General features: G+C 40.7%; 6 protein-coding genes across 39 annotated transcripts; 4 read left to right on the top strand and 2 right to left on the bottom strand.

Annotated features, from left to right (window-relative positions):
- The first annotated feature begins 12,190 nt into the window (after positions 1-12,190).
- On the top strand, positions 12,191-72,410 carry SEC24C (SEC24 homolog C, COPII component). Of its 3 annotated transcripts, XM_089510799.1 has the most exons (25): positions 12,191-12,307; positions 21,975-22,181; positions 26,217-26,300; positions 28,642-28,783; positions 30,419-30,591; positions 34,091-34,558; positions 35,868-35,998; positions 37,589-37,657; positions 40,170-40,281; positions 45,420-45,547; positions 47,811-47,949; positions 49,424-49,539; positions 51,586-51,710; positions 52,035-52,226; positions 54,315-54,408; positions 55,904-56,020; positions 59,204-59,374; positions 60,127-60,223; positions 60,408-60,553; positions 60,765-60,903; positions 62,604-62,722; positions 65,746-65,925; positions 69,240-69,431; positions 69,824-69,913; positions 70,292-72,410. In XM_089510799.1, exons 2-25 carry the CDS (start codon positions 22,007-22,009, stop codon positions 70,430-70,432), a joined length of 3,540 nt encoding a protein of 1,179 aa, XP_089366925.1. In that variant the 5' UTR covers positions 12,191-12,307; positions 21,975-22,006; the 3' UTR covers positions 70,433-72,410. The 3 variants fall into 3 exon arrangements, with proteins under 3 accessions (XP_089366925.1, XP_089366927.1, XP_089366926.1); XM_089510801.1 differs by lacking the exon at positions 26,217-26,300; XM_089510800.1 differs by lacking the exon at positions 37,589-37,657.
- Positions 72,411-81,272: 8,862 nt separating this feature from the next.
- CHCHD1 (coiled-coil-helix-coiled-coil-helix domain containing 1) lies at positions 81,273-92,556 on the top strand. Its single transcript, XM_089507930.1, has 3 exons — positions 81,273-81,421; positions 85,322-85,440; positions 92,182-92,556. Exons 1-3 carry the CDS (start codon positions 81,310-81,312, stop codon positions 92,293-92,295), a joined length of 345 nt encoding a protein of 114 aa, XP_089364056.1. The 5' UTR covers positions 81,273-81,309; the 3' UTR covers positions 92,296-92,556.
- A 6,533-nt stretch (positions 92,557-99,089) lies between these two features.
- On the top strand, positions 99,090-129,629 carry LOC149318954 (neurotrypsin-like). Its single transcript, XM_089510798.1, has 16 exons — positions 99,090-99,205; positions 100,137-100,317; positions 106,710-106,755; positions 109,387-109,623; positions 112,374-112,497; positions 113,758-113,930; positions 115,902-116,049; positions 116,191-116,369; positions 117,691-117,832; positions 120,142-120,344; positions 122,006-122,147; positions 123,571-123,776; positions 124,747-124,822; positions 125,973-126,095; positions 126,442-126,722; positions 128,905-129,629. Exons 2-16 carry the CDS (start codon positions 100,246-100,248, stop codon positions 129,213-129,215), a joined length of 2,463 nt encoding a protein of 820 aa, XP_089366924.1. The 5' UTR covers positions 99,090-99,205; positions 100,137-100,245; the 3' UTR covers positions 129,216-129,629.
- A 10,770-nt stretch (positions 129,630-140,399) lies between these two features.
- Positions 140,400-216,736, top strand: ZSWIM8 (zinc finger SWIM-type containing 8). The gene is made up of 26 exons (XM_089510789.1): positions 140,400-141,515; positions 148,763-148,916; positions 154,368-154,462; positions 157,725-157,897; positions 168,258-168,365; positions 170,224-170,305; positions 170,725-170,845; positions 176,548-176,749; positions 177,058-177,233; positions 178,298-179,291; positions 180,329-180,460; positions 181,410-181,589; positions 187,928-188,111; positions 189,524-189,622; positions 190,310-190,434; positions 192,374-192,608; positions 193,113-193,265; positions 196,516-196,738; positions 197,228-197,517; positions 201,341-201,564; positions 204,158-204,640; positions 205,370-205,538; positions 208,257-208,430; positions 211,957-212,076; positions 214,377-214,555; positions 215,723-216,736. The coding sequence occupies exons 1-26, from the start codon at positions 141,338-141,340 to the stop codon at positions 215,924-215,926; spliced, it is 5,457 nt and encodes a 1,818-aa protein (XP_089366915.1). The 5' UTR covers positions 140,400-141,337; the 3' UTR covers positions 215,927-216,736.
- Positions 216,737-221,531: 4,795 nt separating this feature from the next.
- On the bottom strand, positions 221,532-340,454 carry NDST2 (N-deacetylase and N-sulfotransferase 2). 8 transcript variants are annotated; one of them, XM_089510791.1, is made up of 17 exons: positions 340,343-340,454; positions 326,394-326,495; positions 313,845-313,925; positions 273,516-273,627; positions 245,813-247,230; positions 235,136-235,223; positions 234,368-234,522; positions 233,843-234,028; positions 233,187-233,315; positions 231,614-231,796; positions 230,436-230,532; positions 228,993-229,116; positions 227,710-227,884; positions 227,205-227,375; positions 226,031-226,140; positions 224,185-224,287; positions 221,532-223,631 (listed from the first exon to the last, which is right to left on the bottom strand). In XM_089510791.1, the coding sequence occupies exons 5-17, from the start codon at positions 246,803-246,805 to the stop codon at positions 223,506-223,508; spliced, it is 2,640 nt and encodes an 879-aa protein (XP_089366917.1). In that variant the 5' UTR covers positions 246,806-247,230; positions 273,516-273,627; positions 313,845-313,925; positions 326,394-326,495; positions 340,343-340,454; the 3' UTR covers positions 221,532-223,505. The 8 variants fall into 8 exon arrangements, with proteins under 8 accessions (XP_089366917.1, XP_089366918.1, XP_089366916.1 ...); XM_089510792.1 differs by lacking the exon at positions 326,394-326,495 and adding an exon at positions 263,382-263,514; XM_089510790.1 differs by lacking the exon at positions 326,394-326,495.
- A 12,469-nt stretch (positions 340,455-352,923) lies between these two features.
- CAMK2G (calcium/calmodulin dependent protein kinase II gamma) lies at positions 352,924-534,285 on the bottom strand. 25 transcript variants are annotated; one of them, XM_089510762.1, is made up of 24 exons: positions 534,141-534,285; positions 530,758-530,852; positions 444,636-444,695; positions 426,642-426,696; positions 425,713-425,778; positions 422,029-422,101; positions 413,070-413,172; positions 411,836-411,919; positions 411,131-411,225; positions 409,391-409,513; positions 409,035-409,118; positions 408,531-408,573; positions 399,502-399,564; positions 392,561-392,601; positions 388,006-388,038; positions 377,918-377,986; positions 376,507-376,551; positions 374,928-374,976; positions 371,887-372,000; positions 367,854-367,985; positions 361,628-361,703; positions 358,494-358,588; positions 356,093-356,338; positions 352,924-355,086 (listed from the first exon to the last, which is right to left on the bottom strand). In XM_089510762.1, the coding sequence occupies exons 1-23, from the start codon at positions 534,203-534,205 to the stop codon at positions 356,106-356,108; spliced, it is 1,896 nt and encodes a 631-aa protein (XP_089366888.1). In that variant the 5' UTR covers positions 534,206-534,285; the 3' UTR covers positions 352,924-355,086; positions 356,093-356,105. The 25 variants fall into 25 exon arrangements, with proteins under 25 accessions (XP_089366888.1, XP_089366895.1, XP_089366894.1 ...); XM_089510769.1 differs by lacking the exon at positions 367,854-367,985; XM_089510768.1 differs by lacking the exon at positions 371,887-372,000.
- Between the last annotated feature and the right edge of the window lie 16,269 nt (positions 534,286-550,554).

The following is a 550,554-nucleotide window of genomic DNA, read 5'->3' as shown; positions in this document are numbered from 1 at the left end:
CTCTAGTCCTAAGGAACAGAGCGCCACTTTAGCGCCACTTCTAGCCTCTTAAGATGCATGTGTCATTTAAACAGCATACCTCCAAAGTGACCCAAAGGAGCTTTATTTTGGTCTGTCTGTACAGGCCCAAAATTAAAGGGAGCTGTCTGTCAGTAGTTCAATGGTGCTTGTGTAGGATAATCTCTCAGTGGACCATACACCAATGCTTTTTAAAACTGCTAGTGTAATTCAGATGTATTATTACCTGCAGGGTTGACATAATCCAGATTTATCATTATCTGTAATAAATGCCACCATTATCAGTAATGATGATAATGACAGAGCGGAGATAGTCTGATATGCCTAAATAAAAATAAAACAATATGTAATTCATAAAGAAGAAACAAAATATGGCATCAAATTGATTTTTGACACTTGCACAATGATTAGACCAGTTGTCAACAGTAAAATAATAAAAATACCTTATGCACCTTAGTAAACAGTAAAGAAAAACAAACTATGCATCAGAGAAAGTAGACCAAGTCTGTGAAAGCATATGCTACAAATTCTTTCACATAGTTACTCTCAAAGGTGCTACAAGATCCCTTTGCATATTGATATTCCAGACTAACATGGGTATGTCTCTAAATAATAAAAAATAGACAGTGGAATATTGTATTAACTCCCCGCCGTCCTGATCCGAGCAATTCTGTGTTTAATGCCTATTTCACCGTAAGCTTCTAGAATATTAACTCATACTGCAAGTGATATTACCATAGTTCTATAGTGACTTGGACCAGACAATTGTCAGGTGCATAATGGGACATTTGTCTCCTCTTGGTTTCAATTTCACCATCCCATCAAAGATGCCAAAAGCATAATAGCTGCAGGAGAAACCCTGGCCTTGTGAAGCTATGTACAGTTTATATAGCGGAAGTCCATGATTTAAATCTAGAATATAACCCCTACACTAGCAAAGGTGGTGATTATGCTTCAGTTTATTGGCCCTCATCCAGTCTATTGCAGCATCCAGGCACTTATCTAGCACATGCTCAGTATCAGCTGCTTCTGATGACAAGGAGAAGTAAAGTTGGGTGATCAGTATACTGATGGCATCCCACTCCAAAACCCAGTGGCTTCATATAGAGGTTGAATAGCATGGAGGACAAAATGGAACCCTATGGCAACCCACAGCTTAATGACTATAGGGATGAACAAGAGTTTTCCAATGTTATCTGTGAAACTGGCCTTGCAGATAGAAGAATTAGTGCTTCCTACTCCCATCTCATAGAACCATTCTAGTAAGGCATCATGATCACTGGTATCAAAAGCCTTTGTGAGATTCAAGATCAACAGGGCAGCACTCTTTCACCTTGAGTGGATCATCAGTCAGAGTAATGAAAGCTATTTCAGTGCTATGTCCTGGTCTGAAGCCGAGGTAAAATGGGCCCTGTCATATATTGACAGACTTTAACTCAGAAACCTAAAACTTCAGTGTAAAACCAGTACACTTTATTCAGAAGCCAAAGCAGTTCACAGTATAGTGATGTTGTTGGAACAGAGGCAATTCAGTTACGCAGTACAGTAAAAGCAAAAAGCATTTCAAACATTTCCACGTGCTCCAGATTACCCAGTTGTTTTCTCTTGTACCAGGCATTTTCACAGAACTGACCTTGGCAGTTGCAGATGCCTATCAGGCTCCCTTCACATCTGCTCCTTAGCCATCCCCAGACTAGATAACCATTCCCCTCCACCCAGCACCACCAGCATGACATACCCCACCATTCAGTAACATGAAATAAAAGAGGCAAAAGGCAAAGTTGATAGGAAGAAAGCCAATTTATTTGAGATGTGGTACTGGACAAGAGTGCTGAGGATACCCATGGGCAGCCAAAAGGACAAGCAAATTGGTCCTTGAACAGATCAAGACTGAAATACCCCTAGAAGCCAAGATGACTAAATTGAAGTTATCATATTTTGGCCACATCATGAGAAGGCACGACTCATTATAAAAGACAATAATGCTAGGAAAGGTTGAAGGCAGAAGAAAGAGAGGAAGACTGCACACCAGATGGCTGGACTCCATTAGGAAGGGCACAGGCATGAAACTGCAGGACTTGAGCAGAGCAGTGGAGGACAGGGAGTCTTGGAGATGTCTCATCCACAGGGTTGCCATGAGTTGATGCTGACTCAAGGGCAGTTAACAAAAACAACAACAATGAATGAAAGAGCTGGGCATGTTCAGCCTGGTGAAGAGAAGACTGCGGGCCTGACATGTTTCCACTCTTTAAATACCTCAAGGGCTGTCACAGTGAGGAGAGTGAGGGCTGTTTTCTGTTCCCCAGAGAGTAGGACCAGGTCGCATGGTTTTAGGTTACAGGAGAGTATGGTAGATTTTGATTGAACGTTAGACGGATCTTCTTGATAGTAAGAGCAGTTCAGCAATGGAACCAAATTGCCTAGAGGGGTGGTGAGGTCTCCTTCTGAATGTCTTCAAAAAGATGCTGGACAGCTACCTGCTGGGGATCCTTTAGCAAAAGATCCAGCTTTGAGCTGGAGGTTGGTGGCCCATGAGGTCCTTTCCAATTCTATAATTCTGTGACTCTATGGTCCGGGCCAGGGATGCTTGTATGCGATGCTTTGTCCTGATTCTTTACACATGCATTTTGTCAATCTCACCCTCTGTGCTTGCCCCCACCCCTGGCCTGCAATAGACCCTGAATGTCTAACTAAAGACATTTTTTTTTACTTCCATCAAGCTTGAAGCATGACATTTTGTTGTCTGAGGTAAAGAACAAGAGAGCATCCTCTACCACTCGATGTCCAAAAATTGAGTGTACTGGCAGATACTTGAAGGGATGTCATATTCAGGAGGGAGCAAGCTTGTTTTCTGCTGCTCCTGAGAACAGGATCTGGAACAATGGATGCAAACTGCAGAAAAAGAGATTCCACCTCAACATTAGGAGGACCTTCCTGACAGTAAGGGCTATTCGACAGTGGAACACATTCCCTCAGAGAATGGCGGAGTTTCCTTCTTTGGAGGTCTTTAAACAGAGACTAAATGGCCATCTGTCGGGGATGCTTTGACTGAGAGTTCCTGCATGACAGGGGTTTGGACTGGATGGCCCTTTTGGTTTCTTCCAGCTCTATGGTTCTATGATTTTATGATTCAGAGGAATCTTCCTTCAGTACTGTTGATGTTATAATCTTCTCCAATAAATATGAAAGCATCAGGCTGGTTTAAAGAGTTCAGTAGGCTGCATTGTATATCAGTTTTTCTATGATTCTATGATTCCTTAAATACAGTGGGCTCTTGATATTTGCTGGGGTTTGGTTCCAGGACACACACACACACACACATCATGGATACCAAAATCTGTGGATGCTCAAGTCCCAATAAATACAATGTCATGGTGAAATGGTGTCCCATATATAAAATGGCAAAAACAAAATTTATTTTTAGAACACACACACACACACTTTCAAGTCATGGATAAAAAAGTTTGTGGATACAGAGGGCTGAACTGTACCATACTGCTGCCGCCTGAAGTGACCATCTCATTCTGCCTGATAGTAGAAACAGCCCCGAATGCTGTTATTTGTATCTGACGTTTGAAGGCAAGAAGTGTTAGAGTACTAAGATGAGTATCTTTCTAAACTGAGCTGAGCTTTTTGTAAACAGTGTGCTCATGTTCCAGGTGTGTTGCAATATCTGGTGGGTTTGTACAGATCCCTGTGTACGTAAAATGTCCTCTTCTTCTCCTACTTTCCCATTATCAAAAATCTTTCTTTTGAGTGTGAATCTAAGGTGACAGAGTGGTCTTCTTGTGACCAGTTTATGTACTGGTGGCAATTGGGCATTGCATTACATTGTATCCTATACTCTTTTCCACTAACTAAAAGTAGGGAGCTGAGTTGAGGAAGACTGAGACACAGGTTTGCTTTGTTCATGCCATTCTAGCTCACCTTTGCCCTTCTGCCAGTGTTTTCTTTTTTGGTCAAGATAATAGCTATGCTGGTTTCTCTGGAATGTTCTAGTGTTGTCTTTTTCATGGCAGTCATGTAGCTTGTGTTCCACCAGCCCCCTGGTTTTCTTCAAATCCTAAACCACCTTTAGCAGGGTATCAATGTGTATCAATGCTTTATAATATGACAAAGATATTGAATAAATTCATCAGAAATTGTATAATATATTTTAAATGAATGGCTAAGAAGCTATGCTTGGTCCTAGAATAATAGAGTTGGAAGAGACAGCATCCAGTCCATCCTCCTGCCATGCAGGAAGATACAATCAAAGCACCCCTGACAGATGCCCATCCAACTTCTGTTTAAAAACCTTCAAAGGAGATTCCACCATACCCCTGGGCAGTGTGTACTACGGTCAAACAGCTGTTATCGTCAGGAAGTTCTTCCTAATGTTTAGGTGGAATCTCTTTTTCTGTAGTATGTCCTAGTCCCTGGAGCAGCAGAAAATAAGATTGCTCCCTCTTCAATATGAGCCCGTACTGATAGGCCAAAATAAAACTACTTCCGCTCACTTTGGAGGTATGCTGTTTAAATGACACACGCATCTTAAGAGGCCAGAAGCTGCACCAAAGCTGTGCTCCAGTCCTTAGGAAGCAGCTTTATTTTGGCCTGTCTGTATGGGCTCAAAGACATCTCTTTAAATATTTAAACATGGGTATCTTGTCACCTCTTAACCATCTCTTCCCCAGGCTCCCTAAGCCGCTCCTCACTGACCATGGTTTCCAGACCTTTCACCATTTTGGTTGCCCTCCTCTGGACATGCTCCAGCTTGTCCACATCCTTCTTGAGTTGTAGTGTTGAAAGCTGGACACAATATTCCACGTGAGGTCTAACCAAAGCAGAACAGTGTGACTATTGATGCAGCCTAGCTTTCTTAGCTCTCACATCATATGCTGACTCATGTTCAGCCTGTGATCCACTAAGATTCCTAGATCCCTTTTGCATGTACTGCCACCAAACCAGGTATCCCTCATCCTATATTCCATTTTTACTTCCCAAGTGTAGCATCGAGCATTTCTCCCTGTTGAAATTTTGTTTTGGCTCCGCTTTCTAATCTGTGAAGATCATTCTCCTGTCCTCTGGGGTATTAGTAACCCCTTCTAATTTAGTGTCATCTGCAAATTTGATAAGGATGCCCTCTATTCCATCATCCAAGTCATTAATAAAGATGTTGAATAGCACTGGGCACAGGAGAGAGCCCTCTGGCAACCCACTAATCACTTCTCTCCAGGATGAAGAGCCATTGTTGAGTACCCTTAGGGTCAACCAATTACAAATCCACCTAACAGTCAGAGTTGACAAAAAAGTTTACTAGCTTTTTTTTTGCAAGGATATCAAGGGGGACCTTGTCATAGCCCTTATTGAAATCAAGATACACTATATCGACCCCATTGCCTTCATCTACCAAGCTTGTGACTCTATTAAAATAAAGATTACTCTGGCATGGCTTGTTTCTGAGAAACCCATGCCATTAGTAATCACAAATTCCTTTCTAATTCTGGCATTCCTAGGTGCTTACAAGAATGTCCATTTAATGATATGCTGTAGAATCTTTCCTGGTATTGATGTCAGGTTGACTGAGTGGTAATTATTTAGGTCCTGTTTTTTTTCTTCTTCTTCCTTTTTTGAAGAAAGGGACAGCATTTGCTCTCCTCCAGTCTGCTGGGACCTCTCCTGTTCTCCAGGAATTCTCAAAGATTATTACGTGTACTTCTGAGATTACTTATCCATGTTCTTTCAGTAGTCATAGATATAGTTCATCTGGCCCTGAAGACCTGATTTCGTTTAGCGTAGCCAGGTATTCCTCTACTACCTCTTTACCTATTCTGTACTGCATTTCCCTACTGCATGAGCTGCTCCATTTTCCCCAGGTTGAGTGCTGTTCTTCTTTTCAGAGAAGACTGAAGCAAACAAGATGTTGAGCAGTTCTGCTTTTTCGCTGCTCCCTCTTAGAATTTCACGATCTTTTCCATGCGCTGACCCTGCCATTTCCTTGTTCTTGCTTTTGCTATGGACATAACCCCAAAAACCACTTATATTGTTTTAACTTCTTCATCAGGCCTGATTCCCCAACCATTCCTGACCATGGAATTGCCACCAGTAAGTTTCCCTAAATTTATTGAAATCAGCTTTCTTAAAGTATAGAATGCATGTCTGAGAGATACCAGAGATTGGCAATGCTGACGAGCAGAAAAGCTAACTACTAGTACAGTCTGGGGACAAACCAACCCAGATGCAGCCAAACAATATTGTAGTAGCAGAAAAATAAAAATAAACATAAAAGCAAAATACCAGCTGTCAGTATTGGCAATGCTCTGACACACTTTTCTCGCACAAAATAAGGCTCACAGACATAGTGGTTCATCCAAAGTTCTGGAGGCTTTATCTTCAGTCACGATGTGTACAGTACAGCATATATACATACTCCAAATTCTCTCCAACTTCCAACCACCTACTATACACTGTTACTCCAGCCACAACTATAACTCCACGCTAACCCACACATGACCAGTCTCTTGTCCCACTTATATAAGAAGATGGTTCTGGGTCATTATTCTGCATCACATAGCATGATGCAAGTTTGCTGCAACTTTATCTCATGCCATGTGCCCATGACTCAGCTATCTGTGGTTGTCACATAGAATACATGGCACTCCATGGCACCTGTCACTCAAAATATCTTTCTTTTGTTTAAGACACAATTACTGTACTCCATCAGGAAATGCACCATTGAGACATGGGCCAGAATCCTGGTAGCTCATTGTGCTAATGACCACAAGTCCAGAGTTGAACAACGGTGGAAAAAGCAAGCAGACAAAATCTGCACGCTCTGAGAAGCCAATGTCTCTAATGCTTTGCTTCTTTCACAATAGCTGTGGCCTTTTTCCACTGCCTCTTACACTGTAATAGTTATGCCAGCATATTGCACAAACAGGATTCTGGCCAATATGAGCAATAGCTCCTGAGCACAGTGGTTTATTAGCATTAATTTGGGATCTGGTCACATACATTTCTCTTTGTTTCAGTCAAACCAGATGTTACACTAATAGCATAATTAGCATCCAAGCATGTGGCACACAACTAGGCAGGGGCGAACACTAATCTCACAGTACTAAGGAAGGGTAGGTTCCCTTCCCACCTTGATCCTGATTAGAACTGTCTCCTAACAGCAGTTACTATATTTTAAAAATCCTTCCATTGGTTTGGAAATGTTCATAATCCTTCTTCATAAGAATGAAATATCTTAAAATATACAGCTGGTTTGGTCTTCCATTTAACTGGAGGCTCTCAAGGCAACAGCTGCAAAGTTGTAAAATGCATTCCTCAGGCTGCGGAATCCCTTAGCAGAGATTAGTACTGTATGAAATGCAACCACCCTGTAAATAAAGTTTGAGGTATATGGTAACAAGTCCAGAGCACAACCTTACCACAGAAAATAGTTTTAAAAGCAGTTTTAGAATGTATAGCATTAAGTATCTTCCTATATTTGCTCATCCCAGAAAATGTAGGTGGTTGGTATAATGGCTTCCTCTATTGGCTGAAAATGCACACAACAATTTTGACCTGCCGTTTTCTCATAGTCCCCCAAATATAGTAGGATGGTAGGAATGAGGCAAAGAGCCAGAGGCTCTTGGATATTTTCAGCAACATGTACAGTGAAAGAACTTGACTTTTCTAAACAGAGTAAAATGAGGAATGAATGCCTGTTACAGACTCCCATAATAAAGCTGCATGGGGTCTCTTTGGAAGTATGCTATTTAAATGATGCATGGGTCCTAAGAGTCCGGAAACTGCACCAAAGCTGCACTCCAGTGCTTAGGAATGGAGTGTGGCTTTGGTGCGACCTCCGTACTCTTAGGACCCATGCATCATTTAAACAGCATACCTCCAGAGACCCGAAGCAGCTTTATTTTGGCAGTCTGTAACAGGCCGAAGAGAGGCTTGTAGAAGTTGCTTAATATAATTGACTCTTTCTCAAGAATACAAAACTTGTTGATTTTTTTAATTTTTACAATTTAAGGTTTTAACATTCTTGCCCTCTGTATAGCATTTCCAGGAGCAGGATGGGCTGCTGTAAAGAGGTGAGGGTGAGGAAGTATTTTCCTATCATCCCAAGTGACTGATCTATCAACAGCTGCTAAGCTAGTTTTACAGTCAAAACATGGGGGAACCCTATATATCCAGCTTGGAAAGAATGGTTAAATAAAACTCTGACAATTAGCACAATTAAGTAAGTTAGACTGAGAGATGGAAGACAAAGGAAACCAAGATTTATAACTAAATGGCATCATTTATTGAGTTTTGGAAAGCGGGCAGTAGCATGTATAGCTTTTCCATATTGTCAATGTATTGTTTTTGTAGTACTGTAAATGGTATTGTGTGTGTTCAAAATGGTTTTTAAGGATGGTTCAGAAAATTAGTCAATTAATTTTTTTTATTGTACAAACTTTTCTCCATAAACCTATGCAAACTTCCGAAATATATGATTCTTGTCAGACACCAGAGAAATAATACCAACAAGTAATACACCAGTTAACCCAAAAGCAAATATTGTGGGTGGCAATTACAATCCAGGTTGCTAGGTGTATAAATTGATTTTGTTCTCTTATTCTTGCAGAGAAGCTGGCGGCTGCCTACAGAGAACACTGCCTTTTCTGTGGCTGAATTATGATTAGGTACATGCAGTAACAGAGTTTATTCCCCATCCCATCAGTCATACTGAGAACCCCACAGAACATAAATACTTTGCATTTCCAGAAACAGTTATTTGCCATGTTGTCTGGGGGATGCTGGACATTTTAATCTAGAAAAGTACACTGAGAACCTGAAAAAGAGAAAGGAAAACAGTATGTAAAAACAGAACAAGAGCAGTATGTTAAAAAAATGTAAAAGGGAAGATAATGAAGGGGTAGGGGGGAGAATACTACACAACTTAATTAAATAGCACCATACTCAGACAAAATAGGTCTGTCTGACTAACAAATACTGAGGGTCAACAAGGGAGGACTGCTGCTTTTGTGGCTTCCTAGATGTACAAGGACTGCAATTTTTGGAAGCAGGACAAGATCCTCCTTGATCTTGGTCTTATCAGGAAACTGTTGTCATGTGTATCATTCCATAACCTAAACTTTTAGCAACAAATTCTTCTGTTTATCTATCAGACCACACAACAGGAGCTTGCATTACCATGGAGAATTATAGAGAAGACTTAAAAGTACAGTGTCTACTTGTCTACTTCCAAGTTTTGATAGGAGTTTATCACATGGGGGAAAATCGATAGTTTAAACAGTGATTAACTGATCAACATCGTATAATTGAAATTAAAGCGTGATTAAAATGCAAGTAACACAAGAGCCATTATCCTGTGAATAACCAGGGAAGCACTAGGCAATAAACAGCAAAAAAATCATTCACGGGAAAATCCTGTGAATGATTTGCTGCTGTTTATTGCCTGGTTATTCACAGGAAAATGGCTCTTTAATCATGTTTAATCTTGACATCATGTGAAAACCATTAGCACAATTATCACTGGATATTTCCGTGATAATAGCGCTTTGAACATGATGTCGTGTGAAAACCATTAGCACAATGGCATGATTATGGCGGGTTAATCACCGTTTATACTTCCAATTTCCCTCTGTGTGATAAACTCCATAGAGTGAATAATGTTATTACCTTCTGTAGGACATACTTATTGCTGAGTTCAAATAGGAATAGAAATCCAATCTGGATCTAATGGGTCAGTGGAACTAAATGCTAGCATAGTGTCTTAAATAATTTGTGGCTCTCTCCTATATGAAGTTGCAAACCTGTCTCCAGCTCTTAGCTGTACTAATGCACTTCATAGTTTAGGTTTAAGATTACATGGCAGAACAGTGATTATGCACCACATGCCTGCATGTGAAACGTTAGGATATCAGGGAAGGGTTTTAGCTTGACCCTCCCAAATGCTATACGCAGGGCTTAAAGGTTTGAATCTGCACCTGCAGTTTCAGAGACGATCAGTCCAAAGTCAGAACTTAGAGAAGTTACTTTTTGGACTATGGCTGCCTTTAGGCTGAGTCTCCTAAGACATTAGGTTTTGATTCCATGTCAGAATGCCCCTGCTGTGTGTCTCAAGTGAGTCTATTGACTTATGGTGACCCCATGAATTTCACAGAGTGTTCTTTGGCAAGGAATAGTCAGAGGTGGTTTGCCAGTTCTTTCCTCTGAAAGAGCCTACAATGCCTGGTATTTGCCTGAGGTCAGTCTACTTGCTCTTAATATGGATAGGGCCAGTGCTGGTGTAGCGGTCTGAGCACTGGGCTAGGATATTGGGAGACCAGGGACTAGGATATTGGGAGACCTGCTCTGTCTTGTTAAGCCCACTGGGTGACGTTGGGCAAGTCATATTCTCTCAGCCTCAGAGGATGACAATGGCAAATCCTATCTGAAGAAACTTTATTTATTTAATTTTTATGCCACCTTTATCCCCAAAAGGGACCTAAGGCAAATGACAAGATATAAACACCTTAGGAACTATTTTTTTTTAAAAAAAAGCAATAATCCAGTTAAAACAATATAAAATTAAGATTTTAAACACACAAACGTTAAAACATAAACTTGCCAAGAAAAGCCTATGATAGGTTCTCCTGAGGGTCACTGTAAGTTGGAAATGACTTGGAAGGCACACGACAAAAAACACGTATATGTCCTTTATATTGACTTATGGTGACCCCATGAATTTTTTACAGGGTTTTCTTAGGCAAGGAATCCTCAGAGGTGCCTTTGCCAGTTCCTTCCTCTGAAATATAGCATACAGCATGTGGCATTTGTTGGCGCTCTCCCATCCAAGTACACTTGTCCCTCCACATTTGCAGCTTTGACTTTTGCAGATTTGATTATTCACAGATTTTATTAATATTCTCTCTCTAGGAGTATCTAGGTCCTCCAGTGCAACTCTAGGGTCAACTTTAACCAAAGGTCGCACTGGAGGACCTAGAGATTCCTAGAGAGGACACTCTGCTAGGCATTTGTAGCTCCTCCAGAGCAACTCTATGGCCAATGTCTGTCGGATGTTGACCACAGAGTTGCACTGGAGGACCTAGAGGTTTCTAGAGAGGTAAAAACATAGTGTTTTTGTTATTTGCGGTTTTTCCACATTCACGGGGCTCATGTGCCCTTAATCCCAGCAAATGTGGAGGGACGAGTGTAGTAACCAGGGCTGACTCTGCTTAGCTTCCAAGACCAGGCGTGACCTTGCTCTTAATATGGATAGGGCCAGTGTTGGTGTAGTGGTCTGAGCGTTGGACTAGCGACATTGGGAGACCAGGGAGACCCTGCTCTGCCATGTTAAACCCACCGGGTGATGTTGGGCAAGTCACACTCTCTCAGCCTCAGATGCCTTGGGGATATGTTTGTTGTTGCCCCTATTTGTGTGCCTACTGCTTGTTCCTGACTTATGGTGACCCTGAGGGGGACCTATCATGGGCTTTTCTTGGCCGGTGCCTTCAGAGATGGTTGGCCATTGCCCTCCTCTGAGGCTGAGAGAGTGTGACTTGCCCTGGGTCACTCAGTATGTATGCTTTGATAGAGAGTTCCTGCATGGCCCTTGTGGTCTCTTCCAACTCTATGATTCTATGGCTGAGTCAGGATTCGAACTCTGGTCTGCAGAGCCACAGCCAAAGGCTCAAAACACTACGGCATGGAGATATCAATGTTTATTTAAACATGGGTTTTTACATGGCTGAGCTAGGATTTGAACCAATGTAGTGTCTTGCAAAAGAGACTTGGAGGACAACTCCCAGAATCCCCTTGCTAGTCAGGCCAGCCATTAGCTGTGCCAGCTGAGGAATTCTGGGAGTGGTGGTCCAAAAGGCCTAACACAGGCCCTCTTGGGGTCAAAGGTCAGAGGCAGTTCTCCTCAGGCGACGCAAAAGGACTCCTGAGCAGGAACTAGGCCTAGTTCCAAGTTCAAATCAGTAGGCTTTTTGCGTCGGCGATACCCGGATGTAGCGCAAGGGTGGGAGGGGAGTCGCAGTCGTTGGAGACTCCGCCCCCTACGCCTCTACGTCAGAGCCGTAGGGGGCGGAGTCCCCAACGAGTCCGCCTCCTCCCCTTACCCTCGCGCTACATCCGGATATCGGCAAGTCTCGCGAGAACCTGAAGCGAGAACTGAGGACGTGGCAGCCGGAGGGAAAGCGAGCCCAGCCGGGAGGGGCCTGACTTCCGGTGCATGAGAGTTGCGGGTCCAGGAACCGGAAGTCGGCGCCAGAGGCCTCGGATCCAGAGGTAGAAGAGGCAGCGGCGGAGGAGGACTGAGGTGAGTCTGTGGCAGCCCTAGCCGGTAAAGTCCCCCCCAAAGGCCCTTCGGGAGTGGGGGAAGGAGGCCTTGGCCTGATCACGGCCTACTTCCGGTCCTCTGGCCAGGCCCAGACCCTCCTAGGCCACTGGTCCACAAACTGTGCCTTTTAAGGGATCTTGGACTCCATCTCCCAGAATCCCAGGCTATTGGTCGACATGGCTGAGGCTTCTGGGAGATGGAGTCCAAACTCTCTTAAGGGACGCCGTTTGGGGACCATTGGTATAAGATCAGTGGTTCCCCCAAGCTGCCCTTTAAGGGATCTTGGACTCCATCTCCCAGAACCCCAGGCTATTGGCCAATATGGCTGAGGCTTCTGGGAGCTGTAGTCCAAAAGCTCCTCAAAGGGCAGAGTTTGGGGACCACTGCAATAGGTTATGGAGAGACTACTTTGATGCCTCTGGATGGAAGGCTTTTGGGGGATTATTGGCATCACTTTTCACTTCTGAAACACACTGCAGAAATAACCCAGTATGAAACCGCTTTAACTGCCCGGGTTCAATGCTAGGGAATTCTGGGAAGTGTAGTCTTGTGAGACATTGAGCCTTCCTTGTCAGAGAGAGCTCTGGTGCCACAATAAACTACAGTCCACAGGATTCCCTAGCAATGAGCCAGGGCAGTTAAAGTGGTCTCAAACTGGATTAAGTCTGCAGTGTGTTCTGGACCTAGTAAGTGGCTGTAACCAAGCAGCTCTCTGTCAGCTTCAGGCCAGCTTGCAATAATAGGTCGTCATGTTGTCCATGAGTTTGAGAAGCGGTGCCTGACGCTGTACAAACAATCCGGTTTCGCACCACTTTGACTGCCGTGGATCGGTGTGTTGTTTCTTGTGGCGCCAGAGCTCTCTGACAGAAACAGTTCAGTGTTAAAGCTACAGTTCTCAGCGTTCCGTAGCACTGGGCCATGGCAGTTAAAGTGGTGTCAAACCAGATTATTCCTTCAGTGTGTATGCAGCCGTTAAACCACTTGGTGAATTTAATCCAGGTTCCTTGCGTCTGGTGTACTTTTTGATGGTTCACAGAAGCGCATCGACAGATAACTGAAGACAGTACCTGCGCCTGTGTCTTTATGGACCTGCATACATTGGAGACATGATATCTCTGGCATCCCCACAAGGAGATATTTCTTCGCCCAAAGCAGGGTTGTGGAATATGTGGTCCTCCGGATGCTGTGGCTTGAATCTTCTTCCATCCCTCATGGCTGACTTTGTGGGCTAGGCTGATGGGAGTGGCAATCCCACAATATTTGGGGCAACCCCACACAATATTTCTCATCGCTGATGCAAAGCAAACAGATGTGTGTTTGTGTCCTTCCCACCTACGTCTGCCTGTTGCTCTTGGGTTTAACCTTGTAAATAACAACCAGGAGTTAATCTTCAGACTTGTCCTGCTTCTTCAGATCTGTTTACAGTATGGCTGCTGTTTTTGGAGATATCCTGGCTTCATTTAACTCTCGTAGATCTGAATAGAAATCGAACTTAAGCAGATGTAAAATGAGTAGTTTGTTTATTCAGGAGCTTAATGGGAGGCTGGGATTTATTAAGGTTAGTTTTGCATGGATATTGTATTGTTTTCCCATTCTGTTCTGATTCACAATATATAAATTACAATGGCCTGTTACAGACTGCCAAAATAAAGCTGCTTGGGGTCTCTTTGGAGGTATGCTGTTTAAATGATGCATGGGTCCTATGAGTCCAGAAGTCGTGCCAAAGCCACACTCCATTCCTAAGCACTGGAGGGCAGCTTTGGTGCAGCTCCAGGATGCTTAGGATGCATGCATCACTTAAACAGCATACCTCCAAAGAGACCCCAAGCAGCTTTATTCTGGCAGTCTGTAACAGGCCAATATTTAATTGAGTTGTTCTAAGGGGGAGGGGATAATGGGACTTATTTTATTGCATTGTATGGTTTTTATCATTGTAAGCTGCCTCGATCTTATAGGAGAGGTGGGGTAGAAATAAATATTAATATTAACTATGTTGATGATGTAATTCGTATACTGTTGAGCATCCAAGTTTTCCAGATAAAGGTATGGTGCCTTTCTTGCCTTAGAAATGAGGAGGAACACTTTGGGATGGACTGGTTTCCTGAAATGGCAGTCCACTCCTGTGGCAGTCTGTGCAACATAAAAGGGTATTGTATCACGATGGGTGTATCAGCAGAGCATGATGCAACTGCATCCTTTTAAGCAAGAGTGGGACTGTCTGGAGCTGTATATTGAACTGTCTTCTGGGAGCAACCTGAAGCCAGCTCCCCACTTAAGCCACATTCCCCAAAGACATTTGGCCCCCTTTCTGTTTGTAGAGAGAGGCATAGTGTCATTGCTTCATCTGTGCGTTTCCACAGAAAGGCTGACTCTAGCCCTGGGCAGCCTTTGGGTAGAGCTCAGGGATAACACTGTAGCACTGGAAATCTCTGTTGTTGTTGTTGTTTTGTTGTTGTGTTCTTTCAAGTCATTTCCGACTTATGGCAACCCCCAAAGCAAAGCTATCATGGGTTTTTTGTGATTACCATCATCTGAAGCTAAGAGAGTGTGACTTGCTCACGGTCACCCAGTTGCTTTACATGGCTGAACCAAAATTTGAACTCTCATCTCTAGAGTCAGAGGCCTGTTACAGACTGCCAAAACAAAGGTGCTTGGGGTCTCTTTGGAGGTCTGCTATTTAAATGATGCATGCATCCGAAGAATCCGGAAGCTGCACCAAAGCTGCCCTCCAGTGCTTAGGAATGGAGTGAGGCTTTGGCGCGACCTCCGGACTCTTAGGACCCATGCGTCATTTAAATAGCATACCTCCAAAGAGACCTGAAGCAGCTTTATTTTGGAAGTCTGTAACAGGCCAGAGTCTAATGCTTAAACAACTATACCGTACTGGCTGTCTCTGCTTCAATCGATCATCAATCAGTGATAGGAGAACAAGGTTTCATCTCCCAGTATCCTTTTTCTAGTGCTAGGAGAGGATGTGGGGACGAGAAAACAATTTACATAGATCAGGTTGATGACATCTCTGGGCTGGAGATTCACTATCTTTGTTTAAAATCTTGGCATATTAGATAAAAGTGGGGAAGGACCATGGAGAGAATGAAGCAGGTGAGTAGCAGTGATCAGCAAAGTCCAATCTGCCTTATATCATAATAATAATTTGTTTTATTTATATACCGCTATTCAAAAGATCATAGCGGTGAACAGCAAGTAAACTAATTAGCAAGTAAGCTAATTTGTCCCCAACAGTCTGGGTACTCATTTTAGCGACCTCAGAAGGATGCAAGCCTGAGTCGAGCTTGGGCCCTTTTGCTGGTCTTGAACTCGCAACCTTGTGGTTTTGAGTGAATGGCTGCAGTACAGGCATTTAAACAGTTTTGAGTCCCATTTTGGAGGAAGGGCGGGATATAAATCAAATAAATAATAAAAGTGCAGATTCTTCCTCCCTGTAACTGCACTGTAGCACTTGTGAAACAAGAATGTTACTTGAAAAACAGAAGTGTCTGTAGACAAGGTTCCTCAAGTAGCATAAGTGCTGGTGCTGTGCACAGTGCACCAGCCATACAGCCCACTTGTATGCCTGGGCAGTGTTTCAGAACCCTCTCTTGTTGGCACCTAGACATTTCTGGAAAGTAAAACAAAAGGAATGGCAAAAAGGCAGTGAGCAAGAAATGAGCTGACCAAAGGATTATCAGGGTGCCAGGTATGCAGGAGCCATTCCACTGTTGTAGCTTCATTTATTAACCCTGATGTAAAAATTAGGGCATGTTTTTGGAAGCAAACAAAATGCATCTGAGGAAGCAGACAGAAGTCTACAAAAGCTCATAATGCCAATTTCTTTCTTTCAGTTAGTCTCAAAGGTGCTACAAGATCTCTCTACACTGCATTCTGTTATTATCAATAATAAAAACAATGCAGTTTTACGTTGGTAAAGCACTAGATAGTATATCAAATCATACTTCATATGCAGACTGTGATTTACAAAAAGGTAATAGTATAAAAATTCCAAATGCATAGTTTAGATCTGCTTTAATTTTTTGTTTTCTGTCCACTTCTACAGTCAACTCCCTAAGTCCATTCTTGGTAAATTCTATTAGTGGAATTATGGCTGTAATATTAGCACAAATCATGGCTTGCAAATCCATGTCTGGTTGGGATGGGAATCAGAAATATATCTTAGTTGTTAATTTGACCATCATAGCAATTGTCATTTAAGGAAGTGTTATATTACTGCGTTTCCTTTATCTGTGTACAATTTTTATCTAAATTGTCATGGTTGTTTGGCAACTGCAGTAAGCTTGTGCAATATCCTGTAGTGAAGGCTTAAAGCCTGAATTGACATATCCGTTGCTGTTACAGATGGAATGGTGTTTTGTGTTGAGTGGCAATTGTCCTGCTTAAGTGCTTCAAAAGCTTTTGTGTTTTGTTCATGGTTACCTGTATGCTGGTTTGGAAGATCACAACTGTAAAGCATCCCATGTTCTAACAGAATCTGTTCTCCAACTTCAGCCTCCCTCAAGCTGTTGATTTCCCATAAGTGCTGGATTACAGTTCTTTGATCACCAACTGTCGTGGTTGACATAAGAATGAATGAATGTCTGTTCTGCTAGTATTCAGAGTTCTGAGCAGGATCAGATTTGACACGGAGCCAATTTGCAAGTATAACTGAATTGGACATTTATTATTTCAGTTAAGAGCAGCCTTCCCCTGGTTAGAATTCTGATCATCCCTAGCACTAGGGACAGCAGCTTTGCTGTATAGTTACGAAGGTAAAGTTTAGTGGAACGAGAAAGCCACACTTGAGTATTCAGTGTATTTCAGCAAATATGTTGATTATTATTAGCAAATTTATTTATATCACATCTCTCTTACAAATTAAAGAAGATACTTGGGCCTGTTACAGACTTCCAAAATAAAGCTGCTTGGGGTCTCTTTGGAGGTATGCTATTTAAATGATGTGTGGGTCCTAAGAGTCCGGAGGTCGCGCCAAAGCCACACTCCATTCCTAAGCACTGGAGTGCAGCTTTGGTGCAGCTTCCGGATTCTTAGGATGCATGCATCATTTAAACAGCATACCTCCAAAGAGACCCCAAGCAGCTTTATTTTGGTAGTCTGTAACAGGCCATAGTTTTTTGTGGGGTTTTTGGGCTATTTGGCCATGTTCTAGTCCGAACCCCACATAGCCCGAAAAACCCACAAAAAAAATATGGATGTCGACCGTGAAAGTCTTCGACTCCGCATTAAAAAAGATACACTACAGTTAAAACATACACGAGGTTAGCATAAAAATACAGTTGGCTCTCTGTAGCCATGGATTCTTCATTCACGGATTCAAGCATCCACAGCCTGAAAATATTCCAAAAATATATAAATTCCAAAAAGCAAGCCTTGATTTTGCTATTTTATATGTGGACACAATTTTACTATGCCGCTGTGTTTAATTGGACATGAACACCCGCAGATTTAGGTATCTATGGGGGTTCCTGAAACCAAACCTCAGTGAATACCAAGGGCCCACTGTATAGTTAAACAGTAAGATTAATAATTATTTAAAAAGTGCAGTTGAAAATAATAAAAAGGTAGTTTTTAAAAAGTGCAGTTAAATGAAATGCAGCACCCTATTAAAATATTTCTTTAAGAACATTCAGTTCTTCAAAGCCTCTCAGGATAAAAGTATTTGCCTGCTGATAGAAGGGCAGCAAGGGCAGATACCATTCTAGCTTTCCTAAGAAGGAAGTTCCAGAGCCTAGGAAAGGCTACCAGGAAGACTCTGTTTCACATCCCTATTAGACATGCCTCTGAGGCTGGTGGCACTGACCAGGGTCTCTCATGAACATCTCAGGACATTACCATACTCGTATGGGAAGATACTGTCTATCAGATAGCCTAGACTAAGTTGTATATTACTTTATAGTTGTAACCAGCACTTTGGATTGTGCCTGTAACAAAGAAACTATGCACTGTGTAACCTGGCATAATTAGCTGTGGCTCTTTGAACCAATAGATTTAGAAGCATTTATAGGTTTTACAATCTACTTGTAAGATGAATGATTGAATCTGATTTTCTGGTTGCTTATTATTTTGATTTGTCGTTGTTGTTAACTGCCTTTGAGACTACTTTGACAAATGACAATCCCATGAGTGAGACATCTCCAAGCTCCCCTGTCCTCAGCTGTTCTGCTCAGTTCCTGTAGGCTCTGGACCATGGCCTCCTTGATTGAATCTGCCCATCTAGTATGTGACCTTCCTCTCTGTCTGCTACCTTCTAGCTGTTCTGTCTACAAGATCCTAAATCAGTATCATCTGCCACCACCACTGCTGCTGCCCAGTAGTTTGTTTTGGTACTTGATCAAAAAGAATGTATGTTATCCATAATTGTTTTGGATTTATACCTGTTGGGTTGAGTGTGCCTTATTTTTAAGTAAAGCTGCATAAGAACCTGAGTGGATCAACATGTATACGAAATACATTTCATATGTTTATATTACTTACCATTTGTTGGAGTTAAAGTGACACGTTGTCATCCTTTTCCTTTTGTTTTAAGTATGTCTTAATTGTTTGTAAGGCTGAGGGCAGGAAACTGTTTTGTTGTTCTTGTACTTCTAAAGTGACAAGTACAGTGATGGTGCTATATAAATAAATTATGGTGATGGTGATAATACTAACATTGTATTGCAAGGGCCTAAATACCGTTAAGATTCCAAGTACCATCAGATCTTGGAAATTACGAAGTGTGTGGAAGGGCATATTTTACCCTTTGCAGATAGTCTTGGATTCATTTTCTTATTCCTTGATTTTATTGAAGTGGTTCTATAGAAAGTCTATGGTAACTATTGATGATCGACTATTGCATTACATGTAAAAGAGAGAGATGAAGAGAGCATATTTGGACTAAGGATTTAAAAAAAAAAACAACTTTATTTTGAAGGCTTTCCTTTATGCTTTCAAAGCCTAAGGACCAAATATGAGGTAGAAATATATCTTTAGGTAACTCTCCAAGGAATTCATGTTGGCATCCATTCTAGCAGATTAGGTTTAGAGGATGACTTAACACACAGCTGTCCAATCACTTTCATGATATAGTCATCCAAATCTGAATTTCATCCTGATCCAGCATTCCTTTGTGCCATATTAATTCTGTTGACCTGAACAGCCAAAGTTGTCATTATGTACATTTGTTGGAGCCATTGCAGTATGACTAAAAAAAAAAAAGTCAACATTCACTCCAGATTTTTTGTTACTACCTTAATTAATTGGGAACACTTCTTCCTTTGGTTTAAATTGAGTTCCAGGTGCCATATCTAGGACACAGTTTTTACATGGTTAACTTGGTTCATCATCTGCGTCCACCGCTGGGAAACAATAACCTTGCTAATAAGAATATAAAAAGAGCTGTGCTAGATCAGACCAGTGACTCCAGCATGCTTTTTTTAGTGGTTAACCAAATGCCCATAGGAAGGCCACAGGAGTGCTGTGTTGCTGCCTCCTGTAGACTAGTATTCAGAGGCATAGTAAAACACGAAAGAAAGCCAGTGCAGCAAACACAGAAGCAGACACAACATTTATTAAAAACCTAAAGTACGCAATGAAAATATGTAGCAGTTGTCTATGTTCAGATCTCTCAATGAACTAGATGGTTTAATAACTAAATATGTGCATAATACATAAATACTGTCATGCCTATAGAGCCCATCCGATCCATACGTGGCTTTAACCTTACATGGAAGGTTAAGCCGCCGGAAACACAATGGTGTGCACACTGCCCTGAACGCAAGAACACTCCTCCATTGAAACAATACCTGGCAGGGGGTCCATAACAGATCCCCCGGGTATGGAGAGGGCCCACTTTATTAGTATATCCTCATGTGAGTAACACATGTATGATATGATTGATACCCACCATGGTGCTACCCTTCTGTGGTGCTGGGATTGTGTGCTTCCTTGCAGCAAGGTAGTGTCAGAATCCTGAATGGAACTGTTTGGCAACTCATGCATTGGGACAAATACAATTATACTAATAATCTGTTTAAAGAAGTGGACGATGGCAAAAGGGGTAGAACAAGAAATAGCTTCCACAAGATCAGAGAAAGAGAAACCAAGAGTAGAGATGCTATATCATCAAAAGGGTAATACATATATTTGTGACAAAAGCTGTGCAAACAAGCAGTGCAGAAGAGATGAAAGAATGACATATTCCTTCAAGGAAGAACCTTTTTACAGTGAACCCCCAATTTTAAAAAGAAAAGGAAAAGCTGTTCTCAAAACACTTGGAAAATATGCCCATATCTGTAGATTTACAGTTGTTTAAGGTAGCTGGCCATTGATGCGTTTTACAGAATAGAGTCCTTAGGTTAGGATTCCCTTGTAATACTATACTAGTGCAATTATCCACTGGGTATGTTTAGCCTGGAGAAGAGATGGAGAAGGGGTGATATAATAGCCTTGTTTAAGTATTTGAAAGGGTGTCACATTGAGGATGGAGAAAGATTTTTCTGCTGCTCCAGAAACTAGAACATGGAAAAATGGATGCAAGCGACAGGAAAAGAGATTCCACCTCAACATTATAAGGAACTTTTTGACAGTAAGAGCTGTCAGAGAGTGGTGGAGTTTCCTTTTTTGGAGGTCTTTAAACAGAGGTTGGATGGCCATCTGTCAGGGATGCTTTGATTGTGATTTCCTGCATAGCCAGGAGTTGGACTGGATGGCCATTGTGTCTCTTCCAACTCTATGATTCTATGTTAGTGTCTATTTAATTATTTCCATATTACTAGCACTTTTAAAGATTACTCTTAATTGTTCTTTAATTCTATCGTTTAACAATTTTATTTTAGCTAGTTTTGTTGCAAGCTTAATTCCAAGTTATTAGAAGTGGAAGTCCATATTACAAATGGACTGATTTATTAAAGGATGTCACAGCCCTAAGCTTACATGAGTGAGTCTTTTGACGGTCTCTCATTGATTCATAGAGTAGTCATAAGTCACAGTCTAGTTGAATGCAAATAACACAAAACTCATAATCGGAGCCTTTTCATTGTGGTTCATCTGTGAGTCTTCAGAACCTTCCTCCAAATTACATCTAAAACAGCATCATTTACATGGTGAAACCTAGGGATCAGTACTTCCCTCATTCCTACTCCCTTCCCAATTTTGTAACATATTGCTTGATGAAGAGATCTAAAGACTTTGAAAGCTCTTATTCAATTCTCTGTCTTTTTGGTTTTCTGGTTTATAAATCTTTTAATAAAACAATTATTGTTACATTGGGAAATGTAATAGTAAAAGGACTGAATACAGAGAAGTGAATGTTTTGTTTGGCAAATCTCTGACAAGTTATTGCGTTAAAGCAGTGTTCCTGTTGTTCTCCTGTAGGACCTTTAAATTTATGAAATATGTGTCCTCAAAAGTGATAGGATAATAGTATAATGTGTGTGCAATAATCGATTCAGATAACATGCATTGACTTGTGCTTCAAGATCTTTTGACTCTTTCTGTTGCAAGAAGTCAGTTTTGAATGATGGCCTCTTATTTTGGCACTCTTTCGGTTTTCCAAATAAGGGTATTATAGGAACATGGATCTTGGGATTTTTCTTATTGCTAGTATAGCTAATTTTGCTTTTGGTGGTTTCTAATGTGTTTCTTTTCTCCCTTGTAGGGTGTGAAGACTAGTCTGGGGATGTAAACACAATGAGTGTAAACCAGCAGACTCACACTGGGCCACCCTATGGTCAACCTCAGCCTGGTTATCCAGGATACCTGCAGCCTGGTTATGGAGGGCAACAAATCCCAAGTGTTCCTGCCTCTCAGTATGGTGCTTATAATGGTCCAATGACAGGATATCAGCAAACAGCCCCCCAACAAGGTATTCTTACTTGGAATTTAAGAAATCCATACCCAATGTGAGCTTGACCTTCAAAATTATATATGTTTATGTAAAAATATGTAAATTGATTTTTACTCTCTAGCGTTTCACTGTGATCACAGCAAAAATCCACAATACTTTAAAAATACTGTATATACTTGACTATAAGTCAACCTCATGTATAAGTCAAGGGCAGGTTTTGGGGCCAGAATTATGGGTTTTGATATAACCCGTGGATAAGTCGACAGTAAAACTTAGGGACATATAACAAAGAATCTAAAGGATGAAGCAAAGGAAAATGATGCCAAAGAACTTGAAAAAAAATCCAGCAGGCATAACTGTTTGTGCTCATACTAAAGTCTGGGTGGATGAGAGAGTAAAGAGGAATTAGTGCTTCCAGGAAAGATTATGGTCTTGCCTTTCACCATGGAATGGTTCCTTTTTTACAAGAGTTAAAGTATGGTACAATGGGCCCTCTCCATATGTGGGGGATCGGTTTCGGATCCCCCCCCCCCCCGCATAAGGAAAAATCCACCTATGCTCAAGCTCCATAGAAAATAATGGGGCTTGTGCATGTGGCGGAGCAGCACGTGCATGCCCATTTTTCCCCTCCTTAAGTGGCTTCCACGTAAGCTTAAAGCCATGTAAAATGTGTCCGTGGATAAGTCGACTCAGGTATTTTGGATTTTTTTAACTAAAATTTCTAGACTTACACATGAGTATATGTCTAGACTTATATATGAGTATATACAGCACCTGTTCTAAGTAGTTATGTATATAGAGGAAAGACTTTAATTGTTGACACCTCATTAAAATGCCATTATGTATTGTAAGTTGACAGGCAATGCTATTTCATGTTTGCAACTTGGGGGTTGGGTGCAACATGTTACAATAGTTTTTGGTAGACTTTAAAGGTTAAATTTGCAAGTGGAACCCCCTTGGACTATTTGGCTCTTTGAAAAAATGGTGGTAACTTCTTGTTGCTGGATGAGAGGGAAAGAAAACTACATCTGGACTAACAAAACTTACTAGAAGGCTATTAACTAGAATTAGAAATTAAGGTGTTGGCTTCAGAAAAAATAGCTACTGATCAGAACAATAAATCTTAGAATCAGAATGGTTATTGGAGGTGATGTGCTTGCCCTGAAACGGTCAACAAAGTTAGGGAGCTGTCAGAATTGGAGACAGCATGCCTCCCTCCCCAATCTGAGTGAAGACATGGTCACTGGGGCCACTAGGCAGACAACATCCTGAGGGAGGAGTTGGCACACATTGCCTGTGAGGAAGGGCTTATGGGAGGAGCAGTTCTTTAATACTCAGTCCTCTTCAAACGGCATTGACTGTAACACTCTGTTATGTTAAGGAGGTCTCTCACCTAGAGACTGAAGATTATACCAAAGACTTCAAATACTGGCACATTTAAACTGAAATTAATTAATACTTAGTAAAAAAAAAAACCCAAATAGCCCCTAGGATCACATCTGAATCTTTTCTGAAGTATGCATGTTATGTTTCAGGTGTGTAGGTCTCATGCTGGACTTATGGCTGAGACAGACAAAGAGCCAGGACTTCCTTTACTATTATACATTTTTCTCCATGCAACAAGAATGACACTGTTGTGCTTTTCCCTTTGGAGGCATGTGATTGTAAAGTGGATAGGAATTGGTAGGAGGTTTGGTTTCTCCAATTTGGCTTTAATGGGTTTATTTGTCAGAAGTGATGAGTTCACTCATTAAGAGGAAATTAAATGTAGCAGTCTTTGCTGTTGAGGTGTATTCTCATTTTCTTAAAATTTTAAAGTATTCATACTTGACATATCATGAGGTAGCAACAAACTATTTTTAAAATAGAGTCACCAATATAAAAAAGTTTACTTATTTTGAAGCTGTAAATGTTTACAGAGAGAAGTTTAATATAGCTTATATAAGGACATGAAGAAAAATACTTGATATTTATAGGTGAAGAATAGTGAGAATGGTGAGATGCCTCAACACAATTAAAAATACAAAGTCACAATAAAAATTACAATAAACCCCTCAATCCTCCCACCATTAGAAGTAATAAAAGTACAACAGTTAAACGTTAATCAATAACATAATATAAATAAGCAAACTGGAGTGGAGATTGAAGGACCATTAAAGGCGGATGGGGGTAACTTTCTTTGGGAGGGCAGTCTGGAAGAGATTTGTCTTGACAGCCTTCTTAAAGGCATCTAAGGTGGTGATAAGACAGATCTCATCCGGCACGTCGTTCCACAATTTCAGGCTATAACACAAGTTTCAATATATAGAATGTTATGCCTTAAAAGTTATATTAGGATTTCATACTTTATGATTCTATGATTCTTTGACTGTCCATGGTATCCTTTGACACTAAAAATTGTAAACAAAGACATGAAGTTCATTGCTGACAAAAAAGATATACCAGTCACTGGCACTTCCCAGTAGCTGGGATCATCAGGGTATCCAGGAACCATCCAAGATTGAATAACCCAGAAGCAGACTGTTACTAACAGGTGTCACTATGCCTATCTTACATTATTCTGCTTATCTACTTTCTGCATTAAGGAGTTCCGAAGTGTGACCAGAAGACAGACATTGGGCCTAGGGACTGAATAGAATAAAAATTGTTGACAGAGTGATGTCGCTTTAAATTGGCACAGTATACCACCCAGCAAACTCAAGCATATTTAGCTCTTATTGAACAGCTGGGAAGAAAAAGATGGTATCTCATTGTTTGGGAAGAACCATACAGAAAGTGAACAACCTTATACTACTATGTTTGTTCTCCCTAATAGAAAGAAAAGACACTAAACCATTGTCATGCTCCAGGTATTGGATTGTAATTCCATGGATTATTTATATATTAGGTATGGATTCTGGGAGGTGCTTCCATCTTCTAGAAAACCACATGCCTCTCACCCTATCACTAAACAGGAGTCCTTCAAGGCTCTAAAGTTTACTCAAGTTACAAATGCTGCATGTTAAGTCAATCCAGAAGTTAGTCCAATTTACTCTGTTGATTTCCAGTTAGATTGACAAAGTACCATATGCAATTTAGAATCTGGATTGGCTTTCACTCAGAATGGGTTAGAACTGTTGTTCAATGGAGGATTTGTCTGAGACAGTGTTCTTGATGAAGTTTAGACAGTTGTTTTCATCTTATTCATAGCTCTAATATTCTTAATTGCTAGAGGCCCACTTCTTTGTAGATTTGCCCTCAAGTGTATTCCTCTGCTGAGCTGAAATTGTCTTTCTTTATGTAAGATGCATCCAGACAGATCAAAAAGACCTGAACGTTGATGATTTTGTTCCTGTTTGGAGATCCATACACATTTTGTTCATTCTAGAATATTTTTGTAAGGTCCTGGTATGATCTGAGACTTTTTATGCCAGCTCCCCAGGGTGGTTTATATTAACCCAGTATAAAAAGGGAAAGTTCGGCCCGTTACAGACTGTCAAAATAAAGCTGCTTTGGGTCTCTTTGGAGGTATGCTGTTTAAATGATGCATGCCTCCTAAGAATCCGGAAGCTGCACCAAAGCTGAACTCCAGTGCTTAGGAATGGAGCATGGCTTTGGCGCGACCTCTGGACTCTTAGGACCCATGCATCATTTAAATAGCATACCTCCAAAGAGACCCGAAGCAGCTTTATTTTGGCAGTCTGTAACAGGCCTTCAGGAACAAAATCTGGGACTTTTCAGTCAGCATGAATGGGCTCTGAGTAGAGCAGTTTTGATGTTGTCAAAGTGCTTGTGCTGATATAGCTCTTCTGTCTTCTCTATATCTGAAGGAAATCTTAAGGAAGTGTTGCTAAACATTTCAATAACCTTTGAATGCTAAAACACTGTTTTAGTTTGGATTTGTTATTTTCTGCGCATACACTTTTAACATTATTGCTTATGCAGTGAGAAATTGCAACTTTTGTTTGATTTGTGCCATATGTTCAAAGTTTTTCTTGCTGGGGGTAGGGTTGAAGGGGGTGCATGCACGTATGTGTGTACACACAAACACACACATGTATGTTGTCTTTCTAGGTTACTTTCCTACACTGGGGTTTCCTTCTAAGGGCTCTCCTGTTTCTCTCGATTCTGATGCTTCTTTTGCTCCTAACTTCTTAGGTAAATGCTTTCCTTCTCATGTGTGGTATTTCCTGTGAAAGAATACAATTTCGAATGGTTTTTTTTTCCTGAAATATGTCACATTTTGTCTCAATGTTAATGCTAGTATTGATTTGAAATATCAGGTTCTCATGTGTTCTTACAGGGAGCACATTTAATATATGATTTTCCTGTAAGTCTGATGGTAGTTAGTTGATCAAAGCTTACAAATAACACATCGGCTTTGCTTCCCAGTGTGCATAAGCTGCAGCAAAATACATGTGTGTGCATTTGTCAAATATTATAATCTGCAAGTGGCTGTGTATACTGTATTTCCTTGCATGGATGAAACAGTTCCTCTGATCATCCTGACAGCAGCTCCAATGGAAGAAAGACACAGACCAGTATTTTCTTTCCCAGTGGGGCATGTACTATCTGCAGAAGGCAAAAACAAAAAAAAGTATAGATGGGAAGTATAGATGGGAAATTGAATTTTCATAATAATGACTAAGAATTTGCTCTATTTCCCACTGATGCTGAAATGAGTATTACTGCTGTAATTTTAAACTACAGGGGGCCCTCCACATTTGCTGGGGTTAAGGGCACAAGGCCCCTGTGAATGTGAAAAAACTGCAAATAACCCCTCCCACACACACTATTTTTTTTACCTGCGGGAACACTTATGTAGACATTTGTAGATTCTCCAGTGCAAACATAGGCCTGTTACAGACTGCCAAAATAAAGCTGCTTTGGGTCTCTTTGGAGGTATGCTATTTAAACGATGCATGGGTCCTAAGAGTCCGGAGGTCGCGCCAAAGCCACACTCCATTCCCAAGCACTGGAGTGCAGCTTTGGTGCAGCTTCCGGATTCTTAGGATGCATGCATCATTTAAATAGCATACCTCCAAAGAGACCCGAAGCAGCTTTATTTTGACAGTCTGTAACAGGCCATAGACACATCTTTCTACAAATAATGGGCTTAATTCTGACATTGTGGAACTCAAGTTTTTAATAGACTGCTTGTAAGATAGAGAGGTTTGAAAGCCACACATACAAACAAAAGCCTTAGGAGCATGGATATATCCTAGGATCAAAAGATACATTCAGTTTGAAAGAAGGGTTAAAGTACTTATACGTCTAGTGAATGTGTAACAGTTGGAAGATAAAACACTTGCAAGTTAAGATATAACTGCAGGTTAGTGGACACTTGGAATATATAGTCAGTGCGATTAATTCTAAACTCTTTATTTTGGCAGCCAATCAATGCCAATCTTACTTTAAGCTGCAGAATGCAATTTGTGCATGTTTGACCAAAAGTAAACCCAGTAAAATATTCAGCCTACTTGGGAATCTGACTTAGAGATCTGCTTCACTCTGCTTGTAACTTGAGTAAAACTGTTGCAGGTGCTAATCATATGCAAGCTTACTGATAAGCACATGACATGTTTGTTTGTTTGTTTTTGCTGCCTTCTTTGTTACCTTAAAATAATATAGACACTAGCCCCAAAGCCCATGTGTTCAAACTCTTAACCCTTTCTCCATCTTCTATCTACCAATTGCATCCCCACCCCATATAGACTGCCTCTACTAAAAATGCTAATTTTAAAACATTTAGCTGGGTTTACCTGTCATCAAGTACATTCTGTATGTCAAATTCAGGCTCATCGGGGGTGGGGGGTGGGGTGGGGGATAGAATGCTTAAAACTGGTTCTAATAGTTTCCAGTAATGACCAATAATACAAGTCGTCCCAGAATAATTTCATAGTTGATATTCTCAGGTAAATAGAAATTATGCAAAGACTCCTCAGGAACACAGTGCTCTAAATAATGTTCCTCCAATGGTTCTGTTCTTTTTGTCCATACATCATACCTTTTCCAGAGATCTAATGCACATGATGCATACGTAGAGAGAAATAGTTTTATGCTTTGTAAGCAGATTTCTGTGCTGTTATTTTCTGTTTCTGCCACTATAATTTTGATGGTCATAAAGTTGCAAGACATAAAGAAAATACAGACAGCCAAAATAAAGCTGCTTCAAGTCACTTTGGAGTTATGGTGTTTCAATGATGCATGCGTCCTAAGAGTCTGGAAGCTGCACCAAAGCTGCACTCCACTCCTTAGGACTGGAGCGTGGCTTTGGTGCGGCTTCTGGACTCTTAGGATGCATGTATCATTGACACACCATACCTCCAAAGTGACTCGAAGCTGTCTGTATCAGGCCATAGTCACTATTCTTTGTTGGGCTTGTGTCTATGCCGCTCTTCTAGAATTTCATACCTAGCTTATTAAAGGGTTCCCTCATAAAATGTTCCTCACTCTTGGTTAAGTGGTATATTTCTGACATGCAATTCAATATTTATAGGTTCAGTAAGAACTCCTGCTACTTCTGGAGCAGCTGCATCAACATCTGGAACATTAGTTCCTCCTGGACAGCCTCTCTATAGTCAGTTTGGACAAGGAGATGTACATAATGGGATTCCTCCTTCTACGGTTCCATTGCAAAGGTAATTATGAAAACAGTAATCAGGCTCTGAGCCCATCATTATCATTTTCTTCTGCAGCAAAGCATTCTTATTTCAGTATACTTTTATTTTAAACATTGTTTTTCACTTTAATTGCAGTTGAACCCAAGTAACCTTAAAATATATTAGGCAAACTGCCTACTTCTAAAAATATTTGTGATCTTGTGGTGGACTAATATGATTGATTAGGCATTTAAGGGAAACGTGAAGTTATGGAATTTGGCTTGAAGTGGAAGCTTGATAAATCTCAAGTAAATGGAATGGAGCTTTGAGGAAACAGGGAACAATTATTGTGTGCATATCTGTCAGATGTGTGTGTATGTTCCTTTACGTAGCTTGTCAACTTAGGGTGACCCTATGAATTTCATAGGGTTTTCTCAGGCAAGAAATATTCAGAGCAGTTTTTTGCCAATTCCTTCCTGTGTGGGGATTTCCCAGTTTGCCTGTTATAAGGGAATTAGCCAGGTGTTATTCCACACCCTTGTTCTTTGTGGTCTTCATTTGAGTGAATGAATCAATGTAGTGAGATGGATGGTAAGATGAAAGGCTTAGGCCCAAAACAGATAGGGCAAAAGTGCTGCCTTCAGGCCGATCTGGGGGGTATGGTGTTCAGATGACACACACACCTGGATCGGGCCGAGGTTGCACCATAGCCTCCTAAGACAGCCTAAACCTAGCTGCAAAAGGAGTGCAAAAACCCACTTCTTGCTGGCGGTCCATTGTGGATCATAGCAGTGGTAGCAGGCCTTGGGACTCTGGCACCTGGTTGTCATGGTTCCGCACTGCTCCAGCCATAGGCACGGCTGGAATGGTCAGAGGCTACTGCAAACCATCCTTCTGCTTGAGGCCTTAGTCTAGCTCTTTTGGTGAGATAAAAAGGAGCAGAAAAGGATGTAGAGCCAAGTGCAAGAAATGTCGATATGAGTTGGAATTAAATGCAAAAAATGAATGCCAAAAACCTGGTGCAGCCCAAAATACTGGGTTTTAGGGTTATTGTTGTTGTTGTTTTTAAAAAAACTTTCCATCTACACTGTCTTCTCTCTAATACACAGAAACAAATTATCTTAATATGTGTGCTAGGTTAAACAACAGTTTACACCAACAGTCCATGATTCCACAGCAGCCCCTATCAGTAAGTTAGCTTATCAGTTGGCTTCCAATTCCAACAGTGATCAGGAACCATTCCACAAGAGTAGTGGAAACATCTTTCCTTTCCTGGTAGATGTCCCATTGCATGATATCAACAGGGCTGCGACATGATTGCAACTATCAATTTACACATCTCATTATAGACCAGATCTGATGTCTGGGGACTAGACATCATTAGCTAGTGCCTTTCTTTTTTTTACTTTGGCATGACCAACACCCACCATCCAGGTCAGTAACTTTTTAGTCTCCCATTTGTGAGCCACAGAGACATTGAAGGACAGATTGCTTACCTGCAACTGTGGTTCTTTGAGTGGAAACCTACCCTTTAGATTCCACCTGTTTAGTAAATTGTATAGCCACTGGGTAGATCACCTTCATTTCTTCTATGCAAGGCTGAACATAAACAATAATGGACATGCTTGATATAACAAACAACTGTCTTTGTTCTTTCCAAATCTCTCCATGTAGACCTCCTCAGCAGTTCATGCCTGGCACAGCACCCGCTCCTGTTAGCCAGCCAGCAACTTTTCAGCAATTTGGGCTACCTCCAACAAGTACGCAGCAGCTGACCAATCATATGGCAGGAATGCAGATAGGCAGTGCTCCACCGTCTGTCCCTGCCCCAGCTGGACTGGGCTATGGTAAGTAATGAGAATACTTGAATGCTGCATAGTTACAGTATCTACACTTTTTTATGTTGGAGTTTCTTTGGGAATAATTTTGCTTCTAGGCTGCTACACAACATTTCTATTCTTCTCTATTTTGCTAATACAATCATCCCTCCCTATATGTGGGGGATCCGTTCCAGACTCCCCTGCATATGGGGAAAAGAGCATATGCTCAAGCCCCATAGAAAATAATTTGGCGTGTGCACACGGCGGGGCACATGGCGCAGGTACACACCTCATTACTTCTAATGGGACTTACCTTCTGTATAAGCTCAAAGCCGCAGAAGGCAAGCCTTCCTATGAGGAGGGCTGATTGTAGTATAAAATGTAGAAAAACATCTAGGTGTTGCAAATATTGTACATTATGTCAGCATTGAAATGAATCTCAGATTGATATAATACTTAAAATGATTTTAAGATAGTAAATAACTCTTCAATCATTAGTTTCGCAAATGAAAACACTAACAATGTAGACTTACTATTTCTATTAAAAACCCCAGTCAAAGGTGGGCAGTTCATTAAGATGCACAGTGTTTTTGAGAAATTTGACTAATATTTTGCTATGTTTGATCAGTGTTATTTGAATCTGCAGGGAAGGAACTTGGCTTTCTTATAGGAAAACTGTAACTACAATAAAATTATTAATACAGTGGAAAATAATTCACTGTGAACTAGTTCCTATAAAAATTTAATGTCTTGCCATTTGGTCCCATTGGGATCTATGGGGGAATATTATAGTTTTGAAATAAATCAAAGAACAATATAAATTATACAGTGTATCAGATTTCAGTATACTGTGACAGCTGATGCAAGAGCAAACCAACTGTTCAGTGTATCAAATGCCAATATAATGTGGCATAACTTTTTTAAAATTTGCAAAAGAACAGGAGGATCAGCCTCCAATACTAAGGGCAGAAAAGAACAGAGAGGATTTTGTTAATAATGAGGGCTTTCTCTGATACTGAAAAACAGTCTTTTATATATGTATGTATTATTTTACATACATTCTGCCTTTCTGGTGGGGTGGGATCAGTAGACTGTGTTCCAGGCACATCTCCATTGAGAATCATTCCACAGTAGTGTGCAACCAATACTGAGTGCTTCTTCCTCACCCATCTTCACTCAGATGGTGATAGCATCCAGAGATGGGTCTTTGAAAATTACCTTAATACATGTATATGTCACTGCATTTCAGACAAATGGAAAGTAGATGCCCTTCATTATTTGAATATTCCCATATAAAGTGAAACAAAAAAAAATATTTTTAGGAAACTTGGGAGATTTACTGGAAGGTATGATTCAGCACTTTGTGAAGAAAAATAACTTATTGTGTTCAGAGGACAATAAAAGTTAATACAGTTGGCCGTCATTATCTTCAGATTTCACCATCCATGGCTTGAAAATAGTCCCTCCAAAAAGCAAATCTTCATTTTGCCATTTTATATAAGGGCCACCTTACATAAATATATAATGGGACTTGAATATCCATGGATTTTGGTATCCATGGGAGGTCCTAGAACCAAGCCCTGGGGGATATCAATGGCCCACTGTACATCAAAAAGCAATACAATTTAATATGGAAAAATTAATACAGACTTGAAAGCATATTCACACACACTAGACAGGTGTATGCACAAGAATTGCTTCCTGGTGTAAATCTTAAGCATATATGTCAGTGTTCCCGCAATATTCTTTACTCATCCACATTGTCAGATTGTTAAGGAAATGGAGAGCAGTAGGTAATAACTAATGGGAATGGTGGATAATCGCAGGTGCAACCACCATTTCAGGATATTTATCAAAACTTCATATTTTAAGTTATCATATAGCACTCTCAGATATGTAGCAGGATTCATCACACCAGGTAATGGATTTAGAAATCTTTAACTTTGGGTGGATTGTGTACTTCGTATTTATACAACTCTTTTATGGTGAAGTATGTTTTACAAAATGTTACCTCAGTAATATTTATACATAACATCTAAGTTTGGTCATTGTTAGCTAATTTGAAAAGAAGCCTAAACCCTGAATGGTTAAACCTTAGTACAGTCACTCCTCCGTTCTCGCAGACTTGAGCTCCACAGTCTTGAATATTCACGGAGGGACGACCTCCATTAATTTCAATAAGGCGTGCCCCTGTGGCACGCGCCCCTTACATACTTGGAGTCATGTACCCCATTCAAGCCTATGGGACTTGAATATAAGCAGGTTTCCATTTCTGCGCAGGGTCTGGAACAGATTCCCTGCGAAAACGGAGGGCCGACTGTAGTATATACATAGGAAAAATACAGATTTAGTAACACTATTATGGTCAATGATACTTAACTTAGTAATGTTTCTCTAAGTATGAATGTAAATCATTGTAAATTAAGCAAATTCTAAGAAATACTGTAATAATAAATAAAATCTTTATTTATATTTCCCGCCTCTCCCCATGGATCGAGGCGGGAGCACAACAGCTAAGAATCAGCATTACAATGCATAAATTTCACAACTCACAATTTCATACATATATTGATTACCGGTCAATTATAAAATAATATAAAAATTATTATTACAAATAGAAACAAAGATTTGAAAATGTATCTCTAGAACACTTCATAATGTCAAATTTTATACAATGGATTTGGAGAATTGAATGTATTCAGTGTTATGTCGTGTTAATTCACAGTACCTACCTAAACCGACAGAAGTGTTACAGTTGTAAGGTTTCTTGCTGGAATACTATAAGGACAATTCATCTTGCATGCAGTCTGTGCAGTGGAAGTAACAGCAGTGCAATACTGCTCCTCACTGGACCTTATTCCCCTCCTTGGCACTGATAATTCTTAGTGGCCTGTTTACACTGGGCTTGACATTGCCCCCCACTCTAGCTGTGCAGACTGAGCAAGAAGAGGAGCTGAGACCAGGGCTTATATCATTGTCTCATTGCTTCACCATGCCTGTTTCCATCTCTCTACCAAGTAAAGGCAGCATAGTGCCTTCCAATTATTTTGTAATGCAACTCCCATTAATCATGCATAGCCAGTATCGCTAATGGTTAGGGAGCTTAGTCCAAACCATTTGTAGATCACCATGTTACCTTCCTTTGTGCTAAGGTTTATGTGGTAGAAGTGAAATAGTGTGACTTCAATATGTACAGTGCGCCTGCACCATGGGGAGGCAAACAATGGTGCTCTGTCACATGCACACCACTATTATTTCCTATGGGGCTCGATTTTCGAGCATAGGCAGATTTTCCCTTACACGGGAGGATTCGGAACGGATCCCTCGCGTAAGGAGAGGGCCGACTGTATATTCCTTACTACTTCCACATATAATTACAAGCTCTACTCACCAAGACAGGGGGGTGAGAGATAAATCTAGATGTTTGTGTGGAATATGTGTACATGCCAGGAGGGGAGAAAAAGCATTTTATCAATAATTAAATGTAGTAACAAAGTGTGACTATAATTTCACTTCTGTTCCCTAGGTTCCCTGACATCAGTTCCATCTGCCTCAGGAAGCTTTACTACAACTGGATCCGGGCAATATGTGTCATATGCAAGCCAAGGACCACCACCTCCTAACATACCCCATGGATTGCCTCCCACCAGCTTGTCTCAGGGTCTTCCTGTGGCACAACCCTCAGTTTCTGGTCCTCCGTCAGCCCCACACATTTCCTCTCAACCTCCTGGCTTTGCCCCACCACCCCTTTCTGCTGGGATTGGAGCTTCCAGTTACCCTCCTGCTGCAGGAATTTCAAGGCCTCCCATAATGCAAGCTGGATCATTACCAGGTCAGGCAGTTAGTGGGCTAATCACTTCCCAGCCAAATCATGTGACATCACCACCACCTCAACCATCCATGGCAGGGCCGCCTCCTGGACCACCAATGGCAGGCTTGCAAGGACCACCTCCCGCTCATCCTTCCCAGCCAGGATATGCACCACAACAGAATGGTATGTTTAAACATATTGATGAGGAGGATTGAGAGTAAAGGCCATTCTTGATTTGACCTACTAGCTGCGTTCACTTTTAGTGTCCTTTTCATCTAAAGCATTTTGAATAGCAATGGAAAAGAGTCATTTATGGTCGCTTATTATTGTAATTGTGTCTCCTCCATTTTTTAAATCAGGAAAACAATCCCTACTATGACCTAAAAGATGGTTCTGGTGTCTCCACAATTTTTCCTTTCATTTACTTGTTTTAAATTATGCTCTAGTGCCTCATTAGCTGTCTCTTCAGTCTTATTAATTCTTGTTGTCAGCACTGCAAGCTTCACATCTGAGGGTTTATGGCCACTTTTTAAAATCAGCCTGAACCTCTTTATTTTTTTAAGTCTGTGTGAACCTTCTTATTTTTTTTTTTTAAAAAGTTATGATAAGAGACTTTTAACATTTTCCTTTGGTTGAAGTCTTCTGCTGTCCTTCTTGTAACCCAGTGATTCTCAACCTTCCTAATGCCACGACCCTTTAATACAGCTCCTCTTGTTGTGGTGACCTCCAGCCATAAAATTGTGCTGTCTCAGTTCCTAAGACAATTGGAAATATGTGTTTTCTTAGGTGACCCCTGTGAAAGGGCCCACAGGTTGAGAACCGCTGCTTTAACCCTTTTAATTTTTCAGAAGCCACTTTACCTTCTCCTGTTCCTCAATTTGCTCTGACAGCTCATAGAACATGTTTGTAGACAGAAGCTGTAGTAAAGATATGGAATGCATAATAATTTTGTAGAAGTTAGGGGGACAAGTTAGACATGTCTAATTTGGCCTATTAATTTCATTGAGGCAAAATCTTCTAGATCTTACCAGTGATTTATAATTCTGGTTGGATATAGTGTTGGTTCATTGTGGACTGGTTTAGACTAGAGGACAATAGGGCAGGACAATGCAGAGCAGAGATAGTGAAGGAAGGAGTGTCTTTTTAAGCTGCCTTTCCTCCTTGACTTGAAATTACAGACTTGCAAAACATACTTGTAGCTCTCTGATCAGGTTAGAATATTAAAAAAAATATTCAGGAGATGTATTTCAGAAATATTTCTGATCATTTCAGTATGTTTGTTCTGTTTCAGAAATCAGCCCAAAATATATGGCTGAATTACATTACAATAACCTGAATGGTTTCCTTCAAAGTAATTTTGTTCAAACCATGATTCGCACTTTGTACTATTTATTGCAAAGTCATTTATAGTCACTTATAAATCGTGTATTTGCTACCAAAAATAGACTGATTTCTCTTATATATTTAATTGTAGTGCCTATATATTTTTCAGGATCTTTTGGACAAAATAGAGGTAATCAGCCAAATTATGGTGCCGCTTATTCTGGGCCAGCAAATTATGGGAGTCCACCTGCACCAGCACCTCCATCAAAACGTCTAGATCCAGACTCCATTCCTAGTCCAGTAAGTTAACTAGAATCAGCTTTAGGACTGAATATCCGTGTTGTAGAAATTAAGTGATGCTGATTATTAAAGTGTGCTTCTTTGTAGCTTCTCTCCATTTGCTTCGGTTGTGCTCATGCAGCAACCCTAGGGAATGTTCACACACTGCATATTTTTTTCCATGATGACAGTCCTGACCATCTGCAGGGTGTCAGTTGGATTATCATAGGTATTGTCTATAGTACTTCCTGTGACCTCACCAGCCAGAAAAGGATCACAGGAATTATGGTGGACAGTGTCTCTTGACTGTCTGGTTCATGTGTTTGATCAGAGTATGCTCACTGAGTGTGCAAAAAGAAAAGGTAATTTAAACTGATTTTTGGATATGGAAGGTATGTATACAAGATGGGATATCAATGATGGCTGGTTGGCTGGTTTCTGTGCCACTTATAAAAGTGAAGTATAATAGCACTTGATCTGGTTTCTGTGTGGCGATTCTGCCTAGCATAACTGTGTGTTCTTTGTGGTCTCTATGCGCAGCTTAGGCTGTGCAGTGTAGCCCATATCCAAAGAGCTGTATGACTAGTTGTAATTACCCAAGGGTGTTTTGGATTTACCATTCCTTAAGCAGTAGCCCTCCAGGTCAAAATATTTGAAACTAGGTGGAGTTTCAAAAGCAGTTTGTATGTCAGTTTGATATTAGAAGGGAAAAGGCAGAAATTCACCTAGACTTGCTCTTAGGTCTTTACCAACTAGTAAATGTAAAATTTGACCACATCCTAGTATGAGGATTTGTTTGTTTATATTTTGTATCCCATATATGTCAGATTCAGGAAATACCATCACACTATATCCAGTTGAACAGAATCCACTTAATTTAGAATTTGCTTTTGGATGCTTGTGTAGTTTGTTACAGAAGCAACAGATAAGTTGTGTTGATTTGTAAAAGATGATGGCACAATGATGCACGATGATGATTGGAATTAGCAGCATAACATGAATTCTGAAGAAGTTTTAAAAGGCCACTGTTTCCCACTGATTATTATAAGCCTTACCCTCACAAATCTGGTGAGTTTCATGAAGACATTGTTCCAGTGGTCATAAGATCATATGCTGGTTGTAGCAGCGCTTTCCCTAGGGTCGCTCTAGTATGGCTGGCTTTGTGCTATTACACTAACTTAGCTTCCAAAAGATGACATTAGAACCTTGTATTTGGTAAACTCTGGATCTACTGTCTGGAAAGCTTCAGGCATGCTACTTCCTTCTGTGTTTTCCCTTTAAATGAAATTTCAGAGGTGGTGCGTCCCATAAAGTATGATCTGAAGCCTATCGCCTCTCTAGATTCAAACTAAATACATGTGTGAGTGGCCAGCTAGGTTCTCCTGTAGCACACTTCCATTGGGAGAGTGCGGTTACAAAATGATGTATATAATTGAAGCTGTGTTATTTCCCCTTTTGTTGCATGATCTGTTGTCTAATATGCATATATCTAACAGTAATGGAAGCAGGGACAGATAGGAGTAACATTGCTTGGTACTTTGTTTTACTGTTCTTTCTCTTTTCCCTTTTTTGTGGCAATTTTACTTCTTTTTTTCTTTTTAAACAAAAAAGCAACTCAATGAGCTGCCACCTCAGCAGAAACCCAGACACAGGATAGATCCTGATGCAATTCCTAGCCCAGTAAGTGCGGTGTCTCTCTGTCTGCTATTGTGTGCATGTGGGTGGCTGCCTGTGTATGTCTGCAAAGTATCCTTCCCTTTGCTAACCACCCTGGTGTTAGTCCTTCATTCTTATTTCACCTCTTTTTCTGCTCACAACATTGCAATACATGGAGTAAAGCACTATAAACTTTGAAATCTTCTTCCCATCCAAAATCAAGGGGCAATAGAGGCTTGGCATTTTAAGAAACAGATGATCTAATATAGCTTCCTTTCCTGAAAACGAGTCGTTCATAAATCATGTGCCTCTAGTTATTCAGTATGTCAGTTTTGCACATTGAATTATAAATTCAGCATAGTCAACTTGGAATTTCTACAGTGATCAATGGCTCTGAAATGAATGGGGATCCTCCACACCCCAAAACAAAGAATGAATTAGAAATTCCCAGTGGTTGGTAATAATTTGCTATTATATTCACAACTTATTCCATAACACAAATGTTCTTGAACATGTTTTGGTTGAAAGTCATTTTTTTCCCATAAAAAACCTTAAAGTTTATTTGTAGATCTATGCTATATTCTGTTCATATTTCCTCCTAATATAAATTTATGAGTATTTGAGAGAAAATGCAAATCAAAAATATATCAAATTATAACATTTCACAATAGCAGGCTGTGCAATGCAGTTTGCTAAGAAAAGACGTTCCATGATAGTATTATTCCAATAACAGGCAAAATGGCTTGTTTTGTGATGAGTTTGTGAATGTCACTTGTCTATTGCCCCTGTGTTGTTATGTTTTGGGTATAGGCTGAAGTTGATCACAGTGCCAGAATCTCAGCATTGGTGTACCAACTTCAGTTAGTTTGTAGAGTGGGAACAGAAAAATTTCTTCTTAGCATGGTCACTCAACATTTGTTCACAGTCTTTCCATCAGTGTGTCTCAAATTCAGATGTGAGGATATTGGTACATGTCTACCTCTGTTAACAAAGTAGATGTGTTCCTGGGCATTACTACCTTAACACAAACTTCGTTCTCAGATTTGTACATCTATCCTTTTTTTAAATGTATTGTGAGTAACTGGTGAGGCAGGCTGATCCACTCTCCCTCTTTTCCCCCCTATTTTGCTATTGATACATGCTGAGGAAGGAGGCAGCTGGTATTCATCTTGCCTACTATATACTGACACGCATAATACAATAAGATCAGATAGAATATAATTCCATTCTTTCCCAGCTCGAGGTTAATTGCCTTGTTTACTGCAAATATAGTGCTGCCGAAAGTCTGTGTTTCTCCAGCCCTCTTTCACCATGTTCCCAGTGCCCACGCTGCTAAAAAAGCTTCCAGCTAGAGAGAGGATAAGGAAGAAGGAGAGGCTGGATAGGCTTCTTTTTCAGAGGCTTTGTTAACTGAGGTATGCCTGAACTTTCTTTAGCACACTTGTAAAGTAATCATGGGAAGGTGGGGCTGAATGGTCTACTAGAAAGGGCAGTATAATTCTAGTACTTGGAGTCAAAATATTACACACAGTAACAGATTGTCAGAGAGCGTTAGCTTTTCCTATGGTGGGTTCAAATAAATATTCCTAATCTATGGGTTCAAAAATGCTTTCATAAAATATTAATATACTATTAGAATTTGCCTTCATTTTTTATACTGAGGGTTTAGAAGGAGAATTATTTAGGTCCTGGATACTTGTATGGCCACTTTTCTGCTTACAGACAAGCAGTGACTGTTAATATAGTTAATTAACACTTATATACTGCAATCAGCATTTTTACATTTGAACAAAATTTCACAGTAGTATCAATCCTGACCTGAGAGGACTTTAGTGTAAGGATGACAAGACAAAAATGAGGGATAATGATAAAGAAGTATAATGAATGTTGTTAGAGAGAGGGCCTTGCCAAAGTGATGTTTTTGACAAGAAATTTGTAATATTGCTTTGGCCTAACAGAAAGGGGGGTCTTTTCCATGCTTTGGAATTAGTTAGGCCAGATTGCAAAGGAAGAAAATAGTAAGAAGAGGGATGGTGAAGAGCAGGCCTTCTTTCTGATTTCTTTGGGTTGTTTTTTTAAAAAATAATGTTACATATAAGACTCTAACTGCTATCTCAAATGATAAAATCTAGATGGAGGTTTGCTCATTTTGGAAGGTTTCCCTTCTTATTGTTTTACTTGAAACTTCCAGTATCTCATTTTTTAAAAAGAGTTTACAGGGAATTTTGAAACCTAGATGAATTTTGGCAAAATTTGTTGGTGAACAATGAGAAGGAATTTTCTTGGGCCGTGGGCTTTAAAATAGTTTACATCACATCTTGTAGTATAGGCTTTAATACGTCAGTTGTATCAATGTTGTTGAATCCACTGTTGTTTATATCAAAAATTGGCAAGAGCAAATCGATAGACGTGTAAACCATCTGTACTGTTCTATTTAGTGGTTGACTGCAAATCATCTTTGGGTACAAGCTACTTTGTAAGACACCAGTTTACACGCAACATCCATTGCTTACTAATGTGCTGCTTCCCATTTTAGATTCAGGTAATTGAAGATGACCGGAATAATCGTGGGTCAGAGCCATTTGTCACTGGAGTCCGTGGACAAGTACCACCTCTTGTCACTACCAATTTCTTGGTTAAAGATCAAGGTAAAAAGAATGTTCATAAAGTTAAAGATATCTTCCAATCTCTGCCCACCCGAAAGAAAGGGAAGTGACATGGCTCTTTGTCATATCTGGATTTAGATAATGCTTTGAGGGATATGTGACTTTTTTGTTCAGAGGTTTGAATATATATCATATCTGCAAGAGGATATGAGAATTCAGCTTCATCCAGATTAGTGAATTGTGATGATACCACAAAAGGTGGTATGGCACCCTAGAGCTTTTGTAAAAGCCACCTACTCTGTTGAGCAAACACTTATCATTGTTTGATATCAGATTTACTACTTTGCACACCTACTCTTGGTACTTTTTGAAGAAGTAGTCGTGTTACTCTTTTGCAACATAAAAAGGAGGAATAAAATAGGCGGGGGAAAATCAAGAAAGAAATGTGGAAATTAACTGGTTTTTATTTTCGCATGAGCTTTCATGGACATAAACCCACTTCTTTGGGTGCAGTACAGAGTGATGATAAACACTCAGGCATAAAACATATTTCCAAAGTTGTGTGAGTGGTATAGGATATAATAGGATCCAGAAAGATACAGATCGTGAGTCTTGCCCTAAATTTTGAAAGGGCTGCATAAGGTGATACAGGTATTTCAGCTCTTTATAGTGGCTAGTTAGTGTGAACGCATTAAATCTGCTTACCAAAAGTCAGTTTCTCAGGATTCAAAACTCTCTTAAAAGATTCCTTTTGCTATATGTGCATAGCGAGGACTCTTGTATTAATCTGTGTAGTGTTCCATGAAGTCATTATATTTGTGCTTACCTCTGCTAATGGACTGAACATTGTGAGTATAATTCAAATCAATTGTACCTCTTTCTATATTATCTTTATCATTTCCTTGTGCAAGGACAACAACCTGTAAATCAGTTACTGTGAGTCCAGAAGGCTTGGAATATTCTGCAACTGGTTTTGGGTATTGCTCTTTCTAATGTCAGATTTGTGTCCATTAATCCTCTTGTATAGAGACTATCCTGTTTGTCCAGTGCAGATATTAGAAGAGCATTGCTGGCATAGGATAGCATATATCACACTGGAGGAAGAACAAGTACATGTACTTCTGGTGCTGTTGGAATCTGGGTTTATGGCATTGTCTTGTCCCTGTATTGCCATCCATGATATGTCTCCTGTTCTGAGTGAAATAGTTGTTTAAGACTGAAGGCTGCCTGTAGGCCAATGAAGGCCTGCTTCCTCAAACTTGTGAGGAAGCTATGTTATTCTCCAGAACTGGTTGTACCTCATTGATTATGTGTTTGTGTTGTCTCAACTGAGGACTATAGGTGACCACTAAGGGTGTTCTGCCATTTTGTTTTTGGTCTGTCTTGTAGTTTTGGTCTGTCCTGATTCCTGGGTCTTAGAATAGACTCTTCATTACAGTCATAGACCAGCACAAGTAAAAAGGGGATACAGAGTAAAATAAGTTAAAAATAGTGGTTAAAACAGTGTTTAAAATATCCTTTCAGATTATACAGCTCTAATATAGTAAGACAAGATAGATACTAATCTATTGAGTATTAGTCTTGCCTTGTCAATTTATTTTTGCATCTCCTTAAGTGGGTATTGTAGTGTGAAAAATGCCTGTTTTAAATCCAACCTCTGTCTTGTGGGTATGAGCAGATCCTGTTGTATTGGGGGGCTTGACTATAAACAGTAGATTTCGTAGTATGTTCTGGGTAAAAAAAATACTAGAGGCATGTAAATATGTGTAATGATCAGTTGATTTTTCATAAAGTGTGGTGCTTACTTCACAGTGAAGTCAAGAAAGTGAATTTGTGTGTGGATTGTTCCAGGCTCAGGTTGATGTTAGGATGGAAGTTGTTGAAATCCTGGTGGAACTTCTCAAGTGATTTATTCCCATGTGACTAAATTACAAAGATGTCATCAAGAAATCGTAGGTAGAGGAGAGGTTTTGGATTCATGTGCTGAGAAAGCGTTGTATTAGGTCAGCCATAAAGATGTTTTCTTACTGTAGTGCCACGTGGGTGCCCATGGCAGTGCCACTGATGTATTATTCCCAAAAGATACATATTAGTCCCAAAAGTAAATTAGTTATGAGTATGTACAAAGTGGCAGAATTTGTTGGCTAGTTCTACTGTATCCTTATTCAGAATGGTATTCTTGATGGCTTGTAGTCCTGCCTGGTGTGGGATGTTGGTATATAGGGATTCCACAATCATAGTGGCCAGGATAGTATTCTCTGGTAGGTTGTGGATGGACTATTTTCTCATGAAATCAGTTGTATCCTTCATATAGCTTGGAGTGTTGATGGGATATGGATTGAGAACTAGTCCATATATTCCAACAATATCTTGAAACAATAGGTCTTCCTGAATTATCTTGCTTGTGTGTTTTGGGTAAGAAATAAAAGATGCCCAGTTTGGGATCCTAGGGTTTGTCCATTTGAATTCACTTCTGTACATCAGTGTAAAATTCTTTGAGTAATTTATGTAGTTCCTTCAGATATTCATCAGTGGGTCTTTGAAAAGGATTCTGTAAAATGTGGTATTGTCTCTCAGCTTCCTGTTTGTAATGTGACTTCTTCATAATGACCACAGCTCCCACTTTGTCACCCTGTTGTATACTAATTCAGGATTGTTTCTGAGACTCTGGATAGCATCTCATTTCATATGGCTGAGATTGTGTGGTAAATTGTGCTTCTTGTTGATTATAAGTTTGGGCACAATGACAAACGCATTCTGTGTAGAGGTCCAATTCCATGTAACAAGCCTTCTGGAGTGGTCCATGTAGAATTCTTTTTTCGTAGCACTTGGAAACATAGTCTTGTGTGTTGGTACAGTAACCATTGTCACCTAGTGTAGATGAAGGTGATGTTTGTGAGTTTTGTCCTGCATAAACTTGTTAGATATTTAAACCTGTACAATTGCTTATTTTGTGGAGAGTGGGGGAAGGAAGGGGAGATGTTGCCAAAGAATGTACTGGTGTAATGACTTTAAAGAGATGCTAAATCCTGTCTGGCCTCTTACTTGGGTGATGTTTTTTGGGATACATAAAGCTGCCCAACAAAACATAAAGGTAAATGTTGGTGATAAGCATCCCATGTGTTTAGGGTGATGAAGGATGTTCATAAACCTATTTCCTCACATGCAAATGGAAACTTGATAGATGACTATGTGAAGCATCATCTCACATGTGGCTCAGTAGCCTAGATACTGTAGATACCAAACTCTCCCTGTCTTTCTGCCTACCTGTGTATTTCTCCTTCTTTTTCTTACTGAACTGGTTTATGACATTTGCTTGCATGATGAAGAGTTGTATAGACTGCCTTAACCTGGATAAATTGATTGGAGATTTGTGTATATGGGGCAGAACATGATCACCAGGCTTTTCTTAACTGCTTCCTGGCTAAGTACCGACTCAGGTTAATATACACAAGATCATATTTCCTTTATATCACTCCAACATGGGAACAATTCCAGATTGCCGTGCTCATGTGTTTAAGTGAAACCCTTAAAAGTTTCTCCAATAAGGAGAATAATTGCTGGGCTTGGATGCACCTAACTCATATCAAGACACTGTAAATTGTGGGCATTTCAGATTTGCTTTGTGCAAGTAGTAGTGGTTATTACTTGCGCTTTAGATCTAATCTGTTTTTGATTTATACTAGGATTAAGTTTTTGCCAGCCTTTGTTTCCTGCATAGCTTCAGAGTATAAAATACGATTCAGACCAAGAGTCAGTTTTACCACCCCTACCCCATATTTTCTGGGGCTGCATCTCTACACCAGCAAAATGCCACAGGTGCAGCAAGAACCGCTCCACACTCATAGTTTAAAGTGTTGCATATTGGGGATATATACACTCATCCCTCCATATTTGTGGCTTTGATATTTGCGGATTTGATTAATATGTTCGCTCTAGGAATATCTAAGTCCTCCAGTGCAACTCTATGGTCAACTTTAACTAAAGGTTGCACTGAAAGACCTAGAGATTCCTAGAGAGAATACTTTACTAGGCATTTGTAGCTCCTCCAGTGCAGGTCTATGGTCAGTGTCTATTGGACGTTGTCCACAGAGTTGCACTGGAGGACCTAGAGATTCCTAGAGAGGTGTCCTCTCAGATAGAATCATGGTTTTTTTAATTATTTGTGGTTTTTTCCATTCTCACAGGGGTCTTGTGCCCCTAATCCTAGCAAATATGAAGGGGCAAGTGTACATTTTTTAAATGAGATTTGCAGTTATTCTTTAAATTAAGTCATGCACTTCCATCCTGCCTCATTTTAGAGTAAATACATTGATGGTATGACCTAAATACCCTAAGGCACCAGATCCTGTTTGATCTTAGAAGCTATACAGGGTCAGCCCAATTCGTTCTTGGTTGGGAGACTACCAGTGAATACTAGATGTCCTAGATAGAAGAAGGGACTGGCAAAGCTATCTTCAGGTATTCCTTGCGTATGAAAATTTTATGCAATTCATGGATTTGCCATAAAACAGCAGATGACTTGAAGGCGCGCGCACACACACACACACACATGCTGCCAAATGGAAAGGGTGACAGGGAGGCAAAAATGGTCTGAGAAGGCAGATGTAGAGGCGTGTGTTGTCATCCCTAATTTAAACACATGGAGTCAAAGTGAAACCTAAGGAAGCCTGTCCAAACACAGGAGTGCCATCTTTTGTATGATCCTATCTGTTGTGAAAATAATATTCAAAGATGTTTATCTGAGTCTTCCCCACTCTGCCAATCTTAGCAGTTAGTAGGGTGCAGACTAGGGGAAGGAGTTCCTCTTTGTGGTACCCTCCCTTTCTCTGTATGCTCTCCTGGAGGGTTTGACTGGTTGTTCTTCCTTATTTATCTGTTCAAATTCTCCTGTGCTATATCTAAAACAGTATCTTGACAAAAAATTTCTATTTTGGCATCAGGCAGAAACTTTTCATGTTTTCCCAGACTTTCCTTTGATAATTTACCTTGCTAGTATGGTTTCTTTTGTTTTATTTGATTATTCAAATGCTCAGCTTTTTATTATTTTTATGTGACTGTTAGTCATTCTGGGAATAAAGATATTAAAGAATGGATGTAAAATACTTTAAAATTAATTAAATCTATCAATTAGGTAGGTTTAAAATGTGTGTGTCCAATTTTGATCTTTTCATTTTCAGGTAACGCAAGTCCACGCTACATAAGGTGTACATCTTATAATATCCCTTGCACTTCGGACATGGCTAAACAGTCTCAAGTTCCTCTTGCTGCAGTCATAAAGCCTTTGGCAACACTTCCTACAGAAGAGGTAAGATTACTATCTCAGATTTTCAGATGAAATAGATATTTTATAATTTGAATGAGGTCATTTATTAGGTCAATTTTTCATGCATACCCTTAACAATGTATTCTTTATTTTAGGAATCTACCTAAATAAAAGTGCACAAATAGATGTGTTCATAATAAGCAATTGAGATTTTTATGCCTGATCAAAGGAAATTATTAATTCAACACAGTACCTATTTTGATTGCTTTTTCATTCACTTGGTTCCCAGAAGTCTTCTGGGAAACTAATAATTGTTCATGGTAAACAAACGTCATCTAAGTTCCTCACTGGTGCTTTTACTAATTGAAATTGTTGCTAACTATGAATATTAGATACCTTCAGGAATGCAAACAATATTATTGCAGTGGTGATGCTTATATGAATCTTATATAGGAAGTGATTGCTCACATTACAAAGAGCAAAATCTACATTTATTTCTTAAGTCCAGCCCTTAATCTCTCCTTTAGGAATGAATGGAAAATGAGACAGATGGTGTCTGAGTAGTCCTGCCTTGGAGGTCACTCTAGAGTACAATATCAAAATGGAATCCAAGAGCAAACTTTTACGACAAGAGAATAACATGCTGTTTTAGCCATTCAAGACATCATGTTTTGAGACAAAGGCGTCTCCATAGAGAAATGCAATATTATATAAATGCCTCCATTGCACAAACACTATTATTTGGGTCAACAAGTTGCATTCTTATTCTGGTAAACTGTTATTTATGGGATAATGGTTATCCAAAGCACTGGAATGAGATCATTGCAAGCCTTTCAAAAAAAAAAAATTGACAAGTGTAGCTTCCAGTGTAAAGGGACTTTCTTGGCAGCTGTGTCTTCCACCTGTTAGGGGAAATAAGACATTTGAAACCAGTGAATGTTTAAAAGTATATGGAGAAGGAGTATTGAAGCAAAACCCAACTTTCAGTATGGATGAAATGTAGCACCTGTCCTTTAGAGATATTTGTTCCTTAGTGCAAGCTGACATTTGGAGGCCTTGAAAAGGGACAGTTTGCTGACCTCAAGATTGCTTTTGTAGCCCCAACCATAGTAATAGTTGAATATTTTTTCAGAAATGCAGCTGTTGCTTCTGGTTTGCCACTAAGAATAAAATCAGTACTATATTTCTGTATCCTCATTAAGGTTCACGTAGTCATAAAGAAATTGATGCATAGTATGTAAGCTTTTAGTTACCCACAACTCTGACCTGATGAAAACCTGTAGGCTGCTAAATCCATAAGATCCTGATGTTAGCAGAATTTGAGTGAGTAAACATTATCATCATCCTGTGAGATAAACATGATGAAATGGTTCCCATTGAAAGTATACTTTTTCATCCCAGTAAAATAAACACTTCTGACATAGCAAGTATATTTTGGCTTTTTGTGACTACTGTATATACTGAATATAAGTCAGCCTCAAATATAAATTGAAAGATGATTTAAGGGCAAAAATTATGGATTTTGATATAACCTATGTATAACTTGAGGATGAAACTTAGGGGCATGTAACAAAGGATGTAAAGGATGAAAGAAAGGAAAATAATGCCAAAGCACGCAGCTATTTTTCCACCCAGAAATCAAAAAGGGCAGAAGTAGCATTGCAGGGGAAAGAGTAGAGAGGTTTGGTGCTTTTAGCTTCTTCCAGGAAGAACTAAGCTCTTACCTTTCACCACTCTATTCAGAGAAGGGAATGGTTCCTTTAAAATAAGAGTTACGGTACAGTGACCCATGGATAAGTTGATCTAGGTTTTTTGGATTAATTTTTTGACTAAAATTTCTAGATTTGTACATAAATATATACAGTATGTCAAGAGCTTCTCTTGGCTCTTAGCTTTAAAGAGCTAACTGAAAAAACGATGCCTACGCTTTGATGTCTTGCCTCTGAGCTCTACTTTGTCAGCTCTTCCATATGGCAAAAGAGCGAAAGGATAAAAGAGGCTTTCCTCCTCAGAATTCATTTAACAGTTTTTAGCTTTGTGGTGCTACTACAGTTTCCTGAAAGTGGGATTTCTTACTCTTAACTCCTAAGAAAATGTAGAATTTAGTGCTTAAAATAGTTTTACACAGCTGATCTTACATTACAGGATGGATGTAAGGGAAGGCTTGTCGCATTACTTACATATGAATACTAAGACAAAGTGTAAAAGACATGTTACCAAATTTAATTTATTGGGAAAGAAAAAAGGAAGTTGCTTTAAATAGCACATTTAATGTCCAGGGTTTTTTCCTTTCTTTCTTTTCCAGACTCCTCCTTATTTGGTAGACCATGGAGAATCGGGCCCTGTCCGGTGCAATAGGTGCAAAGCCTATATGTGTCCTTTTATGCAATTTATAGAGGGTGGAAGACGATTTCAGTGCTGCTTCTGTAGCTGTGTCACTGAGGGTAAGATTTTTCTACTAAAAACAGTTGTGGAAGATGAATAGAGACATAGTTCGATTTATGTGCAAGAAAGCAAAAAGAGAGAGACCTGAACAGTGGGATAATCATGTAAGAGGTCCCAAGAATAGTTTAATAATAATTTTTCAGTATTGATTATTACACTGCCATATCTCTGAAATTCTAGTTAAGAAGATTAGCTAAAGATCTCACATACTTCCAGTTTAGTGTTTCAGCAATTTTCCTTCCTTTTAATGTGACATGCACAGATACTTCTAACGTAGAGGGCCAGTTGACATTCTTGGTTCATTGTAACATCAAGCACTTGGAAGACTTTTGCTCCCCATTCTATCCTGTGCTTGTAGTAAGGTCACTGCTGTGGGCATATACATTAAAATGTAGTCCTGAGTGCAAACTTCCATTTTTCTAAGAAAGAGGTATTATTTTAAATAGTGCAGAGGGATGCCTGCAAAGATGGTTTACCACTCCAAGAGGCTTCCAAATGAGGCAATTATCACTCTGTTTTGGGGCAGAAAAAAAAGAGCATTTGGGGGCCTAAAAGCAGCCTGAGGGCTACATAGTCCCACATTTTGCCTACCCATCTTTTAAAGTGTGTTAGTGCCTATGTGCATGCACAGTAACTGCTGAAAAGTCAGAAAGGCAGATGAGTTGGGATTATGAATAAAGAAAATGTATCTCCTTAATTTCCATGACCTTGCTTCTACAAATTGTAAGAAATCCTATTTATTTCCCCCTATTAGCTTCTAAGATTTCAAACTTGCCACACATTTGCATCTATGGTGTCAAATGTAAGGCCTAGGAGCATAGTTTTTTTAATCTTAAATTCCCTAGGCACAGACTTCTGGTGCCACTATTACTTTCACACTTGTGTAACATTGCTGAGAAATAAAAAAAAATTGCTGGGTTATATATATAAAATTCAAAAGGATATTTGTGATTATTGGTTGGCTACAGTTTCCATTAATGTGGATGTACTGCAGCATTTAGGATAGCCCAGGACAACTGGAATAAATAAGGAATGTAATGCATGAAGGTAACCCATAATTGGCAGACTTTTAAGAAACTGGACTCAGGAAGCTTTTGTTAGGTGTAATTCTTTCCTTAGTAAGGATGTTTCCTAGTATATTGTTAAATTTTTCTTCTAGTGACACCTGTTGTGTGCTTCAAGTAGTTTAAGTGAACCTGTCATGGTTTTGGTTTTTGGCAAGATTTGGCAAAATCTTGCCGTCCTCTGAGGCTGAAAGAGCATAACTTGCTCAAGGCCACCCAATGGATTTATGTGTCTGAGTGGGATGCAAACCCTGGGTTCTGGAGTTGTAATCCATCACTCAAACCACTATGCCATGCTGACTCTCCATACTGATACCTGAGCGTTCCTTTATCTGTCACAGGAAACATCACTGACCTGTCTTATGAAGCTATGTGCATTTAATTCCTTTGCTTTCCCCCTGTCCTCCAGTGCCATCTCACTATTTCCAGCACTTGGATCATACAGGCAGGCGCGTGGATTACTATGACAGACCTGAGTTATCATTGGGGTCCTATGAGTTCTTGGCAACTGTGGATTATTGCAAGGTATGACTGTTTGTAAACACCATGAAACTCTAGTTCTGTATTTGAGACTAAGCCCTGTTGAACTCATTAGGACTTACTATTACCCCAGGAAACATCACAGAAGGCATGCATATATAATCTCTTACATGATATATAGAATTACAGTGTAAATACAGGGTGCCCTTGCCTTATGCAGGGAACCGTTCCGGATCCCCCCCCCCCCCCCGGCGTAAGGCAAATTGCGCCTATGTTCGAGCCCCATTAAAAATAATGGGGCTCGTGCACGGCACAAACACCTTGGTACCAAAGCCCCATAGATTGGAAGGGCCCACTGTATTATAAATGTTAGTACTGTACAAAGTTACTGGTGTCAGCTTAGAGAAGGACAAGCGGTAGATAGTTTTGTGCTTATCCAGGAATCAGGCAAGCAGCTCCTACACTCTTTGCATATGCTGAAAGTTCCGTCAGCAAGCCTAGGGAATTATTCCAGGGTGAGAGCTGAGGAATAGTCTCAGTGTTTCTATTTGTAGTGTATCTGATCATCTTCTCTTTTTCCCCCCAGATTCCCTCAATCCACCCCCAAAATGTACAGTATGCCATAGCAATAAAGCCAGTGTAAAATTTTACATTAACATTTAATTAGATAAAATTACAAAAATAGGAATTTCTAATGCACTCGACTCTCCACTTTTGCAGCTTTGACACTCATGGCTTTGATTATTTGCGAGGTCAAGGCCGGGTGTGTATGCTCTCCTCCTTCCTCCAGCGCTTTTTTCCTTGGGGCAAAAGCCTAGGAGGGAGAAGCCAGGAAGGATGTGTGTGCCAACACCTCACTTTTTCCAGTTGGATCACTGTCTTCCCTAGGCACCAATCCGCTCAGGAAAGGGGAGGGGATGGATCCATCTTCTCCAAGCCTCTATCCCAAGCAGATGGGTGCCTGCCTTCCCCAGGTACCAATGCGCCCAGGAAAGGAGATGGGATGGATTCATAATAATAGTAATATGGTTTATTTATATTTCCCACCTCTCCGTACAGATCAAGGTGGGATTACAACATAGAAAAAAATCACAAATACAATAAAAATACAATTAAACCCTAAATCCTCCCCCTGTAAAATCAATACAAAATTCAACAATTAAAATAAACACATCAAAAACTTACTCTACAATAGTCAGATGGAGTGGGGCCATTAAGGATAGATACGGCTGTCTTTCTCCAGGAGGTCAGTCAGGGAAGGCCCACCGGACCACCAGAAAAGATTCGTCTTGACAGCCTTCTTGAAGGCATCTAGAGTGGCAATAAGACAGATCTCCTCCAGCAGGTCATTCCACAATTTCGGACTCATGCCCTCCAAGCCTCCTTCCCAGGCAGAAGGGAGCCTGGAGAAGGCAGGCACGATTTTGGCTGGGAAAGGGGAGGGGAGCCAGTTAAAGGGACTGGTGAGCAGGGTGGGGGACGAGGAGTGTGCACACCTGCTCCTCTTCCCCTGGCCATCCTCCCTTTAACTGGCTTCCGTGGGGGGAGAGTTATTCGCGAGTTTTCCATATTCTTGCACCCTTAACCCCTGCAAATGTGGAGAGCCAAACGTACAACATAATAAATTTGTCAGAGCCACCTGCTTTTCCAAGTCAGCCCAATATTGGCTTTTGGAATATTTTTGAATTTTCAAGAGAAGGAAATTTGAATGTGTATGGAAAGCACTGAAAAAGTTCTTTGTTCTCTGCAGGTAATGCATCAGGCCATGCAGTTTGTTTTAGGACTTACATCTTACCAAGTTCTTTTAAAATTTATTGCCATTGTTCCAGTTTACTGAGGCCCCACATGAAGATGATGATTGTTGTGGCTTAATAAATGTATATCCAAAGTCAATAGTAAAAGACCAAAGGTTGCTGTGTGTTGAGTAGGACACTGCAAGTAGGACTGTATGTAGCTGAATGAGTACCTTGTATTTATTTTGCCTCTATCTATCTATCTATCTATCTATCTATCTATCTATCTATTCTATGTATGTTAGTAACATATATGTGTAGTAACTTTAGTAAGACTGTCCCTCTCCTTCTTCCACAGAATAACAAGTATCCTAACCCTCCTGCTTTCATTTTCATGATTGATGTGTCATACAATGCAGTAAGAAGTGGCTTGGTAAGGTTGATCTGTGAAGAGCTGAAGACTCTCTTGGACTACTTGCCTAGGTATTGCTAATGACTGTGTCATAAAATGCTGTTTTAAAGCAGGATTGATGAGGGGATGCAAGCTTTCCAAGAGGTTTTTGATTATGAGGAACTTGATTCTGCCCATTATTTTTTTAAAAATTATAATAAAAACCTTCCTTTTAGTTAAATATTCACAAGCTGGCAACATTTGTCAATTGTAATTATACATGAGGGCTGTCTGTTGAATTTATTATGTGGAGACAGAAGCATCATTTTCTGTTGATGCCACAGTGTTTAAATTCACTCTGCTTGACTTTGAGCCTGCATTTCATACTTAATTTCTCTGTTTTGTTTTTAAAACAGAGAAGGAAACATGGAAGAATCGGCCATCCGTGTGGGTTTTGTCACCTACAACAAAGTTCTGCACTTTTATAATGTGAAGAGCTCTTTGGCACAGCCACAAATGATGGTTGTGTCAGATGTGTCCGATATGTTTGTACCCCTGCTTGATGGTTTCCTGGTGAATGTTAATGAGTCCCGCACAGTTTTCACAAGGTAAATGGAAGTTAGGAATCTAGCAATAAGTGTCTTGGTATGTCCAGTGTGGTGTAGTGGTTTGAGCAATGGACTACAACTGTGGAGACTAGGATTTCATTCCCACTTGGCTATAGTAACCCACAGGGTGACCTGGTTGAATCACATTCTCAGTCCCAGAAAACCCCATGATAAGGTTGCCATAAGTCAGAAACGACTTGATGATACACAACAACAAGGTTCTGTTACAGTAGCAGAGATATTCTTATGTTTTCTTTCTACCCATTTTGAATATTTTAAAAGATGTTATATAATAATAATAATTATAGCCTGCTTCTCCCTGGAGAATCGGGGCAGGTTACAATCAAAATAAAACATAATAAAATAATAATATAGTCCCTAACCCACAATTTAAAATACAACAGCATAAAAAGTCAATTATTAAAATCACAATAGAATTAATGCGCATTACAATGAGGTGATTTTAGGGAGAGTCAAGGAGGCATAGTTGTGAGACAGTGAAGAGGGCCTGTATCAGTCTGGGAATGCCCGCCAGAAGAAATCCGTCTTAATGGCTTTTTTAAAGGCCCCAAGAGATGTTATGTCTTCTTTGGCTGTAGTAAATTTATCCTAGAGGACCTGAGAGTGCGGGGTGGATTGTATGGAAGGAGACATTCCCTTAATTAAACTGATCCTAAACCATGTAGGGCTGTAAAGGGTGCTTACCAACACCTTGAATTGTGCCCGGAAACTAATTGGCAGCCAGTGTACAGATTTTAGAACTGGAGTTATATGGTCGTCTCTTGATTTTCCAGCGACCAACCTAGCTGCCATGTTTTGAATTAACTGAAGTTTCCGAGTTAGGTACAAGGGCAGCCCCATGCAGAGTGTGTTGCGGTGTATTACATCCTGAAACATGCAAAAATGTGTCTTTGTGGGCGGGTGAGAAAGGAAGCCTATCTACTATTGAAATGTTTTAGCCCCTGTTGTGAGAGCCCATAATACCTGCCAGTGAGTGAGGACGGGCGGGGGGGGGGGGGGTATAGTCTTTCCCATCCATCCACTCAGCATTCTTCTTGATAGCTTTTAATAGAGTCAAGGATTTCTTAGAGTCTGAAACATTTTAAGCTTTGCAGTTTTATAGTTTTTTGTGGGTTTTTCAGGCTATGTGGCCATGTTTGCAGTTTTGTTTGGTTGTTACCATGTGTGTGTGCTTGTGTGTACTTGTTTTTACTGTTGCTCTGGTTTTGTATCTGGTATAGATGAAGTGACTATAGAATGGGTTAGTTACATGTATCTCCCAGTAAAGGCAAGGCTCACATGATTGTTATGATCACTAGATAAAGGAATCCCTTGGCTTCACGTTCCAATTCCATCCATCCATCCATCCATGGCAAGGCTAAAGAAAGAATACTGGAAGGTGATGGCTATACATGTTAGAAAGGAAAGAATAACAGAGCTTCCTCCTTTCTTGTAGAGCATAGATTTTGGAATGCAGCAGGACCTTGGCCACCAGTGGGGGAAAATGCAGCTACCTCTTTGGAGTGTATTTGGTGGCCTTCTTTATTTCAGATCAGAATAGACTTCATGGAATGGGATGTGTCCAAACTGGTTCCACAGCCAGATAGGAAAATGGCTGTTTGCTACTTAAAGGATATTACCTGCTGTTACCTTCCCCCCAGTGCAGTGTGACTCATTTGCAAATCTAGAAAGTGGAGAACTGGAGGAACACACAGTGGAGGGTGTTCTGTAAGGGCCAGCATGTTGGGGCAGGGGGGTATTATTGCTATAGTAATGCAAACTTTTAACTATAAATTTCTGGGAGGGGAAAGAAATGAAATGAACACTGTTTAAATGCTGAAGCAGTAATTTACTAACTTTTGAATATAGAAACAAGTTAGGCAAACAGAAAAGGTAAGTGCATGACTCAGGATTTCCTGTTCCATTAGTGGAGAAAGGAAGTAAACAGTCTCACCCACCTAAACTGTAAAAAAGTGGGGGTAAAACAAAATAGCAGTATCTTGAATCCACACAGTATTAGTTTTCACTGACTGAAGTTGTCTCCATGAATTTTAAACACATTGTGATTTTTATTATTTTGATTTTTAGTTTACTGGACCAGATTCCTGAAATGTTCGCTGATACAAGAGAAACAGAAACAGTGTTTGGTCCAGTGATCCAGGCTGGCAAGGAGGCTTTAAAGGTTTGTTTGTTGTTTCTCATTTGTTCAAACCAGAGAAAGATACAGGGGATCCGGGCGAGGAGGACCAATTATGGCAAAAAATGTTCTACCTCGTAGGAGTAATTTTACTACATATAAAGACCCAGAAGATGATTTTTTTAATAAACAAGAAGCCAGCCAGAAGACAACTTGCAGTTCACATTCTCTTTTTTAAAAAGTCTCTCCTGGACCTGAAATGGCCTGGGAGGGGGAGTAAAATGTGATAAAATTGCTCCCCTCATTTGGGGGATATGGGGAGGCATTTTGGGTAAAGAGGATTTTTTTTCCTCATCTTGAAAAGTTTTCTCAAGAAAAAAATTAGAGGGGTAGGATGAGATATCCCTCCTACCCTTCATATAGACCAGCTACTTTATTTATAATATTTTATTTTGTTGTATTGTTGTTTTTTACGGACAATTTATAAATATTTAATTAAAAGATTATTTTAAAAAAGAAAAAAGACAATGTTAAAAGGTCTCAGAGGGCTGCACATGGTCTTGGGGCACACTTTTCTAAAAGAATAAGAAGACCAAAGACAGTCTGAGGTGCTTTGATTGTGGATTCCTGTATGGTAGAGAGTTGGATTGGATAGCCCTTTACAACTCTATGATTTTATTCTATGATTGACGTCAGTAGTTGCCAGTGAGATTGTTATAACTAGTAAACATTCATCTATATTTCACTGTTCAAGTCACATTTAACAGTTTTATCAATGTGCTGGTGAGACTGCATTCCTAAAGAAAACTTTCTTAAAAGCTAAGTAATAAGACATCTGCTTTTGCAGCACACATGGGAATAAAGACGTGAAACAAAACACCCCAAAACAACGGGCTGGAGGTGGCCAGTTTTCCTCCAGAGGGACGCCGCTGCTGCCAAACTGCACGGTGTCCCTCTGCCCCAAAAAAACGGGAAAACTGGGTTCTTCAGATGCTGCGCGGACGTCAAGAGTGCACCATTGGCACACTCATGACGTAAGCGACAAGCAGCAACATCTATATGCTGTGCTTCACTTGCGTCACGATGGTGGCCCTCATATGTCCGGGTGGTTGCCATTACGACGACGCCATGATATGCTAGGTCTAGGAACTATGCGGTTGATGCGTGGTCCCTAACCCTAGAATTGCCGCCTGGACCGCCTCTTGGCGGTATGTAAAGTGCCAAAGGCATTTATAGAGATGGCTAATTGTTAAGGTGCATCAGGACTTTGCCTTGTTTTTGTTGCAACAGAGTAACATGGTGACATCTGAGAAATCCTTGCAATTATAGCTTGTAATTTGGGCCTTGCATCTACTGACCTTGGGTGGATGGGTTTGGGAAGCTACATTGCTTATCACGAAAGAAAGCCCCTTTAACAAGAATTTCTTTTATTTATACTATATATGCAGAATATAGTCACTGGAGATAGTAATTCTAGAGAAGCCAAGGTCTCTCAGTTGTCACTTTTGCTCCTTATCTAATATGTTCTGTTTGCTTTCAGGCAGCGGAGTGTGCTGGCAAACTCTTCATATTTCATACATCACTGCCTATTGCAGAAGCACCAGGGAAACTGAAGAATAGAGATGATAAGAAGTTGATAAATACTGATAAAGAAAAGGTAATTTGTCCTCTGTTATGTGAATTGCACCTGTTTGTTGTTGTTTTTCAGTAGTTGGAAAAGAGAGAAAATAAATTTGAGGGAAAAGTTGGTAAATTTGAATACTTGGCTATCACGAAAGTAGTTCTAAGAAAATGTTTGGCCAGTTTTCCTCCTTCAGGTTTTCTTCTTCCATCTGTGAGAAAATATTGATTGATTGATTTGATTGATTTGATTGATTTGATTTCTGTGCCGCCTTTCTCCCAGAAAGGGGCCCAAGGCGGCTCACAAATAAAAATTCTAAGAAACATATTACAATAAACACTAAAAAAATCAGCTGAAACCATATAAAATTACAAACATTAAAACCACAATAAAACCACAATACCCACCCCATATAACAAACATATTTCTAATGTAAAAGCCATCCCGTGGTTACACATTAAAAGCGTGCCTGAATAAAACTGTTTTTGCTTGCTGACGAAAGGCAAGCAGTGAGGGGGCCAGCTGAGAGAAGGCTCTCTCTCATGTCCTCACCAGGCAAACCTGTGATGGTGGCGGGACCAAGAGAAAGACTTCTGAAGATCTTAGGGCTCTAGCAGGTTCATATGGGAAAATACGGTCTCTCAAATAGTCTGGACCTAAGCCATGTAGGGCTTTATAGGTCATGATCAGCACTTTGAATTCTGCCTGGAAACGAACTGGTAGCCAGTGAAGCTGTTTCAGCAAGAGAGTTATATGCTCCCTATAATTGGCCCCAGTCAGCATTTTGGCTGCGGTGTTTTGCACCTGCTGAGGTTTCCAAACAGTTTCCAAAGGCAGCCCCATGTAGAGTAGAGCAGCAGCAACCGTGTGTATCTGAAACATGAATCAATGAACTCCTACAACCAGAGTTAATATGTAAACTCTGAATGTTCATTCGGCGTGCCTAGGGCTATCGTAGTACAGAAAATTTTATATATTCAATTCTTTTGTATAAATCTCAGGAAGAGAGAGACTGTAGAGACATTGACCTTTTTGTTTCACTGCTCCCCTTACCCAATCTGACAGTCCCCCTCAGGCTGTTTTCAACAGCCAGGAAGAGCATGGCTCTAGGATGTGGTGGCTCTCACCTGTCCAAAGGTCCTGTCCACATCCTCAGGTTGCACAAATAGAAATATATAGACAAGCAGGGGCCAAGGTTACATCCACTGGACCTGTATCAACTACAGCATCCAATTCAGAGCGGATCCAAGTAGTTTTATCCACAAAGTGCTGTGCAAACCCTTCACAATTAGCTGCTGAGTTGTTTAAATGCTGCTCTTGAATGGCAGAATGTAAAAGTCCCATAATCACTTGAGAAAGATCTACTAGATGACACTATACAGATGCAGTTGTGGCAAGTGAAGAATTTCTTTGCTGCTGTCACTGCCATAGCATAAGCTTTAGCAGACACCAGAGAAAAATGTGTTCTTTAAATTCAAGAAGCACCGCTGTCACTCAGAAAAAAAGTTTTTGAATTATCTGACTGTGATGTTTATTCAGACCCAGGTACAGGTTCACAGTTCTATTAATGACATTGTAGCAGAGTTCAGTAATTCAGTACAGCAACCCTATGATATCTCTGCAATAAAAACATAGTTAAAGAATTAATGAATGCGGAAATGGGTAAAAGGATTCAAAATACCTGCAATTATTCAAATATACCAACTGCAGTGAATTTTAATAACATGATTAATTTACTGAAATTGATTTTTTGATTTAATTTTGCAGCAATGAATTTTAGAAATGATGACAATGCATGCTTAATGAATTTAAATGACTAAAACACACAACAGCCTAATAGAATAGAATACAGTAGAACAGAATAGAATCTTTATTACAGTCATAGACCAGCAGAAACAATCTGATCAAAAGATTAAAAAAACCCACAAGAAAGTACACAGAGAAGTCAAAACTTTTGTCCCTTAGAAATTGTGAGGCCAAAAAATAATTTAGACTAAATTGCATTCTAGAACACTGTTTGTTCAACTTGCATGCAGAAAATATACAAAGAGCAGGTTTGGAATTCAGAAAAAGGAAGAGTGAAGATAGGAAGAACGAATGTCAATAATCTAAGACATGGAGATAAAACTATACTACTAACAGGAAGTATCACCAACTTGGGACAATTACTAAGGAAAGTCAGAGAAGAAAGTCCAAAGGCAGACTTAATGCTGAATATAAAGAAAACAAAAATAATGACAGAGGAACTGCATAAATTCAACCTAGACAATGAAGAAATCAGTGAGATCCCATTCCTTGGATCAAACTTTGATCAGATAGAGACTGCAGTCAAGAGATAAGAAGGCTAGGGATGGGAAGGGCAACTATGAAAGAAGTAGACAAGATCATAAGCAGTAAATATATACAGCCACAGGTACGGCTGGATTGTATCTTCACCCTTCCTAGAATGATTGTTCACAGGAGGTATCAACCACTCACTCTCCCATCTAAACATTCTGTATGTTTTTAATCTTAATTTTACACTGTTTAAACTAGGTTGTTTTAATTGTTATTTTTTAAAAAAATATTTTTAAAGTGTTTTTGTCTTGTGAGCTACCTTGGGTCCCTTTTTATGTGAAAAGCATCATAAAAAGTAAATAAGTAAAAATAGGACCAAATTCTACCCCTTAAAAACTCATATCCTGGCTTCTCATTTTTCTAGACAGTTTAACCTTCACCAAGTGATCATTTTCTTGGCAAGAGTTTTCCTAGATTGAGTTTACTATACCAAAGCAAAGTAGTTTACCACACAGTTAAACTATGTTACAAGATGCTTACCATAGAAATTTTGCTTTTCAATAGTTTCTGTAGCTTATTTCCAAAACAACACGCCAAGCAAGATTTAAACACAATTTTAAATAATGTTTTCAAGTGCTGCATCCCAACCCTTTTCTTTCCCTTTTGTCTGCCTGCTGAACATAAATGTTGCTAAACTGAAATGTTAGTTTGTCAAGGATTTGGAAGGTGAAAAGCTAATCTCAGTATTGATTACAGAGTATAGTGTTGAGTCATTTTAATGTCCCAGAAAGACTAAAAGTAATGCACATTCTGACATATTGTGAGAACAGAGGGGATGGTCTGAAACTATTGTATTTTTAAGAAGTTTTGAAACACACATGTGCTTAGTATTACCTTCTTTTCTGTCTTTTCTGTACCATTTCTTTCCCCCCCTTTGCCTAGACACTTTTCCAGCCTCAGACAAGCTTCTATAGTAATTTAGCCAAGGAATGTGTAGCACAAGGCTGCTGTGTGGATCTGTTCCTTTTTCCAAACCAGTATTTGGATGTGGCTACCTTAGGGGTTGTTCCATATCAGACAGGTGGCTCCCTTTATAAATACACCTTTTTCCAGGTATGCTTTGTTTTGGTTTTCATGCATGCTTAGCATAAGTTGTTTTGTAGACAGTAGTTGCCATGCTGCTCTCAAAGGAGAAATGATAGAAATAAATCAAAAAGTGTTGGTTGGTTCAGACTGTGTTGATATGCAAATATATGAGTTCTTTCTAGTTACAGAAAAAACGGTCCTCCTTTGACTTCAGCGATTGGCCAGTGCTTTGCCTGATTTTTCTGAAGCCTGAAGGTGTGTGCTCTCAAATACCAATCCAAATTGGTCAGTAAGAGATCAGTATACATGTTTATGAAAGTGCAGGAAAAGAAATATTTCTGGAAATGACTTTCTCTTGGAAGAAAATCTTGACTTGTTCAGATTAATTCCTTCGGGTTACCCAGCACACACTGAATAAATACATAGATTTGATATTTTCCTTAATTTGTAATTCCCTAAGAATTAAATGTTAAAAATATTCCTACATCAGCAAATGACTTTTCTGGTTTATGTTAACTTGAAAACTCATACTTTTGCTGACTAGTGATCAAATGAGAAAGTCCTTCTAGATTTGTGCATTGCAATATAGTGTACAGCTAATAGTTTTTTTTAAAAAATCTTGAAGAGAATGTATAGTTTGTGTATTTAACTGAATTAGATACTGGTTCCTTTATAAACTGGAGCTATAAAACAGTTCCCAGGACTGGTAAGACTTTGACATCCATAGGTCACCTCCATACCAACTACATGGAATCCTGAAAACTGGTTGTGTTTACTAGGTGGAAACAGATCAGGAGCGCTTCTTGAACGATTTGCGTCGAGATGTTCAGAAAGAAGTTGGTTTTGATGCTGTGATGAGGGTACGCACAAGCACTGGTGAGTACCTATGAATGCATAGTGTATATGCTCTACAGGGGTGAGTAGAGATTATTTTAAAATCTGCTAAAGTTAGCTTGCAGTTTGTCTTGCTCACCATCAGTGGTAGCACCTTTTGGTCAGTCATGGCCTTCTGGAGAGACATCTCAAGCATTTCCTTACTAGTTGTTTTTCTGCCTCCTAGGTATTCGAGCGACGGACTTCTTTGGAGCTTTCTACATGAGCAACACAACTGATGTAGAACTGGCAGGATTAGATTGTGACAAAACAGTCACAGTAGAGTTCAAACACGATGATAAGCTGAATGAAGAAACTGGAGCACTTCTTCAGGTAATATACATTAAAGGGCTAATATTTCTTTACAATTGTCCTCTTTTGCTTAAATACTGAATACTTCAGGTCCTGTAATACTTTATGCTATTCAAACATGTAGTAGGTGAGACATTGTAATTATGTAAAAGTGGTTGTGAACATCTGAACTTGAGTTGGTTTGTTTTACACAGAAACTCTAATACATCTGCTTGTGATTTCTCTCCTGTAGTGTGCTGTATTATATACAAGCTGTGCAGGACAGAGGCGACTGCGTATTCATAACCTCTCTTTGAACTGCTGTACACAGCTGGCTGATCTTTATCGAAACTGTGAGACAGACACACTTATCAACTACTTAGCCAAATTCGGTAATGGACTGCCCTCTTACAGCTTGATTTACAGAGAAACCTTTCTGGGGATGGGCTGCAGGAAAATATCTGTTTGAATACTTCCCATGTTATGCCTGTGGTTGCTCTTCATGTTGATACTGTTAAAATGTAAGATTGTACTATGACGAGTTGATTTCTACATGAGAGCATCCTAACCAGTAAAGAACCTGCTGCCTTGAGGGTCTATTCACACAATGAGTTCATGCAGTGGCTGTAAGAAAAAATAAGTTACACAAGGTTCACCAGCAACTTAAGCATTTTGTAAGTTGATTCTGTGACTACCAAGAACATTTAAAGTGCATCTGATTAAATGAGCTATTGTCCATAAAAAGTCATATCAAAATCAATGTGTTAATGTTTCGGATGCCACAGAATTCTGATGTTTATAGGGAAACTGGATATCCTTCACAAAATCCAAATTGTATGTGTTGAAAAAAACTTATGAACGCTAAGTCATATTGTGACTGAGCCATCCATCCCTTGTTCAAAACAAACTACCATATATACTCATTTCAAAGCCAAGGACAGGTTTGGGGCCAAAATTATGGATTTTGGTATGACCTGTGAATAAGTCAAAGATAAAACTTAGGGGCATATAAAAATATTTTCTTCTCCTTTTAAAAATATATAGAAAGAAAATACTTAGGAAGAGCTGAAGGGAAGGAGAGATCTGTTTATTTGAGGGGTTAATGGCTTTGCTAATCTTAAAACACCTACATAAATACAAATGCAGGCAGGGAAAGAAATATAAATGAGAAAAAAGAATGACAGTGCAGCCTGGGGGAAAGGGGGTACAGGAGAAAGCAAGGTGCCTCTGTTAGGGATCCAATGTGAAGGCAGTGACAAGAGACAAGGGTGGGAAGCCCCTCTTGGCATGGAAGCAGTGTTCCCACCCCATTACTCATTCCTTGTCCAAACCAGAGAAAGGCAGCCTTCTCTCCTTCCTCACCATTTATTTTGGCCTGAGCCGCATTCAGTAGCAACATGGGGGAGCCTGAAGAATACATCATGCCTTCCGTTTTGGGCACTTTAGGTTGAGTGGCGCAGTGGCTGCCATTTTTAATAGAAGTTACTGTATAAGCAGAGAGACTGTGATAGTAATTTTTAATAGGGGCTTACAGTATAAGCTTCTCTGTAGAAAGACTACCAAGCCTTATGAGACGTATACAGTAAGGCCCTATTAAAAATGGCTGCCTCTGCTTTGCTTCACCCCCAAGCACCCAAAATAGTGGGCATGCCACATTCTTCAGTCTCCCCCACATTTCTTCCACTTGGTCTGAAAAAGGTGGGAAGGAGGGAGGGCTGCCTTCCTTTCTCTGGTTTGGGCAAGAGAAGGGCAATGGGATAGGAGCTCTATTTCCATGCCCTTCCAGGTCACAAGGGGCTTCTTGCCTTTGTCTCTTGTCATTGTCTTTGCACTGAGTCCCTGTTCCAGCACTGACCAATGTATATGTTGACCCAGGTATTTGGAGTTGATTTTTGTCAAAAATATTTCAATTTATGAATGAGTATAAATAATTAAGATGGTATTTCCCCATTTCTTTAATGGGGGCAGGGTTATAGTGTTTGAGCTGCAGGCAAAGAAGCTTTTTGACAAGCAGAGAAGCTTTCCAAAAAAACTGTTTCCATCAATATGTGTATGACTTTCCAATAATTTAGATATTTTTTTTTCATTGAAGCATATCGGGGAGTTCTGAACAATCCAATCAAGACAGTAAGAGATACTCTGATAAATCAGTGTGCCCAGATCTTGGCATGCTATCGGAAAAACTGTGCTAGCCCCTCTTCTGCTGGACAGGTAATTATTTTGGCTTGAATGTTGTCCTCCTTTTTAAAATAAATAAATAGATAATTGGATTATAAAAAGTAATAATTACAAAGAAAAGGGAAAATAGAAAACCACAAGTGAGAGAAAAAGAAAGGAAACACAGGAGTATGTGAATATGCCCATGGGTAGACATATGCAATCATATATGCTGACCATATTTCCAGAAATACATTTTCTTGATGTTGATGTGTGTAAAATACATGTTCGTTTGTAGCTAAATCAAGTAAGATATTCTAACCATTGAACAATGGATGAGTTTTTATTGTTCCAATCTTGAATTATGAGTACATTTTAGCAACAGTGAGAGTACATAGAATCTATGTTGACCAATTAAATTCCTCATCACGTATATATAGTTAAAAAGTACAAATATCAGTGATTTTTCTAAAATAAAATTAGTGCATTGTAACATATCCAGCTAGAAGGGGCTAGAAAATGAAAACAGCAGTACCTGAAACAGACAGGGGTGACTTCTGGCCACTCTAGGTCATGGCATTTACATGACACTTGCCTCCAGAGTGCCTGGAAGTCATGCTGGAGTTATCTAAGGCAGTCGAAAACTAACTTTGAAGGAGGTGAAGATGTACTCTTTGCTATGGTCCATTTGGGACTAGCTGGAGGCACCCTTGGGACCACAACATATGTTTGCCGCAGTCCCCAGGCGACTGTGCTGGGGGTGGCTTCTGGCCACTCCTGGATGCACAGATATTTCGCCCCCAAGTTGTGATACGTGGAGAGAGCAACATTAGTGGTTTAGAAAAGATCAGCGTAATGAGGCTAAAATGGAAGGTTGTTTCTACAAAAATTAGCTGTTTTAGAAATAAAAGTAGCAAATGCTTGAAAATATTTGGGTTACATTCATTTATGCATGCTAGGCAGCTTTTTGCTTCTGTAAATGACAATAATAGTTTTTCACTGCTTTTGAAGATTGTAGTTCACACACTGTTCAGTCTGTGTTGTGTGTCATTGAACATTGTACATTTGAGTTTCTCTTTCACATGAGAGTTTTTAGAAAAGGACAAAGATAGTCTTAAATTACATAATTGCCTAAATGATGTCCATGGATAACATATATACAAGCTCATATTGGTTAATTTTAATTCAAAATCTCATCATCTTACAATTATTAACTCCTTATTTGATTTCCCACCTGTGGCCGTACCAACTTGTTAACACCCAGTATCACCTGAAGTGATGTTCTGTTGCACAGTTTGTACAGAACTAGACCAGCAATGTAGACATTCTATAGCATTCTCCCCTGCAGAGTTGTTGAAGTGAAACTACTGAGAAACAGAGTGGGTTTCCTGAGAAAGTTTATGTTTGAAACTGAGAAATCTCTTTTTGTTAAAAAACATTTGAGCATACTGAGTTTAGTTTATGATACTGCCCCACTTTTGACATGCACACACTCAGCTATACCACAGCCTCCTGTTAGTTCCAGCATGTCCTGTAAAAAATTCTGGTCTGGACCCTTAATATGGTTGCCTGAAGCACTCAAGGTTTTGGAGACCAGGATTTGAATTCCTGTTTAGCTATGGAAACCACTGAATGACCATGAGCAAGACACATACTCAGCCTCAAAGGGAAAGGGAAAGGCAAACTTCACAAATCTTGCCAAGAAAATCCCATGATAGGTTCTTCTTAGGGCTGACATAGGTTTCAAATGATTTGAAGGTGCACAGCAGCACCTTATGTGCTTTATAATTAATGGTATTCACTTAATAGTCTCAGTGGAGAAACTCAGATCTAAAATAATAATAATTTTGTTAAAGTTAAGAACTGTCTGCTTCTATTCCTTACCTACAATAATTGCTAATGCCTTATAAAATGGGCCCTTGGTATCTGCTGGGGTTTAGTTGTAGGATCCCCTGTGGACCCCAAAATCTGTGGATCCTAAGGTCCCATGAAATACAGTAGTGTAGTAAAATTATATCCCTTATATAAAATGGCAAAATCAAAGTTTGCTTTTTGGATTTTTAAAAAAATTAATTTCAAGCCATCAGTTGTTGAATCCATCGATAAAAAATCCATGAATAAGATGAACTAAGTGTACCCATTTTTATTCTCACAGGAATAGTATTTGGGGTCTTTTCTTTTGAAGACAAAGAGAAGTAGCTTCTGGTCTTTTATATCTGTGGGAGTTAGGGTCAATCAACACCCCCCCACACACACACACACACAAAAGAGGGAAAACTGTGAATATAAATAAATATAAATAAAAATCATGAATGTTATTAACACTTCTTGAGGAATATGTTGGTACCCCAGTGTGACTCAAGAATTGTCTTGGAGGACTAGGGAAATGTTTTCTCAAGGAAACTGTAGTTCCTCAAGCATGACTGCTGGAAGTTGGCCATAGAATTGCTGTTGAGGACCTAGAGATAATTAAATCCTTGAATCATCAAATCTATGAGAGGAAAGCCAGTGGGTTGCTTTTTATGTAGAAGAGTAACAACATTTTCTAACAATTCATATTAAATTCTGACCTTTATTAATATCCATCCCAAGGTATAGTTTGGGTGAGTAAGCCACTGTCAAAGATAATCCAGACACCAGAATGTGTGTCCATGTTTTTTTCTAGGTAACACTGGTAAAATTGCTTCTCTATGCTTATCCAGGATTGCCAAGATAGCAGAGTGACATCATTTGGTGTCTGTACTAAACAGCACACTGCTGACTGAATGGTGTAGAACAAGAAACAGATTGCTTATGTGCATTGGATGAGTTCATAGTTAAAAGATTTTGAAATGTCGCCACAAGAAAGAATTTCTGAGATCCAACCAGATATTTTAGATAGATAGCACAGTTGCCGTTGTAATTTGAAATACAGTGTATAAAAATATGTGTTTTTCCTGTAGTATTGTTACTTTGGTCTGTAGTAGATACTTGTGTTTTATATCTGTGCTAAAGTTACTGGTGGTTCTGCTGACCTTGTATAAAACTCATAGTGGTTTCTCTTAATTGATCTTTATCTCCTTCTTTGTTACTTTTAGTTGATTCTCCCTGAATGCATGAAACTACTCCCTGTGTATCTCAATTGTGTTTTGAAAAGCGATGTACTCCAGCCTGGCTCAGAAGTCACTACTGATGACCGCTCCTATATCCGTCAGCTAGTCACCTCAATGGATGTGGCAGAAACAAATGTTTTCTTCTACCCCCGACTATTACCATTGGTATGTTTATCTTCATATGAAATGCTTTTAATTGCTTAAACATATACGTAGTTCATGGAATAAGTTTAAAAATGTGGATACTTTGGGTAGGAAGTGAGATGGGAAGAACTCTTAATCAAAATCTTTCTCCAGGGGCTACAGCTCCAGACAACTGTTCTTGCTGTCTGGATTTATATCCTTTCCTTTTTAATAATAATAATAATTTGTTTTATTTATATACCGCTATTCCAAAGATCATAGCGGTGAACAGCAAGCTAACAATTTGCATAAAAAGCAAACATGAAATCACAAATTGCAAATGCTGAAAATCACAAATCAAATACATGATAAAATACAAGGAAACAATGCAAAGCAGAAGTCAGATCTGTAGCTGAAGAAAGTTCCAAAGCTAGGGTACCATCACAGAGAAGGTCCGGCCATACATGTTGGCTTTGTGGACCACACCACCTCATGGGTACACTACAGGCTGAATTTGCCCAGTCAATTTTAATGATCAAGTAACATTCATACTTGAAAGGTGTTATTCTGTGTACTTGGATCCTGAGCCATTTAGGACTTTATGCACAAATACCAGTATCTTAAGTGGGCTGATAGCTCACTGGCAGCTGATGCAGTGATTTCAGAATGGATTCCATAAGCTTGTCTCCTGCTGCCTCTATCATCCCTTGGACAATGGCAGTCTCAGCCATTGGAAAAGGATCCATGCATTAATGGGTCAATTCCTGTTGATCCCTAGGTTAGGCACGATACCTAGGTGCTTAACATGAACCTCAATTGGGCCTCATCTCTTCCTGCTGCTTCTTATTGCCCCACCCAGCAAATGCTGTATGCCCATTTCTTCCCTTTCTCTGGCCTTATTTCTTCAATTTAAATCTCTCTTCTTTCCTTCTTTCTTCTTTCTCAATCTTATAATTAAATGGGGAAAAGTTCTTACCTTTTGGTTACCCACGTTAGTTTTTCTCCTTCACTAGTTCCCCCTCCCTTTCTGATATTTTTCTCTTCTTTTCACACCTCCCTCTAAAACATGCCCTTGGGATGGGGAAAGTTAAAGCCAAATTCACTAAATTTGGCTCCAGTTCTTGGCCCCAAAGCATGTCTGTGTAGTTCAGGACATGTGTGCAGTTTTATCTGTTTCCTTCAGGTGCTGCAAAGATGCACACACAACAGAACCCCTCCCTTGTGCAATGGCTGCCTCCTCTGGAGCTGCTTATGCTAATGAATCTGTTGCTGTTTGTAATGAAATGGATCCTCTTTGTGCCTTCAGTCTTAAAATGGCTGAGACAGTGGAGTCTATTTTCATGTTTGTTTTCCCAAAATGATTACCAGAAGTGAAATGTCCTAATTTCCAGTCACCATGTTGGGAAGGACAAAAATTAAAATTGAAGTATTTGGGCCAATCTGTGATCCAAGTTATCATAATTGTTGTTTGGTTAACAAGACCAGCCAAAAATTGTGAACTGTTTATACCAGGTGTCAGCAACCTACGGCCTGCGGGCCGGATCCAGCCCGCGGAGACCATAGGAGCAGCCCCAGGCCGGCCCTGCCGCTGATTGCCGCCACCGGCGCGCTCCTTCCCCCTGCCCTCTGGGAAGGGATTTGGCCCTCCCAGGGGGCGGGGAGAGGCTGTGGGGCCGCCGGCAAACCCGCCAATCGGCGGCGTTTGCCACCGGCGCGCTCCTTCCCCCCGCCCTCTGGGAAGGCTTCGGCCCTCCCAGGGGACGGGGAGAGGCTGTGGGGCTGCCGGCAAACCTGCCAATCGGCAGCGTTTGCCGCCGGCACACTCCTTACCCCCACCCTCTGGGAAGGCGTTGGCCCTCCCAGGGGGCGGGGAGAGGCTGTGGGGCTGCCGGCAAACCCGCCAATCGGCAGCGTTTGCCACCGGCGCGCTCCTTCCCCCGCCCTCTGGGAAGGCTTCAGCCCTCCCAGGGGGCAGGGAGAGGCTGTGGGGCCGCGGGCCTGGCGAGAGGGAGGTGGGGATCTCCCTCGTCCCTCTCCCCAAGCCCGCAGTTGCTGCCCAGCCAAGGGCCTGGCAAGAGGGAGGCAGGGGTCCCCCTCGTCCCTCTCCCCAAGCCCGCGGTTGCTGCACAGCCGCGGGCCTGGCGAGAGGGAGGCAGGGGTCCGCAAGGGAAGAGGAGGAGGAGGGAGGAAGGAAGGAAGGAGGAGGAGCAGGAAGGAAGGAAGGAAGAGGAGTAGGAAGGAAGAAGAAGGAAGGAAGGAAGGATCAGGATCAGGAGGAGGAAGAAGAAGACTCTTTCTGAAGGTGAGACAGTGGCCTGTTACAGACTGCCAAAATAAAGCTGCTTCGGGTCTCTTTGGAGGTATGCTATTTAAATGATGCATGAGTCCTAAGAGTCCGGAGGTCGCGCCAAAGCCACACTCCAGTCCTAAGCATTGGAGTGCAGCTTTGGTGAAGCTTCCGGATTCTTAGGGTGCATGCATCATTTAAACAGCATACCTCCAAAGAGACCCGAAGCAGCTTTATTTTGGCAGTCTGTAACAGGCCAGTGTGACTTTCCAAAGTGCATTTCTGTGTATTTTCAGTGCTTTTAATGCTAAAAGGTCTGTTTTAACAATGAGAGTGGTTTTGGCCGCCCCCTTCAGCCGAAAGGGCCCCTTGGAGCCCGTTCGGCCGAAGGAAGAGGCCAAGGAGGAGAGGACAGGCACACGCCTCCTCCTCCCCGCGGGCCTTTGGCAGCCCTGAGGTGTCCTTCGGAGGTTACCTCAGGCCTGGCAAAGCTCCGAGGACAGGAGCAGGGGCTGTGCGCCTGTTGCTCCTGCCCCTCACGGGCCCTTACTGGTTCTCAGCTGTCTCTGAGAGGCAGCTGGGGGCCAAGGAAGGGCAGGAGGAGCAGGCGCGCACCTGTCACCCCCTCTCCCAATCCCCTTCCCCACTTCTAGCTGTCTCTCAGACAGCTGGAGGTCGGGAAAGGGAGCAGAGAAAGCGACGCCCCAGAGGGTGGAAGCTCTGCCCCCCAGCACACGGCTCCGCCCCTGGAGGGTGGAAGCTCCACCCCCACCCCCTTTCGGCCCTCCAGTTGTCTGAGGGACAGCAACCTGGCCCCCGGCTCAAAAAGGTTGCCTACCCCTGGTTTATACACATACTGTTGATATCAGAGAACAATTTATTTTGAGGTTACTCTGCAAATGTGAAGACTATTAATGTAGCTTAATGAGTTGAAGATTAGGATTTGGAATAGTGTCCAGTTCTACAACAATCTGTTGCAAAGCTCAGTTGACATATACGTAGTTTGGTTAAATGCCGTTGTGATGTGGAAGTGTCCAGCAGGACAATGTTTCTAATTCTCTCTCTGCAGACCAAAGTAGACTTCAATAGCGATTCCTTACCAACAGCAATCAGAAATTCTGAAGAGCGTCTCTCCAAGGGTGATATATACCTACTTGAAAATGGGCTGAATATATTTTTGTGGGTAGGAGTGAATGTTCAGCAGGGGCTGATCCAAAACCTCTTTGGCGTGTCATCATTCAGCCAGATTAACAGCTCTGTGGTGAGTAGATTAAATTGAATGAGATTATTTAGGTGTTGTCATATCTGATCTTTACAATTTGCAGAATTTTCCTGCAAGATTTGGCATACGTACATTTAAGGACCAGAAGAGTAATGCTGCAAGAAAAATTTAATCCTTCAGCAAGGGTGTGTTAGCCTCCTTTAAGTAGAGCAAAATTGTGTTTGTGATGCATTTGAGTGTTCCGATGCCTTAATGATTTTCCTCCTTGTTAGTTGTGAAAAGTTCCAGCCTGTCTGTTGAGTGTGTCCACAACTTGCGCATGTTTGTGACTAATAACTTAAATGAAAAAAAAATGTGCTTAGAATTTATTTAAATTATTGATATAGTTAGGAGATTCTTAATTTTCTCTGTAACCTTCTTTATATTTTTAGTGTATGCTACCAGTTTTGGACAATCCCTTTTCAAAGAGAGTACGATCCATCATTGAAATGTTCCAGTCTCAAAGGCCACGCTATATGAAGGTAACTGATTCTTGCTTAAGATGATGAAAAGTATTCTCACTAAATCTTATGGCCCTCTGCATCAAAGAACTTATACAGTTTTGCGTGTGAAAAATCTGAAACAATGCACAGTACTATTCTTGATGAATGGATCTGTAGTGGCTGTCCTTTCTTGTATGGTTTCTGGCATTGTATTTTCAGTGCATCTTTTAGGAGAGGGGCTGTGTTACATGCAGGAAGCCAAAGGATATCCATGTATTAGATTGGATATTTTCTGGTTCTACAGATACTTCTTCGTTGAACAACTAACCAAAACTCAAATTTCTTCAGGCTCCACTAATATTTTACACCAAAGTCACCATCACCTCATATCTAATAAATATTTTCTTTTACTTACAGCTCATGGTTGTGAAGCAAGAAGACAAATTAGATCTGCTGTTCAAACACTTTTTGTCTGAAGATAAGAGCATGAATGGGGGGGCTTCATATGTGGATTTCCTCTGTCACATGCACAAGGAGATTCGCCAGTTGCTGAGCTAGAGTTGGAGTTATGCTGGATTCCAGCACTGACACTTCTATGTTCACTAACTGCCTGAGGAATGGGCCCAACTCCTCCGAAAAGAACAATATAGAAACCTGTACAATTCCATAATTTTTAATATACTGTGCATAAACTGTTTCAGTATCTCCCAGACCCTTCGAGAGAGTGAGGCATGGACAGATGAAACACGTATTTAGGATGGAGGAAAACATTCTTTGATTCCAGGTCTTAAGCCTGGGTCTCTCTCTTACTGTGCTTGGCAGGCTTCTACACTCCCTGCCTCCCACCACCCCCGTTCTGTTCTAAGAAATGTCTTTTGAATTCTCTGTACATGATTCAGCATCAGGTGAAAAGGTGATTGCTTCTCAAAACGACACAATGGCTGCTGCATTTGCTCATGTGATAATCTGAATCAAAAGAAGCAAAATAGGGAAATGTGGTTGGCAGGCCCTGCTCTGTCAAAAGGAAGATGCTGGATAAAAAATTCAAGCAACTCTTTTACATCTGGAGGGAATAATTCAGTGTCCACAAATTGTAGAGTGGTGTTTTAGAAAATATTGCCTGAGCTCCAAGCCAGGAAAGCAGAGTAGACATGCCTTCACTGTTGTTGTGTTACTATGCATATCTGCCTTGGAGTAAGTGGGTGGTAATGAGCAGGTGCTGTTTCTGGAAAAGTGAAATCTATATTATTATGAACAGATATTCCCACCACCCTTTCTGGGAAACAGAGCATCTTTTTTCCTCTTTTGCCAGTGTCTTCTTGATTTAATGCCTGTTGCCTCTTTCCATTCAAGTGCAAGATTTTTCTTGGAATATTTTCTTAAGATGGTTGTACTTTCCCTTATTTTCATTTTAGAAAGTAATGTTTATAACACAGAGTGTCAAAAATGACAGAGGAGGATGTTTGGAGATGAATAGTTGGAATTGTACCCAAGGAGCACTGAGTCCTATAGCACCATATGAAATGAGTAATTCATGTAAAATAAGGTTCGAATCATGTCACAGTGTTTGCTGAAGTTGAAGCCCTTAGCAGTTTCGAATAATTTTGACCTCTGATAAACTAACAGCACTTAAAAGGTTATATCCTGAGTGATTCTTACTGGTCCAGCAGTCTCATATACCAGATGCTGTGTTGGTAGTATTGTACTTCAAATAAGAAGTCTACTTACGGCTGACCTCTCCAGTGGTGAGCAGAAGGCATTTTACTTGGAGTAGGCAGAAGTGATTTTTGTAGTGAAAAAGTGATGTGTTTCAGACTTCAGAAAGTCTAATGGCTCTTCAAGTTTCAAAGGGAAACTAATTATTTTTAAAGAATGCAGTACTTATATATTCTTGCAATGGCCTGAATGTATTGAGGGAACAGAAGCACTGAACTTGAAAAAAAGAAAAGCAGGGAAAGAGATTGCTTAATCAAATGGTGAATTAAGACTGAGTATAGGTAAAAACTTTATTCCATCTGCCATTGAAAATTGAAATTTCAAACTTATGTACATGACCGATTAAATAATCCAGGAGTGTGGTTTCTAATCCCATAATCTATAGTGTGTGTGTGTGGGTGTGTGTTTGTAAATATTTTCCTTCTGTTGCAGCTAGTTTGTCTTCCTCCTCATTTCCCTTTCATTACATAGCAAAGGGGTATACTCAAGAACTATTAAGAACTATAACTGACCAGATCCCAAGGAGTTTTTAGCAGTCTATTTGCAAGTGTGACTGAGCCACTCCCCCATGCCTCTGGCCAAAACATACAATGCTGACCCTAACCAAAAATGTAGAGATTACACCAGTAAAGATACTTGCTCTCCAAAACAAGGCTCAAGAACCAGATTTTCACAACTGATTTCTAGAATTAATATAAAAGAAAAATAAGATCATAAGACTTTCTTCACTTTTTTCAATTCATCTTTTAATTTGTAAAGAAATAATTATATGAAGATGTATTTTATGTCATTGTTAGTAAATAAATATTGATTATTTTTTTCCAAGCCCTCTATTTTGGGGAGGGGAATGAACTGGTGTGCAGGTGATTCAAATCAAGTTCAATAGTGGCAAATAAAACTCTTTATTTGCAATGATCTGAGAAAACAATTCTATAAGACTTGAGCTCTTATTAGGTATACATATTTCAGCCATCAATTCAGCTAACATCCTTCTCAGAGATTGGCATATTGTTAGCAAACACTTAAAATATTTCATTAATTCTTAAGTACTATTCTGATACGTTTTTATTAACATTGGTGTGGAATTTTCTGAACGGATGTAGGATTGAGAGCAAATTGCATATAATATTTCAGCTGATATCGTTGTCTGGAAGAAGAATATTTTGTTGCTGACTCCTTCAAAAGTGCCGCTTTGGGAGTTCATAAGTTACCTTTCCCAACCTAGTACTTTCCAGGAATTGATACATTGCCGGATGGGGTGATGGGATTTGTAGTCCAACGTGTAGAAAGTATCGGGCTGTCCTTAAAGATTTGTATGTAACAATCTGTTCAGTTACGTTTTGCAGAGAGCACCATGGCCTGGGATCTAGTGGACTCTCAGCAACTGTCTTGAGCTACAGCTGTTGGTGTCAGAATGGGGGAGTGATGGAAAATGGGTAATGGCAGCCAGTGGCACAAAGCCAGAGGAATGGATGATGCAGAGCAGAGAGGCTCATGACAACAATGGTGGAATGGGCAGCAGTGTCCTCCCAGGACAGATTGGTGGAATAGATATTAAATTGGATTACCTATTTTGTGAGGTTCGAAAGCAGAGAACAAGGGAGTGTGAACCTTAGAAACCCCATGACAGGAATCATCAACGAGAAGCAGCTAACTGAAGGGAAAGGGACAGGAGGTAAAAGGAGAGAGACAGGAGGGCTGTTTGAGAACACACATTTTGGTGTCGCATCTACCACCTTTTACTCTGAAATAGTTGAATGGTTGTAGGGCATCTTATTGTTACTCCTGTTTCCAAGTCCAGAAGCAGTCAAGGAAGCATACAAATATTTTCACATTAGAGCCAATAGTTTTATTTGTACAGATCACTTTTAACATACTTGTTTTAGCGGGATGTGTGTGTGTGTGGCAGCACCTTTAAGACTGGTTTTTATTTTAGAGTGAGCTAAGATGTAAACCCACTTCTTCAGACGTGGTACCAGTATAAAGCATATTTATGCTTTACAGTACAGATGTAAAGCACATTTCTACAGTTGTGGGAGTGGTACAAAATGTAATAGGATCCAGAAAGATGCAAACTTTGTCCCTTGTCCTAAATTTTCAAAGGGCTGGGTGATGCGATACAAGTCTTTCAGATCTTTACAGTGGTCAGTTGGTGTTTGTGTATGAAGCAATAAATCTGCTTACCAATCTCTGTACCAACGTCTCTTGCACTCATATATGTAGTGTGTCATGAAGCCATTGTTTTTCTCACACATTTTAAGTCTTCCTTTGTAATTTCCTTGTTCAGGGACCACAATCCGTAAATCCCTTACTGTATGTCAAGGAAGTCTCAAATGTTCTGTGACTGTTTTTAGAGTATTTCCATTTCTAATGTCAGGTTTGTGACCATTAATCCTCTTCCAGTAGAGATTGCCCTGTTTGTCCAATGTAGAGTGCAGAGGGGCATAGCTGGCATGGGATGGCATATATCATACTGGAGGAAAAGTATACATACCATTGATGTTCTTGGTGATAGTGGTACCTGTAATATTGCTCCCAGAGTAGATGTGGGGACAGAGTTGGCATCTGGGTTTGTGGCAGCGTCTTGTCCGTGCATTAGCATACATGTTATGTATCATGGTCTAAGTGAGTAGTTGTTTTGAGATTTAGAGGCTGTCTGTAAGCCAATAAAGGCAGGAGGAAGGCCTTATCTAGGTCTACAGACAGCCTCCAAATCTTAAAACTACTCACATGCTTGATATGACTGCTAATATAGGGACAAGAGATGGCACAATACAAATACAATTGGCCCTTCTTATACATGGATTCAAGCATACACGGTTTGAAAATGCTCAAAAAAAGTATAAATTTCAAATATCAAACCTTGATTTTCCATTTTTTTATAAGGGACACCATTTTGCTATGTCATATTTAATGGGACTCGAGCATACACGGATTCTGTTATCCATGGGGGATCTTGGAACCAAACCCCAGCGTATAACAAGGGTCCACTGTATTAGTACATGAGTCCTTGATACTGCACATATAACAAAAGGAATCTTCTCCGAGAGAGCTTTGAACCCCGAAAAACCGAGTTTTGCTCAGCAGATGTATTGCTTTCAAAGATCAGCACTAACTGACCACTGTAAAGATCTGAAAGACCTGAATGCTGAAAATACTATCACACTCCCACTTGTATAAATATGGTTTATACCAGTACTGCCTCTGAAGGAGGCACAAAAGCTCACACTAAAATAAAAACCAGTTAGTCTTAAAGGTGCTGCCACATTTCTTTTTCTCTCCTCCTTTTCTTTTTATGCTATAAGAGACAAATATGACTACTTGTTTGAAAATTACCACATTTGTTATAGTTACATCTATTTGTCCAGATAATAGCCTTCCACAATAACCTTCGTAGTTCAACTGCCTCTTGCTACTTATTTTTTCTGTTTAGTTCATCTTATGACTGCAATCATTTAATCTGAAACTGTCATCTTGCCACCCTTTTCTGAGCAGAAAACATTGAAAAAGTGATGCCATGAACAGAGAGACCCTTTAAAATAATTTTACATTCTTCCTAATGAACAGTTAGGAAACAGCAGTGTTTCGTTTCACATCTAGATGTTCTTCACATCAAACGTTCTTGACCATTTTGCATAGTTTAGAAGTAGTTACAGAAATACCTATGCGCACCCGTCCAAAGAGCCGGACTCCCCCTCCTTTAAAAGAGAATACCTTTGGCTTTGATTGGCTTAATGTTTCTCAATGTCCTTTAATATATAACACCAAAGTATTTTATGAAGAACTAAGTGAAGATGTGAAATTGGCCTGACTGAAAACAACTTGGTCCATATCACTTTTTTAGGCCATCCTTGGTAGGGGCTCACTGTTGGTCTTAGCTTTCCTGTGTAGCTTCCTCCCCTCATTTACTCCAGGGTAGATAAATCTGAGCTACTTTAAAATAGAAGAATAGCATGGTGTAACGGTTTGAATGTTGGACTAGGACACTGGAGACCAGGATTTGAATCCCAGCTTGGCCATGGAAACCACTGGGTGATCTTGGTCAGTCTCACTCTCAGCCTCAGAGGAAGGCAACAGCAAACTCCCCCCAAAGAAATTTGCCAAGAAAAAAAAATTAGGGTTGCCATAAGTCAGAAGTGACTTGAAGGCGCACAACAACAATTTAAAAAAACAATTTCAATTGAGGATAGGTGATACACATTGAGTCTAGTATTTATAGTGTGACATCCAGGAGTTTATCCTGGGCTGTCTTTACAGGTATGACTGCTCCTACCTCCATGGACATCTTAAGCTAAATTACTTTCTCTAGATCTCTCGTACAACAGAATATGGGTTCTGTAAACACAGCTTTTGAGTACAGTACTGATGCCGCTTTAGGAGGAATGTCCCAACAGTAAGGGCTGTTCGAAACCATGCCCTATGAGGAACGACTTAGGGAGCTAGGGATGTTTAGCCTGGAGAAGAGAAGGTTAAGCGGCGATATGATAGCCCTGTTTAAATATTTGAAGGGATGTCATATTAAGGAGGGAGCAAGCTTGTTTTCTGCTGCTCCCGAGACTAGGACCCAAAACAATGGATGCAAGCTCCAGGAAAAGAGATTCCGCCTCAACATTAGGAGGAAATTCCTGACAGTAAGGGCTGTTCGACAGTGGAACACACTTCCTCAGAGAGTGGTGGAGTCTCCTTCCTTGGAGGTCTTCAAATGGGCTGGATGGCCATCTGTCAAGGGTGCTTTGATTGTGAGTTACTGCATGGCAGAGGGTTGGAGTGGATAGCCCTTGTGGTCTCTTCCAACTATGATTCTATGAACTCACAATGACTCCGAAGAGCTTGCCTGTCCTATCATATCCTGAGTAAGGCAGCCCTGGTGTGATCATAGACAATTGTCCTGTCTCGTGCTGTAAGACCATTGGTGCTGCTGGTGCTGAACAGCCAAGACCAGTAGTCCAGTCATGGCCAGGTTTCAAATAGAACTTCTGGGCTCCACTCTCAGCGGAGTGAATTATAGTTCCAGTGTCCTTTAAAAAGTTGCATTCAGAGTTAGCTGTGTTGGCCATGCAGCAAAATCCACATGAGCGATACCTGTATTGGCCCATCAAAATGCAGAAAATGCATCATGCAAGCTTTCAAAGCTGGCTTCATCAGGCAAAGATGTTCATCATACAGGAGAATAAAGGTGACAGTGTTAAGAGTCAGATGCCTACATATTGTCTTGGTTTTTTGGCCTGATTATCCCTATGAAGGCAAGACTGGACCCCAGGCACTCTAACCGAATCCACTTGGCCTCCTGTGACAGAGATGGATCTAAGAGTACTCCCGAGTGATGTACATGTTCTTTAAGGTGAGTGCCATCCCATCCAGAGCAGGTCAAGTGACCTGGGAAGCACCAACCTGCAGAGCCTCCATCTTACTGGGATTCAGATTTATCTTATTGCCTCCCCATCCAGCCCATTACCGCATCCAGGTACTGGTCCAGCATTTGCACAGTTCCAAGGTGGCTCTGACAACAAGATAAAATAGAGCTGAGTTCCATCAGCACATTGATGGTACCTAACCCAAAATTCCTAATGACTTCACCACCAGCTTCTTATAGATACCAAATAGCATGGATGAAACCCTGTGATGCCCACCCCATATAAACAGCCATGGGAATAAACAGAATCCCCCAATGCCACTCTCGAAAAGGCTTACACTGAAAGCTGTGTGCCCGAAGAGGTCATGGTGCATGCGACTGTGGCATCTGCACTGCACCGTACTGTGCACCCGAGCCCCATTGTTTTTGATAAGGCTTGAGCATATGCAGTATTTCCCTTATGTGGGGTTTCGGTCTGTGTCTGGAACGGATCCCCTGTGTAAGGGAAGGGTGCACTGTAGTTCTTGCTGGAGAACATAGAGAGGCATGAATGGGAACTGAATGACATGACACTCCCTCATTATCTGAATGGATCTGAGTGCTTTGTCTGTGACAGGAAAAATGCCAGAATCAATGCAGAAATAAACCATAAGAGGCTTCATGGAAAACTGCCAGCTCCTCACTCGTTCAGTTCACACACACAGGGTGTCCTCCCACCTTCGGCTGGATTTGGAAACACTGAGGATGGTCCTCCTGGAGATAGGTATTATTCATTGTTATCAACTGTAGTAATTGTAAATACCCCCACACTGTCAGTTTAATGACTGTATTGTGGAATATTTACATGGGTCACTGAACTTTATGTATAATATTTACAACTCTTCTGAAATCTAACATTCTGATGCCACTGTTAATATAATTGCTGTATGCAGTACAAGCACATGAACCGGGAAAAAACTCACTTGATCATGTTGTTGAATTTAGTGCCTGTCACAATGTAATGACAGATGGTGCATCCATGACTACATATTGAATGGGCTGATAGTACAGCTTATTCCAATTAATCTTCAGAACAAAACTGTTCTAAGAAGCCTACTGACCTTCACATGTCCAGAGAGAGATAAAATGGATACTGCAGAGTCTAAGAAGATGACTCATGAGCTGGAAATCTCATTCCGTATCTCAGCTCTAAAGAAATTGAGGGAAACATCCAAGGGAGCTTAATTTATTGCTCCAAAAAGAAGTTGTCCATGTTTCGAGTTTGCTACTCTTCTCCAAGGGTCCTTTAAATATATATATATTCACAGAGAACACACTATTTTTCTTTATTTTCTATTATGATCACTTTGGTTGTGCTTTTCATGCTTCTGCTCTAGATTGTTATCACTAATTTGTGGATCAGATCTCAGATTTTCGTTGAACGCACTAGAAAGCCACGGTCTCTCATCTCTTTTTGTCTGGCATTCTCTAATAACACTGTGGGGATGATGTTGAAATTGCTACTCTCGTGAGATCGTTGTAAGGTTACTGAAGCCCCTTCGTATATCTGTATTATTTTTTATATGAGTGAAATGCTCACCATTAAGTCACAGGATATGGGGAGAATTAATATATCCTTTGACTCCCAGTTATCAGAAGATAGGCCACGGAGTGAGTGCAAGAGACAGGTTTTGCTGCCTCAGGAATGTCCCCATGTCCCTCCCATTTGCTAATAGCAGAGGAAAGGCTAAACTTGGGGTATTATTGGGAAGGAAGGAAAAAATGGGGGGCATCAACCGCTCTCAAGGTAGAGCTCCAAAGTGGTGAAATCCTAAGCAGTTGGTGGCAGCAGAGAGTTAAAAACAGACTAGATGCTCTCAGTATTAATGGGAAAGCAGAGGAATGGCCTAATTGTCTTAAAACGGCACCAGATCCTGTTTGATCCTGGAAACTAATCAGGGTCAGCCCTGGTTAGCACTTGGATGGGAGACCACCGACGAATACCAGGTGCTGTAGGCTATATTGCAGGTGAAGGAACTGCCAAAACCACCTCGATTATCCCTTCCCTAAGAAAATCCTATGAAATTCATGCTGTCGCTATAAATCAACAGGCACAAGAATGACTGGTTATTTTGTGTAATCTGGTCATGTTCGTACTTTGCCTGACTTTTGCAGCTTCTCTCCATCTTGTATCCCCCCTTGAGACTAACTGAAAGAAGAAAAATTGGCAGCATGAGGTTTCGTAGACTGAAGTCTACTTCCTCATTTGGACTTTAGTCTTTGAAAGCTCATGATGCCAATGTCTTTCTTTCTTAGTCTCAAAGGTGCTACAAGATCTCTCCACAACTGATTCTACAGACTAACACAGCTGTCTTCAAATATTAAAATATAGTTGTGTGCATAGAAAACTATAGTAATGCCCCTTTTTTCTGGCTGGATCATGCTTTCTACTAAGAATACCTTGATCTGTGTACAGAGTAATTTATTCGGGAAGATGGACAATCTCTCCGTACGTTCAGTAAGATGGTTATTCTGCACTTAAGAGCAGACAAATCATGATTTCTTCCTGGGCTCAAGTGGTTTAATCAAAGCTGAAAGGGAACATGTCCAGAAGCCATCAAACAGGGATTGGCAAAGTGCATCCTGTGAACTACAGGTGGGACCGCTATCTGAAGCTCCAGAATACTAAAAGCATTAATTTGTAAGTTCTGGTTTGGGGTGATTTTTTTGACCCAAAACCTAGCCAAAAGCAACCAAAACCATCCACAAGTAGTTTGCTTCCCCAGCTTCCAAAGCCCTTGACAACTTCTCACAAAGGAAAGAAGGAAGGTCCAAAATGGCAGCTGGAAATGATGTTATATCACTTACAAGTGCGCTGAAACGCACAGTGCAGGTGGTTGGGTCCAAGGAGGAAATATGCCCCCATGCCCCCTCTGTAGCTGCCCACCCCTGGCAAGGGGAGCAAGGCTGTTCCTGGGCTGCAAATCCCACCAGCCTTTGCCAGTATGGGAATTCCTGTCACCACACATGCCCTGTTATTATTATTATAGTTTATTTCTATACATACAAATAACCAAATCAATAAAAATTGTTAGACCTGCCAATGGTGTACAATCTACAAAATGCATATAAACAATAGGTAGTAATATAATATATAATTAGTTATATCTAATCAAATATCAGATTAATATTCACACAGTGCTTGGGAACGCTTCCCTGAACAGGGCGGTCTTCAACTCATAGAATGGTAGAGTTGGAAGAGACCGCAAGGGCCATCCAGTCCAACCCCATTCTGCCATGCAGGAACTCTCAATCAAAGCATCCCTGACAGATGGCCATCCATCCAAAACTCGGATGTAAAAGTGGTCAGTGATGATCCGTGTTTGTGGGGGAAGAAGGTTCTGGGAAGTATAGTAGCTGTTATGAAACATGGCTCCGCAGGATGTTTGTTCTGATGCTCTAGTCTGGGAAAACAATTTCTAGTCTGGGAAAACTACAGGCTGGAGGGATGGATCTGGGATGGGGCAGTGGAGGTTCTAGGCTGGGACAGCAGACCTTGACTACCGGAATGGAGGGTACAAGGGGGGATGTATGGGGAACGAAGCCCAGGTCTGGGCATCCATGTGGGTACCAGCTCTATTCCCAGAGCATTGGAACAAATGTCCTGCGGAGCCACGTTTCGTAACAGCCACTATACAAAAACTTATATATGTCCATTTCTACAGGATGCTTTCTTTTTTCCAGTGAGTTTGAAAGGGGGCACAAGGTCTGTCTCTACATTATTATTATTATTATCATTATGATGATGATATCCAACTGCATCTGAGGAAGCAGACTGGAGTCTAGGAAAGCTCCTGCTGCCACCTTCTTCCTCCCAGTGAGTCTCAAAGGGGCTCCAAGATCTCCCTATATCATCATCATCATCATCATCATTGTTATTGTTATTATTGTTATTATGATGATGATATCCAACTGCATCTGAGGAAGCAGACTGGAGTCTAGGAAAGCTCCTGCTGCCACCTTCTTCCTCCCAGTGAGTCTCAAAGGGGCTCAAGATCTCCCTATATCATCATCATCATCATCATCATCATCATCATCATCATCATCATCATCATCGTTATTGTTATTATTGTTATGATGATGATGATGATGATATCCAACTGCATCTGAGGAAGCAGACTGGAGTCTAGGGAAGCTCCATAACAAATGATGGGCTATGCCTGAGGAAGACAACTGCTGGGGGAAGCCTTGACTCCTGCTTATGGAGCCCAAGAGCCCAGCAGGGGCCCTGCTTCCAAAATGGCGGCGAAGGGGCGTTCCCTCCTCCCTCGAGGTGCCACAGCGCCGCGCTTTCCGGCCGCCCTTGCAGCGGTGTCGCAAAAGGGCCATGGCGTCGCCGTCCTCGTCGTCGGGGCGCCTGGTGCAGCTGAGGAGGGCTGCGGGGCTGAGGTCCCTGGCGCTGGCCAACCAGGTCTCCAACCGGCGCCTGAGGCTGGGAGGTAGGCCGGGCCCTGGGAAGGGAAGAAAGGGAAAGGAGCTCAGTGCTAGGGGATTCTGGGCACTGTAGTTTTGTGAGACATACGATAGACATATATCGTCGCACTACACTCCTAAAACGTCGCTGTTCCACTTTGGCTGTTGCATTCTGGGGTTTGTAGTTCAGTGAGGCCTGGCTGAGCATTCCAAAGGCCCCTTCCCAAACTACAAGTCCCAGAATGCAACAGGAGGAGGCAGCCAATGCGGAACAGCAACGTTTCAAGAGGGTTGTGTGCCATAATCTCCTTAGCTTTCTGTGGTCAGAGAGCTCTGGTGCCACAATAAAACTACAACTCCCAGGGTTCCCTAGCATTGAGCCATTGACACAGTGAACTCCAGTACTGCAGCCTCCCAACTAGCCAAGGTTTCTCAGAAGGTCATCCTAGGCTGGTGAGATCTGAACCCAGGACTCCCTGCACCCAGGAGGCTAAAGTTTGTCAATGAACACAACATGTGTGGGTCCAACAGAGAGATAAGTTGTGGACTGCGAGGCTACAACCCTAAGACACTGAAGAGCATTTCTGCCTCTCTTTGGCCTGTTACAGACTGCCAAAATAAAGCTGCTTGGGGTCTCTTTGGAGGTATGCTCTTTAAATGACGCATGGGTCCTAAGAGTCCAGAGGTTGCGCCAAAGCCACACTCCATTCCTAAGCACTGGAGTGCGGCTTTGGTGCAGCTTCTGGATTCTTAGGATACATGCATCATTTAAACAGCATACCTCCAAAGAGACCCCAAGCCGCTTTATTTTGGCAGTCTGTAACAAGCCAAAGAGTGGAGGATGTGCTGTGTCGAAATCACCACATTGATAGTGGGTTCCAGAGCAGCTTGAACACAACTGGTATCACAATAGTGGAACGATTCAAATCTTTATTCAGTTACTACAGATATAGGTTTTCTTGCTGGCACTAAGTTTATTGATTCAGAAATACAAAGTGTAGACTAGTGGATGTATCACATATAATAACCGTTCTGCAGAATGCCTGGCTTTGTTCACATTTACCCAGGTTATTATGCTTATACAGTTGTGAAAACATATTGATCAACAACTAACTAGAGCAGTGATTCCCGACCTTCCTAATGCCACGACCCTGTAATGCAGTTCTTCATGTTGTGGTGACCCAAACCCATGAAATCATTTTCATTGCTAGTTCATAACTGTAATTAAATACGTGTTTTCCAATTAGGCGACCGCCATGAAAGGGTCATTCAACCCCCAAAGGGGTCCTGACCCACAGGTTGGGAACCACTGCACTAGAGCTTTTTAACAGGTTAAGAAGAATATCACTTAAAGAGAAAGCTTTTGTTTCTCTGTGCCTCACACAACTATATCTTGTGCCGTCACAGAGCTACAAATGGGCCCTTTCTAGAGCTGCGTAGTAGATTTCGTAGGAATCTACTACGCAGCTAATGTACTACGCAGCCCTAAATGGGAAACTTCTTTATGTAGCCCATGTGCCATTTGTTCCCTTGCCTGAGTAACAGAGAGGAGAGCAGCTTAGTAGATAGTATCAGATATCATGATTGAAGTATGAAGGCTATTCTCAATACTCTGTATAGTTACTTTAACTTGTTACTACAAGACACCATCAGCTGCTGCAGTGAAGTTGTTCTTCATTGTACTAGTCCTAGCTAGTGTGAATCACAGCTGACCCTCCATATTTGTGGCTTGGATATTTGCAGATTTGATCGTTTGTGGTTTTTGATTGATATGATAATCATAATAATAGGAGTAATAAGAATCTCGTCTAGGTCCTCTAAGGCAACTCTGCTAGTAGTTGATGATAGAGTTGTGCCTACAAGTTCCTAGAGGAAACACTTCTCTGGGCCTTTGTAGGTCCTCCAGCATGATTCTGTGATCAACGTCTGGCAGATGTTGACCATAGAGTTGCACTGGAGGACTTCAAGATCCCTAGACATGTGTTCTCTTGGGTAAAAAGGATAGTGGTTTTTGACTTACGGGGGTCCTTCCCACCTAAAACCAGCGAATGTGGAGGGCCAACTGTACATTCAGCTGCAATATATGTTATTCATAAATCATTATCAGGAATAAGATTTTTGCAATGGTACTTCCATTGCTGCCTCACTCACCTGAAAAATGGCGCACGGACATGTGTGCGCAGTCGCACACACGCACACAGTTGAAACAGGAATGTTTGAATAATTTAGTTTGCACAGTACTCCTGAGGCCAAACTTTGCCTGCGGCCAATAGCCAGAGGGAATAAATCACACAACTGGAACACTGTAAAGAATGCCAATGGTTCCCTCAGTATTAGTAAAACTGGAATAAGAGGGAAAACCATATGTTGAATGTAGTAAATATTCTGTCTGGCTGGTAGGAAAAAAAGATGGCGTTTCCTTGTAATTGTGTCTATTTTCAGCATATCCATCATCAGAAAATCTCTTAAAGAGAATCCAAACATTTGGTACAGGCTTCTGAGAACCTTGTCTTTTTAATATGTTTTGTTTTTAAAGCTTATTGACTGAAATATATTTTGATGTGTCGTGTGCCCTTCACATTAGTTGGGGTTAGGGGCACAAGACCCCCGTGAAAGTTAAAAAAAAACCTGCAGTTAAAAGACTCACTGTTTTTTACCTTCTCTAGGAATCTCTATATCCTCCAAAGCGAGTCTATGGTCAACATCTGCTGGAATTTCGCCATAGAAGTGTGCTGGAGGACTCCAAATGCCTAGAGAAGTCTTCTCCCTAGGAATCTATGGCCTGTTACAGACTGCCAACATAAAGCTGCTTTGGGTCTCTTTGGAGGTATGCTGTTTAAATGATGCATGCATCCTAAGAATCCGGAAGCTGCACCAAAAGCTGCACTCCAGTGCTTAGGAATGGAGTGTGGCTTTGGTGCGGCCTCCAGACTCTTAGGACCCATTCATCATTTAAATAGCATACCTCCAAAGAGACCCCAAGCAGCTTTATTTTGGCAGTCTTTAACAGGCCTATAGGTCCTCCGGCATGACTTCTGGTGGACATGGACCATAATGTCACTCTGGACAACCTAGAAATGCCTAGAAGGAACATAGTAATCAAATCCGTGAAGAATCAAAGCCACAAAATCAGAGCCAATTGTATAGTGTTTGTCCAAAGCTTTTTTGATCAAGTATTCTAGACTCTGTCGTCTCTTTTTCCTCTTGTGGCTTCCCAGTACATTCTCTTCTTATACATATACTTTTTTGTGGGGAGTAAATACATTCTTTATAAATGAAAATGTGAACAGAACAGAATACATTAACTGAGCGACAATGTAAACTGAATTGACCTGAAATGCTATTCTCTTATTTGAGCTCAGAATTTGGCTTTCCTTGGTGCAAGAGTTCAGTCTTGGAAATATTCTGTGCCGAAAATGAACAGTACTGCTTAAAACAAGCTAGCTCAGTTTGGTTTTTGTGTCAAACCGATGATTGCTGTAGCTAGATAATTAAAATCAAAATCATTTCCAAAAATAGGCAAATGGTTTCATTCTTTGCTTGCCCACCATTCTTATCACATGGAAGCAGATCACCAAGTACACTTTGTCCATTTGGTATCAGGTAGCACAAATAATAGTTTTGTACATTATTTTGAATTTTGCTTTGTTGGCTAATTACAAAGCGTGTTTTGTTAAATCAAAACATCATATCAAACTATGGTTTAATATGCTTAGACATGGTTTAGGCACTGAAAGTTGGGGATCAGGCCTATGGGACAAAAATGTACACTTCTATTTGTATATATTATGTATGCAAAATTAGACTAAAGATGAAAGGCCAGATGTGCTAAGAATATCTGTCTTTATTGTCATTTCTGTTTCATGGGGCTATTGTGCAATGTTGCTGTTCTGAAATATTCCTGAATAATATGTTTTCTTTTACAGAGGCAACATGCATCACAGAGATGTCATTAATGATGGCCTGTTGGAAGCAGAATGAATTCAGTGACACACTTTGTGCCCAGGAGATCCAGACATTCTTTGATTGTGCAGCAAAGGCAGAAGTAATTATAACTCCATGTACCTCTTCTTAAACTCCAGAAATCTAGGTTCCATAGACCATTGGAATGTGCAATCCCACTATGCATCATTAATCATTGTTGTATTAGAGCACAGTAGTGCGTCTCCATATTTTAATTCTACAGTAACTGTTGTTATCTAACTTAGCAAATGATAAATAGAGACACAAGGTGTTTGTCCAGGCTAGTAAAACTGAAATGAATAGCCAAGATGATATATGATTTAAAAGATTATGTTCTCTGGTAACTGTTGCTAGCAATATGTGAACTCAACCTAGGGCCTCTGTAGGGAGCCAGTAAGTTTGCTAGATATTGGTGGTGGCTCAGGGATGCTCTGGGCTCCTCCAGAATATGGTTCATTGCCCTTTAAGTATGCATCTTGAGAATATGCCTTTGCCTCCTTTGTCGCTCTGCTTATGGTCCACTATCTTTGTTGGGCACTCTCTTTCTTCCCTCTTCAAAAAGACAGATTCTCCCTTTCCCCGGGAGTCTCTGACGTTCAAGCTAATATCTTTGCTAGATATTGGCTATGCTTCCTACCATGGGTTGGAATCACATAGGCCACCAGTGGCCCTCCAAGAGACCCCTGAAAAATCCTTTGCCATTTTCAAAAATAAACTTGAGAATTATTGCTCCTAGAAGCCTTTAAGGGCAATGATTCTCTTCTGCGGTTTTCGCAAAACTGAAAGTGAGCATCCACTCATTTCCTGTTTCTTAAAAATAGAAAACCATTCATGTATTTAGGAGGACTGCAACTCATAGTAGGTACCTGGGAGGCAAAATGGGCCCTCCAGATCCACTGAAGTGGCTCACTAAGATTTAAAGTAATGCAGTCATTACATGTCTGATGAGATAAGGCAGCAGTTGCATAAGATGACATGCAGTGTCTAGACAGCATACATAACTTGCAAAATACAAATGTGGACAGTGTAATTGCTTGTCTGCTCAAGTGGGTTATAGAGACCAAATAAAATAATTGAAGCAGAATAGAAACAAATCAACAGAACAACAAAAAAGCTAGAAAAAATAATAAAAAACCAACAAAGTTGTTAAATTATTAGTAATATTTGTACTGTTTTATATAATTATTTTATTTTATTTTATTTTATTTTGGTTAGTAAAAGCAGTTACTGTGTTAGGTTGCCTTTGGTCTCATTTCAATAAGCTGACTACTTTTTACACCCTTTTTACATTCAAACAAGGGGGGGAAATTGAATGGCAGGTTTCTCGCAAGATGGGATCTGTAGCAAGAAACACAATTTGACTGGGGGATTGTTGCAACATTTATTTATTTATTTATTTATTTATAATAATAATAATAATAATAATAATAATAATTTGTATACCGCCCTATGGGAAACCAATCCAGGCGGTTGACAACAGTAAAATATAAAATACAACAATTAAAAACACTTTATCCCTCCCCCCCCTTAAGACAGTATTAAACAGTATAACATATTAAAAACACAATATCAAAGCATAAAAACAACAATTAACAACTAAAACCCCTGATATCCCTCTGTTGATCCTCTGATCCTCAACCATCACTAAGATGGGGCCACGGGAGGAATGAGGGAATCAGGGAACCTGGGCCGGGATGGTTAATCTGGAAAGGCCTGCTGGAAGAGATCCGTCTTGACAGCTTTTTTAAAGCTGTCTAATGATGTCAACTGACGGATCTCATCTGGCAGGTCGTTCCAGAGTTTGGGGGCGACAGCAGAGAATGCCCTCTGGGAGGTCGCTGCAAGCCTAGATTTTAGAGGCTGCAGTAAGTTCTTCCCAGAGGACCGGAGAGCGCGGGGAGGATTGTACGGGAGGAGGCGGTCCCTGAGATAGCTTGGACCCAAGCCATTTAGGGCTTTAAAGGTGATAACCAACACCTTGTACTGGGCCCGGAAGCTGATAGGCAGCCAGTGGAGGGACCTCAAAACCGGAGTAATGTGGTCCCTCCTAGATGTTCCTGAGACAAGCCTGGCTGCCATGTTTTGAACCAGCTGTAATTTCCGGGTCAAGCACAGGGGTAGCCCCATGTAGAGCGCATTACAGAAGTCAAGGCGTGAGGTTACCAGCATGTGCACAACCGTCTCGAGATCCCTTACTTCCAGAAAAGGGCGCAGCTGGCGTATCAGCCGAAGCTGATAACAGGCACTCCTGACCATCGCATTTACCTGATTTGTCATCAGGAGCGACGAGTCAAGGAGCACCCCCAGACTGCGAACACAGTCACTGGAGGAGAGTGTGACCCCATCCAGGGCTGGAGGTTGCAACCCAATTCTTGGTTTCGGGGCCGCTACCATGAGCACCTCCGTCTTGTCTGGATTCAGTTTCAATCTGTTTTTCCTCATCCAGCCCATTACCGCCTGAAGACATTCATTGAGAGAAGAGATGCCATCAGAATTCAAGGCCGACGAACGAGACACGGAGAAATAGATTTGGGTGTCATCAGCGTACTGATAACACCCAGCACCATGACTCCATATTATCTCACCCAGCGGCTTCATATAGATGTTAAATAACATCGGGGACAAAATAGCCCCCTGAGGAACCCCACAAGTGAGGTACCTCTTACTGGAGCTACAGTCCCCGAGTAGCACCCTCTGAGACCTGCCCATTTTATGTCCCATTTCCTTCCCGGTACAGAGACTCAAGGCGACTAACAAAATTTAAAATAGTCCAAGTTAAACCAGTACAAAGCATTAAAAACACAAAGTTTAAAAAACAATTAAACAGTTTCAAAAAGTTTAAAAACATTACGTGTTCAAATTTAAAATTTAAAAAACTTTATGATAAAACTCTTACAGCACCCATGTCAGTGTAAGAAATCCTGGTGGCATAAAAATGTTTTTATCTGCTGCCGAAAGGAAAGCAGGGAAAGCGCCATCCTGGCTTCTCTATGGTGGGAGTTTCAGAGCTTGGGAGCAGCCACCGAGAAGACCCTCTCTCTTGTTCCCACCAAATAATAATAATAATAATAATAATAATAATAATAATATTTATTTATTTATGGCCCTCCCAATCACTAGGAATCCGGGCAGGTTACAACAGTAAAAATGCATTAAAAATACAATAAAATACTAATTAATCCCTTCCCAGCCCCCTCCCCTCCCTCTCTGTCCCACCAGAGGGTGGTGGGACAGAGAAGAGGACCTGTCTGGATGATCTCAATGTTCTAGTGGGTTCATAAAGGTAGATATGGTCCTTCAAATAGCTTGGACCCAAGATGTATAGCGTTCTATATATAGGTGTATAGTTTTTGTATGCCAGTAAAGTGTGAATGTGTGAGGTAACAGTTCATTAATAGGACTATCTTATCACAATCCTTTCTATGAACAAAATAATGATATCCTTCAGAGTGAAGGATACTAAGCAGTACTCTCTAATTTACAACGTAATGGCCAGTGAGGTGCTTATCTTCTTCAGTTCTATGCCTGAAAAAACTAGGATTGTGATAGAACCCTAGAGTTGAAAGAGACCACAAAGGGCATTCAGTCCAGACTCCTTATGTGAGAATACATAACTAAAGCACTACTGAAAGATGTCTATCCAACCTCTGTTTAAAGACGAGGCGTCTTTAAAGATGGAGAATCCACCATCCTCCAAGACAATCTATTCCACTGTTGACAATACTTATAGTAAAAATGTTTTTTCTAATGTTTAGGTGGAATCTCCTTTCTTGTAATTTGAATCCATTGTTTCACATTCTAGTCTCTGGAGCAGCCAATAGGAAGCTGGCTCCTCTTCCGACATAATATCCCTTCAGATATTTAAAGATAGCTATCATGTCCAGGGATCTCCTTGGAAGCAAAGATGATCAAGTTGAGACTATCATACTTTGGCCACATAATGAGAAGGCACGGATCACTAGAAAAAACAAAAATGCTAGGAATGGTAGAGGGTAGACGAAAGAGAGGAAGACCACAAACCAAATAGATAGACTCAGTCAGGGGGGTTATGGGGAAGGGCTTGCAGGATCTGGGCAGGGCAGTGGAAGATAGGGATTCTTGGAGATGTCTCATTCATGGGGTCACCAAGTCAGAACCAACTCGAGGGCAGCTAACAACAACAAATCATGTCACCTCTCTGTCTTCTCTGAGATAAACATATTCAGTTCCCTTGGTTGTTCCTTATAAGATTTGGTTTCCAATCCTTTGATCATCAATAGGGAACCACTCTGTTTTTCTATATTCTGTTCTAACAGTAGCGTCTTATCCTGAGTACAAATTTCTCATCAGGACTATCAGTTGTAGTGGCATTCCCATGTCTTTAAGAGCATTCCATAGCTTTTCATGATCTACCCAGTCAAAGGCTTTGCTATAGTCTATAAAACACATGTTGATTTTCTTGGAATTCCTTGGTGCACTCCACTAACCATCTTATACTATTTGCAATATGGTTCCTAGTGCCTCTTTCTTTTATGCATTTTGCTTACACATCTGGGATTTCTCTCTCCATATGTGATTGTATTGCAGAATTTTAAGCATGGTTTTGCTTGTGTGGGAAATTAACACTATGGCCCTGTAGTTGCTGCAGTTTTTGTGTCTCCTTGTTTGTGGATGGGGATATCTTTTGATCGTTTCCTGTCTGTTGGCTACCTTTTTGTTTTCCATATTTGTTGACATATATTAGTTAATACTAGAGCTAATTCTATTTGTGTGGATTGTAGCAGTTCAATTGGAATATCATCAGTTTGTAGGGATTTATTTCTACCAATTTCTCTGAATGTAGCTTCTTTTAGTATACTTCTTTGTCCATGTCTCATATGTTTTTTCGTATGGTTCTTCATTCCATGTGTTATTCATATTTTCATCTCTTGTATAAAACTCTTTTGTGTATTGCATCCAATTTTAAAAAAAATTCTTCTTGATCTTGTAAAACAGCGCACCCGCGCCATACGCAGGCGCACCATACGCGGCCTTGAGCATACGCATTCAAGCCACGGGGCGCGGAAGGGGCGGCGCGTCCCATTCAATTGAATGGGCGCGTGCGCCCGTTGCACCCCGTGCGCCACCGCGCACGAGCCCCATTGTTTCCAATGGGGCTTGAGCATAGGCGGAATTCGCCTTACGCGGTGGGATCCGGAACAGATCCCGCCGCGTAAGGCGAGGACGGACTGTATGTTCTTTTGCTTGTCATAGAGCATCCTGGTCCTGGGTTTGAACTTTCCTTTGAGTTCTCAGATCTTGTGGAAGAGATCTCTTGTTCTTCCTTTTTCGTTGTTGTCTTCTATTTCTCTGCATTGATCATTTTAGTAGTTCTCTTTATCTGTGTGCACTAGTCATTGTATAGTTACATTTATGACTGTTTTTTTCTGTCTCCCTTTCCTTTTGTTTTTCTTCTATTACTACTTGAAGCATTTCATCTGTTATCCATTGTTTCTTTTCTTTCTTTTGGGCCACTGTTAGTGTCTTCCTGCATTTTTCCTCAGTTATGTCCTTCGCTTCTGACTATGTTCATCTGGTTCTTGGTCTATTTTGCTTAATAGCTCAAATCTATTTCTTACATTGTTAGTAAATTCTTTAGAGATATTGTTCAGACCATATTTTGGTATGATGTCTGCTTTTGCTTTCATCTTCAACTTTACTTTAATTTTTGCTATAAGTAGTTCATCTGTATCACAGCCCATACTTGGTCTAGTTTTGGCCTCCAGAATGGATTTTCTCCATATTCTGCTTCCACTTACTATATACTTTTACTTCTCCTTCTCTGACTCTCAGGATCTCTTGGTATTTCTATATAGATCTAGTCTATATTATGATGTTAATTCTCGACAAAGATTCTCCTAAGTTTCTATTTTAAATCTAACCTCCCAGCCTTGCAGATATGATTTTTCTTTCTCTTGAATCTTCTGTAACAACTTTTTAAAAAAAATTGTCTTTAGTGCGTTTCCTTTCCCTTAAAATAAATTAAAATTTATTTCACATAAGACTAAAAAAATCCCTTAAAATTCTGCTTCCAATTATATAGTCTATCTGATTTTTGTATTGACCATTTGGTGACGTCCATGTGTATAGTGTCCTTCCTGGTAGTATGAAGAAGACATTTGCAATGAATAGGGTATTGAATATTAATAAGGTTGTTCCAACCTTATTCGAAAGATACATTGGGACAGATTAAGCTTGCCTTTTTTTAAATTTCCATAATCTTATCAATTTCCGTTGCGTACAGCTACCTGGTAATAGTGTCCCTTATGCTATTAAATTATAAAATTGTAAGTAATAATCAGAACATGAATGAAATATGTTTGGAGAAGCAAGCAGTTGTCAAAACAGTAGACGACAGAATAGTTATTGTGTCGTTGTTATTGTTTTGTATATAGTATGCATGCTTCATAGTCATATTGCCAAGTGTTCTGTTTTGTCAGTTAACACTTATTCTTAGAAAAATATAACCCTCCCTTGTTGCTGGTTAAGAAACACATCAACAGGAAACTGACTAGCCGCAAAGTGCAACCAAGTACATTTAAATGGTGTCTCAAGCATATTCAGTTCTTCTGTTCCTCAGAATAGATAGTAAAAGTCCAGCTCTCCTGACTTTTCCATAACACTGATCATGGTTATTTTTAACTGTTTCAAAGAAATGAGTAATCACTGGCTTCTGAATACACCGACTTAGTCCATTGCTGTTGTCTCTAATTGTCCAGGTGTTAATGTTTCTGTCTTTGGACATAATGCTGGGACTTGCATATAACGAAGTATATCAAAGTATTTTATGTCTATTTTTTTCCAGGCAGAACGCAAGGAGAAAATTCGCCAAGAATCTCTTGGGCTATCAGGAACTCTTACTCCAAAACAAGTCAATAAACTATTAAGACGTTTTCCTAACATTACACACGGTTATTAAAGAGCCTTGCTTTCCCATGTATCTAGACATCAGGAGCCAAAATTGGACTATTATTTGGAAACATTCCCTCCTGCTTTATATATGAATTTGAAGAAATGTGCTCCACAAAGACCGAAGACTAGAATTGTCTGTTCCAGATCAGGTGAAATTCTAAAGTACCTTCTGCAGTGGAAGTTCTTTGAGCAGACAGAATTTCACATGAAATGTTACTCAGTTCACAGTACTTTTTTTTTTTAGTCTTATGTGAAATAAAATATTCCCACTAAATGTGTGATAGTTATATCTGTTTTTAAGGGGTATATTTTACTGGAGTGCTTGTACATGTTAATACAGTTGGCCCTCTGAATACATGGCTTGAAAATAGACAAACACACACACCAAAAAGCAAACCTTGATTTCCTCATTTTATATAAGGGACGTCATTTTACTGTGCCATTGTGTTTAATGACACTTGGGCATCCATGCATGTTAGTATCAACAGCGTGTCCTAGAATCAAACCTGAGCAGATACCAAGGACCCATTGGACTTGCTCACAGAGTAAACCTTTTTGAACTACAAGTCTCTAAAACATAACATTGGCCCCCAAGGTACAGTACTAATGCATGCATCCTCTAATCTTGTTTCTCATGGTAGAAGTCAGCCAACACTGAATGAAAATCCAAATATTCCTGACCATCTGTTTTGAGCAGCAAAAGAAAGTAACATCTGTCAGATGATTTGTAAGATGATAATAATAATAATAATAATAATAATAATAATAATAATATAAGTTTTATTTATAAACTGCTTTTCCACGATGATCAAAGCGGTCCACAAAGATACCAGTGTGAAGACACAATCCAGTGGCAGGACATTCTGGGTTCACATCTTTCAGAGAAATGCTCTGCCAGAGGGAGACTTCACAAATGTCTTACTTCTACTTGGAAAGCTTTGAATCAATTCCAGCATTGGTAGAAAAACTGGGATATAGTAAGAGAGACTGTAGATATGAAGGTGTAACTGTCTTCCTATTGAGAGCAGTGAGGAAAGCCTGAAAGCAAAGCAAAGACTGTAGAAGGCCATTAAACAAAAAAAAGGATCCTGCTTTTTGCCTTGTGGCTGGCAAGATAGGACTGCTATTTCCCATCTTCAAGATTGTTCTGTAGGTCCTCTTATTAATATCGCCCATGTGCCAGACTGAAAGCACACGTAAATGTGCTTGGAAGCCCCTCTTCCCTAGTCCAATCCAAAGGGTGCACATAGTAAGCCCTCGACATTTGTGGCTTTGACTTTTGCAGAATTGATTATGTCCTCTAGAAATGTCTAGGTCCTCCAATGTGGTTGCTGGAAGTTGACCATAGTAACGTTGGAGGACCTAGAAATTCCTAGAGAGATATTCTCAGATGAAAACAAGTGTTGTTTTTTTTAATATGCAGGTTTTCTGGTTTCATGGAGGTCCTGTATTTATAATCCCAGCAAATGTAGTGGGCCCACTATTTATATGCCATTTCCAAGATTATATCTCTGTCATGCTACTGTAGAACACATGAGAATTAGCTCAGTTTTTGTAGTTCCTCAAGATCTGTGGCAAGGGTAGGGAATTGTATGTGGCTATGTGGCCATATTAGCCCCCCCAAGACATTTTCTTGAGCCACATCACCTATAAAACGGGTGTGGACATTTTAGCTATGTTTTGGAGGCCCCTGGGCCATTTTAGGCCCTGAGAAACCATTTTTTAGCAACGGTGACCCAGAATTATTTCCTGTTCACTTCTTGTTTTAGAGAAAGATCTTTGCTGGATTTAAAATGCCTCAGAGGAGGCCAAAATATGGCAAAAGGGCCCCTACGCACCTAGAGGGTATATGGGGGCAAAATGTTTTTGAAAGTGTTTTTTTCAATTCTGGGCCAAAAAAAACAACACCCCTGGGGGGCTGCACTTTGTCCAAACCTCCTCTTCTGTTGGATGAAATAAACACTGGGCCAAAATGGAAGGCACTGATCCAGTTCATCTGTGCTCCTACTCTTTGTGCAGTTGCTCCAACATTAAAACAATGCCTAATCTGGCAAAATGAGAATGAAATTAACATTTTATATATTTGTTAACATTGAAATGGCTCCGACACGCAGAACATGGACTTTTCACCGAAGAACCTTTTGCGTGGCATCTACCCATCATTTCTGTCACTTCTTTTCTGTAGGAATAGTCCCAAACGTTTTGTCCAGTGTTCTTTTTGTTTTGCTCTTGCATGGTGCCACCCATTGCTTGCACCTTTTGCACTATGCAAAATCCATTCTTTCTACAGGGAACTTCAATCTTCATGCTTACTCACCTTTAAAAAAAAAAGAGATAGTTGTGATGCCACAGCAGAAGTACTCGAGTTGCGGCCCAGTTATGGTTATTTCTTTCCAAATTCCTCCTCCTTTCATGCCCTGAATAACGTCTGACTGAATAGCATCACAAGAATTTCCTGATAATTAAATGATTTCGGTTCCTTAGCCCAGACACTGCAGTAGAAAAACACCCAAGAGAAGCCACTCCCTCCTCTTTCTGGAAATTAATTCATGATTTAATGTCGTTGCATCAGACTTGGCAGCAGTGCTTCCATGATAATGAAAGAATAAGATGAAAGTCTTGAGAATCAAGAAGGAAGATGGAAGGAAAGGGGGTAAGTGCACAGACAGAGTCAAGTTCTGTGTCGTGTCAGTCGAAAGGTCTCGTTTGGAACAGCTTGTATCTTTTCTTACTACAGACTAACACCCATTTTTCATCTCTCCCCCGCTCCTCAATGGAGTTTAATTGGGGTAGTGTTAGAGACATTATTTGGCTGGGTAGAAGTCGTGTTGCCAGAAATGAATAAAACTCAAGGCAGGTATTGGGATCCAGAAGAGGCCACCAGGGCATCCTTTTCTTGAAAACATGTTTCCAGAAGGGTGGGTGTGTTGTGAAGCAAAATGTATTGTGAAGTAAAGTGCAACTAAGGCTGCAGTAGTCAGTAGTCAAAAGGACTGAATGGCCCTTCTGGTCTCTTCCAACTCTACAACTCTACGGCCTGTTACAGACTGCCAAAATAAAGCTGCTTTGGGTCTCTTTGGAGGTATGCTGTTTAAATGATGCATGCATCCGAAGAATCCGGAAGCTGCACCAAAGCTGCACTCCAGTGCTTAGGAAGGGAGTGTGGCTTTGGCTTGGCGCGACCTCCGGACTCTTAGGACCCATGCATCGTTTAAACAACATACCTCCAAAGAGACCCCAAGCAGCTTTATTTTGGCAGTCTGTAACAGGCCTGAGATTCTAGTCCATCCTCTTTCCCAGAATGCCTTTGGCTCTAGAGTAGCAGGAAAATGAACCAATGCTTCATTTTGCAGTGTATCCACCCTCTATTATCCTAATTATCTTTAGGAAAACAAAGGAGTGAGCCCAGCCCAGTTCACTACTGCCTGGCAAGGCCTTTGCAGTGGAAGCACCAAGTGGCAGAGAGCCCAGCATGGTGCTGTAGCAGTCCCCAGAGACACTCACTTTAACAGCATCACTTAAGCAATCTCAGAAATGCCTCTTAACACCTCTCGAGAAAGCAGCGTAAGTTTTTGACAACAGCAACAGAATACAAACTGTCCCTGTTCATGCCACTGAAGCCTGTTGTTGATCAGGGCTACCGCCTAGTGTTGGCATTTCAGGACCAAAATCTGAAACCCAAAAGTGCAGTCTTGTGATGTCACAACAGAAGGACAGGCAATAAATGGACAATGAGCCAGAACGGCTTGTGGAAATAAGCATAAATGCGAAACTAATAAAGATGGGGTTTGAATTATTACCCAACTAGTTAGAGAAGTAAGGATTGGAATGATGTAAGAGATGTCAATGGTATAGATATAAAATTCCACTCCTAACAGAGATCAGGGTGAGAAATATTTATGAGAAGTAATGAAAGAAAGAAGGATTTGACGAAAGCATGGGGGAATCTCAGGAAGTTAAAAGAAGGAAGTTTAATGTTATAGTGTATGTAATATGTTACTGTTAAGTTTATATGTTGATTTTGTCTGATGTTCTATGTCAATATATTTTGTTTTATGTAAAAAAAAAGAAAAAGAAATAAGCCCAAATGCAATCAGGTGCAGAATTTCGGTAGACCTTGGCTAACTGGGTGATAAAACAACCCAGAGCCATGGAAAAAGCACCAAAGCATTTTTGAGCTGGCAGCAAATAGGCCCAAGTGCTACAGCAGCTGCTACCATTCCTACTAGGGCTTGCATCCTATATTATCAAACCTAAAGCGCACGTATGGAGAGTTTTTCTGGCCCTTATGTTTCATTGCCAGCCCAAGGCTCTGCAACACTAATACCTTTGGTTTACAACAAGAAGTCTCATGAGTCCAAATGCTGGTGCCCCACCTCTTACCTTCCTGCAAAGGGCATGACAGGTCCAAGTGCATTACACCCACCAGCTCTTTCCCCAGTCTTTCTTGGCCATTGCAACCCACACAAACACCTTCACACTGTGCCCTCAGCTGGGAGTGGGTGAAATAGGTGCCCAGTCTATAATGCAGGGGAAGAAAAAGTGCACTCTATAAACTACATATGGCCATTTTAGGGGTCCCAGCCATGTTAAAACATGGGAGGGAGTCAGGGGACAGTTTTGTTACACTCTGGGGTGACAGGTTTTCTTAAGAGAAGCCATTTTAAAACCAGAAAGCAAAGTGGAAGTTGAAAAGGCAGAATTCCTCGCTTCTCTCCAGAGGGCATGAGGGATTTTTAGTTTAATCCCCCCATAAGTAAATAAAAAAGAATAAAAATACAGGGTTGGGTGTAGTCCTTTGAGGTTCCAGCGAAAGCCAATACAGCCCCTGAACCCCTAGATGTTGCCTACTCCACTTTAAATCCAGTTCTTTTCCAACATCACCACTCAGAGGTTTGCCTCCCTACCCAGGCACCAAAGAGTTGCATCCATTCTCTGAGCCCTGCCGAACCTACTAGTTCCCCATCGCAAACAGGGTGGCATGAGTCTAGGTGGTTGATGCCATGCAGACCTACCTGGCACTGAAGGATAACCATGCCCCAACCTTCCCAAAAAAAAGGGGGGGTAAGAAATGGGTGAATTCCTGAGGTGTCTAAATCCAAATTAGTAGGATTTATTTTAAATAAGCATCAGACAGCTCATCTGAATCTCTCTTTCTTCAATGAGTTATTATAATCTCAGCCAACAGAACTCCAAGCTTTTGCTAGTTGGCTCACTCCAGCCCGTGTGGGCGTGGATCAAATTTAATGGCTGCCTTCATGTTCCCTAGCACATCTTTTACTACAGCGGGCACACATTCTGGTTTCTGTTATGGGACAAACAGTGATGAGCTTACAGTCTGTTTAGCTGCTGTCAGATCAAACCAAGGAAGAGTAACTTGTTTCGTGTTGGACTGACTTTTAACGTTTCCTGTAATGTTGTCTGACCAAATAGTTGTGAAACGAATTAGTTGTGAAATTCATTTCAGTAGTTTGGAGCCCAGTGATATCAGGGACCACTCTTGTCCATAGGAACCTATCCTAGTCTTTAAATTTGGTGCTGTAGGTCCTGCTCCTTGACTCATCTCTAAAACCAGTTAGAGTACCAAGAACTAGTGACAAAGTTTTTAAATTCAGGTCCCTACCCATACTCCTCTTAAGAGATGTGTGCTTGAATTAAGGTGTTTTACACAAAAGGCTTTGAAAATGCACCTTGCTTAGCCTGATATAATAATAATAATAATAATTTGTTTTATTTATATACCGCTATTCCAAAGATCATAGCGGTGAACAGCAACTAAGCTAATTAGCAAGTAAGCTAATTTGCTCCCAACAGTCTGGGTACTCATTTTAGTGACCTCGGAAGGATGCAAGCCTGAGTCGAGCTTGGGCCCTTTTCCTGGTCTTGAACTCGCAACCTTGTGGTTTCGAGTGAATGGCTGCAGTACAGGCATTTAACCACTGCGCCACCAGGACAGTGGTTAAATGATAAGTGGAAACGTGGGAGGTTCAGTTAACAAGATAGAAGAAAGTTGGAAGACTTTTATTGTGTTGACTATTAATATGTTTATTATATAATAATAATAATAATAATAATAATAATATGTTTTATTTTTATACCGCTTTTCCGAGGTGATCAAAGCGGTTCACAGAATCAATAAAAATTAACACATCATAAAAACAACATGCAATAAGACAAGCAAGATGGTGGTCGGGAGGAGGGCTTGTCTTCTTAGCAGGCAGAGGCCTGTTGTTGCTGGCCTGCCCTGCTTCTCTCCCCCTCAAGATGTATGCTAGTAGTATGCATTTATTAATGTTTGTAGGTATAAGTACTAATTGAATCTCCACACACACACACACACACACACACACACTTTTCTGTGCTGGTGTGTACCTAACTTTGGTTTTAACAATATTTTTTCAATGAATTCAAAAAAGAAAAGAAAATATACTGGTTTCAAATGGTTTTAATCTAGTGTCTTGTATTGGTTATGCTACTGTTGCTTTGATGACTATGGTTCTAGGAAGTTTTTTTAAAATACTGGCTAAATTATCATTATAACATTTTATATTGTAATTTATTTAATTTTGTTTTATAATTTGGGATGGGAGGTTGGGAGGGGGATAAATTTTAATTGGATTTGATATGTAACACATTGTTTTTACATGTTGTAACCCGCCTTGATTCCCTGTGAAAAGGCAGGCTATAATAAATCATATTATTGTTGTTGTTGTTATATGTTAATACATCATTAGTCAGCTGCAACTTCTAATTTTAAATTTCCTCTTAGGTTACTTGAAATTTTCTTTTTCAACGTATATTTTGTGAATTGATTTTCAAACTGGCGATTTCCAGACATCTGTTCTCACAGGACCTGACAAACCCCAGTTGGCAGTTTGTTCCAAACATGGTCCAAGAGGCTTTCTGCTGTCCACCAGGTGAGCAAGGGATCCTACACAGTCATGATAATTTCCCCTGGCAATGCTGCACAGAGTAGAATGAAGCACTTCTGGTTCTGGTAAGGCATTATACCAGGCAGAAAGCCAAAGGCCTGTTACAGACTGCCAAAATAAAACTGCTTCGGGTCTCTTTGGAGGTATGCTATTTAAATGATGCATGGGTCCTAAGAGTCCGGAGGCTGTGCCAAAGCCACACTCCATTCCTAAGCACTGGAATGCAGCTTTGGTGCAGCTTCTGGATTCTTAGGGTGCATGCATCATTTAAACAGCATACCTCCAAAGAGACCCGAAGCAGCTTTATTTTGGCAGTCTGTAACAGGCCAAAGAGAATATTATGCCCCTCAGCACTATCACTAAGTCCAGCAAAAACTGCAGGGATAAAGTCCAGATTCCTTCTAGTTAGATTAATCTTTTGCAAGCTCAAGCAAAGAATGTGCTCTGTGCGTATTTCACTGTTGTCCCTTAGGCAGAGAAGTCAAGGATAACACCTTTAGGCTAGACTGCAAAGGTAAGGAAAGTGAGTTAAGAAGTTTCAGTAGGGGAGAAAGAGATCTCTGCTGGATGGATGCAGGTTGGCAGGGAGGAGGCTGGAGTCAAAGGAAGATGTGAACACACTTGCCAAGGAAAGAGCTTTGACAGCAAGGAAAGGGGAGGGAACTGATGGGGTGAAAGCCAAGGATAGTGGGAGGTACAAAGCGGAAAAAGAGGTGTGGATCCAGCTGGGAAAACCTGAAGGCTGCTTTCTGCCTGTCTGCACTTGTCTATTGTTATTGGCAAAGCTGGCTCAGAAGTTCTGAATCACATTATATCCATTTGCTTTGGAGATCAGGGAGAAAAGAGTAAGGAAAGGGATAGAAAAGCAAAAATCCAGGGCTGTTGGGCATGCTATTTCTCTCTTCCTGGCATAAAGATGACAACAACCTCTGAGAAAGCAAAGGGAATGGAGTAGCAAAAGAGCTGCAAGCAAGTAGGCTTAGCTGCAGAGAGAAAATGTGAAGCCTGAAGAATCAACTCATTATATGAATGGAAGGATGGTGATCCTCCAAGTATTCCTGGTGCAGCACCTGCTCTCCTGTCTTGGACCTGTGAAGGTAAGAGATGTCATCTTCCCCGGTTTAAGTCATTTGACTGTTTAATGTCCTAAAGACACAGAGAAAGCATGTCCAGGGAATGCATGTGCAGCATTTCATTGCTGCATATGGATGACTGTGAGCTTGGAAAACATGATGAATATTCTCTAATAGGGGAAGAGGTACGTTGCGGGTGGGGGGATCATGAGAATAATGCAGAATTTGAGGTAATCCCAGCTACTCGCATCAGATTTTATAGTCTGTGTTTTCCATATGTCACGCCTTGCAATAGAGGACCTCTTTCCAATGGTGATTGATCATTTAGTCATAATGAGAGTGTGGTCTTGTAGCAGACACTTTAAAAAAAAACTTGGCGCTAGGGTAGGAAAAGATATATCTAATTTACCGACAAATAGCTTTTTTACAATGACAAGTTAGAGGGCAGGAGTGAAGGTACCAGAGAAGAGTGCTGCTGTCCAATCATTTGGATTGCAGCATCTTCATTCATGCCGAGTTAGGGGAGTGCCCCCTTAAACAAGCCCATCCCATGCTGTCTGATTCACGCAAGCAAGTGCACACACTGAATGCCAATATGCTGGCTGGCTGGACTGTTCCTTGCAGCACATTCCCTGAGCAAGTGGCTGTATGTTGGGCTTTGCCTGTTTATTAAGAAAACAGTTGTTTTCAGTTATGAAGAGCGTTGAGAAACAGGGAACCATGATGTGGTATTATCCATTAAATTAACTGAGCAGTTATACAACAACTGCAGCAAGAATCCTATATGCAACCCTTTGGAAAAATAAAGAACTCCCGGACATAGATGCATGGCTGTTAAAAAATGTATGGTTTTGTGGAAATGGATAAATTAACACAGTTGATCAAGAAAAACAATCGATAGATGAATTTAAGAAAGAACGGAGACCAGTGATTAATTTTATGAATGAAGAGAAGGGAAAATGCATGAGTATTGTGTTTGAATAGCCAAATGATAAAATATAAAGGTTTAGAAATAAAATTGAATATTGATACAATATTGATATTGATAATTGAATATTAACAGTAGTGGATAAAGAGGTAAAAAGTAACATGCTACTATAGAGACAAATGCTTTGGAATTATAGAAAGTATATTAAAAATAATATATTCAAAATTCCAGATCTAGAATAAATAAGGACGTTGTAGACAGAGTATTAATGTTGACACCAATTTATTAATGATATTATATCTAAATAACTATTAAAAGGAGTGTCGATTGTATTGCTGTCTTTTTTCTATTTTCATTTGCTGAAAACCAATAAAAATTAATTTTAAAAAATTAACATAGAAGTATTATTTTAAGCACTGACTCCTTCTCTAAGCAGTAGTCCAGGACAACAATTACTCAGTTTAAATTTCCTGGGCTCCCAGAGACAATTTTCGGATGAAAAAAGGATGTCTGAAAAATTTAACAAGAATTTGTTTTGACCCCTGGGGATCCAGTGGGCATCCAAACATGCTAAAAATGCCCTCCACATTGGGAGGTCATTTTGGGGTACTCTGGATCAAAATAATTTTGGGGGGGGAATTGAAAAAAAATTGATCGCCAGAGGCCAGAAATATTGCCCGGGGAGGGGGAGGTCACATGTGGCACGTGGGTTGCACTTTTGCTCCTGAAATATGAAAACAAAGCCAATCGAAAGCTAGTAGATTTTGTAAATAAAGTATAATTTATCATGCATCTATAGATGCCCATGCCCCCGAAAAGTAAGGTGCATTGCCATAAGCCTCCCCACAAATTTGTTTTTACCATCTCACTGTCTCCAAAGTCTGGCTGCAATACAATATTTCTCTGCATCCCTCCAATTCTGATAAGTGTCACATTCCAAAGGCTGGAGGTAAGATCTCAGACCATTACGTATTATTCTAAGCCTTTTTATGGAACCCCAGCACTCATTAGCTTGGTTCAGAAAAACCACAATGAGAGGTAAACCCAAGCTACCAGGATAGTTATTGCTATTGTTAGGTGCCTTCAAGTTGACTGTGGTGACCAGTCTGCCAAGGTTTTCTTGACAGGATTTATTTGGAGGGGATTTGTCATTGCCTTCCTCTGGAACTGAAAGAATTTGACCTCCAAAAGGTGATCCAGTGGGTTTGGGGGCTGAGTGGGGATTAGAATTGTTTGAGTTTTTGTAACTATTTGTTCATCCTCTCCCCATCCCACCGTTGCTTATTCTCCCTCTTAGCGGTAAAGTAAAACAAAGTGATACATAAAGAATTTTTAAAAAATTTCTTCCCTTCTTTTTTTAGACAAACTGGGTATTTCGGTCTCTTGGTTTATCTGCGAAATGTACACTAAATAAATCTTGACCAGGATCCTACAAGCAAGTTCTGAAACTAAGCATCACCCCCTTCCATTAGAATAGCTTCACCCCTTTTTTAGCTATTACAGCTACAGAGAGTTCCCTTCTCTTTTTTACACTTCCATCACTGATTTTCGTTATTTTTTTTTAATTTTTGCTAATTTGGCCGGTGTAAAGTGCCATCTGTGCAACATCTTATACACATTTTCTCTCATGTTGTACTTTAATGTACATATGTTTTATTTTCTTCTTCCAGATCCCTTCCCATTCTTCCATATATATTGTTTCTCCCAGATCCTGTACCCATCTGACCATATAATCTTTTACCTGCTCCTCTCCCTTTTCCCATCCTAGCAGGATTTTATAAATTTTTGCGACCAGATGGTCCGAATCTCTCAACAATACCTTCTCTAAGTCGGTTTCAATTGTATTAATACCAATATTTTTATAATCTAACATAAATCTTTCCCTAATTCACATGTACAAAAACCAATTGCATCTTATACCCTCACTATTTAGTTCTTCTATAGTTTTGAGTCTTAAATTTGTTCCGTTCAATTTCAATAGCTCCTGATAAGTTATCCATTTGTTTTGTAACATTTCTTCATTTCTGTATAGAGCCTCATTTGGTGATAAACTTAGTGGTAGCCTTCTGTTTAGTCTCATCTTATATTTCTCCCATACTTTCCATAAAGCATTCCTTATACAACGATTTTTAAAATCCCCATTATCTTTACCTTTATCATAGTATAAGTATGCATGCCAGCCGTACACATTATCTATACCCTCCAGAGCTAGTAATTTTCTATCAGTTAACTTCAACCACTCCTTTAACCAATCCAGTGCGCAAGTGTGAAAATAAAGTTTTAAATTAGGTAGGCCAAGTCCTCCCCTGCTTACATCACCCTGTAAGACTTTAGTCTTAATTCTCTGCTTTCTTCCTGAATTTCAAATGAGGCCTCACTAATGATTTACTCAATGAGATTAGGATACTGACCACTTTATTTTTATTCTCATTTCTAACATTTCCCAACATGGAATGGATATTATTCTCTGTTGCATTTTGAGTCAGTTTTTTAGCTGAGGTATCCATCTTTTATTTTTTCCTGGCTAGACTCCACTACAGACCTCATCAGCATACAAATGTGACGTTGGAAATTGAAGGGTCGTTTATGAGGGATAGAGAAATGGGATAGTCGAGGAGCATGAGGGTGCAAGTGTAGATTCTGAAATTATAATCAGTTCCTTTTCCAGTCATATAGCCTTTATAGGGCCTGTACAGACAGGCCAAAATAAAGCTGCTTCGGGTCACTTGGAAGTATACTGTTTAAATGATGCATGTGTCCTAAGAGGCCAGAAGCCGAGCGAAAGTCCCGCTCCAGTCCTAAGGACTGGAGTGCAGCTTTGATGCAGCTTCCAGCCTCTTAAGATGTGTGTGTCATATAAACAGCATACCTCCAAGGTGATCTGAAGTAGGTTTATTTTGGCCTGTCTGTTTGGGCCCATAGTTTTGCTGCATTAGCAGATAACAGAAGTAATGGTTAAACAGATGGTGGAAAATAGCAACAGGCAGATAGATGGAAGAAGGATTTGAGATAAGTGATGTTGTGGGCTTGCTCCAAGAGTATGCCTTCCTGGGGTAAACCAGCTTTTTGCACATACAACTACACTTGTCCCTCCACGTTTGCTGGGGCACAGGATCCCTGTGAATGTGGGGAAACCTCAAATAACAAAAACACTATGTTTTTTCTTGAGAGAACACCTCTCTAGGAATCTCTAGTCCTCCAGTGCAACTCTGTGGTCAACATCTGCCAGACATTGGCCACAGAATTGAGCTGGAGGAGTTAAAAATGCCTAATGGATTATTCTCTTTAGGAATCTCTATGTCCTTCACTGTGACTTTTGGTGACAGTTGACCACAGAGATGCGCGGCAGGACCTAGATACTTCTAGAGAGAACATATTAATAAAATCCACGAATAATCAAATCCACAAAAGTCAAAGCCGCAAATGTGGAAGGACGAGTGTATTTCATGATTAAACGGGGAGCGTAACAGCCAAATAGTGCTGTCGACAGAGTGTTGAAGTGGGATTTGGAAGATCAGCTACCTCACAGCATTGTTGTAACGATAAAGTGAGAAGAGGAGAGAGTCACTTATGGTGCCTCCAGCTCATCTGAGGAAAGGCAGAATGTAAAACTAATAAAATACGTACATATGTATGTATTACACATGGACGACCATTGTGAAGGCAAACTAGTTCATCTCTCATAAGCAGCAGACTGTATGTATCAATGGCAGGTTAAGGCCCATTACATGAAACACACACACCACTTTCAAGAAATAATCTAGCTGGGGCTTTGTGATTTAGTAGAAAGAAAAGCTCCTTAGCTGTATTTTATATTCTGCTTGATGGGTGCATGGATTGGAGGCCACTGTGAGGGGGAGGATTGCCCTCTCTGTCCTGACCTGTTTTCTCAAAAAGCAATGGGAATCTAGTATGTGGAAACTGTATGTGGAAACAAAGAATAAGAAGGCACAATTTATTATCTGCGACAGGTGCAAGAATTCTTCTTTCAGGCTATTTCTGCAATCTTCCTGCAGCAGCCTCCTCTCCCACTCGGAGAGTGTTGCCAATCTGGTGACTTTCACACCAAAATGGGTACTTTTCAGAGCCTTTGGTGTGATTTTGGTGATTGGTTTTAATGGTAATTTTGAGAGTTGAAATAAGTATTTGGTGAGATATGGGCGGGGGGATTTGGTGAGTTTTGGCCAAACGTTTGGGGAATTACCTTCGAGGCTTGTTGGCAACACTGCCCACTCCTTCCCCCGAGGTCCTTGGCCCTTTCCCCTTTCTCCCTGTGTGCATAAGCACCAAGAAAGGATGAGGAGTCTTATGGCAGGAGGCATTTTTTGCTGGTGAGCACCTGCAGTCCATCAACTATTCATTTGGTGGTACATTTCCAGAAGGGGCTCATGGGTGAAAGTGTGAAAGAATGATATGGGTGGGAAACAGTGGTCATTTGGATGTGTTTCCACCAGTCTGTTATGGATGTCACAACTTTAAAGGCAAAGTCAATTTTTATTTTACATTAGATATTTTTTAAAAAAAATCCTGGAAGGGCCATATTCCAGTTTGGGAAGAGTCTTGAGGCAGGAGCTTCATTCTACCAACTGGCTGGGCCAAAGCAACGTGGGCAAGGTTCATGTATTTTCCTTTAAAATGCAAATCAGTTCTGTCTGTCTCTTCCTAGAGGTAGGTATCAGTGCAGTAAGCATCAGGGAGTCAAAGCACAGTTTAATACCATACATCTCTACTCAGACATAAACTCTAGGGCAAAGAACTGCTCAGTGCTGTGCATGTCTACCCTAAAATTTGAGGCTTTTCAAGACAGGATATTTAAAATGTAAATACTGTATATACTTGACTGTAAGTCAATCTCATATATAAGTCGAGGGCAGGTTTTGGGGCCAAAATTATGGATTTTGATATGACCTGTGGATAAATCAAGGGTAAAACTTAGGGGCATGTAATGAAGGATGAAATAAAGGAAAACCATGCCAAAGAACTTACAAGATTCCAGCAGGCACAACTATTTGTGCACATCCTAAAGGTTGGATGGATGAGAGAGTAGAAGGGGGTCAGTGCTTCCAGGGCAGATTAAACTCTTGCCTTTCACCATATATTAAAGTTCAGTACTTACATTGAACCGTAGATAAGTTGATTCAGGTTTTTTGGGTCAAATTTTTAACCTACATTTCTAGACTTATACATGAGTTTATACAGTATGTTTAAAATCCCGCTTATCATTGGTGATAAAAATATGGGATTGTCTGTACTAAACTGAAAAGGCGCACATACACAAACTCACTCACACTCCCTATACAAAAAAAATTCCAGCTTTTCTCACTGATCAGTGATTGGAGTGGAGGGAGGTTTTCCATATTTATTGCTGGAAAATGGGACCTGACCCAGGGAAGCAACTCACAGACTGGATGGAGAACCCAGAGTTTCTTCATCTCTGATTAAGGGGTAATAGTCTCTCTGCAATCCTATTTCTTCCTTTTTCTCCCAGGCTTTCTTAGGATCTCAGTCCAGCCAGAATCATTTGCAGAATGCAGGTAAGAATACACCATCGTTATAAATTTTTAAATTCAGGCTTCATCATTTCTTGTAAAGTCAAAGTTAGGTCCCATGCTTATTACTTTGGAAGCAGTAGTGGCATTCAAAGGGGAGAGCACAATTTTTGCACGTTTGGTGGATTTTCTACGATTCACAATGAGATCACTTTGCAAATAAAAACAACACACATTGATGCTACCCAACATGATCCTGAGCTCAAAAACATCCAGGACCTACAACAAGGATGAGCAGCTGTGCAGCTTTTTCTGCCCCTGGGACATGTTGGGCACCACATGGCCTGCCAAAAATACAAACAGAACATAACAAAAACAAAACTGGAAGTTCACTTCTGGTTTTGAAATATTGGTATTTTTCTATGTCACACAGTGCAGGGGGCAACCATTTGAACAGGTGAATTGTCATTCCTGCATATTTAGAGGAGAGGCAGTTCACTTTATTATTATTTTGAAATGGCCAGAAAAAGTGTGGGCCAGAGTGTATGGATGGCTGGATCAAGGGTTGCAAACACAGTCTTAGAAGGGGGGAACACAGTTTGGCCACCCTTGACCTGCACAGCATCACTTTTTTAAAGGCATAGAAATGCCTTTAAATACCATAGTTTCTATCCCTTTCCCATTTGCTATCCAGCAATATGGTGCTTAGGTTTGGGGCTGGCGGCTGGCTTGCTTCATCACAATCTAAAGTCATTCCATAGGTTTTGTTAAAACCTATTATGCCTGTATTCCCTGGTCTATGGGAGCTACCATTTCCTCCCAGGTTGCACCTGCACTGTAGAAATAATACAGTCTGACGCCACTTTAACTGCCATGGTTCCATCCTACAGAATCCTGGGATTTGTAGTTTTGTGAGGCACCAGCACTCTGGCGGAGAAGGGGAATGCAAGAGTTGCTCAGAGAGGGTGGGAGACCTGGAGGACCTGACTCCTCTTCCACTCCCCCCCAAAAAAACTTTTTAATGTGTAAAATTTGATTTAAATATTGCATTTACTTTAATAAAACTGTTCTAATTTGAATGACATTTTCTTTTAAAATATGAATATACACAAATATGCAAATGAAAATACACACACTAAATAAATAAAGTATTTTTATTTATACATTATGTCAAGTTGGGGGGGGCACAACATTCACATGAAGGGGCCTCTGGGATAAAAAAATGTTTGAGTACCACTGGGTAAAAAACCTTGTAAACTACAATTTTTAGGATTCCATAGGAAGGAGATACAGCACTGAAAGGGGTGCCAAATTTCATTATTTCTACAGTGCAGATGCACCCCCAGTCACTAAATCTAGGCTTAGCTGCAGTCTAACGCACCCTCAACATAGCATAACTATGCTCATGTGGAAAGACACTATGCCAGCACTATGCAATCTCCATGCAGAATAGCAACATCTGCCAACACATGTCAATAATTTGGAGCCATTGTGCATTATGCAATGTGTAACCTGGGTGAAACAGTGCACAACCACAATATATAATGTGCAACTGTAGCGTACGTTGCTGTATGCACAACTCTGCTTTCATTACTGTCAGTAGAATACATCTGTTGTGCTGTGACAAATAATTACCCCACATGTGTAGCATGACTTACATATATGTATGTCATTAACAGCATGACAGTCAGGCTGTGTATGTGTGTCTTTTTCTGGCCTCACTCCATGTTTCTGAAATGATGATATTTGATGTTATAGTGTCATTCTTAATCGATGTGAAGCCCTTTCAGAGTACATTATAATAGTACTATGACTTTACTTTAATGGTCATGGCTGCATCCTATGGTATCTGTAATTTTCAATTTGGGGAGAGATCTTTATTCTGTTGGCAGTAGGAGCCCTAGTGGCACAATGGTTAAATGCTGGTACTGAAGCCACAAAGTTGTGAGTTCGATCCTGGAGGGCTCCAAGGTCCACTCAGCCTTCTTTATTTCGTAGGTTGGTAAAATGAGTACCCAGCTTGCTGGGGGCAATTGGCTTACAGATTGTAAACCACTTAGAGAGTGCTGAGTTCACTCTTAAGTGGTATAGAAATGTAAATGCTATTGATATTAGCATTCTCTACCATAAAGCTCCTATGGTGCCTCTGGCCAAACTGCACACCCTAGGATTCCACAGAATGCAACCAGGGGAGTTGAAGTGGAAAGATAGTGTAGTGTGAAAGGGGCTTACAGTGCCAAGTTGAGGGATGCTGCTTCCTTTTAGCAAAACGAGGTGGGATAGAACAGGAACGTGGCCAGTATTCTGGAAAGGGAAGGGGGTCCAGACTAAGTGCCACCATATATTTTGTGAGTAGATTAGGTTTGGTTGATATTATTTTTAATATTAATTAATGGAAGGAGAGGTCCAGACCCCATGGACCTCAAACCCCCCCCCCCTTGGCTATGTCACTGGGTGGAATGTTTTTGCTGGCATCATTGGTTTTCCCTCCAAGCTTCAGCTTCCACCAAATTCTAGATTGTTTCCAAAATGAAATCATCAAAATGACATTCCACTTTGCAGGCTACAAAAAAGGTAGACATTTTTAGCTCATCTGTAAATGAAGAACATGTCAAAGAGAATGACTTGCTGGGCGTGGAAGAAGGCAACGTCAATGGAAATCTTCTCTTCTTCCAGCATCTGGCTTATGTGAGATGGAGACCTCTGGATATTATAATGGGTCACTGGATGTGACAGTCTCTGGGTCACCATGCTTGAACTGGTCTGACTTCCCTGATTATATTCAGCAGTATCCCAACCGGGGGTTAGGGAATCACAATTACTGCAGGAATCCTGATGGTGAGGCAATACCTTGGTGCTTTTACCAACTTTCCTCTGGAGCAGTTGGTTGGGCTAACTGTGACTGTCGCCAAGGTAAGTACCAAATGCTACACTTGCTATTTCTTCTGTTTTCTGAAAGAAAAGAATGCTAAAGCCTTAAAGGCCAGAAGAAATTGTTTAAAATGATTTACTTAAACTGGAGCTGAGAATAATGCTTCTACACAGAAAGTTCAGATCACAGAGCGCATCTTGCTTCCCCTTTTCACCTGTCCCACAATGACATCTTTCTAAAGGCCAAATAATATGTTACACACAAGTATCTGATAAGAAGGTCCATTGTTTTTTTTTTTTTTAAAAGTCAACATGTTTTGAAATTTGCAGCTGTAACTTTTTTGCAATGATATTAATTTCTGATACTAATCAGTTACCATCTGGTACTTTCTGCTTGGGGGAAAAAAAGCGAACCAGTGCGGTGTAGTGGTTTGAACGTTGGACTATGGTTCTAGAGAGTAGCGTTCAAATGCCTGCTCAGCCATTGAAAACCCACTGGGTAACTTTGGACAAGTCACACTCCTCCAGCCTCAGAGGAAAGCAAAGGCAAACCCTCTCTAAACAACTTTTGCCAAGAACAGGGACGTAGCTAGGATTTTAGGAAGGGGGGGGGGTCCAGACTAAGTGCCACCATTATAATGGGGCTTGGGCGTGGTGGCGCAGCAGCACACACCATTCATTTTTCTAATGGAAGGGGGGGTCCAGACCCCAAGACACCCCCCCTTGGCTATGTCCCTGCCAAGAAAACCCTGGATAGGCTTGGGGTCACCATAAGTCAGAAATGATTTGAAGACACACAACAACAACAAATGTTTTACCTGAGAAGGAAACAGTGGAAAAGAAGAGTGGATGAGCTTCACCTTCTGCTAAGATCTTAAGATCTCAAATGCAGATTCTAGGAACCATCTCCTTTGTTTTCAAAAAGACTGCTGTGTTAGTCCACTGCAACATAAAAAAAGAAAAAGAAAGGGAGAGTAGAGAAATGGAATCCAGCAGCCTTTTAAAGACTTGACTGGTTTATTTTACCATGAGCGTTCATTGATTTCAAACTGGGATTGAAATCTACAAAAGCGTACACTAAATTAACCAAAGATCTACCAAACATTCCTTTATTGGCCAACTGAAAAGCACAATATACTTGTTGCAAGCTTTCGAAGCTCCACTGGCTTCTTCGTCAGACAAGATGTTGCAAGAGAAAAATTAGAAATGTTAGTAAGATGCCTGCATTTTGTTGTTTCTGTCCTTAGTTAAGATGGTATGGGGACGGTATCTTTAGCAGGCTTGTCCCTCCTCCTCTGGCCATGCGGCAATTGGGCAAAGTCCAGGAAATTTAAAGTCCATTGGCATATCAACAAGGACTCCTCTATTGCAATCCAGTATGTCTCCATTCTTGTGAGACCACAAGCCTCTTTGTATACGCAGAGAACATTGGATTCCTCAAGAAGTCTCCATGTTTAAATTAACCAGCTAATCTTAAATGGGCTGTTGATTCCTTTCCCCCCTCCACTCTCTTTTTTATCTCCTCTGATGTATTTGCAGTGTCTGTTACCTGCCTTCATGGTTGGGGGATGTTCAGGGGATGGAGCCCAAAACTTTCTTTAGCAAATCAAGGTCCCTTGGATTTGAAACACTGAGAGGTAACTGTGCCATCCTGAAAATGGAGGGAAAAGATGAGAAGCTGCATTTAGGTGGCTTTCCTTCCAAACTTTCAGTGCATGAGAGCCAGTGAGGTGAGGAAAAGAGGTTTACCATCCAATCCTCACTGATCCTTGCTCAATTTCTAACAGATTTCACACTGCTGCTCCTAAAACTATGATATGTTCTGCATTATTTTATTTTCATAGGGATTGCTCTTTCTGTATCACTGGGATAGGAGATGGAGAGAAGCTATACTTGCTGTACCAATACAGCTATACTTGCCAAGTCAGTAAAGAGAATCCGTGGGCTGCTCATGCATGTATTTCAATGTGCACACCTGCATACACATGCATGCAGCCACCGAGCCCTGCTCCAATATCCCTGGCGGCTCTTTCAGGGCCAAAATGTTGTGTATCCCACATTGGCATGTTGATCTAGGGCCTGGCTGAGAGATCTGGGTTCAAACCTGTAATTAGCTTGAAACCCAGTATATGATCTTTGGTTAATTCTCATCTCTCAGTATAACTTACCACACAGATATGTGAGGTTGGGAGAGAAACACTTACACTTCCCTGAACTAATTGCTGGTGGTAGAATTCAAAGACATAGCTGTTTTAGTCTAGAAAATCAATATGCATAGATAACCATGAGCTTTTGTAGACTTGAACCTACATCCTCAGATGTATTTCAGGAAGTAGGCTCGAGTCTATAAAAACTCACGCTGTCAACTTCTATCTTCCAGTTAGTCTTAAAGATGCTGCAAGATCCCTCTGCATACTAAATGCTACGGAGGAGCCAAAAAAGGCCAAGGGTTTCTTTTTATTCCTAACAATGAATGAAGCACGGCCTACCCATTAATACATGGACATAGGTATGAACACAGAAAATAAATCTGAGATAAATTTGTTATGGTCCCCTGCTTTCCTATCCTCTCATACACAACTTCTCATGACAGGCAGCAAATGCTGAATCAGAACCAGTGACATTGGTTTGTTTCCCATATCCCACAGGATTGACTCCCTCATTCTAGTAAGAAGTGGAGACAAGGCTTGATTCTTCTTGTTCTCCTTCAGGAAAGAACATTGTCCTCAGAATTTGCTCACCCTTTCAACAATTCTGTGGATATCATTTGTGTGGCTTCTCTGTTTTGACAGGTGCTGTGCGACTGAAGGAGGGTGGCCGGGTGGAGTTACACTTTAATGGGCTGTGGGGCAGTATCTGTGGGGACCACTGGACAGACCGGGACGCTAGCGTGGTTTGCAGACAGCTTGGGCTCAGGTAAAAGTGAATCACAGTGGAAGGCAACACCTGTTTCTCAACATAACTACTGAGGTCTAGCATATGACTAAATGTGATTGAAAGCATACATTTTCCTAGTTCCTAAACAGGCATAAAAAGGACAAAAACAGAAAGAGTCTTGAGAAATCTCAGATCAGATTTCCAACATTTTGTTTTAAATACAAGTTCTAGTCCTGTGATTACTATGCAAGCAGCAACATTTTAAAAAGTAGCAATAAGGCGTAGACTTTCTCTTGTTATTATCTGACAGCTGCAAACAGGTTAATATTACTAATATTGTACGGATTGCAGTTTGAGTGTTTTTATGTTCAGTTGACAGTAATACATTGTCATTTCTCTGTTAAGGACATGCAGCCATGGAAAGTGAAATTGGACAAGAGCTGCAGCACTGGGGAATCCACATCCAGGGTTTTCTCATTTTTAGACCTCTTGCATTGACTTTTAAAGCCCTGCTATGTATTGTTTCAGGCACACACATAAAGGCATTTGTATCATAGCAGCTTTAGTTTGGTGTTTGGGACTGCAGGTGAGAAAACTGAGAAAACAGTACCGGAGACACTAAAAGTGTCAGTGGACAATTTGATTACAGGAAAGGCTGCTGCCATCAGCATACTTTGCTTATTTCCACCTTAGAAGGAATGTTAGTGTCACAGAAGTAGATTCCTTCTTGCTCATGGAGGCTGTTTGGTCCTCTGGGCAGAAGCAAGACCTCCGTTTTCCTTTTTTCCCTTCCTTCTATTATTTCTGGCTCACTTGGCTGAAGTGGGGTGCAGGAAAGGGAAACTTTTTGGCTACAAGTTCACCTGTCAGATATACATCTATATTAAGAAATCTAAATTTGACATTTGACCTCTATGCAAGTGATCCACAATGCTACACAAGTGTGTAAACATTTGAGTTCTCAAGAACTCTTCATCTTCATCTGGTATGAAAAACAGGTAAGAAGGCATTCACTTTGATATGATTATCAAAATGTTCACATTAATTTGAACATTTCCAAGCTCTGGGCCCATTAACAACTAACAAAAGACAAGTAACTGTGCCCAACTGTAGTTTTAACACTATACATCAACAAAAGAGTTGGATGCTGGTTTTTTAAACCAACAGGTGGGATGATGGAAGTCATTTCTGATGTATATTTAAGGGGGTTGCAACAAATGGGATGACGGGAGGAAGCTAAATTTTACCCTTGCCAGTGATTTTCTGTGAAGTTACTCCATTTTCTTCTTTCTGCTTTAGCACAATTGGCACAGCCCAAAGGGAGAGCTATTCTACTCTGGGGCCCATACCTGTCCACCTGCAGTCTGCAAACTGTCGTGGGGATGAGAAGACGCTGTTGCAATGCAGTTACCAAAAGATGTTCAAAATCTGCATTCAGGGAGCTGCAGTGGCAAACTGTGTCCCACCTCAAGGTAACCTGAAAATCTGCAGGGCCAGATGAACTGCATCCCAGAGTATTGAAGGAATTTGCTGACATACTCACAGAACCACTTGCCATCATTTTTGAGAAATCTTGAGAGACCAGGTGAGGTGCCCGACAACTGGAGACAAGCAAAAATTGTCCTTCTCTTCAAAAAAGGCAAAAAGGATGATCAAGGAAACTACAGACCAGTCAGCCTGATTTCAAGACCAGGGAAAATATTAGAACAGATTGTGAAGGAGTCTGTTTACAAATATCTTGATGCAGTGCATTGATCACTAGGAGCCAGCATGGGTTTGCCAAGAACAAATCTTGATAAACTAACACTTGATCAGGTCACTAGACTAGTAGATAGTGGGAAATCTGTAGATGTCATTTATTTGGATTTCAGCAACGCATATTATAAGGTCCTCCATGATGTTTTGATTAGTGAACTGACTAAATATGGAATAGATAGAAACACCATTAGATAGATTCATAATTGCTTGGAAAATTGTGTTCAAACAGTTGTCATTAGGTCCTGCATTGATGGCCTATGAGCGCCCTTTTAACTCTGACTCTAAGATTCCATCCCTTTGAGCAAAATTGCAAGACAGAGACAGTCATTTTTAACAGAGCTGAAAGTTCATGTAACACAGAGATCCTTCATTTGCGCCACTGTTGCCTTTTACCAAAGAGGTTTTTGCACATTCTGTTTGAAAACAGCAGTGGTATGTGATTACATACCATTCCAGCAACTCTACACTTTCAGTTATCTGGACACCCCATGCCAGCCACAGATGCCAGCCACAGATGCCAGCCACAGATGCCAGCCAAGGTGCAGGCGAAACGTCAGGAATAAACTCTTCTAGAACATGGCCACATTACCCAAAAAACCCACAAAAGACTATGGATGCCAGCCATGATAGCCTTCAACTTCACATTTCTATTCTGATTTTTAGGGCCTGAACAGACAGGCCAAACTAAAGCTGCTTTGGGTCTCTTTGGAGGTATGCTGTTTAAATGACACACACATCTTAAAAGGCCAGAAGCTACGCCAGAGCTGTGTTCCAGTTCTTAGGACTGGAGCGTGGCTTTAGCTCAGCCTCCAGCCTCTTAGGACACATGCATCATTTAAACAGCATACCTCCAAAGAGACCCGAAGCAGCTTTAGTTTGGCCTGTCTGTTCAGGCCCTAAGATTCTGATTTCAGATGCTGATCTGCAAGATCTGATTTCATATCCTAGTCTTACCATGTTTAAATGGCCCTGAATATCACTATTTCCCGTCTCTAAAATGTTAAAAAGTGGCTTACTTCATAGGCATGTTATAAGGATAAATGAAAACTACACGTGCACAGTCCCTAAATCCCCTGGCATTCCTCTTCTTTTCAGAATAAGGCATGTGACATAGCTGAAATTAATCTCAAATAACACCCCAGAATCCAGAAGGAGTGACTCACTAAGTAGAACATTGTTTTTATAGGTCTCTTTCTCTTAAAAGCAAACTGCATGTTAAAAGAATGTGCAAACTGGCCACTTTTATTCTAAAGGAAATGCAGCATTGTTGAGCTCATCTGGACTGATTTCCCATTTCTCACCCATCACTGTGCTCCTCTTTGTCCAAAGGTACTGTGGTTTGTTTTTGTTTTAATGAGAAAGCTTAGGTGAAAAACATAATAGGCAATTTAATCCTCAATTCACAACCTAAATAGTTTAAAATCTTTTTAATGCCTATCGGTGGATAGTTGGCAGTTGGAAACAGTCCTTGTTGGAGGACCAATTCATGCTTTGTCCCGATTCATGTGTCATTCCCTGCCACATAATCCCCACCAGATCAGTTTGTCTAGAAAAGGAGCAACAAAGTATGTCTTGGCAGGAAATAAGAGGAGAACTCACAGTGATGACAGTCTTTCTTTCTTTCTTTCTTTCTTTCTTTCTTTCTTTCTTTCTTTCTTTCTTGTTTTACATTTCTTGAAGAGCAGGTGAAGGCTTTCCACTTCGTCTGGTAGGAGGGGAAAACAACTTTGAGGGTCGAGTAGAAGTTTACCATAATGGCCACTGGGGCACCATCTGTGATGACCACTGGGATGACAAGGATGCTGAGGTAGTCTGCAGACAGCTGGGCCTCAGGTAATCTGTCATATGCTTCTCCTTTTATGGAAATATTTATGAATTTACAGCTGCCAGTGTGGATCTTATTAGTGCTTTCTGATTTTCCCGTGTTACCGTAATGAGATTGTATGACAGTGCATATGTTTGTTTTCTCCCAAGTGGAATCCCAAAAGCTATCTCCTGGGCCTACTTTGGGCAGGGCTTGGGCCCAATCCTCTTGGATGAAGTGGAGTGTTCAGGCAATGAGTTGTCACTTGATCAGTGCAAGAAGAGTGGTTGGGGAGACCATAACTGTGACCACATTGAAGATGCAGGGGTAACCTGTAACCCGTTTTCAGGTATAGATGAATCTCTTTAGTATTTCACCAGTAAATATCCAGACTCTTTGCAAGAAAACTCTAACAATCTTGTCATTATATATTTATACCACCAAGTATTTGTAGTAAGGTGTTTAAATCAGTTAAATAAATGATAAAAATATGCAAAAAATTTTCAATAAACATATGAAGCATTTATGTCTCACTGATTTCTATCAAGTGAACCAAAACACAGGGTTCACTTTTTCTTCCTGAAATCAATAGGATTTAAAAGGGCATAACCTGGACTGGATTGTACCCCCGGTACTTTAATATGAATTTCAGCTTTGGAAATGTTTCCTGATATTTGAGACAGTCATGGTCTTCCGGGCTTTACTTTCCATGGAAAGGCTTATGACACATCTAAGCTCCAGATCAAAAGGTTGTTATTGCCAAGGAACTAAGAAACAGTGGATAGTGGTTTTATTTAGACAACGCCAGAAGTTAACATGCCTCTTAAAAATTCAAAACTGGTTCTGTCCAGTGCAAAACCCAATGGCCTCTTTGTGGATAGAGAATATTGAGTCCTCATGCTCCCTCTATATTGTTAAGGGAGGCTGGAGATAATTTTGAATGTTGGGTCAGGTAAAGAAGGCCAAGAGAAGCCAAAATGGGTAATGTTACCTCTCACTGGAGAAAGTAAACCCTCAGAAAATCAAGTTTATTTCAGATGGCTTAAAATCCTCTTCCTTCTGCACAAGGCCTCACTGCTAAATGGGTGAATTTACTATTCTTCAAGTCATGCAATACTCAGAAGTACCATCAGCCATAAGACAAAATGATAAAACTCATGTTGTGGTAGTCAGAGCGGAAAGGCTTTATGAAGTCAACCAAAAAGAGACACAAATGTGTGTAAGTTTTTCAGAACCTGTCATGTTTCCTTATCAAACAAAGGTATTACAACACGGAGACAACAACATTAGCATTTGTAATTTCAGAATTAAAAACCAAGATTGTTATTGTTTTACCTCATCCCAAATCAAATACCTGACTAGACCTGTTTGATAGTCTGCAGGCACTTCCTTGGATAACATTCCACTCTTACAAGAACCACATTTTTTTAAACTTTTCCCCTCTTCCTGACTGCTTTTTGCAACATCTTTGCCTGTCAAACAGTATTGAAAACTTGCCCACATTTCTCCCCCTTTGGAATACAGGTTATCCTAAAATAGAAATTCTGGAATTTATTATGGCCAACGTTGCAACCCATTAGTTCTGTGCAGATCATAGGGCGCTGTCCTCAAGAGGATGGGAAGAGAGGAGTCTTAACTGCTTCTCAGTATGTATATCTCTTATCCACCAGAAAGCAGCATCCGACTGGCAGGAGGCCACAGCCCAAATGAAGGAAGGGTGGAAGTATACCATAATGGAGGCTGGGGATGTGTATGTGATGATGGCTGGACAGGTATCAATGCTCAGGTGGCTTGCAGACAGCTGGGCTTCAGGTAGGTTTTTCATGTCATTTTTAAAAGATGTTAGAGTATTCTGTTGCAGATCAATGAGATCAGAATAGATTTAGTAAGAATCATCATTTGCAAAGTCATTCTATACTATGATTTTGGGCTTCTGAATGGTTACAGACTATGATTTGTCATGTCACTTGTTGTTAACTGCCATTGTCAGCTTCAACTTAGGGTGACCCTATGAATGAGAGACCTCCAAGTCACCCTGTTACCAACTGCCCTGCTCAGGTCTTGCAAACACAGGACTGTGGTTACCTTGATTGAGTCTATCCACCTGTAATGCAGTCTTCCTTTTTTCCTACTGCCTTCAATCCTATCAAGCATTATTGTCTTTTCTAGTGAGTCATGTCTCCCCATGGTATGTTCAAAGTACAGTACAGTGGTACCCGGGTTACGAAAGTAATTCGTTCCGCCGCCGCTTTCGTAACCCGGAAACTTTCGCTAGCCGAAAAAGCCCATAGGCTTTAATAGCGAAAGCCGCGATTCCGTGTGAAATCGCGCCGAAAAGCACCAAAATTTCTTTCGCAACCCGGAATAACCTTCGTAACCCGGAAACAATTAATTAAGTGAATTTCTTTCGTAACCCGGAAATTTCGTAAGGCGGCGCATTCGTATCCCGGGGTACCACTGTATTTTCAAGCTCAGTCATCTTGAGTTCTAGAATTCAGGCTTGAATTGTTCTAGGACCTATTTATTTATTTGGCAGTCCATGGTATCTGCAGAATTCCCCTCCATCACCACATCTCAAATGAGTTTATTCCCTTCTTATCAACTTTCTTCATTGCCCAGCCTTCACAACCAAAGAAATCATGGCATGGACAATCCTGATTTTGGTATTCAATGATATATCTTTACACTTGAGGATCTTGCCTAGTTCCTTCATTGCTGCCCTTCCATGTTCTAGTCTTCTTCTGATTTCTTGACTGCAGTCTTCCATTTGATTAATGGTTGACCCAAGGAATGGAAAATCTTTGACTATCTCAGTGTCTTCATTGTCTATTTTAAAGTTGTTCCAAGTGTTTGCTATTTTCTATTAATAGCATAGTATGATCTATATATCTTATATTGTTGGTGTTCCTTCCTTCAGTCTTCATGCCTTTGACTGCTTTTGCTACATATCTCCTCAGTACCAGTGCCATCCCATTTCTTCTTTTCAATTCCTGAGTAAAACACAAAATGACACAAAATGTTCCATTCCTGTCCATTTTAGTTTGTTCACTCCAAGCATTGAAACATACAATTTCTTGTTTTATTATGTCTAGCTTCCCCTGATTCACGCTTCTCACATTTCATGTTCCTATAATATGTGTTGTGTTGTGTAGTGTCAAACTTTCCTTTCACCTCTGAGCACATCGACAGCTGAACATCCTTTTGGCTTGCCTTGTGTCATTAGCCACAGAGCTACTCAGTGTCCTCTGTTCTACCCCTGTAGTTCCAGTGCCATCCAACCTGAGAATCTCATCTTTTGGCTCTATGTCTTGTTTCACTTTGGATTGTCTCATTGTAGGGTAAAAGACACTCAATAGCGGTTTACTGTGTCTCCTGTGCAGTACTAACAGGTACTACCTATGGTGCCACTGCTGTTGTCTCTGAGAGATCCTCCGCCAGTGTCATCCTACACTACTGCTGCTGCCCAGAAACTGTTTGGCTCATTTAGTTTGGCTTCTCAGCAAGAGCCTGTGTGACATGGGAGACCCTACTAGTGGCATTGCTGCTGTTAGCATAGCCTTTTGTCTCAAAAGAGCAATCCCACACTCACAGAAAGGTAGTGCCATAGTGGGTCACATAACAGAGCCAATCTTCCTCAATGATGATTAGGCGTGATATCTGAATCAAGATGAAAAGCTGCATCTAATTAAAAAGTACTCTTAGCATCTTTGCAATCAGAGCTATGGATTGTGATCAGAATGAAAAGAGCATCCAGAATATTGCAGAAGTGGTGCAAATTTATAGTGATAGTGAAATTCCATTAAGGATGCCATGTACACTTCAGAACAACATACATTTTAAAAAGGGAAGTGCCTATTCCCAATAAAATTAATGGGGCAACAGAGGAGTAAAGAGAGTGGTAAGGACAAAAAAAGGTTTTATATATATATATGTTCCAGATCTGTTAGCAGCCTTTGCATATGTATACTCACTATTAGCTGATTTGCATGTGAATCTATAGGACTTTAAGCACAGCATATATTTATGGTACTTATATTTTCCCCATTCTCTGTATCTTTCTGCATCACTCTAACTTGCAGTCATTTTCTCTTCCCCCTCTCTCCCGTTTGTACTTTCTCTAGTGGCCCTGCCAGGCTGGCATCAGAGGGGGAATTTGCATCTGGTCAAGGCTTCATCTTACTGGATGATGTGGCTTGCACAGGCACTGAGCGATCTCTCTTCGACTGCCCCCATAGCAACTGGGGCCAGCATGATTGCTCACATGAAGAAGATGTAGGAGTCCACTGTTCCCTGGATAGCAATAAGATCACTGAAGAGGCTGCAGGTAACCAACCATAAATTCTCCAAAGAAGTAAGGATCTGATGCTGAGCCATGTTTGCTTGCACAAGAGACTTCTCCACTGTAGAATGGTCTCTTGAGGTCCTGGATTTTGGGTGATCCAGCCATCAAGAAAGTGGCTACCTTGCTTTAATTAATTATTTCAGGCCAAAATATTTGTAACAAGGGCAACCATGTTTGTTTGTTCATGTATCTTTCCTGTTCCAAAAGGGTGTGAACAGGTGAACTGAAACATTCTGTCCCATCATTTCTGGCACGTTTGTCATGCAAAAGTTGAGAGGAAATTGTAACAGAACTTGGGGAGGTGGAGGGCATGAATTTATTGACTGGGGAGAATGTTGTTTCCTTTATTAGATAAATTATAGTAATGTATGTAATACTAGCAGATGTAATAATGGAATATTTGGAGTGACTGGCTGGATGTTTGAGGGGATTTTAAAAGATGGGTGAGTATGTACAGAGTACGTATTGCAGTCAGAGAGTAAAAGTTAGGATGAGAAGACTGTTAGAGTTAGGTTAAGAAGTTTAAGATCTTAGGAGAGTTAGGATCAAGGTCAGAGATAAAGGTGAGTTAGGGCCCTAACAGACAGGCTAAAATAAAGCTGCTTTGGGTCACTTTGGAGGCATGCTGTTTAAATGATGCATGTGTCCTAAGAGTCCTAAGGACAGGAGCACAGCTTTGGTGCAGCTGCTGACCTCTTAAGGTGTGTGTGTCATTTAAACAGCATACCTCCAAAGTGACCCGAAGCAGCTTTATTTTGGCCTGTCTGTCAAAGGAAAGTAAAAGTCAGGGACAGAGTTAGGATATAAGGGAGAGGGAGAGAGAGAGAACTGTGTGAGTTAGTGTGAGTCAGATGCATTAAATAAATTAAACCATTATGTTATGTTCAATTTCTATTCAGTAAATCATTATTTCTATATTGCACACTTGAGCCTCCAAGGCCTACATAAGCCTGAGCCTACATAAGAGATATTGGAAAGCTTAAGTTCAGATACACAATTTCTTGGTGGCAGCAGTTAATCAGTGGTGGGGATATAGATGAATAAAGTTTCTCAGGAACTACGAGGCCATCTAAGAGCTGGTTGTCACAGCAGTGGGCCAGGAGATACTCCAAACACTGGTGGCAGATGTGAGGATAAGTGGAAGCCATCACAGAGAGCAGGAAGGGTCATGTGCACTCTTTATTCACAAACAACTTTTGATGTAAAAATTAGGCAGTCTGCATATCCCACATTTTTTAGGGGCAGTGGGGCAGATGAGAGAACGATGGTTAGTTTTGCTCCTTAAGAAAATTAGGGAGAGATATACTGGTTAAGTGCCTATGGGACCTTGACCTTATTTTCTATTTGCAGTCTTCCATCAGACCTATAGTTTTTTGTGGGGTTTTTGGGCTTCCGTCAAATCATTCGGAATAATTAACTGAGGGAATTGAGAATGAATTCCAGAATTTTTTTTAGCTTATCTGGGTCCCATATGGGGATATAAACAAACAAACAAACAAACAAACAAACAAACAATTTCCCCCTAATCCCTCATTTTAATTAAGTCAATCCACTTACAAGTTACAAGACACATGAACTAGCTTTGCTACCTTGTACCACCTCACAATATGAAGTCATCTTCGATTATGTTTTCTAAACTGCAGAATTCCCTCTGAGGCTGGTGGATGGAGGAAGCACCAAAGAAGGGCGCATAGAGATTTTCCTGAATGGGCAATGGGGCAGCATCTGTGGTGATGGTTGGACAGATAAAGGTGCAGCTGTGGTGTGCAGGCAACTGGGATACAGGTAATTCCACTGCCGGTTTCTGTTGGGAAGGCAATATATCTAAAATCACTGGTCAACAATAGACTTTCTTCAAGGAAAGCTCAGGACGGATCTGCTCTGGTACTCATCTGTTTGACTTTCTGGCTGGCTATGGTATTTCAGCACTCTTCTCCAGCTTCACATGTCAAATGAGTTGATTTTCTTTCTATCTGCTTTTTTCACTGTCCAACTCTCACATTCATACATGGTGATGGGGAAAATAATGGCTGGGACTGTCCTTATTTTAGTGTTCAGTTTTATATCTTCACACTGTAGGATTTTGTCTCGTTCTTTCAGGGCTGCCTTTCCCAGTCCTAATCTTCTTCTGATTCTTAGGACTTTATCACACAGGAAAAATTGGGAGGGAATCGGAGATTTAAACAGTGATTATCCCAGGCAAATTATTTGTTGCTGTTTATTGCCTCTTTTATTGCCTCTTTATTACCTCTTTAAGAGCAATATCGTCTGAAAATCTTAATTGCGAATTCAAGTTTTACCTGGGTTAATAGTTGTTTAAACCCCTGATTTTGCCCAATTTTCCCTGTGTGATAAAGTCCATAGTTTCATGCTTGTATTTAATTTTCAAGTTTTGGTACTATAACGTACAGTTTGTGTGCTGTACAGTGTTAAACAAATCTATTGCTTGTTGAAATGGGAACCAATATGTGTCATGTGAATTCACTCTTTAAAACTTAAAGGTGCTATTCAAGGTGCTGAATCACTTCCCTGCCGACCATTTCTACTATTCAGTGCAGAAAGTTAGGTAGAGAGTTGCATTTCAATCAGTGATTTTAGGGATCAAAGGAAAAACAACATCATTCTCATACTGTTCATGTATACAAAATGATTTGGTCTCAGATATACCTAGGTTTGCTCAAGTATTTGTGTCTGGATTTTTCTGCTTATACTCACCCTGTTCTAAGAGAGTTTTTGCTGGAGTTTGATGCAGTGTTTTATGTCCTCCCCAAGTGGCTTACTCTGGCCTAGCATGGGGCCCAAACAGACAGGCTAAAATAAAGCTGCTTCGGGCCACTTTGGAGGTATGCTGTTTAAATGATGCATGCGTCCTAAGAGGCCAGAAGCCAAGCAAAAGCTGTGCTCCAGTACTTAGGACAGGAGCAACGCTTTGGTGCGACTTCCAGCATGCATCATTTAAACAGCATACCTCCAAAGTGACCTGAAGCAGCTTTATTTTGGCCTGTCTGTTCGGACCCATGAGTTAGTATGTGGAAGAAAGATGTATGTAGAGAAGTGTGCCTGAGTAGAAGGGTTTCACTTTAGTAACTTACTCTGGCCTAGCATGAGTTAGTCTATGGGAAAGAGATGTATCTAGATGAGTGTCCCTGAGTATATGGGTTTGGTTTTAGTAACTTTTTATTTCACTTAACTGGTTATCTCCATGCAGTGGTGTTGCAAAAGCCAAAACTGTGGCTTATTTGGGCAAAGGGCACATACCCATCCATGTAAACAGTGTGGAATGCAGTGGCACTGAACACACCTTGGGGCAGTGTATTATTCATGAAAATGGCATTAACAACTGCTTGCACAGCAAAGATGCTGGAGTGATCTGTGACTATGTGGCAAAGGAGAACCACCTGGTAAGAAATTCAGGTATGTGGCATATGTGGCTCCTACTTTTCTAGTGAGGACTGTGAGACAAAGCATAGTGTTTGGCTTCTACACAAAAAGTGAGCATGCACCGCAGTGCTGTAAATGAAAGCTTAAGAGGCAAATTGTGGTGGGATTTGTATGGAGAAATTTTGGTAAGAAAACAGCCTAGGAAAAAATGTTAACAGCAAAAAGAAACACTGAATCATCTCAATGCCACTCAGCTCTGATCCAGACCCTCTCCATGTCTCCTCTGTTCCTTCTAAACCAACAATAAGCATGGGAGAAACTACCAAATATTCAGTGTATCATTTACTCTCTTTTTCACAATCAATCCCTTGTACTACTCCAGCCATAGAGGAGACAGAGGCCCAGCAGGTATGAAGTAACTCATACTCATAATTGCAAGGAAGGACAGAAAGATAATATGGATAGGATGGGTACATGTGGGGAAGGCATTCTGCACTATGAAAACCCAAATTCTATGTATTAAAAAAAGGAAAGAAAGCTGGATTCTTTAACCCATGAAAATTAATCAATTGTATGTGATTTGTCATAGTCTGCATTTTGAAAAGGCATGGAAATAGTTCTGCCTAACTTCTTGAAGTATCATTGCCATTAAAAGTATAAACAACCTCGGACTGGATGGATCAATTGTCTGATGCTACAACTGTTTTATATGCTCACAAACTGACTTTTTAACCTATTACTTAAATAAGGAAGACAAACCAATTGGAACCAACAGTTATGATTTCAAAGTGATGAGAGTGTAATGTTCTTTTATGGATGTAAATGTTAATAATAATGTTTTCTCATTAGGATTACAAAATTGCTAGTTTCAGGGCAAAATATCCATAAGAGCACAAAAGGAATTTCAATATGTGTTTTGCCCTAGAAAGTAGTGTTGAAGGTTTCGAGTTGTGTAAGGATATGTATTAAATTGTTTTGGCTTTTTTTTTGGTGGGGGGGGCAGGTCCAATATTTGGGATGTGTGGACTGAGATCACTTCATCGCAAGAAAAGGATAATTGGTGGAATCAAATCTCTCAGGTATTAAGCTTTCCTCTTGTTACTCAAGATATATCAAAATGGCCTCAAGATCACAATGAATATGCACTATATTACGCAGATTAAAGGTTCTCAAATAATAAACATAACAGACATAGTGAATGGATCAACAAAGCTTCTTTTCATTAAAAAAAAAAACACCCTCTTAAAGCAGTTTGTAGTAAAAACAGATATGAACCTTTTTGCCAAGAATATTGAAACAGTGATAAAACAAGAACATTAAAACATTAATTAAAAACAATAGCCAGGATTCATATTAGGAGGTGCTATGAGCTGAGATAGCAACACTGTGTTAGATGGACCAGTGGTCGGATGGTGTAAGGCAATTTCTTATCATCTTGTCCCAATGGTTTTGCTGCATGATAGAAAGGGATTAACCTGGATGTCATCAGTTTCTCCTGTGGGTTGTATAATTATCCCAAACAAAGAATTAACACTGCTCCCAAAGTGTTACCTAGGATTGTTTCTAATCTCTTCTAACCATGTATAATCAGTCTGTGAAAAGGTCAGTGTTCTGATAATTGTGCAATGCGTGGGAAAATGAAAATGGTGTTTTACAAAATGCCAATGAAGATACTGTTAACTGGGCAAAAATCCTGTGCTTGCTCACCACTGCAGTTACAACTACAGTGTGACAAATGTAAATTAAAAGCGTTGTGCAGAAATCAGCACATAAGAAGCAGCCTCACAACAACAGTAACAGCAACAACAAGACCTGCAGGGTGCACTTTGCCCAGTCCCACAGTGTAGGACTTGGGCATTCCTTTAATTTCCTTTGTTGTTGTGTGCTTTCAAGTCATTTCTGAGTTACTGGTGACCTATCATGGGTTTTTCTTGGCAGAGTTTTTGCAGAGGGGGTTGCCCTACAATTATTTAATTCTAAAAATCTTTAGAAGTACTGTAAATTCCTTAGAGTCAGCTCTTGCCATGTATAATGGTACAGCACTAAGCGCTAAAGGGTTTATTGAGGAATTTGGAGACATACTCTGATGTCATTCATGTTATTCTAGAAGGCACCCCATTTTAAAAAGCATCAATTAGCAATAAATGAGGAGGGCAACAGTAGTGATCCTTCATAAGATAGGGTCCCTATTCTGTTTACCTCTTGCGTCATACTTTTTTTACCTTTCAGAGGAGGTTGGCCATGGCAGGTCTCATTACGTCTAAAGGGGTTTCACAGAGATGCTCGCTTGCTGTGTGGAGCAACACTTATCAGCAACTGCTGGGTAGTGACAGCAGCACATTGCTTCAAAAGGTAACAGTCTGCATGTGAGAATTACTTAAAAGTACCAATAAGTGCGGGATGACTGTCATTCTCTGTTCTTTGACTCACGAGGAGCTCTCAGTCAAGTGCACCTAACATACCTGCCTTAAATACATGCTTTGTCACCTCTTGTAAACACAAAGCAAACAGAGGTGGCGATTCTCTTTATTTATGAAGTCCCATTGGTTTATGGACTGCTTTGGATTAGCAAATAACAGTCCCAACTAAATCCTGCACTCTAAATCTCAGCATGGAAGAACAGAGGGACAAAAGTACTTGGACTGAGGTTCAGTATCTCTGGTATGAAATAACCAGCTCCTTACTCTCTCATGGCCAGGTTTGGAGTAGATGTGCGGCGCTATCTTCTTCGAGTGGGAGACTACCATACTGGTATGAGAGATGAATTCGAGAGAGAGTTGCCTGTGGAGAAGATTGTCCTTCACAGGAACTTCCAGCCCAGCAGCAATGACAACGATATTGCCCTTGTCAGAATCCAGGGCAAAGACGAGAAGTGTCTTTCCTTCAGCCACCATGTCCGTCCTGTCTGCCTGCCCAACAGGAAGGAGAAAGCTGCCATAGACAGACAGGCTTGCTTCATATCTGGATGGGGAGACACAGGTAAGTGTGGAGTGTGTCAGGATTTCTCATATGGGTAAAGACAATAAACACTGGAAGTTTTTCACATTTGCAAAAGAGTAGCCCCATTGCCTTTTAATTCAAAATTAAACCAATATCCACAAAAGAAAGCAAAAGAGGTGCACAGCAGGCTGTAGTGTCTGATGTTGCGACAGCTATTGGTTGAAAGGTCTGGCAGTTAATTGAAATAAACCCTCCTGATCATCTGATTCAGATAATTGTAAGCATTCTAACTGATTAAAAAACTGTCAGTACAAAAGTCCTAGGAATTGATGCGTCTGTGTACCTTTGATGGGAAGAATAGAAAAAAAATATTGGGATTTAAGATTAGACTGAGACTGTTGTTATAGCTACTAAACATGATAAAATTAGAAAATAATAAGGAACATAAATATAGAATTTTTTATAAATTATTTAATTATAGCAGCAAGATTGTTACTAGCAAGAAAGTGGAAGACCAATGAAATTTAACATGCATGGATTGGCTTGAAAAAAGTAATAGAGATGGCTCATATGGACCAATCGACTACCTTGATGAAAAGAAAGCAATTGGAAGTATTTACAGATAATTGGAAACCATTTATATAAAATCATAGAATCGTAGAGTTGAAGAGTCCACAAGGGCCATCCAGTCCAACCCTCTACCATGCAGGAACTCACAATCAAAGCATCCTTGACAGATGGCCATCCAGCCTCTGTTTAAAGACCTCCAAGGAGGGAGACTCCACTACACTCCAAGGAAGTGTGTTCCACTGACAAACAGCCCTTACTGTCAGGAAGTTCCTCCTAATGTTGAGGTGGAATCTCTTTTCCTGTAACTTGCATCCATTGTTCCAGATCCTGTTCTCTGGAGCAGCAGAATATTAAATTAAACAATCAAAAGGGGATAATAGTGATATGGAGTTCAATAGTTAGGCAACTGAAACTCTGTCTCTGGTGTTCTGCTTTTCAGCATGTCTTCTTGTCTGTGTGTATATGTGTGGGTGTGTAAGTGTATTTTTCCTTTTGTTGTTGTTACTAAAAAGTAAATGGAAGGAATGTAAATTAATATCAATATTATGGTAATTAGATAGATTAGAAAAGGAACTTAAAAGAATAAAGGGTGAGATTAAATATTACTAAGGGCCTGTACAGACAGGCCAAAATAAAGCTGCTTTGGGTCACTTTGGAGGGATGCTGTTTAAATGATGCATGCGTCCTAAGAGTCCGGAAGCCATGCCAAAGCCATGCTCCAGTCCTTTAGACTGGAGCATGGCTTTGGTGTGGCTTCTGGCCTCTTAGGACGCATGCGTCATTTAAACAGCATCCCTCCAAAGTGACCCAAAGCAGCTTTATTTTGGCCTGTCTGGATGGGGTCCATGAAACTAAATAGAGAGCAAGCAGGAAGTCCTTTTTTAAAAAGGGGGGGGGGGCAGGGGAAAGGGGTTGCTTGTTTATATTTATGTATTTAATTTTAATAAAAATATTTTATACAAAAACACGTTGATACATATGCAGGTCTCTGTATTTGCAATGTTTTAGAGGGATAGTCTTAGATGGACACTAAGGAAAGCATGATCTTCTAGTAGCTATGATAGAGAATGGTGATATATAGCCCTACAAATATTCACATAATACTCATATTGGATTATTTCCAAATCCCTGCTTGTATGTCCCTGAATTACTCTAATCACTCTATGATTACTACCTAGGAAGCAGAGACCAAAGAATACCTAGGTGTCACTGACAGAGTTAAATAAAGATTATTATTATTATTATTATTATTATTAACCTTTATTTGTGAAGCGTTGTAAATTTACACAGCACTGTACATGCAATCTTTTTAGTTAGACGGTTCCCATACAGCACCTGTAGGCCAGTTCTGTTCTATACTGTACTGTGAGTAGTCTGATAGTCTGTGTGTCTCCACCTGTGGTCAGACTACGTCTGTTGTGATAGAGCACTACAACCAGTATTATCCCTTGTCAAGCCATCAGCTGGCTTGGGATGATGGGAGTCTAAAACCAAGAGCCAAAAATGCTGCTGCTGGTGGTGTGCAGTAGAAGCTCTGATGCTTTAAAAATGAAAACTTAGTTTTATGTTTAGAGATTTACATGCCTGGTTACTTAAATTGTTGCTGTTCTGCTTACTGAGTAACACTAGTTGTCATTTGTTCCTGTTTCAGGGAGGTCATATTCAAGGACATTACTCCAAGGTTCAGTAGCCCTTCTCCCAAGAAAAGTGTGCAAGTCCCGTTATGGGAAGAAATTTAGTAATCGTATGCTTTGTGCTGGAAACCTCTCTGAAGAAAACCGGGTGGACAGCTGTCAGGGAGACAGTGGGGGACCACTTATGTGTCAGAGATCAAATGGACACTGGGTAATCCTAGGAATCACTTCCTGGGGTTATGGATGTGGGCGAAAGGATTCCCCTGGTGTTTACACAAAAGTCAGCAAATTTGTGCCCTGGATTAAGAAAGTGACCAAACTTATTTGAGAATGTCAACCCAAACATGGAATTTACCCAGCAGAATTTAAAACTGATCAGTGGCCTACAGGCATATCTTCATTCTTTCTCTGTTTATGAGTTTGCTATTCCCACGGGTATCAGAGCAGGTTTGTTTTAAGTGAGCATTGCCAACAAACTTTACGCTATTGAAGAGAGTGGGTGAATTAAATTCTGAAACCGCCCTTAATGACTCTGTATTCATCTCAAGCCCTGTTGGTTGAATGAGAAGTAGTGACAATTCCAGTCTCCTCCAGGGGCAGAGAAGTAAAAGGGCTTTATTGTAAACTCAACTACAGTTCAACTTCTGAATACAACGTTATGGTTCTTGAGAATTAAAAATTCTTATTATGTTTCTGCAGTAATATAATATACAGTATACCTAAAGGCATGTTTCATGATCGGATTTGGATGAGAAGAAACATCCTAAGCAATACCCGCTCTTGTCTGTATTTGGGTCTGTATTTGGTGACCCTTAATTTGGGTTGTTTTTTTTTAATGCTGTGTACTGAGATTACCAGTTTGATATATAGAATACCTCCTCTTCTTCAGGGTCTGAGGACAGACATCTCATATACTCTTCTATAGTCTGTTTCTCTTCTAAGTTGGCTTGTTCCTTGAGCAGTTAAAGCCAATTGGGACATCATCTCAGAATAGGACAGAATTACATCATAGTATTCCGGTTGAGATACAGTCAATACTTTCCCTGCGAGTAGAAATTATGCAAGACAGGGACCCTTTTTATTCACAAGGAAATTAGTCCTGTATGATACATGGTGATATGCCAAGACAATCCATCTAAGGATACTTTTTGCTTAAGGGTATTTCCAGACAATGCTCCAGTGCTACCAGTCAAAAGGCCATAGTACAGATACCTTGATTTTTCCTCCTTATCAGCTTTTTTTGGTAGTACAAAAAATATAGACGTGTGGGGAAAATATGGGAGCATTGTAAACAGAATATGGCAATGTCTGGAGCACCACGAAATTCCATGAATGAGGCAGGTGGGTTGCACACTACAAGACTTATCTAGAAACACTATAAATCCCACTGCAAGCAACTAGACTTATGTTGTTGTTGTCATCTGCCTTCATTTCCAATTTATGGTGACCCAAAGGTACTCTTGGCAAGATTTGTTCAGGTGAAGTTTGCCATTGCCTTCCTCTGAGGCTGAGAGCATGTGACTTGCCCAAGGTCACCCAGTGGGTTTCATGGCCAAGTGGAGAATTGAACCCTAGTCTCCAGTCGTAGTCCAACACTCAAACCACTACGCCACACTGACTCTTTATGTTAGCATGACATATATATTATGCTGGTTGCAATGAAAATTAATGCCATCTAATTTAACCTAGAGCGGGATCACTATCTGTAGCACTCAATACTGCAAGATTGTTCTCCATTACTATCTCATGTTCAGTCCTTCTCTAGCCTATGGCATTAAGAGAAAACTGCACAACAGCACTGTTGTTAGCCACTCCTCTTAGCTACAGTCGTTTAACCTGCAATAAGGCATTGAAATGCTGGACTGTATGTACCATTTCACTGTAAGGGAAATTTCCAGAGACGTAAAGACCAACAGTTACTTCCCACCATCAGAACAACCACCATCACCGCAATAAGAATATTTGCTTTGTTGTTATCATGCTTCTCCTCCTGACTGAAACACTGACTAGTGCAGTTTGCCCAGACTGCACTGTGACTGGGAACTTGCTTTGCTGCTCACTTGTCCTCTCTCTGCAAGGGGAAGGCTAAACTGCATTTAGCTAGTGCCTCAAATAACCCAAAGGCACCAGATCCTGTCTGATCTTGGAAACTAAGGGGGCTAGCTCTGTTTAGTACTTGGATGGGAGATTACCAACAACTACCAAGGACTGTAAGCTATATTTCAGAGGAAGGATCTAACAAAACCACCTCTGAGTATTTCGTGCCTAAGAAAACACTATGAAATTCATGGAGTTACCATAACAGGCAACTTCGAGCTCCATGCAGGCATATTGTTTCCCACTAAATACTTAGTAAACATACATTGAAACATTTAACAATTAAAGCAAATGAGAAAGAAATTCAAGACTCAGTCATTAGACCTTTGTAAGTGAAATAATTAAAACATGGCTTATTAATTTAATAAGTGGGAATTACCAATTTAATTTCCGATTTGTGATAAAACAAAAGCCCCATTGGCTAGTGACATAAAATGGAGAGAATCCTGGAATATTCACTGGAAATTCTAAACTTTGGCTTTCCTAAAATATTTTTAATAAACATCAGTTTATTAAACTGTCCTTATTAAAAGGACAGTTATAAAAAAAGCAGGTGCATCATGCAGCGCTGCATTGCTGGCTAACTACTGCTTTGTTAGTAAGTATTGATTCATAGCTTACAATGGTCAGTTGATGGGACCTAACAAACCTGCTTAGATTATGAAGTCTTCATTGGAGATTCTTCTGTACCCTTCTGTCAACAGGGCCATCCTCTGCCCAGGGATATGCCCACAGCAACTCCTCACCAAGCATGAATCAGTCTGACTCCCACATGGCTGCCAGACCATTTACTGAGTTTTGCCAAAAACACAGTGGTAATGGGATTCACTGAGTAAAATGTTTTGAGGTCTCAGAGTTAGGGCTCCCAGTAGAGAGCTTCATAGTGACCTGGGTTTCTGCCTGTGTGATAAGGTACTGGGGAATGGTAAGACTGCACAGGGTTTGGGCCCTGGCATAGGGATCTCTAAAGCTTGCTCTTCTTGCCAGTAGGCCATTCCCAGATCTGGCCTCCAGTTGTATTAATCTATTACAGCATCCTGGCCTCATTGTTGGGGATGCTACCCTGGGTCTCTCTCGCCTCTAGTCACGGTCCCTGGCTTGAGACCTTTAGACAGGTTAGTGGCTGCAGGACCTGGCACAAAGTCAACCCCTTTAGTTAAGTATGGGACCCAGGCAGGAGAAACCTGTAGAGTGGCCCTTGAGAAGCAGACCCATTAAACAGTTTTTTGTGGGTTTTTCAGGTTATGTGGCCATGTTCTAGAAGAGTTTATACCTGATGTTTCGCCAGCATCTGTGGCTGGCATCTTCAGAGAAATCTCATCGAAGCCAGGCACAGATTACAGCTAGTAGTGAGCAGCTGCTCTGATGAAACTACCTTGGTCTGCCATTTGCTTGCACCAGGCTCCTTGGGGACAAGGAAGCTTGTTTGCTCACCCTTGTTTCTAGGGTAACTGGCTTATCTCCTGCAGCATATCATCTCAGTAATAGAGAGAAGGGCAGGTGGACTCTTTCTGAGCTTATCCTGGCTACTGGCTTTCCGGTCTTCTCCCCGGAGAGACTTCCCTGCCTGCCATCAATGCTGCTTTTAGAAAAAAGCAGTCTTATTCTCTCGTAGAGGCCTCTGTGCTTCCTGCTGTCCCTGAGGATTTTCTCTTCCCCTGGTCTCTTTCCCTCAGCAGCTGCACCTGAGGTGTTGTCATGCAACCAACTACCTGACAGCCCTGCTGCAGACATCTCTGCCTTTAAAGAAACCGGAGCACCTCTGGTGATTTGTGCTGCTCTCGGCACTCACCCATATCAGTGGATCGGAGAGCTTTGAAACGTCCCATTAGTGTGGTGCCAACATTTCTTCCCCCCTACAGTTTGAAAGCTTTTGTAAACCATTTTAATCTTAACTGACTCTAGATTCAGTACCTTGTTTTACTGTTGTTATTTATTGTATTTGTACTTCTGTTGTGTCTTTTTTCACTTGTTACCTGCTCTGGGAACTTTAGGGTTCAAAGGTGGGAAATAAATTTGTAAAAAAACAAAAAAAGACAATGGTGAAGAGACAGTTTTGTAAAGAGATAGTCTTGGGTCCAGATCATTTGCATCTCTCTCTATGAGCTTGCCTATGTTCTAGGATCTGCAGGGGAAGGCTTTCTCTCAGTCCTACTGCCATCCCAGGCATGCTTGGTAAAGATATGAGAGAGAGCCTTCTCTGTGGCTGCTTCCAAGCTGTGGAACTCCCTGCTGCTTGGACCCCTCTCTGCTGTCTTTCTGCCAGCAGGTAAAGACCTTTTTATTTAAGGAAGCATTTGGTTTTTTAATGTGATGTGGCAGATAGAGCTATTTTAATAGGGGGTGTAGTGCTTTTATTATGTTTTAAGCGTCTTTTAATACTGCGTTTAACTTGTGTTTTTAATTTTAGTTTAATTGTATGTTAACTTTTTAAATTGTATTGCGCTTTTAAAACATTGAAGGCTGCCTTGGATCCCATGCTGGGAGAAAGGTGGGATATAAATTAACTAACTAAATGGGATTCTGTGTTGCAATGTGATATAATCCTGGGGAAGCTGATATTCCTCTCTAGTGGAAGGGAGGAATGAATGTAAGGGGTGGGGTGTGTGTGAAAGAGAGAAGAAAATACTAGAGAATAGGAGGAGAGAGACATAGGACACTTTCACATGGAGGGCGCGTCATTAAAATGTGTTTAAAACATGGTAATAGCACGATCAAGGGGAAGATTATCACACCCCCACGCGCTTCTCCCATTTGTGTCCTATGCGTAAACTGTAATGGATGCATCATTGGGTAATAACTTTTCCGTTATTAACGAATGATGCATCCATTACAGTTTACACACGTGACATGAATGGGAGAAGCGTGCAGGGGTTTGACAATCTTCCCCATGATTGTGCTATTATCAAATTTGAATCATGTTTTAATGATGCTTGCCTCCTGTGTGAAAGCGTCTATAAGCATTAGCTCTTTGGGGTACTTCTAGAGATCTAATGTTGGGTAGAAAATTGTCTGGCTTGTAGGAGTGCCTATTGCCTCCATTTATGTTCTACATGTATGTTCTACTTATGTTCTACTTTTGTAAATAAAACAATATTACACACAAAAAAGGTCTCCATTATTCTTCCATCCCAAACAAATCCAACTCAGGTAGCACAGCACTAAATTAACAGTGCTCAGGCACAAAAGCAACAACTATAAATTAAAACAGGAGTGAGATATTTGTATTTAACTATCCAGTGTTGTATGAAACTCGTAGGAGATACAGTTGGTTCTTCTCTTCTGCACACTCGGCATCCAGGGAGTGGAGCATCTGCGGATGGCGCCGTCCTGTTCTCCCCAATGGTGGTGCATGCACGCGGTCACACCAATATGGTCACACACATGTCGCGCCACCTTTGCAAGCAACAAGACTTGAAGTCTTGCAAATTTTGCTATTTAGGGGAGTGGGGGTTGGTGGGTCTGGAACAGAACCACTGCAGATATGAAGAGCCGACTGTACTTAGGATTTATAAGCAGCTACACAATAATGCCGAGAAGAGCGGTTCCTTTTCTGTATCAAAGTTCAGTCTTTAGGATTGCTAATGCTAACTCAGGTGTCATCTACCATCTGGTCTTCCACCAAATCAGCTTCTGCAATTACTTTATTAAATCGTTAGAGATTTAGTTTTTAAAAGTCCTGTTTCTGAGACAAGGTTGTCAACATGTCCAAAGGCTTATTCCAATACACTGTAGGATAATTTCCAATAAGTGTTGCAGCTCCATCTTAAAGAATCCTGAGATTTGTAGTTTTACAAGGTTTAAGCCTTCACTGCTAAAGAGTGCTTCACAAAACAAATCTCATGATTCTGTAGGATGGAGCCATGGCAGTTAAAATGATGTCAAGCTGCATTATTTTTACAGTGTAGATGCACCCCAAGACAGAATAAATGAGTCTGAGAGAATACCCCTTTAGGGCTGAAGGATGGGGTATAAATACTGTAGATAAATAAAAAAATAAATGGTTTTGGGAGGGATGTTATGGGGGAGGGCAGACTGATCTTCATCCTTAATGTCAGAAGGGGGAAGGTTTGCTCCTACCTTTAGAGTAGATACCATTAGAATCCCAAGTGCTTACCTTTAATGTTTCCCATGTATCTACCTTTTTCCTGTGTAGAGAAGAAGTAACACACAGTTAACACTGCAACTTGGAAATACTGTGCCAGTGAGGGCAAAAGTTCCCTTCCCCTCCCAATTGTTTTTCTATCTAAGCTTGACAGATGTGCATGTTAGCTATCTTGAAAGACTCCCAGATCAAAGGAGTTATAGGGTTTTAACAGCTTTTAATTGTCATGCTTAAATGTTTATGCTCTGCGTTGTCATTAAAATAAATGCTGAAGGCAGCTTGATAGAAATAATTAAAACAAGAAGTACGCATCTGAGAAATCTGCAAAATAGAGAAAGAACATATAAAAAACATCAAAACATGGGGAAGTTAAAAGTGTTTGCAGGTTGGCAGAGAGCCAACGGGAAAAGAGCAATGCAGGCTCTCCATGAAGCTTTTATTGTTTCAGTATGACTGGAGAGAAGACTGTGCCCCATGTGCCAGCCAAACACAACTCACACCTTGTCAAAATCAGAGTAACTTCCTTAGCCTCTCTGGTGGATCTTAATGAGTAAGCACGCTCACATGGAAGGAGACAAATATTCTGACATACTGGTACTACAGTCCATGAAGTTGCTGCAAAAGGCATGTTATATGCTCCCTGTTCATATGTTCTGGTCCAAACGCTTGCTGTTTTATGCTGGATGGATCAGTTGAAATTCCCTAATACATTCCAAAACAGTCTCACATAGAATGCAGTAATCCAACCTCAATGTAACCAAGGCAGATGTCACTGCAGCCAGATCTACCTGCTCTTGGAACAGATGCAGTTGGAGCACTAGCCTCTCCCACACAAAAACTGGCCACAGCCACTAGTCTAGGCATTTCAGGAGTAGTGTTAGATCCAAGAGTATTCCTAAATGCAAACCTGAGTCCTGAAACAGAGTGTTATCCCATTCCAGTCTCTGTATTAGGAATTGACAGAAACCTTTTACAGCGTTTTCTAAGGCCTTCATTCTAAAACTGTTGTTAGGTGTTAAATAAAATATTCCCTGCGTGGGAGTTGCAGTCCTACTAATGAGAATTTTGTCTGAAAAAGTCCCTTCCAGAGTTTACTCAAGAACAAGAATAGAGTTTATTTTACTAATTACATGATTTTAAAAACTAATAACATGATTTAAAAAATGTTTCCCAGCTTTCAGGGCCTAGCTCTAGACTCTGTTCTCCAGTTCTTAGGGCATGGAGAAAGAATCTCAGAGTAAAGCACTGCCTTGAAAAGTGTGTGTTTATATATTTTTTCCTAATTACTTAGACTTTTTTAAAAAATTGAATGTTGTATTTCTGCACTTATGGTTGATGTTTACTGTATAATGCTTAATGACATCACTAGGGGCTGCCACTGTAGCATCAACTTTGTGATATCACAAGGGATTATCTCCAGCCCTGAAACGTTAGGGCCTGGGATGTCTTTATCTGGCAACCCTAAGTGAACAAGAAATACCCACTATAAAGGCATAAATAGCTTCTATTATTTTTTATTAAAAAGCTACAGCATTTCAGATCACTGAGCCATTTTCCGTACACAGTGGGACCTTGGTATCTGTGGGGGGGGGGGGGGGTCCATTTTGCCCCCCCCCCCACGCGGATACCAAAATCTGTGGATGCTCAAGTTCCATTGTCCCCAATGGCTGCATGTGCATGCAACCGCACCACCATTAGGGATAACAGGAGTTCAGATGAAGTCTCATTATTCCTAATGGTAGCATGGCTGCATGCATGCATTGCCACTGAGAACAATGGGGGCTGTCCCTAATGGCAGCAGGGCCATGTGCATGCACCGCCATTGGGGACAATGTGGGCTTGCCATCTGCGGCTGCTCAAATCCGCAGATGGCAAGTCTGTGGATACCGAGGTCCCACTGTAATAAGCCATATGGACAAAGCTAATTGTTAGTCCCAACTAGAGTCATCGACTTCACATTAGAGTCATCTCATTTACTAATGTGAATTTACATCAATATTGACATATCAAGTTTCCATTCATGTAGTTGGCCTACTCTAGGTGGGACTAACAATTGGTTTTAGGCCATGGAGCATACTCCATCCCCCCCTTTCCAGTTATAACAGTGGGATGTGATTCACTTTGATTTAACGTAAGGTATGGCCATATAACTTCAATACATGCAAAAATTCTTAAAGTTTATAAGGCGAAATAACAACACAGTTGCTTTCAAGTCTGGTATATTACTGTAAGTACTTCTCAAGTGGAATAACACCACTCCTCTCATGCCCATCATTTTATATCACTTTTTGTGATAATATATTTTTTTGTCCAAGACTGTACTTGGATAAAGCAGCATAACACCATTTGCTTTGCCTTTTGATAGCTATTCCCTTGTCAGTTACATTCAACACACTGTTCTCCCCTCAGCACTAAAAAAAGAGACAAGGCCCAGCAATTATCAAATTGTCTGTTGTGTGTTATTAGCATGAGGTGTAATTACAGCTGCCTGTGTTAATTATTGTGTCTTCCTTTCAGTTTATATGTTTTCCAGACAATCTATCCACAAAAGAGAGGGGAGGAACAAAGATAGATAGTAATTGTAGAGCTAGAAGTCTAGTTGGTAACTCCCTCTCTATGTACTGGACTTGAGGATCCTGTTTTGGTCCAATAAATAGATGGCTGAACACTGAAAAGAAAACATTTAATATGATTTGAAGAAGAAACATGAAATAGGATGATCACAACTTTAGTACAAATAGAAAAACTACCAATCAAATAAATTCCCTTATAATTCCCCTCTAGTAGACAATGGCCTTGAGCAGACGGTGGTGCCATGGTGGTGCTATTTGCGCTGTGGCCATGACGATTGCATGTGCCATCCCAGAACCAGGCCACCGCTACAGTTTTGAACTGGGCTGGCTAAAGGAGTGGTTTTGATCCACTCCTTTTTGGTCCAGTTCTTTTGCCTTGGAGCAGTGTTGGGGCAGCTTCCAGCCTCGTTCAGGGCGTGCATCGTCTAAATGCCAAGCCCTCAACGCGGCTCACAGGCAGCCCTTTTGGCCTGTCTATTTCAGGCCAATGTGTAGGAAAAGTAAAGTAGAGGGGACACTTGATTGCCTGGTTTCCAAACCAACAAATGCAGGGTGTCTGGTAAGCACATGGCAAGGCTTGCCATATCAGCCAATCTGTGGGATAAGCCAAAATGGTCCTGAGGTGAGGCAACCTGCATCTGTCCAAACTGCAGCTCCCCCCCCCCAAACCATCTAGCAGCCCCAGGACTTCTTCTCTCTCAATTTAACTTATATTCAATATCCCCTTTTGCCTTTCATACTTACCACAGGAAGGGGCCAGTTTGGCACCCCTTCTCTTAATGCATACAAACAGATTTGACAGTCCTCTTGGGAGACATACCTGCAAGAGTTTTGTAAGTTTTACAAATGAACTGATGCCCCCTTCCATGATAGCACAGTGCTGTGAAAAAATACCACATGTTCATGGTATGGTGAAACAGATATAGGCCCCTTCCATCTTTTGATGTCTCGCTTTCTGACGACTCACTCTCAACACTTGCAAATTACAGATAAGTTCCATTAATTAGATGAAGGGCCACTCTTTCTTCAGTTCTTCTTGCCTATGATGCTTGCTTGGGACCGCTCATGTATGCACGGTCCTAAGGCTTGCCTATGGAAGGAGTGAGTGCCTCCTTGAATTAATAGAACTTGCAAATGCAAATGTTGAAAGAGTGGGCTTTTCGTCAGTTCTTCCCACGCAAGCTCGCGTTGGACTACTCGCACATGTGCTGCTTGCAAAGTGACACTGGGGGGGGGGGGAAGGTGCAAAATAAATAAATCAATAAATAAATCCTCTTTTGACCCTTGTTCTCTTCCTCTGGCTCCAGCTTTTCTACTTTGCAGGGAAGTGGGGGGAAGGTTTCAGGTAGAATTGGAATGAAGGGTGACTAGCAACCCCCCCATGTGCAGACACCAAAGGGGAAGGAAAAAGGCATGTGCCCAGCCCCAAAGCCCATCGCTTGTGGTAGTACCCCCTTTTTTCAGGCACATTCCTGCTGCCACTTATCCTACATGACTTGTTTGTCTACAACTACATTTCAACTAATCCAGACTAATGGTGTATTAGTTGTTTGTAGTTTGATAGTTGTGTTTTAATGGGATAAATTGCTAATTACAGTATATTATTTTATATCTTATGACTTTTAGATTGTACGCCATTGGCAGGTTTTATGTTATTTTAATGACTTCGTAAAGTGTCGTGTAAAACCTAGGGCACTATATAAATAAATATATATAAAATATTAATAATTCTCTTCAGGAGAAATGTCAAAGTGTCCTCCATTTTGATCATGACTAGGAAGTATTTGAGTTTTTAGGTTTCGTGTGGGCATGTGCTATGTTTTTCTTGAATTATATAGAAAATATAATGCATATATATATACATATACACATACATATAGTCATAGACTCATGTAGAATATATATATAGTCATAGAATCATACAAAATATAGAATATACATATATATATATACAGTCATAGAATCATAGAGTGTATATATATATATATATATAGAATCATATAGAAAATAGTGTGTATATATATATATATATACATATAGTCATAGAATCATAGAGTATATATGTATATATATAGAATCATATAGAAAATAGAGTGTATATATATATATATACATATAGTCATAGAATCATAGAGTATATATATATATAGAATCATAGAAAATATAGAATATACATATGTATATATATATATATAGTCATAGAATCATATATATATATATAAAATCATAGAAAATATAGAATATACATATATATATCTAGTCATAGAATCATAGAGTATATATATATATATATAGAATCATATAGAAAATAGAATGTGTGTGTGTATATATATATATACATATACATATACATATAGTCATAGACTCATATAATATATATATATATATAGAGAGAGAGAGAGAGTCATAGAATCATAGAGTATATATATATATATATATATATATATGTATATACATAGAGAGAGAGAGAGAGAGAGTATCATATAGAAAATATAGAGTATATGTATATATTTTCTATATCCGGGGCCGTTTCCTTAATGAGTGTGACTCTAGATTTTCTCTAGCTCTAGGGGTCACCACAATAGCCGGCCCTCCACCTGCCGCTCTGCCCTGCGCCTCTATGGTCCGCTTGGGCGGAAGCCGGAAGCTGCGCCACCGGAAGCGAGCTTCAGCTGGCCAAGGGGGGGAGGAGGGAGAAGGGGAGAGCGAAGGCTTCTTCTTAGGGAGGGAAGGAGGGGTGCGCGAGAGGGGGGCCATCTTAGTGTCCTCTCGGCGTCGTCGGTTTGTGAAGGCCAGCCCCCCCCCGCCGCCCCGGGGGCCTGTGATACAGGGATAGAGGTGGCGCCTGGGCCTGGAGAGGAGCCCCAGAGCTCAGCCTCCCTCCAGGTCTCTCTATTGGAGAGCAACAGCTTCTCCTCCTTCCCTCGCTTGGTGCAAAGTTGTCTTCCCCGGCTCTGAGGCAGCTGGAGGCTCCCTGCTTCAGGGAATGCCCTTGGGGCCAGCGCCTTCCTCCTGGGCTCCCCTTCTCAGCAGCAGCAGCAGCAGCAGCAGAGCTTAAGGGAGAGAGAGAGGGAGGATGGCAGCCCCCTTGTTTCCCTGGGCCCTGCCTTCACCTGGCCCTTGCTAATGGCGCCTGGGAGGAGGCCCACCGTCCTCTCCTTGCTGCTGCCCTGCCTTTGGAGGAGAAGAAGAGGAGGAGGAGGAGGAGCACTGCTTCCACTGTCAGCCACACCAGGAGCCATCCTTGATTTCTCCCTTGAAGGAAACTTTGGTCCCATTCAAGTCTGAAGAGCCGTGTGCACATTATCCTAAACCCTGGCTCCGGTTTCCAGACTGCTTCCTTGTTGTGGTTCCAGGCGGCTGGATCCGAATCAGCAGCATCCACACAGTTTGGTCCCCTGTCAGCCAAACCAGGAGCCGTCCAGGGGATGGGCTTTCTCCCTTGAGAAAGTCCTGACCTGGTTTAAAGAGCCCTGTGTCTTTTCTCTTAGATCCTTGTGACAATTTACAGATTGTTGCCTTCTGTTGTCGTTGTCGTATCAGGGATTAAAAGAGCGTCCGGATCTTCCGAAGCGCCGGCGCACTTCGGTCCTGGAGCCCTGCCTTTGCGTCTCTCTCGGAGAGAAGGAGGAGGAGCCCCCCTTTTCCCCCTCTCCCCCGGCGTTTCTGGATGTGATGGAACTCATGTTTGCGGAGTGGGAGGACGGGGAACGCTTCTCCTTCGAAGACTCTGACCGCTTCGAGGAAGACTCCCTTTGTTCCTTCATTTCCGAGGCGGAGAGCCTTTGCCAGAACTGGAGAGGATGGCGGAAGCAGTCGGCCGGGCCCAACTCCCCCACGGTCAAGATGAAAGGTGAGCCTCTGGCGAAGGTGGCCAGAAAAGCACGCTTGGTCAATGGCGAGTCGCTACTACCCTGTTTCCCTGAAAATAAGACATACCCATAAAATAAGCCGTAGAAGGATTTCTAAGCCTTTGCGCAATATAAGCCATACCACAAAAAATAAGACATAGTGGCCTGTTACAGACTGCCACAATAAAGCTGCTTGGGGTCTCTTTGGAGGTATGCTGTTGCACCCTAAGAATCCAGAAGCTGCACCAAAGCTGCACTCCAGTGCTTAGGAATGGAGTGTGGCTTTGGCGCGACCTCCGGACTCTTAGGACCCATGCATCATTTAAATAGCATGCCTCCAAAGAGACCCCAAGCAGCTTTATTTTGGCAGTCTGTAACAGGCCCAAGTCTCTAGTGCAATTCTAGTGTCAACTTTAACCAAGAGTCACACTGAAGGACCTGAAAGTTCCCAGAGAGAACACTCCACCGGTCATCTGTAGTTCCTCCAGTGCAATCCTATGGTCATTGTCTGGCAGATGTTGACCCTAACTGGACGACTGATAGGCCCTATACAGACAGGGCAAAATAAAGCTGCTTCAGGTCGCTTTGGAGGTATGGTGTTTCAATGATGCATGCGTCCCAAGAGTCCGGAAGCTGCACCAAAGCTGCACTCCAGTGCTTAGGAATGGAGTGTGGCTTTGGCGCGACCTCCGGACTCTTAGGACCCATGCGTCATTTAAACAGCATACCTCCAAAGAGACCCCAAGCAGCTTTATTTTGGCTGTCTGTAACAATCCTAGGAATCTCTAGGTTCTCTGGCGCAACCCTGCCAGATGCTGACCATAGAGTTGTGTTGGAGAACCTAGAACGTCTAGAGAAAACGCTTCTCTAGGCATTTGTAGGTCCTCCAGCATGATTCTTTGATCAACCTCTGACAGATGTTGACCCTTGAGTTGCACTGGAGGACCTAGAAATTCATAGAGAGGTGTTCTCTTTAGTAAAAAAGAACAGTGTTCTTTTATTTGCAGTTTTCCCACATTCACTGGGGTCCTTCAACCTATAAACAAAATAGACGGGGTGGAAAAGAACCTTTATGTAAAAGTCTTTCCCACTCCTTATCTATTTTGTTTATAGTCTGCAGATTTGATCTGAATTTTGGTCTGGCCTAGTTTCCTTTACTGTGTACTGGTATACTGTTGCTAAATCGAATGTATAGCGGGGATTATTGAATAGAAATGTAGGCTGTTGCATAGATCAAATGCATGGCAGTGACTACTGAATGGGAATGTTCAGTCATGTTACAGTGCAACAAAACTGACCTTGTCACAGTATATGCTTAATCTCTACCCAAAAGAGATTATTCCATTCTCTTGTGATGGTTATTCACTTAATGGTCGAAACCTACTTTGTGGTTCTGAACATGCTTGAATGTTGGGCTAGTAATGGAAATATGCTACAAGAGGTGAGAAAACTGCAGCTTTGAAGACCTTATATTACATTTCATCCCCCTCATCCCTAGACCTCCCCAAATTAAAAAAAACCCCTTTTTGGCCAAGAGATGCTTCAAACTGCCACAAAAGCTTGGCTATTTTGTCCCTTTGCCCCCCAAAACTGCCCAAACCTAAAATGCTTAGATTAAGGTATTTTGGGCTGAATCCTTGAACCAGGAGCGAAAGTGATTTTATTTCTGGTCATGCTGGGAGCAAAAGGTATGCCCTCGAAGGAGGAGATAACTTTCTTCCACCTTACAGTTGTCTACCCCTGTGCTTCACCTTACAGTGACAAAATGATTGTCCCTAAGTGAACTGTAAAGGAATACTGTAATAATGATGATGATTATATTTCTTTCCTGCTCGTTCCCCAGTATTGGGAACATTAAAAGAACAATACAGTTAAAAACATAGAAAAGTGTTCAAAGCGCATGGTGATATTCAATATGTGTTGCACCCTTCCTGTAGGGAAGTTCAGGGAAGGGTAAATTAGTTTCCCCCCCCCCAGTTTTTATCCTCACAACAAACCTTTGAGATGGGTTAAGTTATGAAAAAATTATATGCCCCAAGTGAGCATTATGGCCGAGAGAGAATTTGGACCTTGCTCTCCCTGATACAGCTTTGACACTGCTACAACACACTAACCCAATTCAGAATTTTTTTTAAATGCAGTACTTAATAGGCACATGATCTGAAATATCTAACTTCCTGTTAAATCTACTAGAAATTGACTGTAGACTGCAGCTTTGGAAAGGTAGGACTAGCATGGATCCAGCATGGATGAGCATAGAATCATAGAATCGTAGAGTTGGAAGAGACCACAAGGGCCATCCAGTCCAACCCCCTGCCATGCAGGAAATCACAGTCATAGCATCCCCGACAAATGGCCATCCAGCCTCTGCTTAAAGACCTCCAAAGGAGACTCCACTACATTCCGAGGGAGTGTGTTTCACTGTCGAACAGACCTTACTGTCAGGAAGTTCTTCCTAATGTTGAGGTGGAATCTCTTTTCCTGCAGTTTGCATCCATTGCTTCGGGTTCTAGTCTCTGGAGCAGCAGAAAACAAGCTTGCTCCCTCCTCAATATGACATCCCTTCAAATATTTAAACAGGGCTATCATATCACCTCTTAATCTTCTCTTCTCCAGGCTAAACATCCCCAGCTCCCTAAGTCGTTCCTCATAGGGCATGGTTTCCAGACCTTTCACCATTTTAGTCGCCCTCCTTTGGACACGCTCCAGTTTCTCAATGTCCTTTTTGAATTGTGGTGCCCAGAACTGGACACAATTTTCCAGGTGGGGCCTGACCAGAGCACAATATAGTGGCACTATGACTTCCCTTGATCTAGACACTATACATCAATTAAGTTTCACATATGGGACTCTGTTATGGCTCCCTGTCAAACACACACCGCCATCACTCACTGTTGTGCTGCTACAGTCCCCCACCAGCCATTCCATAGCTGGTGGATTGTAGACAAGTTTGGATAAACTTCTATCCATGCTCCCATAACCAGAGGGAGACCCAGAGACACTTTCTGCTGGTATCTACTGTAGCCTTCTGAAGGTCTTAGCAGATGATGCTGTCTGTATCTGGCAATGGGGACATAGCCAGATGCTTCTCTGATCCTTACCACTCCTCACCAGCAATGGAGTGTGGGGGTGCTATCAGAGCACTACAGTGAATGCAGGAGTGTTGTTGTTTTGTGGAGGGTGGAATATCATCTCCACAATGACCATGCTCAAGCATAAGGGGGACTTATGCCTGCTGATATCACAAACAGGATGCTAGCCTCTGTGTGGTAGTGATGTTCACATTTATTTGTTCACTCAAAACTGAGAAATGAACTTGTATCTGTGGATGTGGCTTTTCTACAAGAGCTAAATTCTTTTAAATTAATGCTAGCTCTTGTCCACAATTACACTGAACTTTCTTTGTTTCTTGACACTGTATTGTATGGGACTATAAACAAGGATGTGGAATGAAGTGGAAAGGAAACAAGCTGGAAAACCTGAATGGTAGCTGCATTGTTAGGAACGTTGATCACATGTGATGCAGGCCCCATTCCCACTAGATCATTTGCCCTGGGTAGATCCGGTCTGGATTTGCTGGGCCAGTACCAAATCTTCCCAGAAAGAAGTTCTCACTACCCTTTACCTTGATCGATGCAATTTGCCCCTCTGAAGTTCACATTTGCAGTACTGCTTTAAAATAGAGCCTCCTTTGTTGTCAATCAAATTCACTTCCGCTTTCGTCAAAAATGATGTGTCCTACAACAGTTGGGCAATGGAATGGGTGCTTTCCCCCCTCCTTGAAAAAACAACAACTGGTGGCAGCGTTCACATATTCTGTCAACTTGTGTGTATATGTGCATGTGTTGTGTGCCTTCAGGTGGTTTCAGATTCCCTCTGCTTTGCATCCTCGGCTTTCCCTCCGTTTCCCATCCCACAATGCAATCTCTCCTTCTCTCCTCCTTTGCATCCTCTTGCTTTCCCTCTGTTTCTCATCCCACAATGCAATCTCCTTCTCTCCTCCTTTGCATCCTCTTGCTTTCCATTTCCCATCCCAGAATGCAATCTCTCCTTCTCTCCTCCTTTGCATCCTCTTGCTTTCACTCCGTTTGCCATCCCAGAATGCAATCTCTCCTTCTCTCCTCCTTTGCATCCTCTTGCTTTCCCTCCGCTTGCCATCCCAGAATGCAATCTCTCCTTCTCTCCTCCTTTGCATCCTCTTACTTTCCCTCCGTTTCCCATCCCAGAATGCAATCTCTCCTTCTCTCCTCCTTTGCATCCTCTTACTTTCCCTCCGCTTGCCATCCCAGAATGCAATCTCTCCTTCTCTCCTCCTTTGCATCCTCTTACTTTCCCTCCGTTTCCCATCCCAGAATGCAATCTCTCCTTCTCTCCTCCTTTGCATCCTCTTACTTTCCCTCCGCTTGCCATCCCAGAATGCAATCTCTCCTTCTCTCCTCCTTTGCATCCTCTTACTTTCCCTCCGCTTGCCATCCCAGAATGCAATCTCTCCTTCTCTCCTCCTTTGCATCCTCTTGCTTTCCCTCCGCTTGCCATCCCAGAATGCAATCTTTCCTTCTCCTCCTTTGCATCCTCTTGCTTTCCCTCCTTTCCCCACACATATGTAGCACAAGCATTCACACATTGTATCAATTTGCCAAATTGACAGGGAAACATGTAGCACAAGCATTCACATATTCTGTCACACACAAAAAACAATTTTAAAAGAAATGCTACTTGCAAAGTGCCGTGCTGTGCCGGCAGCAAGCAAACGAAAGGGAAATGTAGCACAAGCATACACATTCTATCAATATGCATCAACCTGTAGCACAAGCATTCACATAATCTGTCAAAATAAAAATTACAAAAGAGAGAGAGAGAGAGAGCTGCTTGCGAGAGGGGAGGCATGTTCTGCCCACTGCCCATCCTCTGACCTAAATTCCTCCCCTGAACTTGACCCGATCATGATTAGGGCCAAGTTCACATTTGCCAGCAGCCGGGAAGAAACGGGTTTTCCAAAAAGAACAGGAAATAATCCACTTTTGGAAAATCCGCTCTAAGGAGAATTTGCCCTTGATCTGGTGTGCAAGACCCTGATCCTGATGTGTTAAAACAGGTGCCAATGGGAACTTCCCTCTTTTAATCCAGGTTACAATTTAGTACAAAAGGTAGTCTGAATGGCCCCGCAGAATAGCAAAATGTTGCAGTTCTAGGTAAAACGTAGGGTATAGGTTGAGTCTCCTATATCCAAAATGTTTGGGACCAGAGGGGCTTGGGATTTTTTTTCCCCTTTGGTAATACCTATATTTGCATATATATACACAATGAGGTATCTTGGAGATGGGACCCAAGTCTGAACACCAAATTCATTTGTTTTATATATACGTTAGTCACATATCCTGATGGTAATTTCATACAATATTTTAAATAATTTTGTGTATGAAACAAAGTTAGTGAACACTGAGCCATCAGAAAGCAAAGGTTTCACTGGCCTGATACAGACAGCCAAAATAAAGCTGCTTCGAGTCACATTGGAGGTATGATGTTTCAATGATACATGCATCCTAAGAGTCCAGAAGCCGCACTAAAGCCATGCTCCAGTCCTAAGGACTGGCATGCAGCTTTCGTGCAGCTTCCAGACTCTTAGGGCACACGCATCATTGAAACACCATACCTCCAATGTGACTCGAAGCAGCTTTATTTTGGCTGTCTGTATAGGGCCACTATTTCAGCCACCCATGAAAAAAGTTTTGGTTTTTGAAATGTTTTGGAATTCTGGGTAAAGGAGGCTCAACCTGTATTGAGATTTCTTAAAGCTATTCTGAATAGGCTGCAGCTTTTCCTCAGGTCTCAGCACTGATTTATGCAAATACTAAACAAATTCTGAAAAAAACAAAGCTTCGTAGACAAACTCAACAATTACATATATTTATATCATCCCTTTTCTCCAAGGATATTTGCAATCTCTTCCTCCCTTTATCTTCACAATACCCCCACTAAATCAAGCTGAGAGAGACTAGTGCAAAGTCATCCAATGAGTTTTAATATCTTATAGGGGACTGAAACTTGAAGCTTTTAAGTCCTAGCGCTCACACGCTTACCGGCACAAAGTTGTGCCAAAAAATGGAAAGCCTGAAGCAGACGTAAGACCCACTTTGGAGGAGCCAAGAATCATATATCCAGGAATGACATCCCTAAACTGATCTGTATGTATTTGGAAGTATGTTAGATACTGAATTTGTTACACAAGCATAGTGTCCTTTAAAAACGAAAACAGTTTATTTGAAGAATTTTGCATCACTATGGAATTCAACTGGGACAAAATTGCGTTTGCAAACAAAGATTGTTGGCATATGTGAACATTAATTTTACAGAGTACTAGAAGTTCTGTGTTTTCTAAATGAAAATGTCTTGAGGGGAAAACTTCGTAATAGTCCCCTTCATCAGATTATTAACATTTAATTGTTAGTTCACCAACAATTCAGTTATGGTCATTTTCATGTTTCTCATAGAACGTTAGTATTACATTTCAGTTTTTAAAAAAGTAGTAACATACATAAATATTATCTCTGACCTGGAAATTAGCAGCCATATTATTCATCTCCATTTTACTCATTACTTTTTTGTACTTGATATGTTATGCAGAGTAGATAAAACTGATGATATTCACATTAAAAACAGATTTTTCAAAATTAGATAGCCATTTTTAATTTTTTTAAAAAATGATTTTTAATCAAAATTAAGTTTTTTATCCAAAAACTTTCTAGCTAAAATCTGTGTAGCCTCATAAAAATGAATGTTTTCTCTCTCATAAAAATGAATGTTTTCTCTCTCACATTCATACATACTGAATTAGATACAGCTGCTTGACTTCTGACTAATAGGTTTTTATTTGTTTCCTCCTTTCATCACTTTGGCATGTCTTGCAAACTGGGCAAAAAGTGGGGCCTACTCTTTAGTGGGTAAGCAAAATCTGGCAAGTGTGACCCTGATATTGATGTTGGAAGAAACTATACTGGCTGAATCTTTTCTGAGCTAAGTAGTTATTAAATACAAAGGGGGGCAAATATGGTGCCATCTTTTGGGAGTTATGGGCTTGGTATATTACTGAATTGATTCTAGATATTAGCCATAAACTAGCTAGGCTCCAAAGAGCTTTGTGCATTTTGAGGAGAACTAGGAAAGTCCTTCTAAGAGCATAATTCATATTATGATTGAATGCTGTTTTAACAATTCAGATAACTTTATATAATATTCTATATTGTTTTAGATGGGCTGGTGATTCCATTGGTGGAGCTTTCTGCAAAACAGGTGGCATTTCACATTCCATTTGAAGTGGTGGAGAAAGTTTACCCACCAGTGCCTGAACAGCTGCAGCTTCGTATTGCTTTTTGGAGCTTTCCCGAGAATGAAGAAGACATCAGGTAGTGTCTTCTTAGTTTGGCATTTCTCCTCTCTTTAAAATCATTTTTGCTTATCTTACAAGCCTGGTAATCTGCTTGCAGTATCTTATATTTACTGTTAGTGAAATTGGCAGTCTGATATGATTTAAATGTGAACCCACATGGTACAGTGGTTTGAGCGTTGGATTAGGATTCTGAGACAAAGGTCTGACTCCTCACACAGCCGTGAAAATCCCTTGGGTGACTATGGGGAAAATCACACCTCACAGCCTTCCTTACAGGAAGGCAATGACAAATCTCTTATGAAGAAAGTTTGCCAAGAAAACACTCAGATAGGGTCGCCATAAATTGGAGCTGACTTGAAGGCCTATAACAATAACAAATAGTGTAAGTACGTTTAGATTTTAAAAACATCCAGAGCAGTTAGATTTTCCTGTTTAGGCTAGTATTTCATTGCTCAGAGCTAAGCAGGAACAGGCTGATTTTAAGTTAATGGGAATTTTTTAATTAATTTTTTAAAAAAAATTATGCTTTCAAACATAAGAATACATTATCAAATAGAACAGTAACTCAATTACACACAGGCTATAATGCGTAATACAAAAGCACCTTCTTAAACTATACTAAAAACATAAAACCAACTAATCTTCTTTATCTCCCAACCCTCCTAAAACCTCTCTTACTACAAACTAAACTAAAAAACTCCCAAGACATAAGCCTACTTAACAAAACTTACATAAACTATATTGACTTCCCACATTCCAAGCCTGAAAATAATACACTTAGTCTGTATCAATTCTCAACTAATATTAAATTTTATATATTGCTTTTGACCTAAAAAATAAAATAAAATCGCTTCATTTCCCAGTATCCATAGTCATAATCTTCCCATGTTTCTTCTTCATGTAGGACAAAAATAAATTCCAGTCTTTTTAAAACTTGTCCAAAGGTTTTTCCTTTGATTAAAGTTGCTATTTTATCCTTCTCAGCCAATTCAAACACTTTTAGTAATCCACTCTCCTTCTGTGGGAAGGCAGTTTGTTTTCCAGCTCTATACAAACAACATTTTTGGTACTATTATTATATAATACATCACTTTATAATTTACATCCTGTAATTTCTTCTTTCATATGCCCAACAAAAACATTTCTGATCTTAGTTCAATTTTACTTAGAAAGAGAGTGCATTGTCTTTTGTATTAATCTCCAGCACCTTTTCGCTTTATCACAAGACCTCCAGATATAATAAAAAGTTTATTCTTGAACCCCAGCTTTCCAACATTTATAAATGTGTGATTTTTAAAAACTGATTAGATAGTGATCTGATGGTGTATCATTTCACTCAGCATGCTTCTGTGTCTGGTTGGTCATAAATAGGAAAATACCTAGCCAAGGCAGGTTAAGTTGTTTTGTACCACTGGTACCTCGATCTCAGTACTATGCAGAATGCTGGAAATTATTACTATAAGTCTCATGACAAAATTGATGTAGCTGGACTGCAGCAAGGGAACTTGTATGTTAAATAGCAGTAATACTGGGTAGTTTTTTGTTTGATTTTTGGGACCCATCATGGTATATTAGTTTGAGTGTTGGACAACAACTCTGGAGACCAGAATTCAAATCTCCACTCAGCCATGGAAACTCACTGGGTGACAAGTCACATTCTCTTAGCCACAGAGGAAGGCAAAAGGCCAACCCCCTCTGAACAAATCTTGCAAAGAAAACCCCATGAGAAGACCTGGCTTCCTGTGGAAAAATCTCCACATTTAAATCCACTTGCTTCTCTCTCTGGTCCCTTTTCACAGACTTGGCTTCCTATCAAAAAAATTCTCCATATATAACCATCTCTCCAGTCCATTTTGCAAGACCTTGCTTCCTATGGAAACAACTCCCCATTTAAATCCACTTGCTTCCTTTCTCAATCCGATGTTAAAACTTCTCCTCGAGCACCTGAGAATTAGTTGGAAGTGGTTCAGAGAAGGAGAGGGCGGGACGGAAGTGGTATTTCCCCCTTTCCATCCTTCCTTATAGCCCCCTAAGTTTTACTCTTGCCCCCTAAGTTTTACTGGGTCATATCAAAACCCAGGATTTTGACCCTGAAACCCTCGTCCTATACATGATTTCAACTTGTACATGAGTACACTCTTGTTGATATACTTGTGTACAGTCTCATATTCTCTTATCCTCAGATTTATTTCCATACACATACACACTCCATATATATTACCTCTTCCATATTATTCCCTCCCTACTCCACTCCTCCTTCACCTCCTTTCCTTCTCCGTCCACTCATCCACCCACATCTCCCTCCTTTACCAGCTTCCTCATACCTTCTTCCACTTACTCAAACCCTCTTCTGCATTCTTCTAACATTCTTCCTACTTTTCCTCTTTAACTCTCCCTGTCCTTGATCTTCCATTCTAACTTCCTCACTACCTAACAGAACTAGCTCTTGTTTCTTAAACTTTCTTTATTATTTATTATGTATTTTCTTTCTGCACTCAACTACTATTGTTTTTTTCTTTAGTACAGTGATCCCTTCCCTTATGCGGGGATCCGTTCCGGACCTCCCTGTGTAAGGGGAATTCCGCGTATGCTTGAGTCCCATTAGAATGAATGGGGCTTGTGCACGCGGCGGTGTGTGGTGGCATGGAGCATGCATGCCACAGGTGTGTGCGACATTATTCCTTCTGGGATAAGTGGAGCCTTCTTCCGGCGCATCTTTCAGCATATGCTTTCAGCGTATTTGAACTTTCTTCAGATGCAGCCAGGTGTAGAATGTGTTACAGTAACCCAAAAGGCCAGATCGTACATCTTGAAGAATGGACTCCCAACCACCACTGGGAATCTAGGCTAAGGGCTGACTCCAGCAATACACCCAAACTCCAGAGGAAGTGTAATCCCATTCAGGATTTGAATCCCTATTACTTTATTTTTCTTTTGACTGGGCAAGACTACTGCTCTCTTGTTTGGATTAAAACAAACAAAACAAACAAACAGCTTCATTTATATACCACTTCATACTGAACTAACAGTGTCTAAGCAGTTTACAAAGTGTAAGCTTATTGCCCCTAATAATCTGGGTACTCATTTTAGCGACCTCTTCGGAAGGATGCAAGCCTGAGTCAAGCTTGAGCCCTTTCGCTGGTATTGAACTCGCAACCTTATGGTTTGAGTGAGTGGCTGCAGTACAGGCATTTAACCACTGTGCCACTAGGGCTCATTAAGTTTCAGTTTGTTTGTTCTTCTCCAGTTCACTATTGATTCCAGGCAGCGGTTTAGAACTGAAACGGTTTCCTTAGATTTGGATGAAAAGGAGTAGAAGAGTTGGGTGTCGTCAACATACTTCAAATCTCTGAATAAACATTTCCAGTGGTTTCAAGTAAATATTTAAGAGCTTGGGGTACACAATAGAGCTCAGATGGATGTTATGATCTGGGCATTGAACAAGAATCTCCTAGAACCACTTTCTAGACCTGTAATAGTTCTAGACAGAACTACTTTAGAATACAGCCTCCAAGTCCATCCAAGAGAGATAGTCCAGAAAAATATCATGTTTGCTGATATGAAAAGGTGGTGACAGGTCCAGTGGTTCCAAAGGAACATACTCTTTTCAGCATATGCTGGATGAAATAGCAGAGTGTTCTCTTTGAAAATGCTGGTTGGGTGTGCTTCATGGACCTCTGGTGTCAAAGACCAAGTGTAACAATCATTAAATCCAATTGTTGCTCTGTTGAACTGAGGCTGATGCACTAGCTATGCCAATTTTTAGAAAAGTAAGATGTAAGCATAGTGACTCTTAGTTATAGCATTAGTGAAGTACAGTGGCCCCTCTACATTTGCTGGGGCTAACCATGCAGCACACCTGTGAATGTGGAAAAACCGCAAATAAAAAAAAAAACACTGATTTTTTAAACCAAAGATGACATCTCTTGAGGTCCTCCAGTGCAACTCAGTGGATAACCTCTGCCAGAAGTTAGGCAGAGAATCACACTGGAGAGCAAATGCCTAGATAAGTGTTCTCTCTAGGAATCACTAGGTCCTCCAACATGAAGGTCCTCCAACATGAAGTTGTCCATAGAGTTTGCATTGGAGGACCTAGAGAGAACATAAGAATCAAATCTGTGAATAATCAAATCTGCAAAAGTCTAAGTCGCAAATTTGGAGGGCCAACTACTTGAATATGCTTTTTGTGGGGCTGCTTTTAAAAACTGTCCAAAAATGTCAGCATGTTGAAAATGGACAGGCTAGATTGCTGAATAGATTGTGTACTGAAATCATCATCATTATTGTTGTTATTATTATTATTTATTTATATAGTGCTGTAGATCTGCACATGTAATTCTTCTGCTGAAACAGTTGCATTGGCATCCTAGTTTATTTTGTAGCTAATTCTAAACCATTGTCTTTAAAACCATATCAGGGGTTGGGATAACAGAAGGAATGCCTTCTCTCATGCCAGTGCCTTCTGGTGTGTTCATATGATAGTAGCTTTCCTGTCTCTGTCAAACCACTGTCTGGTTGGGAAATGATCTCTTCCATGGTGACATCCAAACTCTATAATTTTTTGCCTAGGGATTTCAGCTTAACTCATTCCTCAGCAACCTTATGCCACATTGTTAAAACTTCCATTTTTAAAAGGGGGGATGGGAGAGGGAGTGGGGAAAGGAATGTAGCAGTACTTTTAAAACTGATTAGGTTTTATTTTAGCATGGGCTTTCATGGATATAAACCCACTTCTTCAGGTGCAGTGCAAAAGTAGTATAGATGCAGTCTGAGTTTATTGATTGTTTCATTGTATTCTTTTGACTTTATTGAGGCAAACATTTTAGGAAAAGCACACACACACGCACATGCACACACATACATATATAAAACTGTATGTTAATGAGTCTGGTTTTCACAAGTGCCCAGTCAGTTTCTTGTGAGATACAGTATAAACAAATTATGCAATGTGAATCCATCCTCCTACAAGTGGAATGGAAAATGCTGAGATTTCAGGTTTGGGTTGATTCTTGGTACATTTCTGTGTGCAAGAACAGTAATTCTCACTGTCTACAAACATTTACAATTTGGAACACTGGTCTTACTTTTTAACCATACATGCCCATCTGTATTTGTAAGTAGATTGACAAGATAAAAGAGAGGATAGGCCTCCTTTTCTTCAGTTGAGGAAGGAGTTTGGGTAGATGCCTCTTGTCATGCAGGGTTTGACAAGTGGCATCTGATGAAATTCTGTCTTCATCTGATCTGTTAAAAGTCACAGCTGGCCTGTTCCCCCTTTCATGTCATCCTAGCACTGTCTTTCTATTTAAAGAATAGAACATGCACCCCTCAAATCTGTACACACACACACATACACACAACATGGTTGATTTAGATTGGCGTACCCTGGTTCACTATTAAGAAAAATGCATTGCTACTTGCTTCCATTGAGGAATGCTTTTATAACAGAGTGATTTGCTTTTCTTAGGCTATACTCCTGCCTGGCAAATGGCAGTGCAGATGAGTTCCAGAGAGGTGAACAGCTCTTCCGGATGAGGGCTGTTAAGGACCCCTTGCAGATAGGTATGAACTTTTCATCTGACTACCTTGAATTCAAGCTGAACGACATTTTCGCTCAGATATTAAAATTCCTCTTGGAAAAAAAGTTTAGGATGAAAGATTTTTGAGTTGAGGTTTCTGTGCAACTGTACTGCCTTAGTATTTACCCTGTTTCAGCTGCTTGAAGATGCATGTTGCAGCACCCATTTGGAATTGCAGGGTCTGGTGGGAAGGAGTTGGGGAAAGACTCGTTTACCTGTGTCTGTCACACAGTAGTATGAAGGGCTGGATCCTCTAGAGACCTTCTCTCAGTTTGGCAGAAAACTGAAATCACTACAGGTATCAATTGATGGCTGGATCTAGAAAGGAAGCTTTGCTATAACTAAAAAATTACTACCAATAGCTTTCATGTGTTGTTATTTGTTATCTTACACATGCATCTATAGTTTCATTATTACCTTAGTACACATATTACAGTTATTGTATAATAACATTAATGTATTGATATTTGCCATATATTTGTTTGTTCACTAATTATGTTTTGTAATCCAAATAGCTGTTTGAGCTTCAAGCATACAGAAGAATAATGGCATATGTAAAGTTGTCTCTTGATGCTGTAGCCTTCAGAAGACGAGACTGCTCTTAACTGAGGCTTCTCAGCTCAGACATTATGCCAAACATAGTTGTCTGAATGTGGTAGTGTTCTCACATAACTCAGAACTGTCCACCATTACAATGTACTAATAAATTTTCTATTTTTTTCCATATATTTTCCATACAGTCGTTGATTCTATTCATCAGTACAATTATTTTCCATTCAAGCCCTTTGTTTCATAGGTTAGGGTGGTATGGCCAACCTACCATAGAACGTATCTCTTGTTTTCTAGTGAGAGGATTTTCTAAGGTCTCCTCTCTGGCTTGTAGACATCTTTTGAATACACAACTATTTGTACAGCTTTAAAAATGGAGATCTGAATTTCTGTTGATGTGTTTCAATCTTTGTTTTTTGTTTTTTTCTTGCTCATTCTATTGCAGTGTTAGTGATGCATTTTTATATTGTATTTATTCTGTTTCATATTGGTTTTAGCCATGATTTAAGTAACTACAAATAAGAGATGGGGATGTAGATATTTTAAATAAACACAAGAATATTCAAAATAATGTTTAGTTACCCAGGTATCAGCTGTCCATTCTTAAGAAAGCACTACTAAAAGACAAAATATACTGATATTTTGTTTTCCTGTTTGCCTTTTATATCAGCAGCCTTGTTGCCATGTTTCTTCACTGTCACGTGGGGAGCCTTCAAAAATGTGTTAAACTTAGTCCTAGTCTGAGAGGGAAACTGTTTCCTATAGAAGCATGGAGGGCCTCTCATTTCTACTACTTAGTTCTCCATAGTAAGGAACAATGAGGATTACCATTCATGGGAGCGTATGACACTTACTGGATTGCAGTCTAATAGGAGATCTCTCAAAAGTATGATTCTCCAGCTGAAAGGTGGAAGTGGAAAGTCCTATTTCAGATATTATTTATTTATTTATGTATTTATTTATGGTATTCATACCCCGCCCTTCAGCCCTAAAGGCTATCAGAGCGGCTTACAATTATTATTTTTAATTAGACAGTTCCCTGCCCTCAGGCTTACAGTCTAAAAGATATGTTTTGGTATGATACTTGGAACCATAGAAGGCAATGGTTGGAGTCCTGTTTGTGCACTATACTAGTAGTTACACTTTTCTCAAAATCCCACAGTGGTATGAGTACAATTGCTTCTCACGTTTACAGGCAAAAATTGCTCTGTTGCTTTACACTGGGTTATCTAGAAACCTATTATCCCTAGAATTAGAGCTTTTTATGCTTATCATGGCATTCTGGAAATTACACATATTGAGTTCTTAATAGCCTTATTTAGTGAGGAAAGGATCTTCTAGGGATGAAAAATAGCTGCTTCCTGTAAATACTAGGCATGAATTGGACAATGAGCAGTGTAAACCATTACATGACAGTGGGAGAAAATGTCATTTCTGGATTTATCAGACAACTTGGAAAAACTTTCAAATTCTGCCAGCCTGAGAGTCCGCCCTGTTCAAATTCACCAGAGCTTGATTTGCATATATTTGACTGCTAAATCAGGGGTGGAAAATACATAGTCAGTGGGCAGCATTCAGTTCCCAAGGCCATTTTTATATTCCCTCAAGGTGTCTTGAAAAACCTTGCCACCAAATTTCAGTGGCAATATATGCCACCTCATTTCATTGACAACCTGGAAAACACCCATTCAAAGCAAGCATTTAGCATGCTTTAAATGGTTTATAATGAGAGGGTCAATGTGATGCAGCCCTCCAGATGTAGAATTGCACCTAGCAGTTGTTGCCAACCGTATCAAAAGTGAGGAATGCTGGGAATTGTGGTCCACTAACATCTGGCAGGAATGTATGTGCCTTCATGTTGCCTGTCTACTTATGACGACCCTATTAATTTCATAGAGTTTTCTTAGGGCTGCACAATTCTCATACCTGTTGCTGTAGTCTGCTGCTGAATTTTGCCAGCAACTAAAGGGGTATTATTGCAACTTGCAGTAAATTCACTGAAGTTGCCCAGGACTGTACCAAATAGCATGGTTTAATTCATCAGCATCTGGAACGTTGTGGATTTTCCAGCCCAAGTTTAGCACTGTGTGCATGAACAAAACTGCCTCCTCTCTCTCAACTCTTCCCTTGTAGATGAAAGTAGAACTTAAACTCTGTTTAATTTCTTTTTGCACAAATCCTGATTTGTCCTTAGGTAAAAACCAGACATCTTTCTGTAGAAGGAACTCTGGCCATCTTATAAATAGTACTGATGAAATAGGGTTGTGTAGAAACAGACCAAAGTTTGTATTAAGTTACAGTCCCCTCACGCAAACCTGTCCAGTGAATGTGTATACAGTCTTAAAGTGCCTTCGGGAATGTATAAAGAATGGTCAGTAAGAAGGTATCTAATTTTAAACACTAATAGAGATCTCGTAGACAAAATACAAACCTATCATGTTAAACATTCTTTTCTTGAAAGGTTATTTTTACTGATTTGAACTGATGGTTGGTAAAAGCTGTTGTAGCCCACTAAAATATGGGACTTAAACTTTGATTGAAACAAGGAGGTTTTACTATTGTAGATGGTGGTGTTTTGGTATAATTGGTCTATTAGTAATAGATGTGAGTTGTAGTAGCTCTCATTTTGTGACTATAGAACACTGTATCCCCTTGTTTGCATGCTAGATAGTAACCTTTGGCCTGATCTCCAACAGGTTTCCACCTGAGTGCTACAGTGGTGCCTCCCCAGATGGTGCCGCCAAAAGGAGCGTACAACGTGGCAGTGATGTTTGACAGATGCAGGATCACCTCGTGTAGCTGCACTTGTGGAGCTGGGGCCAAATGGTGTGCCCATGTTGTAGCCCTCTGTCTTTTCCGGATACACAATGTAAGCCTTCAGTGATGCCTGTCGCTGTATTACACAAATAATCTTAGAATCAAAGTATTCAGGAATGCTAGGTTCCGGACCTGGCATTTCTTTGTGTTTTAGTATGTGGCACTTTATGAGCTCATATTTGAAACTAAAGGGTATTCCATATTTCACTCATCTGTATTTATTTAGAAATATTTAGCATTTTTCTATGAACAGCTGAATGGCTGCAAAATCTGAAAGCATCAAGGCTACACATTTGCTTACATATGTTACCTTCTAAAACTGGCCACTAGTCCATGCCATCGGATGCTGTGTCTGACATCCAATTTTGAGTCTAGAAATAATGGTTTAAATCATATATCAGATTGCTAGTCCCAACTAGATTACGTGCATTAAATGAATGGGTTTAGTGAAGCTTCAAAAGTTTGCATGGCATATTTTCTGCATTTTGTTTGGCCAATAAAAGCATAGCTCTTTTGTATTTTTTGTATTTTGTTGTACTTTGTGGTATTTTCATGGACTTTGGGTGTTCTTCCGTTGAATTCTGACAGCCACATCATATCAAACAGAAAGAGATAGGTGGGTCCCTGAAAGGTTTATGTAGTAATGTGAAAATATAGCTTTTCATTTTTTTGTTCTCTGACTACCTCTTTTGTATAACTCCCAGAAACTAGCGTTAAGCAATTGTAGGTTTCTTTTTCATTTTTCAGCAGCATTTCTGACTTCCACGAGTACTTGTATATTAAGCAAAATTTTGTGTTTGGCTCTGTGGCGTTCATTGCATCTGTGACAGTGAGGCACTGTAAATTGCTCTCCTGTGGCAAGGCAGGCTGAAGGAAGCAAGGAATAGCCTATACCTGTAAGTTGCTGGTAAAATACTCAATTTAAAATTTCAGAGTTTTGTGCCCGGTGAGAGCTAAAATGAATAAGAAGAAAAATAGAATTGAGTTAGAGTAAGATTTAGCAACTTCTGCGACTCTTGTATTATTGTGGACAATTTTAATTTGGGGAATTTGATGATATGTATATTTTGATTGAATGTGTAAATTTTGGGTCTGTGGACTATAATAAATTATGACTGACGGACTGATTGATAAGAAAAATTAAATTATATGACTTCAAAAGTTTTACTTTTATAATAATCCAGAAAACAATGAAAGCAGAAGATGAAATGTTCCATTTTTGATTCAAAAGTGAAACTGAGAGTGAATTGTGGCACAGTCAAAATTCTGGACTGAAACCAGGGGCATTATCAGAGAAGAGTGCAAACAAGACACTGCTCTCAGAGCACTTGGAGGAAACAAATCACTCCAAAAAGATGACTTACCAGTAGGACTGTTTCAAGTTATAGAGAAAGAGAGAGATTCTGTCCACGTTCTAATAAAAGTTCACTGAGGGAGCCTTTTGTGATGGGGTTGTGTTCAAGCAGAAAGTGTTTCTCCATAAGTCAGCAATTCCTGATGGTGGTCTGGGCAAATGTGAAGTAAAGCTAACATAATTAATGAGTTAACCAGTCCTCATAAAAGAAGTGTGATTTCTTTTGTCCATTACAAAAATTGACGGTGTAAGAAACTTTTTCCAGTAACCATGTATTAACTTTAGTCCACCATTTTTCCAGAATTAAACCTCCTGTCTTTCAGTGAGCAGTTATTTCAGTTCTTGTAGCAATTAGAAGGAAGGAGATAAGGTTCTATGTTTCAAAGCACTGTTTTCTTTGGTATACAAATGGAGTAACAAAAGTGCAGGACAGCAATGGATTGTTGTTTTTTGTGGGTTTTTTAGGCAATAGATTGTTGGTTTGGTGATAAGTGAGATCTGGTTTATGACCGCTGTCCAAAAGGTTTTAGTTTTAGGACATTCTATCCATATATGGAGATAGTTTGTTTGCAACCCCTCCAGCATTATGGTGGGGCATTTGAAGCTGTTCTTGATAACTGGATGATAGTTAAATACGGTATGTGAATTGTTTTAAGTATTCCTTCTCTTGTGTTAACTGATCCCCGCTTATAAGGGAGAGAGGAACAAATATGGAACCTGTTTGAGTCAGTTCACCCCAAGGTCTGATTGCCAAGTTAGTCTAGGACAGTCTAGGACACTGGGGGGTGCTAGGTGCACCAGGTGACACCCTAAAAAAAAAGGGGGAGGGTTGTGAACCATTGCTGCTCAAATACCTGTATTATGGCAGAAACATTGTGCAGTTGCCTGTATCTCTTTGAAATGCTTTAAGACATGATGGGAGTGAGGTGAAGCTCAGTGGAAGAAGAAAGGGACCCCCCAATTTTTTAAAAATTAAAATTTCAAAATTCAAAATTTTAAATCTAAAAAAATTAAACATTTTGATACTGTTTTTTAAAAAAACAATTGTTTTAAAATTTTATTTAAAAACCATTTCATTTCAACCAAATCTTCACTATGTAGGTTTTGTGTATGCTATTGTAATTTGAAGGTATAATTATAATTTTGATAGTTTGTGTTACAACTGTGGTACATTACATTCAGTGATATATGGGAATTATGATTTATGAATAACATTAGTGCAAAGAAACATTAGCAAGGATTCTGTATGGTGTGAAATGGGATGAGGTTAATGGGAGGGGGGGCTGACACCATGAGTGATCACACTGGGGGACATCAACCCTAGGGACGCCACTGGTCTGGGAAAGAGGCTATTCCCATATGTGGCCTCCACTGATATTCAAGATAGAATTGCAGCCTCCCCTTTATTTTGGATTGTTGTCAGCGCATAGTGACTCATAAGGAGTTAGTGGATGTGGAATTTCTCCTTTCACTGCCAGGCAGATGGTAAAAGAGTAGACTTGGTGGATTTGAAATTGTGATGTAGTGGTTTGAGTATTGGACTACGACTCTGGAGACCAGGGTTCAATTCCTGGCTCAGCCATGAAATCTGCTGTGTGACCTTGGGCAAGTCACACTGTCTCAGCCCCAGGAGAAGGCAATGGCAAACTTCCTCTGAACATATCTTGCCAAGAAAACCCCATAATAGGTTTGCTTTGGGGTTGCCATAAGTCAGGAACAATTTTAAGGAACACAACATACACATACAGTTTTAATATATTGTAGTTGAATGAAAAGTGATTTCTTAGTTTTAGTTTTTCCACACATAAATTGGTCTTCACTGTGTTTAATTGATCTCTCCATTCTTTAAAGTGATTAAATTCATCTGGCATATGAAAACTTGGATGGAGTAAGAAGGGCCTCAAAGGGGGAACGATCAGGAGCCAAAACGTGTCCAGTTTTTCCATATAGTTAATGAGTGACAGAGAAATGAGTTTTGTAGTGAGTGATTTTCTTGAGTTTGTGGAGAAGATGAATTTGAAAGTGGCTGAGAAAGCAGACTTTAACTCTGCCCTTGACCCATCTGGATGAGGCTGTATGTTTAATAATCTGAGTAAATTAGACCAATTGGAAAGCATAAAGGTAGTGTTTGATATCTGGGATTGCCAGTCTTCCAAGATTAGAGTGGATATGTCTGATTGATTTAGGAGATATAGACTGCTTGTTGTCAAAAAATGAAATTGTTAATGAACATCTGCAACAAGTTAAATTTAGACAGTGAAGGATGGCTTGAAAGAGAAAGAAAAAATTAGGTGCTAAGAACCTTTTAATTAATGCAATCCAGCCTGAAATGCACAATTTAAGAGAGCGTCATGATTGCAATTTGTACTTCATCCACTTGGTGAGGGGATTATAATTATATAGAATAAGCTGTGAGATAACTTTAGTAATTAGTATTCCTAAATAGTGGAATCCTGAGGGGCGTAATTACAAGCCAGTCAGCCACCGCCAGTATTCTTGTTGTGGATGTACATTTATGCACATAAGAGAGGATTTTTGAAAGTTATTTCTAAGGCCTGAGTAAGTGTCAGACAGTTCTAATAGATGTTTTAGAATTGAGAAAGATCTCTCAGGATTTTTTAAACAAATCAGGGTATCATTTCATAGACTCATAGAGTTGGAAGAGACCACAAGGACCATCCAGTCCAACCCCCTGCCATGCAGGAAATCTCGATCAAAGCATCCCTGACAGATGGCCATCCAGCCTCTGCTTAAAGACCACCAAAGAAGGAGACTCCACCACATTCCAAGGGAGTGTGTTCCACTGTCGAACAACTCTTACTGTCAGGAAGTTCCTCCTAATGTTGAGGTGGAATCTCTTTTCCTGTAGTTCTCTGGAGCAGCAGAAAACAAGCTTGCTCCCTCTTCAATATGACATCCCTTCAAATATTTAAGCAGGGCTATCATATCACCTCTTAACCTTTTTCTCTCCAGGCTAAACATTCCCAGCTCCCTAAGTCGTTCCTCATAGGACATAGTTTCCAGACCCTTCACCATTTTAGTTGCCCTCCTTTGGATACGCTCCAGTTTCTCAGTGTCCTTTTTGAATAGTGGTGCCCAGAACTGGACACAATATTCCAAGTGGAGCCTGACCAAAGCATATAAAGCAGTTGTATGGTGGCTGTCATGAAGGTGGACATCTATGATTTCAAGGTTAAGTGAAATTAGATTAGCTAGTGGTTCTATGGATAAGACAAACGAAAGAGGTGATAGTGGCCACCCTTGTCTGGTGCCACAGTGCAATTTGATCTGGGGAGAGTCTATGTCATTGATGAAGATTATGTCAGTTGAGTCCTGTGTCAGGGCCAAGATAATATTTATCAATGAATATTTGAAGTTCATTCATGAAGTATCCCAAAAAGATACTGCTACTCCACCCTGGCAAAAGCTTTGAGTTCATCTAAAGATAAAAGTGCCATTGGTGTCTTTGACAGAGTGGAAGGGTGGAATGGTGGATGATATTGAAAACTTGGTGAATTGGATCTTCTAAGCAGTGTGTTGACATGAAGCAACTTGAGTGCGGGACAGACCGCTCCAAAAGGGCAGCCTGCTGGCAGCCTAATTCTCTCTGGAGGGAAGCCGCAGCCACCAAACTGCGCTGCTTCCCTTCGGAGGAAAAAGAACCCAGAAAAACTGGGTTCTTTTAGCACTGCAGGGCAGATGTCGTGAGTGTGCCAATGATGTAGGTGATGTGTGGTATCGCGCGGATGCTGCACAGCACTTATGTCACAATGGCTATTGTTACGTTGCCGCGCTGTGCTAGGATTAGGGACCGTGCGGTTGCTGTGCAGTCCCTAACCCTAAAATCGGCGCCAGCATGGTGCAAAAGGGCGGTCTGTACTGCACCTTAGTCTGGGTTTATGTAGTCCAGGATGAATGTACTGATCCTGTTGGCTAGAACTGACATGAAGTGTCTTGGGTTATTTAGGCAATTGGCCTGGGTTGTCTTCTGTTGTTTTTGGAATGAATATAATCCTTGATCTGTGCAGCTGTGCCGATCTTACCATTTGCCTGAAGGGAGTCCCTGAACAGGTTGAGCAAGGATATCTGCTCCCCTTTATCCTAACCTGGATCAGTGGTCTTTGCCCCAATTTGGATCTTAAACATTCAGACATAGAACAGATACACAAAACTCTCAGCACCCCACTGAATTCAGACACTACTAGACCAAAAGACATCATCCTCCGATTTGGACACTAGCAAAAGAAAATGCAGGTTCTCAAAAAGCTCAGTACTTACTAGCAACAATCTCTCATACAGACTGTAAAGTGCAAGTATTTCAGGACCTAGCCTCCGACACCTTATAAAAGCGCCTCTTATGCTGCTTTTACAACAGGCGGATGTGAAATATAAATGAGGGTTGCCAGTCAAACTGATCATCTCACATGAAAAGAAAACAATAATTGCAAGAACTACATTACTTCTCATCAATATTTGCAAAGCTCTTGAAATCTCAGTGCCCAACTGGCAAGATCACCATCTGCACTACTCCACAAAGAGGATGGAGACCAGGAAGACTGCAGTTGAAAAGTGATCAGAAAAAGAAGGCATGGAAAGAAGACACCCACCATCACTCAAGAGCCTTGCTAAACTAGAAAAACCATGCCTTGGGAATAATGAAGTCCACCTTTCTTCACCTCAGCCGCATTGATTCCACCTCTCTTTTTCTTTTCTTCTCCCTGGCTGAAACACCTTATCCCAGACTCATGCTCCTCCAGCCTCCCTGCTCTGAAGAGGGAAGGAGAATGCTGACTGATTCATATTACAAGAATCATAGCCTTCCTCAGCTGCTAAGGCTGCCTACTCTTTCATTCCCTCTCCCCAGATTAGTTACTTCTCCCCACACACACACTCATCATCTTCAAGTGACTATCCAACCCTTCCCCCTCCCCCCACTTTTTCTTTTTCTCTCCCCAACCCATACTACACTAAGTAGTAAATGTAAAAATAACAACTGATGCAATGTTCTTACAGGTCCATGAACACAGGATTGCAAACATATATGCTATACATTATTAAATATCCATTATCCACTACATATGTTTACTATTTTGTGGACATATAATTAATTACCTAAGATAATTGCAGACATAGTATATATATTTTACTAAGTAATAAATATAAAGCTGCATATGTGTTAATGACAGTATATATGTATATAGATGTATAATATGAGGATGTGTAGAATATAATTCTATTCAGTGCACCCGCGCCATATCAAGAGCACACTAACTGCGGCATTCAGCTTACACTGAAGTCGCGCAGCAATACAATGAATGGTGCATGCGCCCATGGTGCCACCGTGTCCAAGCCCCATTATATTCAATGGGGCTCGAACATATGCGTTTTTTGCCTTACGCAGGGGGTCCGGAATGGAATCCTGCATAAGGTAAGGGTCCATTACATACAATATGACAATATATGATTTATACTGATCATACATACACACTGGAAGCAATACACTATATGCATAAGGTATCTAGATGTGCATATATAATATGCTGTTGGTGACAGAAAGACAGTAATACAATATAGCTGTTCATCTGTTTTTACCCTAATTTCCCCTGCTCTAGTTTCTCTGTCTTTCCAACAACAAGTCACCAATGATAATGCCCTCATACAGTGCTTTGGTTGTTGATGACTCCCCTCACACACCCAGAGGATATTAGCCCAGTCAGGAATGATTGAGGACTATAATTTATGAAGAAGTTTTTCAAAAACTTAGAGGAAGCTGCAAAAGAGGAAATTATAATTGGGGGTGACACCAATGGAGTGCTTAATGACTGCTGGGATAGTCATTGCCCAAACATGCTCAGACAACAATACTCACTCTTATCAAATGTAATAACAAAAGACAACCTAAACGAATATAAGTCTCCAGGACCAGATGAACTACATCCAAGGGTATTAAAAGAACTGGCAAATGTAATATCGGAGCCATTGGCAATAATCTTTGAGAAGTCCTGGAGAACAGGAGAAGTGCCAGCAGACTGGAGGAGGGCAAATGTTGTCCCCATCTTCAAAAAAGGGAAAAGAGAGGATCCCAACAATTATCGTCCAATTAGTCTCACATCGATACCAGGAAAGATTCTAGAGCAGATAATTAAACAAAGAGTCTGTGAACATCTAGAAAGCAATTCCATAATGACAAAAAGTCAACACAGGTTTCAGAGAAAGAAGGCATGCCAGACAAACCTGATCTCTTTTTTTGATAAAATTACCAGCTTGTTAGATGAAGGGAATGCTGTGGATATAGTATATCTTGATTTCAGTAAGGCCTTTGACAAAGTTCCCCATGATATTCTTGCAAACAAGCTTGTAAAATGTGGGCTAGACAAGGTAACTGTTACATGGATTTGTAATTGGTTGACTGACCGAAGTCAAAGAGTGCTCAACAATGGCTCTTTTTCATCCTGGAGAGAAGTGACCAGTGGGGTCCCACAGGGCTCTGTCCTGGGCCCAGTGCTATTCAACATCTTGGAGGACAAAATTGGGGGCATACTTATCAAATTTGCAGATGACACCAAATTAGGGGGAGTAGCTAATACTCCAAAGGACAGGATCAAGATTCAAAATGACCTGAACAGACTGGAAAACTGGGCCGAAGCTAACAAAATGAAATTCAATACGGAGAAATGTAAGGTACTGCACTTAGGACGGAAAAACGAAAAGCACAGATATAGGATGGAGGACACCTGGCTGAATGGAACTACGTGTGAAAGGGATCTAGGAGTCCAAGTAGACCATAAGTTGAACATGAGCCAACAATGTGATGCGGCAGCTAACAAGGCCAATGTGATTTTAGTCTGCATCAATAGAAGTATAGTGTCTAGATCAAGGGAAGTCATAGTGCCACTATATTCTGCACTGGTCAGGTCCCACCTGGAATATTGTGTCCAGTTCTGGGCACCACAATTCAAAAAGGACATTGAGAAACTGGAGCATGTCCAAAGGAGGGCAACTAAAATGGTTAAAGGTCTGGAAACCATGCCCCACGAGGAATGACTTAGGGAGCTGGGTATGTTTAGCCTGGAGAAGAGAATGTTAAAAAGTGATATGATAGCCCTGTTTAAATATTTGAAAGGATGTCATATTGAGGAGGGAGCAAGCTTGTTTTCTGCTGCTCCAGAGAACAGGACCCAGAGCAATGGATGCAAGCTCCAGGAAAAGAGATTCCACCTCAACATTAGGAAGAACCTCCTGACAGTAAGGGCTGTTCGACAGTCGAACAAACTCCCTTGGAGTGTAGTGGAGTCTCCTTCCTTGATGGTCTTTAAGCAGAGGCTGGATTTGCTAAATAATATGAAATTAGAAGAATGAATTATTAGAGCAAAAACAATGGGTTTGGAGTATCCATATATCCAGATACAGCTTGAATCTTTCTTATCCAGAGTATGTAGGACCAGAAGTGTTTTGGGTTTTGGAATACCTGTATTTGCATATACATACATAATGATATATCTGGGAGATGGGACCCAGGTCTATACCAAAATTCACTATCTGTCTGTCTGTCTGTCTGTCTATCTATCTATCTATCTATCTATCTATCTATCTATCTATCTATCTATCTATCTATCTATCTATCCATCTATCTATCTATCTATTTATCTATCCATCCATCTATCCATCTAGCCACACACATTATGCTCATGGTCTAAAGGTAATAATACAAAGTTTGTGTACACTGAACAATCAGAAAGCAAATGTGTCAGTATTTGAACCACCCATGAAACAAGTTTTGGCTTTTAGAATATTTCAAATTCCAGAATCCTGGATAAGGGAGACACAACTTGTATTACACCCTGGTGGTTGAGCTGATGCAATGGAAAACTATTGATCCTGCATGTCCACCTGAGAACTGTTTATTTTTCTAGAGAACCTATTTTTAAAGAGCAGGTCATCATCGTGGTCTCTGTGACTCACAGAAATGGGGTTATCTGTGCCTGTACAATGCAGCTCAGAACCGTCTGTCCTTTTACATAAATTTTTTGATGGTACCTGTGCCCATCCTCTGGGCATCTTACTAGTACAGTTCCCTCCTAAACCCTCAGTTCCTTTTTGATTGCCACTGCAACAGCATCATAAGAACTGTTTTAAGTTGTTCTCTTTTGCCTTTCCTTCTCAACATTTGGGCTGTTTTTCTGACAATGTATATACTCATGTACTGTATAAGGCTAAACATTTAAGTAAAAAATTGATACACAAAACCTGGGTCATCTTTTCCATGGGTCAGTGTAAGTACTGTACATTAATTCTAATCAAAAAAGAAACCACCCCCATGCTCTCTACTTACATGCAGAACCAGATTTTACTGACTTGTTTAGAGAAGTTATACCATAAGAACAGGGTTTTAAGCAATAATAAGGACAGAATAATCAAAGGTAAATGTTTGGTCACTGGAAATGGTAATCTATAGTTTCCTATATAACTGATTTAATTGGATGCTAGCTAAAAAGGTTCAGGTTCCCATCTACAATAGCTTTGCTGTCAATGGAGATGAGCTTGATGTTTAGTGGCTTGTGAATTCCCAGTTTCTGTTTGTAGACATTATGTTACTACACTAACACTATTGTTAACAAGGGTAGCCATGTTGATTATATCATCCAAAATCCACAAAACAGTGATACCTTTATTAGGCCAATCAAAATGTGCATTATACATGTTGCAAGCTTTTGAAACTCCTGTGGCTTCTTCTGACTAAGGTGTTTAAAATGATACAGGAGAGAGAAGGGGGGGAAATTGACAATGACGTGGGACAGACCACCAAGAAATGGCAGTCTGCCAGTGCCCGTTTTTGCTCCTTAGGGACGGCGCAGCCCCCAAACGGCCATTGGTGTATGTGGAGTGCCGCCATTGTTACGCTGCCGCTACGTAGGAGGGTTGCAGGGCGTGCGGTTGTTCCACCCTCGGGCAACCTTACTACGTGTCCAGGCTGGTGCAAAGACTTGATGAAGGCACACAATAAGAAGTAGGCCTTCAATTTAAACCCTGTTGTTTATGTCCTGCCTTCCCTCTTTAGGCATCTGCAGTGTGTTTGAGAGCGCCTGTCTCAGAATCATTGTCTCGACTTCAGAGAGATCAGTTGCAGAAATTTGCACAGTACCTCATCAGTGAACTCCCTCAACAGGTAAATGGAGACTCTATAGGAGGCAATCCCAATTTGTGCTATGCATGAATTACCCAGTGTGTGCACTTTTATTTAATCCTCTTTGATAAATAGTGTGACTGGCTGTCTTGAAAATGAGGTGAAGAGTTTTTTCTAGTCCATTTTATTTGGATAAGGCTGTATAGCTTTGGCCTCAGGCATTTAAGTAGAATGCTCCATCCGTGCATTTTTTAATCATTATCGCCAGGGGTGTATACTCAGAGCTCTTGTGGCACTTACCAGTTTATTATCTCTAAAGGTAAAGGTAGTCCCTTGACATGAATGTCTAGTTGTAACCAATTGTAGGGAGTGGTGCTCGTCTCAGTTTCTAAGCCGAAGAGCCAGCATTGTCCGAGGACTGCTCTTGGTGGTCATGTCTGCACCAAACGCTGTTATCTTCCCACTGAGAAGTGGTACCTACCTATCTACTTGCATCTGCATGCTTTCGAACTGCTAGGTTGGCAGAAGCTGGGATTAGTGACAGGAGCTCACCCCATCATGCACCATCCAGGCCTTGAACTGCCAACCTTCTGATCTTCCGATCATCAGAATTGGCATCTTAACCACTAAGCCACTGCATTATCACTACCCTGTTTATAATGTTGTATTCAGTGGAAAAGAGACTAGGAAGGAACCTTCTAAATACATTGAAATTGGGACAACTTGAATTAGTACAATAAAAAAGTCCTTTTCAGGCAGCACAAATATAAAACTGCCACCAGAAATATGGGGCTCAGAATAATTGTATATCCCAAAAAAAAAAAAAACAGATTAGAAGATGAGAATAGCATTCAATAATGACCAACTGATCTACTGTGGGATTGTTATGAGGAAGATGTACTTTAAATCCTTTTGGGTCTTATGGGAATTCCCAATGGTTTACACTAATGGGTATTTTAAATATTTTGAGTGTATCATGGGTAGCATCACAAATGGCTATTACATTGGGGTGTCCACCCACAAAATTATGGTTTTAAACAGTATAGACAGTTGAAACGTACTAAAGAACCTGGAAAAATGCAGAGGGAGAGTCTCAGAACACACAACTGCTTATTGTATTCCACAGATTTATGCATTAACAGGGTGGTCCCCAAACTACCCTTGAGGTCAACATAGTCGAGTATATACAGTGATGAAAAAGTAATATGCCATTTTTTAAAGTTCTAATCAAAAGCTTTTTCTAAAGTAAAAGGCAGTATGAATGTGTTACTTTAACAAAACAATATTCCAAGCACTATCTAGAATTTACATTCTGTGGGATTGTCTTTTAATATTGTGATTTAACTTGTTTTATGCTATCTTAAATAATACTTATGTATTAGAAAGAAAACATACAGTTGTTTATAATAGATATATTGAAGTATTGGCAAGATCAGTACCATTGTAGAGATGCTAGTTTACAGCCTAGCAATTGTTCTGAACCAGCTGACTTTAATTTAACAGTAAGAACTGCATATTTTGCTAATTTCTTTGCTTGTAAATATTTTTACTCTAAACAAGACGATCTTTTTCATTTTGTATACATAAAGCTTTTTTTGCTAGGAACTACCAGTCTCACCCCCGCTTAATGACCAGAATTATCGTTATGTACTGTATCATGCTATCACTTCTGAAATTCATGAAGAAACCAAATTATACACATTTTAAAAATTATCTCATAATAAATAGTTTTTGTGCTCTCTATATTAACATATTTAGTGAGGTAACCAGGTGATATGCATCATTGTTTGTGAAATAGGTGAAGTGCCAGTGTGAAGCCTGACTATAATCAATTCATTGGTTGTTGATTTTAAATCATCCCACTGTTAAATCAGCACTAAAATGTCTTTCTCACATTTAGATACTTCCTACTGCTCAGCGTCTACTGGATGAACTACTGTCTTCTCAGTCTACAGCTATCAACACTGTATGTGGAGCTCCAGGTAACCTTAATAGACATCTTAATTTTAATGTATAAATCCATTGGAGAGAAAAGGAGGATATAAATGAAGTAAAATCAGTAAATAAACAAATAGCCTTCAGATTTGGAAAGATTACTTTGGTTTTGAAATGGCTGTGTTTCTATATGCCAGGTTTTGCAAGGGAAAGACACCATGAAGTCACGAACAAGCCATGCACACTGAGAATCTTGTTAAGTTGTTGGCTTATAAGTGGGAGTTGTTGGCTTATTAAGTGGGAGATTACAATGTATGTAACTTCTAAAGATAGCTCCTGAAGATTAGGACAAGCGCTTCCTTTCTGGAATGAAACTAAGGCTCCTTGTTTGTTTTGCCTGCAACCATGAGTAGTGAGAAAGATAAACTTTTGCACCTCCAAAAATTTATCTGTTTCTTTTCTTAAGATCCCACTGCAGGTCCCTCTGCTTCAGATCAAAGCACCTGGTACTTGGATGAATCTACGTTAAGTGACAACATAAAGAAAACTCTTCACAAATTTTGTGGTCCTTCTCCTGTTGTCTTTAGGTAAACTCTTTTCTTTTTCCTCTACAACTTGTGATAATTCACTAAGGTTAATATAGCCCCTAGGCTTTTGCCATTACCTGCTAAGTGTTTGATAGTCCTCTGTTATTGCAGTTTAGGATGGCAGAAAAAATAGATTGTTCAGCTAACCAAAGATTGGGATTAAATTTCCTTTCTCCAAAATCTGCATTCTGCCCTTGGGCAACTCTGCACTTGAATACCTTTCTCTCCTGTCTGGAGTTTGTAAAGAAGACTAACCTTGAGTTTAGGAACATTGTTTCAGCACAAAGAATTCCACCATTCTATATTTTTTACCCTCTCTCCCTTGGGCTTTTCCTTTTATCTGGGTCAAGCAGTTGAAGCAATGGCAAAACTTTTTTGTGGTGTAAAAAATAATCTCTTGCTATCATCTCAGGAATAATAATCACCCCTCACCATCAGAAGTTGACAATGCCCCAAAGATTACCACAGTCATTGGAAACCATGTTGGCTACCTTCCACCCCCAAACAACCACAAAGGCATGAGATAGTGCTTTGGCTGCAGGGATGCATTTGGCTGTGGGTGGCTTGAACCGTATCGTGCAGGTTTAAGTTGGTTTGCCAACTGAAGTAGTGCATTTATACTGTATATGCGCTAGTAGAGTGCTCTAGCACACCAGAGTTTTCTGGTGGAGAAATCTTAAGTACCATGTCAGGCTACAAATCTCAGCATTCCATATGATGGAAACATACTGGTTAAAGTGGTGTCATACTGCTTTGGTGTATAATATTGACACATAGTCTTTGCCTATGTGGTATGTAGGTGACCTTGTTATAATGAAGGGACATATTTATCATCCCCCCCCCCCCCCCCCGGTGATCTCTCAGTGCTTTCCCATCCTTTAGCCAACTGTATCACTTTAGGAGTCATGGCTAAGATCCCATGCTACCTTGCCTTCACCTTCTTATGAGGGAAGCTGTGGGATGGTTAACTTGTTACTTAATTTATTTTAAAATGTCTTTCTTAAGACAATTGTTATGGAGACAACATTGTCTGAGGGCATTTGGACAAAACAAAATCAAGTTGGGAAATCAGCCTGTGAGACCTCACAACAAGACAGCCAAGATCAGTGTGGGCTCATAGTGTTAACACTTACAAAAGGGAATTCAGTCCAGATTCTTGATAAGGGTTACAGATTGTCCCCTTGTCTTAATTGTTCCTTTTCTTCTTGCTGTACTCAGAAACAGAGAAATTTATGCAAAAATATATGGGTAGTAAAAGGTTTTGCAGCCAGTATGCCCATCCTATCTCTTCATGTAGAATTGCTTCTCACAGATACTATCTTCATAGAATTAGTGCTGAATCTCATTTCAAGCACAAGTGATTAGAATGCTCTCCCAGTAGCTTTCTGCTTATCATCAATCATCAGAAAGGACATGAAAAAGAGTCATGGCCTGAGATCAGCTGCTGAATTTTAATGCAGATGGATGCACCAATCTCTGTCAGTTAGCTTTCTGGTTTATTACATATCTATTGACTTGTGTTTATTCTCTGTCTTCTGGAGATGAGGAAACACCTCAACATATTTTTGCCTAAGCTGCTACATTCCCCATCTTCCATTTCAAGGTCTTGAAGGTGTTCCACCAGCAAAGACCTAGGACCAGATTGAATTCATGATGTGAGCTTCTGTGCCTGAGGATATTATTATTATTTTTTTGTTCTAGGCTTGTAGTTTGTTCTTGGTCTGTAGTTTCCAAAATGGCTGCATTTGAAATCATTTTTCTATGTTGAACCACACTGAGCTTCAACAATTCACAATACATAATTAAGGACTATGTATTGTCCTTTATACATTTAATTCAGTGTTTCTATGTTTTGTCAGTAGGTACAATGAAATAAAAGAGGTGGAAGCCCAGACGCTCAGGCCTTTGTACAACTACATGCCCTTCCTTGACCAATGCCTTTATTCATATGTTGTGATATGCAGGAAAGACCACAACTTTCATGGTATCATCCAGGAGAGTGTTCTCCTTTTCATCTTGTACATGATTGTAGTTGTCATTATACCTTCTAGACAAGGTAACTGTTACATGGATTTGTGGGTTGACTGGCCGAACCCAAAGGGTGTTCAACAATGGCTCCTTTTCATCCTGGAGAGAAGTGACCAGTGGGGTCTCACAGGGATCTGTCCTGGGCTCAGTGCTATTCAGCATCTTTATCAATGACTTGGATGACAGAATTTGGGGCGTACTTATCAAATTTGCAGATGACACCAAATTAGGAGGAGTAGCTAATATTCCAGAGGACAGGATCAAAATTCAAAATGACCTTAATAGATTAGAAAGCTGGGCCAAAGCTAACAAAATGAATTTCAACATGGAGAAATGTAAGGTACTGCACTTAGGCTGGAAAAATGAAATGAACAGATATTGGATGGGTGACACCTGACTGAACAAGACTACATGTGAAAGGGATCTCGGAGTCCAAGTAGACTACAAATTGAACATGAGTCAACAGTACGATGTGGCAGCTAACAAGGCCAATGTGATTGTAGGCTGCATCAATAGAAGTATAGTGTCTAGATCAAGGGAAGTAATAGTGCCACTCTATTCTGCTTTGGTCAGGCCCCATCTGGAATATTGTGTCCAGTTCTGGTCACCACAATTTAAAAAGGACGTTGAGAAACTCGAGCGTGCACAAAGGAGGGCGACTAAAATGGTGAAAGGTCTGGAAACCATGTCCTATGAGGAACGACTTAGGGAGCTGAGTATGTTTAGCCTGGAGAAGAGAAGGTTAAGAGGTGATATGATAGCCCTGTTTAAATACTTGAAGGGATGTCATATTGAGGAGGGAGCTAGCTTGTTTTCTGCTGCTCCAGAGAACAGGACACGGAGCAATGGATGCAAGCTCCAGGAAAAGAGATTCCACCTCAACATTAGGAGGAACTTCCTGACAGTAAAGGCTGTTCGACAGTGGAATACACTTTCTCGGATAGTGGTGGAGTCTCTTTTCTTAGAGGTCTTTAAACAGAGGCTGGCCATCTGTCAAATGGGGATGCTTTGATTGAGATTTCCTGCATAGCAGGGGGTTGGACTGGATGGCCCTTGCAGTCTCTTACAACTCTATGATTTTATGGCAGCCAGAATCTTAGGAGAAGCTCTTCAGACCTTAGACACTGAAGCGGCCAATATCTAAAGAATCAGGAAATTCTCCATGGTTTACCACAGAAAGGAGGATCTAATAAATCCACTGATTCCAGAATCTAAATCGCTGCCCAAAACCCATTAGTGCAAAACTCTTTTCTCATCTTGGATTTGGCCAGTTGGCTGTTGGAAAAGAATCATCTCGGGTAATCAGTAGAATTCTGGGAGGTATTCCTGGAAAATTTGTCCTGCTACAGCACATTTGTCTTTCTGTAGTTTAGCAAGTGGAAGTAAAGAGATGGTCTAAAAACTGCTGGAGATTGAATTTATTAATCTGGTGTCCTCCCAACAGAGAGGCCAATGTCTGTACTCTCTTTGTTCTTGTTCTCAAGAAAATAGGAATTGTAAGAGCCAATCTCAACCTTAAATTCCAAACTGTTTTTGTGTTGTGGCTTCAGATGAATTCTACAGACATTAATGACAGTTCTCTTTTCATACAGTAATTTGCTCAAAAGCAGATTTTCAGTTCTTAATTTTTTGTTTTTGCATCTAGGGGATGACATATTTCCCTTGTTCTAGTTTTCTGTGTTATATCTTTCACCAAGGAAACAGTGATAAAAACTAGGGATCTAGGGCCAAAACAGACTGCAGAAATGATCCATCTTGAGACTACTTTAATTGCCCTGGCTCAATGCTAGGGAATTCTGTAGTTTTGTGAGACATTGAGCTTTCTCTGTTAGAGAGCTCTGGTACCACAGCAGACTACAGTTCCCAAAATTCCCTAGCACTGAACAAGGTCAGTTAAAGTGGTCTCAAGATGGATTATTTCTGCAGTCAGTTTTGGACCTTAAAGACTCAGGGGTGTCCAGATTCATTCCTGTTGATTCCATCATCATCATCATCATCATCATCCTCAGAAGCATTGTACCCAGAATAGCATTTCTGCTAAGTAATTTATCTCCTCCTCACATGATAAATTATGCTGGGCAAGCCAGCATGTGTGTTACTTGGCCTGTAGGATCTGTATCCTAGATCTCAAAGGAAGTATCTTTTTGTGTTTTTGAGTTTAAATCTCTATTTCAAGAACTAAACAGCTCTTGAGCAAACCATCTGCAGCTTGCTGAGCAGGCAGTGCACATGCTGCATGCAATCTCCACTTCAATTCTCATTCTTTTGGTGATATTTATTTATTTATTAGCATGCCCCTTCCCCCTCCAATTTGATAGTCCAGAAGTCCAGAAAAAATGGCCCCTGAACATGTTGAAGTTGCCCACCTTTCATTGTGAGGAAATTGTGACCTGGGTCTAAAAGATGAGTAAGTGTGGACAAGCTTACTTTAAAAGACAGATTGCTCATCTTGACTGATCTTTTCCTGTGGAGTGTAACTTGGTTGGAGTGTTGTATATTCTGCAATGCATTATTACCAGTAGTTCCCTTGGAGAAGTGTGAAGCCTGCTTAATGTTGCATATGGATTGTCTGTACACTTAGAACATTACTGAAAATTTTATGCAATGGATCAGAGATTTCCTTGTAAAGCAAGGTTCAAAGTGTTCCTTCAAAGTTAGTTTTGAAGCCAGTGGTTTAACTGAACAAAAGCTCTTAAATTTAAACTCATTTGTAGTAGGATGCACATCTTAGGTTAGAGTTCACTTATAATCAGAAAAGCCTGACGCCTATAGAAAACAATATATTTTAATTAATACAGTGGTACCTCGGGATACGAAATACCCAGGTTACGAAATTTTCGGGATACGAAAAAATCCCATTGGAAAACATTGTTCCGGGTTACGAAAGTTTTTTCGGGTTACGAAAAAACTTTTGGTGCTTTTCGGCGCGATTTCACACGGAATCGCGGCTTTTCCCCATTAGCGCCTATGGGAATTCGGCTTGCGAAAGCCTTTCGGGTTACGAAATTGACAGCGGAACGAATTAATTTCGTAACCCGAGGCACCACTGTATTGGTGTATGTAATGCACCAATATTCAGCCTGAAGAGCTCTTTATAGTCTAAACAACTAGAACTCCTCCTTAACTAGTACAAGCTAGTACACTTAAGTTTATATCATATTTTGATGTTTGTCTTAACTCACTAGCAAAGCTACAAACGGTATTTTCTTTTCAGTAAATTTTTTTACTGTGAAACAAACAGCTTCATTTATATACTGCTTCATACTGAACTAACAGTGTCTAAGCAGTTTATAACTGTAAGCTAATTGCCCCCAACAAGCTGGGTACTCGTTTTAGCGACCTCAGAAGGAGCATGCCTGAGTGAAGCTTGAGCCCCCTTAGCTGGGATTGAACTCGCAACCTTATGGTTTGGAGTGAATGGCTGAAATACAGACATTTAACCACTGTGCCACCATACTCCATAATGAAAGGATTAATATGTTGGTCATGCATGTTCTGAGTTGTATAGTTATCAACTGTACATAAGTTGATGGTGTTAATCTTAATTTCTTCATGTGCATATCGAGCTCTTCTTTGTTAGATTGTAGCATGGGGAGTTGTGGAATTGCTTATTCAGTGACTGTATTACCATGATGGTGTTCCACCCATCTCCTCTCCTTTTTCATACTTCACAGTGATGTGAATTCGATGTATCTCTCCTCCACGGAGCCTCCAGCTGCTGCTGAATGGGCTTGTCTCTTACGTCCCCTGAGAGGAAGAGAACCCGAGGGCATCTGGAACTTGCTTTCTATTGTTCGGGAGATGTTCAAGAGACGGGACACCAACGCAGCTCCTCTTCTGGAGATCCTAACAGACCAGTGTTTGACATATGAACAGGTATTATTTTATTCTTATTAAAGACACTTAGAATCTGCCTTACTCAACATTAAGGAAGGTTATGAGAATGATTGCTTTACTTCTGTGTTGTGGGAACAATAGAGGGGGATGGCAGTTATGAAAGAAACCAGGGAGCTGCTGAGAAATCTGGTAATAGATGTATTCTGAGACATATGGTCATAGATCTGGAAAGTAGTGTCATAGGTGTATTAGAGTAGAGGATTATTAAGCAAGGTGAAACACATCTGTTAGTGCATGTTCAATATGGAAATGTGGACATATGACATGTCTTCATCCTGTCTCTACAGATAACTGGCTGGTGGTACAGTGTAAGGACATCTGCGTCCCATAGCAGTGCAAGTGGACACACTGGCCGTAGCAATGGCCAGTCAGAAGTAGCTGCTCATGCTTGTGCAAGTATGTGTGATGAGATGGTGGTTCTCTGGAGGCTTGCTGTCTTGGATCCAACCATCAGCCCTCATCGGTAGGCAATAGGGTCAGATAGTGTTAGATACATCTATAAAGTGTTCCATTTTGACAACAGACCATTCATTAATTGTTATTTATCTGCAATTTTTAATTGTAAATATTTATGCCTTATATCTTTGAGGTGGTTGCTTATCCATAATATGGATACAGAAAAGCTGCCAACAATTGATTTACTATAATTACATTATATCCTAGGCTCTCTTGGTTGTCTACTATTTTGTAACTGTCCTTCAGAAACATAGATAATGTGGATTATATTTAGTTTTAGTTAAATAATCAAGGAATAGGTTATATTAATACATGGCTCTGGGTCTTTGTGATTTTAATTAAAAAAACAATCTCACTTAAGAGACTTCTGTGTACCAGAGTAGCAGAGGGTCAGTAGGATATAATTTATAGCACTTGGTAATCTATATTAACTCTATAAGGGAGTGCACATGTTGCTAGCTTCTTCTATTATAGCATCTCAAGTAGTAGAGCTAGGAAGGACACCCTGCCCCACTATGTGAGACCTTGGAGAGTTGCTTCCAGGCAGATAATTAAGCCTAGCACATGGCAGTTTATCTTAAAGCTAGAATATAGTTTCTGCTTATCTGACTGACTATGGGCCCAAACAGACAGGCCAAAATAAAGCTGCTTTGGGTCACTTTGGAGGTATGCTGTTTAAATGACACATGCATCTTAAGACTCCGGAAACTGTACAAAGCTATGCTCCAGTCCTTAAGACTGAAGTGTGGCTTTGGCATGGCTTCCAGCCCCATAGGACACATGCATCATTTAAACAGCCTATCTCCAAAGTGCCCTGAAGCAACTTTATTTTGGCCTGTCTGTTCAGGCACTATATTTGACTATTATCTGACTATATGCTGAGGAATAAAAATGAGACAAAGCATTAACTAGCTCTTCTACTGTCACCAAAACTTAGCAGTAAAGACAATGTATGATGATAATATGAGAGTAATAAAATATTGCATGGAGAGCAAATTTTGAATCAGCTTGCTTGTTTTAGTAGCTCATGCATCCTTCAATCACATATTTCTTCTTTTCCATTATGCCAAGGCGAAGGGATTTGTGCACACAACTAAGGCAGTGGCAGTTGAAGGTAATAGACAATGTCAAAAGGGGGCAGCATAAAAAATCCCTTGAGAAACTGTTTCATGGCTTCAAGCCAGCTGTGGAAGCTTGCTACTTCAACTGGGAGGAGGCCTATCCCATTCCAGGCATCACCTATAGCAGTGCAGACAAGAAGAACTCCTTTTGTTGGGTGAAGGCCATTCAGCAGAGGAACTGTCGGCCACAGTGTGCTGAAATGTGTGACGCAGGGAGATCTCATGGGACAGATGCTGCAGGTACATGCTTACAGCTAGGGGAAAGGTCCCGCCTTGCTTCCCAGGAGCCAGCGGTGCGTCCCAAAGAACTCATTGGGAAGCGGAAAATTGTATCTGAAGGGCCACAGCGTGCTCTGAGACGTCTCTCAGCAGAATGTGATAAAACTACGTACAAAACAGCAGTGAATAAGGGCAAGCTTCCAGTTGGAAAAAACTTGGCCAGCAAGCACAGTGGGAAGCGTCGTATGAGCAGTGAGGACAGCTCTCTGGAGCCAGACTTGGCTGAATTGACTTTAGATGACAGCAGTTTGGCTCTTGGGGCAGAGGCTAGTAACACATTCAGTTTCCCAGATAGCCCCTTGAACAGAAGCTACAGGGATACGTATGAAGACGACGGTGGAGTGTATTTCTCCGAGGCAACTGAGCCCACCCTCAGGAGCAGCCCTTCCACCAAGAAAACCCCCAAGGATCCAGTAGAAGTGTGCAGTGGAGATGATGATATCCCTTGCCCAGATGAAAGTACTGGTGGGCTGTGTTTGAAGCCAAAAGAAATTGAAGAGAACGGTGCAGCTGGAGGAGAAGAAGAGGAAGATGACTACCAAGTGTATTATCTGAATCCTCAGGAGGTGACTAAAGAAGAGGATGAGAAGGCTGAGGGAGGGACGGAAGAGGAGCAAGACATATTTGCTGGGATAAAGCCCTTAGAGCAGGAAAATCGCATGGAGGTAAGGAACATACTTGTGAACTGGTTGAAAAACCTGTGGCCCTCTGAATGCTGCTACATTGACTCTCCTGCCTTCCCTAAACATTGGCTATGCTTGCAGGTACTAATGGGATTTAGAAACTAGTAACATTTAGAGGGCCACAAGTTCTCTACCTGTGGTATAAATCATCTGCAAAAGTGTGTGGTACTCTTTAGTTATTTGTGGCTCTGGGAAATGTGTGTGGTTTAGAAAGACTGCTTATACCTATGGAATGAGAACCTTAATAATAAAAGCAAATATTGTGTTCATATTTGGTTATGTATCTTGCCTTGCTATGTGTCTCAATTTATTTATTTGTAACACTTTGTACTGGAAAAAGGAGTACAGATATGTTCCAGCTACATATTGCCTAAAAATAAAGCCTTTGGGTCTTTGTGTACACATCATGGATATTATTTCAGTATTTTTTTACTAAAGTTTTGTAAAATAGGCTAATGTTATAGGGAAGGTCCATGTTCATGTGTGCAGAAAGTTGTAGATTCAGTTCCTAGGATTTTAATTTAAACATGAATCATAGTATGGCTTAGAAAAACCTATGCCTTATAGCAAGGAACAACTGGTAGGCAGACTAGAGTAGGAAGTACTGGACTAAGTAGGAGAGCATTATATTTTATTCCTATATTGCAGATGGGAAGTTGAGTGCAAGAAGAATGGTGGTTTGCCTAAAACTGCCTAATGTGGCTGTGACTGAGGTGTAATTTAAAATAGAAACCTTGGGGCTCATGTTTTTAGCTACTGTTCACTTGTGCCAGTGCCTATATTTGATGCCTTTGGTGCTATCTTTGAGCAGAGGTTTTCCCTCCTTTATTGCCCCAGGTATCTCACTAAGAATGTAACTCATTCCATCAGTGGAAGGACTGAAGTTCTCCATGTTTAAAATCCATACTTAATAATCCTCCCCAGCAGTTTACTGACCACCCTCCACTTAAATTCATTATTTATCCTGTTAACGGAAAGGTACCACCAAATCTGATGAATTCGTAACCGTTCCTTTACAGATCCTATTTGCCTGTGCAGAAGCTCTTTATGCTCATGGTTACAGCAATGAAGCATGTTGCCTCACAGTTGAACTTGCGAAGGACTTGTTAGCCAATCCTCCTGATCTCAAGGTGGAGCAGCCCCCAACCAAGGTACATATCTGCATTGGAAGTAGTTTGAGTCGAAGGCCGTGTGTAGATTAATAGCTAAGAAAATTGATCTCTGTTCTTTGTTTTGCTGTTCTGGGAATAAGCAAGGATGAGTTTGCATTCATGAATATTTTCTGTCCTCTGCTCACTTGCCATCTTGCTCTAAACAAGAACAACATTAAAATCTGGATTCTGTGACCTGGTATAGGTTACATAAATATGTAGGAACTGACATAGTGTATCTGTGTTAAAGAATCCCTATTGACTTTGGAGATTTTGTCAGATTTGATGTTTCCAAAACTATTTCCACATTCATACTAGCTAGAAATGTGTTCATACAAAAAGTAGAATTTTTAGGTCCTGTACATTTTACCCAATCACAAAATCTGTGTGACTGTTTCTATTCACATGATATGCACTACCCTAAATTCAGAATAATTATTCTTTTGATGATTGTCACAGTAATATGCTTGTTCTGTGCAAAAGAATCTTTGTTAGAAGACAAAATAGTGAAAGGATAGCTAAAACAGGAGAGAGAGAAGGCAGAAAGCTGAATGAATTATTTGCATCTGTTTTCACTGCAGGAGGTGTTTGCTCCAATTACTTTTTATAAGAAGGTTTTAGGATTAACTGGCAAATTTATACATTACCATTTTGGGCTACTAGGTCAGTTGTGACATCTTTTGATTTTCTTTTTTTAAAATGTGTCTAACTAGTTTTGAAAAGTGTCATATATGATAATATATGATAATACAGGCCACTATGGGGTTTCACTTAATGGCATTCATTCTGATTAACAATTTTGTTTTAACATCAAAATATTTGTTGACATAATGCAAGTGAAATTCTGACTATGTCCTGTTGAAGTCATTGGTGTTAATTCAGATTAGGGCTAAATGTTCACATTGATTTTAGTGGAAATGAAGTGTAACTAAATCTGTTTATCCCACAGGGGAAGAAGAACAAGGTATCTACTAGCAAGCAGACATGGATGGCAACGAACACTTTATCCAAAGCTGCTTTCTTATTAACTGTACTAAGTGAGCGTCAGGAATACCACAATCTAGCTTTCCAGATTGGCATGTTTGCTCTGGAGCTCCAGAGGCCACCAGCTTCTACCAAGGCTTTGGAGGTATATGAGTTGTTAATATTACCTTGCCTTCTGTTTAGTATTTGTTCTTTAATGTGTTTAGGAACCTCCAGTCAGTCTGCTTCCTTTAAAGCAGACTGAAAAATGAGTTTGTATCATGAGCAGATCAAGGTCTTGGTTTTACAGATATAACTTTAAATTTCGGGTGAAAGCTGCATCTTTCTTAAATATAGCTAAATGCTAGTGATGCAGCTGCAATGTAGTTGACTTTGTTGTGACACTTTTATTTTCACACCTTGCTTCTTTTATACTGTGGAAGGAATTCATTTCTGTTGGTAGAGCCTATGTAAATAACATGAATTGGATATGAATATGAGATGTCTCTAGCTTGACAAAAGGGAGCAAATGGATAGAAAAATGTGGAGAGGCTCAGAATTGTAATAAAATTATTCCTAGGTCATGTTTCCCCATAAGACTGCTTTAGCATTTACTTCATGTTATATACTTGGTTGAGGTGGAGAAATAGACACTGTGGCTGGAATCAGCTCAGTTAAGTTGATTTCTTCCCCAGAAATACTGTGGTTCAGATTGCATCTTCCCAGATAGATTTTTTAATGTACTTGTGCACAGAACTATGGCAACTGTTGGTTTTTGTTCCCAAGTTTTGGGAGTTTTCTGGCAGTCTCCATGGGTTAAGAGCCAAAAGTAGGGCTGTGCTGGTATGAAGATAGATCCCAGTGCTGTTGCCAGATTATGAAGGTGGATTCCACTACTGGATACCACCAAATTGGTTGCTGTCATGGGATGATGTATGTATCTCATTACCAGTATTATTCTCAAGGAATGTGTTCTTATTGAAGACACTAATAACTTTCTCACTGAAGTTTTACATAAGCAAAGCTTCACTTCTCCTAATGATTATCTCTTAATCTGAGTTCTGCTGCCACTATGAAATATATATTACTCTGTTCCATTTCCTTGGCAAGGGACAAAATACCCCAGAAGTGCAAATAATTAACCAACAGTTTGTTTAAATGATGAATAGCCAGTCTCTCATTTCTGACTTACGGTGACTCTAAGGCAACCTTATCACAGGATTTTATTGTCAAGATTTGCTCAGAGGAGGTTTGCCCTTGCCTTCTTCTGAGGCTGAAAGTGTGTGACTTGTCAGTGGATTTTTATGGCTGAGTGAGAATTTGAACCTTGCTCTCCCAGTGTCCTAGTGTAATGCTCAAACCACTACAGTACACTAGTGCTCTAGTTACAACATAAGAAGTATATTCTTTTAAATATCAAGCACACTGTAATGCTTCAGCACGTCTTTTTTCTTTTTAAGAGAATATTCATAAACAATACATTGCTATAAGTTATATTGCTAAAAGTTTAAGAAGCTAGGTATAATAATGCGCTAGCTATAATATTTGAGCAGTCTTTAGTTAAAGCTATAACAGTGAAAGAGAATTTTTTTATGTTTGTGTTAAGGTCATAACACGGTGTTCAAGGTGAGTTCAGACCAAAGCCCAATAGCATGGTGATGTGACTTCGTTCACTCTGGATATTGTATTCATGTTGATGCAACTTAGAATTATATTGGTTTTTTTGGCTGCCATTGTTGACTCATTTTTAATTTCTGGCTTAGTAAGAGCACAGAAGCCTCACTGAAATCAAACTATGGCAATATTTTTGGTTGTTCAAGCTCCAATGATGAGCTTGAAGATGATATTCTTCTTCGTGGTCTCTGCAAAGCACACAAATGGGTTATTCTGCGCCTGCACAGCATTTCCGGATCCTACTGGAATCGCCAGGGAAGACTTTTTGGCGGTAGCTCTGCCCACCCTCTATATAGGCAGGAGGTCTTCCCGCCTTTTCTCACTTCCTTTTGTCCGCCGTGTGAGCAGCTTAGGAACCTCGCTCAGGAATCACTCCTTCCTTAGCTTTCACTTTCAATTTACTGCATTTGCTGACTTTGTTTGACTTGACTACTCTTTGGATTGTGGTTTGGCCTTGGTCTTGGACTCTGATTAACGGTAATGACTTGAACTCAGTCTCAGAATATGGCCCTATCCAGCCTTCTCAGGTACTCTCTTCTCCTGATGTACCCAATACTTCAGACGACATTTTTTCCTTCTCAGAACAGATGACCCGCATGGGCAAAGCCCTAAATATTGAGATCCTACATTCAGACTCTCAAGCTCTGGATCCCATTGATGAGAGGGTTCGGGACAAACTCCCAACCATTGCATTCCTACCCTCGATGTCTAGGATTGTCAAGAGATCTTGGCCTTCTCTGTCTATGGCCCAGCCTTCAACAAAGAAACTCGACAATCTCTACCGCATTACACCCTCGATAGAGGTTTGGCTCTTCGAGCACCCTTGCTTGAATTCGGCAATCATTGAGGCCTCCCAGATCCACTCGGCCCCGAAAACAACTTTGACCCCTAATGACAAAGAGGGTTGCAAACTTGACACAATGGCACAAAAATCTTACGCTTCTGCAGTTCTAGATCTTAATATCCAGAACTACTCAGCGTGTATGGCTGCTTATCAACAGCAACTCTGGGAAAAAGCTCTTCCCCTCTATGAAGACCTCCCTGCCATCCATGCGGAGGCTCATGCACTTGCATCCCACAAAATTTCGGCAGTCTGGCACTCAGCTGATTGTGCCTCCTGTCAACTTTCGGGCGCCCTGGCCCTCTCACGCCATGCCTGGCTAAGGTCCTCAGACCTCACGCCTCAAGCCAAACAGGCCATTGAAGAGCTCTCCTTTGACAACCCTTCCAAAAGAAGGACTCGGAACAAGACAAGCGCCGCTTCTGAGACTCTCTAGCTCACTCCGTCCCATCAACTCCCTTTGAGGATCGTTTGGCCCACTTCCAACATGCTTGGGCCTCCATAACATCTGACTCCTGGATACTTTCCATCATCTGTTGGGGTTATGCCCTGGAGCTCCAATCCTCACCCCCAAGGGGTATCATTCTCACCACCACCCCTCAGACACCCTTCTCGACAAAGTGTGCTCCTTGCTTCAGAAAGGGCCCATCGAGCCCATCCCTCCGTCCCGGACCCAAAATTGTCTTTTTCTAAGATATTTCATTGTCTCGAAAGCCACTGGTGTCCTCCGGCCTATTTTGGACTTGCGTTTTCTCAACTCTTTTATTGCCTATAGACGTTTCTGTATGGTAACCTTGGCCTCCATTTTGCCTCTCCTGCAGGAGTCAGATTGGTTTGCCACCTTGGATCTCTGGAATCGCCTTCTCCATCAGCCCTGACTTCTTTCGGTACCGTGTACTGCCCTTTGGACTTTCTACCGCTCCGAGAGTTTTCACAAAGTGCATGGCGGTCGTAGCCGCATACCTATGCCAACAAAACATCATCGTCTTCCCTTACCTCGACAATTGGTTGTTTGTGGCCCCATCCAAACAGATGCTTATCTCTCATCTTCAAACAGCACTTTCCCTCTTTCGTCACTTGGGACTCATGATCAACATGGAAAAGTCCTCCCTCTGTCCCGCTCAAAGTGTGCGCTTCATAGGGGCCATCTTGGACTCCACGACCTGCAGAGCCTACCTACCTCACGTCAGGTTCCTCAGTCTCAGGTCTGCAATTCTTCGCTGCCTTTCTTCCTGACGCATCACTGCGCGAACAGCTCAGGTCGCCCTCAGCCACATGGCATCCACGACATTTGTCATGCCATGGGCCTGCCTCCGCCCTTCCAGTCATGGCTCCTTTCTGTCTTCAATCCGGCCTTCGACGACCCATGGATGTGGATCACCAGCCCGAGGCCCGTCGCCCGCTCTCTCTGCTGGTGGCTCAACGCTCACAACGTCTTGGTGGGCGTTCCCACAGCCACAAACTTCACTGACGACCAATGCCTCAAACACGGGCTGGGGAGCCCATTCGAATAATTTCTCTGTCCACGGGAGATGGTCTCCCAAAGAACACCCACTTCACATCAATGCGCTCAAGATGTTGGCCTTGAAGAAGTCTTGAAGGCCTTTGAGCCCTTCCTGCGGGACCATGTTGTCCTCCTCCTCATGGACAATACAACTGTAATGTATTACATCAACAAACAGGGCAGTACCAGGTCCTCCACTCTCCTGGACCGCACCCTACAAATTTGGAACTGGTACATCTACAAGCCATACATCTCCTCGGGGAAGACAACGAGCTTGCAGACAAACTGAGCAGGGCTCTGGACTCTTGTCACGAGTGGCAACTGAACCCTCAGGTTGCCCTCCACCTCTTCTCTCGGTGGGCAACGCTGGACGTCAACCTTTTTGCCTCTCATCTCAACACTCAATGCAGCCACTTCTGTTCCAGGCTCTCTTCACCTAGTCCTGAGGGGACGCCTTCCTCTTTCAGTGGTCTGGCAAAAAGTTCTACGCCTTTCCCCTGTTCCTTCTCATCACCAGAGTGGTAGCAAAGCTACACATGGACAGATCGGACATGATCCTGATCACCACTTGGTGGCCGAGACAGCCGTGGCTTGCCCCCCTCGCTACCGGTCTGAGAAATTATCTTGGCTTCTCAAAAGCCCTCCACTCAGCGCTTCTATGCCTCTAAATGGGCAAAATTTTTGGCCTTCCTGACCTCAAAGGACTCACCTCCTCAGAAGTGAATGTCTCTATTGTTTTGGACTTCCTCCATCAGCTCTCAGCATCTGGACTTTCCAATACTACCTTGCGGCCATTTGTGCCCACTTTCAATTTTCAGGCCATCCCTCCTTCTTCATCGACCCGCTTGTGAAGAAATTTCTCAAAGGCCTCACCAACCTCAAACCACTGGCAGTAACTCCTGTTCCCACCTGGGACCTGCACCTTGTCTTGGCAGCACTCGCTACCTCACCCTTTGAACCTCTGGCTTCCTGTAACCTCAGGCTCCTCACCTGGAAGACAGACTTCTATGTAGCTATCACTTCAGCACCCCGTGCCAGTGAGCTTTGTGCCCTCTGTACGGACTCCCCGTACTTGAAATTTTTAAAGGACAAAATTGTCCTCCACCCAGACATTTCCTTTCTTCCAAAGGTTGTGTCCACTTTTCATCTCAATCAAGATATGGTTCTCCCAACTCTAGCCCCGAACCCGACCACCAACACCGAGTGTTAACTCCACTCCCTCGATGTCAGATGGCAGCTAGCTTTCTACCTCGACAGGACTGAGTCCTCTCGGCGTTCCTTCAGACTTTTCGTCTGTTATTCCAACCCCAAAATGGGGCTTCCAGTCACACCTCAACGTTTCTCCAAATGAGTGACTGCCACAATCCTCCTCTCATACAAAATTTTTAGGAAGACTCCGCCTGCTCGAATTCGAGCCCATTCCACTAGGGTGGTAACTTCATCTTCAGCCTTCCTCTCTGAAATTCCCTTGGAGGACGTTTGCAAGGCTGCGGTGTGGTCACAACCTCTGACCTTCATCAACCACTATAGACTTGATCCCAGACATCGACATGAAGCAGCCTTTGGCAGAGCTGTTCTCCTCTCTGGACTTCACTAAGGTTAGTTGGCACTGGTCAAATCATGACACACTGTTTCTGGTTTAATATTTCTTTATTGCCAGGACGCTCCCTCCTCCATAATGGAGAAAGCTTGCCAGTCTAACCCATTTGTGTGCTTCGCAGAGACCATGAAGAAGAAGGACAGGTTGCTTACCTGTAACTGTAGTTCTTCGAGTGGTCATCTACGAATCCACACTAATCCCGCCCATCCTCCCCTCTGTCGTGTCCTTCTCTCTTCCTTGTCTGCTCTTACGGCAGACCATTTTTGGAACTGAGAAAGGGCGGGAAGACCTCCTGCCTATATAGAGGGTGAGTGAAGCTACCGTCAAAAGGTCTTCCCTAGTGATTCCAGTAGGATCCGAAAATGCTGTGCAGGTGCAGAATAACCCATTTGTATGGATTCGCAGATGACCACTCGAAGAGCTACAGTTACAGGTAAGCAACCTGTCCTTCTAAGAGGAGTGGTCATGCCAGCAAAGGGGGGAACCTGTCATAATTCATTGGGACACTGAAAATATGAAAGTGACTTTGCTTGTTGTCCAAGTTGTAGCGGTCAGTTTCAAACTGAAATTCCAAACAGAGCTCCTTAGAAGCAGAAAAGTGGGACACTGCTGCTAAAACTAAGTACTGTATCATGAGGTTTTTAAAAAAGACAAAACCAGAAACCAGCGTCTGGGGATCCGTTTAGGTGTGATAGGCATGGACTCAACATGTGCTGGGTTACCTTCTGCTAGTAATCTAACAAGGCCTTACCCCAGTTAATTCTCTGTTTCTGAGGACTTTGATAGCTATCTTCTGTCTGATACCATTTGTAGTTGGATATAAACAAGGTGTCTCTATGGTGAATCCCTGTGGATTCATTTTTCTCCTTGCTGTGTATCAAACAGGTAAAGTTGGCATACCAAGAGTCTGAAATTGTGGCTTTGCTGAAGAAAATTCCACTAGGCTCCAACGAGATGAACACAATCCGGGGAAGGGCTGAAGAGCTGAGGGAAGGAACACTCTGTGATTACCGTCCTGTCTTGCCTCTCATGCTGGCCAGCTTCATATTCGATGTGTTATGCACTCCAGGTAAACCCTTTGCATGCTTACTTGAAGAAAAGAGATCCATGTCAAATACTGAGGGAGTGCAGAGTGAAAAATGTTTGTCTCTCTAAATCTTACTAGATTTCCACTGAAAATTCAGGAAATGCCAGCAGACTTTACTACTGTCCATTGCTTTAGTTCTAATAACAGACGTTTCTGGACACATGTATGTGTAAGAGCTTCAAAATCTCAATAAGGCTGAAATCTGCACAGCATGATTGAGTACTGGCTGACTGTGTACAAACCACACACTCAGCCATCAGAGAGCTGTGGAGGTAATCACCCTCTCTCACAGTGATATGGGCTATGGTATCTCAGTGGAGGCTCTTGTTGGGCTGGGAGTTTTGTGAGCTGAGCCCCAATGTGCTTGAGTAGCTTTTAATTAATTAATTATAAATATTTCTATCTTGTCCTCTATTGTAAGATCTTAGGGTGGTATACAAAAAAGCCTCCTCTAAGTTGGCACCTTTCAGATATTTTGGATTCTATCTCCTGCCATCACTGGCTTTTTTCCATATTTGCTGGCTTTGATGGAGGAGTCCAAAAATATTTGGAGGGTGCTAGCTTGGGAAAGTTTGCTTTAGGCTGGAGTGGGGATCTGAAGTGTGTGCTGCATATGATCTCCAACACACACTGTAACACACCTATGTGCTCACCACCCCTCTTTTTGCTTAGAAATGTTCCTCACTCTCATAGGGTTCATGATGGGAATTTTGGCACATTTCCCTCACCCTGACCTTGCCTAAGCAGGGCTTTTTTTCTTTCAAAACCAGGAGTGACTTTGTAAAACCAGTATTCTTTCATGTTATGGTGGTGTGTGTGTTTGTCTATGTGTGTGTAGCACTTTTACTTATGCATGGAATAACTCAGGTGTGCATGGAATGTGGACCTCTGGAAGTTGCCACTCCTGCTCTAGATTAAGATCAGGTTCTTAAAATGGGTGACTTCCTACTAAATTTCTGCTGCAGGTTCTGTACAGATAAATGACCAGATCTGATAATTTTAAGGGAGGCATTTCTAGGCCAGTAGACTCCTCCTTGCAGTGACTGCAGTCCTTGTCTTGTGGAGTACCAGCTGTGCCCTTCCCTCTGGGGGAAAAAAGAAGAGCACATCAGATATATGAACTTTTTCATGGCTTTGTAAGAGTACTTTATCACATTGGTTTAACTTCAACAAATCTATTCCAAAGAATCATAGAATCCTAGAGTTGGAAGAGACCACAAGGACCATCCAGTCCAACTGAGCAAAAAGCAGAAGAATACAGATCTTGATATAGGTCAATTTAGTTAGAAATAAAAGTTTAGAATTTCATTTTTATACATCCTTAAAACTTTACCAGTCCAAATTAATCCTTATTTTCTTGTAGAGTTGACTAACTTGTCATGTATTCTTCCCAGTGGTTTCTCCTACTGGATCCAGACCCCCAAGCCGTAACTGGAATAATGAAATGCCTGGTGATGAAGAACTTGGTTTTGAGGCAGCTGTGGCTGCACTTGGTAAGTGCTTAGCTTCTTTCCTTGACAAGCTACCTCTGTCATTAACTAAGGGACATGTCCTGAGTCACCCTGTAAAGCCATCTAGATCAGGGGTAGGCAACCCTTTTGAGCCGGGGGCCGGGTTGCTGTCCCTCAGACAACTAGGGGGCCGAAGCCAAAAAAAATAAATAATTAAATAATTTTTAAAAATTTAATAAATAAATAAACCGGGACAAATGTAGGACAAAATTTTTAAATGGAGGGCACTTTTTTAAATAAAAAATGGAGGGCACGCGAAAAAATTTGCTGATTTTTTAAAAAATGTTAAGATAAATGCATGTTTCTGAGGCTTCTATAGACAATTGCCCCACCATGCCCCTCGCGCGAGACGCCAAAGGCCCCGGCAGCAATCGGCGGCAGGGCCAGGCTGGGGCCGGTCCCAAGGCCTCGCCGGGCCGCATCCGGCCCGCAGGCCGCAGGTTGCCTACCCCTGATCTAGATGTAAACAGAAGTTGAATTTTTTCACTAAATGTAATATGTATAGCAGAAAGCCTAACAATACACCACAGATGTTGCTTGGTTGTGTGAAGTATATCAGGAAATCCCAAATGAATTAAATTTTTGTTGCCTTAACGTAGCATTTATCACTTCAGCATTCATTTGAAATAGAAAGGATAGAGTGATTATATTTTGTCCTTTCCTTTTCAGGCATGAAGACGACAGTGAGTGAAGCTGAGCACCCTCTTTTGTGTGAAGGTACCCGAAGGGAGAAGGGAGATCTGGCTTTAGCTCTGATGATCACATATAAGGATGACCAGTCGAAGCTAAAAAAAGTATGTTGTATGAATACTCTACATATGTACATACCGTATATACTTGACTGTAAGTCGACATCATGTATAGGTCGAGGGCAGGTTTTGAGGCCAAAATTATAGATTTTGATATGACTCGTGGATAAGTCGAGGGTAAAACCTAGGGGCATGTAATGAAGGATGTAAAGGGCAAAGTAAAGGAAAACAATACCAAAAAAACCTACAGGCATAACTAAAGGCTGGATGAATGAAAGTATAGAAAGGGGTCAGTGCTTCCAGGGCAAATTAAACTTTTTCCGTTCACCAGGGGATAGTTACATATGCATGTATACACACACACATGCACACATATGAGTTAAAGTACTGTACTTACATAGACCCGTGGATAAGTCAATTCAAGTTTTTGAGAATCAATTTTAACCTAAATGTCTAGATTTATATATGAGTATATACGGTAGCTCTTTGCTGAGCCATGAATAATTGTGGCTGACCTCCCTGGCTTATTTGATAATTAAGCATTTCAGTTTGTTCTTGGAGAAATCTCAAGTGCTGTTGCTTTGCCTAAGACTTCTTCAAGAGTCTGTAACATAAGTGGAACTAAGGGAATGCCACAAGAGTTCCCCTTCCTTTTCCAAGGCTGATTTAGCAAAGGAAAGTGGGAGTACAAAAAAGAGTTGCCGCTCAAGTAGAGGCTTCCTCTTGCCTGTGTGCTAAATTGCCACCAGTATGGATGGAAAATGGAGTTTCAAATGTCCTTGAGTTACAAGTGGCATTAGGAAAGCTCTTGGTCAGTAAGATGTGCTCACATGCATAGATCCAGGTGTAAAATTTGACTGTTTCCTGATGCTGTAAGCTTTCCTTTATGAGGAATCTTTTTCACCAAGTATAAACTTTGCGAAAGTAGGAAAGGCTAACAACAATGGGATCCAGGCTGGCAGAGAGATATGGTGCTGCTGAGAACAACCTGTTATGGACCAGACCTTAACTCCAGTGCCTTAGTGGGCTCAATTCATATTGTGCATGGAAGTACTGTAGATGAACTTCATTATTATAAGCCTTCCAGTAATAAATGTTAGTGCTGTTACAATTCTATCCAGCATTTTAAGTTGGGTAGGCTAAAATGAGTGTTGAGGGCTTGAGCTGCAGTATTTCTTTTCTTTTTAAAAGAATTGTAACTGTGGGCTGTAAACTCTGTCCAGAATGTCTTCTGATTGCAAATTCTTGATTCTCCTCCCTACTTGTGTACACTACAACAGATAGTTTGGTAAAATGAAACATCACACATTATAGATAGATAGATAGATAGATAGATAGATAGATAGATAGATAGATAGATAGAATGATGGAAAGCTGGGCTTAAAGTCAAACATTTGTAATGGCACTGAATTTGCCATATAGCAAATAATCATTTAATTTTAATAATGATAAGTATAGGACATCTGTTATAAATTGGAGAAGGTGTGATCAGTTTTCATAAGTTTGGTTCATATTTGCATAGGATATATGTGGGTAACTATGACATGAAATATCTGAAGGGCACTTTGTTTCAATACTGCCATGTATTAGGACAGTCTTCTGCAGTGGGGGTGTTTTTAACTTGCAGCTGTGTGGTAGGTAACCTATTGCATAATGGCTAGAGAGTTTGTGCAGAGTTGGGAAGTAATATTTTTGTGTTTTGGACTACAACTACTAGGCAGCATGCCCAGTGAACAGGATTATGGGAACAGTAGTCTGAATTAAGGGTTATTGTACAGTTATTTGGATTGTATTCAAAACATCTAGAGGGCATTACCCGTTCTTTACACAAAGTCCCTTTGTCACCTTGCCTTTTCAAAAGGACCTGAGTTATAGTTGCCTCCTGCTTAAATATCTTCTGATGATAACAAACTTAATCTCCTCATGATCTGAGAAGTCGCTTGCTCAGATGTTAATTTCCATATTATCCTCTTGTTTGTTAAAGATCTTGGATAAACTGTTAGACAGGGAGAGTCAAACGCACAAACCTCAGACTATAAGCTCATTCTACTCATCCAGCAAGCCTACAGTTCCCAACCAGAAATCTCCTTCCAAGCATGCTACCCAGTCAGCTGCACCTATTCAGCATCTCCCAGGAGCATCAGTGACACAACAAACAGGAGTGCCTGCTGCTGTCCAGAGTAATCCTTCAGAACCCTTTTTGGAGAAGAGTACACAAGGTATGAACAGTTGTTTCATAGGACGACAACTACTTTTTAGTTGCCAAAAGAAAGGGAAAAGAAAACATTAGTTCTTTTCGGTTGTCTACATTTGTCTGGATGTTTGCTCCAGTCTATCAGGTTGTCTAAAACACTGCCATGATTTCTTTTCTGTACAAAACCTAAGCATCTGATTGTTTGCTCTATGTTTCTATGTAGAATTATAAAAGGGATTTGCATTTACCTTATTTTCATGGAACCATTTGATTGTTTGCTCTATGTTTCTATGTAGAATTATAAAAGGGATTTGCATTTACCTTATTTTCATGGAACCATTTTCTAATTGCACAGTGCATTTGCTATTTCTGTTTTTTCTGGAAATGAGTCCTGTCTATGTTTATCCATCACACTGCCTTCTATCTACTGATGTTTCCTCTGTCAAGATGATAGGACACGGCAGACACCTGTTTTTAAATTTCTCCTCCCACTACTGCTGTTCTTAATGAATGATTTGTGTTTCTCCAGAGAACCCACAAAGATCCCTTTGTGAGCCATCTGTAGAATCCAGTGTTTTAAAACAAGAAGGGAAAGTTCCCAGCCGACTAGCTCTTGGAAACAGAGGTGGATACAATGGAAGATGCTGGGGTTCACCAGTCAGACAAAAGAAGAAACACACAGGTAAAAAGAGGTTGGAGTCCTCTCTGCATTGGCACTTCAGTTGTGGAAAACCCTCATTTTGGAGGTCCAGTTAGCATCAGTGCAGATATAATTTTGGGACCATGTCAAAAAATGGCTTTTTATTAAAGTGTTTGAGCCTAATTGATTTTACTGATTTTAAATTGTCTGGTTTTAATTGATAAATGATTTGATATATATTTTTAAAATTATTATTATTGTTTATAGTTTCAAAGTGATTATATTGTAAGCTACCACGACAACTTCAGATATAGATTGGAAACTAACTGACTAAATCTCATTTTAATGGTTACTGCCTTTGGAGGCATTTTCATACACATTACATTTGTATTGTTCATTTGGTCTTGATTCAAATTACAGTGAGCTCTGGGGTTTCGTTCTGGGGCCACCCATCCATACCAAAATCTGTGGATGCTCAAGTCCTATTAAAACAATGGCATTGTAGAATGGTATCAGTTACCATATATACTCAACTATAAGTTGACTTCATGTATACATTGAGGGCAGGTTTTGGGGCTAAAATTATGGATTTTGATATGACTTGTGGATAAGTTGAGGGTAAAACTTAAGGGCATGTGGTGATGGATGTAAAGGTTGAAGCAAAGAAAAACGGTGCCTAAGAACTTACAAAATTCTAGCAGGCATAACTGTGCTTATACCAAAGGCTGGATGGATGAGAGAGTAGAAGGTGGTCAGGGCAGATTAAACTCTTTTCTTTCACCAGGGGATGTTTTTTTGTGTTGTGTGTGTATTTGTGGGTGAGTGAATTTAAATATAGTAGCTACATTGACCTGTAGATAAGTCGACTCAGGTTTTTTTGGGTCAATTTTTCAACCTAAATTTCTAGTCTTATACATGAATATATACAGTATATAAAATGGCAAAATGCTTTTTGGAATTTATATATTTTAAAAAATATTTTCAAACTGTGGATGCTTGAATGTATGGCTAAAGAATCTGTGGCTACAGAGGGCCGACTGTACAGATGTCCCCCACTTACTTCACAGGTTAGGGAACAGAACACTGTCAAAAGTGAAAATCGTCAAAATGTGGAATCATTATTTACCTTTATTAATATTACTTTACAGTGCTCTGATCCCTAACCTGTTGAATATACAGAAAGAGAAAAACTCTTTTCTTGAACCAAATAGTTGTTATTTTCCTTTCTCCATCTCCCTTCCATGCTCCCCAACAGGCTGTTATCATTGGCCATGTGGATATCATCTTTGAACAGGGTCGACATCCTCTAGCCTTCCCTGGACAAAGGAGAGTTGAGAGAGGAAAGGGACCAAAGTGTCCCTCAGGTGACAAGACCCCTGTTGTCATGCCCTGCTTCCAGGATATGGACTCTGTGACTGAAGCAGTGGACATTCTGGAACCTGCTGTTGAATCAGAGCAGAGGGTTGCAAAGCCACGAGTCTCAGAGACAGACCAGAGTGTAATACCAGCTCTGGTAGAGACTCCTGCCCAGTCAGATATAGAAGACCACTTACCCCTATCTATCTCTGCTGAGCAGAAACAACAAAGGGAGGGTTTGAGGAAGTCACAGAGGATTTATAGAAAGTACCAATTAACTAAGAAGCAGCCGTGTTGAGCTGCTGATCTATAAATTCCCAGCCCTGCCTTACAGGAGTTGTTGGAGATTATCTTACCTGGCTCCCTGTTGTGTTCCTTAACTCTGTGCTTGACCTGGACTGTATTTGTTACTCTGGATGTAATTTACCTGACTTGGAGAGTGCTGAACTCTGTTTGGGACTTAAGGCTTGTATTTACTAAAGTAGTCAGTGCTGAACTGTAATCTATTCTGTGACTGTGCTGGCTTGTTAGCTGATGGCTGGTTGCCCAGATTTTGTTTGAGACAGTTACCCAATGAGGATGACCAGTTGGGCAGAGATGTTAAAACACTGAGAGGCCTCCCAGTGAGAGGTTATGAAACCTTGGGGAGCCATGAGGCACAGAGAGTGACAAATGGAGATGAATGCCTGCCCCCATCCTCATTGTGCCATCCTATTTGAATGATGCATGACCCAAACCCTAGTTCTGGTGCAGGCATTCTGGATGACATCCAGCACATCCTGCACCAGAACTGTGGCTAAGGAGGTTAAAATGTCTGCAAGGGCATCCTGCTGGGTCATCTGGTACATTTGTTGCCACTGCAGGTTGCTTGTTCTGAGGTCAGAACAATGTGCCCAGCATGTGACTTGCCGGGTACCTCATTCTTACTTCAGAAGCGAGTCGCACACGGTGGTGGTGAACACACTAATGCATACAGCTGCCTCAGTAAGAAAGCAAAGGGAAAGGTATGGGATAAGTCAGGGTGAGAACTCCATTGCTAGTGTGTGTAGAATGGGAATGTTTGCTAGTTGTGTTAGGAATTATATTCTTTTCAACTGGTTGAATATGACCTAGGCTGTTGGTCACTTTATAACTACTCTTAAGTAATGCTTGAAGTAAGGTGCCTTCATGTACAAGTTACCCTTTTGCTAATGTAGATTGCTTGCTTAGAATAAAAAGCTTTCTTTGTAAACATCTCTTCTTTCTCACACTCTTCATATGCCTTTGCTCATTTTGTGTACGTGTGTGTGCGTGTGTGCGCGCAGTGTATCTAGGATTCTCATTTCCCATAGGGGAGTGGGAGGCATAGTCTCTGCAGAGTCAGATGAAAATATGCAAAACCATTGGTGATATTTAGGGTAGTTTTAAGCCTCTCTGAGAATAGGCTGGATTGTGCTTGACACCTAAAAGACAGTAATGAAGTTGACAAGTGAATATGTCTAGGAAGAGTTGCCAAGCCGGGATGTCACTACAGAAAATCCACACCGTTCCCCTTCAGGTGATCTCATTTGGTGAAGGGGAGAAGGTAGGTCTCAGATGGCACAAGTTGTTTCTACTTTAATAATTTATGGCTGGTTCATTGAAAACACCACCCCCTCATTCATATTGTGCATTGAACACAGTTTTATGGTTTTAACTGTGTTTCATGTCCATCCTTAATTATTCTTATAACACTTCTGTAGATCATGTAAGCATTATACCCTATAAAACCATGTAGTGAATTTTGGCTGAGATTTGAATTGGGCTCTCTGGGATATCTCAAGTCATGTTGCATCATCTTTCTAACATAATAAATTTCTCCCCATTTGTTGAAGCATGAAATTGTTTGTTTCATGTAGTAATACAGTGACTATGCGCTTATTAAATTTGCTTACCTTTGTTGACTATGGTATTGCAGGAATGGCCAGTATTGACAGCAGTGCACCAGAAACCACTTCAGACAGTTCTCCAACCCTCAGCCGACGGCCCCTGCGTGGAGGATGGGCAGCCACTTCCTGGGGCAGAGGGCAGGATAGTGACAGCATTAGCAGCTCTTCTAGTGATTCATTGGGTTCCTCCTCTTCCAGTGGAAGCAGGAGAGCCAGTGGAGGAGCACGTGCAAAGACTGTGGAGGTCGGCAGGTAAGAATTGTCCCTAATCCAAAGTATGCATCCTTTCAAAATCTAGACTGCATTGTAGAAGTATGACAAGGAGGTGGACATTATTACTGAACTATTCAGAAGGACAAAACCCCATCAAACATAAAAAATGACTTCCTGAGTTCCTTCTGGACCCATGTTCCTTCTGGACCCATTTCTTTATAATGATTCAAGATTTTCCATTTACCAATAATAAATTCTTTATCTTACTTTATCTATGACTCTTCATAATGCTAAATCAAATATACCATATATTACTATCCAATTTACATAACCTATATTTCATGTTTCCATAGATCATATTTCAAAAATTGCTTTAATTCTGCAATTACTTTTTCTCCCCATTCTTTTTGTAGAAAAATTGCAAATGGTTCCCAGTCTTTTACAATTCTCCCATGACTTTCCTCTTATTAGTGAAGTGAGTTTATCTATTATAAGTTTATTTTTTGAAACATAATTTATTTTTTCCAGGTATAAAGGCAGACGGCCAGAGAGCCATGCACCACATGTCCCAAATCAGCCTTCAGAAGCAGCTGCACACTTCTATTTTGAGCTGGCCAAGACAGTTCTCATTAAGGCAGGCGGAAACAGCAGTACTTCCATTTTCACTCACCCATCCTCCAGTGGTGGCCACCAAGGGCCTCATCGCAACCTCCATCTTTGCGCCTTTGAGATTGGACTCTATGCACTGGGGTTGCACAACTTTGTCTCTCCCAACTGGCTCTCACGAACCTACTCCTCCCATGTCTCTTGGATCACAGGTGGGAACACTGTGTGTTTGGAGTGCTCAAAGCCCCTTAGTAACGCAAAATGTCCATAACTGAAAACCTGTTCCAGGTAATGGTCTTTTACAGCCATTGATACTTAAGAACTCATGGCTAAAATTTAACAGGACAGTATTGACCACATAATGGAGATTACCATCCAGGAAGGCTTTGGGTAATGCTTATCCTTAGAAGCACAGAGCTAGAAGGGAGCAACTGGCCATTATCTAACTTGATGGCATATTGATTCCCCCACTAGCTCACACAGTAGAGGCAACAATTTGGAATGAGCAGGAACAAAGGATGTCCCATTAGATCTGCTGATTTTCAAGTTGTAGAGATGGAAATGAATACAAGGAGGAAAAAATAAAGACTTGCCCCAGGTTATTTACTGTTATTATTCTGTTGTTTTGAATGCTGATTCAAGTTTCTGTTTTGGAGGCCTGTAATATTCACAGATTTTTCTCTTATATATGTATTAATATTCTGTAAGATAGATGAGCTTCAGGGGCAGGAAAAACAAATTGCTCAGAGCCTCTTGAGAAGCTTAATGGATGAATGAGACTTTAATCTTGGCTTTCCAATATCTAAATAAATGGCTACTTTTTGTGGACAGAGTTTTTTTCCTTACATCTTTGTATATGCTCATCCCTCCTCCATTGATCGTTTATGCAAACTCTGCCTTTGATTTCCAATACAGCATTTAGAAATCATCTTACTACATAAAAGTGTGGCTCATGATGTGTCTAAGCATAAAATAGTTTATAATTGCTGTACCTGTTTTAAGCATTCAAGAGAAATTAATGTAATGAGTAGTTAGTGCTGTGAGTAATTACATTAAAGAGACTTGTCATCAAGCAGATAGATGTTTGGCTCTCTGTCTGCTTTTGAATTTGGGTGCCAACATTCTGGATAAACTACATTCTCTCCCATCTGTAAATGGAAGTGCTCCTCTAGTAAATTACAGGAACAAGTAAAATAAAAAACACCTCATATAAGTAAAGTATACCATATGGAATATTTACCTGATTTTACATCGTTAAAAACTTCTGTGTTTTTTGGTCTGTCACCTGGTCTGTTTTATCATTTTAGAATAAACTTGAGTACTACAGATGGTAAAAGAATTCTTGAAGAATTGTTGGGAAGCGCATTCACATAGACTAAGACCATCAGTGCTGTTGTTGCTAATTGCTGTCAAGTCAACCTCAACTTATGCTGACCCTATGAATGCAATCCCTCCAAGCCACCTTGTCATCAACAGTCCTGCTCAAGTCTTGGGAATTCAGGGCTGTAGTTTCCTTGACCGAGTCTAGTTTCCTTGACCAAGTCTTGCAATGAGTCTATCCACTTTCCTCTTCCACCTTGCCAAGTATTATTGTCTTTTCTAGTGACTCATGTCTTTTCATATGTCTAAAGTGTGAGAGTAGCAGTTTAGTCATCTTGGCTTCCAGGTAGATCTCAGGCCTGATTTGCTCTAGGACCCATTTATTGGTCTTTTTGGCAGGGTGTCCAGTACCACATCTCAGATGAGTTGATTTCCTTCCTATTGGCTTTCTTCACTGTCCAGCTTTCACATCTGTGCATTGTGATGGGGAATATAGTGGTCTGGGTGATCCTAACTTTAGTATTCAGTGTTATATCTTTTAGAATCTTGTCTAGTTCCTTCATAGCTGCCCTTCCAAGTCCTAGTCTTTTCCTGATTTCTTGACTGCAGTCTCCATTTTGATTAATGACTTAACCAAGGTAATGGAAACTGATTGACTGTGTCAATGTCTTCATTGACTACTTCAAAGTTATGCAATTCATCTGTGTTCACTGTTTTTGTTTTGTTAATGTCATCTGTAAATCTGCCTTTGCACTTTTCATCCATGACTTTTTTCAGTAGTCATTGCAAGACTTTGCTATTTTCTGCTAATGATGTGGTGTCATCTTAAATTGTTGGTGTTTCTTCCTCCAATTGTCACACCATCTTCTTCACATTCTAATTAAGCTTTGCATATAATTTGTTTAGCATAAAAGTTAAACAGATAGAGTGATAAAATGCAGTTTTGCCTGACCTCCTTCCCAATGGGAAACCATTCTTTTTCTCCATGTTCTGTCTTGTGTCATCTTGTACTGAATACAGGTTATTAATTAGGATAATTGAATTTTGTAGTATGCCCATTTCTTTAAGAGCTATCCAGAGTTTTCCATTATCTATACAAGCAAGGCTTTGATATAATCTATATAGCACAGGCTGATTTTCTTCTGAAATTCTTTGGTTCATTCTGTTATCCATTGTATGTTTATACAATGCAATATGATCCCTAGTACTTCTTCCTCTTCTGAACCCTGCTTAGACATCTGGAAAAAGCAGGGTGACCAGATGTCCGCCTTTTCTAGGACCTGCCTTACATTTCAACATTTTGTCCAGGAGGAATTCCGAAGTGCCCTTCATTTTGAGCATGTCTAAGAAGCATGAATTTATATTTATATTAGTGTTAAAAGGCTTTATTTTAAAATGTCCTACATTTTACAGTGCCTTGTCCTCCTTTGCAGTTATGACATCTGGTCACCTTGGATAAAAGTATTTTGTTGTAGAATTTTAAATGCCACTTTGCTTGCATGGGAAATTTATGAAATGGTCCTGTGGTTACTCCAATCCCTGCTGTCCCTTTTCTTGGGGATTGATTGGAATGTATATTGAGCATTTTCAATCTGTGGGCCGTTGTTTCATTTTCCTTATTTACTGACCGATTTAGTAAGAGTTTGAGTGGATTCTTTCTCTGATGCTCTGTTGCTATGCCACCTGTTCCTGGTGGTTTTTTTCTACCAAGTGCTTTGAGAGCAGCATCCACTTAACTTTCTGAAATTGTGGCTTGTTTTTCAAATGCTTCTTCCTTGAATTGCTATCTCATTTTTTCATCTCTTTTATATACTTCTTAAGTGTGTTTTTTCCGATGTCTTTTTGTTTCTTCTTGAACATGCAGTGCATCCCTCTATTGATTTTAGAGCATCCTTACTCTTGGTTGCAATTTCCCTATGGTTTCTCAGACCTTGTGGGACTATGCTATCTTTTTTGCTTGTCATTTTCTGTTTTTCTGCATTGATAGTTTTCTTTCTTGCTGTGCACAAGTCATTGGACAGTTTTGTTTGGGGTTCTGCCTTATTTTTGTCCCCTTTTATTTTTGCTTCTCATCTGTCCTTAACTGCTTAAGGAGTTTCATCTGTCATCCACTGAGGCTTTTCTTCCATTTTGGCTGCAGGTAATGCCTTTTTTTAATTCCTTCATGACAATGTCCCTGGCTTCAGTCCAGAGTTGTTCTGGTTCCTGGTTAGGCTTAAAATGCAAAGCCATTTTTGACATTATCTTTGAATTCTACAGGAATCTTCTTCAGGTTGTATTTTGGCACAGTGATGCATTCAGCTCTATACATTACCTCCAGAATGATAGGCAGTACATCTGGAAAGCAGTTCCTGGAAAACATGAACAAGAATGTGCTTTCTTCTTATAGAGTTTCCAGTAGGTCAGCACTCTGCACATAAAAAACTGGCTAAATAGATCTTTGATCACTCCAATAGGGATTGTTTCATGCTGTTCCAAATGATTCATTTTGAAGTGACACAGTCGCTTCACAACTGATTTAAACCTTATTGAAATTTGTCCATATTAGATTACTAGTGCCAGGATTTTGTCCATCACTAATCATTTTACATGCATGTCGTCTTTAACACACAAGTGTCACAGTTTTGTCCTTGTGTCATTTACTCTGATCTCAGTGCTAATTTTTTAGTCCATAGAGGTACCACAAGATTCTTTGTTGTTCTCTCTCTTTTCTAGGGCAAGCCATGGAAATTGGCAGTGCAGCCTTGAACATCCTGGTGGAATGCTGGGATGGTCATCTGACCCCTCCTGAGGTGGCATCACTGGCTGACAGAGCATCAAGAGCTAGGGATTCCAATATGGTGCGGGCAGCTGCTGAGCTGGCACTGAGCTGCTTACCCCATGCTCATGCCTTGAACCCAAATGAGATACAGAGAGCGCTGGTCCAGTGCAAGGAACAGGTGAGCAGTTCAGACATCTTCAGCCCATTCCTGTAGCTCTAGGATGGGAATTATGTGGTCCTCTTTGTGTGTGTTTGGAATGCAACTCCCAGTAGTCTTAGCCAGCATAGCTAATAGCGAAGAATGCTGAAAATGGTAGTCCAACAATATCTGGAGTGCCAGATGATCCCCACCACTGATACAACCAGTTTGTGCTGGCAGAGTCCCTCCCTTTTTTTTTTTAAATCTTAATTTTTAACACAAACAAATTTACAATCAATATACAATCAAAGATTGCTTTTGAGGTGTAGGGCTGAAGCTGTGTTTTTCTTTGATAGATGTTTTGCTGTCCATTGTGCTTAAAACTGACATTTTCATGGCAGCTCTGCATTAAATGAGAGAGATGGTATTGGTACAGAAGTAAAATGTTGGTCCTTATACAGCAGCTTATTTACATGTGGCTTATGTAAATAAAAGGGGAATTTCTTTGTAGTCAAAAAGGGAATATCTTATCCAAAGATCTTGGTGTTATTTTATATTTTTATAATACAGGTGTACCTCAGTTAATGAAGCAGATGTGCTCCTGGGCATTACTACTTTAACAGAAACTTTGGTACCAGAGGCAGAAATAATATGGAAAGAATAGGGATAGGTTCCTGCACAACAAAAAAGAAGAGCAGCTTGAACATATTTCAGCAGACTTTTTATTCATATGCATTTGTGAAATGAAACAACCAGGTCAGGTAACCATTGCATGAGTAACGAAAAACAATTGAAATCTAGAGTTCATTGCAAGGCTTTTCCCAAAACACATCCAGGGATGATTTTGTTTCCACCAGCCTCCACTTTTGTAATAATTTCTTTATTGGTGGTCAGATTTACAGATCCTTTTTTAAAAATGCTTCAGATACAGTAGCTGGTGAGGCTTATCTGCTTTCCCTTTGTCTCTCTGTTTCACTGCTCACATGTTCTCCAGAAAGGTTTCCCAGGGCATTTGCTATTTACTTTTTCTGTTGTGAGGAGACACACAAAACTACTGTTGGATTGACTAGAGCAGAATCCTACTCTGTCTGTGCTCAAGCTTTATTGTGTTGGTTACTATGGGCATACTTCTGCAACTCAACACTGCAAGTTTGTGTTCCTCCAGCCCTCCTTCACTATTGGTCCAATACTGATGCTTCTTTAAAAAACCCTAGTTAAGACAGAGGACAAGGAAAAAGTGGGATTGGGCAGGCATAAAAAGACTTTGTAAAAAGAAGCTTCTTTCTCGGAGGCTTTTTAAACTGAGGTATGCCTGTATATAAATATATATCACAGTTCTACTTAAAAAGTAACAAGACAAGATCCCAAATTTGAATTAAACCAAGTAGGAAGTAGGTATATGTCAAGCAGATATGTTAACATCAGTTTGAATACAATAATGCAAATAGCTTAATAATATCCTGGACTGTCATGCAATTTTTTTAAAGGCTCAGTTTTGGATAAAATGGTTTTGTATTTGAGACCTTTCATGCATTTTGTTGTAATGAATCACTTTAGGCGTGAAGAAACATTCATTCAAAGGTGGTGGTTTTAGGATATTTCCAGAAATAGACTTTGACTTGTTCTGGAGCAAATGTCAGGTTAACCATTATTCCTGTGTCAACTCTGGGTACATAATGTCAGATAGTCTTCCATTACTTTCTGCCATACACTTGCTCGACATAGCACAGGGGCTAGAAACCATTTTTCACATTTCCAAAAACACATACTGGATTTGCCTAAGGCTTTAACACAGTACCTACATATGATTTTAATGTTTGTAAATTACTTCTCATTTGAAATGATCAGGGACAATTGATTCATTTTTTTAGCATGTTTTCTCAGTTTTGAGGCTAGTAAACTGATTGCATACCTTCTCTGTTTTTTAAAGACATTGTGCTGGGATCCATGTTTAGTCACAGAGACTAAGGTTGCACAAGACAATAGGTTTTACTGCAAATCTGTTATTAGATTCAGCTTACATTCCACATATTTCATTACATCTATCTAAGTGTGCCTAAATCAAGATCTAACACACAATTTTATAATTATTGATAATGGGAATTTAGTGTAGCTCTGCTGTTAAACCTTTACTGATAAGATGAGGTTAACTGATAAGATGAGGTATAGCATACTCAGATTTAGCTGATGTTTTAAAGTATTAATTTCCTAATTTGAAAGTGGCACAGCTGATTTGGCCATACTGGAAATGCTATGGTTCTTTAGGTGATAAAGTCTTTCAAGCTGATGATAACCTGTAAAGTTATTCTGGACCATTAAAGTTCTTATAGGGACCATCTTAAATTTTCTCCCTATTACCTATGTTAACCATCTCTTCCTGAGAGAGAGTTTGATCATGAAGCTTTAGCAGGGGAATGAGAATGTTTGCCCCCTCATAATTTAGCTCCTGCATTAAGACCTTCAGGGATGATCCTCCTCTGGGTACCTGTGCCATCTCAGATGAGATGGGTGGGTGCCCATAATGATGTCTTTTTCATTGGTTGCACCCCATTTGTGGGATACACTTAGAGGTTTTCACCAGAAATATAACTCTCAACTTGACCTTGGATAATGGATATTACCTTTGTTACAGGATAACCTAATGCTGGAGAAAGCTTGCCTGGCAGTGGAGGAAGCAGCCAAAGGGGGTGGTGTTTATCCTGAAGTCCTCTTTGAAGTCGCTCACCAGTGGTACTGGTTGTATGAACAAACTGTTGGTGGAACTCTTGCCCAGAGGGAGGGAGCTACAGGATGCAGTGCAAGTGGAGCCAGGGCATCTTGCGAAGCAGTCCGTGGACTGGCAGATACAAGAGTGACATCAGAACCCACTACAGTGACTGTGGCGGCTGCAGTAACAGCAGCAGCAACAGTGGTGCCTGTGATCTCAGTGGGGTCGACAATCTACCAGCAACACACAATGGCAGGGCCTGCAATGGCTCATGCACATACCCAAGGTCTACATCCCTATACCACACTCCAGACCCACATCCCTTGCAACCCTCAATACATTGGGCACCCAATTCAACACATGCCACGGCCAGCAGTCTTCCCTGTGCCTGGCTCTGCTTATCCTCAAGTAAGTTATATTTTCTCTGTTAAGAATCTAAGATGACAATTTTCCTCTCTCCCCATAATGTTGTGGCCTAGGTGAGTAGACAAGATAGCAGGCAAAGGTGTTTTCCATTGCCCACTTTTGTGGAAGAGGACATACTGTTCACTGGAGATTCTATGGATGTAACCTAGGAGACTGTGTATGCAAATTAGCGTAACACTGCTGAGAAAGGTATTGCTGATGCCATCTGGAGACTTTAATGGATCTGGGATCAAAGGCGTGTTCCTGTGTTTTGGAGACTTTTGTCTCCTTTTCTTCTGGAGTATGTTTTGATGTTAATAATAACTCATAAGCTTGAGGTAACTCATATTTGAGGAGGCTGTCATTTTTAGTAACTGTCAGGAAAAAGATCTCAACGGCTAACTTTTATTGCTGCAGATGTCTTGGTATTCATGCTACCTAAAAGCATACCTCACACAATCCTTACTGTAAAAGAAACTATGAATTTCCCCCTCATTATTCCAAATGGTGTGTTGTGGGAGCTCAAGACAGGCTCTAGAAATCACAACAGGCTGACTGGCTCTTGGTCTCTTTTCATGCTTTTTTCCCTTCTTGAAGTATTTTTTAAAAAATATTCTCCCCAAATATGTGATGGGTTTATGACTTTCAGGAATGAAATTGTGTGATCGGAATCCAGTTATGATTTTCAGATGGGCTGCTTTGAGGCATCTTCCCTGTCCTCTTCCTTTGCAGGGTGTCCACCCAGCATTCATTGGAGCACAGTACCCTTACTCGGTAACAACCCCATCTTTGGCAGCTACAGCAGTGTCATTTCCAGGCGTGCCTGTCCCATCCATGACGCAGATTGCTGTTCATCCGTACCATGCTGAGACAGGGCTGTCACTGTCTTCCAATGTAGCAAGTGAGTATGTTTTGCCATGTGAAGATATGCTGGCAGAAAATACAGTGGTGTTGATATTTTCTGGCTGTTTCTGTACCCATCATAATTGCCTACTATGGCAATGGGAGAGATATACCTTTATATTGCTATGAAACAACAGGTGTACGTACTAGCCTAAGCTTCTATATGTTTGCCTTAAGGGAGTCTTCAGTCATGGGGTCATAAAGCTTTCATTTATTCCAAGGCTAGAAAACGAACACTTGCTTTTCATGAAGCTTACCAGCTTGCCCAAGACCCTAAGTATGAGCCAGAAGTGATCATTAGATCCCTCAAAGCACAGACATACTACTTTGAATGTGCAGTTCTCTATGCCATCAGTGCACCCTTTACAGAAAGATGACAGTTAATCCCCCTCTCCATACCTCTAATTTTTTTTAATATACAAAACTGAAGACATCTTCTTCTAATGCCTCTGTGCCCATGAAGCCCAAAGGCATCCTGCGATAATGATAATGGTTGCAGCTGGAGTCTAGCGTTTCTTTTATAAGCAGTCTACTTCTCTATGAGGAGAGTAACTGATTTTTATTTTCATTTTAGTGATGAGGGTGTGGGGGCCTGTATATACAGTAGCACCTGCCGCTGCTGTGTTATTGATACCTGTTTCTAGAGCTGCAGGTGGAGAACTAGCACACATGCCTCTCAGAAAGGGAAAATGATCTTTCTGCATATTCTATGGAGCCTTTGGGTGTTTTCTGAGGACTATAAATGAACAGCATCCTTGAGGACTCCCTTTTACCTGAGCAGATGGTGCAATTTTTGGAAGGGCTTTTTCTGTGTTTATGGAACTGCCTTGCTGGTTTATTTCAGCTAGATATAATTTAAAAGATAAATCAACCGTCATCTCAATAGTCATGGGGGTGTGTGTGTGTCATCTTCAAAAAGCATTAACAGAGCAGATGAAAAGTCCCTACCACTGATAAACATGAGCTCCCCCCCCCCCCCCCCCCCAGTGTAAGGAGTATAGTATATCAGGGAACCAACAGGGACCTTTTTTCTTTCAGTGCTTTGCTGGGGCATTTATCCTGTCTTTTCCTCGAAAATAGCCAGATAACACTGTCAAGGCCTCAAGGCCACTTTCAGTGTGATTGTGATATTCCAAAATGTCTTTGTGACATTGAGAACAGTCTGGGAAGGTGACCACTATCTTAGCTCTGACCTAAAGAAACTGGTTATATATGAAATTTGGATGGAACTTTGATTAATCCTGAGGACTTTCGCAAAATGTCTTATTTTCAACCTGTGCTATTCATTCTGGTTTCTTCAGAACTTATATAGTCAGCCCGCTATATCTATGGATTCTTTATCCATGGATTGTAAGTATTAAAGAAAATAAATTGTAAATCCCCAAAAGCAAACTTTGTTCTTCCATTTTATAGAAGGGACACGTATTTTACTACACCATTTAGTTGGACATGAGCCTTCATGGATGTTGTTATCCACTGAGGTTCCTGGAACCAAATCCCAGTGGATACCAAGGGTCCCCTGTACCAACAAACTCTCTTTTTGATCAGTACTGATCCTAGTCACTGTCATGTCTTGTTGGCCTGTTACAGACTGCCAAAATAAAGCTGCTTCGGGTCTCTTTGGAGGTATGCTATTTAAATGATGCATGGGTCCTAAGAGTCCGGAGGTCACGCCAAAGCCACACTCCATTCCTAAGCACTGGAGTGCAGCTTTGGTGCAGCTTCCGGATTCTTAGGCTGCATGCATCATTTAAACAGCATACCTCCAAAGAGACCCCAAGCAGCTTTATTTTGGCAGTCTGTAACAGGCCGTTGTTTCATAACCATTCTGTTCTCCATTGACTTGAGCACTTACTGTGGCTGTGTGACAGTCTGTAGCTTTCAGTCATGACTCAGGTTTTCTGATCCTAAGTGCTACATTTTGATTCCCATATCTCCCTCTGCCTGCCCCCACTGCAAATTTCTATACTACTTGCTATATCTAAACATGTCTCAAAGTGATATTTTTCATATTGTAAGTGTAGATACTGAGTTCCAGTTTTAAAGAAAACATGGGGTATAAATAAACATAACAAGAACAGCACAGTATGTATAAGGCAGGAGTGCAGAGGTTGGTAGGAAAAGATTAATGCATTTTTTAATAGTTAATAAACTAAAAAAAAGGTTTACATATACATTAGTGTGGAAAATTTGAGTACATATCAAATTACCATTTAAATGTGAACTAAATGCCTGCACTAAATGCCTTACCATAAAGATGTTGAAAAATGCCATCCACAAATGTACTCCCCACTTGACCCCCTCCATGTTTTCAGCTTAAGAAGAAAGGGGAGAAAGTATGGTTTTTGAAAATCCTATTTCTCAACCATGCCACCAAAGCGCCTTCTCTTTGTTTCTGTTTTTCTTCTGTTATAGTTTCAATTCCTTACACTCCACCCCACTTTTTTTAAAGTACGGATTGCCACATGGATCTCTGCAAATTTTTTGGCTTCACAGTTTGGTTTCCTAGGACAAAAAAGGAACCTATATGTTGTGTTTTTATGTAGAACGTATTGAGGGTGCTTCGCTATTTTCTATTTCTACCAGAATTTATATTAAGCCCACTGATAAATATTGGACTGATAAATATTGGAGCAGAATATAGTTGAGGTCCTGTTGTTGTTGTTGGATGTTAATGATCTTTCTTTCCCTTTATGCTGTCATTTGTTCTCTCCAGTTGGAAGTGTCCATGCAGGGTCTACTTTCCCAGCAATTCAAGGGACTACCTTGACAAGCCTGTCTTCTCAGCCCAATTCCCTTGTTACTGGGGGCTTTCCTTCTGAGGATGAGCAACACAGTCAGCCCGTCAGTCCGCAAGGGTTGCACTACCTCCACTCTGCCTACCGAGTTGGTAAGGACGCTTAAGTGTGAGTCTAGCATTTTTTTCAGCTGGCATTCAGGGGTAGTCTATGGTATTTTGATCCAGTTCTGTGCTAGGATCATCTGAGTTCTGACATGATCTTAGATTGCTTGGTTTAGACAAAAGTGTATGGCTACAAGGAACCTAATAAATGGATCTTTTGGGGTAGTAAATGAGAAGTGAGAGTGGAATGTATTAGTGAGTGTATTGGTCTTTCAAGTATTATGAAGGCAGCAATAGTCCACAGAAGAAGACTGTGTTTGCAGTACTGGAAGAATAACAGCTCCTGTGTTTTGTTTTCATGCATGTTCAGTAATGGAGTCAGAAGACAGAAGCTGTTTCCCTTGCCTGTTGTATGCAGGCAGAGACAGCAACAATAGGATCAGCTCAAGCTTTATTGCATTGTTTACTGCAGACATGTTGCTGCAGCCCAGCACCAAAGCCTGTGTTTCTCCAACTGTCCATCACTTTCCTAATGCCAATGTTGCTAAAATAAACTTCCAGCTATACAGAGAAAAAGGAGGAAGGTGGGCTCAGAGGGCAAGGAGCTTCACTGTGTCAACTGAGATATGCTTGTAACTGTGTTTCTTTCCTCTGGCAAGAATTGGCAAGACTTCCTAACTTATTAGCCTTATTAGCCTTTTCTCCAGAAAAGAAATTTACAGCGCTCTATAAATAAAGGTTAATAATAATAATAATAATAATAATAATAGAAGCAGTAGCCAGGTTTGGGCTAATTTTTGAACTAAGAAGGGAAGATGTCCAACACCAAACCTTGACGTTTCAGGGCATTTGTAAGTTGTATTAGAAATATAAAAAACTACTTAAGAGCAGGCAGCTCTGTTTTAGAGCAGGTAGCACTGAGTAAAACAGTAAAATAGAAGTCAAAGGTATGAAGATTTTCCATTTTCCTGTGACTAATGCTCTGGAATCTGGTTATATAATGATATGGCTTGGCATTGGTGGGCTTAGGCAACTATAGTTGCTGCACATTTAGGAACTTCTTCAGCCACGTTGGCCTTAAGGATGCTTGAATTTATTTTTGGTTTCTTGAATAAGTCTGTCCCTTATACTAAGGGCATTTCTCTTGTGACCCTAACGGCCCAGCGATGGGGAGTACCAGAGTCTTTGGTTTTCCATTATATCTTGAGTCAATGCAGAACAAGCCCTTTGTGCAAATGATGTAAAATTGGGAAACTTTCAGAGTCTTGTGCAATCTTTTGCTGAAAATTAGTTTCTCTTCACTAGTAACAGATTCTCATTTTTGTAAAGAACATGTCATGCCAGGTTACAGTGGCTGAGCTACCATCTTAAAGGGATTCTTGATTATTGGGAAACCAGACTTTGATCAGGTGATACAACCAGTAGCTTGCTCAAGACTGTTACTAGATGCATGGAAGCTGATGTGTTCTCCCACCTTACCACAAGACAATATTTAGCCTATGCTACTGTTGATATAAGAAGCTGTGGTGTTAAGTAATCAGGCTAGGGATAGCAGATAAAAAGAAATTATTGATGATCCTTCAGGTTTCAGATCCTTCAGGTTTGTCAGTGAGATCCATGTCCTGAGAATGGATATAGTATAATCCCATCTGTGTGTTGAGCTCTAAGAAAGCTTCCACTTTGTTCTTTTTGGTTCACTGGCCAAACAAAATATACAGTTAGCCCTCTCTATCCACGGATTTTCAACCATTTCATGGCTTGAAAATGTATATTTTTAAAATTCCAAAAAGCAAGCCTTGATTTTACCATTTTATATAAAGGACATCATTTTACTACACCACTACACATAATGGGACTTGAGCGCCCACTGAATTTGGTATCCATGGAGGGTCCTGGAACCTAGTCCCAGTGGATACCAAGGGCCCACTGTACTCTGTTTTAGACAACAAAGGTATGGATCCTGATGTCCACAGTTGGATAAATTTCAATGATCTTGTTAGCTCTCTTTCAAAAAAAGAAAAAGAAAAGGTAAGTACAGGTCTAAAGGTACAGCAACCACTAAAACATACTTCCTTCTCCATCACCATTTACAGCTATTTAATATAATTGATACAATTACTGAAAAATTGAGGTACCACTGCGTATTTACATGGAACAGAATGTTTATTCTAGAGCCTAATACAATTACGAAGTGAGAGATCAAAAACAAAGCATGTTGCCTCTCCCTTAACTGGTGAATATTTTTCCTTAACCATTTTTCCTTGTACCATCTGTACATGTCTTCTTCAATAGAAACTGGGACTGGACAAAATAGAATGGTGGTGAATGAGAGAGGTGACAAGTTTTGTATTCCCTAGATACAATTCTATCTCTCACTTTTTTCAAGATTTACTTACAGTGAGAACCCTGTTGCCAGTTTCTGGCATACATTTCCCAGATGGGTGCGGCAAACATTTTATGGGGCAAACCTGACTTATGCTTTGAGGAAAATCACATAGCTGTGTGTTTTGGCTGACATGTCATAATTCCAGTGCCTCATGGATTGGTCTTGGGGGATATTGGGATGGAGAAAGATCTTGCTGGTGGGTAATGCTGGCTTGTTAGGCTTTCAGATATTAAGAATCATTGTGAATTACCCTGCTCACAGAATGACCCATTCTTCTTTGGCCTCAGTTTGCTGCTGAACTTCTGACATGACGTTTTGAGTACATTGGCTGTGTTTATTAATTACAGGTAGAATTTGGGCATCTGCAATTCTCCAAAGCCCTGTTCAAATACTAATCATCCTTTCTTTAACATAGTAGCAGGAGTCCTCCCTTTTTGCAGGAGTCCTCTTTTCCATCGCTTTCCTCACATGGAAAGTGATATGCCTAAAGAAATTCTTGTTCATGTGGATCAATGACCCTTGGAAAATTAGACATTGGTCTTGCATGGAGAGCCTCCCCACGAACACGTGCCTCTTCTGCAAATGCACTGCCTTTCATGTGAGGAAAGCTGTGTCTGAGGAGGCAGGGCACTCCATTGCTTCTTGTTGAAGAGTGTGGTGAGCAATGTCTGAACAGGGCTGTAACACACGGAGAATCTCATCTGTCTAAGTACCTTCCTAATTGGTGTGTAATCGGACTAACCACTGTGTTCGGATATTCAAAATGCTCTTGCCTTCAGAATCCTGTTTAAGAGAGCACAAAACAAAGAACCAGGCTGAGCTTTGAAACTTTCCATGAACTTGAGATGATGTCTTGTTAGCTTTTTTAAATAAAAGGAAAGTTTGTTTGTTTTTTGGAGGGGGCATTTTGCAGCAGAAGAGATGCGTGTGGCTTACTGTTTTCCCCACTCAAAATTCCTCTGTTCCAAATTATTCTACAAGCTTCTTTTCCTCTCTCAAATCATAATGCATGTGAGTTCAAAACATTGTTAATGTTTGAAAAGTGGCAAAAAAATTAGATGGAATTTGCTGTTTCTCCAATCTAAATCATTTGCAAATTTAATGAGAGTGAGTTGGTGCTGGTCCTTTATTCTTGTGGGTCTTAAACTCAGTTTGGCTGAAAATGTTTGAATTTGTTCTTCCTTGCAGGGATGTTGGCACTGGAGATGCTTGGCCGCAGAGCTCACAATGACCACCCTAACAACTTCTCACGCAGCCCACCATACACGGAAGATGTGAAATGGCTCTTGGGATTAGCTGCCAAATTAGGTAAATTCTGAGTCAGGAAGAGTAAAGGTCTGTTCATTCCAAGGCAGAAAACTCTACCAAGTTTTTCTGATCTAATCTAACCAAGTTTCTTAATTCAATTACCCTCAGTAGTGCCACTAGTTCCCTGGATCGAAATTGACAGATCACATTCCTGGATGCTTTTTTGAAAAGTTTCCGTTTAAAATCTTGATTCTTCTGACATATAACTGAATGTTTCTCTATAAGTACTTGGCAACAACATTGCCTTCCCACTGTGATTCTCAAAATTGGTTTCTGAGATGTTATTTCAGAAGCTCTAGACAGGATTGCCAGTAGTTAGTTGTGAAGGATACTCATGAATATTTCCATCTGCAGTATAGAATGGGTGTCATGTTATTTGAGACACCCTGCTGAGACGGAACAGCCATGAGATTCTAGAGATTACAGGGAAATTAATTTGGACAAAAATACATGTGGTTTTTCTTTATAGGAGTCCCCTGCTTATTCGACAGGGACCAGGTCACTGTCAAAAAGCAGAAATGATCAAAATGCAGAACCATCAGTGCACTGGTCCTTAACCTGTTGAATAAGCAGGTGACATCTGTATGCAGTGACAAGAGCTTGGTACAGTTTGGAAGCATCTTTAAAGGAATAATTGGTGTGATCTGGTTTGTTTTGCTGAGGACTGCATGGAAGGGGAGAAAAAGAAGGAAGAAAAGCAGTGTGAGGAAGAAAGGGGTGTGTGGAATAGATGCTGTACATGAACACATTTGTTCCCGGTCGCTCTGGAAAATGAAGTGAGAGGAAAAGATTGTTTGTGGGAGGGTGTACACGCTTGCCACCTCTTCCACCTTTTCTTCGCTTGCTGTAGAATCATAGAATCATAGAGTTGGAAGAGACCACAAGGGTGATCCAGTCTATCCTCCTGCCATGCAGGAACACACAGTCAAAGCACCCCCAACAGATGGCCATCCAGCCTCTGTTTAAAAACCTCCAAAGAAGGTTGCTGCAACTCCCACCTTTACTTCTCCTCTGCCTCCCCCATGCCAGACTGAGGTAGGTGAATGGGTGGGCTTTCCTGCTGCATTCCAGGCACTTCTTGCTCAAAACAACATGTATTCAGTGAGCAAATGTGTTGCCAAGTTTGGATGCTCATCATCTGGAGAGCGGTGTGGAGTGGGAGAAGCCCTTGAGAGTTTATGCCCTTCACCTCTTCAGTCACTCCACACCCATAATCTCTTTATTATGGGCGAACAAACATGTTAGCATACTATGGGGAACAAATCACATACGATGCCTATTTTGCACCTTGCTTTCTCCCTTTTCCTCCCCTTCTGCACACTCAGCAGAGCAAGCCAGGATGCTCTGGTTGCTCCTTTAAAGCTTTTTCAAAGTTTCCTGAGCATTTCCAGGTGCAGCAAATACCCTTCTACACTGTCCTCCCCAGCATCAGAGGAGGAAAACCAGGAGATGTTTGCACGTCTTGCTGTGTTGTCCCATACAGTACACAAACTGAATTAAAAAGATGGTGGCCAGTGGTGGGGGAAACAGTGTATGGTTGCAAAATGTTGTGCAACACAATCTTCTTTTAATTCAGTCTGAGCTCAGGACAGAAGTTTACTAGATTCAGCCACCAAACCATTCTTTTGACCCTTTTAAAATATACGCAACTAGAACCCATTAATTCTATGTATGGCCTGGGTACTGGTTGTAATATGTGGTACTTGGTAGTAATTTAGAATAGCTGAAACTACAGGTCTTCGAGAAGTGATGTGTGGAAGCATGGAGGACACCTGTACAGAAAACGTGTTCATGATTGGGAGGCATGTTTCCTGTGCAAAAGACAGTATTTTTATATGTTAACCAGTAACTTTGTGTAAAAGACATTGTATTCTGTACAAAAATACTTTTGGCACAATTAGGTTTTCATGAACTTACCTCAAGTACAAATAATGCTTGAAAATTATACCGAGACTTTTGCATTCGTCTGGCACAAGAAGACAGTTGAAATTGTTACATGTCGGAATGAAATAAGCAGAAAATTATGTTCCGTTTAGCCAGGCCTTTTGGGTTCTGTAGCCTTATCAGCCTCCACAAAACTCGAGTTCAAATGTGTCGTGTCCTTTTATATTGGCTGCCTTTTCCCCACCTTGTTTTTATTTGCTTGTGAGGGTGGCAGACTCTTTTTTTTTTGTCTGACATGCACTTCACCACAGTTGTGCTCTGCCCTTTGCTGAGGAAGAGAAGACTGTTCTTTTCTTTTCCAGCCTGCTTCCACTGATTATCTCCATCCCATTGTAACCATCTTTCTTTTTCTGCAGGTGTCAACTATGTGCATCAGTTCTGTGTTGGAGCAGCCAAAGGAGTCTTGAGCCCTTTTGTGCTGCAAGAGATCATCATGGAATCTCTGCAGAGGCTCAATCCTGCACATGTCCACAACCACCTGCGCACACCAGCCTTCCACCAGTTGGTACAGAGGTGCCAGCAGGCCTACATACAGGTACACATGGCCCTTTCTTCCCAACTGAGCAAGCAGGCATGTACCTTTCAAGAATGCTTCCTGCTATGCCTAAATAGTTGACTCTTATTGCCTGACCAGTGTAAAGCTGATGACCATGCTATCAGACCTGTTGGTCTACTGTGGATCCTGATTAAATCAAAGCAATTAAGCCAGTCCCGCATATCAACTTTCTCTTCTTCTTAAAGGTAACCTGACAATGCAATTCTTCCCTGTTTTATGGAAAGGATTGAACCAGGAAATGGGGATTTTTCTTTTTAGTGGTGCGTTATTGTCCTAGGAGATCTTTTATTACCTCCCTTTCCATCAAAGTTTATCTTGTTTGGCTGTTTGTCATGGGTTTCCTAGTCTGCTGGTAACTTCTTCCTGGTGAAGTGTAAATGACAGATCCAGGTTCAAATCCTCATTTGGCATTGGGTAATTGTAGGCCAGGACATACTCGTTCTTCCCCTCCCCAGCTTACTTCATATGATGCTGGTTAAGATAACAACAAAAGTATTGAAAGTAGTGTTACTTATATTTGACTATCTAGAGCAGGGAGAGACAAAGTGTGGCTTAGCAGCTGCATTTGGTACCCTGGGTCTTGTTTGCAGACCCCACTTATATCTTGGCTGGGGGAAAAATAAAGCTCAAAGTGGAATTATCATCTCCTGCAAGCCTCTAATCTGCATTCAACTAGCACAAGAAGACAGTTGAAATTGTTACATGTCGGAATGAAAAAAGCAAAAATTTTATGTTCCGTATAGCCAGGCCTTTTGGGTTTTGTAGTCTTAACAGCCTCCACAAAACTCGAGTTCAAATGTGTCGTGTCCTTTAATCAAGTTGAGAAACAGACACAAGCCCGTCCCTTCAGTCAAACTAAGAAGGGGCCTTTGGCCTCACTTCTTGCTTCATTTCCCCCCTATTGGTTTCATTTTACCCTATTTATTTTTGCCACTGTCAGGCCTTATCTGGCCCATGGTAGGTGCTAGGTGTGAAAATTTAGCCCCCAACCCTGCGAGAGTTGTTCAGTCTTGATCTAGGGAATCCTTATGCCCACCAGAATTCTTTTTTCCCCTGTGCAAGAAAGAAGATACTGATCAGAGGTAGTTTAGGAATGTAGTTTAACTTTGGAAATTTTCAGCCCCATGTCCCTTTGCTTTCCTTTAGTACATCCACCACCGGCTGATTCATCTCACTCCAGCAGATTATGACGACTTTGTGAATGCCATTCGCAGCGCCAGAAGCGCCTTCTGCCTGACTCCTATGGGCATGATGCAGTTTAATGACATCCTCCAGAACCTGAAACGTAGCAAGCAGACTAAGGATCTGTGGCAAAGGGTCTCTCTGGAAATGGCCACCTTCTCACCATGACGACCTGGGATGCAGTCCCTGTTCTCCTTAGCTAGAGCTCTCTTTATGACATCCTTCCTCATGGGATCTTTTTTTAACTGTTGGAAACCACTGATTTGATGTATTTATACCATGACATTCCTCCTCCATGAAATTGTGGCTGTGCTCCACTTCCTTGTTCTCTCCTTTCCTGAAGGTAGAGTGAAGAAAACTCATGTGTATTGTGTGTATGAGCGAGAGAGAGTGAGTGAGTACAGGGGCAATTAGTTGGCTGATCCTTGGTCAGTGCTTTTCAATACCCCTTCTGTATGAAAGCATTTTTATGAAAGAGCTGTAGCTATGCGTGTGCATACACGCATGTTAGGAGATATAGTGGAGCCTGTCTCTTTAAAATATTTATTTTGGCATTTATAAATATGTATACAACTTTCTATAGGGTTCTAAAAACTTTCACTCATCATACGGGCAGGAGAGGCAGAGTTTGCTTTTTGCACATGGACTCCGCCACCATCATTCCTTCCCGCAGCAATTGCTCAGAGGAGCTCAGGCTGAAGTTGGAAGTGCTCCCTCAGCCAGTACTGCCGGTTTGTTTGGATGATCGAAGGCAACGTCTGGACATTTTGGCTCCAGGACAGTAATTGAGCTGGCTGCTGCAATTTCTTTACTTCTTAGACTTTGGCCCCCAAGAATTCTGTCATCAGTCTTCAGAGGATGGCCTAACCATGGTGGTTCCAAGTTGTACAGTCATTTTACTTTGGCTGGGTTGTTGGCTCTCTTGTAATCAATTTCTTAATCCTTATTTGTTTCCTGATTAAAACACTCATTTTCTTAGACTGACTCCTTTCTCTATACTTGTGTTAAACCCTGAGGGAATGGTAAAACACAAAACCAAAAGTGCCTTGGAGTAGTAGGTGTAATGTTGTTCTTGAATAGCTGGTCTGCACTTGCATGGTAAAATGAGTGAAGATGGAGTTTACTACTACACTTGTCCCTCCACATTTGCTAGGGTTAGGGGCATAGGCCCCCATGAATGTGTGTGTGTGGGGGGGAAACCACTATGTTTTTACCTGAGAGAATATCTCTCTAGGAATCTCTAGGTCCTCCAGTGCAACTCAGTGGTCAACATCTGCCAGACATTAGACACAGAATTGCACTGGAGGAGCTACAAATGCCTAGTGGAGTGTTCTCTCTAGGTCCTTCAGGGTGACTTTTGGTTAAAACCAAAGAGTTGTGCTGGAGGACCTAGAGATCCCTAGAGAGAACATATTAATAACATTTGTGAATAATCAAATCCACAATAGTTAAAGCTGCAAATGGGGAGGGAGGAGTGTAGGTTAATCTGAACTGAGGCAGGCTGAGTGGTGAACATCTGTTCAATCTGATCAAGGGGCTAAGCATCATGCTTCCAGGAAGTCTGCAACAGATCTCACCTGCTTCTGTCTCTCAACTGGTCTTCACATGGGTTTTATGTGTGGAGGATCCATTTAGTGATCATGGATACACTTATCCTTTCCCTGTAAAATCAGCTAACTTGATTGTGAAAACTAACGTATTGTGGGAAGTACTGACTACTATCTGTTTCTGCTCATTGCTTTGATAGAAAACCGGTCTGCTTTCTCTGCACCATCCAGACTTTATCAATCTCTTTTCTAAAAAACACCCAAGTGTTCTTGCCATTGCTCATATCTAAGGAGGGAATTTGATGCCTTGATAATCTTTGCTTTTCGTGGCTCTGAGGGCCATTCTGTACTCAGTATTTGATATGTGGCTGCATCCTAAGGTTTCTAATATCTTTTTAAAACAAAGATTCTCTTAATATTTATTTTCTCACATTTGTTATAGAGGTAATAGTTTTAATTGTTCATCATGCTCTGTCTTAGTAATTTCCAGTTAATTCCTGTAAGTATATGTTTGAAGTTTGGGGATCCAGGAGCAGAGAAAACCCTCATGTTTCAATTCACACTTACATTGGATCTCATTTAAAAATTTGTTGCCCATTTACCTGTTTTGGAGCTCCTAACTAGCCTAGTATTGGTGTTTTTCTGCTCCCATGTAAAATCTAATAGGAATCCTGTTCGGTGGAACATATAGCGGCTCATACAGGTCTTAGCACTCTGTGTACTAAGATCCTGAAATTTGGGCTTATATGCATGCACACAATTGAACAGCTAGTTTGTGTTCTGTGCTTCCATTGGGTTTCTCTTGTTTGTGATCCTATATGTCAGTTTAATGCTATTTTCCACCAAGTGATCTGTAAACAAACTATCTCAACATATTGGTGCCTTTTTGACTGTTCTGCATTCTTAATGCAGATGTGAATTCAGGGAGAAATTTAAACCAAGGGTAGGAGTGCTGCACAATCAGAAGTACGTAATACATGACCACAATGACATTAAAAAAATTGATGGAAACAATGTGGAGAAGTTATATAAAAATGTGAAATGATGAATGACACATGGGAAGAAGAAATTTGCCAAGATTAACCCCCAAATTTTGGAACGTGAAGTGAAAGCCCTAGTCAAAACAATTGGGAAGAATAAATCGCCAGGAACAGATGGCATACCAATAGAAGTGCTACAATTCACAGAGAAAGAATCATGTACAGTTCTAACTAGGATATGCCAACAAATATGGAAAACAGAACCGTGGCTCACAAACTGAAAGCAATCAATATACATTCGTATCCATTAAAAGGGAGACACAAAAGACTGCAGTAACTACAAGACCACTGCACTGATTTTCTATGCAAGAGAAGTCATGCTCAAAATTCTGCAGCAAAGAATCCTATCATAGCAAGAAATCCCAGAGGTGCAAGCTGGATTCAGGAAAGGAAGAGGCACTAGAGACCACACTGGAAACATAAGATATATAATGGCATGCACCAGAGAATTCCAGAAGAAAATCTACATGTGTTTTATTGACTACAGCAAAATATTTGACTGCACAGATTACAAAAAGCTATGGAATGCTTTAAAAGAAATGGGAGTGCCAGTACATTTGATTGTCCTGATGTGTAACTGTACTCAGGACAAGAGGATGCCATCAGAACTGATTATGGCGAAACAGAATGGTTCCCAGTTGGCAAAGGGGTCAGGCAAGGCTGCATACTATCACCGTATTTATTCAGTCTGTATGCAGAAAATATCATACACAGAACAGACTTAGACTCTGAGGTAGCAGGAGTGAAGATTGGAGGAAGGAGCATTAACAACCTAAGATAGGCAGATGACACAATACTACTAGCAGAAACCAACAAAAATTTGGAGCAATTACTGAAGAAGGTCAAGGAGGAAAGCGTCACGGTAGGCTTACTTTTGAACATTATGGAAATAAAAATAATGACTATGGAAGATCTGCAAGAATTCATCCTAGATAATGAGAGCATTGAAATAGAGTTCCCATGTCTTGGATCAAATACTGATCAGAACAGTGACTGCAGCCAAGAAATAAGAAGACAACTAGGATTGTGAAGGACGGCCATGAAAGCACTGGAGAAGACCATAAAGCGTAAAGACATAACTCTTTAAAGTGAGGATAGTCCAAGCCATTGTATTCCCCATTACCGTGTATGGATGTGCAAACTAGATGGTGAAAAAAAGCCAATAGAAAGAAAATCAACTCATCTGAGCTGTGGTGCTGGAAAAGAGTACTGAGAATACAGTGGACAGCCAGGAAGAAAAACAAATGGGTTCTAGAACAGATCAGGCCTGAACTGGAAGCCAGGACAACTAAACTGAGGCTATCATACTTTGGCCACACTATGAGGAAAAATGAATAATTAGAAAAGGCAATCATGCTAGCAAAGGTGTAGAAAGAGAGGAAGACCACAAGCCAGATGGTTAGACTATCAGAAGACATTGTCCTGGGCTTGCAGGACCTGAGCAGAGAGACTGAGGACATGGAGTTTCACCCGCAGGGTCCCCATTCTTAAACTTACGTTGCTCCTTAAAAATAGTTTCACATTTCAGCCCCTTCATCATAATATGGTTTGATGTAAAACTAATTGCAAAAGAAACCAAACACGTCTTTCTTAATTCACACAAGCAGATAGATATTAAACCAAATGAAGAGTTTCTTTCTCAGTAGTTTTGAAGGTTTGTGTTTTGGTTATTTTGTTGTAGGAATCTCGCTTGCTATGATCTGTGCAGTGCTTAGTTTTTGAAAAGGTAAATTTCCCCACACCAAACAAATATGATATATTGTCCCAGCCTAATGCATGTACAGATAGTAAGTACACGACAGCTTCACAAACATTCTGTATTCCTGGCTGCTTCTTGGGAGTTTTCCTTTGCTGTGAGTAAAAAGTATTACTCAGAATCCAATATTAGTATGGTAGAACAAACGAGCTAAATCTTTGTCTTCTCTGGTAACTTTTTGTTTGCATTAGCAATTTATTACATCTGTGAAACTTAAAAAGATTTGCATCACTCTCTTTTTCTGCCTGTATAATTAACATATATGTAAGAAAGTGCAATTAAATGTTATTCCATCATGCCCAGGCAATCTTTGGAAAGAGCAAATAATTGTCCAGGAAATACGGAGAACCCTTCAGTGATCTGCATAATTTCATTTATGCGTACTTGCAGAAAATAGTGTATACTTGCTTAGCTGAAGTCCACACTAGTCAAGAAGTGATTACTGGTATCACAACCTTGGAAACAATATTTTGATGGCAGTGCTTGCACTTTATAGTACATAGTAAAGAGAACAAACCAAGTTGTGAAATACACAAGATGCCAGCCACAGATGCAGGCGGAACGTCAGGAATAATTCTTCCACAACGCAGCCACATATCCTGGAAAATCCATGGAAAACATTAAACAGTATTGTGAAGGTATTGCTTAAGTATATGTATGCGGAGCCAAATCAAAGCATGACTGAGTCTGAACCAGCCTCTCATATTGTATTAAAATAATGAGATTGTATGCTGGATGGTTCCTGTACCTAAACTGAGCAGTGTTCTTGTGCTGTTTTCTTGTGCTAATCTCATAGTCCTGTTGATTTGTCAGGAACACTGTTTCATTTTGCACAGGCTGGAAGTTATAGGCATTAAATACCTCTCCAACAACAATGAGTTGTGCCACCAGTATTGTTCACTCCTCCTTGAGCTTTACTCTGTTCTGACTGGTATTATAGGCACCTTTGGAAACCACACTTGCATACTGATGTTATCCATTCTATAATATGGTAAAGCCATTATCCTACATCTGGCAACAGCATTCTGCACCAGAGGTGTGCCATTTCTTGCTTTTAAAAAAGAATAGCTCAGCTTCCAACAAGTGATGATGAGGTCCAACTGAGAAACCACCCTTCCACAAACATACATACTATTGATCGCATAAACCAATGTCCTCGCTGGCTGAAATCCATGTATACAGAGAGAACACAGTTTGAAGAATATTGCATTGGTTGTACTGACCAATAGTCTGAATTGGTATAAGGCAGTTTGTACTGTTGCATATGAGAACATTGTTGTTAAATCTCTGGAATAAATTACACATATTGTCACTGGGAGATTACAGTTACTGAAAGTAAAAAGAAATTTTGCTAAGGCACACAATACTGTCTTAAGTACAACATTACACTGTGTTAGTACAACCTCTATTTTAAGTGGGCATTTTAGAAATTGGTTCCTTAAATATATTTTTATTTGCACAAGTTAAATAAAATAACTTTCTTTTGCACTTAGTCTGACCGCAGTCCCTACATTTTAGAAGACTCACTTTAGTGGACTAGAAATCTCAGATGAATGTTTTTTTGGATTTGCTACCTTATTGGGTTTACTGTGTCAAATCAGGCCTAACCACTCTAACCCTCCAATAAAAGATTAAAAACGTTTTCCTTTCACATGCTTTGGCTTATAGCTCCTGCCTTGGAGTTCTGTCACAATAGTTTCCCACTTACTTGGTTCAATATGATAGTATGATCATGTCTGTGGATGGTTTAACAACATATGTGTCCTAGAGTAGGTACTGGTCAGCTATCAGCTTCTCTCTGCAGTGTGGCATTTCTTTGTGGACCTGACTATTTTTGAAGATGTCTAGCTTTCATGTTATTACCTGTATCTATCATCTGAGTACCTACAGTCCAGTCTTCTATAGCCCCATGTAGAAACAGCTTTCTTATGTTCGTACGTTCACAGGTGGCTTCTGTTTAAATCTGGGAATGAGGCAGCATAACTGATAACTGCAATGAAAAAGAAATAAAGTAATACCTTTATTGATTCCAAATGCTACGTCTAATCTTTAGACATTGTGCTCAGATGCAAGAGCCAAGAATTTATTATCATTCAATGTGAATGATATTATACATGAATCCAGTGCAGCAAACACAGCACTTGCTTTTTCTTTTCAGCCACAGGGTTTTAGATTTGTTGGTTCCATTTTTGGTTAAACAACATCTCCCTCTGCTTGGGGACACATTGGATGAAATATTATATAGTCCATACTATATATTTACAAATAATGGTGAATTACCATTAAAATGCACAATAGCTAAGGCTCAATGTATAAGCTTGGCTGAAGTCACTATTCTCCCAGTTAGAATGGACATACTGAGTTACAGGAATCGCCCTGCAGCATTTTCCAGTTAGAATTGGCTGCTACATAACCTCCAGTGAACTGGGCACTTCTTGTTTTGAGCAGCTGCCACTGTACATAAGGCATGTTTGGAGGGATGGGCAGGGTTTCTGCTGTTTTCCACTCACATAGATAGTGGTTACAATGAGGAAATGGCAGGACTGGATCCCAAGAACAAGTTGGAGTCATTAGAGCCAAGTGGGAGGTTTGAGCCAGTATATGCTGAATTGTCTTTCCTTTCATAATCTCCATGCCATGCTAAAAAAATTAATGGTAAGGGATTACTAAAAGAACAGCCTGCATCGCACACAGGAAACCCCTTCTCCTCTGCAGTGATTAGTTGAAAGTGAACACTATCCTTTTATAGCCTGTGACTTATCTGATCTGTTACTGTCACAGGTAGAACCTCTCCCATGAGAATGTAAGTGCCTGATGCTTCCTCATACACGATTCTTCCCCCTTCCCACAACCTTAGGATAGATTTAATGGGACAACTAGGGCTACAATCAGGGATATGCAGTCTGCTGTCCATTACTGCCAACTCTGGAAAAATCACCCCATGAACCACATACAAGGAGCACTCAGTTTACAATATTAAGACATTCACTTTCTAGCTTCCTGAGTGTTTTGGACATTAGTAAGAAATGTCCCAGTAGTAGCCTTTTATACATTTGCATGCTTTCGTCATTTACAGCGCTTCCTCCAGACTTCCTTTTATGGGGGAATTACAGATCACAAGGATTCCTTTGTCAGTCAATCCTCAAATTTTGGGGTGGAGGGTAAGGATGGCATCAATACCGCATGTGACTGTTCATGGCATATCTTTCAAATATAACCCATTAATACTCCAAGGTGCACAGTCTGTACTCAGGCCAGCACACTCTCTGCTCCATCCTCTGGTTCAACCTTTGTTGAGAAGAGATGCCAGCAGAATACGTGTGTGTGTGTGTATGTGTATCTTCCCACCCAACATGGCTCCAAGGTCAATGTGTCTGGTAACACTGGGGGCAGGGCCCTTGGCTTCAGCTCCAGCTAGAATTCTGCAGTTCTTCTCGGAGCCAAGTGGGAAGTGGCTGCCCGAACTTGCTCAGGAGCTTGGATAGTTCCATGTTGTGCTCACGGTAAAAGTCTGTCAGGAACATGCGAGACTGCAGCAGTCCAGAAAGGAGAAAACAGAAAAGAGAATTATTAGTCTCATTAGTGAAATCATAAAGCAAATTCACCTACCCCCCCTTTATTGACCATCTTTGCGTTTGACAATACAGGATCGGAATATAAAGAACTAATAGCCTTCCTTCTCGCTACTGCGAGGCTGGAAAATGCTAAGAATTAGAAAATGGGTGATAGAAATTGGTGATGACAATGGGATATTTGATTGATGGAAAAACTTGACTATGTGAAAAAAACAGCTGCTTATATAAGGCTCTCTTTGCTGAAACGTGGCTTCCCCCTACAGAATATGTTAATGCCTGCTTGGAGGATTTTTCACCTTCACAGTATCAGGATTTATGGAAAGGTGTTCTGCACAATGTTTAGATGGTAAGGATAATTGTAATCTTTTAATTGAATATATTAATTGATAATTTATTTTTTAAATAAATAAAGGAAAAAACACATTAGTAAAAGAGAATAACTTTCACCTCCATTAGAATGTGAAGACAAATCCCAAGGTTAAAAAATAATCCCCATCTGGCTACTCACTGAGGAATCCATGTCTGGATATTTTCTTCCTTTACTCTTTCCCAGGCACTTGGTCTTCCCACCTTCCAGCACCTGGCACCAAAATCCCTTTGCTTCATCAAACCTGAAAAGGTGTGTCTGGTTTATATAATGGTATATACATAGCTTCAAGCTAGAGTGTTCTGGCTAGTAAACTCAATGATTTTCCAATAGAATTCTGCCATTCTGTCCACATATACAATTTGTTAGTTTGGCAATTATTGTGCTACTTTTCCAGCAAGCTCCTTTTACACACTGGTTTGTAACTTGGTTACTTTGGGGGATCCCCACCAAAGTAATGTGTGCCCCTCCATTTCTTGGCATTAAGTATGGTTTTGTTGTATGTACACTTAAGTCAAAATACAAGGGGTCTTGTGTTACCTTAATGTATTTAATCCATCTGTTGAAGGTGATTATAAATTTGTTAATTTCGTGTAGTACCTTTAAGACAATTATTGCCACTTTGGGAACATGAGGCAAAAGAGATTCCCTTGAAATCCTGGTTTGCAAGCTTACTTCGAAAGTACCTCGAAGTGGTTAACGTGGGTAGGGGCAAAATCTAGTTGCAAGGAAGGTGTAAAAAGAATAGCTGCGAACTTTAGATTGTTAGGAGACAATATTAGATGGATAAATCTGTTTTAAACATCTGGTATGTTAAGACAAGACCTCAATGCAAAGGAGTTATTGGGAAGAGGTAGAAGCAGGACATGAACACACATTAGGGAAACATATAAAACTAGTCCGTGTTTCTCCTCCTCAGTTATGCAGAAAATTAGAATAATATGCTGTACTGAAGAATTTTTTTGAAAGGGAATCAGAAACAACACTACCAGGTTTGCAGATAGCGCATAAATAAACACCGGTATAATTTTGATGGAGTGATGTTTTGGCTGGAAGTGCAGCCTTAATGCTGACTCCCTATAAATCCTGTAACTAGGAGCTGCTAATAATGGCGATGAATGCTCTCCCATTTGGCTTTACTGCCCTGGCCATGGAAACTAAGCAGGAGTCAGCTGGGGAGGAGAAGTCATCAGGGAATACCAGGGATCTCCAGGGATGATTAAGAAAGAGTACTGCCTAAAACTCTGGAGGGTGATTGCTGCTAGTAACAGTTGACATCTACTAGGCTAGATGGATCAACGGTCAGATACATTATAAGGCATCTTCCTAATTCAGAGAAGAAGCTGACTGGGCCAGCAGATGGAGTGCTGAGACTACAGAAATCATTCCCAGGCTCACACGGTATATATACACCCAATTTTTTCCAGGCAAAGCATTCTCTGAAGATGCCAGCCACAGATGCTGGCGAAATGTCAGGAAGAAACTCTGCTAGAATATGGCCACATAGCCCGAAAAACCCACAAAAAACTATTATCAGTTCTGCTCATGCCACAATCTGCTCCTGGTCTTGTTTTTGCAGAGAATGGAGCTTCTCCATCTTCTGATTCCAATTATGTAGTCAATTTGATTTCTATATTAGCCATAAGGTAATGTCCATGTATATAGTCACATCTGCTTGGTTGGAAAATCAGTATGCAAATAGATCTTATAGCACCTTTGAGAATAAATGAAAGAAAGGAGCTGGTAGCATGAGCTTTTGTAGACTTGAGCCTACTTCTTGAGATGCATGCAACACTGCCACCCCCACTATTGCTGCTTCCCAAAAGAAGAGGAAGCAGCCGGCCTTATTCATTCTCCAATAAACCATGGTTCTCTTTGAACCAGACCACAAATCACAAAACAGGAAAAGTAGCTATTAAAGTGCCATCAGCCTTGAAATGCCTCATGTGGCTATATAAGCAAATACAGACAGACAGACAACCCTTACTTGAGTGCTTGGGTATAATTAAACAGTGGTGTAACCCCCAGAAACTTTTGAATGTTCTCCATGATTGTGGAGGGGCTGTGTCGGAGTTCTTGTCCATCCACAATCAAAACCTGAATGAATGGAGAAAAGGAAAAACAACAAAGATTTCAGATTTAACCAACTGGCCTTGGTGGAGTGAACCTTTGCAGAGCTCACATGTAATACCACTGAGATTCAAATTCAAAACATATAAATTCCATGCTGTATTTTGTGTGCTGAAAGCCTCTTAGATATTTCTTGCTGAGCGGGAAAGCAATATGATTTAGATGGACTGACAAAGGAAATACACTCATCCCTCCACATTTGCAGCTTTAACTTTTGTGGATTTGATTATTCACAGATTTAATTAATATGTTCTCTCTAGGAATATCTAGGTCCTCCAGCGCACCTCTATGGTCACCTTTAACCAAAAGTCGCATTGAAGGGCCTAGAGGTTCTTAGAGAAAACACTTCACTAGGCATTTGTACCTCCTGCAGCGCAATTCTATAATCAATATCTGGAAGATGCAGACCACAGAGTTGCACTAGAGTACCTAGAGATTCCTAGGCCTGTTACAGACAGCCAAAATAAAGCTGCTTCGAGTCACAGTGGAGGTATGGTGTTTCAATGATGCATGCGTCTTAAGAGTCCAGAAGTCACACCAAAGCCACGTTCCAGCCTAAGGACTGGAGCGTGACTTTGGTGTGGCTTCTGGACTCTTAGGACGCATGTATCATTGAAACACCATACCTCCACTGTGACTCGAAGCAGCTTTATTTTGGCTGTCTGTAACAGGTCCTAGAGAAGTATTCTCTCAGGTAAAAATATAGTGTTTTTGTTATCTGCAGTTTCCCCACATTCATGGCGGTCCTGTGCCCCTAACCCCAGTGAATGTGGGGGGACGAGTGTGCTTTGAAGATTGCAGCTTGGACTATATTTACTGGACAACAAAGTTTTTTGCTGGTTTTCTCCTTCCATGATGAGTAGTATGAGTGGAATGGTGCATGCACCATTCATTTAATTCTCCTGCAGCTTCAGTGTAAACTGAAAGCTGCATAAGAGAAGCCCACGTATGGCATGGACTGACTATATAATTCTCATAATGCCCCATTCCCTCTTTCTTTATAAACAAGGACTTCAAAAATGCTGATGTACCTGTCCGGATGGAAAATAAGCCAACCACCTTTCCAAATGTATGGAATACAATCCAGGGTTCAAACAGCGGCTCTGTAGGTTGTGCAGTTCTGGAGGGGCTTGAGGCCCAGCAGAAATTATCTGGTAGAAGGTGTAGTTGAGTGCTACGGGGTCACTATGAGCACGCTGATGCTGTAAGTACATATTGAAGTAACCTATTGAGAACACATAGCTCTTTCCAACTCATATGGGCAACAAACATACAAATCTCAAGTATTGACATTTATTAATTAAAATATTTACATCCCACTCTGTAGCCAAAGATCTCAGGGTAGTGTCCAATTAAATCAGTTTAAGTAATTTAAAATGTAAACAAGTAAAAGATAATTTAAATTCTAAAAATATATTGAACTAACATAATAAACATGTCAAGACAATTAAAACCACGTATCTGTACAAAATGGATCAATTCTTATCCCCACAACTCCATGCCTATCTTACATAGCCCCAGTCACAAAGGAATTACCTGATACCAGGAGTAGGCTCGGTCTGTTGGGTTAATCAAAATGGCAATGATTTTGGCCCTTGGAAGGAGAGCAGCACTTCGCTTGGGTACCACTTCAGTGTCAAAATAATTGGCACTTTTCTCAAACATGAAGTCTGTGCTGGCATTAGAAGGGATAGGAAAGAACTCCATATACCTATTATGTAAAGAAAAGCAAGACAAAACATGAGAGGGTATGTATAACAACGCAGAGCAGGCAGGCCTAAAGCAGATGGGACTAAAGGCTCATAGCCTCTCACTTCTTGCCCTGCCAAAGAGAACATGAAGGCAGAAACACTCAAAGATGAATGAAAAAGGACAAATGCCAATACAACATGATAGTACGAGTATTCCCAGTGCAGCAGCCTCAGCAGTGACTGACACAGTTATATGGTATTTTACTCTAATTTGGCATTGCTATACCTATAAGGATGCATAGTGCAGTACTATAAGTGTTATTAGATCCACTAGCCAAGACCTGAAGCTATGATGAATTCTATTGATGCGAATTTGAGGGTTTGCCTCATGGGGAAAAACAACTAGACAAGTACATCCTACTTTGCTGCAGACAGAAAGCTAAATATTATGGCTATTTATAGGTTGATTTAACTGGGCGACCTGAAGTAAGACCATTAAAAAAACCCCATTAGTTCCCATGTCTTTTTATGACTCTGGAGACCAAGTATCAATTTCCAATTCAGCCATCAAACCAATTGGGTGACCTTGGGTAGGTCACAAGTTCTCAGCATCTGTGGAAGGCAATGGCCAACCACCTCTGAACAAATCATGCCAAGAAAACTCCATGATAGGTTCACCTAAGGGTTGCCATAGGTTGTAAATGACTTGAAAGCACACAACAACAAATAATCTCTTCCTTTTAAAGAGGCTAATAGAACAACAGACTAAACTCTAAAGCTAGTGCAGGTCACTTGGGACCTCACAAGGAATGAAGACATCTTTTTGTATTATTAATAGAATTCACATTTTATCTCCTGGACTTTGGAACACTTTGTTCCCAAGTGCCACATGGTCAAGAAGAGGAAGGGCCCGCCTGCATAGATATCCCTCCACATCATCTCAACATCTTGACAAAATGCATGCCTGTGACTAACACTGTCATATTTTTTCTCCTGTGTAAACTTTCTGATAGGTGTCCAGAGTCTGAACAGCTAGAATTAGACATGCTCTACACGGGATAAAGCAAAGCACATTATAAATAACGGAGCACAAAAAAAAACCAGGCTGCACAAAAGTCTTGAACTTACCAATCAATTCCCTTGTGATAGTTAGGACCATTAAAGAACTGGATCTCTTCATAGGTGGTAGGGCTTGGGAAGTTGCTTGTAACAGCTGGGTGCATGGACAAAAAGAAATGTACAGCTGTTGTTCCTAAAACCAAGACATAAAAACAAAAAGGGTTCATTGAGATGACACTGGGAATCTGTGAATACACAGAAACACAGGCTGGGGCTGCCAACAGCATTTCTTGGTGCATGGAACTGTTTGCTGTGGGCCCTTTTTATTTGTTTACTTGTGAGGAAGGCAAGGTCCCAGGACAACCACTGATGTCACAGACAGCCTGGCAATTATCGGTGGGGCAGACAAGACATGAGAAGGGAACTTTTTGCAAAGGTTGAAAGATCTGAAACTAAGTGGTAAGTCAGGGATGCTTCCAGAGAAGGCTTTTAATGTGCAATTGCCCTCACTAATTCAGGGAGATTTACAAGGCACCCAGGCATCATAATCATATGTAACTCTCCGATTTACTCCACTACTTCTTTTTTTAAACATGGAAAATCCATGAATATGTGAAAGATAGAATTAGTTAAAATAACTTTTGAGTAGCAGTGTGAAGGGGCCAGAATACAATGCTTTAGAACAGGGGTAGGCAACCCTTTTGAGCCGGGGGCCGGGTTGCTGTCCCTCAGACAACTGGGGGGCCGAAGCCAAAAAACAAATAATTAAATAATTTTTAAAAAATTAAATAAATAAATAAACCGGGACAAATGTAGGACAAAATTTTCAAATGGAGGGCACTTTTTACATAAAAAATGGAGGACACGCAAAAAAATTTGCTGATTTTTTTTAAAAAGTTAAGATAAATGCATGTTTCTGAGGCTTCTATAGACAATTGCCCCACCATGCCCCTTGTGCGAGACGCCAAAGGCCCCGGCAGCAATCGACGGCAGGACCGGGCTGGGGCCGGTCCCAAGGCCTCGCCGGGCCGCATCCGGCCCGCGGGCCGCAGGTTGCCTACCCCTGCTTTAGAACAAGATTTAATCCAACCTTTAGAAAGCATCACTAATCCCTTGTCACGCTTATCCACTGAAAGTATACAAGTTTATCTCAGGACTAGAGATGATTACTAATTAGATGGAAACACAGGGTAATTCAAGATAAGGTACAACTGATTTCAGTAAATTCACAACTTGGAGTTGCCTCTCCCAACTGCAATTGCCTCTACCCAGAAGAACTAATCCAGGGGTAGGCAACCATTTGCTCTTCATATATTTTTTTCATTACAATTCCCACAATCCTGAGGATTACCCACACTGAACAGGAACTATGGTATTTGTAGTCCAAAACACCTGGAGGGCACTAGGTTGCTTACCCTTCAACTAAGATAAGGCTTCAAACGAATGATATGCTAATTGACCAAGAATGAAATCCCTAAAGCTAAAAGGCGATAAATATTGTCAGTATGTTACCAGTTTTTTGAGGACCAACAATAAGGAACTTGGGAAGCCGGTCACATGTCTTCTCTTTAGACCAGATGTCCTTATGTCGCTTGTCATCACAAGGATTCTACATTAAATAATAAATCAAACAAGAGATCAGGTAAAATCATAATATGCATTAGATAGATTCTTGCTGACAGACTTCGACACTGCTTCTGGGGATTATCTGCTGCAACAGTGCAGGAGTCCATCTTGTCTCATATGCCTTTAAATATCTGCATGACACCACTAAGTGAGATTATTCAGGGATTTGGATGAAGTATCAATATACAGTGGCCCTTGGGGTTTAGTTCCAGCAACCCCCATGGATACTAAAATCTGTGAATGCTCCAAGTCTATTACATACAATGGCAGAGTAAAATGGTATCTTTATATAAAATAGCAAAATCAAGGTTTCCCTATTGAAATTCTTATATACAGTTGGCCCTCCTCATAGACGAGCTTGCCTTCTGTGGCTTTGAGCTTACACGCATTAGAAGTAATGAGGCGCATACCCACGTTTTGCGCCCCACACGCCACCATGAGCACACGCCTTATTATTAACTATGGGTCTTGAGCATACACTCATTTCCCCATACACGGGGGAGTCCAGAATGGATCCCTCGCATATAGAGAGGGCAGACTGTATATTAAATATTTTCAAGATATGGATGCTTGAATCCAAGGATTAAAAAAATCTGTGGATAAGGAGGGCTGACTATAATTCAATGTGTACCCCAGGGTTGGGGAAACAGTGGAAAAGCAAAAGGATTGAAACAGATGGGGCTGTAGGAAATGTACTATGGGACTGGAGAAGATGAGACCTGCAAGTAATAAAACAATATTGCAAGAGATGTCCTGGAGTTATAACCCTATCTCTTTAAATTTGTCATTAGCCAGACAGGAAAAAACTATTTTAAAATGGTCTTAAATTTTCAAAATGGAATCATATTCTGTGCAAAAACATTCTGCTTCTTATTGTCTAATCCAAATCATGATATGTTTTTAACGATTAAGACTGTTTTTATGTGGTGTTCCCAACTTGCTATTTATTATACAGTATATTATCACCTTACACTGTACCTAGCTTATACAACCAACCAACCAACCAACCAACCAACCAACCAACCAACCAACCAACCAACCAACCAATAATTTTTCCTTCTCACCTGCCAGAGAGGATCCTTCTCCTCTGAAAATATCTCAAAATACTTTTTGGCCAATTGGATGGGTGGAAGCGTTTGAAGACGAAGATTGGTCCAGCACTGCACAAATTTGACAAGGCTTTCAAAAGTGTAAAGCCCTAGCCGGTCATTCCCATAATTGGATAAGTGTGTCATGAAAATACTGATCTACAAAAAGGAAGAAGATGGGGGCATTTATGAGTTCCAGCAAACTAATGCCACTCTGGTGCTTTCGTCTACACCAGTGGTCTCCAAACTGTGCCCTTTAAGAGATTTTGGACTTCAGAGACCAGAAGCCTCAGCCATGTTGGCCAACAATCTAGGATTCTGGGAACTAAAGTCCAAAATCCCTTAAAGAGCACAGTTTGTGGACTACCTGGCCTACACTATGCTCTATTCAGCACAACTCCAATACCCACACTGCCTAGGTTCTGGGCCTGATTGTCTGGATAACCTGTAGTCCTCTGAATGACTGCATTTTGTTAATTTGATTGTAGCATTTATATCCTTCAGTCTTTCCATAAAAATGCCAGCAGCAATAAAATCCCCAACAGAATAATGTTGTCAAATAATGCTCCAGCTGGAGTGCCTCCCTCTAAAATCTCAAAAGTAGAGCATCCAATTCAAACAGATAATTACCTGAAACAGATAAGCAAAAAATAAAAAACTGCACCAGGGTCATGGTGACCACATATCCCCAGTCCCGATTCAGGCCGCTGCCATGATTTTGAACCAGGCCGATAAAAGGAGTGGTATTTTACCACTCTTTTTAGGCCTGGTTCTTTTCAGATGAAGTAGGTCCAGCACGTTTTCCCACTGCGTTTGGGCTCTGCATCACCTAAATACTACACCCTGAATGCAGTGGGAAACCGCATCATTTGGCCCATCTGTTTCTGGCCAACATTTCTATCCAACTAATGAAACATTTTAGTGACTTCCAGGAAAGAACATGTGATGTGATGAGGTCAGAGTTCATACATCCATGTCTCATTTCAGGCTTCAGGTTACAAAGTAGTAGCCCTGTTAGTCTTTTGCAGCATAAATGGGAGGACAGGAGGGGAAAGGGGGAAGAAATGTGGGAGCAACTTTAAGACTAGCTGGGTTTTACTTCAGCATGAGTTTTCATAGATGTAAACCCACTTCTTTGGATGTAGTACAGTCTTAAAGATGCTGCTACATTTTGTTTTCTCCCTACCTTCCTCTTTTTTATACAAGCCTCAGAACCTCCAGTGGCACTGAAATAATGCCTTCCATTTGGAGGGAAAAGTCTTCTACATGTGCTGCATTATGGAACTCTAGTTCTCAACAGGTTTGGAGAATAGATATTATATACCTATGATCAAATCTGAATATTTCTCTTCATATTGACGTTATTTGTTTTCAGAACGAAATACAAGTTTTTTCAAAATTAGGGCTACTCTAGGACAAGAAAAACATCCTTTGGTTCAGAGGCTAGTACCTTCAGTGGGGAAGGGGGACTAGAGGTAGGGAAGACTGAGTGCCATGCAGGATACTTCACAGCATGAAGCACAAAGAGAATCAATACTGCAGCACTTACTGGGTTTAGGAGTACTGTCAGGAATAGTTCACCACCACGGATACTTTTGTCCAGCTCCTTAGAACCACCAGGATACTCATTATAGAAGATGGTGTGAGTAAAAAGACCACAAGTCTGTCGAGGTAACACCTGGATGAGCCAGAAGGAGAAGAAAGATTAGAGACGGCTGTAGGTTCTTGCTGAGAATCTTAAAAAGCAGCCAAAAGTGGGAAAAGTCAAGGAAGAGCTAAGAGTAACACAAATTCTGTAGGGATTAAGTAAGTGGCTCCTGCTCTGAAAACATCTGCATTGGGGTGTGTGGTGACTAACAATACTTGGTCAGAGGATTGACCTCCCAAATCACTAGAAAGGAGGAGACTGAAAATGAATATGAACCATACACATACACACTTATATACATACTCCAAATTTATTTATGTGTAAATTAACATAAATACTAAGTGCTAACATAAAACAAATGGGACCTGCAACAAAATGTTTTACTGCAGAGTTTTCTTATTAAGGATTACAGCTCACTGGCCATTCTCTCTTTTAGGTCACTCCATTCCACCAGCCTCTCTTGACTTCTATTATTTCCTCCCTAACACAAATTATTCTGTAGTCCTCACTGGCTTGTTCTTTTCCCCAGAAAATCAACAGGCACTTCATTATCTTACCATGATCCCATTATGGATAAACCCTCGTCGGTATCGGGCAGGACGAAGGTGAGGATATTCTTCTGTGCTAGTCACCTGAATGCCCCAGACAGTTTTCCATGCCTCATAGAGCTGTGCATGAATAGGATAAACACCTGAGTGATGAGGGGCAACTGCATAACCCATGTCTGTGGGGATCCCATGCTCCTGGAAGAAGAGCACACATGTTAAGAACTGTGTATTTGTTTCATTCTTAGCAGTGAGTTGAATGAAAGAAGGACAAATTATGACAAGCAGCTATATCTAAAGACACATATCGAAAGTGACAACATGAGGGATAATACTGAATGGAAGGGTTGAGGATTATGTCACAATGCATTTAGGCTAGGTTTGTAAACAGCTAACTGCCTATGAAGTCTAAGAGGCAGATAAGCTTTACAAAAACTTATTCGCTTGATACAAGACCATTAAGAAAGCATTGTAATTCACCAGTAGTCAAGTGTCAAACTTGTAGACTGAAACACTCTCAATGAGTTGCCTCTTTACCAAAGCAAACTGTTTGTTGAGCTTCATCTGCTCAGCCAAAACAGTGACGTTGTGAAAAAGATGTGGCTGCATGTGACTCCACATATGAGGAAACCACCAGAACTCCTTCCTGTGTTTTAGCAGCATGTCATCCCCTTCATCTTCCTCATCGGTACCTGGAGGAACATGGACAGGGGGAGGAAGATCAAAAGAAACAGATATATCATCAGTTAAAAAAGAATCAAAGTATATGAAATATTAGCCATCCAAATCAGCAGCTACGGTTTCAAAATTTAATAGCCACTGGGGAAGGGAGGCTCATTAAGACTGGTACCACAGCATGATACGGAAAGGTAAGGGGTGCTTTCTTTGTGTCCCCACTGTAGTCTGATCCAAACTAGAATCCTTTTACATGACAATTTTATTTGATAGAAAAGTTCCCCATGGCACCAGTTTACTGTAAACATTCAAGAATGGTCAACACACCATTTGGATCCATCAATATTCTACAGAAGACTATGCAAACAGTATTCCCTCACCAAAAAAGTCAAAGGATCCCTTGTAAATTGTACAAGGTAGTGATCTGTCCAGGAAAGCACCAGTGAGTAGAAGATTATCCATCTCCCCCACCCTCCAGCTGCAGGGTTCCAACCATATCCCCTTCCCAACCTGCTATTTATTTTTTTAAAATCCATTCAAGGAACTGCTAACTGCATGAATGGTGTCTTCTTTAATCTGGCTCTAAGCAATATACAAGACATATGTAATAAATAAACAAACGTATCTTACCAGTGTGATAGAATTTCCCAGAGAATCCCAGGTTGAAAGTGAAATTGGGAACTAAAGTCCTCAATTTGTTCTGCGTGTTCAGCAGAGCCTAGAAAAGTATGGAGAGGGAAGGGGAGAGGCAGGAAGGATTGAGAGAGACACTGCTGAGTTTTTTACTTAGCAGTTCTACACAAAATGGTACTTTCCATGCAGAATCTTAGATCATAGATTTGTAGAGTTGGAAGAGACCAGAAGGGCCATCCAGTCCAACCCCCTGCCATGCAGAAAATCACAATCAAAGCATCCCTGACAGATGGCCATCAAGCCTCAGTTTAAAGATCTCCAAGGAAGGAGACTCCACCACATTCTTAGGGACACAAGAGCCTGAACAGATAGGCCAAAATAAAGCTACTTCGAGTCACTTTGGAGGTATGCTGTTTAAATGACACATGCATCTTAAGAGGCCCCTTAGGACTGGAGTGTGGCTTTGGTGTGGCTTCTGGCCTCTTAGATGCATGTGCCATTTAAACAGCACACTTCCAAAGTGGCCCAAAGCAGCTTTATTTTGGCCTGTCTGTTCGGGCCCAAGTTACACCTAAGATTTTCCTTCCACAGACTCCAAGGGGTCCAGCTATGGAAGATTAGCAGGAATTCCCTCATCCTTGTACCACTGCTCATTGAACCTCTCTGTGTTTATGACTACAACCACTAAACTGTTAGAAAAGTAGCACAAAGGTGGTACAAGCCCTTGAATTCTCCCAGAAGTCTTCATCAGGAATGGTCATAGAAACATTGTGGAATATGACAGGGGTGGGCAACAGTGGTCGGCCCATGGCTCTGTTGCTCGAACCCTACAAGGGCTGCTTGTTGTTGTTGTTGTGTGCCTTTAAAGCTGTTTCCGACTTATGGTGACTCTAAGAATACCCTATCATGGGTTTTCTTGATAAGTTTCTTCAGAGAGGGTTTGTCATTGCCATCTTCTGAGACTGAGAGAGGTCATCCAGTGGCTGCAAAGTTTGTTAAAAATACAAACAACAAACTGAAAATATTTGAAGTCCACTTGTGGATTTGAAAAGTGAGTATTTGTTCATGTTAAGGGGGACGGGGAGATGCATCCTATTTAAAAGATGAAATGCCACTCTTAACCTCCAAGAGAGGCAATTCACTTCTTTTTTGCCCAGAGAAACTGGCTTTCCAGGGAATCTGGAGGGCAAAAACAGCCTTGCTGGGACTCCTGCTTTGCCCACTCCTGGGAGAAGGGAAGATACAAGAAGTCCAAAAATTTGACCTGTTGGACTGGCCATTGTGTATGTCTCAACAGAAACAGAGGTCGATCCACCAGGGCTGGTGAAGTGATCTAGGAGAACCTGAAAGTGCATGCTACATTTGGCCTACTTTTAAAATATTTTAGTGATCCTAAAAGCCAGCAAGGTGTAGTGGCTTGAGTGTTGGACAAATCACCACTCAGCCATGGACAACCACTGGGAGACCTTGGGAAAGCTCTCTTCTCTTAGCCTCAGAGAAAGGCAATCTTGAGCAAACATGGTCAATAAAACCCTAGAATAAGGTTATACATCTGAGCTGACTTGGAGGCATATAACAAAGATATTAGGTCCCCACATTTTGTTTTTGATCTTACATATGTATGGGTGGGGGGAGAGCACATACATTTTTTGGATGCTGAGATTAAGAATATTAATGGTGATTGATATATATATATATATATATATATATATATATATAGTGTGAGGGTTACAGAAAACCAAAAGATATGAATTCATTCTTGTATTCTGAAAGTAACCATCCCATCTTTGCATTATAAAATGAGATTACAACAGAAATGTAATAAAGTATAATAAAACAAACTTTTTAAAAGTTTGTTTTATTTATCTTTTCAATACAGTAAACACTCTGTTAAGAAAAAATAATTTCAACTTGAAGGTGTTGATTCTATGTAGCCAGTTTGACTTTTTAAAAAGTGGTTAGATGCATGTGTCAGATGCAACAGGAAGATCAAGGAAAAAGTAGCTATGGTGCGATTTAAACGGGCCTTTGCGCCACCTCTGTCATGTGCTAGAGGTTGGCCAAGGACGTTGCTTCCATACCGGCCTCACCCCTAGCACGTGACAGGGGCGTCAAAATGGTATACACGGGCGCCACCATTTTGACGTAACGGTGTGGCACGGCCATTACGTCTTGGCACCCTTTCAGCAGCATCGAAAGGAGCTCTGTTTCGGAGCTCCTTCCGCCGCACATATCGCTAGCGCGGCCTTTAAACAGCCGCACCAGCGATACAGAGAGAAAGGGGCCAAGTGGCCCCTTTCTCCCTTTCCCCGCCGCTGTCAGGGTGTCCTTGGGGCTTCATGCCCCAAGGACACCCCTTTCCAGGCTGCGGGGAAGCGGCAGTTTGCCACTTCCCAGAGGCCTGGAAAAGCGGCAGATCGGGGCCTCTGGGGCTGCTGAGGCCTCGATCCATTGGGGAAAGGGGCGGTCTGTATCCTGCCTATGGAAGATGGTGAATTTTCAGCCTGCGCTAGAAAGAATGTGGTAGAAAAATGTCACAGTGCTTTCTTAGAAGGCTGGTGCTGCAGAGCTACCTTTAAGAAAACTAGGAATAACAGACAATTACAGTGGAGCCTTGTTATACGCTGGGGTTTGGTTCCAAGATCCCCCGTGGATAACAAAATCTGTGGATGCTCAAGTCTCGTTAAATATAATGACATTGCAAAATGGTGTCCCTTATAAAAAATGGAAAATCAAGATTTGATATTTGAAATTTATACTTTTTTGAACATTTTCAAACTGTGGATGCTTGAATCCATGTATAAAAAATATCTGTACAAGAAGGGCCAACTTTATTTATTTATTTATTTATTTATTTATTTATTGTGGAGAATACTACTAAACCCACATAACTTATTTCTGGGCCTAAACCAGGTGAAAACTGTCAGCACATTTACTTTCAAAAATTATACACGCTGCTGCTACCAATGGCTGGAAGCATACCAAAACTAATCTTATTTTAGGAAAGCCCAAGATCTTCACATAAAGGAAAAAATGTGACAGATCCAGGGCAAGAAATCCCAACCAGGAGGATTTCCTTCTTCGTTTCTGTCTACTTCCTAGTAATGGCTAATGTCTGAACATGATAATCTCCTGACTCAGTTCCATATTCCTACAGGATAAACCTAAAGACTTTGGTATTTATGTACTGTGCATATATTTCCAAACTAAATGCTGTGGCCAAACAAACAAAAAAATAGAATTAATCAGTAACAGTTTAGTTTCAAAGCATAGGTCCACATTCTGACACCGGAAGGCATCTCACACAATGGAGGGCCTTTTGCACATCTCAAATCAGACAGCTAATGTGAATAAGGGATGCAGTTTCTCTTCAGTTCTGCTTTTATGAGCTCACTTTGTTTCCAGGCAAAACCAGGCATTGCTTGATACAGTGATGTGCTATATCTGACATATTCACATTTCAATAGCTTATGTAATTTAATAGCTTGAAATCAGATGGATTATTGACTTTGCCAAGAAGATGGAAGTGACCTGCAACAGCCGTTCAGGAATAAGTGTTAACCCGACTGCAGAGTGATCAGGCAGACCATGCAGAGATAAACTTATCCTTCATGCTGCTAAGGCAAAGAGGCACAATTCTCAACCAGCAGTGGAAAAGCTCTTCGTTCTTAATTTAAAGCTTTTGCAGTGGACAGAAAGTAAGAACCAAGGTGGGCCAGTATATATCCGCCGACAAAGGCAGCTCCATTTACAGGGTTTTTGCTGTTCTAAGGAATTCTTTTTGCTGATCCAGTGCCAACTGCAAATGGAGGGGATGAGGCAACTTCAAGTACTGCTTTGCCTTCATCTATACTTATGAGGATGTAGTCACTGCATTTGAAAAAGGCTCCAGGGTGAGCTCTGACCAGTAGCAAGAACAAGGAAACCGCCAGAGATAAAGGCATCTGGAAAAATATCATGACTCAATGTCATGGTATTTTTCTGCAATGTCAAGTGTGTGTTGGAGACTAAATACCTACACTTGAGTTTGTTAAAATGTGCCCTCTTCACGTTGCTCCCCAATGAAGAGTGGATTTTTTCACATTTGTCTGCTTTATTACTAAAACAAGCTGCACAGAGAACTTTAAGGGAGATTTTCTGTATCTAAGCAGAGACAGGCAAGAGTGTAGATGACTGCGTACCTCCTCTTTGGGGATGATGAAGGTGTACATAAAATGGAACCTGCAGGGGGGAAAAACCTAGAGTACCTTACTTCCTAAAAGGAGTGCTTTTATTCAGGATTTCAGGCAGTCACACCAGAAAACTGGATGTTCACTCTTCTCCCACCACCACACATGCAGGTTTTTCTTTTCTAGCTTACAGTCTACATTCTACACATTGTACATTCTGATCATGCACAGTCCTCCTTTGGGGCGGGCTGAACAAGTTCTCCTTCCATGTTTTTTTAAACTGTTTTGTACTCAGCAGTCTCCTGACTAATGCTGGTATCTCTTGCCTGGTTTCTTATTGGACTGATTTTGGACAACCATCTTTGTCTGCACTCACCTCCTGAGTTTGCTCCTGTGCAGAAAAAGCCCTGCTGCTCTCAAATTATGGTGTGAAGGGTGGGGCGAGAGACTATTCTAAGAGGCCTATGCTCCTGTACACTAAAGGAGATTTAAAGCCTAGCTGGAGTTACTGTGATAACATCTCTGTCAGCTGATAAATCCTTAGCAGGCCTGCAACTGGACTGTTGACAGTGCCACCATCACCTACTAGTCCCCCTCTTGAAACACCTCCTGATCTAAGCACACCTGCCAGATCTTTGCTGATCGAAAGGATTCTTGAGTTGAAACTTTAAAGTAATAACCAGCTTTATAATCAATTATTATCATAAATACAAAAAGGAGGGAGAAATTTCATTTTGTCTCTTTACAACACTGAAAGCAAATCTACATCTATTAATCCTTTATTTTGACCATTGCAGCTTTTCACAAGTGTTCCAATAAAATTTCATTCTGTACAAGTTATAGCATCTCTAACATAAATACTGTGCTGTCTTTTTTTAAAAAACAAAAACAAAAACACATGACTTGTAATACTTTTGTTTTCAACACTGGTTACTATTAACTGTCACTATTAGATTAAAAGCTAAAACAACATGTTTGTAATCTTCCATAAAGTCTCAGACCCTTGTGCTTCTAACTGTTGTTGTTCTGGTTGTTACTACAGTTATACTTCAGTTAAATAAAGGAGATGTGTTCCTGGGCATTACCTTTGAAACTTTAGGGAAAGTAATCTATTATACTTTACCTTTCCACTCAGAACTGGGCATGTATTCAGACCATCTGTCTAGTTAAACTTTCCCCAACAACCATCTATATGTAGCAATGCATTCTACTTGGAAATAAGGTACTGTATTTCCAATGCTGACATCAAAGGAGGATCGATTCCCGAGCATGCAGATTTCTTTTGCTATTAAATTTTAATGCACACATGGGAAACGTGAAAAGACTACTGCTTTTGCCACTGCTTGTATAGCCAACTTCCAAGCCAAACAAAAGTGAAATAACCAGTCACTTTCAAAAGAAATTTGAACATGTTTCAGGATTATAAACAGTGTCTTGCTGCAAAATTACTGTATATATTCATGTATAACTCTAGAATTTTAGTCAAAAAATTGACCCAAGAAACCTAAGTCAACTTATCCACAGGTCAATGTACCGTACCATAACAGTTAGTTATAAAAGAACCACCGTCTGGTGAAAGGCAATAGTGTAATCTGTCTTGGAAGCACTGACCTCCCTCTGTTTTCTCATCCTTCCAGGCTTTAGTATGAGAACAGTTATGACTGCTGGAAATTTGTGAATTCTTTGGCATCGTTTCCCTTTGCTTAATCCTTCAGATCTTTGGTTATATGCCCCTAAATTTTACCTTCCATCTATACACAGGTCATATCAAAATCTGTAATTTTGTCCCCAAAACCTGCCCCCGACTTATACATGAGGTCGACTTATAGTCACGTATATATGGTACATTACTCTTGACCCTCCTTTCTCTTAAAGATAAGTATGATATACTGCTCAGATGTTATGTTATGCTAATACTTGCGTAAAAAAGGTAAAAGGTAAAGGTTTCCCCTTTGACAAGATTGTCTAGTCGTAACTGACTGTAGGAGGTGGTGCTCATCTCTGACACTAAGCCGATGAGCCAGTGCTGTTCAAAGACTCTGAGGTCATGTGGCCAGCATGACTCCGCTGTGTGCTGTTACCTTCCCACTGAAGTAGTACCTACTTCTCTACTTGCACTTTTACATGCTTTTGAACTGCGAGATTAGCAGAAGCTAGGATTCATGACGGCAGCTCACTCCGTCATGCAGTGCCTGGGCCTTGAAGTGTCAACCTTTCAACATTAAAAAGGTCAGAATTGGCATCTTAACCACTAAGCCACCACATCCCAATACTGGGATCTTAGTACTAGTGTACCTGTCTTAATTCATGTAAGTAACATGAATTTCCTGCTCCTATGCTTCTTATTATTTTGCCCAACCAGAATCCATACATACAAGGCCCTCAGATGCTCAGGGACTGATCATATGAAAACACATGGCAGCTTCAAATTCGTACACATGTGTGTGCAAGAGTATGGGTAAAACCAACAGAGAAAAAAAAAAGAAATTACAAATTAGCATTTTTCTTTAGCAGTGAAGTCCAAGCAACTACATCTAGAACTAGAACTGTACTATGCATGGAACATGCTTTCTGAACACATATGCCAGCATACTGTTGGTGACAGATGCTGGTGTAACTGGGGTTACTATATTCAAGCTCTCTGGCTAATGCTCAGGAGGATTTTTGGTGATCAGAGGATCTCACTCAGCAGAGAGCCAGTTGTCCCCATATTGTATAAATCTGTTGTCCTGCAGGTTTCCTAGAGTCCCAGTTTTTCTTCCATAACTGTTCACATAAAAACATCATCAGCAACAAGCCGCAAAAGCAAAATTCATTCTGTAAAATGAATCTGTACAAGCAAGTTAAGTATGTGTATCAAGACTATATCCAATATACTACAGTAAAGGGAGATGTTTCTTCATTATCTGGGTCCTTTTAGAAAACAATATAGTAGGAGTTGCAATATTTAAAACTTGCTTTAGTGTTGGGCTAATGCTCCTGAATATCCTAAAGGTACCAGATCCCATATGATCTTGGAAACTAAGCAGGGTCAGTCCTGGTTAGTATTTGGATGAGAGACCCAACAAATACCACTGTGTTTCAGAGGAAGGAACTGGCAAAACCACCTCTGAGTATTCCTTACCTAAGAAAACCCTATGAAATTCATGGGGACATCATAAATTGACAAACCACTTGAAGGCACACATGCACACAATGCTTCTGAATCTCCTTTGGGTTAAATATCAGCAAAACAACAGCTGTTTCATGACTGGAAAACTCTGATTTACTTCTCCATCTGAGAAGTCAACAACAATCCCATGAAATTATTTCTGATTTTTTAAAAATATCAAAACTCATTAACTTCTTAGCTCTGCAATCAGAGAGCCTCTTTTCAATGGATAAATCTGAGCTTTATCTGCTTTGCCTGAACTTCTGCTTTACTGATCTCAGATTATTGCTCCATTTCATTCTGTGAAACTGCCAAATCAAATATATTTTAGAATGATCTGGTTTGAGTTTATTTCTGCAGTCACTAGGGAAGCTTTATCGCTTCCTTTTAAGCAAAGGTAACAGTCAGGCATAATTTTCTTTCTGAATCTGCATGTCTGGCCCCGTTCTGGGTTAAGTGGTGCTAAGGAAGCCCCATACAGATGTATTACAAAAGAAATCCAGTGATTTTTCAAAAGCCACTGCTTCCAATCCAAAGAGGGTGACCATTTCCCCTAAAATTGATTTGTCGCTACCTCAGCTTTGAGAAGGGCTGCCCTGGAGATTTAGCTTTACCTTATACCAATAAACACAGAATTCTAATTAAGATTTTCAATGCCTGAAATAATATTTACAAAAGCAGGTCCTGACCCTCCTAACGATGGGACAAGCCATTCTAAATTTCTTCCTTTCCACTGCATCCCTCTCAAAGCTGCTTTACATATTTATATTTTCCTACAAGGTTAGATGGTCAGAAATTTAAACTGGATTTGCAGCCTGCCCTTTTCATGCAGGGGAGTGCGGAAGTTCTTAGGAAGCAGAAAAGAAGCAAAAGCAACTTACTCACCCCACTTTTTTTCCTTTTTGAAAACATAGCAAAATAGCAACAAGAACATCCATTTCCCCTTGAATACTTACAGAGCAAGGAGGACTCAGAAGAACTGTGAATGTCTCTCTGTATGCTTTCCCATATTCTCCAGTCCTTGGGCTGAATGACAAAATGGCCTCATTCTGTACCCAAATCTTCAGCAATTTATTAGGAATTCAGGAGAAAGCCATTGTGTTGAGTGCCCAGGACAGAAACAGTCACTGTGTAGAAGCAGTTGATCTGGCAATTACATTCATGGGTGATTATCTTTTTGTGCAGGAATGTCCACTGAGAAGAGGCCCCAGGGTCTCTGCCATGGCTGGGGAAAGTGTGGCCCACAGGCCACAATGTCCCCAACCAGTCCAACTCTGAGCATCCTAAGCATCCTCTCCATTTTTCACTTTTTAAAAAAGAGCATCTTCTGCTTATTTCTGGCCTGCCCCAAGTCTAAAACAGCTCGGGAGGCATTGCACCCCAAACCCATGAGGAGCATTTTGAGTTTTAAAAATGTAACGCAAAAAAGGTTTTTTTTTAAAAAAAAGAAATTAAATTAAAAATCAAAGTTAAAAAAAAAGGGGGGGGGAGAGAAATTGTGGCAGAGTGCATCCCTGCAAAATCTCCCCAGAACTCCATTACTGTCCCGAAACAGAAAAGAGCTTCTTGTAGCTCAGTTCTGCACAGGTTTACGGTACATAGTTTTTTGTGGGTTTTTCGGACTATGTGGCCATGTTCCAGAAAAGTTTCTTCCTGACGTTTACGGTACATTCGGCCCTTCTAATACACAGATTCAAGCATCCACGGTTTGAAAATGTTAAAAAAAAGTATACATTTCAAATATAAAACCTTGAATTTTCCATTTTTTATAAGGGACACCATTTTGCTATGTCATTATATTTAATGGGACTTGAGCATACACTCATTTTGTTATCCACAGGGGATCTTGGAACCAAACCCCAGCATATAACAAGGGTCCACTGTCCTTGGAATTAATTCCCACTGAGAGAGCAAGGATGGTGTAGTGGTGTGAGAACTGTTCTATGACTCTGAAGACCAGGGTTCCAATCCCTGTTCAACCATGGAAACCCACTGGGTGACCTTGGGCAAGTCACTCTCTCTCAGCCTCAAACCCCCTCTGAACAAATCTTACCAAGAAAACGCCATGTCTTTGGGTCACCATAAATTGGGAAATGACTTGAAGGGACACAACAACAAAGTTCCACTGAATCCAAACATATCTCTTCACAAGTCCTTACTGTACCAAGGGCCACTGCGCTGACTTCTGAGAAAGAGAACAGCAGTTGGCATCTTTAGGACTTAACCTCCCCCCCCCACCCCGGGCTCACTTCTGGTCTCTTTTCCTGGTGTTTTGGGTCTTTTAGATTATGATCCTGAGCTGTCAAATTAACAATTTGTAAGGTGCTCTTTTTGGCTGAAGGGCTGGGCATAGAGGTTCTAAATAAATACATAAATAAGTCTCCTATGAAGCTTAACCTGAGTCACAAGGATTCAGAAACCTAGTAGGCTGCAATAACTTACATCATCGATATGAATGTAACAAGGATCGCTTTTCTGCCATTTCCTAGGGCAAAACAAAGTGTGTTGCTAATCCAATCTTTCCTGACCTGCTGCTCTTTACATATATTGGGCCATCTCTTATTCTCAGTAGAGATGTGAAACCCTCTCCCCAGGGAGGATCCCAAAAATTAAGACAAAAAGTTTTTCCCATAGCCTTCCTCTCCCATGACAAGAAAAAATGGATTATGGAATAGTTTATTTCAGAATGATTACTAAAATGAAGTGTGAATATATTTACTCTCTCCAAATCATTTCTAAAATCTATGTAAGAAGAAGACTTTTCTGTATAACTATATATAGTATTAGATCATTAGAATTCCTGGTCTTCATTTCCTTACCTTAGTTCCTGTTATGGGAATGAGTGCATTAAGTCTGAATGGCTTAATAGAGGAGCTCCACTCTTTCTCTGTAATGAATAGTTAACCTTCATTTCTATCTTGACATCATGGCATTGCATTTTCCAGCCTCACTGCAAATCACTGGCTATCATCAACAGAAAAATGCCAAGTGCTGTGATACATATCAGATCATCTTAGTATCAAATCATTGGGGTAGGGTGAGTGTTTCCAAACAGAGGAGATCGGATTTTTTGTTTCTATTAGAAAACTCAATAATGTTGCCAAAGTTTTTGGGAGAAAAAAATATGTCATATTACAAAGCATACAGTTTGCAACAACAGAACATGCTCCTTCATCTGCCCATATATTTACTGGAGAAAGGGGACATTGCAGCTGCTGAGGTTATTTCATGTTATAACAAGCTAAAACAATGAATAGTGTTTTGATCCATCAATAGCAGCATTTGGTATTTTGACATTTTGAGCATATGTTTCTTTTACATTTCTACCCACCCACTCCATTTGCCCAACTTTACCTCCACATCCGACACCTTCATGCGTGTGCCCTCTTTGCCCACAAAGATATCGTCAATGTCCACAAGGATGTAGCGGTCAAGGGTGAGACAAAGACGCTTGCCAGTCAGGTAAGCAATAGCATCCACAAAGATGAGCTTATGCAGCCAGAAGTTGAGGTTGTTACCAAAAAGGACTCGCTGGATGCCATCATGCAGACCCAAGTCTTGCACCACTGTAGCGTGCAGAGCTCTATGGGTGGTCAGGTGAGGGATTGACTCTGACGACTTGGTGCTGGCCATCAACACAGGTTCGTAAGTTGTGTGATTTGACTGGAACACTGTCCAATCATCACCAGGGAGAGGACCTTGTTCAACTTCATTAGCTTGGGTCACATACAGCAGTGGGGCGCTAGGGTTGATGTGATAGTCTCGCAACCCCAGATTGGAATGTAGAAAGAGAGGAAAACCCTTTAGTTGAGCACTAAGCAAGCTGTTCTCATTGGCCTTGAAGAAACCAATGATCCCTACACCATACTCCACACAGTATTTGTCCAACAGATCCCTGTTCCATGTATCCAAATTCACATATTTAAGGATGTTTTCATAGATAATAAGAGCGTATCGACCATGGTCCTTGTCTATTAGAGTGGGCATGTCCCCCTTTCCAGGGGCAATCTCTGTCCTATATTTAAACCGGCTAGATTCCAAGATAGCCACAATCTCCTGCCCCAATTGGGAATAGATACTTTCTACAAAAACTAGCACCACAGGGTCTGTGCGTGAGTTATCCACTGATTTTGTAAGCCTCCAGCTTGCTTGGGGTTGAATTAGGACCCTGTGCTGGTTGCTGCAATCACTGAAGGGCAATGGGGGTGGTTCCTTGATTTTAGGGCTGTTGGTGACATAGTAAGCCAGGAAGCACATGGAGATCAGGCTGAAGGCAATAAGCAGCAAGATCAATCTGTGGAGTTCCAGCTGTCGCACATGCCTCACTACTTTCCACAGCTGACTCATGGTGAGGTGGGTTGCTTATCCCTTCCTTAAGCTTGGCACCAACCAAGCTGCCTTCGATGTCTCCACCGCCACCACTGGAAGAGCCAGTGACAGCTCACACAGAAGAAACGTGGGCTGTAGAGAGGGATAAAGGTTAAGCAAGCAGCTACAGGACTAGATGCCCAGTGATCTGCCATTTATCTCAAGTGACCATGGCATTCAAGTCCCATTGCTCCTCTGAATGCTGCCTCTCTTCTCTGTTCCTCCACTGTCTCAGAAGAGTCCTAGGATGGAGGTGGGTCACGTGAAATTATGAATTCCTTGGATTTAGAAGCAAATGCCAGGCATCATGGTAAGAATGCAATGGCTCTCCACAAACTGAAGAGATGCCTCAGTGAATTGGCTTGCTGGTCACATGATGATCACTCTCACTTGACAATCTGTAACTGAGAAAGACAAACATATATAAACTAAGCGCCCTTTGAAATTAAAATCACCCCCCTTGTTTTTTGTCCTTCTTAATCCTGTAAGAATTTAGCATTCTGTAGCCACTGAGCAGTCAGGGCTCAATGGACTGTTAATGCTCTGGAAGGTTTTTTCTTCCTTTAAAGTTGTTGTTGTTGTTGTTGTTGTTGTTAATGCAAAGCTTTGGGCTACCCTTAGCATGTGAGTGCCAGCTTCTTGTTTCTCAAGAGCCCTGTTTTGGCTTTCACAACTCAGAACACCAGCTTGTTATTACCATAGTATGTATGTAGAGAAAGAAATATCTTGGCTAAAATCTCACCTCCGCCAAAAATACAAGATGAATTTGAAGTAGGTGAGAATTACTGACTACTGACATTTTGAAAGATCCGCTGATAAGCAAAGCAGGAAATCAAATTAAAAGACCTTTGTGCAAGCAAAGTACCAGATTTTCCACAGTGATCCTAAGTAATTTGGTCATTAGACGTATACTCCAATTCATAATAATAATAATAATAATAATAATAATAATAATATTTATTTGTATACCGCCCTGTGGTGAACCAATCCGGGCAGTTGACAACAGTAAATATAACAAGAGTAAAATATAAAATTAAAAACATTATAATCCCTCCCCTCCTTAAGAAAGTATTAAAAAATATGACAGAATAAAAACACAATATCAAAACATAAAACATAATTAAAACAAACTAAAAACCCTGGTGTCCCTCTGGAGATCCTCAACCATCACTAAAGTACTATTAGGAAACAAGACAAGAGGAAACAGGGAACTATGGAATTTCATCACTCAGCATCTCTCAATACTTCTTTCCTCTGTTCATGATTTCAGAAACACTGCCAAGATCATTTAGGCTTTTCATTCTGAAAAACATATGATTTCATTAATCCCAACTGGGCAAGGCCTTAAAAACAGACACTCAATAATTCAATCCTATTAGGAGATTAACCCCCCATAAAGCTATTTAACTGTATATACAGCAGGGGAGTGGGGTGGATTAGAAGTGTGGTTTGGAGAAAAATTATCAACAGGAATGTAGGGAAAGAAATATACATCAATATTTTTTTCAGAATCACCCAGTGGCTACAGTGCCAAAGCTTAAGACTGCAGTCTGGAGTCAAAGATGCCAAACATACAAAATCTTGGTTGAGATAAAAGGAGAACGGATAGGGTGCCAAGAACCACAGAAAAACAAAACTTAACATGGCTTCAGGCAGAAAAGCAAGTTAAAAGCTGTTGGGGGGGGGGGAGCAGCAAGCAGAAACCATCCATTATCAAGAAATAAGCCTTATTACAGTCACATCAACTTTATCCAATCTAACATGGCAAAATGTAGCGTAACAGTTTTAAACAGACTAAACAGATTACAGCAAGACCTTCTCCCAGGCATCAAAGCTGGGAAGCTTTTATATGGGAAGAGCAGTGGGTGTTTTTCAGACCTGATATGTTTAGATTGCAGACTGTATCATACCTGATATGTATACTGTACACAGTGCCTACACTGTAAACAAAGGGATACATAATTTTTTTAATGAATTACTAAATTTCACAGGCTTATTTTCAAAGGCAATCTTAATTTTTAGGTTTTGGTTTTTTTAAGGAAAGAGGTCCTGGTTACCATCTACATAATTTGTCACAGAATTTCCTTGAGGGCATTCTATAATGCTTCTTCCACAATGAATAGATATTTTCTCCCAATTGCCTGGAATTACGGAACAATTATTTCCAAATACACATGACCTAAAATATCTCCTCTTTAGCAATGAAAATATCAGTGCCATATCTAGCATTTATCACTCTCACTTTATTCGTATTAAGGGCCTTGTACTTGGTTGCCAAACAAACAAACTAAAAGAAAAATATCAATTTTACACACTGTGCCTACTATAGAAACAAATTTAAACCAACTGTACAATATTCTCTGCTACCTCACATTTCTCTTCAGCTTCGCGATAACAAGGTTTTCTTGTTAGTTTTGTTTTACAGGGATGATTTCAATCAAAAATAAAAACAGGGCTCCAAAAGCAGCAATGTGTGTGAGTGACTGTGCAATTATCATGGAGTCTTTTGTCCAAAGCTATCTAACAAATGGCAGTGAAGGAGGTTAAAACAGATAGTTTATGGGAAGTAGGGAAAGAGTGATGTTTCTTTCTGCCATTTCTAGCTTTATCAACTGGACTTGTGAGTGCTGAATGCACTGCCACCTTTACAAAAATCTGTACCAACACTACTTGATCTTTTCAGAATCTAAGAGTTTGCTCTGTATGGAACTGGTCACGCATTGCCTGGTGGCAAATGGGAAAGGCAAGGGCCTTTACTGCCAGAGACAGTATGCCTTGTATATCAGGGAATCACAAGCAGAAAGGTACTATTGCACTTGCTTCTTGCTAGTGGGAATCATAGTGGCAACTGGCTGGCCACTGTATGAACAGAATACAGACCTAGGCAGGCCTTTGATTCTGATCCAGCAGGGTTTTTCTTATGCCATGTAACAGATTGGTCTGAACCATGAGAGTAAGCCAAGAGAGACAGAAAGATAGAGAAGGAGAGCAAGCACAGTTTAATGTCTCTGTAAAGGTCTTAAACAAGACCTTGTTTGTTACAAATTCCCCAGCAGAAGCATACACAAATTAAAAGCCTATATTAGATTGCTACTCAAGAATCTGTCAGTTCTGATATCTTTAACAAGACCTCACTGCCAAAGGCCATGCCAGCTGGCACCAGGTGCATAGAGTACTTTTGGAACCATGTCAGATATCTGAGATTGGGAGGGGGAGCAGAATGAAAATGACATATAATGAAAGAAAGTAGGATTCCTAACAGCTATCTACCTACCCAAGGTACTAAGCCCAAATGAGTTTTCCCTATAAAGACTTTCAGGGAAGAACACAGCTTGTTCATAAAACAGATGAAGTCAAACTGCTTCATCCCACATGCTAAAAATCCAGAGGATTTGATACTTCATATTGTCCTCAGCATCCTTGCAGCGCTAGCAAAGAATTCTAAGAGGGAATAGGTTAACTCTGCCCCCTTCAACATGTCACATGGAGAGCATCAGTTAGAAATAGTTCTATTGTCTTCTCTTGTTAAATAAATTATCTTGTTTATATATACATGCCTTCCAGGGTTGCTACACTGAGATTAAATTATTGATAAAATATATACTGGTATCTGTAGTAGCAGAGGGTAAATGCTCAGAATAGGGTTATCACAGATGATGATATTGGTGAGACAAGTAAGGGTCCGGATAGAGTCATGATGGCATGCATGCCAAAAATGGCACATGATGCCATTTGGCCCAGCACCCGGCGGAGGCATGCATGCTTGTTCCTCCTCCTCCCAGACCTTTCCCAGCCTCTTGATGCCTCTCCGGCACGGGGGGAAGAGGAGAAACAGGCATGCACTTATTCCTCCTCCTCCCAGACTTTTCCCAGCATCTGGCTACCTCTCTTGAGGCAGCTGGAAGCCGGGAAAGGAACCGGAGGGGGGGGGGGAGAGAAGGAACAGGCACACACCTGTTCTTCCTCCTCCCAGACCTTTCCCAGCCTCTGGCTGCCTCTCTGGAGACAGCTGGAGGCCAGGAAAGGCACAGGGGGAGAAGTCCTACCCTGGAAGCCCTGCCCCTGGGTGGCAGAGGTCCCGCCCTTGGCACCGGGCAATACCCAGTGCTGGAAAAACTTTTATTTGTGGCACCTGGCCCCGAACAGGTTCACTATCACTGTTATAGAGGATGTCTGTGTGAGAGAGGGTAAGGATTAAATGTGAATGGGGAAGGATATGTTTATGTTTCCCAATGCACTATGACCCTGGTTCTGTATAAGTGTCAGGAGCTGCCACTAATGCATCCTGTAACAGATTCCTCAGCTACACACCCCTCCATCTTAAAATATTTTTCTATGGGGAGAGGAATGAAGACATTGCCCTCCAAATAGGAATTCTGCACTCCAGAAATTGATAGCATCACAGTAATTTAAAATTTCAGTTGAACCTTTATAAATAGAGATTAGACATCCAAAGGAAAGGGGTAGGCAAAGTTATCAAAGGACTGTGAACAAAGTAAATATAAGAATTATAGGTGGCAATAATTATCAATGTCTCACTCTCTACCATGCTAGAAATTTGGGGAACTGAAGGAAGATCTTGGAGTGGTGGTGGTTTCTATTGGTGGTTTGAGACCACAGCCCCCCTCCGCCAAGTATCAGGACAGCAGTCCTTGAGAATGATACTAGAGACTGCTTGAAATGGCAAATAAAATGCTGTTGTAATTAGCAAGCGATAATGTCATAAGCAATCTTGCAAAGAAGACCCAAGAGTCCCACTGAAAAAATTTGTGCTGGCAAAGAGAAAATGATAAGTTATGTGTTTTCATTACACGTTTCCTCACATACCGAAACAACAATTCCTTGGAAAGGCAGCATGCCCAGTTCTATGTCTTTCAACTTGTCTTTCTACTCTTCTTCCTACATCTTAGTTAACATGAGCAAGAGTGAAGCAGAAGTTGGTTGTTCAAGGAGGTTCAGCTGAAGCTCAGTCATTCCAGAGCTGTTCTGTCGCTCTCTAAGGGAACAACAGTTGACTGTGAAACAGAAACACAGTACAACATCCAGAGTGCAAACAGCTTTGCATACTGCTCAAAAGCAAGTTCACTGGCTGAGAGGTCATTTTCATAAACTTAAACGATTTCCTTTCACTAACAAAGCAACAGCTGCAATGCAGGACCGTTGCATCATTCCTTCCCCTCCATCACTGACCTTATAAAAGATAAAAACATACAGGGCTGCTTTGAGCTGATTACTTGCCTAGATGGGTTTAAAGCTGGAACAGATGAGGAATGTATTACAATTCAAAAATTGTAACCATCCATTTTCAGAATGTGAAAAAACTGTCAGAATGCTAAATTTGCTTTCTTATAAGCAGCAAATGTGATTCTTTTCCCCCACATTAAGATTAGGGCTGCAGATAAAAAAGAGTACAAAATCCATGGGAAGTGTTCGTTTTCCCAAGGCATAGATCAGTGATGGAGAACCTTTTACAGACCGAGTGCCCGAACTGCAACTCAGACCCCACTGATTTATTGCCAAGTGCCATGTCCCTCTGGCTTTCTAGTAAGAAACTTTGACAAACTCTGTGCTGGGGCGACAGCATGTGTGCCCACAGAGAGGGCTCTGAGTGCCACCTCTGGCACGCGTGCCATAGGTTCGCCATCACTGGCATAGATGCTTTGGAAAAGTGTGGTCATGACGTCATCAGGTAAACTCTCATTTTCCTCTTCTCTATTCTCCTCATGCGATGCCAAGGGCTCTACACACACACACACACACACACTTTCATTCCACTGATCATCACAGTCCCTAAATGGTCTCAGAATTTATAAAGATAAATGATTAACTGCATAATTCAGGCTGTCTTGTAGCTGAACCTAAGGTTTTAAACGTAGATGTCTATATCCCACAATTTGTTAATTCCTATCACTGTACCAGCCCATACCTCACTATACTGAAAGTGTGGTGTGAAAGCCAATGTGGTGCAGCGGCTTGAATGTTGGAGTATTTCAGGACACTAGGATTCGAATCTTTGCTCAGTCATGGAAACCCACTGGGTGATCCTAGGCAAGTCACTCTCAGTCTTAGAGGAAGGCAACAGCAAATATCTTCTGAATAATTATTGTCACCCCCTCCAAACAAACCCACCATCCCTAGGATAAACACAGTTGACTTGGAGGCACATAACAACCAAGGCTTAAAATTGATATTTGTCAGTAATTAGTTCTTTTAGCAGACAGCACACTTAAAATTTGAATATAAATTCTTAAACTCTTACCAACTGCAGAAACATGAATACTGTATATACTCGTCTATAAGTCTAAAAATTTATGCCCCAAAATTGACCCCAAAATCCCAGGTCGACTTATTTATGGGTCACTATGGAAATGTGATAGCAGCTCTTTAAGATTTCCCCATGCCATGCGGAGAGGAGTTTAGCAAGAAAGAGCCAAACAGAAAGAGTCCTGGGTGATTGATTGATATTGCTATTTGTTTAAGAGTCCCTCTCACTCCTGTGTGTCTGGCTGAAACAAAAGCTGAAACAATGAAGAAAAGGCTCAATGAGAGTCTCACTTGCCATACACACACATACATATGCTGAAGGAGACTCCAAGTTTTACCCTCAACCTATCCACAGGTCATAGCAAAATCCATAATTCTGCTCCCAAAACCTGACTTTTGACTTATACATGAGGTTGACTTATAGTTGAGTAGATATGGTAGATTTTTAAACCCTCCAGTGTTTGCAATGTATTCATCAGTGTAAGGCGTGTCTAGCATAGGTAGAAAGTTAGGAACCTAGTGAGCTGTTAGGGAGTCTGGAAGACCAGTGTTTGTTACTGGCTTACAAGAGTGTATGATTCATATTGGCTTTATAAATTGCCTCTATTTTATTGTTTTAATTTGTGTCATAAGTCACCTCAAGCATTTTCAGACAGAAAGTTGGAAAAAATATTTTGATCATAAAAGCTAGAAGAGACCACGAGGGCCATCCAGTCATCAACCTCCTGCCATGCTGGAATACACAATCAAAGCACTCCCAACAGATGGCTATCCAGCCTCTGTTTAAAAGCCTCCAAAAAACCGAGACTCCAACATACTCTCTACCAGCATATTCCACTGTCAAACAACTCTTATTGTCAGGAAGTTCTTCCTAATGTTTAGGTGGAGTCTCTTTTCTTGTAGCTTGAATACATTGCTCTGTGTCCCAGTCTCTGGAGTAGCAGAAAAAAAGCTTGTTCCATCCTCAGTATGATCTGCCTCAATCAACTGCTCACTAGAAAATCAAAAGCAACAGCACCTACAAGTTTCCAGAAAGGAAGGGAGAAAAAAGGAAACGAAAGGCTCTGGCCTACCACGAAAAGCCATCTCTGATATCCACAGTGCCTACTTGAAATATGTGAAGTAAACAAAGCTTTCTTCCAACAATTAGCTACTTTACCTTAGTAGTTCAAAACCCAGTATTTTCTTCCTCTGTTGTGCCTCTCCCTCAATGTATTCAAGAAACAGGATTCCAGTATCTGCTCCTGTCAGCTAAAACAACAAACTACATATGACCGAAGGGAAAGTAAAAGAGGCACTTGTGAGCTCTTCAAGACTAGTCCTTCAAGTGAGGTGGCCCTCCTTATTCCTTCCTGAAGAGGTTAGGTGGACTGCACAGTTGTTGAATCATGAAACTGTCATTAAGTCACACTTCACACTGCTGTTTTTGTTTTTTTAAAGTCTGGAGTTCTTAACAGAACAGTCTTCAAAAACAGAGATTGTGGAACTGTATAGAGAAATGTGTCATTCCTCTATCTCATCTCTGTGAATTGGAGACAGCAACCAGCAGATAAATACATCCACAGTTGAACATAGCAAGGGGTATATAAATGTAGAGGGAAAGAAGGGAAGGTTTCCATCTGCATCTTTGGAACTATTCTTTAAGAAGCCTTCACAATATTTCCTGTAATTCTGGAAACTGTGAGAGAAGTGGTATTATCCATAGAGTAGCTGGCTAGAGCACAATCCCGTGCTTAGTACATGACATCTAAAATGACACTGTGTCCTTCAAGTCTCCTGTCAACGCAACCCCATGAATTCCATAGGGTTTTCAGAGAAGAAATACTCAGTCCCTTCCTCTGACATATAGCCTACAGCACCTGGTATTCAATGGTGGTCTCCCATCAATATACTAACCAAGGCTGACCCTGCCTAGCTTCCAAGATCAGACATGATCTGGTGCCTTTAGGGTATTTGGGTCCACCTTAAATTTCTCCTTTGGGCAAGGATTCATAGATCCATTTTAGTCCTTACTAAATCCTTTTACACATGCTAAACATGTAATCGAATTGAGTTTTTGCTTTGAACTCTGTTTGCTGAGCACCCAAAGCATTCATGAGGTGATTCAAAAGTGTTTATTGTGAAGCAACAAAACAAGTGTTCTACTGATTTGCACACTGAACAAATAAAGCAAATCCTCTCTCCTTACCATCAGAGCACCTTATGACATTATACCTTAAAGGAGCTGGAGAAAAGCAAGTTTCCCATTGTTTCTATACCCAGAAAATAAAAGAACAGGAAACTACAATACACTGCCGCGGAGATGGACAGTTCAAAACACCACATCAATAAAGTAAAAAGGAATGGAGATGCAAGAAATTTGGGGGTGAGTGGGTCAGAGGCTGCATAGACAGAAGTACCTAACACTCTGGTATGCTCTGGACAGGCTATTTCTCTTTTTCACATTGCCACATGCTTATAGTACTTAAAGACATGAAATTAACAAAGCAAGAAGCAGCTATCCTTGAGGATATTATTAACGGGGAAAAGAATTTCCTTGGGCACAATCATCATTACAAACAATGCCCAACTGAAATGGGTTCTGAAAAGACAAACTGGCTTTAGTACCTGATCAAAAGAACAACACACACCTGAACAACAAAAGAACAACACCTGAAAGATGGTGAAAGCTACCATGCCTAAGTAATTTAAACTTTGGTGCACCAATTACAGCCAGTCCTCTGAAGCCACAGATATTTTATCCATGGATTCAGCCATCCATGGCTTGAAAACATTTTAAAAATATACAAATTCCAAAAAACAAACCTTGATTTTGCCATTTTATATAAGGGACACCATTTTACTACCCCAATGTATATAACGGGACTTGAGCATCCATGGAGTCTGGTATCCATGGGGAGTCCTGGAACCAAACCCCTAGAGATACTAAGGCCCCATACAGACTAGCCAAAATAAAGCTGCTTCGGGTCACTTTGGAGGTATGCTGTTTAAATGATGCACGCATCCCAAGAGTCCAGAAACTGTGCCAAAACTGCACTCCAGTCCTTAGGACTGGATCATGGCTTTGGCACTGCTTCCGGACTCTTAGGACGCATGCATCATTTAAACAGCATACTTCCTAAGTGACCCAAAGCAACTGTATTTTGGCCAGTCTGTATAGGGCCTAAGAGCCCACTGTAAGGAGATTACCACACTACATTCTTACAGTCCTGCTGTTCCATTTCTACCACTCTGGATGCCTCCTGTTGCATTCTGGGGATTTCCCTTAATGTTTACTCAGTCTCTATGTCATCAGAGGGTGCTGGGAAGCCTTGCAAATAGGAATTCTGCCACAGTAGCATAACACATTTACAAATCATGAGTATGGCTGCATAAACAGGGAGCAAGTGCTAATGGCACTTCATTGTTAGCTACTTTAACATGACCTCTATCAATCTGCTACTCCGCAATCACACAGGGGATATATAGCTAACATACAAGTGACTTCATAGATCAACCTGGAAAGCTGCTTTCTGGGAGCTGTACAAAATAAATACATTCAGAATAACTCATGCTTCTTTGTCTGCCTGTTCAACAGTAGGCTCACCCAGCTTCAACACAGGTTACTTTAATTTCTTGGATGTGTTCCACAATCATGTTGGATAGCAATGGTGAGGAACCTTGCCTCTTCAGAAATTGCTGAGCTTCTGCTCCCATCTGTCAATGGTTGGGCAAGAGGGAAGCTGTAATTCAGCTACAGAGGGAGTGCCACAGGTTTAGCCCTGTTGTACAGCAACAATCCTACAGGCAACTGTTTCCAAAGGACCATCTATTCCACTGCGTTATGGTATTTCCAGTTGGGTAGTATAGCCTATTCCAAGATGTTTAGAATGTGAACCCCTTACTCAGAGGAGCTGCCACAGAGGTTCTGAAGAATATCGTACATACTCCACTGTAACCCAGTCTTGTCGATAAGTGCAGGGCAGGTTTTGGGTCCAAAATTACAGAATTTGCAATGACCCATGTGTAAGTTGAGTGTGAAACTTAGAGGCATGTAACAAAGGATGTAATTAATGAAGCAAAGGAAAATGATGCAAAAAAATCTTAGAAAATTCTGGCAGGAGTAACTGTTCCTCCTCACCATATAGGCTGGATGAATGAGGAAGGAACTAAACTGTGGCTGTGTGAGATCTTTGTTTCCCAAGGAAGGCATAATCCATATTGATTCATGAACTGCTACGCCTACCAGCTGATGCTTATACTATGCAATACCTTCGGTCACTGAGTGTTTTTCTTCTTTTGCGATCTGAAGGGCTCTTATGTGAATGCTTGAGCAAGTCATGATGTAGCCATTTTGCCTGCATTCTATTACCCAGACATTCACATCCTTTTCCATTGCATCCAAAAACACAGGTTTGTGATGCAGCACTTTCTTTGACTTTGGCATTTCTTGAAGTACAGCTTCTTTACTTCTCCAGTCTCTAATGAGTTTTTCATTGATGGTAAATTCTCTTGAAGTTACACAATTATTGGATTCCTTTGCACATTCAATAACTTTCAGTTTGAGTGATGCCATGCAAGAAGCTCTCATTTTCTTTTCAGAATTTATTTTGCATAGGGTAAGAAGTTATAATTGTACTTTATATTAGTACAATAACTACAGGATTGATCACAGACTTATCATAGAATTTAATGAAATATTAAACACATATAAATGAAGGTATTTTAAATAAGGTGGTGATGATTAACATCCAATTGCAAGTAATGGAAATAATGCATGCAAACAAAATGGCTACTGGTACATCATGACTCGTTTGAACAAATAAGGGCACTTCAGATGGAAAAAGAAGGAAAACATTCAGCAACCATAGAGGTATTGCACAACAAATTCAGGCACCTCTGTAGCTGATTGTGATGGTTCAGGTTTGACTGTCAATCTCCGAGGCTATTGCCTTAATAGACTGCCATTAACTTGACTCCTATGGAAATTATAATTGACCTGTGGATAAGTTGACCCAGGTTTCCAGTAAATTTTTAGATTAAAATTTATTGACTTATAGTCAAGTATATATGGCAGTTTTGGTGAGTGTAAGATGTGCCAAAAGAATGAAAATGTAGAGACCACAGATTAGGGAGTGAATGTTTAAAACCAACTGGAGAAGAGAACAGAAGAGAGAACTGCAACTCTCATTCTATGGTGACATATAGTCTGATCTTATGAGATCAAATATCACAACTGAAAGAATAGGCACTGTGCAGAGAATCTAGCACATTTCTTCTGCATCAGGCAATGTCTTTAAGCTTTGGAATATTTGTTGCATTCTAGCTTCGGAGTGAAACTGAGCATGTACAACATAAATTTGCCATCAGTTCCTGCCACAGGCAGCAAAACCTTAATAACTATTAAACCGATGCTCAGGTGTTCACCAAACTAAGAAGAAGGCCACAAACGTTAATGAACTAAAATTAATCAAACAATTTATCTTCCTCAAGAAGTTGAATAATGTACATCAGTAGCTTTCATCAAAATTTGACAGAAATATCTGATTTTCTAAAGAGAGAGTAAAATACTAAATGGGTCAGTTTTCAACACTTTCTAACCTAGTGCACTTATTTTCATCAGTTAGGTTTGAAATCATCACCTGCATCATGGATATCAGCTTTCACATAATTTAGCACAGCAGCAGTCATTTTTTATCAACAGCTAGCAGAAGAATCCAACTTCGCAAGGTTTAGAAATCCTAGTTCCAGTGCTTTCTCTTCGTTCTTTCCCTTTTCTTTTATCCTCTTCTTTCTTTCTCAGTGGTACTTCTTTCCCTCTATGCCAGTGCTCTTTCGGCCCAGACTCTCTCTCTACTTATTTGCATGTCCCCATCGCTCCATCAGGCAGCAGACCTTACCTCTCCCTCAAATATTTCAAAGGTTTGGCAGCTCTACAGAGAATATCACTATATGAAGGCTCTCGGGAAAAACAAATGAATGTTCAGGCATGGGAACCCATTGAGTGACCTTGAGCACATTTTCTCAGCCTCCAAAGATGGTAAAGGCAAACCCTCTTCGAATAAATCTTGCCTATAAAACCTCATGACCTGCTTGCCTTGAAGTCACTATTAAGTTGGAAACAACTTCAAGACAACAACAACAAATGCAATCATAGAATCATAGAGTTGGAAGAGACCGCAAGGGTATTGTAGTACAATGTGAAGTCAAAGGTTTGCATGGCCGGCATCCATAGTTTTTTGTGGGTTTTTCGGGCTATGTGGCCGTGTTTTAGAAGAATTTATTCCTGATGTTTCATTTGCTGGCGAAACGTCAGGAATACACTCTTCTAGAACATGGCCACACAGCCCAAAAAACTCACAAAAGCGACAATATTGTAGTACCTTGAGACTGAGAGAAAGAATGAAGTTGGTAGCGTAAGCTTTTGCAGACTTAAGTTCATTCCATGAGGTGCACAGAATGAAGTGGCTAGAAATAGTATGGTTATGAGGTTACATGTTCAGTTTTAAAGATGGTCATTGGGTTGAACAGAGACAATGACACACTACCCACATTATAAGACTAGTTTACACCCTAGCCTCATGAGGATTCTCTCAACAAGTTCAGCACATCTCCTTTGGGTTTCCAGCCAGCATCATCCTACATTCTATTAATGCTGACCACCATTCCTATGGTTACCTACTCACTTTGGCTTTAGGCAACATGCTTCTTCTTGCCTCTGTCCCCCAAGGACCATTGATAAAGCTAAACTTATCATTTCATCACTATATCCACAAGTTTTACATTTCTATTGTTATTCACACACACAGCCTGCTTATAAAGGTCTGTTGGGCTGTTCTATGACACTCCATCTCAGGAAATGCACTAGTATCCGAAAGCTTATGTTCTCAGTTAGAGCATAACTTCTCTCTCAATCTCAAAAGTTCTACAACATCCCTTTGAATATTGACCCAGATTAATATAGCTATGCCTGTGAATTATAACAACAAAAGGATGCAGTTTCTTTTCTGCTGGTTATAGAACGCTAAGGGCATCAGCCACATAGTTACTGAAGGTTAGTACTGTAGGCTACAAATGTTAATGAACTAAAATTAATCAAACAATTTAAAAAGGAAAATAATTGGATGATGCATCCTCCTACTGTACCCCCTAGTAACCCTGTCAAGTCAGGCGTCACAGTACCATGGTTTTGGGAACACTGCAGAGAAAAAACATGCAGACAGCATTGTCTTTTATTATTACAGTGGACCCTTGTCATACGCTGGGGTTTGGTTCCAAGATCCCCCGTGGATAACAAAATCCATGGATGCTCAAGTCCCATTAAATATAATGACATAGCAAAATGGTGTCCCTTATAAAAAATGGAAAATCAAGGTTTGATATTTGCAATTTATACTTTTTTTCTAACATTTTCAAAACGTGTATGCTTGAATCTGTGTATAAAAAATTCGACTGTATAGATGAATGTTAAGGATATAATGGCAGAATTCTTTGCTCTACAACATGACACAACTAAAGAGGCATTCCTGTGCCCTTTTAGACTGGTTAAGATTACAAATACAGACTATAATCCTGCCTAAACTTTCATAATCCCAAAACTAAACTCTTCTAATTCCTTGATGTTAACAGAAGAGTAGAATGCTAAATTTTTCTTACCAAAATTAATGTGACTTAAGTTTTTTAAATGGGACTTTTTTTTAATGGGATGACTGCATTGTGCCATCGTTATCATTTTTAAACAACACAGAATCAGTCAACATCTTCATAGTCAGGACTGACCCCCTAATGCAAAGTATCTCTGGACAGGTAATCCTTCCATTAACATCCAGTACACTCTTTTAACTCTCAAAATGCTGAGATAAAGTTGGCACCTTCTGTCAAAAGTTAAACTCATTTAGAAGTCAAAGAATTTGATTTACCTTTTCTCGAACAACAAAATCTCAATCTACAACTATTTTGGTAGGTACTAAAATTCCCTCTAGACTGGCCAAGAGTACAGTTACTAACAGGCATTCTTCACCAGATTTAAATGAGGCCAATTGGTCCTGCTGGAAGCACTGATTGAGAAAAGAAAATACACATATGTCTGATCCACAGGTTCAATAAGGACAGACTACCAGAGAGCAGCTGAGAGCACAGCTGTCCTCAAGTAGCTAGATGGCCAGGAAAGCAATAAACCATAGAGATACAAAACTATGATTACAATGATCCTTATTCATCTCATTAGTACAGATATCGTTAGATCACTGGAGTTAAATCAAACATTATAACACAATGTCCACAAATATGTTCAGCACAGTTTTAAAAATGTAAAAGGTTACGTTTTTGTCCAAGTCTTTTGTCACAATCCAATTAGTAACAGTTCAACAAAAACCAAAACATTTCTAGCATTCAAAATATTCAGAACAAAGTAAACTACAAGGCTTTTCTAAGTTGCACTGCTCCTCTCAAAGAGATGTAGCACAAGTTATCATAGGATAACTTAGGAGATAGTGGCCTGTTACAGACAGGCCAAAATAAAGCTGCTTCGAGTCACTTTGGAGGTATGGTATTTCAATGATGCATGCGTCCTAAGAGTCCAAAATCCGCACCAAAGCCACGTTATAGACCTAAGGACTGGAGTGCAGCTTTGGTGTGGCTTTTGGACTCTTAGGACTCATGCATCATTGGAATACCATACCTGCAAAGTGACTCGAAGCAGCTTTATTTTGGCCTGTCTGTAACAGGCCATTGATATTACGGTTAAGTAGAGTTCATTTGTGTTACCCCATAGGGCATTTCTATCCTCATAAACTACAACAGAAAACTATCATTTACTATTAAAAATTTAAGATGTAAAAATGCAGACAGAAAATCCAACTCCACAAAAACAGCCTATGCTATATTTGGTATTCTCCAGAAATTAAAACCTCTTTGGCACCTCACATGAAAAGGGATGTGTGTGAGAGAGAGACTGAGGAGGAGGGGACCAGGGATTTATAGCAACTGTTTTGTAAACCAGAATATTCTCTTTCCCTCTCTCTGTATATTTCTCTCTTGCTCTTGCTCATACACAGAACTGGAAAAACTCAAAGTCCCACTTCCTTCAAAATAAGCAAATAATGGTAATTAATGGTCACAGATCTATGATTACCAACAGCTACCACTGCTACAGCTACAAAACTATGCTCTCCCCCAGAGCTACGTTGTGAGCTAGGTAATTATTCCAATGTTACAGTTGGAGATTTAAGGTGTATGTTACAGTTGTACATTTAAAACCCATGTCTCCATCATCACCACAATTACTAGTTTCCCATAGCAAACCGTGCAGCTACAAAAATCAAAAATTTGTTTCTTCCACAATGTTTTATGATTCAATCTTTTTCTTATTAATAAAAATGACTATCCAGAACAATTGTTTCTTTAAATGTATTATTTTAAATTATCTCTTCTATGTATCTGACCCTGGATAGAAATATTTCTATAATAAAAGAAAAAGTTCTTTTCCAAAAGAGAAATAAATAACTCACCTTAGGGAGGAGATTCCATGCAAGACAATTATTTGTGACAGAGTAGAAGAAAATAGGGTTCAAAGAGTGCCCATCATTCTTGATTTTAATAAAACCAAGCTGGGTTTGTAAATATTTGTGCAGCTTTCCAAACCGGGCTAATGATTACAGTACAAGTAACCATTTAGATGGCCTCTTGGCTAATTCACATAATGCGTTTTCTGTCCACGCAAGCAAGGATGAACCTAACTAGTACACCGGACAGCAAAAGATATGGTCAGCAACAATCCCTGTGTTTAAACTGATAGTTTTGCCACCATATCAGAACAGCTGCTAGGAATCTGCAACTGCCTGGTCCATTACATTTGTCCATACAAATGCCTTTATGGGGATAACTGGGATTGCATACATGGAGAGGACATACATATTGAATGAACTAGCTAAAAGCAAGGCAATGAAAACATTTTAATGGCACTGATTTGAACAACTGCTTATATTAATTGAGAATTCCAGTTGCAGTTCAGTGGGCAGAACACAAGCATGACAATAGAGCTTGAGAAAATGAAAGAGCTTTTGAGAAAAGCTTTTGAGAGAGAAAAAACACCAACAAAGCAGTAAGCATTGCTTCCATTTTTAAGCCCCTTTCATAAGATGTCCAGCCTCTTAGCCTGTAAGCCTGTGGGCTACACTGCTTGTTTTTTCACTCTCTGTTAAGTGCCTGCCTTATTTTAGGCACTTAACAAATAATACATTTATCTCCAGTGCAAGTTACGAGACTGACAGGAATAAAAGAAACTACTGTATACTAGTCTAACAAGGCCTACCGGTTCAGAAGAGTTGCAGCCTTTATTAACACTGTTTAAAAAGTGACCTGCAGAACTTTCCACCTTCCTTTTTGGAAGCATATGTTGTTGTTCTTGTGAACGGCCATCAAAGTGATGTCAACTTCTGGTGCCCCTATGAATAAGAGACCTTCAAGATATGGTCACCTGTTATCAGCAATCCTGCTCAGGTTTTGCAGTCTGAGGGCCATGGCTGTTGAGTCTATCCAGCTGCAACACAGTCTTCCTCTTTTCCTACTGCCTTGTAGTGTATCTTACTAAGCATTATTGTCTGTCCTAATCAGCAATGTCTTTTCATGATATGTCAAAAATATGACAGCCTCAGTTTAGTCATCTTGGCTTCTAGGGAGAGTTCAGACTTGTTTTGCTCTGGGACCCATTTATTCGTCTTTTTAGAGGTCCATGGCATCCACAGAGCTCTTTTCCATTTCAGGTGAGTTCATTCTCTTCCTACAAGCTTTCTTCACTGACCAGTTTTCATAGCTATACACAGAAATTGTAAATATGATGGCATGGACAATCCTAACTTTAGTATTCAATAATATATACTGACTGCATCTTTGCACTTCAAGATTTTGTCTAATTTCTTCATAGCTACCCTTCCAAATACTGATTTCTTTACTGCAGTCTCCATTTTGATTAATAATTCAGTCAAGGCATGGAAAATTTTGAACTATTTCAGGGTCTTTGTGATCTACTTTAATGTTATGTAAATCATCTGTGGTCATTATTTTCCTTTTCTTAATATTCAACTGTAAACCCGCCTTTGCATTTTCTTTCTTGTCTTACTTCACTAAACATTCCTAGTCTTTGTTATTTTGTGCTAGTAGTATGTGTCATCTATATATCTTAAATAGTTGAGGTTCCTTCCTCCAATTTTCATGCCTCCTTCCTCCAAGTCAAGTCCTGCTTTACATGCAATATTTTCAGCATACAAGCTAAACAGATAGGGTGATGAAATTCTGCCTTGCCTGACCCTCATGTCAAATGGAAACCATTCCATCTCTGTTCTAACAGTAGCTTCTTGTCTTGATTACAGATTACACGTCAGGACATTAAATGGTGTGGCACTCCCATTTCTTAAAGGGTAATTCATAGTTTTTCATTATTTATATTATCAAATGCTTAGCTATAACCGATTAAACTCCAGGCTGATTTTCTCTGGTGCATTACAGACCGCCTAAAAGCGGTGGTCTGCCGGCGCTGCTGGTTGCTCCGCGAGGGAGCCGCAGCAGCCAAACCGCGCGGCTCCCGCACGGAGCAAAAAAAAAAAAAGCCCAAAATGGCACTTCTTCCTGCGGTGCAGTTATGGCACCGTGAGGCGCCAATGGCGCACTCGCAATGTCATAAGCGCTGCGCGACGTGCGGACGCACAGCATCCACTACGTCAATATGGCAGCGGCCGTATGGAACGGCCGCTGCCATTTTGTGCGCATGGAGCGCGTACTAAGGTTAGGGGGGTGCGGAAGCACCGCCCCTTCCTAACCCTAGTACGCACTCCGCGCGTACTATATGGCGGTATGTAACCCGCCTCTATAAATTCTTTGGTGCACTCTATTATCCAATTATGTTTGCTATATGATCGTTTGTGCCTCTTCCTTTCCTGAACCCAGCTTGGCCATCTGACATTTCTCACTTCATATATGCCAAAAATCTGTTACAGAATTTTGAGTAACACTTTGCTTGCATGGGAGATTAATGCAATAGTCCTGTGGTTATTGCAATCCCTGGTGTCCCCTTTCTTGGGGATTGGGATCTATATTGTTCTCAGTTTCTGGGACTTTCTTTTGTTTTCTATATTTGTTGACAGATTTTGGTTAGAACTAGATTAGGCTCTCTCTCTGTGGATTGAAGCTATTTGTATGACATAGGTTCCTGGTGATTTTCTCTCTCTCAAGGGCTCTGAGTGCAGCTTACACTTTTCTAGGTTCATCTTCATATGGTTCTTCCTTAAATTAATCTGTCATCCTTTCATCTCTTTTATAGTTCTTCCATATATTGTTTCCATCATCTTTTAAATTTCACCTGTTCACATAAAGTGTTTACCTGCTAATCATATAGTATTCCCACTCTTGGTTTAATTTTCTCTTTGATTTCTTGGATTTGGTGGAGGAGGTTTCTTATTCCTCCCTTTTATTGTTCTCATCTTCTATTTTTCTGCATTGATTATTATATTAGTTCTCCTTGTCCCTGCGCAATAGTCCTTGAACAGTTGCATTCAGGCTTCTCACTCTATAATATACAATTCCATCAAATTACACTTGTGTAGCTCAAAGCACATACTGTACATTTGCTAACTGTAAGGGATGTCACTTCTGTGAGGCAGTTTTTACTATCCAATCTAATTCAAGATAGGCAAATAGGGTTTGGCTAGGACCAATATAAATATTTGTTGTTTTTTGTTGTTAACTGCCCTTGAATCAACTTTAACCCATAGCAACTCTGAAGATGAGATATCTCCAAGATCTCCTGTCTTCAACTGTGCTGCTCAGGTCTTGCAGGCTCAGGCCCATGGCTTCCCTGATTGAGTCTAACCATCTGGCATGTGTTCTTCCTCTCTTTCTACTCTCTGGTCTTCCTCTATAAACACTCAGCTGTGCGAGAGCAGGAACAAAGATACCGAATTTAGTCAAACTTTAGGTTATATCTTTTGATTGATTTTGCTACATCTTTTTTCATTATTAATGCTACTCCATTCTTTCTTTTTTCATTTCCTGCATAGTTATTCAAGTCAGAATGTACCATTCCTCTCCATTTTAGCTCACTCAGTCCTTGTATTGCTATGTTTATACGTCCCATTTGCATTTTTATTATGTCTGGTTTCCCTTGATTGATACTTCTTCACATTCCACATATCTATACCATGGGTAGCACAGCTTCAGACATTCTTCTCATTTTTGAAAGTATCTGCTATGTGTCTTCTTGTCTTATTGAGTTCTGTTATCTCACATCTCTTTTTGTACTTGCCCCTGTTCTGCCTTTTTAGCTCTTTGTTTTTATCCTGTCCCTCTCTCTTGTTCTGTTTTGAACTGTCTCATCTTGGGATTTTCTTAGTGAGAGGTTACTGCAGGGAGGTTCAACTTCGCCTCCCTCTGCGCAGTACTAATATAGGCTAGCTATGGTGTCACTTCTGCGGTGTCAGGAAGATCTCCACCAGTGCCACCCACCACTACTGCTGCTTCCCAGTAGTTTTTTTCAACTCAACTTAGGACTTGCTCCAGATTGTCCTCATTCTTTCCCCTTCCAATTCTTCCCTCTCAGTATAACCCTCACCTGAGCTCTCTCTTTTCTCCTCCAGACCTGCTCTCCTCAATTCCTCATCTTCAAAGCCTCCTATCAGGTCCATGCTATCCATTACCCACCTCTCTCTCATATATATATGACAAAATTAAATAAATCTGTACATTGGAAAAGGATAGCAAACCATCAGCTGTTTACTTTCCCCCAGTTTAAAATACTGAAGAAAAAAATGAGGAAAAAGCACACTTAATTTTCACTTTAAGATCAAATCAGACTAAGAATAGCTTCTTCCACATTAGAGCCTGAAATGCTAAGTAATTTGATACAGTACTTGGGGAGGGGGGTGGAAATGGGTACTTCACTATCAGGTGGGCAGTGGCCCGGTCATTTTGTAGCTATTGGCCTGTTACAGACTGCAAAAATAAAGCTGCTTTGGGTCTCTTTGGAGGCATGCTATTTAAATGATGCATGGGTCCTAAGAGTCCGGAGGTCGTGCCAAAGCCACACTCCATTCCTAAGCACTAGAGTGCAGCTTTGGTGCAGCTTCCAGATTCTTAGGATGCATGCATCATTTAAATAGCATGCCTCCAAAGAGACCCGAAGCAGCTTTATTTTGGCAGTCTGTAACAGGCCATTGTCTGCTGACAAACATATAGTATTAGACACTGATAAAATGTTAATGCTAATATTTTCACTTCATTTTTTTAGAGAAAGGATAGGAAATCATCTCTGAAAGACCTCCCTGAACACAACAGAGTTGCAGTCATTTCCTTGCCCTTGAAAACTAACCTCTTTTCCTATAGACCTTTTAACCTGTCTTTTTTCACAAGCTAAAATCCATGCTAAAACACTGATAGTGTTCTTGGAGGCGTCCCAGAAGCACTAATGGTGTAATTTCCAGAGCTTCTTATACATGCCAATATGAAATCCTGATCTATCAGGCAGGCATCTTCTTTTGCTTGTGTGCAAGAGCAGCAGAAAATGCATCCATATCTTTTTACAGAGTGAATGTATCACAAACAGCAATAAGATGTTTAGATCACGAAAGCAAAATATGAAATTCAGTCTTCTTCAGTCATTCTTTACTAGATATTGATATTGATTAAATCATGGCAGATTAATTAATCAGTGTCCAGATAGCAAAATGAGCTTGAGAGCAAGGCCATAGAATCAGTACACCAAACCTCAAACTTGAACTTCAAAATAAAATAAAATACACTTCTGCTTTTCTACTGTTCAACTCCAATCTGACTCCTTCATAAATGGCAAATGTATATTAATTAGTAATAACAAATTATATTAATTAGTAATAACAAATGTATTGTATTAAAATGGTAGGAGAAGCCATTTCATCACAACCACATGAATCATCAGGCTATGTATTCTACTGACTCTGGCTCTACCCAAAATGATTTCTGACCCCCAGTTCCACAGCCATACCTGCTACATGTAATGTCATATCTTTGAAGGACAAGTGTTCTAGGAGCTACCTGCTGGGAACCACTAGATTAAGGGAAAGGAACCTTTTGTTGTCTGATAATCATTTTCAACAGGGACAGAAGAGCTACAACCATTTGAAGGGAGATAAAGGGCCCTTGGATGTGCTATATTTTGATATCAGGCATACTGTACTCAATTAGAAATGTTAAAATCCAGATACATCTGTGGCATGACAGATCTTCCATAACCCTATCAGATATCCTAAACAGATCTTCAAAATGCAGTCTTCCAATGCTAATTAGATAAAACTCTTCTTTGGGAAAGCAGTACATTCCTTGCCTTCACAGGGGTATAATTTCCTCTAGAAAAATATGTAATCGGCGCTAAAGACAAATCCAACATATAATCAGTACTAGAGTAACTACTATCTTTTTAGCCCATTACTTTTTTTAAAAAAAAAAATCTAATTAGGTCTGTCTAACATCTTTTGTATTCTACGGACTTGGAAACTGCAGGATTTTGAGCCTCCAGCATAACACTCATCTTTTTATCTATTCCAACATTCAGCAACCAATCTGTCAAAGAATACATCCATGTTGGCCATATAAGCAAAATAACAATGGGGTTTGTGGCCTCACAAATGATTCCAGAAAAAGTGGATATCAAAGGCAGTAGTAGCTTTTTGTCTTGCTAGTGGAGCAAGCTTATTTCCTGGATTGTTTAGTGTTTTTGTGGGTTTTTCGGGCTATGTGGCCATGTTCTAGCAGAGTTTCTTTCTGACATTTCGCCAGCATCTGTGGCTGGCATCTTCAGAGAATGTTTGCCTGGAAAGGACTTGGCTATATATATTGTGAGACCTGGAAAGGCAGGAGTGATTTGCATGTATATGTTTGTTGCTAATGGCAGTCCTCAGGGTGTGAGGGTCTGCACAAGAGGACTAATGTCTGCTTGATTAGTGCTCATTGTCTGCTGGGAAACCCCTGACCCTGGGAGATTTCTCATTTGCATTTGTTGAGTCTTTATCTTGCTATCTTTCAGGACTGGTAGCCAAACCTTGTTTACTTTAAGGGATTCCTCTTTCCTTTTGAAATTGTCCAGGTGTTTGTGGATTTCAGTGGCTTCCCTGTGCATCCTGACATGGTCCAGAATTTCAGTGTTTTCAAACAGTATTTTATGCCCAGGATGGTTTGTGGCATGTTCTGATACTGCTGATTTTTCTGCCTGACCCAGTCTGCAGTGTCTCTCGTGTCCCTTGATTCTTGTTTGCACACTGCGTTTGGTGGTCCCTATGTAGACTTGTCCGCAGCTGCATGGTATGCGGTAAACTCCTGCGGCTGTGAGAGGGTCTCTCTGGTCCTGGACTTTAAGAATCTCCCATTATTGACATGGCCAGAAGAAGGAGGGGCCTGCCTGTTTGCATGAATGCCTTCCATACCATCTGAACTGACAACAAACCCAACGTCTTAACAAAATGCAGGCCTATGATTAACACTTTCATTCCCCCCACCCCTTCCTGTAAGATATTAACACCTTTGGCCTGATGAAGAAGCCAGTGGCGCTTCAAAGGTTTACAACAAGTACATTGTGCATTTTGGTTAGCCCAATAAAGTTATCACTGTTATGTGCAATCTGTGAAAGAGTTCTGGAAAACCTTTTGTGACATGACATTTTAATTGGTATGGATCACCCTCCTTTAGTTTTGAAATCTGAGTTATTTCTCCCTTTCCATTGCGTGCTGCATTTAATATTAAAATGTCATCAACACTTTTGCTGGGAAATGAGATCTAACTGCTGAGCTGCCAATACTCCTCCACCCAGACCACAAGTGTCCCTTAAAATACAGAAGCTACATTATGAATACTAGAGAACTGAGAATCTCTTAAGATCCAGCCAAGCAACTGTGGCTTGCTCAAGATGTGACAAGTCACAAATCGGTGTACAGTGGTACCCCGGGATACGAATTGCTCGCGTTACGAAATTTCCGGGGTACGAAAAAGTTAGATAGGAAAAAACTGTTCCGGGTCACGAAGATTTTTTCGGGTTACAAAATTTTTTTCGGCGCGAAATTGAAATCTGAAAGCGCGGCTAGCGGGCGGCTAGCGGCTTTCCAGCGCCTTTTCGGGTTGCGAAATTTATCGGGTTACGAACGGCGCCGCGGAACGAATTAATTTCGTAACCCGAGGTAGCACTGTATCAAGTACAAGTGAGTAGTCAACCCACAATGGCTCATTAGTTTCCTTTCATTCTGTATGCTGCATCCTTGGGGTCCAACAGCATGAGTGTATTAACCTTCTAAATATACAACTTAGATATGACAAACAAAATCAACCCTGGCTTAAATATCTGCACTTTAAAATTATGGTGTAAAAATGACAACTGTATTCTAGGAGAAAGGCAGGGTATACATTCAATAACTAAATAAAATTTTAAAAATCACAAATCCGGTGTTGACGATAATGAGCGGCAGTTCTGTCTAACTTTCTTTTCTTCATTCTTTTCTACTTCTTTTTGTGTGTTGGGGGGGGGGGGTTCTTACTCAGTGACTAACAACCCAATAATTCTTGAAGTCAAGAAGCAATATCCCAAATGCTATTTCCCCCAGAACATTTATTAGCATTCTTAAAGCCGTCAATGATGACATGTTGCTAGATCTGAGGAAATCTAGTTACAAAAGCTATTCAACAAATAAAGCATCAATAAATAAAATAAAGCTACTGCACCAAATAGGAGATATTTATGAATGTAAAATTGATTTTATTCAGTTTGACTGGAAACAACCAAGTGAACTGATTGAAAGTAAGAGGGAATATCTAGAATAGGTTCTCTGTGGAAATGTAGAGAAACATCTGAGGCCCTAATTTCAACCCATGTCAAGATCCATGCTAATTTTATTCATCAGGTAGTAGTTAAATCACAGGAGATGAGCGGATGCACTGGTAGAAATTATATGGCCCAGTATATATTATGGAAAACTTTAAAACATGGTGTTCATACTTCCTCCTTGTCCAGAATTCTAAAGGTTAGTAGATACAACAGGTAGACATTATATATATCATATTATATTATATTATAATATTATATTATATTATACATAATATAATAAAAATAGAATTGACATAGTGTATAACTGGTTCATATATGTTTTAACGGCATAACAATCCTGCAATTACCACCATATTCTAAATGGAGACTTCAGCTAAAATAATAATGGATTTCCTAAGAAATGGGTGGGCAAGTGCAGAAGGCTGCATCAGACCACACACCTCTCCACTGCACCTGCTCAATAATAATAATAATAATAATAATAATAATAATAATAATAATAATAATAATAAATATTGCCCTGAAAGACCCTCTCTGGGGGGCTTGGGGGCATTTCCATTATGTTTGGGGGCATTCCTGAGACAAAATGTAGTGGAAATATGTTTTTCACTCCCTAGTGGGCATTTTGGGGCATTTCAAGACAATTTTATTTTTAAAACGCAAAAAAATGTTTTTGATCCCTGGGGGCTCCAGCAATCTCCAAATGTGCTGGAAATACCTTCCACAGCCTGTAGAGTGTATTTGTGGGCATTCTGGAGCAAAAGAGAATTTAACCAAGCCTGCAATCTGGGCTCAAATATTTGTTAGGAAAATTGTCAAATTACTATTCATAGAACAAATATACAATTAATTTTGCTAAATAAAAAATCCTTCTTTGTGAAAGGAAATATTCTCAATGCAGACTGAGTTCAAATAGTTGACCCTTAAAACAGGTCAGAAATTTCCAATACCTCGGGCTTGTCTTCCATCATAAAAATTCATGGACTTCTCATAGGTTTGCAGCTACTAGTAAAGCCCCTAGGCTGTAAATCAGCTAGTTTAAGGGTTTTCTTTACGAAAGGGAATCAATATGTTCCTTGTGCTATCAAGGTTTATAAAGCAAAGACTGAATCTAAATTATTTCCTGTTGCAATTTGGATTAAAGAGATTACTTCTGAGCTTGATAACTTTCTTGCTGAATTTCTAAGAAGTTTACTTCATACTGGAGATGTGTTTTTAACCCAGTTGTAATGCTTCAAACTGGAGCAAGTCCTCCTTCAACTAGAGCAGTGATTCCCAAACTGTGTCCTTTAAGAGATTTTGACCTTCAGCTCCCAGACGCCTCAGCCATGTTGGCCGACAGTCTAGGATTCTGGAAGCTGAAGTGCAAAATCCCTTAAAGAGCACAGTTTGGGGGCCACTAACTGAGAACATGGATAATAGCACTAAGGTTTTGGCTCAGATTCATAATTTTCACCTGTATCAAAGGCCACTTGCAGATAGTCCAAGTACATAGCCCAAAAAGCAGCCACAATTGGTTTTACAGCATCTCTGTTCGTCAACCTGGGTTAAAATACAGTATAAACATTATTTAAACAAAAACGCTGGGATATTGCCTTTTGGAAACTTCCAGCTCATTCCCTTTTTCATGCGCACCTAGTGCTTTGAATATCCATTATGTGGCAACTTTTCTTCTGGAAGGCTATATGAAGAACTTGACTTCCTAATTACTGCTCCACTCTGGTGCCACAACAAACTACAATTCCCCACATTCCACAGCATGGAGCCATGGCCATTAAAGCAATGCCAAACCACATTATTTCTGCCATGTGGATTTAGCCTGTCACATTTTTTTTTAATCTTTGTGTATTAGGTTTAATGCTCATTTTTTTATTTTGGAAGGGCTGGTTTTGATTTAAATCAGTGCTGTCTTTAATAGCACAGATTATATGATTGTTTAACAGTTTCACTATGATTATTGCTTTTTATCTGTACTTTTAATCTATGTTGTGAGATGTCTTGGAGCCTGTACTAGGAAAAAGTTGGGATATAAATTAAATAAAAATACACTTCTATTTCTTAGACTAATCTACCTCACATAATTGTTCTGATACTAAAAATGGATAATGTTGTTTATATTACCCTCATGTCCTTGGCAGAATGATCCAATATAAATTGAGATAAGTAACTACAGTGGGCCCTTGGTATCCAGAGACCCCTCAGGGATACAAAATCCATGGATGCTCAAATCCCATTGTATACATGAAAAACTATTGGTTGCTCTATAAGAAATGGGAATATCACAACATTAGATCTTGTCAGGACACAATATTGAGAAACAGAATGGTTTGCGAGTGGCAAGGGGGTGAAGAAAAGGCTGCATTTTATCACCCTACCTATTTATTTTATAGACAGAACATATCATATAGAAAAGAGACATGAAAACTGAGAGAAGGAACATTAACTTCAGATCACAAATTTAAGATTTTAATTATCAATGACAATGTTCTCAACCAAAGGTTTTACATTAATGTGTAAATGTGTCAAGACTGCAGAGAGTTTGCTATGCTATAGTTTTATAGGTTTCTCTGTTTGGCAAGACTAGATAATAGTGGGGAAAATACAGTTGCTTACCTGGGAATGCAGTGCAAGAATAATCCACACGCTAGTTTTTGATGCAGCAAACAACTGAACACAATTCACAATCACTTTCTCAAGGGTCTCATGGTGCTCATATGAAGGAGACCTGGTAAAAAGAACATATGTAAGCCAACTTCTTCACTTGAATTGCAGGTTTTAACTCTCCAGTCAATCTGTGATTGAGACCTAAACAGCCCAAACTAGAATACTGTAATTGTTATTTTCTGGTTGTTTATATGAAACACAGTTCCAAAATACATGGTGTATCTCATAATATGTTGTAGGCTTCTCAGCTCTCAAAAGAGTATGACAAGGTTACATACATACTAAATGGATTAAACACAACTGAAACAAGTATGTAAGGTCACATTTGCTAGAAAATACTTCCATTCATTCCAAATAGCCATGCAGAAAAACACCAAGTTGACATAAATTAATGTAATGGTTTCAAAGACACACAAAGCAAGAACTTACAAAAGTAAGCAATTATTGTTAGAAGTAAGACAAAAACCAAATTCACCTCTTGTATAATAACCTAAGTATACTTATTACTTTGGTACACATTTGAAAAAATGAACCACATAGACATATATCTCATGTAGGTTAAAATAGATATATTAAAATACAGAAAATGTACACAATCATAACGTGGTAAACAGCATGATATGATTGGAACAAACTGTAACAGTTCAATAAATTTCACCAACACTCATTAATTGAGGACAAAGTAAGGTCCTCAACAGACAGGCCTTTGCGGTGCCCTTGTTACGTGTGAGGGTTGCCTGGTGGGCGAAGCGCCCACATGCCCAGCAACCCTTGCATGTAATGAGGGCATTGCAGCTGCGCAGCACCACCCACATGGGGCGCACAGCTATGATGTCGCAGCTGCGCAGCAAAAAGGAGCTGCTTTTTACTGCTCCTTTTTTGCTGTGCAGCAGCATCATACAATCTGGCTTCTGCGCAGCAAAGAGAGGGACCTCCCTGGCGCCTCTTTCTGGCGGTCTGTACCCTGCCTAAGATCCAGAAATGCCTTTATAACAGTGATGAAATAGCTAAGACTGTTACTAGATACAAAGATGAAGAATGTAACCCGGGCAAACAATGTTAAAACAAAGATTGTTAATTTGGTTCCCTTTTACCTTCCACCATATATATATATATTTTATTTTCTCTTATCCTTTAACAAGGGCGCCTGTTTGTTGAAAATTTCAATGTTTTAGAAGTGAAATCCTTCATTACATGTCAGTTTTTAGATTTTCAACAGAATTTGATACTATCCTAAATGACACTGAGCTCAATCAGATATCAATCCAATGGTGGTGGCGATGACAGCCACCATCCTAAGGATTCCTGGGATTTTGCATTTGGTGAGAAAAGAGAAGAATTAAGAATTAAATCAATTCTACAGTACAGGCAGGCTTTTTCAAAATTCTAGTTCTTGGGAGTAGACTAGGGATCTTTAGAAGAAAGAAATTATATGTTCAAAAATTCCTTAGGATGAAGCCATGACACTTAATATGGTGGTACAGACTCACTTCTAGAGACTGAAAACTATCTTTCCCTAAAATGCACATCTTCTAATTTGGAAGACAGTAATCAACTCACAGTCATGGTGGCTTAATGGTTAAGATGCCAATTCTGATGATCATAAGGTCGGAAGGTTGGCAATTCGAGGCCCAAGTACCACATGATGGAGTGAACTCAGGTCACTAGCCCCAGCTTCTGCCAACCCAGCAGTTCGAAAGCATGTAAAAGTAGATAAATAGGTACCATTTTGGTGGGATAACACCATGACCACATGACCACATAGTCATCTTTGGAAGGCTGGCTCTTCAGCTTAGTAACGGAGATGAGCACAGCGCCCTACAGTCAGTTATGACTAGATATTTACATCAAGGGGAAACCTTTACCTTTTAATCAACTATTACAACACTATGGAAGCTAATGGAATGAGTCCATTGGTCATTTCCATATTGGGTACCAATCTGATAGGAAAAGCCCACACAAATGAGCATACACACTACACCTACAAAGGATAACATCACAAAGAAACTGCAGAGAAAGTGCACAGAACTCCCTCTCTCTCTGGTTAAATAGGTCCTACATTAAATATGTAGTGTAGTGTGCAGGGAAGCCTGCTTTTATTTTCATGTGCAAGGAAAAGGAAATATGTGGGAGCCTGTTTCAGATAGGATCCACCTTTGCCTACTTAACCCCCTCCCAACAGATGTTTAAACAGAGGGGTGAAAAAAGCTCCAGTGGCACAAACTGTGTACTCTTTTTCTCTTGTATAGGCTAGAACTTGTGTATGTGTTTGGGAAAGAGCCCCCAAAGTTCCTCATATTTATATTTAATAAGTACTGCCATCTTCAAGAATCTTGAATGCTGTCATTTGCTGTCCTGAATGCTGTCTTGAATGCTGTCAGAAGCAAGCTACTGCTCCAAAGAACAGGACCAGAACCAATGCATTCAGAGTAAAAGAAAAAGGATTCCCACTAAGCATGGGGAAGAACTTCCTAATGGTAAGAAATGCTTCACAGTGTAACAGACAACTAAAAAAGGTGATATATTTCACTTTCTTGGATAGTTGCTTGTCCTTTCAAACAGGACTTGGATGGCTACCTGTCAAGGAAACTGTAGGTGTAGTGCAGGGGTAGGCAACCTGCGGCCCGCGGCCCGGATGCGGCCCGGCAAGGCCTTGGGACCAGCCCCTGCCCGGTCCTGCCACCGATTGCCGCCGGGGCCTTTGGGGGGCAATTGTCTATAGAAGCCTCAGAAAGATGCATTTATATTAACATTTTTTAAAAAATCAGCAAATTTTTTTGTGTGTCCTCCATTTTTTTAAAAAAAGTGTCTTCCATTTGAAAATTTTGTCCTACATTTGTCCTGGTTTATTTATATATTTAATTTTTTAAAAAATTATTTAATTATTTATTTTTTGGCTTCGGCCCCCCCAGTTGTCTGAGGGACAGCAACCCGGCCCCTGGCTCAAAAAGGTTGCCTACCCCTGGTGTAGTGAATTGGATCTGGAGGGGGATCAGATGCCTTTGCGGGTTCCTCCAATTGTATAATCCTGTGATGTGATGCAAAGATTCTTTTATGTCTTAAAAGAAAACAAAAAACTCCCTGATGGTCTGAATATGTACCGTATATACTCGACTATAAGTCAACATCGTGTATAAGTTGAGGTCAACATTTGGAGCCAAAAGTGTGGATTTTTATATGACCCATGCATTAGTTGAGGGTCAGCTGGGGAGAGACTGCAGGGGCAATGGATCACGCTTCTTAGCCTCTTCCCAGCTGGGCTGTTGCCAGAGGCGGTCCAGCTGGGAACAGGCTTGGGATGACATACCATATTGACCCATGTATAAGTCAACCTAGGTTTTTTGGGTCAATTTACACAAGTATATATGGGAAGAACAAAGATGGAGGTAAGTATGTTCTGGGAACCCGTTGCATTTTTCCCCTAAATAATCAATATAATACAGCCATGCATAACCCAACTTAATAAACATTAACACTACACAAACTTGTGTTCCCTTTCCTTACCAATTTAAGTACTCATTCTGTATACAACTTCACTGTCTATCTTTATTTTATCAAGTCTCTCCAGAAAATCTTTGGTTCCTTGGTGGTTTAAGGTTCCAGAGGCCCATGTTTCTGAGTGCAATAAAGGTCACCAGATTTCCATAGAGTGATCTTGCTTCCTTATTTGGAACTGTATTGAGTCTTCAAATGTGTCACGGCCTATCCATTGTGGCTGCACACAATATATTCCCAAACTCATTCACAAATAAAGAAATGTGACAAAGGAGGAAACTGCAAAACATTGGCATGTCCATGGATAAAGCCCTGTCCAAAATACCTACCTATTGTACTTAACAGGGCAGGAGCAAATAACACAGGGCTTCTAAGCAGGATCTTAAAAGGTTCTGGGTAGATCTGTGTAAGTGTAGGCAATCTCTCTAGTAATTTCAAATCAGAACACTGAGGGCTTGAACAAGTTCCACCTTTATCTGAGACCTGGAATGAAATGGGAGCCAGTGAAGCTCCAGCAAAATGGTAATTATATGCTTCACACGGCCTGCATTAATTAATAGGGAAACAGGCTTATTTTGAACCAATTATAGCTTGCAGACACTTTTTCAAGTGTCTGCATCATGTAGACCAAAGTGCAGCATCTTCTTCTGGATGCATGTAAAACAGTGCCATGGCATCACACAGAAAACTCTCTCCTAAAAAGGAAGATGTATGGTTGGGGTGGAGTATCCAGAGCTTTAGGGTGACCTAAAAATATGCTGCCAGGCTAAATATTCTGAGCTGAATCTACCCATGTTAGCATCTGAGAAGCTGCTTAACATCAGAATGGAGTTACAGAGAAGATACAATTCTGTGTGCAAGTCAGCAGAAGCAACAACAGCAGCAAAAACCAGGCAGGGCAAGTTAGAAACATCTCCACTGCCCCAGAGCACTGAATAGTTCTAATGATTTTAAATTACATAAGGACAGATTTTGCTGAACATTAAAAAGAACTTCTTAACAGCAAGAGTAGTTTAGCAACAGAACCAATTGCCCAGAGAACTGATGGGTTCTCCTTATATGAAAAAGGCTGGACAGCTACCTGCTGGGGATGCTTTAACTGGATGTCCTGCATAAGGCTGGACTCAATGGCCCCTGAGGCTTCACCCAGCTCTATGATTCTATGCTACAGAATTTAGGCAATGTTTGATCTAGCTGAGTCTCTATGCCGGGAGGAAGGCGGGGGATATTCTAATGATAATGATGATGATAATGATGATGATTTATAGTGGGCACTTGGGCCCATTAGGGTTTTGTTCCAGAATCCCCACCATGGATACCAAAATCCATGGACACTCAAGTCCCATTGAATATAATAAGTGAAGTAAAATGATGTCCTTTATATAAAATGGCAAAAACAATTTTTGCTTTTTATAATGTATATATTTTAAAAATATTTTCAAGCCATGGATGCTGGAATCCGTGAATAAAGAATCTGTGGATATGGGGGCCGACCATACTTATATCCCACCTTTCTCCTAAGGTGGCTAACAACAAATTTAAAACAGTGCAGTTAAAAAAAACAACACAAAAGTATTAACAAGCATAAATATAAAATTTAAAAATCCATTAAAATTTTAAAAATTAAAACAATTATGCATAAAATATTTAAATACATTAAAATTATATATAAGCCTTGACATCTGACTTGAACAGCATTTGAAAGCCCAACCCTTGTCAATTTAAAAGTAGCCACACTTGAAGCTATATTTTCTAGCTAGTAAGGAATGGGAAGGGCAGCTATTAAAGAACTAGATAAGATTTTGAAGTGTAAAGATATACAATTGAGCACAAAAGTCACAATCATCCAAGTCACTGTACTGCCCATCACCATGTATGGATGTGAGGCTGCTAGACAGTGAAAAAAGGTGATAAGGAGAAAATGAACTCTTCTGATAGGTAGTGCTGGAGAAGAGTACTGAGGATACCATGGACAACCAAAAAGACAAACAAATGGTTCCCGGCACTGAACAAGTCAAACAAATGGTTCCCGGAACTGATCAAGCCTGAAATTTCCTTGGAAGCCAAGATGATCAAACTGAGGCTATTGTACTTTGGCCACATCATGAGATGTGGCACAACTCATTAGAAAAAACAATGTAGGAAATGCAGTGAGTAGTAGAAAGAGAGGAAGACCGAATGCCTAATAGATATTCAATCACAGAGGACCCAGGCCTGAATCTGTACGACCTAAGCAAAGTAGTAGAGGATAGGGCATCTTGGGGATGTCTCCTCCACAGGGTTGCCAGAAGTTGAGGTTGACTCAAGGGCAACTGACAACAACAAATAGTTCTGTATGGGAATATTTTGCAATATTATCCATATAGGCATGTTTGGCAGAAATTAACTGTGATAAATGTTTATAGTTCATTTTAATAGTAATTTTAATAGTCTTCTCTCAGGAAAAGTGTGAATCCTGAACATATTCCAGTGTACAAACCCGCAAGGGGTCTGTGTGTATTGCACATTATATACACAAAACCCTCAGATGTACTAGTAAAATGTAACTTTCTCTGCCTCCTCTTGTCATTCTGCACAAAGGTAATAAAACTTACCTTCAGCTAGATGAAACAATCAAACTAAGAAGCCTCTAATTTACCACAATTTTCTATTTCATTCAAGCCATGAAATTACAATGACCAGAACTTTGAAATACATCATGGTTTGATAATATACTGCCTTGGTTCAAAACTGGTAATCACAGTCACTTCTTGTTCTGATTGCTTCCACTATGAAGGGCAAAGCAAAAAGATGGCAAACACAGGGAAATGGTTTCCTCATATCTTTGCTTATTAAGCCATGAAGATATTGTCCAAACTGGATTTTTGATTTATTTTACAAAGGATTCTTAAATACTTGCAATTAGATCACATAAAGGCTACAAAATATTAATATTAATATTTGTAATAATTTCATGAACTTGCCATTTTCCAGCAAAAGCATCATATAACATGAAAATAGGCATATGAAATTTCCTGGTCTTGAGTAAATTTTGAATACAAAAGCTTCCAAGAAGAAAGGCAACCTTTAATCTCACCAACTAATCCATCTGTTTCAAAATAATCATATTCGTTATGTTAACAGAAGGCAGCGTGAGCAAAGCTTGTCTCCAGAGACTCAAATCTTTATGTCCAAGCTGCTTTTGGAGGCTGTACACACTGTGCAGCATTGAATACTGATAAGCTGCTGAAAAGATGTACACACAAGGCACAAAAATATCAGTTGCTTTCAAAATAACTAACACTGTCTACTGCCCTAATGCCATACACTGATTATTTCCTCCCAAAATGTAGGTACTATGAGACAACACCAAAACATATGCCATAAAATCCATGTGGTATAAGCATATGTGTCAAACTGCAATTGGGACAATATTTGCCACAAAGCTGTAACTGCTGAAATTGGCAAAAGACTGCCTCTTTTTATATAAAATGAAGACCAAGCACTGTCCATTTGAATAGAAGTGCAAGAAATCAAAACTTCAAGGTTAACCATGGTGGATTATATAAAATGGCTATGTCCAAAAATTAATACAAGATAACTTATATGCCCAAATGTAAGAAAGAAGATATGGAATGCTAAATCCACCTTTGATTTGAATTTACATCCTTTCCATTGAAATTCTAGGAGGCGATGAGCCTCCCAATGTATTTAGTTTTTGAAAATACTTGCAAGGCATAAGTAGGGGAATCCCATGATAACCTAAACAATTCTAAGTATAACATTCATTTTAACGGTGTTAATCTTACCCCAGACACTCATCTTTAAGCCCATCCATCTCTCTAGAGCTTTGGAAAGATCTTTTATCAGCTTTCTTACATTCAGGATAATCAGTTTAGGTCCAAAACACACTGCAGAAATAATCCCGTTTGAGTGCTAGAGAATTCTGAGAACTGTAGTTCTGTGAGACATTTGGCCTTCTCTGTCAGAGAGCTCTGGTGCCACAATAAACTACAATTCCCAGCATTCCCTAGCACTGAGCCAGGGCAGTTAAAGCGGTCTCAAACTGGATTATTTCTGCAGTGTGTTTTGGATCTTAGATAAGTCACTAGAGATAATAACAACTATCAGTTCTGTCCAAGTTTGAAACCATCTATTCTATTAAAATAGCTGTCAATATTTTGATACCAATATTTGATATCAACATATAGAGTAGTAGTTAATGCAGGGAGTACAATCTTAGGCATCAGGGTAACATAGGCATCATTTAATGTTGAAGACAGGGAGTTGGCTTCTAAGATATGTTTGTAAAGCCAGAGCAGTCTTGGTGCTAACAGACTGGAAAATGCATTGTATCATTCAATAGGAAACCCATCAGGGCCAGGAGACTTCCCATTTCTCATTTTTGCTACAACAGAGTGTACCCTTGCCTTACACGGGGGATCTGCATATGCTTGAGCCCCACTGAAAACAATAGGGCTCGTGCATGCGGCGGTGGTGGCGGCCGTGTCATTTCCTGTTTGTCGTGTGACTTTGAGCGTAAGCTGAAAGCCGTGTATGACACGGGAGCACTGTATTAATAATTTTCTTTCTAAGTGTAGGCTTCCTAAATAAATTGTCATTGTGATATCCTAAGATGGGAGAAGATGTTGACAAGCTGGAGCGACCAAAATGATGGGTGACCAAAGTGGTGAAAGGTCTGGAAACCATGCCCTATATGTGGAGGGACTTAGGAAGCTGGGTATGTTTAGCCTGGAGAAGAGAAGGTTAAGAGGTGATATGATAGCTGTGTTTAAGTACTATATATACTCATGGATAAGTCTAGAAATTTTAGTAAAAAAATTACCGCCAAAAACCTGAGTCGATTTATACATGGGTCAATGTAAATACAGTGTGCCTGTGTTATACACGGGCACATTATATGCAGCTTTGAGCGTATGTGTTCAAGCCGCGCAGGAGCGCATGGGGTGGCGCATCCCATTCAGATGAATGGGGCGTGTGCCGCCGCACCGCTGTGCACACAAGCCCCATTCAAGTGAATGGGGCTCAAGCATAGGCAGAATTCGCCTTACATGGGGAGGTCCAGAATGTCAAAGCAAGTTCAGTTTGTAGCAAGACAGCAGTATTCATACATATTTACAGCACTTTATAAATAAAGGTTAATAATAATAATAATAATATTTAAATTTTTGTCATTTTTCATAAAGTTCTGATTAAAAAACAGCAAATAGAGATACAAGAGCTTTAGGCTGTTTATTCAATCATTCCTTTTTAGAAATTTTAAGTCTTTTAAAACAAGTATAAGCAACTATTCTACCCTGAACGTGGGATTTACATGTTTCCCAGTTCGATAGCATATGAACTTGCAGAGCCTTCATTCATTTTAAAATATCCCATCATATCCTTGGACATTTGAGTCCTAAACTGTTCATCACTGAGAATCAAAACATTAAATCACTAGAGACTAAAGGGCATAGGAGCATTTGAAAACTGCAATTCTAAACAATAGGTGTATGGTCTAATATTATAAAGGATTCAATTTTGTATGTGCTTTTATTAGTAATCAAATATGCAGAAATTAAGAAATAATCTATCCAAAACAATTATGATAGACTGGAGAGATAAAAGTACACTCCTTATCTCCTGGATGTACTGTTAGCATAAAATACGCTTTTAGAGTCTTTTATCCTACGCTTCGTTTTATTGCAGTTGGTTTCCTAAGGGAAACAGAACTGTTTCCTCCTACATTTGTCATTGCTAAGTTGCTGATATTTCAAATACTGCTGCAGGTTTGTATCCAGAGTTAGCTAACTAAAAGAGTGGTGATATCTTTTACAGCCCTGAGATTAGAACAAAACAAGCCAATGCTACATGATGTAACAGTCAAGCAGACCCTGTTCTCAGAGGGGTGATTTAGAAGGAGGGAAGAGTGTTGGTAATGCCTGATGTTTATAAATGCTTGCTTAAGCTAAAACGTTCTATAAATGCTCAGGAGCCTCAATGGTTGGAATCAGAACACTTTGGCCAACGCTCTGTGTGTGTGTGTCTGTGTTTCTTCGTAACCAGATTCAGGGCTCATCCCAGTGCTGTGTCTTACCTGGGTTGAAGCTAATATTTTGGTGCTTTCCCAGACGGAAGACTGCCTGCCTTTCCCAGGCACTCCTCTGCCCAGGAAAAGGGCTTGGAGGAGGGATAGCTCCATCCCTCCAAGACCTTTTCACGTGCAGATGGCTGCCTGCCTTGCCCAGGCACCAATCCGCCCAGGAAAAGTGCTTGGAGGGAGGATAGATCCACCCCTCCAAGCCTCTTCCATAGGCGGATGGCTGCCTGCCTTGCCCAGGCACTCATCCGCCCAGGAAGAGGGCTGAGAGGGGGAGATAGATCCATCCCTCCTAGCCTCTTTCCCAGGTGGATGACTGTCTGCCTTGCCCAGGCACTCATCCACCTGAAAAAAGGGCTGGGAGAGGGAATGGATCCATCCCTCCAAAAACCTCTCTCAGGTGGATGGGTGCCTGGACCAATCCGATCAGCAAAGGGGCTTAGGGAAGGCAGCGATCTGACTGGGAAAGGGGCAGAGTTGGCTTGTGCACCATTCCTGGGTAGAAGGGTAGGGAAGAGTGCAGGAAATTGTTCATGAACTTTTAAAAAGTAACTGAAGAATCAAATCATTTTCTATATGACCTAACCCTGAACTATGCAGGTACTGGCACCAACTGAGTAATTTTACTATTCATTTGGGTTATCACATCGGGCAGTAACATGTAAGCAGTTACCATATTTCAGAAACATCAACAGTGACAAACAGTGTAGTAAACTATTGTGGCACTAAAATTCACTGCTGTACTGAAAATGCTCCCTGTTCTGTTACAAGTACAGAAACTCCATCTTTGTGTATAATTATTATTCTCAGCTGTAGGCAAAATCCAAGAATAACCATTTTCATTTGTGTTCAAAAGAGTGGTGGTACTAACAACATCAGCAGCAACCTTCACTTGATGAACATCATAAACAGTAAGCTGGTCAACACATTCAAGGGAATTTGGTCAGACTCACCATGTTCCTGGCTTTTACTCTACTTATAAATAGTAAAGTTTTCTATCTGGCCAATTAGAAACAATTATCAGAGAGAAAGAAGTATCAGAAAATTTAAAGTAATTCAGAAAGAGAATAAGCCCAAACCTGAGCCTATAGTACAGGACAATCAAATATGGGATAAGGAAGATATTCCAGAATAGTACTGTATATAAAATAGTAGTTGAACTGTGTGAACAGCAGTAAAGGAGATTGAAAATTTTAGATCTCAGGCATACATCTGCAATTCATTTAAATAATAATAATAATAATAATAATAATCCCAACTGTAGCTAAAATTCTCATAATTATAGAGTAGAAGTGGTAGCTCCAGAACCATTACAGCAAAAACAGTGGCAAACCTTAAAGCAGGGAAATAAGGAAAGTCATATTGGCACTACAATAACATCTTTAAGTTTTCCTGTTTATGACTGAAGTTTATAAAATATACCATAAGTACATGACTATTAGTCAACCTCATGTACAAGTTGAGGACAGCTTTGGGGACCAAAGTTATGGATTTTGATTTGACCTGTGGATAAGTCAAGGGCAAAACTTAAGGGCATGTAGGGTCTAAAGAAATAAACACAGGAAAATAATGCCAAAGAACTTATAAATTCCAGCAAGCATAACTGTTTCTGCTCACCCTAAAGGCTGAATGGGTGAGAAAGTAGAGAGGAAGTCAGTGCTTCCAGAACAGATTATGCTCTTGCATTTAACCAGGGGATGGTCCCTTTTTGAAATAAGAGTTAAGGTATAGTACTTATATTGGATAAGCTGACTCAGGTTTTTTGGGTCAATTTTTTGACTAAAATTTCTAGACTTATACATGGATATATACAGTAATAAGACATTCAAAGCCAGTTCATAATAACCAGATTGTGGAAGAAAATGTGAAGAAGTCACACACCACATTTTTGGAACAAGTTTAAAGAACAGGATTTCACAGTCACAGACTTAAAATACCCTGTAGCTAGCCTCTGAGATACAGTCTTCCCCAACTGTATCCAATTAACCAACATGAGGCACCCAAATACAGCTTTTTCCCAGGCTGGCTTGATGGTCATGGGTTTCATGATAAATTGACATCAAACACTGACTTAGAAAAATGAGGTTACAGAGGCAGTATTTACTTTAAGGGGATTAATTCTGCATCTTGTCATGCTTCCATTTCTGTTTTGTTTTGTTGCCATTTGTTTCAATGCAGTGCTCCAGATCCAAGCTATAAAAGGCTGATCAAGGGCCATGAAAAAGGAGATACAGGCCTGTTACAGACAGGCCAAAATAAAGCTACTTCGAGTCACTTTGGAGGTATGGTATTTCAATGATGCACGAGTCCTAAGAGTCCAAAAGCCACACCAAAGCTGCACTCCAGTCCTTAGGACTGGAGCGAGGCTTTGGTGTGGCTTTTGGACTCTTAGGACGCATGCATCATTGAAATACCATACCTCCAAAGTGACTCGAAGCAGCTTTATTTTGGCCTGTCTGTAACAGGCCACAGTTTTCTTCACCTTTAAATGAATTACACAGAAGAACTCAACTCCATGAAGTCTTACAAAATTCCACATGCAGCATGTTGGGTCTCCAAAAGGAAAGTGCAGTTTGCCATGCAAATATAACAGAAACCAAAGTAAAGCAATGAAGCACAACTAACATATTAACACCTAAAACAGAAATGGCAGCCAATTACAACACACTCACATATCACAAAACAGTCCATGCTCAGTCCAGTACAGACTGGAAGGCACAATTTAAGGAATAGACAATATTTGGCAGACTAGATCTACTAAAATCAATGGGATTATGGCGGTCATGACTGAAGTCCTTGCTCTTCCCATAAAAATACACTGTGCAGCTATTCTGTCCTTCTCTCCTTAAGAGGTTGTTGTTGTTGTTGTTGTTGTTTGGGTGGGGGAGAGAGAAAAAAGACAAAAGAAGCACAGGAAAACACAGAAGGTTTATAAATGGAGGAGGACGACAGAACTCCCTGTAAAATCCCATGTTTAGAAGGAGAGTTACAGCCTAGTTTAGAAGCACCCTGAATTAAGTGGGACTACTTTACATATGACTATCTCTAGATCCAATCAATACATAACATATAACATAAATCCTTAACAAAAAGAATTCAGCAACTTATTTATTTATCCCACATTTCTCCCAAATGGAACAAAACAGCTAGCACTGGATATAGTGATGACTACCAGCTTAGATGATTAAGAAAAAGAGTACAAAGATGGGGTGGATGGGTGGCTTTATTAAAGATTGTCTAAGTGAAAACTCTAAGGCTGAATAATATCAGTTGATGTGGGGTAAAAAGAGCAGAGGGCACTTGCCTTTCTTCCCTGAACTAGATTGAACCCTGGGGCTAAATGCTATGCTAGTCCTATATACAGCAGACCCACTGAAGTAAACAGAATTTGTTTTGTTGCTGTTGTTGTGTGCCTTCAAGTTGTTTCTGATTTATGGCTGCCCTAAAGTGAACATATCACAAGGTTTTCCAAGGCTGAGAGTGTGCGACTTGCCCAAGTGGGTTCCACTTGTCATCTGGGGGTTTTCTGTGGCCAAGCAGGGATTCGAACACCAGTCTCCAGAAACATAGTCCCAACACTTAGAGTACAGGCATTTAACCACTGCACTGGTGGCGCAGTGGTTAAATGCCTGTACTGCAGCCATTCACTTGAAACCACAAGGTTGCGAGTTCAAGACCAGCAAAAGGGCCCAAGCTCGACTCAGGCTTGCATCCTTCCGAGGTCGCTAAAATGAGTACCCAGATTGTTGGGGGTAAATTAGCTTACTTGCTAATTAGCTTACTTGCTGTTCACCGCTATGATCTTTGGAATAGCGGTATATAAATAAAAAAATTATTATTATTATTATTATTATTATTATTATTATTATTATTATTATGCCATGCTGATGTAGTGTAAATTAGTTAGTTGTAAATTAACATAACAGCCTGGGTGACAATCATGTGGCTCACAGATGTGGTTGAAATGCAACTCTCAGCTGGTCAAGCCAACCTAGCTCTTGGTGAAGAATGCTGGGAGTTCCAGTCCAAAGGCATCTGGTGAGGCATGTTAATTCCCTCACCTGCATTAGGGTCAGTACTCAGTCTAATTCAGCAGGGGTCTTCTTATGTTCTTTATTCAGTTAACTCAGTTTCTGTATTGCAGATTTATATGGTCAACGGTTATAACTTCTGGTATCACAGTCTTTAAATTGGGAATGAATAGATCTGTGACGGTACTAGGTGAAGTGGGGTAAAAAAAGAGCACTGCTGAGCTAGGCAAGCTGAAAAAAGCAGCACCTCTTCTGCAAACAGCTCTTAAACATGTGGACAGCTGTTAGAACAAAAGAAAAATAAGCCACACTCATATGTTGAATCACTGAGTTTAGTGCTTTGGCTTCAGCAGCAGCTTCAAAATACAGTTGTTTCCAGCTTTCATATTCTCTTTCTTGTACAGAGATGAGTACAGACTTTTTTTTAAACAGACTAATGTACAATAGCCCAAAACAATTAAAAATAGTCTAAATGAATCTATTTGGTAGCGTTTACATCTAAATGAACTGTTACAGTGAAAAAAATCTAGGCTGCATGGGAATTATCTTAAATTGAATTTTATGCTCTCATAGCAGGATGTTTTTTTATGGCAAATGTTTTCATTAAATTACTGATAAATGTTTCACAAGCTTTGTGCTTGATGTGTGTGCTTTCTGGTTATTTCCAACCTTAAGGTGAAACTATCACTGGGCTTTCTTGCAAGATTTGTTGAGAGAGGACTTGCATCTGCTTTCCTCTGAGGCTGAGAGTGTGTGACTTGGCCAACATCACTCAATGGGTTCCCACGGCTGTGTGGGGATTCAAACCCTGGTCTCCAGTCCAACACACAAACCACTACACCATGCTGGATTGGAGCTAAAGGGTCCAAAATCAGAAAAATAGATGACGTAACTATAAAATGTGTAGCCTGAATAAAATCAGTTGAGACGAAGACTTTAATAAAAAGTCAGTTTTTAACTTGGAACCGAAATGTTTCTTAAGACTAGGCCTCCAGAGGAAGAGAATTCCACAACTGGGATACCACTGTAAAAAAGGCCCTCTCCTATGTCTTCCCACAACGTATTTCCCTACTGATGGGACATGGAGCAGGGCCCCTCCAATAGATTTCAATTCTGGGGAAGGCATATATATACAGAGGTACTCCCTCAAGTATTGAGGAACCAAGCCATTTAGGGATGTAAATATAATTGCCAGCACCTTGAATTCAGAATGGAAACATACTGGCAGCCAGTGCAATTTCTTCAGAATAGGTATCTGAATGGGATTCCAGTGAGCAGTCTAGCTGCTACGTTTTTCCCTACCTGGACCTTCTGAGTTGTCTTCAAGGGCAACATCATGTAGAGTGCATTGCAGTAGTCTAACTGGGAAGTTATCAATCCATGGACTACTGTGGTTAAGTTATCCCTGTCGAGGAAAGGTCATAGCTAGTGGATCAGTTGTGGTTGGCCCCAACCACTCCAAGTTACTGAGTCTATCTGGACCTCCAGTGACAAGTGCTCCAAAATTATCCACCTGCTCCTTCAGGGAATGCAAACCCATGCAGGGCAGGCAACCTACCCAATTCCCAGACATGAAAACCATCAATCCACAGAGCCTCCATTTTACTGGGATTCAGCTTCAGTTTACAGACCCTCACCTAGCCCAATACAGCAGCCAGGCACTGCTCTATTTTCTGCACAATACAAACCGACTATGATAAGGAGAGGTAGAACTGAGTGTATCAGCATACTATGGCCTGCTATCATACATCCAACCCCAAAACTCCTAATGACATCTCCCAGCAGGCTCATATAGATATTTAATAGTATGGGAGACAAGAGCAACAAAAGTGTCTTGGTACCATACCCTGACCTGAAACGAGACTCAAAAGGGTCCAGATAATCAGTTTCCTTCCAAAACATCTGAAGTTGCCCCGTCACTACATGTTCAAGCACTCTGCCCAAATATGGGATATTAGTGATAGGGTGGTAGTTAGGGTCCAGGGAGGTTCTCTCCAGGAGGTACATTTAAAGGAAGCAGGCATGTCTCCAGATGTAGTGAGGCATTTACCATCCCTTGGGCCCACTCAATCAATCCACATCTGCTAGATGGGCAGCAGAGGCATTCTGCGGCTTGGACAATCTTTTGTGACACAGAAACTATCCCAACCAGCCCACTCATGGCAGCTGGTTTCAAGGATCCCATGCCATCCTGAAAAGAGGCATAGGAGAAAGGGCTGCTCACAAGAAGCAGCCTTTCCCTTGTGAAGATGAGAACAAAATTTTCCCCGTTTGTCTTCCTTGCAATCACTGCACCTATGGCATTTTTCCTTCTACTGGTGCCATGCAGCATAGTTACAAGAGCTTGGCTCCATGTTTTTGAAAACAACAGGAATAAAATAAGCATGTCGGTTGAAGAAAAAGTGCCAAGCCACAATGGTTAATCCATGGGAGGCAGAAAGAGATAGGAACTATCTCTTCCTGCGTTTGCCATAGTAGAATGTTTTTAGACTTTTTAGGGATCTGGTGTTCTGTTCAGATAGATACTGAAGCCTGAAAATAGATATCCGGGGTATTTCCTGTTGCTTATGCAGCAAGATAGAGCAATAAAAAAAGTTATGATAGCTTTATTAGGCCAACCAAAAAGTGCAAAATGTATTATATAAGCTTTTGAAGCTCACTGGCTTCTTCGTCAGGCATGGATGCTAAAAATCATGTAAAGAGAAAAAAAATGTGATGGTGGAATGCCACAGAACTGCAACTTTCTTGAGATGCTACAGCTGAGTTAAAGATGTAGAGGGGGGAAATTTGATGAGGGTAAAGGCCACAGCCCTTGTTGGCTATGAGGCATTTGGGAGACAAAAACAAGGTAATAAGTAAACATTTTATCTCCACTGTTAGAAACAAAAGCAATTCCATTGAAATCTAGCCCATAACCTGTACAAGGCTGCCAGCTAATCTGTAGGCAGCATACAGTGAATCCCTTGAAAAGTGTCTGCACCAATACATCAGGGGACAAATTCAGGTGCTGCAAAATGTGAAGTATGCCAAAGACCACCAATTTCAATTTTATTCTTTCTGTATCTTGGTAGTATGCAAATTGCTTCCTCATTAACTTGGGGAAAGGAGGAAGGAAGTGGGAATGTCCTGGTAGTGTTGTTTGTTGGGGGAGGGGGTGTTGCTGCTTGTTTTTGTTTATGTATTTGTTTTGTGCTATGCATGTTGAATGGGGGGGGGGTACTGTCCATGCTCTGGAGGCTAACTGTGTGTGCTACCTGAATGTTTTGTGTGCTTTTGGGGAGATATTTGGGAGGGACGTTGCCTGTTAGTTGCTTTGTGTGTATGTGTTTGTCCCAGGTATGTATGTATGTATGTATGTATATATGTATGTATTTATTTATTTATTTGGGTGTGTGTTTGAGGGGTAAGGTTTTCTTGACTTGTTTGTGTCTGGTTCTCTCTGTGTGCTTGTGTATTTTGCCTAGAACTGTGTGTGTGTGCGCGCATGTTGAGCTGTTTGAGGGCTCATATAATAACTGCAAAACCCTCAAAACCTGTAGTGTTTCCTTACCTGTAAACAGGAATGTTCACATTAAAAAAATCCTTTCGGTCAGCGATCCTAACCTTCTGGATACACTATTCCCTTTCTTTTACTCCCCCCCCCCCCCCAATATTCCTTCAATTGACACTAAACATTCTGTGGTTACTGATCATGTTCAGTCCATATTGGGCTCTTTTTTGAGTTGGTGCTACCCTTTTACATTTCGTTTGTCCAGAAAACAAATAAACAAACAAAAAACAGCTGCAAAACCCAAGGCTCCCTGCAATCACACTGATATTTTCCTTCTTCTACCTCTGTGATTCAATTTTGACATAGACATCAGCACTCACTGTCTTGAGTTTGTTTTTATCTTGTTCATCAATGAACACTAGTTAATGTTACAAAACTGTTCTCAGAATTGTTCCTAATACACAAATCAACATAGTTTAAAAATGAAAGAGATTTTGAGGATGCCAAAGTGTAGACATTGCAATTCAGCAGGGACATGTATGATTTAATTTATTCTGATCAAATGCCATACATACATACATACATACATACATACATACAGTAGGCCCTTGGTATCCACTGGAGTTTGGTTCCAGGATTCCCTGTGGATACCAAAATCCATGGATACACAAGTCCCATTAAATACAATGATATAGTGAAATGGTGTCCCTGATATAAATCAGTAAAATCAAGGTTTGCTTTTAGGAATTTAGATTTGGTGTGTGTGTGTGTGTGTGTGTGTGGATATTTTCAAGCCATGGATGGTTGAATCCATGGATATGGAGGGCTGATTGTACTCCTATGCTCAGGAAAACAGGCCTGTTACAGACTGCCAAAATAAAGCTGCTTCGGGTCTCTTTGGAGGTATGCTGTTTAAATGATGCATGCATCCAAAGAATCCGGAAGCTGCACCAAAGCTGCACTCCAGTGCTTAGGAATGGAGTGTGGCTTTGGGGTGACCTCCGGACTCTTAGGACCTATGCATCATTTAAATAGCATACCTCCAAAGAGACCCGAAGCAGCTTTATTTTGGCAGTCTGTAACAGGCCTTGGTATTTTATTCCATCTCAGTTCATAGTACAGATCCATATGATGGGAAAATAGGAAAAGGTCTGTCCTCATGTTCTGGTACTTCCTTCCCAAGAGCTTAGGTTGGCACCTTCCTTGCTATCTTTCCAAAGACCAATTGCTCAGGAAAAGGCCTTATATAAGATTCTGGGTTTTCTATTTGTTTCTTTTTAATAGTTCATATTTTAATGGTTTTTAATTTTTTGTCCATTTAATCACATTTTAAATGTTTGTATGCTGTAATTTTAGTTTGACAGCCAGTGTGGTATAGTTATTTGAGCATTAGACTCTGGGAGACCAGGGTTTGAATCCCCATTTGGCCATGGAAACCCATCATCTCAGCCTCAGAGAAAGACAAAGGCAACCCTCATCTGAACAAATGTTGCCAAGACCCTGTCAGAGGGGCAAGTCAGGAATGACTTGAAGGCACACAGCAACAAACAACCATTTTTTAAGCTATGTTTGTTTTAAATACAGTGGTCCCGCCACGTTTGCTGGGGGTGAGGGTGATGGACCCCTGTGAATATGCAAAAACTGCAAAACAAACGAACAAACAAGCTTCATTTATATACCACTTCATACCGCCTAAGCAGTGTCTAAGCGGTTTACAACTGTAAGCTAATTTGCCCCCACAATCTGGGTACTCATTTTAGCGACTTCGGAAGGATGCAAGCCTGGGTCAAGCTTGAGCCCTTTTGCTGGTCTTGAACTCACAACCTTGTGGTTTTGAGTGAGTGGCTGCAGTACAGGCATTTAACCACTGCGCCACCAAAACAACACAGAACACCTCTCTAGGAATCTCCAGGTGCTCCAGTGCAACTCTGTAGTAAACACCTGCCAGAAGTTGATCATAAAATCAGGTTGGAGAACCTACAAATGCCTAGAGAAGTGTTTCCCCTAGGAACGTCTAGGTTCTCCAGCATAATTCCATGGTCAACTTCTGGCAGAGCTGTGCTGGAGGACCTACCGATTGCTAGAGAGAATATATTAATCAAAATTGCAAATAATCAAATCCGTAAAAGTCAAAGCCACAAATGTGGATAATTAACTGTATGGTAAGCTGCATTGTGCCCTGAACTTGGAAAAGGCAAGATAATAATAATGATAATAATGAGGAGGAGGAAGAGGAGGAGGTCACTGTTGCCATTTAAGAAAGGGAGCTTTTCCCACTCTTTCTACACCTGTTCCTTATGGTGGGATTGGTGTCAACATAAAAGATAAATAGTAACAGTAAAAGAGCCTGAAAGAGGAGTTGAAACAAACTGGAAACAGAAGGAATCAGAGTTGCTGATTTCCCAAAACATATCTCAGTATCAACAGCATGAGGATTCTTAATTAAGATATTTTAAAAAAACATACTTAAGTGATTTAATTATTATGGCCAGCATCCAAATAACTGTGCAATGAATTCTGAACTTCCAAGGAATCTTGGGCTTAAGCAAATTATAACTTCATACTACATCCTGTGAAGAAGAATTACTTCTAAGCAAGAACAATTTTTTTTCAAAGTAAAACTCAGATCCTCCACTGTTTTTCTTGCCAGAAATTAATATGGCTATCCTCTGCAAATATCTTCTGAAAAGCACCAATCTTTAAAGTCTAAATCCAGAGCTCAACATCCAAAAAAACCCTGATTTGATACAGATCAAATCAATTTAATAAAACTAAAATTTATCTGACTAATTTGATAAAGATCGATAACTAATTTGGTAAAGATCAAATGTTGAAAATGTTCACCTTTTTGTGCTTTTATTAGAAGAAACATCCTAAAGCACCAAATAATCAGAATGAAGAAGATTCTATTCATTTTTTAAAAAGCAAATAATGGAAAGCTTAGAGTTAGAATGCTTCTGATGTGCTTGCTTAAAAATACTGTAGTACCAAATAGGAACCCAGGAAATACAACCAACAAGTAAAGCAAGTTGGAAAGGACAAGTATCTTGCTAGTAAGGGGAGGGGGGAGAGCACATGTAAGAAGAAGGCTGAAGATAACCTCTCTAAAAGCAAACAAATGCTGAATTCCATCTAACTCACTAAAGAATGACATGCAGTGATGAAAACGAGGGTAATTTCACAAAACTTGCACCCATAGCCTGAAGTCTCCTGTCTATCCAATCCAATCCAATTTTAAATACATAAGGTTAAAAATGGGTTCAGCACGAAATCCTTTTGTCTCACAAGCATTTACAATATGACCCTCCGGATGCCTTTCTCATTCTAGAGGTTGTTTTTGTGCTTGTAATAGAAAAGTGTTCAGATATATTTTCCTGGTCACAGCATAATTCACATACCGTATGAGCAGTAAATTCTTCTTGAACTCCACATAAGAGTCTGTTACATGTTTGCTTAGAAGTCTCTGTCTTTCTCTCTCTCACACTCACACACCCCTATTACAAATTTCATTTCTGAATCCCAAAAGGCACACCCACTTGAAAATTAACAGATATGAAACCTAGCTGCACGACAGAGAAAACATTCCTGTTTTTGGAAAACCCCAGCAGGAAGTCAACAACAGAACCAAAATAATCAGGTTTGTAACTCTAAAAAAGCTCCATGATGGTGATATATCAGTTACTTTCACAAAATATTTAACACAGGACAAGGTTACTATATATTAACGTAAAATTCCAATTCTTACTCATGTCTTATATGAGATGAAGAGAGGGGCAGCTATTAAGAAATGTCATCTTCAATAAAGAATGAATACAAATTTATGAAATGGCTTTCCCTTCTCAACTTACCAGTAGCTAAAAATACAAATGCAACATGGTGCGAATGATCAAGGTGAAATGTCCACAACATTATGACCACACTACAGAACTTTCTATTCTATGCACACAAGTCAGAATACAGCTAATCATGCCCATATTTATTGTAGGCCTGAAAACTGGTTGCAGACTCCAGCTATGATCCTAAATCACACCCCAGGATTAAAAGGAAAAATAAAAAATAAAAAGAGGGTTTCCTGAGAGAGAGGTGTTTCAAGCACCAAGCTGTTGAGATCACATGAAGCAGGTGTTATTTAATGCAAAACAGTCTACTGCCAGCATCACGAATGCTTTAACCAAAGAAAGCAAAGCTAATCTGACAAAAATTGCTTTACTTACCTGTCCCTTTAACTATCCAAGGTTGCATCACAAAAATAGAGCCACAAGAAATGGGGAAGGGGGATTTTTCAGCATGATTCACAGAATGTGGATGGTCAGCGGAGAGACCAAATACTCAAGTGAGCATTCATGCTTCCCCTCGTTTGCTTGCAGAGGAAGCATTGCAGCTAAGCCTCCAAGACCTTCTCACGCTTCTGATCTCATCCACAAAACTGAAAGAGTATCTCAGTAGGACACTGCCAGCCTCTCTTTCAGATTCTTCTCGCTGACAGCCATTCTCTGGCAAGTGAAATGTCAAGAACCAGGCAGGGGCGGTGTTTGGAAAAGGAGGGAGGTGGAGGGATAAGAGATTCTCACCATCCATCAACCTCAAAACCTATTCAGCAAGTTGCTTGAATGGAGCCAGCATTTCATTCTCCATGGTAACCGAAGATGGAAGGAAGATGGAAAAAGCGCAAAAAGGAGGCACATTAAGAGCTGGTCTGGGAATAACGGCATTAAAAACAGGAAGGGAGCATTTCAAACCTTAGCCTATGCCTTAGCTACCAAGTCATGAAAAAGAAAGGTCTCTTTCTGCTTCCACCATCTTTCTTCCCTGTACCAAATTTTGGGGGGATACAGACAAAGCTCTGGGATGCAGAAACAAACTAATTTCCTGCTCTAACTACTCCTAATGGAAAGCAAGCTGCTCCTTCCACCAGTGAAACAGAAGATATTGACTGCTTCATGCTCTCTCTGGGATCAGCACATACAAGAGAGCTAGGGGTGGGGAGAAACCCTTTTAACATTCAGTTTTCAGTAAAGGAAGGGCAATAGCTTTGTTAGATTCTGCTATTCTTGAAAAAAAATACAAAAATTAAATTGTAAAGTATTTAAATATTCAAATACATCATAAATATTCAATTTCATGAAAACACATTCAAAAAGTAAACAAAATTACTGACATATTATTTGTGCACTGGATACCTGAATACAGTTGGCCTTCCTTATACATGGATTTTTTATACACGGATTCAAGCATACACGGCCTGAAAATATTCAAAAAAAGTATAAATTTCAAGTAACAAACCTTGATTTTTCCATTTGATATAAGGGACACCATTTTGCTATGCCATTGTATTTCATGGGACTTAAGCATCTACGGATTTTGTTATCCACGGGGGTTCCTGGAACCAAACCCCCGCATATAACAAGGGTCCACTGTATAATTTAAGAGAGATACAATTAAAGAGAAAGAGATTTTTCATACTCTCTTTTAAATATTACAGTTTAAATTATATCCAATCAACTGTCTTGAACTTTATCATTCTAATGAGATACATACACACACAAAAAAACCCACCCTTTCATCATTCAATTAATATATTTTGTCATTTCCCTTTCCTTGTTCAGTCAATTTATACATGCATGTCATATTAATCACCCATCGAAGGATTACTTTTTCTCCATTTGTAAGGATCACTGTATAAGCTGTTATTAAAACATGCACAAATTATTTATTAGCAAAACTGTCACTAAATCTAATGTTATATTCTAACCCACCATACCCTTAGTTCTCAATCCCTCATTTTTGGACAAGGGATATGACAAAAATATTCTATCTAATTGGTACTTAATGCTACATAAGTACAAATCTGCTGCCATATCTCCAAAGAGACTTCTCTTAAAAAACAAACAAACCAAATCAACTATTTAATTTGGAAATCATTTGAAGATGGCCTGCCTTTAACAATAATTTTCTATATATCATTCAACACTGCCTTATTTATTGAAAGAAAGCAGTTGTTCAGAATCCGAACAATCCCCCCAAAACCATATTTATATAAGAGATGGCGAATAACATTCCTTCTTTACAGATACTGAAGGAATACCTATTATGAGGTGTGCTTGATGCATTTCTTGTTTAATCTGATGATACATTTTAATAAAATCACTATAGAGCTTGAAAGTAACAAATTCCTTTCTCCAACAGGTATAACAAATTTACATTCTGAATATAACTTAGTGAAGGATAACCTCAGTCCTTTTAAAGGTTCTTTTCATTATGAGGGGTGGCCTCATTAAACAGTGGCAGCAGAATACCATATGGATCAAGTGATGGTTCATGCTATGGCTCATGTTAATGCCCTCAGGTGGTTTGGTTTTTTTAAGTAATTAGAAGTAACTATTTTTGAGAATCATAAGTACTGTAATTATAACTGTAACTGTAATTAAGGGAGTGCAAAGATGGGATTGTACCTAGGACATGGTGGGCTACAGAAGTGAGTAAGCGATACTGATTCTTAAAGCAGCAGGATCCAGCAGGAGTACGCCATTTGAACCTGGCTTATGTTTACGTCCAAACCTTTAAAGTGATTTAACATGGCTTCTTGATCACACCATTTTATGCAGGAAAAAATTACGCCACTCCCAGCAGCTGGTAACTAATAAAACATTTACATGTCCATTCCAGCCTACAAAAATATATGCTTCCCCCATTCTGTAACTGTCACGATGCTGAACTGGTAAGTTATTGAACATAATACAGTGAGCCTTTGGTATATGCAGGGGATCCGTTCCGGATCCCTCCCCCCCCGTGTATACCAAAATCCGCGTATGCTCAAGTCCCATTGTCCCTCTCCTCCCTCCCTCCCTCCTTCCTACTTTCCCTCCCTCTTTCCCTCCCTACTTACCTCCTTGGTCGCCAGTGCCATCGCCTTGGCCTCCTCGCCTCCGCGAAAAGGCCGGGTGGTGTTGGAGGCCAAGAGGCCTCCAGGCCGTCACCTGGTCTTTCCGCAGCGGCGGCAACGGTGAGGAAGCTGAAGCTTGGCCTCCAGCACGGCCTCCCGGCTTCCTCGCAGCTGCGGCCTCCTCGCCGCCACCGCCAGGAAGGGAGGCCTGGAGGCTTCTTGGCCTCCAACACCGCCCGGCTTTTCCCATGGCAACGGCAGAGGTTGAGGCCGCGAGGATGCCGGGTGGCAGTGCTGGAGGCCATGAAGGCCTCTGGAGCTGCTGCTCTGCCTCCTTGCCATTGTGGAAGGGCCGGTGGTGAGGAGGTGAAGCAGCAGCTTCAGAGGCCTTCAAGGCCTCCAGCACGGCCTACCGGCGTCATCACCACCGCCACTGCTGCAGAAACAGCTCTTCTGCAGTGGTGGCAAGGAGGCTGAGGCAGCGGAGGCTGAGGCCAAGCTTCGGCCTCCTCGCCGCCGCCACCGCAGAAGGGCCGGGTGGCAACCTGGAGGCCTCTTGGTAAAAGCCGGGCGATGTTGGGGGCCAAAAAGCCTCCAGGTCACCACCCGGCCCTTCTGTAGCGGTGGCGGTGGCTAGGAGGCCATGCTGGAGGCCAAGCTTCAGCTTCCTCGCCACCACCGTTGCCACCGCCACGAAAAGGCCAAGTAGCAGCTGATTTTTGTGTTGGCCATTTGGTGATGTCCATGTGTATAATCTCCTCTCTGGTTGCATGAATCAGATGTTTTCAATGAACAGGTGGCCAGTGAATAGGAGACTATCAGTCGGTCTCCAACTTTTTTTCTTATAACTATATCTCAGCACTATTCTACAGTCTTGACTGCCTACTTAATTAAACTTAGTTTAAAGGGGCTGAAATTAAGTTAAACTTAAGAACTTAAAACTAGTAACACATTCGCTCTTTCTGACTTTGAATATTACACCTTCCCTCAAAACTCTGGTTGCTTGCTTTATTTATTTATTTATGTGTTGTATGACACAACTATGAACATTTATCAACAGGACAGATTCTTATTAGTCATATTCATTATTCATATTAGTCAACTGGTTTTTGGTTTCTTAGAAGTTATATAACAAAAACAATGGAGTTTCGAAAATAAGTGCACAGCAAGTTCCTTGTGAGATTTCAAATATACCAACGTAAATGTGATTAATTATTATGAAAACTAGTTCTGGTATTTCACAGGTTTGAAATAAAAAAGATCTGCCCTCTAAGTGAGTGGTCATCTAATTAAAAAGATGCAGTTTTAAATTTATCTGATCAATAATATGGACAGGTTGCATACCTGTAACGGTATTTCTTCGAGTGGTCATCTGCGAATACATACAACACCACCGTCATGTACCTCTGCTTCGTGAACTTGAACCTGAGGAACCGGTGTCAGTGAACAATGATGAGGTGACCGAGAGGCAGTGTCGAGCTCCTCCTCGGAGAGCTGGTGGAAGGCCAACATCGCAAGGCGGAGAGGTGGCTGAGGCCAAGGCTATTGCCGGACGGGCCTGAGGAGAGCTGACTTTGAACGGTAGCGATGTGTCCCGCGTGGGTACCGAAGGAGATGAGTGGTGTTTGGAAGAAGACTGGGTGCCTTCAGGAGTCTTGGCATGGGCCTTCTTGTGGGAAGAGCCGTGAGACGAGGCATCTCCTGAATCCAGAGGTTTTTTTCTTCTTGGAGGAGCCCTGAGGAGAGTCATCTCCTGAATCCAAGGGCCTGTGCCTCTTTTTGGAGGAGGATTTTGAGCTTGAATCCGCTAGGGAGCTCGTATCCTTAACATGGGCCGAATCCTTCTTGGAGCTCAAGTCTGTAGACTTAGTCTTATCCTTTTTGGAGGACTTAGACTTGGACTTCGACTGTTGTGCTCCTTCAGTCCCATCACCCTTTTCAAGGATCACGGTGGTGGTGCTTGGCTCGGTGGTGGAGCTCTGGGCCACGGAACCAGCAGCAGCTGGTACCAACTCTGAGGCAGCAGGTGCCGAGGCGGAGTGGGAAGCAGACAGAGGCTTCAGGACCTGTTTGTACAGGGCAGCCAACAAGCGGGAGTCGCAGTTCTTCCTGGCCTGAGGAGTTAGCGACTTGCAAAGGGCAAAAGCCTTGGTATTGTGGGCTTCGCCGAGGCAAAGAAGGCAAGAAGAGTGAGGATCCTGTCCGGGGATCTTACCCCCACAGACGTCACACTTTTTAAACGGCACTGGAGACATCACAAGCCGAATCAAAATCCTTAAGCCAGGTCGTAAAGACACGCAGAATGGTCAACAATACATGGGGGGAGTCAGATCAAGAATGGTCAAGCTGTCTATGGTCAATTTTCCAGTGAAACAAGCGGATTAAGCAGAAGCGAAGTTCCTAAAGCAGCTAACGTGGCAGAAAAAAGGAACTGAGGAAAGAGCGGGAACACAAGGGGCTTATAAGGGATGGGCAGAGCTACCGCCAAAAAGTTCCAAAGTCAACTTTGCTCAGTGATTCCAGAAGTTTTCCGAGCAGCACTGTGTAGGTGCAGTACAACCCATTTGTATGATTTGCAGAGACCACAAAGAAGAATTTCCATTATTCAGAATCTCATATGTAGTAAAGAGCCCTTTTTTTAGTTTTATTATCTCAAATCTCAAATCTTATGGACATGAGCAGATGCCACGTCAGCTCTCAGTGACTTCTGTAGAGTACATTTTCTTCAATGTAGTTATCAGAATAAATGGCTGATGCTGAGATGTGCTATCTTCAGATTAACTCAATAAACCAAATAGCTTTAGAACAAAATGATTCATTCTCCATATTTTATTTATTAGAAATATTTTATACCATTTTACAGTTGAACAAATTAAAAAAAAATACATCTATAAAACAGAGCCAGACAGGTGTAGCAGTTTGAATGTTGAACTGCAACTCTTACTCGCCGATGGAAATCCATTGGGTGACCTTCAGCAAATCACACTACCTCAGCCTCAGAGAAAGGCAAAGGCAAACACCCTCTGAACATATCTTGCCAAGAAGACCCCATGATAGGCTCTCCTTAAGGTTGGCATAAGTCACAAATGACTTGAAGGTATACAACAACAACAACAACAAAATTGCACAAAACAAAAATTATTCCTAAATTATTGATAGGCTACTTGCAACCATCTAAGAAATATAATTTGAGCAGCAACCAGAATACATTAGCAGCAGCATACTAGGTCATTAAAAAAATGGAAGGATACTTTGAATACTAACAGCTCTTTGTAGGCTCAACAAAAAGGTAACCTTGGCGGGATACACACCGCCATTTAGTACGTATAGAATACGTACTAGGGTTAGGAAGGGGCAGTGCTTCCGCACCCCCCTAACCCTAGTACGTATTCTATACGTACAAGATGGCGGCGCCCCTTTCACATGGGCGCCGCCATCTTTGCGTATTGGACGCTGAGCGTCCATACGCGTCGCGCCGCTTGTGACGTAGCGAGCGCGCCCCTGGCGCCTCGCTACGTCGCAAACGCGACGGTAAAAGAAGCTCCATTTTGGAGCTTCTTTTTCGGTCCGCGCAGGAGTTGGGCCGTCTGAAGGCTCCGGCTCCCCCGCGGACCTACTGGCGGCGGCGGCAGACCGCCACAAATCGGCGGTCTGTACCCCGCCCTTAACTACATAAACAGATGATCACATAAATTTGTTCTACTCAAAGAATAACAAAATTACTATCATTTAATGCTTTAGAAATATGGGATAACAGAAAGCCAGAATTATTCTATTCCGTCACGTAGTCACAAAAAAGACCTCAAAGAATGTACACTTAAATATGCATACTTGAAACAAATAACAGCATTCATTATAAAGTATTCAAAGTAATTGACACAGCTCTGTGTTTATAGGCATGGGCTGAGAGCAGATAGGAGGGAAAAGACAGCTTACCTTGGAGTTTTCTGATTCACAGGGAGAACCTGCTGATCACATTGCTGGCTTCCACAATGGCGCAACAACTGCCACACAGTCTGTACTGTCCCAACCTGCTGTGAGGATGGACCCACCAAAATGGAGCATTCACAGCTATAAGCCTCACCACGAAATTATTTTTTTCCCCATTCAGTCGCAAATACATGTGCTTGCAATTGCCAATTGCCCCCGTCCCACCCAGCTGCCAACCCCTTGGACACCCTGTGCAACCAGCTGCTTGATCACACAACTACTCAAACAGCACATCTGTAAACCCAGTGAAACACAGGCACAGCATGATCATGATGCTCCCCTATACATATTCCATTTCTGCCCCATCCAGTCCTCACCCCCTGACCCCCTGTAATGTTGTATTGTTGGTAACCTGACGTGTTTGACTGATTTTGCTCCATGGGGTATGCAATGGGTTGATGGTGCAGCTTGCCCACTTGTGCAATCAATTCACAGGTGGACGGAAAATAAATTTATGGCCAGCAATGGTGCTGTTGGATTGCCTGCCCCAGTGTGCTTGCTTTTGATCACCACCACATCAGTGTGCAGTCCACACACCGGTGAAATAGTTCACACTTTCCATCTTGGAGCAGAGCAAACCAGGATTTTTTTAATTATTATTATTTTGCTCCAGTGTTAAGCCCCAGAGCACAGCTTGAGTCTGTTTCCCTCCCATTTCAGCCATGTGCGCTGTCTGAACAGGTAGACTTCAAGATGCAGCAGCACCATTTCTTTTAGCCAATGTGGAGAACCCCATGATTCCTCGCAAGTTTCAGTGGAATTTGCATCTAGATATGAATTACCACCCACCAAATCAAGACAATTAGTGTTTATTCAGAAACAATTTCCCCTGATTTCAGAAAAAAAAACATACTCTACAGTACATTGGCTTGGACTCTAGTCTTAATAATGCAGAATGATAAAGTTACAATTTTATCTTTCTACAATATCTCACAAAGCACACGATGAGATCAGACAAATAGATCTGGCCATGTAAAGATATGCACAGTGGAGAGAGCAACTGTTTTCTTTCTTTCCTTTGTCAAATGTAACTGAGAAATGAATTAGATATCTATCTTTATAGTGAGCAAAAATAATATAAATAGTTGCATGGAAAGTTTTTGGATGGTACAAGAGTTTAAAAAAAAAACACAGAAGGAAAGGGTAAAATACGTTTGACTCGAATTTGGTATTGTAGGGCTTACATTTGGACCTTGGAAGCAACTGGTTATAAAGAATATATTATCTGTAAAGAAGTCTTAACAACCAAAAGTTAATTATGTTACATCATGATTGTTAATACAACAAGAAATAATTTTATTCCTTTTGTGAAGTGAGTGTAACTGATCTAAGCAGATTTTATAATTATTGGTACTTCAAACATGCATGATTTTCACTTAAGACTGGTTGCCCCAGATGCTGTTCAACAGCAACATCCATTATTGCTCACCATTGCTTATATTGGTAGCAGATGAAGCTCAACAACATCTGAAGAGCCACACAATCCCACTCTGATCTATGGCATGACAAGGCATAATTTGATAACTGTTCACCTTTTAAAGACATTCAGTCTAAAACCTCCATTATAAGATTCTCAAGCTGAACTGCAGAACTCATGAGCACAAAAACATCTGGTCAATTTTTTGGGATTGCCTGCTTTTTAAACCTCCCCCCCCCCCCCAATCATTGTTATATCACCCCGCCTAATGAAGAGTTCTGGAAAACTCAAAAGTATGTACACTTTTGTAGTATTTTAATTAGTGTAATCCCACCTCAATCCAAAGGGAGAGGTGGGAAATATAAATAAAATTTATTATTATTATCAGTCTCAGTGAAGTATTGCTTATTTATGCATTTTTGTTCTCATCATGAGCACAGCTATCTTTGTTTTCTTGTTTTGGTCTTCAAAACTGTAACTATTATATGGCATCTGACTACTTTCTCCCTGAAACTCCTAACTGGAACCAATTACCTTCAAAAGTTATATTCCAAATTGTAATGTTACATGGAAGTTTAGCTCTTCACAAGTCTACAGCAACAAAGCTGTAGTTGCTATGGAGTACTAATCATAACGTATTAGCATATTTATGATAAAGGTTTATAGTATCTGTATGATACATGTGTTTTCATTTTATATTTTGTGTGAATGAATAAAAATACAGTTTGTGACAAGGCCCTCAAAAGCTGCATATGTATCTTCAGGAGGGGAGATTCACACACTGTAGCTACTTGCAGCTTTTTGTGACAATCAATCTACGCCTCATGATTCCCGGCACATGCAATTGTCATTATATGCCCTACTTTCCTCAAACAAAACAGGTAAGGAAGTAAGTTAATTAATTCTACTTTGCATATTTAATCTAATTGAAGATTTTTTTTAATTTCTAAGGATCTAACGATATGATACACGGTAACAAAATCCAGCAAATTAAGAAAAATGCACACTTCTCTTTTAAGAATACTAAGCAGATAGTGAACAGTTTCTCAGTTTTGCTACATGGGAGTTATTAGGAAAAGATACTCTGGCCTGTTACAGACAGCCAAAATAAAGCTGCTTCGAGTCACAGTGGAGGTATGGTGTTTCAATGATGCATGCGTCCTAAGAGTCCAGAAATCGCACCAAAGCCACGCTCTGGCCCTAAGGACTGGAGCGTGGCTTTGGTGTGGCTTCTGGACTCTTGCATCATTGAAACACCATACCTCCACTGTGACTCGAAGCAGCTTTATTTTGGCTGTCTGTAACAGGCCTCTGTAAACCACACTGTGAAAAAAACGTGACAAGAAGCTCCAAGTATCCTCCAAGTTTCAACCAGTTGCTGTGTGCCTTCAAGTTGTTTCCGATTTATGGTGAGCCTATCATGGGGTTTTCTTGGCAGGATTTGTTCAGAGGGGGTTTGCCATTGCCTTCCCCTGAGGCTGAGAGAGCATGACTTGCCCAGTCACCCAGTGGGTTTCATGGCCGAGCTGGGATTCAAACCCTGTTCTCCAGAGTCACAGTCCAATGCTCAAACTACTATGCCACGCTGACTCTCCCAAAAATGTTACCAAGACATAAAGCATTCAATGCAATTTTAATAGTATAATATAGTAATTTTTATAACAACGTACTGAAGATTAAGTAAGGTAAACAATCCCAAGCCAAAAAGTACTTTTATTTATTTTATAGGATTTACATTGCATTTTTTATCTGAATGCCCAAGAAATAAATAAAATAGGAAGAGATGACTATGATGTTCCATCAATCAAGCCTGCAAGAATCCTCAGTCACTGTCTACAGAATTACTTACAAGTAGTAATACTTTCATTGGTATTGGACAAGTACCAAAGTAAATGCAACACAACCTCCTCCTATTTGCACATCTTTCAGTCAACAGAGCCATAAACTCCGAAGCTCCAGTTATGACACAATTATTGCTCTACTGTTGTCTGCTGCATGAGGAACTGCAACCATTTTTTCGCTGTTTGTTTTTCTATGGTCTTGTCCTGCTCAAGTTCTGTCTAATGGAACAAAACAGTATGTCACAGCTGTTTTGGGTGGGACCATCTGGTGCCTAGCCCCATTTTATGATCCTGTTTTTTAAAAACCACTGATCACACCTCTTTTTTAAAAAATGAAATTAAAGAATAAGAATGGAAGATATCTGAAGACCAGACCAAAGATCTTTCTAATTCAGCATTCTGTTTCCAGGGTTGCTAGCCAGATGCTTTGAGAAACATCTGGTCAATAGCAACGGAGTCAACAGCACTCTCCTACTCATGCTCTCCGAGAGACAGCACTGAGAGGCATGCTGTCTATAATACTAGAGGTAGTACAATGAAACGTACCCAATGATATTCATATCTTCCTAAATTTGATGTTATGCCATGATCAGAAAGGTTTTTCAATCCCATCCAATTAAAACTATAGGTACTCCAGTATAGTGGTATAGTTGGCTTTCATTTCGGGGAGGGGGGACCCAGAACTTTCAAGTAAAAATAAAATAAAATAATGCAAAATGGTTCCCACCAGAAGGACAAATATGTGATAAACTATAATAGGTTCACTTGCCTGGTATTTAATGGTCCACATCAAAACCCCACACATGAAAGTGCTAAAGCAGGGGTAGGCAACCTTTTTGAGTCGGGGGCCAGGTTGCTGTCCCTCAGACAACTGGGGGGCCGAAGCCGGGGGGTGGAGCTTCCACCCTCCAGGGGCGGAGCCACATGCCAGGGGTGGAGCTTCCACCTTCCAGGGCGGAGCCACATGCCAGGGTGGAGCTTCCACCCTCCAGGGGCGGAGCCACACACTGGGGGTGGAGCTTCCACCGAAGCATCATCATCATCATCACTACCACCACCACTATCATTGTTACAGCAGACCTTTGTTACAGCACTTTGGAAAGTCACACTGTCTCACCTTCATAAATAATAAAAATAATGAAATGAAATAAAAAGCAATAATAAAAATAATGAAATACAATAAAAAGCAATAATAAAAATAATGAAATAAAAAACAAAAACAAAAATAAGTGTTATATATTTTTAAAAATTAATGGAAAAAACCCAAGGCAGACCTGAAATGACTCACCTTTCCACCTCCTCCCCCTCTTTCTCCTCCTCCTCCTCCTCCTCCTTCTCATTGAGAGGGCATTTTGCAGAAAGAACACCCAGGGCAAGTAGTAGTAGTAATAATAATAATAATAATAATAATAATAATAATAATAAAGTTACAAGCAAGGAAATTACTAAAATGCAATTGAAAATAAACTGCAGCAAGCAAGCACACTGTGTCAACCCAGAAAAGCCACAAGGTGCTCAGAGGGGATTTTGCAGAAAGAACACCCAGGGCAAGTAGTAGTAGTAATAATAATAATAATAATAATAATAATGTTACAAGCAAGGAAATTACTAAAATGCAATTGAAAATAAACTGCAGCAAGCAAGCACACTGTGTCAACCCAGAAAAGCCACAAGGTGCTCAGAGGGGATTTTGCAGAAAGAACACCCAGGGCAAGTAGTAGTAGTAGTAATAATAATAATAATAATAATAATAATGTTACAAGCAAGGAAATTACTAAAATGCAATTGAAAATAAACTGCAGCAAGCAAGCACACTGTGTCAACCCAGAAAAGCCACAAGGTGCTCAGAGGGGATTTTGCAGAAAGAACACCCAGGGCAAGTAGTAGTAGTAATAATAATAATAATAATAATAATAATAATAATGTTACAAGCAAGGAAATTACTAAAATGCAATTGAAAATAAACTGCAGCAAGCAAGCACACTGTGTCAACCCAGAAAAGCCACAAGTTGGTGAGAGAGCATTTTGCACAAACACCACCCAGCTAACCCCCTCCCCCAAGGAACCAACCTCTTGCCTCGCTGCGGCTCTGGCTCCCTTTCTCCCTGGCTCTGCACTCCTTCTGCCTCTCTTCCTTTCCCTGCTCTTAGGGAGGAGGAGGAGGAGGAGGGCGGAGGGCGAGGTGGAGCCTGCTGCAGGCCTGCTGCAGCCCCTGGAGCCCTGTTGGAGTGCTCCAGGGGCTGCACCAGGCCTACTAGATGGGCGCCGCCATTTTGCTTTTCAAAATGGACGCTGAAGTCTCGCGTGACCTTTGCCATCCTGAGGTCACGCAAGACTTCGGCCGCCATTTTGAAAAACAAAATGACGGCTGGAGCGGCGCGAAAACGGGGGAAATCGGCGGCAATCGGCAGCAGGACTGCGCAGGGGCCGGCAGGAAGGCCTTGGCGGGCCGGATCCGGCCCGCGGGCCGCAGGTTGCCGACCCCTGTGCTAAACCTATAGAAGCTGGATGCCCTACAATCTGAGAAAAGACTGGAAAAACATAATGTAGGACAACCAGGACTTAACTGTTAATGCTCTATAAAAAGTAACTGAATGAAACATGTCAGTTTCACAGTAATGTTCTAGTGGGGGAGCACCCAAATCTGACAAAGATGCAAAATAGTTTGCCAGACAGGGAAAACAGATAACCATGGGAAGACATCCATGAAAAAGACAGACTATTCCAAGAAACTGATTATAATTTATCCCATTGTGCCAGAATCCCCTGAACAGAATTTAATCACTGCTATGGCGCTTGGTGTTGTGGACTAAGCTTCTCATGTATAGATCCAAAAATGAAATATGGACAGTTATCAGAGCAGTGTATAACAATCATTTTTCCTCTAGGGGTTTTGCATCCATCTCACACTAGCTTTATCCCTAGAATGTAGCTTGACCGTGAAAAATTAAGAGTTCACAATTATTTTTCATATCACCATTAGCCAAATCCCCTCATATTCTAGGTTCTGGAACATGTCAAACACTAGGGAACACTTGGGAGCTAGTAACTGAATGCTGAGTGTAGCTGTGTAATTGTTCTGAAGAGCTAGAAATTTTTAACTGGCAAAATATAAAACACAACATCCACAGAAGGTGCACAATGTATTAATCCATGGCTGTACTGATTTTTCTTTTGTCATGAAAGGATCTCAATATCACATATTGGATGACTAACCTTTATTCTAAATGGTTGTAAATTAGGATGGAAAGAGGAATGAAAAGATAGTTGAAATTAAAGTGCCTTGTCAATAGAAAATTTCAGTAAAATGATCAGATATAAACGGTCTGTTTTGCTCAATCAGCCAAATAGATCTGGCTTACATTTGGTAGTTAATAACATGCCTTTTAAAATACAAATTAACAGTCATAACTACACAGAAGCTATAACTATGGTCCAAAATCGATGGGCCAAATGAAGCAGCTTCTGGCTACTTCAAGGGCATAGTGTTCAGATGGCGCATTTCCCCAAAGTGGCTGGAAGGCACTCTGAGGCTGCCAAAGGTGGCCCAAACCAACAGAAAAAAAAGGAGTGTATTTGATCCACTCCTGTGACAGTTACTTTGAGAGCAGGTCGTGCAGTCCCAGGCCACCCCAGGCCAATCTCAGCCAGAGGCTGCTCCTTGCCACCCATCTGCTTTGGGCCTATGGTACCCATCCTTGCTGGATGACCTATAGTGAGTGTTGGCAGGGAAAGTATGTTGATCCTCCTGGATCTTTCAGCACCATTTGATACCACTGACCATGGTATCCTTCTAGGTCATTTGGCTTGGCAGCAATGCCTTGCCGTGGCTCTAGTCTTTTTTGGCTGAATGTTCCCAGAGGGTGGTGCTGGGAGAAAATTGTTCAGTATTTTTGCAATTAGCCTGTGGGGTTCCACATGAATCAATACTGTCTCCCATGCTTTTTAGCATCTATACCAGGGGTAGGCAACCTTTTTGAGCCGGGGGCCGGGTTGCTGTCCCTCAGACAACTGGGGGGGGGCGAAGCTGGGGGGTGGAGCTTCCACCCTCCGGGGGTGGAGCTTCCACCCCCCGGGGGCGGAGCTGCATGCTGGGGCGGAGCTTCCACCCTCCAGGGAGGAGCCACATGCCAGGGGCGGAGCTTCCACAAAACAGGACAAATGCATGCACATTGTCTCAAATCAGAAAGGAGCAAGCCAGCCCATGTGGAGGGATTTTGCAAAGAGAATACCAAGGGATATAAGCATAATAACAACAATATTTGCAAGCATGGAAGCTACCAGAAGGCCACAAAGCAGGGGGAAATGCATGCACACTGTCTCAAACCACAAAGGCACAGGTAGTAGGTGTAGCTTCCGATAATCCCCCTCCCCCAATGAACCAACCTCTCACGTGGCAGTGGCAGTGACTCTGGGTCTGAGTGTCGGTTTCTCTCTCTCTCTTTCTTTCTTTCTCTTTCTCTCTCTGCCTCCTCCTCCTCCTTTCCCCGCTCTTCCATTTATAGGGGGGAGGAGGAAGGTTGAGGGCGGAGCCAGGAGGGAGATGGGCGGAGGGAGAAGGGCGGAGGGCGGAGCCAGGAGGGTGTAGGCAGGAGGGTGGAGGGTGGAGCCAGGAGGGAGAAGGGCGGAGGGAGGGGGGCGGCACCCATTCGGAGGCCCGGTGCGGCCCTGGAGCCCTCGAACAGGGCTCCAGTGAGCGCACCGGGCCTCCTAGATGGGCACCGCCATTTTATTCTTCAAAATGGCGGCGAAGTCTCACGCAACCTTTCTTGTTGTGTGAGACTTCGCCACCATTTTAAAGAACAAAATGGCGCCCGGAGCGGCGGCAATCGGCGACAGGAGCGAGCAGGGGCCAGTCTTGGCGCCTCTGTGGGCCGGATCCGGCCCGCGGGCCGCAGGTTACTAACCCCTGATCTATACTGATGATACTCAGCTCTCTCTCTTCCTCCCTTATAACTGATGCCAATGAAGCTGTGGTAGTACTGAATCATTGTCTAGATCAGCCATCGGCAACCTACGGCCCGCGGGCCGGATCAGGCCCGCTGAGGCCTTCGGACCGGCCCCAGGCCAGTCCTGCCGCCGCCATAACTGCGGCGGCGCCTTTGGCTGCTTATGTGGCCAGCCATCCACCCACCTCCTCCGCCTCCACAGCCCCCGGGAGTTCCTTGCCTGCTGAGCTTGTGTGTGTGTGCGCACGCACGCGCGCAGGGGGCTCACAAAGAGCAGCTCCTTCCCTTGAGGCTGGCTGGCCAATAGGAAAAGGCTGGGGACGGGGCTGTTTCCAGCCCCAGTTGACCACTGGCCAGTCCCAATGGGAAGGTATGGCTTCCCAGGAGGAGGAGGAGGAGGAGAAAGAGGAGGAGCACTGAGCTCAAGCCTCTCATGGGCGAGCGGGAGGGAAAAGGGGCCATTTCCGGGTGCTGTTTGGCGCCGAAAATGAAAAGAAAAAGGAGGAGGTAGGTAGCCATTTCCAACATGTATCTTCCTCTCCTGTATTGTTCTTGGCCCCATCTCTGTGTGCCTTTTTATTTTCCTGCCCTGTGTATTGTTGTTGTGGTTGTTGAGTGGATTTTTGGCTCCATCTGTGTGTGTGCCTTTTTATTTTCCTGCCCTGTGTATTGTTGTTGTGGTTGTTGAGTGGATTTTTGGCTCCATCTGTGTGTGTGCCTTTTTATTTTCCTGCCCTGTGTATTGTTGTTGTGGTTGTTGAGTGGGTCCTTGGCCCAATCTGTGTGTGTGCCTTTTTATTTTCCTGCCCTGTGTATTGTTGTTGTGGTTGTTGAGTGGATTTTTGGCTCCATCTGTGTGTGTGCCTTTTTATTTTCCTGCCCTGTGTATTGTTGTTGTGGTTGTTGAGTGGGTCCTTGGCCCAATCTGTGTGTGTGCCTTTTTATTTTCCTGCCCTGTGTATTGTTGTTGTGGTTGTTGAGTGGGTCCTTGGCCCAATCTGTGTGTGTGCCTTTTTATTTTCCTGCCCTGTGTATTGTTGTTGTGGTTGTTGAGTGGGTCCTTGGCCCAATCTGTGTGTGTGCCTTTTTATTTTCCTGCCCTGTGTATTGTTGTTGTGGTTGTTGAGTGGGTCCTTGGCCCAATCTGTGTGTGTGCCTTTTTATTTTCCTGCCCTGTGTATTGTTGTTGTGGTTGTTGAGTGGGTCCTTGGCCCAATCTGTGTGTGTGCCTTTTTATTTTCCTGCCCTGTGTATTGTTGTTGTGGTTGTTGAGTGGATTTTTGGCTCCATCTGTGTGTGTGCCTTTTTATTTTCCTGCCCTGTGTATTGTTGTTGTGGTTGTTGAGTGGGTCCTTGGCCCAATCTGTGTGTGTGCCTTTTTATTTTCCTGCCCTGTGTATTGTTGTTGTGGTTGTTGAGTGGGTCCTTGGCCCAATCTGTGTGTGTGCCTTTTTATTTTCCTGCCCTGTGTATTGTTGTTGTGGTTGTTGAGTGGGTCCTTGGCCCAATCTGTGTGTGTGCCTTTTTATTTTCCTGCCCTGTGTATTGTTGTTGTGGTTGTTGAGTGGGTCCTTGGCCCAATCTGTGTGTGTGCCTTTTTATTTTCCTGCCCTGTGTATTGTTGTTGTGGTTGTTGAGTGGATTTTTGGCTCCATCTGTGTGTGTGCCTTTTTATTTTCCTGCCCTGTGTATTGTTGTTGTGGTTGTTGAGTGGATTTTTGGCTCCATCTGTGTGTGTGCCTTTTTATTTTCCTGCCCTGTGTATTGTTGTTGTGGTTGTTGAGTGGGTCCTTGGCCCAATCTCTGTGTGTGCCTTTTTATTTTCCTGCCCTGTGTATTGTTGTTGTGGTTGTTGAGTGGATTTTTGGCTCCATCTGTGTGTGTGCCTTTTTATTTTCCTGCCCTGTGTATTGTTGTTGTGGTTGTTGAGTGGGTTCTTGGCCCCATCTGTGTGCATTTATTTTCCCTTTTCTGTATTCTTATTAACCAAGGGCAAATTCACTTCTTGTTAAACCACCTTGACATGTTCAGTATGCATAGCCATGTTACCCCATGTTAAGTATTAAACCCAAAGGGTTTGGTTATGCAAGAAGCTTCTCTGTCAGGGATGCTTTGATTGAGAGTTCCTGCATGGCAGTGGGTTGGACTGGATGGCCCTTGTGTCTCTTCCGACTCTATGATTTTATGATTCTATGAAATTTGCAAGAACCCATGGTATATAAAGCCACGTGAAATGCTCAAATGTGCTGTCATGTGTGTTTTGGAATGAAGAGGGGGGTGGTTTGGCCAGAAAGGGAAGTACATTTCTGCTATCTGTCTAGGAATAATGCCAAAATGCCCTCCATTTTGATCATGCCTAAAAATAGCAGCAACTTTTTTTCGCATGTCCTCCATTTTAAAAATATATCCTACATTTGGAAAAATGTCCTACATCTGTCCCGGTTTGGAGACAAAATTTTTGGCTTCGGCCCCCCAGTACTCTGAGGGACAGCAACCTGGCCCCCGGCTCAAAAAGGTTGCCTACCCCTGGTCTAGATACAATAAAGGACTGGATGTGGGTGAAGAGGAAGAGGCTTAATCCACGCAAGATGGAAGTGTTGATGGTCAGCAGAAAAACCAATTTGAGATTGGGATTGCTGCATGTTCTGTAAATGGTTGTTCTCCCACTGAAAGATCAGGCTTTTCACTGGACGTTCTCTTAGATCCAGCAGTGCTCCTAAAAAGCCAGGTTTCTGCAATGGCTAGCAGGCCCTTTGCCCAGTTTTAACTGGTGTGCCAGCTGCATCCTTTCTTGGGGAAGGCAAATCTTGGCACAGTGGTTAATGCCTTAGTTACCTCTTGATTAGGCTACTGCAATGCCCTCTATGTGGGGTGTCCTTGAAAAGTGTTCAGAAGCTGCAACTAGTGCAAAATGCAGCAGCGAGGTTGGTGTCAGGTATATTTTAGAGACCACATAACACTGGTCTTGCAAGAACTACACTGGCTTCCAAATTGCTTCCAAGCTCAATTCAAGACTGATAAGATTTATCACATCTTAGTTGGTGTCCTCCTGATAAGTTATTCCGTTACGTGACAACAAAACCTCAAGATAACTAATATTCAGTTGCTATTTCACAGAACAATATATCATATGATAGTTACACAGCATGGTCCTATTACACTGGCCTATGATTTTTTTTTTCTTTTAACCTTTATAAAGTCAACTAAAGAAGTTGCTGGATTCTACTACTTTCCACTGTCAATTCCAACCACTTATGCACTTAATTTAATGTGTATACCTTGCTATACCCAAACAGCGATTGAACTTTTGTTTTTAAATGTTCCATACAGTGGAAGAACAACATGAATACCTTCCTTTTATTAAAACTATAAATGCGAAAATATATCTTGTGTCAAAGACAGAGCTGAAAGTTGCCCAAAGGTATCCTTGTTGTTGTGTGCCTTCAAGTCATTTCCGATTTATGGTAACCCTAAGGTGACTTTATGGGCTTTTATGGGGCTGATATTCTGAGCTGCCCAAGGTAGACACAAATCCTCCTCGTATATCCTCCCACTATGAGGCCTTGCCATTCACCAACAGACTAGATTAACATGTAAATCACTTCCTCAGTCAAATACTCCAACTGTTAATGCCCAGATTTGTGTTTTTGCTAGAGTTAGTTCATATTTTCTGCCTTTAGCAGCAATTATACTACCACTGAAGTACTGCAATTTTTATTCATGTTCAAAAAAAAGCACCTCTACAGCCCAAAATAGAATCACAACTTTCCATGGTAAAAATTGAAAAAGAACCTTGCAGGTTCTCTTCTCCATGGTTCTGCAGGACAAGGATGGGAATGTGTGGTCTTCCTGATGTTGTTGAACTGTAACTCCCATGATACTTCAGCACTTTGGCATACTGGTGAGCCTGAAGGTAACTGTAGTCAGCCAACATTGGAATGAGTGCACATTCCCTATCCCTGATGTAGAATGACCCAAAATATTACAGTGCTTTGATGGGTGATACATTTTCGTTCATATTATCAATGGAAAAATACATTTTGAGGTGAGAGGCATTGGTAGTAGGGAAATGTAAATATATCTTAAAGTTTCTGAGCGCTTACCTTTCTAAGACCACTTTGTTTAGTCACCAGCACAGAAATGGTAAGTTGATTTGTGAGGCAAAACAAATACACTCCTTTAAGCTAAAAGAGAAAAAAGGTCTTCAATTAGAAATTTATAGCAGAGGACAATCAGAAATATATGCAAAGGTTTCCTGTAAGAAGATTCAGTGTTGCCACTGCTGAGCATATAGTTATTCCAGGCTACAGCAAAAAGGAGTATAATTTCCTGAGTTTAACAGTCCGTCTCTGAGCAAAATTTTGCTTATCTTTGAAGCGCTCTATGGCCATGGACATTTAACAAAATGTAAAAACACCAAACATCAGTTTAGAGATACCAGCAACTGTCACTTTCTAGTTATTTGTAGCCTGCCCCATAATCTTGGGATACTTTTAATCTCATAGTATGCTGGCTCACCCAGAAACTACCTAGATTTATAACTGAAATGAAAAGGAGGCAAAGTGTGGGGAAATATGTTGTTAACTGCCATCAACACAACTTTGACTAAGGTGACTCTATGAATGAGACAACTCCAAGTCACCCTATCGACAGTCCTGCTCGTGCCTTGCAGATTCAGGGTTATGGCTTTCTTGACAGAATCTATCCAGTCTAATGCAGTCTGACTCCTTTGCTGCTGCCTTCTACTTGACCAAGCATCATTTTTTCTTTTATTGAATCATGGCCCGCAGATTAGAAGCATTCAGTCTACATTCCAGACTGTAAAAGGTTTTCAAGCTGTCTGAGATGGGCAGATTAGCAACACTGATTAAAGAAAAATGGTTCAAGAATTTCTGAAAAGATTGGGAAATATTTTGTTTTATTTAAAAGAGAAAGAATGGAAGATTATTGTTGCAGAATTGGAGGATTGAAGCAATTTTGTTTATTTTTTAGGTCAGAAATAAAAGTAAGTTAGCAACAGTGAGAAAACACACACACACACACACACAGAGTATTAATAATCTTAGGTTTGGGAAGTGAAAAGTAAATTATAGTCTGTGTTAATTGTGTTAACTGGATTTGTGTTTGTTGTTTAATGTGTTAATAGTTATAGTTTTATACGGGGAAGGAGTTGGAGGGTTACAGGAGGTTGGAAAGTAATTTAGGACCCGGACAGACAGTCCAAAATAAAGCTGCTTTGGGTCAATTTGGAGTTATGCTGTTTAAATGATGCATGCGTCCTAAGACGCCGGAAGCCACCCCAAAGCCATGCTCCAGTCCTAAGGAACCACAAGCACTCTTTGGGTTCATATTTATTTATTTATTTTCATTTTATCAAATTACCTAACAGCATCAATGACATTTGACCAGCTTGTCTACAAAATAACGGGGGAGCTTGTCAAAACCTTACTGAAACCTAGATATATTCACAGCACTCCATTTGAAGATGAACCCAGTTTTAGAAAATGAAATGGAAGTTGCACTCAAAGTACTTGGAAGAAATAAATAACCAGGAACAGATAGCATACCAACAGAGCTGCTTTAAGACAGGATCTACTCTAGTACTAACTAAAATCCGTCAATAAATATGTAAAACAAAAAAATGGCCCACATATTGGAAACATTCAATATACATCCCCAAGAAAGGGGATACCAGGGAATACAGTTATCACACGGCCATTGCATTGATCTCCCATACAAGCAAAGTGTTGCTCAAAATTCTCCAACAAAGATGTTTACCATATATGGAATGAAAAATGTCAAATGTCCAAGCTGGGTTCAGGTAAGGAAAAATAAAATTGCAAACATACATCGGATAATGGAGCACACCAAATAATTTCAGAAGAAAATCAACCTGTGCTTTGAAGATTATATATAGCAAAGCTTTTGATTATGTAGATCATGAAAAACTCTGTATCCCTTTTAAAGAGCTGCTTTTTCTTCCTGCTGCCACAACCTATGCCAGCATATTAACCACCAGTTTAGTAAAGAGAAAGGATTCTGGCCTCAATGTTTTCTTGTTGCCAACTCCACTATCAGAGAAAGAAGCAATACTTTGAAAAGTGAAGACAGGAAAGAGAGGCTTCTTTTACGGATGTCAGCTCCCAAAAAAGCAGCCTGTTGGCAGCTCTAAAATGATTTATTTTCTGTGGGAGCCCCAGATTTATGGAACACTCTTCCACAAGGAAATTTGTTTAGCATCAACACATTTTTGCTGCCAAGAGAAAAAATACTTAATTTTTCCAGACATTTGGGCAGTATTTATGATCTGACTGTTGTGGACTGCTTCTCTAGTATTCATTCTAGCTTGTGGGGAGGGAGTAATTTCTGCATCAGGCAGAAATTAGATTTACATCTTGGTGTTAGAGTTTGGTGGTGGCAATTGAGTTTAAAGATTCCCCTTCCCAGTGCCAAAAGTGTTTTACAGAAAGAGCTGCCTCTACTATTCTCTTTAGGCATCCCTCTGCTTCAACTTATTTCAGTCCTGCTCTATTTGTACAGCTTTCACTTTGTCTCTCAACAACTGCAAGGGGAATGCAATGTAACAGTACAGTAGTCCCTCCATTTTTGCGGGGATCCGTTCCAAACCCTGCCACCCGCAAAAATGGAGATTTGCACATATACAAAGCCCATTGATTATAATGGGTGTGTGCTCCCGCGCATGCGCCATTTTAATCCCTCCCCGCCTTGCCTTTGCAAAAAGCGAGACTGGACTTCAAGTCCGCAAATTAAAAGGGATAACTGTACTTATAAAACTACACTGAATAGTTCTTATTAGATATATTGAGGAAGAGATGTTCCACATAATTCTGCGTGCTGACTTATTTAATATGATGTAAAAATGTACTGACCTTATGTATATGAAATTTCTTATAAACCTACATAGAAATCATTAACTTAGATGTATGTAGATTAATAAGAAATATTCTATGTATAGCTTTATATGTGATAAACATGAACTATTCTTGTTACTATTTTATAAACTGTAAATAAACAAAACAATCTTTGTTTCACATAAGTAAACATATTTGAAACCTGATTTATAAACTTTGGGGAAAAGCAGACAGGCGGCTTGGAGCCTGGGAATGCGGCGACTGGACGGCTCACTTCTGAAGTAGGCCACCCCCATGGTCCCAAATGAATTGCTGGAAAGAAGCATTTTTTCACTGCAACTTTTGTTGGCGGTTTCAGGCCACATTAGGTGGCTTCAGAGCAGCTTCTGGATGTGTCGGGGGCGTGCATCGTCTGCATGCCACATTCCCAAAGCAACTGGGAGTCGCTCCTCTTGACCCGTCTGTTTCGGGACTTTGTTTCAATGGATTTTATTAGCAATTGGCTAAAAATATGGGAAATGATCAGTAAAGAAATGATTGACAAATTTGAGACAGCAGTTGGTAAATGAAATTTAGAAAAAGAACAAAATGAATTCAGTATTGTATTTTTAGACTGTGGTTTTTATGGCATGTGTTTTCATCTATTGTGTTCACAAAATTTTAAAATTATATTATCTAAGGAGTTCTGTAATTAAGGAGTTGAGTGTGCACTGTAAGCTACACAGAGATTGTTTTGTTCTGTGAATGTATGAATTTAATAATTAAATGAGTTACCATTTGACAATTTGAACAGGTAAATAAGATTTTTTATGAATTCAAATCAATTCAAAATGCATCATGAAATCAGGCATAGACCTATATAGCAAAGGCACCAGATCCTGTCTGACATTAGAAGCTAAGCAGGGTCACCCTGGTTACTACTTGGATGGGAGGTTGCCAATGAATAACAGTGATTGTAGGCTATATTTTAAAGCAAGGGACTGGCAAAACCACCTCTGAGCATTCCATGCCTAAGAAAACCCTATGAAATTCATGGGGTCACCATAAGGTAAGAGATGACTTGAAGGCACATATACACATGTATAGCAAGGCATCAAGAAATGACCTCCATGTAGATTTTTATGTATGTTCTCAGGCAATTCACACATTGCGTCCTTCACTGATGGGATAGACATTCCTGAGATGTAGAATATTTTGTACAGTGAGAACCATCAAATAAATCTTTATGGGTAACCACAGCTGACATGAGAGATAACACTGATAAACAAATGCATAGCCCTGCAGAGCTGTTACATAGATCTTTCCTTACAGATAACATAGATTTCTGAGAAGCCATTTCACCCTGACATATAGAGCTGGAAGAGACTGCAAAGGCCATCTAGTTTAAACTCCTGCCATGCACAAATGTACACTAAAACACTCCTGAGAAACAGTCAGCCAACTTCTGTTTAAGACCTCCAAAGGAGGAGAGTCCATCACACTCTGAGGCAATCTATTTCACTGCTGAACAAGAAGTTACTCCTAATATTTGGTGGAATCTTTTTCTTGTCATTTAAATCTATTGTTTCATGTTCTAGTCTCTGGAGCAGCAGAAAACAAGCTTGTTCCATTTTCTAAGAGATATTCCTTCAGACCAGTGGCCAGTCATTTCTTCTCGAAGCTAAACACACTCATCTTCCTATGTTGTTGTTTATAAGGCTTCGTTTCCAGATCTTTTGCCATCTTTGGCCCGAAACGCACAGGCAAAATTATGCGGCCTCAGGTCACATTGGTGGCATGCTGTTTCCCTGATGTATGCCCCAAACGTAGCCTGAGGTTGCACCAAGGCTGTGTGTTTTGCAAAAAAATCAGACCAAGAAGGAGCAGATAGAATCTGCTCTTTCTGGCAGCCCAGTTCAGGACCACCGTGGCAGCCTGGATTGGGACCAGGTACATGTGGTCGCCATGGTCCTGGCACGAATGATGCCATCACAGTCTCCCACTGCTCTATTTGGCCTCTCTGTTTCAGGCTTTAAGTTGCTCTCCTCTGGAAACATTCATGTGGTAGATTCTTTTTACATGCACTTTTGTTCAGCCATATGTCAGCCATCCTGTATTAGTGCACTTTATTTTGCTTGCTTAAAAGTAGTGCCTTACCTTTATCCTAGTTAAAATTCATTTTGTTTGCTCTCAGATATGTCTAAATTATTTTGAATTCTGTACCTGTCCTCCTGGGTGCTAACTGCCACTCCTAAGTTGGTGCCTTTTGCAAATTTAATTTGTGTGCCCTCCATCTGATCATCCAAATAATTAATAAATAAGTTGAACACTAGCAGGGCCAGGACACAACCCTATGGCATCACACTAATCAGTCCTCTCTAACATAAAGAAAAACTCTTGGTGAGCACTCTTTGGATTCAGTTGATCAAACCACCTGATAGCATCACTGTTTAGCCCACATTTCATCAGCTTGTCTGTAAGATTATCATGGGGGGATTTTAAAGTCTTACTGAAACTTAGATATACTATATCCAAAAGACTCCCCTAAGTTACCAAGCCTGCAACTCTACCAAAAAGCAATAAAATTAGCCTGGCATGACTTTTTTTATGAGAGACCCATGTTGGCAACATCTGTTTGGACTTCGGCTGTTCTCCAAGAATTCTCAACATGGAACATCAAAATTGGGTTACTTCTTTTACAAAACACAGTTTCAAGCTAGAGTGTTGTACTGTAATATATACATATCACACACACACACACACACACACACACACACAGACAACTTTCTCCCAGTAAGCAATTAAGTCACAAAAACATCCTACAGCATGCCCATTCCATATGCGGGCGCACCATATGCAATATACTGAATAGTGTGTGAGGAGCACAAGCCTTATTCTATTGAATGGGGCTCCAGTTTACGTGGTATTTGCCTTACGCGAGGGGGTCCGGAACGGATCCCTGCGTAAGGCAAGGCTCTACTGTATTAGGTTCAAATAATTTTAAAAATATACAAGAACAGCTGTAGAGAAGTCTGGGTACTATACAGAGCACATGCTAATACAAAAATCAACCAGATGGAGGCCCTCCTGATTACATGCTATTAATATTTTTCAGGGTAGATGTTAGGCATGTTAGTCTGTTGTAGCAAAAACAGTCTTGACGTACCTAAATGCTAAGACATCTGTTATGGCATATCTTTTTGCAGACTATAGGCCATTTCATCTGATGCATAAAGAGCTATCTTACACGAACACACATACACAGAAAACGTCAGATATGCAAGCTGGATTCAGAAAAGGAAGGCACATTAAAGGTCATACTGCAAACATACTAAAAGGGCATACTAAAAGGGTTTCAAAAGAAAATCATCCTATACTTTCTAGAGCAAAGTAAAGCTTTTGATTGTGTAATTCATGACAAACAATGGACAAACTATATTACTAATAGTAAATAGCAAAGACTTCCACAGGCAAAGTGATTGATGAAGACATTAAATATTTAAGATTTTGTAAACCTACAATGTAACGCAGCACAGGATAGATTAGGAAAAGTGAATGTCTGGGGGGAAGGGTAGATAGAAGGAGCTGTGAAGTATGCCTACAACTGGGTGGGTTCTCTGCATGTGACAAGGGATACTGTGGCTGTGAGGTCCACAATATTCCCCCCTCCTCCGAGGGAAGGAAGTGCATGAAGTTTCTGTTGGCATTATGTGACGCCACCCAACCCCACAGATACCAAAATCCATGGATGCTCAAGTCCCTTTATATACAATGGGGAAGTAAAAAACAAAACCAAGGTTTGCTTTTTGGGATTTTTAAACAAATATATTCAAGCCATGGTTGGTTGAATCCATGTAGAATCTGTGGATATGGAGGGCTGACTGGATTATCATTACAGTGAGCCCTTGGTATCAGTGTGCAGATCTGAGTGTCCACAGATTACCATGTCTCATTTTAGGTGGTGCATGCATGCATGTATGGTTTCCCCACAGAGCGGAAGGCCCCACTGTATTATAGTATGATATGTATTTATACATCATCCTTTTCTCAATCCAGGATTCAAGACAAAAAGTTAAACCAAATACAAGTGAAAGTATCTGTCAATATATAGTTGGGAAATTAGACAGTGAACAATGTTGGTAGGAAAAGAATCAACTCATTTGAAACATGGTGCTGGAGAAGAGTTCTAGGTATCCTTATCGACTGCCAAAAAGACAGATTGGTCCAAACCATATTAAGCCTGAATTCTCAATAGAAGCTAAAATGACTAAACTGAATCTGTTGTACTTTGCATCATGAGACAACACGATTCACACAAAAAGTCAAAAATACTTTGCAACGTGAAGGGGAATTAGAAAAGCAGAAGAGCACATCATTCAGTAAAGTCATAGCCTTCAATTTGCAAGACTTAAATAGGGCTGTTGATGACTGGTGCTCTTAGAGGTCTCTCATTGATAGGGTCATCATAAGTCAAAACCAACTTAAAAGCATAAAACAACAATGGCTGTTCGAGGGTGGAGGGGTGTACACTGAAAACTACAAAAATACTATGAAAATATAGATGCTAAAGTACAAATGTTAAATAGATACAGTGGTTACTAACAAAGCATTATTAATTAGACTCACATGAAAAGTCTAGAAATACTTCACCACCAAGAAAATGATGTGATCTGTAGCACTAGCAATAGCTGAATTATTTTCCTGAAAGTACTTGTTCTTTGGCCAACATTTCAGATGTTGTGACTACTGTCATCATTAACTTCTTTGAACCAAATGGAGAGTTCACTCCTTATGCCCTCATACTTAACATTCTGTTATTTTTACTGATATGAACTAAGAATCTGCATTTTCCCCCTGTAGTCTTAAGAGGAGAATGACATGTCACTGAAAAATCTCACATATTTGTAAATATTATTTTTAAAAATCTACTGCAGATAGAGCTAGGTTCTGTGAATATATAGCTAAATAAAGGAAAAATTCATACTCGTTTTGCACACACACAAAAACAGACGTAAACACTGTACAGTTAAGAGAACAGCAGCTCAACAGGAAAGATTTCAGTGCTTAAGGGATTGGATGTATATTTAAGAATGTGATGGATCCTCTACCCAGGTTTACCACAGAGTTCCTATGACTCACCTTTGCCCTCAGGATCCCTCCCTGAATGTCATACCCAGGCCTCAAGCTCACTATTATACAGTAGGCTCTTGGTATCTGCTGGGGTTTGGTTCCAGGACCCCACATGGAAACCAAAATCTGTGCATGCTCAAGTCCCATTAAATACAATCTCTTGTATAAAATGGTAAACATCAGTTTTTGGGTTTTGGAATTTATCCATTAAATTAAATATTTTCAAGCCATGGATGTCTGATTCTGTGAATAGAGAGGGCCAACTGTACTAGGTACTGGGATATATTGGCCATTAGGTTCAGTGTGGTAACATATCACTACCTTATCAACTAATCGCCTCCCAGCTTTGTGTTACTTGGAAATGTGCAACAATCAGTTCTGGAAATCAAGTTTTCAAATTCTTTTACAAAAATATAACTTTTCTGAGTTGAACACTGTTATTGCCATGGATAAGAGGCAATTAAGAAAATTCCGTTTTTGGACTGATTCAAGAAAAAAATCTGCAGTCAATTAGGACTTCACAATTCTCCTTTTGGTTCTCGTTTTTGAACACGGAACATTTTAGAGCCAGATATTTGACTAAACTCAAGTCTCCTACTTTAAGAATTGCCTTCACTGAGCTATGACTTCAAGTAATGCCTACTGCAGTTCTAGGCGGACACTACAACAAAGTGCCTTTTGACTATGCAGCTGCAGTCAGTCTCAGGTGGAGGATATTGTTCATTACTTGTTAATTTGTCCACTGTACAGCAACCCTAGAAAGAAAATTTTAACACCCTTGCTGACAATCAAAAGTGGGAGCTCTACTGTTGATTCGGTCCAATTCCTTTTGACTGATACCAATGACTATGTAACACACAGAGTGGCTCTTTTTGCCATGGCTGTAAAAAGATTAGAAAGAGAGTTAAATAAAATTGCCATAAATTGCCATGGAAACACCAAGTATTAATTAGATTTTTTGGTTATATTGTATATGTTTACTAATATCCAGGAAAGATGTCTCTTTTTCCTTTCGTCCTTTTTAACTGTTAACTATGGCCTGTTACAGACTGCCAAAATAAAGCTGCTTCAGGTCTCTTTGGAGGTATGCTATTTAAATGATGCATGCATCCTAAGAATTCGGAAGCTGCACCAAAGCTGCACTCTGGTGCTTAGGCATGGAGTGTGGCTTTGGTGCGACCTCCGGACTCTTAGGACCCATGCATCATTTAAATAGCATATCTCCAAAGAGACCCGAACAGCTTTATTTTGGCAGTCTGTAACAGGCCTATTTGAACTGCACAGTAAATGTTGGGACATTTTTTGTCCTTTGTAGTCTGTGCCTTTTGTTTTAAATGTTTTATGCTTTTTGATAAGCTCATTTTGTCATGGCCTTTGCCTACTACAATAAACATTGACTTGACTTGAATACTGGGTACAGTTCTGGTCCCCACTTCTGGTCATCACAATTCTGAAAGAGTATTAGAGAGCTGGGGGAAAAAAGTGAAGAAAATGCAGTCAAAATAATCAAAGGGCTATAGTGACTATCATATGAGCAAAGGCCCTGCCTTCTGAGCTGTTTAGCATAGAAAAATGTGATTACCTGACAGTATGCATAGTTTAAAGGAAGTACAGAAGGAGAAAGTTTTCTCCCTTTCCCACTGAAGAAAAACCTGGATGCATCCAGTGAAATTAAATATTGATAAAGTCAGGACAAAAAAAACCGAAAACAAAACAAAATAAAACATTCATACATACAACAAATAGTTAAGCCATGAAATTCATTATCAGAGGATGTAGTGACAGCCACCAACTTATAGGGATTAGACAAATTTATGGAGGATAAGGCTATCAGTGGTTATAGTCATGTTATTTCATATGTCTGAAGCAGTATTCCTTCCCCACCACCTCTCCCTTCTCCTTTTGTGTCGTGTCTTTTTAGATTGTAAGCCTGCGGGCAGGGAACCGTCTAACTAAAAGGTTGTATGTACAGTGCTGTGTAAATTTACAGCGCTTTATAAATAAAGGTTAATAATAATAATAATAATAATAATAATAGGCTTCTCAGATGCATCAGGTTGGTCACTATGTGAACAGAATGCTGATCTAGCATGACTTATGTTCCATTCCGAACTAGTAGTCAACACCTGATGTCCTAGGATACACCATCTTAATTACAGTAATTCCATCCTTTCAGATAATTCAATTTACAGTTCAATCTAAAGCTCATGAGGTAGTGGTCTGTCCAAGACAGTGTAACTATAGAAAATTGCTCCACATCCAAATTTCTATTATCCTGCTGAACACAGAAAACACCCTGCAGCAGGATAGGACCAGATATCACCTATGACTAGACCGTGGCTGTAATGAAGGATATGAAACCCTTAGCATCTCCTGACAGAGCAGCTCCAGTGTGGAATCCCTCAGGAAGAGAGACTGTTGAAAAGCAGTACACCAACAAAATTTCTCTTCTGCTCTGAGCACTCACTTTTAGATTCATTCACTCAAACATACCCTCAAGACAAGGGCAGGGAACCCAATGAAGGGGAGAGAATTCAAATATACACCTGCAACTCTACCTTCCCACTCCCAAGTGCTTAAAATGGGGCTCTACTGTGGAGTCGGAGTTGGTTTGTTATTTGTTGTTACTTGCCTTCAAGTTGACCTTGGCCAATGGCAACCCTATGTATGAAAGACCTCCAAGTCACCCTAACCTCAGCTCAGCTCCTGTAGATTCATGGGTCTCTAGCTCCTCTGATTGGGTCTATTTATTTGGAGTGGAGTCTTCCTCTTTCCCTATTGCCCTCCATTATACCAAGCATTATAATCTTTTCTAGTAAGCCATTTCTTCTCACGATATGCCCGAAATACAACCATCTCTGTTTATACAGTCTGTAACCCCGCTTCGATCCAATGGAAGAGGCGGGGAAACATAAATAAAATTTATTATTATTATTATTAGTAGTAGTAGTATTCATTTTTGCTTCTAGGAAAGGTTTGAGCCTGATCTGCTCTAGGACCCATCCATTGGTCTTTTTAGCAGTCCATGGTATTCTCAGAACTCTTCTCCAGCACCACATCTCAAATTAGTTGATTGTCCTCCCCAACAGTTCCTTCACCGTCCAGCTTTCAGAACCATATACAGAAATGGGAAATACGATGGCATGGACAATCCTAACTTTGGTATTTAATTATGTATCATTACAATTCAGGATCTTGTCTAGTTCCTTCATAGCTGCCCTTCCAAGTCCTAGTCATCTTTTGATTTCTTGACTGCAGTCTCCACTCTGGTAGCCACCGTTAAAATAACATACATATATACTAGTTGACTCATTGTCATGTTTTTGCCAGTGCAAGAAACTTAAAAATGTGAGGGTTTTCCCCCCTATGCACAAGTATTATGTATTAAAATTATGTTAGTAAGTACATAAATTTCTTGAATAAATATAACACACTCTGGGAAAAGCGCCAGATGAAACTAGCTTTTTCTTGTGTTTTTAATGGGATGATATATAACATTTGACTCAGATGCCAGAAAGAGTAGTCATAGGAATAACTTCATGACTGTCTGACTTAAAGGAGAAAACAGGAACTATTAACTGTTACAGAGATCATCTCCCAAAGTCAGAAGCAACAGGCTATTTTAAATTACCCATCTTCTGAAAGACATCAACCATGGTTTAAAAGATCTTTTAAAAAACAGCATTGAAAACCTACAGCTGTGAAAATAGAAGAATTCATGGGGAAAGTATTGAGCATTACACAGAAGCCCAGATGTTATTGTTGCAATGCTCTACCTAGCCACATTGTTGTGGCCTCTATTGAACAAGAAAGTGTAAGATGGGTAACTAATAGAAGTTATCGCTGCTCTGAATGCTCTATCTAGCCACATTGTTGTGGCTTCTATTGCAAAAGAAAGTGTAACATGGACAACTAATATAAGGAACAAACCATACTATGCTAAATCTTAAAGAATTTGTCTAATCTGTATTGACAAAGTGTGTTTAAGAATTTCATGGTCAAGCTGAGCATGATGCGGGGCACCAGATCTTTGTCAACTTCTTCCTCCCTCCTTTAGATTTTCACTCTAACCTCAGAGTAATGAACTGTAAGAACTTCAACAGCCTGCATAGTAATCTCACTTTAAAAAATAAAAATAAAAATAAAAATAAAAAAATAGGATTGATCATTACACTAATTTCAAAATTAAGCTGTGACTATCAAACAACATATCTGATACACTAATGAATCTATTTCACTTTTTAACAATTTCTATAGAAGTGAACAAATCACTAGTTTTTCTCTTAGTTTTTATTTCAAACACTGAGATAACGACTACTGTTACAAAATGTCTAAATAAACTTAAAATTACTTCATTCTAAGCAGCAGCAATAATTTAGTTATAGTTGTTAGCAGTGCAGTAAGATTAGCCATTCGGATCTGTAATGGTAGAATATATTCCTCCCACTGTTTCTTTTCTTTTCATTACTCTTAGGATCAGGATCAGAGCCCTATTGTCTTAATTATGTTATTATTTTCCTTTTCCTCTTCTTTTTCTCTTTTTATTTTTGAAATAAAAATGTATTTTCTGAACATGCATGATAATTATTGTGAGGAACTATTAGATTGTTATTATTAAAAATCAATAAACAAATACATTTTAAAAATGAAACAAGTGTTACAAAAGTGTACCTCAGTCTACAAAGATGTAACTGGGGAACCCAAACCTAACCGTCTACTCTCCAGAGAGCATGGTCCACGTATTGAACAGTAGTACATAGGACTACCAGGTTTCTGAAATAACAATAAGAGACAGTTGAACTTCATGACAATCAATGTTAACAATCAGAAAGTTGCTATTAACAATGTTCTGTTTTAACTGAACACCGTTAAAGTATTGATTTCAATTAACTGTGTTCTCTGTAAAATTAATATATTGCCCATATTCTCCAAATGTAAGTTACAAGATGTACACATCTTTATGAAAATACATATTTGGTTTATTTTTTGGCATGCATCAACACTCCTGATCCATGTCAAGAATGCATGGCAACTATGATTAAAATCCAGTTACCTAGATCTCAGATAAATCTCACCATTTTGGTCACCCTCCTCTGGACATGCATATGCAGAGATACTGATTTTATTGTTCAGTGCGTACATAGTAAGCAAAAAGATTCCACTTCAACATTAGGAGGAACTTCCTGACAGTAAGAGCTGTTTAACAGTGGAACACACTCCCTCAGGGTCTGGTGGACTCTCCTTCTTTGAAGGTCTTTAAAAAGAGGTTGGATGGCCATCTCTCGAGGATGCTTAGATTCTGTGTTCCTGCATGACAGGGGATTGGACTGGATAGCCCTTGGGGTCTCTTCCAACTCTTTGATTCTGTTACTATTCTGAACTGATTTCAAATTAATTTTAATTAATCAAGCACACACACACACACACCCTGCTGGGACCCTTGCATTTATACCGACTCCTCCTTCACTTCTAATTCTTTCCTATGTCCCCCATTCACTATTTATTTATCTTCTCTATCTTTGTACTTAGAAACAAGGTTGTGTATATGCATATGTATGCATGTCAGATGAGTATGGGGGGAAGGGAGAAAGGGAGCACTTCATCTATACCAGTGGTGGCGAACCTATGGCACATGTGCCAGAGGTGGCACTCAGAACCCTCTCTATGGGCACACGTTCTGTCACCCCAGCACAGAATTTGCCAGAGTTTGTTACTAGAAAGCCAGAAGAAGGTGGCACTTTGTGATAGATAAATAAATGGGTTTTGGGTTGCAGTTTGGGCACTTGGTCTGTAAAAGGTTCGCCACCACTGATCTATACCATCTGTAGGATAGGACTGATCATATTCTCTTCCATCTGTATACATATTCATATTCATTTATATATAGCATATTCATATTGTATTATTAGTATTCATGATGATAACTTTAACCTAAGCTTTTTTTTAACCAATTGTTTTAAGAAATTTTTGAAATCTGATTTAGATTTTTTTAAAAAAATAAAAATAAAATCAGTTTAGATTTTAAAAATCTGATTTTTAATTTTTAAGAAATCATGGATTTTAAAAATCAACCTTGGATATGACCAGGTCTAGATTTTGACCCCCCCCCCCCCCCCCATTATTCCTTCCTGTCTAAGACAGAGTAGAGTCCCCAAGTATAAAGACAGTGCTATCTTTTTTCCAAGATAAAATGAACAACTTTTGGCCACCACACAGTAATAACAAAGAGCTGAGCAGGAGTAAGAGGTATACATTTGAATCATAAGGGCCAACCAATACAAGTAAAGGCTTGATTTTAGCAGCGTGTTGGCACAGGAAAGCAAAGCCCTAGCAGAAATTCATTGTTTTTCTGATCCCTAGACACACTAATGTTTGTGCAGCTGGCTAAAAAACTAACTAAATGGCTATACATTTCAGATAAAGGTTAAAAAATTGAAAAAAGTTTAACAGCAGGTGATCTTCAATTTAATTGATAAAAATCCTGTTGCTCCTGGGAAGAGAGATCCATAGCTTGGGGGCAGCTAGTTGGAAGGCTCCCTTCTGTCCCCCTTGAGCCCAGATATACCTGAAAGAGTGGTATGGCAGAAAGAAGGGCCTTCCCCAGCAGGTCTCAAAGCACAGACAGCTTTCAATCTATGAAACAGATTCTATGGGTAACTAACAAATTGTGTAATACGATCTTTCTAGAATTAGTCACAGCCCATGGTTAACGCTACTCTGCACCAAAGTCTCACCATCCTTTGCTGAATCCATTCAGGAACCCATTTTTTATCCTAAGTTTACAGGATTCTAATAATAGGATTTTAAAGAAATATGTAAATCAGAAAACAATTCATTCATTGCACAAAGTATCAGCATGGATACAAAGTGGAAACTCTGGTATCAGGAACTATGAAGGGAAGTGCAAACTTGTCTGTTAGCTGCAACTGCCTTGATCGATTTATGGCTCATCTTCAAACAATATGAATATCATTCCTAGATTCATAACAGAGCTACCCTGTTTCCCCAAAAATAAGACATACCCATAGGATTTCTATGCATTTGTGCAATATAAGCCATACCCTGAAAATAAGACATAGTGATAGGACTGGTGCGGAACGGAAGGAGGTGGGAAGGGAGCGAAAAGATCAGGGCCAAGGGCTCTAAAGGAAATGGAGTCGCAAGAAATTCAGGATGGAATTCCGGGTTTGGAGAGTTATGACGAAGTTGCAGAAGACGACGACTTAACTATATTTGAATAAATGAAGATTGTTGTACCACACTTAATAAAAATAAGACATCCTCTGAAAATAAGCCATAGTGTGTCTTCTTGAGGAAAAATAAATATAAGAAAGTGTCTTATTTTCGGGAAAACATGATACTAACCTATTAATGGCACACAACAAAGCAAGAATGTGGTTTGTACTGCAGCTCTCTAGGAAATCCCCGCAAGTGTAAATTACCTTAAGGTTAGTAAACTATATTTCCTTCTGTTCCCCTTTCAAATAATTTAATTTGCATTCACTTCTGTCTCTCAATATATTCTTTTAAGAAATCTCTTCATCTAGACTGGAGCACTGGAGTGTGGGTTTCTAATCAAACTTAAGAGGCAGTAATGTACCTCCTCACCTGCCTAGCCCCTAAAGCAGTGGTCCCCAAACTGTGCTCTTTAAGGGATTTTGGACTTCAGCTCCCAGAATCCCAGACTACTGGTAATCATGGCTGAGGCTTCTGGGATCTGAAGTCCAAAATCTTTTAAAGGGCACAGTTTGGGGACCACTGCCCTAAAGCATCTCCAGGAATGTTTTGGCTTTGCCTCTATCATGTCATAAGACAGAAAAGAAGACTAGCTGAGGTTGAGATGCTATCAGTTCCCCCAGGAAAATAACTATCTTGTTACTCTGGAGGTTTCCCTTGATGAAGAGTGAGAGGCAAACATCTGGTGGGAAAATTCCTGATGGAAACATGTTCTCTTGGCCTGTAAGAGCAACAAAAGGGTGGCACACAGAGAACAGTTTTTATCGCATAATATACAATAGTTCATTAATTTAAATGTTGTCAACCATGCGAGATAACATGGCATTAACATGAGCACTATCCTACAGATACATCTACAGAAATTACTAATCCATGATAATCAGCCTATTTGCTGACACATACCAATGTCAGTAATTTGGGGCAAATCATTGGCCTGAAAAAAGACATAAATTTGTTCCAAGCTATCCTAGCTGTTTGTGTAGGAGATATTTAGCTGCAGATGATAAAAATGATAAAACTGCTTATGAGCCTGAATAAATTAATCCCTCGCTCAAATCTTACCTCAGAGGTGGCATCTTTAGATAGTTTTTGCAAGCTACTGTCTTGTATTACATTATAAAACTACTCATTGATAAATAAATAATAAGCCTCACATTTTCTAGGCTTTGTACTCCAATTAAGAACACATTATTGGCTTGGTTGGAAAAATGATACCCACAACATGGCAACGTTAGAAAGAAGGATACTTTTCTTGGCCAACAGCATGGTATCCTCATAGGGCCCACTGTGGATGTCTGCCCTTGATGTCCCATCCTTTAAAGCTTTTGGTACCCTGAACACCAATCAGTCTAATGGAGGACTGGGAATCATGCTGGATGGTAACTTCCTAGGAAGTACAACCAATGGTGAGAAATGCTGAAAGACACAGTCCAACAACACTGGAGGGCTTCCCATCCTGATCTACCAGCTGCCATATTTTTACTTTCACTTCTTTACAAAGAACCCCACACTTCTTTACTGCTATTGCCATAACCTTGGCTAGTGCTGTAGTGCTTATGGTTGCCATGCCCTTCAGCCTACTGCCATAATGCTCAGAGTTGGCGCAGTTACTGCACCTCCATCACCATTAGTTAAGATGTCAATCACTGGGGTTCCCTGCTAGAGGACCAAGTCATACCAGAAAATCCAGGCACTAATTACTTTGTTACAAAATATTTGATGACAAGGTGGAATGGCTGATGAAGAAACATAGATGAGAGAGAAGCAGCCAGATGACACATAGTTCCAACCAAGCCAATAATGCGGACGATGAAATCTGGCTCTGTTACAGCCACATTCCTCGTCATGCCTCCAAACCAAGGGATATTTTAGATTGAACACTCACTACAATCTGAAGCAATACATCCCAGCAACATATACTTACAAAGTCTGCTGATCTTTCCTTGACTTACGGAGCAGGTATTGTGTGTGGTTGCCACTAGCCCTTCTAACCCCACCAGTTCCCTAGTATATACATTGCCTCACAGGAGAGGAATGGTAGTATCTCACTTGTACAGAGCAACATAGAAATAAAGAAACTATGGGTAGGAGGGTATTTACAACTATTCCAACAAAAATGATTTCCAAATAAAACTTTGGAACTGTTATAATATTCTTAATCACACTATGCATTTAGTGCCTTTTCCCTAATCAAATATTTCAACTGAATTATTTTTATTAGTTTTTAAGTCAAAGCTTTTTAAAAACAATCATCATGCCTTTTCCTCAAGTTTTATTTAGTTTGCCGAGAATTTCAGCAATGAGAAGTTATTTTTGTGCCGGTTATAGACAGTAAGGAGTATTCACCACTGCCAACTGAATTCATGGTAGCCATGTGTTTTGCCTCACACACATTAGGTACATCACTCATAAATTACTGATGGGCCCTGAAATGATACAGCACAGCCCACTCAATCATTCAGTTATATTTAGTCACACAAGGCAATAGTTTCACCACTATATTTTCAAAAACTATGAAGACAATAAGCCTTCATAGATGCAGTTTTCAGTACCGAACCTAAGACAAAAATGCCAAACAATATCTGTAATACTGCCAATTAAAAATCTATTAACTGATGGTGGGCAGAAAGTAGGATCATATTTTTCTTGACAGAAAAAATGTATCCCCAATTTTTACAACCACAGATTTTGAGTTGTCAAGAAATTACTTATGCACATGGCAATACAGTTTCTATGTTTGGTTACTAGCTATAACTTGGGTATGGGTTGGTTTGCACCCCCTAGATGCCAGCCCAATACAAAGGCATCTCCAGGTATAGATGGCAGTAGGTGTGAAGTAATATATGACAATATCAACAGTGGAACAAAAACAGAAGCAATCAGAAGTCCACTTCTAGTTTTGGACTGGGCAAACTTGGACAAGTCATATGCTCTCAGTTTGCCATGAAAAGCCCATGCTAGGTTCATCTTAGGGTTGCCATATGTTGGAATTGACTTGAAGGCAAACAACAGCAATGCAGGGAGGCCTATGTAAAAGCAGGATCACAATTCTGGAAGGCTTCCATGAGAGACAATTCATCAATTCTCAACAAAAGGATGGTTCGGGAAATTGAAGGATTGCCAAAATAACCTGACGGGAGGCACTCCGTGCTCACTCTTGTTTTATATAATGAAAATTAAAGCAGCTATCATTTCCCATTTCTGCTGCAAGAATACCAGGTAGCCAATAGGAGGTTTGCTATGCTCCAAGACTTGGTCTAAACTGACTCAGTTAGGAAACAAACAATGCTTGCTTCTGTACTTCCCAGAAAAAAAGAAAAGGAAAAAGAAAAAGGAAATAAACAATGCAAAAGAGTCCACCAACATGGACTCTTACTGTCAAAAGTATGCTTGACAACAGGCAATCAATCAATTAATGGGCCAGTATTAGAGCAAGGTTCACTTTTTATTTCTGATGCATTATTATATAAAGGGCAAAGACCAATAGGTGCCCTGAACACACCTAAGAAAAAAACAGATTAGAAATGAACAACCATTCCTCAGTCTGTGTTCATTACCCCTTTACAAGCAATAAGTGGAAAAATTATAGTTGAAATGTACAATACCACCATCCAAGAATTTGATCACAGAACTCTCAATTCCCCCAATGACCACGTGCCACAGACATAAAGTAGCTACCATATTTCTTGCTTCAAATCAATATAAATTCAAATTAACAGCATACTCATCTAAGGTTCTTTAGTACAACTGTCCTTATGCAGCGATGAAAGTAACACAGGAAAGAAATAGAAAGCCTTCTCAAAGGCAACAGCAAATCAGACCTGAATACAGCCCTTGAAAGATTCAAAGATATAGTCATGTTAGTCTGTAGAATCAGTATGTAGAGAGATCTTGAAGCACCTTTGAGACTAACTGAAAGAAAGAAGTTGGCAGCATGAACTGAGGAAGTAGACTTAAGTCTACAAAAGCTCCTGCTGCCAACTTCTTTCTTTCAGTTAGTCTCAAAGGTGCAACAAGACCTCTCTACGTACAGTCCTTGAAAGCAGCAATTGATAAAAATGGATGCAGAGACAAAATCCTTTACAAATCAGCAAGTGTGTGTGTGTGTGTGTGTGTGATGCGATAAGTAAATCAAATATTGGACATGCGGCACATATTTCCCCATCACATCCAGGAAAGAAAGTTTCCCAAACCCCTGGAGGGTAGATTAACTCATCTAATTAACTCAAAAGTTTCTAAGATTTTATTTTACATTCTCTTTTGGATTTACCTGTTATTCTAGTCATGCTTTCATTCCCTGCCCCAAGACCTGGGGCAAGCTAGAAGTTCAAAAAGAGAATAAAGACTAACTGGTTTATCAACAGCCTAATGGCATTCCTAAATATTCCTCTGAAACATAACACTATAGATCCTACTCATGGGGAATGCCCATAAGGAAGAGATTAGAAAACAAGGCAGACAAAGCAGGAGGTAGCAAAAAGCAGCCCCCCCCCCTTTATTTTTTTCTTATCAATGGAAAATTATCAGAGTGCAAATGATGGGCCCTAGTGATGGCAGGACCTCAAATGACTGAATACCCACCTCATATCTAACCAAGGACCCATCTTTCTGTAATCTTGTTATCAAGATGGCTTGGGGGCAGTGATGATGGCAAAGGAACACTTCTCTGAGACTACACAACTTTTCTGGAAATTTGAGGCCTTTTACAAGCCACTCTGATAGTAAAAAGTCCTTGTACAGCTTAGATCAAGCCTCTCTGAAAGACTGCATCTCCCTATGTGAACCAACCCTTCGGAGCAGGGCTTGCTCTTGGTTCCCTCATAGATATGTAGTTGGCGAGGGAGTGCCTTCTCAGCAGCTGTTCCCAAATGATGAAACTCACTGCCAAGGGAGACTCTATTGGCCCCTTCTTTCCTCTCTTTTCACCAGCAGGCAAAGATATTCTAATTTAAACATTCCTTTAGTTTTTAACTAGTTGGGATAGTGCAACCGGTGCACTGATTTTTTTTATGTGTAAGAAGTTTTAATATGTTATTAACTGTTTTAAATTAATATTTTAAAATGGGGTGTGTTTCATGCTTTTTTAAATGTTGAGCTGGTTTAGGTCCCACATGGGAGAAAAGCAGGAAATGAATAAAATAAACAAATAAACTGTAGGTACACTGTAATATGATGCCAAATGCTTTGAATGTAACATTGCTTGCATCTGCCTGCTAATATTAATTCCTTTAAGTGCTTTTAGAGCCCCGAATCCAGTGTTGATGGATGAATTTGAGTTGTTGAGGCCTGAAGAGGTTGACAAAGTGCTTGGAAAGTATAGCCTACCCTTATAGGCTATTGGTTCAGCCAGCCTGTAAAGATAGCAAAATATGTTCTCTTGCTAGGTGGGTTGATTTTGGTTGCCTTAAAGGATGTGCAACTACCACTAAAGAAACATGACATGGACCATGATCTTAATAATTACTGGTTGGTTACCTGTACTTATTTAGGCATGTGATTGTTGTTTAATTCTTGGATGAGCCTTCTATTGTAATGATTTCCAGAGAAGTAACCAACAGACTGGCAAGAAATGCCAGCATCGGAGTGGAGACAGGATGTGGCGACTACCCCACCAGACAGCGTCATAACATTTCTGCAGTGCAGCATTTAGACATGCTGCACCGAATAAACAGGAAAAAGCCGCTGCCGCTTCTTTTGCAGCTGGCAAATCGCTGGATTGGGGCCGTGGTGTGAGGTTCCTGCAGCCCTGATCCAGCGCTCAAAGGGGCGGTGGCAAGCTGCTCCTTTGGGACCATCTGTTTAGCTCCCAAGTTTGTTTGCTGCACACTGCAAAGACTTACAAGTTACAGCATAAGCATTTGTGGACTTCAATCCACTTCCCAGATGCACAAAGTGTAACTTGAGAGCTGACAAATGTATTTCTACATGGATGGGGTAGTGAAGGCTGTAAGTGGTCATGCCAAAGGGAACAGATGCTCCAAAGGAGAGTGTTAAAGATGGTAAAGAGTCTGGAACCCAAGCCTATGAGTAAAGATTGAGGGAGGAAAGTATGTTCATTTTGAACAGGAGAAGACTGGGGAGTGACAAAATAGGCATCTTTAGCTACATGAAGGACTGCTTAATGGAGTAAAGTTGCTTTCTGTTGTTGCAGAAAATAGGACTTGAACCAATGTCCCTGAATTACAAGAAAGATTATTTCGACTAAACATTAGGAAGAACTTCTTGACGGTAAGAACTGTTCAATAATAGCTTACGGACTCTCCTTTACTGCCCGAGACAGGGGCATTTAAACAGAGATTAGGTGAGCACCCATCAGAGGTGCTTTAGCTGGAACGGATCGAATGACCTCAGGATCCTTTCCAATGTAATGTGCTGCAAAAATAGGTCAGAGATAATGATGTTAAGGGCAAATCCAGCAAAAACAGCTGAATTATAATTTACAAAGAAATAGCAATTTTGTCTCTTATGGTTGGAATCAGGATAGCAAGTATTCATCTTACCACAGTTGTTTATTCACTTAGCAATAGCACAGTATTTATGTTACCATTAACAATGGTCAATTTAATAATGGTACGTATAATTTAACACAAACATCACTGCTTGTAGTTTTTGCACACTGGTTCTCTCTGCTTGCAAGCCCCCTCCCACATATGTACATATATGTATGCTAGTTTCATGCATCTGGTGAAATGGAATGGGACGATGCTATAATACATTTGTTCAAACTGCCACAAAACTCTACTTTTATGAAATTATGCTTCAGATGGGTTTCAGGCAAGGTTTAGGCACCATTACACTTTGGCTACTGAGATAATCTACCGTATTTCCTATCTCTTCCTTCCAGAAGGGCAAGGAGGATCCTCTTAGTTTTTCTGGAAATCCCTGAAGTTTTATAAGTACTGACTGTGGTAGACTTCCATACAGACTGTCTAAACTGGGAATTAGAGGCACAATGTTCCAGTGCTTCCATTCCTTCCTCCACAACTAACTCCAGATGACTGATTTCAGAAAACTAATGCTAGACTTTATGGCATTTGTATTATATTACCTCACCGAGTTCAAACGTGTCCACCATGCTTTTAACTTCTATACAAAATTGCTGATAACACCAGCTCTTTCCACATAGCTCAGATAAGGCAGTGAAAGTACTGAATCAGTGCTTGAGTGTGGCAGTGATTTAGATGAAGGTCAATAGATAAAATTAAGAGGACACTAGTGGATTTTTGCCTGACATTCATTCGGAGTGACATTCATCCTTTTCCAGCCAGGAATGGTCCTTCTTTCTTTTCTTTCTGTATTCCCTTTACTCGTAACAGGTTGAAAGTCTGCAATGTTCCTTGAGCTCTGTCACTGGTTGACTCGGTGGAACAGAATACCAGATTACGATAGTGAACCAGCTACAACCCTATTTGAACCACTACCCTAGTTTTAGTTACTATACTCAGTTAACATCCAAATTATACTGTCTCCCAATAAACCACAATGCATTCAAAATATGGTGCTAGGATGCTAACAGGGAATGGTTACCATGATCGTACTATGACAATGCTCATTCAATTATAGTGATCTTGGTCCAAAGTGCTTTTATCTTTTAAGCCCTCCATGGTACAGGAGTAGCAGATTTTAACCATACAACTGTCTGTAGACTAGAAACTTCAATACAAGTCTTTAACAGAGTGCTTTTCAAGAATCTTCCACCATCTGACATGCAGTAGACAATTATGAGGGAAAGAGTTTTGTAAGCTGCTGCTTGTGTACCTGTCTTCAAACTGCCTGTTCTTATGGAGATCCCATTAATTTCATGTTATTTTCTTAGGCAAGGGATGGTGGTTTTGTCAGTTCCTTCCTCTGAAATATAGGCCTGTTACAGACTTCCAAAATAAAGCTGCTTAGGGTCTCTTTGGAGGTATGCTGTTTAAATGATGCATGCATCCTAAGAATCCGGAAGCTGCACCAAAGCTGCCCTCCAGTGCTTAGGAATGGAGTGTGGCTTTGGCGCAACCTCCGGACTCTTAGGACCCATGCATCATTTAAACAGCATACCTCCAAAGAGACCCCAAGCAGCTTTATTTTGGCAGTCTGTAACAGGCCATAGCCTACAGCACCTGGTATTTATTGGCAGTCTCCCATCCAAGTAGTAACCAGTGCTGAACCTGCTTAGCTTCCAAGATCAGGTGCAATCTTGTGCCTTTAGGGCATTCAGACATGAACCTGGTGGTTACTTCAATATACTTTGTGCCTACTTTAGCACTAGGAAAATGTTTTTTCATCTTCCTTAAACAGTTAATTTAATTAGCTTTATCTCTTGCTCTTTTATAAATGTTATTGATTTTATAGTTCTGTTTAAGATTTTAAAAGTTTCATTCCACTTTTGATTTTTATATCACAGTAACTCTGGGAATTATTTGATATGTGGAAAGAAATTCTCCAAAGATATATAGAATAGATAAAATACCAAAATAAAACACAGAGCTGAAATAAAAGAAGTCTCTACTCAGCCACAGCAATTCAATCTTGAGGCACCAGAATACTAGTGGGAAGGAGGGGAAAAAACAAGGTAATCCACACTTCTCCAATCCTAGGAAGACCATCATATCACCTGGTCTTGCCTGAATTTGGAAGCGGAGCAAGGTTGTTGCTGTTGTTATGTTTCCAACTTACAGCGACTGTATTATGGGGTCTTCTGTGGCTGAGAGGGTGAGACTCACCCAAGTTCATTCAGTGGGTTTCCATGGCTGAGCTGGGAATCAAACCCTGAGTCTCCAGAGTCATAGTCCAACGCCCAAACTACTACACCCTGCTGACTCTCTAAGCAGGGTTGGACCCCCTTGCTCTACCTGAACAGGTGACCAGGAGGTAATATTAGGGATCACCACAAAACAATCAGGACATAAAAGAGTCCCTATAACAGTGGTGGCGAACCTATGGCATGCGTGCCAGAGGTGGCACTCAGAGCCCTCTCTGTGGGCACATGCACCATAGTCCCAACACAGAGTTCACTAGAGTTTGTCAATAGAAATCCAGAGGGATGTGACACTTTGCAATAAATAAGTGGATTTGGGTTTGGGCCCTTGGTCTCTAAAAGGTTCTTCATCATTGCCCTATACCTTGCATCAAACATTGATCAGAACGGGGACTACAGTCAAGATGGAGATGGAGATGGAGTTTCCGATTGGAAAGAGACTAACAATGGGGAGGATAGTTACGAAAGAATTAGAAAAGTGCCTAAAGAGCAAAGAGATACAGCTAAACACAAAAGTTAGAATCGTACAAGCAATTGTATTCCCCATTACCATGTACGGATGAGAGAAGTTAAGAAAAGGGGCAGAAAGAGAATAAATTCATTTGAGACGTGGTGCTGCAGAAGAGGGTTGAGGACAATGTGGACAGCAAAAAAGAACAAATAAATGGGTCCTAGAACAGATCAAGCCTGAAATTTCCCTGGAGGCAAAGATGACAAAACTGAGGCAGTAGTACTTTGAGCTCATCGTGAGAAGGCATTTTGCATTGGAAGAAATAATAATGCTAGGAAAAGTGGATGGATCAAAAAGAGAGGAAGGCCGCATGCTAGATGGATCGACTCTACCAAGGAAGTCACGGGTTTGAATCTGCAAGAACTCAGAGGAATAGTGGAGGATAGGAAGTCTTGGAGATGTCTCGTCATAGGGTTGCCATGGGTCGAGATCTATTTGAGGGCAGTTAACAACAACGAAAAAAAGGCTAGGAACGAATTACGTTTGAAACCCTGCACAGCTCCCGCCAACCAGACAATGCTGCAACAAGTCTGTACTAGATTGACCTGTGACCCGACTCAGTACAAGGCAGTTTCCTCTGCTCCTAAATGGGGCAGTAATATTTAACATTTATGTAACACCTTAAAAATGTTCAAGTGGGGTCATCTACGCTGCCTCAGTCATTGTTATCTTCACTTTACAGATAGGAGAGCCCTGAGGCTTGAGGGCTTAAGGCCACTCAACTGAGTTTAAGGAAGAGGCGATATGGGAATGGGAGATTTACAACATGATAATCTCATCTTGGAAATGATAAACTAATGGACTTTCGCTGATTCAAAGCACTAACAGTGAAGGTACATCATGGAGAGCCCTAAAACTGTTCCAGGTAACTTCCTGCAAGTCACTGCCTCCGATGAAAGATTATAACCCCCTCGGGATAGGAATGGGGGGAAGAAACGCAATACATTGTTGTTGTTGTTGTTGTTGTTGTGTGCCTTCAAGTCGTTTCCGACTTACGGCGACCCTAAGACTATCATAGGGGTTGTTTGGGCAAGTTTCTTCAGAGGGGGGTTTCCTGAGGCTGAGAAGGTGTGACATACGCACAGCCACCCATTAGGTTCATGGTCCAAAACACACTGCAGAAATAGTCCAGTTTGAGACCGCTTGAACTGCCCTGGTCCAATGCGAGGGAATACTGGGAACTATAGTATGGCAATAGATAAAGGTATAGCCACGTTAGTCTGTAGAATCAGTATGAAGAGGGATCTTGTAGCACCTTTGAGACTCACTGAAAGACGTTGGCAGCAGGAGCTTTCCTAGACCGAAGTTCTACTTCCTCAGATGCATTTGGTGGAGTGAAAATCAGGGACAGACATATATATATATATACACACACACACACACATATACACACATATACGTGTGTGTGTGTATATATATATATATATATATATATATATATGCCATTGTTATGTGATAATGTCAAACCGAAGTCTAAGAAAGCTCACACTGCCAACTTCTCTCTTTCAGTTAGTCTCAAAGGTGCTACAAGAGACCTCACTACAATTCAGTGCCCCCCCCAAACTGTGCCCTATTTTGGACTCCAGCTCCCAGAAGCCTCAGCCATGTTGACCAATAGTTGGGGATTCTGGGAACTGAAGTCCAAAAAATCCCTTAAAGAGCACAGTTTGGGGGCCACTGGTTTAGAATACAGTATAATCCCTTCCCCTCTCATGCTCTTTACTCCTGCAATGTCCATGCAACCTCCTTGGTTGAGAGCAGTGGTCCCCCAAAACTGTGCCTTTCAAGAGATGTTGGACTCCAGCTCCCAGAAGCCTCAGCCATGTTGGCCAATAGTTGGGGATTCTGGGAGCTGGAGTCCAAAAAACCCCTTAAAGAGCAGTTTGGGGGAACCACTAGACCACTGCCCCCCCCAAAAAAAAAACCCCTGTGTCTTTTAAGAGAGGTTGGACTCCATCTCCCAGAAGCCTCAGCCATGTCGGCCAATGGCGTGGGATTCTGGGAGCTGTAGTCCCCGCGCTCCGTTCCCCTCTCCTCTCCTGGGGCCCCGAAGGCGGGCTCCCAAATCTCAGTAGGCCAGGGGCTCTCCTCAGAAGCGCCCACCGCTCCTCCTCCCCACCCCAGTCTCACCTGAGGAGGAGGCCCACTAGGTCCCTCCCGCGGCTGCCAAGGCGGGCCACACACAGCCCTCAGGCCGCGCGACTTGGAAGCCGCCGCAGCGCTGCTCCGCCGCCGCCATCTTGGCAGGGTTGAGGAGGAGGAGGTGGAGGAGGCAGGCCCCTCAGGTCCCGCCTTCTCTGTAGGCCGGGCGGGAGGACATAAACACATATGTACAGTGTACACAACTACACACACACACACACGCACTCAGGCAGAAACGACCCAGCTTGAGACCTATTCAAACGGCCCTGGCTTCATATGCTTGGGGGACTACTTTTGTGAGGCGTTTTAGCCTTCTTCTCTGTCAGAGGCCATATATATATAAACTCTATGAGGTGCTCTTGAAGGGGATTTTGGACTCCAGCTCCCAGAATCCCAGGCCATTGGCCCACACGGCTGAGGCTTCTGGGAGATGGAGTCCACCAACGTCTCTTAAAGGGCACACAGTTTGAGGACCACTGTTTTAAAGCAACGTAACAAGCAGTGAGCATCCCCTAAAACAGTGGTCCCCAAATGGTGCTCTTTAAGGGGGTTTTGGACTTCAGCTCCCAGAATCCCAGACCATTGGCCCACATGGCTGAGGCTTTTGGGAGATGGAGTCCAAAATCCCTTAAAGGGCACAGTATTGGGGACCACTGCTCTCAACCAAGGAGGCTGCATGACCATTGCAGGAGTAAAGAGCATGGGAGGGGAAGGAATTGCACTCTAAACCAGTGGCCCCCAAACTCTGCTCTTTAAGGAGATTTTGGACTCCAGCTCCCAGAATCCTGTTGCCCAGCATGGCTGAGGCTTCTGGGAGCTGGAGTCCACCAACATCCCTTAAAGGGCACACAGTTTGAGGACCACTGTTTTAAAGCAACATAACAAGCAGTGAGCATCCCCTAAAACAGTGGTCCCCAAATGGTGCTCTTTAAGGGGGTTTTGGACTTCAGCTCCCAGAATCCCAGACCATTGGCCCACATGGCTGAGGCTTTTGGGAGATGGAGTCCAAAATCCCTTAAAGGGCACAGTATTGGGGACCACTGCTCTCAACCAAGGAGGCTGCATGGAGATTGCAGGGAGGGGAAGGAATAGCACTCTAAACCAGTGGCCCCCAAATGGTGCTCTTTAAGGGGATTTTGGACTTCAGCTCCCAGAATCCCAGTCCATTGGCCCACATGGCTGAGGCTTCTGGGAGATGGAGTCCAAAATCCCTTAAAGGGCACAGTATTGGGGACCACTGCTCTCAACCAAGGAGGCTGCATGACCATTGCAGGAGTAAAGAGCATGGGAGGGGAAGGAATTGCACTCTAAACCAGTGGCCCCCAAACTCTGCTCTTTAAGGAGATTTTGGACTCCAGCTCCCAGAATCCTGTTGCCCAGCATGGCTGAGGCTTCTGGGAGCTGGAGTCCACCAACATCCCTTAAAGGGCACACAGTTTGAGGACCACTGTTTTAAAGCAACATAACAAGCAGTGCGCATCCTCTAAAACAGTGGTCCCCAAACTGTGCTCTTTAAGGGAATTTTGGACTCCAGCTCCCAGAATCCCAGGCCATTAGCCCACATGGCTGAGGCTTCTGGGAGATGGAGTCCACCAACATCCCTTAAAGGGCACACAGTTTGAGGACCACTGTTTTAAACCAACATAACAAGCTGTGAGCATCCTCTAAAACAGTGGTCCCCAAACTGTGCTCTTTAAGGGAATTTTGGACTCCAGCTCCCAGAATCCCATGCTATTAGCCTACATGGCTGAGGCTTCTGGGAGATGAAGTCCAAATCCCTTAAAGGGCACAGTATTGGGGACCACTGCTCTCAACCAAGGAGGCTGCATGAACATTGCAGGAGTAGAGAGCATGGGAAGGGAAGGAATTGGCCTTTCTACAGCCTGCTTTATTTTATATGGCAGAAAGGAAAACAGATAACTGTATAGGACTCAATGTGTGCTGGGATAGGATAGGAAGTACAGTATAAGACTTTTTTCCAAGATAGATTCTCCAGAGTTTAAACCTGGGCACTTCATTAGTCTTTGAGCCTATTGTGATCCTAATTTTTCACTTCATTTCGTGTCCTGATTTCTAGTTGGCCAGTGTTTGCTCACAACCATAAAATAGAGCCTGTAGTCAAGAAATCAGAAGATGAGGATTTGGAGGGCAGTATTGAAAGAAAGAGGTAAGATCCACATGTGCAAATACGACGTCAGGATCAGTAATTCCATGGTATTTGCAATTTGTGTATGGTTTTGAAAGCTAGATGGTGAAGAAAGCTGATGGGAGGGGGGGGAAATAAGCTTACTCAAAATGTTCTGAAGAAGAGTATTAAATAAATGGGTCTAGGAAGAGCACATCAAGTTTTAACTCTCACTAGAAACCAAAGTGAGTAAACTGGGGCTGTTGTACTTTGGATACTTCATGAGACAATAGAGAGAGAGATCATGTAGCACCTTCGAGACTAAAAGAAAGAACTTGGCAACATGGAGCTTTCGTAGACTTACGTCTGCTTCCTCAGATGCATTTGGAAGTAGACTTAAGTCTAGGAAAGCTCATGCTGCCAACTTCTTTCTTTCAATTAGGGCCTGAACAGACAGGCCAAAATAAAGCTGCTACAGGTCACTTTGGAGGTATGCTGTTTAAATGACACACGCTGTGTTCCAGTCCTTAGGATTGGAGAGTGGCTTTGGCACGGCTTCCGGCTTCTTAAGATGTATGCATTATTTTAACAGCATACCTCCAAAGTGACCCCAAGCAGCTTTATTCTGGCCTGACTGTTCAGGCCCTTAGTCTCAAAGGTGCTACAAGAGCTCTCTGCATGCTGATTCTACAGACTAAGACGGCTATATATTTGAATCATGAGATAATGTGGCTCACTGGGAAAGACAATAATGCTGGGAAAGGTGAAAGGTAGTGGGAAAAGAGGAAGACCACATCACAAATGGAGTGATTCAACCAAAGGAAGTCACGACTGTGAGTGTGTAAGACCTGATTACCAGGGTGCTTGGGTATCTCATAGAGTAACCATACATTGAAGTTGACATGATGGCAAATAACAAGAACAAAGGTTTGAACCATCTTGTTTACTCAGAAATTAATTCCAACAAAACAGATCATTTTGGGTAGTGGAATTCATAGGCCCTTTCCAGTTATGTTTAGCTTTATTTTTCTGAATTAAGCTGCAGTTCTTTGTTTTACCAACATCAAATTTTATTTAGAACAGACACAGCTGGTTGTGGATTTCAGAAATGTCTTTTGGCACTAGAGTCAAACCACAAGAATAGCAGGTTTAGGAAAAGTAAATGTAACAACTGTTGAGGTCATGATTATACCTTCGGTTGTGACAACACCACAGCAGTTAAATTACAGTGTTCAACAAACACCATTTCCTCCAAACTCTCTGACTTTCAGTTCAGTAGAACTGAGAAAATCAGCTTAGACAGGAGCAAAGAATTCAGTGGGAGGATGATCACCACTGCCTCCTTCAACAAGTGGCAACACAATAGATGCTAAACGCTTTATTGTTAACAGCAGTCAGATTGATAACAGCAACAACCTCCTTCTTAAGCTTCAGACAATGGACATTCATTCCCTTCACTAGAAGCACCTTGGGTGAGAACCTGATAGACAGCAAAAGTGACAGATCACCGATGAACCTGGAATCAGTTATGATGAAAGGGGTATTAAAATGATTTTAACAAATAACAAAGCAGTGTGGGTTTCACAAAGAATTCTGGCAGGACAGGGGGTGGCTAAACTCTTCTTTTGACATTTTCCACTTTGAAAATGCTTCCTTTTTAGTGGAGTCTGCTTCCAGTTTCTGAAAACAATTTGGAGAAATAATAATAATAATAATAATAATAATAATAACAACTTTATGGAGCCCTGGTGGCGCAGTGGTTAAATGCCTGTACTGCAGCCATTCACTCAAAACCACAAGGTTGCGAGTTCAAGACCAGCAAAAGGGCCCAAGCTCGACTCAGGCTTGCATCCTTCCGAGGTCGCTAAAATGAGTACCCAGACTGTTGGGGGCAAATTAGCTTACTTGCTAATTAGCTTACTTGCTGTTCACCGCTATGATCTTTGGAATAGCGGTATATAAATAAAACAAATTATTATTATTATTACGGCCATTTGGCCAGCAATTTGGAGAAAAATCAGCTGAAGGGAAGGGCTTTAGGGGAAAGGCTGGGATATTTGATTATTTGACTCTTTAAATCCTGAATTATTTTCCTGCCATCACTTTTCAAAAGAGTGCACAGGACATTTAATTTTCACTGTACATCTCTTTTACGTTTTCGTTCTATTTTTTATTTTATTTTCCCATCTTTTAAAAAAGATATTGGATTAACAAAATAAAGGAAATAGATGCAACTCCACACACTATTGCACTACCTATTTTAGGCCTGGCTATGATTATTAGCCTTGCTGTTTTTAAAATAAAAATGTAAACATTCAAAAGGCTCATGCACCAGTAATTTACTTGTACACTGGGTTTTATTAGCACTTTCAAAATTCAAGTAGAGGACTAATATTTATTGCCAAGTGCATCAGTTAGGGACTGTAGGAGAGGTAGTTCAGGTTGCCTGCTTGTCTATCCATCTACATGTGATTATTACTCAGTAACATCTGTACTTTTTTTTTCAAGCATGAACCAGATAATACTCCTCTTTTACCATTTATTCTCACATTTATTCAAGTATATATCCTATAACTGAGCCTTGCTATGAATCTTGCCTTTTCCCTACTCTATTGAAATCTGAAATTGTCCCCTTTTTGGGGTATGGGGCTAACATACCCAGAATTGGGTGGAAAATGATGTTATATATAAAGACGTTTTATATATATAAATGACGTTATATATAAAGAACACAGGAGAAGGAATAATAGCCCATCCAGCCCTACAGCAAGTTTGTGACATGAAGGGTGCAGTGGTTGAGCATTTTGTGTTATGGGTGCAGCCATGTGTCGTATCCATTGTGCTCTCCTGAAAGCGAATCATCCCTCAGGCTAGAGATCACTGATGACCCTGCTGTGGTGCATAGATAGAAACATACAGAACAAGAAGAGGTTCGTGCAATGTCAGAGAGCCAAAGAGTGGCTGATGAGAAAGATGAGATTTCCATGGCAACTTTTTAATCAGAATCCCAGTTTTCAGTAAAGGTTGCAATTTTTGTTGTTTTTAAATAAACGACAGTGGAAATAAATACACTTAAAGGCCAACAGTCTATGGTCCTTAATCAGTGTTCTAGCATAAATCTGGCATGTGGAGTGCGCAGAATGTCCTCGTAGCCTTTACCACCACCTGGCCTTTTCCTCATGTTTGTATTGCTCAGTACTTCTCCACATCTAGAGCCTTAGTGGGCCAAAGGCCCATCTAGTTTTGGCATAGTGTTCACACAGCATTCAAACAGGTTCCTACAGAATCCCACAAACATGAATGTAGGTGCCTGATCCTGCTTATATTCCATGATACTCAGAGGCATTGCAGTGAGTAGCCAATAATAAGGTCAATAGCCTTTCCCTTCGTGTGTTTGTCTAATAATTCATGTTTAAATGTATCCAAACTAGCAGCTGTTATTACTTCCTGTAGTAGGAAATTCCCTACTTAGACTCTCACTTCTTTCTACTTCAGTGAATGACCATAGGTTCTAATATTATAATTATATAGAATCATAGAATCGTAGAGTTGGAAGAGACCACAAGGGCCATCCAGTCCAACCCTCTACCATGCAGGAAATCTCAATGAAAGCATCCCCGACAGATGGCCATCCAGCTTCTGCTTAAAGACCTCCAAAGAAGGAGACTCCACTACACTCCGAGGGAGTTTGTTCCACTGTCAAACAGCCCTTACTATCAGGTAGTTCCTCTTAATGTTGAGGTGGAATCTCTTTTCCTGCAGCTTGCATACATTGTTCTGGGTCTTGTTCTCTGGAGCAGCGGAAAACAAGCTTGCTCCCTCCTGAATATGACATCCCTTCAAATATTTAAACAGGGCTATCATATCACCTCTTAACCTTCTCTTCTCCAGGCTAAACATCCCCAGCTCCCTCAGTCGTTCCTCATAAGGCATGATTTCCAGACCCTTCACCATTTTAGTTGCTCTCCTTGGGACACGCTCCAGTTTCTCAATGTCCTTTCTGAATTGTGGTGCCCAGAACTGGACACAATATTCCAGGTGGGGCCTGACCAAAGCAGAATATAGTGGCACTATTACTTCCCTTGATCTAGACACTATACTTTTATTGATGCAGCCTAAAATTGCATTGGCCTTTTTAGCTGCCGCATCGCACTGTTGGCTCATGTTCAACTTACGGTCTACTTGGACTCCCAGATCCCTTTCACATGTAGTTTCATTCAGCCAGGTGTCTCCCACCCTATATCTGTGCATTTTATTTTTCTGCCCTAAGTGCAGTACCTTACATTTCTCTGTGTTGAATTTCATTTTGTTAGCTTTGGCCCAGATTTCTATTCAGGTCATTTTATGCATATAGTATGCATTTTTTCTATAACATGTATAATCTTATGTTCTCCTGTTATTAATCCTCTGACTTTCCTTTTTTTTTCTCCTAAGCTACATAGTGTCAAAGTTGGTGACCTTTTCCTGTGGAGAAGTTGCTCCTGCCATTTGCTCCTTCCTAACACATTTCCCATCTCTAACAATATCCATTCTGATGTGGCTAGAACTCTCTTAAGTCAAATCACACCAGAGATTTATGTAAGAGCAGTGTGAATTTTACACTGTTATTTTTTTATTCATTTTCTAAATACAGTTGTCCCTTCGGATTCGTGGAGGATCCATTCTGGGCCCGCCCTGCTGCGAATTGGAAAATCGCTAATATTGGAGCCCCATTGATTGCAATAGAGGAGTGCTCTCGCATACCTCTGGCACACAAGCCATTATGTCCCTCCCAGCTTGCCATCTGTGAAAGATTGACCGTAAATCAGGAGGGACGAAATTCTGTTGGTCAGTAAGAATCCTAACCTAGGAGTGGGATAACAGTCTGTTCTGAATAAGGCTGCACTTCCTCTAAAATATAAAGTTCATAGTTTTGAGGTCTTTTTGGATTCACTGATCCTGGAAGACCAGGTAGCTGCTGTGGTGAGGTGAGCTTTTGCCCAACTTTGGTTGGTGGTACACCAGCTGCACCATTTTTAGGGAGGGCCCACCTGACCAGAGTGGTTCATGTCCTAATTACCTCTCAATTAGATTGCTGCAATGTAGCCTACATCGGGCTGCCTCGAAAAGTGTTTGGAAGTTACAGCTAGTACAAAATGTGGCAGTCAGCCAGACCGGATTATAGCAGTCTTACAAAAACAAAAACAACCCTGCTTTGGTCTCCAAACTGCTTTTTAGCTCAATTCAATTTACTAGCTTTGAACAAAACGTGTGATCCTTATTTCTGGCCCTGTTGGATGTCCCAGCAAACTAATAATAAATAATAAAAGCTTTATTTTTACCCTGTTTCTCTGTCACAAGGACATTTGAAGTGGCACTAAGAAGCCACCAATGCTTGAACTCCCTTCCAAGCAAGGGAAGTCAGGCTGTCTCTGCCCCTTTACACTGGAGGCAGGGGTGTTCTGCATGGCCTTTAGTTGAAATTGCTTTGGGCGCTTTTAACAATCTGGGCTTCACATTACTTTTAAGGAGAGTTCATAACCTCTTTTACAAGTTTGTTCATTCATGTATTTTTAAAAACTTGTTTCTATCCATTGTACATTGACTTGGGAACCCTGGCAAGCTTTGAGATGATACACAAATGCTATAAATAAGAAGCAAAAATGGTTGATGGATCATTATAGCCACATAAACAATTTCGCTTTCATGTGTGCTTAGAAACAACTGTGGGGGGGGAGGAGAGGGGGGATGCTGTTTGGATATCTGGTCACATTATAATCATACCATACATTTCTGATAAAAAATCCAGGGTTACTTGAAGTTGTGCACAGTTCTGTTGTTTTTCTTTCTCTTCCTGTGAGTGGGTTTTTCTACCCAAAGCAGGCTTGGCAGGGCAAGTGATAAAGTGGAGCAAAGGAAGAGGCTGCTTAATCTTTTCATTCTTCAGCTGTTTCCATTTGCTGAAGTTGTTCAGACAGCAACTGTGAGTGGTTTGGCTGGTCTGCCTGAACTGAGCCCCAGAGGCTCTGTGAGGCCAGTAAATATCACATCTATATATTGAGGTGGGGTACTTGAGTCTTTGTTAGAGCCACTGTGGCGTAGTGGTTTGAGCGTTGGACTCTGGAGATCAGGGTTTGAAATCCGGCTTGGCCATGAAATTCACTGGGTGACCTTGTGCAAATCACATACTCTCAGCCTCAAGAATGGCAATGGCAAACTTCCTCTTGCCAAGAAAACCTCATGATAGGTTCACCTTAGGGTCGCCATAAGTCAAAACCAACTGGAAGGCACACAACAACATCTGAGTCTTTCCAGATGTCTTTGCAGTCCAATTCCTATCACCCCCAGCCAGTAGTCTAGGAAAGTGTGGCCCATGAGCTGGCATATGGCCCTTAGGGCCCTCCAGTGTCCATTTTTAAAAATGTCCCCAAATACCCTCTAGGCTAGGGGATATGAGGAGCAATTTTGCCATATTTGGGGCCCTTTGAGTTGTTTTAAGACCAAAGAGAGGCCTTTTTTAAAAAAAAATAGGAAGAGACCCAAATATTGATTCAGAGTTGCTTCTTATTGTCAAATGGCTATTCCCCTGAAACTGAAATGACATGGCCCCTTCAAAAATGTGGTGGGTTTCCCACTTACTCTGTAGTGAGCATTTGGAGACAAAGAATTGCTTTTACACAAGGAGTGTGGCAGTGGGTACAGCTTTCCAAGGGGGACCGATGCAGCTCCAACACCCTCCAGCCATTGCAACCCCAGTCTAGGATGATGGAAATTGTAATACATCAGTATCCAGAGGGTCATATTTCCCCCTCTTCTGTTGTATATTATTGGGTATTGTTATGCAAACGGATCTCATAGCATCTTTTGAGATTGAGTGAAAGTTCTTTCAACAAGTCCTTTTGCTCAATTAATTTCAAAGGTTCTACATGATCTTTTTGCATACTGATATCTCAAACTAACACAACAATGTCTCTGAATTCTATTGGGTTATTGGTACATATGCCTAAATACAAGCGGTTCCTGAGGTTAGGGATTTTGAAAACCTCACTCATGAATATACCCATGTGCATCAGGAAGGACAGCGAGAAGCGCTCTTTGTACAAACTCTTGCCCCTTCTCCCAAGAGTAATTCCAGTGGTATTAAATCATGTCTTTGATGACAACTGCCTCATATACGACAGTTAACATGATGCTGTTAAAGCTGTCATCTTTTCTGAGAAAGTATCTTACGATCAAAGATAAAAAACCACTGTGGACCCCACTTAATCCCCCTGTATCATAATATTCCTGAGAGGTCAAACTGGTTCAGAAATTCTAGCAGCCTTCAGTAGGGTAATCTATCCAAACCTTGGAGCTGTCCTTCTCTGTACTCCTTAGTATTTCCTTATTAAAGTTCTTTGCTCTTAACAGAGGAAAGCAATACATCAGTTAAATAATGGGCTCTTTGTTTATAATGCTAGGTTGGAAAGCTTCACGTTGTCTTCTGGCTGAAAGGACATCAAGAACTGCTGTAAATAGACTGCACATCTGTGGCTACTACTACTGGATTACTTTAGAAGAATATATTTTGCTGCAACTTTATTACCTATCTTGATTCTTTAGCACCATCACTTATACACTAATACAACTGAGTTAAATACCTTTGACATATTTGCTAATTATAGAGCTAACCAACACTGTCCCCTCCAACACTGAATTTTCTTGTTCAGATGCTAGTACAGTGGGCCCTTGGTATCTTCTGTGGTTTGGTTCCAGGTTCTCCCCCCCCCCCCCCCAAATCTGTGGATATTCAAGTCCCATTAAATACAATGGCACAGTAAAATGGTGTCATTCTATCCTGTCATGCGAAAAAAGCTGATCTTTGCCCCCTGCCATCTCTCAAGTGGAGGAAGCACACTATGCTGAAAAAAGGGAGTTCACTGAAGATTCAACACAACTTGGTATCTGTCTTGACATTTTCTTTTTTTCTTCAGGCTGAATAAGAGTGGGTGGTGTCCCCCTAACAGCTATGTACCCAAGGACAACACTGGGTGGTGTGCGATGCAGTAGAATTGGTCACATCCAATCAAAGAATATAGAGATATATATGTTCTTGGCTGCAAATAAAGATTTACATCTATAAAGAAAGTGGCAAACTTTGATTCCCTGAACATAATTTGCACTCAAGCATTGAAATTATTGAAATATATGTATTTTATCTGGGAGATATCCTTGGCAGTGATTTGTTTTGGACAGAACTCTTCTAGAAGGGTTAGGAGATGTAGCTTACATTTGGTTTGAGTGAGTATACCGGCAGGTTTGGATAGTTGGACAATATTATTTCATGTTGAATAAGAACTAACTTCCATTTTTTGTGGTTTACATCATGTATTTGTGCCATTTTCTGTTTTTCACAAGAAAGTAAATTTAGATACTTGTGGTTTTGGCATAACATGCTTTGCAGAAACAACAGAGGTGGCATTAAGGGGAATTTTCTCTATTTGGTCTCTTGTTATAGGTTTATATTTTGTGTCATATTCTCGGCCATTGAGTCCCGGAAAGGCCTTATTTCCTTGTTGTTAAGTTTTTTCTTAGCTGGTGTTTCATTGTTTTTTTGTGGATTTGGGTTTAAGCATTTTTCAATTTTGCAAATCTTTCTAGGATTTCCCACTATTTTACTAGTAAGGTTTTTCTGTTTAAATCTCTTCTTTTGGTTACTTTCTACATTTTGTGTGGGAGGTGTTAACTGCGATGTATTCCCTTTATCACACTCCAGATTCATTTCCTATCACATCCAATCAAGCTAGACATCATATCTATATTGCCTCTCTTAAATACTTGAGATTTGCAGTATCTCATATGGTATGAAAACCAAAGGGTACTTGTTGCTATCCCAGCAATAAAAATGGCTGCCCTCTCCTGAGATTCCTGATACGAAAAAGGGCACACAAATACTACTATTGTTGTAGTGCCTTTATTTTATTTCCAACCAATGGCAATCCTAAGGGAAACTTATCACTGAGTTTTCTTGACAAGGTTTTCTTGGCAAGGTTTTTTTTTGGCCTTTGCCTTCCTCTGAGGTTGAGAGTGCTGGCTTGCTCAATGTCCTCAATGGGTTTCCAGGGCTGGGTGGAGATTCAAACCCTGGTCTTCTGAGTCGTAGTCCAGTGCTTAAACCACTGGATCTTCCTACCATCACCAGACCCCTAATTTGAGCTTGTTTCAGATACGGTAGCAATATAGAAACATCCCCCATTCGCCTAACCATAGAAGCTTTTAGGGCCAGTACCTAGCCTAGTGGTCTAAAGTTAGTCCAGATAGGGCCCTAAGTCCTGGTCTGATAAATAGACAATGTTTAGCTTCTCATCCTCTCCTGAAAAGGACCATCCTTACTTGGGGAAACTGCAAAATACTGAGAACTGAAGGAAGGACCACTCTCATAGCAATAAGAGGTGGCAAAATGAAATGGCCCATCACTCATTTCCCAACTTCAACATAGAATTCTGTGACCAGTTCAACAAAGCATTTGGAAATGGAAGTGATTGGTCTGGGTGGGATAGGGCAGGCATAAAGAGAGCACATTGTGGAGCCAGTACTGGGAGCCAGGTCAAATGAAAATGTCTCCATACTTATGGTGTCCCTAGGGTGAATCTATCATGGGGTTTTCTGAGACTGAGTGCATCTGACCTGCCCAAGGTCACCCAATGAGTGGCAATTTGAACTCTGGTCTCCAGAGTCATAGCCCAATGCACAAACACTTCACCAACACTGGCTCCTTGATTGGTTGTTTTCCTCTGTATTAAAAAGCACCCCAGAAAAAAAAAACCTTTAAATAAAAGGAAAAGTAACACAACATGTTCCATAATTTATCAGTAATTTAGCAAGCTCCTGTTGCATCACACCTATCCTTTGTTATTTTAGGATGCATCATTTGCTTTGTCAAATAACGTTTCCTTTTCAAAAGCTACCCTTGCATCTGCTAATTCATCAGGAACTCCAAATACTGTAAAATGAACACACTGCCTCCACAGCAAGAGGGGTACTTTTCTCAACAGCAGAAGTCCAATCCTTCTGGGAACTGAGAAGAATAAAAGAATACTGGCTTTCTTTCTTTTTGCACCATTTAATTGTTATTTTATTAAATATTTTCAGTTCAAGGTTTCATTATAACAAAGCTATGAAGGTTCTACCAACATTCAGGAAATAAAAGCCTAACTTGATTTCAATTATTTCTCTACCATGCAAAAGTTTTGCATCAAACGTCTTCCATTTCCTGTTTAAAACTTGATATATTATATAGATGCTTACATTAACCCCATAAGAGAACATTAAGAATGCTAAACGTCTATAGCTGTGTTTGATAATGGCCATACCAAGCTAAGGTTCTTATTAAATTAGAACAGGTCTTAAAGACTGTGCAAAAACAAAGACAAAAAAAAATTCCAACTCAAACTGTTCCAAAAAAAAATATTTCGAAAGATGCAGATACTTAATACAGAGGGTTTATTATTAATAACTTTCAGATAAATAGACAAGGAAAGATCAGACCTAGAAGCATGCAGAATTTTGTCTTTTTTAAAAAAGCTGCATATAACTAATTTCCTGTTCCCCACTTTAACTTTATTGTTAAAAACCTGAATAAAATCATCAAGACTTTTATTTGTTGCCTCTCTCACTAGCTTAGTCTAGATGTGTTCTGTATTAAAATAGCATCTCTCCTTGTTTCTCACAAACAGAACATCCCCCACCCTGACTCTCCTCCATATAACTCTTATAGTGGCTGAAAGAGGAAGGAGCTGGATTTTCCAAACAATCTCTTGCAAAAGGTGAGTGCCCTTTTCCTATACTGGAAATAAGCTGTGATAAATGCTGTGGGGCTGAGCTAGTGGTGTGGGGCAGAACTAGTAGTATCTCACTAACAGGAACAGGAATTGGGATGTCTCCTGCAGAACAGAAATTAATATTTCATGGGATCATGTTAAAATTATGTTGTCCTAAATTCCATCCCTGCTATTCTGCTCAATCACATTTAGGAAACTAAGGGGATAACATGGGGAATCCCAGGTTCTCAAATTCTGTGACTGGACATACAAAGTTCTCCTCTTCCACAACTGGGGTTTATAGAAAGGATTGGTGTAAACCTCTGCTTCAAAGTCTACTAGGAAGGCTTCTATTCCACTTTTACTACTAAGAAACAGGATAAAGCAATGGCCAAAATATAAAACCCAAATATTTCCCGGGAAGGGAATAAAGAACATCAAATACTCTCCTTCACAGCAAGGGAGAGCAAGGTAGCATATGCAAAATGGCAATCCTCCTATTTAAACAGGGTGTGTAAAGTTTCTACTCTACCAGAGAAAACTGCAACAGAAACTGTAGAACCTTCTTCCTGAAGTAAAAGGAGATTCTAATTTAATGGTTTACTGAACAAATATACCACCATAGTTTGTGACTGGAATTTAAAAAAATTCAGTGGGACAACAGGAAATAAAGCAATGTTAGAGGGACTGGACTAGTGGAAAAAGCACTTGCCTGAAGTTGCTGGCTCCCTTTGCTAGTTTTATCAGAAAACAAATCAAACTGGGAAGCCAGCTAGCCCTATCATTATAGGGGTGCATATATATATATATATAGATATATCTATTTTAGTAAAAAACACAAACTAAGTTACACACCATACAAGAAGCAAACGCATGTGTGTGCAAATCATCAGGGCAGAATGTAACGCAAAGCTTTTCAACTGTTTCCTAAGGAGCACATATTCCGCAGCACTCTGGATCCCATCTATTCTAAACAGAAAATAAAGTAAAATAAAATAAAACCATTCATGTACTTTCTTTCCCCTAATGTCATTTGCTCTTAAACTTCACCCTTATAAGTTGACTTCACACCTCCAAGGAGTGGCTGTTTGTAAAAATCAGTGCATCTCTGAAAAGCAAGTTCCTATGCTATTTAAAACCAGCTCATACTTGTTCCGTTAAAACATTCTTGTTCATTTTTACACAGTCCGCCAGTGAGTCAGTAGCCAAGCAGTTTGCTGACTGCTGCATCTCCACCACTGACACTTGGGCTCAAGTCAGTCTGCTGGATGGCAGAGGGCTGAGAAGTGTCCTCCTTCCACCTTGCCCATCTTTATTCCTTGCTGGCCTCTGAGGGAAGGGTTCCACCAGCCACATCTCATCAGTTAAATTTGCAGCATAACCTGAACACAAGGTTAGTCGCCACTGTGCCTTCACGGAGCACAGATGTCAGCATTCTGCTGCCTAAGCTGCTCCCTCCCTTCTTTCTTTGCTCCGGTTCTGAAAGATGCTCCACAGCTGCTGCCCCATCATCTGCCCTGGAGAGGAGGCATGGGACACTCCATCATGGATGATCTCTTTTCTATACAAACAATATGGGTTTCTCTCGAGATTTATAAGACACCTTCGTACAGCAGAAACAGACACGATGGATCCATGGAAAAACAACAGAAAGATGGCAGCGCCCGGAGCATCAGATTCATGCAGGGTTTCGTGCATTTGGCTGCTGCCGGTTTGTAATTCATATTTTTTTAAACGTCAAAACGAACATGACCGTTGCTGTAATTCAGGCACTCCAGAGCTGCTTGCTGAGAACATATTGCCCTCCTGCTGAGTATCTCCGAAAGCTGCTGCAATCAGAAAGGAGACAAATGTGAAGTGTGAGAAGAGACACGAAGGAAATACCAGGTTTTTCACATGGAAACCTTTAAGCACCCATTAACCATGTAGCTCTAGTTGTGTTCACTCAGCATTTAAGTTAAATGCAGATAATGCTAAACCAAAATGGCTTCTAAGCAGGATGAAAAGCTAATTAGCAAACTCTGTTTAAGACAAAGGTCTGCCCAGGGTTAATCATGCTTGATAGTGATACTAACCTTCAACCATAGTTAAAAAGTCAGTGGGGAGAGAAAAGAGAATTAGTGTCTTAAGAGCAAGAATGATATGTGAGTGGTGGAAAACGACTGATCTTACAACCTGCTCCAAGTAGTTGAAAGTTCGCCCAGAGTTATATCTTTTCCATTCTAAGCATGTAATCTTCCATCCCAGGGGAAAGAAGAGGCACGTTCCCCTAAGTTTACTAATGGGGTTGCTCAACCTGAGTAAAATTATTATTCCCCTTCCCCCCTTTTTAATGCAGATTTCAAGCATACAGAAATAAATGGAGCCAACAAAAGCTCTTTGCCGCTGCACAACGTATCTTGTGGTAACTATGTGAATGCCAGACTGTATGGGTCTCTTCTCAAGAGAGAAAGGGTTACACACTATGCTGCAATTCTTTTAATATTGCACTGTAAACAACCAGAAGAAGGCTCCTACCCTGAAGTTTAACTCTTGCAAAGCTTAATCATATCCGCATTTCATGACTGAAGCTCTGAGTGATTTCTCTAAAAATTAAATTTCTAGCACCCTTCTTCTGAGAGCTTTCTCTTGGTCCCACTGCCATTACAGGCATGTGATAGACATGAAAAAGAGGTGAGGGTATGGAAGACAGGCTTCTTGGGAAGTCTGGCTGGGTTCTCTCTGTTCTCTTTCTCTTTGGCAAACCCCTAGACACATCTTCTCTCCCCTACAACTTATCTCTGCCCTTATACACACCCTCTCTTTGTACTCGTGGGTCTTCCTGGTTGAACATACCCATGTTTCAGCTTCACTGGAGAGGAGCTGCTGGGGCCCCAGAACAGTGGTAGTGGACATTCAGCCACTTGCCATCACGGCGGTGCCAGACACGGGTCTCTTCAGATTGCATGGTGCGAGGCCGGCCTTGGCCATCAATATACTGTGTTAAGCGGATGTAGGCAATGCAGGCTGCATCATCGCCAATAACATGAACATGCGGGTTCAGGATGGTGGTATGGATTGGCTTGCTGTTCTTGGACAGTACTGAGGAGACATGAAGAACAGTCAGGATTGCCCCCCGCACCTTAACAAGAGAAACTGTCTTCATCCATTAGTGCTTTGACTTTCTCCCTCACTATAACCACCCCATCTTTCTATCTCAGACAGTCAGGTAGTCAGCTTTCATTTCCCTAATTATCACTAAAACCTACTCCCTCAAAGTTTATTTAAACAATTAAACTTAGATGCCTCTCCCACTTTTGCCAACAAACCCAGTAAGAACAGAGTTTCCTGACATACATGCCATTTGAGAACATAGATGGTCATAGGAAAAGCAGAATAGTTTTATCACTGAACGTAGGAGTATGTCTTAAAGTCTCTTAGCTCTTGGGTAGACTTCCTCAACTCAGGCTTTCCAAATGTTTTAAATTCCAACTCCCATCAGCCCCAGCCATCATGTTCCATGAGTCCAGGGACAGGAATCATGTGTCCCCCTGATATTGCTGAACTATCATTCCCAGCATATTTTGCAATTGGTTATGCTAGTTGGGGCTGCTGGGATTTGTACTCCTGAAGGGCTGCGTGACTCCCACCCCTGTAGATATCTGTAGATCAAAGAAAATGGCCTTTCACATTTAACACAGTAACAAAATTCAGCCACCAAGGAGAAATATAATAATAATCTCAAAGGAAGGGTCTGGTGGTTTTACTAGCCCCCCATGGCTTTGTCTCTAGGAAGCCTCCTGAATTTGTAACTGTGAGATCCTGGTCTACTTTTCAATAAATTAATATGGAGGTAGCTTCACAGCTTCACTTGCTATTGCCACTTACTGTATATACTCAACTGTAAGTCTATCTCATGTATAAGTTGAGGGCAGGTTTTGGAGCCAAAATTATAGATTTTGGTATGAGCCGTGGATAAGTCAACGGTAAAACTTTGAAGCTCCCTCAGTGTGTGTATGCATGCATGCAAAAGAGAGAGGGCCCGAACAGACAGGCCAAAGTAAAGCTGCTTTGGGTCACTTTGGAGGTATGCTGTTTAAATGACACATGCATCTTAAGAGGCCAGAAGCTGTGCCAAAGCTACGCTGCAGTCCTTAGGACTGGAGCGTGGCTTTGGCATGGCTTCCAACCTCTTAGGACACATGTATCATTTAAACAGCATGCCTCCAAAGTGACCCCGAAGCAGCTTTATTTTAGCCTGTCCATTCAGGCCCAAAGACTCTTAAAGAAGCAACAATCAGTCACCTACCACACTCTCTATGCTTCCCCAATGGCTCAGGAAAGAGAGAAATTGCTCTCTCCACCACATGGGTAGAGAAATCTGAAAGAGCTGCCATTGCATTAGCATACTGATCCATATATATGTCGACCTGGGATTTTGGGGTCAATTTTGGGGCATACATTTTTCAATTTATAGATGAGTATATGTGATATGTTTAGGTTTTTCTTCTGCATATCAACATTTTACTAGCCCCAGGGCAAATTCTAGGGATACTGTCATATAAATGCATGGGGCTATCTATGTCTAGAGATAGAGAGTACAGAAATCTTTACATTATTTTACCATTACCACTACTATTACAGGCCTCCCTCAATCCCAGGGTTTTAAAAAAGTATTGGGGAGAATACAACTTCCTTTAAAAAGAAAAAGAAAGCTGTATTTATGCTTCCTGGGCCACAATGGTGACTCCTATAAAAATTAGTCTCCAGTCTTGTTACAAACTGTATACTCTTGATTTCCCCATTTAAGTTCCCCATCTGCCTTTAAAAATACTCTATTAAAATCTGGTGCACATGCCATATTCCTTCAAGCCAATCTCTCAATTACTTAATCCTGATAATTTTTAAATTGGGACAGATGAGGCTCCCAGGGTAAAGGTTCCTCCTTCCTGCCCCAATACATTAGTTCTGTGTCCAAAAATAAAATAAAATAAAATAAAATAAAATAAAATAAAATAAAATAAAATAAAAAAGACTAGATAATTGATAATTTCACAAATTGGGGAGAAAATCAAATGAGCGAAAATTGGGGAGAAAATACATATGATCAATATATAATATATATAATATGTATTAAAGCTGCAACCAGTTCTCTACTGATACCTACTCTAAAGCTCCAAGAAAAATTACAGTCCTTTTCTACCTAGGCAGACAGGGTAAAAGGTCATTTTGGTGTGATCAGTTATCTATTACTCACAGTTCTCAAAGTAGAACTTGTGGAAGTCCATCCCTTCTACGAGATTTCCCAGTGCTTCAGGTTCAAATGAGGTGAGCCCAGGATCACAGATCTTCCTAGAACACACAAAGAAACCACTATCATCAGTATCTAATTGTTCAGGTCTTTCAGAGATACTTACCGACTGTGTGATACCAGTTCTTAGCATCATAGAATTTTGATGCAAAGAGTTTCCTAAAGGGTTTCTGTCCCTTAAGAGGGACAGAAATGTTACAAGCCTTTATCTCAAGTCACAATCATGAAGCCTTGGAGCCTACAGCTGTAGCAGATTGTCTTTACAGAAGGGTGGAAAACCTCAGGGTAGGGCACACTATGGCCCCATACAGACAGGCCAAAATAAAGATGCTTGGGGTCACTTTGGAGGTATGCTGTTTAAATGATGCATGCATCCTAAGAGTCTGGAAGCTCTGCCAAAGCTGTGCTCTAGTCCTTAGGACTGGAGCATGGCTTCCAGCCTCTTAGGACACCTGCACCACTTAAACAGCATACCTCCAAAGTGACCTGAAGCAGCTTTATTTTGGCCTGGTCTGTATGGGGCCTATATCTTCCATCACACTCTGCACTTTTTGCTGATCATTCTCATGCACCTATGTGGCTATATTCACTCCTGTGCCTATTTTGCAAAGTTTACATCCCATATTTTATCTTCGCTGAAACTTGACGCAGGTACGTTTTCCTTTTCTACCATTCAGTACCTATCTGCACATACCAATTATCAAATTAACAATAATAATAATAATAATAATAGGATTTATTTATATGCCGCCCAATCACTGGGAATCCGGGTGGCTTACAACAGAGGGGATAATGGACGGTTCCCTGCCCTCAGGCTTACAACCTAAAAAGACATGACACAAAAGGAGAAGGGAATGGTGGTGGGGAAGGGGATCAGGTCCAGCATTCTTCTCTCCCTCTGAGGCCTGGACCAAGGCAGATGGACTGAAGGGAGGGCTCTTCTTCTTAATCGAGGCTGGGCCCAATTAATCAACACCTTTGTAGAAAAAAAACCCTGTCATAGGCCTGAAACAGACAGGCAGATGGGAGCAGCTTATGGCCACTCCAGGGGTGTGGTGTTTACACAACACAGGCCCCCAGAATGCCTGGAAACTGCAACAGGGTCACCTAAGATAGCCCAAAACCAGCCCCAAAGGGAATTTATCTTTTCTGCTCCTTTGGGGCCACTGCAGAAGGCGCCCTCAGGGCCGCAGTGTGTTTGCTGTGGTCCCGGGGAGATCAGGCTATGACCGGCTTCTGGCAGGTACAATTTAGACAGCAATGCTAAAACTGCTAAGGAATAAGCATGCTTTATGTATTGGATTGTGGTTAAATTTGGCTGCATCAGACCTCTTCTGAGAAATATTTTCAAATATTCTTCCTCCTCCTCTTCTTCAAGACAAATTATAGGAAAATGAATTAAAATAGGTACTGATCTCTCTCTTCCTCCTCCCAATGCTTCTCTCCCACTAAACAATGTAACAATCAATTGACAAGATCCATCTATTGATTTTCTCTTATTCAAATAACACAGGGTGGCTTGATTTGTCCTGTTCTTTGGCAGTACTTCTAAGTTTACTGAGAGCATTCAGTCAACAAAGGTTCACAAGATACTATGCAGAAAAGAGACACGAATCTTTTACTCTGAGCCCATAGGTTTGCTTGTGCACATATGTGTGCATGTGTGCACATACTCATATGCATTTAAAAGAGTGTGAGTATTAGTATTCAGTTTTCTATGGCTATCATAACCGTTTACATCTGTCAATGCTGTAAAATGAAGATTCAGATTCATAAGCAACTATGGCCATGTTCTCTTTCTTATCTGTTTAAGAGATAAATTAACTCTTCATATTAAGATTGTTATCTCAGGTCCATTTAAGACTGTCCATACAGCAGAAACCACATGGACGTACTTATCATATATGTGGCAGCTTGTATCCAGATTAACTTCAATCAATCAATTAGCTAGCATAACCATGTGCACTTTGTTCACATGTATAAAAAAATGTGATCAACTTTCATATGATAAAGTTATCCAGCAACAGGCAAATGATAAATGAAAATTAGATGAATTCTGAGATGGGCCTACCTCTAATGGGAAAAACAGAACCTCGGAGTAATGACAGGACTCACGGAAAATAAATTTTCTGTGTACAGAAAAGTATGCCATCATATGAGGCCCCCACCTGCACTGTAAGATGGAACCATGCAACAGGGTTTATTTAGCTTGTGTGTAAATGCTTTATGTTAAATTCATATGTATGTCAACAGTGCTATACTTGTTACATCCATTTTGCATTTGAGCTCCTCTGAAATCATAGCAACAAGCAAGACTTTTTACTGTCTTTCTAGCTTTCTGGGACAAAGTGGGTAAAATTGGAGCACTGGTGGTGCAGTGGTTAAATGCCAATACTGCAACCACAATGTTGTGAGTTCCATCCCAGGGCCCCAAGGCTGACTCAGTCTTTCATTCTTAGCTCAATAGAATGAGTACCCAGATTGTTGGGGGCAATTTGCTTACATGCTGTAAACTTCTTAGAGAGTACCGAGTTCATTATTAAGCGATACAGAGATATAAATGCAATTGCTATTGCTAAAATACAGAATTTGCTTATTAACATTATAGACATTAACACTGGAGATTATCACAAGGGGGATGGGATGTCCTTGTCCTTTACTATCCCTGTTCCATCCTTCCCATTCAATCACATGGAGATTTTCGCGTCATTATTATCCTGTTCTTATCGCACAATCACGATAAGATTTTCAGACATTTCACTTATCCCATCCTTCTTCCGTCCCTGAAGTGGCATGTCCCTGTCACTGTGGATTAATAGAAACTTGCGTTAATACAATGATGGGTGCCACTGATGGGAGAAGGACGGGATAAGCATGGATGCGATAAGGATGGGGCTAAGGACAAGAGCGATCCCTCCTGCCCCATGTGATAATCTCCATTATATTTGAGCTTTTCCTGGTTTGCATTGAGTTATACTGCTCCATTCCACTTCTGCTACCCAGCCTTCTTTGGCCATGCTTGCCTGATAATCCATGGCCACTGTGAAAGAGTATAAGTGCCTCTGCATGTCTTTACTTACGTGTAAGCTTCAAAATCTCCATTGTTGATTGCTTCAATCAGCTGCTCTGTTATCTTGATTATCTCTTGCTTACGCACTGAAGACAAGAATAAAGAAGGTGGCTTTACTCTACGTGGAATTATGAAAACAGATGGCAAACAGTGCCTCCTTCAGGGGAATCAACAACGGTACCACTTGATTTTATCCCAGTAGTGGCTGCCTTGTTGCATTCCAGAAGAGCAGTAATGACAGCTATCCATTGGAAGGGATGGAGTCTGGTAGATGGAAGGAAGAAAGGAAGAAAGGAAAGACAATAGTAGAAGTACTGCACAAAAGAAAGCCTACCTGAAGGCTACACCTAGGGCTCAGCTGGTGCAATCTGTATAGGATTTGTCAATTAAAGGCCAAAGCTGCCATTATGGTGCCTCTGTGATGAGAAAGACCAACTCTATGGTGGGGATGAGAACAGATAGGCCCAGTGTAGACAATATTGAGAGAAAGACTCATGTTTCATCCCCTTCTCTGGAATGTCTTTCTTCTCCCTTTCACTCCCTGTCATTAACCACAACATCATGTTCCATGTCCACTGTAATGCACAATGCTTCATACGAACTATGCTTTCAAAGGAATCTGGTTTGTATTCACCCTTTGCATATATATATATATAATGCAAAACTGTTGCTAAATTACTGGAAGGAATGATAGAATCACTACAGAGAGAGAGTAAGAGGGAAGATGATGGTGCCTGTAGTCCAGATTTGCATACCAGTCACAAGAAATGGCATTATTTCTGTATTTGTCACACCAATAAGTCCCTCACTTTTTTGCATGGTTCTTAGTAATTATTCAACAAAAGTACAGAATGGTGGATTTGAATTCAGCAAAATTCCTGAATACAGAAGGACATATTGGAAGAAACTAGCTACAACAGCAGCTTGACAGGTGAAATAACTACTAAGATAGCATCTTCCGACTTCATCAAAGATGCAACTTGACTCATTCATGTAACATGACAATCTAAGCAAAATGTCACCCGTGTATTTACTGACCCGCTGCCGAGTCATTATCATCTGCGTCTACTTCACTGTATTCTTTTATGTTTTCCTCTGCCACCACCAATTACTTTCATATATATCGCATGGGGGAAATACTACACAGAATACTGCTGATAAAAAAATTTCAAACAGGTAGCTTTGTGATGAGCCTATAGATGCAAAACATCAGCCATTACCTCTCTTGTTTTCATGAGAATAAGGCTGTACAATATGTGAAGATGAATCAAACAGTGCAGACAAGTCATTTATCATAGCTTGCTAGATGTTAGAAAAGGGTTTTAGGATCCATGCTGTACTTGGTGCCCAGTTGGCAGGCATGAAGAACTCCTATCTCTGTCCACACAATCTGTTCTTTAAAGGTAAAAAGAGGATGCCTTATTACTAAGACAGCTACCTCATTACTAAGACAAGCAGAACAGTAAAAGGGACTTGGACTGATCGCACTTTAGAAATCCCTCCAAGCTTTTTGAAGTCCTAGGCTATCCACCAAACGAAGAAGTTTACTGAACGTCCCATCTAGCTATACATAAATGATGGACTATGTTTGATCTGATAGAACACAAGGCCTTAAAAAGGCCTTGAACCAACTATCTGAACCTCTTCTTCCCATGTGGAACTGACTAGATCCCCAGTTTTCCCAGCTTTAATAATATACGTCCAAGTTAGTGTTTAGCCTGGAACAAAACTCTAATCCACCCCTCACATATACAATGACAATTTATTTGAGGAAGTTAAAAATATTGGAACTCATGACTATATACAGACATGATGCATGAATGGCAGAAGGAAAGCACACTGAACTTTTCCATTATCAGACAGAAGTCTTCATAAGTGAAAAACATTCCTATCCCTTGTTTTGGTTGAAAGATGTCACCCTGATTTAAATTTTTTGATGTTATATGAGACATACAAGCACCAAGAACAATGCAAAGCCACTATGACAAACTGCACAATCACCTAACTCATATCTGTAAAGCAGATGTGAGCACAGCTTAATTTCCCATCCCTCATTGTTTTCTTCTGCCAGTGCAGAATGAACAGCTCTGTCACAGACTTCATTATTCAACAACTATTTAGTGCATCTTTTGAACCTTTTGTATGGGTGCTACCATTACTCGCCTTAGTGCTTATGATAGGACATACATTTTTTTCACCCACAAGTGAAACACTGTCATTGTAATAACAAGTTGGGTGTTGAATGGGACTATATATTGTATGGGGGAATCATCACCAGCTCCTCATTTAAGGCAGTCAAAGCCAATTGGTGTTGTTATAACAATTATGGATAGTCTAATCAAAGAGGGAAAAAATGGAAGCAGTCTAGTGGAAGTGGCCCTTTGTTAACTATCATCTGCTCCATATCATATATGCAAGTGACCCAACTACTTCCCTGAACACTTGCCTGGATACAGTTTAAATCAGGACACCTGCATCCAGTCCTCTGCTTTGGTCAGTGTTAAGGAATTGAGGTTACAGAAAATGGGAGAGGCTACAAACTATCTATCACATATTGACTTGGATCAATTTCCAGCTTCTCCCCTATTGAACTGCAAATGAAAAAGGCTTCAAGAAGAATGTAGACTGAGACCATAGGATCTTCCTTTACTAGTACTAGTTGGGTGACTTATGCCTCATGATCAATAATACTGTATTATTATTATTATTATTATTATTATTATTATTATTATTATTATTATTACAAAGCCAATATAGTTATTTATTTTTTAAACTGAGAACAGAGCTCATTAGGGATAAATTCATCATTTTCATCAGCTTCCACAGAACTTCTTGTAATCTTCCATTCAAACATGGATGGGATTGATTCTTGCTTAACATTATCAGAGAAGGAATAGCACCAAATATCTGAACAGTGCATGAGAAACAAGATTCTGGAGAGAAAAGTCATTTTCTTTATTTCCTTTAATTCCAATGACAACACTAATGCAAGGGAGGGAATATTTTATATACAGTAGGAAAATATGCAAATTGTGTTGTTTGATTTGAAAAGAAAAAGGTGGGTGATTAATATGTCCCATCTATCAATTTATTGAGTTTCGCAGTGGCTGTGAATGGAACGATAAGCCAGGATTCATTGGAATCCTATCATGGAAGAGGTCGGCTCAGGTGCACACAGACGATTTGCACTAAGCTGCGGATCCCAGTTTGTTGCTCTTAAACAATCCATGATTTGTAAATCAAGAAGGGATCCTGTATGCAATGCTAGCTTGTAAAGGGAAGATCATGCCAGCAATCAGGTTCAGATGATGTATTAAACAAACCACTCCTTGTTTATAGCTCATTCACAGTTAAGCTATGATTGGAAACAAACCAAGTACTCTCCTCTCACTCACTTGTGCAGATGGGGGGGAGGAAAGGAGGCGGGACAAGTATCTCCTTTCTGCTTCCTTCTGACCCATCCCCTTTCCACTTCCACCTGAGTGAATGAGTGAGCAAACAAGCAAGGCAATGCATATGCAGCCAGGCCCAGGGGGTTAGAAGTATTTGCCCTTTTTCCATTTTTGTGGGAATCCTGCACTCCAATCCCCATTGAGAGCCAACTGTATTGAGAGCCAACTGTATTTTAAAAAATATCACCAGTTCCTGACAACCAAAGGAAATAAAAATAATTTTTTTATAGTACCCTGCTGATTTATTGAAATATATTTATCAATATTCCCGCAGTAACTCAGATAAACAATAATAGTGCTTTCCCCCACCCTCTACCCCAAATTCTGGACATTTCCTCACATGTCCTGGAAGTCTGCTGCCCATCCTCAAGGGTTTGGGGAAAACCATGGGAGCTCAAGCCCATATTAGTCAACAAGCAGCAATTTGTGGGCATGAGACAAAATTGATTAATACAGGATGGAGCAATCCATGGGAGCTTGAGTCTGAGGACTACAAGCCTGCCAATATGGCAGGCGCACTGTAGTGACAAATGTGAAGTCCATATACTAGAGAAAGGGTGGGGAAATTGTATCTCATGGGCTCTATGAGTGCCCCAGCATATTTGAGGCCTCTAGCACCCCCTGATACCCTCATGCCTCTTAGGACTTTAAAAATGTAGGAATGAGGTGCATCAGATATGGGGAGTGTTTTGGGTACTGTCTTCTAAGGTCATTTACATTGGCCACCTGGCCTTCTGGCAGTTGCCCGCTTTTTAAAAAAAAGAGAAACATGATAGTTCCTGAGCAATAGTATATTTCAGAAACAACTGTGCTGCAGTGCTTGCTCTGGACATTTACCAACAACTACAGCACTGAGGATGAATTCTATTTACTGATAAAGAGTTAAATTTCACAATTAGCCACTTTTTAAAATTGAATTTTGATAGTTGTCAATATTTATGTGACATTTACTACTAGCCTCCTAAAAATGTTAAAGCCAGAATCCTACTGATAGTTCCAACCAGAATATATATACAGTGCGCCCTTCTCTAACGCGGGGGATCCGTTCCGGACCCCCCGCGTAAGAGAAAAAGCGCGTAAGCTCAAGCCCCACAAGAAGCAATGTGGTTTGTGCCCCATTACTCCTTCCAGGGCTCGGGAGGATTTTTTCCGGTGCGGCGTCCAGCATATGCTGGAAGCCATGTATGACGCAGGCACACTGTGTGTGTGTGTATTCAATTGTTGAATGATAGTTAACATTTATGTAAATCGGTTTGACCCTACAATTCAGACCTAGTGTAATCAGAAAATGTCATCACAGGACCTAATGACTTCACCCACAATATTAGAGGGACTTTCACTTGCTCATCCTACAATGTGATTTATGCCATACTATGCCAGCAATGCCCTTCAGCACGCTACATTGGACAAACAGGACAGTCCCTGCACCAGAGAATAAATGAACATAAATCAGACCTTAAGAATGGAAACATACAAACATGGGTTGCAGAACACTTCAGTCTGACTACAAAGGAAGACTGAAAAAAGAAGCAGAAGAAATTGAATATATCAACAAATTCCACTCCAACAGCAGCGTGTTGAACAGAGACAACAGTTTCTTGGTGCACTACACACATTATAACACTGGCTAACCTCCCAGTCTTATGGGGTGCCTTTTGGCTAGTTCACCAAATCTTCTTTTTGACTCTCACACTATATCCCAATACTCTTTGATATGCTTATTTAGGTAACATCCTTGCCTTTTCCTACAATGACCATCCATCATTGAAACTGAACTTGTCACCTCATCTCCATGCCCTCAAAGTTTGCATTCCTATGGCTATTCTCACACACAAACTGCTATATATGTCTGTCTCTGGGCTTTCCATTGCACCACATGCATCTGAAGAAGTAGGTTGAAGTCTATGAAAGCTTGTGCTACCAAAGTCTATCTTTCAGTTAGTCTCAAAAGGGACTGCAAGATCCCTTTGCATACTGATATCCCAGACTAATGTGGCTATGTCTTTGAATTCAGGCCTAAGAATTACTAAATCATTCTCACTGCTAGCTTTTTGACATTTGACATTTGCTAGCTTTTTGACCATTACATGAAAGAAGAACATTATAATTTCAGCCTGTACACTGCTGTTCCTACAAGCAAAGGGGAAACATAGTACTTTAAAAAAATAAAGCTCCTAGGTTTTAGATGCATCCCATGGTTTTATTTAAAAAAAAATCAGTTGGCCACCTAATTGTGCAGAAGCTTCAAACATTTCAGTAAACAAGGTAAAAGAAACAAAAGAAAAGAAAAAACTCAGATTCACAATGCTTCTCTGCTATCAGATTCTCACCCTAACTTAATGGGACAAAGCCAATGTTTTTCTATATTCTTTTGGTGGAATATACCTTTCCCACCCCATTCTAGAACAGTCACAACACAGTAAATGCAATTTATTTACCAGCCTAAGAAACTATCAATTAACCAACTATCAATTTAACCACAATATAGTCTACCAAGAGATTCCGCAGTGTCAGCTCCATTAAAGTGAAAAGTAGCATGAGACCAGGGCACATGAGAACCTCCTAGTGAACTGAGTACTAATGAATGAATGGGTTAATTTTATATATATATTTATTTTACCGGACAATCACACAGGAAGAATAACTTCATGGGAAGGATAGAGAAGAAACACACCCTTTGGGGAAAAAAAATCTGGGAAGGGAAAACAAAGGTTAAGGAAAGGTAAAGTGAGTGAGGAAATCACTACTGATTGTACTACTCCTGCTAAGTAACAGCTAACTTACATGGCGGACTGTTAAGTGCAAATGGAACTACTGGAGTTAGGACAGGCTCCGACTGAGCACGATCCAACTCCACTGTTTGCCCTGGGCTGTCCCAGGCAAGAAGTTTCTCTTCACAAGATTGTGTAGTAGTAGCTGCAAAACAAATGCAAGCATTAAAATAAAAATTAAATCAGAAAGCAAAACAAGGACTGCACTGAACACACACAAATCCCAGAGCACACAACAATTCCAGACATAGCAGGTTTCTTGGGGGGAGGGGGTGTTGTATGCACTTCTGCAGGGCACACCAAATGGGGCCATCAGAAAAATGGTCTCTGAAGCCAAACATCCGAACAAACAGACCCTCCCCTTTTCAAAATAATGACCAAGAAACATAGTGAATTTGGAAGAAAGAGAAAATGAAGTAGCCAACAATCACAATCAAAGTCACACTAGAAAAAGCAGGAGATACACAGCACCCCTGATTCCATATGTGCAGAGTTTCTACATTAGTTAATACACCTAAAAGGTGGCTCTTTCATTTTACACATTTTGCAATGGTTTGGGATTGAGATGATGTCTCATTTCAATAACTCAGGGCCTGAACAGACAGGCCAAAATAAAGCTGCTTCGGGTCACTTTGGAGGTATGCTGTTTAAATGCTGCGTGTGCTCTAAGAGGCCAGAAGCCGCGCCAAAGCCACGTTCCAGTCCTAAGGACTAGAGTGCAGCTTTCACGCAGCTTCTGGCCTCTTAAGATGTGTGAGTAATTTAAACAGCATACCTCCAAAGTGACCCGAAGCAGCTTTATTTTGGCCTGTCTGTTCAGGCCCCAGGTTAGGGCAATGTTAGATCTTGCCTGACCCATTTGCTCACCAAACCAGTATGTTCTGTAGAGCAGGAGGGATCAGGAAAGGACAGAAATATTAATCTCCTCAAGAAGAGTTCAAATTCAACTGGTCTTCTCAATACTGGGATAGAGAACCCTCAATAACCTTGTATAACAGGAACAGGAAAATGGATTGACTTGCAGGGGATGGACTGCCTATGCTCCTGAAACCAAGCTAGCAGGCCCTCACACAAAAGCCCAGACCTTGCAATTTAACTGCACCTCCTCTCATATATCAATCTTTCATTCCCCATGCAGAAAGAGGCAAAGAGTCCTAAACCTCTTTCTTTCTGGACAATGCCACTGCTATTGACAATCTCAAATTGTCCCCAGCCTTATTCACATTCACAGGTGGAAACATGAATGTGAATATCTGTGAACAATCTGCTATTTCAAACTAGAGACCGAAGAAGGATTTCTGCTTCCCAATGGGGAACACAAGTGGGCTGGGGTGGAAAAGAGGGGAACTGGGCTGATTTTCACCTCTAGGGCAGCACTCCATTTCTTGAGTCTGGTCCACTAACTGCCAGAAAATCAGCCTAAGAAATAATTAGAAACCTACTTCCATTTTTCAGTTCAGTGTGTTTCATCTCATTTCCAGGGTTTTGAAGGGACTTTTGGGGTGGGAGTGGGTAGGGTTGCTTTGAGTGGTATTGCTATACCAGACAGTGTTTGGGGACACTGGAGGTGATTTATCACCTGAAAAAGAAAATTTCAGCCAGGAGCAACAAAGGGCTTTGGGAATCACAAAAAGGTCTTGGGGCAGCATGTGGTCCACAGGCCACACTCTCCTCACTCCTGCCTTATTGGCAGTTTACCTTCCAAACTGGAAGACCAGATGTACAAAGGTGGAGCTGGAGGAGGGTGGGCTGAATTGGATGAGTGTAGTGGATCAGAATCCATCATGGACTGGATTAAGGGCACACACGACAAAGGTATTTTTCTCCTCTGCTATATTTATCAATTTATAGCTTTCTACCTATGAATAGTAGTGCATGCAAATGTTATAATAGCAGTGAGTGTACACATTATACGACACATTTCTTACAGCTGCACAAATGCCCTCCAAATTCTTTGCAGGTTCCATCACATGCTTTCCCTTGAGATTCCAATGAGAAAGATGAAAGAGAGGCAGAAGATGGGATCCCTAAGTGAACATTCCTAGAGGTGTCTCACCCACTAGCAGGTCCTTGCATAACCCACATATTCACTGGCTGATTCATGTAAGCACAGCTGCTTTTAGCCTTTACAAATCCAAACCAATTTTAGGAATATGTGGGAAACTATTAAATTAGAAACTAGACTAGCCAGTGATATTATGTCCTCTAGCACCCTGTGTTTTTCCATCTACCTACCATCTTAAAGCCCTGCTTCACCCAATCTATACTCATGATTCTTAGAAAGGAAAAAGATACATATCCAAAAATGTGCAGTTTTTCTCATTAAATGGTTGGCTGTCTGAATATAGCCGGTCCTGTTTCTAAAAGGAATTATAGGTTTACCTTTAAATCAAGGTAGAAACCAAGGGACGTTACAGTAGAAATTTTTGCAGGTTTACTGACAAACAATTTAAGGAGTAAGGAAGAATGGCCAGCTAGTGAATTGTTTTTAGTAAGACTGAGCCAATGAGTTTGCATTTTGTTGTCATTTTAATATGCAGAGTGGAGGGTTGTTTTTTTTTTGTCACACCATGCAAATTATGTTTCTCTGCTCTTGGCCCAAATGATACAGCTCTGTGAAGTTTTTCTGACCTCAGGTTAAGGGAGCTGAGTCATTCCAGAGCTTCTCTGATGAAGTTTAAGAAAACTCCCTAACCTGAGCTGAAACCTAGACAGAGCCTTTTTGTGCACCTTTCCTCCAGCAAAAGTAACTGTACATAAGGCAAAGACTGGAGATGACAGTCATATGAGCTGGTGGACAGCAACGAGCTTACAGACAGTATGTAAAAAGAACTTTGCCTGAACCTTTGCTCAGTTAGACAAACTTGAGGATTAAACAATTCCTTTATTTCTAGGGACTGGGACCTTCCTTGAGCTACGCTAATTAAGCAGTTCTACAAGGAACTGAAGAAAAGCCTTCTACAGTTAGTTATACATACATAGCATCCAGGACTTGGGCAAACAACAGACAAGATTCTGAAGGATCTGTTTAAAGCGTAAAGGAAAACAGTGGTGCTTTATCCATACTAAGGGGAAATAATATTAGGAACCTATTTCATCTGAGATCTAGTATTTAATAAGCCCATACAGAGGTAATTTAATATGTTATACTTTGCCTGCATGGAGCATATATGCTGGAAAAAAAATCTGAATTTCGTATATGAAAATTACGTTCTAAAAATGACACACTGTATTCTGTTCCATGTACAACAGCTAAGAAAGTTCTAAACTTGAGGGAGGCAATTTGGCATTTTTTCCAATAAACTAAGAATATAAATCCCATAATCTACAGGCCCTGGTCATGCTGGCTGAGATTAATGAGAGTTCACATACCAAAATATCTGAAGGGCCTATAGCTCTGCTCTAGACAATCAATGCTTCATCTGTGTGGAATAAAAAAATCACACCTATCACCACTAATAACATTCTACACTTTGTTTCATGTCTGTCCCTGCCCAAATTCTTCCTTCATAGAAAAAATGTGCAGCAAGGCCCAGGAGCCACAATCTGACAAACATTTCCAGCAGAGGTTCTACATGATCTTCATGGCTATTGTACACTTCAATTCATTATTAAATATTCCTAAACAGGTGCAGAATCATGTCTTTTGTCTTATAAGGACCATACATTTCCCCCCAGAAACAACATGGGTTGTCTGAGTATACACATCAATAGTCGGGTGTGAAAGCTTTTAAACGATCACAAAGGAAGAACTGATAACTAGGAAAGGAAAACAAGGAATGAAAATCAGCCAAATCATGGTTTCATTTTCTTTGTGGGGTGGGGAGGAGTGAAAAGGAATAGGAATCTCTTTTGGAAAGTGTTACATGGGCAGGGATGGTTTTGGTAAATAAGATGAATAAAATACTGAAGTTTTAGAATGACAATCAATATTCTGGTAGAATATTGTAGGAGTAGAGGGAGACAGAGAAATGATAAGTGAGGGGAAGGGGGAAGAGTGAGAGTGAGTCAAGGCAGGGAAAGGATGCTGTAACCCCTGGACTTACTGGCTGAATAACAGAGAGAAAGCTGGGACTGCATGGACTCAGTCTGGGTTTTGCTCTCACAGTGACTCCGTCCTTCGAGCACTGAACTGCCATCCCCGATGGAGAGAGGGGGCGCTTGCATAGCAAAGAATTAAAATAATATACACAAAACACACATACACACAAAAACAAAAGCAAAAACAATGTACATTCAGTAAAAAAAGAGAATGGAACAGGACATCAAAGCAACTGTAAGGTTCTGTACAAATGTTTTATGGTGGACGCTGTGTACAGTTAAGGCTGGAGATGGCTGCTTTACCCAGCACCTGCTCTTGTAGCTGACATCAAAGCTACCAACTATGAGGGCCTAGAATGATTTCCCCATTTGCCTACATCTAATCAATGGTGAAGTAGTCCTGAGTGTGAAGGTCTCCAGCCCCTCATCTATAAACCACGCTCACACAACAATGCTGAATGCAAGGCTCAGCTCCAGTAGATAACTGGATTGCCAAAGTGTCTTCTAGCAAAGGGTACCTTCACACATGTGTAAGCAGATATGAGAGGGAAATCATTCCCTCAGTAGCTAGTGTAGCAACATCAGCATTAAACAACCACTGTTTTCTCATATAAAGCTAATGGAGCTGGCTCCTAGAAAAAATGTTTTTCTACAATGCATACCTTTGTTTGAGCTCTGCATAGATAGCAAAAAATTACAACTTTATATTAGCTGCCATGATGTTTTGCAGCATTTCTTTTGTATGCCTACACTGACATATGTAGGACATGAACATTGACAGTTCCCTTGTACTGGGTCAGACCACCAGTTCAGATTGGTCAGGTCTGTCCATTACTTTGACTGGCAGTAACCCTCTGTCGGCAGGCCATGCTTGTTCCATGCCCTGTTACCAGATTTTTTTAAACTGGACATGCAAAGGACTTTCTGCATGCACTCTTCCTGTGAACAATGGGCACTCACCTCACAGCACCTTTCCTTCCACCACTTCTCACTAAACATATTCCTTTTTGCAAAAGCTCAAATAACCATTCAAAAATAAAACAAGCATAGTGAGAAAGTCTTTGCAAACAGGCAAAAGTACTTAATGTTTAGTTGTTCTGTTATCACATCCATGACCAAACCTACCATTAGACAGAAGGAAACAACTGCCTGAGCTAGCAGGTGCTAAGCGAGGTGGAGGGATCAGCAGCAGTAAATGAAGCACCTTGGTTAGTCTCCTGTGTTGGAAGACAAAGTGTAGCGTTCTGTACCCTCTTTCCTGCAGGCTCCCCTGCAGGCTTTATGATAGCCTGCTGCCTTCAGGTGATGTGAAAGATGGTGATGTTCCACTACTGGTGTTGATGTAAGATTCCACTGCCAGTCTGATTAGCTCCTGTACCGAGCTTGGAATGTTGTCTGCTGCATGTCACTTTAAGGGTAATATATTACTAAGGTTTTAATTTAACTGATTTTTTAAAAAAGACACCTTAAAAAGTAGGAAAGGGGTCCCAAATCCAATATTTGGGAAATATCAAGCAAGCACTACCTATTTTTTAAAAAACAAGTAAGGAGGATACCAGTTGTCAAATTATTTTTTTAAATAATAAACCTCCTCCCCCCAATAAAGTATTACAGATAATAATCATTGCTAGTAATATGCTACATCTATGTTCTGCTTCTGCAGGAGGAACAAGAGATGCTCTCTCTTCTTTCACATTAGACAGAAAAAAATACTGGGGCGACCTTCCTTATAGTTTCCAGTTTCCTTAAGCAAAGGAAGGAGCAAAGCAACTGGCTCAAGGTGTGGGCTTGTAACAGCAACATCTGTGATGATGAGTAGGAACTAGTTTTGCTGGAGAGTCTTTCCACCAAAGCAATGGTAAGTAGCAGATCTGTGTCCCTTCCCACAAAAGGAGACTACTGCTAATAGGATTACAAATAGGGATGAGGAAGTGGCACCTTTCAGGAGGCTGGATGTAGTAGCCTGGGAAGGCCCACGTCTTTACCACTACATTTCTGTGATTCCTGTCAGAGAAGCCTCTTCAAATGACTGTGCTGAAATTAGCTTAGACAAAGGGACATTTCACAATGAGCACCATTTTTAGAACATTGTCACAATGGCATGGCTGTCTGATGGGACAGATACTCTTTTTTGGCCAAGTATTTAAAATATGCTGAGAATGTTTGGAAGAATTTATGCAACCCAACCCAGAGGACTAGGACTCTTTGCTGCCAGCATTACATATATGATACCCTTATATGCAACCATGTGGAGCAACTGCCAAAAGGTTATCATGGGATCACCTGATCTACAGAAGACCTGGATGTGTTTGTAAAAGTCTGGTTAGATACGAGATATGAAGAGGAGCAATTTTTTGTCTAATGGGTATGTCCCACAGCTGGCTGCCAAGATTAAGACTTCTGTAAGGTTGAATGGTGGAGATCTCTGTGGCACAATCCCTTCTTCTGAAACCTACCTCTGCAAACCTGCATGGTAAGGAGGTGAGGCTTCAAAACAAAAAGCTTTCTCAGGCAAATATTATACCCCTATTGACAGAACACTCTCCTCCTAATGGGGAATAACCTGCTTCCTTCACACAATTGAACCATTTACATTTGGGTGTAGTTGACATAATTGTTGTTGGTATGTTGAAAGCAATGTAAGCTGATTTTTTTCCTCCATGTTTTTGCAGGTTGAGCCATCATATGAAGTAGTTCAAGGATAAACTGCATTTTTCTGTTTCTGTAAGTAGCACAAATACAGCAGTTTTGTTCTCTCCAAAACTACTGAGATTAAATGAATTCCAAAATGGGAAATTCCTGTCCTAAAGTAAATCTCAAAAATTTGTGACAGGTAAAACAAGGCAGAGTTAAACTGAGATACCTGAAAATCCAGAAGCGAACCCCTTCCTTACATTACTAGCAGCCCAACACCACACTTATTACAGCAACTGGGGAAATAGTACAAACCAGTCCAAATCAACAGATAAGGAACTTGGCATCGAAAACTGCTCTCTTTGTTCCAACAGTTCTAAAATTCCTTGCTGCTTGCTACTAAGGCACTTACCCTTCAGGTCCTCATCTTCAGTGGTGGTATTACAGCTTTCAGTGGAACCCTGCAAGGAAGAACATTGGTAGATGGAAACATCACAAACTAATTAAACAAATAGTGGTGAAATGGATAAAAACAGGTGAAACAAGAGACCAAAATAACAGACTATAATCATTCACATTTGAGTAACTTTTCAGATCACTACATCATCTTCTGCTTGGGGTTATCCCTTGCCACTGCCACTAGACTAAACTCTGCTACCTGCCTCCTCCTCCTAGGGAGAACCGTAAGGAGCATCTTCAACATATATTTGCTAAGCTACAACGGCACACAGTATGTTTCCATTACTGCTAGAAACAGACTGCATCCCAAGGGTATCTGTAATAACGTCTCCTTCTCTATGAATGTTTCTGAGCTTTGATATTTGCTAGGAAAACCTTTGAGAAGTAGTTTTAAAAATGAGAGAAGTAAAATCAGCCTCTGCCTGGAGCAGTTTTTTTTTTGTTTTTTTGCAGTGCAACATAACTATGGAAGAGTTCACATTCTGGTCATCTAACTCTTTACAGTCTTTCTGGGTTATTATCCTCTCATCAGCTGTCATGTTCTTTCATCCATAAGAAACAGGTCGTGCAAGACCAGTTACTCAAACTCAGCAGTGTTAAGCCTGTGACCAGATAACTCTTTATATTTAATATAATTTCATGACATTTTTCTCTTCCATGCCCATGCACACATCTTCCTGGATTTTTTGCTTCCTGCGCCTGAAACTAACAATTTAAAAAAATCTGTATAAATGTTGCACTTTGCACATCCATACACCTGAGGAAATGTGGCTGAAAATGCTGGATGGGGAAGCCAGAGAAAGCATTGTGAAGTGGTTTAATCCTAGCATCAAGTTCTAGATGGTTTGTTTTTCTTTTTAAAAAACATTTTTGTAAGATATCTTACATGCGAGAGGCTGCAAAGTGCAATGGTACAACATCTCCAAATAAATAAGCAGGTTATAATGGAGAGGAACAAGAAAAATTGAGTGATTACACATTGTGAGAAACAGGGCTGTTTATAAGCCACCTACAGTAACTCCACCTTCAGGTCTTCCCAGTCCCCTCTATATTTGTAGGAAGACAATTTGTTGTATTTCCTTTCCCTCTCCCTACATTCATCTCTTCTGGCTGCTGGTTGCAAGGGGGGGGGGGGGAGATGCAGAACGTGAACAAGTTATGATAAGGAGCACCTTTTGTTGTACACAACAAAATATTATAGGAGAACAGGACAAAAGGTCAAAATGTGGCTGTCCTTGGAAGCAACAAACCCTTTTTTCTCATAATGAGTAGTCCTTCCCTAAGATTTGAACCAGGAGCAATAACAACTGTTATAAATGATATAAACAAATAATAAATGTTATAAAATAAATGAAGTGGAAGCTTTTGTGCCAGAAATGTAGTGAGTGGAATAAAGGCAAGGACACAACCCTAACTGACACACAGTCTGAATGCCTTTATTCCACTCACTACATTTCTCAAATACCCAATTGGGCAGAGAAATAAGGAAAGGTATTTGAGACTATGAAGGCCCTTTGTGAACCTTGCCTTACCTTTATGCCATCATTGGCATTGTGGACAACAGTAGTTTGTGGTTCCTAGTTGAAAGAGGACAGAAATAAAGAATCAGATTCCAGGTCTAAAGCTTTTCTCTCTGTGTGCAGTGTCTGTTGGGAGAGCAAAGTGACAAACAAGAACAAAGCACAAACATCTCTATCCTAGGATGGTGTAAGCACGCACACACACATCTTCCTCGCAGGAGTAAAACCCAACTGTAACAGCTCAAATCACAGGGAGACAAAGCCATATCGCCTTTCTGATATCTCAATTTACCTTGCAAACTCTCCTTGGCACAGGTTTTCAAAAGGACTCAGGAAAAAAGCCTGTGTAAACTCTTACAAGAAATTAAGATAGTGCTTGCTTATGGGGAGGATACTAGAAAGGAGTTTTTAAATAATCCAAGAAACACATTATTTTTAAAAGCCCATATAAACCTTTCACCCACAGCAAAGAGATTTAAGGTAGGGCTTTGTCTCCATGTCTCCCGGCAGAATTTTTAGGTATAATTTCTCTTTCTAGAGGGACATTCATAATTTCCTCACAGAATTATCAGCCAAAGCACCCCATTTTTTTCCCTAGCAAAGAAACTGCTCAGGCAGGTATTTGCATTGAAAGGAGTTTCAAAATGACATATTTTTATTAAAAAGAGAGGTCGATCAGTTGAGCAGTATTAAGACTTGCAGTTTTAAAAGCCAGTGCACGATTGGGTGCAGTGTTTATGGTAGTGGAGCCAAATTATGAAATATCCCAAAAGGAAAAATTAACAACGCTGAAGCATTACATGAAGTGAAAAGCAACTATCCAGTCTCTAAAAGCCCCTACTAAGCTCTTGCACTCATTCCTGAATGACTATGGAGATGGCCCACTCTTGCCCAGTTTTATCCCCACTTTAGGTCCTGCAGCAGCAACTGCTGCTGAAGAAACACGGCAATGATACAATGCTCAGACATTGTTCAATTTGTCACGCACTAAGATGTTGCCCAGTCTTTAACCAAGGTTATAGAGAGGGCATCTGCACTGAACTGTCAAATAACACAGGAATGTGTGGTCTGCAGCAAGAGTGTTAGTGAGGAACAGTGAAAACCCCCAGAGCAAATAAAAAAAGAGGTTTCCATTCACGTATTCTTTGGAGACTGGATGGCGTTGGCCACTCCATCACATCCTCCTTGAGGTCAAATTTCAGGCACACCCACCATAAGAGCTGTTGGACAAGCTGCGCGCCCCACATTCAGACATCATAGCACTTTGCACCTCCAACTTGCATGGGGGCTGGGACATTCTTGGGAGCAAGGGACGGCAGACAGAACTAAGCAAAAACACAGAGCAGCACAGGCAGCATTCTGGGCAAGGGAGGAACCAAAATTAAAAACCAAACAAGGACGAAGAAATGGCTGGGAAAGATACCATGGACATCTGCACTGGGGGTGTTTCTTTTGCTGGGCTTACTATACTGGCTTTGTTGTTGGTCTGTGGCTAAGATAGAAAAACAGATGGTTTAGTTTCCCCCTGCCCTCCTGGCAACAGTCATAAAAACATTACATTATTATTGCTGCAAATTCACATATCAGCCCAGTCCCTTCCCAAAACCACTGCTGTGAGAGAAGGGAGATGATGGAGGAGGAGGAGGAAGAGGAAAGGTACGGATTGGTTTGCCATCTTCCATGGCAAAGATATAGCAAGATATTCATGGAAGATTAAACAGGATTAGCAAGAGGAAGGAAATGGAAAATCATGGTTGATTTATCTGGCAGGAAAATGAGTAGCCTATCTCAGCCATGGGTGGAGGAGACAAGAGAAGGCTATATATTCAGAAGAGGAGCAGTATGTCGAATAGAACAAGCTGGTAGTTGACCATATTCAGAGATCTGGAAAGTGGCGCTGAATGAAGACATATGGCTAATGTCTAAGTTAGCTGAACCAACTCATGCATACAATGACCCTTCCATGGTCACATTCACATTTCTGATACTGGGCATATACCCATGGGTATATTAACCTAATTCAATAAAATATTCTGACTTGAAATTCTTCCATTGATTTTTTTTTCAACTTCTGGATCCTAACATTCTAAATTAACAAGCGTTGGTGGGCAAACTCAGACATCCTAACCAGGATGCTCTCACAGACTACAAGACTACCAGCCCATGTACTTTTAATAGAAAAACAGCCTTGTTTCAGACATTCTGCTACAATCCAGATAAGGCAAACATGGGCTGGTTGGGGTCCAGATGTGCATTTTGTCAGAGGCAGTCTTTTGCCTGGATGACAGACTTCCTGAGAACCTAAAGCAAGACACTTGGAGCACTTCAGAAATAGCACAATAAATAAAACAAGACAAGAGTCCCCTCAATAAAACGTGATGACTCCAAAAAAGAAAAGAAAAAAAGTTTGGGAACAGAAATTTTACATGAACAAGTTCCACCAAGCACAGTGGCCACCACAGCATCACGATTACTCCAGAACTTCTTTCCCACTCTTCTCCATTTCAAGTCATACCAAACCCTGCCAACCCACCCCTTGTTCCTGTTGCTTCTATATGTACTGACATACAAATCCACAATACAAGTTTGCAAAAATCAAAATGCTTTATCTTAACAAGGCTGTGCAGCTATGCTATTTCTCAGATATTAAAAAGACATTAACACTTATCTGTAAGGGTAGCTGATAAAGAAATCCCAGCATCCACAAGGAGAGGTCAACCAAAACTCATTCACCCATGTTAAGGCCACTTTTGTGATGTGAGACAAGCTACAGCTGCATAAACAGTTTATTTATTTGGCAGCAACAGGGGCACATTGAGGTCTTTAAGATCCATATGATTAGTCTTGGCAGAATCATTTCTTTAAACTTTTTATTTTACACACCTAAGCAGGATGGCACTACACCGAAGAAAGTAGTTTGCCTTTTATAATGATGCCCTCTTATTGTTACATTTTGGGCACACTCATTAAAAGACTTCCTTATGCCTGTTATAAAAAACTGCTCAGGTACTTCCAGGTATCCCCAAGATGTGAAGCTTGATATGACATGAGATCTGATGAATACCAGGTGTTGATATCAAGATAATTTTCTGTGTCTCTACCACGAGGGAAACTGGGATCAACACAGCATATAAAATGGTCATAGACACAGACTGCTTTTTAACCAAAGGCAACATCTTTGCAAATGATTTTGCAAAGGAAGATTTAATTATCATACTTCTGATGATACCGGCAAGGTTATCCCAAGCTATCTTTTCTTCCTAATGATGTTGCACATATTCCTTTTTTATAAGGTTATAAATAAGGTATATTTAAGACAAGGAGACCACTACTGGAGATGATATTTAAAGATTTAAAATGAAAATCCATACACAATGCAGCAAGCATCAAGACTCACAACAGAATGGTGTACAGTATTTGAGCTCACCACGCAAAAAGAACAATGGAAAGTCACCTTGTGATAATGTTGCTGCATCTTGAATTAATTCAAGCATTTTACCCCTCTACCAGAACAGTCTTATGCATGCTTACTTCCATGTAAATTCTACTCTGTTAAATGAGGTTTTGCCTCAGGTAAGTCTGCACAGGATTGTGCTGCAATGGGATCTGAATGACTCAGTTCAGTTTAATACCTTATAGTAATGTACTGCTAAACTTAAGCAAACCAGACAGGAAGCTGGACAGAACAAGAACACACTCTTGAGAGTACACAAAAGAGAACACATAAAAGAAACCTACCATCAACAGAAATGAACAGAACAGATGCTAGTCCGAAGTAGTGGTATGAAGGGGAGAAACAGTCCCTTTCTCCAATGTAAGAACAGGTGGAGTGCTGCTACCAATAAGCAAAACCATGGTTGTCCAGGGCCTCCAGGATCAACTCTGCCTTGAGACCCACCACAGGTAGTAAATGGCCTCCATTGACCCCCCCCTCCCCCAGAAACTACCAGTGGCCAGATATCTTTATCTGATTTTGCTAAAAATTAAAAAAAACTTTCTTATCTAAAGACTCTCCTGGTTGTCATTTTGCTTTAGCATGTCTAGCCATGGGACCCTACCCATTATTTCCTTGAACTTGTTAAAATCATTTTTTGAAATCAAAAATCTGTCTTTGACTATACTCTTCTTTGCCCTGCCCTTCAGTTATGAATTATAGCATCACATGGACACTTCCAAACAAAGTACTGACTACACCGCTTTGATCGTTGGAAAAGCGGTTTATAAATAAACATTTATTATTATTATTATTATTATTATTATTATTATTATTATTACTTTCATAGAATCAGAGTTGGGGAGACTACAAGGACCAACCAGTCAAACCCCTGCCATGCAGGAATACACATTCAAAGCACTCCAACAGATGGCCATCCAGCCTCTGCTTAAAAACCTCCAAAGAAGGAGATTCTACCACACTCCAAGGGAGTATGTTGTACTGTTGAACAGTTCTTACTGTTAGGAGGTTCCTCCTGACACTGAGGTGGAACCTCTTTTCCTGTAGTTTGAATTCATTGTGCCATGTCATAGTCTCTGGAGCAGCATAAAACAAGCTTGCTCCATCTTCAATATGACATCTCTTCAAATATTTAAACAGGTCTATCATAACATCTCTTAGCCTTCTCTTCTCCAGACTAAACATACCCAGTTCCCTAAGTCGCTCCTCATAGGGCATGATTTCCAGACACTTCACCATTTTAGCTGCCCTCCCCTGGTCACGCTCCAGCTTGTCAACATCTTTTTTGAATTGTGGTGCCCACAACTGGACACAATATTCCAGGTGAGGCCTGATTAAAGCAGAATAGAGTGGCACTATTACTTCCTTCCATCTAGACACTATACTTCTGTTGATGCAGCCTAGAATTGCATTGGCTTTTTTAGCTGCTGCATCACACTCTTGACTCATGTTCAACTTGTGGTCTGCTAAGACACCTAGATCCCTTTCACATGTCATGTTGTCACCCACAGCTGTCTACCTTGCCATTACAACGGGAAGTCCTGTGTTAATGTCATTTTGAATTATGATCTTGTCCTCTAGGGTGTTAGTTACCCATCCTGATTTGGTGTCATCAACTAATTCAATAAACATGCCCTCAGTTCCTTCATCCAAGTCACTGATAAAGATGCTGAATAGCACTGAGCCCAGGACACAATCCTGTGGCACCCCACTGGTCACTCCTCTCCAGGATGAAGAGGAGCCATTGCTGAGCACCCTTTGGGTTTGGCTGGTCAACCAATTTCAAATCCATCTAACAATTGCATTGTCTAGCCCACATTTTACTAGTCTGTTTGCCAGAATATTATGGGGGACCTTGTCAAAGGCCTTGCTTTGAATGCAACAACCAATTCTTCTCTACTGATTAAGATCAAGTCCAGGATTGCTGATCCCCTTGTTCCTTCCTCTAGCTTTTGAAAGAGGAAATTATCTGCAATACAAATCAGGAATCTGTTGGCAAGCCTTTGCTTAGCAGTATTTGTCTCCCAGAGAATATCAGCATGCAAAGGGATCTTGTAGAACCTTTAAGTTTAACTATGCAGAAGAAATTATAGCATAAGCTTTTGTAGACTTGGTCTACTTCCTCAGATGCATGGAGTGAAGCATTGCCCAGGATGAACTTTTTTAGTCAGACTATATGAGTAGCCCTAGAAATGCAAAACTTGTGAGTATGGTGATGAGGTGATAAGTTCAGTTTTAATTATGTTTGTTGAGGGACAAAGGCAGGTGGAAAAATGTTGCCTACGGCCAGGATGAGCAGATGATTAAATGAATGACAGAGGGAGTTTGGGAATGTGGTGTACGCAGGCCAGGAACCAGAAAAGAGATATGAGACTGGCCTGTTTGCCCTATGTAGAGTGTTGAAAGGTACTGTTGACAAAGATGGCATAGATGAGCAAGTGAAAGTGACTCTAATATTGCAAATTAAGTCATTAGTGAAATTCCTGAATAAATGTGTGAGCAAAAATGTGTGGCATCCCTGTCCTGTGGATCTGAGCAGATGTGATCATATTGGAGGGTATGGCTGTAAATTATGGATTTGGTGGTGTGTCCATGGTGAAAACTGGACACATGTAAGTATGTGCAGTGGACAATGGATTTGCAATATTGGGGGGATGCTCAGATGTCTGTCATTCAGCTGTATGGTGGTGTCCAGAAAGTGGACTTGCTCTGTATATAGGCTGATGGTGGAGCGGAAGTTGCTGAAATTCTGGTGCAAAGTCTTGAGAGAGGCGTCTCCATGAGTCCAAATTATGAAGATGTCATCAAGGTTTCTCAGGTAGAAGAGGGGTTTCTGGGCGCAGGAGTTAAGGAAGCGTTGTTCTAAGCTAGCCATAAAAATGTCAGGATATTGTGATGACATAACAGTACTGTTGACTTGAAGGTATATGTATATATAAGGTATATCTTATTACCAATGGTTAAGTAATTGTGTATGGGAATGAAGCGGCAGTCTTTGGTAGCTAGGTCTGCTATGGTCCCATTTGGAATGATGTTCCTGATATCATCCCTTCTGTGGGGTGGGTAACTGAAGTTCCCTATAACTACTAATTGTTGCAACTTTGAGATTTCTGATATTTGTTTCTGAAAAATATTATCTACCTTGGTTTGGTGGCCCATAGTAAATTCCTACCACAATGTTGCTTTTATTTCTTTCTCCATTTATTGTTTACTTAAATGCTCTCAGCTGGTCCACTCTGATCATCCACATGGATTTCTGTACAACTGAATTTGTCTTTAACATACAATGCTACTCCCTCATTTTCTGCCAATCTTTTCTTTCTGACTAGGTTGTACCCATCAATTGTAATATTCCAGTCATGGGACTTATCCAACCAGGTCTCCAGTATGTGTATAAAGTAATATTTACCTCTCTGCACTAGCTGTAAAGATTATCCAAAGAGGTGCAGAAAAAATTGCCACCCTGGCAGTAGTGAACTACAGTCTGCACAGGGAAAGGCCTATCTAGACCACAATACCAGTATAATGTATTTTCTATTATAGATGGTTTAGAAGACATAGAAACTCATTAAAAAACCCCTCAATAACACTCTTTGAAGCTGAATCACACGAGTAAGTCCAAAAATCAGTTTACCATCCCACTCACAAAGAAATAAAGGGGATTTTGTACTCTGAATTTGTGCCAGTTGTTCTGTCATTTGTTAACTGGTTTGGTGGAGACGGATGGTAAACATACCTCTTGTGCCTGCTGGAAAAAGAATTTAACTGGGGCAGAAAGGTGGTTTTTGACCAGCATTCCAACTTGTCCCTGTGAAAGAACTGTAACTCAGTTAGAAGACCACACCTCTCATTTTAATATCCTTCTCTTTGACAGCAACAACTACAAGGAAAAAAATCTCCACACTCAGAGACTTCAAGGGACCTTTGAACAAAAGGTGCTTCCCATTAAGGGATATTTACTGAGAGAAATCTATGAACGGTAGGAGGACCACAATGATCCCCATTAGGAATCTATAGACACAAGAGTAGTCAGAAACTTCTCCTTTACCAAGACACAACTTAAGACTGTTACTGGTAACATCAGTGTAATAGTTTTATGGTAGAAGAGATGGTGGGGGTGACCAGAAGGTAGATTTGGATATGCTAGTAGATCACCGGGTGATTTACAACAAATTAGGAACAGTTTTCTCATTTTCAATTGTTTCACAATAGCTATGGCAGAATAATGTTATTGTTACCTAAATTAATTTGCTGAAAATATGAAAGTTCAGGGTAATAAAGTGTTGGTTCTTGTGAGGAAGGACTGCGAGTTCTATTCAGTTCTGACATTCAAATCTGTCTGCTTAAAACCTTTTCATTCTAAGTGAATGCTTTTTGTGCCAGCCTCTAGTTGACAGAATGCAAGGTTCTAGAGGCATAAGTCTTTCTGTAGGAAATCTCAGACCTACTGAACATTTTACCTCTTAGAGGTGTGGTGGGAAACTTAAGGGGCTCTTGTCATCTCTGTCCATTGACCATGATGCCTGGGATCAACGGGAGTGATGAGCACAACAACAATTGGAGGACCACAGGTTTGCTACAATTCCCCTCAGGTGTATAATGCCTGCCTGTATCAAGTCATAAATGCCTTCACCTAGAAGATAAATGACTGCTACCTAGAATGACTGTGACACAAGAGAAAAGAAAAACTTGCACAGCACAAGAGTGACTCCATAGTTTCCACTGTTGCCACTCGGCCTCAGTGCTATCACATGCAATGGGTCTTTCTGCATCTGGAAGTACTGGATGTGAGAACAGATGATGCTTTCATCTGATGAGTCACACTTGTACTGATATTACAGCTTGATCTAAGGAACAGGAGTCAACATGGGGCTGATAGAAAAAAAATCTCTCTTCTGTTCTTTTCTCTTATGAAAGACCAGAGGCCTAGAGTTTGAATGACATCTAAAGCACCCCTCCTCCTGCTCCGTGCCCATCCACAGTGATGCTAAAAGGAAGATTTTCTCAATCCCTTTTTCAGTTGGTAACAGCAGCTTCAGTTGGGAAGAAAACTGCCCCAGAAAAGCAAAAGAGGACTAAGCTATTGACAGAGGCATAGACATCACCTGCTGAAGTCTCACAAACTTTTATGAAATGCCATGTGAGGCTCTGGACTTTTCAGGGGAAAATATTGCTTCATTTAGATATTAAGGTAATAAAGTTATGTGTGCACTGTGTATTAGGCAGGGATCTGTGAGAAGGGGTGAGAGAATGGAATGGTGGGAGTGAATGGTGATTGGTGGGATTTTGAAAAGGCTTATGGATGATGGTCAGGGATAAGAGGGAAGTCTATCAGGATTAGGAATTAGTTGTGGGGTTTAGGTGTTTGAATAATTTGGAGAGGTAAAATCAGGGTCAGAGTTGGCTAGGAGATAAGTGTGAGATAGAGATGTGATTTAGATGCATTAAATAAGTAATCTGCAATAGTCAACCTCTGTTAATAAGTATTTTTGTATTATATGATTTTGCCTCTGGAAATGCTACATAATGGAAAGCTGAGTTCAGACAACAGCAGCTGTGATGGCAGCAGTTAGTAAAGAGTGGTAGTGCCTGGTGTGAGGGAGAGAAAAGCAGAAAATAAATGAAATCTTGTACAGGAACCACAATGACATCTAGGAGGTCCCCACAGTTGGTGGCCACAGTAGTGGAACGGAGGTGAAAATAAATCCTTAGAACATTTGGTGGCAGTGAAGGGATAGGTAGAAGCCCACACAGTTGGTGGCAATAGAGAAATAGCCAGAGCCTCCACATTCTGTCTTTGCTCACTTACTATCACTGCAATGATTTCTACAGATACAGATGCCAAGGCTGCCAAACAACAGAAATTATAACACATTATTTACCAACTAGTGGTGGGCTTCATCTGTATCTGGGATGAACTATGAAGATATCAAAACATGCTGAGAAACATGATTGGCCTTGATATTCCTTTGGGAAATACTTCGCTTTGTATATAGGAAGATATGGGAAACATATACAAGATTTACGCAGCCCTGCCTGAGAACAGGCTAGTTCATCTTTTGCTCTGGTCACGCATTTTCCTCCTACAGTAGAGGCTATGGAAAGCCCAAATCTAATTATTCAGAAGAGTGTGAACTATCCATTCTTATAGCTTTTTGTGGGTTTTTCGGGCTATGTAGCCATGTTCTAGAAGAGTTTGAGAAGAATGGCCACATAGCCCAAAAAACCCAGAAAAAACTATGGACGCTGGTCATGAAAGCCTTCGACTTCACATATCCATTCTTATGTCTGCTCTGCTGCCAACATCTGTGGAGGGAACAGAAAACTTTAACTTGCGTGGTTGTAGCAGAAGTACTGCATCGTCAGCAGGTGAGGGAACTTCCACTTGTTCTGAGAGAGATGGAGTCAACTTTTCTGAGATCTGTACAAAACCTGTAGCTGACTCTGCTGGAAGTCAAAGAGTGTTGCTGTTTCACAAGTGCAGTGGTACGGTACTCCATGCTTGAGTGCCCTCTTCCAGAAAAGTCTAGAGATGCAAAGAGCACTGGACAAACGTCTTATCAAGCAGCTACTAGGGAGGGATTTCTGTCCTCTCCACCAGTGTTTAGGCTTGATTTGTCTATATAGTGGAGGTTTTTTTTTTTTTTATGGCTTGTGAACCTTCTTGCCTACAGGAATGGGATCTGGTAGACACTTGTACTTCTTTAAAAATTAAGGCAGATTCCTTTTTTGGCCTGCTCCTCTAAGAAGAGAGATACTGTATATAACTAATGTCAACTACTGGTGATGGAGCACTTCTCATTGCACAAGTGCCAGGTGTTCCAAGTGGGAGGAGAACCATTGCAGTTTCCTGCTTCTGTTGCTGCTTTGCTCCATAGTCCAGTTCTAAAGAAAAAAATCTAGCTGAGGGAATAATGGCTCGACTTGCTTTCACTTTCCCTAGGTGTAAAGGGCTTTCCTTCTCTATGACATTTGAGAAAAGGAGGACCTGAGAGTGGTGGCAAGAATCAACATGAATAATATCGGAAGGTGAGCTGTGAAAGAGCTTTGCTAGGGCCTCTGTCACTAGGCAGAGCTGTGGTTGGAAGGGCAGGAAAAACCCTCCTCTTGAACACATTAGCTTTGCCTCCTCTTGATGCAAGGCAAGTGGCTATCTTGGATAATTTTAAAAATACTTCTTGGAAGTTGTGGAGAACATTACGTTCATCAAAATTGAGCCTGAGGAAGGGGAAGGTCTTCACCATCACAAGTGACACAGAATACGACTCTTCTCTTGATATACTACATATCCAAACACATCCAGGGGAATATATACATTCATATGAAGAGGGGATGAATGAGAAGAATTGCTAGATATTTGATTAATGCCAACTTATGTTGGCATTAATGCCAACCATATTCCTTGGGAATGTAGGGGAGGGGTGTGGGAGTGGAGGGAGAAGTCAGAAAAACAGTTTGGGACCCCAAGAGGTCTTAGCACAGATTTCTGGAAGGGAAAAGGAAGTGAATGGCAGCTGTGAGCCACAAAATGGTGCTGTGTCTACACTATCCATCCAGGACATCAGGAAACAGAGTTTATTCTGCAGCACTGCAGCTGAGCTGCTAACCATCAAGAAAAAGCAGCATTAGTACAGCTGAAAGGCAGGCTCCTGTGTCCATTTCAGCACTTCTGCAATGAAACATCCAAGATTCCATGCCCATACAAGAATACAGAGACCCTGCTTTTGGCCACATGAGGGCTGTATGTATAAATGAAGCAGCTGGTGGGAGACTGCTTCACACAACATCCAAAGCTGAATGTAGGTATCAATTTTTAACAACAAAATAAGCAGAATCCTTACCAATGGCATGGTCTATTTTGCTCTCTCTCCTTCTTTCTCTCTCTCAATCTTTTTTGTAAGGTCATGGAGCTTTTGAAGTGCAAGATGTGTCTCCATCCCACCACACACACACCCTTGCCCAGACATGCTATGTGGGGTGATGAGCACAAGCTGGACGTGCATGGCATGAGAATGGTGATTCCACAGGGTCACAGGCAGTTTATGGGAGGTGCTCACCATCAAATGCACGCTGGAGCTTGACTTCCTTTTCTGGGCACACCATTGAGAGGAGGAAAAAGAAGGAAAGAAGAAATGAGAAGAGAAGCAAAGAAAATGTTGGCACTTGTGTGTCAGCAAAGACCCTGCTGGCAATCATATTCCTCCAGGAAAGGAACAACAGACATATGGACTCATGGGAGCCAGCAATCATAACCCAAAGGCAAAACCTGGAAACACAACCCTCTAAACTTAGCAAGAGGGTGAGAAATGCAGACAGTGCAACATGACAGTAACAGACACTTTCCTCTGAAAGACCTCTAATCCAGCTAAAGATGACTAAACTGCACCCAATTCCCACCAAAAGCACCACACCTCAACTATCTATCAAAGAAGATAGCAATAAACAATGGGAACTAGGGCTTCACCACACAACTTCAGGGACTATTACCAGATGCCCAGACCTCAAGTATTTCATTGTGGCTATCATCTATCTTCTCTCATAAATGAAATAAACTTGATTCAGTTGGACTGGGTGTCTGCAGTAATGGTTACAAGCATGAGATACAATGTCCAAGTATGCACAAATTCATACCTACAAAACACCTTTGAGATCTTCCAGAGGAGGGAATCTATTCCTACCCAGCAACAGCAATCACAATGTGCTAGAGAGATGAAATAAACCCTATCCTCCTCATCCTTGCAATCTAAATCCACGCATACATTTTGCTCTAGAAAGTTGCCCTAAAAATGAAACTATATCAAAGACACTTCCACACAGACACTAGATCTATCAGACAAGGTGACAGGTGTGTGCACCAATTACAGTTTGAATAAAAAGGCACTTAGAAATGCTCAGTCAGGGCATTTGTATGAGAGGATAGAGCAGATTCATTCAAAGGGTTTCATTTGGTGAGGTCAGAGAATGCACGAGACCTCCTCTGCCTGTACTAATAAATTAAGAGCATATCATTTTGTAAACCAACCAGGGAAACAATGAAACACTCTGGAACTCTGGGGGAGAGGGAGAGCAAAAACTGGCCAGAAGCAAATATTGTTGACAAGGTGTTAGACACGTATCAGGTACACTGACAGTGACAGAGCAAGAAAGTACCAATCTACGGTGCTTGGTGGGCAAGAGGATGAGGTAAGCCAGAGATTGTGGGAAGCATAATCTGCACAGTACCATGCTCACACACTTGGGCAGGAATCATATTATATCTTAACTGATCCACCCAAACCATGTTAACTTTTTTATCCATCCTTCCTGGCAGTCACTCTTACTTATATGTAGCACTAGGCACGATCTTGCTTAGAAATTCTACTTGTCCTCTGGTGCGTTCTTAAACTTAAATCACTCAAAATCCGAGACAATTTCTTTTTTGAGCTGCCCGGTATTAATTCTTTATAGAAAAGACACATCATATCTGTGAGGCACAAGGATCCAAAACTGAGGGATATCTCTATAGTGCTATGTTATCTGTGGAATGCCAGAAAATCTCACCTATCATATATTGTTGTCTTGTAGGCAATGGATGGGATTTTTATTCTCACAAGCATTTAAAACACTGTTTTAGTGCTTTCAGAGCTTCTCACTGTTTATTTTTTTATTATTGTTTTACTCTAAAGTAAACCTAGTTCTGTTTTTGCTTCTGGTTTCTATGGTTTTATCATATGTTGCATAGTTTATATGCTGGTTATTATTCTGTTATTATTATTTTCTATTTCATGTTTTTAATCTACCTGTACATTATCATCCAGTAATCGATGATTTAAAAAATACAAACTATATTTCCAGTTAGAACTTTTTAACATTTGTACACATGCAACAGCTGCATACATTTATTTCACATGCTCAAAATGCCTCACACAAATTATCCTGTTATAATTCTTTTCAACAACTCTTTTAAGTAAATCTCTGCTATTTTTAACAATAGTGGGCTAAGGCTCAGAGAGTACCTTGCCTAAAACCGCCTCATGCACTGGCAGTAGCAGTGAGATTCAACTTAATGACTACTTGATGTATATAGCTCAGTCCCTTAGCCACTGTACACCATCAGCTCAGGTATCTTTTCAAACATTACATTTCAAAGGTCTATTTTCTGGGTTACAACTCCAGTGCACCCAAAGTAGGTTTGCTATCTTAATTCTCTAAAAGTGGCAGCTTCAATGAAAGTTACTGTAAAGCGGCACTGAATGGATTCTTGACAAGAGGGTAGGTGGGGGAATCCTTTTGAATAAAACTATTGATTTCTTTACATTGCAATAGATGAAATAAAGAAGGCACATTAATAAAAATACTGACCAGTCTTTGCCAAAAGGACACTTTCAGATAAAGCAGGGACAGGCAAAGTGCAGCCTGTAGTCCGCATGCAGTTCTGGAGCCCCCCATAATTTAAAAACAAAAACCAGTTTTGTTTCAAATTGCTCACAAATGATCTCTAGGGGATTGTAGAGGGCATTTCCACATGGATCTCCAAGAGTCTACGTGATTTTTTTCAGAGTTTCTTTTGCCTCAAAATATCCCATCATAATGCTGTCTAGGGACTTAGGAAATCCCCAAAGCATGCTTCCATAGCTCACAGAGGGTGATTCTGGGGACCTAGGAAGGCCACAGAACATGCCTCAATGGCCCACAGAGGCTGTTTCAAAGTTGCCCACCCTTGAGATTATGTATTTAAAACTCATGAGGAGAACTAGGCTGTTAGGTGCAACATGATCACTACCACAGGGTTAGCAACACAGAGATAGAACCTGATTATCAAGTTGATTTCATGGATTTGCAAAATATTACAACAGCTTCCAAGCAGTGGTTACATTGGACAGACCTTATTACAAATAGCAGAACTAATGACACACACTCAGAAAACCAGCTGAACAGTCCAGAGAAAAAAATACAACTGACAGAATTAGAAAAACCTTAAGTCTTCCAACCCCACTTGAGTAGTGAGCCACATCCCATGACATTTCTTTCCTCATTATATTTGTATTGTAAACCACTGCAATTCTGCTTCTTTGTCCAGCAGGATATAAAACATCTACTGATATTACAGAAGAATATGACAGGTAGTTTGAACAGAGTAAAAACAAACTAATATGGCTAAATCCAACATGAGGTCTATCTAGAATAGGTTTTGTTAGCCCCATTGATTGTCACATTGATTTCAAGATAATTACCCTAGAGAGAACTAAAACCGGATTTAACCTCTTATTCCAATGAGGGAAGATAATTTGTAGAAATCTTTGTGGAATTATAAGCATAACCACAACTCTTTAGAGCTGAGACACATGCCCACAGGAAAGAGACATGGAAGAAAAATTATTGATGAAGCATTCTTTAAAACTTCACAGGTACATCTGGTGAGAATGATGACTTTTATCTGATATGGAGTAGAAACAAAGAAACAGAATCTTACAAATGTGTGGTGCAGATGAAGCAGAAAATACACTACCTGTTCAGTTGAAGGAGCACACAGACAAAACAAACAAACAAACAAACAAACAACCTACACAGTCATGTATACTTAAGGTAACTGTGCACTACTGAGCACATGAAATAGGCAATATCAACCAGTTCCAAGTCTCAAGATTTATGCATCTAGATATGTACAACAAAATATGCACACAAAGCTTTTTGGAAACAACCAGATTTGGAATCAACTCCATGTGTGTTTTCTAGTACATCTACATAACCAACTAAAAAAACATGAGCATTCTAGTCATGCACTAGAGCTTCCATACTTGGAAGGGCACTGGGACTAGGACTTAATGCTATTTTCACGAGCAATGCAAATCACAAGACAGTAGTTAAAAAGATTAAAAAACTGTTTCTGCAAAACTAATTTATACATTTAGTTGCTTTTCCTTTTCTTCTAACCCCTTACTTGATGAATGCAGTGCAACAAATTAGAATCTGACCGCTGATATGAAATCTTATTATATTTTAGTTTTTTAAAAAATGCAGCAATCATTATTCTAGTTGTAAAGAAATATATGCAAATGGTCAGCTAATTATCACAAAATATTCTGACAGGCCTCTTGTTTTGATATGTCAATATTATTCATTTGTTTGTGTGCCATAAAGCATGGAAAATTCACAGCATGTGATTCTTCATTCCCATTTAAAGTAATGTGAATCCACACACACAAGCACCATAGTAAATCAAAGTAGCACACTATGTGCAAAGTTAACTCACTATAAAACATGTTCCACTAAAGAACATAGTGATTCTGATCTCAGAAATTTGCTTAATGAGCTTCTTACCGCTTAATTCCCGAACACTTGTGTTCTGACTATTAGAAAAACTCCATTGAACAAATCCAGAGAACACTATGGAAGCAAAAAACAACCCACTCCACAATGGGTCACTAGATCCAATTCGCACATCCCTAACAGTCGGAGCAACTATTAATGGGTGGAAGTGGCATGGATGATCACAGCAGGCACCATATAAGATGCCCTTTCTTTTAACAAAATATGTTTTTTTTTCTTGCGCAAAATGTTATCTTGGGCCTTGGATGCTGATTTCTGTAGGACAGATTGGAAAAAGAAAGCCTGCTGCAATCCAGAACTTACCTTCACTCCATCAGACTTCTTATTCAATAAGCTTTTGGCAGCTGCAGAGAGAAATAAAGAACAGCAAGTGAATTTCATTTTGAGAACTGTTGTACTCTTCACCTTCAACTCAGTCTTTCCAGAGTGTTAGTAGAAAGTTTCCCTTACTAATTAGGAAAATGGCTGTGAAAGGCAAGCAAGAGCCAACTTTAGGTCCTGCTTTCTCCAAGCACCAAACTATGCAAAGGCAACAGCCTGCTCGGCATCCACAGTTTCACACTGCAGTCATACCTCTTCCAAAGGCACTCTCAGCAAACCAGGCTTTCAGAGTTCCTGAGATTTCCTTAGAAATACTTTGTTCTCATTACTCCCCCCACCTTCAATATTAAGAGGTAACACTGAAAATGATTTTTAAAACCCCCCAAAAACTATACTTTATAGTTCTGAACAATAATGATTAACTTATGAATACAACTGCTAAGGCTGATTCACAGAAAACAAACTTTCTTCAAGGAAGTCACCAGAAGCTTTAGAAAATGTTAATTTAATATGTTATTTGACATGTGCAATGATTACTAAAGTTATCTTGATTAGACACAAGTTCCTGCTGTGTGTACACATGGCAAATGGATGTATATGATTTCCATGCAGGCAATTTTGCCTGTGTATTGGCTCAGGCATAGCTTTTACCTATAAAATCTAGAGTTGAAGGGCATAGATAAAACCTGGTCATTCCAGATACTATGCAAATCCAATTTAGCAGTGAGAATCCATGTGGAATAGCTGTCAGGAAAATATGCATGTTGTTGTACTGTGGTAGGAGTGAGGAGCAAAAGCAAAGCAGCACTGATGGCTGCAAAACGGGAGAACTCAAAAGATACCATGTGCGAGATAAAGGATAATTGTTCCTTCAAAAGTGCAAGGTCAAGTCACCTTGTTTTGAGTGAACAACTAGTCTGCAAAGACACGCACGCACACACACACACACACAGAGAGAGAAGTATGCATATACATAGGCAGAGCATGAGAACACATTACATGTGTAACAGAGGACCTCCCAACTGCACACATGAGACCACCTATCCATGCCCAAGGACAACATCAGCATATTCATACACAACAGCAAGGCAGATTTTGCTTGCAGCTCTTTCAACTATCAGCTCTTTCAATGGATTTAAACTGACACAACAGTGTTGTTGTGTAATCATACACTGGTCAACAGAGGGTGCTAAAGTCTTGGGGACAAATATTTTTAAATGTTTCTTGAAAACTATTTAGGCGACATCTACATAAATCAGGAATATTTAACTACAATGGGGGGCAATTTTTGTGCTCTCATTTTGTGCTTGTGGGAAGATACATTGCAGCTGTTTTGGCCAGTTTTAAAGCCATCTGGGGCTTTGGGGGATGTCCTAGGAGGTTTGGGGACTGCAAAAATCAGGCTGCAAGTGAACTGTGTACTTCCCCCACAACTTACATGGTGGTATAAGAGTAGGAATAGGCATATTCTGGGCTGAAATCTCCTTGGCCAGAACAGGATGGGCAGGGGGGAGGTACATTTGCTATGGCATGCAGAGAACAAACTTTTTAGGAAGAATAAACTACTTGGTCTTCTGTTTACCCAGAAGGCACAATATTTTGGTGCTTAAATCTCAAGGAACCAAGTTATGGGCCTCTAGGGAGGATCTCCTACATATTCAACATAGCACTTAGACAGCTAAAGCATTCATGACAAAAGGTCATCTAACTTCTTTTGTAAAAACTCCAGTGAAGGAGAATCCACTAACTCCTGAGTTAATCTGCACTACTGTCAAACAGTTCTTGTTAAAATCTATTTGTAGTTTGAATTCACTACTTTCCAAAGGAACAGAGAATAAACTTGCTTCACCTTCCATATTATGGCCTTTAAATATTTAAGAGCGGCTCTCTCACTTCTCCAAACTAAAGAAACCTCCCTCCATTGTTCCTCAAAAGATTTAGTTTCTAGGCCCTTTCCAAATCTGCATAGTGTAGCAGCTGCACAACACAAAACAAACACATAAATAAATCTGCACAACATAATAGCAGGATTTGCTTTTTATATTCATTTTCTGAGTCCTTATTTCATGCAAGTTGTGTGAAAACAGAAAATAACAAAGATTGAAGTGGCTTTCCCATTTTTAAAAGAGGCATCATTTTAAAGGTTCCACTTTTGCATGCATGAAGACATGAAGAAACACGTTTATAGTCTCCCACCCCTATCTGTAAAACTGCATAACCCAAACTGTTCCCAAACAGAGGCTATGCTGGTTCAATGTCCCTCCAAAAACCTTCCAACAACAGGCAATTTAGAGTAGGAAAAAAATCAGGAGCATGTGGAGATAGGAACCACAGAGATAACCTAAAGGAGTCACCACTTGTGGTCTTCTGGTAAGACAGCAGTGGCAAGGCCTGAAGCCTCCCTCTCCCATCCTGATCATATAATAACACTTAATTCTGTCAATGAAACTGGTACTTTCGCCTTAGAATTCAGTTTATAATTTCCCCCTAAAGTGCACACCAAACATCACAGTTACCTGTTGAAAGCTGGGTGGGGATCTGTTCATGCACGTTTTGGGAAGAAGCAGAGACTTCATACCAATCCTATCTTTCCATGTATGGGTTACCAAGTGGAAAAGAGACTGTATGATATGGAGTCAGTCATATCAAAAACAGAGTATAAGAGGGAAAATGGAAGAAGATAGCTGTCTGAGTGCTCTTCTAGGCTAAAAAGACGGGCTGGAATAACCTTGGCTCCACTAAATCCTATGTCACAGCAGAGTTGCCATTGAGAACCACTTCCATATGGATACTTGTGCAGAAATATTTCACACAATAAGCTCTGCTGTAAGATGAACAGATTACACATGCTCTGCAGCAGGGTCAACTTTCAGTTCTGTAGAAGTAGTTTTCAAGGTCAGGATACATGAAATGAGTCTAAACAGGAGCTGAATTCAAAGTGAAGAAATGCTATGCCACAGAGCGAAAGAGCATAGACAAACTGAACATACATAGAGCTAGACTATAGTTCTGGTTTGTCTATAATAGAGAAAATCTCAAGTAAGATAGCAGAGAAATATGCTTTTAATTGCAATCACTTCTTTCCCTTGAAAACCAAAGGATAAATGTTTAATAAATAATAACAAATGATAAGCAATCTGTGCAGTTACACAGAACTTGTGGCTGGTTTTGTGTAACCCTAAAGTGTAGCAGACTTTTGCAAATGTAAATTTACAGCCAAGATAGGGCACCATCTTACCTGTACAGTAGCCTTTTGGTCATCCTAGAAATTGGGTCTCACCAGCATTCCCACAGCACAGAACTAAAAGCAAATTTCTACAGCACTTACTTACAAGGCAGCAAGCATCCTATTTTTCTCAACACCAGATTAAGACCATAGGTGTTTAAAAGGGTGGCAAAGGAAAATGAGTAGAAAGTGTGACACACCATCATAGGTTAGGAACTGGTGGCCAAATACCTCTTCTCTCAACTATGCAGTTCTTTACAACGTATATTATGGATGCAGCTAATACAGTATTCATTTATAGTGGTTCCACCCAAAAAAAAGGCGAGGGAGAAGTAGTGTGGTGGATATAAACCTTCCATGTAATGTGAACAGATGCAAGGTTTAATAGAAAGCAACATCCAAGAAGCCTAGTGATACTAGCCAGAACACAATGGTGGAAATCGGTTCATATCCTGCCCCCAATGAATGCTTTACTTTTCACACACTTCATACATATTCCCAGTATAATCCATCTGCTCCCACAGTACTGTGGGAAGAAATAGTCTGCTGCTCATTTGAAGTGGTTCATGCAATAGAAAATGGCTGGAAAAGACTTACAAATTAATTTACAACACAGCCACAAAAAACAGAAGACGAACATCCCAAGCAAAGACAAAACAAAACGAAGATGCATGTTTGCTCAGAGTTTTGACTTGTGTGTGTGTGTCAGTTGATACACTGGAAACAAAAAGATATATGTTTCTACAGGTGAGCACTACATACAAACACATGTCGAGAAATTACTCAGAAGGCAAAAACCAAGGGCATGACACACAACTTAGTACAAGATGACAGAAGGGACAACCCCAGGAAAGATGACTGGAGTGATCTTTCCAGGTCAAGAAATGGCGTTGCATCCATGCTCTGCAGATTCCCTGAAAAATTAATATCCATGCCTAACCTTTTCAATCCTAACTTGTGTGAAGTTGGTAAAACTCTGCTTTGAAAGGCCCTTCCAAATCATAATATTAAAATGCTTACTCACTGGGATGAGAGATACATAGCCTGTTGACTTCATTGTTACTTAACTGAAATTTCTAAGTGGAGATAACCGTGAAATCATAAAGGTATATATTTGAAAAAGTTGGAAGGTCACCATAAAAGTAAGATATGATTTCTAATCTTCAAGCATAAGATTTTTTTTTAAAGTATCTAAGAGAGTCTGATCTATGCCTTGAATATCTACAGCAAAGGTGGACAGCTGTGGGCCTCCAGATAATGTTGGTTTACAACTCCCATTCCCCTACACCATTAGTTATGTAGGCTAGGATTGGTGGGAGCTATAGTCCAACAGTAGCTGTAGTCTAAACAGCTAGAGGCTGTCCACCTTTTATGTTGTACAGCAGAATGATCTCATCACTAAAAATGTCTGATATTTTCTACTGGAAAGTTCAGAAAATCTCTGCCAGCGTTATTTGCATTAATATTATTTTTCTATGGCATCGCTGCTGAAAACAACTGTCAGTGCAATGTGTACTCTTGACATGTTTGACTATAGTGATTTTGAAACAAGTCAACAAGCTGCTTGCTTATTTGAGCCACAGGAGATAAAAATTAGCCAGCAATGACAATAGGCTCAATGGACTGCAGAAAACCTCAGCTTTCACTGTGAAATAAGGGAGGTGGGATTTCACAGTTGCAGAAGTAACATTTAGTACATAGTAGAAAGCTTTTCTTAAATGATCTTTAGGGCTGAAGAATCCTTCACCCCACTTTAGCAAGAGGAAATTATCAGTCTCTGGTCTTTGTACTAACAAGAGAAAACAGAAGAAACAGGCTTTGCCAGAGTCAAGCTAGATCAATGGGGAAAACCAATTACTGTATAAAGAAAACCAGGAAGCTGGTAAACTAATATTCTGGTTTTCCACTCATTTTCTTGTCTGAACTCTCCTGGACCTTGACTATCATCTCACCTCCTGACTAAACAAGACATGATGGGGCAGCAATATATATTAGTCATAGTTCTGCCTGTATCAGTATAAAAATGGGTTGTTTACAAAGTAGTATAGAGAACTAGTCTTTATATGAAAGTGTATAGAAATGCATAAGTGAAATGAACAAAACCATTCTGCCCATCTCCAACCCAAACTCAGCTTCAAACCAATTTACTTCAGCCAGTCTGGGAAGAAAATTATTTGAAATAATAAAATATAGTGAGGCAGATTTTTCATCTCTATTAAGGGACAGGACTCTTTCCCCTTGATACAATTCTCTTTCAGGTACAGAAAGTCTGGGCACTCAGTTGCAGGATAGAAGCAATCGTGGCTTCAATTGAATATTTCAACTGATCCTACACAGTTTCTCCATTAGAACTCTCTTAAGAGTAAGTTCTAGTCCTCATGATCACAAAGTAAATTCTGACAAACAAAATCGGCAGTTATTTTTACTAGATGTAAGCCCTGGTTGCTTTTCTGTAGCAGGCTTGTGGTATTTATTTACAAAGGTCTAACTCCTGTCAGTCTGTTGCAGAAACAATGGGTCACAGAAACCCAGATTCTGTGGTGTGTAATCCATATACATTCCATGAAATACCACACCCAGTCTCTCCCAAAAGAAGCATGCAAATTAAAATAAAATCAATAGGGATCTGTGAGGAACTTGTGATGGGATCAGGAGAAAGAAAACAGTAACCAGAAGGTGACGATTTCTTCTCTTCCCCTTACTACCAATTCTTTGCCAAAGCGGCAAAGAGATGCTGGGGAAGGTAGCACTATGCTGCAAGAGAGGTGCTGGCAGGCATCTACAGAGTCTCCTCACTAGGGAAGCCTCATGAAGCTGATGAGGGAACCCCAGCGTGACTGACACCTCAAACCAAGAGCACTCAGGGTGGGATGTTGGGCTCGAAGCTTGCTTGTCCTCAATTTTGGCTCCAACACAATTGTGGAGGTTCATCTGGAATGCAGGCAGATGGGCAAATACTCCAGATTTTTTGCTTACAATCTCCACTGTCTTGCCAGAATAGTCAATAGTAAGCTGCTGTATAAAGTTCTCTCTTGCTTGATCCTGCCCTTTCTCCTGTAACACCTGAATCCATACAATCCACAAGTAAACAGACAGATGAAGTATAACACTTTGGAGCAACAATATTACAAAAGCAAAATCTGGCTCTTCTAATATTAAAATTCATCTTTACTTTATTAAAACTGCTGCTTAATGCCAAATTATGTGGGAAAATAGTAAGTTGATTGTGCACACTCCTTTTACAATATGCTAGATCAGAACCAGGCTCGGTATAAAATAAGTGTTTCATTCTAGCCTTGCCTGGACAGTTTTTTAAGCACACTGATAGTTCTACTCTAATATATTGGTTGTAATACCTGCACTCGTCTTCTGAAACTCCCTCAAACAGCAGGCAATGACACCTCACACTACACCAATCCCTGTTTCCAAATCTCATGTGCCGATTCACTGCAGGACTGGGTTAAGTACCCAACATGCATACTTTTGTTAGTAGACTCAAAATCCATGTGATTATGGCTCTTGGTTAGATGGAGACCTTAGTGCATGCCCATTTTCTCAGCCAGCAAGCATGGATGGCATCTCACTGGGTGCACAAACACTGGCATGCTGGTTTTTACTGGCAGTGGAGTTGGTGAAGGGTGGGTGGGTGGGTGGTTCTAGGTTCAGGCACTCAGGAGATACAACTCATGCCACATACCTTGCTCAGCCAGGCCGGCAGCACTCATGGCGGCCGAAGCAGGGGCGGAGCTCTGCCTGCCAACTGATTGGACACAATCATTCAGTGGAAGGAGCCGTAATAAAGCAATAAAGGCCCAACAGCAACAAGAGAGCAAGGTGCAAGTAAATTAGTTTAAAAAGAAAGGTGGGAAGAGAGAAAGGATTGAAGAGGGGGAACACAGTATTACCAAAAAAAAAGTAATCTATTCCCCTTGAACATGAAGATAAAACTACAGAAACCAGCACAGAGGGTTGGACATCAGGAACAGTTCAGAAAGTTGCAGGATTTAGCTGTAAACAATGTTTATGAAACAGGCTCTCAGATACAGTGTTTTAGGTCATCAGCATCAGAGAAGAGGATAGATACACTAATGTTCATATTTAACAGCAAAAAAGGAAGTAAGTGCTGGGGGATAAAGGAGATGGAGAATGCTACATATTTGCATTTGTATCTTGTTGCAACATCCTGTATTATGATATACCAAAATATGAGAGAAATAAAAATATACATGAATTAAAGTGAGCAATAGAAGTGGTTGCCACAGCATCTTCAGCCACTATGTGAAAATGTGCATTCAGTTTAAAAAAAAGTAAAAAAGTTAAAAAAAAGGTCAATAATGAGGAAATAAATCAGCAATGTTAAATCAGAAAGCACAAAATGTTGACCTGTTTTGAGTTGTATTAAAAATATCTTCTAAACCAGCATTCCTTAGAACTCTCTAGTACAAAAATGAAGTGTGGCTCAACATGCAGGATTCTTGAATAGTCCCTCTCAGTGTGAACCAGGAAGGGCTGGATGCCTTCTGCACAAAGATTTCTGATACCCACTAACTGAACCTTGCCATCATCAGATATGTGATGGCTTACCCAGTTACGAAACAAAAATAAACAAAATGTGAATACAAAGCATTTAAATATTACCTTTCTGACAAACATTCTATAGGAAAACAAAGTTCAGAAGTTGTTAAGTTTTCAGAGGATTTTAAACAAAAGAAAGAAGAAAGTGTGTAATTCTATCTGCCACTACTCAGAAAACTGGCCAATGAAGTATTTATGCATCTTGGTGGGTCTGCAGAAACTCTCAACATCCACCTAAAAAGAAGACAGGATAGTAAAACATACCTGACATCAGGGATAGCATTTCAAGGTGATATGGAATGCACAGAACAAGCAGCTCAGAAGGAGGGATCTTGTGGAATGTCCTGTTTTACATTCACACACAAACACACAGTAGCCATATTTTCAGACTAATGAAGCCAGTTTTGTACTGGCAATCTGAGCATACCAACAAAGGACTGCTAGCCAAGTTATAAGCAAAATTATGCCTCTCCAATATAAATGAAAAAACACATTGGAAAGAATTTAAAGCATTTCATGAATTCAAGGCACTTAGGTTTGTGGGTGTCCTGTCTTGTATGGGATGTTCTGTATTTGAGAGCCTGAAGTCTGATCCAATATGAGAATCATACAGGATGCCCCGAATCTCCTATTCTTTGACTTGTTGAGAGTGGCAACCAGCCATGCTCCCAAGAGATCAATCCTGGTGTATTTGGTATGCAGCATCCAGACCTTACATACCAAATGCTGGGACCCACCTGATTGGGTTATGGGTGGCATGGTGCTACTGTTGTTCTTTTTCTTCAGCCAGGAAGGAAGAGCAACCTCAATCTGCACCTCACATGCCACTCACCTCACATCGCTTAGGCCCTGAGAGGTAAGAGCCAGGAAGAACAGAAACCAGCCATGCTTACAACAGATGGGCCTCTGTCTGTGGCTGTTTTGCTCATACCAAATGCTCTGGAGCAATCTGTGTTGTGTGTCCCTGGCACCCACTCTTCCTACTCATGGTTAAGTGGAAAAAGTGGCTCAAAACAGACTGACCCTGAAGCATTTGGTACATAACAAAATGGACATAGAAGGAAGATCTGTCTGTTTCAAGTGTGGCTAGCATTCTTTCTACTCTCAGCTCTGTAGGCAACTAAGAGAGCTGCAGTTGCAGCAGGCCTGTATCAGGCTTACCTCAAAATCTTATGAAAAGGTGTGTGTGTGTGTGTGTGTGTGGAGGGGGGCTCTCATGAAAGTTCATGGCTTCCCCAAGGTCTCTGAACTCTAATTTCATAGGACCCCAGAACTCTCATGAGGGTTTCTTTCCCCATGGGCCTTGGAGCAGGCTTTATAGAGCCAGCCTCGGGCAGGCCAGTCAACTGAGGATGTTGTCACACACTGTTACATTAAAAGCCTGGCAGTCCTAAAGGGACACCACATACACTATCACAGCACTCTTTACAAAAGCCATGTAAGATGGTCAACCATGAGTGCAAACAGAAGGCTGTTGTGAAAAAAGTGCCTAAGGCCATCCTGCAAAGTTTATTGGTGAAGCAAGAATTGGAATAGGGGAGGCACTGCTCACAGTTCACATTCTGAGTCACTATCAGTCTTTCATCATGCCTTGTTTAGGCTGGTCTACCTGAAAATGAGTGAATAAAAGAAATAAACGTGTGGAGCAGCAGTTTCAAACAATGGACTTAGCATCTTCCCAAACCTAGCGCTTTCATCTTTTTCCTCCCATCTATCATACTGAAGAGACTACCAAGTTGGTCACTTTCTACAATCCCAAAAATTGTAAATAATACAGTTAAAAGATAATTGGTACGCTCATTCACTCAAACACATACACACACATGAATTCACTGCCTAGACTTGAGAATGGTTTACACTGGCAGGTTCATCACTTGGAAAACTGCAAATATCAAGACCAGATTTGTACAACTAAATCAAGGAATGATTTGAGGGGAGAGTTGTGGGAACATCTCAATAAGCTTCAGATGTCAGTACATGCTGCAATAATGTCACTACGTTGGGGTGGGACAAAGAATGTAACCCATATTTCCTTTGAATGAGACTTCAGATAAACATCAGAGGTAACATCCTCATCACCACAATATAAATATAAACACAATTTTAAGTGTAGTATTAGCTAGTTATTTGGCCAGAACAGCTAAGTAAAGGAATCATGATAATACATTAAACAGTGTGCATGGGTGTATAGCGGGCCTGAGTATATAGGTAGCCTTAATAACTGATTTAAAGGTATGGTAGGAAGCATTCATCCTTGATCTAGAAATGATATGGCCACCTCTAATTGATTGCATAATGATGTGATTTTATTACAGTGCTTGTGAATTGTAAGTGGCTGGGATCTCATTCTCATATACCACTTTGTCGATGGCATTATAGTTTCTGATCAGGAAACAAAAGATATACTCATATGCGTATGTGTGCAGAAAAACGTAATAAACACATTTCTTATCACCTCCCCTTTTTCCCCATCCCAGATTTCTCTTTTGCACTAAAAATTGCCAGTCATAAACATTCAGTTCAGCATTATTTTGAACTCAGGTGTACATACTGCCAAGGACATGCTCAACACTGAGCCACTACCAATCACATCTCCCTTAAAATATTTATACTCTGCATTCATCTGCAAACATGGCAACACGGTTGTCACATTCACACTTCTCATTTTATGTGTACTCTTAAAAATATTCTAGGCTTGGGGGCTCAATAAATCTTGTGTGTTTAGAACTGTTTGTACATTTGAATCAAGGTAAAGACAATCTGAGGGAGGTGAGAGAGCACTTGGAAACAAAATTGTTAATCATGGTTAAAAACTATATTGTGGTACTAACTGTTCACCGGAAGGTCCTAAAAATGTTGTTCCCCCTCTCACCAGGTTTAGAATGGAATTCTAAATTCTATTTTAATGCAGTGACAACCTTGGGGGGGGGGGGAAGAGATGCATAATGAAAATTTTAGGCAGGGTTGTTTGTACTTTGCATTGAAGATATATTCTTTATCAGGGGAACTGAAACTAAGCAAGTCTACACCATTTAACTTGTACCATTATATAATAATTCTTCTTCAGCTAAGTGTGCAGCTCTGCAAGGTATAGAAATCTTGCCCTATGCCCATGGTAGATCTGAAGCCACAGGTATTGTTCAGTAAGATTTTGTGTTTCCAAACATATCTTCACATTCCTAAGGAATGGAAAACTATTTGGGGGAAAATAAACCTGGGGAAAACTTTTTTTTAATTCTAGCACTAGCTAATTGTAGATGCCAAAATGAAATCAACCAAAGGGCAGTGAAGAGGGTAGATTTCCAGGCTCCTGGCAGTCGATCTTGGAGTTCTAGTAAGAAAGGAAACTATATCCCTCAAGCCAGAAGCTCATCCACTTTTAGTCTAGACTAGAGAATACTGTGACAGCTATTTTCAAAGAGATCTTTGGCTCCTGCTTTCTGAGGTGGTGAGGTGGTCACAGAGCAAGAGGCAGTAACGAGAAGTACAAATCGAAAAAATAAAATCCGCTAAGCTATACACCAATTCCTGGGCACTGGTATCTCCCTACATCTACTGAGAGCCATTGTGGAGTAGTGGTTTGAGTGCTGGACTAGGGCACTTGGAGATCAGAGTTTGAAACCCTGGTCTGCCATGGAAATCTGCTGGGTGAGCTTGGGCAAGTCACACTCTCTCAGCTTCTGAGGAAGGCAAGGGCAAAGCCTGTCTGAATAAATTCTGTCCAAAAAAAACCCCACCCCAAAACCTGTGAAAGGCTCATCTTAGGGTCACCATGAATCAGAAATGACTTGAAGGCATACAACAACAAACTTCAAGGAAGCTCCCCCCCCCAAAAAAAAAATCCTCTCCGTAGTGTCAGAGTTCAGACAGCCTGAATAAACCCATACATAAAAAGATCCTATATGAATTGATAGGAAAAAGAATTTGAAATGACATTAAAAAAAGATGACGTGCAAATTCATGAAGGGAGTTGTTAACAGAATGAATATAGGTGAGAATCTTACCTGATGGATGGAAACAACATACCAGGAACAAAAGGCACAAATTATAATTAATGGATAGAAAACTAAAGGCTTACTTAATTCAAAGAGGCACTAGGCAAGATTGCCCACTATTACTATTACTTTTCATTACAATTTTGTGACACTGAGCAATGGGATTAGAGCAGATAGGGAAATACTGGGGGTGAAAATAAAAGATTATGAATATGAACTTAGAACATATGTGGATAATATGGTGATCTATCTGGCCAAACCTCTGGAAAATATTCATTCACTCTTACAAAGATTGAAAGAAAACGAGCAATACTCGGGTTTCAGAGTAAATAAGGAAAAAACTAAAATATTAACATGACAAAAACTGAGAAAGAAGAATTTATTTAAAAAGTCAGACTTCAAAATAGAAAATAAAGATAGTCATGACTAAGAATTTAGATTTATTAAAAAATAATTATCAAAAAAGTGTTGCAAGAAAGTAAACTAAATATGCAGAGATGGAAAAACACAAAATTGTCAGAAACAGGCAGAATTTCAGTTAAGATGTCTATATTACCAAAAATGTTCTTCCTATTTCAAACTATCTTAATCTTAACTAACAATGTTCCATTAAAGAATGGCAGAGGGATCTTTCCAACATCCTATGGACAAGGAAAAAAGTGGGAATTAAAATGAAGCTACTACAGGCTTTGTAGTGTTGCAGGAATGTAAGCCAGAAGCCACTCTGTCTCCCTGGCTTTCGTTTGTCTTTTCAAATGTGATAAGGCTTTCTGATTTAGGATGATCCTATCACAGGGTTTTCTAGGCAATATTTATTCAGAGAAGGTTTGTTACTGTTTTCTTCTAAGGTTAGGAAAATGCAACTTGCCTAAGGCCACCTACTAGGTTTCCATGGCTGAGCAGGGATTCAACCCTTGTACTCTTAGGCTGCATCCGCGCTGTAGAACTAATTCAGTTTGAAACCATTTTAACTGCCATGGCTGAATGTTATTTCTGCAGTGTAGATGAAGCTTTGGAAACCTAACCTAACATTCAAACCACTATACTATGCTGGCTCTCTTACAAACAACCAATTCCTTATTGTCAAGTCCAATTGTTCATTAGTCAATGATTCAATTAAGTCAAGGTATTTGGATTTCCAGCTTAGCAGTTAAAACTATTCCTTTAATCTGCTTGCGTTCAGATGGATACAAGCAGATGGAATGGGACCAAATATAAACACATTTGAGTTTGTAATACCAATAAGAAAAAAGGGGGAAAAAGGGGGGGGGAAGAATTAATTATGTTTCCCTCCAATATGATGACTCTTTGGTCAAGAGCACAACACACTATAGCATCAAGCATTATACTAGAATCAAATTGGAGTCTGAATTATTGAACTTTCAGCTTGAAATTCAGGGAGGTGTGTAAAAGTGATTACAACTGAATGTATTCAGAATACTCAAGAGACTTATCAGTGGGCAGCAGAAGAGCATCTACATTTCTTCTTTCCTAAGAGAAAGGTTTCTGCACTGGACTTCTATACTCGGCTCGGGGCTGGGAATTGTGAATCTAAATATAAAGTCCTAATAAGGTGGTTGTTTTTTTTTTTTTTTTTTTTTTTTGCAATACTAAGGAAATCAGAACAATTCTGAGATACCTAGTCAATGGTCTAATAGTAAAAGAGGGACTCTTCTTTGTGAACACTAGATAGGGCTAGAAATCTATTTCAAAGAGAAAGAAAAAAACATCAGAATTTATAGCAGAAGGCCTAAGCTAACCTCATATAAGTTATCAGGAACCAATAGGACAACTAGGGCTGACTGGTATCAAGTTTTCTTCTGGACCAATTTCAAACTGGTAGGCCCACTGAGATTTAAACATTGTCTCTCTCGATACTGCAATACATGATTTTTCTCTTAGACATTCAAATCAACACAGCAGTGAAGTTTACAATTATAATTGAGAGATGACAATCACCAGGTTCAGAGAAGGCAATCACCAGCAATAATTCAGAGATGGCAATCACTGGATGTTGTAATGGTAGATGGTTCCATACCCCAGAAGCTCAGCAACTCAAAGGCAAACTGCATTTGTCACAATAGGTAACATCAGTATCAGGAACTAGAGGAAATAAGGTACTTTGTGAAGAGTACACAACTTTCTTGCTTGGAGAGGTATGGAATAGAAAAGCGTTGCCCATGTTTGCTTCTCCACCTAGGCAGAGTTCTCTGCCTCTGCCCCAGCCCCACAATGAAATATCCTGAGGCTTAACATTTTAAAAGCCAGTGATATGGACACACATATAAAGATCTTTTAAAATTTCACATTTCCCTGAAAATTCAAGCAGAGATATCATCCAGTTCAGTAGCTTCCATCTAGAGACATAGCAGGCAAGAACACCTGCAAACCAAACATTTATTCCATCTTGAGCACACTAAATTTAAAGGTGAAATCAGAAAAAAGCATATTTGGAAAGAACCTCACATGGTGTACATTGTTTTTAATATTCACACAGTTCTCTCTCCTGAAAACTGGGAAAGTTATTCAAAATTGAGAGAGACTGGCAGTCTCTTTCTTAGGGAATATACAAGGAGAAGAAAAAATACGATTCTATGAAGCTATATTTTACATTATATTAGTGCCTGCTACTAGGCACTTTGCAGTAAAAAAAATTGCTACTAATGAAAATACTAACAGTTACACTGTCAGAAAAATCTGGTCTTCTAAATGTAAAATATTGCTGAGAGGTGGAGAAGATGTGGCTTTCTTGATGTTGATAAATTGCAGTTCTCATTATCCTTCCCTGCTGGGTAGCCTGTCAGATGGGTAATGAGTATAACAGAATCCAGAGGGCCCACAAGTTCTCCATCCCAAATTTACTCAAAATGTACACATGAAAAACTATGTAGTCAGCCTGACATCCTCAGGGAAGCTAAACATGTTCCTTTTAAAATATACCAGTATTTACTGTTATCTTCCTCCCCTGATTAAGCACTTGACAGATACAAATCCTGAATAAGACAAGATGGTTTCACATCTTCTTAAAGAAATTGCCTATAAAATTGATGCATGAACCACCTGTACAAGAGTACCTTATGAAGACTTTACCTGTTACTCAGAAATCCTACTCTCTCAAAAATATCTATAAGTAAAAGTTAAAAGTCAAGAAAACATTTCATAAGGAACAGAGTCCATTTTTCCTTTGCAAATTTCACATTTTTCTCTGACACAGGGAAAAAGGCACTGTGTGTGTTTTCCAAGATTATTTATTACAGTAGAAGTGCTAGGTTGTTCTAAGCAGGCCAAGAGAGTTCAGCATTGCAAAAATAACAACACCAATCAAACAACACCAATCACATGGAGAGAATCCTCACCTCAGGAAGGAGTATTTAGATAGCAAATAACTTTGGTGATTATAACATAATGGACTCCAAAATGGACTCCCATGCTTTTCAGAAAGGGAAATTCCTGTTACCTGTAAAACCCCATTCATTGATGTAGCAGAGGGCAATCTGAGGGCATCTGGGATAAAACCATCTCTTGGCTACAAGCAGAGTCAAGCTGCTTAGATACTAAGAGGAGGGGCTGCCCACCTTCCCAGACTGCCAACTGCTCACCATAAAGAGCCTGAGTGGTGACTGTTCCTCCAAAGGTTTTTTCCAATGCAATGCCTAGATACCTTTATTTTAATAAAAAGCACAGCCCAGCTGCATATTGTGAGAGAAACTAATTCAAAGACCCCAGAAATAAAAAGGAGCACCAGCAGTTTGGATCCTTTAAGGATGTTTTGTAATGGGATTTGAGAGAGTTTTCATTCCATTTTCAGCAATGAATCTTGTTCTTGCTTGGAACTATGCTATCATTTTTGAGGTGAAAGAAACCAGCCTGCTACCACAATGCATAAAAAACTAAGTTCCTAATAGAAAACTCAAGGATGCTGAGTGTGTCCATCTCAAGAGTACTCTTACAGATGACACAGTAGGTCATTACAGTATCTTTCTAACCCCAAGTTACAGTGTTAACAGAAAATCTCCCAAATGGATACACATAAATTGCTCCTACAGCCAAGGCATGACCACTCTGATTCATACTCTAATATTTGATTAACACATATATCTTGGCCCATATGAAAACAGATGTGGGAGAGGCGGAGAAGAGAGAAGGGAATACTTACCTGAAAAATTCCGAGACACAAGCATAGTTGTGAGGATGGCACCCTGAAAAGAGAGAGAATTGACAGTCTTGCCCAGCCCACTCACTGGACAGATGGCATATCCTTACAGGATACAAAGCTTTTCAAGGGGGTGGGCACCCTTCATCTTGATAAAGGACACACAAGTTTACAGGAACCTGTACTTCATGCTAGTGCAAGTTTACTAGATTTAAGAAAAGCCTGTTAAGCTACTATTTATTTCCAGAATAAAAGTATTACCCTGTACTTTTCATGTCATTGGCATTTTTCATCTCTGGTGTGCTCAGCAAACCAGAGGGCCAACCTGAATCTATCTAAACTGCAGTGGATGCCAAAAATCAAATCTGCAGGAAAACACCTTGGCAACAAGCACTCCCAAAATGAACATGAAGCCCAATGTTTGTGCCAATACAGCAACATGCATCATTGTCAACCTCCATAATTCCAAGTTGGAGAAACATAAGACTATATTCCAGTCAAATATACCTTCAGCTTCCTCCTGGCATTGAACTTTCTCAAGCATTCCACAGTCTCCTGCCTGTGCATCATAGAGGCCACAGTGGATCGTTGCTGGAGAGAGAGAAAAAAGACAGCATTGGTCTCCTTCTTTTGACTTCACTTTCTCTTCACACACACACACACACTTCCCTCACAGAAAAGAAGTGATAAGTAAAACTGGGCTGGTCATTCAAAAAAACACCCCACCCTCAGATTTTCGCTCAGCCCTTCTGGGGGCCTAGATGGGATCCAGTCCCCTTGTGTTATAGCATGGAGTCTGCTGGGACATGCAAGAGAGCAAACCTTTTAATATTAGGATGGAGTTAGTGAGAAGGAATACTTACACAGACCCATGGGTGTTTAAGAGCTTGATCGGCTGTGATACGTTTTGCAGGGTTTATCGTCAGCATCTGGTTGATTAAGTTCTTTGCTTCAGGAGTCACAGTATCCCACTCTGGAGAAGGAAACTAAAAGAGGGAGAGAGGCGACTGGAATGCCCTTTACCTGTTTATGTACTTTGGTGGCTTCCTCTGACTTAACTGGTGGGAATACTATTGATCAGCTCAGCTAATACAGTATGAGACTAGGAAAACAAGTCTCTTTAACTCATCTCTCTCTCTTCTTACAAGATGATCAGGTCTACAAAATTGCAAATACATTTTAAAAAACCAGCTTTGTACAACATATTACAAATCTTTTAGTTAATTTTGTCCCTGAAGGGGGAAAATAATTTATTCAGTGCTCTCCCTACTGCAAAAATGTTTTCAAAAATTGCAATTTTCAAAGATGCTCTCAGGGGAATGAAAATTGGTTTCCAAATTATCCAAGAGTTCCACCTGACTCACTGTTTCTTGTGCCATATAGCAGCCATAGGGCAACTAAGCACTGTTCTGCTATGTTCTGATAGCTGGAAATATGATGAAGCAGGCACCCTCCAGGATCTTGAGTCCTGTAGTGACCGCAGAACATGAAATCATCATTGTATATCTGGCTATCAGAACATAAACTACAATATACAGTACTTGGTTGCTCCCACTACCCTTGTCATGGTCATGTCAGAAGTGTGCAGGGAGGGGTTGAGAAAGGGGAGACCTGGTGTATGCTACGTCTCCTTGGCGCAGGATCTCAGGGTGGTTTTTGTTTGTTTGTTTTCCTGTGGCTAGGATTCTCTTGAGAACCACTCTTTTATCCTCCCAATTATTCAAACATTTTTCCATCTATAGTTTCTATTCATGAGAACAGAAGTTGTCTAATCTGATGGGCAATCTGTTTTAAGCTCTTGTTTACACCTGCATTCTTTTAACTGGAAAGAAGTGTGCTCCACCATTAAACTATGGTCTCTTATATGAAACTGTAAGTACTAAATGAAAATGCTAGAGTTTAAAGTGTTTAAAGGCCACTCATTTGGCTATTTGTTTTTGATATTTAAATGATTCATCCTATATTTCCCCCCTAGGGAAAGCTAAAGTAATAATTGCATAGACTTCTTCCTTGTCCTGCAACAATTTCCACAGAAATTAAGTGCAGACTTGCAGATGGAAATAAAAGTAGGATCAAAGTAACACCTACTACACAACCTCTGATGAGAAGCAATGAACTGGGAAAAGCTACCAGGCAGCGGTCCCAGGAAGAGCATTCTTGATGTGAGTTGTAAGATTGCTGTGCTATGGCATCTGTTTTACAGAAGAAGCTAAAATCATGGCTCTCTGAAAACAAGACTCAATTGCTGAACAAACTGCTGTGACGTCCCATAGCAACACAAAGGAAAAGCAGCTCTGCATGATAAATAATTTAAGAGTGCCCTTAGACACCAAGTAGCACCAAACCCTAGGGGATTGCTCATTTTAAATCACAAAAACCCTCTGTAGCTGAGAAATCTGTTAATTAAGACTGCCTGTGCATGAGCAATAAAGGGTCACCTCACCCCTTCCTCACTTTACCAGGCACAAAAGCACTTACAGGAGAGGAGGTCAGTAATATGCCTCGTACCTCTTTGCAATATATGTACAAAGCATAATAATATTTCAAGTGTGCTTATTTTTGCCAATGTTATGGAAATAAACGCATATGAAGAGTTTTCTTACATCATAGGCTCCTGCTTTGATCTGCTGATATAGTTTGTGCTGGTCTTCATCCCAAAATGGAGGATAACCCACTAGCAATATGTACAGAATAACTCCTGCAGAAGAAGAAAAATTACAGTTATACTAGTTAGATCCAATTTAGCCAACTGCCCATTGCTACTAGGTATTTTATCAAATATTTTATAGCTTCTTTATTATTCCCACATTCAATGGACAACTCCAGTTTTCCTGTGTTTTCCTGTCTTCAAATGCCAATGACCTATCAAGCTGTTGTAATTCATTTGGAACAAACAGCAAGGAGTACCCTCCAAAAGTAATGCATGAGATGTAAGAAAATCCTTATGGCCTTTTCAGCTCTTACACATCCTTCTGATTCTAAACCAGAAGTACTTTAAGCTCTAAGTTGCAATAACATATTGGAACAGCGAGAGACTAGAACAGCTTTGTGTGGTGGTCTCCTCTATATCCAGCAACTGTACAGTGGTGCTAACTTTCTGTATCTTACCCAGATTCACTTCTGCTGTGATTTTTTAAAAAAGAAGTAACAACTGACTTAACAGAATTTGTTACTATATGAAGTTATGATAACTTACTTAGGCTGTTCTTCCAAAGAGGTCAGACAAATTTATGAAGACGAGGTTGGATTTTACAGAAAACAAAACAACTCCCACCCCAATCACCTTCACTAAAGCTAGAAAGTCTTACCACATGCCCATATATCCACTGGCTTTCCATAAGGATCTTTTCTTAAGACTTCGGGGGATAGGTAGCCTGGAGTACCAGCAAACCCTGCCAAAACAGTAACATGGAAAAGACTTGGCATTTCAAAACAAAGTCATTATTCTTACACAAAGCACATGCAAACCCCAGAACACTTTGAACCTCTTGTCTTTTTGAGAATTCCAGAAAGTAATGAGGGCATCCAGAAAAAGGAGAAGGACCTGAGTGCACTAGATTATTTAAGAACAAATTAGACGATTTAGCATCCTATTGCCCTTAGAGCAGGAAAACTTGTGTCAAGCCATATTCTAGCTACTATGTTCAATATATGCAAACAGAACTTTGAGCTAGAAATAGAAGATGAACCTACTTCAAGACAAAAGGGGAAAAAAGCCACCAAGATAACATACTCTGATGGTGAGAAAAAAAGGAATAAAGAAAGCACTAATAAATGATTGCGTGCCAGTCTTAGCTTGGTAGGCTTGGGGTTCCATGCAATGGAAAGAGCACAGAGGCTAGAACTAGTGATTATGCAAGTAGTGCCATTGTCCCTGAAGTTAGGAGTCCCACAACCAATTTTCCCAACTTGGAAAAATTACTTACTCAAACTATATGTTCCCCCCCCACCCCACCCCCAACAAACATGGCCAGTGGGACTTGAAGACCAGTTTTAGCACCATCTGGCTTCAATTTAATGCAGCAAAATAGCTGGGCAAGTCTGCTGGTGTGGAAAATTACTGTGACAACAGTGCCCACAATCCACATACCATGGATGTAAGCTGTTATGCACATGACAGTTTACACACTACCTAAAAGATATTGTACAGTGGGCCCTCGCCTTAAGCGGGGATCCGTTCCGGATCCCGCCGTGTAAGGCGAATTCCGCCTATGCTCAAGCCCCACTGTTTCCAATGGGGCTTGTGCACGGTGGCGCGCGCCCATTCAATTGAATGGGACGCGCCGCCCCTTCCGCCCCGCGGCTTGAGCGCGTATGCTCAAGCCGCGTATGGCGCGGGCGCGCTGTATAACACAGCCTAGATGAAAATTCAGGAAGGTCAGTGGAACTACTCATGATAAAAAGTATGCAGTTGCTTCTCTAGATCCATTAGACATTGAATGTTATTCATCAGACATAGCCACCCAAATAATATATTCTACACTGTAGTATACTTGGAGAAACAGAAGAAAATTGGAAGGGAACTGTTTTTGACACACTTACCAAACCATGCTTGCTGTTCTCCCTGCACTTCAATTGCAAGTCCAAAGTCGGCCAATTTGACAGCAGCACCTTTACACTTACTTGCAAGTAGCAAATTCTCAGGCTGAGTTGTATGTGGTGACATAGCAGAAAAAAGTAAAAGATCAGGTTAGACTTTTCCTTCTACAAACATGTGGTGTCTGTTGAAATTCACCCTGTCAAGATATCCTTTAATCCTAGTTCCCTACGTGCAATTACACAAAGATCCAACTAGCAGTTAATTAATAGGAAAAGAGTATACAGTATAATCCTATTCCTTCTCGCCCCTCTTTCAGAAGATACAGTTAGTCCATAGAGGACTGTCCCTCAAAGGCAGGGTGATTTTGATTTAAATCAATTTTATTTAAATCATCATTTAAATCACAATTTAAGTCACTACTCAGAAAGATTTGATATAATCCTGTGATCTCCACCCCACACACAAAAGGCATTCTTCCTTGCTAAAAGCTTAATACAAATGTTATACAACTCAGAGTTACAGAAGACTAATTCTTGCTGGCATAATCTTAATATTTACAACCAGATGAAGGTTTCATTTTTAGAATAACAACATTTCAGATTAGTTGTACAGTTATATAAAAATACACTCACTCCTCATACTTAGCTTCTTTGCAGATCTATTCTACTCTCAGTCTTCCAACAACCTATTCATTGAATGTTTTGATACTTAGCACTTAATGCATAAGGGGTTGATTCTGTGTACATAGATTTGCAAAAGAACAATGGGATTGTGATCTCTGCAGACACAAATTCACAGTTTTGAGAACTGTAAAATGAAGTATCTGTTGTAACATCCTCTAGATTAAAAAAAAACCTGTCAAATAATCTTATAAAAACCTTTGGAAGAACAAGATACTGTGACACTGTGGATGGATTAATGGAATTCATTTACCAAAATTTTAAACATTGCATGAATATACATTCTCATGCTACTCAATTAAAAATTAATCCCAAATTCATGATGATTTGGACCATAATGTATCTTAAATACAAAACCATCTTTAGATATATATTTTTCTAAAAAAGCATTTAATTTTTTAAAAAAATCTGAGATTTAAATTAAAAATTCTGATTTTTAAAATTTTTTATCCACTCTGTTCAAAAGCATGCTATTATAAATGCCTGATATTGCCAGTAGATGGCACTGAGTCTGCATTTCCTTCAGATTTGCTTACACTACAACCATGTAGAGATATAATACTGCAGCAAACATAGCAAGCTGCAGTGATACAAATCCCAGCGAACATCACATGAAATCCCGAAGGCCCTGGACAAGTAAACAAGAGGATAGCATGCAGGACCATGTATATTCATCCATTTATTTGAACAGAGCTCCGTAGCAAGAGAATGCTAATTATGCACCAAGAAAAGCTGAAAGTCCACGCTATGGAAATTAGCATGAATCTGCATAATTTGCACCAATTTTGCCACTCAGGTGCAGGAGTAAGAAGCTATGCAATGCATTGAAACCCCATCCCTGCCACATGAACGCCTGTCCAAATCTCACCAGGTCCCGTTTTTGCCTATTTTGGGACAGAAACTCCTCTTTTATGAAGTATTTATGTTGTCATTTTTTGTCCAGCACATAGTCCAGACTTGGGGGAAATCATGGAACACACACCATCTGCTGCAGACTGGTGAACAGAGAGAACCAGTCTGAAATTCACATAGTCACTGCAGTGCTGTCTACTGATTCAATGCTAGGGACTATTGGAAATTTTCCTTTGCAAGGGCTTATTAGTCAGAGGCCACTGCTTCCATGTTGCTCAGGATAGCCACCATCACTATGCACCTCTTTTTTTTAATTTAGGACATGGCTGTATTCCAAAATAAATAAATAAATAAATAAAAAGTCCAATGCAGATATCAGAGAAGTCAGAAGAAACAGAGGACTCCAAAATCTACTGAAGAAAGCATTGCCCTAGGCTGGCATCACTTCAACTCTAAAGAAGCCAAAACTTTTGCCGCTCAGCATGCAAAATGTGAACAAGCACCCTATGTAATTCATCTAGAAACAGGGCTCTGCATTCAACCTCCTATCTCCTACTAACAGAAGATCTAGAAGTATTCCTTTCAGCTTCAGATTAGGCAAACACCTATCCAGCTCCCCCACATTATTAAAAATCTCATGCAATGCAATCATTCTAGCTTCTGAGGTTGCTCCAAAACATTATGAAAAAAAGGTCCTCATTTGGGACAAACCTTGGATATCCAGGAACAACCTCTAACACTCACAGTGTACTCAGTGTCAGAACAAATAGGTTTCTAGATAAAGGGCTAGACAGATGGCCACACATCAGTTCAGTTATAAGGCAGTAAGGACTAGAGTTCATCTACCTATTATATGGTTTATATTGTGATCAAGAATATTGTGTCTGTGTGTGCATGGTATAATCTTGAAGGCACAGGTTTGGTAAACGCAAAGGTAAAGAACATTTACCTGTATAGCCTAGGTAGGCTACAGTCTCTCAGGGCCAGTTTGTACTCTAATCAGAATCAAGTGGCAACATTCCTCCTGGTCTGTAACACTGTAAGCTAGCATATGTGCATGAGAAAAAGTGTTGACTTTTGAATATAGGAGGCAAAAACATTTTGTCTTCTTAATATGCTACCTTTCTACACGCAAGAAGGCTTTCTCTATACCTTGGATCATTTGAGCACACAATCTCCCACCAAGAACATGAAATAGTACAGGTCAAGGAAAAACTTTACCACTAGATTATTGCCACACAATTATTATTTAAACTGCCCCATCTTATTTCTTCCAAGTAAAAATTAGCTATTTCAAGGGTGAAAAGGGAATTTCACATGTATGAAATACCAGTGTGAAATTAAAAATGCTGCAAATTTACAGCAGTTCTAAGAACAACTAGAAATTCAACCACCACTATGGAATACACTGAATAGGTTACTTTTGTACCTCCGTAAAGCAGAAAATAGGATTCTTACTCAAACCAGGAAAAAGTAGTGGTCGTGACTGAAAGAGCTGTTTGACAGTGGAATACGCTGCCTCAAAAGTGTGGTGGACTGTCCGTTGGAGATTTTTAAACAGAGGCTGGATGGCCATCTGTTGGGGGTGCTTGGATTGTATATTCCTGCATGTCAGGGAGTTGGACTTGATGGCCCTTGAGGTCTCTTCTGACTCTATGATTCTATGGTTATATAATACGAAGATACAGGGGTGGGGGAGAGAAAGCAGCAGTGGTTACTGGTGATGTCCACTCCCAATTTTCAGGAAACAGACGTCAGTCCATTTCCCACTGTCCTCTCTGAGACCATTTCACTGGCACTAGATCCTTATCTCCGCCTCATGACCTCTTTGGAAACATTTAAAAAGAGATTGAAAACCGTACTCTTTTACCAAGCGTTTCCCCCCCGAGGAGTGATGTCTACATGACCAATATGCCTGCCGACAATGACATTCTGGTCTTACCCCTGGATGTTGGATGCTGTTGGATTGTTGTATTTTACTGTAGATATACCATTTTGTGTTTTTATAGTGTTGATTTATAGTATTTTATAGTATTGATTTTAGTAGTCTGCAACCCCGCTTTGATCCTTTGGGAGAGGCGGGGAAACATAAATAATAATAATAATAATAATAATAATAATAATAATAATAATTCTACCATGGAAGATATTTGCAAGCTACAAGCAGATTTGTTACTGTGTGGTTCTCTACATGCCACATACCAAGGCTGAAGACATGTCATCCTTCTGATGCATTTCACAATTCTGCACATGGATTATTACAGCTGATTGACTTAATCAATCTTATTTCATATGTGTGAGGGGGGATTAACATTAAAAACAAACAAACAAAACAGCAGATGCTGAACCTATCATGCAATGGAGCATAACGGTTTAGTTAATTCAAGAGAAATGCTGTACATAAAAATACATCTACACAGTAGTTTACAAGTCTGGATTTTATACATTTGTTCCTCAGGATACTTCAATGGGAGGTTGCTCTGATGATCCATTCCAATAAAAACACCTTCATTCCAAAGACTATGGCCATATTAGCATTAGTAATGTGCAATCCCACTCTTTCCATGTCAAAAACATTTGTGCTCTGAAATTACAAATTTTGAAAATGACCTTACCTTGGCAAAGCAGTGTTAATGTCATTGAAAACAGTTCACTGGATAGACCCACTTCTCCACTAGGAGAAGGTATGCCAATTCCTATTACTGCCATATGATTTGTAGTTGCCCCCCGCTTTGAGATAGAGAAAACTAGAATCCTTATATTCCTGGCAAGAATGCTTTGGCAGAATGTTCAGAAGCATCATTTCAAGTTCCTGATTAGACTGAAGTGTGATACTGAAACAGATGATCAGTAGGAGTTATGAGGATCAATATCTAACGTTTAGGCTCAATTAGTGATTATGTTCTTGTACTTGGATGTCTTGTTTTTAAAACCACACTTAATTAATTCAAATGACAAAATAAAAGAGCTCACACAGTAGTCAGCATCAGGTATCAGATAAAGGACTTGGGCCTAAGGATGGGCTGTTATCTTTACAAATGGCAGGTAACTTCTGCTATTATTTGTTAGCAGAGCTTGGTCCAAATGCAGAGCGGACTAACTAATAAAGCTGCACGGAAATGAGATGAAACTCTGGGATTTCAATGGATAGTGTGTCTCTTTGGCGATTCCTCTCAAAGGAGTGCCAAGAGGCGAGAGGAGCAGTGGGGATGTGAGGGCAGCATTGGCACCCTTGACTTATCCACAGGTCATATCAAAATCCACAAACCTGTTCCCAAAGCCTGCCCTCAATGTATACATAATGCCAACTTATACACAAACATTCACAGTACTAATGCTCAAGCACTAATGTAAATCTCTTACGAGGAAGACCAATGACTTACAGGATTTTTCAAGCTCTAAGCGGCACAACTTGGTATTTTATTTTAAAGCTTTTTGGCATTTCAAAGCTATTTGAATTTGCTCTAATGTGCAAATCCAGAACTTCTGTGCTCTTAATTCACAGCTACCTAGTTTTTCCTCATGATGTCTGTTCACACTTCCCTACCTAGTTGACATACCACTTGTTCATATTGCCCCTCTAGAAATGGTTTATGGCCACAAATAATCCCATGCAGACTAATGTCCAGTTTTTACACCTCTTTTTACACATCAAAATCAATCTGAGTCATATTAACGGAAATATGAGATAGCTGTGGAGACAAATGTATCAGCTTACAACATAAGAAAAACAAAGGGCTAATAACTCACAGGCTCTGCAGGAGCATTTATATGGTGTATGCTATTTATGTTTTTTTACCTTTTGTATATGAAATGTAATTTCATATTGTTTTAGAGAGATGATTTTAATTGCTTTTAAATTTTGATTGTAAGGTTTTAAACTGTTTTTATCTGTGAGAACCCTCAGAGTCCCTTTCCAGGAGAAAGATGGCAAAATAAATAAATAAAAATAATAGCACCAGTAGGATTCTACCTTTATGCAAAAGCAGTTACTATGGAAAGCTTTTAAGTCCTTCACAGCACTGTGAAAGCATCACTGTCAAGTGGAAGGGCTCTTTATAAGATTGGTGGGTAAATAGCCACCACAATGATGCTCATTTCTATTTTGGACCAATTTTGCCTAATGCAGCATTCACGGCAGGGCATATCCTTACTGTGTGTTTATATTATTTTGCAATAATCCATTCCAAAAAACATATTCTGCAATAGTTTATGGCACTGCATGAGTATTTTATTCATGCAAATGGCTGTTCTATGGTAAAACCCATTCCATCTCAACAGCATCCATGTTAGAAATTTTCAGGTTGCTTTAGTGACTGGATGTTGCCCAAGATCTGACTCTACTCATATTTATTTTAGTTTCTAAGGCATTCTACCTATTCAGTTTCAAGATCAGGAAAACCTAAGATAATGCCAGTCTTATCCAGCATGCATTCATAGGAAGGCAGTATACAGTATTTTGGTTAAGGAGATACTTCTTAGAGAATCATACTGAGGTATCAGGGAAAATGTTCAAAAAACTTCCCTGCTATTATTTTGCAGGACCTTCCACAACTAATGGTTAGCAGACTGCTGCACTGAATCTTTCTTGGAACCAAAAAAGAAGACTGGGAGCTTTCCTATTAAATATAAACTTTTTATTTTTTTTATTTTTTTATTTTGGTTTTGTAACTAACTATAAGAGGTTTGCTGGCTCATGTTCCTAATTTGAAGGCTTGGGGATCTTAAAAATTTAATGCAAGCATAAAACATTTCTCTTAATGAGTGAATAAGCTATGAATGATGCCCACTGAACATACACTTCAGATGAGAAACTGAAGTATTTTAAGTGGTAAAAGACAACTGCTGAAGAAGACAGAAAAAAGCCCACAAAATGCATTTGGCAGCTTTCACCAGATCACAGTCTAGTGAGCCAGTAGTTTTCAAACTTCTTACCCGCAGAGAATTTCGTCTGCATTGATTCGTCTTGCCAATGAACTTTTATTACCTGCTGTGGAACTCTGGTGCACTGCAAATTATTTAGAAGCAAATTCATGAGGAAATTTGGTCCAAGTTGTCACCACATGCAAACTAAGGGCATATACACACCATTCTCTGTTGCAGTGCAACACAGGCAGCAGGGAAAAATGGATAATCATAAAGGAGGGGTATAAGAAGTAGTTTATATATTACCTGAATTGGGACTAAACAGTGGGGTGACCAAGTTTGCAGGTGGCACCCTATTATTCAGAGTAATAAATGCAAAAATGGGATTGCAAAGATGATCTTTCAAAGAGGAATTCCAAAGGAGTCTCTCCATTTGGGAGAACTGGCAATATAGTTTTGAATGTGGTTTGATTTACGGAAGCATTAAATGGTGCAGAATGGGAGAGGGATTCCATATACAGTGGACGCTTATTATACGCTGGGGTTTGGTTCCAATATGCCCGTGGATAACAAAATCCGTGGATACTCAAGTTCCATTAAATATAATGACATAGCTAAATGGTGTCCCTTATAAAAAATGGAAAATCAAGGTTTGATATTTGAAATTTTTTGAACATTTTTGAAACTTTTTTTGAACATTTTCAAACCATGTACGCTTGAATCCATGCATTAAAAAATCCCTGTATAAGAAGGGCTGACTATATACATTTGAAGGGGCTCTCACATCAAGGGGGTCCTGAAAAGTGATAGTGGGCTGGTAGCAGGTAACTTGATGAAAACATCAACCCAATGTGAAACTACTGTAATAAAGGTAACTCCCATGTGAGGGATCATTTGGAAAAGGACTGAAAATAAAATATTCATCATTGTGAAGACTTTTTTTAAAAAAAAATGTAAAAATCTATGGTGTGAATAACCTGCCTCCATCTACATAAAGAGATAGTAATAAAAATGTAAATGAATGGAGGTTTTTTTTTGTATTTGCTAAAACATAGTACAGTATAGACAACAGTCTTTATGAACAGGCTCAAAATAGCTGCATAGAGTTATGTCACAATCCTAACATCTGTCTAATCAGTAACATAATCCATATTGTATATATAACATCTTTGGAATTGCAATTCAGATTTGGATCTGAATATTTTGATATTTTCTAAACTTCAGAATGGTGTGGAACACAGGTTACAGGAACAAAAGTTGGAATAAGTAATTGCCAGGAAAAGGCATGAGATATTGATAGCTACACTGGAATGTTTTGCAAACAAATTTTGTCACATACATAAAGGATGTCTATTAATATTTAAAACAAAACACTTCTTGAGTCTCAAATATATTACCACAGTTTTATCAGATATCCCACTAAAATATAAAACCAACCTGTTCAAGCTTCTCAAAAAACAAGCTCTCCTTCACAGATTCCTGGGTCTATTATGTAGTGGATAATGGATGCCGGGGGCGGGGGGGGGGGGGAGCTGTCTGATAAAGAATGCTATGGGTATAATAAGATGGCATGGTTCACAGCCAGGCTCTCTAGGCAAATGAAGGAGCTTCCAACACCATATGCCTGCACTGCAGACCCCCCCCCCCTTTCTGTTTAGGTTGATTCTGCTCTAAGTACATTTGCCTTCAGATCCCTGCAGCACTTACAGATCCACTCTGCACTCACTTTCCCCCCCTGTGACATGTATTTGACAGATGCACTGTCAAGACTGGCTTCACTCTCATTTTACTGCAATTTTTAAAGAACCTCCTCTCATCTAAATTGCCACTGCACCTGAGCTCACACTTATGCACAATGGCCTGTGTGCACACCATTTATAATTGCCAAGTCCTGGAGGTGATTCAAGCTGTCTGCTGAAACATAAAGTTATGCCCTGGCACAAATACAAAGAATACAACTACTCCTAAGACAAGCACAGAGTTAATATGGGAAAATGTATGGTTCTATGAGTGATGGCAACATTTGCAGGAGAGAAGCATATTAAATTAAAAATCATTGAGGACAAAGATAATAATGCAGAGGAGCCTCCTAAGGCTAACAAAATAATGATAGTTAGAAAGAGATCATGGCCTGTTCCAGACTGCCAAAATAAAGCTGCTTCGGGTCTCTTTGGAGGTATGCTGTTTAAATGATGCATGCATCCTAAGAATCCGGAAACTGCACCAAAGCTGGACTCCAGTGCTTAGGAACGGAGTGTGGCTTTGGCGCGACTTCCGGACTCTTAGGACTCATGCATCATTTAAATAGCATGCCTCCAAAGAGACCTGAAGCAGCTTTATTTTGGCAGTCTGTAACAGGCCTATGTGACAGTCTTCTTTCAGCCTCTTAACAGAATCCTTTCAAAGCACTGCATTAGTGTAACTGTCAGTTACTAGGGCATTAGTACCACCTCCATTTCTTATGCCAGTGTATTTACTCTGGCACAATGCATCAATAAGATTTCAGCCTCTACTTCCACCAACCAAAGCCTCAAAACATACTTCCACTGAAAGTGAATATTACCTTTAAGTCCCTGTGTACAATATCATGTTGATGAATATGATTGACGCTCTCCAAAATCTGGTGAATGCAGTGGCTGCAGAATAGGAGGGAAAATGTTATTCATTAGTGTATTTATTTCTTGAATATGTAATATACTTCTCTCTCAAGGCTCCCCACACATTAGACAATGCACACACTTAAAACAAGGTCAGTAGATTCAAGTTTCAATAGTATATAAAATGCTGTTAGCAAATAAGAGACACTTCAGATGGATCTACTTTTATGTACCTATGCTATTCTAGATGGTGTAGATCATAGCATCATTTTTTGCCTTTCAATCCACTTTTTCTCAGAAGTGCTTGGAAACACCACAGTGCTTTCACTTCAGTCATCCCCTCACAGGACCCCAAAGGAGAGACCCATACACCCCACAAAAGTGTGAGTGGGAAGTTGCACTGGCCTCCATTTGGCAAGGCTCTATTGATGCTTTAATCAAAAAACAGCCTCCTCCCCTGTAACAGTCAGACTGGGAAGCTGCCAGGATGGAAAGCTTTTAGTAGCAACAAATGCAAGCACATTACAATGATGATGCGTCTGCACAGAGGGGTTGGGCACCTTTTAAGTATGAAGCCCACTTAGCCTGCATTTTTAGCTCCCTTATTTCCATCTTCAAGCAGCACACACTCAGTATGCTTCCTGCAAGCTCTGGGAAAATCTGCTGCCTTCATTTCTTTCTTTCTGCAGTAATACTGCAGAAAGCGGAGCAACTTGTCATTTACACTTCTCATGTCAGGACAACACTACACCCACACTGCGTGTGTGCAAGGCAACACACATAGAGATTTCTGGGAAAGCTCATCAACCTGATAGAGGTTTCCAGGCACTTGGAACGAAGCAAACACAGCAGCTGGCACGTAAGAGACTCACAGCACACAAGAAAGTTTATCTGATGTACAAAGGAGTTTGCATCTTAACAGCACCAGCAAGACACCTGGGAAGTCTTCAGGCTTTAAACCCTCCCATGGTAATTTGACACTGAAGGAGGCAGAGAGGTCAGCCCCATCAGAGTACAAATCCTTTTGCTTAGGGCAGAAAGAGGGATGTGTGTGGCAAACTTGCTTTTTTTCTTTTTCTTTTCAAAAAAGGAAATCCACCTTTTTATTCTCACAAAGAATGCTATAATGTATACAATAAATATAGCAACTCTGGGAGAAAGACTGAAAGAAAAGAATTCCTTGAAGGTAATAGCGGATGTAGCAGAATACACAGAGGAAACCAGCTGGTAAAGCAAGAAGCATATACTCCTTTTAAGTACTGAGGACAGAGGCTGTACTCTGGGAAAGTACAAGGCATGTCACTCTCCACCACCCAACTAAAGGGGCTGGCAGTGTAAGCCACTCTGTGACTATCTCTTCAATCCCAGAACAAGAAAAGAAAAATCTGTACAACAACTAGAAGAGAGCCAAATCCACAGCAGGAGACTTTCTGGCCAAAAATGGCAAAAGCGCAATGAGTCCCAGGGAAGGTCAGATTGGCACAAACTCCACTCTCACTTGCTCGCTCTCTCAGACTGCTCTGGAATGCAGCTCTATGCAGCTGAGGGACAAGCTAGCAATGAGTCAAGCAGGGCAATATTAGACCTGTCCAAGTTGGAGAAGGGAAAAGTCAGTGTAGAAAACGGTCAGCTAGGGACATTAGCATGAATTCATTCTCTCCACCCTCAAAGCCTAAGGCATCTGACTTCCTTTACCCTCCTTACTCCCCAACAAGTCACTGGAGGGTGGAAGGGGTACAAAGGTGGTTATCAGCTCTTTTTTAAAAAACCCACTCTGGAGTAAAATACAAGTCTGGGATAGACTGCTTTCACATAAGTAGCCTGATACACTGAAATCTTTGCCCCTTTTACTGTCAGATTCCTTCCAACTGACGCAGATGTACAATTGGTAGAATGGAGGATTTTCCTCCAAATAGTTCACAATGAAGCCAAGAAAGGGGGACAGTGAGCATGGATTCTGGCATGTCCCATAGAGCTGTGACTACAGAAAAACGGAAATAACTGAGCTTCCTTTAGTAAGCTGACACCTTTCCTTGGCCATTAAAGTCACAGCCAGATATTCCTCTCATTCACACATATTTAGCAGAACTTACTGACAGCATTCCCTCTCACTATAAAGACTACCACCTGCTTTTGTCATATTGATGGCATTTCCCATTTCTTGAAGTCACCACTGCGCATGAACTGCTTGCTTACTTGATAGGATTTGAAGGAAATCTATAAATCAGCAGAACTTAGAAGCTCTGCTAATACTACAGTGTGGTACAACTGCTCTTCTGCAACTGCATCATGACTGCAGATTACTCTGTTACTCAAATTATTCAGTTTTGCAATGAGGGGAGGTAAGGGATATGTGAATTGATCTGACTTTCGATTCCTTTCAACCATTGTTTGATAAGAATTGAGTAGTATTCTGCTGCACCTTTCTAGAAATGTTACATAAGTGACATATCAATGAGTCCCAGAATCCAGGTGAGGGAGAAGTCTGCACAGGTTAAGGTGGAAAAGCCACAAAGCAAAGATAAGGCTTGTTAGAAAGGTAGGTTTACTTCCCTTTTAAACTACACTTTGCCATGCTGAACACCTTCGTGCTTTTTGGCTGCACTGAGATGCTCTTAGATTTGTTTTATGCAAGCAACTGTGAACCTTGCCAATTTCATAGCAGAAGTGTAGATACAGAAAATGCAAGTCACAGTAAATCTTCTAAAAAGAAATCATGTGGTAGTAAAGGTTTGAGGCTACTGATAAAGTGATAGAAATTCAAACTATAGAACACCAAAGCATTCACTTCTCTTAAGGCAGGGATGGGAAGCATGCAGACCTCCAGATGTCGCTGGACTTCCAATCCCAGCAGCTTTAGTCAGGGTAGCTAATGGGGAGGGATGCTGGGAGTTACAGTCCAACATAATTTGGAGGGGCTTGTGATTCTCACTTGGCTTGGAAACAGGGGCAAATTGGGGGGGGGGGAATGGTACAGGGTAAGCTGCATTTAATAGGGTGTCCAATGAAAATACGTGGCCAAGAGGAAGGGCTTTGGGGCTTTTTTGCCTGTATTTTTTATTATTGTTTATATGTGATGTATTTTGGATTTTATTGTATGTATTGTTGTTTGAAATTTTATACTGTAAGCCGCCCTGATCGAAGGAAGGTGCGGGATATAAATAAAAACTTTATTTATTATTTATTATTATAGGCGGGGTACAGACCGCCGCTTTGCAGCGGTCTGGCACCGCCGCCAGAAGGTCCGCGGGGGAGCCGGAGCCTTCAAACGGCCCGACTCCCGCGCGGACCGAAAAAAGAAGCTCCAAAATGGAGCTTCTTTTTGCGTCGCGTTTGCGACGTAGCGAGGCGCCAGGGGCGCGCTCGCTACGTCAGCAGCGGCGCGACGCGTCTGGACGCTGTGCGTCCGATGCGTAAAGATGGCGGCGCCCATGTAGAAGGGGCGCCGCCATCTTGTACGGACGGAGTCCGTACTAGACCATGGGGCGTCTAAAAGAGACGCCCCTTTTTTAAAATGGGATGTCCGGAGGACGTCCCAAATGTCCGTGTAGAAAGCCCCTATATTTTACAATTCTCAACTCCAGAAAAAATGAGCAAAACCCAGTGTGGCCAATCCAAATCATAAGGCATTTCAGGGTACATTTTATTACCTGGCATCAGCTTCACTGTAGTATTCCCTGGCAACAATATCTTCAAAGAGTTCCCCACCGGTGACCCTGAAACCAAATGCAAGATATGAGGATAAAAACATCCACACTCAGAAATCAAACCTCCTGCTGAAAAGACTTAGAAGATTCCACTTCATCAGACTTTCCTTTAAAAAGCAATATTGAAAAAGATTTAACTCACACATAAGAGAAGTTCAAGTGCTAAGAACAGCTGTTGAGACTGCTTGATAGAAGAAGAGGCATAAAGTAAAAATGAATTAAAAACAATTCAGAGGCCATAATATAGCATAAAATAAAATAAATAATGTATTTCTTGGTGTATACTTTCAGTTTTAAGCCAAGTTGAGATATTTTGCTTGGCTGAAATTGCCAGCTATTCCTTCTCATTGTAGGCAAAAGTTTTTGATTTCAACTGAAAGCCAATGTTATCCAAGAAACACAGTGACATTGTAAGAATGTGGTCTGGAAAGCCACCTAAAATGTAGCCTACGCAGATGGCTGTAGGAAACGGAAAAAATAAATTTCAGTTTCTGCAAATATGTCGATGTTTAGGAACAGGAAGAATGACATGAAGATTTTTTTCAGTCTATAAAAGGAGGTAGATGGTAAACATTATAAAAGATAAGCAAAACAAGAGAAATTAGACAGATCTTGATATGTAATTTATACAGGCTACAGAATTCAGCATTTCTTGTATAAGATTTACCTAACTTTATTTTTGTTTTGCTTTGAATTTAAAAGACATAGCCCTGAGCATATTGACTGATACTGCTATGCAGAGAGGTTTGAAAGAACAGAATGGAAGGAGAAAGCAGAACAATTCCAAAAACATGTTTTATTTAGCAACTCTTTCTACAACCCACACATTTGTGTCAGTGATGAAGGATCAAAGCCAAATAGAAAACACTTACAGATCGAAGACGAGGTAGTGGAAACCTTCTTCTGAAATACTCTCATGGAGCCGCACTAAAAACAACAAAGAGAGATAGAATCAAGAGACTCAGGAACAAGGCAAGAGAGGCAAAATTTAAACCCTTGAGATCTAGGCCAACACCAATGGAAAACCACCACCAAAGCTTTTGGGAGGCTGCCCTAGTGGGAGTCTCCCCTTTCTAAAACCAAGCAGTTGTTGTTGCTTCTTTAATAGCTTTATCCTTCCAATATGCATTGCTGCTATAGAAAATTGCTACTAGGTTAATAATAATTACTAAACCACAAGGGCTCAGGTAGTTCTTTAGAACAGTGCTACTCAAAGTGATGGTCCATGGAGTGGTGCTGGTGCCATCAGCTGGTGCTCCCTGCCAAGTTAGATAGCTTGAGATGCCCCTCTTAATAGTATTCAAAAGTCATAATCATACTAAACAACTTATGGTTTACTAAGGATGTTAAGAAACTTACCATATTTTAAATGGGAAGCCAAGACTAAGAAAGCAGCAGCTTCATGAAGTTTGCAGTTGTTGTTGTTGCATGTCTTCAAGTTGTTTCTGACTTATGGTGACCTTATCACAGGAGAGTGTGACTCACTGAAGGTCACCCAGTGGATTATAGTCCAAAGCTCAAACCATTACACCATGCTGGTTTTCAAGTTTATAGGCTAATAGGGATTAGACTTGGATCACATGATGCAATCTTAGGACATTAAGGATCTTTACAGACTGGCCTGAAAGGCCAGCCTGGGGGCAGAGTCGGGACGTAGTGTCCTGATGATACACGCCCAACTCCGCCCCCCAGGGCATCTTGATGCCATGCACCTCTCCAGACAGCGCACAGTGTCATGGCAAGCCTCTGGTGCTGTGTTCAAGTGACGCAGCCCCAAAGGAGCACCATATATCTGTGCCACGGTAGCTATGGCGCCCTTTTGAGGATGCAAAGGACCCGCTTTTTTGTGCCTCCTTTTTGCGCCCTCAAAAGGCCGGATCGGAGCTGTGGTGTGAGATAGCTGTGGCACTGATCCAGCTAGGGAAAGGGCAGCTACTGGCCGCCCCTTTGGTGCAGTCTGTCAAGCCCCTAAGTGGATAACAAGCTAGAACCCATCACCAAGGCTCTCTTGAGTCCTTTTGTTTCTCTCACTCTTAACAGGGATGAGGGAGGGTCCCCCCTTCCACTGTACTATTTCCCTGTTATTTTCCAAAGCCACTATGATAATTATACATTTCCCTTTATACTGCAAATAGTGACATAAGTCAGAAATGACTTGAAGGCATATACCACCACCAACATGAACAATTTAAATGAGGAAAATGATATGATGGGAAGTCTAAAACCTCTCTCCCCAGTGCCATGCTGCTGATCACTGTGCCCACATTATCACAGCTATTATCACTTGCACCTTACTAACACCCAAACCCCCTTGAACCCCCCCCCCCCAGTAACCTCAATCAATTTCCCCCTTCAACTGTCACTGTCTGTAACATGGGGCTAAAAATAGGTGGCATGGTAGCACAGAAGTGGAGGCACAAGACTAATGCAAAGGTCAGCACAAAGGGAGAATGAAAATGGAAATTCAGAAAGAAGAGAAAACTTTGCATTTCTGTCATAGTCAGAGCAAGCCAGCAAAGTATATAGGTCCTGTTACTCTCTGCTCAAGTAACTGCTGATTTCTGACACTGCTTGAGCAAGGCAAGATGGGGATGCTAGGACTCCAAAGGTCAAGAGAAATATAGAAGCTGGATTAGGTTCCATGTAAAAGTGAGTGAGACATATAAGCTTATCGCATTGCCCCCAGGGACATGATGGGGGCGGAACGAAAGGGAGTGGGATGGGAACGGAAGAGGGCCAAGGATGCATTTTACTGCACGCCGGAACACTGCTGCCACCGGACGTTCCCATTCCGTTCCCGATCCATCTCAGAGGAGGCGATTTTCGGGAACTGTTCAGAGGTGTTCCTGAAAATTCCCTCCTCTGGGACGGATCAGGAATGGAATGGGAACATCTGGCACCATTGTTGCCGTTCCAGTGTGTGGTAAAACGGGATTTAAACTAGATTCAATTTTTTAAAAAAACCACAAATGTGGGAAGTTTATCACACATAATGACCCCCAACGTGAAGTAACATGAAGTTAAACCAGAGATAAAGCAAAGAAAACCGGTAGCTTTTTATTTCCAGGAAGTTCCGGTTCTCTCTGCTTTGCGTTTGGTTTAACTTCGCGTTATTTCACTTTAACTGCAACATTGTCTGATAAACTTCTCACATTTGCGGTGGGTTTTTTTGGGATCTCCCTAGTGTGATAAACTGCAAAATTAAGCCACATATTGGAGTATCCTAAAAGGAAGGCCACAGCCATGAATCTGCAAAAGCTGAGCAGGGCAGTTGAGAATCGGGTGACTTGGAGGTCTTTCATTCATAAGGTCATCATTGGTCGAAGGTGACTTGAAGGCAGTTAACAACTACAACTGCAACTAATACTACTAGAGGTAGGGGACATAAAGAACTGGACTCTTTAGGGTTAACACAGAAAGGAATGTGCAGGAATATCACTTTTTCATTGTCCAAGGAAGGAAAGTGCAACATCTATTTGTGAGTCACCACCACTTCAATTAGTAAGGTATCCTACTGGTTAATGATATCAACTAACTAATAAAATCAATTAAGTTATTAATTCAGTTACAATTTTTTTAATGGGACAACTCAATACTTTTGTTTTATTTTATTTTTTTAAACAAACTTTACATTTCACAGGTGTTTCTTTACTTAGATCCCAGTTCTGTTGGATTTCTGAAAAATGCTTTCTTGCTTTTTGCCAGTCCTTCAATTACCCTTTTTAGGCACAAGATTCAAACCTCAAGAGCAGAACTGGTGGCATAGAACTCTTGAACTCATCAGTCTCAGTAACTGATCTCCCCCATCCCCTCCATCCTATTTCTAAACATGATAATCTATATTACTGAAGCCAGAAACTTCTTATATCTATACATTCTGGAAGACATCAGAAAGTTGCAGAAACACTTGAAATCCATGAGACGTAAAGACCAAAAAAACAAGGGGGGAAAGGGATGGGAAGGAAAAAAATCACAGCTTCATTCTGATAGTGCAGGATTTTCACTTGAACTTAAATAGAAATTTAATACAAACATAATCATTTTTAAAATCATCTTGTAATGTAAACCTAATTAAGTTTTTTTTAGCTTACTAAAAATTAACTAAACACACCAACTGTCCTGATTGACTATAGTGCACCAAAAGCAAACATGAACATGAAAAAGTAAAACCAGTGTTAGAAAAGGGGAGAGAGAGAGAGAGAGAAAGGCAGACAAACACTGTGGCAGGGAAAGGGAAGTTGTGTAAAGACCCATATCATAACTTCCTTCCTGAATGTTTGTTCATCTCTTTCGGAGAACATGTAACAGAATAGCTAAGTGAAACACAGTCTGAAGACCTACTGGAAGTCTTACCTCTATTATGAATTCAATATGTGAGCAAAGGCAAACCTCAGAATCATATTAAAGTTAAAAAGACTGACCAACCTTGCAGGACTGTCAGGATATTTGCTGAAAATGTATATGAAGTCCTTTTAATACTCCTGCAGTTATTTTATCTTCTTTGGCATGCTGAACTAATGCAGTGTTAATCCTGAGAGCATTTCTGCACTGTGGACTTACAACAGGTTACACTTCTCTTGCTCGTGTGTGTTTTATTGCTGCAGACCTTCCTGCCCTGAATCCTCTTTCCAGCAAGATAATATTAAATTAAAACCCAAATGACATCAGAAAGCCTTCTGCTAATGCAGGGGTAGGCAACCCTTTTGAGCCGGGGGCCGGGTTGCTGTCCCTCAGACAACTGGGGGGCCGAAGTAAAAAAATAAATAATTAAATAATTTTTTTAAAAAATTAAATAAATAAATAAACCGGGACAAATGTAGGATAACATTTTCAAATGGTGGACACTTTTTTTAAAAAAGTGGAGGACACGCAAAAAAAAAAATGCTGATTTTTTTTAAAAAATGTTAATATAAATGCATGTTTCTGAGGCGTCTATAGACAATTGCCCCCCTTGCCCCTGCGCGCGATAGGCCAAAGGCCCCGGCGGCAATCGGCGGCAGGACCGGACTGGGGCCGGTCCCAAGGCCTTGCCGGGCCGCATCCGGCCCACGGGCCGCAGGTTGCCTACCCCTGTGCTAATGGATACTTACCCAGAATTAATCAGTTCCTTGCTTTTTAACATTCTGACCATCTGCTGAAACTGCCAGTTAACTTTACACTTATTTTACAACTTTCATTTAAAAAAAAATTTTTTTTTTTAATTTACAGATTTAAAATGATGGCTGAAAATGAAATAAAGGCATGTGTCTTTTTATTTATTTCCTTGTTTCTGGTAATTTAGTAATGTCTGCCTTCTTTGGTTAATAAAAGTGTAGAAAACTTTGCCAAAGAGATCCTGAGCATAAAGGTTACCTGCATGTCCTATTCAAATAGGAATACAGTGGTACCCCGGGATACGAATTGATCGCGTTACGAAATTTCCGGGGTACGAAAAAGTTAGATTGGAAAAAACTGTTCCGGGTAACGAAAGATTTTTCGGGTTACGAAATTCATTTCGGCGCGAAATTTAAATGCGAAGCACGGCTAGCGGCTTTCCAGCGCTAACGGAAAGCCTTTTCGGGTTGCGAAATGTATCGGGTTACGAATGGCGCCGCGGAACGAATTAATTTCGTAACCCGAGGTAGCACTGTATGTCCATTACATCTGGGTGGAGGAGTGCCTGTCGCAATGCTATACAGCAGCATATGGAGAGGAACATCAGAAGAGACTATTTTCCACAATTTCACAGGAACAACAATGGTATTTTAAGAACTACTGTATACATTCATGTATAAGTCTAGAAATTTAAGTCAAAAAATTGACCCCCAAAAAACCTTAGTCAACTTATCCACAGGTAAATGTAAGTATTGTACCTTAACTCTTATTTTAAAAAAAACAGGAACTATCCCCTGGTGACAGGGAAGAGTATTATATATCCTGGAAGCACTGGCTTCTCTCTATTCTCTTATCCATCCAGGATTTAGTGTGAGCACAAACAGTTATGTCTGTTGGAATTTTGTAAGTTCTTTGGCATTGTTTTCCTTTGCTCCATCATTTAGATCCTTTGTTACATGCCCCTACGTTTTACCCTCAACTATTCATGGGTTAAAATCCATAATTTTGGCCCCAAAACTTGCCTTCAACTTATACATGAAGTCGACTTATAGTCAAGTATATCCGATATTTACAACCATGGCCGCAATTCAATAGGAGCAGAGAATAAGCATTCCTCACTAAAGCAAAGCTTGTTCCAACTGCAGAAAGGTCAGCCTGGAGAACTTTCAAAAGAACTCTTCAAAGTGGATGAACACACTAAATGATTAAAATGATTACAAATTGACATATGCGTTAACACTACCAATGCTATCTAGGAAAGAGATTTAGGGGTTGTAGTTAACCACTCAGTTAGCTCATTTTACAGCAATTGTGAAAGGGGCAAGTTTTGTGCCAGAGTTTATGCATTTTATTATGAAAATATAACTGCCAGATAATGCCTTTATCTGATAGTGCAGCTGTATCTGTAAGACCTGTGCACCATTATAGAAAGGAACATATAGCTAGAGACATCAAACTTACTGAGAGACTGGAGTCCCTTCCAGTGAGTAAAATGTTTGAGCATTTATTTTTAGTCTCTCTCTTACCTTTTCCTAAAATGACTATAAGGGATTAAATGGATGGCTACAGAATTATAGCCAGGAGCAACCAATGAAAGTATGTGTTTGTTCTATACTCCTTGGAAAATAAAGGTTGGGAAGTGTGGGATAGAGTTGATATTTAGAATAGGGAGCTTCAGTAAGTTGTGAAACTCACTGGGTGACCTTAGTCTAGTCATTCCCTCTCAGCCTGATGGACCTCACAAGGTTGCAATGAGGATAAAGTATGGAGTGGAAAACCCATGTACCATTTTGAGCTTGCTAGAGGAAAGACTGTAACACATGGAAGCATTCATGCTCAATGCGAATTTCTTCAATATCTGGTGAACATGTCTGAATGTGGGCAAGCTGCTGTTTGCTGGAAGAAAGTTCTTTATTCCTTGGAACACAAAAGTTAGATATGAAGTGCTATTATATCCATTAACTATATGAGTTTACTTTGAAGAGACCACACATGCAGAACATCTCAAGATGTTATGGAACCTTTCTCTGGCCACCAAAATTATGGTAAGCAAGTAGTGAACTTCCAACCTTCTTACTTAGAAACACTGGTTCATGAAAATGTGGAGAATGGCCAAAATAAGAAGACTGAAAGAAGTTTTTTGCGGGGAGGACCCAAGCTGACTTGTTTCAAATTCATTTCATGGTTTTCTTTCAGCAATCCTGTGAAAGCTATAATTTAAATTTTAAATACAGTGCGCCCTTGGTATACGCGGGGGATCCGTTCCGGACCCCCCCACATATACCAAATTCCGCGTATGCTCAAATCCCTATTGTCCCCAATGGCGGCGCGCATGCACGCGCGCCGCCATTGGGGACAAAAGTCCCTAGCTTACCCTCTTACCTTTTTCCCCACTTACCTTTTTCATCGCCGCCGCCGCCACCTTGGCCTCCGAGTCGCTGTTACCGGCAGCGGCGGTGGCAGCGAGAAGGCATGGCCCAAGCTTCGGCCTCCTCGTGGCTGCCCCCTCAGCAAAAGGGCCAGGAGGCAGCGGTGAGGCCAAGGCCGGGCGGCGGCTCCACTTCTTCGCTGCCACCTCCGTCGAAGGGCCAGGTGACTACCTGGCCCTTTTGTGGAAGCAGCAGCAGCAGCTGCAAAGAGGCCAAAGCCTTCCCTGCAGCCCGGCCTCACCGCTGCCTCCGCGAGAAAGCCGGGCGGCGCTGGAGGCCAAAGGGCCTCCAGGCAGCCACCCGGCCCTTTTGCGGAGGGGGCAGCCACAAGGAGGCCGAAGCCTGGTCTCCAGGCTGGCCTCCTTGCAGATGCAGCCTTCGCAGAAGGGCCGGGTGGCTGCCTAGAGGCCCTTTGGCCTCCAGCACCGCCCGGCCTTCCCGCAGAGGCCAAGGACCATGCCTCCTCGCCGCCACCGCCGGTAACGGCGACTTGGAGGCCAAGGTGGCGGCGGCGGCGATGAAAAAGGTAAGTGGGGAAAGGGAGGGAGGGAAGGAGGGAGGCAGGAAGGGAGGGAAGGAAAGGGGAGGGTAAGATAGGGACTTTTGTCCCCAATGGCGGCACGCGTGCACGTGCGCCGCCATTGGCGACAACTTCCGGGTTTGCCTTCCGCGGATGCTCAAATCCGCGGAAGGAAATCCGCGTATAAGAAGGGCTGACTGTACATGTCTATGGTCCTTTCCTATAATATGAGGTTTACAACATTCAGTTAATACTTTAGTTCTAATATATGAGGATTTTGTGAAATCCAAAAGTATACATTTCAAGTGAGGTATGTTAACTTGAAAGCCAGCATAGTGCAGTGGTTTGAGCATTGGATGACAACTCTGGAAACCAGGGTTCCATTCCCCATTCAGTCATGGAAACCTACTGGATGACTGAGTCACATACTTAGCTCCAGAAAAACCCTGTATAGGTTCGCCTTAGGGTCACCGTACATTGAAGGTAGACACCACCACCACCACGTTCTTTATTGGTAATTTTTTTTTGAACTGGTATAAATAAAATATAGCAGAAAGCAAAAGCAAAAACAAAAAATGTTGGCTGCATCTGCACTGCAGAAATTGTAGTTTGTTGTGGCACCCAAGCTCTCTGACAGAGAAGGCTAAATGTTTACATTTTACAGAATTGCATAGCAATGAGCCATGGCAGTTAAAGTGGGATCAAACTGGATTATTTCTGCAGTGTGGATGCAGCTCTTGTGTAGTAACATAAATAATCCAATGAATAGGATGACACCATGGTATTATGAATCCAATTCTGGCTTTGTGAAGAATTTATTGAAAATAAGCAAAGCCAGTTAAGACTATGGGTAATATTTCCTGTATCAGACAAAATGATCCAAACCAGTCATCACCATCTATCCCCACTCTGCTCCAGCAAACTCGCCTGACCCCTCTGGAAGCAATCCCTGACAAACAGCCAAAGGGACCTTTTGACTTTGTAAAGGTTATTTATTCATGCAAAGGGCAGACATACCTTTGGCTTCCTGAAATGGTAGTGTTAGTGCTTTTAACTGTATTTGAGCCACAGGAGAATGAAACCATACTATAAGTAATAAAATAAACCCCATTTAGTACACTCATTATGTACTCTGTTATTGCTCAATTAGAACAAGGCCTGATAACCTGCTTCCATCTCAAATATTCCTCTGTTATCTCCACCTTAGTTTCAATGTGTCCTCTTCTAATTCTTACAAATACAACCTTGAAGTTCAAGAAGTCTCTGTCACATGCCCCAGATTTTAGTAGTACTGCAGTCTCTCTGAAACATTTGGGTTAAGTGAAACTACAAGTGATGATATGCACAGCCAAAGGCATTCTTGCAATGGGCATCTCAAATCCTTTGTGCAGTAACTCCAGCATTCTTTTCTGGTTTAAAAGAAGACTTATGTGCTGCAGCCTCCAAATTACTCTGGGGAATCCTTCTGCAACGAGACACTCTGAATAAATGCCAGGTACCCAGAGTCAGCAACATTAACCTCATCTCTGGGCATATGCCAGGCAGCCATTAGGAAGCATCTGCATCTCACAGAGTATCATTAATGGTTCTCTCGCTGCCACCACTATAGCTGGGGGGGTGAAGGGAGGTAGCTACCCTACTGAACTCAGTTGCAAAATAAGTGGTGATAAAAGAAATACAATGAGAATGATTGCTCCAACTTGTTTCCCTCCCTCCCCAAAATACTACAATCAGCATTAAGGTTATATTATCACAACAAATATAGAATACACACAGCCTGACAGAAGGCAAAGCAAATGTGATCATCTGCAGCAATGCAACTGATACATAAATTGAAACAGATGGATGCCACCCACTCACCATTTTCTCCCAACTGCTCATTATCCCAAAAGAGCTAGAACACACATGGAAAGGCTGGGAACTGCCCCACCACTTCTTCAACAACAGGTTGAGCAGCAATCCATTGCCACTCTCACTTATAAAATACCATGATGCAGGTTCCCAGTAGGAGTTAAATGCAGAGCTACAACTGTCAAGGGCAGCTTAGCTTCCTACCCCCAGCCTTTTCCTAATTATATTAAAATGTGGAGAATTTTTGCTGCAGCTGCTGAGACTGCTTCCAGAAAGTCTTTCTTTTTAATTAAAAGTTTGCTATTAGAAAGCATTAGCGAGTGTAATACAAATAATCCTTCATAAATCATCTGCTTGAACAGCTAATGGCAGGGTTCACAGGAGTGGTAGCTGGTGACATAAGGATGGTTAGTGAACAGGACACTGTGTACCACTATTAACTAGTCCCTTTGGATTAACCCTCTTGACACATAGGTCCTGCACCCTACCTAAGCCACACCAAATTTGAACTGGGAGCACTGTATTTTATGTCTCCGATAACAAAAACGCTCACTGTCTACCACTCAAAACTCAAAACTGAGATACGTATTCTCATTTTGAACAAAGATGGAGACACTGATGGCTCTTCATGTAAAAAGAAATGACAACAAATACAGTCATGGATTAAGGTGGAGAAATATCTAAGGAACAAATGAAGAAGCCACAAGTACACGGAAAGGGAACACTGGAGAATTATGGACATTAAGGGTAGCAAGGGAGTGACATGCTGAAACTACCATCGATATTGCCTTTGTAAACGCCTCATTTATTTCAATGTATAAGATAATGTCCCAGTGGAAGACAGTGGAGGACGCTACTGCATTTTCCACTCTAGCACCAAAAATACTTTCTGGCCAGTCAGAACAGAACACTCCACTTTCAAAATCAAGATGATGATTTGTGAACACTTTTAGTTACCAGCTTTCTGCATAGCATAATTAGCAAATGGAAATCATCAGCAAAGTAGGAAATGGAAGCAAAAGGGAAGACTAAAAAGTATAATACAGGCCTGTTACAGACTGCCAAAATAAAGCTGCTTCGGGTCTCTTTGGAGGTATGCTATTTAAATGATGCATGCATCCTAAGAATCCGGAAGCTGCATCAAAAGCTGCCCTCCAGTGCTTAGGAATGGAGTGTGGCTTTGGTGCGACCTCCGGACTCTTAGGACCCATGCATCATTTAAATAGCATACCTCCAAAGAGACCCGAAGCAGCTTTATTTTGGCAGTCTGTAACAGGCCACAGTAAGCTGGCAAGACACACACAATTATGGCTACCATATATTTCAAGGAATGCTCTTAAAATGAAAGACAGCAGGCCTTTCAGAATCATGATACTAAGAGCTTCCAATTTAGTCTGTTTCGTTTGACCACAAAGCCACCCTGGGTAGATTTAGCCCATGATATTTAGTAACATATTATTAAAATTAGAGCATCAGTGGTGAAATCGGCTATGTGGTTAGAACCTTCGGATCAATTGAAGTTATGCTCCCATTTAATCAGACAGATTTTCCCCCCAAAATGCAATTCAAATTTTGCAATTAAAGCTCCACAAACACACATGTTCATTTTTGGTAATTAAAAACAAAACAAAACAAAACAAAGAAGAATCCTGTGACCTCTTAAAGATAAAATCACTTTCATGTGGGGTTTCATGTCCAGGACTAAAGTTATTTTTACCAGTCGTATAAAGTTTGTGTGTGTGTGTGTGTGTGTGTGTGTGTGTGTGTGAGAGAGAGAGAGAGAGAGAGAGAGAGAGAGAGAGAGAGCGAGCGATTTGACTACAGACACAAATCCACAATCCCATAGAGAAAAAAATAATAAAAAATGATGCTTCTGTGCAGGAAAAAAACCCCACACATTTTGTGCATGCCATCCCTTATATTTCACAGTAACCCTGTCTTGCATTTCAACTCAACTGTATAGAACTTTCTGGGTACCTATTTATATATGGACACATACAATTGAGGGTCCCTGTTCATTCATCATGTGGGTTCTAGCAGACAGCAGACATTCAGTATTTGCACTGCCTTCTTTTGTGGGGTTTAAAATTGCGGAATTGCTTTTTTGTCTGCCCAGTGCAGTATAAACAGCCCATGGCTCTCATGATCCCAAGATTTCTCCTTTCTGGCAATACAGCTCAACAGCCACAGAAGCTTTGAAGGTCACCAAGAGAGCCAAAAGCAGCACAGAGATGCTGAGCTGTCAAGACATTAACTGCCGGCAAGGACCAGAAGAAGTAATCACAGAGCACCCAAAAGGCTCAATTAGAAGACTGTGCTCTCAGTATGGGAATTATTCTCCAAGATAAATGGGAAAGGAAAAATAAGGAGAAAAAATAAGGACAAACACATCAGAGAAAGCATCTGAAAGCACAGTGCTCCTCAGCAGCTACAAAGCTGAACTAAAACAAAGGAGAGAAACAAAAAGACTGGGTCTCTTCTAGATCCCAAAAAAATGAATATTCGAATGCACCTCAAAAGCTCATCCTCACCCATTCTCCACCTATTCAAAATGAGGGAATTCTGTGTAGATCAAAATTGTCCTCCACAGATTCTCTTTCTTCTTTTTCTTAAAAGGAGCAACTTGGTCCAATCTCCCCATAGGAGCCACCCTCTCCTTTGCATGGGAAGTGTTTTTTTTTTAAAAAGAGGAGGCTGGATGACACCAAAAAGGGAAGGGGAATGCGGATTACTATTTTATACCCTAGAAACAGCTCCTAGAACCATGACAACCCAGGCTTCTCTTCAGCAGCTGTGTGGCCATTCCAAGGCACAACTATTCAAAGCAGGAGCTGAGAACACAGTGAACTGTGTCTACTATCAAAAAGATCTAAGTGGACAGTCGTATGTCCTTCCCTTGCAACTACAGGTTCACACGGGAAAAGTGGAACACCCCACGGAGCATCAAGTATGAGACAGGGAAGCTGGTTTACACTGGCAAGCAGATACCCATTTGGGACACAGGGGCCGCATTACGCTCAGCCCACATAGCCAGGCATTGTCAACTCTGACAAGTACTGATTCGCCATGGTGTCAGACAGGACTTGTTCTTAGTCTTCCCAAGTAATCCCAGGCAGTTTCCCATCCAAGTGCTAACAACACCGGATCCTATTTAGCTTCCAAAAGCAGATGAGATCAAGTATGTTCAGGGTAGTAAAAATTCATGAAGGAAAAAATTGAGGGCAGGATACAAGAATGCTAAGAGACAGGTTACACACCATCTTCACTGGTGGATTATTATTTTATCTCATTTAAGAATAAGACTACCTTTCTTAAACTGGTAAGGGTAATTGCTTGGCAAGCAGCAAGGTGGCAAAACATCTCAAAGTGAATTGGCAAGAATGTTCTGGGCCACACACACATGGAGTTCAACTGCTGGTAAGAATTTACTACAAAATCATGAACAAAGAAAAATGGTGAGGAAACAACAGCATGAAACTGCGAGTTTTAATATGTACTTTGCTGATGCATACATACAATGTGAGCAGATCATTTTTCTCTTAGTATAAATACAGAAATTGTGGTGATGGTATAACTCCTTTTAAGAACAAGAGACAGACAAGCAGAGATGCAGCCAGAGGAAAGAACCAGGGTAGGATATTAGTGTAGGGAAGTTTTAAGAGTGCCCTAATTATGGCAGAGAAGTCAAAAGCAGGTACATAATCAACCTTCACATTTTACAGTGATTGCAAGGAATATACCTCTTTGCAGCTGGAATGATGGCAGAGGTAGCATCAATTTTCAGAAGGGTACCAAATCATCTGATTTCTTGAGCTAACCCAAATGCTAAAGAAATGTGGAGCAATGCTCCTCAAAGCACAGATTCTGCTACAAGGTGGCCAACCATCTGCCTAGCCTGGAAGTGGTGCAGCTTTGTGAAACAAAAACAAAGCAGTGACATGTGTTCAGTTGAGTAGGACATGACTGAAAAATGGCAACAGTGACTTAAGAAGCCAACTCTTAATAACAGTTAAACCTTACATGCTATCCAGCCAATCCAATTCAAAAGGAAAAGAAACCCTACAAATGTCAACTGATGTTGCAGTATTGGTTTTTAGCTAATACTCTGTGCTAGTATTGCTGCTTAATTTCTTAAAAAAAATACTGCTTGGACTCACAACTTAAGGTGCTGCTTATTTTTAGCATGCTTGCCTTGTTTTAAATTATGAATTGGTTGCAGCTGATGGGAGTCCACATTTTACTCCCAACGACATCAACAGGACAAGCAACCATGAGTAAATAACTAAAGCACACATAACCTAGCACTGTTTTATGCTTCTTCTTTGTACACTGTCTGAGCTATTTTAAAACTAGAGAATGAACCTATTAATTCAAATAAATTCCTCCTTATCAAAGCCATGCCCTTTTGCAATTATGATAATACAAAGCAATATTTACTGAAATTCTTATGCTCAGATATGCAGTCTTAAAGACCCTAAATCTACAAAATAACGACACTTTTATTCAGCCAACCAAAATGCACAAAATACATGATATGCGTTTTGGTTGGCTGAATAAAAGTATCACTGTTTAGTTGACTTTGGATGTTACAGCACTTTGCTATATGGCCAATATGGCTATCCCTGAATATGTTTTCTTAAAGGCCCTGTAGAAGAAACAAAGGAAGTGGTTTAAAGAAAGCACTGGGAAAGGATTCAAGTATAACATGCAAAAGGTCTTTTGATACTTTAGTTCTCAGAATGAAAAATAAGATTTGGATCCTTAGATTTGGATATGGAATTATGTGGTCCTCCAGATGTTGCTCCACTGAAACTCCTATTGGTCCTTACCACTGGCAGTTGATGTCCAACAACATCTGAAGAACCACACGTCCCCCACAGCACTATCTTGGATGCTATTTCTCTATCTTGAAATATCCCACATTTATGGTCCAAGTTCTCAGAGCTAGAGCAGTCATTAGTATCTTAGAGAGTAAAGTCCAAAGTGAGAGGATAATGAAACTCTGTAAATGATAGTGTTAACTTCAGCATAAATCAAAATTTTAAGCGTAAGTCTGAAAAACTTCAGACAAGGGAACCACTTACTTTGTTTCTAGAGGAAGAAACTTTTAAAAATTGGCAGTGTAGAAAGTATTGTTAAAAATTTATCCCCTAAACTAGGGAATGTGTAACATGGAATTCTAATGGTAACATTTCTTTTTTTTAAAAAAAGGCCACTCTCTTCTTATACCCAGTTTCAAACTAACTGAATATTCTTGTAATGCTGAAAATGAGAGAGAAGGGTAAGCTGTCAGCATACATCACATTAGACTGTGCCCATCTTTGTAGACACTAGTAAGTTACAGCACCCTTGTCTCAGAATATGGGTCAGCAGAGGACCCTATCTTAACGTTCTTCTGCCCAGACTAAGTCACACTTAACTGTTTGCCAAAGAATGGAATGAGTCTAGAGAAAGTTCACAAACATACTCTCTCTGGATTCTAATTTAGTATGTGTATTTGGACTGTTGATGTTTTGGAAAAACACTGCAGAGCTGTTCTGCTGCCCTCACCCAAAACAGTGTGCTTCAGTGAATATTTTTAATTGAAAGTGGCCCATTTTGCTTGATACTACTAATTCAAGACTGTCATTCAGATTTTGCTGTGCTCTTTCTAACAAGTTTGGACATCACCCAACAACACATACAACAGAAACTGCATCACTGGATTCATAAGCCTTAAAAAAAGATAGCAGTAAAATTTCTATCATAAGAAGGACTGCTGATTTTTCTTCTCAGTAAACTAATTACCTGTCATTTATGATGACCGACTGGCCTGCAAACAGGGATGTAATGCATAATGAACAAATGAAATAAGAGTGGGAGTGAGCAAACAAAAATATACTAACAGAACATCTCATATTTAATTGTTCCAAAAGCTGAACAATAAAATGGGAATTTTAAAGCTAGCCATGCCCATTGGTATGCAACACAATCAGGCATACTATATAAGTACTCTGTGTGTATGTGTGTGTGTGTGTGTGTGTATTGAACTCACTGAGTTCAATAAAACATGCCTAAGTAAATGGCCATAAGATCAGACCAATCATTTTAAAAGGATGCATGCAGCTGATTAAAATCTATTTGTAGAGGTGTAGTACAGTGTTATTCACTAACAATAGTCTACATTGAGTACACCAGTTGCATAGAATCTAAGAGAAGATTACTACCTCCTGCTCAACACAGGATTCACAACCAAAGGTGGCAGCCCAGCCTCTACTTATATTACCTCCAGCAAAGGGGAGCTCACTACTCCCCATGGCAGCCTGTTCTGCTATCAAACAGTGACTGCTGTTGGGCGGTCCTCCTAATATCTCACCCAAATATGTTTTCTTGCAAATTCCATTTACTCGTTCTAGGCTTGTCCTTTGGAGCAATATGACATTATCTGGACAATGTTGCCTGCACTCAGTTTTTCTTATGCATGAATTAGTAGACAAGGGTTCGAATCACAGCACAGTTATAGAAACCCACCAGATGACCTTGGGCAAGCCACATGTTGTCAGACTCAGAGAAAGGCAAGGGCAAACCCTTCTGAACAAATCTTGCCCAGAAATTAGGGTCACCGTGAGTCGGAAATGATTTGAAGATGCACAAAACCAGCCATGTTTCTGGTAGTACTTCACTGCAGTCCTGAATTTGGAAAAGTAACCCGTCACTGTTTTTGTTCAAAGGTCCATTAAGTAGCTAGCGGCTGTTACAGTTATTAACGTTTAAAAATGCTTCTTTTCTTATTTCTCAGGAGCACTTAAAATGGCTAACTTTCATTCATTTTCTTTTCTTTTTTAAAAAAATGGAATATTACAAACCACTGGCTTGTGGCACACAATGTAGTCCTTAACACTCACAGTAGAACATGAGGTACAGCACAAACCAGAGCATGAATGTGAACCAACTGATATTCTTCTTCTGCCATTTAGTGAAGTCACATATATATATATATAACTATGAAAGTAATTAAAACTCTTAACTTAAAGTGCAAAAGGATTTACATTTTCCCTGATTATTACAATTACTGCAACTTGGTGGTCCCAAAAAAGAACACACTACAAGTAATTCATTCACTGTAGTTAGTTATTTTGAAGTTTCTTCAAGCTCTGGTTCAGTCATGAACTAAGGTAGATGTAATTCAAAACACACACACACACACACCAATAAATGCAACACTGGCCACTTAGTCTTACAAAGCTTCCAAAGTATAGCCAAACAGAGGTGGTCTTTTTCAGCAAAGGAAAATGAGCCTTTTCTCCCTGCATTCCACAGCCTTGAAAGCTGAACTGCAATGAATGGGACATGATGGGGAAAATTCCACATGATTTAAAGAATGTACAACTATTCTGTTGCTGTTTGGCAGATCTAGTAAACAGTAGTTTTGTCAGGAACTAAACTTTATTTTTATTTCCCCCTCCAATTCAGTTTGAAGCTGTTCCCACGATCTTGCCACTGGGTTTTAGTCCTTCATCAAAACCTCCAAGTGGGTAATTATCCTGCTCCTTGTTCCTCTGAGTGAGAGAAAATAAACCTGCTCACAGGATGAAAACCATGGAAACCCAGACCTGGAATGAGTGGCACTCCAGCCACAGACAAGGGGATTTATAGCGTAAAACTAAAGATTATCAGATCTGCTGTATTCAGAAGCTAGTGGTCAAAGGGCTGGGGAGCTGGCACTCTGCATTAAAGACTTCAGGATCTTTTGAATGCAGCCTTTAAAGGAACGCTCAGGGAGAGGAGCCAAGAGACGGAAGCGGGGATAGATCCAAGAGTTCATTTGAGGCATGATGTGTCAAGCAACAAGTCCTCCGCTTAAGAGCTTGTGCAGAACATCAATGGCTCTGTGTGTAAGGAATGGTTCTATTATAGCACATAGCCTTGGAGAGGCAGTTTAAAGAACCACTCCCTGTGAGCGAAGCTACACATTCAGCAGGAAACACAGTACATCCAGTCCCATGACACATAAAAAGCAGAGATAGAGGATGGGAGGCTACATCTGTAGCATAGGAGGAATGGCTAAGGTGAACATATTTAAGCTTTTCTCAGTCTGACCAATGTTTCTGCATCTTAACTCTCCACTTGCTTTGCTGCACTTTAATTTTTTACCTCAGCTTTTCACTGAATTGCCACTTGCAGAGAAATGGAAGGCTTGGGATCTCAAGCTTCATTAGGGCAACTTATTTATTTCTAGGCCCACCTTTGCTAGCATCGAAACATGTAGTAGTGGAAAATTTTTCACTCCAGAAATGGCACACACATACACAGTTGATAGGTCTCTATCAGCCATGATAGCTCTATGGAACCTCAGATGCATTACACTTCTGAACCAGTTTGGAAAAATTAATTTATTGGACTATAAATCCCAAAATCCTTCAGCCTGCATAGCCACATCTTGCTGGTTTGGGAAGAACTATACTCCTGAATATTAAAACTGGAACAAACAGAAAAAATACATGACCTTGAAGCCTTGTTAGTGAATTTGCAGAGGGAGCTGTTTGGTTTCTCTAGAAGGCAGAATAGAGAACCAGTGCGATGGTGCTATGATCCAGAAAGGCCGTTCTTATATATGGAATACAGTATATCCCTCCATTATACATATTCCCAAGCAGAACAAAATAGCAGGGAGGAGGTATCAGCCATAAGCCAAGAGGGCTTCAAAATTTCATTTGGTCTCTAGGGAACGAGGGGCACAGCATTATGTGAAGGGAAATGTGAAGAGGAGACCAATATTGAAATGCACTTTTTCTGAAGGAATATCTGTTGAAATAGAGGACAGATAAAAACAGTCCATCCTCAGAGGTGGGCTACCTTAAGTTCAAAGTAGCTCCCCTATCCATCAACTGCAGCCAGCAAAATGATTGTTTCATTGTACACTCCCTCTGCCCAAGAGAGACAACTCGAGCAAGCTTTATGCCCCTTTGAAGGCATGTTGCATTAGTACTCACCAATATTTGGATGTTTTAATAATCGGCAGATTCGAGCTTCACGTTCCAGTTTCTGGTGATCTGTAGAAAAGAAAAGAAAACGTTAGTTAACATCCTCTGTTTTGGGTCCTTGTTTTGAACCAAATGGCAGACACAATGAAAGAATGATCACAAATAAAAAGCAGCAGGCAATGTATTTTCAGGGAGGAAAAAAGTTCAGTTCAGCTATAAAAACTGCTGCCACCTTGCTACAGAAGTTACTACCGGGCTTATAGAGCTGCTGTTACATAATGACTAAGAGCATAAGCTATGAATTAGGAAATCTCTGGTTCAAAGCTAGACTTATAGTAGCTTTAGAAAAAGCCATTATTCTCAACATCTCTCTCTCTCATTCCTTCTCTCATTCCCTCCCTCCCTCCTTCGCCATCACTCTCTCTCAAAATGCAATTCTAAAATTGTGGGATAATAGTAAGATAATAATGTACATAAAACATTTCTTGTTTACAACTTTCTCAGCAAACTGTACTACAAGCCCCACAAGGCAAGCTGAGATTTAGTGCAAGGTCACAAAATGGATTGCCATGGCTGGGAATAAATTTGAGTCCAGAGAAGGGGGCTAATGAAGCCCCGCTGGAAACTGCTTTCATAGTGGCAGTGCCACTACTGGAAGCGTCCTTTCCCTTTCATTAGACAGTTGAACTGTCTTTGGTGGCAGCTAAATGAGAGAAGACTCCCTTGATAACCTGAAAGTATTGGCAGGCTAGTGCTCATGAAAGCAGTTTTTCAAGGTGTACATCTAAACCAGTGGTCTCCAAACTTTGGTCCTCCAGATGCTTTGGACATCAACTCCCAGAAGCCTATTTCTGGGACCCGAAGTCCAACAAATCTGGAGGTCCTATGGTTTGGAGTCACTGATATTCTAACAGATGTCTGCCCAGCTCTGCAACACTTTGCAAAGCCTTGAACCTTCCTTCATTTCTTGACAATGCACATCCCATAGGTTGCATGTTTCTTACAGAGACCCCTCCTGTAGCCCTCTGCATGTTGCCACTAAACTTATAATGTCTCCCCACTCCACTGTGAGATATTACTGTAATTTCCTTCTTATTACTGAGATTTGTGGCTTTGCCACCACTATAGTAACTGATGCAACTTTTATTCTTCACTGTTTTGTCCAATAATAACCATAAGAATTTACTGCTGCTAATATGGCAGCCAATTCGTTTCTCTGACCCTCAGTGAAAATCATCCCTACTACCATTTCAGATGTACAGTAGGAACTGGCAAAGAGTATTCCTTGCCAAAGAAAACTGTATGACATTCATGGAGGTTGCCATAAGTCAACAGGTGACTTGAAGGCACACAGACAGATCATCACTGCCTCTTCAACAACCATGTTGTAAGAATCCTGCAATAGAAATCAGCTGTCAAAGAACACTGATTTATGCCCTCTGTGGAAACGATAGATTCAACTACAAGATGTTCTGGGACATACTTCTAGAGTATTCTCTATGTCTGTTTCAGTTGGATGCTGCTGGGGCTGATCTGTCACTGATAGGAACCTTTAAAAAGTGTTTTAGTCAGAGCAATGCAACGCTAACTGCAAAACAAAGGAGGAGAATAAATGAGGACTGAATATAAAGCAAAGGAAAATGAACAATAAAAAGAACAATAACATAAACTAAAATGATAAAAGGAAAAAAAGGTGAAATGGCACTTAGGGTATGATATAATTTTGGCTAGGGAAAACTGCTTCTAGAGAAAATAAAAGGAAAGGAAAGACCAAAGGAGAAAATACAGCCAGCCTCCACAACTGCAAGCTTGCCATCCGCGGATGTAAGCATCCACATTCAGAGATAGCCCCATTGCCGCTAATGGTCATGTGCACATGTAGTTACTGTACAGCAGCCATGAATGCATCACAATTTTATTCATCCATAGGTTGAGGGGGGGGGGGTCAGGAACAGAACCCACATAGATAAGAAGGGGCCAATGTATTGAACTGAACCGAACTGAATAATTCAAAGATATAGCTGTGTTAGTCTGTAAAATCAATTTGTAGAAAGATCTTGTAGCACCTTTGAGACTAACTGAAAGAAAGAAAGTTGGCAGCATGAGCTTTCGTATGCATTTAGCCAAATGTTTCTGAGAAAGCAGGTTGAAGTCTACAATGCTCATGCTGCCAATTTCTTTCTTTCACGGGTGCTACAAGCTCTCTCTCCATAATGAACTGAAAAAAGTAAGAGAAGACAGAAGGTCTCTCTCTTTTTGCTCTGGTCTGTTTGGTTTGTTTATTTATTCTATTCTATTCAAGCATTTATGTATCACCTCTCTGCCTGCCATGGCCCACAAGGCAATGTACAATAGATAAACACAATTTTTAAAATACACGAGTAAATTTCCAGCTCGGCCATGAAACCCACTGGATGAACTTGGGCAAGTCACATCCTCTCAGCCTCAGAGGAAAGCACTGGCAAACCACCTCTAAACAAATCTTGCAAAGAAAACCCCATGATGATGGGTCCCCATAAATCAGAAACAACTTGAAAGCGCATGATACACATACACAAAGCTTTTAAAAACCAACCTAAATAGACAACAAACACTTATTAAAATAACTGAAAACAAGACAACTGAAAATAGTATAATCTCGGGACAAAAGCCCATGTGAAACAGCACCATCTTAGCTCCATAATGGAAACTCAAAAGGAGGTTTTGTGGTTTCCATCACTGGGAAGTCCTGTTATCAGTTGACCATGATCAGTTTTTTTAAACATCTGCAATGGTTACCAGTCTGTTTTCCAAACATAAACCAGGATTTGGGGTTTACATGTAAAGCTCTCCACTCCTTGGGATCAGGGTAGCCAATGGACTTCCCACCTCCACAGCAGCAACCCAGGCCCTAAGAAGCCTTGCTTCAGGCACTTGCCCAACTGAAGCAAATAGTAACTTGAACGAGGGTCTTTATTTGTGCCCAACGAAGACTTTACTTATTTATCAAGTTTAATTCATGATATTATTGTATCTGTTGCTTTTTAAAACACTGTTTATGTCATTTTTATACTCCTGTTATGTCAAGTATATATATGGAAGCTATGTATATTGACAGAGACTAATAACATGCTAGTTTTCTGTGTGAACGATATTATTTTATATGGCATAGGAGTCAGTCATATGAGTTAAATAATCCTGGCAACACCCATATACATGGCTGAGATGTTTCTGCCTCCCCACCCTCCATGGACTTTTTATTGTGGTCTTCTCTAGCATACCAACACCTTCCTTTTAAAATTCCAGTCCTCTGCCAAATATTGGGAAAAAGAAAAAATCCCAGATATAGAAGAATGGGAATTAAAGGTACATGAAATAATTGAAATGATAGATTAACCAGAAGCCTTGACTATGAAAGCTCAAACAAATATTTAGAAGACTAGGGAAAGGTTATAGATTATTTAACTTTGAAATGCGAGGAAGCAATTAAAGCAAAATACCAAAAAGAGTAAAAAAAACTGTTTTAATTTGTTCCCCTCTCTATATCTATATCTTTGTCTAAGACATTAAATACTGATACTTATGAATAGAAATATTGATGTATATGGATGTATACATCTATGTGATAATATGTATATAACACTGAACATAACTTAGTAAATCATCAAAATTGTTGTGTATAAGCTATAGGATATTATAGAAATAGAAGAAAATAATTGGTTAGATATCTCATAGGAGTGTAGAATGAACAGAATCAATAATTAGATCAGGGGTCGGCAACCTACTGCCCGCGGGCCGGATCCGGCCCGGCAAGGCCTTGGGACCGGCCCCAGCCCGGTCCTGCCATGGATTGCCGCCCCTGCTGCAGCTTCCGTGCCTCTCCGGGCGCCATTTTGAGTTCGGCCCCCCCAGTTGTCTGAGGGACAACAACCCGGCCCCTGGCTCAAAAAGGTTGCCTACCCCTGAATTAGATAGTAAGAACGTGATGAAACAATACAACAAAATTTTCCAAGATCACATCTGAATGTTGGAGAGCAAGGAAGTCATTGTCTTTTTAATTTTAAAATTTATGTGGAATGTTTAGTATTAGGGTATTTTTTATTTTGGTAGATATTATTGTTGTCGTTGTTGTTTATATAGTTTACCCCCTCTTTTGTATAGGCAAGAATATATTTGTAATGTATTATTATTATTATTATTATTATTATTATTTTAAATTAAAGACCCCAATACTGGGCTTAGAATAAACAACTGCACACGTTTTACTGAATTGTTTTTAGCTGAGGTTGCCTGGTGCAAAAAAAATTTCCATCAGGACTAAAGAATGATGGGGAAGAACTATTTACAGACAGGAACAGGATTAATGACCAATTCTCAAGAGCAAAGAACTCGCCTGTTTCTAGCAGATACATAGAACAGAAAGGTAAGGCAAGCTCATCCAGACCCACAGTCTTTATGTGGAATGGCAGCATGGGGGAGGGAGAAGAAATGCTGCCAGTTGCCTTTATAGTCTAAGAAGGACATTCATTGCAACAGAAAAGCAATGTCAGTTCCAACAGGGTTGTCATCTGGATTAAGGAGAATACGCATTGAGGCATCAGCTTCTTCATAACCCTGAAAAATGTGACATGAAAGAGGGGGGAAGGAAGGCAAGGAGAAGATGCCAGAGGGCCCTTTCTAGTCACCAGGAAGCAGACAGAAAATTGATTTGTCAACTCAGTGATCAAGTCTTTCTAACAGAGGAAAAAAAGAGAAGATGATCATCATCCGGCAAGGTGAAAACAAGAGTTGAAAGTCAGCAAAGGATACCACTGTTCTAACCAAGCTAGAATTGACTTTGGAGAGTTTCACAACTTGCCAATGGCAAGCACAGCGGCAATGCCTGTTTAAGGCGAGAAGGACTTCAGAGAGATAGCCTGCAAACACATTTACCGCACCAGTCTTGAGCCTGTACCCTGATCTGTGATCTGCCAAAGCAACCATAACTTTGAAAGCCGCTTAGTTTCAATGATCAGGGCTTATTTCCACCCACCCACCCAATTGTTATGCAATGTTTAATGTTTTTACAGAATGTTTAAATTAGTTTTGTTGTAAAATGTAATTGTTTTATATTTTAAATTTAAATTAAATTTCAATTCTTCTGACAGATTTTTTCTGTAAACTGCCCAGTATTGTAAGCTGCTCAGAGATCTTACGATATGATGAGGAACTGAAATACTGCAAGTAAAATAAAATAAGCATCCTGCATACTAAGGTAGCATTTTAGAACTGCTGCTTAACCACTCTTCCTCAAATTTGGGTTGTAAACTCCTGCCTCTACAACACTACACCAGACCACAGATAGGACATTATTTCTGAATACTGCCACATGTGAAACAAAGTAAAGCTGATCCTTCAAGAAGAAGGCTAGACCATTTCTTACCCCACTTCTTTCAAAGTTTTCTGATTGCTGGAGTAATTCAAAAGACTACTACCTCTACCACACTTGCAGTCTGAAGTGGTACAGGGCAGAATAAGTCTACCATCTTGTATGGCTGTGTAGGATTGACCAGACCTACATCTTCTACTCCTCCTGAGTTGTATGAGTTTGCTCCTCACAAACACATCCCAAGAGACTACAAAAGTCACCAAATGCAAACCTACTTCTATATAGGAGAGAAGGATTGCTTTGGACCTTTTTCATATAGTACAGGCTGCTGAGCTGGAAAACCACAGTCTTTCAGTGCATTGCCAGTTGCTACTTTAAACATTTATTTTTTTTACAAAGGCCTGCATTTTTTGTCCTGCAAAGCCACTCTGAGGCCCATATGCCCCAATTCCAGCACAATCACATAACTCCAAGGAACAGAAACTGAGGGGGAGCAAGTTATTTTGCAGCCTTTATTCAAAGAACAGTTTGAAATCTTGTAATGTAATGCAAGACTTCTTCCCTTCAACATCTAGGAAGGACACTATGCTTAAGTAAAGGACTGGGGAAAATATGGATTTTATGAGGCTGAAATTATTTCCTTATTCCTAGTTCCCAGTTCTTATTTCAAATGAATAAGAACACAAGCCTTATATGTGTTTGAACTCACAGTTCAAATACCACAGATTTCAGTTTGCCATAACTCGAAATTCTTCCTTTCAGGTTTTAAAAAAAATAGAATGTCTCATCTATACAGACATTTTTTGGAAACTTTGCTTTGTTACATGCCCCAAAGTTCTAACCTCAACTTATCCACAGGTCATATCAATATCCATTTTTGGCCCAAAACCTGCCCTCGTCTTATACATGAGGTCGACTTATAGTTGAGTACATACAGTACTTCTTTTGGAAATATTTTTCTATGACAAGCATGGGTTGGCACATTTGTCAGTGCCCTACACATACAAATAACTTCAGGTCAGATGGAAGTCAATGGTACCTCTCAGGGGACACTCTACTAGTGATAAAATGGTATGAACTGGGGAGACTGGAAGATTTGTTGGGAGTTGCACAGGTTCTTATTCTTTCTGTGCTATTTCTTTTATATCTGGTGTTTTCCTTTTTTTAAAAAAAAATTAAATGTCTTTATTAAATTATTTTAACATTTATACAAACTGGTGTTTTCCTGATTGCACATAAAGCTTCAAGTCAGATAGAAGTCAGCAGCATCTTACAGAAAACACTCTACTCTACTGGACAAAAGGATGTATAATTTGGGCTGGCTTATAGCTTTGTCCAACTATGGGGACTGGCAATACAGGCTATTTAAAAGGTGATTTTGGGGTTCAGATGTGTAAAAACCTAATCTCAATTACTTGGATGTGGTTCAAAGTTTCACATAAGTAAGGAACGAGGAATAAGATGACAATTTATAGATTCTTAGGGACTGAACTTGGCCACCATATTGATGCACACCATTCTATTAAAAATGGAACTCCCTTTTCCATTTTGCATACATCACCACAACCATGAATGGAAATTTCTTTTTAAAAAATATATGAAGAACTCAGATGTCACTTATATATATATATGAAAAGCTTTGACTATGAACATCTGTGAAATGGACATACATAGCATACACATCTCTTCTATTGGTAGAATTATCTCCCACCTGATTGCAACATCCAGCAGCCTTTCAAACTTTCAAATTTCCTTGGACAAAAAGCTAGGACCATGAAAAATAAAAAAAGAAGCCAGGAACTAGAAATTAAGTTGAGGTACCAGCCTCATGAAAGAATATGCAACTGAAAATCCTTCTTCTTCTGGAAGGCCGTTATCTATCCCAGATTCTGCAGATGATTGTCTGCTTTGGAGGGCTCAGAATGCTAATCTTCTAACGTCTGAAAATCTAGCTACCTGTAGCCTTCCATATGTTTCTAGTGAACCTGTTCCTTAAGACAACAATACAGGGAAGCAAGCCGGTGATCAGCCAAGCTGGAGCAGGATGGAGAAGATAGAAACATTTACCACGTGCTGTTCATCCAGTCAGCCAAGATGGACAGCTGACCAGCTCACAGCCTCAGCAGTCATGACATAACCCATGAAGTGCCACAGGGGATGTAAATCAAGAGCAATTGCTGCAGGAAATCTTACACTCTCTTGAGACACAGGAGGCAGAAGATGCAGGGTCGTGTGGTGATACCACATGCACAGCTTACAACAAGAAGCCATGACCTCTATGCTCCCTGAAACCTGCCTCATCTACATGCATCCCCCTACACACAGAGACACACAGCTGGCTGCAAACCAAGAAGGAGAGCACTCCAGTCACAAGGTACAAGAAACTATTTTTGGTCAGGGGGAAAGAATTCCACGCTGTTCTGTCTCCAGGGCAACAAAACAGGCAGACAAGCACAAAGCAAAGAATTCAAGCTCACTCTGAGTGCATGGGACTCCTCCCGGAACTCCATGGCATTAGCCATGAAGCCCAGTAAAAGGTCAGGTAAAAATGGTTTTGGGATCCCCACCACTGACCCACTTGAAATGCAGGCAGATCATCAATCCAAAGGCTTATACCAAAAGCTCATGTAACCATCAGAATGCCTTGCAATTATAGACTTTTAAATGAACTCTCAAGCCATCCACTTGAGATTCCCCTTCCATGCCAGCCTTTGAGACAGCATGCTTCAAATTTTAACTCTGGTTAAAGGGGGAAGTGTGTTCCTTGTCCTAGCTCCTATGCCAGATGGAGGAGTCATGCAACAAGATATATGCTCTCACCTTTTTTTCATTAAATATCAATATGTGAGACAAAATGCTATGTGCTCTGCACTACAGGGATGTGCAATCCATTCCTACAATATCTTTGTGCACATGTGGAAAAATACTGCTGTGAAAAGAGCACACATAAAGCAGCTGCTCATAAGCAAAGAACTATTTACTTAGCGATGGGACAGAGGCAGGTAGTAGTCCGAGCATGAAGGAGCCAAAAACCAAATAGGTGGGTGGATGAGTTGGTACCACTATTGTGCCGTCATGGAACATTTGAGGAGTTCACTCTTTCCACTTCCCCTTGTCACTAGAAGCATCGAATTTGAGAAATGTTTGCCATCACTATGCACAGAAGTACATAGTAAGAAATCCAATAGTTCAGTAAGCATAGGGTGGGCTCAGCTGTAAATCTAAATCATTGTTTAATGTTGGGACAATGAGCTGCAGAGAGTTCAAGCATTCCTTTCTCTCCACCAGCATTTAGAATGGGAAGTCTGAAAATTTCACTTGTGCATTAGATTTCATACAACTTGCTGTACAATCCAAACCCAAACATAATGTATGATTCTATAAAATCAAAACACATCTTAGATATGTCTACACCAAACTACAGTTTGAAACAAGCCTTCTTCAAGCCACAGACAAGAATCTGGAGTATTTCAATGAACAGGCATTAAGATTAAACTGTTTAGAATTCATGATTAACTGCATTTCCTCTACAATACGCTCACAACCACACCAGAAGAGAAAGGGAGGTAAGCACGAGAGTCCAAGGGTCACCGAGACTAGCTCTCAAAATCAGGTTCCAGCATTACTTTCAAACACAGCTTAATCCTTCAGTCAGTACTGTCACATGATAACATGCAGTATATTTCTGAAATTCTTTTCATTCCAAGTTTAAAAAAAAAGCTCTGATGAACACTACATTAATCCTCTATGAATTTTCTTTTCTCAAAGGAAATGTAATAGTAAAAGGTTTGGTCAAGGTGGAAACAATTCACAGCTTGCAGCAGAAACAAGTCCCAGTTCTGAATTCCTCAATTTGCCCATACAGTAGAAATCACACTGGTATTTCTTAGCAAGGATGGGATGAAGCCTGGGGCAGAATATTTTCAGACAGATATATGAAGCAAGAAGCCATCTGCAAACCCGAACAGACCTCAGAACTGTCAACCAGGAACATTTATGTAACACAAATAAAGAGATATGATGAAAAAGGTCAGTGTGCCTAATCAGCTGTCATGTGGAGGAGAAGAGAAGAACGCAAGTATGGCTGAAGAAAAGGACAGGAAAAGCCATCTATCTTGGCCACCTCCCATTTCCCCAAGGGTAAGGCATATAAATATAGAAAGTCACAATAAAAAGTTATCAATCTCAAAAGAAATGAGGCCAAGCTCAGAGAACTTCAGAGGAAGGGACAAACATTTCTGGTCAGGTGCAGATACAGCCTTATAACATTCCTGTTATGATACACCATGCACGGGAATACCTTCTTGCACACACAGACACAGCCTATCCCTATTTAGCTAATTTGTCAGTCCCCTTAATGGATGTTTTGTGAGTGACTACTTAGAAGGGCTTCATTACTACGTTTGGGGGAGACATAATATGAAACACCACTTTCCTAATGAATCCTCCTCTGTAGTGAATAAGCATACTAGAAATGATTTTGAACAGGGGTCCTGTGAATGTCCTCAAATGTCCTTGTAGTTAGTAATGGGCTACAGCTAAACTGAATCTCAGTTGAAGTGAGGCAGAGGTGCTGCTTGGTTTATAATCCAGCTGTCCGTAGAGACCATGTTGGATGATGTTGGACTTCTTATGAATCAGGTTCAAAGATGAGGGTCACTATGGATATGTTGCCAGGGGATAATGTAGTTATACTCCAAAACATCTGGGTGTCACCAGACTCGGGAAGATTGTATTTGATCAAGCTTAGCTACAGACAAAAGTACTATGATACTTTGTGCTTCAGTTGGTGCACAAACTATGTACACTTCTGAAGACAAATTATCATGCCCTAGTTTCTATAATTTGTAAGAATCAATGTTCAATTATTATAATGTGGTCATATGTATGTCTGCTTTCATGAAATTTTGTGAAACATTAACTCATCCAGTTAACAACGACCAGATTAACTGGTATTCCCACCTCCACCCCCAGTGGGAATACCAGTTCCCAACCGCCAAAAGGTCTTTACTAGCACCCATGCTGTTCCTCTGAAGAATTCAATGTTTTTAATTGTAAAGTTCTAAACAGTTTGCTTTCTTTTATGTGAATCTGTCTGCCTGTTAAGGTCACCATAAGGCTCAGTCCTCACTAATTCACCTTTGAAAGTCGATTGGAATTAGTCCCAAATAAGAAGTACCAATATGTGACAGCATAAGACAGCTTCATAAATTCATCCTGGGGTCTGCCCACCACCAAACACCAGCAGATGCCATCACATCTGACTAAAAAGAGGATGACTTGTACTATACATTTTGGCTTTGACCAAGTCCCTGCTGGAAGGAATACACTCCATGCAGAGGGCAGTAGATGCCCTTAAATGCTACCTATATGGCTGGATTGGCTTTCCAATGATGCAGGGATGGTATGAAGATGTTGTTATCCTTTCATTCACATGGAACTGCTAAATAGATACCTTCTTCTTGGTTTAGAGCGCCTTAGAGCTAACAAATAAAGCAATGCCAGCAGGGACCAAATAAAGGCAGGCATGAATGCTGCAACAGCAAAAGACGCAAGACCCTATGGTGAGTCACTCACCCCCTGAATCCCTTTGCTGGCCTAGATTAGCACTGCTGCCACTCAACATGGGAATTGAGAACCAACATTTCTAGCCTGTGGCATGCTAGCTGCTCCTCTCCCAGCCAGCCCAAGGCCCACACAACTCATCCTCCAGACCAAAAGAGTGAGTCAGCGGCAGGAGTCACATTAACTATCAGACCATAGCACAATGTATGCTTCTAACCAAGCCACAGATAGCAGATGCCTTATGCAGCTTGTTTCTTCAGACCCAAGAAGTGTGTCCGTCAGGAAGGATGGATACCAGAGCACTGAGGACAAAGCAAGAAGAGGACAGTTCAGGTACAGACTCCAAATCAAGTGTTCATTAATAAAGTGCCACCTGACTGCTTTAGTCAAATACTCGAATGGCTCTCTCAGTTATAAAACAAGATTCTATTGAGAATAAACACATTCAGGATTTAAGAATAGCTAATCCATCTACTTCTGAGGTTTCAATAAGTGAATGCCTTTATAGCAAAATCTTCTCAAACGCCCTTTCATAAAGAGGAATGTTGATCTGAATCTAGCAACCACAGTGGGGTGAAAAACCTGTCTTACTGTAAAGAGAAAGTGAGCAGTACACATCTGGACTTATAGTGCAAACTCCAAAGACTGAACAGAATTCACTCATATAGAAAGTCACACAGAAGAGCAACATGTCATTTGCATTCATCCATATGAAATGTGGCATATGCCACCCACTTGCCTTTCAGACTTCACTATGCCAATGCCACTTTGGCCCTAGGAACAACCTCCAACATACTAAGATTGCAGTGCTATACACAGAAACAGTCCTCCCAGGATCAGAGTTTGCACTTGAGTGCCATATCCAACTAAGTTAACATTCCAACTGCAGCTTCAAAATACCTAAAATAATGAACATTATAAAGGCACACTGTGGTGGCAGAATCTGTAAATCCTGTACAGGAAGCAGCAGCCAGAGCATTCTTTCCAAACCACACACTCATGTAAAGTACAAAGAAAACAGAAAGTTATCAAGGAAGCAAGAAATGCCTGTAAGCAATGGACAAAGGCTGGACACAAAATTAAGAGAACTACTGCGTGTACTTCCTTGAAAGACATTAAGTGCACCTTCCAGATGAAAAAGGAAATGAAAACTGTGGTCAACCCCCTCTCTGGTAAACCCAATAAAAACCCATTTAAGTATTCTTCATATACAGAACTTAAATCCACAGAACAAAGGATCATCTGGCCAGCTCAGTGGGATAGGGATGCAACAATAAGCTAAAATCAACAAGCCCAAAACATCTCTAGGCAGGAACGAGACCTGCAGTCTTCACACACACTCTCTCTCTCTCACACACAGACACCTTCACCCTATAAAGTCACACTTTTAAGCAACATGTACAAAATGGAAGTACTGTACTTCTTTCTGAAGTGCAGGCAGGGAGAACACAAAAATGATCCAAGTACCAGAAATGTCAGCAGGCTACAAAGGTTAGCCAGAATATGTAGATACATAGGTTGGTATATATACAAATAATAGGGAAGTGTTTGTTTATAGATTATTTTCTGTCTTGCTCTTTCTCTACTAATCATGAATGATGCTTTTTATTTACTTATTTTTAAGCCAATGAAACAGATATCCCTGAACATCGTATATTCAGAATGTACGTTGGACACTCGAAAAGCCAATCAGTCTCTATACTGTCAAGGTCAAACCCTGGACTTGAGTAACCTGCCCCCTTCGCTGCCACTAACAACAAGATGCAAGTGCCAGATGGCAGCTAGGAACAAGCCAGCTTGTCAGCAAAGAAGGACTGAATGGATATATTCCTGTCAGATGACCTAGCTCTTCCAATTGTGATGCAGTTTAATCTCTGCTTAAACTTCCCTGCAGCATCTGTCTCAGGAGCACAGCACACACATCACCAGCTCTTAATGATTACACATCTGTTGCTAGAGGCAGATGTGCTCTAGTGTGTCAGGATAAGAAAGGGGCACTTTTTAATGTGATGCTTCAGGAGTTCAGCAAGCCAGACACTGGAAAGAAAAGGCACTGGGGTTGGACTCCTCTATGCACACCCAGCTTCAACCACAGGTACAAGTTGAACTCATTGCTCACTTCTGCATGTTGCTCTTCACTAAGATACTACATTTTACAACCACATTTTTCTCACCATAAACACCATATTGTCTTTTAATAGGTGCAACTTGCACCTATACCCAGAAATAAATGCAAAGTAACAGAGAGACTTTAAAGATTCAAACTGACAATTAGAACATAATATGGCAGACAGAACTGGCTGAGAAAAAGATGTGGCACAGGCCACAGAAGAATCAAAGACAAAGAGAGAGAAAACATTATAAAATACTGAGACATCTGAATTGAGATTTAGTACCCCTGAGAAAAGAAAACTACTAGGGTTCCAGTAGTGATAAGTGCTCTGGGAACAATCCCAATTGGAATATCAAAACATCTGAATGAAATCAACTCAGACAAGATCATAATGGCACAAATGATGATGATGATATTTATTTCTACCCCACCTCTGCAATAGGATTGAGGCAGATAGAAAAAGTGACACTGCTTGGAACTTGCCATATTATCTGATTATACCTCACCATTTCCTAGATTCTTGGACAGGATCTGAACAATTGATGGTCCAAACCTCCAGTTGGTTACGCCTGGCAGACTAAGGACCCATACAGACAGGCCAAAATAAAGCTGCTTCAGGTCACTTTGGAGGTATGTTGTTTAAATGCTGCATGCATCCTAAGAGGCTGGAAGCTACGCCAAAGCCACGCTCCAGTCCTAAGGACTGCAAGTGTAACTTTGGCGCAGCTTCCGGCCTCTTAGGATGCATGCATCATGTAAAAAGCATACCTCCAAAGTGACCTGAAGCAGCTTTATTTTGGCCTGTCTGTATGGGCCCTATGAAACCAATGATAGTAATAACTATATATGCATTGTCTTTCCATAATTCCTGTAAGAGCCCATAAAGAGGCCCAGAGACAATCTCTAGCTTAAGGCTATCTGAGTCAAAATGAGATATGAACCAGCAACTACCCAGATCACAGCCAAAATGAGGATGGAATTACATCTTGTTTTACTTATTCCAGTATTCAACTTTCAGGACAAAGCTCACACAATTATTTACTCTTATCAAAATCATCTTTTTCATGTCCACCCCCAGATAATTGTACCTTTTATATACTCTCCTTCTTCTAGGTTTCAGTTAGCTACACCACATACATCTGTTAGATTAGAGGCCCAATGACAATTTGATTCCAATTATCTGCTCTGTTTCACTACTCACACTAACGGTTGCAAGTTTCTTGTTTCTGTAGGGAGCAACCTTTGACAAAATGATCATATTATGATCATATTATACTGATCCTTATACTAATTATACTAATGACCATATTATACTAATAATCTGCCCTAAAAACAAAAGCAGGACAAGGTGCATATGAAGGTGCTAGGTATGGATGCTGCTCAGAAACAAATGTCTTTCCTTTTAATATTCCAGAAAATGGGTATGGAGGGAGTTTGAAAGAAGAGTAATAACATTTTTTAAAAAAGTGGTCTGGTGCCAACAGTTTTGTAATGTCTTTTCTTCTGTCAGAGTGATCCAAAACACTGCAGTTTAAAAAAAGCAAAACGGATTGACCTGCTCTCCTGAGCTTCTTAACCTGCATCCACCTGCTAGCAGTTGCTTAGAGCCTGCAACCTTGCCAGCTCTCCCTTAGAAACTAAAGCTCCCTGCTCATCATTAATACACTAGTCAAGTAGCATTTCGGTACTCTTAAAAAGAACAGAGACAGAAAGAAATCCATGTACAGCCATCTAGGTACATCCCACATAGCAGCAGAGGATGGTTTCAATTTCACATTATGTCTCAAATACAATATTGCAGAGATTATTTTTTTTAAAAAAAATCAGATTAACCCTTCTTGAGTCCTGTATATTCCTTTGCACCATCAAAGCACAGAATATGAAATCACAGAGATGTGGAAAAATTTGTATTTGCAGATTATTCAAATCTGACCTCACAGAATTGCTCTGTTCTCAGTGGTTTCCATGGTAATATAATGCAGATTTTTGTTTGTTAAGAACTTGACAGTTACACAGACACACACATATGCCTCAAGGATAAGGGCTTAAAAAGTTATGCAAAGGTATACACAGAAACTTCATATACATTGGACTTAATTATTATGCCTTTTCCATATTTCCAAACTGCAGGCATTAAGGACAACCTAAACAACATACCACAATATGGGGGGGGGGGGGGGCTGTCTAGTTCTTTAAATAAAGAAAATTAACTTTGTGAATCATTCAAAGAATGAGAAGTTACATAAAAAGATAACACAAAACTGTCTGCAGTCCCATTGTGCTTGAACAGAGTGTCCCCTATTTTGGAGTGGAGCCAAAGGACTCCATGAGTTTTCCTGGAAACTAGGGATGATGAAACAAGCAAAACAGATATCAGAATGATACTGCTGGAAGAATCAGAGTAAGTCTGACCAAACACTTTGTTGTTGTTGTTGTTAGCTGCCCTCAAGTCGACTTTGACTCATGATGACCCTGTGAATGAGACATCTCCAAGTCCTGTCCTCCACTTATCTACTCATTTCCTGCAGACTCATGCCTAAGTGTGTCTAGCCATCTGGTGTGCAGTCCACCTCCCCTTCTTCTGCCTTCAACCTTTCACAGCATTGTTGTTTTTTTCCAATGAGTCAAACCTTCACATGATGTGGCCAAAATATGACATCCTCAATTAAATCATCTTGGCCTCCAGGGATATTTCTGGCCTGATTCTCTCAAGGACCCATTTGTTTGTCTTTCTGACTGTCCATGGTATCCTCTGCCCTCTTCTCCAACATCTCAAATGAGTTGATTTTCTTTTCATCTACTTTTGTCACAGCCCAGCTCTCACATCCACAGTGATTGGGAATACAGTGGACCCTTGTTGTACGCTGGGGTTTGGTTCCAAGATCCCCCATGTATAACAAAATCTGTGTATACTCACGTCCCATTAAATATAATGACATAGCAAAATGGAGTCCCTTATAAAACATGGAAAATCAAGGAGTGATATTTGAAATTTATGCTTTTTTTGAACATTTTCAAACCGTGTATGCTTGAATCTGTGTATAAAAAATCCATGTATAAGAAGGGCCGACTGTACTATAGCTTGGACAATTCTAATATTGGTACTCAGTTGGATATCTTTAGTCTTTAAGAGAGCCTGCTCTAGCTCTTTCATGGCTGCCCTTCCCATTCTTAGTCTTCTTCTCATCTCTTGACTGTAGTCATTCTGGGCAATGCTTGATCCCAGGTACAAGAAAGCCTTTATTATTTCAGTTTCCTCATGGTCCAATTTGAATTTATATAGGTCTTCTGTGGTTATTATTTTTATTTTCTTTATATTCAGCAGCAGGCCTGCCTTTGCACTTTCTTCCTTGGCCTTCCTTAGTAATTATTCCAAGTCAGTAATGTTTTCCACTATTAATATTGTGTTGTCCAAACGCTAGGAACATCCTATCTGAAGGCCTACTCTGTGGCAGTGTGGGCAGCAAAGAAAGTATCCTTTTCTGCCACCATTGTGTCTGCACAATGGAACAGCTTCAAGTGGTCAAAAGTTTATTACATTCTGGCCACCAGACAGAAATGCACACTGGCAGTCCACTGTGAAGAATTTGCACAGCACTTTACAGATAAAACTGAAGAGATCCACTCCAGCTTGGATGCTACAGATGATACAGTCCCAGTGAATTTAACTTTCGAGCTCTGCTTGTTCAATAATAATGGATTCCTTCCCATTTCTTCAGCTTCAGGGGGTACAAAAAATCCTTGAAGAAGAGACAGCTATTACATGTGTGCTAGACCCTTTCCCTTGACACATCTGAGCAGGCCAGAGGAGGACTGACTGATTGTTTATCCTTAAAGGGGATAACAATACCTCCCTTCAACACAGCAGGAAATGTGACATTTATACATCCTTGAGTCCCAGAGTTGCCAGCATTTCCCCCACCTTTCCTCTAAGAACATTAAAACCCAACTCCTTTGTTAAAATTTTCCAGTGTTCTATCTTTCATTAATTGTGTTAATTTGTCCATTTCCATTACATCATACAATTTTAATAAACTATTACTCCAGTGTTGGGATCCTATCCTCCTTCCATTCATGGGCATACATAATTCTTGCCACTATGACCACATAATACAAGATTTTACCAAATTCTTTCTCCAATTTATCATAAAAAACACCCAACAAATACAATTCTGGTTTCATTGGACTCTCTGTTTTCAGGATGTTAATTTACATATTGTTTATCTGGCTCCAGTGTTTCCTTGCCTTGGTACATGACCCTCAACAATAGTAAAAGCTTCCTGATACCTTTGTGCAGTTTCCAACATCTGTTATCTTTATTTTTATGTATTCTTGATATTTTATCCAGAATCAGGTGCCATCAACAATACATTTTATAACAGCTTAAACTTAAATTTTGGGGCACCATATATTTATTCCCCTTTGTTCATGTTTCCCCCCCACTAATTCAGTTGTATTGGAAGTCCTATATTTTGTGCCAATTTGATCATGGGATCTTTTAGGACTTCTAATTTCAATTTTCAATAAAGTTTTACATACATCTGTGACAATTCAGTTAATTTCCATGCACAATATCCTTTCCATCTCTGTTTTCTTAGCTTCAAACCCCAGAACTGTCTTTATCCAATTAGTAAAATTTTAACCAATATTCATTCTTTTAAAGACTTCAAACATCATCTGCTAATTTACATTATCAAAGGTTTTCTCCATGTCTTGAAAAGAAGACTCAGTTTCCTTTCATTAAGTTGTTCATGTCCACTATACCCATAAAGTATCTCAGGTGTTCTCTCATATCTTTAAGGTACGAAACTATATTGCCTTGGTCAGTCCAAGCGTGTAAACATTTTAAAAAATCTCTCCATCAGTATTGAACAAAAAACATGTAATTTGAATTTACGAACAAAATGAGTTTCAAGTTTTTGGGATCTGTTAAGTCTCTGTCTTCTTTAGGAATCAGTACTAGTTTTGTGTTTATGTAATTTAGATTAGATTTAGTAAGGGATGTCTTTAACTTAGTTGGTGTAGTGTTGTTTGTGTAGTGTTGTTGTGATTGTTTTGTCATATTATTTCAATTCTCAATAAAAAAATGTTTTAATTGTAATTATAGAGAGATCAAGCACACAATGAAGCTTACCATATACTGGTTATGATAAAACATTAAACATTTACTTGTACAGTTAAAAAAAAGAAGAAATCAGTACTATGTTTGGCTCCTTCAATGGTTTGGGTAGTTTTTTTCTTTAAATGGTCTTCATTGTTAGTTGCACAGGAATACCTAATTCATCATCAAAGATTTTATAGTATGAAGTTGTAAACCTATCTGGTTCCAGGGCTTTGCCTTCTTTACTTTTTCTGATTGCTTCAGTTATGTCTACTATAGTTAGTAGTCGATTCAAATTTCTTTGTTATTTTTATTTTAATGTTGAGCTTTATATATTTTAGCAATACTGTAAGCTGCCTTAAAGCTTCAGTTTTGGGGGGAAGTGGGATATAAATGGAGTTAGGAGGAGGAAGAAGAAAAAACAGCAGCACCATCAGTTTAAATGGCTACTCCCACTCTGGTCTAACTTTGTGTCAGCACTGTACTCCTGGGCTTGATGAAGTCTGGATGTGGTGTTCGCTCCTTCCTCACCAAATAACCATGCCATGTGTACATCCTGGAGTTTGCAGTCTGGTGAGGCTAAAAATTCTGAACGCTTTTCCCTAAACTGCAAATCCCAGGATTTCATAGGACAGAGCCATGGTAGTTGGAATGGAATCACAGTGTTGTACGTGTATAATGTGAAAGGACTCCCTCCCCGGCCCAGGTTGGTTTCTCAGACCTGGAATCTTTCAGAAGGTGGCGTTCCATCCCTATCAGAACTATGATGGAAGGTGAGGGCAGTGTGTGCTTGAGTAAGTTTTAAAGCCACATAGCTTCATCAGGGCAAAGTCTTTCCAGGCTTCTTTGGCCCTATCATCATCATCATCACCACCACCACCACCATCACCATCATTATTGGGGGGTTCGAACCACACTGGGTGAAAGCCCAGAGAAGGAGTGACACATGGTTGGGCCTTCCTCCCGCTTATTTAGAATCATAGAATTGGAAGAGACCACTAGGGCCATCCAGTCCAACCCCCTGCCATGCAGGAAATCTCAATCAAAGCACCCCCGACAGATGGCCATCCAGCCTCTGTTTGAAGACCTCTAAGGAAGGAGACTCCACTACACTCCGAGGGAGTTTGTTCCACTGTCGAACAGCCCTTACTGTCAAGAAGTTCCTCCTAAGGTGGAATCTCTTTTCTTGCAGCTTGCATCCATTGTTCCATGTTCTAGTCTCTGGAGCAGCAGAAAACAAGCTTGCTCCAACCTCAATATGACATTCCTTCAAATACCCAAAAAGGGCTTAGCGCAAGAGGGTTGAACGTGCTTCCCTTCCTGGCTGCTCCATTATTGAAATCTCTGGGGATGAAACCCAGCGAGGGAGGAGGAGGTGGGGCAAGCACTCGCCCTTCCCAGCTCTTCCATTGCCTGGAGAGGAAGCTGGGGAATGGAGGCAGAAGAAAAACAAATGGTCACTCTTCCTGGCTCCTCCATCACCAGGCTTTTTCCCTGGGGAAAAGCCTGCTAACAGGAGCAGGAGGAATGAACACTTGTTCTTCTCCGATGCTCTGTCATCAGGCTTTCTCCCTGGGGAGAAAGCCTAACCACAGAGAAGCAAAGGAGGTGAAAGCTCACCCTTCCCAGATCCTCTGTTGCCAGGCTTTTTCCCTGGGGAGAAGCCTGGCCACGGAGGAGGAAGGGTGAACACATCTCTTCTGTTGCCTCCCGCTGCCTCACTTCTTCATCCACAGTGACGAAGTGGCTGAAGGAGGGCCGGTGAATTAGCGGGAGGGAATGGAGCAGTCCTTCGCCCTGGGTGTCAGCATAGTAGTTGGTGTCACCATAGTAGTGACGCCACTGACTGCCATCATCTTAAAATCTGTACATGCGTAAGAGTTTCTCAGGCCAACAAGAATCTCTTCCCTTTGGTCTTCCTTCTTCCAGGTGGTCTTTCTTGCTGGCACCATCAAAGTAAATCCTTCTTTGTTCTTTCTCACCTGTCTCTATCCCAAACATCTGCAATTAACAATGGAATTATTATCCAAAATATTCACCTGTGGTTGTGAGTGGCTATTCTGGAGATGTGATAATTTAAACATACAGTATCAGTGTGGTGGTACTTTTCTCCATCTTTAGAAATATGTTAAAAAATATTACCATGGCGTTACCAATACTTGATAGAGTACTTTATTAATTTTCTTTGAAAGAATATTAATAAATGGTTTCCATAAATATATCTGCACTCCTTTCTGTGCCTAGACAAATTTGAATAATGGCAGAAAGCTTACTTGTTAAGACAGTATTCCAAACCTTCCTACACTCTTTTTCCACAGATGGTTTAGTATTCTTCTTCCAGCTCTTGGCTGTAATTATTTTGGCAGCTATTAACCAAAACAAATTCAGTCACTGTGTGTTTTTAAACACTTCCTTATCTCATTTAGGAGGACAGCATGTAGAAGAAACAAAAGTCTCTCTTCTGTTTTGTTCTCTGTGCTTGCTGTTTTTCCCATCCCCTTTTATAGCCCACTACCACCATCACCATGATATGTGAAATAAAATCTGCACAATTTCCAGCATTCCCTAGTAATAATAATAATAAAATAATAAAATATTTATTTATATCCCGCATTTACCATCCGAGGATCTAGGGGGGTAATAATAGTCCAATATAACATTTAAAAACAGTAGTAACATGATCCCAATCCCTTAGCCCTCCCCTCCTTCTGCTAAAATACAAGTAAAACATCATATAATATTGTTACACATTTTCTTCAGCATTTTTACATGCATATTACATCATTGGAAATTGTCTTATCATAATTGCCCATAATTGCAACATTTAAACAAATAGACCTCTTCTACAAATAAAATTTAATTCTTATATAGTATTATAAGTTACGAGGGTTATATAAAAATAGTGAGGGTTATTTTTCAAGAATTTCATCCAGCTTGAAATAGTTCTGATTATTTTTTCAGGAGGAGGCAAATTTGTGCATGGAGGAAGAGAAGCTGAGTGGTTCACTGGTTACTATTTTAGTTTTTCCAGAAAGACCTCTTTGGAGATGGTCCGAATTTGGAGAAATTATAAACAACTTCTGCTGTTAATAACGCACTGTGATTCCAATCCACCAGATGCTGCATTTATCCTTGCTGCTGAAGTTTGTTTCTGGTTTAAAACTGGGAGCACAGGAAGATTGTTCTTTGTTTTCAACCTGAAACACGCTTCCTGGGGTGGAACTTGTTGTCAAAAGAAGGTGCACACCTTTATACCTTGTCCCAAAGCAAAAATACTTGTTTCAAAGTGGCTGACTGGCTTAATTTGCCTCTGCTGGATTTCAGTAACACAGCAGTAAAATTTAGCAACAGCAGCAACAGAATCTACAAAATGGGTGTGGTTTATGTGCCCCCCCATTTTAAAAGATATTGGGGTACATTACTTCTCTGTACCTCAACAGAAATGGGAAATCTTTATTTCCCAACAATGATACACTGCAGTCAAGATTTCTACATGTTAATAATTCATAAAATCTGGCACTGCCAAAATACCTTCTAAAGCCTTCTGCTGCATTGCACTCATTCTTACCCTTGAAGGTTTATTTTTCTAAACGAAATAGCTAATCAGAGATTGAATTAGTTTTAACTCCTGCTATGGTCTGCTTATTACCATAGTTGGGAAAAAAGAATAAGTATTTTGGCAGTACCCTCGTTTTCATACAACTGTAGCCTTCCCATCCATGATATTTTTAGCTTCAACTGTACATTTAAACATCATCTTATCAGTGGCTCTATGTTACCTTTAATGAGGTCATTCATATCCTTTGATACTCCAAAATCTTTCATAGATAGTTTCCACCTGACACCTTTATCCATTGTTGCTGTGCAATCTTGAGAGGTTTACTTGGAAGTAAGCTACAAGGCAAGACTAACTTTCCAACTATACATGCAAAGGGATCTCGTAGCACTTCTGAGATGGTTAGAGATGAAGTCTTTTTCTCTGAATCTTTACATTAAAAGACTGAGCTTCTAACTCAGACCTAGATCTACTTCCAAATGCAACAAATACACTGTCAGTTTCTTCACAAAATAACTGGGATTTCGCTACCTGTTTAATCTACACAACAGATTACAGATGCTATTGCAGCAGATTGCTAATTGAAATGTCTTCTGTTTTCAAATGGAAACAGAAAAGCCAGTTTTGGCATAAGACTAAATTGCTTAACCAGTTACTATAGGTAGTTTGAGTCTTCATCTTAGGGTCCTTACCCAGTTTTTCTCCCATGATGCTGTATTACTAGACTCTTGCTAAGTCACTCACTCCCTTTCCCTTTCTTCATTTAATAATGGTTCTGTTGCATTTTCTTTAATTCTGAATTGTGTTTATTTTGACATTTCCTTTATAGACTTTTCTTCAGTTGTTTTATATGTGCAGATAGAGAGCTTCTATTTAGGTGGCTTTTTCTTTTGTTTCGTTACACTAGCCGATTGTGAAACGTTATTCCTGAGGTGCAGAACATGAGGGGAAGCTCACCATTTTGGGTCTCTGTTCCCATAACCGAAATATCTGTCATCACTATGCCTTTTACTTGGGGAAAAACTGTTGAACTACTTCCTGTATATAGTTTTGATAACCTTTCCCCCCCTTTTTAATATAGTACCAGCTCTATTGATCACTTATGGCTTTAATATCACATGTCAAATTGTAAATCATGTATCATTAATTCAGACATGTATAACACATATACACAACATACCATATATGCAATATGTAGTATCATAAATAATAAACATTTCTTCAAATACTGTCTAGCTCTCATTTGTAATGTCTATCTCATGTTACACACATATTCCAACTTGGTACAACTTCCTACCAGATAACCTTGTGCAAAAAATGAGGACAGTGGTGATAAACACAGGTGATATCATTGTGTTGATAGTACAATAAATAATATATCACATTTTAAAAAAAGTTTTTAAAAATTAAAATGAAGAAAAAAAAATTCCTGGCAAAAAGACAGTATAAAACTACTACTGGATGTTTAAGATAGAAAGTGAGAATAAGGCCATAAGCAGAGGTATAACTTAAAAGAATAAAGGTTTGAACCAAGTGAGATCTGCATAAAAAAAGTAAGAAGCAAGGTTAACTGAGCCGCAGACTTCTAGTATGCGCTGGGAAGTCATGCTCAATGATTCCTCCATTCTATTTCTTGAGATTTTTGTCCACAATAGCTCAACCTATCAAGGATGTTTGAGTATAATGGAACAGCTGTTCTGCACTGCTAGTAAATTTTTAAAGTAAAAGGAATCTGGTTTTTTTTTTACATCTCTGAACCACAGTCTTTATTTCTGTAATATAAATGGATTATTGTATCAGGAAGTGCAATCCAAACTCTAAGGCAAACCTCTGCCACATAATCAAAAAAAAAACCCCAATCAATTTCCAAACATAACCTGGAAACATGGAGAAAAAATAAAATGGGATAGCTGAAATGTATGATCACACTCCTCATCAAGCAACAGACTGCAGGGGAGATGGTAGAAAAATTTAAGGTTTGTTCCCCCTGCCCCCATATATTTTCAAGAAAGTCCTATAGATACTCTAACTGCACTGGATAAAACTCTACACCTGGAAGAGAAACCATTTAGGCATCCAAAGACAAGCTGCTCTTCCTCATAAGCTATTCAGGTCTTACTCTAAAAACATGTTGAAGCATGTGCCCAAAGGTAACTGTGCTCCTGAATTAAGGAAGTAGTGGAATAGAGGAAATGTTCTTTGGGGGAAAAAACCATTTTGTACATGACCATAAGCATTTTACCTTCTCCATCAAATGGGGGGGAAAACAGCCCTATACAGGTGTTGCTTTTAGATAGTAAGTGAGACTCAACAAGCAGCTTTGCTCCAGATAAATAATGTTGTCACTATGCCCCTTCCCATCCTGGCACTAGACAAACTGGGCAAAAGAAAGACTGGTTTCATAATGCTGCACTGTGGGGTCTAATCCTGGCACACTGTCCAGGGCAAGGGAGGAAAAGAAGCAAGCGAAGTAAAGTAAGAAAGAGGAGCTGTCCTGAATGAGAGGCTCCACAAAAATTCACTCCTCCAGGGACACTTTTTCATTTAATTAATTTGTGTACATGAGCGGAGAAAGATTTGGTTCTTACTGTCACTGTGTCTACAATCTGACATAAGTAATGAGTATAACTGACTATTTCCTAAATTTAGAAAAATCAAAGTTATTAAAATATATACAAGTACATCCTCCTTGATGTTGTAAAATGTTGTATCAAGTGCTGAACTAGCACACTACAGTGATCACATAGCCTTTTAAAAAATATATGAAAAAACATGAGTGGCAAGCTTGTTTTAAATCAAGCTTGTTTTAATGCATCTGAGGAAGAAGACTGAAGTCTACGAAAGCTTGTGCTGACAATTTCTTTCTTTCAGTTAATCTCAAAGGTGCTACAAGATCTCTCTATGTTCAGTGGGCCCTTGGTATCCGCTGTGGTTTGGTTCATAACAAAATCCGTGGATGCTCAAGTCCCATTAAATACAATGACATAGCAAAGTGGTGTTTCTTATATAAAAAGGAAAATCAAGGTTTGCTATTTGGAATTTATGCTTTTTAAAAATGTTTTCAAACTGCGGATGCATGAATCCATGGATAAAAAAATCCATGGATAAGGAGGGCCGACTGTACTTGTTTTCAATCAGTTATTTAAATCAAGATTTTTGCTGGATGATTTCAACAATGATCCAGATCCCCAATTCAAAGCAGTTTGATTTAAAACAGTCCAACCTGCCTAGATAACATGATAAGTAATTGACATCGTCCACTTCTCTTTTGAAACATCTAGCATTGAAGTGTACACAGAAGGGGCTTCACATGTACATACATGTACATGGAGCCCATGTGAGCCATAAACCTAAGCTATAATCATTCCAACTTGTAGACAGGCTATCATATGCATATACACTGTACTCATGATATATGTACAGATGCTGGACATGGATGTTATGCACATGCAGAAGCAACACACACGTGGGGCTTACCACAACTGCCTCTCCCTTTCCTGTGCCCATGGAAGTCAATCCTGGGATGATACTAGCACGTGATGCAAAAGTGGCAAGCGCCTGGCACCTGGGGCTTACTGCTATCACCTCCTCCTTTCCTGTGCACAGGTAACTCAATCCCAGGATGACGCCTGTATATGAGTCTGAAGTGCCAAGCAGCAAGCACCTAGCACTTGGGGCTTGCCACTGCTATCCTTCCTTTCTGAAACTTGAGGCTGTTGGAGACAGGTTTTTCTTCAGAGCACCGAGAGCAATTCTCTTGCTCTTGTACTCCATCCAAAAACCTCCTGCTCATAAAACAAGCTCAGGCTTTGGGGGGCAGCAGGCAGCAAGCATCCCCAGCATGCTGGGACTTCCATGTGCACAGGAGAGGCTGAGAGTTGAGGCTGTGGCAAGTAAGCCACAGATGCTTGCCATGTTTGCCTTGTGTGCCAGCACTACCCAGGGACTGATTTCCATATGCATAAGAGAGTGGGGGGGGGGGGAGAGTAAGATCAGGCTCAAGGTGCACATTCTTCCTGCTTCCTGTTGGGAATATGCCAACCACTAATTTCACCTTTGGAGGGAAAGAGCATAAGTGCCACAGCCAAAACATGAAGAATGTGCACCTGGTGCCCATACCTTGTCGCCACTATTGTCCTGGGATGGCTTCTTTGACTGGCTGCAGTTGATTGAAGGTGCTTTAAATTTTAAATAGGAACTTGAGCCTCCATGGTTGTTGTTTTTTTGTATCAAAGGGGGCTCCTGGAACCAAACTCCTGCAAATAATGTATAATAATCTGCACATACACAGTCATGTATACGCATCTTGCATGTGACATAACTGTTTAATACTAATTACTAGTAGGAACCCAGAATTATCAACATTTCTTTGGACCCTCTCTTCCCCAGATCTGGGGTGATGCATGATCAATCATATTGGGTTCAAAAGCCCGTTCTTTTTTTAAGGGCAATTTAACAGTACAAATGCCAAAAATCAAAACAACTAGCAACTGAAAGAAACTGTCAGTATCAGAAAAATCAGCAGCAGGTTGTAGAATTCCTTGGACATTTTTTTAAAAAACAATGAAGAATACTTGAAGCAGCAGACACTACATCATCAGAAGTACACTGAAAAATGATCCACAACTGAGTGTGGGAAATTGGCCTTCTTTTGTTACCGCCATCCAGACTCAGCAATTCTTTAGCACCTTTGCTGTGAATGGCCTAAATTACTCAGTGCAGTGATCCCCTGGCCAGTGATTAGAGCCTGGGGAAAACAGTATCTGGGAGTAATGCAGCTGAAGCAGAAGGCAAAGAGAAAGAGCGAGAGAGATTAACATGTTTATCACAGTGCTTAAGTCTCTTGCTGGCTAATGGTTACAGACTGATGGCAGCAACAGGACTAAAAATAAGAGCTAAGGCATTACCAGTGACTCACTGTGTGGGTAGTGACACTATCAGGGATCAAACACAAACCTATTCCCTGCCAGAGGCTATTGCAGGAAAACATGCAGGAAACGTTTCCCTTAGGCAGGAAGAAAAATCAGAATAGACACACTGCACACACTGTTTCCCATTAAGCCTGGCTCCTCTGTCCCTTTTCCTTTTTTTTTTTAAACTAGAGAAGAACACACTGCATACAAAAAATTTACAAGTGCTTGAAGCATGCTACACAGATTCAGGATAACCTGCATGGAACAGATGGCACAGGAGGACTAGGCCAAAAGGGAGTATCATTCCTGCCAGGGTGTATATTTTTTTCAAAATGTATTTTACAAGGGCTGAACCTGGTAACAGGCAGATGATTAGAACTGAATAGGATTTTCTGTGGTCAGATTCAGAAAAAGAGTAGGGGGATTCAATGTCCTGCACCTCTCTGTATCCCATGCCTGTGACAGACACAGCAACAAAGGAAAAATTGCTTAATCTGTGTTACCTCCACAGGTGGCAGTATTACCTTTTCTGAGAGGTTGAATGTTAATGCATTAGGCATAGAAGTCTGTTTCACCTTCTCTCCTTTAGCAAAAAAGCAGAATATATAAAGGTGGCCATCTCAATGTTGCCACCAACACACTGCCCATGGCAGGAGGCAGCTTGAAGCTATGAAGGGGGCAGAGGCATGCCCTTGGTTGTGACAAGATCAACCCAGCAGTGGGAAGATACACACCCAGTCCTTTTGCTCAGGGAGGAAAAGATGCTGAAGCTGGCTGCCTGGGAAGTGAGTGTCACTCCAAGAAGCATCTGCAGTGCCTTCTGCACAAGGAAGCCCCAGAGAGGAAAAAGGGAGCCAAGTAAAAGGTGCTGCCAAGGTCCCACATGAGCCCCTGCTCCCCACCCCAGATTTAAAGCAAGACAGAAAATCCCCTGCAGTTATGCTGGATTTCTGATGTCCAACACAACTGAAAAGATACTGTCTAGCACCAAATCTGGGCTTATTTGTTTATTTATTTTTATCCCACCTTTCTCCCAAAGTGGGACCCGAGGTGGCTAACAACATATATAAAACACATTAAAACAACAATTAAAATCATACAATTAAAATAAAAATATATAAAAAAATTCAAATACAAAATAATAAGCTAAGAAGGGGATTGTCCCTGGTCTAGATCAGAAATGCAGCGTGGCATATGAGGGAAGTGCAGGCAATGCTCTGCAGCACAATTAGTACAACATACTGTGCTAAACCTTATTCATTGCCACTTTTTTGTACATAAATTAGAGAGAGACATACACACAGACACAAGAAGGGAGATTTTTTTCCCCCATCTCACGACAGAACTAAGTATTTGCCACACTTCAGTGTACTAATGGCAAATTTTTATTTAATCCCTCAAAATAACTTCATGTCCTTAGAGCTTCACTCCCTTTGCATTTAATCCAATTGAGCAAATAGGAGTCCTTCTAAATGCTTGAGAATACACTGCTAGGTCCCATTATTGGTATTAACACTTCATATAACACAACCATCTAAAACAACACATTTCCTATATGCAGGAGCATGCACTGAGGAACAGACAACTTCAAAAAAAAAATACAACAAAACAAAACAGGAGATCATCATGGACTATCTAAACCCAAACAAGATTTTCCTGACCATCACAAGCTTATAGCTAAAAGGGGGTAGAGACAGTCACTGGTTTAAGCAGTGAAAACAGAATGGATGCATTTGCTTTTTCCTACACCAGATATGATGAAAGAATTGCATCTTGTTTCCACTGAATTAGGTATAAATGCTGTTTTGCTATCTTCATGAATACCTGGAGTTTAAATTAAGATTTAGGTATATTCAAAGCTCAAATCCTTTATAGGCACAGGAGTTGAAACTAAATGAGTGATTAATTTATTAATAACTGTAGACCAATAAGAGTGTTATTGCAGTGGTTTAAAAGTTAAAAAAAAAATCAATAACCAAGATTAATACCACTATACCAAATGAACACTATTTTGTGTGATTTTAGAAGTTAAGTAGGATCAAGCCTGGTTAGTAATTATCTGGAAAACCATCAGGGAATACCAGAGATTTCTACATCAGAGGTATGAACAAATCTTTCTTTAATCTAAGGTGAGCCACTACCTGTCAGAGTTGAAAATATTGAGGTAGATGGGGCAATAGTCAATATAAGGTAGTTTCCTATGTTCTTACTTAAGATCTGTAAAAATAAAATGCAGCATAAAAGAAAAATATGTAGCAAAGAGCAAAAGTTTCAAGACAGAAACATGCCCCTTGAAGTGCAGAAAACACTATTGACTATTGGTGTGGTGCTTTTCAAGTAGTCAAGTACTGAGTAAACAGAGCCATCTGGCATACAGAGAATAGATACATGCACACTGTCATTATTTGCTTTTTAAGTGGGATGAGCAGGAACGTAAAGGAATTCACCATGTACTTTTCTGGGGACTGAAGTGGCCGTCATCTTTGAGCCTAATCTCCCTACAAGGGAAGGACTGAGTCCTCAGGCAAGTGGGTGAATCAGATTATTAAAACTGATTCTTCACTTGACTGCATGACTAATACATGGCTGTTGAAATAGCACAATTGAGCGATTAAAAACAAGCAGGCATGAATTGCACCAGACAACAGGAGAAGATAAAAGTATGTAGTTTCAATGAGTGATGAACCAGCAAAAACATACTTTCTTGAAAAAGAGGAAAGGACAAACCTGGATGCCAGAGTGCCGAGGCCAGTCTATGAGTAGGGGTGTTCTTCTCTGGCTATTCCCCATCCAGAGCTACGCCAAGGAATTTGCTAACATGGAGTCCCTGAAGATAATGCTGTTCATCAGGGCTCATCTCTTTGATTCCTTCCTACACCATCTTCATTCATGTTCACCTTTAGATATTAACAGAGCTGCCCTGAGTCCTGCTGAAGAAATGTGTTGGGGAGGGGCATGGATGTTTTAAATAAAATAAATATTGCTCCTTTCAGAAAACACTCCCATCACCTTGCTGTTTCTTCTTCAAATTCCCAATTCTAAACTGCTATCATAAATGTTATATAAATGTGGAAAAGCTCTCTCATATACGTTACCCAAGATCCTTCAAAGCAATGAGTCCATACACATTCCATCACAGAACAAGTGGCCCATTGCTACAAAACCTACTTTCTTTAGCCCTGTTCTAACTCACCTGTAAATTAATCCTATCAAAAACCTGTTTTTAAGCTAAGAACTACATGTCATTACTTAGATGGTGCTAGTCCTGATTTTTCATGGTCAATATGTTTCCAGGGCAGAGGCTCCACAGAAAGGATATTCCTATACCCCCTCCATCCACTTCTGTTAAAGGGAACAAAAACCAAGTCGTATCATATGCGAAAACAGAACTTTAAAAAAGCTGGAGATAAGGGAGGACCAAATTCTCATTGAACATGGTACTTCCTTGAACACCCAAGCTAACATAGGGGATCTGAGTTCATCCCCACATACATGGGGGTAATACATACATGCTGGTGATGCTGCTGGGGGAAAGCATGAATATACCTGAGATCTACTAGCTGGGAAAACCGTTAAAGTAGCAGAGCCATAACAGTTGGCCTTCGTTTCCCTCCACCACTATTCCAAAGAAGATAGACAGACTGCCAAAGACTCACAATTTCATGATGCTGAGTTTGCTATTGGAAATGCTAATTTAAAATGTAACAGCACAGAGAAGTGGTGCAGAATGTCTGCTACAAGTGTAAGCTACAAGTGAGTATCCTCCAGTCCAAATTTTGCTTCTGTTATGCCCTCACTAGGGTGGTTTTATAGCAATAAATGGACTGTTTTGAGGGTAAGATGACACAGAGGTGCTCTGACATGCAATATACATGCTATATAATTTAGCCTGCTTCCTAGAGCACCAAATTTGATTCCAGTTTGCTAACCATTTTACAGTCAAACCAGCCTTACAGACATTCTGCTGTAGTTCTACAACTATATATTCTAAACCCCTTTCTTTCCACATTTTCAATCTAGCTACCATATTGCTCCTTGTAAGAAAAAATAGTGATGTCAATAGAAAGTATACGTCAAGCTAGTTTATATAAGGCTACAGAAGTTCAACTTGAATTTGGGTTCTCAGAATACAATGTTATCAGCCCTGGGCTTAACAAATCCTCTCTTATTTCTGTGACATTGTGCCCCCAAAGGGCAGGACTGTTCCTATCACAGAGATCAATCCAACCATGAAATTGTTGGGAGGAACTGCTGGAGGTCATTAGACATGGACATAGAATCTTCTAGAAAACACCCTTGTCAAATAAACATGTAGAGGGTGCTGTAGAACCATGCACAATATGCTACTAACAAGATGTTCAGTTTATTCCCACCATTGCCAGGCTTTGCCAACAGGTCTGTAGAAAGCAACACAACTTCTCCTCCAATAGTATCCTATTCACATACAGTCGGCCCTTCTTATACATGGATTTTTAATACACGGATTCAAGCATCCACAGTTTGAAAATCTTCAAAAAATGTATACATTTCAAATATCAAACCTTGATTTTCCATTTTTTACAAGGGATACCATTTTGATATGTCATTATATTTAATGGGACATAAGCATCCAGGGGTTTTGTTATCCACGGGGGATCTTGGAACCAAACCCCAGTGTATAACAAGGGTACTTATTGCCACGCACCAGATCCATTTTGACAGGGCTCCCATTTTCCCCACAAGAAGCCACCAGATCCAAACCCTCAATTTCAGAAAATTGTTCTCACAATTAGGGCCCGTTACTGGAAAAAAAATCAGTCTTCACAGCTGTTCCTCACAGCTGTTCTGTTTGTTATTAACAATCATATCAATTGCCATATCAACTTCAACTTATAGTGACTCTAGCATGAGAGACCTCCAAGTCACCCTATCATCAACAGTTTGTTCAGATCTTGTACACACAGCATTGTGACTTCCTTGACTGAGTCTATCCATTTGCAATACTGTCTTCCTCTTTTCCTATTGCCTTCCACCTTGCCAAGCAATGTTGTCTTTCCTAGGGAGTCATGCCTTCTCATGACAAGGTCAAAGTATGACAGTCTCAGTTTAGTCATCCTGGCTTCTAGGGAGAGTTCAGGCCTGATTTGCTGCTCTAGCCCCCCTCCACTTTTTTTTCGTTGTTGGTCTTTTTAGCAATCCGCTATATCCATAGAACTCTTCCTCACCACCACATTTCACATGCTTTGTATTTAGGCATAAAGTGTGCCTAAGGCTTAGAAATCTACATTACAGCTTTCAGACTGCAAACAACCAATTACAGCAAGTTTCTGTATCAGACGTTAATGGTGAAAACCATGATGGCTACATCCACATAGCAGAAGTAATTCAGTCTGGCACCATGCTATGGAATTCTTGGAATTGTAGTTTGTTGTGGCACCAGAGCTCTGCTACAATTCCCAGAATTCTATAGCATGGAGCCATGGCAGTAAAAGTGATGTCTAACCGGATTATTTCTGCTGTGCTGACGCAGCCATAGAAAGGTGGTAGAGGCTTTTTAAAAAACCGAAACGGGGAGAAGAGAGCCAACTTAATGTAGCACTACTTTATTCTTACCTAGAGGTTGTGTCTCTCCAACCCACCCTTGCTTTATGGATGGGAAAAAGAGCTGGAAGCAATAACTAAAACTTAATTTGGACTACAGCACTAAACCATACATTAGAATTATTCCTATCAAGCTCCGTACTTATCCATGCTCCCTTCCTCCTCCAAGATAGCCTCAGTGAGAGATGGTGGGAAGACATTGGTTCGTGTTTAAATATGAACGAACTCAGTTAGGACCTCTTGAACTTAAGAATAAAGCAGAAAACAAGTATCCCATCAGTTTTCACATTCTCTCGTTTTAAAAACAAAATCGCACAAAATTGCATACACATTGGGAGAAACTGCTTGCCAAACTGCACATTTTAAAGATAACATTGTATTTAAAGGGCTATTGGGGAAACTACCTTAAAAAAGTGCATATCTAACATATTTTCATACACGGTATGAATTTTCAAGCCTTCTAATATGCATGTACACTTTGGTGTAGAATTACATTCATCTTATTTTTTTACTTCTTTGAAGATGGGAGTAGAGCTTGGCCATCTCTGATCATTATTAGAGATTATGTGTTACGTCTATTACTAAAAGCTTATTCCTGCATAGATAATAATCTAAAGTCACAGGAAGCCTTATTAAGCTATACTGAAGATTTGTTCTCAAATGCTTGGTGCATTCTAAGCTCTCTGACAGGATTATACTTTTACTTTGCCAATAAATCAAAAACATTCCTAGCTTAGAAGGGGGTGTGTGTGTGTATCTTTTTGTTAAAATATGACAATGGGGACCATTTTGCAAAAATATGCTCATCTTCTCGGTATGTCTGTTTTAGAGTGGGTAAATGCATGTCTTTTTCGCATTTGTGTTCCTCTGAATATCATCAGTTTGCTTTCTATGAAATGGGTGCTGAGGTAGAAAACGGTGGTTTTGTATTTTGGAGTTCAAACACCACATCTTCTTGAGTCTAAGTTCTTAACCAAGTTACTTTTTTAAACCTTCAACATTTTCCAGTTTCTGGAAAACTAGTATTCTGTGCTTGGCCACATACACCTAGGCAGACATCTTATGAAAGGATCACCAACATACCAAAAATTTCAAATATGCCTATCAGTCCAAAAAGGTTGGGAGCCCCAGACCTAGAGACTACCGTTATATGAAAAAGAATAGAAACTCTTTAAAGTGATATAAAATAGTATTTCACATGATGATATATCTGAGTTTAGATTAGCATGCATATATCATGAATAAATGGAGTCTCATAAGAGGACAAGGCAATTACATGTTCACATAATTGTGCAATAAAAGTGTTTCTTTGCTTGTTAATGATCTGAATAAGCCCTTAAATATCATTTCTAAACAGATCACAATTTATGGAATTTTAAAAATCTCATTATTTGGCAGATACATTTTTTTCATAGGATCTCCATCTTTATCTTTATTTTACCCAGTCCCTGCTAGAAATTCTTATTTCATTTAATGTCTTTTCTTGGTTTAATCTCTTTTTAGCATTAATTATGTTTTTATGATTGGGGGAGGGATGGGGATCTTGGCATTTTTAACGTATTTTTCTATTAACTGTATTTTGTTTTACTGTTGTAATCCGCTTGGATTCCTCGAGATTAAGCAGAATATAAATAATAATAATAATAATAATCTCTATGATACAAATGAGTCACAAGTAGGCCTATTTATTGGTTTCCCCTGAAACAGCAGAAATCAGAGCAATCATAATTAAGCAAGATAGTCTCTGTGTAAGCTGCTTTTGACTTAACGTAAAATGTTAAAGTCACTCTGTCATCCCATCATTTGGGTCCAGAATGTTATAGAGCCTGCTTGAAACAACATTCTCCTTTTCTCAACCCTTGCTATAGGCAAAATGTCTTGTGATTGCAACACCACATCTAGGATTGCTTTAACTGTACAACTTACAGAGCAATTCACTATTTAAAATTTAAAAAGCAATTTTAAAGCTACTGCTTTGTTTTCCAGACTGTAAATATTTTATTCATTTTAGTTTGCCAAGATCCAGTAGGCTGCATTATCCAGAAACAGATGGCAGATCATATTCATTTTCTCGCACAGAATGTCAATATTGCTAGGATGCAGGGTAGAAATCAATTCCCTCCCTAACAATTTCTCCCCAATTGATTTTTAAAATTCTTATATAAAAATTATTCTGTGCAACCTATTCACTCACCTATCTATTCACTCTCACTTTTCATTCTGCTTCTTTAAATAAAGCTACATGTGCTGGATAAGACTGAGAGTTTCAGTCTGCTCCCATGCCTTGCTAATGGGGTACCGATCCAGAGTGCTACAGTTCACAGGAATTCCCAGAAAGGACCCAAATCATGGCATTAGTTGAATCAACAACCTGCACCAGGCAAGCAGTCATGGCTTCATCCCCGTGGTGTGCTGTTTTAAATTATAACTTTTTTCTTTGCTAAATTTGATTATCAGTGAACTGAGCCAACAAGACAGATAGCCTGAGCACCAAACACCAAGAAAACTGGTCCTTCACTCTGCTGGTTCCCTTTCTTGGCCGCATGCCCACAAAGGCAGCATTTAACCTGTTCATCTTGCTGTTACACAAACTGAGTATTAAGGGGGAATTAATTTTAAAAGTATGCCTAAGGTTGTAGTTTCAACCAGCCATCCTAATTTTATTTTAAGACAAAAGCAGGTGACAGAGAGACCACCCATCACAGAAAGCATTTGCCTATTACCTCCTCCGATTAGTGTAACAAACAGGGGTCAGAGATAAAGACTGAGCCAGGACATATCAGGGGCCAGACACTGTGTGATGGGTAAAAGATGACCACAACTTTAATGCTTATACAGGGGTCATGTCTTCATAATTCAATCATAAATATCATAAGTCAACCGTAAGGTAAACATAGCCTGGCGATATGGTTAGAACATAAGCACGAAACAAGGGTAGAGTGGATGGGTTGCATTGCATCAACAAGTGGCTCCAACTGGTGGGAACCATGTATTTAAGGCCTGCAAGTCCCAACCTAAGACTTGCAAGACTTCCTGTCTCGTGCGATTTTGCCACGGTGAATTTTCGAGCAAGATCTCTCCCCAAGCCTTGTGATGACCAGCCAGCCAGCATCACGAGATTTGCCCAAGCCCTCCAAACAACTGTTTGGAGGGCCAGCAGCAGAATCCCAGTGCCGGCCCCACTCCAGGCCCAGTACACATGGGACCCCTCTATGAGGCACTAGGATGGATCATGTGCAGTTTTCTCTTGGTGAGGTGATTTTAACCGTCTTGATTTATAACAATTCACTTTGCTTGGAATGTAACATAAACAGCAGCTGTCATGATCCTTGATCCTGCCAAATACTTTTGACATGATCTATTGGTATGTTTCTCTTTTTAAAATTTCTTTTGTCTAGTAGTTCATTAAATAGAATTGTACTGTTCATCATCTACACTCAGGGCTATGTCTTTCTCCCCTCAGAACTTGTGTAAGAGCTCTCAGCCTATATCACTACAGAAAAGATGAGGATTCCAAATCAGATGACACAAACTGTATTGGTGATTTATGCACAAGATATAGTGCTAACTTTTTAAAATCTTACCTTGTCACTGAATTACACCACACCACAGCTTTTGCATTCTCTACTAGCTATCCTATTAAGTGGAAGAGCTACTTGGCTTAAGAACACATTGGTTTATTAAACATGCCCTTTCAGAAACGAGCCATGGATAAAACATTCAACATGTAAGGGCATGTCTTTGGAGATAAGATAAACAAAATAATACAACACACTATGAATATGTTTGCCACCTAATCACCACTACAGATCTGTAGTTTTGGCATACAAGACACTTGTCTTTTTATGAGGTAAAGTTAATTGTTAAAATGAATACATCAGCGACATAGTCCTCATATGGAGAAGTCTACATCACTATTACGTTCTACAAGATACCACAGGACTCTGGCACCAGTGTCCAGACATCTTAATTCTTGCATCACTCAGGTTTCTCTAAAGCAGAGGTATTGGACTGATCTTTGCCACAATACAGCACCATCCACACAACAGCAAGGTTACTGCTCCTCACTATCCCAGCCAGAGCAGCTGAACAGAAGAACTAACATGATCCTACCTTGTTGCAAATATTTGTTGCTTCAGTCTTGAATATACAGTATGAGCAACAAGTAACATGTATGTTGTGGTCTTGTGAGGTTCTCAAAAGCTTTTGGTTCATGGCAGTTAGCCAGGCATACTCAACTATTCTACCTGATCTTTATATTATATATATTTAATAATAATCAATAATACATTCCACTGTTATAATTAAAAAAACAACAACACTGCAGGCATGGATGTAGCATGACTTGCTTGTAACCAGGTACCCAGAAAGGTTGACGAGTGCAGAAATGCTGCATGCAGCTTCAAAGAAATGAGTTGCCTATCAAAGATGCTAATTTAATTACTTAACATGGTTGTAAAAAATCTGGAAATCCTTTATAAAGACTGCCTCAAAAAATAATTGCTATTCAATTGACATACTTGTATACCTATTGTGGTTCCCCCCCCCCCTTTTTGTTGTTTAAAGGATATGAACGGATTGTTATTTGACTGTATGAGTTAATGTAATTATGAAATTATGTTTTTAAATGCTAATAAAATATATTTTTAAAAAATTGGTATCAGTTGTATTTAAAAACCATTAGAATATGTCAGTTCTTGTATCTGTTGGAAGAAAAAAATGACTGTAGATACTACAGAATACAATTTAAATACCTACATAGGTCACTAACATCCAGTTAAAATGTTTCCTTGACCCCTGTGTCAATGCCTCTTTTTGTAGCAGTGATCCAAAAGGCACAGGTGCAGAGCAAGTATACTGCATTGTGCATCAGCATTTATACTAGCACTCAGGTGGATGCCAAGGGACTGCTGAGGATGCTTTGATTCCAGTTCCTGCTTAGGGGTAAACAGTATAGGTTTTTCAGGTTACAGTTCAGACTCTTTAAGTAGTGTAATTATTATTTAAAAAAATAAGCAATTAACAGAAAAATATGTGGGAAAAGAAGAGTTATGCAGAACTGGAAATCTTTGGCTTTTTTAATATGGACTGAGGAAGAACAGAATGTGACAGAAAAAGTATATATGATATGATAATACGGATTGGAGAAGACCAGAATGTAGGAGAACAAATAGTATAAGAGGAAAGAATAAGTATCTGTGAAAACAGGGACACTGATGTTCCTCCACTATTAGAACCACTATCTAAATGCTTCTAGCCAAGGAGAAGTCTTTTATTCACAGTCTTTCCCTCCACCATTAACATACAAATGTACTCTTACTTTATTGAAAGCTCAGGATTTCCATACAAGGCACTGCACACTTGAAAAAGAATCTCTCCCATGATGACAACCAGATTTCTAGAATGGAAAAGATCCACCTATGTGCCCATTTTTTTCTCCAGTTAACAGATCACAGTTTACTTTGAAAAGCCATAAATTAAAAGCCAATTTATTTTGAACAGCCATAAATGAAGGGGCAGGAAGTTACAAAATCCTTCTTCTAGCCAACTATTTCTGCAGTACAAGATTACTGATAAGACAAGCTGAAGGAGAATTTCTAGAGCCTGCTTTGTACAGAAATGGACCCATTCAGTCAAACAAATTAAGGGTTTCTGTAACTAGAAGATAGGGTGGGGAAAGGGAGCAAGAAGAATCTGTGTACAAGAAAGGGTAGCCTAAATGCCATATTCCTAAATAACAGTCCCAAATAGAAGGAGGAGTTTCTAGAGGCAGATATTTGCAGGTATCTCTGTTCTCCCAACTTTAACATAGAGGGTCCCAGTGAACCACTCCAACCTACAGTCAGGCTGTATAATAAAGGTGACAAACTACCCCTGTGAGTTTTTTGTGGGTGTTTCAGGCTATGTTGCCATGTTCTAGAAGAGTTTATTCCTGATGTTTCACCAACATCTGTGGTTGGCATCTTCAGAGAAGCACCACTTTCCTCCCTCTTTCTCCCTCTCTGGACCTCTCCCAAGGGTCATAGTCTTGGCATGGAAAAATGGGGCCGGGGGGGGGGGAACCTCAGCACACAGAGACACACACTCTCTCTCCCCCACTTTACCACCAGGATTCCCAAGGCTCATAGCTTGCAAAATGGGGTACGACCCCCCCTCTCTCTTCCTTTCACACCAGCATCTCCAAAGCTCATGGCGCGCAAAACGGGGTACAAGTTTCGGCACACACACTCTCTTTCTCCCTTGCCTCACCAACTGTTTGTTAGCTCTGGCTATGAAGAAAGGCTGAGTAATAAGACACACACACACACACACACACACACACACAGGGGAGAGCATGCAGAAACTCAAAATGGAAGCTGTTTAAAGATCCCTGGCTATGAAGGAAGGGTGGGCACTTCTTTTAGGAACTTTATAATCAGTATTAACTTATTGCCCTGTATATAAGTCGACCCATGATTTTGGAGTCCATTTTGGGGCATAAATTTCTCAAATTATAGTCGGGTATATATGGGGAGTCAGCACCTTAGCAACTGAAAGAAACTGAGATCTTGTACAGCTCCATAAGGAACAGAGCAGCAAAGTGACCATTATTTTCCCAGTACATGTATAATAGAAATACATGTACTTTCTATTCTATTCTATTCTATTCACAAAGTTATAAATATAAGCTCATGAGTTTCCCTCATACATTAATCTGGGAACAAAATTTTAACCATGATTAGATTAAAACTGGTAATGCCACCAAGACACAAGAAGTATGCCTGTGAAATGGATCTTGCCCATAGGCTGCTGGTTGGTGCTCCCTGCTTTTGCCAATACCTTGGAACTACAGTGGAGGAGCCAACCTTGGAAGGTATTCAAATGCACATATTCCAGCCCAATGAGTAATCATCACAGAGAAGAAAGGATCATAAAGCAAAGGTAGAAGGATTTCCACTTATCAGTTCTCACAATCCCCAGCCAATATGGCCAATTGAAAGAAATTATGTGAAATGCCATTCAAAATTATTTGGAAAGCCAACAGCCGCCCAGCTTTGATGTACAGCATCATATGCATCTTGGCCAAAGAGTACTACATCAAAAAAGAGTAGACTGTCTCCAGTATCAGAATTGAAGGGCTAGTCACAAGGATACTGAGATGTTAAAGGTACAGGTTATTACACCAGTCTTAGATTTAACATATTCTAAAAATAAAACATGTGGGCTGCATTCTGACCACATCATAACCGTAATGTCTTCATAAATTTGGCTTATGGGGAACAAAGCAGCATACTGATGCACACTGTCCCATCTGTCCCACTACACAATTCCTAACCATAGCTTGTTTATTATGACATCCAAATCCACCACTCTGGCTTGTCTCTTCCTAAGACAAACCCTTTGGTTTGTTTAATTGCTCCCTTTGTACTAGAAGCTACTGGGCACCAATCATCAATAAATCAGATTTCTTTTTTTCTTTTTCTTTTTAAATACTAAGAGGCTTAGTTTATCATGGCATCTGAACACAGCCAGTGTGTTTTATTTTTAGAATATAAGAAGTCACCTAAGCACATGTTATGCTGACAAATTTTCACTAATTAGGCCAGAGTTTGTTCTGCTGCTCCCGTCTGCAGTGGAAGCAGTTGGGCAGCATGTACCAGTGTGATGCCTTCTTCCTAAATCTTCAGAATCCTGGCTTATCACAGTGTCTAAATCTGTCCAGTATCACTCAACAGAAGGTACAGGTAGTTCCACATCCATCCTTCAGAGAGAGAGAGAGAGAGAGAGAGAGAGAAAGAGAGAGAGAGAGAGATGCCAGAGTACAATCCAAACAGCAGCAAGAACAATTGGAGCAACTATAATTTAAATCTTTCTTGCAGCAGAGTTCCCTGGAGAAACTTTGGGATTACCTTAAATTAAATGGACATACTTTAAATACAAAAGAATTTCTCAAGAGGTTGAGAATTATTCTTGAAATACTGTAAGAGATGTCAGTAAGTCATCGGTGTTTATACAATTAAAGAAAAGTACTGAACACAGTTCAAACAGGCATGTCTGTGAGCCTTTGAAGGAATCAAGATCAGCACTTGTTTCAACTCCTACCCTGGCACTATTTTTACACAGTGGTGTGGTGGGATTGTGTGCTCCTGTGAGGCAAGAGGCTATGCTGATGGCAGAACTGCTGCTAGTAGGGACTTCCATGTCAAACGGGTTTTTGCTGAAGAGCCAGAGTAAATGTGTCAAATAGCTACTGGACAGCAGCAGTAGTGGAGAGTAACACCAGCAAGAGGCTCTCTCAGATACAACAGCAGTGGCACCATAGCTAATACAGTCGGCCCTTCTTATACACGGATTTTTTATACACAGATTTAAGCATACACGGTTTGAAAATGTTCCAAAAAAGTGTAAATTTACCTTGATTTCCCATTTTTTATAAGGGACACCATTTTGCTATGTCATTATATATAATGGGACTTGAGCATACACGGATTTTGTTATACACGGGGGATCTTGGAACCAAACCCCAGCATATAACAAGGGTCCACTGTACTTGTTAGTATTGTACAGAAGGAGGCCTGGTCATCCCCTTTTGAATGTCTTTTACCATGAAACCTCTATGATGAGACAATCAAAAATAAAACAGAAGATAGTGTCAGAAAATGAGAATCCCAGGTCAGAAGGCATTAACAAACTACTGGTGTAAAGTCTAAGACAGCTATGAGGAGCATTGTAGCTAATGACACAACTGCACTCAAGCCCAAAGGATGGATGTGCTCAGAGATGAAAGGAAAGTCCCAAGCTACACAACTAATATTATAGGAACATGGAATGTGACAAGTATGAATCGGGAGAAGCTGGACATAGTAAAATAAAAAACAGAGTGTATAAACGCTGGAATACTTGGAGTGAGTAAGCTAAAGTGGACAGGAATGGGACAAATTTGAATGAGATAATTACAGTGTTTTTACTCAAGAAATTAAAATCTAAGAACAAATGTGGTAGCATTAATAGTGAGGAGAGATGTAATAAAACCAGACAAAATATATAATGTAAAGACTCAACAAATAATATCAATAGGACTTCAGAAAAAAAATCAATACAATTGTAAAATAAGTTTAAGCTCCAACTACAGAAGCAGCAGAAGAGGAAATTGAGAGACTCTACACTTGAGTCCAGAAGGAGATTGATCACACACCAAAATAGGACTTATCAATCATACGCTATTGGAATGCAAAAATAGGAAACAGAGCAGAATCAAACACTGTAGGAAAATTTGGCCTAGGATCAAGAAATGAAGCAGGAGAGTGACTGAATTTTGTGAGGCCAACAGTTTGTTCAACATCAATACATACTTCAAGCAACCCAAGGGGTTACTTTATACATGGACATCACCTGATGATCAGTACAGAACAGACTACATAACTGGAAGCAGAAGATGGAGAAGAGCCATTCTCTCTGCAAAATATCAGGAGCAGATTGTGGCACACATCATGAACTGCTAATATCAAAAATTAAAGTAAAGCTAAAGAAGAGCATTAAAAACTGTTCAGAAACTACTATAATAATAAATGAAATCAATGCAGAGAAATAGAAGGTGACAACAACAACAAAAGAAGAACAAGAAACTTCTTCCATGAGATATGAGAAATCACAAAGATTTAAATCAAGCGTGGAGATGCTATACAACTAGTAGGGAAACACATTACATGATCAAGTTCAAATAAAAAGACAATAGAAACAAGAAAAAAAGAATTACTTTATAAAGGATATGAAAGGACGACAAATTCATTCAGGGAAGAACTATTGAATATAAACCTACATTTTTACCAAGAGAAGTAGAAACTGCACTCAGTGCAATTGGGAGAAATTAATCACCAGGAATATATGGCATACCAATCTGCTTCAGTCTACAGAGGCAGAATCTATTCTAATTCTAACTAAAATGTGTCAACCAATATAGAAAACAAAATAATGACTCACATATTAGAAATGCCCAATATAAATTCCAATCCACAAGAAAGGAAATACCACTGTATTGATTTCTCATGTAAGCAAAATAATGCTCAAAATTCCACTACATAAACATTTATTATACATAAAGCAAAAAATGCCAGATATCCAAGCTGGGTCCAGAAATGTAAGAGGCACTAGGGATCATATTGCAAACATACACTGGATAATGGAGCACACCACAGAACTTCAGAAGAAAATCAGTCTGTGTTTTATAGATTATAGTAGAGCCTTTGATTGTGTAGATTGTGAAAAACTATGGACAGCTCTTAAAGAAATATCTGATTGTCCTGATGCATAGCCTGAACTGAAGACAAAAAGCTACTATTGAAACAAAATACAAAGAAATGGAAGAGTTTCCAGTTGACAAGGGTGTCAGGCAAGGTTGCATTTTATCATGCTATCTGTTTAACTTGTATGCTGAATATATCATATGTAAAGCAGGATTAGACTTGGAGGAAGGAATATGAACAATTTAAGTTATGCAGATAACACCATACCCCTAGCATAAAATAGCAAAGACTCAGAATGATTACTGAAGAAAATCAAGTAAGAAAATGCAAAGACAGGTTTACAGTTGATTATTAAAAAACAAAACAAAATAATGACTATAGTTTATTTATATGATTTTAAAGCAGATGATGAAAACATTGAAATCATCCATACCTTGGCTCAGTTATTATGCACAATGAAGACTGCAGTCAAGAAATCAGAAGATGAATTAGATTTGGAAGGGCAGCTATGAACGAACTACAGACACGATCTTCAAGTGTACAGATATATCTGTTAGTGAATAACACAGTTAGGATTGTCCATGCCACTGTATTTCCAATTTACACCTGTGGTTATGAACGTCAGACAGTGAGAAAAGCTGATGGGAAGAAAATCAACTCATTTGAAATGTGATGCTGGAGAGAAGAGTTCTACAGATACCATCAACTTACAAAAAGATAAATTAGTATTAGAGGAAATAAAGTCTGAATTCTCACTAGAAGCCATACTGCCATGCTTTGGACATATCATGAGAGGACAGAAAAGGCAAAAGGTAGAAGTCAGTAAGTAAAGAGGAAGACTGCATTCCAGATAGATAGGAAGCCACAGCTATGAGTCTGCAAGACCTGAGCAGGATTGCTGCTAACAGAGTGACTTGGAGGTCTCTCATTCATATAGCCGCCATAAGTCAAAGTTGACTTAACAGCAGTTAACAATAACAAAAAGTTTTCAACTAGTGGACGGGACCACAAATGTTGAATTTCAACTACCAGAAGAGCTTGCTGGCATGGCCACTGTTCAAGGACAGGGATATCTGAAGTCCAGCAAAGTCTGTAGAGCCTACCCCGAGTTAGTAACAACTAATCTAGAAGTCTAGGTGACACCTGGTAAGCCATCTGTCTGGACTGTTTTGTTTTCCCCCTTGGTTCATAATATTAGCAAAAATCATCACTATCATCTTTCCATTTATTTGAAATCCTGAGCACTAAAAATGCTTTGAGAGAAATTTTGACTTCTTCATAGTCTAAAAACACGCAAATTAGGACAGATGAAATTATTAATGTGTACCTCTGAAACATGACATTATTTCAAAAACCTTTCAGAATGGTAGGGTGTGGGGGGGGGGGGGGCTGTTTTTTTCCAAAGGGCCTTGTCCTCATTAGACAGTTGCAAAACAACTCTATTTAGTGCCTAAAAATTAAAACACCGAGATGCAAAGGAATGCTTGGTACGAGACAGTTTCTAAAGACTTGGAGAACACTTACGAACAACCTTACTATCACTTTTCTCTTTCCCGCCAGCTCAGAAGAGGGACAAATAAATGAAGGGTGCCAGCTGCACCACACATCACAAAATGTGAGCTCTACCACAGACCTCAGTAGATTTCTATCCTTCAAGTATTGGAAATCTTGAAATGAAACATCTAAACTACAGTAAAATTCCTAGCAAACCAGAAAATGTACACAGTTGGGATTTTCAAGAAGACAAAGGGATAATTCTTATTTGAGCTAGCACAGCATTCTCCTCTCCCAAAGGCTATAATAAAATAATAATAAAATTTTTATTTATATACCACTATTCCAAGGATCACAGCGGTGCACAGCAAGAGATAAAAACATTTAGATTGTAAGCCTGAGGGCAGAGAACTGTTTGATTAAAAATAATTGTAAGCCGCCCTGAGAGCCATTAGGGCTGAAGGGCGGGATATAAATACCTAAATAAATAAATAAAAACAGTTAAAAACATCACAAACCCCAGTACCCCCAGCAAATAACAACAATTAACAATAACAACAATAAGCAAACAGCTCCCCATACAAATGGCTGTGTAGAATGGAATACAACATAACACTGCCAAGGGGAAAAGAATGACAGACGAGGCTCACGGGGAAAAGCCTGGTGGAATAAGAAGGTTTTTAGATCCTTCTTAAAAGTATCAAGGGAGGAGGAAGTACGGAGCTCATTGGGGAGGGAGTTCCAAAGCTGTGGGGCTGAAATAGAAAAAGCCCTCCGAGTTGATACATAGCGAGCATCTGGAACTCTTAATAGATGTCTCTCACCCGATCTGAGTGTGCGGGGCGGATTATATAGGGAGAGGCGGTCCTCCAGGTACCCTGGGCCCAAGCCATTTAGGACTTTATAGGTAATAACCAACACCTTGTATTTGGCCCGGAAGCAAATAGGCAGCCAATAGAGATCTTTCAGGACAGGTGTTATATGGCTGGCCCTGGAACATCCAGTAACCAGCCTAGCAGCCATATTCTGCACTAACTGAAGCTTCTGGGTTTGGTACAAGGGTTGCCCCATGTAAAGCGCATTACAGAAATCCAATCGAGAGGTTACCAGAGCATGTACCACGGTTTCAAGGTCCCCCCGGCCCAGGAGCTGATAACAGGTGCTCCTGACCGTCGCATCCACCTGAGCAGTAAGGTGAAGCGACGAGTCCAGCAGCACCCCCAGACTGCGAACAGAGTCCTTCACAGGGAGCGTGACCCCATTTAGGACAGGTGGAAAAATTTCCTTACCCGGGCCAGGAGAGCCTATCACCAGTACTTCCGTTTTCTCTGGATTCAGGCTGAGTCTGTTTTCCCTCATCCAGCCCATTACCGACTCCAAGCAGGCATTTAGAGGAGAGATGCCATCCTTAGTTACTGCATCAGTCGGAGACACAGAGAAGACTATTTGGGTGTCATCAGCGTACTGATAACACCGCGCCCCGTGTCTCCGGATGATCTCTCCCAGCGGCTTCATGTAAATGTTAAATAGCATAGGGGACAAAATCGCTCCCTGAGGGACCCCAGATGTTAGGGCCGTCCTATCGGAGCGACAGTCCCCCAGCTCCACCATCTGGGATCTGCCCGAGAGGTAGGAACGGAACCACTGCAAAGCAGAGCCCCCGATACCTAACTCCCTCAGGCGTCCCAGAAGGATACCATGGTCGATGGTATCGAAGGCCGCTGAGATGTCCAAGAGCACTAACAGGGACACGCTCCCCCTGTCCATGCCCAGACGGAGATCATCAACTAAGGTGACCATGGCAGTCTCAACTCCATAGCCTGCCCGAAAGCCAGTTTGAAATGGGTCCAGATAATCCGTCTCATCCAAGATCCCTTGAAGCTGAAAGGCAACTGCCCTCTTGATCACCTTCCCTAAAAATGGCAGCAGCGAGACAGGCCGATAATTGTTCCGAATTAGGGGGTCAAGGGAGGGCTTTTTTAACAAAGGTTTTACAATGGCCGTCTTCAAAGTAGATGGAAACTGCCCATCCCTGAAGGATGAATTGATAATGTGGTGCAACAAATTTGTTACAACCGTTCCCCCTTGAGCTGTCAGCCATGAAGGACAGGGATCAAGAGAGCAAGTCGTCTTCCTAACACTTCGAAGGATCTTGTCCACATCCTCGGTATTAACAGACTCAAAGTGATCCAGAACAACAGGGTCCATAACTTATTTGGGTTTCTGGGAAAGAACAGGCTACAAGTGACAGAGTGATACACTGGACAAAATAGTAGGCTTCTACAAAGAATGCAAGTTTACAAGTGTACACTTCACCTTTCACCTCTAATTAATTAATGTGGGTAAAGTTTATTCCTCACTTCTACATTCTAGTGAATTGTGAAGTACCTTAAGCCATATTATGATATGCCTTTGGACTGATGGCAGAACACCAGCTTCTCCAGTGAAGCCACTGCACTCATGGACATTTTGGAAGGAAGGAATATTAACAGAAGGTTTAGGAGTCCGTTCCTATGCCTCAGTGACATTTCCATCATGATAGGCGGCTGTGAACAGCATATCCCAGGAAGCAAAACCTAAAAATAGCCTCTTACAGCAAAAGGGCATGTGGTTTATACATGGCTTAGGCCAGTTTACACATCTTTCTGTATTGCCAGGGCCTGGTTCCTCAGCAGTCCACTTTACACATACAAACACGCACACTGGGGGGGGGGGGGGGGGGGAGCAAAAAAAAGCCCAACCAAGTCTGCCTAGCATTTTTAAAAGTATGAAAACTATACATAGAATAGTTCATTATACCTGCCACGCTCCCTGAAGACTAGCAGGGAAAGGTACCCTCAGTCTTTTCTCCAATCAGTAATGGCACATAAGAGTCAGAATATCTTTTCATGAATGGGGAACATGAGCCCTGTGCTTCATCTGTCCATGTTCTAGCTAATGGAAAATGATACACAACAGACAGTCACTACATTAATGGTGCAAGTGGTGGGTGGGATCCTCTACCAAGTACCTCATCATGCATACAGATGGAACATTTCTGGAAATTTTGAAACCATGGGTTGGGGAAGGGATTTCTTTTCCTCGGTTTTCTTCAGGAACAAAACTGCAATATGGGAAGAATCAAAATATGTTCAGTACTTCTTATCATATCTACATCAAATCTGCATTATTGCTTTAGAAACATGACATGCTTCATTCATAGCATAGTTAGCATAAAAATGTACTATTTGTCATCTTTCTGATGACATCTGAAATTTTAAAATACAAAAACCTGGACAAGCAAAATTGTGAATGTATACCCTATATTAAAGAGTGCTGCAAGCGGATTCACTCTGACTACAGGGAGTTCAGTGTTTTGCCATCAAAGAAGCAAGGAAAAAAAGAAACCACAAATTTTGTAACAAGCAAATATGGTGTATTCTTTAGACAGAAGCATACAGTCTCATGCATGCACAAAATCCTGAGGACTAAGCCAGCAACGCATTTGGATATAAAGTTCAACTGTAAAATGAAAATACTAAACTGTCTAACAGTTCATTGTCCTCAGCATGACTGCTCCCAGTATACTCCACTCAAAGATGGCAACACCTGCCAAGTGCAGAAATGTAACTTGGATATGAGTCTTATATAAGTCTACAGCAGGGGTAGGCAACCTTTTTGCCGCTCTGGGCGCTGTCATTTTTTCGCCCAAAATGGCGGCGCCCAGAGGCGAAGTCTCGCGAGACTTCGGCCTCTAGGAGGCTCGATGCGGCCGTCGGAGCCCTATTCGAGGGCTCCGGCGACGGCATCGGGCCTCCTGGAGGCCCGATGCCGTCGCTGGCGCCCTGGAACAGGGCTCCGACGGCCGCATCGGGCCTCAAAGAAGGTTGCGCGAGACTTCGGCGCCATTTTGGGCGAAAAAATGGCAGTGCTCAGCGCTGCTTTTTGCCGCTCTGGGCGCTGTCATTTTTTCGCGCGGCGGCGGCAACCGCCCCTGGGGGCCACAAGGAAGGTCTCCGGGGGCCGGATCCAGCCCGCAGGCCGGAGGTTGCCGACCCCTGGTCTACAGTATAAACAGGAATTATTAGTTTCAAATTCAGTAAACTGTTTTACCTAGAGCTCTTCAAATTATACAATTCTTGGCATTCTGACTAGTAAAAAATCGATCCAATACAGGGAGAGGTGGGATACAATAATAATAATAATATTTGAATTTTTAATAATAATAATTATAATTATTATTATTATTAAAATGCAAATGCAAAAATATTTCATTACTTTAGGCTCCTAAAAGGGTCCAATGTTTCTACTGAAAAAATGGAAAAACATGCTTCTTGGGGGGGGGGGGGGAAATGGGACAAAATCCAGTTCTCTGTCCAGGTCTTCACATTTCTTCACATTGCAAGGTTTCCACAGCACACTGTTTAAGGGCCACTTCTGGGAGCATCTCTGTCATGCCTCTAAGTTTCTTTTTGTTTGCCCCTATTATTAAAACCAGTCATCAATTCAGTGTGCTTTTCCACTCCCCCCCCCCCCAATTCCCAATATTATTCCTATAGAATCCCCAGTCACAGCACATTGGGCAGCTTTGCACAATGCCTGCTTACAAGAGAATGTAAGCTTAGAAGATGTGCCTGCACTCTAGGTTTCTTAGTCTATGTGAGAAGTGAAAAGTATGTGTCCCTCTAGAGATGTTGCTGAATTGCAATTACTCACATTCTTCATCACTGGTTACCCTAGCTGGGGAGTTGAAATCCATCAAAATCTTGAGGGCCACCTGATCTATTTTAACATTCAAGCCCTATTCCACAGTCCTGTCCCTGTGTAAGATCATCATGGAATGATGAAATGAACACATATTCATCTTTGTGCTCCTCCTACCATTCACAAGAGGCCTCTCTACAAGTGTATGTCATCTTGTTTACAGAGGAGAGGTAATTTGTAGAGGTTCTGTGCAAAGTTTTAGTTTCCTAGAATTTCAATTTAACCACATTATGGCTTACTGAATAATATCTTCAACATTGCTCCCCACAGCGGAAGAACTTTGCTACTACCTAAGAAAGAGATACAAGTCACAAAGCCTATCTGCTAAAGAAGCCAGTACTTTTAAGTACAGTTGGCCCTTCCTATACATGGATTTTTATACAGATTCAAGCATCCACAATTTGAAAATGTACCAAAAAAAAGTAAAAATTTCAAATATCAAACCTTGATTTCCATTTTTTATAAGGGACACCCTTTTGCTATGTCATTATATTTAATGGGACTTGAGCACACACAGATTTTGTTATCCACAGGGATCTTGGAAACAAACCCCAGCGTATCACAAGGGTCCACTATAGTACCTTCTCATGAACCCAACAGTAAATATAAATCGGCAATACAGAAATTCCGACAGTATCCATTGAGAAATAAAATGCCTGATTAGACATAGAGGGAAAGAGAGGTTGAGAGAAATGACAACAAGAAGACAATGTGAAGATCAGGATTTCCCATTTTCACATGGTTGCCCATTGCTATTCATATGCTTTTCAGTCAGAGTAACCAATGGAGACATAGGAATCAGACTAATGAGCCACTGTGCCAGTCACTTTTCCCAACAATGCCTCCCTCCAAGCCTCTTCATGCCAGTTATTCTGCCTCTTACTGCAGCAATAAGGACCCAGCCACAAATGCAGGCAAGAGCAAGACTAGCTTGCTCCTTCTTAATTTACAGAACTTTCCAGCTAACAGCTGCATTGCAGATGAACCCTCTTAAAGTGGACACACACACACAGTGAAGCCACTCAGTAAGGCACTGATATACTGGAACGTCAACAGGCACCTTTCCTGAATCACGCATAGCAGCTTACATGCAGAAACCTATGCATACGTTTTGCCCTTCCAGATACAGCAGTACTTGAAGAAAATGTCCCCACCAAACACACACACACACCCTAAAAATTCAGAACATGCACTGCTCTCTTATCATTACCAACAACTCTAATACTTAGGTTTGATTTTCAAACAGAAATAATTCTATTTCTGACTTCAGAATTGTTGAACGATACATCCCAAAATGGAACAAAGCAAGAAGAACAGGATAAGACATTAAAGGATTCTTTAATACAAAGGAGGAGTTTTATAGGATGGGTTATATGCTCATATGATCTGGTCAAACTATCATCCCAACATAACTGTAACAAGAGTTATAGTAAGGGACACATCAATATTCCTTGTGACCATCAAGAAATCCACTTGCTACTGTGAGTGTGGAGCTAACCATTGGTTGATGTGATAGTCAGCCACTCTTTCTCCCAACACAAAGCAAGGCACAGATCATCCACGTGGCTGCATGTTGATCTCTGATCTCCCAAGTAAGAATGAAAACTGAGGATAATCTGGTATCTCTGTGGTCAAGCGCAAACATCTCCCACAACAGGTAGCCTTACCTCTCTGGAAAGAGAGAGAGAAAGAAGGGAGAGAAATTGCCACTGCATAAAGATACATGGTAGTGCTTTTTAAGAAGTGGAGCTACACCCACAAAACTGGTTGGAATATGCTTCCTCATCCCACCCACATTTATATTTAGAAAGATGGAGGGAATCAGGTGAAATCTGACTGCCTCGGGGCCCTCCTGATATTCTGCCTCTCTCCTGCCATTGTATGCAGATGATTAGTACAAAAAGAAAGCAAAATAACTTCCTCCATTCCATACAACAGCCCACTGATTGTTGCAACAAACAAAAAGTGTCTATATTGTAGACTGTGTGGTTTGTAGGCCTTTAGAATCTAGGCTTTAAAAAAAGAAATCTTGATTTCTGTTATTTTAACAGCTATGTTAAAAAAAAAAAAAGAACCAGTTTCTTTAACAGCAATTAAAAACCTATGAGCACATGTGATGCACTGACTCTTACCATGACCCACAACACTTGAAAGATTGGGCAGCTGGTGCTTTAATGAATGGGTATTTGTACACTGAAGTTGCAGATGGCTGATATTTCAAGTATTCTGGGTAATGAAGATGAAATCAAGATTTGATATTACTGAAGTTCATTAAGTGGGATGCACATCTACCATACAACCATCACTGAAAAATCTCAGGAAGGGAAGAACCTCCAGTCTTCTTGGATTTATACCTTTCATCCCACACCACCAGGAAAAGACTAGTCAGGTGGCACTATGTTGTTTACAAAAGAAGAAGTGTCACCAATATATCTGCCATCATAACTAGAGATTGACAAATACTCTTGTTCAACCTCCAGAATGGTCAACTGATATATACATAGAGGAGACCAGGGTTCAATTCCCAGCTTAGCCCTGAAACCCACTGGGTGATGCTGGGCAAGTCACACACTCTCAGTCTCAAGGGAAAAGCAATGGCAAACCTCCTCTGAACAAATCTTGCCAGGAAAACGCCATGATATGTTTGCCCTAGGGTTACCCTAAATCACAAATTACTTGAGGGTACACAAGAACAACAAGAACAAAAACCAATAACAACACACAGTGGAAGATGACAAGGAGGCTGAGACCACAGAAAGTATGGAAATCAAATCTGTCTTGGTCATTCAAACTACCTCTGACCCTTGAGTCATGTAATTAGCTTTCTGTGAGGAAAACCATGCATTAATTCTTTTACCCAGCTTCCGCAGCCATCTCTGTAGGCTTGTGGACACTGGAAGTAAATAAAAACAGGAACTGAACATCTTCCAGTGTTGTGAAACAAACGAGCTTTTACCTCTAGCAACTGAATGAAGACTTTCCAGAAGGTTGCTAGGTGTGGCCTCCAATCCATTTGTTCCAGTTGTGACTATCTGCATTCATGGCCCCTGTGATATACATCTGCATTCCATGGTCCTAACCCCTACCTAAGGTATAGGAAAAGGGAGGAGATGCTTGATAAAAATTATACAATCACAAAATCTTAGCAATGTATGATGTCAAAACTTCTGTTGATGCCAACTAGGCAGGACTTCCTCCTCAATCACATTTTCTTGCATAAAAACCCTGCCTGGGGGAAAAAAAAGATATAGAGGAGAGAAGGGGCACTCCAGCAATAAAGGCTGCTTCACCCTGGAATTGCTGATATATCTTTCATGGCTTTCAACAGACTTTGAAATGGGCTGAGTCCTCTGGAGATGTAAAAAAATTCAAGTGCTAGGAAGCTCTTAGCATGTTTGAAGGAAGGAAAGGAGTGAAGTTTGAAAAAGTTGATTTAAGCTGAAATAATGGATAACTGGCAAGTGCTGTGCCTAAGTCCCTATACAGGCAGTCATTTCTATGTCCCTATATAGGCATTTGAAATCTTGCTAAAAATATGCTCTAGCAACACAAGCTTGGGAGTTTTGTTGAAATTGTGTTGGAATACTGGTGTTTTAGAGACCCCTAGCTTCATTTTTAAAAAGTATACAGTTCAAGATATGGATGTCTTTGTGATCATGTACTGAAAAGGCTGAACCAATGCTTGCATGTTTTGTTACAGCCAAGACAACAAGAAACAACACATTCTTTGGTGGATGGCAGGAATGGGATTTAATCGAGTTTAAAAATTGAATGAATTTGGGACAATCTGTATGGTGTGAAAAAATTTTCATCACTTGGAAATTTTCTAGTAACTTGATTGAACCTCATAGGATTTAATTGGTTTTCTGTGGGTTACTGCTGAAGATAGGATGAATGTTAGATCAGATTTAATCTAACTGGGAGATTAATCTTTGCGGTGAATACCCAAATCACCATACAACTCATCCTCTTTGGTTGCAGTCAACCAAACCCAACAGTTTCCTCAGAGAAGCAAGGAAAATGTTTGTTGCTGGGAAGCTGATTCCTGAGTTCGACTTTTTTTGTTTTGTTTTTAACAATGCCTCATGACAGCCTAAGATAAATGGCATTAGGTACTGTGGATATAGGTCCCATGAGAGACAGAAGTCTATCTTGCAGGGTTTTGATAGTAAGGAGTGCAAAAAGCAGTTATGGTAAATGCAGTCTCAAGTTTCCACAATCATTACACAGTAAGTACTATGACTCCAACTCAGTGCTCATTCTAGCTGCAACTATGCTACTTTTGCCAACAAAGTGACTGTGGGCCCTCTGAAAGAAATACCACCCAGCTTATCCAGGGAAGTAAGAGAACACTACTTTATTTAAATCCCAGCCAAGATCAACAGCCAAACAACAGGGATGAATGAGCACCTGTTATAGAAGAAAACACAGACAATCCATGCGTGTTATGCAGAATGCATCTTTAAATTCTCAGCTATAGTGAAATCTTTGTTTCAAAATTTTACAAGGTCCCTTGAAGTCAACAGTGGCTTGCTGATATAACTGTCCACCTATCCAATGCAGTTGCTTGTATCTAAGAATAACCCCTTCCTATATATTATCAACAATTTCCATTCAGAATGCAACAAATTAATAAAACAAATGGAAAGACACCTGTAGCCCAATCAAGGTAGACCTTTTTACTTCACGTTTCACCTCTATCAGAAACTCATTAGATTCTCAGCCTCATGATGCCTTTCTGAAATGTGGGGAAAGTAGTAGTGGCCTACCATACAGGGTTAAAATCACTGATGCAATGTGCTTTAAACATTCAAAAAGTAATATATAAATTCAAAGAATTTTCATGATACTATATGAGCACCTTCTACTAAATACTCAGGGAATCTAAAGTCTGGATGGAGTGGGACCTCTAGATTCAGTGAAGTCTCTAAGATATCTTACTCTGCCCCTCCATCTGCCCCCAGGTCCCTTAAACACGTAAGCAGGAGTACATTCATGTAAATCTAAATGCTCTCAATATTACTCAAATTGTAATTCTTTTCCATGGCACAGATCTTCACCAGGAAAAACTCCAGGCCCTTCAGCTAACAAGGAACTAATTTAGCCTTTCAACTGTGCAAGAGTTCATATTAGCCAACTGTACACACTCACCCTGGAAAGCTTGAGGATAATAAAAACCTTCCCAAGTACATTACCAATTAGTTCTAGCCTAGAGCTGGCCCTCTTGCTAACCTCCATCTGTCCTAATAGGGCACTACTGAGGATACAGTCTCCTAACACTCACCAGTCCAGAGGAAATTCTAGGCCTATCACCCATGAAATACCATAACCTTTTGACATAACCGCACAGTATCAGAACAGAGTAGCAGCTGCAGTGAAGCAGAAACACTAAACGTATCCGGCAAACACTAGGGACCAGAACAGCGGGAATGGTCTACGAGACACCCATGCTATTCTCCATGTGTCTGTGCTTTCCCTGGCAAATACAGGGTTGGGCAGTTCTCCCCTGGGTCATGCTTCACTCATCAGATCAGATGCAAGGCATCAAGTCCTAGGCAAGGAGCCAACAGGCTGAACACACGCCATCTATATCTGCATGCTATACTCTGCAATACAGAAAAAGAAATTCCCCAGACATATGCCTCACCCATTGACTGCAAAACCCATCTGGACTAGAAGATATATTAAAACAGGAAGATTATGAAAAATAATTTAGGATCTTAAAAGACTACAAAACCAGAGCCCACTGTGCCAGTGAAGAAAGGTTAAATAGTTCACTTTGTACTGTGCGTTCTCTTACAGTCTGTTTCAACAGTCAACTGTGGTTGGAATATTGGCCATTTATTTACCTGTTGGTCAAGTAATGATCAACATTCCATGACATCAAGAATGCATTTGATTAAGCGAGGCCAATTTTTTTACTGCATCGTGGTGCCAAATGACAACAGAAGGGAGAAGTGAGCCTACCTTGATTTCTAGGATTTCCAGAGTTAGGCTGGAGAGAGTCTCAGCTTCTATTCTCACCTCCCTCAAACATGCATGTGTCTATTCACAGGCCCCTATTGCTCTCTCCAAATAAATTCTACCCTCAATCATTCCAGTTTATAAACACATACACACTCTTTCGCTTTTTCTACTTTTTTCCACTGCCATGTTTGAACAGACACACAGCAGCAAATAAAAGACAAAAAGCAAATGTATGCACCTAGCCCTCACAGCAACTAGCTACACACATATGTCTTTACTGGAGATAGCTAAATCTGCATGGTAATAAGCATAGTGCTGCAAATGCAGTTTTGTGCTGTAAATCCAAATGTATGCATATCTGGCACCATTGAAGTGTCTGACACCAGCTTAGAGAGTATATTCAGTGAGACTGCATGCATGTATGCTGGTTTACTAAAGATTTTGGAGAACAGTCTGCCAGCACACAGCAGACTAGAACACGTCCCAGTCAAACCTGTAATACTCAACTATAAGTTCACTACAGTATAACTATAAGTCGCGGGCAGGTGTGGGGGCCAAAATTATTGATTTTGATATGACAAATAATAAGTTGAGGGTAAAGCCTAGGGGGGCATGTAACAAATGATTTAAAGGAGGAACCAAAAGAAAATGATGCCAAACAACTTAGAAAATTGTGCTCATATAAATGCTGGATGGATGAGACAGTAGAGGGGGTCAGTGCTTCCAGGACAGATTACACTCTTCCCTTTCACCAGGAGGATGATACTATAGATAAACACAAGGTTTTGGGGGTGACTTTTTCAACTAAAATTTCTAGATTTATACATGAGAATATACAGTAAGTCATATTCCAGGCTAGTTCAGGTAGGAAGGCTGAAGGCAAATAAGGAGGTGTCAATTTCCACTCTTGGGATAAGGAGACTTTCATTTCACAATGGGGAAAAAACCATTTTCTTCTTGAGGGAAACACTCTGTACATGGCCAGAGGCACTCAGACCTGTGTGTCAGAATTCTGTTAATCTATACAGGTCATGCATGGCTATTGGTCAGGATGAATGCTAAACTGAATGCCAACATGATGTTCTTAAACATTTCTAAGACCTTTTAGGAGACAGTCATCATAATCTGAAATTTTTGATATATGTTTTATATATACAAGCACATCATAGAAAGGCTATTCAAACAAATCTAATGTATTACTATCATTTTTCATTATTTGGGCTGTCTGTTAACTCTATCTTTAAAAAAGACCAAGTAACAGTCCTACTTCTAGAAGATCTCCAGTCACTGATAAGGAAACACCCTAGGCTCTATTAGGTTAGTTCAGGAATTAACAACCTCATTGCCTTCAGACGTTTTGAACATCAACCCCTATCAGCTCCAACAAGGGAGAGTGCCTACTTGTCAATCCCAGCTTTAGGCATTTGAACTAGAAAGTCAGGTGTAGGAGCTGGATCTTTGCGAGCTCAAAGTGAGAATGCAAATCATGCCTCCTTCCAGGTGACTTTTAGAAATAATTGTTTATATTTTTTCTGTAGTTATAAAGCCACATCATATAATAAATTATTGGAGCAGTTCAGATACATACAATAATATTATAACAATAAACACTATTTAAATCACAACTAAAAGTACAGAGACACACAGGCTAAAACAAGTAACTAAAAAGCATACATGACTATAAAGATGATGCCAGAAGAACCTCTCTGTGAATGTCTCTGGAAGCAACATTCACCTGAAAGACCAAGTCCCTATTGATCACCCACTTCATTTGCTTTGGTGGAACCCTCATGGCATAAGATGAAAACCTCCAGCCACATAGAGCTTTAAAGATTAAAACTATCACTTTAAACTGGAAATGGACTAGCAGCCAACCTAGCAGCCAAGGTAATTAAATTAAAATGTACAGTCTATAAAATTGAAGCTCCATTCTAGACTAACTCCAATCTTTAAGCCCCAGCCTGAAGCAGTTGTTAAAAGCAGCCCCACACAATACATGGCAACAGTGTAAGTGGGAGGTTTTGAGAAGGATGATTATGACTGAGCTATAACTATTTATGCAAGGTTGCAGTTGGCATTATCATTGGAAGCTGATCAAAAGTACTGTGAGCTAAATGATAAAATGGGAACTATAAGCATCCCAACTGAACCTTTTCTGATGGATGTTTTTGGCTCTGCGGGTGTTTTTGGACTACACATTTCATCAGTTTCAGGAAGCTGGGTCAGTAGCCTATTCTGGGAACTGTTGTCCAGAACACCTTAAAAGTGCCAAGCTGGACAAGCAGCATTTAAAGGAATTGCAATCCCTATCTAAAGCATGCTGATCATACCTTGCCTGGTTGACAAACTACTGAGACACAGTACCTCCCAACCTTACTGGCATTTATTTGTTCATCCTCACCTAGAGGATTAATGCTCTCCCAAAAAACAAATTCTTGGATTCAATCACGTTTTTGGATTCCATGCCCAAGAATCAATGCAGGACAGGTGCAGCCTTATGTACATCTGTTGAAGAACAAAGAGACAAAACCTGGTGTCATCCACACGCTGATATCTCAGAGCACATCTTCAGATTATTTTCCCCAGTACTTCCATATTCTTGTTAGCACCATATTACGTAAAGCATTGAACCTTGAGGTGGAGTGCTAAGGAGTTAAGCAGTAATTCCCCGATACTACATTCTGCAAACAACCACCCATGTAAGAGAACAACCAAAAAGAGTGGTGACTGTCACAAACTATTCAGATACATATCATGGATAAAGACATCAAAAACAACTGAGAAACTGAAAAAAAATCTGCAAGGTTACTCCTACCTACCACCACCACATTTTCCCAACAAAATCCATAAAACAAAGGAGGTATGCTGTTTAAATAATGCATGTGTACTAAGAGCCCAGAAGAGCCCGCACCAAAGCCCTACCACCATATTTAGCTACATCTGAAACTTCAGTTCTATAAGTGTACATACAACTAAAGACCAGAAACAAACATGCACAAATACACAAAAATGAAAACGTTTGTTTTTGAAGAGATGTTAACAAATTAATTCCTGAACAATTTAGTGGCCAGACTATGAAAACCTGAATGCAATCGTCTCAAAGACTGTTTATGTAAGTAATTTACTTAAAATATTTCTTGGCTGTCTTTCAGGGGGAAAGGCCTCCTGGGCTGCTTACATGAGAACATCCCGAACAATTAAGAAAAACAAAGAGTAAAATCAAACATCAGCAAACACATCCAGCACAGACACACCAAAATCAACATTCAGCATGATTCTAAGGATCCAGCAGGCTAATATGGATGAAAAAAATTTCAAATACATGATCCCTTGACATTTAGGTAAGGGTTAGTAATTGTGCAGCGTTACAAATGTTAGAATAAAACTCCCAACAGCCTTAATCAGCACAGCCAATGATGAGGAATGCTGGGAATTGCACTCCAACAAACATTTGGAGGCCTACACAATTTTTATCCCTTATGTAGTTTTTAATAGATAAAACAAGTACTGTATATGAAAGTGCGTTTGGAAAACCAATAGTGTCCAGGGCAGTTGGTTTTGTACAGATGCCATATGCTCCAGCTCCTCTGATCCCAGCATTCTGCCTCATTTGTTTCATGCCACAACAGCTGAAATTGTTGAAACATTTTTAAACTCAGGTGCAGTGCATTGCAATGGGTTAAGTCTGGACATTAATAATACATGGATAAGTGAGGCAAGGCCTAAGCTAGTAAAAAGCACTTCTGGACACCACAGCAACCTGAACTCCTCATGATAACGCAGAGTCGGAGGACTACCAGCTATACAGCTGGACTTTCATGAAAGACCAGTTCTACCTCACCATCCAGGTTCGTAGGTTCCCTTTCCCACTGTGTCTCTATCTTGTCTCAAGTTATTATTCCTCATCCTTGTTAAAAGCTGTCTCCAGACACTAATTCAAAAATCACAGCCTCCTTTAAATGAACAGATGTACAACCAACTATCATTCACATACCAATTACACTTCAGTCCAAATTTCCACAGCCATTTCATGCAGATATTGAAAAGCCTGAAGGAACCATGTAGCACCTGACAGACAAATTGCCACCAAGTAGAGGAAAGGGTCCCCCAACATCATCTTTGGATACCATTCTTCCAGGAAGGACATAACACTTTACCTTCTAAGATAAACACAAATAAGCAATCCAAAAGGATATCACAGCTGACAGTACAGAAGACTGCTGAGAGTCTAGAAGAACTAACTGAGCTTCCCTCCTATGTCTAATGTACACCATCACCTAGAGCAACCAAAGTTGCTTCCATCCCACAATAAGGTTTGAAACAGGAATAGAACTGAATAGTCAGTTATGGCACCCACCTTCAACTCTATTAAAAACATTAGCATCCAAATTCAGCATAAACCCAAGTGATTTTATCCATAAAATAACAAGTAAATTAGTGAAAACTAATCACCAATATACATTATTCTCAACAACTCTACTCACATTGTATGCCCAAAGCTGTGGCCTGGATTGAGTCTATACATCTGGTATGCAATCATCCTCTCGTAATGTGGCTGAAGTACAACAGCCTCAGGTTAGTCGTCTTCTGGGAAGAGTTCAGGCTTGATTTGTTCTAAGAAAGCTGTGCAAATCCGTTTCTCTTTTTAGGCCTCCGTTGTATTTGCAGAACTCTTCTCCAGTGCCACACTTTTTTCTTGTCAGCTTTTTTAATGTCCAGCTCTCACACCCATATATGGTGATGGAAATATAATGGCTTGAACATTCCTAACTTTAGTGTTCACTTGTGTATCTTTGCACCTCAAGATCTTGTCTAGTTCTTCTATTCTGCCCTTTCCAGTTCTTCTGATTTCTTGACTGTAGTCTCTATTCTGATTAGTGACTAAGTCAAAGTATGGAAGATCTTGAACTATTCCAATGTCTTCATTGTATACTTCAAAGTTAAGTAATCATCTGTCGTCATTATTTTTGTTTTCTTAATGTTCAACAGTAAGCCTGTTTTAACACTTTCTTCTTTGGCTTTCTTTAGTAATTGCTCCTAGTCTTTGCTATTTTCTCCTACTAGTATGGTGTCATCTGCATATCTTAGATTGATATTTCTTCCACAAGTGTTCACTCCTCCTTCCTCCATGTCTGTACCAGGTCTGAATATGATATTTTCTGCATGCAAACTGAATGAATAGGGTGATAGAATGCAACCTTCCTTGGCCCCCTTTCCAACTGGGGACCATTCTATTTCTCCATATTCTGTTCTAACAGTTCTAACATCCTTCTGTTCTGAATACAGGTTACACATCAGGACGATCAAATGTAGTGGCACACCCAATTCTTAAAAGAGCAATCCATAGCTTTTCATGATCTATGCAGTCATAGGTTTTGCTATAATCTATAAACTACAGGCTCTTTTTCTAATGAAATTCTTTGGTGCACTCCATTATTCCAAGCATGTTTGCAATGTGATTTGTAGTGCCTCTTCCTTGCTTGGATGCAGCTTGCATCTCTGGAATTTTTCACTCTCTATATATGGTAGGATTCTCTACCGTAGAATTTTGAGCATGACTTTGTTTGCATGGGAAGTTTGTGCAATGGTGTTGTAGTTATTGCAATATTTTATGTCTCCTTTTGGGGTGACAGGAACATGTATTGACCATTTCTAATGTGTGGGTCATTGTTTTGTTTTCCATATTTGCTGGAAGAACTAAAGTGGATTCTGTTTCTGTAGGCTGCAGCAGCTCTCTTGGTATGTCATCTGTTCCTGATGATTCATTCCTCTCAATTGCTCTGAGTGCAGGTTTCACTTCAGTTTCCAAAATTTGGGGTTCAAGTTTTGTATGATTCTTCTTCCCAGGTGACATTTATTCTTTCCTCACTTTTCACAGCTTTTCTGTGTATTGCTTCCATTGTCTTTTTAATAATAATAATATTTATTTATATTCCACTTAATCACTTGGAATCCAAGCAGATTACAATAAAAGAGGAAACAGTTAAAATTCTAAAACCCCTATCCCTCCCCCCAGTATAAAAACATAGTAATACTAAAAAGAGATTAAACCAGACGGATATTAAAACAATAGTATAAAATCACAGTTGTAAAAAAGAAATGTATAGCAGGGACCAGATAGGATGGAAAAATGGATGGAGAAAAGGGGAGTGGAGGGCGGGGGAGGCAGGAAAATAGAGGTGGACCTAGTCTGGAAAGGCCTGCCGGAAGAGATCCGTCTTAATAGCCTTCTTAAAGGTTTCTTAACACAGAGAACACTGTAACCATACAACTGACAGGAAACCAGAGAAAGTATCGAGGAGTTATTGGAGAGGGAGGCAGAGCTTCAAGAACCAACACATCACTTCCTCAGGAACATTGGTGTTAATGACAAGCCAACTGCTAGAAAGAGAAATTAACTACTAGAATCTCTAATACAATTTCTAGGGAAAGTCTTCTTTGGCAACAACCACTTGAGCAGTTGCAGTTACTGTTGTTGTGTGCCTTCAAGTCATTTCTTACTTATAGTAATCCTATCATGGGGTTTTCTTGGCAAGTGTCTTCAGAGAGGGTTTGCCATTGCCATCCTCTGAGGCTAAGAGAGTGTGACTTGTCCAAGGCCACCCAATGATTTTAGTATGGCCGAGCTGTGATTCAAACCCCCGGTCTCCAGAGTCATACTCCAAAGCTCAAACCACTACACCACGCCGGCTCTTAAACAGTGATGGAAATTAAATACATCCAAGGCAAATCAAGGGGGGAGGAGTTGCTATCCCATTCTCTCCTTCTCTGCCAAAGATCCACACAAAATAGGTCAAGCATGCAGCTTTAGCACTGTATAAAAGATGCAACACAAGGACACTGGTTAACAATCTCATGATCAGACCACTTCATGTTAACAGGCAGTAAACATCTGAATATTTTTATTATTTACTGTTATGTTTTACACTCTTCAATAGGTTCCTGGGGTAGCATAGATAAAAGCAAACTAAGGCACTAAAGCACATCATAAAATAAGAAGAACATAAGACTTGCATGTCTAGACTATAGTGTAGTAAACAAATTGGGTCCAGGCTATATGCAGGAATGTATACTCCCCTGTACTTTTGCTCAGGCTCTGAGGATTTTGTAAGAGGCCATCCTCTTCATCCTGCTACCTTCAGAGGCATCTTTGGTAGGGAAGCAAGAGAGGACCTTCTCAGGGGCTCCTCCCAACTTGTGAAACTCCCTATAAAACAGTGGTCCCCAAACTGTGCCCTTTAAGAGATTTTGGAATTCAGCTCCCAGAAGCCTCAGCAATGTTAGGCAATAGTCTGGGATTCTGGGAGCTGAAGACCAAATTCCCTTAAAGAGCACAGTTTGGGGACCACTGCTATAAAAGAAGGCTTGGCTGACTGCATTGCTCCCACCTGTCATCCAGCAGGTAAAGGCCTTTCAGGTGGTATTTTGCCAACAGACTGGTTGATGAGGAAGACATTTTTAACAGGCAGCTACTGTACTTGTTTCTACTGATGTGCTTTTAAATTGTTTTTAATTCAACTGTCTTTTTAATATTATAATTTAACAGTGTCCTAACATGACTTCTCTGTTTTTATTTGTATCTGTTCTTGGTAACAACAGTCTTATTATAAGCTTCCTTGAGTCCCAGTTTTAGGAGCAAGGTGGAATATAAATCAAATAAATAAATGTCATCAGCAGAATTAAAAACAAAATCCCAAGCAACACAAAAGCAGTTTACAGATAATAAAAAGCCTGGGCAATTAGAAAGGGCTTTGCCTGTTACCTCAAGGCACCTGCCAAACAACACTCCCGGAGAGCGTTCCACAATCAGGATGCCACCAGAGTGCAGGTCCTTTCCCCGGCTGCCACCTGCAACACCTCAGATGGCAGGGGGCAGCTGAAGAATATCCAGTTCTAAAGACAAACCACAAGAAGGACCATGACTCCTCAGAAGTATCAAGGAGACCACTGCTGAATTACATGGATCTTTGGCTAGTCCAACAGAGCGCTTCACCTGACCTTATGGCAACTGCTTTTCAGGTTACAAAATGGGCCCAAATTTAGCATCATTCCTCATCCCGACAGGTCAGTGTCATCTAATTAATACATCAAAAGGTCATCTGGTAAAATTCCACTTACAAGACTGGCACTTTAGTAAGCTAGGCACACTCAAATGTATACTCATGTTGTCGTGTTGAGCTGGCATCCAATGAGCATTACTACATGGTCAGATGGGACAGATACCCATCTCAACACGCTTGAGAAATGCAGCACTTCTACTGTTCTACGATTAGTGGAAGTCACCCAATTAAATGGAAACAGAAGGGTGCAACTCTAGCCCTCATCACAATGTGCCTCAAATATCTGAGGGCAATAGGCGTCTAATTCTGCCTCCTCTTATGCACCACCTATAGTACCAGAAATGGTATATTAAGGATTCAACCTAAGAACTTTAGTAACTAATGAATAACTATCTTTCACATATTCACCACCAGACATAAAAGAGCACACCTCTGAGAAGGGGGAGGGGAGGAGAGAAGAAACTGAGGGGAAGCCAATTTGCAGTTTTGAATTTGAACATGGGAAGAGACAGAAAGAGCTGAGAACTGCTGCACCATCTTGGGATCTGACAACTGTCTGGGAATCTAATGCATGGTCAGCAAATCTGTTGTCTGCTGTAGAAGTGAGTGTGTCTCACCACTTACGCCCTACTTATGCATTTGTACGTAAAGCAAATACATCAAAGAGAGGGTACATTTCCAGGCTTTTTTCATAAGTAACATATAAGATTCTGCGTCACTAATCTGCAACATAGTGCCACTGAGAAATGGAAAGTGTGTAATAAATCTGCTCTAAAACAATTTATAACTGAGTGTATTATCTCAGATTTCATAGTGCACATATTGACGCTGCAAAACTCTGTGCAAGCCTCTGTAGTGATCATATCTATACTTTTTGTGGGTTTTTCGGGCTATGTGGCCATATTCTAGCAGAGTTTCTTTCTGACGTTTCGCCAGCATCTGTGGCTGGCATCTTCAGAGAATGCTTTGCCTGGAAAAATTGGGTGTATATATACTGTGTGAGCCTGGGAATGCAGGAGTGATTTGCATGTGTATTGTTCTGTGTTGATGGCTGGCCTCAGCCTGGGAGGCTAATGCAAACGAGGATTAATGTCTGCTAATTGGTGATCATTATCTGCTGGGAAAGCCCCTGACTCTGAATGGTTTCCCAGCCTGAGGCCAGCCATCAACACAGAACAATACACATGCAAATCACTCCTGCATTCCCAGGCTCACACAGTATATATACACCCAGTTTTTCCATGGAAAGCATTCTCTGAAGATGCCAGCCACAGATGCTGGCGAAACGTCAGAAAGAAACTCTGCTAGAACATGGCCACATAGCCCGAAAAACCCACAAAAAACTATGGATGCCGGCCATGAAAGCCTTCGACTTTACATATCTATACTGTCTCTCTTTAGAGCTAGTCCTGCATGGTTTACATTAAAAACTTATCTGACTCAACAAAACACTTTCAGGCTAACCCAAAATACAAATAGGCCTTTTCTAGGTAGGTTTTATCTGCTGCCTTGATTTATCCCTAGTTACAACTTTGTGTAGAAAGGTGTACTTTGTAAACCAGAAAAATCAATAGATATAACAGCAGTTTCTATGGCAAGACATAGCAGCTCTAGGGAGCACCACTATGAAAGGAGAAACTTCAGTGCAGCAGACATGCAAATCACAGTTGGCACATGAGATTCTTTCCACAGCAAAGCAATCTTGAAGAAAAGTCAGAAGGGGGTAGGTGTGAACTAGTATTACATACTCAAACTACAGGGTTTAATAAATTAATATCTAGAAGTGGCTACCAAGCCTACCAAGAGATCTCTACAGCATAGGAGGGCCCAAAGTTGGATCACTTTGTTATATTGGCATAACCCTAAAGGAATAACTGAAAGCCCGGCTCCAAAAATTCATTGACCATGTCAAGTGACCCTTTTCTGTCGGATGAACATAATATTCCCATACTGTCCTCCCAAGCTTGGCACAAAATGGGATTATCTACAAATTTATGTCATATTCTGGCAATACTTAGACAATTCTGGAGCTAAACAAGCTGTCTGAGAAGAAACTCTTTCTTAATGAAACACCGAGTTCCAAGGCCAGTCAAGATCTGTGCAACTTTGCTGAAAGCTATAAGTTTTGGTGAAAGAACATCTAATTCTTTGGTATAGTATGCAATTTTCCACAGCTCTATGTGTCTTCCAGAGATGAAGCATCCTCAGTTAGATTTCCTTGATAGTAGAATGCTATTTTAAAAATGAGTTAATAAGGAGTTGCACACAGAACTTTGTTTAACAAAGGCTTCTGTGAATTGTATTTTCCTAGAACGTTCTTCTTGAGAGGCACCACCTTCTTCTAGTCAAAGACAGACCTATAAAGCATAACGCAAATAATTCCAGACCACAGACTCAACTACTTGGTATCTGAGTCCCATGCAAAACAAATCTAGAACTGGCTTTAGAAGCTTCTCTCCCCACTTTCTCATCCGGTCATGACTGAAGCAATGCTATCACTACCACACGTAAGGTTCTGGTTAGTCCCAACTCGCCTTGGATGCACTCACTACCAAGTGCTTGCTCATGAGATCTTTAGCACCTCACACAGAGCATTCCTGGCCTCCCATTACATTATTTCTTATAAATGGTGCATTGAGGAGGAGAGATAATATGAGAGGGTTATGGACCATTCATGGTGTGAAGTCCATTTCAAGGGCACAGGCCTCTAGGTTTCATCACAGTGATGTCAGCACCTCTAATCAGGTTCTTAGTGTCCACATCCAACCTAAGGGCTGGATTAACTTTGGCCTGTTACAGACAGCCAAAATAAAGCTGCTTCGAGTCACAGTGGAGGTATGGTGTTTCAATGATGCATGCGTCCTAAGAGTCTAGAAGCCACACCAAAGCCATGCCCCAGTTCTTAGGGCTGGAACGTGCCTTTGGTGTGATTTTTGGACTCTTAGGATGCATGCATCATTGAAACATCATACCTCCACTGTGACTCGAAGCAGCTTTATTTTGGCTGTCTGTAACAGGCCTTTGTGAGTATCCAGAAGCCATACAGGAAATCTGTTGATTCCCAGTTACTCCCAGACTGAATTGGAAAGATACTTCTTTACACCTATCTGTACAGGAAGGGAAGCTAACCGAAGGACTGCCTGCATTTTCCCTTCCATCAATACATTTAGAATGAATTAGCCCCTAACGTAGAAATTTAAGATTTGTGAAGCATTCACAATGTGATGCATTCTAATCCTCTTTCCTTAGCTACCACTGCTGGTATAGGTAATCCGAGACTTGACATGATCACAGACAGGACAGACAAACAGCAGGCTGAAATCTTGCCTGCCACAGCACATTTATAAAATATACAGCGTAAACCGAGAGGCAGCTCAGGCAGCTTGTAAGCCAGGCTGACCCTGCTTGCCCACGCACTGCACTCCTCACAGGGAGAGCACCAATTTCTCTCTGTGAGGGATCACAACAAAGCAGCTCCCAGACTGGGTTCCCTGCAAATGTCATTCCCAACACTTTTGAAACACAGATTTTGACAAATATTTCCTGCAAGGGGCAGAGATCCTTCACATAATCTCTTTTGTTTCAGTGATCCCTTTAAAGTCAGTTTACTCCAACAATAAATATTCTATCACTACAGTGTGCACTGTCTTGCAATATTGGTCATAAGCTGGCCATCACAAAAAACAAAACACACACACACAAAAACAAGTGAAAGCGCCCAGGCAAATGCCAGCTGGCACAAGGGGAAGGATGCAGGTTATGACATCAACTTACTCCTTCCCCCACCCCTTTACATAAACTGTACACACATCCCTGCTCCACAGATATTGATACCATGAGCCTGATTAAGGTGCTGGCAAACCCCCCCCCCCCCCAAAATAAAACCCCACCCTAAAGCACAGGACTACCACCATCATCTTTAAATAAAGAAAAAGGCTGATCAATGAAGTTTTGCAATGACTGCTACCTATTGAACCATATCCTGGTTGCCAATGAACCAACAAGACCAAAGACACACAAATCAAGAAACTGTGTTGTGTTATTCCTTTTTTTAGCCCCTTGAAACACTTATCTATACCTATTCTGACAGTTTTCATTATATACTGCAGAATGAAAGAAGATGAGGAAGCAGGAGGAAAAAGCAACTCTCTCTCTCTCTCTCGTTCATGCATGCACACACACAAACAGAGGGACTGAGCATTTGTGATAAATAAACTACTGCCCTCCACTCATTCTTGGAATCAAAACTTTCTCTAGGACAAAGCACTGGTCAGTACACAAACTTGTGGATAAATTGCTGGGGACACACAGACACACATTTGCCATATTAAGACAAGCTTCTGTTAGAGCGTTCAGGCCACCAGCGTGCTTCAGGCTTCAGCTAATTTGTTCTGCGGGTTCTCGTTTTTCATGACAGACCTCTTGCTCAAGCTGCAGTGCAGCACAATGTCCTCTGCATCCAATTCAGTCTTGCAAGCTGAGGTGGGTGGGTGGGTGGGTGGGAGGGAGGGAAGGTAAGTACAAGTCTCTACCATATTCAGGTCTACAACAGACCAATCTCAGCTGCATGATGCAGAAACAAAACCGCTGTGAAGGGTGGGAAGGAGGGAGGGAAGGGAAAAGGGGGGGGGGAACAGCTTCAAAAATTTCCTCCCCAAATCAAAGCGCTGCAGGTTAGAATCATAGAATAGTAGAATTGTAAGAGACCACAAGGGCCATCCAGTCCAACCCCCTGCCATGCAGGAAATCTCAATCAAAGCATCCCCGACAGATGGCCATCCAGCCTCTGCTTAAAGACCTCCAAAGAAGGAGACTCCACCACATTCCAAGGGAGTGTGTTCCACTGTCAAACAGCCCTTACTGTCAGGAAGTTATAATAATAATAATAATAATAACAATAATAATAATTTTATTTATATACTGCCCTTCTATAAAACCAGGGCGGTGTACAACAGTCATAAAATACATAAAATACAGTACATATAAACAAAATCCAATAAAAACACTTCAGCCAGCATGCCACTGCTGACGTTGAGGAGAGGGAGAAATTAGTCGGGGCTTACATCCGGGAATGCTTGTCTAAGTAAAAAGGTCTTCAGCCCCTTTTTGAACTGGGCCAGGGAGGTGGCCGAGCGGAGCTCAATGGGCAGAGAATTCCAGAGGGTAGGGGCCGAGATGGTAAAAGTCCTCTTAGCAGTAGAGACTAATCTAGTCCCTGGGACCCTCAACAGCTGCTGCCCAGATGTTCTGAGAGTGTGGGGCGGATTGTATGGGGAGAGGCGGTCCTCAAGGTATCCTGGACCCAAGCCATTTAGGGCTTTATAGGTAATGACCAACACCTTGTATTGCGCCCGGAAGCGAATAGGCAGCCAGTGCAAGTCTTTAAGCACAGGTGTTATATGACTGGCTCTGGGTATGCCAGTAACCAGTCGGGCTGCCATATTCTGCACTAATTGTAGCTTCCGGGTATGGTACAAGGGTTGCCCCATGTAGAGCACGTTGCAGAAATCCAAGCGAGAGGTTACCAGAGCATGTACTACCGTTTCAAGGTCCCTCTGGCCCAGGTAGGGACGCAGCTGGCATATCAGCCGAAGCTGATAACAGGTGCTCCTGACCGTCGCATCCACCTGTGGTGTGAGGTGGAGCGACGAATCAAGGAGCACCCCCAGACTGCGTACCGAGTCCTTCACAGGAAGCGTGATCCCGTTCAGGACAGGTGGAACCACCGCCATCCCCGGGCCAGGAGAACCTATCACGAGCACCTCCGTTTTCTCTGGATTCAGACTGAGTCGGTTTTCCCTCATCCAGCCCATTACCAACTCCAGACAGGCCACGAGAGGAGAGATGCCATCCCCAGTCACTGCACCAGTCGGAGACATAGAGAAAACTATTTGGGTGTCATCAGCGTACTGATAACCCCGCGCCCCATGACTCCGGATGATCTCTCCCAGCGGTTTCATGTAAATGTTAAAAAGCATGGAAGACAGAATGGCTCCTTGAGGGACGCCAGATGTAAGGGCCCTCTTATCGGAGCACACGTCTCCCAGCTGCACCATTTGGAACCTCCCAGAGAGGTAGGATCAGAACCACTGGAGCGCAGTGCCCCCGATTCCCACCTCTGCTAGGCGCTCCAGAAAGATACCATGGTCTATGGTATCGAAAGCCGCTGAGATGTCCAAGAGCACCAACAGGGACATGCTTCCCCTGTCAATGCCCAGACGGAGATCATCGACCAAGGCGACCATGGCAGTCTCAACCCCGTAGCCCGCCCGAAAGCCAGTTTGAAATGGGTCCAGATAATCCGTTTCATCCAAGAGCGATTGAAGCTGGATTGCAACCGCCCTCTCGATCACCTTCCCCAAAAATGGCAATAGCGAGACTGGCCGATAATTGTTATGCATCAGGGGGTCGAGGGAGGGCTTTTTGAGCAACGGATTTACTATGGCCAATTTTAAGCTCGATGGGAATTGCCCATCCCTCAAGGATGTATTTATAATCCGGTGCAACAATGAAGTTACCACCGGTCCCCCCTGAGCCGCTAGCCATGAGGGACAGGGATCGAGAGAGCAGGTTGTCTTCCGAACACTTCTAAGGATCTTGTCCACATAATCGGTACTAACGGACTCAAACTGATCCAGTTTAATAGAGTCCACGGAGGCTCTGGATACCTCTACTCCAGGTTCTGCCCTAATGCCGGCGTTAAGACCTTCGCTTATCCGAGAGGTATTATCCGCGAAGAAGTTATTAAATTGGTCACAGCAGGCCTTGGAAGGTTCAAGGATCTGGTTCGGGGCAGGAGGGAGCTGAGTTAGCTCCCTGACCACCCTGAACAATTCTGCTGGACGCGACTCCGCGGACGCGACACGAGCACCATAGAACGAATTCTTAGCTGCTCGTTTCGCCTCTCCATAGTCCTCCAAAAGGCGGTCTAGGAGAGCCTTGTCGGCTAAGCGTAGGTGTTTCCGCCAGCGATGCTCTAGCCGTCGCAGGACCCACTTCTGGCATTGCACAGGAGCAGAGACAGGGTTTGTGGCACGGTTGGAATGACCCTCAGGCCCTTTTGGTTAGGAGGGGGACAGGAAGGAGAGATAGATATTAAGCATAGATCTCGCCTTCCTCTGTAACGTAAGTCCGCACTCCTACCGCCGTATCTCCCCCTGCCCCGCACCACCTCAATAGGAGCTCTGCTCATGCAAGAATTACCCTCTGCCTCCCCAGCCAAAGCATTCCCCACATCCATATCCTCCCCCTCCCCCTGCCGAGCAGCAATAAGGACAGAGATATGACACTGCAGTCATTCTCTGTTTAAGTGCTGGCGTGGACACGTTCCTCTTGCTCTTGCGCTGCTGCTGTGAAAATGCGCAGCTGCACAGTTGCGGAGCTGCGAAAGTCCCGAGTTCAGTCCATGGGCAGCCTCCCCGGGCCAGTGCGCAGCTGCGCACCTCCAACAACCCGGGAAGAGCCGCCCAGCAACAACGCAGCTCTCAGCAGAGTCCGGTGGCAAGGGGAGGCGTGAGGTGGAATCTCTTTCCTGGAGCTTGCATCCATTGTTCCAGGTCTTGTTCTCTGGAGCAGCAGAAAACAAGCTTGCTCCCTCTTCAATATGACATCCCTTCAAATATTTAAACACGGCTATCATATCACCTCTTAACCTTCTTTTCTCCAGACTAAACATCCCCAGCTCTCTAAGTTGTTCCTCATGAGGCATGATTTCCATACCCTTCACCATTTTAGTCTCTCTCCTTTGGATACGCTCCAGTTTCTCAATGTCCTTTTTGAATTGTGGTGCCCAGAACTGGACACAGTATTCCAGGTGGGGCTTATCCAAAGCAGAATTTAGTGGCATGATTACTTCTCTTGATCTAGACACTACACTTTTATTCATGCAGCCTAAAATTGCATTGGCCTTTTTAGCTGCTGCATCGCACTGTTGACTCATGTTCAATTTGTGGTCTACTTGGACTCCTATATCCCTTTCACATGTAGTCTCGTTCAGCCAGGTGTCCCCCATCCTATATCTGTGCATTTTATTTTTCCGCCCTAAGTGCAGGACCTTACATTTCTCCGTGTTGAATTTCATTTTTTTAGCTTTGGCCCTGCTTTCCAGTCTATTCAGGTCATTTTGAATTTTGATCCTTTCCTCTGGAGTATTAGCTATTCCTCCTAATTTGATGTCATCTACAAATATAATGAGTATGCCCCCAATTCTGTCATCCAAATCATTAATAAAGATGTTGAATAGCACTGGGCCCAGGACAGAGCCCTATGGGACCCCACTGGTCACTTCTCTACAGGATGAAAAGGTGCCATTGTTGAGCACTCTTTGGGTTCGGCTGGTCAACCAATTACAGATCCATGTAACAGTTACTTTGTCTAGTCCACATTTTACAAGCTTGCTTGCAAGAATGTCATGGGAAACCTAGTCAAAGGCCTTACTGAAATCAAGATATACTGTATCCACACATTCCCTTCATCTACCAAACTGGTAATTTTATCAAAGAAAGAGATCAGATTTGTCTGGCATAACTTTTTGTGATTATGGAATTGCCATCTAGATGTTCACAGACTCTGTTTAATGATCTGCTCCAGAATCTTTCCTGTTATTGATGTCAGACTAACTGGATGATAATTGTTGGGATCCTCTTTTTTCCCTTTTTGAAGATGGGGACAACGTTTGCCCTCCTCCAGTCTGCTGGGATTTCTCCTGTTCTCCAAGAGTTTTCAAAGATTATTGCCAATGGGTCCGATATTACGTTCACCAGTTCTTTTAATACCCTTGGATGTAGTTCATCTGGTCCTGGAGACTTAAATTCATTTAGATTAACAAGATATTCCTGTACTATCTCTTTACTTATTCTCTGCTGAAATTCCCCAATTCTGTCCTCTGCTCCATTTTCCTCAGGTTGAGCACCCTTTGCCTTTTCTGAGAAGACTGAGGCAAAGAAGGTGTTGAGTAATTCTGCCTTTTCTCTGTCTCCTGTTAGCATTTTGCCCTCTTCTCCACATAGTGGCCCTACCGTTTCTTTCTTCTTACTTTTGCTGCAGACATATAAAAAAAGCCCTTTTTATTGTTTTTAACCTCTCTAGCAAGCCTGCGTTAATTCTGCGCTTTAGCTTTTCTGACTTTACCTTTACACATGTCTGCTATTTCTTTGAATTCCTTTTTTGCCATTTCCCCCTTTTTTCATTTCTTATACATTTTCCATTTAAAACTTAGCTCAGTTGAAAGTTCCTTATTCATCCATCCTGGTTTCTAGACACACCTCCCATTTTTCTTTCTCACTGGAACTGTTTGAAATTGTGCCTTCAGTATCTCCCTTTTGAGAAACTTCCATCCGTTCTGTACTCCCTTCTCTTTTAGTTTTTAGATTGTAAGCCTAAGGGCAGGGAACCATCTATTCCCCTCCCTTGTAAGCTGCCCGGATTCCCAGTGATTGGGCAGCATATAAATAAATCCTGTTGTTATTATTATTATTAGTATTCCTGACCATGGGATCACCCCCAGTATTTCTCTAAGTTTACTGAAATCAGCTTTCCTAAAGTCTAGAATGCATGTCTGATTATGTCTGGCTTCTCCTTTCCACTGTATAACAAACTCCAGGAGAACATGATCAGTTCCACCTAAGGATCCCACCACTTGCACCCCATTAACCAAGTCATCCTTGTTGGTTAGTATCAGGTCTAAAATAGTTGACCCCCTTGTTGCCTCTTCCCCCTTTTGGAAAATGAAATTGTCTTCGAGGCAAGTGAGGAATTTGCTAGACCTTGAGGATTTGGCTGCGTCTGAATTCCAGCAAATATCAGGATAGTTGAAGTCACCCATCACTACTACATCTCTCCTTTCTCAGTGTGTAGTCATCTGTTGTAGAAAGGCATCATCCAATTTCTCCATCTGACTTGGGGGTCTGTAGTAGACTCCCACCATAACGTCCTTGTTGTTTCCCTCCCCTTTAATTTTTATCCAGATGCTCTCCACCTGGCTGCCAGTAGTGATGTCCTGGATCTCTTCACTGGTGTAAATATCTTGGACATATAGTGCTATTCCTCCTCCTTTCCTGTTTTGCCTATTTCTCTTAAAAAGGTTATACCCCTCTATTTCTACATTTCAGTTCTGAGAGTCATCCCACCAGGTTTCAGTGATGCCTATTATATCATATTTGCTTTGTTGTACTAGGAGTTTGAGTTCATCTTGCTTATTTCCCATGCTCTGTGCATTAGTGTAGAGACATCGCAAACCATGGGTCCCCTTTATTTGCTGCCTGTGCAAGTTTTTTTGTCTCCCCCCTGTTGGGTCCTTGCACTATTTGTCTTGTTTCTTCTATGTCAGTTTGACTATTTTCTCCAGCCCTTTTGTCTTCCTTGATATTGTCTCCCTCCCCCATGAAATTCAGTTTAAAGCCCACCTGATCAAATTCTTGAGACTGTTGGCAAAAACATTTCTTCCAACTGGCGTGAGATGCAACCCATCAGTTGCAAGAAGTCCCTCCTCATGGAACCGCAGCCCATGTTCAAAGAATCCAAATAGTTCTCGGCGGCACCATCTGCTATTTTCCTCTCCCTTCCTGGACTGTGCCCTTCGACTGGCAGAAGAGATGAGATGACAGCTTGTGCATCCATTTCTTTCAGCTTCCTACCAAAAGCTTCGTAATCCCTTCTGATGTTCTGAAGGCTGTGTCTTGCAGTATCATTAGTTCCCACATGGACCAAAAGGAAGGGGCATTAGTCAGTAGGCTTGACCAGTCTTGTCAGCCTCTCTGTCACATCCCGGAGACAACATACCTCTCAAGATATCTTGTCAGACCTACAAATCACTGCTTCTGTATCCCTCAACAAGGAGTCCCCAGCTACGACCACACGCCTCCTCTGAGGCTTAGCAGCGACTGTTCCCTCTGGTATATCTCTCAAGCTCCCCTGCTCTGTCTCTGAAGTTTGTCCATGCTGCTCTTCCTTGTCCTCCTTGATAAGGGAAAGAGCTTCAAATCGATTCTCTAGCTGCAAGCTCCCAGAACAATCCCCTCTTGGCCTACTTCTCTGTGTGACATTCCTCCAGCTGTCTGCCTCCTGTGTATGTGATGTGACCTCCTCCGCCTCAGCAACTTCCTCTGTGTGGTACTCGTTCAAGACAGAATTTACACATTTGGGAAGAGAAAACTGACATGAATGTTGTTGTTTAGTTTAGACCAGACTCTCCTAATGTAGTGCTTCCCAGTTGTGGACTATAACACCTGTTGAGCATGGTCATTGGCCATGCTGACTCTGGATGATGGAAGGTGTCCTCCCAGTGGCTTAAGGAAGACTTTTTTTAGACCTGGAGTTAAATTTTTAGGTAGTGGGTTCTGTGCCTCTCTGTGCAGTAGTTTCCTCGCCAGCTAATATTACATGTTGGCACTTCCAGATTCTGTTGCTTCTGGAGCACTGTCTGTGCCTGGAATGAATATCTTTCTGGGCTTGTGACATTTCCTTTGAGATTTTGATTGTACCTTGATCTACAGTAGAGGAAGCAGGTGAGAAGCAAACCTTGAGTCAGAACCTTGCCTTGTCCTACAAGCTAGCAGCTGGGACATTCCTATAAAGTTATATTCTGTCATGGCCAGCCAAGAGCAGGTCTCGGAGGATGAGGAGGAGGATGTGGTTCCTCCAGTGCAAGAGGTAATTGAGGTTACACCAGGTGCTAATCCTGCTCCAGTGCAAGAGGTAATTGAGGCTACACCAGGTGCTAATCCTGCTCCAGTGCGAGAGGTAATTGAGGCGACACCAGGTGTTAATCCTGCTCTGCCAGAAGCCAGTCCTGATCTCCCAGCCCCAGAGGAGGAGGCTCAGCCAGGTCCTAGTGCTGGTGTGATGCCTCTGGTGGTACAGCAGCCTAGTGGTGACTCTGGGGAGGAACCAGGCTTGGAGGTTCCCTCCTTTAGGCAGTGCAGGGCTGAAAGTGCTGGCAGATGCAGGTCCAGGAGGATTGCTGAGAGACAATTGGCAAACAAGCCTCAGCTGGCACCAAGGAGGTAATCTCCTACTTAACCACCTGTTTGATGCTAACTCGGTGCTAGAGTTTATTGCATGATCCTTTGGTGTGATTGCTGCCTGCACTGGCTCCCTGTATCTTGATTCCTTGTTGCCTTGACTCTTGACTTTGGAATGGACTGGACTATTGCTACCCTCTGGCTGACCTGACCATGGACTGGACTGACTATCGTGGTCCCTGTTATCCTGACTTTGGCTTTGGCTTTCGGTTTGCTCTTTCTCTCACTCCCTGCAAGGTTTGTGGACTATTTCCAGGTCCATAGCTAATTACCTTGTTCAGCCATCCTTATTGGCATATGTTGGTGTGTGCAGTCCAGGACATATTCCCAGTAGAAAGATACAGGGGGTGGTCACAAGACCAGCATAAGCAAAAGTTCTCTCTGTCACTTCTCAGTCAGCTGCTTGATTGCTGCTCCCAAGGTGACCGGGTGCAAAGGGAGCAATGACTGAGGTTGTTTTGATTTTGCAGTAGAACAGTAGACCTAATATGAAGAAATACCGAATGTACTTGACTGTAAGTTGACCTTGTGTATAAGTCAAGGTCAACCTTTGGGGTCAAAAATGTGGATTTTTATATGACCTGTGGATATGTCGAGGGTCGGATTTAAGGGAGCAGCCCAGATGAGGAGAGGTTCCAGGGCAATTGCTCGCCCTTCCTAGCCTGTCCCCAGCTGGGCTTTCCCCCGCGGAGGAAGCTCAGCTGGGGGGAGGCTGGGAGGCATTTGTTTGCTTTTCCCAGTGTTTCCCCAACTGGGCTCCCCCCTGCGAAGGCAGCCCAGCTGGGGAGAGGTTTGGTCAAAGGACCTATTGCCCCGTGTTAAGTCTACCCAGGATTTTGGAGGCAATTTCAAGGCAAAAATTTCTCAACTTATAGTTGAGTATATATGGTAGGCATTGGCAAGATACTAGGGTTGTATTCTAAGAGAAAAGGGGATGGTAGCCCAAGAAAATTTTGGGACCACTGACTTAGGTCTGAAGCACACAGGCCAAAAGATGTAACTTCTGGCTGCTTTGGGGGTATGGCGTTGAGATGACATACATCCTCAAAGCGGCCAGAAGCCACTCTGCAATCTGGTCCTTTCGACCAGATCAAAAAGCAGCCAATTAAATCCAACTCCTGGTGGCAGCCTGCTCTGCAAGTTCTGTTTTGTCTTTGAGGGTGACAGTGGTGGAACGGCTTTTCCTAGCCCTGCTGCCTGGGGATCCTCTGGGTAGAAACACTGTATGATGGGTTTTCTTCTACTTTACACACTCTCTGATATCATGAACACCTCCCTATCTGACTGGTTTTCATTTTGGCCTCTTATTGCAGTAAGTGAAGGGCTCAGGCTTAATGATACTGATTCCCTAGGCCACCTGGTGAACTCACGAAGGCAAGATTTGAATTAGAAACTTACGTTCAATCCACACTGCAGAAATAATCCAGTTTGATACCACTTTAATTGCCTTGGCTCAATGCTAGGGAATTCTGAGAACAGTAGTTTTGTGAGACATTTAGCTTTCTCTATTAGAGAGCTCTGGCGCTACAACAAACTTCAGTTCCCAGAATCCCCTAGCATTGAGCCAGGGCAGTTAAAGTGGTGTAAATCCAGACTATTTCTGCAGTGTGGATGCAGCCTCACTCATTAAATTTACGGCCTTTACCACTATGCAGCAGGTGGTTTGGAGGAGCAGGGGGAATGCTTATTAAATGTTAGGAGCCCACCCTCACTGAACAAAATGTAAGAACAAAAGCAATTTCGCATGATGCTTTCCCACAGTTTCTGTGTGGGTGATAGCCTTTTCTTTACACTTCCAGAAATCAAATTGCATTGAACATAGTTCTACAGACATTTCCAAGATGAATCTATTATAAGACTCAGAACCCGCTAAGTGCCTCCCGCCCCAGTCAGTCTACAAATATATAGCATATTCTTCAGGCGAGACATATAGAGAAGATAGATAAAAACTCTTTCCTCTGCTATCACCTTTCTACTTTGCTTGCATGCAAACACACATTTTGGCCAAACAACTCCATGCCCTGCTTTAATCATCAGACACTCCTCCAAATGAATGTGGTATCCCTGCCCTCCACTAAGTCTGAAACTAGGTGGTTTGCCAAACAATTTGTTCCACATAAACATTTTGCTAGGTGCTTAACAGCAGGATGTGAATACCTCAATATTCCTTCCTACCTAATTCAATATTTGTTTTATTATTCCATAAAGAGACAAAGTTTTAACAGACTACAAGCTGTCAGTTATGCCCTTTTAAAATATCAGTGCTTTATTTGCTCTCAGGGTTTGGGTTACAATTACTGGTGGAAACGCTACCACTGACTGCCTAAATGACATCTAATATTGAGCACAACTGCTAGCCCAATGACTTCTGATATTTAGTAATATTGTTAACATATTAAACCAGGGCTAATTAAGAGACCATCGACAGTCTCTGTTCCAAGACTGGTTCGATTCTCTTAGTGCCATTTCCCTTTCATAGAGTTTAGCAACACATTTTACCATCAGGCATTTCTTGACAACATAAGGACCTAAATCAAACTGCTAGTCCATTGAGTCAATGGAATTAACTGTACATAAACATTGCCTTACTCTTCAGCATTTGATTCAATAGGTCTACTGTAATTAGGATTAGCAATTGGATTTAGGCCATGGTATCCAAGTGTTCACATATTACAGAGATCAACAACCCTTTCCCTCCACCAAGTAAGAACCAAGGCAGAACTGTAAGAATCCCTGGTGTCACCACAGCATAATACTGTCTTGCAATTGTATCTGAGGCTTTACCAACTGCCATTCAGCACATATCCATGTGGCAAAGGACTCTGTTTCCCCCTTGTACCTTCATCTCCATCTTCCCAGCCCAGAAGATCTGGTAGTTCTTAAAGGCTACAGGAGGGAAAAGGAACCACAGTTCTAGAAAAAGCATGCAATCCACAATAGAAGTGCATGCCTCCCTTAAGAAGCACTTAAGGCAGAGCAAAGGGAGAGTTACATGCCTTGGCTGACATAGGCCCGTTACAGACAGGCTAAAAAGTATGCGTGGAGCGCGTACTAGGGTTAAAACGAGTCGGTACTTCCACACCGCCCTAACCCTAGTGCGCGCTCTGCGCACACAAAATGGTGGCAGCCATTCTGCACGGCCGCCGCCATCGATACATGACGACTGTGGGGCCTCCAAATGAGGCGGCGCGGTTGTGACGTATTGGGGTCACAGCAGGGCGCCTAGGGCGCCCTTTCCACGACCCCGGAAGGAGCTCCGTTTCAGAGCTCCTTCCTGGTTTGGTCCGCTGGGCGCAGTCTTCAGACGGCTGCGCCCAGCGGACCAAAGGAGAAAGGGGCCAAACGGCCCCTTTCTCCTTCTCCCTTGAAGCCCCAAGGACACCCCTTTCCAGGCTGCGGGGAAGGGGCCTTTTGCCGCTTCTCCGCAGCCCGGAAAGCGGCGGATCGGGGCCTCAGCGGCTGCCGCTCTGGATGCTGAGGCCCCAATCCGGTGGGGAAAGGTGCGCCTACAGGCCGCCCCAAAGGGGCAGTCTGTAACGCGCCATAGGCACAACAGTACAGCCACCTCCACCACTACTTCTCCAGAACTCCCTGTTCATGCAAAACTGGCTGAAAAGAGGAAGAATAAAAGAATCATTTACCTCTTCACAACTATTCAGGGGGACACAATATTACTGCAATCCACAAACCTAATGAATGCAACATACCCATAGAAGGAGCAACTTCCCAAATAGCAAAACCCACCAAGGATAGGGCAAGTGATTGCAAACAAAACAAACAGGGCAATGCAATGTAAAGGCTAGAAGCTGGAATTCGCCAATAAAAACAACTCCTGGTGGGGAGTGGGAGACTGGAGTTACACACACCCTTAATATTCCACAAAAAATGAAAGCCACTCCTAGCCATTATTATCTCAGTCCTCCCCACCCCAAAACTTGGACTTAAGAGATAGTTTTTATTTTAACGTGTGTGTGTGTGTGTGTAAAAAACGGAATGGCAACATTCTCAGTGAAAGTCAGCGCATTTTTCATTGAAAGCAGAAGTGGAAAGCAAGATTCATTTTCAAATGTAGGTGTCAATAAGGACTCATGAGAGATCATGCTGCTACCTCCCAGGAAGCAACTCTGCTTTATAAAATGTTTGAGAACCGCTGTCCTTAATTCTACTCATTTTAGATTTCTGACAATATTTTAAGAAAGAAGTTACAACCACACCAGACCTAAGAAACTTTGGCTATGGGCATCACATTGACAACAGTAAGCAGTATGGTAAACAGAAGACGGATAACAACACACACTTTAAAAGGAGCTGAATGGCCTGTCATTGTCTACAAAGTTATACTAACAACAAAAGACATTCCATCACATTAAGCATAGATTCTGCTCTCAAGTCACCCATTGGTTTTAATCTTGAAATCCACAGTTCCAAATCTATGTCAATATTTGGCAGTATGAAATTCTGGGCTGCTGCAAACTGTATAGTATCAGCTTTGTACATGCTGAGAACCCTTATATAAGAGGCAGACACAGGATTAGAGTGCAGGAAGCAGAGCTGTGAGTATGGGCCCAGCACAAAGTAACAAGCAACCAAGGCAATCTTCCATTCAAAACTCCCGACCCACTGTTACGAAATCACACCATATGACAGTTCTTCACGCCTGCTTTTGCTGACCTCAAGCCAGACACAATTTGGACCAAATGCAAAATTACCACAGTCACAACAGTGACAAAGCAAGCAATTGCTTCCCTCTTTGATGTCCCTGTGGCCTCAAAAAAATTGTCATTTAAAATAGCATTGTATCTTCTGAAGCACATACTAAGGCAGTAGTCGACAATTGTGGCGTTCACATGCTGTAGGACTGCAATTGGCATAATCACTCACCACTGGTGATGCTGACCAAAGTTGGTGGGAATTATAAGCCAAAAACACCTGGAGGACCACAACTGCTCCCCCGCCATGCAAATGGATGTAAGCGGGTGATCCACTCTGAACTGTTAACAATTTATAATTAGGGTACTGATATACGATGGAAGGGCACAAGCATGTACTGTAGAACATGGAGCTAAAATATGATGCAGTAAACAGCAGATACATTAGCAGATATGTCAAGGAAGTAATAGCCAACAAGCTAAATTTATGACTTAGAAGGAATGCTGAACTACTCCCTCTCTGGCAGAAAGGTGGCATATAAATGAAATAAATAAATAGTGAACTACTGTTGTTTTGTCAGAAACTATTCTCATTCATAGGGGAAATGATTTGGGGCCTCCCTTTTGTAATCTGGTCATCTTATCAAGTGTCACTTTTGCTGCAATACCCTCTGAACCTAATAGTTAAGTCTTAGTCTTGATTTGCATGACTGCCCTGCAGCACCACAGAAACTAAACACCTCTTAGGTCACGGAGAGCTATATCTGATCCTACACACTCTGCCAGATTCCATTCATTTCCAGCAGAGGTTCCTTAGACACAAAGTTTCAAGGAGTCTCTCATTACCCTTCTCATCTTTTATTATCCTTCTTTATTCTCCTCCATTTTATAACCAATTGCTGTAAACTTTGTGTCCCATGCACTTATTTTGAAAAATGTAAAACTTAATTAACTCACCGTCACAAGAATGTTCCTTTGTCATTGATGCCGTCTGTCAAAGCCATTCTATTCTGGCTGAGTTTTCTCCTTTGCTTTTTTTTCTCATTTCAAACTCATTGGTTTGCCCTCTGCTTAGTTGGCAATTGCTGGTGTCCTGCATTTTGCTGCAGCTCAACAGCTGTTTGGGTACTTAAAATCTTATGTGAGCACGTTATCTGACGATTTGGAAGCCATGACAAGTGAGTGACAGATATTTATTTTCCTGAAGCACTGAAGTTTTTACACTGCTACCCTAGCATGTGCATTCCCTTTTAATGGATTTTAACCATTTACTTCCCAGTCAATGTGGAAATTCACATTGGAAGAGATTTGCAGATCAAACTTCTAGCACACAATAAAAGGTAAAAGCAAGCCTATTTATTTATTCATTGCATATCTTAACTACCTCTCAGGATTCTATTCTTACCATATGATGGGACCTAAGCCTAACATGTCACCTATTTGTAAGGTGAGGGAAGAAAGCGGGGAATGCAACAGAGGCATGAAATTTAGCAGTCGGAGCTAGTCCATGGACTTTTGCTCTAATAGACAAATGAAAATGTTAGAGTGTCATAGAATCATAGAGTTGGAAGGGAGAAAATGGGCCATCCAGTCTAACCCCCTTCTCAATGCAGGATCCCTAGGAGGTAATTATGCAGCCAATTTGTGAAGGACGTTCCAAGAAGGAGACCCCACCACCTTTCTAGGCAATCCATTTCCAAACTTTTCTTACCATCAAGAACCTCCTTCTAATGTTCAATCAAAGCCTACCCTCCTGTGACTTCAAACCACTGGACCTGGTCCTACCCTCGGTGGCAGGGTGCCCCCTCCTTTCTGTGACAGCCCTTGAAGTATTCAAAGGATGAAATCATGTCACCCTGCACTCTTCACTTCACCAAGCTCAACATGCCCACCTCCTTCAACCTTTCCTCACATTTTGTTCTCCATACTTCTTACAATCTTTGTTGTCCTGCTCTGAACCTGCTCCAACTTGTCTATATCCTTCTCAGAATGAGACACCCAGACTCATAACAGTACTCCAGATGAGGCCTGACAGCACAGAACATAGTGGGACTATTACTACCTTCCACTTGGAAACTATTCATCTATTAATGCAGGCCAGAGTAACATTTGCCTTCTTTGCTACAGCATCACACTGCTGGCTCGTGTTCAACTTATGCTTCTATTAATGCAGGCTAAAGTAACACTCACCTCTTTTCTTCCCACTTGCTACAGCATCACTTTTCTGAGTCATGTTCAATTTATGATCAACAATAATTCCAAAGCCCTTTTTGCATATAGTACTGTTCAACCAAGTACGCCTGTGCATTTGGCTTCTGTGGCCTAAATGTAGAATTTTGCATTTATTGAATTTCATTTTATTTGTTTCTGCCAAATTTTCTAGTTTATCAAGATCCCTTTCCAGGTAATCCTGAGTTGAGTGGAATACAATTTTCTTATTTTTATTTTCTTTGAATACATAATTTTTTATTTCCTCCCCTTTGAAATGGTGTTAATACTCTGTGTTGCCAAGACTCTTGGTCTTGTTACTAGAAATGCATAAGATTTCACTCTGCCAAACTACTGAACTGCTTTTGTGTGCCTCTTCCAAAGGCTATGGCACTCCAGGCCGTCAATATTCCTAAAGAGACTTACAAAAATAAAGAAGGCTCCAATGAACTTTGGCACCATCAAGAATTTCCCAGTTTGCCTGTATAGTGGGAACAGCCCTAAGAGCAGCCAAGAGTATTCCAGCTATATATCAGAGACATTTACTCGAAAGATGCTTCCACAACCCTATCAACCCTGCAGTTCTCCCCATTTCCACAGCTCCTTAGAAGCCCTAGAAATTGCAAAACAAATTTATATGACAAGCTGGCATCATCTTTACCCATAATGTCCCCTATGCCACACACATTCTATCCTATTCAATTCAAGCCTCCTTTTCACTCCACCAGCTATGGAATAACGAAATCCTTTAATGCCAACCCTTGCTCTCCACTCTTTTCAGAGTTATCCTTGGCTCTACAGAGTTTCCCTTTTTAACTTCCATCACTGATTTCTTTGAAGACTCCATTAAAGTTAGACCATGCTGTTCCTCAAATTATCTCTCACTTATGTCACTGCTTTCTATTGCTGCCCTATGGCAAGGACATTATCTTCTTTTCTTTTCAGAATCAATCACCTAAAGCTGAGTTCATATACCAAGATATTCATTATTATTACAGGATCTTTTCACCACTTTTGGTACATCACTTACAGACATCTGCTATTCCTTCTCTGTTCTTACAAATCTCTAAATAAAACAATGACAGAGAAAGCTGAGAAAGAATAGAAACAGAGTATTTGTTTGGACACTGCGATGTTAAATTATCATCTTATAGATCTTTCAGAGTGCCACTGGAATAGGTTCAAAAACATTCCTAGTCTGCAATAAGAAAATGAGACAGAAAACAGGGGAATCAACCGCACACTACAGCAGCTCCTTCAATGCACACCTCCAGTCACTGTATTCTGATATGGCTTTATTTCCCATTGTCTATGTTCTGCAATGTTTCACCCCTGTAGTAAACATCTATAGTCAACAATCTTTGAATAACTCTTGCAAAGGTGTCCATTATCTTCACATTACTGACAGAGATTAAAGAGGAAAGTTACTAGTCTAGAGCCACCAAGTTTACAGTCAAGGTAAGATATGAACTGGAGACATTCCAGATTAGTTGCAGAAAACCTCAGAAAGTCAGTTTCAATTATTGAAGGATTCGAGGCTTCTACTGCTCAAAATTTAAAAACAAAACGAAACTAGAAAACCCATGCGCCTGTGGGGAAGCAGCACCACTACAACAGAGAAAGGACAACAATAAAAAGGAAAGAAACAGAGAGTAAAATGGATACATTTTACCAAAGGTATCTCAATTGCACAAACAGAAGATTGCATGCCTTCACCTTGTTACACTGAAACTTGAGGACAGGCAAATTCATCTCTTTTCATTTTACAGAATGATCATGTTACTGGTTTTGAAGTCAAGGCTGGCCATATATATATATATATATATATATTCTACCTTCCTCTGAAAACACACTCGGTACACACAACTAGTTAGAAAGAGCATGCCGAGCAATGGCTCTATATCATACATTTCTCATCATTCACAAAGTATAGTCGCATCAACTTGTCTACCTTATGAGGAATGAGCAGTAGATCTATGATGAATAGTGAAACATTATGGAGTACACCATTTATGAAGGTACGAGTATCATTTAACTCATTACATTTTCCACAACATAATTTTATACAAACTTTGTAGTGTCAGTGTTTGATAGTAACAGCTTGTATCTAACATATTGTTTTTAAAAGACTTCAGCACAAGAAAAGAAACTCATTTGCCTCCAATAGCCCTTCAAAAATTGTATGGTATGTACTCCTTCATGACATGGATGGAGGTCTCCATGTCAGCTATGTCACAATGTTGAACTTCATCCATACAATCAGACAAAAATGAAAAAATAAAAACATCATTTCACAATACAAGCAAGGACTAAGACTCCCATTCAGATACTATTCCACAGCAGACTATATAAATACATCCAGATACAATTATTGCAGCTTTAATTTTTGTTGTTGTTGGCAACCAAGAACCTTGCTTCCAACATTTCTATATGCGCAAAATTGTACTTAAACACAGCATCTAGATACTGAAAAGTAAACGAACACACAAGTCTAATTTGTATGTCTTAATTCAAGTCTCCAAGGACAGATGAACTACATCTAAGGGTGTTAAAAGAACTGGCAGAAGCAATCACAGAACCACTGGAAATAATCTTTGAGAATTCCTGGAGAACAGGAAAATTCGCAGTAGACTAAAGGAAGGCAGATGCTGTCCTCAACTTCAAAAAGGTGAAAAAATAGAGGACCCAAACAGTTACTATCCAGTAGCCTGACATCAAGCCAAGAAATATTCTGGAGCACATCATTAAACATACAGTCTGTAAGCACTTAGAAAGGAATGCCATGTTCACTAAAAGTCAACATGGGTTTCTCAAAAACAGTTCATGCCAGACTAATCTTATTTCTTTTTTTCTTTTGGAAAAAAATTTCCAGCTTCGTAGAGGAAGGGAATGCTGTAGATGCAGCATATCTTGATTTAAAAATTGCCTTCAACAAGGTGCCCAATAATATTCATGCAAAGAAGTTAGTAAAATGTGGGCTACATAATGCTACTGTTAGGTGGATTTGTAATTGGTTGGCTGACCAAACCCAAAGGGTGCTCATCAATGGTTCTTCTTCATCCTAGAGAGAAGTCACCAGTGGGGTGCCTAGTCCTGGGCCCAGTACTATTCAACATCTTTATAAACGACTTTGATGATGGAATAGGGGACGTGCTTATTGAACTTGTAGATGACACCAAATTAGGATAGAGAGCTAATACCCCCGAGGACAGGATCATAATACAAAATGAACTTAAGGGAGTAGAGGACTGGGCCAAAATGAACAAATTGCATTTCAACAGAAAGAAAAACTTGGGCAGAAAAAAGGAAATGCAAAGATATAGGATGTATGGCATCTGGCTTGATAACAGTACATGTGAATAGGGTCCTAGTAGACCACAAGCTGAACGTGAGTCAACAGTGTGCTGTCACAGCTAAAAAGGCCAATGCAATTTTATCCTGCATCAATAGGAATATAGCGTCTAGATACAGGGAAACAGCAGTATCACTCTATTCTACTTTTGTCAGACCCCACCTGGAATACTGTCCAGATCTGGGCAACAGAATTCAAGAGGGATATTGACAAGCTGGAACATGTCCTGAGGAGGGTGACCAAAATGATGAAAGGTCTGGAAACCATGCCCTATGAGATTGCTGGGCATGTTTAGCCTGGAGAACAGGAGGTTAAGGGGTGATATGAAACATTTAAATGTTTGAAGGGATGTCATACTGAAGAGGGAGCAAGTTTCTTTTCTGCTGCCCTAGAGTCAAGGACAATTAAACATTAGGAAGAGCTTCCTGACAGTAAGGCCTGTTACAGACAGCCAAAATAAAGCTGCTTCGAGTCACAGTGGAGGTATGGTGTTTCAATGATGCATGCATCCTAAGAATCCAGAAGTCGCACCAAAGCCACACTCCAGACTGGAGCATGGCTTTGGTGTGGCTTCTGGACTCTTAGGACGCATGCATCATTGAAACACCATACCTCCATTGTGACTCGAAGCAGCTTTATTTTGGCTGTCTGTAACAGGCCTAAGAGCTGTTTGACAGTGGAACATGCTGCCTTGGAGAGGAGTGCAGTCTTCTTCTTTGGATCTTTTTGGCTGGATAGCCATCTGTCAGGTATATTTTGTGTATTCCCACATGACAGGAGGTTGGATTGGATGGCCTTTGTGGTCTATTCCAACTCTATGATTTTATGATCTCCAGGGGCACTTCTAACTCAATCCCATATATGATTACTCAGAAGCATAACACACAGAGTTCATTCAAGTTATTTCCAAGATAAGGACATATATTGATTTTTTAGTAAATACTTTTAAAAAGGCAAAAAAACCAAGAAACCTAGCACCAAACCACTAGGAGGTACTATCAAGGAAAGTAGTGCAATACTCCAAAGGCTAATACCTAGGGTGTTTTTTTTAATCCAGAAAACTATTATTTTAACTTCGAAGCAGCACAGCAACAACAAAAACAAAACAACTTGAAGTACCGACACAGAGAAAATCACAGTTGTTGCTTGTCATATCATTTGAAATAAAGAACTTTAACATCAGCTCCTCATGGTGGCCCTGTAAGGGAAGCTGATCAAAAACCAGCATTCAGGCAGTTACCTCTGGCTGACAGCTTCTTGGTATTGATGATCTTTGCAGCATACTCTTGGGATGAGGATTTCTTCACACAGCGACGGACTACTGAAAAAGCTCCCCTGGAACAAAAAAGGAAAGGCTGAATCTGTGACACCAAGTTAAGAATGCAACTTAAATCAATAACTATATCCAAATTGAGAGTAAGGCAAGGGGGGTGGAATCTTATTTCACATGAAAGGATAACTAGGATAGATGTGTGTATTGACATGTTTTGGCTCTCTAAAAGGTGGAAAATTCATTTCTGTTATAAAACGAATAGTTCTTTTGTGCCCTAGACCTTGTTCCAAACTCACCGCAACACCCAGAACTAGCAGTAATGTCTGCAAAAGGGGAAGGGAAACTTTTATTTAATATGAAGACAAAGGTGACAGTCTGGTTTATGTTTACTTATCTTTTTTTGTCGGTATAGGTTTAGAAAGGTAATAGCAAAAAAGAGGAAAGAGAGGAATGGGTAAAATTGCTAGCAAAATTAACAAGAAAGGCAAAGGACCAGATACAAGACAAGAGCTCCCAAGGGTGAGAGTGAGGGTAATATAAGTGCATAAGAGGCATTCCAAATTACTGGTTATTAATCTGTTGCTTACTTTGTTTTTACTGTATACTAATTAATATTATTTTAGAGAGATTTTAATCATGTAATGTTGTTGTTTTAGATTGTGCGCCACTTGGCAGGTTTTTATTCTCTCCCCCCCCCCCCATTATATTTGACTCTTACTATGTAAACTTTACAACGCTCTATAAATAAATGTTAATAATAATTAAGTGCAACAAGGAAAAGCGTTAGAGTGGGCAAGAGGTCCCCTATACACCTAACGCACTAAATCCTATCTGGATCGTGAAGGTTCGTGCCTAAAGTGGGAAGCAAAAACGCCACAAGGATGACCAGGCCTGGGAAGGGAGAGAGAAAAAAATAAATCTCTTCCACCTTCCCATCTTTAAGTGAGACAAAAAGCAACTCCCAGGAAGAGCTGGGGAAGATGGGGATCACCCCTTGAGCTGAAGGAGCAGCTCAAAATATGAGGCTGGGGGGAGTGAGTGAGAGAGAGAGAGAGAGAGAGAGATGCAGCAGCAGCAGCAGCAGCAGCACCCACAGACTGGTGCAAGAAAGGAGGAGGAATCAAACGCAGCAGTACCTGGGATGCATGTGTTTAAGCCTCCCTCCCTCCCTTCCTTTCTGGATCTTGATGGACCTCTTTGGCAGAAGAGTGAGGGAAGAACCTAAGGAGATGCCTTGATCAAGAGAAGCATCAGCCAAGGGAACCTCCCTGGATGCTTGAGAAATGCAGCAATGTTGCAGTGCTGAATGGGGGAAGAGTGTTGTCAGGCTGCAGCCAGACAGAGAGGCAAGGAGGTATTCGTATTGGGATAACGCCCAGAAGGCTGAGAGCCCATGCAGACAGGCCAAAATAAAGCTGCTTCGGGTCACTTTGGAGGTATGCTGTTTAAATGCTGCATGCGTCCCTAAGAGGCCAAAAGCCGTGCCAAAGCCACGCTCCAGGTCTAAGGACCGGAACGCAGCTTTGGCGCAGCTTCTGGCCTCTTAAGATGTGTGTGTCATTTAAACAACATACCTCCAAAGTGACCCGAAGCAGCTTTATTTTGGCCTGTTTGTATGGGCCCTGAGTCCGCACTGCAGAGTTAATTCAGTTTGAGACCAATGTTGTCTCCACGCGGTGGCATTCTGGGAAGGGGAGTGTGTTTTGGCCCCAGAGCGGAGCTCTGCTCCGCTCTGGGGCCACAACACACTCCCCTTCCCAGAATGCCACCGCGTGGAGACAACATTGGTCTCAAACTGAATTAACTCTGCAGTGTGGACACAGCCCAAGAAAAGCAACCTTCCCAGACTATTCCCCCTTTGCAACATACTTTCTTCACAGCTCAGAGAAGGAAGCCTGTCGCTTTCCCTTTCCCCCAACAAGCCATCTCAGGTCCCAAGCCACACTGCAGAAATAATCCAATTTGAGACCGCATTAACTGCCCTGACTGAGTGCGAGGGGAATTGTGAAGACTGTAGTGTTTGTGAGACATTTAGCCTTCTCTCTCAGGTGCCACAACGTCCTACAATCCCCAGGATTCCCTAGCGGCGAGCCAGGGCAGCTAAAGCGGTCTCAAACTGGATTATTTCTCCAGTGTGGACCTAGGTTTAAGTGGCCGGACTTCTCTCCTCAGCCTCAAAGGAAGGCCCCTTGAAGGAAGCCAAGGCCCTGGAGGCAAGGCAAAGGAAGAGGAAGAGTTTGTTATAAAGCTTCCTTGAGTAGAAACAGAAGCAACTCCAGGGAAGGGAGCTGCAGGGAAAAGGTGGGGGGGGAGGGTGTGTCCTCAAAATGGAGGACATTCTAGAGGGGTGAGGTAAATGTAGGACATGAACCCCCCTCCCATAATAAACACTTCCTAGAAAGGTTTTGAAAGGCATGCTCAACTTGGGAGGACATTTTGGAATCTCCTCCTGGGCAGAAAAGAAGGTGGGAGGGTGTTAAAGGCAAGGGGGGGGGTGTCCGGGAAAAGGAGGACGGCCAATGGTCACCCTGAAGAAGAGGCAAAGGCAATAAACATTTATATATATATATATACACATACATATTTAAAAAGGCATGCTTTTTTTGGGGGGGGGGTCAAGCTCAACATGGGAAGACATTGAAGAATCCCTCCTGGGGAGAAGGATCGGAATGGAGGACGCGTCCGGGAAAAAGAGGACAGGCAGTGGTCACCCTGAAGAGGCGGCAAAGGCAATAAACACTCCTAGAAGGGCTTTTTTTAAAAGGCATGCTTTTTTTAGGGCGGTCAAGCTCAACATGGGCGAGAATCTGGGGATTGCTGCAGGGGAGGAGGGTCGGAATGGAGGACGCGTCCGGGAAAAGGAGGACGGGCAGTGGTGGAAGGAGGCAAACACTCCTAATGTATGTATGTATGTATATAAAATAAGGCATGCTTTTACACGGGAGGGCATTTAAGAATTGCTCCTAAAGAGGAGAGTGGAATGGAGGACGTGTCCGGGAAAAAGAGGACGGCCAGTGCTCACCCTGAAAAGGAGGAGGGAAGAAATAAACACCCCTAGAAATGTGTGTGTGTGTGTATATATATATATATATATATATATATATATGGCATGCTTTCTTCATGCTCAACAAGAGAGGCCATTTGGGGAATTGCTCCAGGGCAGGAGGTGGGGGAAATGGAGGACGCGTCCGGGAAATGGAGGACGCCCTGAGCAACCCGGGAAGGTGGGGTATAAGGGAGGCCAAAGAGAAGCCCCACCAAGAAGAACAACAGCAGCAGCAACTACAGCAGCAGCAGCAACACAGGCAAAGGAGGAGGAGGAAGAGGAGGAGGAGGAAGGTGCTGCGTACTTGCCGAGCTCCTCGTAGAGCTGGTACTCGTCGGTGAAGCGGGTGCAGGTTGCTGGGGTGGCCATGTTCCTGGGGCCAGGCAGGGCTGGCTCCCTCCTTCAGTGCTGCAGCAGCAGGAGAAGGGGCATGGGGCTGGGGCCACCCTGGGCAGCCTCTCCGTCTCTCCTGGAGCTGGAGCTCTCTGCCCAGCTGTGCTCCACTGCGCACAGCCACCCAGCAAAGAGGAGGAGGAGGAGGAGGAGGTGTCTGGAACCCAGCACCGCGAGATCTTCTCAGGGAGGGAGCCTCAGACACCGCCTCCTCCTTTTCTACTCCTCCTTTTCTACTCCTCCTCCTTGCCTCTTCACAGGCAAGAAAGGAGGAGTGGGATGGAGGAGGGTGCAAAGACATAACAGTACGTAAAGAGAGAGATCTTGGGACTGACTGAAAGAAAGAAATTGGCAGCAGGAGCTTTCCTAGACTACAGTCTACTTCCTCAGATGCAGTTGGATATAATAATAATAATAATAATAATAATAATAATGTAGAGAGAGATTTTGGAGCCCCTTTGAGAGTCACTGAAAGAAAGAAGGCAGCAGCAGATTTCCTACATTAAACTCTGCATCCTCAGATGCAGTTGGAAATAATGATGATGATGATGATGATGAGAGAGAGATCTTGCAGCACCTTTGAGAGACACTGAAAGAAAGAAGTTGGCAGCAGGAGCTTTCGTAGACTCCAGTCTACTTCCTCAGATGCAGTGGGATATGATAATAATAATAATAATGATGTAGGGAGAGATCTTTGAGCCCCTTTGAGAGTCACTGAAAGAAAGAAGTTGGCAGCAGCAGATTTCCTAGCTTAAAGTCTGCTTCCTCAGATGCAGTTGGTTATAATGATGATGATGATGAGAGAGAGAGAGATCTTGCAGCACCTTTGAGACTCACTGAAAGAAAGAAGTTGGCAGCAGGAGCTTTCCTAGACTCCAGTCTACTTCCTCAGATGCAGTTGGATATAATGACAGTAAGAATAAGAATGTAGAGTGGCTCAAAGTTTAAAAGAGAAGCAGCCTTCCCTTTTTGCAAGGAATGGCCTAGAATCTCCTGAAGCCCCTTTGAGACTCACTGAAAGAAAGAAGTCGGCAGCAGGAACTTTCCTGGAGTTCATTCTACTTCCTCCCATGCAGCTGGATATAATAATAATAATAATAATAATAATAATAAGAAGAAGAAGAAGAAGAAGAAGAGAGAGATTTTGCAGACTGGAGCCTAGGAAAGCTCCTGCTGCCAATTTCTTTCTTTCTGTTGACAAGAGCTTTCTACCTACTGATTCCACAGACTAACACGGCTATATGTTTGAATTCTACCAAGATATAGCCTTGTTAGTCTGTGGAATCAGCATGTAGAGAGATAGAATCATTGTATACATATGTTACAGTGTTTCAGGGATGAGGAGAAAAGCATACTTGAATCACAGAGTTGGAAGAGACCCCAAGGGCCATCCAGTCTAACCCCATTCTGCCATGCAGGAATTCACAATCAAAGCACTCCCAACAGATGGCCATCCAGCCTCTGCTTAAAGACCTCCAAAGAAGGAGACTCCACCAGACTCTGAGGAAGTGTGTTCCACTCTTACTGTCAGGAGGGTCCTCCTAATGTTGAGGTGGGCTCTCTTTTCTTGTAGATTGCATCCATTGACTTGTAGCACCGTGAAGTCAAAGGCTTTCACGGTCAGCATCTATGGTTTTTTTGGTGTGTTTTTCAGGCTATCTGGCCCTGTTCTGAAAGAATTTATTCCTGACATGTATTCCTGCCATTCAAGAACAGAACAATACACAGATTAACATGTAAATCACTTCCTCTCAACCAACAGCATATATTTATACACCCCACTCTCTTCCATGCTAGCATTCTCTGAAGATGCCAGCAGGGACATAGCTAGGATTTTAGGAAGGGGAGGGGGGGTCCAGACTAAGTGCCACCATTATAATGGGACTTGGGTGCAGCGGCAGCGCAGCAGCACACACCATTCATTTTTCTAATGGGAGGGGGGGTCCGGACCCCAAGAAACCCCCCCCTTGGCTACGTCCCTGATGCCAGCCACAGATGCAAGCAAAACGTGGGAAATAAGCTCTTCCAGAACACAGCCACATAGCCCCCAAAACCCACAAAAAAACTATCCTGCAGCACCTTTGAGACTCACTGAAAGAAAGAAGTTTGGCAGCAGGAGCTTTCGGAGACTTCAGCCTGCTTCCTCAGATGTGTTCCTCTGCCGCTGTCAGATTATGGAATGGGAAGTCGGAGGAGATCCGATATACCACCAGTCTTGACAGATTTAAAAAGGCTGTCAAGACAGATCTCTTCCGACAGGCCTTCCCAGAGTAATTAATTTGGTTACCCACCAACATGGACATCATATTGAATGGCTGTCTTCCTGTCTCTGATTATTTTAATGATTTAAATGGTATTTATTATTACCATGTACTGTAGGTATTGTTATGTTGTGTCTAAGGGAGGGGGGATAATGGGATTATTATTGTATTGTATGAACCTATTGATGTTGTAAGCCGCCTCGATCCTGTTGGAGAGGCGGGATACAAATAAAATGTTACTATTATATTAGTAGTACTATTACACTCTCATACACCTAGGGTATATATAAGTCTGTCCCTGGCTTACCACTCCACCAAATGCATCTGAGGAATAGAATCATAGAAGAGTTGGAAGAGACCGCAAGGGCCATCCAGTCCAACCCCCCTGCCATGCAGGAAATCTCAATCAAAGCATCCCCTCCAGATGGCCATCCAGAAGTAGATTTAAGTCTAGGAAAGCTCATGCTGCTGACTTCTTTCTTTCAGTGAGTCTCAAAGGGGCTACAAGAGCTCTCTACATACTGGTACTAAAGACTAACACGGGTATATCTTTGAATTCTTCCAGAAAACGAGGTAGGTATGCCTCCTTGGTTGTTGTTCCTGTGTGCCTTCAAGGTATTTCCAACTTATGACAACTTAATATCCATAGGAGTGTTGAGTGGCTGGGGTTAGGAGTGGAAGGAGCCCCGTGTGAATGTGGAAAAAATACACCCCCCAAAAAAACCCACCACTGTTATTTTTACCTGAGAGAATACCTCTAGGAATATCCAAATCCTCCAGGGCAACTCTGTGGTCAACATCTGCCAGAGGTTGATCACAGAATCACGCTGGAGGCCCTACAGATGCCTAGAGAAATGTTTTCTCTAAGAGCTTCTAGGTTCTCCAGCACAACTCTATGGTCAACTTCTGGCAGAGTTGCACTGGAGGACCCAGAGATTCCTAGAGAGTTGAAAAGATGAAAGATTTATACAATCTGAAGAGAAACCAGAGTATTAATATGTTTCTAGAGATAACATATTAATCAAACTTGCAAATGATCGAAGCCGCAAAAGACAAAGCCGCAAACGTGGAGGGCCAGCTGTACTGCTTTGGTCATAGCCTCATAACCACAGACCTATTAAGAATAGGTTACTTTCTATTATCTATTTTTTATTTTTTTATTTATTTATATCCCCCCTTTTCCCAAAACTTGGACCCAGAGCAGCTTACAAGATTAAAAACAGTACAATTTAAAAACATGGAAAAGTGTTATGTTAAAACAGAATTAAATTATCACAATGTTAAGAGATTGCATGCAAAAGAATAAAACAGTTAAAAAGATAAAGATTTAAAGATAAAGGTTTAAAATACATTTAAAAGAATACAGCGCCCAACCCGTTCTTTAAAAACCTTCTGTGAAAACCACCTGTTTCTACCTTCCTACTTCCTGGAGCACAATAATATACTAGGCTCTTACAAACAACAACACAAAACAAAAGGTTATACAGTGCACCCGTGCCAATCGCAGGCTTGCCATCTGCGGTTTGAGCTTCCACGGACAGCAAGCCTCCACTTTTTCAATGGGTGCGCATGCACATGGTGGCACTGAAATGAACAGGACCTAAGGTCCCACGTTTTTTGCTATCCATGGGGAATCCAGAATGCACTGTGCAAACAAAATACAGATAGGTGTACTTGGTACTATACTATATTACTTTGGCCTGTTACAGACAGCCAAAATAAAGCTGCTTCGAGTCACAGTGGAGGTATGGTATTTCAATGATGCATGCGTCCTAAGAGTCCAGAAGCCACACCAAAGCCACGCTCCAGTCCTTAGGGCTGGAGCGTGGCTTTGGTGCGACTTCTGGACTCTTAGGATGCATGCATCATTGAAACACCATACCTCCACTGTGACTCGAAGCAGCTTTATTTTGGCTGTCTGTAACAGGCCTTTGTGTCTCATCTTCACTTTCTAATCCTGTATATTTACCTGGAAAAGGACGTCTGTCTTTTGGGGGGATTCCTTTAGCTTTTTTTAGCTTTCCCTTTTCTTCTGAAAGAGTCTATAGTATTGCTCCTTTCTTTCTCCTGAAAGGCAAATTATCATGGGGTTTTCTTGACAAGATTAGTTCTTAAGGATTTGCCATGGCCATCCTCTGAGGCCAAGAAAGTGTGACTTGACCAAGGTCACCCAGTGGGCTTCCATTGCCAAACTGGGATTTGAACCCTGGGCCCCAGAATCCCAGCCCAATGCTCAAACCACTACACCACTCTGGCTCCTGCTTTACTTGCACATATGTGCCATTCAACGCCATGGTGGGCCTTGACTGCAGAAAATAATAATTATTATTCTATTTATTTATATCTCGCCTTCCTCCTGGTATAGGGACTCAAGGCTGCTTGAGAAAGGGGGATAGGGATGAATAAAGGGGGAATGAATGGGGTGCGTGCCTCTGGCATTCGCCTGTGGCACGCACCCACATGCCTGGGCTTGAATATAAGAGACACTGTGTTTTCACGAGGGGGTCCAGAACGGAACCTCCATGAAAAAAGAGGAGTGACTGTATTCCCATAATTTATTTCATGCCTGTATCATCCAGCTCTAATCCATCTTTATGTATGATACATTCAGTGTATAAAGTACATTATCACACTACACTCTTAAAACAGGGCTAGGTCGCTTTAACTGCTCTGGCTGCCTCCTGTTGCATTCTGGTACTTGTAGTTTAGGAAGGGGCATTTAGAATTTTCAGCCAGAGAGCTCTTAAACCTCACTGAATTACAAACCCCCAAAATGCAACCGGAGGCAGTCAGAGCATTTAAAGCGACTTAGCAGTGTTTCAAGAGTGCGGTGCGATAAGGACAGGACATATAGGTTAAAGAGATAGGAATAGGTACAGCTGCTCATTGTGTGCTCATGGTGCAACAGCACTGCTAATCTTATTTTCAAAATAGAAAACATTCAAAATCTAAAGAATAATTGTTGGCAGAAAAAAATGCTGTTGCACATGATTTACGAATGGGATAGTTATGGCATGACCTAGGTTGTTTAGGGCTGGGAGTCAGAAAGGTCCTTCCAAAGTGCATTTCTGTTTTCCAGTAATACATTGGATTTTCTTTTTTTTAAATTTAAACTGTAAGTTCACTTGGGGCACAGCTCAGTATTGCACAACTGTGAAGTAACATGCAAATAAATAATAAGCTGGATCCTACTAGTCTTGATAACATATGCAGAGAGATTTGGGAACCGTTTGATGCAGCAGTGGCTTCCAAAGTATTGTATGATTTTTATCTACAACAACTACAACAAAAAGAATGGCAGAAACAAGTCACTTCAAGAGTCAACTAGCAGCAGGTATTTCAGAGGCTTCTACATAGTTGTTTTTGCCATTGAACTGTTCCCTGACATCTTACGTAGTGTGAAGTCCATTGATTCTAACAAGCTGTGGATTGTGTTGAGTTAAAGGTACAAACATGAGATTGTCCTCCTACTAGGGGAAGACAAATGATGGCCAGAATCCTGTTCGTGACATGTACTTGCTCAGCCTATTCAGTATCTCCTTGTGCAACATCCTCTTCTACCCCATGGAAGGCAACATTCAAGCTCCAGAATGCACTGCTATGGTCATTTTGGTCTGAGGGGAAGACAGGAGATGCTTGGGTGATATTGGATCTCTCCTCCTAGTAGCAGAAGTGCTGCTTAGATGGGATACAGACTGCCCAAAGCATGCGTTCTCCCACCGCCCTAGTTTGCTCTGCGGGGAAGCCGCAACCTCCAGACTATGGGGCTTCCCCGCGGAGCAAAAAGAACCCTCAAAAGACGGTTTCTTTATGCAGCACGCTTGTGATGCTGCAGTATGCCAATGGCGCACTTGCAGCATCACAAGTGCTCTGGGACGTGCGGATGCTAGGCATCCATCACGTCAAAATGGTGGCGCCCATGTAGACAGGGCGCTGCCATTTTGACGTCCTGGCAACATACTAGGGTTAGGGAGTGTCTAAAAACTACGCTCCCAGGCAACCCTAGTACGTCATCAAGACATACTAAAAGGCCCATGTAAACAGGGCCTTGGACACCTCACGCTACAAAATGGCCATGGCAGTTTTTGAAACAGTACTCTGAATAAGTGGGGATGTGGAACTGCACTGGCAGAATGTTTCAGTCCACAAATGGCATGTAGAATCCTGTCCAATATTCCTTTTCTTGCCAACTTTTAAAAACACACATCAGGAATGGCTCAACCAACCAACCATAGACCAGCTGTGTGGCAGCTTTCATGAGATTAGACTAAATGCTTCCATTTAGGTTCTGGTGTGAATCAGAAAGGCATTTGAGCCTCCTCCCACTCCCTGTTTCAGGTTATAGAAGACAGCTGGCCTGGAATCCATAGGCATCAGTGTTCTCCTGTCATAGAGCTTTCAGTATCATCTTCTAGAATAATTCCAGGTGTCAGCCTCTCCAGCAGCACTAACCACAGATCCAGAAACAGCTTGTAGAAGATGTCAGTACACTGCTTTCTTTTCCTCACCACCTGACCTTACCTACCTATTCAGAAAGTAACTGTTGTTAAATTAGTTTAAGTTGTAGCCGTTCTGTCTGGGTTTGTTGCAAGGCGTAAAACTGTTAATTCCTAACTTTTAAGAGATGATTTTTCACAAAGCTGTTCAGAAAAGAGAAAAAAAACTGTTAGAAGTTATTGGAAAGGCTAGGCTCTACACCTTCATTTTAAATGTATCCATTTGCCACTCTTAAGGTTCTACAGTGGGTCCTTGTTATCTACTCTGGTTTGGTTCCAGAACCTCTGTGGATAACAAACTCTGTGGATGCTCAAGTCCCATTAAATACAACGGCATAGTGAAATCATGTCCCTTATATAAAATGGAAAATCAAGGTTTGCTATTTGGAATTTATACTTTTTGGGAATATTTTCAAGCCATGGATACTTGAATCGGTGGATAAAAAAAATCAGTAGATAAGAAGGGCCAACTGTACATTTATTTTATTTATATCCCACCATTCTCTAATCTTGGGATCCAAGACAGCTTACAGCATAATTTAAAAGCAATAAAAAAGTTTTAACAAGCAAATAAACTTTTATTAAAACAGCAATAATTTGAAACACTTTAAAGCACTTTGAATGACATAACAATAATTGCAAAAGCATAGGACATCCACCCCCATACAAGATCTTTCTGCAGAGACAGCTAAATGCCAAATGCTTATTTAAACAAAAAGGTCTTTACTTGCTGCCAGAAGGAGAGCAGAGTAGGAGGCAGTCTAAGCCTCCTATAGAAGAGAATTCTATAGCCTTGGAGCAGACGCTGGGCCTGTGACTATGATGAGACTGAGAAAAAGCCTTTCCCAGACAATATTATGGCTCAAGTAAGGAGACCTGGCCTTTCAAATAGTCTAGCCATCTTCAGAGGTCATGACCTGTACTTTGGATTGTGCCTTGGAAACACACTGGTAACCAGTGAGTGGTATGGCCCCTGTAACCAGGGCTTGTCACTATTCTGGCCCCAGTAGTTTGATGTTTCTGAACCATTTCCAAGGGCCAACCTCACATGGTGTATTTCAGTAATCCAATGAGATGTAGTCAAGGCATGTGTCACCATAGCTGTATCTGCTGTCTCCAGGAGTCGGTGCAGCTTGTGCACTAGTTTTGACTGTGCAGATAGTGGAAGCTTGACATGCAGGATCAGGGATGAGTTTATAAGTACACCTAGGCTGCAAGCCTAGTATTTCAGGGAGACTATAATCCCAAACAGCAAAAAAATAATCCTTATTCTCTGATCTACCTAGTCTGAATTAAGTTTCAATTTGTCCACCCTCATCTAGTTCAATATTGACAACAGATACTGCATTAGCACTGAAACGGCTTCCTTGGAATTAGACAGAAAAAAGGAGAACTGAATTACCATTAATGTTTAAGACCAGTATCAGGGAGGAAAAGCAGATTTCAACAGGCCAAGAAACTTTTGAACCCACGGACCAAATATTTGATGCTTAATTAAATATGCATGGAATAGAAAATGTCACCAGCTTGTCTCAGCATTGTCACTGGAGTATGCCAAATATTTCAGTTTTACTCCTAAATGTTGCATATTGGATAGCAGCATTTCTCTCCCCATACTACTGTAATGAACAATTCAAAAAAAAATATTTTCATTTACCTCACACGAACATAACACACACCCTAATAATTATATAGGAAGAGTTGTTCTAAAGTCCCAATTTTTGGTGAAAGGCAAAGTATAATTCACTTAGTAGTAGGAGTAGTAATAGAGACTAAATTGTAAGTACTGTGTGTAAAATGGCAGAATATGATTACAACTTACATAGTGAGGAAACCGAGGTGAGTGCCTTAATTTACAAACTGAATGACTTTGTTAAGTGCCTTAATTCATTTGTCAAACTGAAGGTGTTTTGCTTCTAGATTCTTTGCATTTGAAAAGAAATCAGTTGAATTATATAAGCCTTCTTAGGCAAAAGGAGCAAATCTAAGCTCTATAATATTTATTATGAGAGAGCCTTCTCGGTGACAGCTCCTGGACCCAGGCTTTGGAGCTTCCACCCAAGAGAGGATCTATCTGTCCCATCTGTCTTTTCACCAGCCATTTTGAATCCCTTTCAGAAGAAAAATTGGAACATAAATAAAATAAATAAATCTAAATAAATTATCACTTATAACAGCATTTAAGGAGTTGAAATCACTTGTCATAAATTATCTCTGTAATACATATACAAGCCCAGGAAGAGAGGCTATTTTTTATTATTGTCTTCATGGTTTGGCTCATTAATTCACGAATGTACTAAAAGGGTAACCCAGAAGCCTCTTAAGTTTAGATGGACTGCATTCCCCCTATGGTTTACAGCGAAATGCTGATCGTGTTATATGACCATCGCTTCCATTTGAAACTGGTTCCGATCCTACTGTGATCGGTTTCAAATGTGATGAAGCGAGGCAAACGCAAAAAAAAAAAAAGCTCTTTCCTGACACTAGTTCTTTGGCGGTTCTTTTGAAAAAAATCGATTCTGAAGTGTGTTCAACAAGTGGGACTGACGGATCTGAATCACATCATTCTGGAGGAGAGGGACTAATGACAGAGGGGTGTTTACCATCCCTCCTCAGTTTCTGGTAGATCCACCCCCCCCAGCACTGCTTTTGTGCTTGTGGTGTGACCTATGAGTCCATGATTTAAAATAAAATGATAGAAGACTCGATTCATTAATTTTGCAACTACTGTACTTGCAATTACTTGGGCGGCAAGCTGGGCGAACAGGCCAACGGCAGGTCAGTGAAACAAGTAGCTGCAAAACCAATGAATCAAATCTTCTATCAATTTTTAAAATATAGTTCCCAAGTCGAGCTACCGCTTATGTCTCTGATGACGCACAGATGATTGACATGCATTTTGAAGTGGCGCAAACTAGTGGGGACAACAATTGTGCCAAAAAAGAAGCAATTACAAGGGGATAATAAAAAGATCTGCTTTCATCGTGGGAACGACAGACCTTTTGGAATCAATTTACCAACACAGAGCAAAGGTGAATTGCAAAAAAGTTTAAATGTAAGTGGGAATGGGACAGGCCATAGATAGATCTTCATCAGCCGCTAAAGGAGGACCACAGCAGTCCCCTTGAATACTAAGTTCAAATTTAACAACCAGACAATCCACCTTGATTTTTCAATCAATAGCATTTTCAGGCTCTATACTAATAAACGAAACCCTTTCTCCAAAACTATAGTAGCTGATCACATACACTTTTGTGCTTGTGATAATTAAACTCTGGCATTGAAAATGTTTGCAACAGGAGAAAAGCATTAGGAGAAAAGCAATTACAATTTCTTACAGAATCTTTGAATTAAATTTCTCAGATGATTTATGGCTAATGTGTTGTGAACTGTGACACTTTAAAAATCTAATATTCAAATGTTAGATTGGTACCTAATAGTTTTTAAAGATTAACAATATAAATAATTATAAATGGAGAGAACATTTAATGAAGAGCATTAAACTGGCATTAAAACTGATTGACCCCTAGATCATCTGTCATTGTGGTGCCGGTGTACCTTAATGTTGTGTCTAAATTCATTAAGTTTTCTTGGCAAGGTTTGTTTGGAAGATGGATGCCATTCCTTCATTTGAGGGTGCGAGAGTGTGACTTGCTGAGTAGGGATTCAGATCCTGGGCCCGTAAAGCCTGAGTCCAAAATTCAAACTGGCACACCACACAGGCCCTTATCCCTGATCTTTTTAAGGACTGACATACTATATGTTTAAAATGGCAAGAAGGTTTATTCATAAATACCTCAGGTCATAGAATCATAGGGCCTGAACAGACAGGCCAAAATAAAGCTGCTTTGGGTCAGTTTGGAAGTATACTGCTTAAATGACACATGCATCTTAAGAGGCCTGAAGCTGCACCAAAGCTTTGGTGCGGCTTCCAGCCTCTTAGCATACATGCTTAATTTAAACAGCACACTTCCAAAGTGGCCTGAAGCAGCTTTATTTTGGCCTGTCTGTTCAGGCCCATAGAGTTGGAAGAGACCACAAGGGCTATCCAGTCCAACCTCCTGCCATGCAGGAACTCACAATCAAAGCACCCCCAACAGATGTTCAGTGGCAAGAGGTTGTCTCACATTAAACAATGTATTTCCACAATAATATAATGCTTCCAGTGGCCTATATATCATTGATTCACAACATTTGGTACTACAGATGATTTGGACTTCAATCCTCTGAAGCCATAGCCAGCATGGCCAATGTTCAGGAACTGTGGGAACTGAATTCCAAAAGGACCAAAGATTAAAAACTACCAACCTATATTAATATTTTAGCTTCTGACCTGTTAGAGAGGAGATTCTGTGTTTTCCTCTGGAGCTTTATTGTCTTTGGGGCTCAGGGATTGGGAGGCTCTAAATATGTTTGTGTGCGATATACGTATTGTTAAGTGCTGAGCTAGCTGTCATGTTGTTGATTTGTCCAGCAGTTCTCTATTTAAAATTATAAACTGATCAGGGTATATCTATGACTCCATGCTTTCCTTGTCCACTGACAACACTAAACTGATTATATCTCCAGGATAGTAATGCTCCCTGTTCCTGTGTACTCATCTTCCAGCCCTTTCTACTTTAACTTCTGCTTTATTATTTTCTAAAATGCTCATAGTAAAGTCTAGGGCCAGTCTTGTATCTGAGACTGAACTCTTACCTTTAACCAGTTTTGACACTGACATCTTTGATAATGCGCAAAGGAAACCTCAGGTGCCTCCAATACCTATGCAGCTATTTATAGGTACAAGGAATTTTCTTAGGGGGATGCTCTCAACAACATGATCCTCTGTCTGACATCTGAAGTGGGACAATTAAATACACACACACACACACACACACAATCCAATTTGTTATTTGTGTGAATCATACCAAATGTGACCAGATTGAGGTATGGAAAGAAGCCATGGGAAAAGCTGCCACCACTGCAGCAACAGATAAATCAATCCCTAGGCATCTGCAATGCATATGTACCCTAAGGCCACAAGATCCCTTCTGATCTTGGAAGCTAAGCAGGATCAACCCTGGTTACTACTTGGATGGGAGACTGCTAATGAATACCAGGAACTATAGATTATATTTTAGAGGAAGGAACTAGCAAAGCCACTTCTGGGTATTCCTTAACCAAGAAACCCCTATGAAATGCATATAAGTTGACCGATGACTTGAAGGTGTGTGCGCATCCGCACACACAGAGAGACATCAGTATTAACAGCAAAATGCAATATGTACTGAGCGACAGATATTTGATTGCACTAAGGTGCAGATGCTGTGGCAAACAAAGCAGACAGAATTTTCAAAAGACAATGTCTGGAATGTATAAGAAGGAAGGGCAATGTGAATAATAGGATGCTGTGTTAAATGGAGAGGCATATCAGGCCTAGTTTTCACTGACTGTTGTAAAGCTTTGTCTGGGCTGTATTATTTCAACCTACAGGTAGATGCTGCTGATGTAACAAAACAGTCCTCCATATGAAAGTAATTACTTTCACACACAAATTAGCATATTGAAGATTTCATATGAGCATTGAAAATCTTGATTTTGAGAGGAAATAATATGTAAGTCCCAGTGAGCATCTTGTCTGGTGTGGAAAAAAATGGTTATATTAGGTCACAATATCACATTGTTAATAACTCAGTTTTTTAAAAATAGACTAAGGTAGAACCATCATCACCCTTTCTACTGGCAGGCACAGAATTTTTTTTTACTTTTTAATATGAAGGAGCACTTGATCATATGAGCTTCCATATGCTCTCAGAAATAGCATAGCCTAGAAAAAGCTTAACCGCTTTAGTGAGAACTCAGCCTGTGCATTCTGGCTGACGCAGCAGAGTTTTCCTGCAGGGAGAATTAGAGATAGGATTGGAAAGGTGCCTGGATTAAATGGTGATGTGAAGACCAAAGGGAGAATTAGGCAGTAAAGGGAACTTATGAAAGAGGATTTGTAAGATTCCTTTGGCTGCTGTCTCCCAAATATAAAACCTGGAGAAAGCCCATAGTTTTCAGCATGCATGCAGAACTAGGCTGGCAAGAGAATGTGCCTCTCAGAGTGCGCTAAACAAAAGCAAACCATAGAAGCTCCGGTGGCTGAAATGAGTTGGCTTCTTTGTTGCTGTACTACGAGTGAGAATAAAGAGTTGATTATAATTCCATAAACCGGAGTAACAGTAACATAAGAGGTTTTGAGAGAGATGATTGGAAAACCAGAAAGTTGTTACCCTAAAAGATAAGATGCTGTAGACAGTTGCGAATACTGTTTTAGAACTGAAAGTATCTCTATTGTTACGCTTTTATAAACCCTTTCCCAGCTAGAATCTCTAATGTTGGGAGACATTTTTAAATCCATTGCTGTACATACACAGAGACACACATCTGAGATACATTAGACACATGAGTGTAATGTTTTAGAAATTAGACCCATGCATTATTCACATTTCATTATTCTTCTCCAAGCTGAAACCCATTTTTAAAAAAAATAGTCCAGTATGCTAACTTCCAAGCTGTTCAAACCAACCAAATTTACACTTCTCATTGCACCAGATGGAAGCAATGCACTGAACTTCCAAAGCACCACAGATTCAGTTCCTTCTACCAATTCGTAGCTGCTTCTACCCTCTAAATTCCTAAAAACAGCTATCAGATCCCAACCTTCAGTTTCCAAACACAATGCTTCCAATACCAGCACCTGTTTGTATATTGCCTTTAGAAGACTGCTCCTCAATGCACTGACTTCACCTACATTCACCAGGTATGTCAGCTTCTCAGTCTCCCTGTGCAGAGACCAGAAAGGAAAAGAACAGACAGCTTACAAGCACATGATGTTCAACATGTGGCCATCTGTGCTATCGTAACGATCCATTTTTCTTCCCCACTGCAAATTTCCATGCGCCATTTCTTTCTGCTCCAACGATCTAGCAGATGATCTGGGTAAGAAGGCAGTCTTCTGAATGTGCAGGTTCCCTCAAGAAGAAGGGATCTTCACACCAAATATGTTGCCTTAGCGCCAGGCACTTCCTGAACATTGTCTGGATAGGCCCAGAACCTATGTGTGTACATGTATACAGACCAGAAGGAAGTTATCATGCTCAGTTTTGAGGAGAAACTCCATAAGTTTCACAGGAATTTCCAAATTAGGCTTAGTATCAGTCACAGCAGAGTTATGAGCATTCTGAATTCATATAGAATTTTATGTACGTCATTAAGTCATTAATTAAATTCAAGGTATAGGAATTTATAAACTGGAACTTATATGGAGGAGCATAACACCTATATACATCTTCAGCTATATTAATGGAGCATTGACCAGCAGGTGTTTTTTACATTATTGTTAATTTGGCACAATGATGGAAGATATGGGCATTCCACTCTCCAAGTGGCCTACTTATGATCTGTTTTTTAAAAAAGGGATTCATGTTTATTTACGTTTACCATCATTAATGACCAGTCATGATCCCCCAAATCTCCCTTTTCAGCCTGACACCACCCAACCAAAAGGTTTCTAAGGTGCTACATATCTGGGCACTGGAAAATGACATCTGTAGCACTTTCTTTGTCATGGGATGTGTGGAAAAGGGCAGTTGCAGCAGGGTGTCTCTCTACCTGCCTGTTTTCAACATGTTCTGCAGCTAGGAGACAGCTGCAAACATCATTTCCCAGCACCCTGATCTGCAGTGCCTTAGAAATCCTTCAGCTGGAGTGTATCTGGCTGAAAAATAAGATTTGGGGGTGGCACTGTCACACATAGTTATAGCAATGGAGCTCCATTGTGATAGTTACTTCTGAGGATGCAGGATTTCTGCCATAGTTCTAGAAGCCAAGCAGATGCTTGTTTATTTCCTCTCTCTCTCTCTCTCTCTCCAATTGATTTATTTTGCTCATCCCTCAAACATTTAGTGTAATTTATTAATTAAGTATTTATTTTTTTCAAAATCTGACACACTGTTCTTGACTGTAAACTCTTTACTGGGTTCAAAGGTGAAACAGAAACAAATGTGAAGGAAGAATGATACTGTTATATGGTGATGGTCAGTCCCCAGGACTTGAGCTGGCCACATTACATGAAAAATTATGTGTTAACAATTCTTATCTTCACAAGGTCCTTCAAGGTCTGCGCAATCGCATATGAGAACAGATGTCCAAGCCAGAGCTACAGCAATTTTCCAGTCTCTCGTGGAAGTCCAACATACAGTATACTGTGTTTTTGTTGCAGAGAAACACTTGTCACTCAGTCCAATAGTGGGTTCTGCTACTATCTACATTTGTAATAATGATTCAGTAGTAACTACTGAAGTCCTCCAAGACGAACTAGCTTCAGTCCAAATATTTCTCTTTGGCTAGATTGCAGATCAGGATTTTAATCTTTTCATAGACTTTTTGGTTATATTAAGGGAACATTGTAAATCATCATAAATTAGCTAGTATCTAATCTCCAACTATCTAAATTCTCTCATGTGGGGTTTGTGAATGATTATTTGCTATTGTCTCTTCTTGTGAAAGAAAAAGAAAGAATCTTAAGCATATACGAGGGAATGCTGAAAAGTTATTAGCCTGACTTGCTTCCCAAAATCTGAGCATAATTTTGTCAATATAGCTTGAAAGAGTGTTATTTTGTATTATAAACTGCCATTTGGCAGGACTGTAGCTCTAATTTTTGAATTTTTAAAATAATTGATAGAACCATGTCAACAAAGTGTGTGAAATTTTCAGGTGCTGAAACTCTGGGCCAACATGAGATTTTTGTTCCTGCTCCTGCAGAGGAAAACTTCAAACTCAAATCCATGAGTGTATGATGCAAACACTGAGTGACAAGTGTCCATCATACTCAACTGTGAAGAAATGGTGGGCCAACTTTCAGCATGGAGATTTTGAGACCAAAGATGCAGCAAAATCTGGGAAGTCTTCAGCAGTGTCAACACTTGAAATTGTTGTGTGTGTCCATGACCTGATGCTGGCAGATAGGCAAATCTTAGCTAAAACAAGTGCTGAGACTTTAGAGATATCCCAGGAATGCATTTGGTTTATAATTCATGAACAGTTGGCTATGCAAAAGCTATCAGCTAAGTGGATACCAAATGTCTGAATGCTGACCAGAAATGAAATTGAGTGGGTCGCTCCATGTTGATTTTGCAGCATTTTGTATCAATCTAGTGACAATTTTTTGGAACGGCTCATCACTGCTGAAAAAACATGATTACATCCCTATTATCTGGAGACCAAACAATAGTCTTTGGAGTGGTAGCTGCAGAAGGATGTTCTCTTTTGCAGGATATGCTCATATGGCTGGCACGATGATGGATGTTTTTGAAGAATTTGGGGTTTAAGTGCATAGACCATCCACCCTATTCACTAAATCTTGTTCCATCTGACTAGTTCCTGTTTCCAAACCTTAAAAAGAGAGGAAGGAATTTTTTTAATGCAGCAGAGCAGTGTTTCAGACATCAGTGTTTCAGACATCAGAACTATGGGAGCATTAAAGAAACTTAAGAAACAATGTGCCAAGTACATCGAATTTTGGGGTGAACATGTGGAA

This window comes from Sceloporus occidentalis, unplaced genomic scaffold (assembly GCF_023333645.1).
Source record: "Sceloporus occidentalis isolate IW3139 unplaced genomic scaffold, rSceOcc1.0.p SCAF_2, whole genome shotgun sequence".
In the NCBI taxonomy this organism is placed as follows: Eukaryota; Metazoa; Chordata; class Lepidosauria; order Squamata; family Phrynosomatidae; genus Sceloporus; species Sceloporus occidentalis.
The sequence above is the reverse complement of the archived record's forward strand: the minus strand, read 5'-3'. Positions and strand labels throughout refer to the sequence as shown.

Bases quoted from the DNA above. Each gene is read 5' to 3' on its own strand.
- CAMK2G (XM_089510762.1), bottom strand. From the start codon at position 534,205: ATGGCCACCCCAGCAACCTGCACCCGCTTCACCGACGAGTACCAGCTC. The intron at 413,173-422,028 runs GTAATATTCACT...CATACAACTCAG, and splicing joins TTGTACACAGGGACTTAAAG to CCTGAGAATTTGCTACTTGC. The intron at 388,039-392,560 runs GTAAGTTCTGGA...TGGTGTGCCCAG, and splicing joins AGAAGTCTGATGGAGTGAAG to AAAAGGAAGTCAAGCTCCAG.
- NDST2 (XM_089510791.1), bottom strand. From the start codon at position 246,805: ATGAGTCAGCTGTGGAAAGTAGTGAGGCATGTGCGACAGCTGGAACTC. The intron at 235,224-245,812 runs GTAAAGTTGGGC...ATACTTTTCTAG, and splicing joins TGAAGGTGTCGGATGTGGAG to GCTCTGCTGAACACGCAGAA. The intron at 234,029-234,367 runs GTAAAGAGGCAA...CTCTTCTTCCAG, and splicing joins TCAACAAACAGTTTGCTTTG to GAGCATGGGATCCCCACAGA.
- ZSWIM8 (XM_089510789.1), top strand. From the start codon at position 141,338: ATGGAACTCATGTTTGCGGAGTGGGAGGACGGGGAACGCTTCTCCTTC. The intron at 190,435-192,373 runs GTATGTTGTATG...TGTTTGTTAAAG, and splicing joins ACCAGTCGAAGCTAAAAAAA to ATCTTGGATAAACTGTTAGA. The intron at 208,431-211,956 runs GTAAGGACGCTT...TCTTCCTTGCAG, and splicing joins CCACTCTGCCTACCGAGTTG to GGATGTTGGCACTGGAGATG.
- LOC149318954 (XM_089510798.1), top strand. From the start codon at position 100,246: ATGAATGGAAGGATGGTGATCCTCCAAGTATTCCTGGTGCAGCACCTG. The intron at 120,345-122,005 runs GTAACCAACCAT...TCTAAACTGCAG, and splicing joins GATCACTGAAGAGGCTGCAG to AATTCCCTCTGAGGCTGGTG. The intron at 123,777-124,746 runs GTATGTGGCATA...TGGGGGGGGCAG, and splicing joins CCACCTGGTAAGAAATTCAG to GTCCAATATTTGGGATGTGT.
- CHCHD1 (XM_089507930.1), top strand. From the start codon at position 81,310: ATGGCGTCGCCGTCCTCGTCGTCGGGGCGCCTGGTGCAGCTGAGGAGG. The intron at 81,422-85,321 runs GTAGGCCGGGCC...TTTCTTTTACAG, and splicing joins CCGGCGCCTGAGGCTGGGAG to AGGCAACATGCATCACAGAG. The intron at 85,441-92,181 runs GTAATTATAACT...ATTTTTTTCCAG, and splicing joins ATTGTGCAGCAAAGGCAGAA to GCAGAACGCAAGGAGAAAAT.
- SEC24C (XM_089510799.1), top strand. From the start codon at position 22,007: ATGAGTGTAAACCAGCAGACTCACACTGGGCCACCCTATGGTCAACCT. The intron at 34,559-35,867 runs GTATGTTTAAAC...TATATTTTTCAG, and splicing joins ATATGCACCACAACAGAATG to GATCTTTTGGACAAAATAGA. The intron at 51,711-52,034 runs GTATTGCTAATG...TTTTTAAAACAG, and splicing joins CTCTTGGACTACTTGCCTAG to AGAAGGAAACATGGAAGAAT.